Here is a 552186-nt window from a genome sequence, read left to right on the forward strand (position 1 = left end):
GCACTTTTCTTCGTGGCACTGTAACATAAGGACACTCTGTGGGGTGGGACACACACCGCTCTCCCCTCAGGATCAGCAACAGCGTTTGGTTTCCTCGGCTCTTTCAAGTGTGTCACGTTTCTCTCAGTCACCATCCAGGCTGCCTCAGGGGAATTCTCACCTGGCTGGGAAATAGGCCAACGGTGGGGCTGGCACAGACTGTGGGCTGTGATGATTAGCTTTATGTTCTCGGCATATCTCCCTGCAGCTGTTGCTCTCTGTTTGGAGCAGGTGAATGCTGTCAGCCTGGGTGTGCCCCAGTCCCAGCCCCTATCACCCAGTCCCTGCTTCTATCACTCTTCCCTGGATGCACGAGTGCACGTGGGGCAGCTGTCGGTGCTCCTAACAGCAAGGAAATGCATGCTTGGTACAGCTAAGCTCTTAATCTTATCTCCTTTCCAGTAAGCTATGCCTGATGTTTTGCACTTGGGCTCCAAGGGTCCTAAGATATGCTCTGTCCCTTCAACTCCCTCACTGCCTTCCAGAAACATTTGTCACCTCATGTGACCGGCTCCCCCTTTTTGCAGTGGCCTCACCTTCTGTCCTGCTGAAGTTCACTGTGCAAACCAGGTCTTACACATGGCACCAAGATCACTTCATCCCGACTGCAGTGTGCCTGCACATCCTTACAATGCAGAAATGAGTGTTCACTTCATAAAATGAGTGAATATTTACTTAGAATACCAGTGTGGTGTTGGTTAAGGTTACAGTAGGATATTATATATTTGATGCATGCCATTAAGTCACCATCCATCAGCCACAAAGGTGAGACTGCAGAGTCCCAGCATATTCCTTCATGAAAGAAAGTCAGAAGGGCCCTCCTCATCAACACTTCATGAAATGACTGATGGACAACAGCATATGGACAGAGATGTACACAAATACATATGCAGATGTGATGGAAAACTCCCCTGGGTTACTGCACTGCCCAAAGCTTTAAAATCTGCAACTGCAAGAGGCAAGGAAGGTAAACGTATTGCCTGAAAGCCATTAACAACTTCTGGTAATCTTCTTAATGTTATTTAACCTTATCTTAATTAGCAGTACATTTGGGGAGATTATGGAAAATCCTTGTACCAGCAAGCCAGGCTGGAGTGGTGTTCTCCTACTTCAGAAGCCAGTCTGAGATTCTTACTGCTCCAGAAACAAAGTGCTAAAGGGAGTTTAAGAAATACATACTTATGGACAGTGCAATGGAATGATCTATGAACAGGTTGCCCAAAGAATTGTGGATGCCCCATCCCTGGAGGAGTTCAAAACCAGGCTGGATGGGGTCCTGGGCAGCCTGGTCTGTTAGGAGGCAACCAGTCCACAGCAGAGGGTCAGAACTGGATGATATTTAAAGTCTCTTCCAATCTGAGCCATTCTATGATTCTATGTTGACCACAAAGTCTGAGGGAGCAAGGTGACAACCTGCTGCTCAGTGCAGAAGCACGGTGCTGGCACAAGGATGGATGTCACCATCAGCTGAACCTGGGTTGCTTGCTGTCCTCAAGTCTTGGCACTGGCAACCTAGTTCAGCATTCAGTTTTGCTCACTCCTGAGCAAAATTCCTCCTCAGCTAAGTCATGCAGAATCAAACTGTTCTGCTAATGCAAATCAGGTCTCAATAAACTCCCTGGAATTTCACTAGTGTGGCCCTTGCTTTTATAGCTCTGGCTCAGTTAAGCATTTGAATGAACACATAGTTCTTAAGTTCACTCAATTGATGCTGGCTCACCTCTCTTCAGGTTCTTTGCTTAATAGGAGTCAAAGAGTTAGACATAACGTTCCAGGCATGAAGGCAAAACTAGCCTTTAGCATTTGTATTTACACCAAGCAGATAATACTGACAAGTGAGAAAGAAGTGCAAGTTTATCAGAAGTCCTTTTGCAGACATGGCCAAAAAAATGTCCAACACTGCTGATGCCACAGATGTGGATTTCAGAGTGTGTTATAACCTTAAATTTTCTTTGGAAGACCCATTGTGCTCACAAAGAAAAAATACGATACAATATCCTCTTCTAATTTCTTTGCTCTGAAGGTTTCATTTTTAATGACTGCATAGATCTCTGACAAAATATGTCTATGTGAACATCACATTAAATGATGGGGAAATAAGGGCTGGCTGTCCAGCTACCAAGCACACAAATGAAAGCTGAAAGCTGGGATGGTTAATAAGCAGACACAACAGATCACAGGGCTCATTTTTTAGATGGATTATCTGACACAGTGTCAGCTGGACTAATGAATATCTGATGTTAAAAAACATTTTTAGGCCACAGTTCTCATCTCACATACAGCAGTATAATAAAGGAATAATTCTCTTGGAATAAATGCCATTACTGGGATGAGATCAGATTCATTCCTTTAGGTTTCAAGCCAGCTTTGATTGGTATCTGTACAAAGACTCCTGCTGAACTCAAATGAACAAAAAACAAATGCAAAAATCCAAGTGGCATAGATACAAATTATATACATTTATTTTTATTCATTTTAAATAACATTCTTCTGTATAAATTCTGACATATATTCAAATCATACACTTTTTTTTTTCCCTAGAAATGCATTTGTAAGCATAGCATATGCTTAGGAGACGCCTTATTTGGATGTGTAGTAAGACTGATGGGTTTCAGTTGGGAGCAAGTACAAGGCCCACATTTTTCTGATTTTAATCCATTCCTCTGACACACAAAGAACAGAATCCTGTGGGAGCTCATTTCAAAACTTCATTTTAACAAGAAATGTATTTTTAGGATACAATCTTAAATCCATTACTTAAAGGAGACTGTGCAAATTATCTGCCACATTTACATTGCATTTAACATTTATGATAAGACACTGTATAGCAGTGGTTAACTGGCCCAGGATACCTGAAGGATGCTGAATACATCCTCTTCTCTTTCGAAAAAAGACATCCAGTGTGCTAAGTTTGCTCAGCCTGGTCCAAGGGAATTATCATTCCAATGGATGACATCTCCTGACAGCTCCCCAGGGCTACTGCTCCACGCAGTTATTTCTAGCTGCAGTGGTTCCTAAGATTTAAGATCATCTACTCATATTAACCCAATCATACTTTTGCACTTTGCTTACCAAATACTCTCCTAAATTGTGAGCCAGCCAGGCTGCCCCATGCCTTTGACACATCATTGCTTTTTGCCCTTTATCTGCTCCATTATATCCTCTTGCCTTCAGTTATTTGTGGAACTGAACTCACCCCATTCAGACCAGCTGGATCCACAGAGCCTCACAACCCCGAGGATCGTGCCTGCACAGCTGGCTTCCCACCCCTACTCACCTCATCGTACCTTTGCTGTGTTCTCCAGCTACTTTACCATCCCACCACTGCCTTTCCACACAGTGGTCACAGCCAGACAGTGGTATGGTCCATTAGAATTGAAAGCTCTGGGTATCTGTATTGCTACATCAGCCCTACAAGTCATCTAGATGCCTTTGCCTTTTCCTGACAGACACTGAGTTGGGCCCCAGTGCAGCCCTGTAAGTCCATTCTGGCCAATCTACCCATGGCATTTGCAAACCTCAGCATCTGAGAAGCTTTGAGACAAGTTATGACATAGGGCAGGCTGGTGTTCCTAGTGGCCTTTCATACCCTGGCACAGGTGTTCTGGCTCTACACTCCATCCACAAGTGATGCCAACCCAAGCTGACTGGAGATGTAACTTGCTTCACCTTCCACAGTGCCTGAGGGGTGACTGCATGACTGACGGAGGCAGCAAGAAGAACCTAATCTCAGATCAAACCCAAACATGAAGCTGTTTATTCTTTCTTTTCTGGGGTTTCCCTTTATAAATATAATTCCTCCACACCAAAGTTCTGGCTGGCTGGAGATGGCTGCTCCACCCTGCTGAGTCAGCTTGCAATCTGACAAGCACTGTCCCACTGCCACATCCTTTCTGTGCTTTCTTCTGCTGTCCAAACCTGGGCAGCCAGGCCCCACCTCAGCCATTCTTCTCATCACAACTGCAGAGGCCATCTAGATCCCTTTGTCCAGATGTACAACCCCCACACACCATGGCTGCATCACCCTCCTTTGCATAAGGCATCCTGACCTCCTCATCTTTTCAATCTCAGGGCTAAAACAAAAAGCTCTTAAGAGTTCTGGAGGCCAGAAGCAACCCAGACACAAACACCTGCCTTTGCAGTGTATGGGATGGGAGGGCTCAGCACCTGAACTCATGCTCTGGTTCACCAGATGGTTGGTATTTTTACAGCCAGAGAAAAATTAAACCCTATTCCAGGTACAAGGTAGCCTACTGTCTTATCAAATCTGGGGAAGAGGTGTTTTGTGGCAAAGAGGATAACATCTACTAAAATGTTCTGGAAACATTAGAGTGAACAACCCATCCTTCACTTTGCCTGCTAGCATTAGTCCCAGAAGCTAACAGTTCCTAAATTACCTTTCCCCAACCTATGAAGTGACCAAGTGCAAGCGTATCACAAAATGAGCATTGTCAAATAATTACAATTTTTAGGAAATTCTCTATTTGTCACCACTCTGCTCTTTAAAAGCTGGAAGAATAACTCAAGGATTAGCAATATCCACATTTTCTCCTCTGTTCCTCCCCCATTTTATAACTAAATGTAGCATTGCTCGAACTTCAGCCCAATTTACAGAACTACAGAACCTCACTCAGGCCCATAGCAGGCAGCAGGATCTCTTCCACATTCCTCTATGCAATACCACATTCTCCTCTCACCATTTCTTGCCATCCTCTTGGCTATTCTTCCTCGCTGTGCCTCACCTTTAAATCAAGCAACAAGCTTTTGAAGCAGAAATGGCATCTTTGTGCTTGTGTTTAAAGCACCTATTCCCTACTCCCCCAAAAGTCTCCAAAGATAAGAAAAGCCTCCATGCAGCAAATAAATAATCACCACATTCTTCCTACCATTTCTCACACTGAGAAATATTTACTTTGCCCGGCTCTGAGGATGCATCAGCCAGCTCCTGCTGACCCTTAGCAGGTACTTCATTCCTCCTCAGCACCAACACGTACAGTGATGCAGCTTTGTTTTGCAGGTCGCCTGTGAGTTGGGTGTAATATCTGTGCATATCCAGCAGCACGCTATTGATTTACATGGGGCTGTCCAGCACTACCAGCAAGGTGCCCCATGGCACGACTTCCCCAAGCTGTGCTGCCCATTTGTTGTTCTCTCTGTCTGCCAGGCCCACTGAAAACTCAGGGGAACCCATAAAACCTTGTAGAATTCTAGACAGCTGATTCTCCTCCACCACCTTGTGCTACATGAATTTCCTGAAAGCACTCGTGCACGTTCAGCTTTTAAGGCCAGAAGTGCAATTCGGTTTCTGCGAGTATTGTGACTGAAAGCCATTTCCACCCAAATCCAGGCAAGTTTTGCCTTCATCCTTTAAGAGAAGCCAGCAGGCTGCACCCAGCCATAGACATCACTGTGTCCAACGGGAGGAACAGCACCGAGATCCCAAACGTGAGGAGCTTCAGGAAAGCTCAGTCATTGAGAGCCAGTGTATTTGCATCTTGTACAGAGACTTAAAAAGAAGTAACAAAAAGGTACATCTGCCAGCTGGACACCTCCAGGCTTTACTCGTGGCAACGCTGGCTATTCACTCTGTATTTAAAGGAATAGGGAAATTTGACAGATGCAAGTAGGGAGCACTCACATTTTCTCTAAAAAACAAAGTTATTCGATGACACACTAGAAGAAAAGCTTTAAGCAGTGGGTGTTTGCCAGAGTCCCAGCTCTGACAATATTGCCATCTAATTTACAGTATTTTAAACAACCTCTTTTTTTTTCTTTTTTTTCTTTTTAAACAATGCCACTAACCACTGTACAATTAAAATCTAGATGATAAAATATGACTGGGGAACAGAGGAGGTTGGGGAGGGGTCCACTTTGGGTTGGCTTTTTTGGTTGTTTGTCTTTTTTTTACAAATAATTACAAATACAGCTCCAAGAAGATATATTACATTTTATATACAGAACACACCATTGCTATCAGGGTAGGGTATTAAGCCTAGCTTTTATTTGTACACAGCAACCCTGAGATGTCTTGTCGTCTTCCCTTGCACAGAAACTATACAAGTTCATTAACCTCTTCTAGAAAAAAAAAAAAAAAAGTGGATTGCTATGTTTTAATAGCATCATCACCCTGTATAAATACTCAGAAAGGGAAAAGCTTACTCTCCTCCCTAACTCCAATATCTTTGTGATATTTTTTCCTGTTTCCCAGCTTTGTGGAAACTGTTAATGGTGACTTTTGTTCAAGTGTGCAACTCACTCCTCTACTTGCTTGGTAGTACAATAAAGAATCATTTCCCATTTTTTGTCCTCCTTTTCAAGCAAATTCACATCAGGAAGTAATACAAAGCCTTTACAAAGGTCTGTTTCCTGAAAATCCACTGTTAATCCGTAAGCTACTTTTCAAGCTAAAGATGCAGGCATAAGTGTTAGGTTGGCTGGAAACAGAGTAGCTTCTGATTAATGGGGCATTGCTTTCACTGCCCCATCACCTCTACATAAAAAGGATATTTTAAGATCAGCATAATCGAGTCTTGTACCGACAGTGAATTATGTGGGTCCTTACGGAGAACAACACACTGAATGCATTTCACCACGTTACCTGACGTTTGGGCACTACAGCTTCCTCCTGTTCACCTGCAAGCTACAGCATGCCCAGCTAAGAGTATCTGAAGAGCAAATTCCTCTGCACCGAGCCTTGGCACGGATCCTGATACCCCTTCAACAAGCTCTGTAACTTCTTGAAGCCAACTCTGGAACAGCTGGATTGCTTCCTCTTCTAAGCTTTAAAATTGTGCATGGGAGTCGTCAGCGTCAGCTGTCCGTTCGGTGCCACTTCATTGCCATCATCTTCCAGCAGCCCTGAAACATCAGCGTTGGGGATGCTGTCGTGGTAGCTGCTGAAGCTGATGTTGTCCTCTTTGAGTTCAATGGTCCAAAAAGGAGCATTAAGTTTTCTGTTCTGATACTCACGGTACATGTAGACAGCACCCACAAAGCCCATTAGTAGGACCACGACAATGATGATGACTGTCAAAATAATTATATTAAACTGAGTCCAAGAAACATCTGCAAAAGCAGAGGTACTATTGTCAGAGGAACTTAAAGGGAATATAGTCTGTATAGTTGTTGGTGACAACGTACTGTTTGTCACTGCAGTTGGAAGTGATGTTGCCTTGCTAGTGTTCGGAGCAGGACTTATAAACTCTGTTATTTCTGGGCCAAGAGTGGCTTCTACAAAACAAAAAAAAATAGAGATGCAGTCAATAAAGAAACATGATAAACTGCCATCAAACACACTCATGTAACAGTTATTATGTCAATCAAATCTACACTGCTAAAGCTGGATGTTTTGCAAAATAGCTCACAAAAAAGGTTAGCCAGGGATTTTTAAAGTAAATCTGTGTGCTAAGTGCTCCCTGACGGCAGAGATCCTGTGAAAATCCGGTGATGGACAGCTGAGTTTACTACCCAAAGACAGATCACAAGTGCACTAACCAAGATTCAATGCTAGATACGTGACCTCGTGATGAAAGTAAGCCACCTGGTCCAGCTCATGCTTAGCACATGGAGATGGGACTCCAGCAGGCACAGCAAGAATTTGTGCTTCGGCCCAACAAAGGCAGAGCCTCACTGGAGCAACGGGGCTGGCATAGCACTGTGCACCTTACACAGAACACTACAGGCAGGATTTATGTTTGTCTTACCTGTGCAAGATCAAGAGAAAACTGACCCATCAGTATTCTGCTGTCACAGTGCTCAGTACTGGGTTCCAATCCAGTTACATTGTAATATGTAAAAGGACAAAACGATCCCGGTTCTGCTTTCAAATGAAGTCATACACAAACCTCAGGAACCCCTGAGCTGACAGAAAGCAGAGGGTAGCTGAACTGCAACTAAAGAATGCTTTGGATGCTCTCCTGAAGCCTGTAAACACATGGGAAGCCAGCCCAAATCCTGTTTTAGTCTCTGCTGCAGGCACATGTCCACACGCCGAGGACAAAACCACGGGGACAAGCAGAGGGCCTTTCCAACACCACCCTCCTCAGCAGCCTCAGACACAGGCAGCCAAGGAGCTGCCCTCCCTGCAGGATTAGCTCCCTGCCCAGAGCTGAGGCAGCCTGAAGGGAACGCTGGAGATCTCCGAGGTGAGAAAACACAATGGTTAAGCCTCAGAAAGCACCATAAGAACCTGAGTATCTTTTAAAATGTGATTATAATGAAGTATTTCCTTCACAGGAGTAACCTTTGAATCTATTTTAGACTCTTAAGTAAAAGCAGTAAGAACCTTCCAGAAGCTGAAACCTCAATCAGTCAAAATGTACTCAACACCCATTGTTCCACAGGACTCTCTGCACCCTCTTTTCTCTTCCTTTTCCATTTCTGCTATCAGAAACACAACCTCATCTGAAACCCACGAACAACTGTGGCAATTACAGCTCAAGGTGCTGTGCTGTATTGATTCAGCTCTCCTGGAGAGTCTAATGATGACTGAGGAGAGGAGCCACTTCTGAAAGAGTTATTTTGCAGAGTTGCATCTCCAGTGGCAACAGGAGCTGCTCGTATTGAGCATGTCTCCAGCCATGGGCCCTCAGAGGGACTCCCAGGAGTTAAATTCGGGCTGATGAATTCCCAGGTCAGGAATGAGAAAGAAATTCCTCTCGAAGAGGCAGCATGAACCTGCTTTGAGTCCTCCCTGCAGCAGCTTCTCTTTTCACTGCAGGTGCTGCATTAGGTTGATAAGGATGCTGGGTGACAGAAAGCACTTCTCCATGGGTTAATGGGCAGAATCTAGTAATAATAGGAAGGAACATTACGGGAGCAAGAGATTCCTGGATACAGCTTTGGCAGAAGGGCATGAGGAATTCAGTCATTCTTTCCAAATTCCTTCATCAATACTTAATTCTTGGCAAATCCGGACAGTAGCTATAATTAGCAAAAACAGAACTGAGACAATGGCTGATTCACCAGCAAGGAAACAGGACTTTTCAGGGCCTTATATGTGAGTCAGCACCAGCTAAGTGCTGGCAAGGGTGTCCCGGGTGAAAACATATCCTGGAACTGATGACAACATCACAGGAAACAGTGCCATGCTCTGACAGCGGACTGCAGCTTCTGAGCCACAACAAGGGTGCTTGTTTCTGCTCGGCAAGGCCGTGCCAGCCCTCCAGATGTCCTAGGCCTGCTCCTTGAGAGCAGCAGCTGTTCAGTCAATGGGCAGCTTTGGCAGCTTCATCATGAGCGTCATATCCAGCTGCTCTGCTCACCCACAACTTCTGCAAAGCTGCCACTAACTCGTGGCATGAGTGCTCCAGGGAGCCGGGGCCGTGCCTGCAGCACCTAAGGCAGACAGGGATGCTCTGCAGGATGGCATCCCCAGTTTTGGCTTCTGCTCCCTGTTGCACCCCATCACTGCATCAGGATCAGCAGCCATCTGGGGATTCAAACCCTCTACTTTGGTCATCCCATGTGACTCTTGACTGCTCTCGCAAGCTGCTGCTAAAGCATCACACCTGGTAAGGTTTATGAATGGTCCATGTGGAAAAATGAGGTTGGTTTTAGCCTTGTCCAGGGAGTGCAAAGTGTGTTGTCCTATCAACTCTGATGGCTTAGGAGAGCCTCAGAGCCCAACAATTTCATCTGCAGATCTGGTGAGGATTTCACTCCAGAAGCCACTCCAAACTAGGTCACTCAAACACACTGGTGGTTTGTGAAAATGTCATTCTAAACTAGTTAATGCACAGTACCACAGCAAGTCAGTCTTTAAACAAGTGAAAGAAACTGTCAGAAAGAGAAAAAGCAGGTGTCAAGGAAACAGGAAAGCTAGATGAACATGTCTCTGTCCCTCTGAACAGAGACAATCTTCTCCCACATCAGGAACTGACTTAACAATGTCCTTAAAATAAAACGAATTGCAGTGAAAGCTGCAAGTATACAAGCAAAATCATGCATATTTTAATGGAGCAAGGTCACGTAGTTCTTTATATGATGGCAGAGCTGTGCAGAGTGAGATGATGGATGACCCAATGCAAAACTGTCATTTCCTGCCCTGCATCTGCAAAGTTAGAGCTAATGAGCATTCAACTTTCTTTGTATTGATCATCTCCCTGCACAGAGGGCTCAGTGATTGCACCTCCAGAGACCAGCACGGGAGTAAAAACCACATTAGCTCCTAATGGAAGATCTGGATTAAATCTCTGTTGGTGACAGGGATGAATTTGGGTCCACGTACACTTCCTGAACAATGGGTTCTCTTACCTAACACAAGAGTGCTGGAATTGTGTCTATGCATGGAGCTGGAGGTCCACCTTGAGGAACAATGATATCCTAATATCCACTGAACTGGTAGTGTAAGAACTACCTTCTGTGATTTTACTCTGAATTTCACTATGCACTAGCTTTTCTAAGTACCAGAGCCAGCTTGCACCTGAGGATGCTACATGCAGCACTTCAGATGACAATGAAGATAGATGAGAGACCCCAGAGCAAGCACCACTAAGTTCTGGCATTCACTTGCTGCATAAGCCTGGCTCTCACCTCTCAGGGCAGATTCAGCTTCCCCATTTGCAAAGCCAAAATAAGAATGTCTAGATTAGTTCTGAGTCATTATTTGCACAGTATCAGGGGTGACAGAAGTTATTATGAATGCTCTTTGCATGGAACTAAACAGTGCACTAAAATGGATTGGTCAAACGGGGGCCCTGGGCAGCCTGATGGTGGGCAATCCTGTTCATGGCAGGGGAATGAGTCTGATGGTCTTTAGAGGTCCCTTCCAACCCAAATCATTCTGTGAGTCTACAACCTGGAAATTCATTGGGCACTAGGAACTCAAATACATCAAGCAACAGAAGCCTGAAAATCTACATTTCAATACACTGCAAGTAGATTTCTTCTCAGCACACTGTCGACCTGTGTGGGAAACTCAAGATATCTGCAGAACACTGAGGGCAAGCAGTGCATCAGGTGCATCCATTGCTGCTGCTCGTTTCAGTATTGGCTGCATTGAGCTTCTGGTAGTGGAGGGCAAAACTTCCCAAGGAAGTCTTCCCCGTGCCCCACGATGAGCCTTTTGGAGGCATGGGGTTCATTGTTTTCCCTGGAAGACTTCAAAGCCTCTTCCTCCTCAGTCCAAACCCACCCCATGAGCAATTACCAGCCTCCAGGCAGCTCATGCACATCTGGTACACAGCGGGCTCCAGCCCCGAGCCCAGGAGCACATTTTACCTTTCCTGGTGCAGTTGATTCCCTCGGGGTCCCTGACGTAGCCGTCCTCACACTCGTGGCAGTGGAAGCCAGCAGTGTGGTACAGGCACCCGATGCACTCGCCACTCTCTGGTTTGCAGATGCTGGGGGACAGCGTGGGGTCCACGTTCCCATTGCACTGGCACCTGACACAGATGCTGTCGGAGTTGTAGTAGCCGTCGGCACACTGGTTGCAGTTGGGGCCAGTGTAACCAACTTTGCATTTGTCACATGTTGGGGCAGCTTCACCAGGCTCTGCAGAATACAGAAAGCAGAAGAGCTGTGTGCCATAGCCCCTCTTTGTGGGGTTTGTTCTGTGGGACTGTGAACAACTAAGACAAACATCAGTGGCCACTGACTGTTAATCAATCTCAAATTTTAAGCTATAAATATAATTATTTAACTGCAGCATTTTCTGTTTCTGGGGAGAATAAAAAGCTTTATGGGGTTCTGATGCCTCGTACCAGCATCACAGAGCACGCTCAGCAGGTTGCTAAGCAAACATGCCTGCTCCCAAATGTCTCCATCTCAAGCAGCCAGTTTCAGGAAACAGCTGGATGGAGGCTGCCAGCAATCTGCAGCAACCTGGTGGCACTGCTTCCAGCAAGATGCCCTGGTCCCAGCACAGGGAGACCCAGCGGCTACACGTCGGCCCCATGGCTGTTGCACACTGAGCAGCAGTTTAACTGAAACACATTGAGAAGAGCTCAGACCAAGAGGAATCAGACCAAAAGGAGAGCCTTACGGATCTGGCAGGTGCCGGTCGATGCCACAGTGGAGCAGGGGCAGCGGTGGCAGCTGTGGGTGCTCCTGTAGAAGCCACTCCTGCAGAGCTCACAGTGCTTCCCCTCCGTGTTGTCCTGGCAGTGCAGGCAGGTGCCTGGGGAAAGAGCACAGCAGCCAGTTGGCAGCAGAACTGGAGCAGAGCATTTGGAGCATGAACCCACGTGGTGTGCTTGCAATTAGCAGAGCTCACAGGTGATTCAGGATGTCCTCCAGCCAAAATACAATCCTGGGACTTGCCTTGGACTCTTATGACCTTTAGACAGTGTTCCACACACTCAGATAATGTGAAAAAGTAGGTAGCCCCAACAAAGGTGCCCGTAACTCAAAGTCAAGGCAGGTAAACACATGCTATCAATATTAAATATTTCCCAACAGAAGGGGTTTGGAGCAGTATCTGTGACAGCAAGCCAGTATGGCAATACTTAAACCCCCACTTTTGCAAGGGGATTTCCCTCCAGCTTATGCCTTTGTTCCTTTTTGTGTTCCCATACTACAGAGCTGATAAACAAGTGCCACTGCACTGCTGTGGGGGCCAACAGCTACATCCCACCTGTGTGGATCCAGCTTCCCCCATTCCTAGCACAGGAGGAACATTTGTCAGGGGCACAAGCCAGCAGCAATCTGTGACCTTCCTGCGGGGACAGAGGAGACCTGCCTGGGGAAGCCCCTGAATCAGAAAACTGACAAGCTGTGTCTCATGAAGGCTGTGTCCTAATGGCCCTCTAAATTGCATTTTGATATTATTGTGAACAGGGAAAGAAAAATCAACCACAACCATCCATCAACAGGAACATCCTGTAATTCAGCAGGCTCCTCTTGGAGGTGGTGGTGACCTGAGGGATGCTTATTTGATTAAATCCCCTGCACAAGAATCTAAAAATGCATCAGCCTCCTTGCAACAACCCAAGCTAGCACTGCACATCCACTGCATTTCTGAGCACTGACAGGAGGTTCCCCAAGCTACACCAGCAGCGCTGCTCCTATCGATGCTAACCACATCTAATATGCTGAACTGGTTTCATGCTGACTATTAACATAACCACAGCAGATCTTCTCATTAATTTTGAAGCAGTTTGGCTCCCATGCAAGCCCACCGCATGGCTCCTGCTTCTCTCCTTGCACAGCGATGACTTCGCAGCAGAGCAACCCAAGCCCAGCACCAAGGAGACAAAGCAAACCCTGGTTAGCTGCTGAATTGGAGAAGTGGCTGATTCACCCACAGCAGTGCTGACAGCACCCTAGTAAGCCAGGATGCTTGCTCGGCATCAGCTCCCACACACTGTTTGCTCTGCTCCCGGCTGCCTGCCAGATACGAGCTGGTGGCTTTTGTGGGAGAGGTGCGGAGTTAGAGGGGAAATCACCTCCTGCTTTCTGTTCCCACAGCTGCAGCCCTCAGTCAGCTGCTCTGCCAGGCTGCCCTGTGCAAAGCCACTGCTGGAAAGCCAGTATGCTCCATCAGCACCGAGGGTGCCTTGAACTGTGCTCTGCAGGCTTCAGTGGGGCATAAATCTGGGCTCACACCTGCGTGCTCTGTACAGCTATGGTCATTTCAAGCCCAGTGTCTTTCCTGCCTGTGGAAATTACCAGCATTTATCTGCCCTGTGAAATGGCTGCACTTCCAATGAGTCAGCAGGTTGCTCAGCCGTGCACAGCAATCGAGTATCAATGTTGGAAAGCCTTAATAATTAATAGCTCTTCCCACCCTGATGACACCCTGGGGACGGCTCAGGGCTGGCTGTACCCCAGCTGGATACAACTGAAGCCGCACAGCCCCAACACCGTGCATGAGGGTCACAGCGGAGGAAGCGAGGCCACGTGGGGACTTCTGGCTGCCCAATTTCCAGCCCAGTAATTCTAAATATTCCTCCTGGGCAGAGCTGAGCTGAGACAGGCTGTGAGGAGCCGGCAGGGGGAGCCCAAAGGACAGCATTAGTGCGGAAAAAAGCCTTGAAAATTTGACAAAGACTGCACACAGTTGATGTGAAGCTGGGGAGGTCACACAAAGTGCAGTCTCTAGTGCAGGCTGAGAGCACTGTGTTACTTGTTAGACGTCGGAGCTCATTTTTATCGACTGTTCTCTGTTCTGGTTTTGTTGGGTTCCCCCATCTCCGGCAGCAAATAAAGCAGATGGAGGAAAAGGGAGGGGAAAAAAAAAAAAGGATTTTTGTCAAATCAACAATAGCTCATTAACTGAAATGAGGGCTTTTCTTTGCAGAGCTGCAGAGGCCAGGGCTGTAAACTGGGGTTTGAATCGAGAGAGAGGGATCATCGTGGGAGAAGAAGGTAGAGCAGATTATCTCACTCCTTCACAAAACCCACACAGCCAGCTCCAAATCAGCATCAGAGCTGAAGTGTGCACAGCTTTCATATCCTGCAATATCAAGAGGACGTAAAATCATGCTTGAAGTTCAGAGTAGGAATGAATGAATTCAATTCTGAGGAGTGCAGACCTGGAACATGCCCACGGAAGCAGGAGGAGGGCAGGAGCAGGTGCCAAAACTGCCCCAGATCACCACATTGATAAGCCCTGCCTCTCTGTGTGAGCTATTTAAAAAAGGGCAGCATTTCTGAAATGACTGCTCCTTGATAAGCTCCTGGATAAATATTACAGAATCACATTGCAATCTGGAAGATCTGATGAGAATGTGAATGTTACAGGGTGAACGCTGTTGCTACGTGGGGACTGTGCTGTCTGCACAGAGCTGCTCCTCCAGGAGCCCTCCTTGCAGCCGGGAGGAGAAACAGCTCAGCCTCCCCCTGCCCTCCCATACACCACCCAAGCACAGGTGCCTCAACATTTGCACCCCATCAGCATCCATATGCACAAGAGACAGCAAAGGGACGATCAAGAAAAACAAACGAGGCAAATTCACAAGAAGCAGGCAATAGTAATTAGACGTGGCCAGTTTTTTTCCCAGCGCTAATTACATAATCTGTGGCAATACCAGTCACCTTACATCACTGCCAGCACAGTGTATGTTTCCAGGTAAACAGCATTGAAACAAAAGCTCCTTAAGAGCCCGCGTCGTGTGTTAGAGCAGAACAATGGAGCACTGATTTCCGATAGAGACTGCAGGATAAAGGCTCTGCACTGCAGCCTGGAGCAAATAACCCAGCCTTTATCGGCTTCATTGGGAACAGGACTCCCTCCAGCCCTGCCCTGCGTCTTAATTTCAGCCTCACGGTGATGATCCTGAGCACTCAAAGCACAAAGATGGAGATCAGTAGGGTGAGTGAAAACGGGAAAGGAGACAAAGAGGCAAAGCTTGCAGGCGCGGTGCTCAGCAGGGGAAGGCAGAGTTACCTGTTAGGCGGTCGCAGGTGTTGGAGTGGTTGTTGCACTGGCACGGCTCACAGGTGCTGTTGGCTCTGTAATACCCATCACTGCACCGGTCACACTTCAGGTCTGTCACGCCGACTTTGCACCGGCACTTCCCATCGCTGCATGGAGAGGAGCAAGCAGTGAAATCGTAAGATCACAAAAAGAGACCTTTAAAGGCCATCGGGTCCGACTCCTTCCAATGAACAGGGGTGCTCAGGTTGGTCCCCTGCAGGAGAAGGGATCAGTGCAGGCACCACAACTCACAGAGCACCCCTGGGCAGCACGGGATGCAGCTCCTTCTCACCACCCCTTCCTTCCCCAGCATTTAGCATTGCCTGCATCCCATTGTTCTCCCTCACTCCTCCTGTGGAAGCCGAGCACCGTGCTATTTGCTTCTGAAAGCCCCCAGAAAAATCCGTTGATTCCAACTAATCGAGGCACCAAACAGCTCGATGTGTTGCTTTTAATTAAAACACATTGTGATGTTCTGGGAAGACGTTGCTTCTGTTAGAAATGAACATGATTTTGTATTTCTGTTCTTCGCTCTCTTGCTAAAGGAAAAGGAAGCACTCCAAGGCACACCAAAATGCAGCAGTCAGCCCGGGAGGCTGCACAATTAAACACTTGCAGAATACTAAATTTCAGGCATATTTAATGGACAGATTACAAGCAGGCAGAAGCAACGCGATGTTTCCTGGCTCTTCAGACCATTATCCAGAATTGGAGCGGGCAGATGCGGAATTCAAAGGGATGATGCTGTGAAGCAGCTCCGACTGTTTGACTTTTAAAAAGCTTTTCACAAGACCTGACATTAATCCAAACGTTGTCACAGTGTTTACAACGAGAGCAAACAGAAAGCAGCTTGTTTTTATTTGCTTCTGGCCACCGCTGGGCAGATATTCCTGTAAGAGGGCAGGGGATGGGCAGAGCCAAGCAGGGAAAAACAACAGCATGGGGATTTCCCAGAGTGCAGAGTCCCATATTATTGCCCCTTGTCCCATCCATGATCATGCCTGTATTTACTGACATCCTCCTGCACCTTTCCTCAGACTCCCACGTTTTTAAAGGTTTATTTCCCCACCAACTCCACTCAATGGAGCATTTTGGGGCAACGTCCCTTGATTTTACTTGTGAGCTTAAGAATAACAGGAAAGAAAGGTATTTTTATTTTAAAAGGTTTTGGAAAGTTTAATTTTAATGGCTCTCAAGCAGACCTTTTCTCAACATGTTACATATGGCACAGAGCCAGGTTCTGCATGTGCAAGAATTAAATCACTCAGCAAATATAAAGCTTTCCCTGTGGTCATTGCTTCCACAGAATAAAGCCCCCTTACAACACTCCTTTTCACAGCCCCAGCCCAGTAAGGGCTGTCAGACACTTTTTAAAGCAAAGGTCAATGATATAAATGCGTCGAAACCACAAAAAAAGTCCTGTTAACAGACCGAGTGCACCCATAAAAATCCAGCAACTTGAAAGAAAAGGGCCACAGTTTAATACTTGCACAGTGAGAACGGAGCTGCATTTTGAGCCAACGCCAGGAATTTCATTTTTGGGGGATGTGGGGGAAAGGAGGGGGAAGGGAGGAAACATTTTGATGCAGCGACATCAATTGCTCAACTCTATTTCGGAGATTAACTCCACCAAAGCCAACCAGCTTGTCGCTCTTGACAAACAAGTGATGCAGAGATGGGATGGGACAGAACCAGGCCCTAAATCCCAGCATCTCAGTCAGCTTTAACCCTGCCTGGGAGTGCCCTGGGAGCAGGGCACAAAGTCCCACCTCTGTAGCATCTTGTGCTCGGCCTGACGCTGCAGAGCCTCACAGGTAACTCCCAGCCAGGACTTACAGCCAGGGATGCAAACACAGACACAAAGAGCTGTGTGCAAACCCCTCACTGCTCAGCACAGGAACTTGAGGCCTCCTTGCATGGAAAATAAGGAAAGCACAAAAATATCTGTGGTCCAAGAGAAATTGCAGCATGCAGCTGTGATGGGAGCTGTGCTCCTGTACAGAGACCCCTAAAGAGAAGGGACAGACAGACACAAGACGGATGGGCACACGAGCAGCACAGCCTTAGGGCTGTTGGGAGGCACGCTGTGCATGGTTTAATGGTGTAACAGAAAACCCTTAGCAAACTCCAATAGTTTATTTTCTTCTTTCTTTTCTTTCCCAAGGAGAAGGGAAAAATTCATGCTGAACATTTTCCCAGCTGCCAGCAAAACACGGATGCCCAGCTGCCATCAGGAGCCCCAGGGCCAACCAATGTGCCCCAGCCCCAACCTTTTGTGCTTTCATTTTAAAATTTTCTCTTCATATACAAGGCTGGTGAGACTCTGGAGCAGGGTAAGAAGGAGGGCACACCTACGGGCATCAGCACAGGGCACGACGTGTGGGTTTCCCATCTCCCTGCTTGCACACCTGGAACAGGAAAAGCCCCCTTGGGTTTCACCTCCCCTCTCCCCCTGGAAGCCCCAACGCTTTCGTGGAAGTGATGCTCAGCTCTGAGCCGCCTTTGTGGCAGGCAGAAGAAGTGGGGCTTTATGGCACAGAACATTGGGCCTTTGTGCACCGCATTCCTCGCGCTGTGCCGGGGGAGGGCGCCTGGTTAGAGGGCAGCCCTCGATGGAGAGGGACCCTGAAAGGCCGCTCTGTGAGTGTCAAAGGGCCACCTTGTCCAGCCCTGCCACCGCATCCCCCCGCCGGGGACACCCCGCATCCCACCCTGGGAAAGCTGGGGATCTCCACCCCAGCACTGCCTCAGTGCTCAGAGGGAGCTCAGTGGGGAGAGCACAATGCCATTGGATACCAACGCTGCCCTACAGAGTGCAGAACTCAAATGGGCTCAGAACAGGATCCAGCCATGGGGAATGGGCTGCCGCCCATGGTTCTGCACAGCGCAGCCCCTCCATGCCCCAAATCCTCAATGCAGGGAGAGGGAAGGCACAGGGCAGCCTGAAAACCACAATGCAGCCATAACGACCCCAACAGCCATGCTGGTATCTTTGCGAGGGCAGGCAATGCTCATCAGAGCAGCAAGCCTGCAACACACGAACAGCAAAGCCTGTTGGAAAATCAACCAAATAACAGGATTTCTGAGCAGCCCAAATTACTGTAGGGGAGATTATGACAACCTGCCGCTCACTGTTGTGTTCATTCACTCAGTCCTTTCCCTCTTCTTTCTGCACGCCAATACAGATGAGTGCAGGGACAACATCCACCTGCTTGCACAGGAGAACCAATCAGCTGTAAAGCACAGGAGCCGGTAATAGAAGAGATATATGGATAATTAAAGCACACACACACACACAAATCTGCTCTGCCAGGGTATTCTTCCACATTTATGACGTCCACATGTAACAATTTCCGCTATGAAAATGATCTCTTCTTGGCAGAAGGATGCTGACGAGGCATTGCCTGGAGATAATGAGCCACTGCTTGTGCTCGGCTGATCCACAAAGGGAGCACAGTGTTTCAGATATGAAATAGGGAAAAGATGGCTTTTTGGAGACATTGTTTTGGAAGCCATTGAGGAGTTGGGCTCCCAGTGTGGCTTACTGGGCTGCTGGGATACAATGGGATGGCAATGCAGACCCCACCCTAAAAAATGACACTTCTAAGTGAATGACACCGATGACAGAAAACGAGCATTTTCTGCATGCAGAATGAGAACTCCACCATCTTCCCCCCAACAACCCTCTGAGCTGGGATGGGTGGAGACCCTGGGAACAAGGCCAGGGAAGCTCCACAAGTGGCTTTCTACAGATCTGCCTTTTCTAACAAACCCCACATTTCCACCCCACATGGCCTCACACCTCAAGATGCCCAACCTGGTTCCAGCTCCTGCCCTGCCCCAGTGCCTCCCAGCAAAACTAATGCTCCATGTTCACATTTCCCCATGGCCTCACTGCATCCTTCCCCTCCCAAAGAGCTCTGCAAGCCCAGCTCCCCCAGAACCCCCAGGCCTTAGCCAAAGACCTTCACAAAGGGCACTCTGTGGAGCTGCTGCTCCTACCCTCATTGCAGTGCTTCTGTAAATCCATCCAGGTCAGGATCCCACCCAGCCCCTCCAACCAGAGCCCAGCACATAGAGGGCATGCAGGGGGAGGCTGCTCCCTTTCCAGCCTCACCACATCCCTGCTCCAGGGCACAGCCATGTACAAATGCTCTCAGGGATGCTCTGCTTTAATTCTTTTTAATGCAAACACAAAGCATCGGATCCCCTCGAGGGGGGGCAAAACATCTCTGAATTAACACTCTGGCATTTATATGCATGCATTATCTTTTTTTTCTTTTCTTCTCAGAATGGAAGCAAGTGACAGCAGATCTTTGGTACATGCCTTACACCAGCCTGAGGTGTGAAGCATGGCTGCACCAAGACCAGAGCTGCCAGGCTGGCAGTGAGCACAGCAGCATGCAGGCTGCAGCCCAGGGCATGAAGCAAACTGCAGCACATGGACCTCGTGCTTTCCATTGCCCTTCTGCTTGTGGGGAAACTGAGGCACGGGCAGTGGGAGTGAATTATCAAACATTGCAAAGCCTCACTTTAACATATTCCTGTTTTCTTTTGGGACACACAACCACGCTGCACTCTTGTCCCCAAAGTCCCACGTGCGCTTCCCTCCACCAGCAATTTCCCTGAACACAATGATAAGAGACAACTGCATAGAAAGGAGAAATGGGGAACAGAGCCCTGAGCTCTTCTGCAGGGCAGTGCTGTCTCACAGCATCTCTTCATGTCACATCCCAATGCGCAGAGTGTGACAACAGCCACACGGGGCCGCCTGCTCGTGTGCCACCAGGAAGAAAAGCCAGCAGGTGCTGTGTGCCATGCTGTGAATTCCCAGCAAGATGCAAACACCGCTGCACTGTGGGGCTCAGGGACGTGCAGGGCTGCCCGACATTGGCAGGGAAAGACACAAAGTCCTTCGGCACCTCCTCTTTGTGGGCTGCTTCCTGCAGCCTGGAACCCTGCGTTACTCACTGAGTCAGAGGACAGGTTTCCACAGGAAGGCTGTTTCACCATCCTCTGAGATAGCCTCTGCAGCAGGAGGAGGCTCTGACCGCTCCCATCCTGTGCTTTGGGCACGGTTCCCAGCAGGAGCATCACGCCCAGCAAGGCGCAGGATGGGCAGGCAGGCACAGCTCTGCTCTGCAGGTGCCCACCCAGTGGTGCCAGGGGATGTCAGCGCAGCCCTGCTGACAGCAGCACCCAGCCCTGCTGACTCACAGCCTCCAGAGGGGACTCCCAGACAGGGAACTAAAACTAAAAGCGACCTTTGATTAGCAGCTGCGGAGCCCAGGCACGGCGACAGCATGTCAGGTCAATGTTCACTCCCCAGATCAATGACTTGCCTGAGGAAAAGGATTTTTATTTTTTATTTTTATTTGCAGTCTAGTTAATAAACAGCATTTTGGCTGGCCAGATGATGGCACACGGGTAGAGCATGCCTGGAAATGATACCAATAACGATCATACGGCGCTGCTTTCAAAGTCACTCTGGCAAAAGTCTGAGCAAGCTGACAGCAATGCATCACACGTGTTCTGGAGGCTACATCCATGCTGCTGCTCTGCTCAGAACAGCAGGTGTTTTTTTCTTAAATCAGGGTGCAGGAATTAACCTGTGCAAGTTAACACTTGGCTGCTGCTTTAATTAGTTCTAATAGTAATAATAGCAATAAGTCATAAACAGCTGGCAGTATTTTTAATGTCAACAAAGCAGGAGCCAGCTTTTGGTGTGCCTGGTCCTGAGCAGGGTGGAAAACTCCACACCCCCCAACAGCCACCCTTTCAATATGAAGGTCACTCCAACCAAGTGCAAAACTGCATTTAGGTTTTGATTTTTTAATCGTGTACGCCACCAGAAAAGGGCCAATAATGCAGGGCTTGGGAGCTTGGAAAAGAAATAAGGCACAACATTCTTACAGGCAGCATGTCCCTGCAGGACACTGCGGTTCTGACTCAGCACCAGCCTTGGCAGCAGAGTGCAGGTGTTGAGCACAGAGGGCGCCCGGACCAAACCCCAAAAGGCAACAAGAGCAATGCCAGCACAGCAGAACGCCCGGCAGAAGAGCACATTCGTTATCAGCAATTCAGGAGCATCTGCAGCAGCTCTCAGGTTAAATGAGGCTGGGTTAAAGCCCAGGCAGGGAAAGAGCCACAGGGCGGATGAGGGCAGACCCTGGTGCCACACCTGCCCCTGCCACCACCGATAACCTCCAATTAGCACCAACCAACATGACCCACCTACAGGCATTGGGCTGGAACGAGATGATCTTTGAGATCCCCAAGACATTCCACAACTCTATGATTCACACCTGCTCTGCATCTCAAACGCCCCCCCCCTCCCTGCCCACCCATCATCCCCACCTGGGGTCGTTTGGTTACTCACTCATCGCAGCTGGGTCCGAGGGCACCAGTGGGGCTGCAGGCACAGGGCAGGCAGTGCTGCTGGCTGTGGTCGGGGTGGAAGCCATGGGCGCAGTGCTCGCAGTGCAGCCCCGCATAGCCTGGCAGACAGGTGCAGCGTCCCGGAGCGTCGTGGCACCCACTGCTTCCCACAGCACTGCAGTTGCATGGCTCTCCTGTAAGAGGGAAAGAGAGGCTGAAAGGGGTGTGTGGAGGGCACAGGGATTGGGTCATAGCCATATTATAGGTGCTTAAATATACATACACACATATATAATCATGTTTGTCGTTGTCTGGTTATGTGGTTGGTCAGGAGCTGAGCAACACGAGGTGATATCGGGGTAAAATAACAGTGCTGGTGGTCCTGGGCAAGCTGCTCCAGGTAGCCCAGGTGAAGCAGAGCACCTCCAGGGATCCCTCCCTGCCTCGGCCAGTCTCTGAAAACCATTAGCAGGTGATGAACCCATTAACTGTAAGATCCAGTCTCTAGTTTACTGGTGGGATTGTCCTTACAACAAAGACATTTTCAACACACCTACATGGTGCACCGGGTAGGACCACTGCTCATGGAGAGAGGATACAAAATCCTCCAAAAGCTGACCAGATTTGAGCTCTGTGCATTTGGGGCTAAGCACCCTCCTTTTTTCCATTGCAAATCCCAACTGCAGCAGCCCAAGCCCCCTGCAAATCTGCGCTCCATGCCAGGAGCACAGAAAAAGCTTTAGCCAAGGGGTGATGGAGCTGGGCAGTAGAGACCCGCTTGCTTTGCCCATGACATGATGGCCATTACCAGCTGTCCATGAGCTTTATGGACCCACACACGTGCTTTGGAGACCCACAAGTCCTCCTGGCACCCACATACGTGCTCCAGGGATGCTCATCCTTCACAAAGCTATGAGACCAAGCACCAAGCAGTCAGTGTTTTAAGAGAGGAACAAACCTGAATCAGCAGTGCCTTCCCAGTCCCCACACACTTTATTTCTTGTAATATTTCCAAGTACCTAACACAGCAAAGAGAACAACCTCCCCAGCAATTTGTTTCTGCCATGAGGTTTATCTCCGCTTCTTCGCTGCAAAGTATTTGGTGCCTTAATAATTTACAGTCTTTTACTGCCAAGTGTGAATTATAAACAAGGATTATTTTCAGAAAGAGCACATCAGGGCTTTACGCAAGCGCTGCTGTTTGTTATTCCCTGAGGAAAGCCACATTTGGGGCACCTTGCAGAGAAGAGAGGACAGGCCCTCAGCACACGAAAACATGACTTCAACCAGGCTCCAGACACCCCACGAAGACCCAAGGATGCTGCTCAATGTCAGCACTAGGATGTAAGGTTATTTAACACTTACACTGCGTGCTTGTGCCCCAATGAACCATGGGTGCTTGTGAAACACCTCACCATGCTTTGACTGCTTGTCTGCTTTCTCTCAACACACATGCATCTCAAAAAGATGAGTTATTTGGCTCTGCCACTCCACCAGGGAAGTCATCCCATGGAAGTCACTTGGTGCCTATGCACCTGTGAAGCTGATGCCAGCAAGTTAAGACAAACACCCCAAAACCCACAGGACTCCAGAACTCACTTCACACAAGAGCCCAACTCTCAGCTCAATTAACCCAGTGGAACCCCATCCATGTGGGTATTGAGCTTTTGCCAGAGCGAGGCATGAAAACATGCACTGAGCCAACGCAGCACCTGCACTGGAGTCTGTCAAAAACACATCAAAATACCTCTCAAACTCAATCCGTGCTGTAGCTGACAGGGCTGTGCTGAAGGAGGGATCAACCTGGTTTTGTGGTTATGATGTACAACAGGACAGGAGCCAAAAGGGAGGTAAGAGCTGGGGCTGGGCCACCCCCAGGCACTGCGATCCCAAACAGCCTGGCTGCACCAGTCGGCTGCAGGCTGAGCTCAGCAGTGGTGTCAGCTGCAGATGTAGATCATGCCATTTTCCTTCCATGGGCCGAGGCTCCCTCAGGCTTTGGGAGCTGTATGCTCTCCAACACACACAATCATCTGGATGCCTTTTTTTCTTTTTTTTTTTTTCCCCTCCTTTTCTTTCACAGGTCTTTGCTCATCAAAACTGCACAAAGTCAGGTCCAAACCCAGAGGCAGCTCAGCTCCAGCAGCCGAGCTCAACAGCAACACAAACAGCACTGGCTCCGCATTCCCCATAGAACAAGCAATGCTGCAAGAATCCAAACTAACACAGGCAAAAGGAGCTCTGTGTTGGCAGGCTGGAGGGAGCGCTAAACCCGAGAAATAATTGCCCCTGGCTGCAAGGCACAGCACCACAGGGGCAGCACAACTCCCCAGGGACAGTCACCCCATGTGGCCTTCCTCCCTCGAGCACCCAGGAGGACTTTTGGGAACAGAGAAGCATCACACATTGTATCCCAAGGACAAAAGTCCACTCTGCTGCACTCGGCTGACGGATTCCAATCATGCCCTCAATGCCCTTTGGTGGGAAGCAGAGGAGCAGCAGACAGCAGCGTCAAAACCCGGCGGCGAGCGCAGCGTCAGGGTTTGACATGATGATGTACCAGACTATGAAAACCCCAGGCTTAATTCAGACAACACTTTGGTGTCCTGACGGCTGCCGGGATGGAGAAAGCAAATGCGATCTGCAGGCAGAAAGGGAACGTGGTAACAAAGCCTCAGCCTTAGAGGTGTGGGAATCCATCACAGAAAGTGGGGATGGGAGAAAAAGATAAGGGAGCCCTGCCCTGGCTCCTGGCTGGACTCTGGGTACTCAGAGCCTTTATTCTGTTCTGTCAAGCAGACACATTGCTTTTGAAGATAACCTTCACAAACACCTTACCAAGAGTTTCTGCCTAATGAGACAGGTCAGAGGAAGCTGGGCTGGAGGTACCAGGTTTGGCTGCACATTGCCTTCAGCAGCAGGCACAGCAAAGCCCCCAGGGCCACAGCTCTGCTCTGAGCTCCTCACCGTGCTCTGCACCTCGCTGCCTCAGTTTCCCCACGCACAGCTCCATTTCCCATTTCTAAAGCATCACAGTTTCCTTCCCTTCCTTCCTTCTCAAAGCGCTCAGCTCTCAATGATAAGAACAGCCACCTTCGCTCATGAAGGTGCTGGCAGGCTCTAATTAACGAGCAGCCCGGTGACACCATGAGATCCCTGAATAGAGGCACTATAAAAGCGTGCACCCTTCCCACGTGCTGCTACTCCTCCAGCTGAAAAAAGGAAACATCGCTCCCTCCGTGAGCTGCGTTTCAACCTTCACCATTCACTGCCAGATCCACAGAGGCAGCTGGAGGAACGGAGCAGGTTCCCAACACGCTGCAGCAACAGGCACGCTGCTCACAGTGCAGAAGACCCAGATTTAAAGTGCAATTACAGCCAGCAGCAAGCCTGAATTGAGTAATTATTATGCAAAAGTCATAGGTTGCCAATAAAGCAGAGAAGAGTTACTCCTGGATTTTCAGCCTACTGGATGCACACAGTCGCTGCAGGATTACTGAAAGTTCTGCTCAGCAGCACCGACACAATGAGGAACCTGCTGGGATCCGTGCACGCACTGATGGACCCAACACATCCCCAGCCATGCCCTGAGGCACAGAACACAGCGCTGAGCCCCAGGGCTGCTTTTAGTGAGCATTTCTAATGCGTGCACAGCACAGCCCCCAGCAGCTGTCCTGAAGGGCTCGTTGCAGTGCAAAAAATGTTTTCTGAATCATATTTTTTTTGCATCCTATTGGACCTGCCGTGTTTTTGGTCCCCACACGTGCTTTAAGCATGACTCCTTTTTCCAACTGAGGCGCTTAATGAGTTAATAATTTAAAAGCCAATGAAATATTCACAAAACAGCAAAAGAAGAAATCGCTGTGAGACACATCAAGATGCCTGTATAAGACCTATATTTGCTGGGGACATCCTTAAACACCTTAAATCCTGAACAAAGTCCCCTACTCATTGGGAACCAACACAAAATTTCTTCATAATTCTGCAAGCCTCATGGATTCTATCCATTGCCCAGCCCAAGAACTTCCCCATGGAGACAGCCATTATCTGTCCCCAGGACTGCTTTGATCTCCCAGGTGTTACAGCAGCACTGACTGCACCTCTGCATGCTGCAGTGTGCTCACTGCACACAATAACAGCTCGCCCTGGGAAGGCTCAGTGATGCTCTTCATTCAGCACAGGCTTCTCCCTACATTTCATCCCCAAGTGCAAGCTCTGCCTGCCCTCCCTTTCTCCCTTATTGAGTCCAACCACAGTTCCACACAGCACCACCCAAACCCTATGGCTAAGAGTGACGTCCCAACACTCCTACAGCTGTGGCATCTGGGCTGTGCCCATCACCCTTTAAGACACAGCCTTTCCCAACCCCAGCTTGGCAGTCCCCTGACGCAGCTCCTCACCACGAATTCTTGCATGCTGCCAGCACAGAGCAGCACTGCTCATGTTAATGCTGTTAAGAGCTTTACGGGAATCACTTGTGTTGTTGTTCCATAAAAGGATTGCGTGGGTCAGTAGGGGAGAAAAGACAAGGATTTCTCAATGCTTATACGCCGCTCGTAATATTGTTAAAAGATTAAATGTGTTTGTTGAGGAAAATTAAATCAGATTAAATCCATCTCTTATCACTTGGAAAGAAACACAACGCCAAGGTGCCAGCTCTGGGTCGCCAACAGCACGGAGGCAGCTGGGGTAAAGCCAAGACAGTCACTGCTCAGCTGCTCCTGGGCTTCCAAGGGCTGCATGTGGCTCCTGGTCATCCCCGTCCCCTATCTGAGCACAACAAGAAGCAGCAGGCCTGAAACAAACTCGAAGATGTGGAGGATGAGTTGTTTTTATTCCTTTCCTGCACCTGCAGTCAAACATCCAGGCGTTTGGTTTCCCAGCAGTTGGTGAAAGCTCCTCCGTTGCAGCGCAGGCACGAAGCAATTTGTTGTTCTGCTGTCCTTTTTGATGCTCAACAAGCCAGCAACCTGCACAGCAAGCTTTGAACCAGCTCCTTCCTGAGCAACGTGTGTCAAAGCAGCCAGACACACAGGTGTGCGACTGAAGCATCAAACCCTGCAGACAGGCACAAGATCAGCTAACAGGCTGCACGACCCATCAGCCTTGCTGGGACAAAAAGCCCTGGGCGGCTGGGATCCCACCACCATGGGGAGCAATTTGCACCTAAAGCTGAGTTTCCACAGACAGAGAAATCTTCTGGGTCTCTTGCACAGTATTTGAAAGTTGTTTTCATATAAAGAATGTGGTCCTAAAATGCTTATGATACAAGAAGCTGAAGTAACATCAAACAGAACAAAAGAATGTTTAGCGATTGCAATCCCTGCCGTTAATAAAAACCAGACTTGATCCTTTTAATCAATTTTGAAATAGTTTCACTGCCGTTTTCCTTTACTTGGTTATATTTTCACATTAATATTTTCGCAAATGCCTGCAACCATATAAATATTCTGCCTTGCTGTTTATGTTATTTTATTTTTTTTACCACCCAGAGTGCAACACAGCCCAACTGGGAGGTTGGAGGCAAACAAGACGAGACGTAACTTTGGCACACACCTGCCAAAACAGCCTGGCAAGCTCAATGCCACCAGGCACGCTCCCTTTGGACTGCAGGAACCTCAGTCATTTTGTCAGCATCCCCTTCAGATGGGGGATGAAGGCACCTCACACAGGCCAGGGTTGCAGATTTATGAGCACGCTTCAATTTTGGTATCAATCTGCTCCGTCCTCGTGGAGAGAGGGATTAAGAAAAGCTGCATGAATAATACAAACTACAATCAGCTGCTGAAGTCTCTGTGTGCTCAGATCCCTGCAAAAAGTAATTAAATTCACAAACTTTGCTCAGCGCTGTGGGGAATTGAAGCTAATGAACGGGTGCATTAATTTATAGCGGAGTTTTAACGCTGCTAACCTTGGGCAGGAGCCATCCTTCCCAGCACCTGCACAGGATATGAGCTCTGCTGCATGCACCAGCAGCAAGAACCCTGGTTAGGAGCAGGTACGAGACTGCTGCCTCCTTTCCCAGTCTTTAAGGGCCAGGGCTCAGTTCCTTCCCTGGTTTTCAAAGCTAGATGTTTCTCAGATGTTATTCTACAGCAAGCATCATAACCATCCGAAGGCTGCCTACCTGCAGCTCTGCATCTTACTGCTGTGCATCTTTTGGGGGATGCTGCAGCAATGCAAGTCCATCCCTCTGCCAAAGGGAACAACAACAAGCTGCCACACCGGGACAATTGGAGCCAAAAGGGGCAAAACCAACTGATGAACCGTGAACCAAATGCTGAGGACTGGGGCAGAAGTGTCACCGAGGACACAGAGCGCAGCTCCCAGTCACACGGATGGCAATGTTCAGCCCAGCACCTGGCATGCTGCCCCGACATCGCGCCCAAATTCGCTGACTGCTGACACAGCATGAAATGCCTGGCGCTGCCCAAAGCCCTGCGGAAGCTTTGTTATCTCAGAGCTTCACCCTCGAGCCTTCTCCTGGAGTTAATTTGTTGTCAATGATTTGGACGCTGTCGATGCGTGGTGCAAAGCACTCGTGTTCTCAGCTGAGGCTCCCAAGGGCTCTCCCTAATTAAAAGCATCTCATCAAGCTCCCATCTATCAGCTGCCCACCGAGGACGGCAGATGCAGCCACCAGCCCCACGTAAAGCACTCAGGTCTCCTGTGCAGCCCAGATCTCCAGCAAAGGGCAGAGGTGACATCCTTGATCACCATGGCTAATCTGCCACCCATTGCCCTTGCAGTGCACAGCCCAGTGCATGGCTTGAAGTGTACTAAGGCAATATCCCATGGCAGGAGAGTTGTGTGCCATTGTGCCAAGAAATAAGGCAACACAAAGTATTTATCCTGACTTGAAATAACAAACAAGACCTTCCTTGCAATGGATTGCAAGAAGCCAATCGATACCTTAAATCCACGGTAAGTAAGGATGGCATCACCAGAGACCTGCGAGCTCCATGTCTCCATCACTGGGACAGGGGGAAAGGAAGGTGGCACTGTTGTTCTTAGAATCATAGAATTGTTTGAACCAGAAGGGGCTCTTAAAAGTCATCTGGTCCAACTCCCTGCAGTGCACAGGGACACCCACAGCTCCATCAGTGCTCACAGCCTCATCCCCTGACTTCGGGCATCTGCGGGGATGGGGCACCACCACCTCTCTGGGCAATCCGTGCCACTGCCTCACTGCCTTTATCACAGAGAACTTTTTCCTTATATCCAGTCTAAGACTCCAGTCCCTGGGGAAGCTCTGTGTGCCAACAGCTCCTCACTAGCGAGGTGCTAACGAAGAGGGCCTTGCCTTCCCTCTCTCCAGAAGCCCTTCTGCACTCATGCAGCACCACTGCAGTTCCCCGCTGCATGCTGCTGGGGCCCCAATGCAGGAAAGCTCCCACCATTCAACCGAGGGCATAAAAGCACCAACAAGTTAAACACACACGATATCAAAGGCGGCCTCCAAACACCCACAGGCACTTTGCCCTGCTTGTGAGGGACCCCCCTGCTCACCTACACGAGCTGCTTTCTGCCGGCACATTTCCCTTGACCCGACTAAAACCAAACCATGCTGCTGCAAGGCTGCAGCACTTGAGAGCCCTTTACCCTCCAGACGAGCTGCTATCAGCAGATGCTGCAGATTCTCCTCTTCCAAGTCACAAGCACTGACCCAGCCTGGGCAGGGCCTGCACGGCTTCCTCGCCCCACACCAAGCCCAACATTGGGGCCCAGGAGCTCCATGGCACCCGAGAGCTGCCCCGGCCCCTCACAGGGCCCTCTAGATGGGAAGGGACGGACCAGGCCCAGCCTGCTGTAAGAAAGCACCTTGCTCAGCACAGAAACCATCTCTACAGCTGTAATGCATCTCCTTGAGCACCATCAGCACTCCTCTCTCGTTTCAAACAGTCACTCTTATGCCAGGAGAAAATACAGAGCAACAGCACGGAGATGGCAGAAGCAACAGCACGGACGTGCAATCAATACAGAATTCAATATGAAAATGCACAGACTCGCTTTGGAGGGCTGCAGGCTATTCTGCGTTTAAGCCTGTGGAGAAAATCTGGAATGCAAACTTCCCTCAGCATCTCCAGCAGGTGGCCAGGGCAGCTCCTTTCAAGCTTCAGTTCCTCCTCTGGAGCAGCAAAGGGACAGATCCTCTAACAAAGGCTTCTTTTATCCCTAATGTTAATAAACACTTACTGAAAGTGTTAATGAAGAGGCGCTTTGCAGAGCCTGAGGGAAGACCCCCCCCCCCCAACACACCCCATCCCTCTCAGCTCATTGCAGTTTCAGCTCACAGATCAGGTGAAGCCACAACAGTACAGGATTCATTTGCCATATAATTTTCTTCTTCCCTCCCCCCCCCAACTCTAAGTAAACAAATGCAAAGTTCTACTAATTACAGCAAAATAGCAAAGAATCATAGAGCCACAGATTGACTTAGGGTGGAGGGGACCTTAAAGATCACCTAGTAGTTCCAACTGCCCTGCCATGATATTCTCCATTCCTTTCATTCAATTTAACACCTCCGCAGAGGACAGGAGAAGAAAACCTTCCAGCAGCCCAAAGCCTGGGAGTTCTGGTTCTCAAGAGCTTGGTTCCAAGTTTAATGAAGCTATTGTGTCTCATTGCTCAATGAGTGGAATTACCACAGCAGAAACTCTACCGGGAAAGAAGGATAGCACAAGGCATGAGTAATCACAACTGGTTTCAGGCAGGTTTTGCCATTTGGATCTGGTTTCAAGACTATGACGACACAACGCTATAGGCAAATTTGGATTTACCACGATTCCTGCCAGGTGAGAAGTTGCAAGCTGTGAAGTGCTGCAAGCATGGGGAGCTCTGAACAGCACAAGGAAAATGCCCTCCCAGGAGGGAAGAGAGGATGCTTCCTGCTGGCCAGGTTTTATGGCTTCATTCCCATAGTTTATAACATGGGCCTCATGCTGGCCCTGCAGTGTTTTGTGTGGGACTCAGTGCTATGCTTGCTTCTCACTCTCATCCCATTCTGGAGTTCCCTTTGCTTTCAGCCAGCACCAGCAGAACTGGATTGTGGACATGTAATGAGACAAAACCTGCTGGCAAACCCTAAGAGGAGAAGCCAAACTTTTGAAAAGGGAACTGAGCTGGGCAGGACATATCAGGGAAATAATGCACAGAGGGGGAGGTGGGGACCAACAGCTGAAGGCCAACATTACCTTCTGGGTACCAGCACCCCAAGGCCCCCAGAGGAAGGGGGGGATGTCTGGGAGCACCTGAGCTCTCCTCTATGACTTCCCTCCAGCTGCAGTGTTGGCACAAGGCCGGAGCACAAACCCAGCATGCTGAGGGCTGAGCCTGCTGCTCCCCCGAGCCCTGCAGCAGATGGATGACCTCAAGCAGGGCTGCAGATTGGCTTTTAATTTCTCTCTTTAGTCAGTGTGCTGTCAGCAACACTGACGGACACGAGGTTCATCCAGCCGTGGCTTCTGCTTGTGTTTACTTAGCTCACCTTCAAAATGAAAACGGTTCCATCAAACAAACAAGTTCAGCAACTGCAAACAAAGATCGTGTCAGAGCCTAAGCCAAGGCTCAAGCCTTCACAATAAAACACCATGGCATCCACAGAGCCATACGTGGAGGGGTGAAGTGCCCACCTAAGCACTGACAAGAAACCAGAGTACATCACGCATGAGCCTTGCCCAACAGAAGAGCCAAATCCTCTTCAAAAAGGCCTAAGCAAAACACCTGTGCAGTGCTGCAGAGCACCCAGCAGCACCATGAGATGCACTGTGTTCCTGCATTGCCTGAGGAATCATCCGCAGAGCAAGGCACTAGATCCTGATTTGGATTAACAAAGGTGAGCCTGAGCCCAACTCAAAGAGATGCTCAAACCACAGGGCTTCAACTGCAGCCAAGGCTCGGCTACGAGAGGTTTGTTGTTTTTCCCTCCCAGCTGTTCCCTGGTTTTTGAGGGTTTTATAATGTTCCTGGAATAAATTGAATAAAACAAAAATCAATAGAGACTCTAGTTTGGCATAGCCAGTGGTACACTCTCTAATACATGTGATGCTAGAAACTGTGTAGATGCTGGTGAGAGGGACCAGCTCCATGAGAAGGAACATGCTGCTCCCTTAAGTACCCAGTGCTGGACACAAGCTTGGGTTTGATGCTAAGAGGGATCACATAAGGGGATTGATGGTGAGGAGAAGAGAGAAAATCATCGATTCCACCATTTACAAGGTTCAGTTCAGCATCTACATCTGTTCTGGACCACTCTCAGTGGGTTTGCAGCTCACAGAGACTGACAACCACTGCTGCAGGTGCCCAGCATTGCACCTGGGTACTGGAGGTCTCTGTATGGTGGAACACTGCTCTCCATCCCACCCAAAGCCTGCCCGGTTTGGCTGTGCAACCAGCAGCCACACACACTCCTTAAAGGACAAGCCATCTCTCATTTATTTTCTACTTCCAGTGGGTTAGACTTGCACAAAGGCCACCCCTGAAGAGAAACAACCAAGACACACGAGGAATGGAAGGGAAGACCCAAGCACAGGACATCAGCGATAACTCACATCAGCAGGCACGCTGCTGACAGCTTACAGTAAGCTTCCAGGAAGAAAAAAAAAACACAAACCAACACAGAAAAAAAACGCTCCGAGTGAAATAGTTAAGCCCAGACAAATGTTTGTCATTCATTATCTGGAGTCAAGCTTGGATTTCTCAACAACACAGCTGAGCCAAAGCAAGTGCGTTAATAATAAAAGACATTTTCCAGGGAGCTCCACGTTGGGCGTGCAGCCTGCCCTTGAAGGGAGAAACGCTGGAGGCAGGTGGAGGCTGTTTGCTTTTCTCCAAGAACAGGTATTTAGCTCCCTGCGTCACAGCGCTTATCGCCAACCGGAGCCACCAGTGCTGCTCCCTGGGCATGCAGCCATGGGGACATCATGCAAGGCACTGAGGGACCCGAGTCCTGCCCCGAAACTGGGACAGAGCACTGACACACACACACATCTCGGTTATAGCTTCATTATAAATAAGAATAATTTAATAATACCTTAACGCAGCTGCTTGCAGGGAGATGAAGGCGGCCGTGGTCACCATCAAGGTCTCTAGGGCTCAAACACAAGGCAAATCCTTCCCCAAGCTCCAAAGGGGGCTGGGGATGATGCTCAGCCCAGGAGGGAAGGCAGAGCAGGACGGGGCTGCTGCAAGCTGCTGGGGCAGCCACAGACAAAAGGCATCTGATGCACTCACACCAAGGGAGCAAACACCCAGCCTGGGCATGATCCAGAGTGCTCCAGCTTCTCTTCCACAGCACCATAGAATATCCTGAGCTGGAAGTGCTGAACAACCTTGGCAAGCCCTGCACCTGCTCAAGGCAAAAACAAGCAGGGATCCCCCTACTCCATCACTTATGCATCCCATGAGCCAGTTTGTAGGAATCTTACCCCCAAACCCTGCCCACCTTCCCAGCACTCGCTGCAATGCATCCCTTCCCAAAATAAATGGCTCCCTGCAGCAGTCAGGTTGGTGCGTCTCTGATCTGGGGCAAGGGAGGAACACTAGAAAACTTAAAAAATAAAGATAAAAATCTCTAATATTTTCTTTGCTCCCAGTGACAAAAGGCATGAGTTACAGCTGACAGAAAAATGGCTTTTCTATCCCACAGGAACTCCTGGCCTTACTAAAAAGTATATATCTGCTTTGGAAGAGAGGGCAGGAGGAAAACAAATCACTGAAAGGTTTTCATGAAGCTGTGAAGAATTTGGGGGAACAAAATGTCAAACAAACAGCTTTCAGTGGAAAAATCCTCTGAACAAAAAAAAGGATCTTTTCCGGAAAGATAGATATTCTGCTGATCTTGACAAAAAGCTCTGAGGGGAAAAAAAAAGAAAACACACCCCTCCTTTTGAAGGCTTTCAACTCACACTGCTTTGCATCTTTGTGCTTTTCAAGAAAGAACCCTTGCAGCACCTTCCTTGCACACAGTGTGCCCAGAAAAGGGCTCTGGGGATGGCCCTGCCTTGCCATGGAAGTGAGCAGGTGTCAGCAAGGCTGGAAGATAAACAGAAAGCAGCCTTTCCCCTCTGCTTTACCCCCAGGGAAAGGAAGTGCCGATCCTTTGGCTCGCTGATGGACCTCTTGCAGCCATCCTGACTCCCAGCCCACAGGACGGATGCGGGCAGGGTGAGCTCAGCCATAGGACGCAGCACTGGATGTGGTGGCATTCCCAGGGTGATCCCATCCCCACGCAGACCACATCTCACCCTGCAGAGGAGGAAGCTGCAGGTCAGGCAGCAATTAAAGTCATTCTCTTAATACCGAGCAGCACCAACCAACCTGTGACGGGTGACACAAAACACGCATTGCACCCACTCCATTCTGGCTGGTTTCAACCCCATTTAGGTGCCACAGTACCAGGAAAGACGAAGCATCACCTCCAAGGCCACAGTCCTCCCTGAATATCTCCCAAACACGGCCACAGATCCACAGCAGTGCCACCAAGGAAGCACTGAAATGGTGCTAAAACAGAAGCGCTCCACGTGCTGAAGCAGAGCGGCGCTTGGGGAAAGCAGTGAGAGCTGGAGAACCACTGGGGGGCAAAAAAAAAAAAAGCAACAAAACAAACAGTCCATTTCAATATCCTTTTCATAAGCAGTTGAAATGAACCCAGGAACACATCAGAGAATTATCATTTAGCACAGATCAAACAGCAGAACTCGCGCATTAAAAATACATGCGGCATTAATCAGCTACGCAGAGTTATGTGCCATCATTTCCATAAATAATACGGGATCAAAGCAGCCCAAGCAGCACTATCAGTTAATATAGGCAGCCAGTCAGTCAAAATACAGTAAAGCTGCCTGAAAAGTGCAGCAGGGTAATTTGCCAGGAATAAAGCAGATCCATCTGAGAAGTGGCACGACCAGTTAAACAGGTGAGGGCTTCCCGAAGCCTTAATTACACAGTGATGCCACAGAGCCAAAGCAAGGCAATAAAGGGTTAATGCAGCCCCAAAACGAAACTAAAGGAGAAAAAAAAATAATAAATCAAACTTGGGGGATGTTGATGTGAATCTGCCTGGAGGTGAACACCCAAGCAGCAGAAGGAGCACCGACCCAACCAGGAGCACCCCAGTGATGCTCCTGGTGGTGATGGCCACAGCAGAGACGCAGGGTCAGGACATGGGGTTCCCCCAACCGAGGGGACAGACCCCACCACAGAGCAGGGTTTGAAGTGCAGGCATCCATCACTGCGTGCAGCATGGCCGTGTCATTAAGTCTTTTGCTGAAAGGCTGCAGAGCCATTTAGCCGGCTGGTTTTTAAAGCAGGCGTGCGGAGCAGCGCAAGCTATAAATAGCAGGGATGCTTGCCTTGTCATGTTTCTGCTGGCTTATTTATAAGGACGTGGGGCGAGTGAATTAAAAATGGTAAAAAGAGCAGCTCGGGCTTCTCCCTGGTTTCAAGGCTGGTCTGCAGTAAGAAGAAAACCTCAGGGGGGGTTTGCTTTTTTTCCTTATCCAGGCAAAGAGCGAACACCCGCCCTTCCCACTGAGGCTCTGAACCGGTTACATTTACAAGGCAAATTTTAATTCATACAGCAGGTGCTCAGCAAATCCTCCTTCAAGCAGCAGAAGACCACACTGAGACTTAGCAGGAATCCGTGCAGCTCTGACACCTGCTTGGAAACAGGACTCATGCAGGCGAGGCAAGAAGAGGCCCCAAATCCATCCTTTTTCCATGGGTGAGTGCTCCAAAGCCTGCTCCGATAGTGATGCTCTGCACGTGACCTGAGCATCCCTTGGGATCTGGAGCCCTTGTGCACAGACAGGGACAAGCAGCAGTGCTGACTCTGCTCTCACTATAGAACCTGGACCAGCATCACCAGCCACCAACCTGCAGGGAGATGGGGGCAGAGGCGTCCCTATGAGTCCCCACGCATCTCCAAGAGCAGGCAGGAGGCCTGATCAGCACTGATGGAAAATTTCCTATTGAATAAAGAAAAAACATTCCGCCCTAACAGAGGGATTTATTCTTCATCCAGAATGCCTTGTTCAAAACGCTTCCAGATTGACAGGTTTAACCAAACTGAGACCCTTCCATACAAGCCCTGCTGACTCTGTGAGTGTTTTCCTCCAGCAGCCTTCCTCCAGAGCCCACGCTGGGGATGGAGCAGACGGACATTGCCCACAGGGCAGCACCACGGTGCAGGGCCCTTGAGCTTCATGGGAACACAGCCAGAAGCAATGCAATAACCAGCACGCAGCCACGTTATTTCAGTCTGACCCAACTGAAAGTCAAATTAAATGGAAGGGGGGGAAGAAAAGAAAAAAAGCAAATAATTTCCTGCAAAGCACAAACCTTGGGTTGCAGGCAGTTTAACGAGTCTGCAGGTGGGGTTCTGCTGGGGTGGTACAAGGCCACAAGAGCTCCCAAGGCAGGGCAGATGGCGAGGCTGCAATCCTCCCCCCAGGCTGTACACCATGTTAACATCCTATCAACCACCCAGCACAGTTCCAGCCCCGGCCCCACCTGCCCTCTACACAAGGCAGCCCCACAGAGCCCAGCGCCTGCAGTCCCCAAAAAGAGCTCAGGTCCTCTCTGCAGCCTCATTGAGAAGCCTCAGCTGCAGACTGAGTGCTGCATCCCGGCTTCAGCATCCCGGCAGTTTGGGGTTTATTTTAAGCACTTGTCGGAGGTACAGCAGAAGGAGTTGTCCTGGCCAGATGGCTGCGGGAGAAATCCCTGCTCCGCTCCCAGAACAGGCACAGCTTCAGCCCCACTGCCAGCAGATGCCTCACACAGCCCATCTCTGCTCTCGGGAGCACCAGGAGCTGCAGCAGCACTCCCTGCCAGCCCGCTGGCATCGGCTGCAAATATTAGAAGCAGCATGATGACTTATCCTGGGTATTTATAGAGCAAAACACTCTGAAATCTCTCCCCTGACTTCAGCAGGCTGGCGTGCCTCCGTTCCTCAGGGACAGGTCCTTCTGTGCTCCTCTGCCCGCAGCTCCTTGGGATGGTCCCTGGATGCCCCCAGCACGAGCCTGCCATCATGGTAAGCAGCTCACTACAGCACAGCCCCACTCTTCCATCTCATGCTCAGTTTTTCCCACCTGGCAGCTCAGCAGTGCAGTGTTTGTCCCAAAGGAAAAAAAGGCAAACCCTCGCACTGCACAAGGAAGCTAATAAGTGAGACTTTGGGTACTCCATAGGTCTTCCCAAAGCATCCCGATTTTTATAAGCACTGCTAAGCCCAAAAATCTCAAAAATCTTGAGTCAGGACCATTGGCAGCATCTGATTCAAGAGTGACTCAGGCACAACAGCATGGAGGCAGGAGGAAGGCAAGTGAGCCACAGGCAACATCCCTGCATTGTAAGCTCAGGATAAAACCTCACAATGTATTCTTCAATTGAAGTTAGGCTCTGCCCTGGCTGCTCCCCTACTCAACCCGAGTAACGTAAGCATCCTCCTTACCACAAGTCTTCACGTCTGTAACTTGATTTTCATGTCCTTAATTAAAATTAAAATGTGCCATCCAGAAGCCGAGCTGTCCCAGTAACTGAGCCACATCCAAACCTCAAACCAGGGAGCTCCTGTCCCACTGGGATCCGGGAGCTGCAGCCTCCCACAGAACACAGCCCTAGTGCAGCAGCAATGGGCCTGCCTGTTGATGGCCTTGGAGCCTGAAGCAAAGCCCTTTCCCCTACAAAATCACCATGGGGACCACAGAGGACCCCAGAAGACTTCTTCTTGCACGTAGGGTGCAGGGACCCCACGTGTGCAGCTAGGCCTGAAGCAAAGAAGCATACTTTGTGCTGGTGGCCATGCCCACCCATTTGGCCAGGTCACCCTATGCCACCTCTAACACCAGATCTGCTGGTGCTCTGTGCCCAATCTAAGCCCATGGGCTGGAATCCCCCCATGCAATGCAGCTGCACCTTCCACATCTGTGCTGAGAGCATCCCAGCTGTGAGCCGCAGCCAGCAAACCTCACCAGCACCCCAACTCATTGCACCCCAATGGGGTCCGAGACACCTGCACACTTCCTTGCTCCAAGTGCTGCTTTCCCAGAGAGACCCTCACGCACAAAGCACCCTGCAGGAAGGAGCAGACAGAAGGGTTTTGTTCTCCATGCAAGAGCAGCCTAAATGGGGCTGTGCTGACTGCATGCACCCAGCCAAGAAATCCCTGCAGTGTGAAGCCACCCCAGCCCCGAGCACACGGGGAGCACAGGGTGCTGTGTGGATAAGGCAGGGCACGCTTCTAAGCCCATCTCCACAAACAGGAGGATTAACAATTTGCTTCCCTTAAAAAGAAAATCCGGGATTTTAACAGGATTGGAAAGAAAAATAAATACTGTGAAACTAGGAAAGGGAGAAGAAGAACAAACCAAGCAGAGGCTGAAGGGCTTCTGAAATCAAAATGAGAACAACACACTGAAGTCAGGATTTCAGTCTTGGTAGCGTTGAGAAGACTCACACACCAGTTCCTTATCAGGAATAATGCTATCAGCATTAAAGGAATTCCTTCTGATGCCTGTGAGAAGAGGCCCACTTGTTTCATATAATGAAGGATAGAAAGCATTAATTTCCTACTCAGGGCTGAAGAAACAGCACTGAAGGCACTGAAGCCAAGAAAACAGGCAACTGACCCCATGGATCCCATTGCCCTCACCAACCCTTCAGCTCCATGTGAGCTGGGAAACCCTCCAGCAGGTGCATCAGGCATGGCCAAGCCCAGGGAGCAGCCCCACATCACCAGGCCCCCGAAACAGCCCTGACACGTCACAGCCCCCACTAAGACCAACAGCTAAGGAACCACAACGAGCCCAACGAACTGACTCTTCAGAAAGGCATCGCAGGTCCACGTGCTCCCACTCCACACGCACTAAAGGGTGGAGAGCAAGAGGAGATCAGTGTCTGCCACCACCAACCCCTGGGCACAGCACGAGCATCTCAGTGCCACCTCAGTGCCCATCGCCACAGAGCCATGCTGGCAGAGGAGCCGGCCCATGGATAGGCAGAGCAGAGGGCAGGGAAGGCTGGCACGCTGCTGGGCTCCTGCCGGTCCCGTCTCAGACGTGGCAGCACCGCGGGATTTTGCTCTCAGGGACCCCAAACCCTCCTCCCGCTGTCAGCAGCTCCCCATCTCCACCCCTTCCATCTCCTGGAGAAAATAAAGACCCGAACCGCGATACAAAGAAGAGAAGCACCGAGGGCCGCACTTGGGAGCAGCCGCAGCCGTAACGCCAGGAGCGCCGGTCGGTGCCGTCGTTCAGCCGCGGGGCTCCGCAGCAGCGCAGAGCGGTCGCTCCGCCACGGGCGGCTCTCAGCAACCCCGGCAAGGAGCAAAAATTACCACCGTTACAGAAATAAAGCAAGCAAAGGAAGGAAGCAGCGCTCCGGCCCCGCTCCCCGCCCGCCGGGCACAAAGGAACCCCGGTACCTCGCGGCGCTCACCTGCGGGGCCCGCGGTCGCCGCCTCCTCCTCCTCCGCTTCCTCTCGGGGAGGCTCCGGGGGCGGCGGTGCGGGGCCGGGCCGGGCCGTGGGGCCGCGGGGCCGCGCGGTGGGTGCCGGGCTGCTGTCGGCGGGGCCGCCGCTGCCGCTGCCGGGCTCGGGGGGCGGCGCGGAGCCGGGGGGGGGCAGCCCGGCAGCGGCGGCCAGCAGGGCGGCGAGACAGAACAGGGCGAGCCCGGGCGCGGTCCGAGCCCGGCGCCTCATGGTGCGGGGCGGCGCTCCGCCATTCACTCCTCCATCCCTTCGCTCCCTCGTTCGGCGGCTCGCTCGCCGGGCGGCGGCGGCGGCTCCCGCCCGCCTCAGCCGGCCATGCCGCTCCGCTGCCCAGCGCCCGCAGGCGGCACCCGGCGCGCCCCGGCCCCGCTGACAGCGCCGCGCCCTCTCCGCCCCGCCCCGCTCGACCGCAGCCAATCACCGCGGCGCCCGCCGCACGTGACGCTAACTTTGGGACGCGCCCCGTGCCGTTCAGCCAATCCGAGGGCGGAGGGGGCGGGGAGAGGGGCGGGGCCAAGCGGCGAGGCCTCGGTGGTGCGGCATTGTGCGGAGCGCCCCGCCCCCAGCAGCGCCGCCCGCGTCGCGCTGCCGGCTGGGCTTCATTATGCTGCGTTACACCTCTGCTGTGTGCCTATGGCTTTGTATTTTCTTTTAAATATATTTTATGTGTTTATGCTTTACCTACTTAAAGATATCTCTTTTTTTTTTTTAAATAAATAAGTACAGAATTATATCTTTGGGCGGGTTTTTTTTTTTATTATTTTTGGCTTTTTTATATTTTATTTTCTTTCAGCATCATAGATCTTTTTTCTATATTTCACTCTTCCACATTTCATATTACAGCATTTTACATTATGGAGCGTTTTTAACGTTACTTATTTTTATCTATAGATATATATGTCTGTTATTGTTCATATTTTTACCTCTTTCATTCAGACGAATGAATCCTCCATCCCACCCCACCCAGCAGTGATGAAGGCTGTCCCCGTGGCCCCCTCCCACCGTTCCATGTTCCCACCCTGCACACAGCTCCCTGTGCTCCCCACCCAGACAGGGACAGCTGTGGGATAACAAAGCTGTGGATCCCTGCGCTCCCACCAGCTCTGTGCACCAGGAGTGACTTTGCCCCACCATGGAAGTGCGGTGATACAAATGTTAATTATTAACGTGGGGCACGTGGGTGCACTGTGAGCCCGGTGCTGTGAGGATCCATTGGAGCTGTGCAATAGGACTGTGGTCATCAGCACTACTGCACATGGCTGCTAATGGTGCTGTGAAAGCTTGCAGGGCTGGACAGGACCAGAGAGCAGCCACTGCTCTGCATCCCTCAGCGTCCTTTGCATCGGAATGGTGTTAGCTGGAAGGTACAGAGATCACCCAACTCCAGCCCTCCAACTGCAGGCATCTCCATGCATGGGGCACCTCACGTGGTGCAAACAGAATCATAGAATGACCTGGGTTGAAAAGGACAACAATCATCATCCAATTTCAACCCCCTGCTGTGTGCAGGTCGCCAACCAGCAGCCCAGGCTGCCCAGAGCCACATCCAGCCTGGCCTTGAATGCCTCCAGGGATGGGGCATCCACAGCCTCTCTGGGCAACCTGTGCCAGTGCCTCACCACCCTTTGTGCGTCACCCTTTGTGACAGACAGGTGTTGGCCTTGCATCTCTTTCTTACAGGAGGTGACAAACACCGCCCTGGGATCAGGCAGCCCCACCTTCACTGCTGATCCAGGCTGTGAGTCCTTCCCTAACACCACATTTCAGGTTTGTCTGCAAGGGCAACATGTCTGCAGCGGGTGAATTGCTGCTCAGTAATTCCCCGCTCTTCCCCCATATCCACTCCCTTTTCAGAAATGAATGGGTTTTTTTTCAGGCCTGATAATATAATTATTATCCCCCACCAGCTATGCCGTGCCATTTCCCTCGGGGCAAACCTGATGGCTTTGTGTGCCCGAGGTCTGAAAGCATCCTCTGAGCTCAGCATCGCAGCTCTGCAGCTCCCACCTCCCAGCACAGCGTTGCTCATCTGCGCTCCAAAACGCTTCTCCTATATAGGAGAAGCCCTTAGATGCTATCAAGGGGTGCAAGAAGGAATCGCCTCAGCGCTATTCGTGGCTCAGAGCCCCGGCGCTGCTCCCACCGCCCGCTGATCTCCACCAGCGCTGCGCTGCCCGAGGCGCTCCCCGAGGCCGGCCGGGCCGGGCCGGGCGGCAGAGCTCGCCGCTCCCCCTGGTGCTTTCAGTGAGGGTTGCAAGCGCTGCACGCTGCCCCGAGTTCGAAGCAGATCGAAATGGAGCTCATCGACACCCAGCGGTGCTCCGCGCGGCGTTCGGTGGGGCACAACCTCCTTTCTGCGTTCGGTCTGCAACCAGAAAGTGAGAACGGTGCGTCCTCGGGACCGAGCTCAGGTTTGGAGGATATCAGCATCCCCCTGGGGTTGTTCTTATTCCATCGCATCAGCAAGATTTCCTTCCCCACTGGAAAGTTTCCAGGAGCTGTTTAACAACCGGTGTTCTCTGACCTATTTGCAAGCCCCAAGCCTCTCCTCACCACCCACAGCTGGAAAGCTTTGATAATTCAATGAGATGTTAATTCTGATACCCACAAGGACGCAAGATACAAAACCTCTTTTTTTTAAATTCTCATTAATTGCAATGCAGGAGTAACGAGATTTCACCGCTGACTCCATTTCCAAAGCAGCATTGTGCTGCACTGCTCCCATTGGGCCTAAGTGCTGCCTGGGCAGGCAGCTCCCCGACATGCACACAGCCACTGCAGGGACCAGCAGGACCCATCCTGCCCTCCATCCTGCCAGCAGAGCCCCGTAGGGACAGCAGCACATTCCCTACACTGCTCTTTCTGGGTGAACTGTTTCATTATTCCACATGCAATCTGACCATCTTTTAAATCATCCAACAATCTGTTGGGGGGACGTCAGGTTCCCCAGAGCCTCTGAAAGGAGTGCATCACAGCACAGTGTTAATAAGCAGCTGCTCGGATGCTGATCCTAACCAGGAACCAGCTGAAAACATAAAGCAAAAGCAGCAGCTTTATCGTCACTGCTGCAGCCAGCACTGTGTGTATGTAACAGCATGGGTGTCGGGAAGAAACTCATTCCAAAAAATACCTCTGTTCTCATGACTGAGCTTAATGTTAGCAACAAGAGAACAACACAGCACACGTGTTCCCTGCGTGCTTCAGAAATCAAACACCATCGTTGTTCTGTCCCACAGCTGGCACCTCTCTTGCCACTTCCCAGCTAAGTGCATCCCCCCCAGCCAAACCCCAACCTGGGCATCAGCAGAGCCAGCACAGCTCTGTGTTCAGGTGAAATAAAAGCAGGAGTTGCTGGTGGCAGTGGGTGGGATGTGGTAGCAATCCTTGTGGGTCCCAGATGTGCACGCAACAGTGCCTTGACTTTGGGTACATCAAGGTCATGCACATGGAAAGCTAAGCTCCTTTTCACATCAAAAGTGGAAAAAGACTGAATAAATTTGAGTGCCACAAACATTTCTCGCTGCTCGCTGGGAGGTTGGGTTGGAACAGCTCTGTACTGCTGACTCAGATTGCTCAGAATCTGGAATTTCTGTTCCGAGGGCAACTGATGCCACTTTGTTTTGTGCTTCCACCTCCAAATCCACCCAAAATCTCCCACAGAATGAAAACTTTCAGAGCTCTGGATGGAGGTGACCGTGCTTGCCATGATGCAGCCCCATATAGTGGGAAGCACTGTGAGTTCCCATGCACACACCACATCTCACACCCCAATATTCCCCCTCACCTCCAGCTCTTCCCACCACACCCCAGGGATGTGCACTCCTGATGTGCAGAAGCACCTCCCCGTGCTGCTCTGTGTGCCCTGATTCACACTGCGGGGCACAGAGAAGAGCAGCCCTGGCACTGGTTGGGAAGCACAGAGCATCACTGACAGCAGGGTGGAAGAGTTTCCCTACTGCACATCCACAGAAGGGAGCAGCAAATCCTCCCCTTGTTTGATGGCGGATCGTGCAGGCAAGTCCTCGAATGAGAGATGCTGAGCTACCGGGGATTATGCATCTCCTTTGAAAAAGGGCTTTTCTTCGAGATCCCTGCAGCAAATCTCCTGCTCTTACCCACCCTGAAGCACTGGTAACACTCTCTATCTCTGCAGCTTTCTGCCACAGACACGCATTTTGCCTTTCAGTCCAAGGCTGGGGTTTGTCACCGAATGCTGAAAGCGCATTAGTGCCTGGGATGCAGGGCAGGCTTCGGTGGGGCCGCCCGAGTGAAACAAAGCTTTCTGTGTCTGACTGTTTTTCCACGTGTGCCTGTGGTAATGGAACCCTGTAGGCCTGTATGGAAGCCTGGGGCTCATTCTGACCAAGGGGAGCTGCAGCATCACACCGTCCCAATGGCACTGCAAGGCAGGGAGTCCCTGCAACCCTTAACCCAGCGATGCCCACATGGGGCATCTCATCCACCACTGTGCACCAGCTGGCTGCCTTCACCAATGCACAGCTTCTACCAAAGCCCCCAGGTTTTGTTTCAAGACCCCAAAGCTGGGAAAAAAAAAAGAAAAAAAAAGCACCACCACTTCCCTTTGGATTTGCTCCAAAACATTACACCTGGTTTTGTTCTCTTTTTGACAACGAAGGTGATTTATTTCCATTTTGACTCTGTCTGGCCCTCACTTCCAGCTGCCCATTTGTGTTTTCCCCCTGCTAGACTACAGGCCCTGCAGCACCCAGCCTGCTCCTCCATCAGGTATTTATATGCTGTCGTCAGGTCACCTCTCAACCTCTTGTTTTAATCACACAAACAGATGGAGCTCTGTAAGTTCTCCCCATCCACAGCTGCTTCTCCAGCCCTTCCATCATTTCCGCAGCTCTTTTCAACGCTCTCCACCACCCTCTGTTAAACACAGACACCTGAATTGGTTGCAAAATTCCCAAATCAGTCTCTCCAGGCCCATAAAAGACAAAGTCCTTTCCCAGCTCCTGTGCACCATTTCCCCTCTCACACACCCAACAATGAAATTCAGTCTTCTGGCTGAAGCTTCATCCATCACCAGGAAGATCCTGCAGAAATGCTGCTTCTGCTTCACTACAGCCCATTGGGGCTTCATAGAGAAAAGCCAGCCTAAATTACCCCCCTCAGTCCATTGCCTTGCCCTATAACCCCGGTGCTTCCTCTATAGGAAATGCTGCTTTTATGCGAGGAAGGTTCCCAGCTGGGATGTTTTCTGCTGGGAAATGGCTGAATTCTCTGCAGATGATGTGATGGGGTGCGGGGTTGGCAGCTGGTGGCTGCAGCACTGCAGTGTTGCTCCATCCACTGCAGGCACATTGCACATCACACACTCCTGAGCCCCACGTGCAGCACAGCATCCCCCAAACCGTGGGGTCTGGCTCAGCGTTGTTGCGAGGATAAAGGATTGACTGCACAAAGAAACCCTCTAAAAATGCAGAAGAGAGACAAAAATTGCTCCATTGTGGATAATAATCCCCAGGGATAACAGCATGGGGTGCTCAGTGCCCCTCAGAGCCTTCCACTGAAGACAACAGTAACTTGTGTTGACTCCCCCCATCCCCTCCAGGCTCTGCTGAAGAAGAAATCTGTAATATGAGGCTTGCTTTTTCCTCCCATTGCCTTGGCAACGTGTTTCCTCATTGTGTCCATCACCTCAATAAAACACGTATCAGTGTGGGGAAGGAAAGAGAACCCTGGAAGCCCCCTAAATCCCCAGCTGCAGGCTCAGCTCCAGGCTCAGCACCATGGTATTGTGCAAAGGGAGCCAAAAAGGCAGCAATTTTTCTTTGGTTCAGTGAAGTATCAGTACTGGCAAAGGTAGGAGGATTTATGGAGTGGAAATTGGGCTGACCACAACCAAACAAAGCCTTTGTTGACTTGGAGGTGAGGGAAGGTGTTGAATTCAAAGGCTGTACGTTGGCTGGCTGCATACCTGAGCTCTGCACTCAGCCAGAAGGCCATGCAGGTGTTTCACACTGCCTGACGTGCTCAGGAAGCTGTGAAGCAGAGGCCATCCTCCAAATCAGCAGCACCCCCCTTTCCTTGTCCTCAGGAAAAGAAAACAAACCATCGTGCAAACCAAGAAAACAAGAGCTGAATGGCAGCTCTGGGTCTGTGGGGCAGAGACCTCAAATCCCCTGCACACCACCCCGTGTATCAACCCGTGCACCAGCTGTGCATCACCCCTCATCACCTGTGCACCGTGGGTAACATGGGCAGTATGGGCAGCACTGCACAGAGCTTTGCTCAGTGACTCCAGCACCAACTTGGGAAGAATTCCCTCAGCCAGGAGAAGCTACGTGCAGTGGGCTCCCCGCAATGTGCAGCTCCTCTTTTGGCACGGCTGTGCCTATGTGAGGAATATCCATGGTGATGTGCCCACAGCATCTTGCCTGCAAAGAACAGAAGCACAGCTCTCATCTAAACGGGGGCTTGGAAAAGCAAAGGGATGGAGCTCTTGTTCTGATGGCGGATGGGAGAGTGTGGCAATGGAGCCACTTAAAGACTGCATCCATTCCAACATCACAGTGCCACATCCATCTCTACACCCAGACACCGTAGCAGGGTCAGAAGGAGACACACTGCTGCTGCTGCTGCTGAGTCACGCATCCTCTTCCCAAATTAGGGAAGGGGTTCCTGGAGCTGTTCCATTTTGAAACACTTCTTTGTATCTAATTGTAGGATTTCAAATAATTCAACACAAAAACAAAACAAAAACAAAATGCAAACACAAAATATTTTCCCAATCTCTTGCAGCGAAAGTTGAATCTTTCCAATTTCTCTCTCTCCGTGTCCCTGCCCCAAACATCCAGCACAGCTTTCTGCCCCACTTCCATTCCAGAGCCCTTTTCTTTCCTATGTTTCCAACAGCCATTTACATTTTTGTTTGTGTGAATAATCTCAAATACGAAAGCTTTGCTTTGCATTCCCCTTATTAGATAATATTAATTGCAGCAGGGAGTCAAGTAACTTGAAAAAAGGGGGAAAAAAATCCACTCTGCAAAAGTCGCAGGCCTTGCAAGTATTTAAAGGGCCATCTGCATCTCCTCCAGAACTGCAAAGACAAATGGGGGCAACAGTAGCACATATTTATTCAGTAGACATCATGGCAACATTTGTGCTCCTCTCTCAGCCAAGAACTCGTGCTAGGAATGTAAGGCTTGCTGCTCCCCTGGTCCTCCTGTCCTTTGGGAATGCAGCAGTGATGTCCCAGAAGGACCCAGAAGGAGTCGCTCAGAACTGGGGTCAGTTGCCAGCTCTGTGCTCTACCTCTTCCTCCACTTGCACCTCACCTCATCACTGTCCCTTCAGAACTGCTCCACATCTCCTCCCAGCAGGTCATCCAGGTTTCAGGACTGGGCATGCTGCCTGCAAGGTGCTGGATCCATGCAAACAAGTGGGCAGATGGACAAGAGATTATGATTCCCAACTCCTGCCCCAGGCATCACTGTAACCCCGGGCATCTCTCAGCTCAGCCAAGACCACCTCAGGGCAGGAACTGAGATCCATACAATCATTAAGGTTGGAAAAGAGCACGAAGGTCATCAAGTCCAACCATCAACCCACCCCCATCAACCACATCCCTCAGTGCCTGCAAGGGTTTAGGAAGCCATTAGGACAGAACACTGTGGTCCTTCTGCCCTTGGTTGAGGGTTCATTTATTGTAATACAAGCACACTCCATACGTATGAAGCTTTTGATTCATATAGGCGCAGCCCTATGGCCACAGCAAGGGAGGCCAGCACAGGCTGCCCCAGGAAACGGGGATGTGGGAATGGGTCCCATCCCAGGACAAGGGATGCAGCCAGAGGGAGATCACAGTGCTGGACACACTGATCTAAGTGTCACCCCCTGGGGAAAGGTCTCCTCATTTCACATCTGGACACAAGCACTTATTAGACATAATAAGGAAAGGTTGAAATCCATCTTAACATGCGGAGCGAGACAGACTGCTTAAGAACAATAATAAATATCAATGAGTTTACTCATAATTCATCCAGTTCAAGCAAACATCTTCTCCAGGCAGCCATTCCAGCCTGCTGTCTCTCCCTGACATTAAGCAGGGCTGCTCAGGCCTGCCCCTGATTTTGCCTTTGGAGAGCAGCCAGCAAAGCCTCCAGGTGGATGCTGCTGATTTACAGCCCATCTCCGTTTGCTGCTATATTTACCCAGGTTTTTCTTCTTTTTCTTTTTCTTTTTCTTTTTTTTTTTTTTTTTTTTTTTTTTTTTTTTTTTTTTTTTTTTTTTTTTGTGAAGTGCCTTTCAGGGTGCTCATCAGTTATGAAATACAGGAAGGAAATGTCAGCAATTGGAGGAAACCCTGAGTGAAATTCAGTCACAAATCTCGTATATTAATTCCTGTTCCGTCCCTCTGCTTCCTCAGCGCTCACATTGGGAAGTCATGCCCCTCACTGGCTGCTTTTCCACACAGATATTATACTGCTATAAATATCAGACATTTGAAGAACAATGCTATCTATTAGCATGTAAAAGACTGCCATTGTCTGCAAGTTGCTAGGTTCAAAGCCATCACTGTGCTTGGCAAATTGCTTTCTACATCTCCTGGCAAACCCCCATCTCCAAGCTACCTGTCACCAAAATGAGGCACCGAAATGAGAGAGACCTCCAAAACCCAGCCTACATCATCTGCTGCAGGGAGAATCATAGAATCATAGAATGGCCTGGGTTGAAAAGGACCACGATGATCATCTAGTTTCAACCCCCCTGCCATGTGCAGGGTCTCCAACCAGCAGACCAGGCTGCCCAGAGCCTCATCCAGCCTGGCCTTGAATGCTTCCAGGGATCCACTGAGAAGAATACTCCCAGCCCATGGGGAGGTGTACCCAAAGCTGAACGCCTGGCTGTGTGAATCCTTATGCTGAATGGTGCCAGAGCATTGGAACAGATGAGCCAGGAGGAATCTGTGGGTTTTGCTGCCAACTCCGGCTGCGTTCCTGTTGGCAACAAGTAACAGTAGGGAAAGGTGCACAGCCAGGTACAAGCCTACAGCTGGAAACCTAAATGCAGTGATTTGCCAGAGATCACACTGCTGATGGTAGGAGCTATTTCCTCACCAGAGTGTGCCGTTCTGGTGGCTCTGATGTTCCCTTTCAGAGGGGCACCACCAACCCCAAAACCCCTCCTCAAAGGTCTTTCATTTGCACTCCTCCCTCCTCAGCCCTTTGCTCAGTGCTGTGGGCAGTGAGACTGGCACTTGCAAGCATCTTGGCCTTAAAGCAGCAATAACCCCTGTGACAGAAAGGGGCTCTGGGACTGAGAAGCTGAGCCCACTTCGAGGTCAGGCCTCAGGGGAAGCAAATGCAGAGCAGGTGGTTGGAAACTGCACTAACAGCCCTGTTAACAAGCGCTGCCGATTAGACCAAACAAGAGCTCATCAGCATGCAGTCCAAAGACCACAGCCTGTGGAGTGAGGAGAATAGAGGAACAACAAGAAGGAGGGGAGATGAAAGGAAAGCGGAGATGGGAATGGGTTTTAATAATATTGTTTCCTAATTACAGCCCGGCAGAGGGAGCAGATGCACGCTGTGTGCTGTTCAGTACTCAGCCAGGGACGTGCTGCTGCACTGCTAGGCACTTGAGGGCATGCTCTGGGCTCATTTGTGTGTTCCAGGGTGCCCAGTGACTTCCCTGGGTGCCTGGTGGACCATTGGAGCTGTGGTAATATAGGGGATGTGGCAGTGGTGGCTTGGCGTGGTGACACACTAGAACAGGTTGTCCAGAGAGGCTGTGGATGCCCCATCCCTGCAGGCATTCAAGGCCAGGCTGGATGTGGCTCTGGGCAGCCGGGTCTGGTTGTTGGCGACCTGCACATAGCAGGGGGTTGGAACTGGATGATCATTGTGGTCCTTTTCAACCCAGGCCATTCTATGATTCTATGATGTGGGGCAACCGGCATTCAGACGCCAGCTGGGCTTGTGGTCCCCATGAGCTGTGCTTGCTGCTGCCCAGCGCTCTGCTGAGGCTGCAAAAAGTAATTTGAGGTCTTCTCCTGAATGAGGTCACTGAAGCAGTAGTAGCTTCCACGGAGCAACACATCTGGAGGCAGAAAGAGAGAAGGTTTTGGGGTGTCAGCTTTGTCTGAGCTGTGCTGGGCCTCTGGGGGAAGCAAGGAGTCGTCATACTTCTCCAGCACCATGGCACATCCTCTCTGACAGGAAGGACAGCAGGAATCTGCTGCTTTCACTTGGAATCCCCCAATGGCATTGAGTGGTAAGGTTGCCCCACAGCCAGCAGGGCGTGGATGGGTACAAACGGAGCCAGCCCTCACCTTCTCCGTTTCGCTGAGCATATACAGGAGTAAGGCTGCAACTCCCTAAGAACCTTTCCCCCACCTCAGCTCCGTGTCTGCGAGCCCCTCCGCTCGTTTGAGCTGTGTGCAGAAACCCACAGGATGAGGAGCACTAATGCATGTTTTGGCCCCAGTCCAAGATAAACGCCGGCTATAATAACCCTCATGGGAAAGCCAAACAGAGGACCCCATTGTTAGGGACAACCCGGCGCGTTACGCTTCATTTGGGCTAACAGCACTCCCTGCACGAGGCTCGGGGCACCGTCTGCTTGATGTGGGCAAGGTGGGCTGAGGCCAGAAACTGGAGAAAAAAGGGAAAGCTGGGGACAGGGGCTTCAGATGATGGCTCGCACATCAGTCCAGCCCATAGAGACACAGGAGAGCTTGGAAGAAGAGGGACTAAGCAGGTATGTTGCGTCCTGCTTTCTCCAGGGCAGGCAGCATCAATGGCAGCTCCTGTGCCATGCTCCCTCCATGCACATATGGATGGAGAGGTCCTCTCAGGATCCCCTCTGGTGAGCTCTTGTCTGGTTCCCTTCCAAAACAGCCACATAGAACACCAGTGTCGGGTGAAACCCTGCAGCTCTCTGCTTGAGCTCTGGTCTCTTATGGAAGCTCCTTCCCTGCTGCAAACTATTTTATTATTTTTAAGAGCCAGGGGAGCGCAGTGCTACAAAGAAATGGAGGTTTGCAAACAAAGCATCCTTTGCAGCCTCCAAGGGTTCAGGTTTGGAGCAGTGCTGACCTCCTTGGCACGCCCTGTGCAGCAGAAGGTGCAACAATGGGAAACACCTGGGAAAATGAAAAAAAAGCCAACCGGTGTTTGGGGTAGGCAGGAGGGAGAGCAGATGGTGCTGGGAGTGACACAGGTGTCCTGGATCACAAAGCTGTGATGAGGGCTGAATTGCCACCAGCTGGGTTAGCACTTGGTCTTGAGCACATGCAGGATGAGATGTGCTTTAGGAGGTGTTGTGGGGAGCTTGGCTCTTTTAGTTTCACTGCTGGGCTATCTGAGCAGGCTTGCTGGAGAGAAGGCATATGGCTGCTGTGGGCAATGCTACAGGAAGATAAGGTGAGATGGGGCAGTGAGTGCTGGTACTGGGGTGGATACAACCCTGCAAGCAGGAGCTGGAGGTCAGAGTGTTGTCCTGTCCTGGGGGGGCACCTATCTCCAGCTCCAAGTTCTGAGGTTGAGTGGCATTCAGTGGGAATCAGGGCTGCTTAGGGTAGCAAAGGCTCCTCTGTCTCCCTCGGTGCTCTGTATTTTGTTAACATGCAAAGCTTCCCAGTTTGTTTAATTTATAAAAATCCTTGATGCTGAACTAGCAGATAGGCACTAAGTTGATGCTGAATTGATAGGGAAGCTGCAAACTTGAGGTGTTTCTAAGCTCCCTTCTCCCTGCTAGCCCCTCAGCTGTGCTGCTGGCTGTGGGCAGCTCGTGATGTAGACTGAGGTTCTGAGCACCTGGTGGAGCTGTAGGTGTCCCTGTTCTCTACAGGGTGTCAGACCTGAGGGCCTTTAAGGGTTTGGATTGGATTAGTGGTTAAAGCCCTACCACCTTGCTGGGGATTTAAGAGCAGTGGAAGAGTTGGTGTATCTGCTTTGTGGGGTTGTGTTTGCTTTGTAGAATTTTGACCTGTTGCAGCAATTCAGCAGCAGTGAATGTAAACCTTGAATGTGAACGCAGAGGCCCCTACAAACCAGGGAGCCAAGGGAGATGTGGCCCTACAGCAGCAGCTCAGCCTCAAGGTGTCAGAGGCCCCTGGGAGCTCCTAAATCCTTGCCATGAATGCAGAGAACCACATACTGATGAGGATTTGCTGTTTCTTTTTCTCTTTAATTTTATTCCTGCTTCAGATTGGTGTCCTGATGGATAACAAATGGGGGAGTAAAGCAGTGCTGTGCGTTGCTTCCTGCCTGTCCAGATGAAGGAAAGTGCTGAGCCTGGGTGATGCTCCAGGCACACTGAAGCCTCTTAATGCGCTCAGTGGGGGCTGGAGACTAAAGCTCTGGTCTGAACATGCACGTGACTCATTGTGGTGCCTCATTTGGTTGATTGATGGATGAAACTCTGAAAAAGGCCACCTGTGTCCTGCTGGGAGCTCAGTGCTGTGGCTGCCAGAGAGTGCTGGGTGATGTCTTCCCCATTCAGGGACCCCAGCAGTGACAGCAGGAGCGGCTCAGGGAGATGGCTGCAAGGAAGCAGCGTGCAAACTGACCCTCTGTAGCAAATGCCGGTGTGTTCCTCTAACTTGCAGAGCACGTGCGGTGTCTGCCCGCAGATGAGGCACGCAGGGCTTTTCTGCATGTGCTTTTAGCAGTGCACTGCAGATGGCAGCAGAGCACCCTGACTGCTGTGCGATTCGGGCTCCGAAACGTGCTGCTTCTCACTTGGAGACTGGGAGCGATCTGCAGCACTGATGGTTTCTGAAGTGCTTGGTGTGCCTGTGGTGTGCTGGTCCTTAGGTCCGAGCAGTCCATCCCGCTGCATTTCCATTGATTTCCTCAGGAAATTCCTTCTGAAATTCCCAGGCTTTTAGCAGATTTCAAGGCCAGAGGCAGCTACTAAATCTTTTGGGTTTACCTCCTGTGCAACCCAGCCCGTGCAGCTCTGGGCTCTGCACTTCACTTGATTGAAGCAGGTTTCATTTACCTGGAGGAAGTATCTTAGCCACCCAACCATAGCCCTTGTAAGTTATTTGTTCACCGGGGTGTCTTGCATTAAATTGTGACATTGAGATGCACAGATTTTGTTGTACTTACTGGTGCATGAGGCTTTGTTGTTTGCTTTTTGCCTTGTGCTTCTTGCCTGGGTTGGTGGGAACTCACAGGTGATGTTTGCATGAAAATCATAAAATCATAGAATGGCCTGGATTGAAAAGGACCACAGTGCTCATCCAGTTTCAACCCCCTGCTGTGTGCAGGGTCACCAACCATCAGACCAGGCTGCCCAGAGACACATCCAGCCTGGCCTTGAATGCCTCCAGGGATGGGGCATCCACAGCCTCCTTGGGCAAAATCTTTTGGTTGTGCCCAATGATGCCAGCAGAGTTTGGGTGTGGGATGTGCTCAGCAGTGTGTAGGATGCCTTAAAGGATGCCCAACATGTCCTGTTTCACCCATCAGGGTCATTAGGTTTTTCAGAGTGATTACAGCTTTAAAGAGAGCTGAAGAACTGCAGAGATGTAAAGGTTTGCTCTGTGCAGTCCTTGCACTGGGACTGTCTCCATATGGTCTGCAGAGCTGGGGCAGTGGGGCTGTTCTTCCTCTAAGGGTGTTCCTCACAAGAAATACATGTATTTAAGTGGCAGAACGTCATGAGGTTGTTCCTAAGGAAGGACAATTGCAGCTGTGTCTGTTCTGGGATTGTCTGCTGTTAATGCAGTCTTTCCAGCAGCAGATGAAGATGTCTTTGGCCTGACTGCACGTGGTAGCTTTAGAGATGGTGTTGAAGTCATAGAATCGTGGAATGACTGGGGTTGGAAGGGATCTTAAAGATCATCTAGTTCCAACCCCCTGCAGCATGGAAGGGCTGCCAACCTCTAAATCAATGACCAGCTCAGGCTGTGCAGAGCCCCATCCAGGTTGGCCTGGGCACCTGCAGGGATGGGGCACCCACAGCTCGAGGCAAAAGTCAACGCCTCGCTGCCCTTTGGGTAAAGAATTTCCTCCTGACAGCCAAATGAAGCCTCAGCACAGCAGCAGCTATGAGCTGAGCAATCTGGTGTCTGTCACCCTCTGTAGGGCTGTGACCTAAGCCCAAAAGCTGCTCCAGGGCTCCCTGCAGCCCATGGCACCATCAGGCTCCCCCCTGGTATTCATATACCGCTGAGTGAAAAGAACAATACTCCCATTTTAAAAATAAACCTTAGTTTTAAACGGAGACCCAGTCCAATAAAAGATTAAGTGTCTTTGCAACTGGAAAGGATCAAAGTGAATACAAGTAATCTTTCTTTGTGGTGCGACTTTCATTTTTGCTCCAAAGGAGTCTAGTGTTTCTCAGGACTTGCTTGTGGAGGGACAAGAATAACTGCTTGGTTCAGTTCTTGGCAAAGCATAGACTGCTTTGATATTTATTTTTTTTTAAGCAAACTTTAAATAGCTTTTTGGCTTGAGATTTTATTGGAAATCCAATCCCCTTACACACAAATTTTTTTAATTGTTTCTATGAAAACCAGCATTGAGTGGAAGAATGTTTTTGTGTTGATCTTGGTGCAGCAGACTCCTCCTGCCAGCCTGGAGGAGTGCAGGAAGGTGGCTCAAAATGGGTTCGTGTCAGTAGGTCCAAATGCACCATGCAAAGAGCTGCTCCTCTTGGGGGGCTGCAGGATACACTGAGTGTTGTTGTATCTTGCTGCAGTACCTCACTTGAGCTGCACCACGAGAGGGCATCCTGAGGCTGCAAATCCTCTGCTCCAGCCCAGCAGATGCTGTAGGAGATCTGAGGAAGGATGACGGGTTGGAAAATGTAGCCACCACCTCTGTGCACAGAGCAGGGTTGGTGGCAGAGTGTGTTGGAGGTGTTTACAACCACGCTGATTCTCTATAGGAAGCATTTTGTTGGCATTGGCTCCATTCGTGCTGGTTATTTCTCTGCTCTATGGGTTGCTGTCAGCTCAGGGTTTGTGTTCTGTATGGGGGTCTGCCCTTTTAATTGATGTCTGCCAGCACCAAAAGAAGGAAAACTGCTGAAAATAAAGGAATGAAATGTTTTCAAGCAGAACTTGTTAGGATGATGTTGCTGCACATCTTGGAGCGATGACAAGTTAGAAGTTTTCATGCAGTCAAAATGGTGTGAGCTCCATCCCTGTGGAAAAGACGTGTTGGCACAGAGAGCAGTGCTCTGGGGCCGTGGCCTGGATGCACTGCAGCAATGAGAACTGCAAAGAGAGATTTGGTAAAAGTCCTCCTTGGGAACACTGGCCAAACTCTGGACCCAGATATGGGGGTGTGGTGGAGCTTCCCAGGCTTCTTGAGGCCGAAAGCTGAAAGTCATGCTTTGCATCCTCCTCCTCCTGTGCTTGAAGTTCAGGGATGCTGCGTGACTGCAGAGCCAGACAGGCTGGAGATTAAAACAAAGGACTACTTCTGAGCTCACCGCCAGCACTGTGAGTGGAAATGACTCCATGGAAGTAGACAGTGGTTTTAAACTCTCCTGACACAGAAAGCATTGCTCTGGTAATGGGTGAGGTAAGCAGAAAGGACCCTCAGAGTAATTTTAAATGGCTGGGCTGGGTGGGGGTGGAGGGAGAGAGAGGGAGAGGGGAGATGGAAAATACCACATCCCATGGGGAAAGAGCTTCCTGAGGATAGCTGCCTCCAGCACTGGGCATCATCAGGCCCAGCAGCCCCAGCTCAGAATAAGAACTTGTTTAAATAGCTGCAGGAGTGCAGTCAGAGCAGAGCGGAGGTACGTAACAGAAGGAATTGCACACTGTGATGAGTTAAAAGGACTGACGTGGGCCAGGGAAGGCCAGTCCTGAAATAGACCTCAAACAGGGCTTGTCGAAAATGCTTCCCTTGGAACAGTTTCCTGATGGAGAATTTGGCGTTTCTACTCAAAGAAATCTTTCAAGAAAAGCATCTGCTCCTGTGGAAAAACTCATCTTTTTGGGTTGGAAAAATGGAGCATGTGAAATCCGAAATCCTTCAGCCCAGCGAAGCATGGTGCCAGTTCTCAGACAGGCTCCACCTCTGTGCTGAGCTTTGCTTCTGGTTCCTGGGATTCCTCTGCACTGAGGAGAAATCCCAAATTGCTGAAGCCTCCCCTGTGCTGGTAACTCACACAGCAACAAAGCTCCCATAGGGTGTCTGTAAGGAGGGTTTCTGGAGCTCTATGCGTAGCAGCTCTTATCTGTGCCCACCCCTCCTGAAGGGAGGCTGCTGGGAGACCCATTTCCACCTGTATGGATGTTTCCTGAATCCTGGGAGCTGCCTATGACTGAGTTATCAGGAGAGAGACCTAATTTTTACAAGGCTTAATTATTTTACTGATTCTTATTTTAAATGGTTAATCTTTCAGGTGTTCTGAATGTTTCCTTGCTTCTGCTCCTGAGCATTGTCTATAATATCTTAATAGTGTTAGCTGCTGTGTTGGGAAAAAAATAGGGCATGAATGTTGGGATTTTCTGATGGTGTTTGTGCATTCAATGAGACCTGAGGTGAGAAAGCAGTTTCGCTTGTGGAACTTTGAGTGGAGGAGGGTTGGTTTGTTTCCCCACTACAGCTCCCTACCAAACCCCATCAAAAGGAGACTTTCAGAGGAGTTCTGAGTTCTTATTCCAGCTCTCTCTTGCTTTTGCCTGCTTTTCCCTCCCAGTTACTGATGTGGATGGATGGTGCTCACCTCACAGTGCTGGGGTGTCCAACATCCCTAAGGTTGTGCAGTACTTTGAGGTCCTTGGATGGATGAGTTTGCAGGACAGTTGAAGAGGTTTGTATTAGGGGGAATTTCTCCTAGAAAGAGCAGTGAGGAGTGGAAGAGGGAGAGGTGGAGGTGCTGCCCATGGAGGTGCTTCAGGAAAGGGCAGGTGTGGTACTGAGGGATGTGGTGTATGGGCAGCGTTGGTGGTAGGTGGATGGTCAGACTAGAGAGGTCTTTTCCAACCTTAATGACTCTATGAATTCTATGAAATATCCTTCGGATAGGAAGCTAGTTATCATGTGGAATAACCCAAGTTTGAAGCACTGCTGATACAGACTTGCTTACATCTGTTGTGTTGGTTTTTTTTTTCCAATGCAATGTTTTCAGAGGCTGAAAAGCCATGGAGTGCTCACAAAGCTGGGTATTTGCATTCCCGTTCAGGTGCCCAGACCTGAGAATAGTGTGGGGGAGAGAAGATCTTAAATTCTTTTTGTTCCTAAGATGACCAGTGCCAGGCTGGAGGAGGCTCTGTGCAGTCAGCAGAGGGAGCATCTCATGTGTGTATTCTGTAGCCAGGCTGTGGGAAGGACCCCTAACAGCCCTGAATGGGCAGGGAACGTCGCAGAAAGGAGTTCTGTGCGTGTCTTTGCTTCTTGGGGGCCCAGGCATTGTCATAAGGTGGTGGTGTGAGTGAACACTGAGCTGAAAACCTGCCTGGAGCCCACAGAAGTGCTTTCCCCATGTGAACTTTATGAAAGAACTTCTCAGTACATTTAAGAAAATATAAAAGTGTTAGGAGCAGAGGCTCAGCCAAAGCTTGGGGTCCTGGTCTGGAGACTGGAGGGAACAAAAAGAGCTCAGTAGAGAGCGTTTTATTAAAAGAAAAAAAAAAAAGAAACTTACACAGGCTGGGTTTGTGTTCCAATGCTAGCACAGGTTCTATTTACTGACCTTCCTCTGCTCATAGGGAATGAGGAGAGACATTTTAAAGGTAAAATGAGGAAAAAGCCCTTGTCTGGAGCAGAGCGATGGGGAGCCCCGTGTGCAGCATCCCCTGTGCCTGTTGCTGTGGATGAGGTCTCACATTGGCTCTATGCATCTCTTATTTTAAATTGTCACCCAACCCTGGTCTGTGTTATGACAAAGCCACTCGATCAGTTGCATTCAGGTGACAAATCTCACCATTGCTCTCAGGAGAAAGTGTGCTCCTGACAAAGCAGACCCTTCTCTTTCAAGTGGTCAAAGCAGCCCCCAAACACACTGGGGAATATTGATTCTTCATGCACTGCCAGAGATCTTGAAAAATGCAGCTGAGGCAGAATGTACCACATGGTGATATCTGTTACTTTATTTGCATCTGCTCCCTGCAGATGCTGTGCATCAATCTCTGCTGGGTGAGGGGGACCTGAGGTCAGGCTCTGCTGGAGCATGGGTTGCCCCAGCTTGGGTAAGCTCTGCTGGGTAATCTGCACTGCACAAAAGGCTGATGAGAACTGGGTTTGACTCAGTGTGTTTGTAGCTGTGTGTGCTGGAAGTCCTTGCTGTCAAATTAGCTATCATTTATAATTATCTCTCACTTTTTCTCTGCACCTCTTGGCAACAGCAGCTCTTTCCATAGTGTGAGAAGACTGCTCTCTGTACAGAGGTGCACGCAAATGGATGGAAGTGACCCACAAAGGGGCAGGTAATTCCTTCTGCCCATCTCCAACTTTTTCCTGGCTTCCCATTGGGAGCATCCCACTTGCTCCACATTGGAGTTGTGACCACGTGGCTTTGGGTGCAGTGGGGGATTACAAGGTTGTTGAGGTGGGAAGATCTGCTGTCCTTCTGTTAGGGTGGCTCAGTTTTGGGAGACATTGGGTTTCATGGTGCTGCATGGCCATGTGGCTGAGGGGCAGAAGAGGGTGAGCTGGTGACAGATGAACACCTTGCAGGGAGGAGCAGGTGGTGAATCCTTATGGCAAGCATATTTCAGCGAAGCAGTTGGGGTATGAGCCTGGCAAATAACCCAGTTCTGGATTCCTTCTTTGGTACACGACGTCTCTGTGCATCACTGCTAAAGGAAAAGCAACAAAACATGGAGAAAAGAATCATAGAATGGCCTGGATTGAGAAGGACCACAATGCTCATCTAGTTCCAACCCCCTGCTGTGTGCAGGTCGCCAACCAGCAGCCCAGGCTGCCCAAAGGCATCCAGCCTGGCCTTGAATGCCTGCAGGGATGGGGCATCCACAGCCTCCTTGGGCAACCTGTTCCAGTGCATCACCACTCTGTGTGAAAAACTTCCTCCTAATATCCAACCTAAACCTCCCCTGTTTCAGTTTGAAACCATTCCTCCTTGTCCTAGCATCATCCACCCTCACAAACAGCCATTCCCCCTCCTGTTCATACGCTTCCTTCAAGTACTGGAAGGCCACAATGAGGTCTCCTCAGATCCTTCTCTTATCCAAGCTAAACAAGCCCAGTTCCCTCAACCTTTCTTCATAGGTGAGATCAGAGCATGTTTCTAGCAATGATTCATAAATCACAGACAGGTCAGAAGAACCTCTTGCTGTTCTGATCCCAAATGTTCAATACATAGATCTGTTTGGCTGCCAGTGAGAAGCACGTGGGGGTAAATCATCTGACAGAGTGGCGTGGTCAGGTTGGTGGCACTGATCTGCACAGCCCCTGTGAGCTATGGCACCTGGGGCAGCACGAGGTTTTCTGTTTTGAGATGTACAACGTTTTGTGATATGAGTTCTGAGTCCTTTTAAAGGACTTTTCTGATTCTTCCACGTTGCCCTGAATGTGAAAGCATCTGAAGTTGCAGACACTTGAAAGTCAGACCAAGATTTCCTTGAAATAATCCCTGCAAGCATTTGAGATGTCACTGTTGTCTAGTCTGTATATCCTAGACATTACTGGTTCCATCTGATTGCATTTTATGTTTGCAAATAGAATAATCTAATGACCTAATTTCTGAAGGAAGCCTGTTACTTATTAACCGTGATGTAAATCCTACCAGCCTCAGAATAAAGAACATCAGGCTTTTGAATTTCTGCTATTTTTTTTTTTAAAGATCCAAATCTCAGGGGCAATTAATCATTTTTTCTGACATGTTGAATTCAGTCATGTGTTAGAGAAACAAAAATTCATATGGGCAGTTTATGATGCAACATTAACTTGTCAGCAAGAAGGACAATTCATGGCTGTCTATGACTAGCAAGTGGCAGGCATTTGGACAACTGTCCCATAGTTCTGCAAGCATCAGCAATTTTTTTTGGCAAAGTCTACGTAGGCAGAATATAATATATGCTTTTGCTCATATATTGGGGGGGAAGGAAAAAAAAAAAAACAACAAAAATTATAATCCCTTGCCAGGAGTTTCCACTTATTTTCCATAACGAGAGCTGGAGGGTCTGTAAAAGCTGGCCTTGTAAAAAGAAATCGCTTTTTTCCTTTGGAAAGATGAAATGGAAGAAATTTGGGATTGTTGGGATGCACAAATCTTCCTAAGCTGTAGGTTATCAGCTGTATTAGGGCTGTGCAGAGAGGGGCTGGGTGAGAAAAGTGATGGTCTGTCCCTGAGCCTGACGCTGCCGTGGGCTGAGATAAGGTGTGGGCAAATAGATTGCTAGGAGCAGAGCAGGGAGCTGCAGGAGACACGATGGCCTTGGGGCACCGACAGCCCAGCTGCTCTCAGGGCTTTTGAGATATTATAGGAAAGAGCTGAGAGGGCTTTGGGGGTGGGAAGGGGTATGCTTTGCTGCTGTTTGTGGTTGGGCAGTCTGATGGGTCCTTGAGAGTGCACAGGAGTGGCTTTGCTTGGATGCGGATGAGAAAACCAGAAGATAAGTGGAGAAGGAGGCATTACTTTGGAAAAGCAAACAGATTAAACAAAATCTCAATGGCACCGCTGCGGGCAGATACGTAGTGAGGTGAGGCTGTGTGCCAAGTCTGAGGACGGGCTGCAGGAACCAGGCTGTGAGCACATGGATCTCAACTGGGGATTTCAGCAGGGTGAGAGAATGCGAGGGGCCCGCTTCTCAGAGCAGGGAGCCCTGTTGTGCTTAGGTCTAATATGGGAGCAGGGCACAAGGCGGTAAGCTGTGGCTGTGGGCAGGCTGCTGGCTCGCAACACAGCTGGAGGTTTGATGGGGAGGCTTCCCGGGGGGCAGGAGGGAGAGAGATGGAGAATGGTGACTGTAGAAGGGCTGGGTGGAGAGCCGTGTATGTGCTGCAGGATGTAGGTGGGAGAATCATGATAATGAAGTAACCCAAAATGGCTTGATGTGTTCCACGGGGCAAGAAGATGCTAAAGATTAAATGCTGGTGGAGGTGGTTGTGAACTGCCCTTCTGTTCATCAGAGGTTTGGGCTGAGCCTCGTTGCAGGAGAGGGATTAGCAACGAGAGGAAAGTGTGGGAGTGCTGCTGGCCTGTGCCCAGGTGCGTGCAGACCAGGCTGAAAACATCCAACCGTGTCGGGCTGCCTGCATCCATCACTTGGCACTGAGGATAAAGTTCTGCAGGAGCCTATGGATGATGGGCACCAAAGCACAGCTGGAAAAGAAAGTATAAATGTAGAGGCAATGGGGAGATGCCATGGTACTAGTGTGGCTCTGCGGTGTTCCTCCAGCACTCCAGAGGAGCCGTGTGCCCTCTGCTGTAGCAAGCTGAGCACTGTGGGGCTGCTTCCACATGAATGGCTGCGGTTTGGATGGGATCTGTGGGTTGTGTGTATGTCATGTCCTGGCTGCACCTCCCTGACCACAGATCACACCCTTCTCCCAGCGAGGAGATGCTGTTCTTGTGCTTTAGCTGGGAGCAGAGAGATTGAGACTGCTTAGGTTTAAACTGAGCAGAAAAGGCTTCCAAAGCAGCAGCTTTTGACGGGAAGCATACATCATGTACCATTTGGAGATGGAGCATATGGCCACCAGTATCTTTGCATACCTCCCAGATCACAGTGATTTTTTTTGTCTTTTGTCTCAGTTGGTCGCTGTTGTTTGTTAAAGACTGACTTACGAAGGGTGTAAATGCAAAAGAAACATTGGGAATATAATCCCAGTTAACTGGGAGCTGCCCTGTGCCTTTGCCACTCCACTTAATGCTCTACAGGCATCAATGAGGGAGTGGGCTCGCACTGGAGGTATTTAGATCACTGCCTGGCATAAAACACCCTGAAGCATTCAGAGCAGTGCCAAAGAGGTTTTTGAGCACCATTTTGTTCCTGACTCCTTTCAAGGGCTCCTGAGGATGAGTTAGGCTGCACAGAACTGTAAGGCTAACCTGTAGTTGGCTTTGAAAAGTGGAGGGGAAAATAGGCACCGCAGCTTACCTCTGTTTTCTGGACTAGAGGAATGGCTTGTGCCTGCCCAGAGTTACCCTCCAGATATCAAGGCCTTGTCAGAAGCACATCCCAGAAAAACAAGCAGGTTTGTTTCGAGAATATGGGAAGAGGAGCATTGACTGATTTTGCAGATAAAGTTTTTGATGTTTTGTAACTTGGTATTCTAGTGAGTGAGCTACAAAAAACGTGTGGTTGCAATGTGACGTGGTATGCATGAAGTAGTTCATTTTTCCAGGTTATTGTTTTTGGAGCATATCACCACATTGGAGGTCCTTCAAACCATGTGGGAGGTTTGAAATCAGGTTCCAAGGTGGTTAAAAAGAAAAAAGTTTGAAGTTTTGTCCTGGTTTTAAGACCATTTTGTATCTTCATTATTGAACTGAACAATAGAGTAGGACATAGTCTTAGAAACGTTGCAAGTAACAGAAGAGTGGAAGGGTTTCAAGAATGCTAGGAGATGGTTTTCAGCTTGATCTTGAAATAATCCCTCCTAAATGAAAACCAAATCCTGAGTGATTCCCTAAAAACATGGATGAGTGCATGTGTGTATATATACGTATATTTGGGAGCAGTCCATTGAGGGATTGCAGGAGAGAATACTTTCTGGGCTCTGATTTGGCAGGAAATAATCCAACATTGTTATGAATCACAAACTGAGTGTGGGTGAAAGGTACTGTCCTGCTGTGAAAAGAAGGGACAGGTTAAGCAGCATGCTGAGACACCCAGCCACCAAAGCACTGTTTTCATGGAGTCCCCTTTGGCTTCAATGCTTGGGCAAGGCCTCCATAAACGACTGACCCAATTTTGTGCTGGAGGAAAAATAGGGTAAAGTGGGTCAGCCATCAGTCTGTGATAAGGAGGTAATCTAGAGCTGTTGGTTTCTCCAGGAGGTCCCCAGAAATGGCCAAGCAATGGGAGGAGAGGCGAGGGTACCACACTTCAAGCTGAGAAGAATTGCTCAAGACACCAAGATGAGCAGGTTTGGAGTTTTCCTGCTTTTGTGCTGTTGTTTGGCAGGAATGCTGGGAAGATGATGTGATCTGGCAGCCATGGCTCCTTCTGCTGCTGCTCACCAGTGCTGCGATAGTGGGGTCTTCAGCTACTCTTCTCTAGCAGATTGCTGGCAGTGCCTAGGATGTAACTGCCTGCACTTGTTGTTTGGGAACTTCTCCAGATCCCTTCAGGTTGTGATGAAGTGGTTCCGTCTTGCTCTTTTCCAAGAGCATAATTTGAGTTTTCAGCCATGCCTGAGCTTCCTTCAGAAGACCAGAGATCCAGGGGTCCTGTGTCTTTACCCAGCATGGCAACGTTAACCTTCCTGGGGGGCAGACTGGCTGTCACTCAGGAACTGGCTGCAATATGTAAATGTTTTGTCTTGCTGAGTAAAATGCTTTGTGTAAAAACTAGTGCTGTCTGCATCTGCTGAAATGTCCTTCTGTAATGTCAAATACTAAGCAAACTTCTCAAGGTGCCCATGAAGTCTTGCTTTGCAGACTTGAGACAAGACAGATAAATGTATGGAGTCGATAAGTTAACTTAGATGAACTTTCTCAGCCTTTCATAGCTCTCCAAACAGCTACATAGAGACAGAGAAGCTTGCTTATTCCTGTATGCCTCTCGTGTCCCTAGCGTTTAACTCCACTGCCTTGACTGCATGGACAGATATGCCCTGGCAGGCTTCCAGCCAAGATAGCCATGTGCACTCCTGCCTGTGTATTTAGCATGCCTGCACATCATCCTTCAGCTCCTCCACCACCTGCCACAAAGTGCATAAGCACACTCTGTCACCTCTGCACTGTGGAGCCTTATTTTTTACCATCAAAGTCACACTGAAGAGAGGAAGTTTGCACCAGAAAGCTTGTGTTTCTTGTTGCTCCTGGTTTATAGCCAGAAGGCCTCAACAAGCCATCTTGTTGCATGCCAGCCAGCCAACAGAAAGCCTCCTGTCAGCCTACTTGCAGAGTTTATCCAACAAATTCCATAAACTTGCCCATAAAATGCAGTTAAACGAGATGCCCAGAAGTATATGGACTTCTGATGTTTAGCACCAGCATGCACTGGTCAGTGCTGAGCACACAGCAGACCTTGGTTTGGTCTGACAGCCTCCTCCCATCCCCTGTCCTGCCCCAGCCAGCAGCTGCTCCCTATACACATACCCAGCTGGCTGGAGTCACTGGGGGCATCTAGTTTGTTCTCCTTTCCTGCTTGCAAGTTTTCTGACAGAGACATTCTAGGCTTGGTTAGGAGGACTTCCATCTAGGGGATTTGCCTTTACTCATTTAAAACCCATTTTTTTCATGATTGCCTTTCCATGATTTCTAGACTCAGAAGTTCAGAATCCATGTCAGAAGGAAATGCGCCCAAAGGTGACAATTGCATCAAGCTCCAACCATTCCTTTGCATGAGAGCCTTCTTGATGATTGTCATTTCCTCTATTTCTTAATTTCTTGTCTACGGTCAGTGGTGATGGAGCATTCCTTGGCTGAAGTGTATGAATCCTCCAAAATCCCTTGATCCCCCTGTCTGGCTTCAAACTTGTTTATGGAGCAGAGTCTGTGTGGGTATTAGTGACTGAATTAGCAATGGACAAGCAGAAATGTTTTTGGCTGTATTTGACACAGATCAAAGAAAGTCACGTCCTGATGGATGGCTCAGAGGATGCTCCAGCTCACGTTGCTCTGGAGGTGGAGTGGGGCTGAGCTGGGCAGCCTTGCAGATGAGAGGCAAATTTTGGCTGTGGTGTCTTGGCCAATTATCCATGCTGACTTAGCTGCAGTAAGCTGACTTCTGTCACCTAACAGGGTGATGCTGGAAGTTTCCTCCAGTTTTGTACTTTGTGTACGTGAAGCCAGTGGGGAAATGAGGTGTTAACTGATACACTGATGGTGATCAAAACTGTTTCCTTGTATTTAAACCAGAGGTGTCTGTCAGGGTCTGCAGCTTCCTACATGTCCAACACTGTGATGAGAGAGATTAGGGCTTCTGACTGCACCCCCTGATGCAGCAGAGAGGTCTGGCTGCTGACCTCCTGTAGGCATACAGATGCTGAGATTATTTCTGTTCTGATGAGACTTGACTAGAACTCTCTGTGGTCATGCTCTTGCCTCACTTATCCTGAATCTTGATGCCACATGTTTATATCTGAAGTTTGCATTGCTCAAGAGAAAAGCTGAGCTCTCCCGTGTAGGTTCTCACTTTACTAATGTATCATCAGCCCATAGCAGAGCATTCTCTGGTGTTAAAACAGCCCAAGATCAAGCCAGAACTCCTTGTGGATGGCAGCAGGCCTGAGCCAAGCCCTGGAAGAGCCCACAGCTGCCTTCCTGTTGAGCAAGCCTGAAATCAGAGATGGTCACCACCCCCCTGTAAACCCTTCTTTCCTCCTCATTTAGAAGAATGTTGTGATTACTTTATATAGTGGAAAGCTCCAGCACACCTTGCTTTTCCTGTGTATGTGATGCTTCCAACTAATTTCAACCTGGGCTATATTGGGTTCTCAGGTTATAAGCAGGAGAGCTGCACCACCAAAGGTCCCTGCTATTGAGGGCTTTGTTGGCTGTAACAGAGGATGCCTACGGTATCCTTTACCTCTCCCACCCCAACCTTCTGCACAGATCATCTTTTCTTCCCAGTTTGAAAGAGCTGCTGATGAGTGCTGTGGGGCTCACCTGGTTGTGGGCTCGGGCTCAGTGATATTTTGGGCAGGGGCATGTGAGGGCTGGGTGCTGTTTGCCTGGGAGGTGTATTGGGCCAGTGTAGCGTTGCGAGGACCTTGCCATGTTACACAGCAGCTTTGTGGCTGAGTAAAAATAAATGAGTGACTTATCCCACTGCCAAGGACCATCAGTGGGAGGTCAGGGTTTGATATTTCCACACCCAAGAAAGCAGCCCCAAGCTAGAATTACAGTACAAAATACCCATTCAGACCTCTCCAGCCTTCTGTTTTCATTGACTTCCATCCCCTGCTTGTACACACAAAGTCCCTTCCTTTCCAAAAGAAAACAGTATTGCTGATAAGGGACACTTATCTCAGCAAGTCATTACTGAACAAGTGAGCTTTTGTGTTTGCATGCGATTCCTGCCACAATATTAACAAACTCCTAGTATGGAAGCTTTATTTTCCACCCGAAGATGGCCCTTAGGGTGCTGTGCGAGGTGCATTATATGTCTCATAAATACTTCCCACAGATGTTTTTTCCTTTCCCCCCCAAAAAAAGAAAAAAAAAGAGGGAAAAAAAAATCACAAACTTCTTAATCTTTGAACATTTTATCTGTTGAGTGCTTTTAGACAATGATCTTTGGCTATGCTGCATGTGGGTATTTACCCTTCTCATGCTCTCTGCTGAGATGTTAGTGCCCGCAATACTTCAGTACTTTTAAAGCATTAGGTAGCACTGGAGTTTTCTCTTTCATCACAGTGGGTTCCCATTAGAAACTGCACATTTACCCCAAATGGTGGCAGTTTGAATCTGCTATGTTACTTCCCATCCTAAATGCTGGGGCAGAGCACGAGTCATGGGTAGCTGTTGTGGTGCTCTGGTATGGGAGTGCTACGTGTTGAAACCTGTGCTCCAAAGAGGCTTTCTGATCGAATTTCAGAGCATCTTCCAACATAATCCCTAGCATTAAGGATGTGATAGAAGAAAGAGGGTTTTCAGGGCTATTTCCAACCACTGTTGTCCTTCTGTAATTCTGTGGGGCTCTGTGGAGACAATGTTGTGGCCTTACTGTACTCAAAGGGAGCTCATAAACAGGAGGGAGAGCAGCTTTTCACATAGGCAGAGAGTCAGAGGACAAGGAGGAATGGTTTTAAACTAAAAAGGGGAGGCTCGGGTTGGATATTAGGAGGAAGTCTTTCACTCAGAGGGTAATGAGGCCCTGGCAGTGCTGCCCAGATCTGTGGGTGCCCCATCTCTGGAGGTGCCCATGGCCACAGATGGGGCTGGGGGCAGCCAGCCCATGGCAGGGATTGGAACTGGATGATCTTGAAGGCCCCTTCTAAACCATGCCATCCTGTGATTCCCAAGGAAGAAGGTTGGGCTGCTTTCCAGCTGCCAAGGAACAAACTTCATCCTTAGTGTTGTGATGTAGAAGCATTGCTAACAATCCAAAAGTCCTGAAACTGGAAGCGGGTTCCCAGCACAGCTGAGGGCAGGTGACAGCTGTGCACTGTGAGCCTGCAGCCCTCCCCAGGAGCTCTTCCCCAGCCTCGTGGTGCAAAGGCAAAGCAAGCTCAAGCCACGTGGTGAGTTGGTTGAAGCCCTGGGATAAGAGGGTGAGAGAAAGCTCTCCCTGCGTGGTGTCGAAACAGCTACTCTGCATCCCTTCACTGCAGCCAAAATCTGATGCAATTCTAATTCTGATTATGTACGCAAACTAAATTGGAGTGGGCTGTGACTATCCTTGACAAATAAACTACAAACAAGATCTGGTTGGAAAATGTCCTCCTTCCCAATGGGATTATTTTTTTTGGAGGCATATCTCAAATCCAGAAAATTCCAGTTCCTCTGTATTGCTTTGCATTGTGCTCTTGCTGCTCATCAGCAGGGCATCTCACTTGATCTGGGTGCTCCCCAATGTGTCCCTGCATCGTGGGAGCCCCTCACAGTGTGAGGGATGCGTTGTGACTGGGAATGCTGCCTGCTGAGGAGCAGAGAGACCTCAACGAACTGACATTTCTCCTGGGAAGCTGTAATCATGCTTTGGGCTTTGTTCAGAAATTTTTTGGTGTTTCTTTGGAAGAAGAGGTCACACGACTCATTATGTGAGATCTAACTCTCTACTGGAAAACTTGCATGGATTTTCTTCCCTATTTTGTTTTTCCTTTGCTTGCCACCTTTTAATTAAAACAGCCCAGTTTAAAACAGACTGCTCCCTTAAAGTGCTGTTGACATGTTGAAAATATCTTCCATCTTTAAGCCTTTTAAAATGAAGATTTTTCCACTTCCAGGCACCTGCCCAAATACACAAGCTTGCAGTGTGCTTTAGTAGTTCAATAACTGGGACTGTTCTGATCAAAGGAGAATTTCTGAAGCCATCCACGAGTTGTTCCTGGTCGAAGGAGATGAGAACTCCAGGTGTGGGGCAGCATATTCTTGGGTCTCATCCTTGGGTGGTGCTGGCTCTAACAAAATGGAAATGGAGGTCTGCAAATGTGCGCACCTGGCTGCCCAACCTGCAGCCCGTTTTACATGGTGTGTGTTAAAGCCTGGAAGATTTAACTACCTTCCTCTTGTACTAACTATTTTCCTTGTGATATATTTAAAACACTAATAATTTTAAGCATTTAAATAGCCTTCAGAGAGATTACTTGCATGGCATGGCATGAAGGCTGTAGCTTGCAGAGCTCTTCAGAAGAGCTTTTGGCCTTGTGCTGGAAAAGAGAAATTGAAAGCTTGGTAAATGACAGAGCTGGGACTGCATCCCAGATGGCAGCTCCCACTGTCCGGCTGTCTCTCCCTTATCCAGCCTGGTGTCTGCACATTGCCTTTTTCTGGCTGTAGCTGATTGCTGTTGTTCAAACTTTGATAACATGGTGACCTCCCCCCTGAAAGGAGCTGACTTTTAAAGATGGCAATGTTACGAGAGGTCAGATCTGTTTTCCTCTGGTACGTGCTCCTTCCTCTGCATCCCAGCTCAGTTCCATCCTATTTCTCATCACAGGGAGCTCACCCCATGGCTGTGGAGGGAGCAGGACTTGGTTTATGTGGGTTCCACTTGGGGCTCAGTGGTTGGCTCGTGTTGAGAGCTGGGCATCTGCTGCTGAGTGCAGGAAAATGCTGTATGTATGGGAGGGGAATACAACCTCTGGTACTTTTGAAACAGCTCTTTTACTAATTTTGACTATTGCTGGCAGGAAGAGCCTTAACACCCTTACAGGCACAGTACTGTGTAATGACTCTTCACTGTCATATAATCTAATTGCAAAAATGGACCAGATTCTGTCTATGGCCCAAATCCAAAGTACAGAACTCCTGAGCCCTGATCTCCCTGGCTTTATGAGCTTTCCTCTTGCATCTTTTTTTTTTTATTAAATCTCCAATGAATAGAAGTCTTCATCTTTTATAAACTCCAGCAGGACAACACACGTGTGGACTGACTCTACCACAAACTCCTCAGTAACACTCTCACTGTTTGGGGGAAGTAAATACGCAAATTTCAAAAGTCTTTCTGTGTGGAGAATCTGTTTGGATTTGAACAGGAAGTGGGGAGCAGGCATATAGGTAGCAATATTAATGAAGTTTTTTATAAAGGCTTCATTCAGGGCTTTCAAAGAAAATATGACTCTTATGGGACGCACGGTTTGTCTGCCAAGTCCAAGAATCTGGTTGGAATTTAAAATATATATATTTAAAGGGCTCTGAGAAGTAGATTAGAAGACAGAGCAGCCTGGGAAGGGCACATGGGAAATTAGTGCTAGAAGAGGAGATGGGTTTTTGGGGGCTGAGCTCTGCAGCAGGGTGCACAGCCACCAGACAAGAAATCTCTTTATTGGCCTCAGAGTGGTAGGAAGGGGGGATGGCTGGTGCAAATCCCATTGCCATCTCCAGCTGTTGTGTCATGCCAAAGCGATGGAGGACATCCAAAAATCCTCCTTCAGATGATGGACATGTGCTTTTGCAAGACCTCAAGTTCAGACTCCTTCTTCTCATGTGGGAGATGGCTGTGTTGGCTTGCTTGCTGTCTGAAAGATGCAGCTGAGTAGTATTGGCTTATAGACTTTGTTTCACTGAGGGTCTCAAGGCTGATTGTTGTGGGATTGGAAGCAAAGTGTGCACCAGTTAGGTGAGCTGCTCAGAACAGCACAGTGATGGAAGGATGTCCAAGCAGGAAGCAACCAGAGCCAGCAGCTTGGCATTTCTCAAGGCCTTTTGTGTCCCTGAAGCCCCCTGATGTACGTACATCATTACTCTGGGATGTGGAGGATCAGTCTGAGCAGTCCTCTGCTTATTTGAAGAAAAAGAGGCTCCCTGACAAGGACAAAGAGGTGACCTGAATTGGGAGGTTTTAGTGTTCTGTGGGGGCTGCAGCTCAAGAAGCCTTTGCTCTTCTTGGGGATGGTAGTTGGTTTCCTAATCCATGCTGGATGGTGACCAGAGCCTATAGCTCTCCCATTCCCTGTGTCTCCATGCAGACAGCAGTTCACCTGTGCTCAGGTGCTGTACAGACATACTGCTGGTGCCCATCCTGCACTGTGTGCTTGTGGCTTTCCCTGTGCCCCTCAAGAAGCTGGGGTTTGAGGTCTGTCTGCTGCTTGTGCCACATGAAAGGTGCTGCATTTGTTCAACTGTTTTGGGTCAGATTGTGTTAGCTTGGAGAAGAAGCCCGCAGAGCTCTGCCAGATGAAGTACAAGTGCGGTGTTTGTGATGGTGCTGCTCTCACGTGGCTGTGAGCCCCTTTGTGCCATGCCCCACGCTTTGCACTCATGGTGCAGGCAGAGTGATGTGGCTCCAGGCAAAGTCAGATGGCAGGAGCACAACTTTCATTGTTCAGAAAAATCAGCAATGCTAATTTGGAGTGAAGGCAGTCTCTGTGTGTGGGTCAAAGACCCTGAAAGTGTAGGAGGGTGGAGTACAGCTCTGCTGAGCCTTGTGCTCTCATCCCTAGCAAAAGCATTACCCAGGAAGAGGGTAATGACCCTTATACAGCCATAACTTTTTCCTTATGTGTGGTTTTTTTCCACCAGCTTCACTCTATGGGCTTCCTCAGCCAGTGATGCTGCCTTTTGGATTTAACACCTGCCAACAGGTTTTTCCAATTGTTCCTTATCGTGTCCCATAGCACAACCTTTTGCTGCTCAGATACTGTAGGGCTGTTTTCACCTCACCAGAGCTACGCCTGCTGTGTGGATCTGTATTGATGTGATCAAGCTTGTTAGCCTATCTGCTGGATGCGATGCTTTGTGTCCATCAATAGCTGCTTGCTACCCTAGGATGAGTCCCACAAACATTGGCTGCATTGAGCTCTCAGTGCTTCTTTCACATGCTATCTCTATTCTACATTTGCTGCTGCACTTTCACCTTTGCTGGGTCCCGTCCAGGCGTCACTCTTCAATGCAGTGCCTTTGTTGAGGTGTTACCGATAATCCTCTTTTCTTCTACAAGCCTCACAGTCTCACTGTTAGCAGAACAAATCTCTGTTTCCACTACAGAGGGATTTAGAAGAAAATTCTGGCTCTGTTTAAGATGATGACAAAACACTGGGGCTTCAGGGTGATTTCTGAGCCATATTTCCATAGGATCACAAGGCCATGTTTCAGTAGCAGCAGGAATAACTACCTGTAGAATGGGATCAGACTGACTCAAAGTTATTGTCTGGCTTTGACAAAAGGAAGCTCCTCACTTCTGGGTTTGGTAAGGAGGCATCAAACAGCCCAGTCCAAAGTACGTCCTGATTGGGATCTCCTGACTTTCTGTTCCATGTGCTTCAGATTAATGCAAGAGCAAATATCAGTGTTTACAGCACCAAAATAACTCGATGATGATGATTTGCTTCAGCACTGAATGAATGGAAAGGATTTCCAAGGAAATGTGGCTTGGATAATAAAATTAGTGAGCAGGCAGCTCGTGGGAGAGAACCCACAGGGAGAGGTGAGGATTTTTATTTCAAAGGATAAAGTGAACTTTGTAAGAAAGTCCACCCTGTTGGAGGAGGGTTGCTGTTTTTTTTTTGGTGACTCCAGTGGCTGAAACACCCAGAACTGGGTGGGTGTGTTGGCACGCTGGACAAACAGGAGCAGCAAACTTGTGACTCCCTCTGTATATAAACTGATGGTGATTCATCCAGGTTTTTACTTGCATGGCAAGGCCACCAAGCCAGCTGAAATACATCTGGGGTGAGGGCCATGGAATAAAAGGATCAGCTCAGGACAGCAGGGCAGTGTCCAGATGCCAACGCCCTGTGGTGGTACCACGGCTCGAGGCTTGTCCGTACAGCAGCCAGGCAGCAAGGAAAGAACGGGCAACTGCTGCTGCCTTGGCAGAGATGGGATAAAAACAAGCACTGAACTTGTCCACCCCTTTGGATTTTCGTCATTTTCTTTGGTCTACGTTCTGTTAAGTTTCCATGGGTTTAAAAACTGGAAGCGACCCGGGGCCCTTTTCTCCCCCGCATCCCCAAACCCAACTATTTCTGTTATTTGGCTGGGGAGAAAGGAAGAGATTTCAGTAGAAAATGGTTATTTTAAGACAATCTGGAAAAGGCAGTGGCTTTTAGCCAAATGAACAGCATAATGCCACTAAAATGTTGCTGTTCGTGTAATGCTTCTAGCAACTAACCCAATAATAAAGGGCAGAGAGTTGGTGGAGCTGCTGGGCATGGGTCTGAGTGACTGCGCTCCCTCTCAGCTGCTTCACCTCTTCCTCTTACAGCACAGGATGTCAGGGGCTGGAGCAGAGCTGCTGTTTCTCTTCTGGCTCTAATTCTAGCCAGAAAAAGGCAAGTGGACGCATATTTGTAGGGGTAACTTAAGGCTTCCGACCTGCTGAAAAAGAGCAGCTTTCCTCCTGAAAACGGAGCAGAGCTGCAACAGCGGCTGAAAAGTCATTCCTGATCTCTTGGAAGTGATGTTTCAAAAATTGAGATGTTTGTTTTGGTGAAGGGTGGTTTTGGTGCGATTTTTGTATGTAACTAAATGAGATTTCAGCTCCAATTCTTTTTTTTTTTCTTTTTAAATATATATAGAAATGAAGAAGGTGTTTATTGCTGAAGGAAATGCAGTGGGAAGAGCCCCATTTTTTTTGGCTTACTGTCTGGTTTCCACAACAGTGAGTGACTGTAAAAACACAAACAAATCTTTATTTCTGAGCTAATTGCTCAAAGCCAGGAGCTTGCAACAAGCTGAGAGTGACTTGATGCAAAATGCAGCTCTGTCACCCCGTTTTCACACTCCTCATTTCTCAATGCACTTCTGTTCCTCCTTTCACGTTAGTCCTTTCCCATTGCACTGTCCAGGCTATTGAAACCTGTAAGCTCATCCAAAAACGACTCAAAGGCACAAAGCTTTCTTTTGACTTAATGAACTCTAAGTACGTAAGGCCTAAACTAACACGGCCCTGCTCCCAGCCCATCTGTGGAAACAAGTTCAGACACCAACTCAAATGCTGGTTTGGAAGCACTTTTGACCGTTTTCATAATATTCTGAGATCCTCTGAATTTTGGTGTGGGTTTTGGTTTTTGTTTTTTTTGCTACAAAAAAAAAAAAAAAAAAAAAAAAAAGTCTTGAACAATAGAGGAAGATGATGGTTGGTTTGATTTGTTTTGGGAATGTACCTTTTGCTGGGGTTCTCACAGGACGTGCAGATCGCACTGCCGATCCCTCTGTGTGCTCAGAACTGGATGCCAACCACCTCCCCAGCACCCCGCTGCTTCATTTAACTGGTTGCACTGGGGGGGGAAAGGGGTTTTTCTTTTTCCTCCTTGTGAAAACATTGTGTGACACATTTGGCCTCGCTGTTCTGTTTTGTGTCTCAAGCCTTGTCCTGATGTTTCCAACAAATAGGACATCACGAATGCAGGCTTCTCCCAGGGAGGGAACGCTTCTGATGTTCCCTCAGCAGCCAAAACGTGCCTGGCTCCTGTGCTAGGACAGGGCTCTTCCCTGCCAGCCTCACCCAGCAGGGTGAAGAGGTGTAACTGGGTTTAAATGCATGCTAGATTGCGTGCATTAAGGAGATATCATCACCAGCTTAACAGCAGGGTGAGACTCTCATAACTTCAGGTACGTGGGAATGGTGAGGGCAAATGAAATGGTGAGCACAGGAGAAGATTTAGTGTGGCTGTCTGGAAGATTCCCATCTTAAATGTGTGGCACAGAAGAGGAGGGCAGTGTTTAATAAGGGATGTTGTTATGGGACAGACCGAGTCATTCAGGCACCATCAGAGGGAACAAAGAACCTCCTGAGATTCTGTTCCCTCAGTTCTTCCCAACACAAATCATCTACAACAACAGCACTGGAAGTACCAGATGGGACTTTGGGTTTGAAATTTGGGTGCGAGTTTTTGGTTTGAAAGAGCTGCTCTTTTTCCCCTTCTTTGTAAAGTCTGGCTAATACAGATGATCCCATTGGCTTCAGCAATTCAAGACGGGGAATGGCTTTGTTTCGGAATAACGCTCCTAAGTGATGCTCTAGGAAGCTTTTATTTGCTTCTGCTCTATTAGTTTAATGCATTAATTTGGCACATAGGAGGTGGAGCCCATAATATCCTGCTCCTGAGGAATGAGTGCTGGGTAACACTGCGAGCCACTGTTCCAAGCGTGGGCTTATTTACTTTAATTAGAAAGTGCACTTGTTGAGTCGTCAATTAATTAGGTAAAGCAGCACCTACTGAGAGCAGCTGAAAGAGCTACTGTATGAGGAAGGAGGAAGGGGGAGAAGTGAAGGATGAAAAGGGAAAGATAATACCAGCGCTGGAAAGCAAATGGTGGTGGAGGTGCCAGGAGGAGATCACAGGTACTGCTCTGTTAGAGCCTAAATTGTGGTCACTGTTCCTAAATTGCCTTCAGGTCCAGTTGCTGCTGCAGATTCTGTGGGATTACCTGGGGTCAGACTGCAAGCCGTTCTAAAGCAGATCATTCAGTAGGAGTTGGAGGTGGGTTTGTGCCGTCCTGTCCCACGCCCTGCCCGACTGCCATGGTCAACTGGCAGCTGGGAGCACCCTGGCTTACGGTCTTTTGTCCAGCAAAAGATACTGCAGAATAAAATGCACTCACTTGTTTGATGGAGCAAGGAGTTTGTTGCTTCTTAAAAGACATCTCAACGTCCTTTGCTGTTTTGTTTCCGTTTCTCTTCTTTTGCTTTTTTTTTTTTATCTTTATTTTTTGAGCCAGTATCTCCAAAATTTCAAAGCAAACAAGTTAGTCCATTTTGAAAGAAAATTTTCATGTTCTTATTCCAGAAACAAACTATTAATCCCAGATGTTCAAAAAGTTGTGAGTGCATTTCCCAAAAATAAGGGGACAGATGAAGCATCATGAGTAGTCCTTTCCTTCTGGATCCTCTGTGTGTAGGATTCATGTCCTGTATCTACGTGGAGGTTGGGGGTTTGTAAGCAGAGCTTGAATTCATTGTGCCAGTTTCCAAAAGCTGAGGTTTTAAGCAATGTGCCGAGCGTCATGAGACTTGTGATAAAATCAGGCAGGGTTGCCAATTTTAAACTTAAACCCATCTCCCCATCAAGAAGTTCACTTGAACTTCAGCCCAGAAGCAGTGGAAGAATGCAGTGAAGCTGGGCTGAGTTTTTTGGGCCTGACCCATTGCCTGGCAGCCCCGCGTTTGCCGTAAAAGTCTGTGGTTGTTTTAAATACCGTGGCTAATCAAAAACCCATTTACTGGCTGGTTGCAATGCTCTCCAAAAGGTTCCGTGTTGACAGATCGATGCTTTGGTGCTGCTGACAGATAATAGGTTTTCTGTGATCTTCTGAGCCTACGAGGTCTTTTCTGCCTTCCCCAGCATGTATACTCAGGGATATTTCGGAGGCTCCTGATGAAATGTTATGCTCCAGTGATGCCTACGTAGCAATTTCCAGGGAATGGTAATAACATACTGAACCAGTCTTCTCGGGGGTTGAGGGAACCTCTCCTCAACATTTCTGAGGTTCGCTGTCATTCCTTGGCTTTTCCATGCAGGAGCACAAGCGTGGTTCCTCCATGGATCGAGGCAGCGTTCGTGGTGGGCAGCAGGAACACTGTGAGCTCCTGTGAGCCTCTTCCCAAGCCTTTGGAATATTCCTAACAACGACATTTGTGTAATGGCACAGCATTAGGTAATGGCAACCCTCAGAGCCTGAGTCTGCTTAGCATTCACGTCACTCATGTTCCGCTCTGAGCAGAAGCGTGGTGTGAAGGAGAAGCTCTTGGAAAATGGACGATGAATGGTTGCTATGAAAACATGAGCATTTGGGGGGGAGGGGATGGGATGTGTTAAAAACACAAGCTTGACAGAAACTTTTGGAGACGTGCTCGCTGTCCCTGAGCACAGGAGAGACCCAGCGCTCTCCTCCCGCTGCTGTTCCTTGGTTCCTCTCTTGGTGTTGTGAGTGTTGAAACAAAGCCTGAATGCTCAGATCTGAGCAGTCCCTGCTGTCTGCTTGCCCCACGCTCAGCACAGCTGCTTCAGCTCTCTTTGCTTTTGTGTCATTGGTGCTTTGGGCTCTGAAATGCTGTAATCCCTTTCACTGAATCTGTTCCATGAGTGCATCCTGAAGACTTTTCTTTTCTTTGTTTTTAACTCCAAAGTGCAAGTTAGCTTTAAGTAATAACTGTGACTTTAAAAATAAATAAATAACGCGTGTATCGCTTCGTAAATCATTCTGGGAGGTTTTATAGGACAGAGATGACTTCTGAACCACAATGACTGAGGTTTCTGAGGAAGCATAGGGATTCAAATCCAAACCTTTCATTAATCTTAACGAGGAACAGAAGATTTGGGTGCACGTCTCCAGAAGAATGCTGTTAACTGTTAACCTGTGAACAAACCCTCCCCCTCTTTGATGCTGCAGTCTCCTGAGTTGATGCTCAGCAAGAATGGTGAAATGGTGACCTGTTGATGTGGACCTCAGAGTGGGTTTGGTGCCCCAAAAAACTGGGAGAGATGCAAGCAAGCCTGATTTCAGCCTTTGGGGCTTCAGGCATCAGCTTTGTCTCTGCAACAGCCCCTAAACCGAGGCCAAAGTAACAGGGAAATGATCCTCCTGCTAATGCTGGTCTGGAGCCTTGTGTGTAACTGATGGAAATCTTCATACAGACATTTCTTAGCTGCAGGTCCACCTGCACTGCAAAACAATGTGGAAGATGTGTATGTTTGGAACTGAGCAAAGTCGTCTTTGTAATGTACATAATGTACACGCTAAGAGTTGTTTGCATCGGGTCAACCACGGTTGTTGTTGAATTTTGCCCAATTCTAAGTAGTTTTCAGCTGGAGAAAGAATAATTGAAGCAAACCTGTATTTACACAGTGAAATGTTGCTGTCTCCATTTCAAAATTAATGTTTTTTTTTGTTGTTGTTTGTTTGTTTGTTTGTTTTTCTGAAATGAACTTTGAAAGTGATCAGAAAGTTCTGGCACTCTGAAACCATGGAATCTCAGAATGGTTTGGGCTGGAAGGGACCATTGGAGCTCACCTACTCCAAGCACTTGCACTGCCTATGAGAACAGTACATCTGTGCCATGGGCTGATGGCACTCATGAAGCTTTTCCTGTGGTATTTCCACATTTGTAAAGGAGTTGTGGTTTTTCAGCTTTGCATAGAACTTGATGCAACTAAGACAGCTTTTCTTCAACAAATGGAAGCAAACATCCTCCACGATGGTGCTGCTCATTAACGTGGTCTTGAAACTGGTTTCCCAAAACATCTTATTACTCCTTTGGTACCAAAGCAATGAAACCTGGTGAGGTTCTGTTGAGTCCTATAGCAGCTAAAGCTGTGTACGTGCACAATGACTTGGTGATGGGAGACACAGAACAGTGCTTTAAACTCTGTATCCACTAGAGTTAATCTTTGCAAGGTATTCCTATAATGATCCTAATATTTCCAGCAATCATCTGTAGCACAGCCTGTCTGGTTGGTCCTGAAGGAATTATAAAAGCAGTCTAACATTTCCTAACCCTGTTTCTCTCATTTGTATGTACTGAGGGATTCAAATAGCAGTGGAATTCTTATTTATTTTATGGGTGGTTTTATAATTTTGGTGTATTTTCCCAAGCTGCCACCATTAAAAAGAGTTGCCTTCATTGAAGTACCAAAAAGAGACAACTTGACTCATGCAATTGGTCACAGCTAAATTCAGCTTGGGCTACAAATCTCACATTTTGAATTTGCACGTTGTGCAGGGTTCTGAGAGACAAAATACCCATTTATGCTTTCCTGAGATGATGATGAAGCTACGAATTAGAGGGAGCAAAGGTTCTGTCTTGTTCAAAAGTTCTGTCTTATTCTCTCTGCTTATTTTCCGGTGGCAGTATCTGAAGATGTGCTGTTCTAAAGCCTTTTTGATCAAAAGCTAGAAAATCAAGCCCACTTAAGTCTCAGTTGAGGTTCAGAACTGAAGTAGCTGGAGTGTTCATACACAGCAGAAATATCAGAACAACCAAATAGCCCCAGGTGATGAGCTGCCAAGCAGTAGTAAAGGAAAACTTCATCTTTAATTGTGCCCAAATGCCATGCCTTGAAAGACGCTGCTGTGAAGATAGGCACTCTGCAAGGCCTTTATGTTGTCCTGCAAGATGCTGATGGTGGGCATGGCTTGCTTCCATCCTGACGTGTAAATTGTGCTGGATGCTGGACTTTCCTGCTGGAGAGAGAGCCAATGGGTGACCATAAAGTAGATGAAGAGTTTTAGACTCCAACGGTTGTGCTTAATTACTCACCAAGTCACCAGGGGGCACCCATGGCTAAAGCTTTAATTGTCCACAAGGAGCTGTGAGCCCTCGTGTCCATAGGATTCTCCTTTCACCCCCTCAGGACTGTGTCTGCTCCCTTTGGGGCTGACTGCCGCTGGAGGGGAGGCAGGAGGCTCTGGAGTCGGGTCTTGGCAAGATGAGAACAGGTTCCAGCCCCCTTCTGTAGGGAATAGGGGAGGAATCCCAAAGCGCCTCCCTTTGTCCAGGGGTTTAACTGAAGTCTGCTAAACTCCTGAAATAATAAGCTAGGGCCATTACAGCAGTCTCTTTAGGCATTTTGGTTCCATTCTTTTCCCTCCAGCCAATGCTAAAACCTTTTTAGTTCATGATAAATCCAGTACTGTTAAGCTAACGAGAGACAGTCATTTATAATTAAAGACAGGTTCATGTTTTTGCTGTTCAAGGATGGAATTAGAGTTCTGGAATAAGAATGAAGCTTTCTAGTGATCTTCTACGTAGGATGTTTATGTAGCGATGTGGAAGATTATGGGGTTTCAGCAGTCATGTAAGGACTTGAAAATACCAGTAAGTGAGCTTTGTATTGAGTTGTTATTGTCTTAATTTCTGTTTATTTTGAAATCGCTGATTAATTCTCAAAAGTGCAGAACATCTTTCTCCCCCTGTGCCCTTTAGTAGGAAATGTGGTGTTCTGCTTTTCTAAAATGGAAAGTTGAATGGAGATCTTGGCTGCTTTTCCCCACCTTCTCCCCTTTCTGCTCTTTGGACCATACTGATTCCACATCTGTATGAGCATCTCGTTCCAGCGACATGACACGTCCCTCTGCGTCCTTACAACCACAGCTTTACAGCCTCAAAAGATGAATTGCATTGGCAAGCAACACCGACAGCGCTGGTAGTTCTTTCCTTCCCGGCTCCAAGAATGGAAAGAGCCTTCCCCACTTTGATCAGGAAAAGCCTGAGCAAACAGACAAGCTTTAGGCATCCCCAGGGGTCGGGGACAGGAGGCGTGCAGCAGGGTTTGTGTGCTGGGAGCCTCCTCCTGCTGCCAGCCACACATCCACAGGCTGGGCTCACACTTGAGCACAATGAGGTAAATGAGCCTGAAGAAAATGTTATGTGGGGAAGAAATCCTGGCACTTCCCAACGAGAAATTTGCTTGCTGGAGAAGCCAGGTGCCCGGAGACTCCTGGAGCCCATAGCTGTAGCTTTGCATGCTTGCTGTTCTCACCTGGCACGCAGGAAGGAACCACTGGTTCTGCTGAGCTAATTGCCCTTTTTTAAAAGCAGATCCATCTAATTTCTGCTGAGTGAGCAGAAACTCTCATTAATTTGGAACAGGGAGGGAGGAATGCATAATGAGCAAGGAAGCACGGATGAACTCCATGCTCATCCTCACAGCAAATGAACCTGCAGCCAAGCCAAAAGCCCACCATGGGCTGGGGTAAGGTGCAGCCAATGCCTGCAGCTCTGTGGGATGCTTGTTCCCCTCAGCACCAGAGTGTCCACCTCCTGAGCCCACGCTGCCTTTGATTCTGTGACGGTGGAACCAATTCTGTGTTTGCATTTTGGTGCCTGAATTTTTGTTGCTGTGCATGGAGTTTCTATAAAGTGCTGAATAATGGAATAAGGGTGGATATGACTAGCTTTCTTTTTGTACAGGGTAGAGGAGGTATGTTTTTCTGTATGCATCCCTGAAGGACACTGATAATCTCATCGATGCGTACGATGTAATAGCAAGTCAAGAAAACCTATCCTGGTTCAGAGGATGTGCAAAAAAAAGATGAATGTAGTAGAAAAAAAGGTTAACACAAAGTTGCAAAAGTGAGGAAGAGGTGTATGTAAAGCAGTGCTAATTACTGCAAGTCCAGAAAGAAGGTGTAAGTTCTATTTGGAGCCTCCAAATCCATGATGAATGTCTCTCGCCATCCAGTATGATCTCTGTGCTACCATAAATCCATGTCAGTGCTTCCTCTGGGATGTGCAAGCCAGGAAGAAACTTACAGATGCTGCAACTGCCAAGCACTGTATTGAGGAAACACCTGGGTTGTGTCTGAATGCACCCCGCGTGCGAGGCAGGGAGGCTGGATGTTCTGAGGCAAAGCCCTGATCTGGCTTGAGATGGTGGGTAGATGGTGCAGAACACGCTTTGATTTCCCAGGGCAGAGAGCTGGGATGCAGCAGGGATCCTCCAAAGCCATCCGAGGCATTGAGCAGAGCAGCCATCGTCTTCACACCATTGGTCAAACCCGGGGGAGCACCCAGTTCCTTGCAGAACAGTTTCTAAGGAGGGGTGAGGGCAGCCCTCAGCAATAGGCTTGGAGATGGCAGACCCAGCTTGTCACTTCTTTTCCTTTTGGAAAACCAGAAGCCAGGCCGCTTTGTGGTATTGGGATGCTGAGTTTCCTGCTGATTGTTGGTGTCACTGGAAATGAGGAATCTCACAGTGTAGGAAAAGGGATAGAAGGCTGTGAAAATGATTTGCAATGTTTTCCAAGCAGTCTTACAGCTGGGTGGGAAGAAATAGATGAGGAATGGGAGAAGATGGGGAAAGTGTTAGGATATCAAGAATTTATTTTTGGACATAGGAAATGCTTTCCTATGCATAGGAAAATGGCTAGGTTCTTGTGGGTGTAAATGTGAAATGCTTTTGGCAAATGAAGCTGCTGAAACAATGGCTTTTGTTCTGGGGTCACCAAGAGGGTTCCAGAAGTGGAGGCACCTTGAACCAGTCACTTTCCAAACCTCTGCCTTTAACCTGCAGTTTCTTTCTGTGTTTACAAAGTGAGATGAAGAGCTTTGCTTCCATTCTGTAAACGAAAGCTGGTTTTTAAGAGCTTTACAAATAATGAGGGACCCAAAAATCTCTGTCAAAATGCAGATCTGGCTCCAACTTGACACTTTCTTTTCCCCCTCCTGGTTTTCATCCCAATGTGAAATGGTGTTTTAGGTGATGCTCTGCATCTGATTTTTCTTACTCATTTTCCTGAACATTGTAAAAGCTGATGGGTTTGAACAATGGCATGTTCTCTCCCTTTGGTTTATTTGAAGCCTATCTTGCTCATATTTCAGACAAGCTTAGCAGAAACTTTCCCCTTTGGAAAAGAATCATGACTGACCTCAGGGGTTTCAGCTGATATTTATTTGAATTTCCCTTGGCTTCTGTGAGCTGGTTCCCTGACACAAGCTGGGCGAAGGATGCTCAAAAGAGAAATCTTTAAAACTTTCCTGATTTTCAAAGAGTCTGTCCTGGAGTATCTGTCTGCATTGGCTTCTCCTTGCTCCCTGCCTTCCCTTGCTCCTTGTGGGTCTGCTCTGAAAAAGATCTGTGCAGATAGAAAAAATATATATATATTTTTTACAAGAGCAAATCTTTCTCTCACAGCTGAGCTGGAGGGATGAATGGTGAATTCTTGCAGAGCAGGTGCTGTAACAGCTTTGGTTGCTGAGCTGCAAGTCCTGAACTGGTTTGGCTCCCTTGGTCTTGTCTGTACTGGATGTTGAAAGACTCATCCAACTCCATCCTCTGCTCAGAACCCCAGGACAGCCTGTTGTGTTCAAGGAAGGTAAAAGCAGCCAGCAGGAATTATCCCCAAACTTCCAAACTTTGTAACTCGAGTCATTATTTCAGGATCTGTTTTGAACAAGGTGTTCAAAGCCAGCAAGAAGAGCAAGGGGTGGGAAAGTGTGCTGTAACTCCAGCTGGTTGCTGAATCCAAGGCTGATTTTTTTCAGTGTCATCCCATGGCATTGGGGCGTAGGATGCTGTCTGAGCAGTGCTAGCTGCTCCTGCTGCCTGTGCTGGTGTCCATAGGGCAGTGCTTGGTAGTGCCTCCTTGGAGATGGCGCAGTGTTATGTTCACGGTGTTATAATGAAGCTGATAGATCTGAGGCTCCTGTCTTTGCCTTCTGGCTTCGGTCTTCCAGTGGTTGTCTTAAATGTCTAGCTTATTTTTTTTTTCTTCTAGAGATATAAATTGCTACCCATGCACTGTTCATTCCTTTTTTGAATGAGAAAAGGATACTCACCATCCCACGGCCTTACAAAACCTCCATTATTGCACGCTTCTTGAGACAGCAGTAGAGAGCTGCTGATCCTCAACCCCAGCTCTGCAGCCTCCATTCCCCCAAAAACCAAGCTGTGAACATAGAATCATTAAGAATGGAAGAGACCTCTCAGATGCCCAATTCAACCCACTGACCCCGTTCTTCACTGCCACATCTCCATGGTTCTGGAACAGCTCTGGGACGGTGACTTTGCCCATATAGGTGATGTCAGTTCTTAGCACCCTTGGCACAAAAAATCATAGCAGCTTGGGGTTTTGTCCTCTTCCTTCCATTGCTCCTCTGCTCCAACCCCGTGCTGCCAGGGAGCCCTGCAGCCTCGCTCAGGCCGTGCTGGGAAATCATAGATGCTGGCTAATGCAGAGCCTGGCAAAACTGGTTGCTTGTGGTTGATACAGCCCATAGTCTGCTGCTTGCTTCCAGCAGCGTGCTCTCCCTGCAGAGCATGCTGTATTATTTACATTTCTGCTCAGAGTGTTCTTCTCTGGCACAAAGAACAAAAGCATGCTGGTATGGATGGGTGAGAATGCATAGCTTTATTAGAACTGGAACTCCTTCTGCTTGGACTTTTGTATTGGAAATAACATCCAGTGATTAATCTAGTCCTGGCTTTGTTCTTTTTATGACAAAAAGGATTGGCTTTTGGAGGACTTCCTGCTTTTTTGAGGGACTTTGCAATGTTGATCGATCTGTAGTAATAGCAGTGAAGTCGCTAGAGTCTCTATAGTGACCAGATGGAGACTAGGAAGTTCTTGCTAGGGGGAGCTGCTGAAGATGCTGGATGCCAAAACTGCAAACTGTGGGCTCCACAGTCAGCTTGGACCTGAACGTCCTCTTTGTTTGGCTGAACAAAAACCAGATAAACAGAACACTGAAGGCAATTAGCTTTGTTTGCTTGCCTTTGTCCCCTCTCTACCAAATCATTGTAAAATTAGGAATAATGCCAGTGAATTCTGTAGCTATTCAGCAGACTAAAGCTGGTGCATAGGAGATGAGAAACAAATAAGTATAGCACTTCTGTTTTCAATAACCAACCCGTTCAGATTTAGCTGTTATCCCATTCTCTTTCTCTCCTCCAGACTGAAAAAGGTTTCTATGATCCCTTTTGTAATGGAGAGAACCAAGCTCAGCAGCAGCCACGCACGCAGGGTTGGTGCCACGCATACCCTGGGCAGGTGCAAAGCATGGGTGTGAAGCTCCCACCACCAGCTGTTTACTTCCATGGGTTCTAAAGGTTGTGCTGCAATTTTTTTTTTTTAATGTTTTTACATGACTGCTCCCACTCTGGTCTAAATGAGGGCTTTGTGGTGCAGCCTGTTGTTGTGTGGAAGGGGCAGTGCTGCACAAATGCAGCTACGTGACCTCAGTGATGGGTTTTCAGGGCCTCTGTGCCACCTGGGCTGCTTTGCCCTCTCCCATCCCCCAGCATCTCACGGTTTGCTGGGAGAAAGATGGGGACTTCCCACGTTGGTGCACCATGGTTCATTTCTGGTAGCTCAGTGCTTTATCACCCCAGCTGTTTGTGACAATGGTCAGATCCTTGCAAGGCTTGCACCTCATCTCCCATCTTATTCATGCTCCTCTCCAAGGCCGTCTTGTTGGTCTGTGGGGCTCTGTTAGCTGCATGCCTGGCCAGTGCCACGTGGTGATGCTCCATCAACACTCAGCAGCCTCCTGCGGCTCCCTGGGAAAAAACAACTGATGCTTCACCTTCTCTAACCCTTTTAGCATCGCTTTAGGCATACGAGCTTTGATGTGACTGCAGCCGTTGGGGGCGTGAAGTCTGCCCAGAGGGCAGCGAGCTGCCCACCAGCACTGCTCCTTCAAGGTTTGCCAGCACAGCCAGTGAGCAAATGGGCCTGGGGCTGAGCAGTGCCCACATCTGCCCATTCCCACTGTCACACCTCCAACTGCAAAGCTGAGAGTTGCCTCCATTCCAGACGATTGTCACCAGCACCCAATGAGAATGGGATGCTCACAGCAAGGATGTGCGGAGCATTGATGGTGCAGAGCACAGCTACTGCTCTCAGCACATAGATGAGCTCTTCAAGACTTAACTGGGAGAAAGGCATACGAAACACCTAAGGAGCAACCCAGCTCACACCAAACCCAGCCTAAACATGCCAGGTCAGTGCTGCTGGTGCGCTGGCTCCCTGGTGCTGTGCAGGAGCAAGGCACGTCCTCATGCCTGTGCACTACTGAGCTGTCCTTGGCTGGGGCTGATGTTGGTTTGCTACCTTCACTTGGTGTGGTTATTTCTGGCCAAGAGAAGATTAAGCCTGCAGTGGGTGTTTGCTATGTCAATAACTATAATTAAGCGTTTGTGGTTCTCTTGCAAACTCTGGAAACTATAATTTTCAGCATAGTCCCCTCCTAGCATTGCTATGGGGAGAGGGTGGTCTTTGTAGGGCTAAAAAAAAATTAAGTCATAGCTAGAAAATGAAATGCTGATCAGTGCTGTTTATATTAATTCAGTGCTATTTCTCCTTTAAAGAAGAAGGAAAATAGAAAGCTTGCCATTTCTCTCTATCTTCCAAATACTTCAGGGAAAGTTTCGCACAGAAACTAGTTTGTTCCTGTTGTCTAATAATGGCATGTCAGGAAAAAAAATTAAAAATAGTTCAAGATGAAGAGAGAAACTTTATTTTCTCTGTGAGTTCCCTTTGCTGACCGTGTGTAGGACAGGGGTGCAGTTTGCAGTGTTGCTGAATGCAGAGTGTGTGTGGGGGGGGAAGCTCCATGTGGTCGTGGCTCAGCGGAGGAGCCCCATGTTCTTCTCTTTCAGAGTGGTACCTTTAAGTACCCCAGGGTTCTCTGTACATCCAGCTGGGGAATTAAGGAAAACCATGTGGGTGGTGATGAGTTAGGGCTCATGTGAATAATCGCCAAGTGCTTTTAGGATGCGATGATGAAAGGTGTGCTGGGTGCATCAAAGCGTTTTCTTGCACTACCTCCCTATTCATTGCACATTTGATGGGGAGGGCTGGCTCGGGGCCCTGTGCTTGTTGCTCTGAGGTGGGAACCATGCTGCCCACATCAGTGGGTGCCCAGGGCTGCACTCACCCCATAGCATTAGGGCCTTCACATGTGTGCCAGCCCTGCTGAGCACTGTGCTTTTCCCTTCCCAATGTCACTCACTGAGCCTTGGTGCTTATTCAGGGCTTTGGAGATGTAAAATGCTAAGTAGTCTCACGTATTCCATTTTGCTGATTAATGAAAAGTCTTGCAGTCCATTTTGGTGCAGCTCATGAGCTAAATGTGGGATTTAGTGGGAGAAGAGTTTTAATCAACAGTGTCGTTTGGAGAAGAGCATTTAAAAGCTGCCCTTTTAAATCTAAACAAGAAATCATAGAATTGTTTGGGTTGGAAAGGACCTTTAGGATCATGTAGTTCCAACCCCTGCTATAGGCAGGGACACCTCCCAGCAGACCAGGTTGCTCACAGCCCCATCCAGCCTGGCCTTGAGTGCTTCAAGGAAGGGGATTCACCCCTCACGTTAACAGTCGTTTAATGTGAGCTCATAATAAAGAAATGGCAGAGAAAAGCAATGCAGGAGGAGAAAGGCAGGTGTCTGGCTGCCCGTGGAGCGAGATGGCACTGATAAAGCACACAGTTGGTCTGTGTGTGAAGAAAATGTTGAAGCACAGTGAGTTTGCCAGTGGAAATGTTTGCTGATGACACGCGAATGAGATGTTCCATATGAAGAGGGATTTGACTGTTTTCTGAGGAACTGGAGAGTAAACAGTGTTTCTTTCTTGGTTTTTGGAGTGTAAACCTTGACCCCCATCTAACCCAGGTCAGTGACAAGACTTCTTCAGTGCCAGAGACTTTGGGGAAATGGGAAACAGGCTTAAAAATGCCTCAGCTGGGTCTGTACAACAGCCCCTCTATGTGATGCTGCTGTGTGAACGAGGACCTGCCCCTTTGGCTGTGCTTCTCAAGTATTTAAGAGTCAAATTCTCTGTGCCACTGTGCTGACATAGATTGCAGCTGAAATTTGTTGCTGCTGTATTGCAGTGGGAATGCTGTGCTGTGTCTGAAGCTGCTCATGCAACCCCCATCCATTTGCCTGTAGGAAGTGGCAGAAGTTGCCCTACTTGGATGGAGACAATTTACCAAGAACTCACTGTGTTTGTCTCCATGATGTGCTTTGAAATGTGCAGTCCAAGTGACTTTACTGACATCCACTCCTCCATGACATGTATTTTCTTATTAGGGCATGGAGAGGGAGTTAATGAGTGTTTTCAGTATTTGTGTGTGTGTTTCTGTTTGAAGGTAGACGCAAATCTGCTCCCAGTTCCCCCACATGACTTGCAGTCATGGCACTCTGACCACTTACATTTGACAAAGAATGAGTTGGGCAGTTTTTATGCTCTTAAGCAGCGTTGGCAAGGTTGATAACACTGCGCTACAACAGCTGCTCCAGTCTCTGTGCTTTAAAGACCTGCGGCATTTGGCCCAGGCGCTGCTGGAAGACCAACTACCTTCAGCAGACACACCAATGGGATTGGAGCACCTGATGCCTCTATTATCCCCCCTATAAGGGGACAAAGGAGTGATATGGAGCACACAAGTGCTGCACCCATCAGTGGAAGCGCACAAAGGCTCCTGAGTTTCAGGTCCTCAATAGCAGATCCCACCGTGAAGCTGCTATGATGCCTTTCATTCACTCCTATTCCATTCAAATCACAATGGGGAGAGGGAGAAAACTCTCAAGTTCTGACAACCAACAAGCGAACAAACAAAAATCCCCTTCCATGAAACCCATTTCAATCACTACATTTTATTTTCCTCTCCTCCAGGGAGGAGGGGATTTATTTCACCACATTATGGGTGAATAAATATTGACTCGATGGTTTTTTTTTTTTTCCTTTTGGAATTGGAGGAGCTGAGACACAACCAGGTTTCTTATTAGTTCTTACTCAAACATAAGTAAATACAGCCTTTCTGCAGCGGCTCCAGTTTGGAGAGCTTTACCATATGCTATCATTATTGAAGTGGGGAGAGAGCAAGAGCGTGCAGACGTGAAGAAGTGTGTTTGCTGGAAGGAAAGGAGCCTATTAGCTTTGAAGCAGATCTGTACACACTCAGTTAACGTCGTATGTCAGAATTTCTCTGTGAAAACAGGCTGTGTTTCTGCTTTGTGTGTTAACAATTCAAGAGGAGTATCGGGAAATCGAGTATTGTTCTGTTCTAAGTGGCACAGATTGCGTTTCAGTCGGTGCAGATAAAGTGCTAGGAATTGTCTGCTGTGCTCCAGAAGATGTATTTGAATTGCATGTTTAATCAGCAGGTTTTTTCCTGTGGCCCTTTTTCAGCCAGATGAAGCTAAACAATCCCTAATGAGCTGTGTGTCTGCACAGTGGCAGGTTGTGGTGGATGTAAAAGCTGGTTGGGAAATAGATTTACACTCCTTCCTGCAGGAGAGCCTGCTGCCAACTTCAGAGCAACGTAGTACCAGTTTACTGGCAGTGCTTTGCATCCAATGGCCTTAAATACCATTGCACATAAAATGATCTATACCATGAGCTCCGCTCTAGAGGCAAGAAAAGTAACAGCACAAAAGCAGTGGCATCTGTTGCTTCAGGTCAGCCTGCAGATCACCAGGATCATGCAAACCAAACATGAGTTCTGCTGGGATCTGGCTTAGCTGCCCTGCAATGGCCATGGCTCCATCCAGGCTGTCACCCCCAGGCCAAGCAGCTGCCAGGGAGCGAGGTGCCTGCTCAGCCACCCGCAGCACTCTGCATTGGAGGCAGCAGAACGCTGCAGTGAGTATGTGGCTGCGGAGACAGCTGAGTACAGTGAAGGAAGCAGTGCCACTGCAGCGTGTTTTAGCTTAGATCATAGAATTGTTTGAGTTGCATGGTCCCTTGAAAGCCATCTGGTCCGGGTCCCTGCAGTAGACAGGGACAGCCACATCTCCATCAGTGCTCAGAGCCCCATCCAGCTCAGACCTTGGATGTCTGCAGGGATGGGATGTTCACCAGTCTCTCTGAGCAATCTGTGCCAGTGCCTCACTGCCCTGATGGGTATAAGGAAGAAGTCTTCTACAAACTAAACCTCCCCGCTTCTAGCTTGAAACCATTTCCCCCCGTCCTATCAAGATGAAGTTAAGCAATTGCTTGTTCTGGTTGATTTGTGTCTTGAAGTTACTCTGTACACAAATCACACTGCAGTTGTTTTGGTGCTGGTGCTTCATAATGTAGTGGAGTGCAAGATTTCCTTAACGTAACGTGTGTGTGTGAGCGTCAGGAGGTGTCTCCTTGTCTCAGCTAAAATGGTTCCTTTCATAGAATCATTTAAGGTTGGAAAAGGCCTCTAAGATCATCCAGTCCATCCATCCACCTGCCACCACTACTGCCCATACACCACATCCCTCAGTACCACACCTACCCTTTCCTTGCACGCTTCCAGCATCAAACCAAACCCCAAAGAGGCATCATGTTCAACTTGTCAGTAACAAACAAAACCAAACCACGTTTATTATCGTTCTGTTTTAAATATCATTGCTCTTAAGCACCGTGTCGCACCAGAATGTTGGTTTCTTTGTTTAAGCCCCTTCTTTATGTAAGCCCCTCTTCCTTTCCCCTCCCTGTTGAAATTACTGAGAATCCAACCCAAGCTTTTGGTTGACATTCCCTGTCTCAGCAACGTGCTGTTGTAGCCACAGCCATCCTTCATGTGCAGGAAGCAATGCAGCTCAGCAGGTTCTTTGAAGCTCTGGGCTCATGTCCGTCCTTGCTGCACGAGAAGGTGCTCTCAGGGTGGTTCTGTTTCATGAAGAAAAAATGTTCTGTTCCTTTAGAGAATGATTGCATCACCCATCCTGCCCAGTTCAGCGCGTGCCCACCCCCACCGCCCCAGCAGGGTCCTCTGGTGCAGCGCTGGGCAGAACATCAGTGCTTGCTGATGCATTGCGGCGCTTAACGAGCAAACCTTCCAACTGTGGAAGAATTACTGCTCCACGTGCAGCAACCCAGCATTGGTTTGGATGGTGGGTTGGGTTTTAGGTTCTTTTTTTTTTTGCAGGGATAGAGAGAAAAAGGCCTCGGTTATCTGTGAAGAAAATGTAGTATTGGATCACCTCCCAATGGCAAAAACAGTAGAACAGCCTGGGCTGGTGCTCAGACCTGGGGATGCTGCTCACAGCTGCTGAGTGCTGCTCACTTTTGTATTTTCCAGCAGCACTGGCTACTGAATCATCCCTAAAACAGCACTCAAATTCAGCATAGGAACAGATGGACAACTGAGGGAAATAGAAAGGGACATTACCATAACCAGATTGCTTTTGCCCACCTTGATGTTGGCGGTCAAGGTTTAGGAGATGTAATACCTTCGTACCTAAAGCACGCAGTGCTCTGCTCTGCTGTGGCTTAATGGATGGCCGCCATTCATCTGTAGCAGCTTTCAGCCATCCTGTAAAGCTGCAGTTCTTTAGGGAAATGCAAGGCAGAATTGTGACCAGCAGCCAGCATTTCCTTAGGGAAGGTGCGCTTGGGCTTGCATCAGTGTGTAGTGTTCCCCTTGGATCCAATGTGTAATGATTAACAGTGGTTCCCAGCTCTCGGGCAGCCCAGTGGGATCTGGTAGAGCTGAACAGCGCTGTGAGAGCAGTCTTTGCCAGACGTGGCATCCCTGCAGCACTGGTCAAGAGACAAAAGCCTTTAGTGTTCCCCAAAAGAATTTAAAACATTTTACATCAAACGGCTGCAGAAGTTCAAACATGTCACTGCTGGCCTATGGCACGGGCTGGGACGAGGGGGGGAGGAAAGTGCAGGGCAGAGCATGGGTTGCACAAATGATTTCTGAGCTCTCCGTGTGTCTCTTGCATGATTGACGCTCTCCATGTGAGGAACAAGAAATGCAACGTGAGATGGTTTTGCATCACCAAATAGAAGTTAAACGGCCGTCCCTGAAATAGGAGCAGATCTTCTCCATGTCGGCACCTCCCCAGGGTGGGTTCCCTCTGCCCAGCACTCCCAAACAGCTCCGGGTTAAATCGTGAAAGGCCCTTTATCCCCTCTCCCTGTTTGTTTGATCCCTCCCACAAGCCCTTCCTGTGCCTGCATTCACACTGCCTGTGCCTTCTGCGGCCACGCCACAGCCTTACCTCTGAAGGAGGCATTGATCTAAATATACCCAGTGTCCAAAGCAAATGCTCTGTTCCCAGTGCCGTGTGGTTCCGGTGGCATCTCCTCCCCCCTGTAACTGTTCTTATTTTGGCTAATTAAATTAGAACTGCTACTTTTTTTTTTTAATTTTATTTATTTAATTTCATCGCTGTGCCAATTTGCTGCAGTTTATTTAGTATTTTAAAGCAGCTTCCATTTAAATATGGAAAGGAAGGAAAATAAATCTGCTAAATATATTTCTCTTCAGCTCATATGTTGCAGCTTTTGTCTTTTTGAAGAACGAGGTCTAATTTCTGGACCCAAATCCACTTGGCACTACTCTTGGCTTCAACAAACTGGGTTTCCTTTTGTTTTAAACTCATTCCCTTATCCCAGCTGCTGTGCTATGCTGATGTCTGTGTGCCAACAGGGCCCTTCTGCATCTGGATTGAAACTGCTCATCTGAGCAAAGTTGAGCACATCCATCAATATTGGCATTGCTTTTGGTCTCATCTTTGCAAAGAGCTGTAGCACCCTTCCTGCTTTCCTCCTTGTCCCTTGCTCTGGGAAGCTGGGCCTTGATCTCCTTGGGTTAGCCTGGCTCGTTTAGGGGTGAGAGAGATGATTGGTTTTGGAGAGACTCATTGGTTTTGGAAGAGGTGGGAAAGAGCAGTAGGCTGCAATGTGTAGTCAACAGCACGCATTTCTTTCTCGATTCTACACATTTCTTTGCAAAGTTATAGGTTTGGGTTTTTTGTTTTTTTGTTTTTTTAAATAAAACGCTTAGACTTGGCTAGAAAGTGTTTCTGAACAAAGAATGCATGACTGAAAAACATGCAAGAAACAGCTGGGATAAAAAAATAGCTGAGAAAATAGAAATTTGATGTGGTTTCTGACAAGCTTGTGAGAGCCTGTTGTCCCCAGAGTCACAGAGCTGCTCAGGGTGGGCTGGGGGAGCACTCAGGGTTTGCAGTGCAGAGCTCTGTGCAGGTTTGTGGATGTGTGTGATTTGGCTGCTTGCTTCTGGACAGGTTCCCTGGAGGAAAGCAGGCCGTGAGGATGCTGCTTATTTACCCCACTCCTAATATGGCTTATTTCAGCTCATTGGTGTTCTATTGTTGTTACTTAAAGCTTTGTCTATTATAGCAAGAAAGCGAAATGCAGATGTTTCAGAGCAAAGGTATGAATAAAATCTTGTGCCTATAGAAACTGGGAGATGCAAAACCACAGCCCCTGCGTGCAAGCATGGCTCAGCCAAAGGCACATATTGAAGAGGAAAAGTCCTCAGCACGCATGGTAATAGAAGACATCATGTATGCAGGAGGTCTGGTTTATGGGGGCAAAGCATAGCTTTTGGCTGCATTCTGGGGTGACTTTTTTGAGTGAAACCCTCTTTGCTGAGTCAGACCAGTGGGTCCTGGAGTCGTGTGCTGTGAGCATGAGAGCGTTCCTCTCCAGCTCCAGGTTCAGGGACGCGGGTCGGCGGCTCTGTTTATTTCGGGGGGGTACCCGAGGTCGGTGCCTACAATCAGACGGACAGGCTTTGGTTCTGCCGCTCCTCGAGCGCCTGTGGGGGACGTGGGGAGAGCCTCGGAGGCACTCAGCTGCGATGCTGAGCTCCGTGCCCGCTCCCCGCAGCTCCTTCCCCGCCGGGGAGCCCCGGTGCCCCCATCCTCCCGTGCGGTACGGCGGCGCTGAACCTGCCCCTCGGAGGCTGGATCTGTGCTCATTAGCTGATGTTTGCTGAAACCGGATACCTGGGGCACCCCAGCCAGCGAGCGGAGTCCCCTGGCTGCAGCTATTTAAAAGGACGAGGGCAGCCTTACCGTTTCCACCTCTTTCACATCCATGTCCCTCCCAGCGCCCGTTCCCAACCCAGCTCCTCTCCTGGATTCCCGCAGCATCAATGATCCTCGAGCGGAGCGACCCGCGGGGAACCTGCTCGTGTGCACACCGGGAAAGGATTACCTGCTGAATTCGGGGGGACCCAGGCTCTGTGGGGACCCCTGAGCCTGGCAGGCACCCGCTGGCTTCCAGCGCAGGAGAAACCCTGAGGCTGAAGGGGAAGGAAACAGGAAAGGGCCTGAGGTGTTTTGGTTTGGTTTTGCTCCTTTTGCTTTTTTTTTTTTTTTTTTTTTTAATTATTATTATTACTTTAATAATTTTTTTTAAGAAGTAGACGTTGTTGTGAGCTGCTGGGACAAATGAATGCCAATGAAGGTGGGGCTGCAAGGAGACGTTGCACAGCCTCTCTCCTCGCTGCAAAGTAAGTGCCCAAAGAAGAGCTGCTGTGTGAGAGGCAGGGCTGGGGGAGCCCGGGTGTGGGGGGAGGCAGGAGCCAGCGCTGCCCACGGAGCTGAGGGTTTGCTCTGTCCTGGTGTTCTGTTCATAGCAGCCAGGGCTTGGGGTGTCCCGGCTTGTTGGAAAAGGAGGGAGCAAAAGGATGTGAGTTTTACCCATGCTGGCCAGCACTGAGTCCCCTCTCGTGGCACAGCTGCCTGAGTGACTTGGGATCTGATTTGCTCTGATGGATTTTGTCTAAAAGATCTCATTCCCCACCTCCCTGCCTTCTGGGTTTCTGTCACGTGGTGGTGGGAGTACAGGGGTGCAGGGGTCCCCCTCCCTCCCTCCCCATGGCAGCAGTGCAATGCAAGGAAGGACGTGGGGGGTCCTGCACATCTGAGCCCCTCTGTGCGCTCCCATCCTCCCCCCCATCCCGAGCCCCACACCAGCAGAAGCCACATTGGGTACCTTGTAATGTGGGGCCCAGCTGTGCCAGTGCTGTAGGTCTGAGCTGCTTTGGACGCAGGGTTTGCAGCCCCACAGCGATCTCCATCAGCAGCCTTCCCCACACTGGGACCTTTCTCCACGGAGTCTTCCTCTCTCGCTCCTCACAGCCTGGAAAGGATCCTCGGTTCCTCCTCTGCAGCTCTTCTGGCCGAAGAGTTTCTTTTTATTATTTATTTACGTTGTATTACTTTCTGCAAATGCTTCGGTGTTACAGAGGAGGGCAGCAGAGAGAGGCAGCGGGGACATCCTTAAATAATTTTCATTTCTCAAAATCTGTCTTTTCCTCTTCTCTCTAAGTCCAGAGGAGAGATCCTTGGGGGGGTGGGAGGCACATCTGCACTGCAAATAAAAATAACTATCGCAACCACCAACCCAACCAACAACAACAACAAAAAAAAGTTACAGCTAAGAAAAAAATAACACTAATCAAGGATTTTGGAAACAAGAAGTAACAGAAATTGTGCTATTAATAAGGAGGAGGAAAAAAAAAAAAAAGAGAGAGAGGCAAGAAATCCAGCGACCATGGGCCAGCGTGGCTTCCTAGCATGTACTTTCTGTTCTCTCTCCTTTTTCCCAAGGTAATTGCAGTCTGCCGAGAGGGAGTTAAATGGGATTAAAAGATCTGTGTAAGCAAAAGGACCCAGAAGAGAAGGAGGAAGGAGTGAGCCGTCCGGGCCAGGGGGTGTCTTTGACACGGCTGAGCCCCTTAGAGAGGCAGAGAGCTGAGCTCCCGGGAAGGATGTACCCACAAACCGGCCTGTTCCCCTTTTTCTGATGGATTGCTGCAAAAATTGCCCGAAAGAGACAATGCACTAAACGTGATGGAGCCGGAATCAGAGCCGGTCTCCAGACTCAGAGCTACAGCAGCAGGCAGGGGGTGAGTACAAAGTGCTGCTTCTGCCGGCGCTGGGGAAGGGCATCCTGGGTGGGGACGGGGTCCCGGGGGTGCCGGGAGGGTTCCGGAGGGGAGAGCGTGCCTGCAGGGAGCCCCGCACGCTGGGGCGGCTGGGGTTGGGGTGGGGGAAGACATTCCTTCTGCCAGGGGATGATGTGAAAACTCCTGGGCTGGAAAGGAGAATGGGCTGGGAAGCAGGGAGGCCACGCTGGAGCCGGAGCAGGAGGGTGGGAATGGGGCTGGGGTGTGCAGCCGGGGGTGAGAGCGCGGCGGTGGGGAGTGGAGTGGGGGGGGGGCACAGTGCTGGGATGGCAGGGGGACCCCCAGTTCTTAACACCAGGGGAAGGGGCTCCCAGACCAGGGACTGATCCGCAGGGAGGGCAGGGGAATCACAGCCGCATCGAGATGCCGGAGAGGGCGATTCCACCTCCCTGCAGTGCCCCCAGCACCTCTGCCCCGGGTGGGCACGGGGAGGGTCCCAACCCCACGCAGGAGCAGGACGGAAGTGCTGCCACCCAGCCCTGCACCGCGGGATGGGGGGCACCGGTACCTGGAGAGCAGTATTGTGGTCCTCCAAAAAGTGGGAGAGCTATGGGGAGGGCTGAGGCACGTTCCGAGAGGCAGACGGGTGCGTGGTGGCATGTTCTTCATGTGCTTGCCTCACACGCGCGCGCACAAAGGTCTCTGTCTATCTGTATCCACGTATAGCTAAAAAATCACAGCCCGCAGCCTGCCTGTCCTCCTTTTCACGTAGACAGGAGCAGCTTTTGTCATTTTCATCGTTGAATTTGTTGCTGTTGTTGTTGTTGTTGTTCTCCTGAGGCCGAGCAAAGGGTTAATCCCTCTGGTTGCGTTGTCGGATGTAATGATGATTTACCGACACTCCCTTGGAAGGACTGGGATTCTTCTGCCTGGCAGTTTGAAAAAGTTGTGTACAGGATCGCCGCGCTTCTGCCAGAGCCGGATGGGTGCAAGATGGGGGAAAAGGACGGGTGGGGGGCTGGGGGTACCCCGAGGGTCACCCCTCTGCCTGCAGCCACCCCACATGCTGTGCCGGAGCCGGGACGAATGTGCAGCTCCCTTTGTAGGCTGGACGCACGCTCTGCCTGCAGTGTGTCTGTGTGTGTAGGGTTCCGCGTGTGATCCCAGCCGCTCCCACAGCCTGCACTCAGCTCTCCTGGAGCAGCGTGTATATGTGTTTATAGTGTATTTCAGTGCTGTAGAGTGGGTGTTTTTTGCCCAGACGTGGCTGTGGCACATCAGGAGATGCTGTAGCTGTACCATCTCCCGCTTGCACCTTTTAAACACTGTTACGACCAGAGTGCAGCGCCTGCCTGGGTCCGTGCAAGTGTGGCTGTCTGTCAAAAATGGAGAAGGCCAAAGGGGAGCAGGGGATGGGGAGTGCTGCAGAGGACCGAGAGCAGCACAGCCATGCAGTGGGGTGTTCAGAGGGCCACAATGCTGGGGGGATCCTTGGAGGTGCCTTCATGCTGCGCTGTGAGCGGGACGGAGGGGTTAGCTGTGGTCACGCTGCAGGTGTGGGCAGGGAGATCCCGCTCGGGTCCCAGCACTGTGCTGATGCTGGGTTAGGGGCTGGGTTAGGGGCTGGGCACCAGCAGGACTGTGCGTGCAAGAGGGCTGGGTCTGCACCACTGAGCAGTGCCATAGGAAACGTGCTCTGTGGGCTCGTGGTAACTCTGGATATGAGAGCCTTTTGTTCCCAGGGTCTGCTCTGGGTTACATACCTTGCCAGCATGCTGCTGATCCGTTCCTTCCTCGGCAGAGGTCGCTTGCTGCTCTTACATTATCTCCCGATGGGCTTTTCGGTGCTGGGATTCAACTTGCTTGGCGCAGCGGTGCTGTGCATCCTGCCATTCCCCTGCTGGCTCTTCCTGTCAAGGCCTTCAGTCTCAGCAACACTCCCGGAACCCTCTGGTGCCTTCACATGAAGCGCTGGGTCCCCACGTGTCTCTGGGGCTCCACATGTCCCAGCACTCCTCTGGCATCCCCATCGTAGGGCTGGTGGCTGGGAGCTGAGTGTGTGTTCAACGCCACTTGTGCTCTACCCCCAGCCCCTTCCAGTCCCAGCGCTGTGTGCTGCCCACGTTTCAAGAGGACAGGGTGGATCTGCAGGCAGGACAAGCAATTTGGGACAAATTACAGCAACACTGGGCACCGGGGGAAGGGGTTCAGCAGCAGGCAGGTCAATGGGACGTGCAGCAAAGAGAAGGTGGTTGCACAGCCTTGTGGAGACGTGTCCTGGAATGGTTAGGGTTAGGGTCACAGCATCATGACCAAGGCATTGGCTGAGGTCCTGCAGCTGGTCACTCCCCTGTTGCCACTCTGATACAGCTTCCAGCCTCATCCTATCTGTACTGCTTCAAACCTGCACTCATTGAGGTTGCATTGAAGACCAGGGGACTCCCAGGCCTTGCAGTAAGGGGTTGGATGAAATCTTTAAGCAGTGAGAGAACAGAGATTTTTTTTCTCTGCCGCTTTGTTGGGGGCTTGAGGGGAAGGTGGATGTGAAGTGCAAATGGAAACAATGGGGAATTACATGCTCTGCCATTTGTATGCCATATGCTCTGCCAAATCCCGTTCACAACATGAAGGAATGCAAAGGTGTTTGTTGGAAGGACTAAAAAAAGGAGTTGGATGACAGATCACACTTAGCACTTCTGCTCCAGTTACTAGCTGAGGACACAAAGGGAAGGACTGCAGTAAGTGTTGTCACATCATTCAGCAGCAAAGCCAATAACTCAGACAGGGCTGGTGAGCAAAGAGGAGACCAAGGAGCATGTTGTCAGTAAGATCCCCTATAGTAGGAAGTTGCTGGGAGGCATCTGGAAGGGTGTCTGAGTCATCACAGCCTCATCAGCCTGTCTGTCCTTCATCCACAAAGTGAGGAAGCATGCTGTCAGCAGCAGGAGCTCAGAGAAGCTCTGGGGCTGGGCTGTGCAATGAATACGCAAGCTCTGGTTCCTGAGAAGAAGCATGGGGACTGGGAGCTCGAATCCCACCAACCCTTCATCTGCGGGTATCAGCATAAACCCTTGCAAGAGAAGGAGTGGGATCAGTCACACCAATGCTCCATCACTCTTCTTGATCCTTCATCTTTGTGGCTAGGCGTGCAGTGAGTTTGTAGTTGCAGCTGAGGTTATATAGAATTGTACCCAGGAGCAGTGGATTGGATGAAATTGTTTTGTGAACTTGGTGCTGGATATTTTGGGGAGCTGGTTGTGTTGTACATATATATATATGTGAATGTATGTATGTATACTTAACGTTGAAAAAAAAAAAAACAACCCACAGAACCATGCAGGGTCAAAACAGGGACAGCCACGTAACGATAGGTTCCCATCCCTCTCTCTCAGAGGAACACTGTCCTTTCCAGAAGTCCTGGAAAGACAGCAGCAGTTTGTGCAAAGGGCAATAGTCACATCAAATGAGATTTCCACCTCCAACAGCTGGGAGTCGGGTTCATTCCATGGGGCAGTTTGGAGCCTCCGTACATAGGCTGTGATTTCTGTTTCCTGTTGGCTGCAGAACTGCCTGGAAGTCTTATTAAAAGTCACCTCCACTCACATGCATCAGATCTTAAGTGACACATAAATGATCTCTTTTTAAGAATAATATTTGATCTACAGTTGGAAACGCAGATTTGCCTTTCTTGAAAAGCAGTTTGCAGCACCCAGCTGGCCTTCTGATCTATTGAACAGAAATAAATACACCTGGATAGGAGAGAGTGGGAGGAATTGTTTTTCCAATCTCAACATTGCAGTTCCCAAAACATTTTGCACTGTAAAGGAGTGCAAAAAGGTAATAAATAAATAAATAAAAATGCTGCTTTGTTCCTTTGTAATATGTTTTGTTTCAGTTTTGACACACTGTTTAAGCAAAAAGGGGCATCTGGGATGATGCAGTCATCTCCTGACATCCTGAAGCCCTGGCGTGAGTGGTCCTACACCTTCTGATTGCTTTTTGTAGGAACTCCTCGTTGTGTTTGTTCTGCTGCTACCTGCATGCCCACCCCCTCACTGGGGAATGCTGAAGTCACTGCCATAGGCTGAGATGTGCCACTGTTGGCCTTTGTACTTCTCAGTCCTTCTCTTGCCTTGTACTCTCAACGCTGTGTTGTTCTCACGGACTCATCGTTGGCATCTGTCAAAAGTAATGCAGTCAGTAGCTTCAGTTTGCTGTAAAGGGAGCTTGTGTCTCTGCTGGAAAACCTTTAGGGTTCGTGTGATTTTAGGTCATTGGTGTTCAAGGGCATTTCTTCACCTGGTAGCTACAGTGGCGGGATCCTCATTTGGGTATTCAAAGGCTATAGAAGAAATGAATTACTTGAGTGGGTGACTCTTGCTGGAGTCTCTGTGGAAATCGCTGGTGGTGGCAAGAGGCAGAGATGAAGGCAAGGTGGGTTCAATAGCTCTATATAAGGAGAAAAGCCTTCACTATTACTACTCAAGCTGCTTATGCAATCCTGTCGCTGCGGAGTTGTAACGGAAAAAGAGCTTGCTTTATAAAATCCTGCAATAATTAACAGCCCCATCAGTCACAGGTCTGCCATTTGGAAGCTGCCTGTGCTTTTTCCATTAAGTTGGTAAATTTTGCCAAAGTGTTTTTCTTCAGTGCTTTGGCACTCGGCCCTGCTCTCAGCTCGTACAGCGCGCGGGGTCCAGGAGCGGGGCTGGGGCCAGCTGGATCCTGTGCCTTCGTCTCCTTTATGGCCCCGTCGCTGTCACCAGAATGGAATTATGTGCTGGATTTTCCCTGAGGCTCGTTCCCCTCACCGTGTTGGTCAACAGGAATTTTGGAAGCAGATTTGGGTTGTGAAGGTGCTCCTGCACCCCTCCGAAACCTGTGCGTTGTGTGCCCAAGTGTTTGCACAGAGCAGTACAAATCAGATCCTCACCAGAGCAAAGGTGTTCTTAATGCCCAGGGCTCCTCCTGATAACCTTGTGTTGGTCATCCCTTCCCCTCGCCTTCCCACCAAGCAGTTTAGCCCAGTTGGTGGCACCCAACAAAACCTTTGCTCCGCACACGTGTGGGAATGACGTCCACATCCCGATGCTCCATTGATCCTTAGGAGGCGAGCACAGAAGTGCAAGTCTTCCTATGATGTAGATTTTGGCCTCATTTCAGTCATAAAAAGGTTTCAGCTAGAGGTGGCCATGAGGAGTCATCATATTCCCTTTGCCTTCCTACTTCCCAGGCCTGCAGTACCAAGAGCTGCATCTTATGGGCTGCAGTGAGCAGAAAACAGCCCCATCTCCCCACTGGAGATCTCTGGAGTGCAGGGAAGCTTTCCTGGTTAGCATATAACTGTCTACAGGACTTGGTGAAAGGTTTTGCTGTTCCAAGCTGCCGTTCCTTCATGCATGAACTACAGCAGCCCCAGAGCTCCTGAAATGCGCAGCCTGGTGTCAGGGTAATGGAAACAGTACAAGAGTGATGTGATTTGTCTCATCTGTGGGGCTGCTCCAGTATTTTGTCCCTTCAAGCCTTAAAATATTAACTAAGTGGCTGGATTCCTGCATGGAGCTTTACGTTCAAGGCCAGGTTTCCCCGCTGATGCGTAAATCACTGCAGCTTCATTGGAGCTGTGAGAAAGGGTCTCCAGATCCTCCAGGTGAGGATCTGGCCTGGGGCAACGCATCGTCTCAGAGGATATTTTCCCGTGCTAAAGCCTGAGACTTGATGGCAGGAGAAGAGTGGTCTCTAATCCCCATTGATAAATGATTCCTCTCTGCCAGATCTCAGAGAGGAGCGAGCAGCACTTTGCCATTGCTCTGCATATCCCAGTGCTCGCGCTGGTTTGGCTGAGATGAAGAACAACCGGTGGACGTCCCGCACTCCTCTGGCTGAGGACTGTCTGTAGTTTACATTTTTGTCTCCGTTCCTCCAGCTGCCTAATGCCCTTGCTGATCAAGCTGCTAAATCTCAGCTCTCGAAGACGAGGGAATTCAATCTCCAAACTTTCCACTGACAGTTTTAAGTGAGCTTAACCAAGGAGTTTCCTATGTTCGTTGTTTGGCCACAAACCAGGGAAGCTGGCGGGGGATGGGGGGGGCTCAGATGTCTTTCTGCTAAAACTTTTCCTCTCTGCTGCTGTTTCAATGGCACTGTGATGCTTAAAGCTCAGCTAAGACAGAAAGCTTTGCCCAATCCCTTCTATTGAGCCCCCATTATCCCAGAATGTGGACACTGCCACCAGATGAGGATTGAGGAGAAGCCCATTCGCAGGGCTGAGTCTGGTATCAGTGTTGTAGATACTCATCATTTTTTCTTCTCTTCCAATTTTAGGGGATTCTGCTTTGTCTGGACTGTGTTATGTTTTAGCTGGTTCCTGGGATTCACACAGGGAAACTCTGAAGGTAAATCACACTTTTTTCCCCTCTTCCTTTTTTAATCAAATTGAAAGCCGAGGGCTATTATATAATTTTAGGGCCAAACATTTAATAATTCCAGAGCCCAGTGTGGAGAATTAAGTGCATTTATTGCTGATCATTGCAGTACTGATGATGTAGATGATGCAGTTAACAGCTGGCAAAGGAACCGGGTTTCTGCAGGTGATTACGTGCCCCACAGGACTCTCAGAAGTGCCTTTCTGCCTGGTGGAGCAACTGGGAATGAAGCACTTTGGTGTATCTAAAATATCATTGGCATCTACCTGCATTAGCTCGCACTTAACTACTTTTAGGAGGTGCCCCTTAAGACCAAGCCATTAAGGAATTAAGAGTCTCTGGCAAACGATTTTTTCCTTGACTTGGATGCAATCCAGTCGTGCCTGTGCAGATACATGGGATGCAGTGCATGTAGAAATGATGAGAGTTCTGAAAGTAGGAGGTTGGCCATTAGAAAGAACTTCTCAGAAAGAGCAGTGAGGCAGTGGCACAGGCTGCCCAGGGGCAGAGGTACCATCCATGGTGGTATGCAAGGAAAGGGTGGGTGCGGTATTGAGGGATGTGGTTTGTGGGCAGTAGAGGTGGTAGGTGGATGGATGGACTGGATGATCTTAGAGGTCCTTTCCAACCTTAATGATTCAATGAAAAGCAAATTTTAGGAGGAAACATCCCACAGGGGGTGGTTGACAGGAGAATTTCTGTGTCTGCCTCAGCCCCTGTGCTGCAGGGGGAGCCTTCTGTAGGGAGCGACCATATACCTTTACTCGTCTTCTCTAGGCATCCCTTCCTGGTACTGCTGGAGACAGGACAAGAGTTTGGGCTGCAATAACCCCCGCAATGACAAGTTAGCTTAGAGTCAACAAAAACAAACAAAAGAAATCCATACTTTACAGCTGATAGTGGTAACCGAGCATCTCTGCAACATCTGTTTGTCAGGGAGCCAGCTCCTAGAATAGCAGCACCTCTTCCACATGGATGTTTTACACGGGCGCATGCTGGAACCGAGCAGCTTCCTGCAACCAGGAGACAACAATAAGTGGACTAGCAGGTTCCAGGGCTCTCCTCTCAGTCTCCAGAGCATGAAGGAAAAATAGAAAGTTGGTCAGTGCTCAGCTGTAAGCCAGCCCACGGAGCACTTCTTACAGAAAAAATAAAATAAAATAACATCCCTGCCATCAGCAATTTTGAAAAATGTAATATTTTCCGAATTCTCCTTCAACGCAGAAGAGGTGAACATCTGGCTGAATTACTTAGTCAAGCAGTTTTCAGAGCAAGTTTTATGTCAGCTCATAAAGAGGCAGAACAAATACTGTCTCTTGGCGTCTCTCTTTCGAGTAGATTTTAATATGCTGTTTGGATCCATCTTTATCCATCCTTTTAGTCCCATGATAATTATGGGATGGTGTCATCTTTTTTAGTGTTGCCAACAATTCGAAGGAAACTATTCCACTTTGTCTTTGCTACATTACCTTTGTAGATGCCATCCCGTCTGAGATCATAGAATCATTAAGGTTGGAAAAGACCTCTAAGATCATCCAGCCCGTCCATCCACCACTATGGCCCACTAAACCATATCCCTCAGTACCACATCCACCTTTTCTTTGGAGGGTGCCCCCTCCACCACTCCCTGGCAGCCTGTGTCAATAAGGTGGTTCCCCTATGATAAATCATTAAACATTTCTGCTCATTTTCCCAATAATTGGAGTCAGGCTCTTCTTCTGGGAACCAAAGTCTTCCAAGGAAAGAAGGCTGTAAGGGAACATTGGCCATTTGAGACTGTGTTATCGCTCAGGATTTTTGAATATGAGATTTACAAAATCAATTAGGAGCTTGTTCATGGATCTACATGAGGATGTGATTAAGCCAGTGCTGTGGGATATTGAAAAGACCACAGTTATTACTGTAAGGTGTAGAGATCCGCCTGCACAGTGGAAAATCAGGGAGCACAGAGGGTGGTTTTTTCCCTAAGCATTACAAATCCAAAAGATCATGAGGTTAGTGAGTTCATCTGATGTGCACTGACTAAGGCACTGGGCAGAACTTTTGGAAATGTAGAGCTTATCCTACCCAGTTTTAGCTGTGGGCATCTGATCTCAGCTGCTGGAATCTGGGAAGCTCCAAGTTATTTCTCTTCTGCATTTTGGCTTCCTTCCTGATAAAGACTTTTACACAGGTGAAAAAGGAGCAGGATAGCAATGAAAGCCTTTATCCCCTCTTTTGGACGCAGTTATGTGCTTGTGCAGGAACCTCTGTGCATCTCACTTAGAAAAGATTTTCCCTGTTGCTCAAGTGTTGCTGGAGGAATGCAGCAGTTAGGTTCAAGGCACCTGGGAGCAGGCAGCTCTCAGTGAACAGATTTTTTAAATAATGTGTTTTGATGGAAAAAGTCTACAGAGGAAAAAAAAAAAAAAAAAGAAAAGAAAAGCAAAAGAGGAAAAAATGCTTTGCTCAACTTGGAGCCATTTAAAGAAGCAAAAATTACCTTGCGTTTTGCATCAGCCGATGACATCCCACCATCCCTGGGGATGTGCCCCACCTGCCCAGGGCGGCCGTGGTGTACAGGAGTCTGGAGCTGAGTGCCTGGACCTGGGGCTGGAAAATCCACACCCGTGTCCTGCATGAGGTCTGCTTGATTCAGATTCTTTTGCGTAAGCATCAAGAATTTGGCTCTACCTTTGTGGGTTTTTAGGGAGAGGAGAGGTTGGATCGTGCTTTTTTTTTTTTGCTTTTTTTTTTTTTCCTTTTTCAGCAGCACTGTTTGAGGCAGTTGCTAAAAAGGCAGTTGGGTCGGTGTTGCAAACAGTAGCAGCGTGCTCTGAGCAGGGAAACATCCTTACGTCTCCACAGAGCAGCTACCGAGCAAATAGCACTCAGAGCGTGAAGTGTTTCTGCCCAGTGGAGACGCACCGCAGTCTGCCTCTGGGACAGAACCTAAAAATACACGCAGAAATTGGAAGCTGGTGTCTAGCTCCCAGTTTGAGCAGTGAACTTATTTCCTTAGGGCTGAATCCTGGTGTCTTTGAAGTCTGTGGCAGGGGTCCCACTGGAGTTCGCGAGAGCCAGGCTTTGGCCTTTACCATTTCATGGGCTCTGGAAATGATCCAGTTTGAAGACATGGCTGCCATTCCTCCCCTCGGTGCACAGACTCTGCCTTTGCTGTGCTGATGGACAAACCCTGGAGAGCAATAGTGCAGACAAACAGCGGGGGATTGAGGATTTCTCCCTAGTGTGGGAGAAGGACCGTTCTTAAGCCTGAGCTGTGCGCTACGTTATCCCCTCTGCATGGAGCGGGGAAATTTCCATCCCCTTGCTCATCTGACACGTCTTCTCCAGGATAGTCTCTGCTAGAAAATGAGTTCAGCTGCCTTGTAAAAGGGAGGTGGGAATAAAGCCATTCTCAGACAAAATAAATATTGATTGACTATTTCTTATGTACAGAAATAGCCATTGTTTTTGCCAAAGTCAAAGAACAGAGGTTTTCTCGCTATTCTCCTCCTTTCCTGGCCAGAGACATTACAGGCCTCAGACTGGCTTCAGTCTACATCCCCTCTGGCCAAAACTGAGGATCTCTTTCTAGTGCTTGTTCTCCAAATATTGAGAATTGTGCTGAATGTTTAATAGTTGAGGGTGAAGGCGGCCAAGTTCCAAAGCCCCTCTAGAAAAGCAGCTGGCTTTTTTCTTTGGACAACCTTTCATTTGCCTTTTATTTTCCTATGGGAAAGCTGTGATCCCATGGTGTTAACTGATGTGCATCCATGAGTGGCACTGCTGCATTTCCGATCATTTTGTTCTTACCTTGGGAGATCAGGATTCAGATTAGGCAGCCCAGCAAGAAACTTGCCCAGGCTTTTTTCCCCACTTAAGGATGGAGTTAAATGGTCATCAAGTAACGGGCATTGCATTTGGGCAGGGAAGAGGGAAGGAAAAACAGTTGTTCTATTTTCTTTTCAACAGTAGTAACATCATGTTCGTCACTCTAGCCTTACATTTATGTGTCTTTACCATGCAGTTAACATCCCTTATTAGACTAAAAGTTGGAGTTGGAATAAGAGAACAGGCTTTTGAGCCCTTTTTTCAGGTCTGGGCACATTTAACTTTGCAGTTCTTCTCACATAGACCTGAGCATCTTCCCCAGTGAAGTAGTTCAGCTGAAGTTGCAGCCAGCTGGCTCCAGGCTGTGTTGCTGTTGCCTGCTAATCTGCTTTGGACTCCAGGCTGTGTGACTTCTGTTAGACTTCAGGGCCAGAAACCAGAGGACTCTGCTTGCACGTCCTCTACAGGCTTCTCCCAGAGCCAGTGAACAGAGATGGATGCTGTGGACAGCGAGCATCCTGTCTTCTCTTGAGCAATGCACCCAGCAAATCCCACCTGTTCAATGGCAGTCACAGCTAGTTTTTCAGCTTTCCACAATCCAAGCCTGATCCCTCCAACTTACTGAAATACTGTAAGGCTGTAAGATGATCCGCTGGGAAAAAAGCACTGCTGTTGAGAACCTGAAGAAGTTCAGTGAAATGTAGGTGCAGTTTTTTCATGCTGGGAGGCACCTTTGCTTCCCAAAACTCTCCAGAGTCTCTAAGATCAAAAGCTGCTTCTTACTGATCTGTAGAAAGACAGATAGAGGGCTTTTGCTGCCTTTGACAGCTCTGTTCCTTGCCTTCTGGGGGTATAACATTTTGCAATGCTTGCTCAGCCTGTTGTTCAAATTCCTTTCCAGCTGTGTGGTCAGTGCTCAGAACTGCATCTCAGAGAAGTGGAATATTGGTGCTTGGTGGGAAATTGCCTTGCCGTGAGCTCAGCTCCCTCCAGAACATCTGGAGCTGGTCTCTGGTGGGACAGGACAGCTAGGCAGATCCGCCATGGAGCTGATGCATTTTGGCAATTGCCGATGACTGAGTTGAGCGTGCACTTGCTTTTCACTCTGTGTGCAGGAGAAAGAACTGTCTGTGCTCAGCTTTGATTACGCGGATATGCCTTTGTCAGAAGATGGCAGAGGTTTCTTCTAACCCGTTGCACTTTTGCATGGACTGGTTTGATAGCCATCTTACACAGATCCAGCCCTTGGGTTCCTCACCAACTCACATTTTCTTGTCGCTTCCCTTTCAGATGTGGATGTTCTTCAGAGGCTGGGCCTGGGAGGGAGAAGGCCGTCGAGCGGACTGTCCTTATCACATGCCATTCCTCAAGGGGTCATTCCTCTCAAATCAGGGGTTATCTTTACTCAGCGAGCACGCGTCGAAGCACCCATCAGCACCATCTTCCCTGCAGGCTCCAGCACTGACCTGCTCCTAGTGCTGAGCCTGTGCTCCCACCGCATCAACAACGCTTTCCTCTTTGCAGTCAAGAGCAAAAAGAAAAAACTGCAGCTGGGGGTTCAGTTTGTGCCTGGGAAGATAATAGTGTACGTGGGCCACAAGCGCTCTGTATATTTTGATTACAATGTTCACGATGGCCAATGGCACAATATGGCCATCAATATCCGTGGCCAGACAGTCACTTTATTTACTTCTTGTGGGAAGCACAGAATACATGCGGATTTGCATTTTAAAAAGGATGAGGCATTGGATCCACATGGGTCTTTCCTCTTTGGGAAGATGAACCATCACTCCGTGCAGTTTGAAGGAGCCATCTGCCAGTTCGATATTTATCCTTCCGCCAAGGCAGCTCATCATTACTGTAAATACCTGAAAAAACATTGCAGGCAAGCAGACACTTACCGGCCAAACCTTCCCCCGCTCATCCCCATCTTGCCCAGGGATCCCAGTGCCTCCCCAGGTACTCCACAGCATATGGAGCCCTCGCTTCAGGGTCTGAAAAACTTGACCACTGCCACCCCATCCTTGGCGTTCGGCAGGGTCACCGCACCCCTCAAGACTCGGGGTTCAGGTGCTACAACTGCCTTGGTCTCACCGCAGCCGCCACTTCCAAGACAGACAACCAAAGCCACGAAGGTTGCAGTGGCCCCATCTCCCGCTCCATCGAGTCCTGGGACACAGCCGCCCGCCCGTTCGCTGTCTCGGGGGACGGTGACGACCCTCAGGGTGTCTCGGCCAACTTCCAGCACGCACACGGAGAAAACTCCCCTGCCTGGTGCCAAAAACGCCCTGCCAGCAAGCCCGAGCCCTGCCACGACCAGCAGGAAAGAGACCAAGCAAGAGACCAAAAAGATCAACCAAAAATCAACCAGCAAGTCCTCTGAAGCACCCAGTACTGTAAAGCCTACCAGGAGGAGGACTGACAACACAACCAGCAGCGTCCACTTTGTCACCCTGAAGCAAACCCCACAGACCCCAACCGCCGGACCCCTTCCAAAGAAGCACGTGTCGCCCCCCACCAGGAAAGGGGATCCTGGCAACGTCCCTCTGGTGTACACCAAGCCACCCCTGGGGGCTGCCCGTCCTGTCTCCAGAGCCCAGGCTCAGGCCTTCAACCTTACCACCCCAGCTGCGACCGATGGCTATCAGATCTTCGACCCCCTTGGGCCCACTCCGTTTCCATTTTTACTGGGATACCCAGGAGTGAAAGGAGACAGAGGACCTCAGGTAAGCTTGAGCACTTCGTGACTCTTTGTAGGTCCAGCTCAGCTGGGTTGGCATTTCCAGAAAAGCAAATACCGAGATTGATTCGGGGTTTAAAACAAACAAACAAACAAAAAACCTTTCTCTATTTGCATTGTGTAATGGCTTTTTGTTTGTTTGTTTTGTTTTTCATTTATTCCTTAAAACACCCAAAGAGTTTCCTCTATAAATTTAACTACAGCATTCCACGTGCTCTCAGGGTGTGTGTGTCTTGGCCATGGCGAGCATACACACATTTTGTAATACTAAAAGCAGTCAGGCCACACTAATTATCTGCTAACATGTTTTTTTTAATGTAAGAATGCAAACAGAATCTTTAATCTGGCCAACGTTCAGGAGGATTTGGTGTTCCAACCCAAGCCTTTTGCTGTAATATATATGTGAGAGAGGGGCTGTACATGTATAAGTTTCTCCCAGACGGAGATTTTGGTTGCCAAGTTCCAGCCTAGAGCAAATTTTTACAGCTGACTTCTTAAAATAGTGAAAGAAGGGTATACAATGGAAAATTTGAGACAAGCTCCAGGAACACAATCAACAGCACTTGTGACTGCAGATGTGCTGCGCGTTGTTGCAACCCCTAAAATGCAAGGGCTGTGTTTTGGTGAGCCCCCAATATTTTGCTCATCTTCACGTCCTGCCTCTCACTTTTCAAAGCAGTGTGTTGGTTCTCTCTGGTAGTTTTGGGGGAGTTACTGAGGGGTGTGCTTCGTTCCGAGGTTCCCAGCTGTGGGAGAGGTGAAGGATGCCTGGCTGCACAGGCACATCCCTGCTGTAGTCATTGTGTTTGGAGATGTTTTGTAAAATCCCTGAGTAGGCAGAATGAGCTTCTGCAGATTTATCTGTGGGCAGTGTTTCACGGAGTAAAATTTCAGGCATAAATCCAAGAACAGAAGTTCAGCAATTGTGAACTTCTCTTAAAACACTCCTTACCTGCAATGGCTACATCTGTGTGGCCCGTGCTGAGCCCAGAGAAGTCTTAGACTGAACTGTGCTGAGGGTGACCAGGCTCCAAGTCCCCACATCCCCCTGCAATTTAAAGAGCGAATTATTGAACTGGAGTGGAAAATCCCTCTCAGCTTGTGAATCATAGCAAAGAAACTGATTCAGGCTGTGAGGACTGAGGGAAGAGATGGCGACGTTTTTCCATCTGGTCCGAGAACTGCAGTCTTGAATTGAGGGAAAGGAGAACATCTTGAGGCTCTGCCTGGCCCCGTGCTCTCCAACTGCTGGAAACAAAGTCAGCACTTAGGGAGGAAAGGTTATGGCTGGAGCTGGCTGCTGTGACTCATCGGGGATCTCTGTACAATGGTTCCTTGAATGTCTCTGACGTGGGAACAGAAAAGGGAGAAAAGAACGGAATGGGGCTGACACACTGAGAAATGCAGCAGTCCGACAGCCAGACAAGTGTGTTCAGAGAGAGTGCTGATAAATGCTCTGTGCTTGAGTAATGGCCTGGCAGCATCCTGGTGCTCAGGCAGATGCTCTGGTGAGGTGAGGACAGTTCTCTGGGCTGGTCACGGTGCTGCATGAGATGGCTGGGATGTGATGCGTGGAGCACAAAGCAGGGAGGGCAGGAGGGTTTGTTCCTTTGCCTGGCTGTGTTGCCTGATACAAGGTCTCTTCAAGATCCAATATCCCATAATGGGCAGGGAAGGATGTATGGAAAATCAAGGGGGAGCACCACGGCTAAGATGTATGTGTAGAGACATTCTTGGACTCTCCATCTTACCAAGAGAGGAGAAAGGACCATCCTTCATCCTGATCATCCCAAAATTGGGATGTGACTGACAGCTGGAGACGAGGCAGTGATGACTCAGGCGCTGTGGTCTCTGTGCTTTTTCTGAGCGGTACCAAAATAATTGTGGTGTAACCTCAGCCATGCAGAGGGGCCTCTTCCCCACAGCTGAGGGAAGCGTCTGCATGGTTAGAGGAGTGCAATCGGGAGGCTGAAGGGATGCACGTACCTCAAACCGAAAGACAGCACCGCCTGCGGGTTCATCTGTCCTAGAAGACCACCACGGTGCTGCACAACAGGAAGCGCTGACACTGTCTCACATGCAGAGCATTAATGCTTCAGGAATGTTGGGTTTACTGCGAGGGAGGATAATATGCTCTTAAAAAAGAAAAATTGCTTGGGAACCATTAATAACCACAAGCATTTGGGATCTCTGCTATGAATTTCTTCTGGAGAGGAGGGGAAATAGCATAAAGAGCCCCCAAGTGCCATGCTAGGTCAGTACCTGGGCACTACTTGGGGCTGGCCAGCATCCTGCATGACCCCAGCACATGGCTGAGAGCAGCTAGGGCAGCCACAACAGGAAAATAATGTTTGATGTTGAGTTTGGGCGCCAGCATCTCAAGCCCTCTCAAGGATAGATGTTTGGAGTCTTTCAATGGATGGGGAAGTGTTGCTTGCTGGGGAGGGTGCAGGAACTGAGCTTTGCTGCAGGGCATAGAGTGCTGCAGTCCTTCACTTTCCCCATCAGCAGAGATGTGCTCTGTGCATGTCGTAGAATTGTAGCAAGGCCTTGCTGTTGCACAGCTGGGTTGCAGAGTGCCCAGGCGAGCGCACTTATCATCCAGCCCTGCACACAGCAGCACCATCATCCAGTTTCTGTCTGAGTCGCTGGGTCCGAATGCTGGTGGCAGCAGCCCAGACAGAGGCGTGGCAAGGCTTTGGCAGGCAGCATCATTGCAAAGGCAGATGTTTCTGAGCCCATCCCAAGTCTAGACTGCTCCAGCTGCCATCTTCCACACGAGCGGTTTGTTTTGGAGTGCGGCTCCTTTCACAGGGAAGTGATCCTTGCCAATGAAATCAGCGTTCAGGAGAGAGAGAGGTGAATGGGAACACCGATCAGATATGAAGGGCCTATTTCCAGTCCTCCTTGTAGCAGAAAAGGCTCCTCCAGCTGACAGTCTATGATAAATTAAGAACACACAGTGCGTTTGAATGTCTCCTAATGAATGAGTCATGTTTTCTCTTGAAAGGAAGAAACAACATGCTTTGTATAACACATGGGAAAAGTTTGAGCTTCACTCATGCCGTTGGATCAGAGTTTTTTGCTAATTTAACCAGAATTATCCTCAAAGGGAAAAAATCTTGTAGGCAAATGACTAAGCATCAGAGAGCTCTATTTGCATAAGATGAAGTTAATTTTGAAAAGTAGTTCAGAGTGTAATTGAGACAGATGTGCAGCACGGGATGCAGAGGTGTATCCCATAAATGCACATGTAGGTGTTCCATCAACCTCTAGGAACAGAAAGTGGGTGATGGAGTATGGGATCCCTTTATTTCTCCATGCCCATTTAGGCTTCCTTGCAGGGTTGCTCAAGACTGACTTTCTCATGCACAGACTGCTCCCGCCATGTCTGTGGAAAAGCTGTTTTCATCAAACTGCCATACTGATATTTGGCTGTGTATAATGCTGCCACACAATTTGGAATCCAGCTGTGGACAAAACTTCTCTGTAATAGTTGTTGTACAAACCCAGAATACACATCTGTCTCTCTTCCAGAAATCATGTTAGAGGAGTGGCTTTCTGCCAACATCTTGGTTTGTGCCAGAATTTCAAGGGTTTGGGTCTTCTCTCCTCCTCTGCACAGTGCTGGCAAGGGTAGAGAGATGCAGAGGGGCTGGTGTACCCTTTGGGATGAGTTCTTCTCATCTTCCATTCTCCTGAGCAGGGAGAATCTAATGCTGGTGCTGCCCCTCAAGTTGTTCAGTCCCTCCGTGCCACCGCTCTCCGGATGCGCAATACTAAATAATGGATTTGTGGCAGAGAGCTGGTGGAAGGAATGCACCTTGTCTTCCTCCAGAAGGAAAGCAGGGCAGGTTCTCTGTCTGCAGGAGTAAAAACCATCCCTGTTTATGGTACTAGCATAGGAAAAAGCTTTTGAGGCATTTTCTGAAGTCACTTTTAAGGTGGCTTTCACCATGTGCATTAGCAATTGAGAGGGAATAACATTCAGTCTTTCATCTCCTGTTTGCGTACAGCAGCATGCCCTCCTGTGACGTGCAGCCAGTTATGGGATGTTCAAGGGGCAGAGTGTGGGGGATACAAGTACAGTGGGGAGACCTTAAATCACAGGCATGTCCATGTATCAGTATGCACTAGAATGTGGCTGAATCATGTCCTGGGCAGCCATCAGCTATTTGCTGCTAGGCTGAGTCCCTGCCCCTGGGGGAGCAATTACAGAAATAGTTTGCAACCTGAGCGATATGAATTCGAAACCATTCAAAAGGAAGAGAATCATTTCCCACACCGCCAGCACCGATTCCTGAACCGATTACAATTCACTTGAAACCTTCCCCAAACAGGTTCAGCCTTGCTCAGGTTCTGAGATCTGAAGGCAGCTCTGCTCCCAGGGGTGTTGCTGCGGGCAGGGGAAGCTGTGGGGAGGGCCATGAATGTGGGAAAGGTGGAAGGATGAGCTGAGCTGATCTCAGCAGCAAGAGGAAGCGGTGAGATTTCGCTTGTCCTCAGGGTCCGATGTATTTCACTTTCAGACAACCTAGCTTAATTTTCCATGTGCAACTTGAAGCTCCAAAAGCTACAGAAAGCATCCTTTTTGCGCCGGCAAGTTTCCCAGCAGCAGCTTAGAATAAATCCTGTAATCATTTGGTGGGATCAGTCATCATCGCTAACGCTACCGTGGGAAACCCAGAAGGGTTAAACTTTCATGTGGCTGCCATGAGCTGATCACGGAGCTGTTCGGGCTGGTTCACAGCTCTGCTGTTTGGCTCGAGAAGAGAGAGGATCTGCTTTTGCCATGTTATTCCTTGATCTCTGAGTTTGCTTGGTGTGATAACAGAGTGTGTGTGTGTTCTCCACCATCAGTTTGCAGTGAGGAGCAGGACAGAAGCCAGAGACAAGAGGCAAAGTGCTGGAGGAGGCTGTCAGCTCTGCCGGTCCCCCAGGGCGTCCATGCAAGGAGAGGGCAGAAGTGATATCTTCCTCCAGCTGCCAGGAAGAGGAAACCTTCCTGCCCCTCGGAGCACTTCCCACTGCTCACAATGGGTTTCCCCAGGGATGCTCGAAGGGTTACAGCGGAAAGGTCCGCCCAGGCTCTGCATGGTTTAACTCTTCCCTGCATCCCTGTGAGCAGGGTGAGGGGGGAGATGCTCCGACGAGTGTAGGGACACTACAGGCATTAGAATCATGGAATCATTGGGGTTGAAAAAGATCTATAAGATCATCCAGTCCAGCCGTCCACCTACCACCAACGCTGCCCATAGACCACATCCCTCAGTACCACACCTGCCCTTTCCTGAAGGGGCAGCACCTCCACCTCTCCCTGGGCAGCCTGTGCCACTGCCCCTCTGCTCTTTCTGAGGAGAAATTCCTCGTAATACCCAACCTGCAGGCAGGCTCTAGAGGCGTGCTGCGCTGATGGATGTCTCTTTCTTCTCACGTCTCAGAGCTTTACGTTTGAAGTGGGACAGCATCCATCGTCTGTAAGTAGCTGGGCCCTGCTCCAGCCTTATTCTTCTCTGGCTGCCTCTGCGGATGTGCATTTTTCTCCGTGTGTATTTCAGCGCTGCTCTCTCCAGTTGTCTGACGTGGGCCTCTTGTCTGAAAGCCGGAGCTGGATGACACAGAGCCTTGTGCATGGGGCACGAGGCAGAAGAGGGATGAGTCACTGGGAAGGCACGGTGCACGTCCCATCCAACCCAGCTACAAAGAACCATGTGAGGAGCGGGAGCGTGGCCTCGTGTCATGTTTCACAGCAACTACACGTGTTCATCCAGTACCTCTGTCATCTCCACCATGCTGTGTTTATTTATTTGTGGACGGGCCCTTGCCCTATGCATGCTGACCACCATGTTGTGATGCCTTTTGGCTTCTTGGATGGAGCCCTGGGCCTGGTGTGCTGGCTGGCAAAAAGCTCACGGCAGGGGATGTGGTTGGAACTGGATGATCTTTAAGGTCCTTCCCAACCCAAGCTGTTCTGTGATTCTATAGTTCTGCAATACTTATCCCGCAGTCACTTCATCCCTCTTGTTTTCATGAAAGCAAAAAAAAGGTTGAAGGAGAGGCAGCAAATTAAACCAAAGTGGTAGGGATTCCTGAATTACATACTGTTTTTCTGTGTGCCTTTCCCTAACTCCATATCCCCACTCCAGTGCAGGTATTAACTCTCTCCTTTGTTTTTGTCGGCTCCAGTTTATTCTGAACAGTGCACATTTTTGGAGAACGTTTTTACTCATGTGGCCAAGTGCAATTGCAGCTGCTTAGCAGGAAGGTGGAGGAGGTCACCTCCTGTCTGGTACTTGAGAAACGTGGCTCTCAGGCAGTTGCATCTTTTCCTTTACATCTTCTTTTTGGGGTACGGGGGAATGGTTTCTGATGGAGAAGAGGTTAAGGACTTGAATTAATCTTTGGTAAGCTCCATTAAAACTCAGCTGTATCAGTTGCGTTGGGTGCATGTTTTGATAGTTATCTTCCTAACTAAAAAGGCACGAGGATTTTTTTAAAATAAAAGTTTGGATTCTAGAGAGCAATTACTTAAGACTTAAAAAAAAGAAAAGAAAGAACAACTGTCGGTTGGCACAGCTGTATAATTGTGTTATGCACGGGAGCCTGGGCTGGCACAATGGCAGAATAAAATGACGTGTGTATTGCTAAAATGAGGGTCAGCTGTATCAGCTGTGAGTGTTGCTGATACAAGGACTGGTAGCACCGTGTTGGCCAGCAGCAAGCAGCTTGCAGAGGGCTCAGATCAATTGATCCAGGCTGCAGAGAATGGAAATTCCTAGGACAGGGAGCAGTGTTGGGTAGGAGCAGTGAACAGTGCAGCAGCAGAAGTGCAGCACTGTGCATCTCAGTGTGGAGAATTACCAATTCTGTGCTGTGTAGACTCTTACACCTTAAAAGCAACCATTTCCTAGTTACCTGTACTGCTGACAGAAGTAGCTTCAGAAAGAAATGCTCTGATTCTTTTGATGTCCTATCAAATTAGTAGCATAGAGGGACCGGCCCTGGGCTTTGCTTAATCTCCCCCCAGGCTTTTTCCCACAGGGACAAGGTTTGGATGGATGTCTCTTATCAGAATGAGGTTCAGGCAAGTTTTCTCTGTCTGAAATCTTGGTGTACAGTAATGTATAGCGTGCCTTGCTCACTGTGGTGCCAACACGTGGCTGGTGGTGGGTGCTGGCACGTAGCAGGGAGCTCTGAAGCTGGAGGCAATTGTATTACTGCTGTGATAGAGCACTGGTCTGGGAAATGGAGTGTGAAGCACTGCTGTGCTCACAGGAACGTGGTCCATGGTGGAAAGATGTGAACACTCTGCTCTCTGCAAACAGATGCTTCTGCAGATGTTGTGCACAGCTTGCAGGCTTTTACAGCAATAGCAGAAGTTGAAGGGGAGTTCTGGGCACTTTGTTATAATTTGCCTGTGTTGCTTGGTTTATCCAAATGGGTCTCCTTGAAACACTCAGGAGAATCATCCTGAGTTTATTTTCTAGAGCAATCTGTAACGTTTACTTTTATTTTCCTAGGGTCCACCAGGTCTGCCGGGCTTACCAGGACCACCAGGCAAGAGGGGTTCTCGAGTAAGTGCTTTAAGAACTTCTATTTCTTTCCATCTGTACCTATTGCACCTGACCTTCTGCTCCAAGGGCTACTGTGTGGTCCTGTGGCTGGGCAGTGGTTGCTTTCAGACCTACCAGTGGGGTCTGCCCTTCCTCCTTTCTCTCCTTCCCTGTTACAGATTCCAGGAAGGCAACTTTTGGTGATCTGCAGCCTCTCCAAACCATGATTTTACAGCAGCAAAGGCTGGGGGAGAATGTTTTAAAATGGCTGTCAGAAGGATGAGTTCTGCCTGCCTCATTTTGTTTCCAGTAGGCAGCATGCCCTACTCCTACAGTTAAGCACTGGCACCATTTTCATGGTTGCAAGGTGCTGTCCCACAAGGTACAGTTATGGAGCCTGGGTCCTGAGCCCTGAGCTGATGTGGGTTGGGAATCAGCTGATATAGGAGTACAAGGCTGTACTTCTTGGGAATACTTGAATCTGTGATCCAGGCAGCATCCTGGCCTGGCAGCAGAGGGAGATTTGCTCAGACCTATTTGGCTAAAAGTCAATCCTGTGTAAAGTCTTTAAGGAACAGCCATGAGGCTGAGCGAGAAGGCTGTGTGCTCATGGCGACACTTGTTATGGTCCTGGGGGGTAAATGAACTTTCTTTCTGTCATAGTAACAACACCCACTGTAGCATGGGATGGATATCAGTAGACCTGAATACAGATTTGGGCCCCAAGGCATCAGAGAGCTTTAGGCTGCTGTGTTTTATGGACAAGATAATGTGTTCCACATCAGGGATGTTCTTTGGTGAAATACAACTGGCTATGCAGCTGCGATGCCTTCTGTGTGCCAGTACCTAAGCAGAAACCACATCAGCACATTGCCTGGACTTTGTCTTTATCAGCAGGTCCCCGTGAAGGCTGCAGGGCTGTTCTTACCCCAGCCCCAACCCCACGCGGCTGTTTGGTGTTACTTCTTGCAGTCCTGTGGTGTGCAAACCAGGCTCCACGTCTGGAGGCCCAGCTGTGTGAATGACCAACTTTTACCTCTACCTCCGAATTCCACTATCTGCCAAAACTGCAGTTTTCCTAGGAGAAAAAAAAAAACGTTGTGGAAAACCATGTCACAACTTGGCATTGCTCCCCATCCTATATTTAAGACAATCCCCTGAAAGACAATAAGCAACAGAGGATCTCTGAGTTCAGCCCCTGCCAGAGGTGCTGAGAATCAGCCCAGGGAAGAGTTCCCAGTTAGGAAGTGCTCACACAGCTGAGCCTGGCTTGGCTCAGGCTGCTGCATAGAGGCTGTGCTAATTTTGGGAGGGGGCAAGAGGGTCACCCTGTAAATGTCTGGCCTGGAGCACTGAAGACAGTACTGCTCTGTGCGTGAGTTGTTTTGACTTTGCAGCGTGTTTTTAGTATTTTTTTTTTTCTTGTGGTTCTTCAGGGTTTAAGGACTTAACTGCAAGGAAGAGGACCTGCCAGAAATAAAGATAGGCTTAGGGGAATTCTTGCATCTTTTGCTTTTGTTGTGCATGAGTCACATCAAAATAAATGTGCAGCATGGCTGAGGATATGTTCTACCTCTGCTTCACTTGATCCTCCAGTAAAGCAGATTTGTTCTTGTACCATCCCAAGGGTAATCCATGGGGTGCCCCATAAGGTGTCCCCCAAGCATGGACTGCTGAGGAGAGGTGAGCATTGCATGCAGCTTTGCAGTGCTGGATGCTGGAGAAAAAGAAGGGTTTCTTCTTGTCACCAGTGCAGTTTATGGCTTTGATTGTCCTTGTTATAGCTTGCATAATTCCTACGTTATTAATGCTTGAACAATAACTTGGTTTATTTGTTAGCTGCAGCATTTGACTCATGACCTTCTGTAGCTGTGAAGCCCATGAAGTGGCTGTCTTGCTGATGTAGCACAGTATTTCCACTCCTTTGAATTCTGTATTCCCTCTGTTTTATTTCCCTTTCTCCCCCCGTGTTGGTCAGAGTTAAATGAAAGCTCAGATCAGCTTTTGCTTTGAGGGTGAGATTGTGGTCAGAGATGGTTTGTAAGGAAAGCTGACTGCTCCCATGAGTCTGTCTCCTTGTTTCCAGCAGATAAATATCTCTAGCCTCGCCTTACAGCCAGAAAGTTGCTCTTCTATGTAAGCAATTGCCCCCGATTTGCAGTAACAAATGCCAGTCTGTAAAGGTTTGAAAAAGGGTGTGGGACACAGTGCTCAAATGCAATGCAGAGTAGAAGCCAGATGGATTCTAAGGTTTTCTAAAAAATTATTTCCTTGATTTTTAAGTTTACCCCTATTCTAGGAGAGTGAAGTGAATGCTACACCCAGTCGCTCTGCATCAGATACACATGGAGACAGAATATTCGCATGCCCTTCTCTGCAGCCATAAGGACACAGGGATTTACCAAATAAAAGTTGGGTATTTCTCACTGTCGTGTAAGGGATCCCGTGCTTCCTAATATCCAACCTGAACACACCCCCAGGTGTAAATTCCCATTTAACACAGGTGAGCAAACTCAGGTGCAGGGGGCACATTTTCCCCAAGGAGTGTGTTTTACCCCTGGCCACCCAACAGGCCGGAGGCAGAGTTTGGAGTGAAGCCACAAAGCCTGACACGCTGCCATTGCTCTTGTTTGACCTGTCAGATGGCTGCAGGAGAAATGTGCATTTCTCATGTGCTTCAGGATGCTCTTACCATGCTCCTGTGAACCTTGAAAGATTGCAAGGTCCCGGTGTGACACATCCCTGCGACATTTGGTCTGTGCTTGCAGAAAGTCTCCCTTGCCTTCAAAATGCACTGCTTCCCCCTGAAAGAAGCAAGGAGTCAGCCAGCTGTTCGGGTTCCCCGTACCCTCATTCCTCGAGGAAGACTTTCCCATTTCTGAAAAGGAGTGCTTAAAGAAACAGTCTGTTTGGTTTCACCTCAAATATTTCGCTCGTTTTTCAGCAAGCCAAAGGTCAGAGAGGGATCTGTAGGTCAGAGAAAAGGGAAAGCCCAAGGCGTAATGAGTCCTGAATGAGCAGCCGTTCCTCTGACTGAAGCTTTCTCACATTTAGCAGGAGTTCTGAGGATATCTCCCCCCTTGTGAATGCTGAGGCAGTGAAGGCAGCTGTGCATAGTTACACTTTTGTTAATTTGGGGGGCTGTGAAGCAGTGTGCATAAAAGCACTTCTGTCAGCCGGGTCCCATCTCCAGGCACGTCACCCAGAGCTGCACGGCGCGGTGCCGCTCCCAAGTGGCTGCCATTCATGTGGATTACATTCCAGGGAGATGACAAGGCTGTCACCTTTGGGAAGCCCTTATCACTTGGAGAACACATTCAGGGATTGTTCTGGCTGCTCTGTTGCTGAGCCTTGGGCTGCTGCTTTCTGGGATAACATTTTCCGTGGCATTTCTGGTGTGAGGTTTGGATCATTTCAGATGCAAGTTAGCTTGTCTCTAGACTGGGTTGGTTCAGCTATGAGAAGGGGGACAAAAAGAATGAGAAGAGAGGCACAATTGCACATAGTAAAATGTGCTATGGGATTTTTTGATTGACTGATCTCAAAGTTGTCCCATCCTGAGTACAGAAGAGAGAAACAAAACTGATGTATTAGAATTACAGAATCATTTGAGCTGGAAGGGACCCTTAAAGGTCGTCTGGTCCACCTCTCTGCAAACAGTAGGGACACCCACAGCTCCATCAGGTGCTCAGAGCTTCGTCCAGCCTGGCTACCTTCAAAGATGACTGTAAATGATGATAAACATTCTTAGGAGAATCATGATTTCTAGACATGAGTGAGACTAAATCCAAGATAGTGTGATAAAAATATAGTGATTAACTGTAAAACTATGAAGCAATTAATTCTTGAATTGCTTCTCGATGGAGAGGAAGCACAGACTGGAGATGGATAGTTCTGCTGGGTGCAATAGGAGAAGCGGAATGAAGGTCAAAGTGGGTTTAATAGAACAAGTGTGTGTATATAGGGTGCATGATGAGTCATTGGGGTTTGCAGATAGATAAGTGGATTCACGTGGGAGCCTCACTTACACGATGCTGTACTGCTAACAGCTCCCAAGGCGGTGCTGTCCCACACCTTCTGTCCCCCAGCCCAACTCAATGTACCACACTGCATCTTCCTCGTCTGCCAGGAATGTGGGTGGAAGCGTAGATTCACGACTAACCGTGTTGGAACACATCGAGATCAGTTATTTTTACCATTTTTAGGACTACTGCCAGGCTACGCCCTTTTCTCTCCGCAGTTACGAGAGCAGTTTAAAATGTCTAGCACAATCCCCAGACATGGTTACAGCAGCCACTGGTGTGCCAGACTGGACTTCCCACTGTCAACTTCATCAGCAGGATGTGGCTGCTTTTCACCAGCGTGAGACCACATCGGTCTCTGGGAGCAGGATGGGTTTCTGTTCTTCCTTTGCTCGGATTACACACCACGAGTCTCACTCAATTCAGTGGTAAATCCTCTGTCTTGTATGTCAAGAGCCCGTGTTTTCTCATAATCACATGTTTTAGCACTGGGTAATGGGACCAGATTCTTTCTCTGGCCTTCCCCCCTTTACCAGCCCACTTTTGGTTAAAGCCTTATGATTGCGTTGTGCTTTGGTTTAGGTCTGGAAGAGTCTGCACCAAATTTGGCTGGAGGCACAACGAGTCTCCTAACCAGGAGCTCTTGGTGGGCAGCCCAGCTCCCTACATTCCAGCTTTCCTCCTGGAAACTCTCCCTGTCAGCTAGGAGTCACCAAACCGTGCCGTTCCTTCCAGCCTAACTCTTTTAAGCCTGCCCCAGGCAATGGCAAAGCACAGATTTCAGCTAACTGCACTGACGTGGGCTATGAGCCAAGCTGCCCTGCTCCAAATTTGAATAACAGCTGAATTCCCTCCTCAAATCTAACAGCAGTCAGAATTTATGAACTCTGCTCAGTGCTACCCAGATTATTGCTTATGCATAAGTGCTTTTTAGGAAGCCATCTTTTATAGAGACTTTACTGCTCTGGTTTCTGCCACTTGTATTGATTTTCATTCTTATTTAGGACCTGGAAGAATCGAGTTCAAGTGCTTTTGCTACTGCAGGCTTGTACATGAAGCCTCCATCCCACCCAATGCGACCAACAGACAGTGCCATACTTTAGTGGGAAAATGAATTTATTGGAGACCACTTGGTTATAGCACCTGTATGGGTTTTCAAATTACCATTTGATACTCCTTCAGTTTTGTTGAAAATTCACAGCCAGGCTTAAAGGTACGGGGGAATTTCAGGCTGAAAAGTTGGGAGGGAATTAAGAAAGAGACAATGAAAGTATTTGGGTAAAAGATGTCATTTGGAAAGCTGAGCCTCAGCCTTGATGGAACAGCTTGTGGAGAGCAGAGCTGCACAGGTTGTGAAACAGCACTGAGCACTCGTCAGCTGTCTGTGCCACAAGATACAATAGCTAGACAAAAAAAGCCATTATTTCCTACTAGAGTGTAGTAAAAATAAAACTGAATAAACATCAGCTCGCTGGTACTCTTCCAAAAGAGGTCAAGAACTCTGCACTTGTTTGCCAGTTGCATGTTTAATGGCAGTGATCGTCTTTGGACATCAGACCCTGGAGACCTTGGCCACACATCCTCTGAAGTGCCCACTGGGAAGAGTTGAGCTTACTGAGAAAGTGCATGAGAGGCTTTTTGTCCCCCAGCCCATCCTCCTCCTAACTGGAGGGACATTACTGTGCTCCTGACGGTGGTGTGAAGCTCACACACAGTCTTGGCAGAACAGAAGCCCTTGGAATTAAGTCTTCAGGTTATTTCATCTCTCAGGAACGTGTTCAAGAGGACTTAGAATTATTACTACTTCTGCCTGAAAGGTTAACAGAACTTTCGTGCTATATACAATCCTGGGATAAACTATCCTTGGCCGTTTGTTCCAGATAACTCCTTAAATAGCCGTTGGAAAGTATGTAAAGTGCTTTCAAAATGTGATGTAAAAGGAGATGCTGGTGCATGTGTCTAAGGTAGATGCCCTAACGGTGTCACTGCCTTGTAAGAGCTATGCAGAAACACCCATCTAAATGGTATTTATTTTTAAATTGGGTCTCGCCTCCACTCCGCCTGTTTTACCGTCCTGCCATCCATTCTTTCTCCCTCTAAAGACAAAAATCTCTTTTCCTTGTAGGGGAAAAGAGTTCATCCTAAATAAATAATGCGCAATTTAAAATTTCCCTTTAGTAACTGCTTCCATCCTCCTTCACTTTTACCCAACAAAGCATCCCCCCCACTTGCTCTGCCCTTTGCTCACCTCCTGCCCTTTCTGGGGCTCCTTGCACAGCTTCCCCTCCCCTGACCCCAAAGTATTTCTGTGCCTGGATGGGGGGATATTTAGTATCACTGAACCATCTCATGGTCATTGTGGATGTTGCATTGACAGATAAGTGTTGCCTTCCGAAGGGTGGGCAGGAGCCGGTGCTGATGAATATTACTGACCCCTCTTGACTTCATTTTGTGTTTGTTGTGTTTTTTAGGGTCCTCCGGGTCCCCACGGAAACCCTGGTTCACCTGGACCCCCAGGCCTGAAAGTAAGTGTGCACTGATGGGCACGAAGAGCTTTACCTTTGTGTTTCTGATGCTTCCCAGTGGGGCTCTCAGCAGAACAAAGAGTAGCTGAAGGCATTTATCCCCTCCCCTCTGCTTGGACACAGTCAAAGCCTTCTCCTGTGCTTACAGGAGACCCCGCTGTGCACCTCGATTCTCAGCTCTCTCTAATTTCAAACGCTTCCTAATTAGGATCCTGCCTGAGCTATGCCTGTGGCAGGGAGCAGGCTGCTGTGCAGGGACGAGGGCAGTGGAACCACTCATCCCACCACATCCTCATTTCTTCACTCTATTTCTCACGGATTTCACAGCATCCATCAGCAGCAGGGGCTTAGCAGCACCCACTTCTCCTCTCGCTTCCTCCTCCCTCACCTCCCCTTCCCTCTGCAGAGCTTCTGGGCAGCTGGAACTCTTCCCCATCAGATCCCATGGCTGCCTCCTACATGTCCTCATCTCTCCCATGAGGTCTCCACTGGGGCCGAAAAGTCATTGAGATTTGAAGGGCAGTGCTTAGCAGAGGTTTGCACAAGCAAGCTGTAGGTGCAAGCAAGAATCCTTTCTTTTTATGATCTCATCAGTAGGCAGGGATATTAGGAGCACTATTGATGCTCTGGGAAAAAGATTGTGGAAACTTGGCCCGCTGCCGTTACGCGATTAAAAATTAGGCACTGGAGACCTGCTGGTGAACAGCAGCTGTTTTAAATTCTGCAGTGTAGCTGTATGGCCTGAAAAGTGAGGCTGTAAAAGTTCTATATCTTCAGTGCTCAGCATTTATTCTCCACTGGTGACTTCCAGATCACACTTGCTGAGTTTTACAAGTCAAATCAAAGTCCTTTTTACCTAACTTCTAGTCGTGCAAATTCAGCCTGATCCAATCTGTGCAGCCAAAATGCTTTTCTGTGCTATGGGTGTTGTTTTTTTTTTTAACGTTAGCCCAATTTCAGAAATCATCACATGGCCATAAAGCTGTATTCAGCTGGCTTCTTGTTAGAAATAAAACGTTTCTATACGTATTTTTCTCCCATCCTGGCTGGCTGCTTAACAGCCTGTGGTGGATGAATTGCTGTAGCAGTCTGCAGCAGAAATGTGGGGCCACTGGTCTGCACTATGCCACTTAATTTTGCCCTGACAATGTTTGCAGGATTACGCTGTTCTCTATGATACTGTGTCACAAGAAGCACTGGGCTTGCAATGGGAGCGGAGAGCTGCAGCTCTGGTGTAACAGAACCAGCTGTAACTCCACTTCTATCAATGAGAGCCTTCTAAGATGTTATTGCAAGACCTTTGCATATGAAGTACTTTTTGTAAGGTTCCCAGAGCTTTGATTTCCCTCCTTCCCTTTATTCATTGCTATACCAGTCCCAGAAGTTGGAGTTCACGGAAAATCAAGGCATTTCATGCCCTTGCATTTTAAATGCCCTCACCAGGGTCCACAAATCTGCACCTGGGACCTGCTATCCTCCTAGCATGCCCAGCCCATGGCCAAAGTCTGGCCTGTGCCTGTAGGAAGGGCAACCCCAAGCAGAACCACTGCTGGGTGCCTGCAAGTGGGCTCCGTCTGCCCTCAGCATCCCTTAACCACGTGGAAAAAACAAGCAGCTCAAAAAGGAAGCTGAACTTTCCCAGATAGATAGAGCTTGGAAACAATGACTAACAGCAAGTATTGTCACTGAGGAAGTAACCCAGGGGCATAATTTTTATCAGCTGAATTAACAGAGCACTCATGAGGTCAGACAGTGCATGAGTACAGTGGAGGTGATCCCACACTGAGGATGCCCAGCAGCATCAGGACTGGAACCCGTCAGCAGGCTGTGTTTTCCAGAGGCATCACAGCAACTGGGTTTGTACCTCTCATGCAGAAGCCTTTGGCCCCAGATGTTAGTGTGTTTTGCTTAGCTGCTCCAGAGGAATCTTCCTCGTTACTGCGGTAGGCAAAGTTGGATTTTCCTGTTAGCGGATGGTTTGGCTGTAGTGCCACTGATGCTTGAAATACTATTAGTGGGATTGCGAAGCGGAGGTGTTTAAATTTCACAGCTGTCGGCTTCTCCCAGATATGGATAAAAACAGAAGAAAGCATTTTCCTTTCCAAGGAAATGTGCTCCGTCGGTTGGGATGGGAAGGCTTGTAGGCAGGGGCTGATGGATGAGGTTAGGGTAAATGTCACCGTGTGGCTGCTGCACAGGAGGAGCTGGGCATTCCTCAGCCTCAGCCCTCAACATCAGCCATCTGTCTCGCTGGCCCCGATGCACTCTTGTTATTTAATCTTAGGAAAGTGTGATCCCACTGTGGCTGAGCTCCCCACCAGTGTGAGGATCAGAGCAGTGTAAAGCATAGAACACAAGGCACAGACAGCTAACATGATCTGGACCTCACCAGGGAGCGATGTGAGAGACATCTCACCGAGCCCTTGGGAAGGCTGGTGGAGGTGGTGGATGTCTACCTGCAGCATTAGAGTAATTCTGCTGAAGCGATTAGCTGTGATCTCAAGCACCCACAGACAGCTCAGGGTGGGAGACTTGCCTGAAAACAGCTGCATGCAAAGCAAGATTGTCTGCATGACTTCATGTAGTGCTTGGAAACCAGGCAGCCTTCATTCAGAAACTCTACAGATTCATCTGCCTTGAGTTGGCAGCGCTCCCTACAGTCCATAGCCAAGCCATCTCACTCCCCAAGCCTTACAGCTTGTGGTGGATGGTGGGAGAGGAGGAGGGGGGTGCAAGGTGTGTCAGATGCAGTAATGCTGCATGGAGAAGCTGCTCGGCTGGCCTTAGCTAGACCTTCATGTTGCTAATGAGAAACACCAATTAGCAGATAATAATATTATTCTGTAAAGTCCTAGTCCTTCAAGTCCTTCCAAGCACTTCCCTTGGCAACTAATACTTATCTCTTCCAAAAGAATCTGGCATACTGCAAATCTCATCCCCTTTTTCCTGCTTCTATCTCTTTTCCCACCTTTCCACCTTTTAAGACTTTAACCTGGGATTTTCCAAGGACTGTCCTGGAATTAGCTGTTGACAAGGTGCTGAAATCCTATCAGAAGATCAGCCTTTGGTTGTACTTTCTCTTGTCACGGCTTTTAAACAGGAAAATAATGCATACTGCCACTTAAGATAAAGTGTGCCTCTTCCTCTGCCAGCCTGAACGCCTCCCAATTGCTCTGGCTGCTGATGGTGTCTAATTAGTGTAACTTTCTCTCCAGTTTCATCTGTTCCCCACAGTTAAAGAAAACAACAGCAGCTAGGAAGTTGTTAAGGATGGTTTATCCACAATAATAGCTTGGTAATTATTTTTGTGATGGTAGTTGTAGGCAAGGAAGAAATCACAGCTGTCTGATCTAATAAGTATCAAAAGTCCTGACATCGCCTTCTTCCAGACATCCTTTTTTAGTCAATTTAATACTGTCAAATACTATTTAAAACTCAGCATTTTAGCAGCAGTATTAACTTGTCAAAACCAGCCCTGGCAAAACAGAGCTATTCCTGAGGGCTTTAATGCATTTGAGCTATGGGAAGAAGACACAGGTGAAACCAAATGGTGGGTCTAAGCTGGGGGCTTGATGAAAGCAAGACCACATCTATGAGTCGGGTCTGTGACGTCATTAATTTAAGTTTCTCATTTCAGGGTCAGAAAGGTGATCCTGGGCTGTCGCCTGGAAAAGCTCGCAGAGGACCAAAGGTGAGGTGGCACTGAGGTCACGTTGTGCTTCAAGCCCTGTGCCTACACGTGGGGGGGGTCCATGCTGCAGCCATGGGCAGCACAGCTGCTCGTGTAGGCTTGGGACTCTGGATTCAGCACTAAAGAGGGTTAGCTGAGTTAAGGGCCATGTGCTCTGCCAATTCTTTCCAATGAGTGACAAGCCCCATTTTTGCAGTTTCACAGCTGAGTGAATTTTACAGAGGCCACAAGGCCTCAGAGAGGTCTAGAATGAATAGAAAGGCAATCAGGGCTTCACAGTATCTACCTCAATTAGTTCTTTCCGTGGTGGCTGCACAATACTTCGTAATTCACATCCAGGACGAGAGGCCTGGTTTTCTTCCTCTCATCATAAGCCTTGCTATAAATGCACCGTTAATAGAAAGCATCAGCCATGAAGAGCTCAGACCCTCCGTTTGAAACCAGATGCCTCAGTGCCCTGTGGGGCTGTGAGCTCAGGGTGACACTCACAAACGTTGAGGTGGCTGAGGCTGAAACGACACGTTTAACTTAACAGCACGAGGTGCCTTTGGAAACGTCTGGGGCTGTATCACAATGGCATCACATGGAAACCATCCACCCTCACAATCTGGAACTGTTTTCTTGCAAGCATGCTCATTGCAAGAAGGGGAGAGATCCAGATTGCTTTTAGCTCATGTTAACAAGGCTTTGTTCCTGTTAGCAGTAATAGAAACAAGGAATTTCCAGCAGGAGTTTGGAGTGATGCCTAATTTTCAAGCTCGATACTCCAAGAGTGTTTTCACTAAGCAGGCACGGCACAATGCTGGAATCTTGGAAGGATTTTTTCACTCTAATCAAAGGAGGCCCAAATGGGCTTGAACTAATGGATCGGATGTTAGCATGCTCACACCACAGAGCTTCTCACTTCTGTGATGGTTTGGGTACATCAGCTGGAGGTGAGATTTGCAGTACGCCAGATTCTTTTGGAAGAGATAATTATTGGTTGCCAAAGGAAGTGCTTGGAAGGACTTTCCAGAAAGTCACTGACATATCTCTCCCCCCAGCAGCCCACAGAGGTGCAGCTCATGTTCTGTAGGTGAAGTAACTCCACCAGCAGAGTCATCTGAACTGAGCTCTGGGCTGAGCCAGTGTGGAGCACAGCCACGGGGTTTGGCAGGAGGTACCTGTTGTTCCAGTTGTATATGAAAGCTGCATCTTTCCTGCCTTGGCCATTTAAACACCCAACTAAAGGCAAATGAAGCATGCGACTGAATGAGATCTTTATTTTTTTAAGCATTCGTTCTGTTGGTGAAAACTGGACTCCAGCAGCAGCTGTCATTGATTAGCTGGGTCTATTATTTATATCAGCCAGTATAATAGAGGTGGTGTTCAAATATACACTTATCCAGGCAGAGTTGCAATTAGAAATGCCAATAGTTGGGTATTGCTGTAGGCAAAATAATTTCAGTAACAGTACATTAAGCACAGGGAAAATGTTGCTGAAAACTAATGCAAGTGTCTTGTTTTGTGCAGGGAGATGTGGGCTTACCTGGTCTGACTGGGTTCCCTGGGCCACCTGGTAGAAAGGTAAGCATTTGTCCTTTACTAGTGAACGAAATCAAAATGTCCTCTTGTAACTTTACCACACTGTTGTTTCAACGTTAGCATCACCAGCAATATGCCTACACCTAGAAAAGCACTCACAGGGTTGGAACATGACATCCATCCTTGCCTTTATGTTGCAGCAGAGCATGTGCACGTGTTCAAGTGTACAAACCCACATAGCAGCACTCAGCAATCCACACGCTGAGTGTGAGAGCATAGCTCTTCTATATCAAGGACGCTTGAGTTGACCTTCCAGTTCCAGGCTGTGTTGGTAGGTTGGGTTGGTTTTCTAGAAGCTATGCAGGTTGTTTGATAGTTGGGCTCACCAGATGTGACTGCCCTCCCCAGGGAGCCGATACTGACATAGCAAAGCTGAATGGTTAAAACCAGCATCTTGGTTCAAGTACTCCATCAGTAAATGGGTACTCCATTGGTAAATGAACCGTTGAAGTTGTGCTGCTGTTCCATAGCCCAATTAGCTGCATACAAACACCCACTCGTGTATGCATTAAGACTCTGGGGAGAGGAAGAAGATGTGTAGAAGGCTGAAAGAAACCTTCCCTCTCCATGCTCACTGTATGCTTTATACTGGGATGAAATTGCAAGAAGTAGAAGCTAGGGTTGTTTGTTTTCTTCTCTCTTGTGCTTTGAGTGCTGTGTGGAGCTAGGAGCAGTATGGGGATTAATTAGCGTTCTTTTGCAGTCACAAACTCTAACGAACGCAGTGCAAAGAGTATCATTTTCCTGATATAACAGCTCATAAAGCAAAACCTTGTGGTTGCAATCAGCAAAACAATGTCAGGAGAGCAAGGTCCCATGGTGGGAAAAAGTGGAGACGGAATAGGAGATTGAACCAACATTCCTGAGTCTAGCACATGGCCTTCACATTTGATTTTGGCTCCCCCAGGACAGGGCAGAGGCAGGGATATGCTTCTGTTTCTCTCTGTAACGAGCAAGTTGGATGCTGAATTTTTTCCTTTGGTGCAGCTTAAAAAAACACCTCCCAGTAGCTCTAGCCTGGCAGTGGTTTTGGTGTAACCTGGCTTTTATTAGCATCCTGCATTAAGAAAAAAATTACAGCTGTTGGAGAAATGTTTGGAAAAAATCTTTTTTTATCTGGATTCCCTGCTGGCATCCTCCCAGTGAAAATATGCTGGTGTTTGGCTGAAAATAGGCAACACAACTTGGCTACCAGCAAGCAGGAACGCCTTGGAAATGGACGGCCCTCCCGCTCACTGCATGGAAGGGCAGTTCTGAGGGCTTTGATCTGAAAACTCTCTGTAGAAACTTTCAAAGAGGCAGAAGAAAGAAAACACTTTTCTCACTACATAAAATACATTTCTCAGTAGGATGAGCTGGAGTCACAACCAAGCGGCAGATGGTTTTGGGCAATGGGACTTGCAGCGCGGAGCCGGCCTTCTGGATGCAAACCTTTTGCTCCTTGTAGGGCTGGAGAGTTTGATCTGCCACGCAGATGCATCTCAGCATCATGCTGCATTGTTGCCATCGGCCACAAGGGCTGCATAGAGCCCATGGCTGCAGCAAAGCACCAGACTGTGTGGGACAGCAGCAGGGAGAGAGAGGGTATGGCTAATGGGGTGGATGATGGGCTGGTGGTTGGGCTTGGTGGTCTTAGAGGTCTTTTCTGACCGTAAGGATCCTGTGATTCTTAGAAGCTTTGCTGAAGTCATCTGGGGACTAAAGGCAGAGCTGGGAGGTGCTCAGTGCTTGCAAACGCATCCTGTCATGCAGATCTCATTCCCTGCCCTCTTCACTCCTTATTTCCTATCGGAGTGCAGGATGGCCCTTTATAGCTGGGAGAGCATGGATTATAAATATCATCACAGATGAGCACATCTTTCACTGGAGTGCAATTTCCTTTCTGAATCACAGTCCTTTGTGTCAAACACCCTGTAATCATCAGGAAGTGTTTGGATAAAGGAGCAAACGCTGTTGTTTTCATACCCTCTGCCCTGTCATTTTAGTGCTATTTGAAGAGGATTAACAGGTAAATGCTTTCACATTCCTGCCAACTTCAGCTTATACAAGCTTTTCTGTTTTCTCCTCATTATAATTAACCCGAGACAAAAATAACTGCAGTATACTGTGAAAAAACCACACATTCAGAGCACTATAAATAGTAAGGAGTGTATTTAATATGATGCAACAGCAGTAGAGTACGTACCTAACTAGAGTGCAATTCACTTGCCATTGCAGAGAGAGCAGTGCAGTGCTTGGAGCTGACATGAGCTCAGGGGATGCTCAGAGTGAGGGAAACCAGAGCCAGGGAGCAGATCAGCAAGGTGGGATCTCAAGGGCCAGGTTCCCATCTCCAGCAGATCCCACCTTGCTGGTCCTGCTCCAGGAGCTGCTGACAAAAACATGCAAACAGCACTCAGAGAAAAGGCCATTTGGAGGTCCAGAGAAGGGACAGCCCGTGGCCCAATGGTCCTCAGGTTAACCAGTGCTTTCTTGGGGGGAGTGCAGCTCCATCAGAAGGAGAGGCCGTGATCCTCAGCGAGGTCGAGCAGGGGAGAATGGGTGAAAAGGGAATCGACATTTTTCCAGGCCAAAATGTCTGAAATAACAAGTGAGGAGGAATGCAAAGGGGAGTGGGTAGTAGCCAGGATGGCTGAGAACATTGCATACCTCTGCCAGCAAAGGCTTAAGCTGCAGGTCTAGAATAGCCCAGGGGAAGAATAAAAAAGCAGTTAAGCAGAGGTGTGGAGTTGGGAGCAGAAACAGCCCTGGGTTCGTCTGGTGAGGGAAACAGGAGGCCAAGAGCTGACCAAGCCAGACCTGGTCATAGCTTCCAGACATAGGGAGCTCCCAGTGTGTGCAGGATGCTCCAGGCTGGGATGGGGAGAGCAACAAAGAGCAATTGCACCCACTGTGAAAGCATTTGGGTTTGTTGGTTCTGGTGGCTTTTTTTTTTTCTGTAGTATTTGTGCAAGGATTGTTTTGTGTTGATTTTCTCTCTCCATTTGATTCAAGTTTAATGTTCTGCCTTGTTTTAGTCTCTCTAGTAGCCCAGCTAATCACCTCTGTAACTGAATGCAGTCATAGAATTTGGGTTGGAAGAGACCTTTAGAAGCCATCTGGTCCCACTCCCTGCAGTGAACAGGGACACCAGCAGCCCCACCAGGTGCTCAGACACCCATCCAGCTCTGGCCTTGGGTGTCTCTGGAGCTGGGGCATCCCCCACCTCTCTGACCCTATCCCAGTGCCTCACCACTCCTACTGTAATCTCTTCATCTGCTCTGACTCCACCTGATGGAGACGAGTTTTAAATAGCTGAAGCAACAGATTCAGGGAAAGAGCAAAAAACCTGATGTGCCTGCCATGTGCAGAATTTCCTTGGTGTTTGGAAAGAGACTGTAGGTAAATCCTGGGGAAAGAGGACTCCAAATACACGCTGATCAGTCTGCAGCTGAACAGGCTGCCTTTGTTCTGCATTAAAAAAAAATACAGAAAAACCGAAGCAGATTTATGAAAGACCTGTGAGAGTGACTTGAAGCCTGCAACACCTGCCTGGTAGCAAGTTGCATAAAGGAACCCCAATTTGGAAGAGAGCGAGTTAAGAGGCAGCTTGCTCACCATTTTAGGTAGCTCCATAAGGAAGGGCTCTGGATCTTGTCACGCCTTATAATAATTAGATTAGAAAAGCTGGAAGTGAGACAAGTTCGAGCTGGAAACCAAACTGAAGCTTCCTGTGATAGTAAATGGTTTTGCTGGTGTTTCCTGTGGCATTTCCAGTTCTAAAACAAAAGTGAGGGTTTTCTCCAAAATGCAAGAGACCCGTGATGTGTAGGGCTTGGAGCAAGGATGGCTGGGTGAAACGGTACAGAAATGATCAGTGCTTTCACCACGGCCTTCAGATCTACAGCTGAGATGCAGGCTTTTCTGAAAGCAAACATCTCTGCACCTGCCCAAACCCTCTGCCCTATAAGCCTGTGGTTTCCTAAGGATTAAGGAGAACAGTGTGGGTTACAAACCTGAGTGTAGCTGCAGCCCTCTGGCTGTGGATGGAGCAAGTTCTTGCTGAGCAGCCTCCAGCACAGCCTGAGAACATCAGCAAGATTTGGGCAGTGCATGGTAAAAGCTTGTGATGGTGTGCTCCCATTCCAAACCCAAAGAACTGCCTCTTCCCTGAACATCAGTCCTCCTTGCAAAGAGAACTTCAGACCAAAACCATTCTTTTTTTTTCTTATTCATCTTTTCTACCCTATTTCAACAGGGATACAAAGGCTACCCTGGACCACCAGGTCACCCTGGAGACCAGGTGAGTCTTCCCAGCTCCCAGCCCTGATCCTACAGACAGGGATGGGATGACTGTCACTGCTTTGGGTACCGTACAACATCAGTGGGAGCAGGGAGCTCCGTGCACACATGGGAGGCACAGCACATCAGTCTGCATGTCGGTGGGAGGAGGCTGCCTTGGGGTTTCTAAATTTAATTTCTAATTTTTATTGCTCAACCATGTTAGGTCTGTGTGGTGGAAAAAATACCAGCTTACCCTGCTCCCCCTTCCTTCTCTTACATTAATTTCAGCTGGAGTTTACTAGCTGCATCGGATTAAGTACTAACATGTAATTCCCTCCCAGAGCCCATTCCCCACTCCCCCTTCCCCCCTTTATTTGGTTAGGTCTGATGTTTGCAGTTCAGGGGAAAAAAAAAAAAAGGGCAATGAATAGCAGGCCCTGTTAGCAATGATGTTAAAGGATATTATACATGAATCCGTTTAGTTCTGAAGAATTTTGGCAGTGCTTCCCCAGCAGCAAAACGGTTCCATATGCCAGATATAGATGCAGCCTTACACCTTCTCTAAGCCTCCTTGTTTCGGACTATCTGCTGCTTTCACTGCAGATGGAGGGAGAAGGGCACAGACCGACACGTGCTGGACGTGTGGATGATGTTGCCTTGCTTTCTTGCTTGCTTTTTGCTCCGTCCGTTTATTCCACCTCTTGCCTTTCACATTTTTGTCTCTATAGATTTACTTCACAGCTTTATGACTAAATCACAGATCTAATCCATTCCACCCCAGTTCAAAGCAGCTAAAATGCTCCCCAGGTGTGTGGCCATCCCCTTACCCTGTTCTTTTTCTTTTCTTTCCAAAGGGTGAACGAGGACCAGCCGGCAGCCCTGGTGCCAAAGGTTATCCTGGCAGGCAGGTGCAGTAAATCTCATCGTGCTGTGCACAGAGTAGGGCTGTGGGTGTGCAGGCAGTGAACACATGCACTGCTGCATGCATGGCCCACTACAGTCAGTGCAGTGATACCATGACCCCTCACTCACGTGTTAGAAAGGATGTTGTGGTTAGGATGGATACAAATTGAATCTCTGTAGCAAAATCTGCCTGATACAGGAATGGGAGGAAAAAAGAACAGAAATTAAAACATAGCAGAGCAGAAAAGCATGCCTGAAAGCTGCTGACCCGTCACTTTTAGGCAAATCCTTGCATGTATGACATGAACAAGTTAGAAACCTGGGGCAGAAAGCTGCTGATTGAAAAGGTTTGATTGAAATCTCACATTTGCTGGTATGGGTATATATTCATCTGTATAAGGTTATACACAGACCATCAATATATGTGAGTCATTTGCAGCTGCCAAGAAAAAAAGATGAAAGAAAATCAAGTCTTTGTTTTCCATTGAAAAAAGGCTCTAAGAAAACTTCAGGATTGGAGGAATGTGTGAAGGGAAATAGATCGGGGTCAGAGCCTCTATTTTCTTCCTGATGTTAAGAGAGCTCATATGCGAGTTCTTACCCCGATGCACTGAGTGTGGGACTGAGAACCACTGCCCTCCACCCACAGTCAGCAGCGTGATCTGCCCTAAATCCCAAATCAGGCTGATGGTAGGCGGCACGCAGGGGTGGTGGGGCAGGGTGGGAGTTGTGTGCACCTGACTGCGTGCTGAAGGGCGCTCAGAGATTTGCACGCTAGGTGTGAACGTGCACGAGATGGCTCACGTAGCCCATCATGGACATACAAGGCTAATGAATGCTGCTTAGCAGTTCACAGCTGTGTGCTGCCCATCAGATAGGCCGGGTGAAATATTTGCGCTTGACATATGAGGGACAAAAGCACTTTCTTATGATGTGGTTTGGGTCAAGAAAGCGACTCTTTATTTTATTTAAAAAAAAAAAAAGAAAGAAAGAAAGAAAGAAAAAGGAGCTTTCTTTTCCAGCGTATCTGAATGCTGTGTGTATCCAGCATCAGGGCTGTTTACTTTAATGAGATTTTACTACTTGTTACTGCTGTCAGCTGTGCTGGCTCTGCTGTGCGATGAGAGTTTGGCTCTGCTCTGATTTGTGCATCATTGGCAGAGCTGCTCGCTTCGCCCCGATGGCTGAAACCTCTGACTGGCAACAGTGCATGAGCCAGAAAAGAGCACAACATGACTTTCAGATCCCAGGCTGAGCTTGCAGTGCTGCCAGCTAAGGAAAATACAGGCTTGGCTTTTTTTTAATCGTTACTATTCCTCCTTCCAAAAAAAAAGCCCCAGCAGCATTTGGAACTGGTGAAGTATCGATCTGGAAAGTTGCTGGAGGACAATAAACGTGCAAATTCATTATGCCTTTTTATAGGTTTCCTTTTCACTGCACTTTGAGGGGACAGAAAGGGGAATGGGGAATGTATTTTTAATTCTTTCCATAGCTGTGGATGCTGCAAAAGGGTTGGAGATATGCAGCACCTGCACTGCTACACAGCTCTGTTGGCTGTAGAAATCAGAAGGGCTTTCTCATTGCATCAGGGCTCCTTCAGCCCCAGGGAAGGCTCACTGTGTGCAGAACCACAGCTCCCCAGCTGCAGGAGAATTGATTTTGGTGTCATTCTGTCTCGTTTCCCCTTTGTTGATGAGCATTGGACTCAGAAGCAGAGCCACGCAGGGACAGTGCTGGGGACTTGGCAGTGCTTATTAAGCAAATGGAAGCCCGTCCACATTTATCTTTGTTTTCTCCCTTCTGTTCTAGGGCTTACCTGGCCCCATAGGGGAAGCTGGTCCAAAAGGCAGTCGGGTAAGCAGCCTTTGATTTGTGTTTGCTTGGTTTTACTAAGGGCTTCTTAAGAACTTTTACGCTTAACTTTTTAATCCTGAGACAAATTCTTTGAAGTCGTTGGATTTGGGGGATTTGGACTCCACACCTTGTTTACAGAGGCCCTCAAGGAACTTACTTGTTTATTGAGGCACTGTTACATTCTTGAAATGAAGCTCTGAACGTACCAAGACCAAAGATCACTGATAGTGCTGAGGATGTGAAGTCACTACCCTTTATGGTGCAGCAGAGGGAGGAACAGGATCCAAATTCCTACAGAAGCCCAGTGTGAAGTTCCCGCAAGCCCCAGCTCCCTGATGCCAATTTAATTTCAATAAGTGTGGCTCAGCGGTCTTCCATCATGCTGAATATGGAGTCTTCTGGGTACAGTCCCGAGTTTGGGACTGATTTATATCATCATGCAGAAGAGCAAGCCGGCGTCTTTAACTCATGTGCAAATATAAATATTAGTATTTCTGTTCTCCCCATTTTGCTCGTCAAAAAATTTCTGGGAGTTCTCCCTTGTTGCTAAAGATTTTGTTCTCTTTCTTTAACAATTATGACTTCCATGAATCAAATTCTGGTCTTTTCCCGCAATTATAAATTCACAACGAGCTTCTGACCCAATAAAATCCTCTCCTTCCCTGACACGTCATACTTCCTCTATAGGCAATAAATTCAACCAGCTGGATTTCATCACTAGAAAAACTGCAAAGCATAAACAACTGCTGACCCTCTAGCTAGCTGTATTGCTGAGCTGGGGAGGGAGGGAGGAAGGCCTGGGGGAGCACAGCATGCTCACCTCCCTTCTGTACTGTTCTCCCTGGTGCACCCACTACAGTGCAGTCCAGCAGGAGTCGGGTGGTTTGTCTTGGTGCTCAGGAGGCAAAGATATCAGCATCCTTTGATACGGTTGTATTTCCCAGCGGGATGTCATCCCCAAAGGAAGCACGACCCGAAGGGAGTGATGGGCCAGTGAAAGAATGTGGTGGGATTGGCCGTAAGAGATTTAGTGATGATGGAGAGAGAAAGATGAGAGAAAGTCACTGTTAGTATTTGGCTCTTGTAACAGCAAGGTGCCACAGAGGGGGCTCCCCGCTGAAACTCGCTTCCTCTCGATTCTGCATGTTTGGCACAAACGGTCCTTTGCAAAGGACCAGCACACAAGGTAACTTTGTGCTAACTGCTGAGCAAAGAGGATTAAACACAAGGCTTCAATTGTTGAGAGGGAAAGGAAATGTAGCATTTTATGCAGTGCGTCCTGTCTGAGCAGGATCCCAAAGCTGGACAGAAACATTGCATGCTTGAAAATGCAGCAATCGCTGGTGACTGTGAAAGGAATGGCTTACTCTTGCTATCACTCTTGCTAACTTTGAACCAAGCTCCGTTTCCCTCAGGTACACTCATAGCCAGCCCAGGTAAGGTCTCTTATTGCTGGCTCTTCCTCCCTGGAATCCTCATGATCCCTGGTGTGAGGGTATGTGCCCTTGGACTACATCGTGGAAGCCAGCACCATGCAGTCCATGGGCATATACACTTGCCTCAAGGTTTATTTCATCACGGCTGCCATTGACCAACGCTGGAGGATGCTCTGCTGTTCAGGGATGATAGATGCTGCTAATGGAGAAACGTATTTGACTACTTGTTTCCTCTTTTCTTTAGGGATATATTGGTCTTCCAGGATTATTTGGGCTCCCAGGGGCTGATGGAGAACGAGTGAGTATTTTGTGAAGAAAACCTTGGTGTGCTGCATGAATACAGTTCTTCAGAGCCTGCTGTAACTCTACCCTTTGTTTCTGAGAAAGGAGGCAAGCATGCCTAATGTTTGAACATGCATTCTTCAGCCTGTCTCTGCCCTTGTAAGAAGACTATTTTCCTTGTATGACCCTGGCTCCAGGAAACCAAGTCTTTAGGCAGGATCATCAGACTATGCTTATGCACTGGGGAGCAGTTTTTCTGTATTGTCCTTCACTCCACTCCAAGCTTGCCCTCCTCCTCCTTCTAAGTCCATGTTAGTTGAATTGGGAATGGTGAGAACATAAGTGAGAATTCCCTGTGCCCTCATGAGCAACATCCCATCCACTGTACCCCAGCATTTTGGGTGTCCAGCTGAAGCTGTGTGCCTCTTGGGAAGAGCAGTGCTGGGGTTTTCTGATGGTGGCTTTCATTCCAGTTGCATCAAGATGGGCAGTCAAGCCCATGGAAGGGCAAGTACCTGTGGCTGCTGTCCCCACGTGTCCTCCCTTCCTCCCACTCCTCCCCCCGTGTCTTTTCCAAACCTACATGGTCACAGCTTCACAGAACCTCCCTTGCTGTTTTGCTCTTCTCCCATACGCACTCCCACCTGCCTCATCTCTACCCACCCAAGGACTCCCTCTTCCCACAGCATGAGTTCCTAAGGAAGGGCACTGTAAGATGAAGACTGTTTCATTCTCACTTTTTCCTCCTCAAACGCAAGCTCCAAAAACCAGAGAGGCCCCAGGAGCATGTGGGAGTGAGTGTGCCTGCCTGGGAGGGGACTGCCCTGTGCTCGAGAGTCGCTGATTTAATGCTTGTATAACTAAATAAGAAACATAAACAGAAGTTCTCCAGCGAGTGCCTTGGCGGTGGCCTTCAGTCGGTTCCAGCCCAGTAGCTTAATGACTGCTCCAGCAGGCATTAAGCTTCAGCCTGTAGCCCTGGGTGTGGATGCTGCCTGCGTGCATCTCCAGGGAGGGCCGTAGTTAGTGGGTGAAGGTTAATTGTCTTCTGCTCTCGCTGCAAGTAGCTGACATTTTGATTCCCGAACAATGCCGCAGTCATTAGCCTGTTTTGCATTCCCCTTTCTCTTCTCGTTTGGTTTTACATTGTTGGTTGACTGTTTGCTTTCTCAACCAGACCTATTATTCTTTTTTTTCTCTGTGTTTTCCTTGCAGGGGATCCCTGGAGTTCCTGGGAAGAGGGGCAAGATGGGTAGGCCGGTAAAGTTTTTCCTCGTCTATTATGCAGACTTTGCTGAATGAAACTGAAAACAAAACATCTGGCTTCTGGCTGGGCCCCCTGATATCTTCTGCTGGGAACTAAGTGGGGAGATCAAACAAACCTTTCCATGTCTCTTTTTTCGAGCAGGAAGAAAGCCGAAGATACAAATGCTGCTCTCTTCCTTTCTTTCATGCTCTGCCCTTTTGTTCTTTGTTGCACTCTCTCCATGCTCCCCTGGATCCTACACTGCTCAGATTCTCTTCTCCAATACTTTCCCTCCAGACAGCCTCTTCCTTAAATGTGCTTTTTAATTCCCCGCTGTGACAGCAGCACCCGGGTCCTTGTTGCTCTGTTACATTTAATTTTTATGCTCTCACCCATCCCATCATATTTGCCTCTGTTGATTGTGGTTCTCTTCAGCCTTTGTGCTGTCCCGCTTTGTATAATGCCCGTGCATTTTGGTGTAGAGACTTTTCTGCCCTTGGTGGTGGAGCAGAATTAAAGCAATGACAGAAGAGATAAGGAGGTATTTGCTGTGTCCAGGCAAATCCGAGAGCTTGGCCAGGAGGGGGAGGTGACACAGGTAGGACTGAATATGAGGGAGCTGAAAGACGCATAGAAGGGGTTTTGTGCTGCCTGTAGTAGGTGGGAAAAGTACAGAAATGAGCAGAGGAAACAGGGAAAGGGCAGAAGGGAAAGTTGTTCCCATTTCAGCCTTCTTCCACGCTCTCCTGCATGCTTCCTTTGCCAAACTGCATCAAGCTGTTTCTCCAGGAGGCAGTGCAGAGAGCAGATGTGTGCGTGCTCTGGTGCCTCTCATTGCCTTTGCACCTTGTTCTTCGTGTTTGCCTAAGTGCCTCTCGGTCTCCTGACATCATTGCACTCAGAGGCTCCTTGTAAAATGTCCTCTCACCCACACACTGAAAAATCCATCACTTTCCCCTTGTCCTCCTTGCATGCAAGTGCGTGCTTTCTAGGATCCCACACCCACTGCTTGGTGTTCCTGCAGTGAAAGCTGTGCAGACAGCTCAGCTCGACAGTGCCACATTCATCTGGGCTGGCAGCTCTCCTCCTGCTGGGATGGGGGGAGATGGAGCAGATTTTGGAAAGGGGGACAGCAGTGGTGGAAATCTGTACCGAATCTTACAGCTTTAAATCCACAAATTGTACCAGAAGCCTCTGCGATGAATAAGTGCAGCGAGCCAGGCAATGTAAGGATGACTCATTGACCAGAGTAAAACAAACAAAGCAACTGTCGTTAGGTACAGGCTCTCTGCTCGCTGTGCAGCGCACGCTGTAGGCTCAAAGCCTTCCAGCTGTTGTTTGGCTGCTGCTCATGGTCTTCCAGGCAAGAAAAGCTTGTGTCTGGTGATCCCCTGGGATCTGTGGGGAATCTCTCACCCAATGAGGCATTTGGGCTGGGATCTTGAGAAGTGAGGGCCTGTGTTCTGCTCAGAGAGTTTTGGCTCCATCCCTGTTTCATGATATCAGGTTTAGCAGGAAACCTTGAATGGAGAGATGCTGTCAATTTGTACTTCCAAGCGTGAGCTAAGAGGTTCTGTGGCATCCAGAGGTACTCAGGAAATCACTGGAAGAATGGAAAGGAGGAAGCAGCTGACGTGGTTCCCTTTCCAGCACTTATCTCCTGCCCTTGCTGTCTCCCAGCCCGGCTGCAGTGTGAGTGAGCCGGTTGTGATTTCTCTGCTAGGTTTGCTGGCTCTGTTCTGCTTCAGTGCTGTCACTGCGATGGAGAGCTCTTGGAAGCCCTTATTAGCTACCATCCAAGGCTGGTTAAAGCTCTGGGAGTAGGGAAGGAGCTGTTATCAAATACGTTTCCCTACCAAGTTTTGCTTGGTATGAGGCAGCAGCGGATTAAGAGGAGCAGGGGGCTGGGGGAACTTGCATGTGACTCCGTGGGCCTCCTGGAATGATGTAAGAGCAAATGATTAAAATAGACGAACTGGACATGAGTCAGATTTTGAAAGCATTCCAGGGAACTTAAGTTGTGCAGAACTATGAGGGACATCGTGGATCTGTCATAGAGGCAGGCAGCTCCAGCTCCCACCCGGCTCTCCTTGCAGCACTAGAGGCAGATGTGCTTCCAGCAGCTGGGCACCGCTGACCCCTGGGCAAGAAATAGCTGCAGTGCAGATTGTATTAAGCCTCAAATAGAATATAATATATTCAGAAGGTCTCAAGTCCTGCTAGAGAGAGAGACTTACAGGAGAACTTTCAGGAAACGTTTTGGAAGAGGTTTGAGCTCCCTCTGGTTCACCTTTGTTATGGATGGAGCTTGTGTGTCGTCCTTTTCTCTCATATATAGACTATCAACACTCATCCCTGCTTTTAGCTTATAATGTGATTTTTTAGCAGTATTATTTTAAAAGAGAGAGGAAGGCAAGTTTTGTTCCATTAAATTCTTAGTAATACTTGGATTTGTTTGAAGCTTGCTTACAATTAAGCAAAGACATCCGTGGTCTCTTTCTCTCCTCCTAATGACTTGCTGCTGCTGCCGGTCCCACGCCTGGACCTCAGTCAACCACATGAAGCCTCCTTGTGTGCTCAGGTCCACCGTGCAGGTGCTGTGCAAAGAGGATCTATGAAGTGACATGTGGGTGTTGAGTGTCAGCGATCAGCGCACAGGTGATGCCAGAACTCCCTTCTCTCTGCCTGTTGGCCACAGCATGGAGGTTGTGAGAGCGAGCAGTGATCTGGCAGCCACTGACATGGCCTCAGGATTTGCTGTGAGCATCAGTATGGTGGCAAGCTGCCTAATCTGGCATCCGCTTCCCAAGAGCTGACCACAGCCGAGGTCCCCCTTGCCAGCTCTCAGCTTGTAATGCAGCAGAGCCTTCTTGCCAGGCTATTTTTCATGTCTGCTGTCTTCTTCCATCTTGACTTATGACGTTAATGTCTTAACTTCTGCCTCCAGTGAACACTCATCCTTAAAATACTCTTTTTTCTCCATCTGATGAGTTGTTAGAAGAGCATGCAGTACCCGTGCACTCCCTACTGAAATGAAAAGACTGTTGCATCATCTGAAATAGCAAAAAGCAGGGCAGACTTTGGGAAGGTGTCGCTTTACAGCCTCCTCCAGCCTTTTGATATATGGCTGCGATAACTCAGTGAATGCCAAGCTACACAGCCACAGCTGTTGTCCATGCAAACAATGGGGGAGATCTGTCTTGCCATGTGTCTAGAAAAACTGGCATAACCCAAATCAGTGAGAAAACAAATTTTGCTCCTCTGTGCAGAGACTGAGGCTTTAAGCCTCTCCTCTCTTCTTGTTCCAGTCTTTTCTCTGCTTTGGACGCAGCTAAGGTCCTTCCTTGCATTTGGAGAGAACCAAGCGAAAGCATACAAGCTGAGACTTGGGGAAACTGGTGACAGCATTTCCAAGTACCTCTTATTTAACAAATAATTGCCAGGCTGTACTTCACTTGAGTGGGCTCCCAAGGGTGCAGAAAGGCTGCCCGTATGGCTTTCCTTGTAAGAACGTGACTTAGGATTACACCCTAAGAGTTCTTACCTACAGCTCACGTGGGCTGCTAATGCTCCAGCCGTGTGTGTTTTGTCACTATGATCAGTATATATATCCTCAGAAAATATCTGCTCTTCCATAGCTAAGCTGCTCAGGCCTGATGCACCTGAGCCACCAGAGTGCTTGGTGAGCTCTGCAGACCACAAAGGATTCCTCAAACCACTGTCCAGGTCAGGTTCAGCTGTTTGTTTCCAAGAACATCCATCATCATTCAGAAAGCTTGTGAAGAATTACATCAGTATGTCCTAAGCACAAGAGCATCCTTCTTCCATTAGGGAAATGTTCATTTATAAATCAGTGCGAAGACCAAAAGTGTTTTTCATTAGAAATAAGATAAACTAATGCAACTATCACATTCGACTCTGAAAGCATTTTGATCTTGACTTTCTTAAATAGGAGGCTGCTAGACTTGGAAATCTTGGCCGTAAATAATTAGGAGTGTTGGCAGATTCAGTGCACTTGAGCATTAGGTAATTGATTCTGTGTAATCTGCACTCTATCAGAGCCCGACAGAAGCGGGAAGAGAGCGCGTACGTGTGTGAAGGAGTGAGCTGGGAGGTTGGGAGGGTGGAGGGCTGCAAGTTAACCTCAGTGCTGCTTGGCTGAAAGGGCTTCAGTGGACGCTGGCTCTCGTTCAGGTGGAACTGAAGGGCAGTTATTCTAAAACTGCCATGAAATCTTAATCCAAAGAGGATGTGACATGGAGATGTGAAGTAGCAAGGCCACCAGCCCCGTCCCCAGCTGTGGGTGGTGCCTCCCCTCTCTGCTGGGATGCAAGCTGCCGCAGTCCCAGCTCCAGACTGAGCAAAAGGCAAAGGCTGTGCAGCTGCGTGGATTAAGCTGGCGAGTGGGCTGGGCATGGGGGCTTTGCCAGAATCCCTGCAGGGCCACTCAAGGAACCATTGCTGGGTGTGAGCCAGCCCTCGTGCCCGCCGGTGCGGGGCTCACGTCTGCGTTCTCCACCAAGAACGCTCTCAGAGGTGGATGCTGCCAACATAAGCTCCGTTTGTTTATTTTATTCTCCCTCTTTTTTTTTTCTTTTTTTTTTTCCTTTTTCTTTTTTTTTTTTCCCAGTGAATGCCTTCTCTCACCCTCAGCCCTGCTTCCCCACCATTACCTTTGTTGTTGTTGTTTAAATTGTTTGACTTGCACGCTCCATCCCTGTGGAGGCTCCTGGGCTGAGACTTACCTGGATGGAGCCAATTGGCAGATGCAGCCTTCTGCAGACAAGACAGGAGAGCCGGTTGGTTTGAGCAGTTTCACCTTCAGCCAACAGGAAAATAAAATCCTATTTTTGGAGAAGGATTCTATTGGCGTGCAGAGCTGCCAGGATTCCTCGGAGCAGCAGCTGCCAGACTGCCTCCCTTACTCCATCAGGAAAAGTGTTCTAAACTGAATCAGATGTTGTACACATACAACACACCCACCCACGGGCGCACACCTGAGAAGGCCTTGGGAAGCAAAGGACTCAGAGCATCACCTGGCCCTGCTTCCCTGGGGACAGTGGCTTGCAGGGATGAGAGCTGGAGCCATGTGTTCAGACCTGGAGCAGCCCTCTGGCTGACGACAGCAAGCAAGGGCAGGCTGCTCTGTTTGTTTTAAGCAAAGGAAGAAGGAAAGGAGAGGTAAAAGGGGATGTTATCCCCTGCTGCAAAGGATTCCAGCGTCTGTCTGGTGGTGTAGGAGAGGATGTCCTCCTCAACAGGAGTTGAGGCACAGCTATGAGACCTCAAAAGTGTAGATTTAATTACTGGTTCAGCTTCAGACTTCTTGGTTTTATCTGGGATAAACCAGCTTGCATCTCTTTGTGTCAGCTCCCTCTCCAGCAATGTGAGGACAAACTGCAGCCACTGCATGGGGTTGGGACAGAGGGAAGCACAGGGTTGTTGGGTTTTGCTTCTGCTCGTATGGCTTTTCTCCAACCCCGCTTCAAGAACTACCTTGCTTCTTTCATTGAATTTCTCCTTCAGACAATGTGAAATCCACTCAGCTGGGCTTCTCTCTTATTTTTTTACCTTCTGTATTTCCCAGCTGAGAGATGGAGCCAAAAGTTTTGTCATACCTGACTGCAGCCACTGCGGAGGAGCTGGCTCCCTGCCGGCACAACTTGTTAGGCGTGCGTTTCCCTCCAGCTCTGCTGCCCTTTGCTGTCCCTTCCCAGTCCTTGACTTTTTCCATGCATCCCGGGGAGCACTCAGGATGCACAGCTCAGGATGCACAGCTGGATGTTTTCCACTAGGGTGTTATTCTTTGCTATCCCAATTTTTCGAGAAAACAATGGATTATGCTGTACCTAAAAAAAAAACAATAACAAAAAAAAACCAACCCTCTGCACTCAACTTTGGGAAGGTCGGGAGAGCATGGGCTCTGTAATCCCTCCCAAACCTCCTGCAGCAGACAGCCCACCGACCCGTGTGTTCCCAACCAGGTTGGGCTCGGGGCTGTTGGGGCAGAGCTCAGGGGAGGGGGCACAAAGCTGCTCTCCGACGGAAGAGGAGGACGGAACCAAAGGGGATAACAAAGTCCTCTTGTACTTCCTAGGCTGTTTGTTTCGGTTGAATAGCACAGCTTTTTTTCCCGAGGAACATCTCTGTCCTCAAGGCTGAGGCAGGAGGGTTGAAAAAACAGCTTTTGCAGACATGTGAGAGCCAATGAATTTAGGACACTGTGGTCACTGGAACGGTAATTGTGGTTTAAGCTGCTACTGCTTACCCCATGGAAAGAAAGTGCTTTCTTTTCATTAGGTGCTTAACAGATTGATTGCCTCCTGCTGCGACCAGAACTGTGCTATAATAGCTTTCACAACCCGGATTGAGCCTTTGGAGACTGTAGGGATGCTGAAACATCCTCCTTCATGCCACAGTCACCAGCCTTGGTCTCATTTAATGTGCTAAAATGCTAATCCTTGTGCTGCCAAGCTCAAAGCCTGGGTGAGGATGTGCGGGGTTTAAAGCTGCTTTTTCCATTGTCTCCTCTTCTGGGTTTATTTTATGTTGTGAGCCAAAAAATATCATGGGACCGAGCACCATCCCAGAGACCTACGGGCTCAGGATGAGAAAGGTTCTCAATTTCGTGCCAGTTTCACCACTTTCCATCTCGAGGATGGGAAGAAAACAGAGCTGCACGATGGGGACCACAGTGCACCATGAAGGGGTTTGGTTGTGGAACCTCTACTGGGCAGGGTTGGCCAAGTGGCCTCATCTGGGTGCACAGCTCTGCCTTGGAGACAGGAATCATCTGCTTGTTTAAATGTCTTTGTCTCTGAGCAGTGAGGTTAGAACAAGAAACTGAGACGTAAAAAAAGATTAGTGGGAAATGTGAATTTAAATAGTTTCTTATCTGGATTTTTTTATTTTTTTTTATTTTTTGTATTTTTTGACAGAAGAGTGCAATGCTAATATCACTGTGGAAGAGATTTAACCCAAATTTCTTAATCAAGCAAGGATTTCACTAGATAATACTATGCAGCCGTAGCCATATTAATTTAATTCCACTTACAACAAGTGAAACCTTCCCAACTGGACAAGGCCTTGGCTCCATACAGGACACCCCAGCACCCCCAGGGCCCGATGGCATCAGTGGGTCCCTTTGTGCCCAGCTGTGCCCTTTGCAGAAAGAAGGATGAGGGACTGCTGAAGGCTGGCACTGCAGTCTGCAGCAGTGTGAGTACAGTATCAGTCTGTGCCTGCTCATATTTTCCTTGGCCAGCTGTATGACTGTAAACAGCAAAACCTTACAAGGCACTCTTTTTTTTTTTTTTTTTGAGCAATGAGTTTTCCTTGCATATATCTCTTCTATTCTGATTGATTCAGCATGTAGCAGAGTTATTTTTCCTCTCTTTTTTATTAAAGAAGATTTTACCTTCTTCCAACCCTCCCCTTCTTGTTATATTTGACATCTTTGTCTCTAGGTGGCAGAAGGCTGTTGCAGTGGCTGCTTACCACAGCTTCTTGGCTTGTGCACAGGCTTAAGGGATGTAGTGCCCAGCTGGAAAGGTAGACAACTTTTCCATTCGCAGTGATGCTCGTAAAATAGAGTTATGGAATCCAAGCAAATAAGCAATAGCTTGCATCCATTCATGAGGGTGTACTGATTACCACAGGGAAGTGGTATAGAGGTGAAATCCTGGCTCAGAAGCCAGTAACAAAATTTTAGTTGTCTTAAACAGGTCTCCCATATTTCACCTGGGTTGTGAGCAGGTATCTTCCTACAGGGTTGTGTTGGCCAGGAGTTGTGAGCCACCAAAGGTGAACGGAGGTCTGGCTCTGACTATAGTCGTTAGTTTTCCATCCTGATGTCCACAGTCAGCATAGTGTAATAAGTTAGGATGGTGACTTTTGGTAAGAGGTGACTTTTTTCATGTAGTAAACATGGTCTTTGTGGCTCCAGAGTGTGGACCATCATGAGCTCGGAAGTGTTCGTTCCTTTGGCAAGCTGCAAGGTCGTGGGTGCACAGGAGAGAATTCTCCACGCATCTTTGATCAGCTCCATTAAGCATTATGGGATCCAACAGGCATTAAGCCATTTATCTGTCCTGTGAGAAGGAGACACTGTTAAAATGATTGCCACCAGTGGGAAATAATTCAGGCTGACAGTCCATTTTTGAGGAGGACAGTCATTGCAGCAAGGTTTATGAACTCTTCCAGAATATAAATGATTCAGGATCGACTTTAAAGGAGGCACTGTGTTTATCAGTAGAACATTTCTTAATCTTTAGATGCAGAGTTTGGTCTTGCAAACGTGTGATTAACACTTCATTTGTCAACTATACAGCATAACCTTCAGGACTGCATTTTCCTTGTTGGGACGTATTGAAGGATTTGGGTGAACCAGAACAGAAGCACTGATTTTCACCTTTCTCCCCTATGCACACACTGACTTTCCACATGGCACTGCCAAAGCCTTGCCTACTGTATGAAGCGTGCTGAGGGCTGACAGACACTGTTAGGAACAGGCAAGGCTGATGTGAACGCATCAGACCCAGCAGCTCAGCAATGGCTGCTTTCCACAGCATGGCCAAGCAAAAAGCCTTCCTGTTTCCTTGTTGACTTTTCCTCCCCAGGCTCCCACTGGTTAATGCACAGCTGATGGCTGAGCCTGGTAAATGATACTTTTCATTACCCTTCATCGGCCCCAGGAGAGGGGAGGGAAGCAGCTCCTGGCCTTGCAGCGCAGCTCGCTGAGTGTGCTGTGGGTGGGGTATGACCAGGGGGCTGTTGGCCTGGGCTTCCTTCTGATCTGCTGGCTACTGAAGTGCTGCACTGAATGCAAGGGGAGCAGTTCTTAAGCTGGTACCAGTAACACTAATATTTTCCTCCTCTTCTCAGGGTTTTCCTGGAGATTTTGGGGAACGAGGACCTCCAGGCATCGACGGGAACCCAGTAAGTTCACAGCTTTTCCTCTTTCCATTGTGGTAGACAGCATGCTTTGCCATGTGATGCTAGTTAGAGCTGAAAGAAGGTATTCAATGTGGTGGCAGCTGCTGGTATTTTGTTGTCCCTCCTGAAAAACAAAGGTACGCCCTGCTCGTGCTCCCAGTTCCTGTGTTCAGCTCAGCATCCTGTATCTGCCAGCTCATCCTGTGCTGTTCAGCTCTGCCTTGTTCCATCGCCCTCCCTGTGCCTCAGTCTCAATAGATGCTATGTGACTAGAAGAAAAATTAGATGAGAAAAGGTTGGGATGTTGCTCCTGATGAGCAAGCCATGGCTGGAAGGTGTTGCTCTTATTACAGAGCCACAGGAATCACTTTGTTGGTTCCAGCGAGCTCTGGATGGAGCTTTATGTGAACGTATCAGGACAGGGCCCACAGACAGAGGTATGCACTGTCGTAGTGCTTCAAGCTCAGTACCTTTCCTCATCAGTAGTGGACATCAGTGGTAGTGCAAGAAGTGCCAGATTGCCTGCTCCAGAGCCTGGGTGCACTGACTGAGGAGCAGACCTGGTGCTCTGGGCTCCTGCTGCCCTGCCTGGATCTCAGCTGGCCCAGCATGGTGCTGGGAGAAATCTCCAGGCCCCTGAGTCCTTGACCTCTCTCCAGTCTCTATCTAACCCCTGCTGACTTTCTAAGAATGAGATGTGTCTCCTGGGAACTGGGTCAGGATGGTCCCAAGGACCGTTTAAGCAGCTGGATGCTGATGAGATTTATTTTGCTTTGCTCTTTTAGCACTTAATACCAAATAGCTGAGTGCGTGCTGTGTTTTCCGCGGCTCACAAAACGTGCTCTTCTGGACTGTATAAGTTCCCACATGTATTAACTATCTGAATTTTCTGAATGGCTTTCTCAGTTCTTCTTCAATTAGCAGATGAGGAGTTCTGATTCATGTTGTAAATTCATACTGTCTTGGTTATTCACACATAATCACTCATGGTGTTCAATGTGTGAGGTAACCCACTCCTTATGTGTCTTTAAGTTCCCATTCATCATGAATGCAGACAAAAGTTATTTTCCCAAGCAACTCAAACCGGCAAGCCAAGCTCAGCCATGCTACAGCCTTTGTGGGAATTTAGCACAAGAGTTACAATTGCAGTGAACTGAAAGAACTAGATTCCCAAGGAATGCTTCTGCAGGACTTTTCCCATCCTTCAATCAGCATAAGCCATGGGTCAGAGCGGAATCAGTAGTCCCAAAGCAGAAAACTTTCTAGATTGTATTGCTATTTCCAACCAGCCCACCAGGAAGAGCAGGGAGGTCAGAAAGAGTCCCTTTTTTTTCCAAATAACTTGTTTTGTTTTCATTTAAATTTGCAAATAGTCTTAAGTCCATTCAGAATATGGGCTCAGAGTTAGCTGAATGCCAGTTCCCAGAGCACCGGGGAGAAGCAAATGTCCTTTCCGTTAATTCATCCAGAAGGATCGCTCTTCTTTCATCTTATCAACAGCCTTTAAATATTAATGTGCCTTGGAGATCGTAGAATGAAAACAGACTGTTTGGGCTGACTTAAAGGGAGGTTCACAGGGTCACAAGCGGAGTCACAGACGCAGAAAAATGCCAGAAAGTCTGTTTGTGGAACAGACAAACATGCCGAGTTTGCTAGGTGGGGTATGCAGCTGAATGGTGGGCAGGCTGCCGTGGGTCCCAAGCTGCTCCATTCTGCTGCTGCTGTTGCATGGGGATGGCAGAGCCGACAGCCTCTCACCTTCTTTCTATCACCACCAGACAGAGCAAAGACTCACAGCCACAGGACGTGGTTCCCCTCCTACCAGCTTGCTGAGAACTGTTGAGCCATCGCATTCCAGATCTCGGTTCCCGGAGCACTTTAGCCACTCCAATTAGTCTCTTACTCACAGGAATTAGAAGTGGACTGTTGATTCATCTTCTTGTCTCTTGTCCCTGTGCCAGACTTATGTGCTGCAAAGGAGGATGGAGCGTGATTCCTCTTGCAAGTCAGGACTCAGCATGTCCTGACTGACCACTGGGAAGGGAACACCTGTAAATCCCCCTTCCCCAGGCTAGGGAACAGCTCAGATAACATCTGGTCCTGCCTGGGTTCCCGGAGGAATCCACCCCCTCCTCTTCCAAGAGGAAATCCTTTTGCATTAGGCACGAGGCCGTGCATTTCCACTTTTACCCTTTCTCTTGAGGAATACCCATGTGAGATAAGTCAGAAATCGAGGCGGTCCCACCTGTGCCTTTTGGGACCAAGAGCTGAGCGTCCACATGCTCTTCATCCCAGCCATCTCCAGAGCCTGCAGAGCTTCCTGGGGAACTGAACAGCTCCTGTGCCATCCCTGGGGATGTTCCCTCTTCTGCCAGCACCAGCTTGTGACTGAATGCTCAAAGCCGACCTTATTACAGTAGCTCTGAGGACACAGAAATCCCACCCGTGAGGAACAATTGCTCCACAGATGTCCCAAGTATGCAGGAAAGGAACTGGCCATAAAAAAGCAATTTTTGGCTGGTTGAGATTATGAAACGCTTTTTGTGTGTGCTTGCCCAACAGTCCTTTACTCCACTTCCCATAAAATAAACACGTAACCCTTTGCACAAGAAAGCTGAGCACGGTCAGTCACGTTGTGTCCCCTTTTCTTTCATTCTCTGAATAGGCAAAGCTTCCCTTAAAAGGGGAGCCTTACTGCACTGAAGGGGACTCCACCAGATGTGCACTGTAAACTGAGCTGCTCTGTCAGAGTAGCCAGCGTGATCCAGAGCAGGGGAAGGGCTGTCTGAGCCAACAGGAAGTTTAGGATTTCCAATGCGCTTGTTTGGAGAGGCACTGCTGGAGATGGAGGTGTTCAAGGGCAGAGCCTTGCTCTAACAAACCGCTGTCAGGGTGTTGGAAATGTGGCAGGGGAGACGAGGGACTGGCTGAGGATCCCATAGGGATTGCTAAAGTACCTGGGAACTTACTTTGGTGTGGGTCTGACACAGTTTCTCTGCTGCACTCCCCCCAGAATGCCACCAGCACTTACTGGCACCCTGGGCACCTGCCTGCCCCTGGGAGGCTGGCACAGAAGGGTTTGTGGTGAAGCTGTGAAGTCAGAGCAGCCTGTGCCCAAAATGGGGAGCTCTGAGCCCAGCTGGGTGAGACAGCGTTAGAGGAGGCTGCTGGCTCCCCACCCTGCCCTACCTGTGTGCTCCCAGTGCAGAGCAGCTCACATTACCCCATGTGCAAAATGCGCTTCCAGGCCCCGTCAGCCAGCACAAAAGCCATCATACTCTCTCCCCAAACTGCCCAGTTTAATTTTCATCTGTGCTCTTCCTTTACAACAAGCTTTACGCTTCTTTAACCGCCCCCAACCTCTCACCTTTTCCACTCCAGAGCAGCAGCTTGCCTTTCCATCCCATCCTCACCTTGCTGACCCCTCTCTTCCTGAGCCTCCCCCTTGCCTGGGGCAGCTCCAGTCTCTCCCCTGCCTGCCCCGTGTGTGAAGTGCTGCTTTCATCCATCCAGGAGGGGACTGCAGCTGCAAATAGCTGTGGAGCAACAAGCAGCCCAGTGTCTGGAGAGGCCAAGCAGCCGCGCGATGGATGCTCTCCATCACTTTGGCTGGATGAAGGAGTTGCACGGGGTGGGAACAGAAGGAGGAGGGAGGGATGGTGTTTTCCCTGCCCTCAAGCCCTTGAAACACTGAGCTGCCTTTCAGCCTCTGTTTGTCTACAAAGAGTCCATAACCGTGTTGGTCTGTCTTTCCTTTTAGGGAGAATTGGGAGCCCCAGGTCCTCCTGGAGTCCTTGGACTCATTGTAAGTATAAAAACAAATGGAGATCTGGCTTCTCAGGGCTTTAACCCTTTCAGGGTGCATAACTGCACACAGATTTTCTCCTTCCTGTGCAGGGGATGGCTGTGTGTGGGGGAGGTGTGATGGCTGGAGGGTGGGAGGTGGAGAGGAGCAAATACTCTCTAAGCAAAAAGGAAACAGAGTCAATATTTACTGTTTGTGCACTTATTGCTAGATAACTCACCCTTTAATAGCATTTACCAGGGTATTTCTTCAAAGATGCAGTATTAATTCCACAACAGAATCTGTTGTCTTTTACAAAGCAAGGCCCTGTGAGCAGCAACCTAAGGGAGCACAGTTCTTGCTCACTGGGGAGACCACAAGCAGGAACTGTCTGCTCTCTGGGTACACAGGAATGTCATGCATGCTCCCACCATCCCAATACTAATCCAGGTAACCACATGCACAGCCAAATTCCATCCTTTATTCCATCTTTTCCCTGGAGGAAATAAATGTCTATAAGCAAGGGTGGCAGCTCATTGCTGGCAGCTGTGCTGGGGTTAGGGAAAGTCCAGCTGAACATGTTGGAGTTTAAATTTAGGGCCTATAAGTTGTTTTAAGATATTTCATTCCCTGCACAAGAACTGGTAGGTCCTGTTAGCTCTACAGCTTTCAGAATTGCTCCTTTTCTGTGATCATCCATGAAAAGCTCACTCGCCATGAAGGTTGAAAACAGCCCTCCTTATGCCTTTCCATAGTTGAGTTACAGGAGCCAGCTGAAAGCAAGGTCCCAGATGCATTCATATAGACATAGAGCACCCAACCCAGGAATTCTAGACTCAGCGCAGGAAAAGCAGAGAAAATCCTATCGTCATAGAATCATTAAGCTTGGGAAAGAGCTCTAAGATCACCAAATCCAACCATCAGCCCATCACCACCATACCCCCTGACCACGTCCCTCAAATATGGTGCTCCAGCAGTTTTGATCTAAGGGTGACCCCCTCCATCCTGCTGGGAGATGGGGCCCTTCCCCCCACATTCTTCTCCCCAGATCTCCTGTCCCAACCTTTCTGTAGGGCTTGCAGAGGCGTTGGGTGTTTGCTCCAGGCTGGCCCATGCTCAACGTCCTCTTTCCTCCCTGCAGGAGCACCCCAGGGAAGGGCTGTTCCCTCCACACGCTGCAGGTGTTTGGGTTCACTGTTTGAAAGAGGCTGGAGAGCAGAATTAAGCAAAACTAGAGCCTCTTGCTCCCCTAATTAGCTGTGCGGGCAAAGCTTTAAGTAAATGCCTTTCTACAAGAAGCCTTTATGCTTGGATGCATGAAAAGGGCATCTGTTGGGGCCCTGACGGCTGGCCAGAGCCAGCCCTGTTTATTGACACGTGGCCATGCATATCACTGCCTCCCTTCATGGGCTGAGGGCAATCAAAGCCCATTTAAATGTCGGCCACTGAAGGCTTTCCTTTATACGTGTGCATGCAGGTACACACAGGCACTGTGAACTCCAGGGTCCTCCAGGGCTGTAGTTTCTTCTGCAGGTCGCAATATATGATGCTGTGCTGTCTGTTTGCAGCAGAATGGCCATGCTGCTAGGGCAGCCTTGTCCAATACTCTAATTTTTCAAACAGTGGAAAAGAAAATAAATTCAGAAATCAGGAAGAATTGAGGGATACCGAGGGACTGGATGGGAGAGGTATTTGAACCCGTTGGCTTTGAACCTAATGTCTTTGGTCGTTTTCTTTCTCTCACTAGGGTGACATGGGGTCTGTTGGACCTATTGGTTATCCAGGACCAAAGGGCTTAAAGGTGAGAGAATAGCGGTGCCGTGGGAGCTCTTGTCCCTCCCTGGCAGCACTGAAGATCATTTTGTTCCTTCCTTGGGTGGCAGTGACCATCCTGAGGGAGAGGATGGGCAGCAGTAGTGCTTGTCTCCTCACCCAGGCACAAGACTGCTGGACCCACATCCTGCTGATGGTCTGCAGTAGCTGTAAGTTACTGGAGGATGCCAGGGGTGTTGTCCCCGTGTGCCTCCAGAGCAAACTATGTGAAGAAGGTTCATAGGAGTATGCTTAGGGAGCAGCCAGGCATGGGGCTGTGCTGGGCCAGTGCTGAGGGTCTGAGCAACCAGTACCACCGGGAACGTGGACCTGAGCAAGTCTTTGCTATGGTTCAATCTCATTCTGGGCTTTCTTTTTTTTCAGGGGCTGATGGGAAACCCTGGAGAACATGGACTGAAAGGTGATAAGGTGATCTGAATACTCCCTTATTGCACTGTGTTTTAATTTTGCATGTGAAATCCCCTTTCCAGCTTCCGTTTCTCATTCAGCACCATGGTAGTGCCTCCTCTCTGGCTCTCTTTGCTCCCACCCTTCCATCTTTCCCCTCTCATGAAAGTGCAGTTTTGATTTCTCTTCCGTCTATGATATCTGTCCCATCTTTTTCACATAGCCCTAGAGTAGATCAGTTATGCTGAGCCCTTTGGAGCTTCTCTGTCCCAGTGGGAGTGCTGGTAGCCATACGATCGCCTGGTGTTTTGCTGGGCTTTTATGTTTTTATATTGGTTACGTGATGGGATGGAGAGGAAGATGAAAGCCCAACAGCACTGACAGTGGGTTTGCATTAATGCATTTGGGGGAAACATGATATGACAAAGCAGCACAGCTCGCTGGTCCCCAGGATGTGTTCAGTATCTCTGCTCCTGCTCCGAGAGGTTCACCTCACCACTGCTTCCTGCCAAGAGGAAATTGCCTTATGCCAAACTGATATAAATCACTTTAGAAAAAGAGAAGAGGAGAGGGGCATTGATTGCAATGATTTAGTGCTGCTGGCACAAAAACACGCAGCTTGAGCTAAATCAGCATGAATCTGCGTGTGTAAATGTCTCATTGTCATGAGAACCATCCTCCTACAGATATTCAGCTGCAGGATTTATTTGGTCTAAAGGAGTGGGAGGTGCAGCCATGGCTCTGATTGCTTAGGAGGGCGATGCACAATGACCGTTAATTGTATTCTCCTCCTTCTGTGTGACGTTTTTTCTCTTATTAGATGTTTGCTTTTAGAGAATGATTTAGCAGCCCAGAACTGCACATGGAGGAAGTGGTGTCAAGCCAGTTATTTCCACTCTCCTTACGTTACAGAAGCTCTTTGCCAGGGCTCCTGTCTGCAGTTCCATTTCTCCTGTGCTGCCTTTTCACTTTTGTAGAGAGGAATGAGAGAGCAAGAGAAAGTCTTCTTCTCTAGGACAAGTTTAAGATGTTGGAGCTGTTTTCTTGGCTCATCACCAGTTCCCAAGCCCACAATCTCTTCATCTCTTCTGTCTGTTCCTTGGAAGAAATGGCTGAATGTAATCAGAACTGGACAGCATTTAAGTCAGCGTTTAGCAAAATCAACCTTCATGGCCAGTGCAGTCTCAATCACTTCACACAGACCACTGTGTTTATCCCCGCTATTTCTCCAGTTCTTCTTATGATGTTACACAAACAATTTGCATCTCTCACATCCTCGTGACAGCCCCAAGAGCAGAACTATCCACCACCCCCTACAGCCCCGTACTGTCTTGCAGGTTCCCCTCTGGGGTGATGGGAAGCTTTCCTCTCCGTCTTTTGCTCCCTCTCCCATTGCGTCTCCCTTGGACAGGACAGTCTCCCTTCTTGGCTTTCACTGAATCCCGTGATTCTTTAGTGAATTGTGCCTTTAAGCCATTTTATTTTCTCTCATTCTGATTTGGCCTTTATGAGCAAAAACACTCATCCCCTCTTAGAGCTTGTTTACATTGTGCTTTAATTGCTTACGCTGTGGTACCACTGAGAAATGCAAATGGCAGCTGCTCTTGCTGCAGTTGCTCAGTCTGTAGCAAGGGAAAATCTCTGCCTTCTGGGGCTCACAGTCTAAATGCAGTTCTGTCACTGATGGTTTTTGCCGCTGTTATTTTTAGGTTGCAAAATCTTGACTGGTTTCCCTAATTGCTTACTATTATTTTTCTGCCTGTTAGATTTTGACTTCATTATAACTCTCCATCATCATCTTCAGACAGAGCTATCTTTCGGCTCTGACCAGAAACATAAACAACCTGCCTGCATCGTGTATTTATTCCCTCTGTCTGTCAGACTGAAAGTCTGCCTCCTGCCATTCTTGATACATTTCCAGACAATGAGTGTTTGCAAATCTGCCTCTGCAGAGATCCTCATTCATAGCCTGGGTACATCCCAAATAACAGTTCCCTTCCCTGTTGGACGTTCAAGGTGCAAGTACCAAGTAGAATTTAGCTAACTAGTCAGAAGTCACAGCCAGCTATTGCACAGCAACTTTCTGTTCCATCGTGGTACCAGGAAGCTGGTAAATGCAGTTAGACTTCAAGCATAAAAAGAAGAGCTAGAAGGGTGACGGTCAGCCTCTTCTGCCAGGTAACAGCAATAATATGAGAGATGATGTTGTCATGTTGTGCAGGGAGGTTCAGGTTGGATATTAGCAAACAATTCTTCTCCAGAGAGTGGTGATGCATTGGTACAGCTGCCCAGGGAGTGGTGGGCACACCGTCCTGCAGGTGTTCTAGTGGAGATGTGGCACTGAGGGATGTGACAGTGGGCATGGTGGGATGGGTTGGGGTTGGATTTGGGGATCTTGGAGGTTTTTTCCAACCTGAATGATTGTGTGATTCTATGATCAGCAGAGGTGGAGATCAACAGATCTCACTCCATGCTGCCATCAGTCATTAACCATCTGTAATTAGCAACTTGAAGCAGATGAGGGCATCCCTGAGGGGCCTCAAGCCTTCCATACACCACCATTCCTGGACTCACCCACACCTGAGGGGCGGTCAGGGTTTTCAGAGTGTCCCACATCCTCCTTCCTAAGGGATGGTCGTTTTCCCATTATATTCCTGCAGAACTCGGCCTGTCCTGCACACCCATGCGGTGCTGCCTGCACTGCACCCAGCACCTCTGGGTATCTGGAGCACAGCCCAGGCCACCACTCATGGATGCTCTTTCTGTGGATGTGCTGATGAAGCTTTAATTAGATGTCGGCAGTCCCCTGCACGGCTCATCTGCCTTGGGCATGTGCCGAGCGCGTGGCCTTGTGCAGATTTGTCTTTTTGTAGCTGAGGAAAACTCCCTTCACTTAAAAGCATCCTGATCAGAAATCTTTAAAGCCCAAATGCAGCGTGGGGTGGCTGGGTGGGGTGTGCAGGGTCCTGGGGCTCCACAGATGCTCCCTGCAATGCTGCATCCTTCAGGAATGCTGCTGCTGTTGCCATTTGCCCTGGTAGGGTTCCTTCATTGTATTTTAGGGTTTATTTCCTATGTTGCCTCGGTCAGTGTTTTGCAGGGTGCCATTCTCTAACCCGAATGTATGCATCACATGCTCAGGTATGAACTAGAATAAGGGGCAGAGTCTCACTCCTGCATAAATCACGTCTATGTACTCAGGCAGGCAAGTGCAGAGCATGTCAGGGCTAGGCAGCCCCTTCTGCATCCTTCATGTAAGTTAATGGTGGGTTTTGCAGCTTAAGCTCTCCCACAAAAAGGGTCTTTCTTATGTTTCCATGCATATGTTTCCATGGAGGTAAGGAGAAGGGGCAGAGAGGGCTGCTCTTAGCGGGAGAGATGAAATTGTATAAGCCTGAAACAGAGTGGTCTTCAGAAACCACACGAGGTGATGAGTACAGAGGAAAGGTGGAAGGATCAGGGGAAATCCCAGCTGCTGGTTCACTGGAAGGTGTTTTATGAATCAGGACGAGTGCAGCTGGTGAAAGGCATGGCTCAGTAAGATGCCTCTTATAGGTTTGCATTGTTAGCTCCCCTCACAGTGCCAAGTAAATAGCAGAAATGCCCAAACAAGAGCCAGATAGGGTTTTTGCACAGAGACCTTTGCATCTTGCATGTTTGCAGTTGGTCTCTCTCCTCACAGCCCACTGTGTGCAGCATTGCATTAAAAGGGGCCTCGTATCTCTGGAGCTGCCATAGTTTTATAGGTGAAACACGAAGCACAGGCAGTGTCCCACGGGCAGATCCTCTTTGCAGTTCCAGATTGTGCCTCCTCCCATCCCCACCAACAGAGTCCTTTGGTGTCTCACACTGTCCGTGTAGAAGATTAAAGATTTGTATTTTCATCCTCAGTAGAGCTGATAAAGACTGTGATTTCAGAGCAAAGATTTAGCTTTCAAAAAAAAAACCCTGTTTTCCTGCTGTTTTCTGGCAGATTTGGCTGCCTGCTGATTTTGGTGTTTTAAGCCATGGAGTAGGTAAAATAAGTGGAAAATTCAGAGAAGATGAGAGAAATCATGCAATGGCTGTAAAATGAGCTGGATCGTGCAGTATTCTTTTGGCCATCTCTACTGCTTCTGATACTTGCAGTTCATCCGAACAGGAGCTGTGTAAATAGCTGATTTTTTCCATTTGCATGCTTTGCCAAAAGAAAAGGAAGAGATGGAAAGTAGCTTGGATGAAGCAGAATGTCGGTTGTTTGACTCAAATTAAAATACTTCAGGCTTAAAAACAAAACAAAAAAAAGGATTAAAATTCATTTAGCGTTTTTTAGAAGAGCGTTTCAATTTTGCTATATAAAAGACTTGTTTTGAAGATGGCTCAGTGAAATGTTCTCAGAACATTTACCAAAACATCTAATTTAGCATGAAGCCATGAAATGTTTCCGCCGTTGAATCTGCACACTGCTTTAGTATTTTCCTTCTGGAAAAGTTGCATCCAACAAATCTTTCCCAATTGAAGTAGAAACCATTCACAATTTCATTATCCCCAGCAAGTTACCACAGTAATTAGAATTATTTCAACTCTTTGATAACACGTGGGTGGTTTTTGCTGGGGTAGAAGCAGACTTCCTCTGTCATCTCTCTGTAGACTTTGGCTCTGTCGCACATCCATATGTCTTCCATGTGAAGTACATTTAACCATACAGCTCTGTGCTCTTGCATGGCTTGTTCCCCTACCAGGGAGTCAAGTTCAGTGCATGTGCTGTGCATGGGACAGAGTTCCTCCAGCAGTTATTTTGGTTGGGTAGTGTCAGTGTACCAAGTTTTTGTTGTCATTCCTCCCATGACTTCCCCTGTAGAATTTTCCTTTCTCTGCCCCATCCTTGACTTACCCTTCATTTAAGTAAACCACTCAATAAATGAGGTTGGAAGTGCTCTCCAGAGGTTATCTGATACACAGAGCAAGGCAAAGGGTTAACACAAGATAGCCTACTGTCTCCAGAAATCCTTCTCGAAGGAATAGGAATACATACTTCTGCCTAGGGAGTCAGAACGTGTTAGAATGTCCTCACGAGGGGAAAGAGAGCTCAGCTACAAAGTACTGTGCCTGGTGCTATGCTCGAAGCTAGGGAGCCCATCCCAAAGTACAGCAGCCTACAGTCCTGGAAATCTCAGCCTAGATACTGGCAGTGGGGTGGTTCTAAAGCATTACTGCAAGTTACTATTGTTTGCTTTTGGAAGAGGACTGATCTGTGGTGCCAACAGTAGGACTCCTGAGTATTGTTTCTCTTGCTTTAGAACCTTGTGAGAGAAAAGGTCAATTTCTCAAAAACGTAACTAACTCTTCCGCTCAGCTGAATCTAAACATTTCACCACCTTCATGGTTGCTGTTAGCCAGAGGAACGTGCCACTATTCTTGCAGCTTGCATGGAAACACAAGGCTTGCACGTTCATATTTTTCTTTCCCTGCAATTTCGTTTTCCAGTTCAGAAGCAGTGTTGGGAAATGCCTGCAGTGCTTAGGATTATTGTTAGAGTGAATATGATCTACAGTTTGTCACCAGTTTTGAATGGAACTAGGGATGAGACTTTTGCTATACAATGCACCGTCTATCATCGAGCTGGGCATTTTGGCCATTGCTGTTGTCTGTTTTAACTCTCTTTGGTGGTGTGTATCCAGGGTGATCAGGGAGGAGCAGGTCTTCCAGGAGATATTGGCTTCCAAGGAGACAAGGTAATTGTTTTCCCTTTCTTCATCAGTTTTTTTTTCCTTGCCTGAGTAGTTTGTGTGGCCATCAGCTTTTTTGGTTCCTCAAGCCAAAAGGTCCTCTTCTTCAGATAGCTCTCATTTGGAGTACTCTGCTACAACTCATGAATTTTGTTGTTATTCATAATTAAAAAAAGATATAATAAAAATAAGTGATAATAAAAATGATGGAACAGCACCAGAGGTGGGAAAATTGGTATTTTCTGGTGCTTCGTTGTGTTTTCTGAAAAATCCTCTGTCTTTCTGTTTCAGGGTAGCCATGGTTTGCCTGGGGTCCCTGGGGCACGAGGGAAACCAGGCCCTGTGGTAGGTAACCAAATGTCCTCTGCCCCCAGTGTCCCTTTCCAGAGGTCCAGCACCCAACTGGGCAAAGCTGTGTTCTTCTAAACAAAGATAAGTCAGCAGCCACGAGTTCATTTCTCTCTGTTTTTTTTTCTGATTTCTGCAGGGAAAAGTTGGTGACATAGGTCCGATGGGGTTTCCAGGACCACCTGGCCCTGAGGTATGTCCCACCACCTCTTCTTCCACCTTTCCTTTGCTATTTTCTTCAGCAAGCCCATGTACTCCCCTCTTTTGTTCAGATTGGGAAACTGGACAAACTGTCTGTTTTGTGCCCTCCTCTCAGTTCACCTGTCCTCCAGTCACTATTCCAAGGTTTTTTTGATATTGTTGCTTTCAAGTCCCATATGCAACAGCTTTTTCAGTTTCAGAAAAATCAGTCCCCAAAGTTTGCCTTTCCCCCAGCAAACAGCATACCACAATCTATCACCTCTCTTCATTTTTCACTTTTAACACCTTGGCAGATAGACGCTCAGTTCAAAGCAGAACATCCCGTCATTTTGTGGAAGGAAGACTCAAGTAAAGGGAGATTCCAGTACGCATGAGAAGAGCCAGTAGTGCACTGGAACAGAGCCCCAGGCTGTCTTCCAGTCCCCAGTCCGTCCTCATGGACTCTGCTCTATCTAATCACCATGATGTTCTCTTGACTCTTCAACTGCTTTCTGGGGCAGAACATTCATTTATTGATTTTTGCCCTCACTTTCCACCTACCCTCATCTTTCAAGTTGGATATTAGGAAACATTTCTTCTCCAAAGAGCAGTGATGCAGTGGCACAGCTGCCCGGGGAGAGCTGGGGTCGCCATCCCGGAGATGTTCCAGTGCAGATGTGACACAGGGATGTGTAGTGGGATGGGTTGGGGATCTGGGAGATCTTTCCAACCTTCATCATTCCGTGATTCTTTTCAGCCTGGGGCTCTCCTCTTCCAGGATCCTCTTCCAGGATATGAATGGAAGATGTGTGGCTCTGGAGAGGCAAGGACCAAAATAGGTTTATGACCCATCCTGCATCTCATGTTTTCCTTTTTTCTCCTTCCTCTATTTGTCATGGATATCCTGAAGGCTTTTTTCAGCAAAATCCCATTTCAAGCAGACAGCCCCTACTGCCCTAACCAAAAATAACTGTTGTGGTGATACCTTACACTCGGGATCAGCTTCTCCCAGCGCATCTCATTCTTTCTCTCACATCAGCAACCAAATCACATCCATGTAATGCTGGAGAGCCTCTTCCAGCGCGGCGGCTGCTCTGTTTTCCCTTCATCAGCGCTCTGGTATTTTGCTGGATCTGGAAGGGCTCTCGGTCAAGTGCTGCCACTTAGCAATCCTCGCTGGGATGCTATTGGAAATAACCACAGATTCCTTTGTGTCCTCAGCAAAGGGCAGGAGCCACCCAGCTAATGAGCGTGTCAGCACCTTTCCTAATTCCCCGCCTGCCGCCCTTTGTCGCCGAGGCGCGCAGTTCCTTTCTGGGAGCAGTGAGATTATGTGCTGACTCGTAAAGATTAATTAAAACCCAAATTGCTGTTTTTAGCCGCACGATGACAGGAAGGCCTCTAGCAATAAATCTTTCTGAGGATGGACCGAGAGGGAGCGGCAGGGAGGGCTGTGGTGCCGATAGCTGCTCCATTGTGTCCCGGCCTTCCCTGGGGATGGCCCACACACGGACCCGATGTCTGAGCGCTCAGCCTTTCCTGCAGGCTCTCACAAAGGCTGCTGGTTGCAGCCATGCTCAACGTGTCACCCACTGGTTTCTCGTTTTCAGGGCTTCCCAGGGGACATCGGCCCACCAGGAGAAAACGGCCCCGAAGGCCCAAAGGTGAGCAGAGCTCTGTGCGGGCTGGGAGGCAGCCAGGAAAACACAGGGCTGGGAAGGGAGGGCAGAGAGCCCTGCAGGTCCCCCTGGGTTGCTCTGGCCAGTTTGGGCTGTTTGACTTGAGATCCCTTCAAGAGTGGGGCATACTTTCTTTTTCATGTTTCTTTTTTTTTTTTTTTTTTTTAGATTTTATTTTTTTTTTTCCTGAAACAAAATTGACATTGGATGATGTCCTGTGGCCGTGGAAGAGAATTTCTTCTTCTAATGGCCTTTCTGGGCTTATGTTACTGTTTTTCTGAGTGTCTTTTCCTTTGGCCTTTCTCAGGGAAAGCCGGGAGCGCGGGGTTTACCTGGGCCAAGAGGGCTGCCTGGACAAGAGGTGAGCATCCTCAGACCAAAAGCATGTGGGATTCAGAGAATAACGTTGCATATTGAAGATTAATGCACTCTGCAGTGGTGCCTGCGATCCGAAATCCTCCGTTCCTTCTGAATCTGGAACTAAATGCTTATATTTGCCACTCAGAACCACACTGAGGAGCTTCCAATGGCTGCAGCCCTTTGCTTCCAGTCCCTGCTGACATCTTTTGACCTGAATCACTGCGTTGGCTTTTCTCCTTCAGTCTGTTCCCCCACACCCACACGCACTTCAAACGGATGTTAATGCCCCTTTCCTTGCACACCCCTTTGCAGGGCATGCCCTGACCTGGCTTTTGCTTTCTGCTCCTTTTAAGTATGTTTTCTTTCAACTGTGAGACCTGCAGGCTTCTCTCTCTTGATGGAGCAATAAGATTTGTAAAAAGAGCACATCAGCTGAAACTGCCGTTCTGCAAAGATTTGTTTGCCCTAGCACCTCTGAGCCTGCAGCTTTCACCTCTCATTGCTTGGGAAAAACTGAAACTTCCTTCCAATCATTAAAACAGGACAATTGCCACTGACTTAATTGTCCTGGAGCTGCACATACTATATAGCAGCTTCCACGGCTATAGTGTGGTGGCTTCAGCATGGTTTCTTCTCAGACCACTGTCTGGAGTCATGAAACGTTTTGTAAAACATACTCTGTGCACACATGGGCAGGAGCTCGGTGTAATAGCACTTACCATCCACGCTTTTTCTGGGAATTCTTTTGCTTGCCTTCTGAATGCAATTAATGCAAATTAGCTCATTTATTTGCACTGAAATAGGAAAAAGAAAAAATTCTAGGCAATTTACAAAGGGAATGAAAGCTTTGCATTCCAGGTTCAGACAGGCATGACCAAGCTGCCTTCAATTTACTCCAGTTAGCAAGCATAAAAGTAAGACTGAAGACATGGACATGGACTTCAACGTGAGCTGAGCTGAAGGGCTGTGGATGTGCAGCAGAGCACGGCAGTGCTGCTGTTAGCCCAGGCCGAGGCTGTGAGTTCTACCTGTAGCAGTGTGCTGCAGGGTGGGTGTACGTCTGAGCCTGCTGAGCTGGGTGCCCGACTTCCAGCCCCAACCTCAGCCCGCCAGCTTGTGCCACTTCATTACCACGGCTTGACCACCAAAATGAGAGCAACGAGAGCTGCGGCAGCCAAGGGCGCTTCTAATTTCTCTCTTGGCAGTTGGTTTTGAACACTTGAGATAATTTTTGTGAAGCTTAATTGAAGGCCTCCTAGAAGCTGTAGATCTGATTCTATCACAGTTGGTGTAGAGCCAAGGGAGAAAGCTGAGTCCAATTGCTGTGTGAGATTTTGAGATAGCTCCGTCCTGCAGCATGTGTAGTCCCATTTGAAGGCAAAAGGGAAACCTCCATACTGTTGCCAAGTGGTTCTGTGGGAAATTTTGCAACTCTATTTTTGTGGAAAATAAAAGAAGAAGAGTAGATAGCTCTGCAGCATCCATATCACTGCCAAATCAGATGAAGCAGAGTTCAGTGAGCATGTCCAGTGTATCCCATGGGCTAAATCCAGCCATGAAAAGCTCACACTACTGATGTTGACTTCGGTCAAATTTTGGATGGCCTTTGCCAGCAGGTCTTGACTTCAGATTTTATTTCTGAAATGAGGAAAGATGAGCTTCAGAGATGCTGAGCTGCCTGCTCTAGGCTTCAGAGGGACTCCGTTGTTAAAATGTGACAGCTGAGCACACAGCCTGTGTTCAACCATTGTTCATCCCGCAGATCTTTCATTCGTACTGCATGATGAGTCCAGACTTTGTCACTACTTTGCTCATTATTTTAATTTCTTTTCACCTCAGGGAGATGAAGGACCCTTAGGACCATCGGGAGTCCCTGGTTCAGAGGTAGGTTTCAGTGGTTTACTCAATTACTATAAACTCCATTCACCTTGCAATGAAATTGTAGTTAAAACAACGTAAAGCTTCAGACCTTCTGGTTCGGGAAGTTGTCTGCCCCTCTAGAAAATAATGTGTTGTCCATAGCTTGGTTCAGTTTCTTGATCCAGGATGACTGAAAGTCAAGGAATAGTATTTCACAAGGTGTGGAGTGTGACTCTGATTTTATAACTTGTTTAAGGTCTCAGACCGTGAAAAACCCTCTACTGTTCACTCTCTAGATAAAGTGCTTTAACTGGGATCCATTTCTCTAAGCAGCCCTGATTGGTTCCTTGATTTATAGTATTTTTCAATGAGAGTAAAAAGAAAAAGAAGGAAAAAGACAGGATATTGAGGCAGAGTCCTTTTTTGTCATCTACATCACGAAGAACACAGTGATGTATTGCAGAAACACAGTTAGGAGAAGAAACAAGAGTACTGTTGTATCTCTGAGCCTGCCAGCTCAGGGTTTTATAGTGGTTGTGTTCGTGGTTGTCATTGCGTGATAGTGAAATATCTTGTAAATTGGAAGCTGTGCTGAGAGCTTCTGGGTGGATCAGGAAATAAATATTTTGTATTTCTCCTGCCTTTCTAGTAGATGTTTCTGTTCCTTTCTTGGAGCAACACAACAAATACAGTTACAACAGTGCCTGGAAGAACATGAGTGTTGTCCTAGCTAGAGGGAAGGATCGATAAGAAGGGTCATTATGAAGGCCCTTGGCTTGGTGGGTTATAGTCCATGCCTAATGTTTCTGGTGTGATGTTTAAGCAATGGAGTTGACCCACAGGAGCATTGCTCGTAAGCTGCACGTTGTCCTATGGGTTTATAGGCACACTGCTGTAACCCAGGGAAGCTACAGGAGTGTTATTATTTCGCTTTTTGTATTTATTATTCTTATGTGTATTTCAGGGTCGACCTGGCCGGAAGGGATTTCCAGGAAGACCCGGTCCTGACGGTCCCAAGGTGAGCAACGTGTTTGTTCATGATCAGAGAAGCAGTGAGTGGAAGAAAGGACAGATAGAGGGATGCCTCTGTTCTCAACCATTCTCCAAGCCTAGGGTATTCAGTTCAGAGAGCACAAGGGAAACTCAGGTTTTTCTTTTTCACTGAATTTTGGGATCTCAGTTCTCACTTAAGATTTTCAGCAAAAACTACGATGGTGCATTTTTTAAGCCACGTGCTTTATTATAAACAACAGCGTTCCTCTTTTGATATTAACATGTTCTCCCCCATCACTTCATCTTATTTTCCATTGTTTCTCCACTTTTTTGTTCTAAGACAATGCACATCATTCCTATCTCTGCTGCCTAATTAGCAGCAGGAGGTACCCTAGAGCGGCCCGCTCTACAAACCCACACTCTAAAGGAAAGAGAAAACCCAACAAAAACAACCTCTTCAAACAGTAAATACCAAAAATGTGGTCTGGCAGCACATCTGGAGTATCTGCCTACTGAGAAAATACAGCTGCCATCACCCAGAGACAATAGTGCTTAGTGGTGAGTGGCCTCTGGATGGCCCATCCAGGGCACGGTGCTGGCTTTCAGCGCTGTCCCTCTATCCTTGGCAGATCTGAAATGCTCCCCTTTCTCCTGTTTTCCACTTCACCCCTCATTTTTCTCATTCTCTGAATTTCTCTGATCCTACACTATGATTTAGCTCATGTGAGTCGTTCTTGTGGTTTTCATGCTTCGTGTGACAGTAATGTGCCTATGGCTGAGATTTTGCAAGAGCAAGAGCAAGGTCATCACTGCCTGGGAATATTCGAGTTGCTTTTTATTATTTTTGTTTCTTCCATTAGCAGGAGAGCTTCCTGCATCCCTTATGTCACTCAGGAACTGCTCCTCCCTGCAGTGTCGCATATTCTTGCTTTCATCAGATTCTGCTCAGATCCTTGGGCTAATCGTGGTCCTTTCCTTCTCTCTTCCCTTAGCTGATGTGTTTGGGCTGTTGCTTTACTCAGTTGTTCTGATAGAAATGGTATGGGAGAAACACCCCAGCTTCAAGAGGATCCCCAACAAGAACTCATACCTTGTTAACCATGGGGATAAGTCACCCAGGACTAGGCTGTGCTACAGGAAGGCAGGCAGCTTGTATTTCAATGGCCGAGTTTGACTTTGTGTCAGTTATTTAGATAACTGAGTTATTGGGCCAGCTGCTTTTATGGGAATCTCACTCCAGAAGTGTGAATGTTTCCTCCGTGTTCATGTCAGCTGTGTTTCTTGCTTTGGATGATTCTTGAAAGCTAAGGGAGCTTCTTGCTCACAGATTCACACTGTACCGAAGGACTGACTGGGAGCACTGAGTAACCATGTCCCTCCTTTCTCTTTCTGACACAGGGTGAGCCAGGAAACCACGGCCGGCCAGGGAAAGTTGGTGAGCAGGTAAACTCCTTGTTTTCATGTCTATTTGATGATCTGCTGTGTTCAGCATCTCTTGGATGATGGGGGTGCAGGCAGAGGATGGTGGCCAGGGGTTTCTGGCTACCTGAAACTAGCTGTGGTCCTGGTACTCCAGATGTGCTGTGAGAAACAAGTCATGTGTAGTGAGGCTGAAGCTCTTGGTGAACAGCACTGACAGTTGCCATGTGTTGAATTGGATGTTTTCCCATAGGCGGTCTGATAAAGTTACAGTTCAGTATAGCACGCAGGAATGGCTGTGCTTCTGAAGATGAAGCCGTGGAAACTGACGAGATTACGGATTTCTGCCTATTCTTCTTACTTCCAAAAGGGAAATTCCCAGCTTTGCTTATATAGGCTTGAAGCACCTCTGCCCTGATGTGCTGTGCTGCTTTCAGGGGAGGTAGTGCTAGGTAAGAGAGGCACATTGTACTTCTGCATTGTACCACAAGAGAGAACGTTCTGCTGGATTACCAGAGGACATTCATCATCCCTGTAGGCTTCAGGGTAACCACAGGCATCAAGGAAAAAGAAACAACCATCCCCATGCCTCTATGATTGAAACCGACCAGCTTGTCCACCACCAACCCTGAAATTGCAGCCATGGAGTCTCCAATGTGTTCTCTGCATTCCTACATGACCGCACCACGCTGGAGGCAGCAGCTGGCCTTGGCAAGGACAGTGGTGCTGCTCAGCACAGCACTTTCCCTGCTTATGGCTGGTAACTTTGGCTGGGCTTAATTTGTCCAATTCCCCTGAATCAGCAGCTTGGGGGTTGCTTATCCATGGGTCTCCAACCAAGCATGTCCAACAAGCCATGATGGATCCTATACTTTTCTGTACCAAAGCTTCAGTATAAGTCAAGGATGATTGTTTCTGTCTGGAAATGAGCACTGTTTCTATATTCTGGTTAATAATTTACTCCACGAAGAGCAACAACTGGAAAAATGAAGATGCTCCTCACACCTGAAGTTGGGGCCCAAGTGCTGTTTGCAGCACCTTTTCTTGGGTAGTGCCTTCCTCTGCTCCATGCCTCAGTTTCCCCTCCTGTGGAAGACACAACACAGAGCTGCTGTCTGGTCCAGGGCCCAGTGAGGGAAGAAAACACCTGGCTCTGGCAGTGCTTACCACGATGCCTCCTGTTCTCAGGAGGCACCTATTGTATCACAGTTAAAAAAGGAAGGTTTAGAAGTGCTTTGAGAACTTAAACAAGACGTTGAAAGACAAGCCATGGTTGGGATTGTTATGCTTTAATGTCCCTCAGGACTGACCTTGGATGAAAACTGTAGGCAGTGTTCACTGAAAAGAAAACACAGCTGGCCTCTGCTGACACTGAGACCAGCACGGTGGTATGAAAGCTGCCTGTTTTATTCTTAGTCAATTAGTCTCTGTCTAGAAATATCACCCAGAAAGAATTTCCATTTCCATACCAGTTAAGTCATTAGAACAAAAATGTCATGCCAGATTAATGAGAAATAACTTCCCTTCCCATCACACCTTTGCTGGACAATGCTGGAGTGTTGCCTTCTCGTTCCTTCCTCCACCTGAACTCCAGCATTTGGTGGTAAGGCAGGGCTGGTTTTTGCAGAGCTCTGAGGGTTGAGCTAACAAGGTCATTTGGTGCTGAAACCTTCAGCTTATCCCTGTTTTCTCCTCGGGGATCTTGGTGCTCAGATGCTCCAGACTTGCTGCACAGACCTCCCTGCAGTCCCATCTGGCTGGAAACGCTCAGCAGGGCAGCATGCAGAAAGATCTGCCATGCATCCCAGTGGAGCTCCCTTCTCTTTGCGTGGACACCTCTTGAGGCAAACACAGGAATTTCTGTAAGGTTTCCAGTGGCAGTTGAGCTCTGTTTAAGAGCAGTATTTAAGCTACAGGGCAGTCTCTGGTACGTTGTTTTTCCATTGCAAGGACGCTGACTTGGAATCGCATTCATAAGATGCTTGTTGCCTTCAGATGCTGGAGGGACTCCAGCTGCTGAGTTCTTCTGCACCTCGAAAATGTGTGATTTAACCCTTCCTTGCCAGCGAATAGAGACAGAATAATATGGTGAAGAGTCACCAGCTGCCCTGAAGTTCGAAACACCAAGCAGGTCAATCTCACCTGAGACAGCACACTGGGGAAGGGTCTCACCAACCCATGGACTCACCAGCTCTGCACTAGAGAGTGAGAATATCAGCAGAGATCTGTGCCAGCTCAAAAAAGCTAAGGATGACCCACTTCCTTCATGGGAATGAGTTTTTATCATGGCAGAACATGGCTTTTGGAGTACTACCTCCTATAACAGAAACTCCCATGGCGATGTTATGGCCACGTCCCCATCACACCCCTCTGAGAAGGACGGTCAACAGCAGTCCCGTGGGGCATCTCTTCCTTGGAGGGAGCATATTGCCCTGATAGCCAAGGTTACTCTGAAATAATTTGTCAAAGGAAACCAGCACCACCACTTCTCTCTGCAACACGTTTTCCTCGCAGTGCTCTCACAAAGGAGGGAGGTGCATCAGTTCTGAAGGTGGGATCTGACACAGAGGTAGGGGTGGATGGGTCACAGAGCAGTGAATTGCACCTTTCTGAGCAGTGCCTTCCCAAAGCATCCACCTCTCCCTCCAATATCTTTCCAAGCTGCAGCCCTCTCTGGAATCCCCGTTGAGGGATCCAGAGGTGCTCAAGGGCACACGTTCCCTTCACCCACATCCCAGAGTGGAGCAGACGCAGCCCCGCGTCATGGCTGAGCTCCAGCATGCAGGGGGTTAAACCACATGGCTCCTCTGTGCGGGTCAGAGCGTCCTCCCTTAAATGCAATATTTACTGTTTTACTTTCCCTTTCTTTCATCTGAATGGGAGGATTGTACATTTACTCCCTCCCGCCCTTTGTCCCTGCTTTGTTTTGTTTTGAGTTCTGGCGAACCAGTAAAACAGAAAGGCCACGAGCAGATCCTGCTGGGAGCAACTGGCGGTGCCGTCCCCGGGAGACCCCGCTCACGCTGCGCTGCCGTTCCGTCCTTTCTCTCAAATGGGCGATGATTTATGCAGGGCTTCAGTGCCGACTTGCTCTCTGTTGATGAGAGCAAGGGGCGAGGGGGGCTTAATTATGACAGCGTTGGAGAATAAACGGGGAAAACCAGACGGGAGTTAGGAATTGCAGCCCACCACTTTCCCCCTTTCCATCCCCCAAAGCCCCAAGCAATGTTTTAACAATCTCCATCCCTTTTCTGCCGTGCCCTTGGCTGGGGAGTGCAGCCAGAATCACAGCGATATGCTGAACCTTCCGTCTCATATAAATGTTTTACATTTTTGCCTGTGTGCTGCGCAGCCACTGCTGCTGGGACTTCATGTGCACCGTTACACGGCACTGCCTGGAGCTGTGTGTGGTGCAGGGCTTTTTTCCAGTCCCAGGAACCTGGGAAAATACATTACGCTGCAGCCATTTTAGTGTAACGTCCACTGTTCATCTATGCTTTGGTTTAATGTTGGCCAGCAATGACTCCTCTGGCTTTTATATCTAAACATTCTGCTGCATGCGCTCCCTCTGTGTCTCTACCACTTTGGCTGGTGAAGAACGTGATTACCCTATCTCCCCCAGTTGTTTCAGGTACTTCAGTAACTTACCTTGGCATGTCCATTTGGTGTTCTGGCTGCCTGCAGACTTGATGTAGCCCAGAGCAGACAGCGTTGGCTGCAAACACCGCAGAGCTCCTGTACTGGAAGCCCATCTGCACTGCAGGGTCCCTGCTCAGTACTGTTCTGAATGGTGACAACACTTGCTGCAAAAGCAGAGAGTCCCCATTCTTCTGAAGGTCACTGAAGAAACCCTGAGATACCTTCCCAGGGAGAGGGATTCTGCAGGTTTTTGAGAAACTGGAAATGAATGAATGGACTCTTTCTTAGTTCTTTTTCTCTGTCATCTCCTTCTTGTTCAGCATACATTTCCTTGTTTCATCTCACTGCTATGCCATTCTGCCTCAGCATTTGCTTTCTTCATGGCCTTGGGCTACTGGAAAACTTCAGTGATCTGCAGCAGTTATCAGCTAAGTATGTGCACTTGTGCCTAATTGGATGGGTAATTGATTCATCAGCCTTCAGCAATGCCACCCAGTGGCAACCTTGCTTATGCAGATGCTGAGCATTTGCCTGCTGTCCCAGTGGTTCCTGCATTGGGTCTCCATTGTCCTCCTGTCAGTGCAGCCTGTGCTGATGTTGGAAGGGTTGGTGACATTGGGATAGCAAAGCTATCCTGATAGTGGATGTCTTCTCAAAGTTAACTGACATTTCCATCACGGCACAGTGGCATGGCAGGTGCCTAGGACATCTCCCCTGGATGAATTTCTAGTGCAAGCACCTCATTCCAGGCTCTGAGCTCTCCCGAGTTTTTCCAAACACTCCTCACCTGGATGTTGCTCCCATGAGCAATGACAAGGGCTCTGCAGCTCCGGAGCCATGTGTGGCTGCTCAGTGCTTCTGCTGAGCCCATCAGTGCCTCAATGAGGAGCTCCCATCTTCAGTGATGCTCAAAGGATGGCATTTAATTGTACCATGGGAAGAACATTAATGCATGAAGTCTCTTGGCATTTGGAGTTCTCATCCAGGCAATACCAATGGAGAATCCATCCCGTCCATGCCTTGCTCAGCAGCCACCTCCCAGCAGCACTCAGGCTCCCTCCCAGAACCAAACAAGCTGGAGCATGGCTGAACTGGCACCACCCTGCCAGCCGTGGGCAGGTTGTGAGGTGTTCCAACAGATGGATCCCCTCCATCACAGACTCACTGGATTAACTACCTAAATATATCTGTCTCCCAACAAGCCTTGCTGAGACTGGGGACAAAATCATGAGGGCTGCATAGTGAGAGCTGACGGTGGCACAGAGGACAATGCTTTAAATCTCCAGAGCCAGAAACCTGCTAAGTTAGTAGGAAGGATGCTGTACGTCAGTGCTCCAGAACCTTATCTTGAAATGGCATGTTTCCATCTCCCTGTTTAACAGCAGGTCTGTGTTTTCTTCATTATCCCAAATGCTGTTAAATGCTGACAAATGATGTTAAAAGATAGTTTGTGAGTACTGGGACAGACCTGCTGCCCTGCTGACCCCTCAGACCTTTATTTCCTGCCGACATCCCAATAATGTGACACTATCCAAGGCAAAATGAGTTTGCACAAAGGTCCAATTAACCCAGAGGAAATCTAGCCAGTGCAGCAGTGAAAATAATGGTGACTCCCAGTGTGTGCAACCCGGGAGCTCCCACTATCAATGCTCTTGGGGAAGCTGTGCTGACGTTTAGGGAAATGCTTGCAAAACAAAGCCACGCTACAAGCTCAGCCTCTCTAGGAAATGTTCTTAACTCATCCCCTGTAGTGTGCACTGTGGCTCTCACAGATCTCAGTGCTGCTGTCCCAGCTGGCCCAAAGCAAAACCAGCTGTGGAGTTCAATGCTGCTATGACTGGGAGCACCCTGTCTGCTCTGGTAGCCAGTAGGAATTGCTGAGCAGCACACAGGGGATGCTGGACTGCCTTAACCAGCAAGGCAGACCAAAGAAATTGTTTACTTTCCAGCAAGTGGAACTGAGAATTAATTGTGCTTTTCTCATGCCTCAGGGTCTAATGGGATTCATTGGTCCAGTAGGGGAGCCTGGAATAGTGGGAGAAAAGGTAAGATTGCTGGCAATGAATCAGCTGCTCTAACTTTGCAGGATGAGGGAGACTGGGATGGGGGAGTATTGAAGAGGTTTAATTTTCTGTGCAACACCCAGCTGGGAATGCAGCATGTCCAGGATGTCTGAGCTAGTCTTGGGCCAGGCAAATTAGCGTGCATTTACCCTCCAAGGAGAGGTTGTTAAATATTCTCTGAGAACACCGATTCTTTTAAGTTTTATTCATTCATAATCTGCCAGAAATCTCGTGTCTGACAGTTAGTTCTGCCTTTTCTTCTGGGAATGAAGGAGCTGAATGAAAGGAACCATCAGCCCTGGTTCCTGGTCAGGGGGTGAGTCCAAGGAGACCAGATTGCAGATGTGTGCAGAGATGTGCTTGCTGCCTTGTCATTAGGGGCACACAGAACCGGGGCTGAGCCTGTGCTCAACAGGGAGGCTCACCAAATTCTCAGAGTGAGAGTGCAGACCCATGCCCAAGCAGAGGCTGCTCCAGACCCCCTCCCCTTTTCGTTTAACCAGCCCCACGCTGCCTGCCTGTCTGGTGGTTGCATTGGGCATGCTGCTAATGGCTGGTGCCCTCTGCTGTGCAGTACTGATACCTGCTTCTTTTAGGAGGAAAAACGACTTTATTTTCTATAAAAAAGAAGTAAATGCCCATTAATTCATTTTTTCCATTAGAGTGCAATATGATGCATTCCACACTTCAGCTCTCTCTCTTCTGTCCTTCCAAGTACCGTCCTCTGGGTTATGATGTCACACCTCTGTGACATGATGTTGTGTTTGCTGTAGGTGCATTTCATTGCTGCCTGCAGCAGCCCCGGGAGCCCTGTGTCCTCTCTGCTGTGTCAGGGCAGTAGCAGAAGCAGGCTGAGTCCAAACTCTCAAAGCGTGCAAGGAGTAAAAGGGAGGATGTGAAAAAAAAGTGGTGTGAGCTGTGTTTTACAGAAGGAAAACAGGAATAAAGCTGTGGAGCATCCGAGTCGCTGTCTCTCAGTGACTGAGAGCTATATCTGCTGCCCTGAATTAAGTGAGGAATGAGAAGGCTGCCATGCAGGAGATGTGGGAAGTAAATTCCCATCTGGCCCTACTGACTCCTAAGCCAATGACCACGTGAGCTATCCTTCTGCTACAGATTGACTCTGTACATGGCCATGTTACGTTATGTCAAGGCAAACCCTTTGAAAATCTGCCCTAGGAGATCCTCAGCACAGCTGCGATTTCTATCAGACTTCTCCTTCTCTACCAACACAAACTTAGGGATGACAAAAATAGCTATCATCAAATCAAAACCTCAACCAGGCCTCCAGTTGGCATAGTGTCCTGCAGCTTACTATGTTGCTGCGAGCTAAATGAAGTGGGAAATGTGCTTTCGTTAGACAGAGCTGAGTCAGCAATCCCTACCCTGAGAGCTGCAAAACTTAAGGCTGAAGCCAGTAGGATCCAAAGATTATCAAAGAGAACAATACAGTTAATACATACTTAATAAAATCCATACATTCACAGGAAAGAAAAAAAAAAAAAAGTATGTTGGTTTACAAGGGCCAACTGGTGACAACACACACTCTGGAGCTTGTTTTTAATAAGATGCTTAGAGCCCAGAAAATATTTCCCCTTACAGTATAACTGCTGGAAGGTAGGTCAGAATTTGGGCGTAAACTGCTTGGCAGCGTTTGCTGACTCCTCCTTCCTCATCCCCCTGAGCACACAGGCATTACACACCTAATTCCCTGTGCATTGCCAGGGCTGTGGGGGCAGTGGTGGTGGGAATTGCTGCTGTCCCCAAAAAAGAAGCAGTTGAGATCCCATGGCCAGAGCCACACACCAGTGGTCATGGTGATGCTCTCAGTCTTGTGCCTCATCCCCTGTCCTTGGCCAAGGGTGTGCTTGGAGAAGTGACACGTTCTGCAGGTGGGGAATGTTATTTATTTTAATGCCAAATGTTGGCTAGTTTTAAAAGAGCTGATCCCTTCATCTGGCTCCCCAAAAACACAGGTCTGCAGATGGCTGCTGTTTGTGCTGTGGTCTCAGTGTGTGCCCTGCAGGACAAGGGGTTCCCCAGAAATGCCTGCGATCTCCTGAAAGCAAAGCCACCCATTCCAGGCAGTCTCTTTGTGTTTTATGGCTGTGATTCTCAGCCCTCAAGTCCATAGCTCTCCAATCCACGTCCCTGAAATCATCAGAACGTGGTGGTGGTGGTTGTGGTGCCATGGTTGGGATCCAGCCTCACCCCTGTGGGGACTCAAAGGTGGGCTTGGTTGCTTAATTCTTATCCCTCGGTGTTTGAAGATACATCTCCTCAGATACAGAAGGTCAGCTCATGCTTGTTGTTGTCCATTAGCTGCTCTGATGAAATGGAAACCTGAAAGACGATGACTTGTGTTCTGTGCCAGAAGCCTTCCTGGCAGAAATCTGTGTCGGTCAACTCTGTGACAATCTGGTAGCACAGACTGCAATGTGGGGATCTTTCAGTTATTTCATTGCTGTAGATCATTATGTGTAGATCATAATTCCTCACTTTCCCTTCCAAACCTTTGTCTCTCCCAGGGTGACCGTGGCTCAGTGGGACCTCCAGGCCCTCCTGGAGTCAAGGGGTCGATGGTAAGGAGTAAGTCTGCATTCTCTTGCTCTTGCTGCTGCCTCTCTCTCTGTCCTAGGGAATTGGGTCTTTGGGTTTGCATGAGAATAGCTAAATCCTTCCTGTCTCTGTTGGATGGGGATGCCATGTGATTGTTTATTGAGGAACCACCACTCCCCAGCCTTAGTCTCTCTTGCAGAGAAACATTGGGTTTCTATGTGTGTTCTGCATCTCCACAGCTGAGGACCTGTGTCAAATAGAGACAACTAGGAGGCTCAAGCTGTGGCACCTGAAGGATTACCTGCAGGCCTCAAGTTGTGCCAGGGGACATTGAGATTGCATATTAGGGAAATTTCTTCTCAGAAAGTCTGGCACAGACTGCTGGGGAGTGGTGGGTACACCATCCCTGGAGGTGTTCCAGAACCATGGAGATGTGGCTCTGAGGGATGTCAGTGGGCATGGTGGGGTGGGTTGATGGTTAGGCTTGATCCTAGAGATCTTTTCCAACCTTAAGGATTCTGTAGTTCCATGATGACCTTTTCCCAAGCATCCTGGCTTTTGAACAGATCGGTTCAGGAGCAGGGATTCCCAAACCTCTGTTGTTCACATCCTGCTGTTGTCAGAGGCAACAAACAAACCTCTGTTGTCAGAGGCAGCTGGAGATGTGGAGCTGCTTGGGCAGCTTTACACCATGCTGCTTTACTGTGCTGTTTGCTTCTCTTTGGGGATGCTTGTTTAGGAAGGATGATGAATTCCTCTCTCACTCTGATATGCACCCCCTGTGTACCCTAGTGTAGGACCCAAAGATTGTTGCAATATTCAGCCCACTGTGTTCTGGTTTGTTCAGAAAACCTAGCTGCTTCAGTTGCTAGCAAAGCTGGGGCTGGGCTGACAGCCTGGCCTGGGCCATCTGCTCATAAGCACTTTTACCTCAGCAAATAACAGCCCTGCCTGACCTGCAAGCAGCAGCAGTGCCTCATTTTCTGTCTTTTCACTTGGAGGTGAAAAGGGCTGGGCACGTTCCAGAGACTCACACCAGATGTTCTTCCTTCCCTTGCAGGGGCACCCTGGGATACCAGGAGCAGTGGGTTTTCCCGGAATTCCTGGACCAGCAGTAAGTAAAACTTATAATCCCTGTAACAGTGCACACCAGCAGTCAGCATCCCGTGTCTTGGGTGTTCGTGTGTTGAATCAAACAACTGCCTCAGCTGATTCGAGTTTGAAGGACAGTTTATGAACCAATTTTGCTCAGCATGTGAATTGCCACGTTGTGGTGAATCAGGAGGAAGATTACAGGAGTGGAGTGGGGAGTGCCAAAGGTTTGGCCTTCAGCTTCATGGCAGTTTTGCCTGGTGTGGGAGCGTGGGGATGCTCAGCGCCCACCAGAGGCAGCGGTCCTTCCATTTCCTTCAGTGCCCTGTTCTCCTGCAGGCAAATGTCCAACAGGTTCATCCAAGCAAAATGTTTCCTACAAGGTTGCATTTTAAAAAGTCATAATTCAATAAGACAGACTTCCCAGCAAAGCCAGCAAATCAAATAATCCGCTAATATTAAATCCCTGCTCTTATTAGCTCCAGCTGTTTCTTCCTGTTTCTCCACCAAACAACCTTCATTATTCACTTCTGCAGCCAGACCTGTGGCGTGTTGTTGTTATTTGTCCTCGGCTGTTATGCTCCTCAAGAGGAAGCTAGCCAGTGAGCCTGATTAATTCAGCAGAGGGTGAATGGGAAGCAAAGGTGTAGTCAATAGTAGGAGACTCTGCCCTTGATTTCAGCTCGCTGAGGTTTTGAATTCCTTTTCCTCCTTCCTGCTTACCATCATGGTATACTTTTTGTGTTAGTTTGTGGTTTCGAAGATGAGGTATATACACAAAGGTAACTAAAGGTTACTCATCTTCTGTAATACTTTCTTCACGTTCCCAGCATGGTATCTAATTTCTGCCCTTCAAATTTTGCCACTTCAATTAATCTTTTAATGAGCTATTTGGGATAGCCCAAGACTTTCAGTAGGATATTCCAAGTACCAGCAAAGAATTTCATTTTAGTATGTGTTTATCATAAAAATCTCTATAAAGCAGGCATCTGACACATGTACTGCTTGCCTGTGCCACTCACTACTGACCTCATCAGCCAAAGTTTTACTGTGATTACAAGTAGAGTTGCCATAAACCAACCTTTCCATTTTCACTGCAGACAGCTCAGTGTTTGTGTTCTGGACATGTATGCCATGCAGAATAACTCAGCTCCAAAAGCAAGATCTTTATGAGTAGCAGTGGTACAAGCAGTAGGGAGATTCACAAGTCCAGCTTGCAGCATTGGCAGTTGGCAGAAACTATTAATATATAAATAGCAAACTTGATGTGGAATTTTTGAGAGAGTGTGTCAGTCTGAGGTTTTCTTTTCTGACAGCAGAAAGGTACCAAATTCATATATTGGTTTCTAAAGTTGTAATATAGACATAAGTCCTATTAATTGAACACATCCCTCATATCTAAATCTGATACACAGTTTGACCAAAGAAAGCTCTTACATTTTCTTCTGTATTTCACATATGCACTCAATGAATCAAGAGAGAACAAAGAAGACCCAAAGCTTTTCTGTAAAGGTGAGAGGGACACCAATAGTCTGAATGAAAACAGCATCTGTCTGCCAGCACAGATATATTTGTGCAGCATTCACAGGGCAACAATTGCCCAAAAATAAAATCAGAGTTTGGTTGAAAAAAGCAAACTTGGATACCTAAGATGAGGTGTCTGATTTTGTATTTGGATAAGTGAAGAAAACGTCCTGGTTATTATTATGTTTTGTGCTGACATGGCGCAACAGCTGCTTTTAATAGTTGTGGAGGGAATTCTGGATGCTCAACTGGATGCTCAAACGGTACCACTTACACAGACAGCTCAAGCATACAGACCTCAGCCAGAAAGCCTTGCTTAAATGTTGATAACCGAGGGACAATCAGTGCGTTCGGAAAAAGACTGTTTGCAGCCAAGTAGACGTGGCTGTGGGTTGGCAGGAGCTCAGGAGCCCACCTGCTGGTAGGGGCTCTATGGCTGATGAGGGAACACGGGGTATCATCTGCCCACCTCCCACATCCTCACTGTGCTCCCTCTCCCTGCAGGGTCCAGCAGGAGCCCGTGGTGCACCAGGGATCAGAGGGGTGAAGGGCCGCCGGGTAAGTGCTCCCTGCAGGCTGTAATGCCTCTTCTCTTCTGGCCTTTGGAAGAGGGATCAAGAAAGGCAAGAAAGACGTTGAAACCCTGGAGAGTGTCCAGAGAAGGGCAACCGAGCTGTGGGAGGTCTGAGCACAGCACTGTGGGGAGCAGCTGAGAGAGCTGGGATGGCTCAGTGCGGAGCAGAGGAGGCTCAGAGGAGACCTCATCACTCCCTGCAATCCCTGAAAGGAGTTGTGATGAGGTGGGTCAGCCTCTGCTCCTGGGGAAAAGCAATAGGACGAGAGGTGTTGGCCCCACGTAGTGCTGGGGGTTCAGGTTGGGTATTGGGGAACATTCCTTCTCACAAGGAGCGATGCTGCACTGACGCAGCTGCCAAGGGAGTGCTGGGGTCACCATCCATGGAAGTGTTCCAGACCTGTGGAGATGTGGCACTGAGGGACGTGTCGGTGGCCATGGGGGTGGGCTGGGACTGAACATCATCTTTCCAACTTTAACAATTCTATGATTCTGTGAATCTGGCTGACGGGTTTTGGGGTGCAAATCTTCACAGAGGTTGGGGCAGCACCTCTGCAGGCCCATTTCTGAGATGCTGTGAAACAAGTGATACGCAAGTGATGGGGGTGAGCAGAAGGTTATCTGAGTGTGCTGCTGTGAAAGGAGTTCAGCCTTGTCCCAACCTCCCACAGTGTCAGACAGGGTTTGTGGCTGCTTCTGGTAAGGATGTGAAGATTTGGTCATCTGAGGGTGGATCACAGCTGGGGAAAGGAATGCTTGTAAAGGACTGGGAAAGGCACCTATGCTACCCATGTTCTGCAGGGCTGTCAGAAAGGTGTGTTTGGCACTGTCATTTACAAACACAGCCTGTGTTTTCCTGTATGTTTTTCCAACCCATAACACAAGGCCCTGACTTTATCCGTGTGTATCTAACAGCACCAGCGTGAAGCACGTGTGAACCTTTGCCCTGCCTGGGGAGAGCTGGCCCCCAGCCTGGCATTGGGGCACGGCGCTGCCGAGCACTGCTGACAGCGCTACGAGTGCACGTTGCACTGGGTGAATATTTCACAAACACTCAGTGTCAACTCGTTGTGGTTCTTCCTGCTCCATTTGGGTGACAGCCGACAGCAGAATGACCTCCAGACCTGCCAAAGCTGCTTGTTTTCCCGGCTGTGTCCTCCAGCCCTCGTCCCACTGAGCTCCTCAGTCTTTCTTCTTCCTCAACGGGACATTCATTGCAGGAGCATCTCTGCTGTGGGTTGTTTCCCCTTATCCAGCTGCTTTACAAAGTATTAATAACAAGCACACGTGTATTCTGCTGAAGGCCCCAGTAACAACATATTTTGCATTTCTCCCTCCAAGGACCTTATGGTATCTGTTTCCATGTTTCATTTTCAAAGACGTAGGCTGAAGTAAACTAAACATTTTGCCCACCCCCAGACTCTGCTTCTACTGCAACTCCTGCCTGGGGAATTCGGGACATCCCAAGGCTGCATATGTTTCTGTGCACCAGAGCTAATACTCCATTTGAATAGCTGGGACTGGCAAAAGGAAATGGAATAACCAGCTAGAAAGCACTATAACCACAGTTATGTACCCTGGAACATCTCTATGCTTTAGAAGCATAGCTAGAAGGGCACCAATGACATCCAAGCCAAGCAGATGTGTATGGGGATTCATCTTTGAGTTCAGGGCTGGGCAGAACATCTTCATCTCTGCTCCCATCAGAGGAAGCTCCCTGTGTCCTTGCTCTCAGAGCACCTCTGGGATCCTGGTTTCTGTGTGCTACACAGTGATTAATTGAGCTGTCCAGGCTGTCCGTGAGCAGACAGATGAGAAAGTGGAGGCGTTCCGCTGCGGGAGGCATTGAGTGGACGGCGGAAAATATCTCAAGGTAAAAGTGCAGCAGGGAGCTGAACGGGAAATGCCTTCTGAATGAATCCCAGGCTGCCGGCTGTGAAGGCTCTGGGAGAGGTGGGAGCACACTGGGTATGTCTGCCAGAGGCTCTGATGTGCGCTGGGATGGGATTGCCCTGCTGCCAGCACTGAGCCTGTCCTCATGGCAGCAGCTGCACCGCCGTAGTGTTGGGCTTCTGACTTGTGCAAGACTCACTCCTGTCATGCAATCGTAGAACAACCCAAGCTGGAAGGGACCCATAACATTCATCAAATCCAATCCTCTTCAGCTTCTTACATCTCCTGGCCTGAAGTCCTCAAGCCACCAGGAAGGTATGCCTGACCGGGCCGTTTTGGTACGAGCTCCACTTATACCAGCAGGAGGGATGAAGGGGATATTTATTATCACGCTCATAAAAGCAAGAGCCAAACTGGATCCAGTTCCCAAAACAAAGGTCGGCTGGCACAGGTTTGGATTTAAGGGTTTGGATATAGCTGGATGCAGAGGTGGGGTGCCAAGCCCTCAGGAGCAGTCCTGCAGCACACCACTCCCGCCAGCGATGTCCATCCCCAGAGTGATGTACAACATGTCAGAGATGTTCAGCTTGGCAGCCATGGGCTGTGTTTCCTCTCCAGAACCACAGTAATACAATCCCTATGGAATTTGCAAGACGGGCACCCTTTCTAAGAACACCAGCAGAGAAAGGCAATTTGGATCCTACAGATTTCAGTGAATATGATGCAGGAAAGTTGCTGTTGTAAGGACCGGCAGATCTCCTGCCTGGAGGATTTCTGGTTTGTATCTCTGTCTCTCACGTTTTCTTTCTCTTCGTACTCTCAGAAGATATTCCAGGCACACAGTATTCTGTGTTTGCTTGCTTTGTCTTGCTCTTGGTTTTCTCAGGATGGGGAAATGGTCCCCAATTGTAATTTCAGACGTTACCCTCTGTCTGTCCCCGCTTACAGAAGGGATGTAATTCAATTCAGAGTGGAAACATGAAGGCGGCCTCTGCCAGATGTTTGTGGATTCCATGAGCTCTGTTTGTGGAGACTTCATTAAAGCAATTTCACTTTTGAAGAAAACGTAAATAGCAAATATGGTTTTGATTGTCAAGAACAATGGAGCCTTTTTGGGGTCTGTATTTATGTTGTGATAGCTTTTGAGTTGTCAGGATAGAAGTACAACTTTTGAAAAGAATATCCTTAAAGAACTGTGACTTTCTTTTCAGTCATGACAAGGCATTGTTCCTCCCCATCTCTTTGCTTTGTACATCCAACCAAAACTGAGCAGTCTTCCACAGACACGACATTCCCTCTTTGATTCCCAAAGGATGAGGAATTGGGACCTGAAAGTCCAGCCTTCCTTCCTTTCATCCCTCTTCAGTGTAGCTCTTGGACACGTGCCTAACCTTCTGTGAAGTGGCCGTGCTCCATTCTTTTAGCCAAAATAGCCATATTTGTGGAGTTTTCTCCTCTTGCTGGATGGGATGCTGGCTTTCCAAGTCCCAAGCAAGATTTCTCTTTTCTAGCTTGCCACCACGTCCTGCAGTCACTGTTGCCCAGGTGCAGAGAGGAGATAGGACTTGTGCACCTGGTGGAGGACTGCTGTCTCCCTGCCAGCCATCCCCACATCACAAACTGCAGGAATTCATAAGCACAAGGAATTTGTGGTGTTATATAAGCACCGTGGAAGTGGTTGTTTATTCCAGGCCCAGCTGAAAAATTGCCTATGGAGAAATAGCAGAGGTGTTTTTGGTTTGCTCCCAGGGATCTTGGTAGCTGGCTGAAAAAGCATTGAGCATGTTTGAGGGAGAGTTAGTTAGTTATGGATCTGTGGCTGGTGATGTCTCCAATCTTCAGTCAGGGCATCTGCTTGCTTTTCATTTGGCTGGACCATGGTAGTGAAATGTCAGTAGGTGGATAAAAGGTGTCATCTGGTCTGGTGGCACTGGCCCCAGACCAGATTTTGGATGTGCTCTTTGGGATGGACATCGCAATGCCACTGAGCATTGACCCCAGCAGGTTAACAGGTTCTCAGATCTCCCTCAGCTGTGAACCTGCATCTCTCTGCACAGCCCAAAGGAGCAGACAGGTCTCCATCCAACCCCGTTTTTTTTTCCTCTTTGCTTTGTAAAGCTGCTCAGAGTTCACAATGTGTGTGCAGCCGTGGCCCAGCAGAACCTCCCCCGAACTGTGCACTGCCATACAACTGTTCACATGGACCAAAGCAAAGCTTCCTTCACTGTTCCTTGGGCTCCTGGAAATCACAGAATCAGTAAAGCTGGAAGAGACCACTGAGGTCATCAAGTCCGACCATCAACCCATCACCACTTTGCCCACTAACCTATCCCTCACATGCTGACACCAGCAAGAAAACCATTCTCACTGCATTTCCTACCCCATTCTCAAGATGAGTCCGTGCCCTGCGTGCCCTCGTGTGCCCGGGGAAGGCAGCGTGCCGTGCGCTGCAGCATTGGCACAGGATGGGCTGGAGAGCTGCCAGGACCTCGCTCACCCCTCTCTAACCAGCGCTGTCAGGAAAAGAGAGATTTGAAGATTTCACTAATTGGCTGAATGCAGCCTTCCCTGTCAGGGCGAATTAGGGGAAGCCTTCATCCTGGGTCGGAGCACAGGAGGCTTGGGGAAGATGAAGCTTGCCACATGCATTTGCAAACACGGGGTCACTTTCTCCTCTTTTGGGTCAGGCGCTGATGAGATGTGTTGTGATGGGATTAGCCAGGTGACTGCTGCGAAGGGAGATTGCCCTGGCAGGTCCTGCCATGCTGCTGACAGGGCTCTGCTGGAGGGAGCGTGGATACGGCAAACAGCCCTGGCTGCAGCGCTGTGCTGGGGCACTGTCCCTCCGTCCGTCCCGCAGCCCAGGCAGAGCTGTGTTTTACTGACATGCAGTGCAGGCTTTTGGTTAGTTTGTCTCTGGTGTGCTTGGCGGCACGGGGTTTTGCCAAGCACGGTGGAAGTTTTTGCATTATTTTATATTGACAGCGTTTGTCTGCTGTAGCAATTTGGCCAAGCTTCCTGCGCATCTTCGGCTGTTACACTGCCGTTCTTTGTGAGTCTCTCCCTGTGCCTGTCATTTTGGAGTTGCTTTTCTAACATGTTGGCTCCCTGATGCTCTTATTACTTTTGGCACTGGGCTCGCATCCCGATTAAGCACATTGGCTCCTGTTTTCTCTATTTCCGCGTTGGCCCGCTCTCAGAATTCCTCTTACCATTACATTCTAGCACCGCTCTGTGTTATTATTTATTATTTATATTGCAGTAGCGCCTGAGAGTTCCAGCTGAGATCACAGCCTGATTGTGAACATGACGTGCATTAATACAGTCTCTCAGTATTCCCTTTTTATTCCGTTTTATTTTGCGTGACCACGGCTCTGTTTGTTCTCCATCAGTGTGACATGTGGGTTTCTGGGGTTCGAGTGGTGCAGAGGGCTGTGCATTCAGCTCTGCTGCAGCTCGAAGCTCAGTCATGGGTCCTCTTTGCAAGACCAGGGCTCTCACAGCTGAGACCCTCTGGAAGAACACCTTCCCCTCCTGCAGCACGCCTGAGCTCACTGGGATCCCTTGGCACCTGGGCTCCTGTAGGTTCCACCAGCACCTTGGGTGTCCTGTCTCCCTTGCCTCTTGGACCCACCCAGGTACAGATGCTGGCCACAAGACCAGAGATGACAAAGCAGGCATGGCCAGCTGCACTTCTGGCATGCACATGCACAAGCACTGCCTGATTCCTGACAGCAGCCCCTTCCTTAAAGAGCAGGAAGCTGTAACTTCAGCTGGGAACTCATGTACCTTTCCTTGTGTTTTGTCATAGAATCATGGAATCACTAAGCTTGGAAAAAAGACCACTAAGATCACCAAGTCCAACCCCAACCCAGCCCTATCATGCCCACTGACCTTGTCCCTCAGTGCCTCATCTCCATGGTTCTTGAAAACCTCTAAGGGTGGTGACCCCACCATTTTGTAGCTTTATTGTCCCAGTTGTAACCACGAAGCAGTGTGATATGCCAAAGAGCAGTTGGAAAAGCAGCGTTTATAGGAAGGAAGAGATCTGATATCAATAAGGCTAGAACTGTGAGCCTGTGCACTGCAAAGCTGTCATTGTGTAAGCATTGCCTGAAAGTCAGGCTGTTCCTCACACGCCTTTCTCCTCTGGCTTTGGTTTGCAGCTGGTAATTAAGTTTAAAAGGGAATAAAAATGTTCTGGTGCTGTGTGTTGGCAAATGGTTGGAAATGAAACAGAACAAAGCACAGAAGGGATCTTTTGAGTCCTGGACTGCCCTGCTCAGCTTCCATACGCATGATTGGCTTCCCCAGAGCACAGCTAGGGTGCTACTGTACTTCCCAGTGAGTCAAACCTTCATTTTCTCTTCTCTTTTGCCTTTTTCCAGGGTGCCAGAGGGCCTGATGGACCAGTAGGCGAGCCAGGGTCACGAGGTGCCAAGGTGAGCACCAGCCTGGCTGAGACTGCTCTAGGCTGTGTTGTGGACAGACCAAGGTCACAATGGCACCGTGAGCACCAGCCAGCAGGAACGAGTCCTTTACGCAGCAAAAGCAAACCTTCCTCCAAAGCAGTGTTTGCTCAAAGAGACTTGGGTCATGTCGCTCATTGCCCAAACTGCCTGCTGGTTGGGGTGCTCCTCAGGGCAGGGTGCTGGGCAATCAGACTTTCAAGAGCTGCAGGGATCTGGAGGGGATATCTGGTGCAGAAAAATGCAAGAGCAGGTAGGCTGGTGCAGAAGAGCATCACCGATACCATTTGTGCTCCTGCCAACCCGTGTTTGTCTTTTTGCTTTGCAGGGCCGTCCAGGGGAGCCAGGCAAGCTGGGGCCAGACGGGCTGCAGGTACGTCCTGCAGCCAGCACCTGCCCAATGTGGCAAGGTGTCAAACCCCTCCGGGGATGCACACAGTGCCCAGGGACCTGCAGCTTCTTCTGGCCAAAGCACCACAGGTGTCTGAGCACAGATCCAGCTGCTAACATCTGTCACTGTGTGTTCACAGGGGAAGATGGGTGAGACTGGGGAGACAGGATCCCGTGGCTTTCCAGTAAGTGTCCATGAGAGTGCTTCCTTTTAGAAATTCATTTTCACTCCAGATCCTAAGTTCTGGGTCCTGGTCCTGGAGGAAAGACTAGGACATCTCATACTTACAGGACCACCTCTCCACTCTTTGTTGGAGCTTTTGAGATACATGTTACTGCCGGGAGGTTGCCGTGGGGTTGGAGCTGACCTTGGTGTGTTTCTTTTTCCTAGGGTATCCAAGGGCCTTCTGGACCTCCAGGAGCAAAAGGGGCACCAGGCGACCCGGCAAGTGCCTTATGACTCTCTCTACATCTGTCACACACAGACACCTCATTGCTTTCTCTGTCCCTACTCCTTCCCACTCCCAATTTCTCTGTCTCTGCCAGTTGCAATGAGGTCAGAGATGTGAAAGACTTGACTAGAGCCCTACAAGGCACGAGAAAAGATGAGGTCAGATCCCTGAAAAGCATAAAAGAGGCATGGATCAGCATGGAGAGTGTTGGAGCAGGCTGGATTTTGAGAGGAAATAGAGGCAAGAAAGGCAAGGTTGGGTCTGAGACAGAGTCAGATGTAATGAGAGTTGGGATGGGTGGAGACCAGGAGGGAGGCTGCAGTGCCAGAAGTGAGTCCCCAGCCTTGGGGAGGGCACTGGGAGATGTCAGATGAAGACACAGACCTGGGGAAGGGCATGGCCCCATTAAAGCAGGCTGAGAGTTATCTCCTGCCATCTGTGTCTATGGGACGGACCAGGACAGAGACAGGAAAGCACACCAGACACCTCCAGGTTACCAACTGCAGTTGTTAGAGGTGAGAGAGAGATGGTGAAGGGCCTTCTGAACTTTACGGTGACTCAGTACACCCACTGTGGTCTTTCCATCTTGCTGCCCATAGCTCTGCTGTGATGTGGGAGGGAACCGGTGATTTACCTTACAGGAAATGGTGCCCTTCAGAAATAAAAACAGTTGTATGAGAAGGACCTTGTGTCTCCATTTTCCAGGGTCCACAAGGACCACAGGGACCACCTGGACCTTTGGGAGAAATGGGCCATAAGGTAGGTCTGGTCTTGGCTCTTATTTCTTTTTCCTTCACCTAGAGAGAGGCACCTTCTGACAGAAGTGACAGAGGTGCAAACTTCCACACCCAGGGACATGAGCAGGAAAGACTTCACTCAAGGCTGAATTTCAACTTCCAAAGCAAACAGTGAGAGACAGAAATTCAAACATCGTTCTCATCTCAGGCCATAGACACACAGCTGGTATCTGGGCGTCCCCATCTTCACAACAAGAGCAACATTTCAAAGCTCTCACAAACACATCCCAGGCATGGCTTTACCACCACACCATACCACAATACAGAGCCAGGAACAAACTGTAGCTTTCAAACTCAGAAGTGGTATTTTCTGTCCTGCTCACTGGCGAGGCACAGTTGTGGAGGGCCAAGGCAGTCCCTTCTCAAGTCACTGCAGGCAGTGAAAGGAGCTCTGAGAAACACCTTTGCTGCTGACAGTGCTTTTAGGGTTCTTGTTGCCATGAAGCAATGGCACAAACACACCATAACCAAAGCAGCAGCAGCAGCTGCTGAACAGTGTCCTGATGGATTGCAGGAGATGCCCCATGCCTTCCCCCTAGCTCATCTACAGACTGTGCTCTATTTGATTCTCCATGAAATATCAGCATTTTTGTCTGAGTGTACCAGTTCCCCTTGGTAGCTCCTTTCCATACATCCCTGTATGGAAACTGTAAAGCAGCCATGATGTTTCACTTGGTTGTGAAAACAGCAGCAAAGGTACCTTTTAATACAGCCTACTGCAAAGTGTATGAGTCATGAAAGTTTCCATTCTCATGGCTGCTAGACTGGATGGAGCAGGCTCTGAGCATGGTAAACCACACTGGGGAGCTGGAAAGCTGCTACCAAGCCACTATGGATACTGCCAACCAAGAAAGTACAGAGCTTTATTCAAATCTGTGTCTCTTCCAGGAGCCTTTCTCTGCACTGGCACCTCTGGAGAAACCAAAGCAGGATTTTTGCTTTCATTGGAGCTCGAATTTTCTCATTGCGTGACTTGACCATTCGTTAATAAACCCAACACTCACCCTGCTCCCTCCTCTGCCTGAATCCATTGCAGCAAGCCAGGAACTGGCTCCCTTCCCTGGGCAGCCGAGTGCTCTCTTTGACTATGTGCTCTTTTTTCCTTTATTCCATACTGCAAAGAGTAAGGAGAGTGCTGCCTGGAAAGCAAATATCCTAAGTAAATAACTCCCTGGAATCCTTTAAAGACAGGCTTTGGTCTTGTCTTACGGATTGTCATTCTTCCCAGGGTAGTAGAATATGTAGAAAGATTCAAGCTCTCAATTGGCATTGGTGCCAAAGATGTTGAGTGGCCCCACTGTTGCAAAGCTGTGACATCAAGGAAGAACACCTTCCGTCTATCTGCATGCCTTCCCACAGGTTTTGGCTGTCAGTGGGGTGCCAGCCCCTCTGCCAGGATCAGCAGCCTTAGCAAGCAGAGGGCTGGAAGGAGTTACAGGGGAGAATGGGGGCGTGGGAGATGAACAGAGCCCTCGCAGGAGCCAGGCTGTGCCTCTTTGATGCTGCATACCCTGAGCCAGCTCCGGGCGGTGATTGCATTGCAACCAGGGCTGTGCTGTCCCGGGAGGTCTCTGCTAAAGGAATTAATGTCTTTGATCTTGTTTTCTGCTTGGTTACAAAGGTTTTTTTCTTTTTTTTTTTCACAGGGACCGCCTGGCCCAATGGGACAACCTGGCCTCCCAGGTGAACCTGGCATGAAGGTAAGAAAAACCCTTTGTGCGATTTCCCTATCAGAGCTTGAGAAGGAGCTTGGCAATGAATTTCAGCTCTGTCATAAGCCCCAAGTCTGAGTGGAGAAGGAAATGCTTGAGACCAGAGATGTAGGCAGCTTCCAACACGGAACAAGAAGAGCTGAGGTCTCAAGTGTAAAAATACCCTCAGACAAAGTCCCACCAGTTCCCAAACCTCAGCTCTGTGGGGATTGAGCTCCTCCAGTGGTTCTGAGGGAGGGTGCTCTGCTTCAGGGCCATGAATGCACCTTCTTGTCTACACGGAAAGGCTTTCAGAAAACATCTCTTTATTTGACAAAGGTCCCTGTGCAGATCAGCTCACGGGGAGGTTAATTTTATTTTGTCCCCCCCTAGTGCTTGGTTTGAAAGTTTGCTCCTATATAGAGAGCTTGTGAGTAGACTCTGTGAGGATTAAATACGATTTCTTCTATGCTGTTCCTCAGTCCCTACCCCCTGCGCCATCCTATGCCTCTTTTTCCTTGTCAAATCCTCCAAGGCTTCACCAGCGCTAGCATGTCTATGGCATCCTGACCTGTGCTCCCGGGTATCCCTCCACACCGTCAGGTCACAATGGTTTGCATAAAGCACCTCTACCCCTGCCAGAGCCCTGCAGCCTCTATCACCCCTCGGTGCCCCAACAGGCATTCAGTGCCCTATGCTCACCATCAGTAAGCAGCTCGTCTCCTTGTCTGTGATGCCTTCTTTCTAGGGTGATCCTGGCCAGCTGGGAGTTCCTGGAGAGCAAGGCCTCATTGGTCAAAGAGTGAGTACCCACCTTCTGGTGGCATTTCTCCATCTCATCAGCTCCTCAGAGGCTCTTGTCCCTCCTCACCCACAGCCTGTGGGCATAGGCCCCTCTCCCAGGCATCCCATAACCCTCCCAGCCCTACTTGAGTCTCTGCCTTCCCCATGGAGCCCATTGGCTTGAGCTGAGCTCGCGATGCTCCACCAAGTAAGGAGACACTGGCTGCTCTGTGGGAGGGAGCGGGGATGAATGCAGAGCCTGAAGCTGGCTGTGGCTCTCGTCCCTTCTCAGGCTAAGATCAAGAATCATCTGATGAAAGCATGGGGGAAAAGTGTGTTTGGGCACAGCTTTATGTGACTTGCTTCTGTCTTGCAGGGAGAAATGGGGCTGGAAGGGGACAGTGGGCCAGCCGGTCCAGACGGAGCCAAGGTAAATTTTGGGATGTATAGGTTCTGCAGCAGGAAGGGTATTCTGGTGCAGTGTTCCCTTACCCCCTTGCCTCTTTGATGGCTTAATTTATTTAGAAATCAGAAGTCAGGATATTTTTTTTTTGCAGACACATATAATGGACTCCTCGTGTTTCACTCCTCTACCCACATTTTTGGCATATGATCAAATCTCCAAAAAGGTCAACTTCTTTAATATATAGTTTCCAACAATTCGTCTGTTTTATTTGAGTTTTTACAGATTAACTTTCCAACTAACTAGGAATTCCTGGGCCTGGCAGGGGAAATCAGAAAAATTGTCCATCACTGCCCCCTGTACTGCTGACCAGAGCATTGTTTGCAAGGAAAGAAATTGGATCCCATTCCTCCTGGCTAAGTCCCAGGTGCTCAGAGCTTGCGTTGCTCTCTTTATCTAACTGCTCTGAGTTGCTACCTTGCCTTTGGAACAGCATTCCATTTCTGTCCTTGCACAGCCAGCCTTTCCAAACAGGCCAACTGTTTTGTTCCATGGAAAGAAAAAGCAGCCGGTCCCACAACAATGCACTTTACTGCTTTGTTCTGATTAAGCTGTTTGCCATATGTTTTCATTTCTGCTTATCTCTGAACACTGGACCAAAAGATTCGCCTTTAAAGACAATCAAATCCTCTGACTTCTCTTGCCACCCTAAGAGCTCTTGAACCACACCAGGTTTCACAGAACCACAAGGACTGGAAGGGATATCTGGAGATGATCAGTCCAACCTGAACGTGTCTCTGGGCAGCAGAAGAGCCACTGCTTGCTGCAGAGATGTTGGTGTGACCATTAGAGATGTGGCTCTGCTCTAGCACAGTGGGTAACAAAGCCACCACGACCAGTTGGCTGTCAGTGCTGGCATCAAGGCTGAATTGGCCCTTTTGATCATCTCCATGAGATGTGCCATCAGCTATGAAAGCTGAGAAGCAGAGGTTTGCCATAATCCACTGCTCCAACCACGAGACCCTCTCAGGGCAAGGTGACAGTGTCATGACTTTGATCCCAGCCTTTGCAAGAGCAGGTGCCCCTCCAGACAAGCCCATCACACCTATTCAGTTTTTAGCATCTGGAATGCAGGGCTCCTGGCTGAGGCAGGGGACTCTTTCAGATCTTGTTCACTGCCTCATTCATGTAGGAGGTTCAGGCCTCACTGCAGGAGAAGCAAAGTTCACATTTCCCTATGTAATGGGGGAGTTCCTCTTCCTCCAGCCAAGAGATTTTTTTAAAAAACATGGTTTTGCTCATTTTGTTAAATGTCAAGTGTATTATGACTCATCCTCATTCATCCTTTTGCTTGCAGTCTCTTTTCCTCTCAGACTCCTGAAATATTAATTATGGAGTGTGTTTTTTTTCCTCTCAAGAGCCATGTATGGTGACCCATGTGTTGTGTGGGTATGCAAACTCCCACCTCTTCTCTTCCACAGGGAGACAAAGGAGAGCAAGGCCTGGATGGAGAGAAAGGAGAAAAAGGCACTGAAGGGATGAAGGGAAAAGAAGGGCCTCCTGGATATCCCGGCATCACAGGTGTCCGAGTGAGTCTGAGAAAGCATCCTGCTCACCTCTGCCAGTCGGTCCCATGGGGTTCCTGGAGCAACTAGAGCTCTCCTCCTGGCTGCACAGGCAGCCTGTGTGTATTGCAGGTAGCTGGGTGGGTGCATGAGCCCAGCACAGCTCCTGCACCTCTCCATAGGGCCATCTGAGTGATCCCAAACTGGGGGTGATCCCCCAGCGGGGTCAGCAACGAGTGCTTTGTGCTCTTGTCTCTAGCCGTTGTGTGTAGGGTGAGCTTCACCTTCGTGGCTGGAGCATGGCCTAGATGTGCAGTGTGGGCTCTCTGTTGTGTCCCCCTGCTCAGATGTGGGGCAGAAGGCAGCCAGCTCCTACAAAGGGCTGAGAGCCTTCTGCAGCCATGGCACAAATGAAAGCATGCAGTGTTGTGTCTGGGAAGCTGGAATGCACTGAAACCCTAGCAAAAGCAAAATATGCTTTTTCTTAAGTCATCATTTTATTTATTATTGCTAGGATAGCCATTACCACTGATATTAATACTCTGTGACAAGACATGCCATCTTGCAGCAAAACATGTGGGGGCAGATTGAGTGGGAGATGCAGGCAGTGAACCAGGACACTGCTTGGGACAGGATGTTGTCCAAGATATGACTCGATGCAAGTGTTGGCACACAGTAAACTGTTTTTGCAAAAAAAGAACATGCAAATAGGAGGAGGGTGGTCATCAAAATGTGGATCACTCATTCGTTCCTGAATTGCCCTCACTCGTTTCTGTTTGGAGGAGTAGGGCAGGATCCAGCCTGGGGCTCTTTTAGTGGTATCAGGTGTGGAGTGACACTGCCCAGTGCCAGCAGGCTGCTCTGCAGCAAAGCCAGATCCTTCTACCCAAAGTGGGGAGCCTATCAGGGATTTGTTTCTCGTAATTCCTGCAGTGCTTTTGAGCATGGGGTGGGTGCTCAATGCTAGAGCACATCGTTTGTGCCTTTGGTGATGTTGGGGCTGGCTAAAAGGAAGGCAAGAAGAGAAGTGTGAGGCAGCAAAGGGGCTGAATTTGTGTTGTTTTGGGGCTGAGATGGGGAATTGGAGCACTGACTTGACTAGAAGGTGGAAACTCCATAGATAAGCAGAACAAGGCTGTAATCCTGCCCCAAATGCATCCACAGCCCGCAGGGAGCCCTTAGCAGGGTGGGTACAGCTTCTGGCAGCTCCACGTGTTTATATTGTGCACAGTTAAGAACCAATAAAAGTGCTAAAATCATGCAAAAGTCATATTAAGTTATAGCATATAAAATATAGATCCTCGCAGACTGTTTGCCAGCATGTCCCTGGGAACATGATGCCGTTCTGTTTTATTTAAAAAAAAAGTCCACGGAGCCAAGATTCCCGCTCATAATCACTCCTTTTTTTCTTTTTTTTTTACTGCAAAGTGCTATATTTCCATCTACTATTTTAATATGTTCCTTTGTATATCCGTATGTCTGAACTCGAGCAGACTTTCAGAGACCACAGGGCTCCAGATAGCGCTGCCTGCTGCCAAGCGTCGGGCCATTACCTAATGCACAGGCTGCTGTTCCATGCTTGCTGAGGTAATCTAGAGATGGAAGTCCTCTGACAGAAGTACAAATAGTTTTTCTCCTTTTTTTTTTCCTTTCTTGGAGTTTTTCATCCTCGCTTCCCATGGAGGAAGCCATAGAATCAGGGAATTGTTAAGATTGGAAAAGACCACTGAGATCATTGAGTCCAACTGTTGATCCATCACCACCAAAGTGTGAAAGTGTTAGTGGGATCTTCCTTAAATTTCTGCCAAGTTCATGGATCAGAGATGCAAACCACTAGTGATACCTACAACCCACTCCTTTCCAAGTGAGGAATGGAAGCTGTAATGAAAAATCAAACCAATCTCTTCAAGGCACACCACAACCACCATCCAGGCATGGATGGACGTTCTCAAGGCTGATAGAGAAAGAGAAGTCTAACCAGGGGAAAAACTTGAACGTGTTCACACAAGGGCAAATGCGAAGGTTGCACAGTGACCAGTTCCTGACCAGAATTTGCAAGGAGCTGCTCCAGTATTGCTGAGATACCCTGCTCATCTACTGAGGTGATAGTGGAGATGTTAATGCTTCCGTGCTGTTAGTGGCAGGGCCGCCAGGATCCAGCTGGGTCACTGTGCCAACCAACTGACCTGCATGTGGGGCTGTGCAGCTCACCTTCTGCTGCTGGAAGAGGTTCATATTGGCTCAAGAAAGATGATGCTCATGCACAGCCATAGACAAACTTCTCCAGCACCTTGGCTTGGCTCTCGCTCTGCAAACCACTACAGCTAAACCACTTCCTGAAGAATTTTCCTTAACACCAAGGGCATGTTTAGTCTTCATCTTGATCTTGCTTATGTCTAAAGGAAAAAGGCTCTCCAGCATTGTATGCTCTGGACACATGTAGGAAATGAGGATCTGGCCGTACATTTTCAGCCTGCTTTGCACATACTGGCCCGGGGGAAAGACCTGGTACTGGCAGTTCCTCACGTGGCCCCAGAGCAGGTAGGACTTGGCTGGGCTTGTAGGAACTCACACACCACTTGGCGACGGAGCAGCAAGAGAAATGGGAAGAGGCAGAGAGCTTGCTTTGAGCCATGCAGTTCTACTGGATCGTGCAGAAAGAGGCTTTCACCCAGCAATTGGTCCTACAGGTCTGGCTTTGAGAGCAAGGTTGTGTTTTCCAGGAAGCCATGCCAAAGCTGGTACATTATTGACCAACTTCACCCAAGCCTCTCTGGGTGCTCAGGAAACGTTTTTCAAAGATCATTAGCTTGAACTTGGCTCAGCCATCCCCCGTGTTAGCAAACCGGTTTTTAAATCCCAAACAAAAGCAGCAGGGAGGCCCCAACTGAGTCTCCAGGGATAGTTTGTGCACAATTCAAAGCCAGTGGATTTCAGCAAACAAACGGAGATGGCCTGTGAGTCTCCCAGCTGTGGCTGGCAGGGCTCGAGGCAGCTGGAGCTGTGACACACAAGTATCCTCTATCTTTTGGTCACACTGTCCAAGTTCACACTGCTCCATTCAACTGCTTCTGCCAGTTGTCCCTCTGGTAGGGAGGGAGGAGTCAAAGCATCTGAAGCACCAACATACAGCTAAGTGCAGGATCCAGCTGAGATTTCAGAATTTCCATCAGAGATGTGCATCCCTTCTGAGCTCCTGTCCCACCTGATATCTCTTTGCAGTGGTTTCCCACTTCCTCTAATGCCTACTCTTTGTTGTCACTTCATCTTGATTCTTCCAGACTTGGCCACTGGACCTCTGATTGACCAAGTGAGAACAACAAGGAGGTGGTAATCTCTTCCCCTTGCAGAACAGCAGGTTGGGCATCCCCCATTGGAGACTGGAGATGTAGGTCCAGGTCAACAGTGAGGGGAGCAGGTGTTGTCCCCTGCAGCGTCAGCAAGGCAGGATGGGGATGCATGAAAGATGGAGCAGCTCTTCGAGCTCCAGCAAGGTGTTCATCAGCAGTGCAAGCGCCCGTGTAGTTCACCAAAATGAAAAGCTAATTCATCATAGCTGGTAATCGTATAAGGGGAACAGTGCCATGCAGTCCAAAATACCCAACCAACGTTGGGCGTGTTGAGCGTTGTTGAAGAATAATGTGCATTTCCAAAGGATCTGACTGCCTGTCAATCGCATGCTTTACAATAAAGCATGGAAGGAAGCAGAGGTTGCAGCCAGCAGTGCAGGCTGACCCGCTGCTGGCTGCACGAAGGGCCCAGGCCAGTTGGCAGGAGGCAGGCAGTGGGTTTCCAGCTGCTCCGTGGCTGCGCTCTGTGGTTTTCATAATGTGCTGGTTGTCATACAAAGCCGACATCTGATAGCAAGGTTTTTACAGTTCCAGGAAAGCAATTGGAGAGCCTGTAGGTAATGAAATGCAACATGCTCTGAAACAAGAAAATCCCTCATTGTTCAGCAAAATTAGGAGCTGAGCTCTTTTCTTTTTCCACTTCCTTTTTAACCTGAAATTCTATCTGCAGTGTCATTCAAGCCACATCAGGACGCAGAGAGCTTTGAGCCAGATGCTCCAGTGGTAAAAATGGCCATAAACAATTACATCAGAACAGATCTGGCTGTGTGTGCTGTATGGTGCAGATGTGTATCAACAAACCGGAGGAGCTCCGAGGGCTGGTAAATCCCTTTGCTCGGGTGTGACATGGTCAAAGTGCTTTTGTTTGCTCTTCCAGAATGTTAGTGACAGAACTGGACCAGGGTGGAGATCTGAGAAGGCTTTTTGAGGGAACTCAGAGTGCTTTGGAAGGGGCAAAGCCACTCTCCAGCTGAGAAGCACTGGGAACATGCGTGGCTCCTGGCTGCAGCCCCGTGGGCTCAGCTGTGTCACTCCCCACGCACAGCCATGGGTGGTGTCCTGAGGATAGTATCTCTCCCGTTGGCTTACACATGCTCCTCTTCTTGTTTCTCCATCATCTACAAGCTAAAATCCTGAAGTGGAAGGAAGATGTGCTGCTCAGGATGGACCTTCTGCTCTGAATTCATGCTTTTTCTCCAGAAACGCCGCACTGTGGACACAGCTGAGATGAACTGGTTTCTGAGTGAGCTGGGCAGAAGCTAATTCTCATCCAACACACTGCTCTAGTATAAAGCTGTCCAAACAGCACTTACAGCCGAATTTGTCCCAGAGTGGTTTTTTGCTCTTTGTTCTTTTCTGTTTCCTGCCACTGAAAACATGATTCAAAGATTTTCTGCAGCAATGCTCCTTGCTCTGCTCTCATGGAGTCCAGCCATTCACTGTGAACACATGAGCTCAGCCACAGATGGCAGCACCACTGCAGTGACATGGCACTCAGCTTTCTGAAAATACTGGGTCCTGGAATCACTTCTGGCTTCAGCTTCAGTTGTCCACACAGGAAACTGTGGGGTTTTTCTGATAATGTGCTGAGCTGTTGTTTCCTGGTAAAGTCAAGGTTTGTGCACTGGTCCATGGAGCCTCTACTGGAAGAAGCCCCTTAAACTCGTGAACATGGGGTTGTCCTTGGCTGAGCTGCATCAAAAATCAAAGGAGAATGGGGCAGCTCTGGAGAGAGGTAAACATGCTTAAGCCCTTTGCTCTGAATCGGGCTGGAGCGAGGGTTGGTGAAGAGCTCCCCCCAGGTTCTCCTTCTCCTTCTGGGAACAGTGCTGCAATCCCAGGGCAACACTGCCCTCATCTGCAGTCCTTCTTTAGCTCTAGTAACAGCTGCTTCTCCAATGGCCCCAGGTTTGTCTTCTGTGGAAATCTAAACATCCCTTTTGATGGGGAGGTACGTGGATTTTGCTGTTTGGAAGATTTATAGTTAGGTGCTATGGCTGAGCCCACCCGATGCTCTGAGCCCCTCAGAGTGTGCCACAGCCATCCCTGCATCCCATCGGTCCTGGATGCGTGCTGGTCGGCGCTGCATGGCCTCTGCCGCTTGGGAAGGAGGCTGCTCCCAGCTGGTCCTCATTTAGAGTTAATAGGAGTTGAAATGAGCCAGAATTTGAAATAAATCCCATTGACTTGGCACGGTTTCTTTCCTGACTCAGACGAAGGAGACGCGCTTTTTGTGCAGTTACTCCAAGATTCCCCTCCTTATTGCAAGAGAGAGGATTTCATTCCCCTCCTCTTCCACAACCCCAGGGCGTTTGTGTCCTTCAGAAGGAAGATGTTAACCCCTGTTGTGTGAGGAAGGAAAAATGACCTGAGTAGTGCTTGTTGTCATAAATAGGAGTTATGCTGACCAAGTGCTCTCTCTGTTGCTTTCTTCTCAGTTGTCAGCTTCCAAAATGGCCAATTCTTTGGGGCATTTTGGTAACATCTTTTATGAGAGCTTCCAAGCTCAGTGGTTGAGGGCTTGCACTTCTCCTGCACCCCCCCATCCATCCATCAAGGCACCATCTTTGTCTCATTGGTTGCCTTAGGGATGTGGAAATAGAGGAAGAAAGGGGAAAAAAGGCTCTTCCAGAGACAACAAATGAGTAGGAATTCAGAGCTATTGGCCCAAACCAGAGCAACTCAGAGCACAGCTCTGTGCACAATTTTCTTTGCTACCTTATGCTATGACTGCTTAGAAAAGAATGAGTCAAATAAATATTCCCATCCAGAAAATCAAAAATTGAATATTTCGGAGCAATGTCTGCATACAGATTAGGACTCGCTCTGAAACAGGGAAGTTGGTGTACAAGGTTTTTGTTTGCTTTCCGTATTCTAAGTGGAGGAACTCAGCTGAAAAGAAGATCATGGCAATGCTAAGAATAGTTTCTCCATCCAACGTCTTCTTGTAGGGTTTCCCCATCTCACTTTCTCTTTGAAGTCAACCAGCCAGCTGTACCTGCACTCACCACTCGGGTTTCCGCAAGCAAGCCAATGGCCCATTGCTCCCAGTGCTCCCAGCAAAGCCCTCTGAACCTTACAATACAATCAGGTCTTTCTTCTCAGGAATAGTTGAGTCTTTCTTCTTTCCCCGTACCCATTCAGGAGCTGCTTCTTGTGTTTCCTCCGCTTTCAAACTACGGCTAGGCATAGAGATTAGGAAATGTGTTTCTTATAAATCCAAAACATTTATGTCTTCAAATGCCCGGCCCCAATAATCCCACTAATTTCCTGAGTGCTTGTGAACTGTCCTATACGGGGCAGGCTTCTCTCGATCAAAGTTTATTAAGTAGAGGTTCTCATATGGAGACATTGCTGAGCAGTAGGAAATGATACGGGGCTTTTTCATTTCCCTTTAAATGAGCTGGCTGGCTGGGCCTTGAACAATATGGGCATGGTCGTCCTATGTTTCATGCTTACTACCTTCACTGCTTTAGCTTTTCTGCCCCTCCTGCTTCCAGTGCCTCCAACTATCACCATATTTCCCATCACCATTGGCACTGTCTTTTCTTTACTCACTGGCTGTGTTCTGGTTCTTCTGTTTCTTCCTGCCTCATATTTGGTAGGAAGGAGTGACCTCAGACCTCCACTTACTGACACGCAAAACATCTGGAAGCATTCTGCATAACAGCATCAAGTAATGCTGAACCCATCCGAGATGGGATTTGGGAAGGTGTCTTTCCAGGCACCATGCTCTCTTCCAGTTGTGATCTGCAAGAAAAAAAAGGAAAGTTGCCCTCTGAAGAGCCAAGAGTCGTAGTGCTCCTTGGGTCCAACCAGGCTGGTGAGTGCTGTCCTTGAGATTCACTTCCTGACATCCCTGCGTATGTGCAGAGCATCGCAAAGCGTAGGGGAAGTTGGGTCTGCAGCAGAGCCCTGCTTGGCTCTGCTTGGGGCATATCTCTCTGCAGTTCATTCAACTTCCTTTTTTTGTTTTTCCCTGTGCTGTTGTTGTAACATAGATTTCAACTGTTGATGCCTTGAGAATTTAAAGCTGGGCTGCGCATCTGTTCGCTCGCATTAACACTGTGCTGTGCGAGAGAGCCGATATTGCTGCCAAGGCCATCAGCAGCCCAGAGCCTTTTTTTTGTCCTCAAAAACTCATCAATTTGCATTGAAAAATAAATCATTCGGCTTCTGCCACAGGCGATCGTCTAATGCTGTACTGCAAGATCTTAAAGAATTGGGTCCTTATTGAAGCTGGCAATGGAATTTTGCTTCCCTGGGATATTTTAGCATACCTTAAGGCATGTGAATTTGTTACAACTGCTGCTTTCTGCTGTTCCTCGTCACTAATACCATTATCTTCAGATGGAACTAACATGCTTCTCTAATGAGGAGCGCAGTACACAAAATCACCATTTAGAAGTAATCTTGCTCACGGAAGAAGCCTGGAAGGAAGATTTGCTTTTTCATACAACAAAATGTCTACAAACCTCAAAAATAAAAGCATCAAGTGTTTAGTGCCTTGGCACGCTAACCCAGCTGATCTGAATCTAGCAAAAAAAACCTGGAATGAATCACTCTGATGTATAAACTCCTCTCCATCTTCCGACCCTCATTGCTCAGGACAGTGGGAAGCCTGGAAACTTCACGTTGCAGTGAAATAGGCACCAAAAGGTGCCAGATCCCTGAGGGGCTATGGAGACCCTGCACGAATCACAGAATGCATTCAGAACAAATTCCGTCCTACGGAATTTGATTTATCAGTGTTGGGTTTTTTTCCCTTCTTCTGGCCCCAGTTTTTCCATTCCTGGATAAATGAGTCAGAAGAATGGGAAAAAGGGAAATCTGACCTTTTTTGAAGGCGACCAAATGGTTTTTGGGCTGGCCATGGCCTGTGTGTCCCTGCCATGTGTCAGTGCAGTGATTTCTTGGAACTGCGCAAACCAAGACATATCTGGGATTGCAGCAAACATCCACAGCATCAGGAACGACACAAGGAAAGATACCACATCTCTGGGAACCCCTGGCAAATGTTGAGCTGTCTCTACATTCATCTGGGCTAAATTCCTGTGCAGCTGGAGAAAGCACATCCAGGAATATCAGCCATATGGTAGGCTTCCCACTCACCAGCAGAGCTCCTCTGGCCCCAAAGTCCTAGAAAGCAGTGCTGGTCGAGCATGGAAATATCCCTAGCTGATGGAGCTTGCTCCATTTGAGGAGGTGGCTGAGAGTGCAGGATCCAAGCCACGTCTCTGCTGCCAGTTTTGCCAGTGTGGTTGAACCCATTTATTCTTACCAGCAAAGCTTTCAACAAGAGCTGGCTCGGTGGGAGAGCCTCACGGGATGATTTCTGGTTGACCACAAGTGACAGCTGGGCTCACAGCTATCGCTGACCAGAGGCAGAGGTGCTGCCAAGATTTCATTCCCAGCCATGAAGAAGGAGCACATCCCAGCTGGAGGAGTCAGGAGAACATTCTGGAGATGGTGAACATCCCTGCTCAGTGAGGTCACTGCAGCACCAGGCAGTTTATCAGAGCCCATACCTGTGCTGAAACCTCACCAACATGGAAAGGTGGTCTGGAACAACTAGGGACAGCAAGACCCTGTCTGAACACAGCACAGTCTCCTGTGGATGAGTTTAATGCTGTGGACAGGACTTGGGCTGTTGAAGATGGGATTCGTTTTGCTTTTCCCTTCTCCCATGTGACTCAAGTCCTATATCTGCACTTCAAGATTCAAGCCTGAAGTTGAATGCAGATTTTAGGAGCAATTTGGAAATGTCTCTTAGGAGGAAGAGTGAAGGTCCAAACCTGCCTTCCCGGAAAGCAAAGACATTCTGGGTGCAGGGCAGAAGCGAATTTCAGTCATGGCTTCTATGGGAGATGCATCAGGAGTGGGAACCAGGCTGTACAAACAACCCCTTCAATTCAGCTGTGGGATCCCTGTGACCTCCTGCAGGAACAAAGGGCCCATCTGCCCTGCACGTTTATAAGGGGTTCATCCAATCCATGCACTGCTGCCTGCATTTGTTCAAAGTGTAACACAGCCTGATCCTGGGGAGGCAAGTACAAGTAACGTGGAAGTCTTTGATTCAAGGGCCTTTGCAGCACAGCGCTTCAAGAGCACATCTCAGTGTGCAGGATTATTCTGCTGGAGAAGATTGGCAACTCAACTATCACCAGGGCCAGGAACAGATTTAGCTTAAAATGGGCTTTCTCCAGTTCACAAGAAATATCCATTGCCTGTAATTCCAAAAAATCTTACTGCCCATTCCATGAAGAAAAAATATGATGCAACTAATTAGAAATCTCAGTTGCATCATTATTCTTCACGGCTTGTTTTGTGAGTGATACTGCTACTCAGTCTCCAAATCTTCAGGCCAATAAGCATCTCAGTATTGGTGCAGAGAAGGTCAGCTGTGCAATGACATATATATACCCAAAATATATAATATCCAATAGCTATCTGATATATCCAGTGATGTATTCATGGCACAGTTGGGTGTCTGGTTCCTCGTCCCATGTTGGGTTGGCTGCACAATGAGCTAGGGGTGGCCCAGTTGGATGCTGCCATTGGTGAGGATGCTTTGTGCTCATCAGCGTACAGCACGTGGGTGACCCTCACTTCTGGATGACCCTCACTTCATCGCCTGTGGGAAACTAACTGCAAAAGTGTCCTCTTGGAAAAGGGCGGCACGAAAATAGCAAACAAAGCCTCAAGCAAAATGGAAGAGAAGAACAGGACCTGTGGAGTCCTCACAGGGACCCATCCTTTGTGAAGCTCTGGAGGTGCTGGCAAGGTGTGCACTTGAGGTGTTTGACTTACCGAAAGTGGAGCTATTCCCTCTGGGGAGGTGAAGGAGTGATACGATTCTTCAGGGCTATTAGAAGCCTGAATTGCTCCTTTGTGTTAAGAGCAGGCACTTAGGAAGCCCATGTTTCAGATCGGAGCAGAACCCCTCAGGCATGGTCGCATTTATAAGTTGCATTTGTTCACCTGAGAGACCAGTAGCTCTCTGCAACATCAGCAGAGGTGGGCACTACACCTTCTTACCCGACCCTGCGGAGGGAGAGATGCTGCACTGGTGTGTAGATGCTGTTGAAATGTTCGTCACGATTGCCAAAAATTATGAGTTATTTTCTTCAGTGGTGCTTTTGCTTGATTCAGCCAGATCCAAAATGTGTTGTCTGCATTGCAGCCAGCGGGGCCAAACATTGAAAAAATAAATTCCCTGGGCTCCCTCAGGAGAGTGTGCTGAACTTTGTGCTTGCTGCAGCTCATGTCATCTGCAAGGATGGCTGGCAGGGTCTGCTGCAAGGAGGCACCCATGTAGGTGCACAAAGCAGGCCGGCATCTCTCTCAGCACTGTGGCTCCTACCTGAAGTTTCCCATCCCAACCTATTTCTAGCTGAGATCAGGATGTTGTGATTTCTGTGTGCTGTTTATTGCAATAATAATAGCATAAAAGGAGAGCTTTTGCATTGTAATCAAAAAGTTGTGTATGACAGCTAGATAGACAATGAAACAACTGTCTGTTTTTGCAGACAGAAGATAAAGAATTGCTGCTGAAGCAGTATTTGCATTGCCATTATTCTAGAGCCATATCAGAGTACTGACATCCAATTCAGTGCATTAGTTGGTGGTGAGCAGTGCTCATGGGCCAGAGGAAGAGTTGTGTAGGGGTCAGAGGAAACGTGGCTCCCATGTTTTGAACACTACTGAAATTCCCCTTTTGCATCCTCAAGGACAGACGTGATGGCTTTCCATCACCTGCAGGTCCTTGATATGAGCAGATGAAAAACATCTCCTTTCAGCAATGTTCTGTAGTCACTGGGCACAGAGATCTTTCCTCCTCTAAGCCATGAGGTTTCCTGTTCATCCATGTGGTGGAGCAACTCAAAGATGAACTTGGCCATGCTGTAGTACCTGGGAACTGTGTCCTTGCCTGCATTGCTGCCTACCCACCCTGTTGGCTCCCCTGGGAGTAGAACAGGATGGGTGAGGATGCTGTTAGGGTTGCGTGCACCAGCAAAGTGAACGGCGTGCTGGTTGGGATTGGATTTATTTGCTTTCTCATTCCAATAGCTTTTTTTTTTTTTTTTTTTTTTGTACTCCCTAGGGACCAGAAGGGAAACCAGGAAAACAGGGGGAAAAGGGCAAGCCTGGCCAGAAGGTAAGAACATCTGCCACTGATAACAGTTCCTCCTCTGGATCTCATTTTCTTTGCTCATCATTGATCATAGAATCATATAATGGTGTGAGTTGGAAGCGACTTTAAGGATCATTTAGTTCCAAGCCCCCTGCAATGAACAGAACACCAACCTCCACCAGGTCAGGTTGCCATGGCCCATCCAGCCCGGCCATGAGCACCTCGAAGGATGGGGCATCCATAACTCCTCTGGATGCGCCAGCATCTCACCACCCTCAAACTGGTGCCTTGTAGTTGTCTGTAGAAGCTGTGTTGTCCTGTGTTAACCTCTGTGCTTTTATTCTGCAGGGCAGCAAGGGCTACCAGGGGCAGCTTGGCGAGACAGGACCTCCAGGGAAGGAGGGGCCGAAGGGGAACCAAGGCCCTAAAGGATCCCGAGGTACCCTGGGACCTATGGTGAGAAGAGCTCTGCAAATGGTTGAACACAAGACCAGAAGTGTGGTTAGCTGTGCTGGGCATGGGCCTAGAGAGCAGAGAGCCCAACAGGGCCTTCAGATCAGAGGGAGTGAAATGATGGCAGATGTTAAATAGACCAAAAGAGCATAACACTTGCACTGAGCAGCAGAGGAGAGGCTCCATGATGGTGGCAGTGATGCCCCGTGACCCCAGCTCACACTGCATTGTGGTGGTTCTGTACAATTCCCCAGACAGGATGAAATATTGGGGATTTTTGCTTGTAAATGGAGTGGTCTGACAGCTATTTTTGCTAGGATCTTTCCCTTTGAGACTGCACAGTCAGTGCACTTTTAAGTCAAACTGTGTTGATAGAAGGAACTCTGCCTTGGATTTCTGCCCTGTTTCTACACCCACTCTTGATCTACTTATCTAAAATAATTGCAACAAGAGGAAATATAGCATGGGAAAGAGTTTGAGTTGGGGCCTGAAGGTGAGGTTTTCAGCAACAGTAGTATGACAGGGAGGGAAGAAAGTTAATTTATGTGAGACAAATGAATTCATTATGCAGCAGTAAGTAACAAGAACCTCCTCATGTATTGCAGGCTGGTAAGGAAACTTTTTGCACTTTGTTTGGTTGAACTCAGTGTAAATCAGAAGTTACTTATGAACTAGGAATGGTGGTGATGTTTCAGAACAGTAGCAAATGAATGATGGAATAAGGGTTCTGCTGATAGTGTTGTCCTGCATCAGAAATTATGTCCACCCCGTATGTCTTCTCTACTCATTGGCAACATCTCCATGGATTATTTCACAGCAAGTCGAGCAGTGTCTGAGCAGCAGTGCGTTGGACTGAGCACGTCTCTGCAGCCTGTCTTGAGGAAAGGGTTTTCTTCCACACTAAATGGGTTTATCTGGAAAGTTTGCAATCCATTTTAATCTGATGATCTGGCTTAAACCTTTTTGTGCAGACTGATAGAGATGCAACAAAGAGCTTTTGCAACGCCCTCATCGCAACGCAGAAAACTCCCTTCCTGCCCTCAGAACCCACACCGAAGGGTTTCCTCCCTGCAGTTCAGGATTAGGTCACGCATGGGATTGGTTTTACTGGTGGACTCCCTAGCACAATGCTAATCTGAATATAAAGATGTCCAAAAGGGCAGATGAAGAATTCATACCCAGTGCATCCCACGCCTGTGGGTTACGCCTGCAGGCTGCTCTCATGGTTCTTCCTTTGCTTGCTTCTGCAGGGTGCTCCAGGAAGGATGGGTGCTCAGGGGGAGCCTGGCTTGAAAGGTTACCAGGTGAGAGCTTCATTTTCATCCTCCATCTCCTAACAGTTCTTAGCTGTAACAAATATACCACTCCAGCATGTGGCTATGTCAGAAATCCAAGCAGGACTTTGGCTCAGACTGCTCCTTCCTGTCTCCTCACGCACTGTCTGCTCTCTGCAGGGACACGCAGGACCACCAGGGCCAATTGGACCACCGGGGCCGAAGGGTGAGAAGGTAAGGCAGCAAAGCAGCTCTGCAGCGCATGCAAACCAGCACTGCTCAGCTCTGCAGCATCACCATTACAGCATCAGCACCAAAGCTTGGCCCCTGGAGGCTTGCACAGCCCGGGCAAGGGTAGAAATGGTTCTATCCTGCAGCAAAAAAACATGCGCCAGTGTTGGACTAGAAAGAGGGTCTCGCCCCAGCCATCTTCAGCACTAGATTTCCCACATCTCCAAGTTCGTGTGTGCTTGAGTTGCTGCCATCGGCGCTACAGCCAGCCGGGGAGGTTCTCAAAGCAGAGCTGGTCCCCATCGCCTTTGCCCCGCGTTCCTCCTCGCTGCTGTGACTCAGCCCAGCTGCAGCGAGGGGCTCGCCGGGGGGCGCTGGGCTGACTCAGAGCTCTCTCTGCACACCGGCTTTCCCCTTGCGTTTTTCCCCTTTTGCTGTGTCAGCGCGGCCGTAACCAGTTCAGGCTGGAGCAGTGACTCACGCTGTAATGGTTTCCTGTCGGCAGGGCTGGATGCTCCCAGGCCAACCGACCCAGCTGGCCGCGCGGTGCTGCTGGAGCCCCTCACGTGCCGCGGTAGCAGCAGCGATGCTCCTTCCCCCATTAGGGGCAGGGAGGTGGTGGAGGTTGGGAACGGTCAGTGCCGGGGTCCCAGGGAAACGGAAAGATGTGTGAATTCATTTTGCTCATTTTCCACCTCCCCAGCACTGCAGCTGAGAGTTTTTGCGGGTGGTTGCAGATGGACGTGCGCAAACAGCAGCTTTGCTGCTTGCAAAAGGAGACAGTGAGGCTCAGAGATCCCGAGGGCGCGTCTCGGCTGGGGCTCCGCGTGCATCGTGTCTGTGTCAGGACACCCTGCCTTCAGGGTGTCGCACTGCTCTGCCTTCAGACTCCTCGTGCTGGTGGCCAGGGGGCGATGTGGCAGGGCGAGCTGTTGTGCTCCACTATCACACATCCCCTGCCTCGGCAATGTTGCTTAAGGCACAAGCACATGCTGCTTTTTCTCTCGTTTCCTGCTGCTTCATCCGCGTCTCTATCACTGCCTTGCTGGATTTCTACCCCCAGCTCCTCTCATGCTGCCCTCCCCAGTAGCACTGCTGCCTCCTGCAGCAGTGTGCCCATGTACACTAATGGGAGCCGAGCACAGTGATGCAAGGGCTCACAGCCAAGCAGTTGTCCAGCTGACAGCCTGGCCAGAGGCTTCTCACAGCCCCACTGCTGACACTTGAGCATCCTGCAAAAGTTGAGAGCTGTGACTACCAAAAGCACAGTCACCATTGGCTTTAGAGCAGGAAGAGATGTGCAGAAATGTGTCTGTTGCTTAAATTTTGACTACTGCTTTTCTTTTCTTGATCTCTGCACATTTTTAAATGTGCCATCTTCTTGAAAGCCATCGTCCCAAACATGAGACTTGTGTTATTATCATCATTGTGGATCTTTTATTGTCAGAGCTCAGCAGCAGCATGTAACAGCTTATCCAAGAATGAGTAAACAAACTCTAATTGTCAGTTTCCAATCTGAAGCCTGGCAAAGACTCCAGAGCATCCTGCTGAGAGCAGTCAGAGCTGTTTGTGGCCATTGATAGCCAAATCTCCCCCTGGCCCTGCAGGATGGTAGGGCTGCAGGCTGCCAGCTGCAGCCAAACCAGAAGAGCCCGGTGCCACCTGCTCAGCCTCCAGCAACACCTGCTGCACCACCCAACTGCTCCACAAAACTTGCACCCAGAAGTTTTCTTAGCCATCCTTCTTTCTTATCTCCTAAGGCTGATCCCAGCCCAAGGACAGATTTCTTCCCTTCGGACATCTCTGACCTCACACAAGCATCTGAACGTTAAAATGGAAGCCTGAATCTGAGAACAGGAGCAGAAATGGAAATAGGACTGTGGCCGCTCTGTGAGCTTCAAACTGTGCTTTAAGTGTAGCTTTTGTGAAGAAGGAGAATACGTAATGGTGGGGAAGGTCTTCTCTTTTCCAGAGCAGCAAATGGGGTGGAGAATGGCACTGTTGCAAATGCAGCTGCATTGTGCCATCCCGACCAGCTACCAGGCCACATTTAGTACATTTACAGCTCCTCAAAGAGGCCTTGCTCTGAGCAGACGCCTGCACTTGGCAGCTGCTTAAAGCAGTCCAGATGGGATCCTTTTAAAAATTACAAACTGGCGTATCTCACTTTGGGACGAGAGCCAACAATAACAAGCCTTCCCTTCTTCTCCATGCATTTTCCATTTGTATCCCAACATGTTTACTTTGCTGCCCTTTACTCTAACTTTTTTTCACTGCAACTTTCCAAAGAATTAGTGCAGACCTTTCATCTCCCTCTCGAGCAGCTGAGGCATCAGGAAGTCGTGGAGGAGCTCTGTCTCGCAGCCCTAGAGCTGACCACTGCCCCAGGATTTTCTCTGAAGACAAAGCACAGAGTGGCAATTAGACTCAAGGAGACACAGAACTGCCACTCGGATTTTGGAGAGAGAGTCTGTGAGTTTTGGCACTGTGCAGAATTGTGAGCCTTCCTTGAGTTCATCACAGCCACCTCGGCTCTGCATGGCAAGGTGTTCACATCCTGCTGGTGCCGAGACTGCTGTACCATGACATGTCTGCTGGGATTGGTTTGGTTTCTTTTCTGAGACCTGAGAAATGGTGTCCTTGTTTCCCCTCTCTCCTGCACTCCTTTGGTAGTGGCTTGAAAGTGAACCAGTTGCCAGGACTTCTGCTGCCAACTTCACCCAGCAAGTTCTTTAGCACTGGAAACCGTTGGCAGAAATCTTTAATCATTGCTTTGCTTTTCCTCTATTCTGCCCCCAAATCTCTCCATCCATATTGCTCAGCAGTATATTTTCAAGCCATTCTGGCACAGTTTCTTCCCACATATTTCATTTACCAACATACCTCCAAGAAGACTGGGGTTCACCACCCATCTTGTGATCTGTTATGGCCGTGCATAACCACCACCTGGCAGTTACTGGCAGTGCTCATCCAACAAATTTGGAAGCAGCAAAGGAAGAATATGCCACTGTCATCAAGCACGTAACAAAGAGAGATGTACTGAGCTCTTTCCTGCCTGTTGGGGTTAACTGCAAGAGATTGCCAAATCTCGAGTCTCATTCTATCAAGCTGCAAAGTTCAGGCCTGGTGCTCAGCCCCATGAGAAGTCAGGGTGGCTCGGCATCTCTCAGGAGTGGTACTGCTCTGGTTCCAAAGAGTGTGCCCAGTTCCTAAAGAAAATGAGCCTTGGCATCACCATGAAAGATCTTTCTCCTTGCTGGTTATTTACTGCTCCAGTTGTGTTACTGCCAAACTTCACGTATAAGCAAAGCACCCAAGCACCTCCCAGAGAAATTCCCACTGAGAAACTTCACAGGTATCCTTACCATCAGCAGCTCCAACACCAGCAGAAGAGGAGAGCAGTGGAGAGAAACTCAAAGGCAGTCATAAATACACCAGAAAGGGTGATCCAGCTGCTGAGGATTGCAGGAGCCTGAAGGAAACATGGCTCTGCATAGCCATGCCGACTTGGGCTTTGAAGATGCCAGGAGCCCCGTGCAGAGCAAACACGGCAGCTCCACGGTGCCAGAATCCCCCAGCCCTCCTCTCTCCAGGAGCTGCACATCAAAGGAGCTGCGAGACACTTTCGTCCCGAAGAGCCAGAGTGCCAGAGACACAGCGATAGGGAGCAGCCAAAAACCAGAGGAGCTGGAATATAGCTATCTTCTATGGGAAGCAAAGAAACAGCCATGTCTGAGCTAAACTCCAGAGCAAACAGAACACCGTGACCCCAAGTGACTTACACAACTGAATTTTAAAATGCAGCCTCTGTGTGGAGACCCTTGAGGGATCTCTCTGTGGATATTTTAGGGAGAGCTCAGTTATCTGCCAGCCCAAACCATGAGCTCTGGGCTCCTGCTGGGAGCCGTGCCATCAATGAGCAGAGATGCTCATGCAATTAGTGTGTAAGGGACCGACCCTCTCACCTGGGCGAAGGTGAGAGAAGATCAGAGAAGCCCACGGTGGGGTCACAGAAGGCAGGAGCCCAACCAGACCACTGCTGTTCCCATGGCAGCCATGGCTGCACTCAGTGAGAGCGGAGAAGTGCTTATTAAAGAGTTTGGTTTGACTGCTGGTGATAAAATTCAGAGGCAGAAGTGTTTCCCATGTTTTCCTAATTACGTGCTTCTTGCTTCACTTTAGGAGTTGTTGAGAATAACTCTGTGTACCTTGTTCCTTGGGGAGAATGGTTAGACTGGGCAGAAACCACCAGCAAAGAAATTAGGGAAGAAATATGAACAGTCAGCATGCTAGAGGACGTGAAACAAAATAATAGTGATAATTTTGACATTGTGTGGATGAAAAGTTGGTGAAATCGACACAGACTTTGAGTGAGGAGGCCCATGAGATGAGAAAACTGGATCGGGTCTAGACAGAAGCATCTGCCATATCAGCTGCAGCCTGTTAATGACGGCGTTTTCACTCGCAGGGAGAACAAGGTGATGACGGGAAGGTGGAAGGCCCGCAGGGACCACCCGGAGACAGAGTAAGATATTAAATCCCTTCCCTAATCAACACTGGCCTGGATTTTGCCAGGGGATGAGCTGACTTGCTTCTTTACTTATGCAACATACAAAAGGCATCGAGATTCTGCGGATAACAGGACTTTTAACATCTAACTTACGCCTTTGTTGTGTTGCTGCAGGGTCCTGTTGGTGACAGAGGAGATCGAGGGGAGCCCGGAGACCCTGGTTATCCTGTGAGTCGTATTCCCAGTATGTGATTCAGAAATGATTGTCTTGGGAAGGTTTGTGGTTATCAAGGAGATACCCTGGAGAAGGTGTGTGTGAGACAGGTCATGTAATGCCAGACAAAACTCAAGACTTGATGTGCCAATGGCTGCAGATTGTTTCACAGGAAGATCTCTGTTAATTTAGATATTTTGAAGCTTCCAAAACCTTAACAGGATTTCTCTCAAAAGCAGAGCTGTGAGGATTCCCTTTATGTGGGACGTAACTGGGGTTGATCTGAAAAGGCTCTATGGGTTTTCTCACCTCCATCCAAAATCCAGTTGCTGTAATTGATCAGAGCAACCCATTCCAGAACCCAGCAGAGTAGCACTGTTGCTGCTGTATTTTGTAGGACAGCAGCCTACAACTGTTAGCTTAAACTGATGCTGTGTGTATTAGAGGATACTCCTTCCTGCTTACACAGTGACAAGCAGTTCCTCTGAGCTACTTCTTTCCAGTGTGCATCCACAGCAGCACGTACATTACCCATGAGCTTCAACATTTGTGCATTAGCAGAATGCAGATATATTTACCTTCCCCTGCCCTGCTCTGCATGCTGTGTTTGTTCATCATTGCCACAAAGATATCTAAGGACAAACAAATGTTCCCTCTCTTGTTTTATTTAAGGGCCAAGAAGGGCTTGATGGAGAAAGAGGAAAACCTGGACAGCAAGGCTTACCTGTAAGAAATGCTGCTTTATTGTAAGCTACACAGTGTCACATGCATGTGAAAAACAGATGCAGGAGGGTAGGAAGGGCTGTAGTAGGGGATGTGTGCTGAGCTGTGACATGCAGTGTGTGCATTTCCATAACCCACGCCTCTGAAATGGACAATTTGAGCCATGTGTTGAGACCAAAAAATAGGTGATAGAACAGGAGGCGCCCCCAATAGCCTACCCCTGGAACAGTATTTCTGAACAGGCCAGGAGGGATTTGAAAGCTTAGGAGATGAGCAGTGCAAGATGGCCGTGATGCTGGAAGGGTCCACTTGGAAATGGTGCATTTGAGGAGAGCTGCTCCAGTGTGGGGCCATTTCATTCAGCCTGCATGGCATTTCCTCTCAGCACACAAAAATCCAGAAGGCCAGAAGAAGGGATGAAAGCATGGGGGATGGGGGATGGAGGGATGTGCGATGGTGAATTGCTTCACTTCTCCATCAGGGTTGCTCCCTGATGTCTGACATCCAGGCCAAACCAAGGAAAGGGCTGCAGCATGCAGAAGAGAGGTAGCACCAGTATGGGGATGTGCTCACCGTATGGAGCACTCGTTCTGCACGTAGCTTTTGCAGGGCCTTTCCCAAACCAGGCTCCTTCCTCCTCACTTCTCAGCATGGTTTTCCAGGCACGGTCTGGAATTTAGCAAACCGGTTCCCCAAACATGAGCACCACCCAAGTGAGGGGGTAGCGCTGCTTCTTCTCCAGTTGATACCCTGTTAAATGCTCTCTGGAGACAATTCCTTGCTCTCTTTCCCCCAGGAGGCCTGTCTGAGCACAGGCTGTTCCCGTGAATTGTTTCCATACGGTCAGTGTTGTTAGGGCACAAAAAAATGCTGTTCTTTCTACTTCGTGCAAGATATTGCCAGATGAGAATTTCAAGCAGATTTTTCATGCTTGTGTTTTGTAGGGGAATCCTGGACCACCAGGCCAGCCAGGAGCAAAGGGATCCAAAGGTGATGTGGTAGGTTTCAGCAGGGTGGATTTGTAGCATCCTAAGTTTGAAGAAGATGTCTGATGAAGAGAACTCGAATGTTTTGTGTGTGATTTGGCCAAAGGTCTATACCTTGAAAGACTGTGGGAAGCCCTAGTGGGAGGGCTGCAAACATGTGTTTAAGTGTCCAACCCCAATGGCTGGTTGGCTTCATGGAGCTGGAGTGAACCAAGACAATAGCAGCTCCAAATGGAAGGTGAATCTGGGGCACATCTTTGGCCATGGCCATCACTGTGTCTCTTTCCCATAACCCTGCATGTGCTGCTACAGCCACAGATAGCTGGTCTGCCCCTAAGGAGATCTGAGCCAGGCAAGTTCCTTCGCTTGAACCATAAACTTTTCTGGCTTGAAACTTTCCATATGGTTCTTCTCTTTCCTGGAAGAGACCTTCTAACTTCTTGCCTTTACTGAGCAAGAAAACACAGCACACACAGCTCCTTTGAGGTTCAGTGTGGTACCTACTCTGACTTCCACATCTGGTTGTAATGACAGCATGCTAATTATTCTCACAGATAGGGCCTTTATTTGCTAAAATGTAAGTATTCAGTACTCAATATTCAGGAAATTCCTGTTCCCTGATGGCAGATGTCAGGATTTTTAATCCGACCCTACTGGGATAATGGCAGAAGATGGTCTGCAGTAGGTGTTCCTGGCAAGGAGTGTACCAGCTGATGAGATGAATGAACTCTACCTAGTGCTGGATGACCTGGAACTACCTTTGGGAGTAATGGATAGCAGAGGAAGCACCCCCAGGAGTATTAATTTCATGTAGCTGTCCTGCCTGGTCCTCTGCAGATGGAGAAACAGTGCACAGGAAAAGCAGTGCTTCAGTTTGAAAGTGCTTTAATGCATGACCTGACTAAGAGAGTCCTAGTGAAGGTGATGAGGCTGAGTTTTCCATTCATTCCACAGAAATTAATCCATTCTACAGCTAATAACCCTCAGGAGTATTTCTTTTATGTCTTTCTTCACAAAGCAGCATTGCAAATTTCAGACACAAGATACCCCTTTCATTTCCATCAACTCTCCAAAATAAGAGGGAGCTACTTAGGAAAGAAATGCTCTCACTGAGTGCCTGCAGAAGACTTGCCAGTGCCGTGGGTCTGTGCTGTGCTTCAATGAACTGACAGAGGATGCAGGTTTCGAGCATCTTGTTCTAATGTTTGCCAGTGCATTGAGTCCTCCCTCGAGTTCATCCTGCTTTATTTGTCCTCATCTGCTCTGTATTAGGAAAAATGTAGGTCCTTGCCTTCTAGCTATTCATTCCTGCCCTAGAACTCTCGAGACATACGAAGAATCACTTGTAATAAAACCAAATAGCAGTTCATTCTCCAGTGCTGGAGCAACTGACTTTATGAATCTCCTTTTTATAAAACTCTTTCCAACCATTATCCAAAATCACACCCTGAAGTCAGGCGCCCAAGTGGACTTGTGCTGGAACTGCTGCAATTTTAGATGTATTTCTTTCTTTGCAGGGTCAAAAAGGAAAGCAAGGAGCACGAGGCAGTGCAGGGAGCAGAGGCTCACCGGTAGGTTAAAAAAAAAATCCATCTTTTGCCCCAAAAATGCTGTCTAGGAGCCCCGTCACTGACATATTTGTGATTTTAGGGCATCCTTGGGCTACCTGGTCCTCGAGGAGTGGTGGGAAGGCAGGGCCAAGAGGGTGCTCCTGGAGTGGATGGAGTGCCTGGGAAGGATGGCGTGCCTGGGGTGCTGGTGAGTTTGCAGCTGTAACCTCATAGCATTAATAGCAAGTGCAACTTAAGAGCTGGAAAACCAAAAGGTAACGTAGGAGAAATGGATGTAGTCCAGCTACAAATATCCCAGTTTCCAGATACCCAGAGAGGATCATATGTTGCTCATTGTGTCTCACTTTACCTTTGCCTGGTGAAGTCCGTAAACAAACCAATGCATCCAGTCTGACAAACAGCTTCTTGCATGCACGTATCTGCAAGTCCTCCCACGCCCGGATGCATGCTTGCTGGCTGAGGGCAGATTCATACCACTCCTCCATGCCCGTAGAAGATGTGCAGAGCTGGAGAGAGCGCTTTGTTTCATAACCTCTCCTGTGTTTTTTTTTCTAGGGAGAGCAGGGAGATGATGGGGAAGAAGGAGTAACAGGGATGGCCGGCAAAAGAGGGAACCCCGGCGTGCCAGGACTGCCTGGGGCACAGGGACCACCAGGGTTCAAGGTGAGTTTCAACTCAAGATACTGCTGTGAGCAATGCAGTCTGTGAGCCTGGTGCATCTAGAGCTTGAATTCACCAAGGTCCAACAAAGCCTGAGTTCCTGCTGCCATCTTTCACTTAGCTGGAGGCTCAGCAGTTGATTCTCTTTCTATCCATCCATCCATCCATCCATCCATCCATCCATCCATCCATCCATCCATCCATCCATCCACCCATCCATCCATCCATCCATCCATCCATCCATCCACCCATCCACCCATCCACCCATCCATCCATATCAGCTGAATATCTCAGCTTTCTGTCTTTGTCAAAGTTCTCCCAGCTCAGGAACGTACAAATATCTGTCCCCACATTGTGAACGCTGTAACTCCTTTCATTAGTAACCTGGATAAAGAAATGTGACCTTAGAGAAGCTGCAAGGGATCTGCTGCAGCCTGCCTGTAGGAGACCCACAATGAGCACTGAAGCGTGGATGCCCTTCAGCTGCTGCCTTGCAAAGCCTGGATGGTGCAGGAAAATTGTGCAGCTTGTTTCTGTCATGTATTTATCATGCTGGGATTGCTGGAACCAGTATGACTCGGGCACTGCCTTAGGTGGAAGCAGGGAAAAGCTGCTTTAACGACAGTGGGGTTTCTTACTGGTCCCTGCAGTGGTCCAGGTGGGCCGCAGGGTCTAACCATTCCAACAGCAATTCAGCCATTTGTAAAAAGAGGCTGCAATTAGGAAAACTCCAGCGGGGTTTGGAGAGGCTATCAGGACTGATTTAAACTATGCCTCCTATAGCACATCACTCTTAAAACTGTCCCTTGCTGCCCTCCAGCTGCCTTCTGTAGAATAACAAGCTGCTTCCAGAAGTGACCAGAGAGGTCCTTGTGGAATTATGCCGCACTCACCCTCTTGGGAGATCGGTTGCCCCTTGTCCTCCTGCTCAACCATCCCGGGCACCCACTACCTTTGCTGCCATGCCACCATCCTGCACCCATCTGCCCCTGCAGACCTGAGGCATCTCATAATGGAGCCACATTCCTCATCCCGATGCGCCACTTTTTCCCAGCTTTCCATCTATGGCTATTTCAGCTGAACGTTGTTATATTTAGCTCCCGTCCTTTGGAATTACTTGAATTCTGTTATTTTTAGGGTGAAAGAGGATTGCCTGGACAGACCGGCCAAACAGGGAAGCGAGGATCAGTGGGAGGAATGGGCCTCCCAGGGAGCCCTGGCGATCCAGGAGCCAAAGGCCAGCCTGTGAGTAGCACCTGGCAGGGACCCCTAAGCAGCCTGCATTCCCCAAAGCACTGTGACTGCTCCCAGCACCCTCATGCCTGTTGTTATGATATGGCCACCACGTGTGCTGGTGGTCCTACAGTGGGAAACGGCCCATCCATTGCAAACCATGCCAAAGGTGCAAAAGGGGCTGCAGCTCCATAGGGACACCCAGGAGTTGTAGGCATCACCACGAAGGTTTGAGGGTGGAGGAGCTGTGGGTTCAGAGCATGCTGGGGGAGGAGCATACCCACTTCCAGGGCAGGCTCCAAACTCTTTGTGGTTTTTCACTGTGCTGGTGGGATTGCCCAGCGTTTGGCAGCAGAATTCCAGCCACGGAGAGGTAACCACCAACACCATTGTTTTGCCTCGTGTTCCTGCACATGGCAAGTTCCCTTGCCCAGTTTTACTGTTGCCTGCTTTGCTGCATCAGTATTGACCAGGTCCCCTCAAAAAAAGGTGACTCTCTGGCATTTAGATTGCTCTAAAAACCTTTCTGACTTCTCACTTACTTCTGCTCTGAATTCCTCCAGAAAGAAGGCTTGTTGGTTCTTGTAACACAGGAAAGACTGTAGTCCTTCTCTTAGTAGCCTGTTTCCTTTCCAGGATGCATAAATGGGCAGTTAAACCACGTTGTGTGCTTGGAAAGTTTCTAACACTCCACCAAGTCCAACTAAGCCCTTTCTTGCCAAGCAGCTTCTCATTGTCATGGCAGGAAAAAGCTTCCTAACAGTAAGGGCTGTAGATTAACTCTGGAATAGCCCTGTAATAGAGGCAGTGGAAACCCCATCACTTGAGTCATTTACAACTGGGCTGAACAAGACGCTGTAAAACATCCCATAATGTGCAATCCAGCATGGGTCACATAGTCCAGCTGAGAGGCCAAAGGAGCCTTTTCCATCTCTGGTGTTCCTGTGACTGTAAATGAATCATCTGGCCAATGTTTCCGTCCCATTTTTTTCAGTGTTGCATCACTTTGCATTTTGATAGCTGAGAAACCCAGAAATCTCACAGGACGTGCATCTTAAACGTGGTAAAATGAGGGTGTTTATGCAAGGACGTGCTACCAGTGTTTTTCCTTTATTCTCAGGCTGCAGGCTGCATGCTAATCCAAGCTTGATGGTCTTGCAAATATTTTGTTTTTCTTAAGGACCAACAACAACAACAAAATCCTGCAATGTTGTGTAGGAAAAGAATTGGGATTTGTATGGTTTTCATGGTTTTAAATGGGAGGTGATGTTGTAGGAACACACACTCCTTTGGACAGCACCAATAAGCATCATTTGAAATTGTCCTTCATAGGGCAGTCCAGTTGGTATTGGAAATAAAATAAGTGCTCATTTTAATGGGATTGGAGCATGGACTTTAGGGTCAATCTCAGAAGACTGATGAAGAGCTTCATCCTGCTTCTGCTGACTGTGCTCCAAGCCCTCCAAGCTAGCCAAGCATGTGCTAGAAATATTGTAGGTGTGCCTCTCATCTTGGGGGCAGAAAGGTTTGGTCTGTGAGATGTTCTGGAGCTGCTTCCACCCTGTGTTTGTGTAATGCCTTCCTCAGAGCTCTCTCATACTTCTTTCTCATCAGTCCTGCTGAGGAATACTGATGGATTTCTCGCTCTCTGAAGCTGCTGAAATCTTGGCGTGTCTTCGGTGACCGGTTCAGCACGAACTCACTGCTGTTCTTTGTTCTTGTGTTTGTCTTGGCTGTTATTTCCAGGGAGACTTTGGGGAGGCAGGATTCCCAGGGATTGCGGGCATCTTTGGGCCAAAGGTAAGAGGGGACCTGGTGACCAGTTGGCTTCCCAGTCTCTTTGCTGGGAGGAGACACTGCAATGCCTATTGAAAATTATTTGGCAGTAGCTCTGCAGAAACTACTGAAACCCAATTGTGATTCCAACTTTATGAAGTTTATGTATCTTCAGATAATCCTCAGGTATGCATTTACATATTGCTCTGATAAAACCTATTTCCATTGAAGTGGGTACGCTGTAGATGGAAAATTGATGTCCTACAGACCCCCCCCCACCTGAACATATTTCAATCATAGAATCATAGGATCAGTAACCTTGGAAAAGACCACAAAAATAACCAACCATCAACCCATCACCACCATGCCCACTAAGCCACATCGCTCACTGGCACGAGTTCATTTCTCCAACATTAATCATCAGTTGAGAGACTTGACTGGAAATTTGGGCTCATTTGACCAAAATACAATTTTGATGGGGAAAGGGAACCGGGCTGTTTTCTGGAGAAAGTAAAGAGCTTGCAAAACAGGAGTGGGAAAAGAATGTTTTGAATGGGACCTTGCAATTCCCATATATTAGAGCTGTAAGCCAGAGCATCAACGTGGGGTACATCTATTAATGGGCTCTGACACCTCATTTTTGCTTGCAGGGACCACCAGGAGACCCCGGTTTCAAAGGCATTCAGGGACCACGTGGCCCACCTGGCCTCATGGTGAGTGGTTTTTCCATATGTTTGGTTTGGGGAGATTTTCTTGCTTCCTCCATCATGTGTATCTGTAAGGCTGCAGATTCCCATAATGAGCACAATAGTCTGGTTTGAGGGGTGCCTTGCAATTACTCTGTGGCCATAGTGCTGCCAGAGCACATCTGCACCTTCTGTGTGATCATGGGCCTCTTCTGCCTCTATAAGGACTGCTGCACTCCAGCTACACCAAAATCCTTCTGTTTCTGGAATTTCTGAGGCCTCACATGGGCTGTGACAACCACACTGCGAGGGCTTGTGTCTGTGGACCTGTGTTTTATTTCAGCCACAGAAAGCACCGTGATCGTGCTGCTGAGAAGCAGCAAAGAGTTGCAGTGTCCATCCATCCCCAAGTGGTGGTTGATGCACGGCTTGTCTTTTCCAGGGAAAAGAAGGAATTATTGGTCCGCTTGGCATTCTGGGTCCCACAGGAAGCCTGGTGAGCGTCTGCCTTTTCTTCTGCCTGTAGATTTTAGATGGCAGTGTTTGAGATCCAGCATGCCTGAGGCCAGCATCAGTAAATCCCAAGTCCTTCTGTTCCCAAGAACAAAATGGTCTGTAAGACGAGCAGCTTAAGGGTTAGTTAAGTTCCAGCTGCATGTGTAGTTGGGATTATTAGCTTAGAAGTGAGGAACATCTGTATTGAAGTGCAAGTTTTGAGATAGATAGATGGCATCAGACTGGAAGACAAGACTGTGATTTCAGTTTTTTTAAGCAAGTCACTGGATTTGCCAAAGAACTCAGCATTGGAGCCCCCAGGGGAAGAATAAAAAAAATAATCTGATGAATGTGCTAAACTGGACACAGTTGGATTCAGGGAAGTGCTGAAAATCTCTGCCTGCCTCCAAATGCCACAGACTGCAGTTCAGGTCAGGACTTCATAACAATGTGAGCATGAAGTCACGTAGAGCTCAGCACAAAGAGGCAGAGTTGGCAGAGAGGAAACCCAGGGAGATGAGCCCAGTCCCGCTGGGTCCTTGCAAGGTGCTTCTGAGCAGCACAGCATCCAGAAGCACAGCTTGCAGTCACTAACAGCCATCTTGTGTACTTTCACAGGGGCCGAAGGGGGACAAAGGCAGCCGTGGGGACGTGGTAAGTGAGCTCCTTGCCTGGGAGGGAGCTCTGTTCTTGGGCACTGGGTTCCTCTGTGGGCAGGGTGCTCACATCTACACTGGGTACATATTGCTCATCCTCCTTGGTACCACAAGAACCGAGATGCCATCTTGGCACCAGATTGCACGACCAGGGGTCATTCCTGCACGTGGTCATACTTTCTAGATTTCTTTCTAGAATTGAACATCTTCTGACTGCTTCTTCCCTTGTTTGTTTGTTTGTTTGTTTCCCTACAGGGGTTTCAGGGCCCAAGGGTGAGTCTTTAAAACACTTTTTCTAATATCTCTTATTTAAATAAAACGGTTACTTCTAGCAAATATAAAGCTGGAGGGAAGGTGACTGTTAACACAGAGAACATGATGCTTAAAGAATGAAGGGCTGGGAACAAGAGACACAGCAGGACTGAACCAGGTGCAGAGAGGTGCACCCAGAGGTGGGAGACGGAGGAAACAGGGCAGTCTTCTGAAGTGTTTGGGGGAGAGGATGTTATGGGACACCAAAAATGGGGGGGATTTCAGCAGGGAACAGACTCAGTTCTGGTGACAAGGAGTGGAAATACAAACTGAAAGCATTTCACTGACTGATGCCACTCTGTCTTTAGGGTCCTCCAGGCCCACGAGGACAGCCTGGCCCTCCGGTACGTACACATGGAAAGAGTTCAAAGACATTATTGAAACAAGCTACAATTACTGCAGTGATACCCTCCAGAGGGCCTGCTCACTCACTGAAAATTACAGCTTAGCCCCGTTCCCCGTATGCAAAAATGCATGTGTGTGAATGGACCAGTGTTTCTCGTGCTTTGGTCCAAACCATCTCCAAATATCTTATAGAGACAGCATTGTTGCCTGTCTCACTCTTCTGCATCGAGGAACCCCAGGGGAGAGAGGGTTTCAGAAGGACATCAATGAATATCTTTGCAGCAGTGGCTGCCCAGCATTCCAGCTGATGCCCCTTTTTTGCTTTGATTTCTAGGGACCGCCAGGAATTTCAGCTTCGTTTGTAAGTTGCTGTTTTCTGTTCATTTGTTAATGATGGCAGTAAGTCGTGCAGAGGCGGGCGCTGCAGGGACCTTGAAAACATACGTTCAGGTCCAGCAAGAGATGCATTAGCAGAGCAAGGCTTGAATCACAACCCTAGAGCAAGCAGCATTTGCTTGCATCAGGCTATGCTCAGCTTCTCACAGTCTGTTTTGCCCCATGCTAGCAACAAGATGGCTTTGGGGCCTCCTTCCAGACACTGATGGACTCCAACACGGCGCTCAAGACAGAGGTACGGGGCTTCTGTCAAACTGCCTGGCCTCTGCTGAGGCTGTAGGCTGGGGATGGTCACTGTCTGCTTGAAGTTTCTGTCTGCTTGAAGTTTCTATATGCAAAGCTTCAATTTGTCTGCTGTTTTTGTGGAGTACCAGGTTAAAGGGTGTGATTCTGCTGCGTTCCTTGTTTCTGAAGCTCCAAACTTCATGACTTTGCCAGCATTTCACCAGTTCCCCATGCAGACCCTCAATGGTTACAGTACCAGGTGCCTCCTTTTCATTCCAGGGTTACCAACATCCAGACCTTCTCATGCTGGACCACGGAGGGGAGATCTTTAAGACTCTACACTACCTCAGCAACCTCATTCAGAGCATCAAGAGACCCCTGGGCACCAAGGAAAACCCCGCACGCATCTGCCGAGACCTCATGAACTGTGAACAGAAGATGAAGGATGGTAGGAAGCCTTGAGTACAAGAAGGCTGTATCCCTCCCTAGGACCATTTTACATGGCCCCAAATGGCCTCCCCGGGCTGAGGGCAGTCATGCAGAAACCAAAGCTTGTCGTTGCTTATGCGCAGAGAAGGCTGAGTGTTCTCATTAATCCCCACATCCTCCCTCTCCTCAGGTACCTACTGGATCGACCCAAATCTCGGCTGCTCCTCAGACACCATACAAGTCATCTGCAACTTCACCAATGGTGGACAGACGTGTCTCAGCCCCATCACGGTCTCCAAGGTACACACAGCTCCTCCTGTGCAGCATTTCCCATACACACATCATGAAATGTTTACCCACGGCTGAGTTCTGCCAGAGCTCAGGACGGTGACCACTGTAACAGCACTTTTCCTGGTGGCAGTGAGCACAGCTCTGCTGCTGGCCTTCAGCACTGCTCTCATGAGGTTAAAAAACACACCTAAGATGGTGTTGTTGACTCTTTGCAAGATAGAGCAGTACGTTTCCAGTAGTGTTTAATTAACCCATAACCTTAACAGAGGCCGGTAATTTAGCAAACATGCTGCTCCCAAAGGCTTTGTTGGATTAATTTATGTTCAGGTCACTCTTGTCGTTTATTTTCTACTGCCTGAAAAATTGAGGTCAGCTTAAATACACAAGTGTCCACCAAAGTGAACGCCACAGGATTTTTCTCAGGGAAAGTACCTGTAACAAAAAATACCCCTAGCAATATCTGGGTCCATCTGCAGTGCCCAGAGCACGTTCAGAACCGCATCATTTTCCTCCTGCTTAAGGGCCTGCGTGTTTATTGCAAGAAATAAAGGGCCTGCTGCCTCCTCATGACTACAGTCCAGCTCGACTTTGTGTTGGGTCTTCTTGCCCATACTGACACCAGAACCCGTTCTGGGCTTGGGCATCCATGCGTGGCCACTCACAGAGTGCAGGGAACTCCTCTGCCCTTGCACTGAAGGGCCGTTCTCTCTCCCAGCCTTGCTAACACCCCTGTCACCTTCACAGCTGGATTTTGACATCGGCAGAGTCCAGATGAACTTCCTGCGCCTGCTGAGCTCTGAGGTGGTGCAGCACATCACCATCCACTGCCTGAACACCTCTGTCTGGAGGGAGGGCTCTGCTGAGAAACCTTCGCAGAAAGCCGTGCGCTTCAAGGCGTGGAACGGGCAAATGTTTGAGGCAGAGGGGAAGCTCAAGCCGGAGGTGGCAGCTGATGATTGCAAGGTACGTTGTGCCCAAAGAGAGGAGAGAAATGCCAGGCTGAACCCACCCAGCACACACAGCAAGGCTGAGATTGTGCCAGTGCTTTTTATTCCATGGCCACCTCCAAAAAAGGGGGAGAAGGGTCTAGGTTTCCTCTTCCGTGATGCTATTTCAAGGTGTTGCCTTCAACTCAGCTAGGAGAAAGTGTTCCCCAGAATGCTTTTCTGAACTAGGCTTACTCAGGGCTTTTCAGTTGTATGGCACAGTGAAACTCATCATCTACAGCAAGAGGGAATGGCCCCAAGGTGAGCCAGGGGAGGTTTGCATTGGATATTAGGAAGAATTTCTTCTCAGTGGCACAGACTGCCCAGTGAGTGGTGGGATCAGCATCCCTGGAGAACTGTGTAGATGTGACAGTGAGGGACGTGTCAGGGCCCTGCCTGTGGTGGGGGGGTTGGAGGTTCATGATCCTTGAGCTCCCTTCCAACCCAGGCCAGTCTGTCATTTTGTGATTCTGTGCCAGTGGGCATAGCGAGTAGGGATGAGTCGGTGGTTGGACTTCTTAGAGGTCTTTTACGACCTCAGTAACGGTCTGATTGTAAGATCTGTCCCACAGCTAAGCAGCTCTGTCTGTCTTTCCCTCCCCCCTGTGCAGATCAAGGATGGACGCTGGCATCGGACTCTCTTTTCCTTTCGGACGCAGGACACCCAGCAGCTGCCGATCGTCAACATCTACAACCTTCCCCCATCCGAGCCAGGAAAGCAATATCACCTCGAGGTCGGCCCCGTGTGCTTCCTTTGAGCAATGCCATCAACCCGGGCTCCAAGGCTTTGACCCCACTTCTGGCCTATGTCTTTACACAGGGTCTCTGCAGCAAGGACAGCTGGGCTGTATCTTTTGGGTCAACTCTTGCTCTAGCCTTTGGCTCAAGGCCTCAAACAACCCGTGATCTACTGAACTCAGCAGGTTGTTGAAAGGAGGAATACGAAGGACGTAGGGAAGCGGGTGTCAGCTGGGACGTGACCGGTGCAAAGGGATCAGGGGACGAGGTGTCGCGCGGTTCCACACACAAAGCTTTTTCCATGACCAAAGAAAACGTTGAGAGAAACCTCAAGCAACTCGCAGCATGTGGTTTCCCCACCCTCCCCCCCTATTTTTGCCTTACCTGGTTCCCGAGTTACCAAATGTTCTTCCCATTGACAAGTAATTCAGAGATGATAGGGCTTCCCTCGCAGAGCTGGGCGCCTCCTGGATGGCCGGGCTCTCCCAGGAGGAGCTGCAATGCGACTCTGGCTGCTCTGCGCACCGGAACCATTTTGATGTGCAATATTAGAAGAAACAAAATATATATATATATATATATATAAAATATTATTTAAAGCAAAAAGAAAAAAAAGGAAAAAAAAAAAAAAAAAAAAAGGAAAAAACTAAAGTTGCTCCTTCCATGGGTGAGTTGAACCAACGTCCCTTCTCATGTGCATGGTGTTGGGGTGGGGGAGAGTCCCAAAGCTGAAAGGGGGGAATGGAAGGAGGAGAGGGGAAGAGATTGGTGCTACAATAGAGAGAGAGGATGGGCTCGTCTGATTTGTTTCTACCTCTCACTGTGAAATCTCTGGTGCTCTTAAAAAAGTGTGTTATTTTATATATATGATTTTATTTAAGGTTGTGAAGGTGCTACAGTGGCTTGCCACAGACCCAAAAAAAAAAGCCCATAGGACCACCTCTCTAGGAAGAGAGGAGGTTACGATCTACAGCTAAATCACAGGAACACCTTTGAAGGGATCTTTCCATTGCCATGGGTGCCAGTGCTGCGCAACAACTCGGAGCGTCCGAGCTGCACCTTTCAGGCGACGATTCTGAAAGCCAATCTGCCTTTCGTTTGTTTGTTTGTTCGTTTTTAAACCAGCACTTCACTGCTCTGCTTGGGCAGCAGGGCTGCAGCTCACCTGCAGTGCTGTAGGGTGAAGCCTCGCTGCGTGGGCTCAGCTGCCCCCGAGCTCCTTTGCTGTATTGACGTTGACCCACAGCCACGCATGCAGCTCTGAGCCCGTGTGTAAAACCCAGCCCTGCTCCCCTTCTGTCCGGGCCCCTCTGCCACATCTGAAAGCATGATGCCTTGTTTCAGAGCACGGCTGGGCTCGCAGGGGTTGTGTTTTGTTAAGTTGTGTAGAAATTTAGTCTCTGTATGTAAATTTGGAGGATTTTTTTTTTTTTTAAAGAGGATAATTATGGTAATCTTTAATTCTATATAAGGAATGATATTGATGTACTCGGAGCTGTACTGTATCGGAAATGCTTCAGCGCCCGTTTGGGGTTTTCACGTCTCCTAAGGACTTTTATGGATTTTATTTTTTTGAGGAAAAAAAAAGAAAAAAGAAAAAAGAAAAAAGAAAATGGATGCGTGTCTCTCTTTGTGCGCCCCCTTCCTACGGCCAGCAGCCATCGGCTGAGGCTCACAGGATCCATCTCACATACCTCACCCCGCTGTTCTGTGTTTGCTCCAGCCCGCAGTTACCCTTTGTTCTCATTAATGCTTTTTTGTTTTGTTTTTTTTCTCTTTTTTTTTTTTTTTTTAATTATTTTTTAATTTGGACTTTAAATAAATATTTAAAACTGAGGCAACAATATGGGACTTTTATGGGTTTTTTTTTTGTTGGGTTGTTTTGGTTTGGTTTGTTTGGTTTTTTTTTGCTGCGGGTGCGAGGAGCAGCGATGCCCTATTGCTGGGGCTGTGGGTGCTGCTGTGAGCGGCCAAGGGAGCCCCAAAATCCTCCATCCCAATCAAGCGATGGTGAGCCCCTACCGTGGCCATCAGCACGTTCCTCATCCTCATCCCCATCCTGACACAGTGTGGGAGAAAAGGAAGGGGAAGGGAACAAGGGAAAGGGGGCAAGGAGAAGGGGAAAGGGGAAAGGAAGGCAAGGAGAAAGGGAGAGACTAACCTTTTCAGTGCTGAGCCATGCATCACACCACAATGGCTCAAAGCTGACCGAAACCCAAGTTCTCCTCTCTCAGGAGGATTCACAGAACAGGATCACAGAACACTGCAAGTTGGAGGCGCCCATAGGGACCGCCGAGTCCAACCCAGGGCTCCACACAGCACCATGCAACCCTATGGCTGAGAGCGGGGTCCCAACACTCCCTGAGCTCCAGCATTGGGGCTGTGCTCACCTCCCTCTAGGATGCAGCCTTTCCCAGCCCCTCCTCACCCTCCCCTGGCAGCCCCATGCCATCCCCTCAGGCCCCATCCCTGTTTGGAGCTGCGTGCTGCCACCAGGACCCCCTCTTCCTCCCCTTCTCTGGGCAGAACAAACCACAGCCCTCAGCCCCCACACACGCTGTGCCACCACCAGTGCCAGGACGGTGTTTGTCTGCCCCAGGCGCTGCAGGACACGGACCAACGCCTTCAGTGGCACTCACTGCCCTGCAGCACCTTGCACAAACCAACGCCCGCCCAATCAGTTGTGCTTTCTGAGAACAAAAGTCCCCGGTGGTGAAATACAGCTTTTTTCACCTTTTCTGCCGGAAGAAAGCAATCTTTTTGCCAGTTTAGTTCCCATCAACTGCTATTGCTTCATGCCTGAGCAAACAGCCCCGTGGTTAAATAAGCACGCAGGCTGTGGCAGGGCTGTATATAAGTGCCAGCGCGCAGCAGCATCCCACCCACACTGCAGCCTCACCACAGCCCCCCTGTGAGCAATGCTGGCCTTCCTCATCCCTGTCCTCTCCCTCACTATGGGGTTGGTGCGTGCCCACGCCACTGACTCCCCCACCTGCGCCCCGCTCGTCCCTGCCGAAATGGACAATGCAACAGTGCACAGGGTAAGAAGTGCTGCGTTCCGTCCCTGGGAGCCCTCAAACCCAAACTGGGGTCTGGAATGCATCTGCAATCCCTGACCTTCTGCTCTGCTCTGCCGGCAGCTGCTGGGGCACTGGGTGTACATCATGGGTGCCTCCCAGTACCCCCCGCACGTGGCTGAGATGAAGGAGCTGAAGTACGCGACCTACACCATCTTCCCTGGCAGGCATGAGGACGAGTTCAACGTGACGGAAATCATGAGGCTGTAAGGATGGGGTGGGATGGGATGGGATGGGGTGGGATGGGGTGGGATGGGGTGGGATGGGGTGGGATGGGATGGGATGGGATGGGGTGGGATGGGATGGGATGGGATGGGGTGGGATGGGGTGGGATGGGGTGGGATGGGGTGGGATGGGGTGGGATGGGATGGGATGGGATGGGATGGGATGGGGTGGGATGGGGTGGGATGGGGTGGGATGGGGTGGGATGGGGTGGAATGGGGTGGGATGGGGTGGGATGGGGTGGGATGGGGTGGGATGGGGTGGGATGGGATGGGATGGGATGGGATGGGGTGGGATGGGATGGGATGGGGTGGGATGGGATGCTCCCAGGCAGTGGGTCAGAGCCACCCCTGAGCTGTGGGCAGGGAACAGACAGGTGGCAGTGGTCTGGCCAGCCCACCGAGGAGGCTGCAGTGTGTGTGGGACAGCACACCCTCTAGGTGTACGTGGAGTGATTTGAGTCCTGTTTCACTTTCTGCTTCCCCAGGAACGAAACCTGCGTGGTGAGGAACACCAGCAAGATCCACGTCTTCCGGCACAACTCCACGTTGGTGCACGGTAAAGCTGCTGCCCCTCCTGACACCCATCCCCCAACCACCACCACGCTGCCTTACGGGAACACGGCCCCTCTGTCTTCCAGAGGAGGGGCAGGAGGCGTCCATGGCAGAGCTGATGCACAGCGACAAGGACCTGTTCATCCTGAAGCACTTCAAGGACAACCACGTGGGCCTGAGCCTCTCAGGTGAGCACACTGAGCCGGGGAGCACCCCAACACACACAGACCCTTTCATTTTCCCCTTTTTCCTGCTTTTACACCACTTTTCCTACAGCACGGACTCCCAAGGTGACCAAAGAGCAGCTGGAGGAATTTGAAGCCCAACTGCGCTGCCACGGCTTCAAGCTGGAGGAGGCAATCATCACCTCCCCCAAGGTACGGCCCTGCAGGCACGGGGCTCCTCGTGGGGGCAATCAGTGCAGGAATGAGCTCTGTGCCCCCTCCCCAGGATGCCTGTCCTGCAGCTGGCGAGGAGGTGGGCGAAGGCAGCACAGCCACCGCAGAGCCACAGCAGGGGTGAGCCCACATCCCTCCTGTGCCCCGCTCTGCCAGGGATGCCCCGACGAGGATTTATGTCTTCCAACGTCTTCACGATGCCCTTCGCAGAAGAGATTTGCTGCTTTTCTGTTCTCACGTGGACCTGGAATAAAGCTGTGTGTGACACCTGCCTGCCGTGCGCTCGCCTTCATTGTGCCCACGTGTGGGATGGGTGTGGGTGGGCAGCACCAACGTTGGCTTTGGGCCCCATCCCTGCCCCAAATCAGACAAAATCCTGAGGATGGATGGCTCACACTCACCAAAATGGGCCGTGGCTCAGGAAGGCAGTGATCCAACCCCTGAGTTTGCTTCCATGAGCAGCACCAAGGCGCTGCTGCGTCCAATCTAGTGGGTGTGTGGGATGATGTGGGGGGCCATGAGCAGCACAGGAGCTACTGAGCCCCACGGCCATGACCGAGAGCAGGATAAATGGGGTTACCCTTCAGGTTTAGATCAGACACAAAGGAAAACCTGTGAGGAGAAGCAGCGGTGGAGCTGACAGTTCCAGCTGGGACTCAGGCACAGGATGAGTCCCCAGCACACACGCCCTGCTTGGGGCAGCCCCCACAGCCCTGCCAGCACCATTTTGGCTCAGACCCAGAGCTGGCAGCTCCCTACGCCCCATATCCCAATAAGCAGCACAGTTCTTCATTTGCAGAGCAACAACATTGGCTGAAATTGGGAAATTTAGGTCGGATTTCATCTTTCCTTGCAGGAAGTGCTTTGCCCCACTCCCCTCCTCCAGCCACTGATAGCACCATGCTGGGTTGGCTCCCACCAGGGCCATTTCCCCGAAATGTGCCATTGCATCACACAGCCCTGCTGTGCAAACAAACAGCTGAGGGAGCAGCGTCCATCTGTCCATCCGCACGGCGGCTTCTCTCATTCTTCTCCCCCCAGCAGCCATGGCACCAACCAGCGTCTCCACCACCCTCATCCTCATCCTCACAGCTCTGCTGTCTGCAGCTGCCGCTCCCCACAAACCCACAGCACCCCCGAGCCTGGCCAACACAACGATGCCGTGGGTAAGGAGGGTCTGGGTGCAGGGGGTGTGGGAACTGCTGAATCGCAGCCTGAACCTCTGATTGACCGCCTGAGGCGAGCACCGAGTCAGCCCTGGGAGCACAGGTGAAGGCAATTCTGTGCTGCTGGGAGGGGTGAAGCCTGGCTGCACCTCTCCTAGAGCCCATTTAAGAGCTGACTGCCAGAGGGGAAGGATCTCTTTTGGAGATTGCTCCTCTTGGAGTCTTTTTAGCAAGCCCAGGGTAAAGGTAAGCTTTCCATTCGTTCTTCTTTAGGATGATAACCTGTTTAGCCTAACTTTCTAGTGCATTTCTTAATTATAACATCCTTATGTTCATTGATTATGCATTGGGGGTTGGAAGGGAACCCCCCCACCCTGCACCTCTCCCACAGCTGCTGGGGCTGTGGCAGTACGTGGCCGGGGCTGCCCAGCTCCCCCAGCACCTCCTGGAGCTGCTGCTCATCGATCACGGCCACCTTCACGTGGAGCCCAGCAGTGGGCAGGAGCTGCTCATCACCCAGCACGTGGCAGTGTGAGGCACCCACTCTCCATCCCCAGTCCTTTCCTCCCACCCCGTTCCCTCTGCGTGTGCTCCAGCATCCCGCTCTCTGCAGGGGTGGCCGATGCCTCTCCAACAACTCCACCTCCATCCTCCTCGGTGCCAACGGCACGGCGCTGCTCAAGGATGGTGAGTGCTGTGGGGCCGTGGCTGGGTGTGCTGGTTGGGAGGGCGTGAATCAAACGTCTATTCCAGGATGGAAGGGGCCATGTTGCTTCTCGAATCATTTCACAACCCCTCGGGGAGGGCTGTGACACATTTCAGAGCACTAACGCTGCTCTCACTCCCAACCCTCTGTTGTCTCAAAGCCAAGACGCAGCGCATCCTGGGGATGGTGACAAAGCTCAGCTCTGAGGACACTCTGCTCATCCAGCACCACGTGCACAGGGAGAGGATGTATTCAGCTCTGTATCTCTATGGTATGCAAACCCCATCCTCGAGTGACCTAAAGCTGTGCACGCAAAGAGCTGCCAGGTAAACCCACAGCAGCTCCAACAGCAACCTGTCATTTTTCCTGAGTCCTCTGCACAAGGATTGCAGGAATATATCAACATCCCACTAAAATCTAAATCTTTGAGCAGAGAGCGAATTAAAGACAAAACCTGTTTGCAAAGAATAGGAAGCACGCACAGTTTGCTATCAATATTGTTGTGAAATCCATCTTTTCAAGCCAACTGGGATTTTTTGCTATTTGCTTCCCAGTGCAGAGAAGCACCAGCAGGGGCAGAGCTGGTTGCTCCCACCATGGCCCCATAGAGAGGCACACCAGGTTGTGATTTATCCCTTCAAGAGAGTCTTCCAGTAGAGCTCTCCAACAGAGATCTCCAGTAGATCCCTCAAGTAAGCTCCCCAAATAAGACCCCCATAAAGATCACCAATGTAGCTCCCCAGTTGAGTCCCCCCATAGACTCCTTCCATAGAGATCCCAACAGAGACCCCTGCTACTCTTTTAAACTGCAGAGACATTACTTCAGAAAGTTCAAAGCCCCATTTGGCAAACATAGACCTGCCTGAGGCATGCATCCCTCCCAGCAGCGCCAGTGAGCTTTGTGCAGCTGGTTACAGTTAGCATGGAGGGTTAAAAAAGGCAAAAAAAATGATGCTCAGGGTTGGGTGTGATGGGTGGCCCACGCTCAGCATCTGTGGGAGCACGGGGATGAAATGCAGGCAGGGATGATGTGTGACAAACCCTCTGCCCTTGCAGCCCGCAATCGGACAGTGAGCAGCACGCAGCAGGACGAGCTGGGACAGCATGCAGAGAACCTGGGGCTGAGCAGAGGGGCTGTGGTGTACGCGCCGTGGAGGAAGGTGCGTCCTCAGCACTGCCTTGCTTCAATGGTTTGGGTGCTCTGCGACTCCTCGCGGCCACAACCCCAGCCCTGAGCCCCCCAGACATCAGAAGGCCCCCAATGGGAATCCTGTTGCCTGCCCAGCTCCACACCTGCTCTCTGTAAAACAGAGCTGCTCCCTTCCATTTTCCACCCAATAACAAAACACCCATGCCAGCATTACCCCAGCACAGCCACACGCCAGCCTCCTCCCTACCTTTCCTGCAGGACTCAGCTGCACCCAGTGCACCCCGGTTCTCCCAGTAGAAGCCCTGCCTGGAGCTGGGGGTGCAGGGAGACTTGTGGGTGGACGATGCCAAATGGCAGCAGTGGGACAGCAGGAGGGTGTGGGGCTCCACGGGCTGCAGCTGGAGCTGTGCACAGCTCTCACCCATCTGATGTGGGGGCATGGAGGGGTCAGCGCAGTGCAGAGCGTTGGGTGAGATGAAAGATGCACAGAGAGACCCAGGTGGGGGGAATCAGCACAGGTGTGGGATATGAGGGCAGAGGAACACAGAGGGTTGGATGACCTCTGCCACGCTCCATTCATCCCTTTGTCGGTGACTGTTTTGAAGGAGCTGTGCCAGCCGGGAGAAAAGGAAAGGGTGGAAGAAAGGAAGGATGGAGGAGCGCAAGGCACGGCCCTGCCGAGCACCCCGACGGGCAGCCTGCGGCAATAAACGCTTTGCTCAGAGCTGTAGCGCCACCTGAGCAGGGCCTGCAAAAACGAACAGAGCACCTGCTTTGTTTTACGTGCCGTTGCCCCAGCGTTTGGAACAAGGCGTCCCGCAGCGAGCAGGACTGCGGGGCCAGCAGTGGGTGATGGCGGGCGCTGCTGGGCACGGGCTGAGCAGATCCATGCAGGGTGGTGGCTGACCAGGAGAGGGCAATCGGCGCCCGCTCGTGAGGCTGTGCCCGGCTGCGGATCTCACCCATCCCACGGGATTTCGCTTCTCCAAAAAGGGCTCGGTGCGATACGGCAAAGCGCCGGGGTGCAGCCTTGGCAGCCCCATCCCCCCCGGGCAGCACGGTTGCTCCGTGGTTTTGGAAGCAGGAGGTTAAACGAGGCCAGGGCTGAGCTGGAACGTAATTGAGGCTCAGCTCTCATCCGGCAATTAAGCACTGAAAATATCTCCTTAAAAAGGACGCGGAACAGCAGAGCCCTGCCCTGCCCCCCTTCTGCGGCACTGGGGTGTCTCTGCCCTGCAAGGCAGCGCTGCTCTGTTGAGCCTTCACTAAAGGAAACCGGGCTGGAAGTGTTCTAAGAAGCGAGAAGAGCAGATCCACTCCTGGTCCCAGGGCAGGGCGCTGCCAAGGCTCTGCTGCCACAAGCCCACCAGCTGTACCCTCACCCTGCTGCAGTCCGGCAGCCAAAGCGCAGGGCAGGGCAGTGGGTGCTGCCAGGTGCCCTGAGGAAACCCTGAGCGACATCACGGAGTGCTGTCCTCAGATTGCAAGGAGCAGCACTTGGTGAGTAGATTTATGGACGAGTGAGAGCCTTGAATTGCAATTGGAGACGCAGGAACCGACCCAGCCCAGCTGCACACTGCTGGGCACAGAGGCCACTCGCGCTGCCAGCCGTGGGCTCCTGGCACTTTCAGCTCACAGGTGGTTGCTGTTCAAGACAGAAATGGAACAAAACCTCTTCTGACAATCTCTAAAGCCTGGTTCCTCCATGGGCACAGGCGCACTGCGCAGTTCCCACATCTCCCTCTGAGTGCAGACACTGAACTGATGAGCAAAACCCAGCAGCGCACAGCTAAGCTGACAGCACCCACGTCTGACCCTTCACCACCCTTAACTGGTTTTGTTTAAATCTCATTTCCACTCTTCTTCCCGTCAGGAAGAGTTCTGCTCTCCCAGGTCCCTGTAGGGGAAACTGCTCCCACCATCAGCATCCGTGGTGACAACCATCCTAAGGAGGAAAAGTCTGATCCCAGGCAGCACCAACCCTTCATAGAGAGACGTGGACACGAGGGGTCTCTTTGACAGACCTTTATTAGCAGACTGTTCCCTACATGAAGAATCTGAGTTAGATTTGCATTATAACAATTTGTGGTTACAGCTACAAAGACAGTTGTCATTTTGCATTGATTTTTGCATTCTGATATTCATTGTCTCATTAGGCCACACTGGTAGGAAGAAGCCACTGCAAAAATTTACCATAGATCTTAGAACAAAAAAAAAAAAAAAAGGAAAGAAAGAAAGAGGGAGGCGTGAAAAAACTCTTAACCCCTGATGTGGGTTGGTGGGATTCCCATACAGCTGATGCTGACAGCACTGTCAGGGCAGAGCCTCATCTGGAAGACTCCCCATGAACCAAACTCAGCAGCAGGATCTGCTGACCCAAAACACAACTGCAGCACCTCGGGTCCGAGGGCAAATTCCCTCCCACCTCAATGGAAAGTTTTCTTCAGTCGCCGAGTTTTCTCCCTCCTCCCCCTTCACGGATTCCCAGGATCGCTCTCCTTCAGCCCCTGTGACCCCCAACCTTCACACACCTGCTTTCCCATCTTCCCCCCAAACCCTTTCAGCCACGCGTGGAGGCGATGCCAAGCAAGGCGACCCCTGCGGCGCCCTCTGCCCTCATCCCTGCTTCCTCACCAGCTCCCTTCTCTCCCATGGCTTCCTGCTACAGCATTTCTCTGGGCTGAGGTCCTCCAGCAACAACCCCACGCTGGGGAAAGGCAGCTCAGAGCCCCGGATAAGGGACGCTACGACTTCAGTGCCCTCCCTGCCACTCAGCTGTGTGATGTATGAAAACAGACAGAGAACTTTTTAATACAAGCACAGTAACAATATTTAAACAAGTCTATAAAAATAGTCTGGCATAAATCTGTTCAAATAAATACAAAATAAATATGCTTTAAGCAGTAAAACAGTGGAATGCAACGGTGGTCCATCTTGCCCAAAACGAAGAGTTGGATGAGGATCTCCCAGGCCTCAGCAGCCAGATCCTATCCACTAAAGTAGCCCATAACACAGAGAAATTGTAAAGCCGTCTCTTTCCCTCAGCCCTGCGAAAAGCACCCTTTGAAAGGAAAGCAAGCGTGTTTTCAGGACTGAACTGACATCTCCCAGTGACAACCAGCCCTTCCCTCACAGCCCCCCCTCGTGGCAGACAGACTCCTGGCCTGGGGACTCCATCCTGCTAATGCAAACCTGAACAGCAAACTACAAAGAGGTCTAAAGAGATTGGTAGCAGCAGGGCACGGGGCTTGGAAAGGTCCATCAGGCACCCTGGGCAGCGGGCAGAATGGAATTCAGAGGTCTGTGCAATGCTGCACAGGGGCTCTCGTGCCGTGCTGGGAGCACAGCTGCACAGGAGCTGTGGAATAGTTGTTTAGCCATTGAAGCCATGCATCGAGGTGCCAGTCCACCCAGGGCTCTCCAGCCTTCCCCTTTCCAAGCTCCTGCTGAGTATAAGACAAGCCAGTCTGGCATGCAAAGGATACAGGCATGCAGGCTCTAGGCTGCTGCTTCTGTTAGTAAGTGCATCTTGTTAGTGGATTTATGAGACACACTTAAATCTATAAAAAATAAATAATCCTAACCCTTCATCAGGCTGGCCTAAGTAACATTCAGCCTGACTGGATAAACCACTGCCCACCAGCCCTCAAAATCAGAACAGTTCAAAAAAATCACTTTTCATGTCAAGTCTTGGAAGCAGAACATGAATATCTCCTACCCAAAGGAATATATGTAAACATAATGACAAGCCTGGTGTGGCAGCAGCTCCTCCACAAGGTTTGTACAAATCTGAACAACAGGTAGGAAGTTAACAACTGAATGGAAAAAGAAGCTCTTCCAGCAAGTCAGAAGGTGCTCATCTGCAGGCAAACAGCTCTGTACACGAATATGCTGAAAGCAGACTGTTCCCCAAATCTTTGCTACTTTGCCATACTGCTGGGAACTGACCTCAAACAAATGCCTTAAGACTGGGACAGGAGTTCAGCTCCCAGCCTCCCCAGAGGCCCAACAGAAAGGCCCACACGATGGTTTCTGCAGAGCTCCGAGCAGCACGATGGCAAAGGACACCAGATCCTCCCCTCCCCTTCCCGACTCACAAACTATCCGAGATTTCACAGCTTTGCTTAGTCAGCTTAGTGTCGACACATTCACAGAATGAGAGATGACTGCACGTCTTGGGATCGAGCCCCAAGGTTTCAGAGTTCCAAGTCCTGGGCATCTCCTGGTCACCGTGACTGCACGCCCAGCGTCATCTTCAAGTTCTCATAAACCACGTAGCTGATGCTGACGGCTGGGATCACCTTCATGAAGTTAGGGGCCAGCCCACGGTAAAGGCCAAACGCCCCCTCGGTCTTCAGAATGTGTCTGAACAGTCCCCTCATGGTCACCTCGGGAGCGCCCTCCACAGAAGCTGCAAGGTAAGAGCCGCCATCAGTAAGGAGACCTGTGCCACACAAACACGAGGCCAACGCTTGTCTCACGGGGCAGTTCTGCATCACGCGCCTCCCACGGATGCTCCCCGACCAAAGGTGCTCTGAGGAGAGCAGCTGACTCGTCAGCGAGCCACGGCTGCGCTGCACGTCACAGCCCTCTTCCCAAACTGCTCTGCAGATGCCACCAGCCCAAACCTCTCGGCTGAGGAAAGCAGGACTGCTCTGTCCCAGAAGCATCTGAGAGCAGAGGACAGCACAAAGTCCGCTGTCCAGCGTGGCACGCAGCCCTCTGCTCGGCTGCTGTCGCAATGTTTGCACCGGAGGACCTTTACCCTGCTCAGAGACCGTGGCAGGAGCTCACACAACACACAGTTCCCCCAAGTTCTCACCTTGGGCCTGCATGCGTGTCCTCACAAGAGCCAGGGGGTAACTGGCAAGCTGCCCGCAGGTACTGGATATGGTGCCACAAGCCAAGAGGACAAAGACTCCAGGGTCAGCGCTGTTGACGGCATAGCGTTGCAACCAGGCATTTTTCAGTGTCTGGAGGGAACAAGGTGGATGTTAGCAGTGAAGATGCAATCAGAAGAACAACAAGTTACATAAAAGATCTAGTACAAAGGCCCAGGGAGGTACGTGCAATATCAGCCAGGCTTCTCAGGTCTTTTTAAGTTACTGCCCCTTTAGGGGCCTGGGAGAATGAAAACCTTTAATTTGCTGCTGCAATTCCCTCAAAAAAGAAACATGGCATCAAGCATGGTGCCAAGTATGAAAGGAAAACCATCTTACTGCATTATCTTTTAGGCCATTTTGACTAAAACGCTTCATCTGTGCCCCCTTAAGGCTGATCAGAAAAGCTTTGATAAGTTATTTAAACTCCTGTAGTAACAGCCTGGTCTGACTGATAAAGCTATACAAGCAGCACAGCCCCACAGAAGCATTAACAGCTCCATACCTCATACACTGCCAGGTCAATACCAGCATATGGAATGATTCCTAGCATGTTGGGAATGTAGCCTTTGTAGAAGGCAGCCATTCCTTCCTTGGAAAGGATGTTTTTGGCACAATCCAACATGCCTGAATACTGTCCTGTCTTCCTCAAAGCCATCCGTGTTTTCAGAACCTACAAGACAAGAACGAACGCCATTAAGATCTAAGGAGAATCAACAGGAGAAAAGATGCAACTCTTGAGAGCCAGGACGGTCAGGGCTGCAGGGGTGTCATGTGAGCAGCATGACTCGGTATCAGCTTGCCTGACGAGTTCTCAGAACTACGGGCAGGACATCAGCTCTCCTCCTGGCACCCTCCCATGACCCTGCAGGGGCTGCACTGCCAGTGCTCTCACCTCCATCGGGTAGATGCTGCTCTGTGCGATGGCCCCAGCCAGAGAGCCAGCTAACAGCCGCTCGTGAATCCTCAGCATCTCCTGGTCAGTACCAATGAACCGCTTGATCTGTGGAAGCCAAGGCAGACAGACATTGAGCTTCACTGCCTTTCCCTCAGCCACGCTTTTCAGCTCGTCCTTCCGCAGCCCCCGCTGCGGTCAGATTCCTCCCAAGCTCTTTCCCTTACCTGCTCGTAAGCCATGAACTTGATGGCAGATTCTGGTGCGATCTTCAGCACGTTGATGCCGTTCCCTCGCCACAGTGACCTGGTGCCACCCTCTCGGATCATTTGAGTAAAGCCACCAATGATGCACATGTTGTTACTGCGGGAGGCATGGACCTGGGAGAGAGAGAGAGGGTGAACCTGGATGAGTTCCAGTCCTGATTACGACAGCGTTACGTTCTTCTGTAATCCAGGGACAAAAGGGCACTTTTTTTATTTACCCGGAGATTTGCCAAGGCTTTAATCCCCTCTCAATGACTTCTACAATAGAAAAGCAAGCTTCTCTTCCTCTTTGTGAAGTCCAATGTTAACTAACGGATCTGATCAATACACCCCTCTGAAATGGGGGGAAAGGTTAAGCAGCCATCTCCAATACCTAGCACAGGGCCAGCTGCACAGAGCAGATTTCCCAGATGACTGGAGAGCAGGTACAGTGAGGAGGCAAACTGAAACTAGGTTTTTGTAACTCCTTTGTAACACACAATACTTGCATGGAACATCAGCTCTGTCAGCTCATCACCACAACCACTGAACACCCACAACTTGAACCTGTTTCACAAAAATCCAATTCATCCAGTGCTCTGAACCACGAAACTCTCCAACTATTGACAGTTTTCACATGCCTACCTCCCAAAAATGTCTCTCTATCTTTTCTAGTCAATGAAGGATAATTTGTTGACACGAATTTGACCACTCAAATCACCCAAAAAGACTCCCAAAATACCAACATAGGAGCTACATGACTGACCCTAGCCAAAGTGCTATATCAAGTTAATGAACGTGATCACCTCCTCCATCCCACTGTGGCAAGAACATTAAGGGGATCAGTCTGCAGGCTATTCAAACAAACTGGAACTGTTCCATCATACCTGCATGAGCACCTTCAAGCGATCCAGGGGAGCTGTACAGGTTCTGGACACGGCACCTGCACCCCCACCTGCAACCAGATGTCTCCACCACATCCCTGTCTGCCTCTCTTCCACTGTGAACTCATCAGGGACAGTCAAATTCTCTCCCACATCAAAGATCTGCAAAAGAACAGATGATGTTGAGGATTTGTTTCATCGGCTAGCAAAACTGCTACAGTTTTACCTCTCTTTATCAGCACTAAGTATTGGAATAAGCATCTCCAGTACTTCATGACAGCAGCTTATCTGAAACCACTGACAGCTGTGTCTGGCTCCTGGGACTGCCTGTGCTACACCACCTCAGCAAGGTTTAGCAGATTCGTTTGGAAGCTGGGAACTGCTAAACATTTGTCTTCATTAAAACACTGCGGATCACAGTAATGAACAGAATGATCAACTGTACCTATAAAGTTTAAAAAAGATGTAGGCAGCTGTACAAGGACACAGCTGGGCCTCATTGGAACCTCATTACATGCTATTTGCACACACTGAAATATCACCAGGAAGGACGGCTGCCTGTCAAGTCCATTTCCAGCCTTAACAGGTTCTAAGCTGGCAGGATCTGGCCGCTGGTACAAGCTCTCAGATGCACAAGCCAAGTGAACATACATCTCCTTGCAGAATGTACAGTTGTTATCACCTGTGCCAGAGGCTTCAGAAGCAATGCCAGTGATGGGTGGCATGATAAAGGGACAGGACAGGAAGCAATTGGGCTTCAAGGGCTACAAAGCAGCAATCGAAGCATGAAGAAAACGATAGAGACTGCTGATAGCAGCTCCCTGGGGTTATGGCTTTCACTGAGAACCCGGGGAAAAGACCACGAGCTGCTGTGCAGAAACCTACTGTGGAGTGCTTCCAGTACAGGATGATCTCAGGAATGTTCTCCACGGGGTGCAGCAGGTGATAATCTCGCCACTCGTTCCAGTCGATTGTCATCGTCCCATTCTTGTCCATGCTAAAAAAATTATCATTAGTGAGCACAGACTCCCACTGGCTGACAAATTTCTCCTCCCCTTCCCTTTGATTATTCAGACCTACACCAAAAAAAAAAATAAAAGCTTTGCAAAGCAACTACTGAAAGACTTCCAAAGACACAGACAAAGCCAAGAAATCTTCTCCATACTGAAAACTGCAGAGAGATAGACATGGCTTCCCTCTTTTTCTCCCTTATTTCCCCTTTCACTGCACCACAGGAGTTGCTGTGCCCCCTGCTATCAAAGTCAGGCCAACTAATTTCCCAACTGAAGGGAAAAAAATACTTACTAGGTGACAGGACCCCAGAAGTGTCCCGTCCTTATTCTGACACACAGGCAAACAGACAGAGGGAGGGTTGCAGAGGAAAGAAAGAGGAAAAAAACAGCACAAATAAGTGGTTGTTAACATGTTAATGCCACATGCAAAACGCACTCAGCATTTCCAAAGGGCAACTGCACATTCCCTCTTCAAAGCAGCAAGCTCAGGGCAGCAGGACAGTCAGACAGGAACAAACGCCATCAGCTCAGGTGCAAGCCCTTCCCCACAAAAGACCAACAAAGCAAGACATTCTTACAGCAACTCTCCACAATAAATTACAGCATTAAAAGTGTTATTTAATTGGAAAAAAATCAAAACGAAGAGTAACAGGCAAAAGGAAGCAGCTGAAGTCTCCAGAAAGTGGATACAGGGCAGAAAAGAGGAGAAACGTTCCCTGTCCACACGATTCCTTCGCTCAACTCGAAGATCTCCTCAGAAAGACACAACAACCAGCTGAAGCCTCACCTCTTCAGGATTTTTTCAGCCTGCTGTTCAGAAATCTTGACTCCCAGGTCCCGAAGAGACTGGACGATCTCCTGGGCATCGATACGGCCTGCAGACAGAAGGCACTGAGCTCAAGTACTTGTATGACAAGTTGAAGCAAGCAATTGTCTGTCTGCGAGCAAGAGAAAGGTGCTTACCATCATTCTTCTTATCCAAGCTCTTGAAGACCAGCCTTAGCTTCTTTTCATGATCCTGGAGATAGTGAACGAACTCCTCAAAGTCCAGCTGGCCATCCAGGTCCTTGTCTCCAGCCTTCACAATTTTCTGTTGAGGAGACAATCAAAAAACATCAGTTCCTTTGTTCATTCTGACGATCTGCCCCTTCCTCCACCGTAATTAAATATCGTTTCCCAAATTGCTTTGGCTTTCCTCCTCCTCTCACAAAGCAACGGACAATTATGAGATTTCCCCCAGGAAATTTGAGGAAAGCAGGAGAGTAGAAAGGGCACCTGATTCCAGGCAACTGCCTTCCAAAGTCAGCCAAATGCCTCACGCTGTTACTGGGGGTACTCTGCAACTATCGATTATCGAATCGCAGTCCTCTATCTTGATCAACACCTTACACAACATAATTTGACAGCCTCCTTAGGGTCTAAGCGTGAGGCAACAACATTTGCATAGAAAATTAACTGCCAAAGTCGATGCAATAAAAAATAAGCCTGAACAGGAGAAGAATGCCATGCCTGATATGATCCCTAAAGAAGTATGCTACCCCTGGCAAGAACCAACTCCAACCAGAAAAAGGCTGTCCAGCCCCAGTGGGCACAGCAAAGATAAAAACCCCTATGAACTGGTTTAGGCACCCTGGAGCTATGTGCTTTAATTACACAGGTTTCCACGAGATGCATATAGAACAAGAGAAGGTTCTCAGTAGGACACAGCCAACATCCAGATTAGCTTGTGACAAGGTAACGACAAATTAACTCATTGCAGCATGGGGCAACGGCAGATGAACTGAGCTATCTCAGGGCACGTGGCTACTTGTTGACAGCAGAGGTGATCTCCAGGCTGCAAGAATGCAGCTCAGGGAGTTCCCATTTCCCTTCTTGCTTGGTCACTTGCCCTTGACAGCCTAGAAGTCTTTTTCAACACGGGTCAGGGAGTGACACTACAAGAGGTGTGACTCAGAGCACTTCATCACCTACGTTTTGGTTGTAATTCTTGTAACATTTAGGTGTGCAGCAGTTCGGCTGTCACAGAGGTTTCAAACCAAGGCCAACCCTCTAATCACAGTATTTTGTTCAAGGTTGCTCAGGTTTATCTATTACCTCTGAAGCCTATGGTGGCATCTCCCCAGCCCAAGGACACTGGTTTCCTTCATTAGCCTTAAGCTTGTATTTCAATGCTGTTTTCAATGGTTTCAAGATTACATGCTTCGCCATTCAAAATCTGTCTTCCTCTCACCCCATCACGTCCTGTCCTCTCAGCCCTAATGCTATGAGGATTAGTTCTAACCATCTTATCAGCCTTAAATAAGAAAGCGCCGTCCCAGCTGCGCTGACCTTTGAGGTGTGCCCAGTATTCTTAATCTGCAATTTATCATATGACTGTTGTAAAGTTCAGACAGGGCCCCACATCTACCTTGTGGGCCAAAGATAGAGCAGCACCTCTCACATGTCAGCGGGTTGGCATCCGACAGCTGAATCAGGGCTTCCCTCTCGCTGGCAAACCCCAGCAGCTGACAGTCACAAATAATTCAGAGGCGTTTGCTGCAGGAGAGATGTGACTGTGCAACTGTGCTCTACCTCTCTGCTTCCCCAGCAGCAGCAATGTGCAATGAGCCATCAGAGACTGCATGCTGCCACTGCCGCCCTGGGCAGGAAATACACTGCCCCTGTAGAGCAGCGACCCGCAAGGGTTCTTGTACATGTGTAAAGGACAAGAATGCAAAGAGAGGCGAACAGACCTCAGCCCACAGCTCCTGGATTTAACAGCAAGGATGACATCTCAGCATAGCGATCTGCTGGCTGGCAGTGGTGCTCACTGCAAGAGTTTCTATGCGCCTGCACTATGCATGCCCTCAGCACACGCGGGACCCCCCACATCTAAAAGCCCCACACATCTCTATTTGTGCACCTGCACAAAGGCATAAGAAGGCCAGCCAGCTCAGCAGCTCAGCCTCAGCTCCTGTGCTCCTGGGAAATGGTGTGCAGGGACGGGGCAGAGCACAGGGCAGAGCGCAGGGCAGAGCGCAGGGCAGAGCGCAGGGCAGAGCAGGCCCACTCAGCTGCTGTAAGAGAGAATGGAGAGGCTCTTGCACAAGCTCCCAGCAGCACACCCTGCACAGCCCGCGCCAGCAACACGTGGCTGCTGCAGAAACCACTCATCTCGTCACAGGGCGTGCGGGGGAGGAAAAGGAAGAGGATATGAAGCCTTCAGCATGAGCAGAGGGTTTGGAAAACCCCTTTTTCCCTATTTAAACCGCATCAGGTCGATCGGTTTAAGCGGTGGGCTCCTCTCAGATTGGAATCAAAAGAACCAAAATGAGGCGTGCTTTCACAACAGCCCCCCACCAAGCGGCACACAGCCCCAAATCCAACACAGCCCCAAATCCAACGCAGCCCCAAGGAGCTCACGGCACCCCAAACAGCCCAGGGGCTCAGCCCCGCTCCCCCTACAGCCATACCTGCTTCCACTGGCGGTATGTGGAGAACTCCTGGGAGGGGATGAAGAGGCTGAGGCGGAAGATAGACTTGAGCTCGGCCGGCAGCCCCTTCGACTCAAAGTACTCAAACTCTGCCTGCGACTGCCCCAGCACTGGCACATAGAGACAGAGGCAGAGCATCTTCCTGTGGCCCACGCTCGGCTGCGCTGCTCGGACAGGCCAGGAAGGACGCAGTGCCGACAGACTCCCGGCGTTAATTTCAGTGCGTGGTGGGAAGGAAATGCCGGCGTGTCTCATGACACATGCCTATGAGCTCCCCGGCTCCAGTGGGATTGGCTGCTCAAGCCCTGCCCTTCTACTTAAAAGGCAAGCGGTAGCAGCCACGGCCCTCCCCAATGGAAACGGCTGCCAACAGCCTCTCATGAGGCCTCCAGCACTGGCACTGGGCTCCCAGTACACTCCCAGTGCCCCTGGAGCTGGCCCTGCCCGCTGCCCGTCTCACCCCAGGTCTGCCTGCTGCTCTGCAGGGCCTTGGGCACTGCCTCCGCCTCCGTGAGACACGAGAGGCTTCACCACCTTCCTCTTCCTGAATTGCCAGGAATGTCCTTAAGGAAAAGCTCTGGAATCCCACATTTGTAGAGGTCACTGAGCCGTTCCAGAACTCAGTGGTGTTGCTGAGAGGATTGCCATCAAACAGGCCGTGCCCAAAGCTCCAGCACAGCCCCAGCTGCTCTCAGCGCAGTCCCTGCAGCAGCTGCAGCCCCCCACCTGTCCTCCCTCCTCTCCCAATGACAATTAAGCACTGTGGTTGGTTATGGCCTAACAGAGAACAGAGGCCCGGGCAGAACCACCTTTTCCAGTTCCTGCCCCTGTGGATGTAACCACCCTGCAAGCAGCTGTCTGGGCTTCAGGGATAACAAGTCCAGCAAAGGAGGGAGTGTGGCACATGCATCACTTCGTGTAATTACAGGCTTTGGAGCACATAGTGGAACTCAATGTATGGGACAGCACCCAGCTCTGGGGCGAAAGTACCAAAGGATGCAGAGCTGCAACTGCCAACATAAACCATACAACAAAGCTCGAGCTTTGATATTTGCCAGAGGAGCTGTCGCGCGGGGAAGCCCCAAGAGCACACAGCCATCAGCCAGCTTCCAAACACCACAACGCCATCTGCACTCCAGGTAACACAGCATGTCTGTCAAACTGGTTCCAGCCAGCCCTGCTAACTGCTTTCCCGGCCGCTGCAACATTATCCCGTGTTTGCTCTGCTCAAACAGTGCCGACCAGCACAAAGTCCAGCAGGCGCTCCTCCTCGGACCTCGGTGCACTGGGGTTGGGGTGTCCGTGCAGGGTATTTTGTCCTTTAGGAGCAAAGAAAGCCGAGGTCTGTAACAAGCTGCTCGTGGAGCCGCACAGCAGTGACTTGAAGTGGGAATGTTCGAGCAGAGGGGTTATTTTAAGGCTTACTAAAACGGGGTGCCAGCAGCAGGGTGTCGTTGGGAGCCGTGACCGTGAAGGCTTCCCATGCCCTTCTGGCACCTCACCTGCCACCACGTTACCTAACCAGGCTTAACCTGCTCCTGCTGACGTCCCCGCACGGCAACGGGATCTTCTCAGGCTTCAGATCCTCTTAGGGATCAGCTGCAACAGCTCACTGCACGCCAACCCACAGCGTCCACCCACTGCTGCAATGCTACGGATGGGAACGGACAAAATCAATGCCTTCAGCGCCCAGAGCAGCCCCCCACCCCACGTGCGGGTGCCAAAGGAACAAATATAACTGAGATTTGCCCACCGAGCCTCGAGATCCTCCGTGCTCCTACCCACGAGTTGCCAAGCATCACTATTTGAGCTGCTGGCAGCTCGGTTGCTATGCCAACATGATGCAGATTTTCCTAATAAACTCCATCTCCAGTTGGCAGCGAGAACAAAAGGTAGAATCTGCACATTTTAGGGAAGAAAGCCTACTGCCTACGTCACAGGAAAGGAGAGAGGTAATGATGTTAAGAAAGCTGATTTACACAGGGTATTAATTACAGGAGAGGGAGCTGAGAAGGAGAGATGGATTACGAGTGAAGTTTATACCAGCAATTCAGGTTATAATGATGAAGGGAATTTTAAAAAGCATTTGCAGGTTTTTAGGTTTCGTCAAAAATAATAATCGTAGTAATCCTGGTAAACCTGGAAGTGCTCAAAGCCAGGCAGGCCCAGGGCCCAGCACAGCCACGGAGCCTCAGGCACAGGAGCTGCGGGTGGCGGTGGATGGGATGCAGCCTCACCAATGCCTCCAGCTGCAGGAGAGCCAAATGCACACCTTCTATGGGATGTTCACTCTTCTTGCTGTCAAGGACCCTGCAAACTCATTGTCCATTTTATTCATAGGATTTGGCTCTCGTTTAAGTGTTGCATGAGTTATGACACCCCGCTGTTCCAACGCTGACATTCCTAGTCATTTCTACTCTTTTAGGCATCTGCTTCATCACTGCTGAACTACATCGGCTCCAGAAGGTACCTCCCGAAGATGGGAGGACGCAGCCATACAAGGATGCTGTTTAATTTTGAATTTACTCTGCTAAAAAAAAAAAGGACTCTAAAAATACCAAGTGCCAGCACGCGTCACAGTCACATAGCTCACATCCTCCTCTGGAGACAGAGCAGCCTGCTGGGTAGGTGCACCTATGCTGGAAGTTTCTGCTGGTCCTGCTGACTTGGTGTTTGTCATTTCTGGAGGCTAGCTTATAATTAATTGTCCAGGACAGAAGGTTCTCACAAATCACAAAGACACCCTTTGTGTAGGAAGGAGGGGAATTAATCATTGAAGAGACCCCAGCAGAGCACGGAGCGGCGGTCAGCCAAGCCCGTGCGAGGAGAAGGGAACGGCCAGGAAGGGCTGACCCACAACGTCAGAACGTGCTGTAAAGGTGAGCAGGAGGGGTGAGCTGTGCAGTGACAACACACAGATCCAAAGTTACAAGTCCACCTGGTGACATCAGGGGCAGGCCGTCCCTGTCCTGTGCACACACACCTCGAGCCAACACGGGACATTTTCAATCAGCATTTTCTTCTCTATTCATGGGAACGACCGCGTGTCCGAACCGTTACCTGCAGGGGGAGCACAGCTGAGTCACCCCGAGCAGAAGGGCTGGGATGAAGCCTCCCCAGCCAGGTCGATCACACATACGTTGCTTGCAGTATCAGGCAGTGCTCGGGATGATTCAGCAGACACCTACAGCAGCTCAGGCAGCACAACGTGGCACCCGGCTAACTTATCCCAAGGTCACGGCGTTCCATGGCAGAACAGAAACCACGAGTCCCCAATTTCTTTACACATCATGTAGCATTAGGTTGCTCGCACAGTGAGTTATCATCTATCCCTTATGCTGTTCTGGGCTTTTTGCAGTGCTTCTCCTTGATGGGCAATCAGAGCACAGATATATCATCAAGCTCACAAGGTACTGGCTGTCAGCTGAGCCACGGCGACAGGATGCAGCATTAGCTGGTCTGCAGTGCAAGGTAAACCAGATCTCCATAATCCTCAGCAGAAGAGCTTTACTCAGTGTTTCACTTCACAATCAGGGCAGGCTAAAATTACACAGCCACAACCTCCCAGCAGATGGGCAGTTACTTCCTAAGCTGCAATAACTCCATTTTATCACATCCTTATCCCTCAGCTATTTCTGCATTAGCCAATTTTAGGGTTCCTATGCAACAAAGCTTCTCAGGGTCATACAGGCAAGAGATCAGTATCAACTCCCTCCCCGTGTCAGAGAGCTCCATTTGCAGGTGTGAACAGATGGGCTCTGCCGGACTGAAGGAGCACTGTTCCCTCACAAGGGAACAGAGATCTGCAGCCCTGCTCCTTCATCACAGCCTCCTTCAGTCCTGAGCCTCTGTCCTTCTTCAACCTCTGCACACAAAAGTCCTCTCCTTCTGTAAGTGCACATTCCAGGTTCTGGAGGAGATGTGCGGTGCCAGCTGCCATCAGTAGGGCTGAAGGCAGAAGTCCCTGCAGATGTTTCAGCCCGATTCAGGCAGGGAGTGGCTTCTGCTGTGCAGGAACAGAGATGCCACCCTGCTGCTTCCCTCTGAAGCATCAGCAAAGGGCATTAAGCCCTCCTGCAACCTGACCATGTCCATTCCCTATTTAAGAGAGCAATCCCACAGCAGCAGCACTGATTCCCTGCTCGAGCAGACGCATCCTGCAGTCACCCCACTGTGTGCTGCAGCCCTCCTAGCTGCTCAGGGGACATCACTCAGCCCCTCCCCAATAATCTCGGCTCACACCCTTGGTCACAACCCGCATGAAGTCAGAGCTGACTGCATCATCCTCAGGAGACACAGACAGCATTCCCTCCTCCTCGAGGATAACCTGGAGCTGCCGTCAGCCAGCACCGTGCTACGCGGCCAGCAGAGAACTGAGCTGCTTTTGTTCACCTCCCCCCAGACAAAGCCTTACTGGTTATCCTCTGCCAACTGCACGCACCCACCACCTCCCCACCCCGGGGAAGTTCCCATCCTCACACAGATTTAGGTCTCTTCCTTATGCCACTCATTCCCATGGGACAGCCATTGCCATCTGCAGGCTGTGCCATTCCAGCCATACACCAAGTACTGGTTTGCTCCTAATAACACTAGTTCCTTATGGAGCCATGAGGAGTGACCAGGGATTGACCAGGAGATTTTAGGATCTGTTGGACTCTACTGGTCTCTGGTGTAGCTCAAGGACTCCTCACCAACCTTCACTATCACTGCCAGCTCTCTGAGTTACACTGCTTGCAAGTCACCTTCTAGACCCATAGACTCCCCATTTTTTCCCCGTAGAACACCATGTCTGCAAGGTCACATCACCTCTTTGCAGTCATTACCTCGGTCCCTCTGCTTCCAGCATGCAAACACATCAGACCCCACTCACTATCGCTGACCCCCTCCCAAAACACACACACAGCAGCTACACTTCCCTGCACACCCGCGCTCCCGCACACCATGCGCTCCGGCCTCAGGATGTCCCATTACCTTTGGAAAATGCTCTGCGGGTCCAACCACCAGGAGGATAGTTGGTCTCCTCTCAGTGGGGTCAGTCCCTCTGTCCTGTGGCTTCCCCAGCACCTTTGGCCCTTTCTCCCCGGGGCCTGGCAGCAGGGTGGCGTTTCTGGCCTCATCGTCTTTTCCATCAGCAGGACCTTGGCATGTGGCCCCGGGAAGGAAGCTAGATAGAAAACGCCAAAGGCTCTGCAGCATCGCTGCTCCGGCGAGCAAAGCCGGCGTGCCGGGAGCCGCCCGGGCTGCGCTACCGGGATGGGAACGGCACGGCAGGCGGCGGGAGCTCCAACCCGGCGACTCCACGGGCTGGGATTGTGTGCAGCCCCGCTCCCGCAGACGCTTCCTGCCTTTTGAAATTGTTGCTACTGCAGTCGTGCCCGGCCTGACAAGCAGCTCATCGCACAAGAGCCTCACAATTCCGACGGCAACGAGACAAAGCGCCAGCTCTGCCGAACTCCAAGGAGCAAAGCTTTGGAGGACGCTAAGATAGAAAAAGAGGAAAGCTCAAACCGGGCGCTGCCAGAGAGCCGGCGGGTCCCGACAGCGCACGGGGCCGAGCGCCGGGCTGTGCCCCACTGCAGCAGCGCGCAGCCAATCGCCGCTCCCAGCGCCGCGGGGCTCCGGGGCGAGCAGCGCGCAGCCGGGAGCGCGCCGGCACCGCGGGGAGCGCGCCGGAGGGTGGAGGGCTGCGGCCCGGGGTGGCTCGGGGCCGCTGCGATCGCTCACATCGCCGCTCCGATCCCAGGGCTCCGCGGCTGGGCTTTGTTCGGGCAGCAGATGGTTCTCTGCGGGGATGAGCGCTTTTCCTGGCCGCGGCTGAATTAACCTCGAGCTGCACCCTCTCTCTCCGCTCTATTATAGTCTCATCCTCCACTACAATAGCTCTTTGGTGTTGCATTGTGCTTCTGCCATTTGGCTTTCAGAGCGACGCGCTTGCAAAGCGTTTACGGCCATTCATGTGCGCAAGGGCCGATAGGCTGTGGTTCACTATCGCCGATCGGCCCAACGATGCACACATCCATCAGTACACAGCGCCGTGCAGCTCCTCTCCTAGGAGAACGGGGGTGTTCGGCCTGAAGAAGAGAAAGCTCTTGGGAGACCTCGCTGCAGCCTTCCAGTGCTTGGATGGAGTGGATAAAGAGGAGAGAAATCAACTTCTTACATGGGCAGGCAGTAATGGGACAAGGAGGGATGGTTTTAAACTGAAAGAGTGGAAATGTAGATATTACAAGGAAATTGTTCACCCAGAGGCCAGGGAGGTCATGGCACTGTTGCCCAGAGCTGTGGGTGCCCCATCCCTGCAGGTGCCCAGGCCAGGCTGGATGGAACCCTGTGCAACCTGAGCTGGTCCCTGATTTAGAGGTTGGCAGCCCTTCCATGCTGCAGGGGGTCAGAACTGAATGATCTTCAAGGTCCCTTCCAACCCAAGCCATTCTGTGATTCAAGTTTCCTCTGCAGCCCGAGGGCTTTACCCATCCCCACAGCTGCAGGAGGAGGCATTACACAGCCCGCTTGCACAGCACTGCTGCCCTCCTGCTGGGTCCCAGCAGCACAAAGCAAAGCTCCATGCTGAGGCTCCTGCCCACAGTGAGCTCCAGGGCCTCTGCCAGACCACTGCTTCCACTTCTTAACCTTTGACAGCAGCAGCCCACAGAGAACCTGTGTCTTACAGCTATTAGATATGGAAGTACGTGCCCAAACTGGAAGAACTCCAAGCTGCGGGCAGCCTGTTTTTTAGGACAACACTCAGCGTCACACTTAGAGGAACTTGTGAGTGCCGAATTCCTTTCACCAACCTGAGTAATGGAAAAAGAGACAAGCACACAGAAGACTTCACATAAAAGAAAGAATTCTTCTGCAAATACGCTTCAGCGTTACTTAATGGGAAAAAAATGCAGTTTAAATATGAAAGCCTACAGCCCCGCTCTGGACTGTGCCATCCCCCACACTGCCATTCTGATCCTTTAAGGTGATGTTTTAAAGTTTCCCACTGAACCACAAGGAGGAACAAAGCAGATGTCCTGCACTGATACAGCTCATCAGAATCAGCCTTCAGTAGCCTAAGGCTACAGACTGCCAAGAAGCTGCGAGCTGTTCTGACACTGATGCTCCAGGAGCTCAGCCCATAGACCCACAGCAAGTACAGATGTGAAGACATGAAGGCAAAGCAGATGAGTGGGACTCAGGATCACAGTGCTGAGCTGCTACACAGAGACCTGTGAGAGCAGCTAACACCGTGGGATACAACCACTGAGTTTCTCCGTGATGTGTGTGCTTATGTTTGGGGTGTACACGTGGCACAGACCCCATCTTCCTTTGCTCATGCAGAATTTGCATGGTAAAATAGTAATTTGTGCAAGAAAATACATGCCCAGGGTGCAATTACAGCAGAAACACAGCAACACTTCTTCAGCCTTTGTCCTTGCTGAAGGAAACCTCAGAGGAATTCTTCCACCGCGCTAATCCACACGGCTCCTGGAGAGCACAGCCTTTTCTAATCATATTTAGAAAGGGGAAGGAAAAAAAAAAGCATTTATTTTACCAAGTGAGGAATTTTATTAGGTCAGAACAATAAAGCGACTAATGGAGAGATGATGATAGCCGGAGGCAAAGCAGCTGCTCCCTGCAGGGAGCTGGGACGCAAGTGTTGTCCCACTGACAGCACCAGGCAGCCAGCCACTCACACATAAAAGGTGCAACAGACTCAGCAGGTCGGCTCCAGCCTGAACCAGAGCAGGGGAACAGATGAGGAACAGACACTCATTTGATGTAGAAATCACGAGCCTAGGTCACACCAAAGCACACTGCCCAACCCAAGCCCCTCGGTTCTTCAGCTGTTTCCATGAACCAAAGAGATCTTTAAGAGGGGGAAGCAGCAGGAGTGACCTGCAGGCAGCAGGTGCCCATGGCAGAGCCCTGTGCCCAGCATCACCGAGGTGGGCCGTCCTTGGGTAACCAGAGGAGAAGAGGGCAATGAAGCCATGCAATCCATCCAGATGGAGACAAAGGAGAAAGGAAAGAGCAAAAGAATGACGTGTGCTTAGCTGAAGCAGTATTTTCCTTGTACTACAAGCTGGCAAAGGGAAGTCTCTTTGAGTAGCAAAACCAAGGTATTTTGTGAGCTCTTTGACCCCATCCTGCAGACGCAGCTCAGCTCTAGGGCAGGCACCGTGCCCCTCATGCTGGTGGCACCAGGCAGAACCCAGCCTCAGGATACTTGCTTTCAGATGGCTCTTGGAAGAATCCTGAGCAAACACACGGCGTTTTCCAGCAAGAATCCGAGCAGACAACTAGCTCACACATAAAAAATGCAGGAGGGAGGGTGAAGAGGAGGGGGCAGAGGGATGGGAGCAGCAATCCCCAACCCCGGGTGCAGGAGAGCTGCTACAGCGGTCGCCTCCTGGGATCCTGGTGTGACCCCAGCAGGCAGGAGGAGCTGCCAGGACACCCGAGCAGGGGCTGCGGCGCGTGTGGCACCCGAGGTTGGCCTCATACACCCAGCTCTCATCTTTCCAAACGTCACTCCTGAAAGACAAGACTTCACGTAAGGATATTCTACTTTTTCTAAGAGAGCTGAAATAAAATCCAGAAACGCTGCGCAGGGTTTTTACAGCGCGCTGCCAAACATCTTGGCTGCTGCCGCTTAAATAATTAAGCTGTCTGGTGACATTCAGCCACGTTAATTTATTGAGGTGACACAACAGAGCGCTGCAGCAAAATCTGGCCACCTCTCTGCAGGAACCCCAGCACAGCCACCAGCTGCCCCAGCCCATGGACTGGGCAATGGGGCCAGTGCCAAGCAGACACCAATCACTGGGTTCCATCACATGGAAAGAGAAAGGGCATCTGTAATACCCCGAAATCAGAAAGGGGCAAGAATGCCACGTACCAAAGTGACAGGAAAGTGGCTGTTGGGAAATGATCCCTCCAGCCTGGGCTCTGTGCACAATGTGGCCTCGCATACCAAACAGCTTCGCCTTTCCAGCACCTCACGATCCAACAATTTCAGCAATTTCTCTTAAAGCAGAGCTCTCCTGCCTGGAGCCTCAGCTCACCACATGGAATGCAGGAAAAGGAAGGCACCTCCACTGCCGTCCCATAGCAGTGATGCATCTGCTTTCTTCACTCGAGACAAAGTCTGGGGCGTCATTAAAGCGTGCTCATGTCCCACATTCGGAGGGACAAATATAGCCATAGGACATGAACAAGAACAAAGACTCATTTACCATTTTTCTTTCAGACCTACTTGTGGCAACACTCCCTCCCCCACCCCCCCTGCCAGCACCACACCACAATATGGGCACAGAACTGCAGCGCTCCCCACGTTGCAGGGCTTGTGAGCAGGACACCAAGTCCTTACAGCAGTTCTGGTGTTATTCCATTAACACGTGTCAACCACTCGAGTATTCGGCTCACATTCGGCCAGAACTGTCACTGGCCTTTGTTTCTTTACCAGCCAACTCCCACCAACCACTCTGCAGCTCAGGGTTTTTCCACCTGCTCTTATCTCTCAGTAACTACTCCATTTTCTTCCCAGTCCCTGAGCTGACCCATAGTCAATGCCCGGATCCAGAGGAGACATTTCACTTTATACTTCCCAAGGAATTCAGCAGAACACAGCCCTGTGCTTCTGCAAGGCTGCGTCTCATCACACCAGTGCTAACCATCAGTGTGCTCAAACCCAAGCTGTGTCTGCATCTCAGCAGCCCGGCTGCAATCCTGCAGCCCTTATCGGCCATAACTGGGCTAAAGGTCCCAGCTAAAGAAACCCACGAGCTGCCAGGTAGGCAAAGCGCCATGCTGGAAGGACACTGCTGGGTCACACCTCTCAGGGGCTGCACGTCTGTCCTGCAGGTACACAACCAGAGAGCAACAGCTGAGGTTTACACGCACAAAAATGAGCAGTGGTGCAGCAAGAGCGAGTTCCCCTTGCATGCATCTACACCCCAAGCTCGCTTCCAGCCTTTCTCAGTGGACTGCACTGCGATGCCTGGTGAGCAGACACCAGTCACACAGGCACCAGCCTGCCTTACACCACTCCCAAGGCCCCGCAGCACCTGCCAGGAACTCATTTGCTGGATTACAAAACATGCATCCATGCCTTCGTGCATCCAAGCCACTGAATGCACACCAACTCCTGTGCCTGCCACAGATTCGAAGGGTTTATCTACAGTGAAATCGTTGACCCACAGTTTTGCTCTTGCAGCACATTTCCCAAACACGTGGAAACAAGGCTCTCAAACCACACATTTCATAACTTGCAAGGAGCAACAGGTCCCAGCTCCCTGCGGAGCAGCGAACGAACGTCATCTTCCTTGCTCCCTGTTCCAGAAGGACGTTACCCACAGACATCTGAAGTTATTTAACGTGTTGTAACGCTAGCTGGAATGGCCTGCAGACTGCTCAGGACATCCGACTCAGTCCTCCGGGATCAGCCAGTAAAAGGTGGGTGGTTGGGGAGCTGTTGGCAAATGCTTTCAGCAGCAGGAAGGCGATCAGCTGGAATTTCAGACTGTAACACTGCTCCATTTGTTTGATTATGACCTCATATTGCTCAACCCTTAACAATTAATTACAAGGGCCTGGCTACAAGCCTCCAACTGCCCCAACAGGGTTCAGCACATCTTTATGGTTTGTGTCTTGTTTAAATGTGTATGGCTTCAGAGAGATAGTTTGGTCTAGATTACAGAACAGAGTTTTGCTCATTTTTAATCACAAGCAGGGTGTTGTGACTCACTAAGAACTCAGGTCACCTATTTCCAGATGATTGACAGTAGGAATGAGGTGAAAGCACTGCACAGGAATGGCCCTCTCAGTCCCATGCAGTTGCTCAGAGTTATGGCATGTTATGCACTGTAAAGAGCAGTCAAAAGATCAGAGAGTAAAACAGTTACAGAAATAAAGAGTCTACTTGATTAAAAATCAAGTGAAGAAATAAGATTGAATCTTTCTATCATATCAATTACAATCTTGAAGAGTACTTCTGTCACAGAATCACTTGCAACAGAGCTAACTGAGCAGGGACCAGGAGGGCACAGTGCTCCCCAGCAGCTGGAACAGCCCAAGGGCTATCCCAAAAAATAGCACTGCTCAGAGGAGCCCAGAGCCAAGCAAGCTTTGCAGCAGCACAGTTATGCTCCTTCAGTACAGGTGAAAGCAAAACTTGAGTGGATAGAGCTTTGAGATTGCAGAGGAGATAATAAGCAAAGAACATTGTGCTGAAAGCCAACGTGAAGATTTCAGCAGTGAGATGGAGGAGCTGACAGCCAGGCAGGAAGGGGCAGCCATCTGCATGGCTCCAAGAGACAACAGCATCTCAAGGCCAAGGAGGAGAGCCCAGTTACAGCAAAGGCACACAGACCGTTACGGCTGCAAAGAAACAAGGGTTATGTTTGCTCTGTTTCTTAACTCAGAGTTAACTCAGAGTCCCCCAGAAGGGGCTCAGCTCTGTGAAGGGGCTGCACTCCGCTGTCTCTATGCAGCAGGGATGAGTTGCACCAGGGCAGAGCTGCCCAGCCCACAGCAGCAGGGAAGCTCCAGACAGCACTCCAGGTCAGGGTCAGCAGGAAAACAATCACATGAGCACATGCAGAAACACTGTGAGTACACAGCCTTCAGCTACATCACATATATATCTCCAGATAAAAAGTAGAGAACAGTTCCGGTTCAACGACCCTTATTTCCATTAAACACATACTTCAGTTCCATAAATCTACACAGATATCTTCAGGAGAACTTAGGAAGTAGTAAAATGAGCTCAACTGCTCCAGAGGCAGATGTAATTGAGCAGCAGAACGTCCCTTTATGCAGTAGGACAAGGAAGCCTGTAAAATGTTGTTCACATGGTTATCACTTTACTGCTCAAGCAAAGTGAGGTATGCGAATTGCTCTGTGCAACCAGCTCAAACAAGCGGTGCTCTGGAAGGCTCACTGCCCTGGCATCCTGTATTTGTAAAACAGCTTCAAGATAACAGCAGGAATTTTAAAAAAAAACCTCGCTGATGACATCAGCAAATTCCACCTCAAAAGGCAGGGATGTGTGGTGCCTGCTCTGGCCATGCTGAAGGCCGCCCCTGGGGAGGCAGGGATGTTCTGAGTGCTGCAGAGGGCTTTATCTCAGTAAGAACTCCGAGGTTCTGGAGGAGCCAAAACATTGCTCATTTTCCCTTCAAGCTGCAGCCCAAAACAATCACTGTTGCCACAAGAACTTTTGGCCAGCTGACACCAAGAGATCAGTAAAGCTTGTGGACAACATGGCATTACAAGGCAGGAGGGTTGCACCCACATCCAGCACACTGCACTGTGACACAGAAAGATACAAGGTACCTGAGCCACAGTCATTTACTACTCACAACCCATGTGATTTATGCTTAACTTGGCCTTCAAACACTGTGTTTTCACCCTGATCCTTAAACACTTTTCTTGAGTGTGACTTCACGTTGCTGAGTGTCATTATTGGCTAAGGACAGAGAAGGAAAAAAGAATGCTTTTATTAATAGAACTCTCTGGGAAACAGGAAGTTTATTCAATCTTCCCTAAAAGATGACACAAGGCAGAGGTTTTCCAGCCAGCTCTCCAAGGGCTGCTCTCACGAATCAGACTGGAGTTCTGAACTCTGCATCCTTAGTTCTTAACAAATGCTAATTGTCACATTGCTGAAGGGAACCCTGCAATACCAGCAGTGCCCCATCAGCTCTCTTTATCCAGCCAGCTGCTTCCTGCACAGCTGAACAGCGAGCAGAGGAAGCAAAGGGCTGAGGAACAATCCGGATGGCTGAGGGCTCACAGAAGCAGCACTGCCGTCCACAGTGCTTCCCCTGCACAGAGCAGCTCCAGACCCTGCAGAACGCTTCTTCTCTGCTGCTCCTGCAGCACAGCAAGCAGAGCAGCTTTGCTGGAAAGCAAGAAAGCATTCTGTTTTGCAGAGCATCCTCCCAGCCTGGAAAACTTCAGGCTGTATTAGATAACAGGCTCAGAAAGAAGAGGGAATGCCAAGTGAGATGGGTGGGCATCAGCACAGGATGTTCTAGCAAGTGAGTGCCTGCTGCCAGAACTAAGGGATCGGGCACCCATGGGTGGCAGCAAGTCAGCATCTCACGGGCACGCAGAGGTGATTGATGGGGCACAGTCAGGTCCTGTTACCAAAGAGCACACTGTAGAAAATCACCATGGCACTGATGTTATTTTTAGAAGCAGCACAACTAAATCACTCATACGATGCTCACGCTGCCAAAGTGTTCCGGAGGAAGATGCCAACCAAGAAGCACTATTAGAAAACAAGGCTTCGGAGAGCCAAAGTTGGAAAGGCAGCGGCGACTTCGGGATGGGTGGATGCATACAGAGGGGCTGAAAGGAGGTACGCTGTCCCGGTTCTGGGAGCAGTGACAGCTGTCACTTGGGTCAGCTCTCAGGGACTCAGCAGTGCCCTCCGCCCTCCTGCAGGAAGGATGTGCTGTGCAGTGCCAAACCCCGGCCGCAGCCACGCGTACCGACAGCGCTCGGCTTTCGTCCGGCCCCGCGCCCGAGGCACCGCGCAGCAACGAGCCGCACACGAGGGCAGGCGCGGCACGCTGCTCGTGCCGAACCCGAAGCTCGGAGCCCTCTACGCACAGCGCCGCACGGCACCAACGCTCTCGGCCCTCCCCAGGTGAGGCAGGACGCCGTCGCAAGCCCCGGCCGGCCGAGGCCCGGGAGCAGCGTTACCCCCCCCGCCGCTTCAGCCCCGGCGCCGCCGCTCACCAGCAGGTCCAGCTCGGTGCGGTGCAGCCCGAGGCGGCCCAGCCCCACGGCCAGGTCGTGGATGCAGAGCGCGCCATCGCGGTTCACGTCCAACTTCTGGAACAGGGCGCGGAGCCGCCGATCCTGCTCGGAAGCCTCGCACACCGCTCTTCCGCAGGACCCGCCGCCGCTCCCTTCGGCGCCAGGACCGGGCGTGGCGGCGGCCCGCGGGGAGCCGCAGGGGCACAGCACGCCGCTCACCACCGGGGAGGCCAACGAGCGCCGCGCCCCCGGCATGATCCGGCCGGCCGCCCGCTCCTCACGCCCGCCGCCGGCAAATGGCGACGCTTCCGCCACCGGCGCCGCGAGGAACCGACGCGGACCGCTTCCGCCTTCGCGCCACACGGCGCCGCCGCCACGTGACGCCCCCCGCCGACCAATGGGAGAGGCCCCCGCCGGCCAACGCGCCACCGCCCACAGCCCGGCCTCCACGCGCACCCGGCGAGTGGGCGGGTGACGTCAGACAGACGCCTTCCCCTCCACCAATCGGAACGCAGCGCCGCCGCGGCCGGAAAAAGGCGGTACAAGATCCTAGGGCAGGACGCCATTGGCTAAACGTTGAGGCGTAACCGAGGGTAAAGGCACAACCGCTCCAATCAGATTGGGAGCCAGGGCCTCATTTGGATCTTGATGGACGTGGCATGCATCCAGTAGCTTCCAGAGGAGGGCGAGTTCAGCGTTGATGGACGGGAAAAGTACCCAATGAAATTAAAGCAGGGAAATAGGCGGGCGGGCCCAGCCTCTCGCCGGACTCACGCAGGCCCAGTGGCCCGAGGCAAACGGTGAGGCGGGGCCGGCTATAGTCCCTCGCGATGGACAGCGCGACTGGCCAATGACAGCGCAGCCCTCCCCGCGGAGGGCCAGACTTTCACCTGACAGGCAGACGGGCGGCCCAATCAGACGAGGAAGGAAAGGGGGCTGATTCTGGAAGCCATTACGCCAGTGTCGCAGGGTGGAGGCCGTTGAGCGGGGCTTGCTGGGTGGCTGCGGTACGCAATTTGCGTACCGTTGGCGGTGCCAAGGGGGGGAGCGGGGAGGGAGCGACACCTCCGGGCCCCGAGGGGCCTCGGGCCCCCCCCGCTCCTCCCCGGCCCGGGGCGAGCGGGCCCGGGGGGCCCCGAGGGAGTCCGGGCAGGGCCGAGGGGCGGCAGCGGGGCCCCCCGGGCCCTCAGGAGCCCTTTGAGTCCCACCTCCCCCGCTTCCTCTCAGGGCCATGGCGTCGCCCCCGGCTCCCCCGGCCAAGAAGCGGAAGATGAACTTCTCGGAGCGGGAGGTGGAGATCATCGTGGAGGAGCTGGAGCGCGGCAAGCACCTCCTCATCAACCACTTCAACGCGGGCGTACCGCTGGCCGCCAAGGCCGCCGCCTGGCACGACATCCTGCGGCGCGTCAACGCCGTCGCCACCTGCCACCGCGAGCTGCCCGAAGTGAAGAAGAAATGGTCCGACCTCAAGACCGAGGTGCGGCGCAAAGTGGCCCAAGTGCGAGCCGCCATGGAAGGGGGGAGCGAGAGCCAGAACGGTGGCGGTGCCGGGACGGAGGGCGAGGACCCAAGCGGTGCCACGGCTGCTCCCGTCATCCTCACCCCCATGCAACAGCGCATCTGCAACCTGCTGGGAGAGGCCACCATCATCAGCCTGCCCAGCGGGGACTGCGGGGCGGCCGATGGGACTGAGATCCCCATCACCGCCTCCACCACCACCGTCACGCTGACCCAGAGTGAGTGCTGCGCCCAGTGAAGATGCTCTGTTCCGGATTGATGGCCCAGTGGGAGGCCTGGCATCCTCCTGTGATCCCTCTGCAGGGGGCTCCTGTCAAAACAAAGCGCCCTTCTGTCGTGAAAACACATTTGTGCTGTAGGGGAGCATCTAGGAGATGTGTGTGAAAGTCAGCTTTGACAGCTGGGGTCAGCCTTAAAACAAGGAAAGCAAGGAGCCTTTGGTCCCTTTTTCTGGGGAACTAAAGTAAAAGGGAGGAATATGTCCAGAGCTGATTTCCTTATCTGCCTCAAATGGGCCATCCTATTGATAAGTGCCATTCGAGGCCTTCTTTTTGCCCTTGTGTCAGTTGGTTAGTGGTGCTCTAAACTAGAGGTTGGAAAGAGATTTTGTCTAGACAGATATGGCGCACCCTGCTCCTTTGGACCTTGCTCTGTACATCCGAGAAGGAAACTTGGATGAGGGTGGAGTAACTTAAGTTATTTTGTGCGTTCGCTGTTTATTGTATGTTATCTCACAGAACAGGCAGTATTCCTGTTACATTCCTTGAATAGTCCTGTAGATAAAAACAACCAGTGTTGCAGCTACTCCTTACCCCTTTTCTGTCCTTTGTTCTCAGTTCCTGCAGAGACAACTTACCACAGTCTGGAGGATGGGGTCGTGGAGTACTGCACAACAGAAGCCCCCGCCACAGTTACTGCCGAAGCACCCTTGGAGATGATGGCACATCAACACGAAGTATCTGCAAAACCCCAGGAGCTGAAAAGCCGCATTGCTCTGAACTCAGCGAAGCTCCTGCAGGAGCAGCGAGTGACCAACTTGCACGTGAAGGAGATCGCCCAGCACCTGGAGCAGCAGAATGACTTGCTTCAGATGATCCGTCGCTCTCAGGAGGTGCAGGCATGCGCGCAGGAGCGCCAGGCTCAAGCCATGGAAGGAACACAGGCCGCACTGAGTGCCCTCATCCAGGTCCTCCGCCCCATGATTAAGGACTTCCGTCGATTTTTGCAGAGCAATACACCCAGTCCTTCGGTGGCCGCTGACCCCGGCCAGACTGGGCAGCAAGATGGCATTATCCAGTGAAAGAAACAGCAGTGGGACTTCTTTACTGGTAAAAAATCTGCCCCTGCTGCCATTGGACACGGAGGAAGGGGTGCTGGCTCTTGTCGATGTGAAATGGCTCGCCTTGGAGCCTTGCTGAGCCCCAACGGCTTTCTTCTCTGCTAATCTTATGCTAATCTGCCTTTTCAGACCCATCGTACAGAGCAGAAGCAGGAGATTTAATAAACAAGGAACCTAACCTCGGTTGCTTTAGTTCCTCAAAAAAATAGATTTGTTTAAAAAAAAAAAAAAAAGGGAGAGAAAAAAAGACAATTATTTTTTTATCTGTTTGAAAAGCTCTTCTGGGTATGACACTTCTTTCTTCCTCTGCCTTGATCTATAGCCTTTAACTGACTTCAAACACGGACAGTCTTGCTATTAAGTCACAGCAATGAAGCTGCCAAGGTACAGTTATCATAAGCTGCAGTGTCTGGTAGTGAGTGCATTTCTGTCTCTTGATGAAAGTGTTTACTGGAAACGTGGTATCAGAGGTGGTACAACCTTTCTCTGCACTGAGAGCTTGTGGATACTGCTCTTGGAGCATGAAGTTCACCCGCACAGACTAGCACTAAGCCTACTATATGCAGTTCAAATCCCACCCATATCCCCCAAGGATATAAATGGGATTAAAATAGTGTATTCACCTCATGTTCTGTCTGTGTGCCGTCATGAAATTCAACTTTTAACTTAGCAGATGTGATAAAAATGCCATGCCTTGGTTACCAGATACTGTCCTGGGATACGTACTGGGAGCAATTACCTGTCCCAGTGTATTTAATACACAAAGACACATAAAAAATTAATTCAGGTGGGTTTACAGGCATAACACCTGTGTCTCATAACGCACAGTTTGCCAGCTTTGTCATAGCTCAGTCTCTCCAAGTGGACCTGGTCTGGAGAGCTTCAGCCACCCAGCAGTTCCCAGCAGACGACGTTTAGGAGGTTGGCAGCCATTGATTGGAGTGAGTGAGTTCTGGACCGTCAGCTGGTTCTGGTGGTGGTCTTTGTTCTGTACTTTTTAGGAGCCAGAAGCAAATACAGCAGTTCTCTGTTAGTCTGCTAGCTGGCTTTGACTAGGATTCTGAGAAATGGCTGTGAGGTTCACCTCGCTTATGTTCTCACATTTAAACAGGGCTAAGTAGCATTTGCAGCCCCTGATCTCACTGAGGTGTTGGTGCTGTTGGGCTCGGTCCTCTCTGAGACAGCTCCGTTTCACAGGATGGTGAGTGTGATTCTTGCAGGCTTGGAGCAGCTTCATAAGCTTTCAGATGACAAGCTCCACTTGTAGGTGCATGGAAGCTAACTTCAGAGAAAAAAAGTATAAGTCTTTTCCCCATACCTTTCACATTTAATAGGCTTGTTGCTTGCCAGATACTGCTTTTGAAGCCAAACTTTCTCAGAGTTGATATTCTCTCACTGTTAAGTCTCCTTTTGGGCTGAGAAGTGTGAGCAAAGACTGAATTTGCACAATCACATGAAACCCTTACATGTGTTACGGCAGGATGCTGCTGGAGGACCCCCAGTTAGAGCGGTGGGTGAACATCCTGCTGCCTACCTCTGCCCTTCAGTAATCTCCTCTCTTCTGTGAGGCTGATGGGTGAGAAAACAGCTTTAGAACTCTGGCCCTGGAAGCTCTGACCCTTTGACACAGACGTCTTGGTGCTGAGTCAGGGCAGCAGCAGCTGCTCCTTCCCACCTTGTTGGGCATCCAGCCACGTGAGTAACGCTCTCCTGATTCTTTCTCTCAGACTTTATGGAGTCAAATCAACTGCTCAATTGAAAAGTATTTTTAAAGCAGAAAACTCTGTCATAAACGTTGTTTTACCTCGTTTGTGTAATGATCTCTCCTTTACAAATAAGATTTTTAATTAAAAAAAAATATGTTTTTTGGTAAACAGTCTCTTCCAGTTTATCAGCATGTTCCAGCCGAAAAGTGAGTTTGTGAAAACAAGTTGGCAACACAGAGGACTCGGTCAGAAAAGGTCAAAGAAAGCTGCAAGCAGCCACCTGTGTTGGTTTTTACCTTGTTCATGAAATTTGTGGCCCTGCAGTTACACAATTGCCTTTTTTCCCTTTTTATTTTTTCCCCAGTAACATCTTTGCAGCCTTCCCTCGGCCCACTCGTTCGTTCATTGCATCTGACAGATCACCACAGCATGCTAACCTCCCAGCTGCTCCCAATAGCCCAGAATGATGGATGAAACACCAGCCTTGGGATTTAAATTGCTGTGTTCATTTTTGCAGTGACTAAGCACTTAAGCTGTCACTGCTCCTTAGGAGCAAACGCGTTGCCCTCAGAACCACCCATTTTTTCGTGTGTTTTCAGGATAAATATAGATCTTAGTCAAGCCAGTAGCATTCAGGAGCGAGTTCCACGTGTGCGTTTTTGTCTCATTAAAAAGATGTAGCAACTTTTTAAATGCGGGGTGGGTGGTGTGGTTAGGGGCTCGGTTGTTGCTCATGATGAGGTCATCAAACTTGGGGAGGAAGAGAGAAAATACGTCACTTACAGTCAAAACCAGGAAGATCAGGTAAACAGGGCACTGACATGCCTGGAACTTGTGCCCAAAGCTGAACAAAAAGCAAGGAACGGCATCTCACAGATGTTTGTTTGTACCTGGGGATTTATAATCACCATCCAGAGCTGGAAGGAGCAGCGCAGGGATGTCCTGCCACAGGGCTCCTCAGAGGGGAGAGTGAGTGTGCTTTGTACTTCTTGCTGCTGGAGAAAGAGGAGTTTGGTGGAGCGCTTCTGGTGGGTCAGAAGATACCTCGAGGCTGTGGCTTTGTGCTCGTGGCACCGCTAGGTGCTTCAGGAGCCAAAGTCTGGTTGTGAAGCTCAGGCAGTGAGCAGTGCGAGCAGCTCAGGCACAGCTGTCCAGGAGATGGCACTGCACAACGGGGCAAAGCGCTGGGATCCTGAGCTGCGGTCTGCAGCAGAGCACAGTGCATTGCAGAGACCTGGTGGGATGCTTCCAGAAGTCCTACAGGTCTTTTGTGCCCCGCCTTCTCCTCAGTGCTGGGTCATTTCAGGACTGGGAGCCTGGAGAAGAAGAAATTCAGCAGGAGAGCAGAGGGACGCGGGGCAGAGATGCCTGTGCTCACATGCTGCTGCCAGAGCACGCGGTGCTGCTGGGCTCCCAGCTCTCACTGCACTGAATTCACTGCAGAGACACAGGCAGGCACAAGATGCACATTAATTCCTTCATTATAAGCACTGGGGAAGGTTTTAGGATTTTTTACAAGGCCACACGTAAATATGTCAGTATCCCACAGGTATCCCATGCTGAAATAGGTGCATCACAGTTCTGGAAGCTGGTCCCCACGGAGGCAGAATGATATCATCTGCATATTCGCCTCAATTACCCTGCCTCCTCCAACATGTTTTCAGTTTGTCGTGCCTGGCAAAGTATCCTCATGTTGGTTTATTGCTTTTTTTTTTTGACATCTGAGAGGCTGTTGCTAACAGATACTGTCAACAGAAGTCTGGTCTGTTATGAAAATCGAAGCCTTTAATATTCTTTGTCTTTCTTGCAAGCACCTGACAAGGAGCTTCATGCAGACATCAGCACAGCTTCCAGGCTGCGCTCTGGGAGTCAGCCCACAGCCCAGCCACCTGCAAACTGGGCTCAGGAGCCCCCGGGTTGTGGAGATCCAGGCACGGGATGAGGCTTCATAAACACAAGCCTCAAGGCAACATGAGCTCCAGTCTGAGGATTTTGGAAGGGCAAAGCTGTTCCCATGCCACTGTCAGGCCTCCCAGAAACAAATGGAGAGCCCTGCTGCACATTCCCATGAAATATGGAGCAGATATGGAAAGCAGTAAACACAGAAGAGCCAGGCAGCTGGGCTTTCAGGTCTGGCCACATGCCTTGGGAAAGGAATCCACCGACTCCAGATTCCTATGCTCCCTTTGTCTCTGGATAACAGGATCCCCAGTCCTGGCAGGTCAGAAACACACCAGACAGGTGTGTCCTTTGCAGGTGAACAGCCTGCAAAACAACACAAGCCTGGCACAGAAAGTGAAACAGTTCCTGGGTTTATGGTGATAAGTTCACTTAAATATGGAGCTAGTGAAAAACACAGATGAAAATGGAGCTGGCAGCCTGTTATTAAACTGGGAAGAGGCAAGCTTTGAATAACCCCATACTGCAGGAAAATCCTACAGGATGGGGAGCTGGGGTTTCCAGCAGCACATGGGGCTCGTACCAGCACCCAGCCCTGCCAGGGTCAGCACTCCCAACCTGCAGTGGGCAAGGCACTGGCCCACAGCTCCCAGCTGCAGAGCATTGCAGGCACTCGGCCATCGCAGCGTGCAGAACAGAGCAGAGCGCTGTGTGATAGGCTTTTTGTTGTTTTTGGGGGTAGGATGGGACGACAGGCCCAGGAGCTCATTACAGTTATTATGAGAAGTTACAGATCTAATAGAGGAAAGCCAATTATGTATTTACACTGTTGCAGCAATGGTGTATAATTTGGTTTTCAAACTTTAATCATTTGGCTGCCAGGACAAATGAATTAGTCTGATGATGTTTTCCAGAGGAAGATGCTAATGATGTAGATTACAGGTTCTGATGATTTGCTCGTGTATCTGGAATTCCTCTGGGATAAGAAAGAGAATCTGATGGCTCACCACACATTTCTCAGGATCCGTCTCACTTCACTGCTCTCAGTTCTGTCCCTTCTGAATTCAATTTGCTTCATTTTCTCCCTGCCTGTTTATCTCAGTGCTCTAAGCTGGGAGGGAGAAAGCATGGAAAGCCATCTCTGCTCCTGCTTGCACCTTGGTCCCAAGGCAATCAGAGCATGCAGATCAGCCCCTCTTCAGTGACAGCAGAGCTGAGGCCCAGCACAAAGCGCAGCCCAAACTGATAAATTATCTGAGGCTGATAAGATAATGCCCTGAGACAGCAAAAGTTGAGGAAGTGGTGGCAGCACTGGGGAGAGGAACCAGGAAAGGCTTAGGTCAGGCAGGGCACAGGGTAAGGACGTGGCTGAGGTTCACAGAACAGAGGTGAAGGCACTGTGGGGCAAGACTCATGACACAGCAAGCACCAGCATAGGAAGAACTGAGCATTTCAGTCTGGGGTAAGCAGATTTAACATCTGTTATCAAGGGGCATTCTGAATAAATGTTTTGGACCTGGATCAGGAGAGAATATAAAACCAGAGGTTGGGTTGGTGGATGGACAGAGATACAGCATGCCCTGTTCCCTCTGATAGCTCTTGCGTGGGGCTCGGGATGCCCTGGGGACCCCAACATCCCTCCCAGCAGCGAACAACAGAGACATTCAGAGAAGTTCTGCCCCTTTAAAAAAATGTGGATTTGTCCATAAACAATTATGCAGTATAAGCACAGCAAAATCAACAGGGTGAATTTTGAACTAATAAAGATTTAATTTCTAAGTCATGAGACTGCCTTTGTTAGGAAAATATACGTACCCCTGAGAATTGAACTACGGTTGCTCTATTACACATAGCTCAGCAGCTCACTGGGCATTTTTCCAATTCAGTTTATTTTTAACATCACATACATTATTCAATTAATTATAAAAACACTGAGGTTTTCAAGAGAGATTTCTGATAAAACTGCAGAGTAAATATGCGTGAGAACAGCAAGGATTACAATCTCTGTAAACTTTAGCATCTGAGGCTGTTGCTATAAACAAGAGCAGTCCTCCGAGGAGGTTATTTATCAGAGTGAATCATATCAGATAACACAAGGCCTCCTCCCACACAGCAAACAGACAGATCATTTGTCCTTTACCTAGTGATGGAAGTGAAAGATCGACATGTCTGTCACTGCTATGCTTAGAGAATGAGATGTGAGGGACCGGCCTGGATTCTTCAGATGCTTCCAGCATTCAGGCATCCCATCTTGGCGAATATTAGCTATTTAAAAGCTGAGCTCTTTCCCAATAAATTGAAACACAGAAAGCAAAAAAACCAGCCCATTTCCACCAATGTCTTGAGGCCTTGAAAACATTGGATATCAACTGAGGGGATGGATGATATCAACTGAGGGGATGGATTCAGGCCCTGCCTTTAAAAGCAGCCTTACACAAAACAAGTGTAGGAACACTGACATCTCCTGCAATGGTTTCACTATGCCAACACCAGAAATGCTTTCCCAGGCGTAGGTTTGTGTCTGTTTAACCCGGTGAGCAGGAACTCTTAACAGTGTTTGCTCTAATCCAGCCTTTATCTTCCATCCACATGTTGCTGTGTACTTTTCCTAGCCGATTTTCCTTTTAAAGACTCATGCTGTGGTAGAATTATTTGATAGCACTGGTATTGTCTGTATAGATGGGAAAGATTAAAGGGAAGGAATCTGGGCATCAAAGCCTGGCAAAGTGAGGGCTTCCAGGCTCTCATCCAAGCTTTGCCAGACATGCAAAGCAGTGCTGGGAAAAGTCCCTACCGTGAGAGCCTCAGCTTCTCCGCAACACACTCCTTACTTTACAAATAGGCAAATCACGTCAATGATTGCAGACTCCTTCAGGACAAGGAGAGACATTTTGTTCCGCTTGCCCTTAAACAATGGAATCCTACCTAACCAGGGCTCCCAGCCCCAGCACGGGACAGGGCAACAGCACGTAATAACAGGAGGGAACCATGCTGGCAGATGCATTCAGCTGGTTGCCACATCTCACACATGGAAAGTGAGACTCCAGCCGCCAGCCAGGCCTTTCCCTTGGAGAGCTGCTTGGGCAGAGAGGCTGGCTGAAGGAGGACAGGCTCCTGGCTGGCAAGCTGCAGTGCTGAGGAGGCCACAGAGCTGACATCTGTCAGAGCTGCCATCACCAAACCTGGAGCCCATAGGGAGGCACAGACACCTCACCTTGTGCCCAGCTCCACGGCAGAGGCCTGTCATCCCCTCAGCGAGCCCCACGCACCCCAGAGCCGCCTCAGAGCTGTTTAGCCTGAGGAACAGTCATGAGGCGTACCGACGGGAACGGCAATACTCCACGCTTTCCGAAGCGGCCAAACGGCCACAGCGCAACGCCCTCCCGCTGAGGCGACCCTGAGGCCACCACAGAGCCTCCGCGTCCCGCCCACTCCCTCAGCCAGGGGGCGGGTCTTACTTGAACCGATAGCCGCCTCCTCCAATCCCCGCCCTCTCTTCCCCGCCCCGATTCAGATAAACCAATCAAAGCCCTGTTCTTCCCGTCCCGCCTCTTAACTGTTGCCAATCAGGTAGCGCGGCTCTCGTCCTCCCCTCCCCCCGTCCCCGGGGAGGAAGGCGGTGGAAGGGGGTTACGTAGCGTCGGCTCGGTATTCTCGAAGAGCGGTAGTAGTTTTGCTCTGCCGTAAGGCTGCCTGCGGCGTTGGCGTAACGGCCGCAGTTGGCGTAGCGCTAGCAGAGGCGGCCGTGGCGGGGAGCAGCGGCGGCCGTGCGAGGAGAGGGCAGGAGGTGCGAGCCGGGCCCGGCGGGCAGGGAGCGGGCCGAGAGGCTGGGGAGAGAGCCGGGAGGCCGGCCGAGATCCTCCCGCGGGTCATCCCGTGGGGCAGGGGGCCGTGAGCGGGGCTGAGAGCTGGCCCGGGGGTGCCGGAGGCGGGTTGCGAGCTCGGGGCAGCCGAGTGTGCGGGTCCGGAGGCGGGCTGAGGCCTGGGGAGCTGAGCGAGGGCTGGGAGCGGGCCGAGAGCCGGGGCGCACGGCGGGACCTGCGGCACGGCTGAGCTCTGTGTCCTCACAAGGCGGCGGAGCGAGGCTTCAGCCGCGCATCCCTGCGGGCAGCGGGAGCGCCGGTGTGCAGCTCTCGGTATCGGTGAGGATCGTTGGCCGCTCGGCGTTTATGGCCTCGTTGCTTTTTTTGATGCTGATAAGCCTCGATGGTGCATCAAGGTGGAGCGAAACCGCTGTCTGACCCCCAAACGGAGCTGTTGGGGCACTTGTTGGTGCGGACCTGATGCTGGGGGAGAGAGCACTGCTCAGCGAGCCTGGCGGATGGGCATCGGATGACCTGGTTTGGTTGCTGTGCTGTGTAATCTGGAGCAGACTGCTTTTTCTTTTTTCTTTTTTTTTTTTTTTTTTTCCTTTTCCTCCTCTGCCGGTTTCTCTGTTTATGAGATACAGGTGCTAACACTTAGGGCTGGTTGGAAAACCAGAAAAGAAACAGACTTTGCATTTCCTGAGACAGAGTTACGTGTGCTGGTTGGAGCTATGCGGGCTGTGAACTGCTTCAGATGATGACGGGTGAAAATAGAACAGATTTTTATTAGCTGCTTTGCAAAGCAGGAGTTACGAGGGGCATGACAGCAGTGAAGCTTGCCGTAGGCAAACTGGGGAAAGAGGATATTGGGACCAGGCTAATTGGGGCCATACCTCGTAAGATTGGTATGAGTGTGTGCTGAATATTACCCATCCAAACAGGTTTTTAGAGGAGGAGCCCAGGACTGCCTGGAACTAATTTACTTATTTCCCTCCCAAAGGCTGACCTGAAGACCTGTACCAAGGAGTAGCACAGGAAGAGGGGAGAGAACCTGGAAGCATTCTGTATGTGCTGCGCACAGACTTAAGGCTTCTTCAGAAACTCGTGATGACTTCCCATAAGAGATGCCTGCTGGAAGGGTTCTGCTGAAGTCAGGGCACTGCAGCCTCTAACTGGAACAGCTCCTGCTGGTCTGGAGCTGAGACTTACTTATCTCCCTTCCTTTTCCCTTGGAGATGTTGCAGAGATTTAATCTGACCTCTTTCTCCTCACCTGAAGCCTGCCGTGGCGATGATCCTGCAGCCAGATCTGACCACCAAAGAGAAGAAGATTGTGCGTTTGAGGCTGGGCCGTCGTTGTAACTGAACTGGAATTCACTCCCCGCTTACGCTCCAGGAACAAGCGCTGTTCCTCTGCTTGTCTGTGTGTGTTTTGAGCTGCTCCTCCCTCATCTTGTTTGGAGTTCCTGGGCTTTCCACGCTGAATTTGCCCATGGCTTTCCTGATGAAGAAGAAGAAATTCAAATTTCAGACAAGTTTTACTCTAGAAGAGCTGACTGCTGTCCCTTTTGTGAATGGGGTTCTGTTCTGCAAAATCAGGCTGTTGGATGGAGGAGACTTCGCTAGCTTATCTACCAGGTAAGGAGCTGCTTGCAGATTTGCTTCCTGGATGTTCTTTTTTTCCTGATCATTCTTCACTCGATTGCTCTGGCATATGGCTACCACTTGCCTGTCCTTTGATATGTTTTCACTAGTTCTGCCTTTGGGCCCCATGTGCCATATCATTTTCCAGAGGCAGGGGAGAGCTACGCCTGGAGATCGTTGGCTGATAGAGCTGCACTGTGATCTTCAGAGACACAGGGAAGGAAGGAGCAGGAGGTCGCACACTTGGAGATGCCCACATAATTTTGGTTTTGCCCTCCTTGCCCAAGTTCTCACGTGCTGTTCTGGATGTTGTGCTGTACTGCTTTTGTGCAGCACTTGAAAATTAACTCTGTAGAAAGCTGTGTCTATAAAAGCAACTCAGCCCTCCCCAGCTTTGCTCTCTGTTTGTTTCGAAGTTACTGTTCATGATAAGAGTGGAAGTAGCTTGCTTTGCATTGCAAATTGCTGTGCAAGGGAAAACTGCTGCCTGCAGTCAAAGTTGTTGGTGCTAAAGATACAGTTTATCTCCTTGAACAAATAGCCTTGGATCTTCCAATTTATAGCTGCAGTATTTTCTTTGTAACGATTTATCATATTGGGATCCTTCTGCTACGTATTTTATGAGGTTTTTCTGTCGTCGTGTATCGGTGTTTCTGAGGCTCCTTCAGGCAGACCTGTCCCCACTCCTGCTACTAATTGCTAATAAAAACTCGCTTTGTTTCCAGCTATGCACATAGATTATCACCAGCAGTATGCAAATGCAAATTCCATAGCAGCCTGGACTTGCTTTCTTTCTGCCCCGATATGTGAAGGAAGCCTTCCATGGCATTCAAACTTGTTTTTTAACTTTCCTGTGTAACTACTCGATTTTAAAGGTACAGTGTGTGCTTCTGCTTGCTGGTGACTGTTTTATACCAGAGCTAAAGCCTGGTTTGGTCTGATTTTCCTCTCTGTGGTGCAGTGCATTGTGCTTTCCCGTACTGGGAGAGATTTTGTTGGGCAAGTGTGAAACGTTTCTGTCTTGGAAACAGAAATGATAGGGCAATGTTCAAAGCTTGTTTCTTTTTCCAGAGGCATGTTGCAACCTCATCTGAGGTGTATAGGAGCTGTGGGCATGGAACACATGCAAAAATGGACTGTGAATTAATTTCTCTTTTGAAGAATATCTATCAAAAGAGCTTTTCCTTACAGCGTACTCTCTTGAGGCTACATCCTTGTGTTTGGTGGAAGCAGCTTATCTGAGGAATTCAAACACTATATGAACTTAGAAAGAAATTAACCCCTCTGCTTCCTGGAGCCATAATAAGCTGAATTAAATGGAGGGTGGCTCAGGAAAAGCCCGCAGCAGGAATGTCCATCTCCATCTCCTTGTTGTCCTTGAAAGCAGCTCCTAGGAGCGCGCTGCTGGTGGCTGCTGACACTGCCAGCCGCCCAGGCCGTGTCTGGTTGCTTTCAGAGCTGGCTGGGGTTCAGCAGTTCTCAGTGCGCAGTGTGTTGCAGATTGCAGATGTGTTCCAGCAACAAACTCATCTGTAATTCAAACCAAACACATCCAGCGCACTCGATGGCTTATAAACGAGCAAAGGGGAAGTCGGCTGGTAGGCTTGCTGCCTTTCCCCCTGACCTGGCTGTAGTCTAACAGAAAGCACATGGAAACCTGTTCCTGCTGGGAAAGTTATGGGTCTCAATGGTATTGAGTCATTTGACCTTTTTCAAATATTTTCCCCTGTTGCAGTTACAGAAACTTCATGAATTTCCAGAAGCGGCGAGGAAAAGAGGTACTGCATGGAAAGGCTTCCAGATCCTGCCATGCCTCTGCTCTGTGCTCCTTTAGTCATTTTCCATGATCTCTTTGAAATTCCGTGGACCTGGAGAAATACAGGGAAGCTGGTGCTATATCTATGTTGTATGAAAAGCTTGTGCGCTTAGTAGGGGATTGCGATCGTTTTTCTTAAATCAGCCACGCCAAAAAATGATTGATTTGGGGTTGAAAGGTCTTTTGGGTCATCTTAGGATGAACAGCTTACGCAGGAAGTTTCAGTGTTTGCTCCGCAATCGGTTTGGACCTTTTCTTTGGTCTGTGGCAATGAGAAAGTATGCAGCTGTGCTCAAAGTAGCTCTTGCTGTCCGTGTGTTTTCAGAGACTTGATCTAGCCAAGGTGCCCCATGTAACCCTGCAAGTGGAGCAGGGAGAAGTAGGTACAGGGCGTGCTGAATCAGATTTATTTTTTTTTCCCTCAATTAAGTGGTTTACAATGTGAGAAGATAAAAGTTCTCCAGAGACTGTGGTGAGGGTGGGGATGTGGTATTCCCAGTTTGCTGCTGAGCGGCGCTGCATTGCTCTCACCTGTGGGCAGAAGCGGGTGGCTGTGTTGGCCTGACCCTGCCCCAAGCCCACTGGGCCTGGCTTGTAGGTATGTATTACAGAGTCACACCTTTCAGCATGAGTCTGGAGGGGCTTTGGGGGCAGTGGGGCAGATGAGAGCAGAAGCCCCTACGCCTCCTGCCATGGGTTAGGGGCCAAGCAACCCCGCTGAGAGGGGAACCTGCCTGGAGTGCACCACGAATTAAGATGGTTAGGAATTCAGGGCACTCTGGAAGAGGACCAAGTCCTGTCACCACGTTGACTTGAGGATCTGTGTCTTGTTTTGTTGTTTGTTTGGTTTTTTTCCTTGCATACAGGTGTCCCTTTTCCATGCATGCAGTGTTAACACCTCACTTTAGGCTGTGAATATTTTAGTGGCTAAACCTGCAGCTATAAATTTCCTTTCCCCTCCTCTGTTTGTAAAATCTCCTCCTTATGCTTTAGCAGGGCTTCTGAGGATAAGAGCAGTTTCAGTAACAGGGCTCTGCTTAACAAACATCTGTCATCCCTGGGTTTATCCCTCTCCTTTAGAAGCTGGTCTTCTGAAAGCACATCTGAGCCAGGTGTGGGCCAGACAGGTCCTGTATTTCCCCACTGAGCAGTACCGTGTATGCCTTGAATATTATTAATCCAGATACTAAAATAGCACAACCACCAGTGAATTCGCTTGCCTCCCAAGTAGCTTTAAAAATAGCAGGCGTGGAGCAGCAGGGATGTATTCATGGCAACCGTTTTTGTGGAGCAGATGGGCTGCTGTGTTTTGCACCGGTGTGAAGCTTTCAGAGGTTGTGTGCGTCTTTATTCCCGGATAAATGACATAACAGCCTCATCTGGGCTCTGTGCATCTGTGCAGGTGCCGGCTCTGCTGGGCAAGAGAGCGTTTCCATGCAGCTGGAAGCAGGGACATCCAAACAGGGCAGAAAGCTGCAGCTCGTGCAGTTACGTCATTGGGTATTACTGGGGAAGACTTGATTAAATCCCCCCTCATGTTCTGCCCCCCCGCCTACAATGTCAGTTAATGCTGAGTGGCAGCCAGATGCTCTTTACCTCTGTGCTGATGACTCCTGTCTGCATGTTGGCAGAGAGCAGAGCTGGTGTGTGATGTAAGGGAAGTGGAAAGCCAGGTGTTATCCACGCACTCATAACACCTCATCCTACATTGTTCTGTTAGTTTGCCAGCAGTTTAGCTCTGGTATTTCTGGATTTGAAGGAAGGAATTGTTCTCTGAAAACCCCTGGCTTACTCTAACGGGAAGACTGTTTTGCAAGAGCTTAACGACATCACAGGCATTTCCCACCTTCCACCTTGTCTTCTGAAGGCAAGAAGTGCTACCTACCAAGCCAACCCGTGGTTCCATTCCCCTCCAGCTGTATTTCCATAGAGGACATGCTTTCTCAAGCATGTGTAGTGCTTCAGCCTGGTTTTCTGATCTTGGCACTCCTGCAGCAACCGGAGAATAGAGCTTTTCTGCAGCCCAACAGCTGTTTGTATGCAGGCTGGAGTGGAGCAGTGGTGATGTGGGAAGAGTTGACCTTGCTGGGGTGGTCTGGCCTTTGTGCCATAGCCTGAACCAAGAATGTTCTTGCTCTTGCAATTTGTAATTAACAGTGAAATCCACTTCCTGCACTGTGTGCGTGTGGAAAGCTGCATGCAGAATGCCAAAGGAAATACTGATACTGGGGGAGGCTCCTCACACCCATGGTTCCACGTGGATTAAGGTCTGTGGTGCTGTCTCTGCTGTCCTTGTGTGGACGCAGATCTAAAGCTGCTTGCTTCCCTTCTGTGATTCAAAGCCTGGTTGTGTCATACTCATAGGGGCAACTTTGTTTCTGTAGGACGTAAATAGAAGGGGAGAGGCGCTGCCCTGCTGGTAGGTGATTGCAACGCTTTTGTTAGGGGAGATTCAAGTTTCACCACCCCATAAATGCAACGGTCTCTGTGATGCAAGTCAAAAATCAACTAATTCACTGCCTGTGCCTAAATTGCCATTATATCTGTCTCCTCCTGACCAGAAAAGCATTTTTTGGCTCATCAGAGACCAAAGGATGGATTCAGACTAGCTAAGATTTAAATCTTCCATACTGTGTCCTTTAAAGCAAAGGGTAGGTAGTGAAATTGTCTCTTCTAGAGCTAGCCTCTGCAAGAGGGGAAGACAGCTATCTGCCGTGAGAAGAGAGGGCTGCTGTGTGCACCTTGCCTCCACTGGGGTTGCTGTGGTGTAGTGAAGAACTCGGTGGTGGCTCTGAATGGCTCTCCCACTTCCATATTTAGTACAACGTGTGCTTGGCTTTGTCCTCTGCTGCAGCGTGTGGTGTGAAAACAGTTTAACAGCGTTCTTGTTGCACGTGTCTATAAATGCCAGTCTTCCCTGTGTATAAATATATTCCAAATATATGGACTGAAAGAGTAACTTTGCAGCTTCTTTGTATTGCACATGCTAACCTGCTGTGTTGGCTGCAGCCTCAGGAATGGACTGGGAGTGTTAATGGAAGAGGCATCTGAAAGCAGCCTCTAGAAACACTCTGCAGTTAAACACAGCCTGATTCAAGGCTGTAATAAGGCACAGTACCTGGAACAAAACAGGAGAAACTACACAGCAAAGGCGAGAAAAAGGGTTTTCCTTACAGCAATATGGCAAAGTGTTGGTGAGAGCTGTGAGAACAGCAGCAGCTGTTGAGGTTTAACCTCAGCTTAGTTGAGGTATTAGAAAAAGTGCAGAAGTGATAAAGCAGCGTAAGGCTGGTCTCCAGGACGACCTCTCGTAGGCTGCTGCACCTGCAGGACCAGGCAGCAGGGCCCTGCAGTGCAGGGAGCTTTGCACCAGCCTTGCCCCTTCCCATTGCAGGTCACCAGCTGGAGCCTGGTGTGAGAACAGAGTTCTGTTCAAACTTCCCTGCCCTGGAGGCTGTATCCTGCTGGGTCAGAGCGGTCCCTGCAGGTGTTCTAGCTGGCACCTGTTTTTACGTAGGAGCTGCTTTACTGACCAGCAGCTGAAACCTAAAACTCCAAGTGATACTTTGTGTGCACAGCGTCAGTAAGTGCTCGCATACAGCCTGCCTTTGAACTTCCCCCATAGAGCTGACTCTGAGCTGGCAGTGCTTTGACACTCTTAGCAGCAGCCTTATCTGTGTGACTTAAACAGTGCTTGGCTCAAAAAATTGCTCACTGGGAAGTGTGTTCTGCTTTGAGACTGAGGCCCTGTGGCCTGCCTGGTTTACAGAACAGCACTGCTATCAGCCCTGGCTGAGGGCACAGAGGGAGGAGAGGGTGCCCCAACTGCCTTTTAAAGACCTGTATTTGTTTCTGAACTATGGGGGAAACCTCAATGGCTTCCAGGCTGTTTATTCTTTGTGCTCTGTAGCTGCCACCAGTGTTGACTTGAGCTTTGAAGCTGTATTTCTGAGGAATTCATGCATGCCTCCAGGAGCCTGTGGTCTCGCTGCACAGTTGTTAGTACTTTAATAGGCCATAAGTTGCCAATAGCAAGTTGCTATTCTGGTACCAGTTTTGAGATGAATGAGATAGGTATGGAGCTATTCTTAGTGTCATTGCAGGAAGGTACACCTGCTGGTGGGAGAGATTTCCAGCTTCTCCCTCAGATCACAAACGTCTTTCGCTTGCCACACGATGGAACAGCACAGTGAGCTGCAGCATCACACAAGCTTGACTCTGTAAGTTCTTGCTCTGTGCAGAGACAGACGGATGTGGCTCTGTGCGTGGCCTCCTTTCTCAAACAGGATGTATTCTGCATCCTTTGTGAGCTGCCAGCTCTGCCCGCTCAGAGCTGGGGGTGCAGTTGCCTCCAGGATGGGTCACGCATTGGTTTCTAGCTGTTCCTCCTCACGTAATGAAGCACCAGCCTTTGGGAGTGTCCCAGATCAATATTTTGATCTCCTTTCTCCTTTGTACCAACCTGTGACCTCCTATCAGCAGTGAAGGTGATCTGTGTTACCCCACCCTGTGCCGGCTGCTCCACCTGCAGGATGGGAGGCTTTTTATTTCTGCAGGTTGTTCACATTATGCCTTTGTGTGCTTGTTGGGAGGCATGGCGCACGTCACTACCTCTCCTGCCTCTGTGTCATGATCTCTGGTACCACACACTGGTATCTCAGTTTAGTGCCTGGCTTTGAAAGGCAATTCCTACTGGCCAAACAGTTGGGCCTGTGTTTGCTGGCTAAACAGCCCTGTTGTTTGGTGTGTTTCCAATCTGAAGAGCAAGAGAGGGCATTGTTCCGTGGGATTTGAATTTGCTGCTCTTCATGAATGTCATTTTCATGTGCTTTGTAGGATTCTCCTGCATTATTCAAATGATAAAATTGAGATGAGGAGAAGATACAAAGGAAATGGGATGGGGCTGTGGGGGCAAGGAGGAATGTGAAGAGGATGTGCATGGAGGCCAAAGCATGGGGGGAGGCAAATGTTGAAGAGACAGGATATTCCAGATAAGGCAGAACATATACAGCCTGGATAACGGATGCTTTCCATGCAGAAAGAAAGTAGCTGAGATGGCAAAAGAGCAGGATTGTGCCTTTCCTTCAGCTGCATTTATTGTGTGTTGCTGATGAGGGGAGGCCTTGTTGTAGGTCGCATGCTGTTGTGGGAGATGGGGCTGTAGCTAAAAATACTTCCATGTAAGTATTCTAAATAAGAAATGAATGCTGTTTGTTGAGCCTGAAAGTGCTGGAGCTCACGTGGGAGGAAGGAAGACAGCATGAGGATTTGCTGTGCTGGAAGGACTGGAAAGCTGTGGTGTTAATTAGCAATGCATCTTCAGAGACCGACAGAAACCAGCACCCTGAGTGTGGTTGGTAACCAACCCTGACATGTGCTCTCTAAACTAAAAATCATAATAAAAAAAGGAAATAAAACCACAAAGCTGAAATGAGGCTTTTTGAGATTACTGCTTCCTAGAGCTGCGTGTTTGCCAAAGCGAGGCACGTCCCTTCTCTGCCATGCACTGTGCAGAATGGAGGAGATGAAATCTGAGCGTTTGGTTGGCACCTTCCAAAAACTGTCAAGCACTGTGCTCCAGACTGGCTTTGCAATGGCAAAGCAGAACAAGGAGCCCGAGGGGAAAGTCTGTAGATGGGATGTGGCCTCAGGGTTTCAGTTGGGGACAGTTACCTCCATTTTGCTTTCAGAGTAAAACTTTGTTTGAAATGACTGCAAGGTGTTTCACTAATGGCTGTTGGGTTAATGATCAACAGAGGCTGCTGCCTGTGCCTGCTGTTGCTTGCAGGATGCATCAGCACAAAGCCCACCATCATCAGCACTGCATCTGGAGCTCTGGTCCTTACAAAGCGCAGACTGGGGTGAGAGTGCTGCAAAATGGGGAGGCCAGAATGGCTACTGCCCAGGGGTTCTAACTGTGCTGTTCTGTCCAATCGCTCACGTCTCCAGACTCTAAGGGATGATATTGCTCATCAAAGTGAGGGGATTGATGGCCAGGAGAGGGGAAAGGAAAGGCTCGCCTGGAAAAGCTTGGAATCCTCCCCCCCCTTAAAATCTGACTCTGTCAGGCTTTATCTGCACTTAACACATCCAGCCTCACCTTTGCTGTCTCTTAACAGGGTTTGCAGTGGATCCTGGCAAGGATTCCAGCTTGGCTGTTTTTCTTTCTCTGTGCTTTTTCTGTTTCTCTTGCTAGTTCCCATTCTTCATGTTACCATGTAGGTATGTTGCTGACTGCGAGGGGCTAATCTAGGATATTTATAATCGAGCAATCTGTTCAGGTCTCTTATTGCTCCATTGCTCTGGAACGAAGCAGTAGTTGTAGACTTGCTGTTCCAGGGCAGCCCAGCTCATGTCCTGCTTCCAGAGTAAGCAATAAGGGCTGTTTCAGAGACAGGCTGCCTGCCCGTGTTACAGGTGATTATGCAGTAGCCTGTCTGGAGGAAAGCTCTCTTCCTGACTTCTGTCAGGGGCCTGTTATGTTTTATTTCATACTTCAGTAACACCAGGCAATTGCATCTGCATAAATGTTGAATTCCTTTCAAATACAGCCTTGCTCATCTTTTGTCTTCAAGTAGCCCTCAGTGCTTATTGCCACGAGGAAATGTGCTGTGGAGGAGTGTATTTCCTATTTTTTTTGTTTGCTGCCTTCCTGCTTTGCTGAATACCTTATAGCCTCTGTATTAGGGGTGGCTGATCATGATCTGCTTGGGCACTGTTCTCTTTAAGGTTGGTTTCTGATGTAGGTTTACAGCAATGGCTTTTCCTGCATTCCATCCAAGCGTGGCTGTTCTTTCAAAACAAATCTGCATGTTGTCTTCCCTCCAGAAGTGATTCATGCTCATCTCCAATGGTTGTTCTCACTAGTGGGAAATCAAGGATGTGCATCTGAATGCAGCCGATGGTGTGAGCCGCAGGGGAGGTAAATGTGCTGTGATCCTCCCAGCCCCACTCCTGGCAGCCAGGCAGCAGGAGCCCATTCTAATGCTTCCCAGTGGCATAGCCAGCACAAACTGCTGTCACAAAGCAAAGCGTTTTCCTGCCTTCTGCTCCTACCCAAGATGTAATTCACGTAATTACCTCTCTTTGGTTGGGATGCAGTCAGTGGGGTGCTACTTACGTCACCAGGTATTGGGCTTTCTGACATTAGAATCACATTATCTGGAGCTGTGGATCTAGAGAAACAAAAGCTGCCAGCTGCATGTGTGTCCCTGCTTCTCTCCTCTCATGCTGGATGTTGCTCCTCTGACTTCATTACTTAGTGTAAAACTGACAGAAAATCTAACCAAAAGGCAGGTAGTCATTTTCTGCCAGCTTTGCATATTGAAGCAGCACGATGGTGGTCTGGCTTTCCAGGGTCAAGGTGAGAGGGAGAGGTAGGAAGGAGGAAGGCAGTATCAAGAATCCCAGCCTGTTGCTACTTAGATGATGAGCCAGGGCTGCAGCAGGCTCTGCTCAGCAGCCATCTGTAATTTGCAGCCTTCTACTGAGTGGCCTTTCTGCAGATTAACAGCAATATTGATATTGATAGGTGTGTGAGTTCAGAGAGAATGCGTTTGTACCTCGTCCTTAAAACCAGTGACCTGGTTTGTAATGCTGAATAATGCCTTTATAAACAAGCCATCATAAAACATTTCTATTCATGGTGGGATGAAAAAGCTGGTCTTAATATATAAAGGGACTTCTGTTGGTTTCCACTCAACGTGCAGCACATAGGAGTGACTCAGAAAAACATGTCTGGGCACAGGAGGGTGTTCCCTCTTGGGTAACTGATCCTACTTTTAGCACTGGGGTTGACTTCAGGCAGCTTCTTTAGTGAAGAGCTCTTCAGCATACCTGAGCCTAGCTGCAGTGATGTTACATCACACGGTGTTAATGAAATTATCCCAGAAATGAACTTGGCCTCCTGTGCAGGTTAATTTACACTATAAAGACTTCCCTAGTACAACTATGTTGGCAAACACTCTTGGTTGAAAGGTGCTGATATTAGCCAAAAATGTCACTTCACTATTCTAGCTTTGTTATGTGCTACAAATCTGCCTTGGAGGCAAAGAGATTCATCTCAGCACATGTCACTGCATCAGGAACTTTGTTCCTAGTCTTGTGTTCATTCTGTTCAGCATCCTCATTTTCCAGACTTACTGCCCCAGCAGAGTCCTGAAATACTGGGTTGAGCCATGTCTTGATTTTTCATCCTAGTGTGCTTATGAGTTTTTTGCTGTTCTTTTGAAAGGTAGCTTTTTTCCTTAAAAGAGCATCATGTTTGCAAGTGGAGCATGGAGTTGTAGCCATCTCTTGTACCGTGCACAGTAAAGGCACTTCCAGTTTTCCTTGCTGAGTTTTATGTTGCTGTCTGTCTTTGCTGGGAGTTTAAATTTAGGCAGCAAAAGGCAAGTCTGGAATGTCTCAGAATGACAGCTAACACTTAGGGGATGGAGAAAGTTTATAAATACATCAGCAGTAGATAATCAGTGAATCTTCATTTCATATCTACAGTCTGCCACAAGCAAAAAGACTTTCCAAGCCGCAGTGTTACTGAAACTCTCTCTGAGATGTGATGAATTAATCGACCTTTGCTTTATAAGCATCTGTACAGAATGGATCCAGGGTTTTCTCTGAAGCTTTGGTTCCTTTATCTGTCAGAACTGCAAGGGAAATTACAGTTGTAATTTGTCCAAAGGGCAAATGGGTGCTGGGAGGGTCGGGAGGCTTTCTTTTTTCTTCTGATCTTCGTTTGGTGTTCTTACTGCATGGTGCACTTGGTGATCCTGAGCCCGCTCCCTCGGTGCCAACGTCCCCCCAGTGCCACGGAGCTTCCAGCTTGGGTTGCTCAGCCCCTGTAGCCCTCTGACTTGGCTGGGATCGCAGGTGGGAGCTCAGAAGCAGTTCTCAGCTGGGCTGTTCCCTTCTCACTTCACACAGAGCGCGCTGCAGTTGTGCAGTGGCTGTAGTTGGGAAAACTCAGATCTGAAAGATGTTTTAGCCCAGAGTCGGGCAGAGTCTTCAGAGCGTGCTGGATGTGAGCTGCAAAGCAGCCCAGACTGCTGCAGCACTGAGCGGTGGTGGCTCATCACAGAGCTGTCAGTGAGTGTCACAGCTCGTGGCTGAGCTGGGCAGGCCAAGGGAAACCAGCATCGCTGACCCGTTCTGGCCTTTTCTGCCATTGAAATACTTGTGAACTTGCCTGCAAGAAGAAAGCTTGGCAGTCTGGCACGTGATGCTTCCTTGGCTAATCCAGCTCCAATGCAGCCTGTCAGAACAATAGAAGTAGGAGTTGGGGTGGTGACTCAGTGCATGATCAGAGCTCAAAAAAAGCAAAAGCATCTTTTGGTGTTCGATACACACATTATTACAGACTTGTATTTCAGTAACTGAGTCATCCATCCAGTTATTCCTTTCTTTACACTTAAAGCTTGGTCCTTTGCTTGTGATGTGTTTGCTCCTGGCACGCGCCCCTGGCCTCTGCCCAGAGAGAACTTGTGCTGTGGAGATGTGGCAAGAAGTCCTTGGATGTCCTGCTCCGGGTTGGTCTGTCAGCAGCACAGTCTGCAACAGAAGAGATGTGTTGCATGATATTTACCCTTACAGGCCCTTCTTGTCCTTGTTTTCTTGATGTCCAGCTTCTCTGCTTCAAGATGACAAAATATATGAAGACCTCAAAGCAGACTGGCTGTGCTGTGCGTGTCCATCCTTTGCTGCTCTATAGCTGAGCCTGTTAGAATATTTCTTCTTGCCTTCTCCATGCTCCACCCTTAGTTGCCCTTCCAAAAGTCATCAGACTTGTTCTATAGCTTAAGTCTTACAGGTTCATTGTCCTGTGATTTTCTTCTCATTTGGCACAATTTTTATTTTGTTATGCAACTTGTGCAGTTGTGCTATTTTTTCATCACTTCTATTTTTCTACTAGTATCTCTTTTACATCCCCTGTGTTCAGAGGAGAGGTCTGGGTGCATGGAATCTGAGCGTTACTGACTGCCTTCCAAAGAAGCTGTTAACGTACAACCAGGAATGCTGATGCTGGAGGGTTTTCCCCTGTGATTGACTGCTCCCCTGATCTCCAGGAGGTATTCCTGTTCCCTGCCTCACACTGATGGATCTTTATTGAGATTGATCACTGCTTTCGAGGGAGCTGTAATGCAGTTCAGAAGCTGTGTGTCTTCGGAAATGGGCTTCTTCTGGGAATAAGGTTAAAGCCATAAGAAGTCAATCACTTGCCTACTAGATACCAGCTTATTTTTATGGAGAACTTGGCATCCTGTTATTATTTCACATTAACCTTGTCATGCTTCCCTCAGCTCGGTTTTGCTCTGGCTCTTCCCTTGCCTACCTCCCATGGGTGTGAAGCTGTCCTGCCCTGCAGTGGGGCAGCTTTGGAGTCTCTTGCCTTCATTTCTCAGCTGTGGCTGAAGTCACTTCCATTAAATGTTTTCTCCTGTACAGTTACTGTTTTTTTGTTTTCTCCTGCATTTTTCTCTGGGACATGTGAATAATTTATTCTAATGGTGTTGGTGCTCAAGTTTGACATTTAGAGAGCCCAGATCTCCCCTCTGGTATAATGAAGGGCTACATCAATCACTGGGACTGTGGGTAGGGTCCTTCCCTACCACGGTGCACTGAAATGTCTTTGCTGGGGATTCAGAAGTTAATTTTACGAGCACTTGGTGGATGTGATGACCTCAGTACTGAGCCCTTTTTTGAAACGCTTGCAGTGAAACATCCAAATAAGACTTGTTTCCAATGACAAAGACTTGCTTAGTTCTCTTACTAACACGGTCTGCATCATCTCTCTCTGAGCCATTTTTCCATCATAACTGCTAATGTCGACCGTGCAACAAGCACCACTTGTCAGCTGGAGAATACAGGGTTGTTTGCAGCAGGGGAGGCATCCAGCTATTTGGGTTGGCTGTTGTTTTGGTCAGTGATGTAAGCCCAGTCGCAACAGAGTCACTTTATTGTTGAGAGCTGCTTGCTGTCCTTTCTGTTCATTTTGGTCAAAAAATCCTGAAATCCCTCCATGTAAATAAATTTCCATAAAGCACTTCTTCCCCTCCAGGTCACACTGTTGGATTTTGTTGTATTCTGTCTCCAGCTGCTTTGTTGTTGTTTTTACAAGCCTGTACCGTGTTCCCCAAGGAATGTGGTCTCTCACCAATCCTGCACCAGATATTCAAACTGAAATTCCTCACACTCAGCAGCCTGCTTTGCTTCCCACCTGCATTTGGCCTGGCAGCAGGTAGAAGGGCAGCAGCCCTTGGTCCTTGTGAATGTGGCAGGTTCCCACACGAGTGCTCAGCGTTCTGTCTGCTAGTGCTGCTGGCTGCTGGTTCTTTCCTTTTCCTTGCAAGGCATCTGGGTGGCAAAGCCTTGGAGATACAAGTTTTTTAATAACATCTGTGCTGCAGTGAAGTGCTCTGTCCTAAGCCTGTTATTTGGGTGGTATTTGGATTGTAAGTCTAAGCCAGCTAATGGCTAGATAAAGGCTCACTTTCTATTGCATGCATTTTCGCCTACTTTTATACTGTCTGTGCTTTATGGACACTGATTAGGCCTTCTGTTTGCAGCAGGACTTGCCATGTTTCTAAGATGGTGTAAATGCTGGTGTGCAGGGAGTGCAGCACTGTGAATGCTGGTGCAGAAAGGGTTTGTCAGGTGTTTGTGCTAGGCCGTACAGTAGGTGTCTCTTTCCTTACAGCTTTGCACTAGATGACCTGGTTAAAATAGAAGCTGTCTTCTCCAGAGTGTAACACAGGACTGTTCCAGGCTTTCTGAGCTAAGGGGCTGTCAGCAATCCTGCTCTAATTCTTCCTTCAAAAGTGCTGGGGAATAGATTAGGCAGCCTTAATGATGTGTCCCTGCAGCTGAGAGAGGAGCCAAGGCGTGGAAAGAAATGCTGGAGGAGATGTATGGCATCGCCCTTCAGGTGCAGTCTGTTGAAAGAAGTTATTTTTTTTACTTTCCTCAGTAACTGTGGGCATGTCTTTGTGCCCACGCTGCCCTCTTCCCCAGGAGACCCACTGCTGGGCCATCAGAGCCCCTTCAGAATTTTCTTTTCAATCGGCTGCCCTTTAAAGGAGTCTACGCTGAGGCTTGGTGGCCTCTTCACGATGGCACTGTCTTTGTGTGCCTTATCAGATGGAGATGTGAGATCAGTGATGCTATGCTGCTGTAGGAGGTGGTGAACCAGCCGGGGGAGCAGAGCACTGTCTGCTGGGAGCAGGGCAGGGGATTTGTTCTGCCTGAGGGATCTGATGCAGGACTGGGGGTGTGTGGGCTGGGCAGCAGCAAGAGAGCTTGCCATAGCCTTTGTGCAAATGAGAGGAGGGGAGCTGAATAAGAAGCTCTTTGTGTATGCTTATCTGTGTGCTGTCTCGTTTAGCTTGAGGTTTTCCCACATCTGCTCCCATGTACGAAACATCAAACTGACACGCGTTCTCTACTGAAATGTTTGGTGTTTCAGAAGCTATTTTGTGTTCTTTGCCTTCCCAGTAAGCCTGTAGCCCTTCCGTAGCGTTTTGTACTTCTGGCTGTCTTACATACAGCTACTGCTGTAAAGTAAGGGTGATACATCTGCATTTCTAAACAATTCAGCAAGGCAAAATTAATTCCTCAGGCTGTGTTTGAGACGCTGTACCCAGCTGGGCACAGCTCTGCTTCGAGGCTGTAAATAGAAGTTCTAATTCCTGTTGTGGTGTCTGGTGGGGCAGGACTCATGTTAGTCTGAAGTAGCATGGCTCTCATACGTGGCCTTTTCTAGGAGCATTGCCTTGTGTGCTTGTTGTAGCTGACTCTCAGCATTGTGGCTTTCTGCAGCAGTGCTGCTCTCTCTACGGCACTGAAATCACAGTTGGTAAACATCTCATCCATAAAATCTGTTCCTAGCGCTTTCTTCCGCCTGTCTCAGAGCTGCAGTGAGGCTGTGAGAGATCTGGGCCCCAAGAGGCGTTGTGGCTTTCACCAAGCACTGTTAGTTCTACACCGGGATGTAACAGTAGGCAGTGCAGTGGGTTACAGCTGTGCATCACGGCCGTGAGTTCGGCTCAGATGTGCTGTGCTGGATCATTCTTGGTCTGTACTTGCCTGGTAAGGGCTGTCCCACTGCTTGGCACCGGGCTGACGTGGGCCAGGAGCTCAAATGCCCCACAGCATTGCCTTTGGGACGCTGCTTGTCCCAAAAGCTGCTGTAGGCTCATGTTGGTTTGTTCTCTGCTGGTATATTTAGGTCTGGGAGAGTAATTATATAGCTTTGAATAAGCCTTGAGGTAGAAGAGGGCGAAGCTGAGCCTGGAGGGGATGTGGCCTCATGAGGGCTTTGCAGTAAAATAGAACAGTTTTTGTTGGTTGTTTTTTTTAATTATTTAAATAAAACTTCAGAAGTCCTGCTGAATTGACACCTAGTACCCAGCATTGGTTTGGTCTATTTCTGATGCTTCAAATACAGAGCAAAATTTTAAATTGAGCCCTTTTGGTTTTCAGCTGTTCGTTTCAGGGTTTGCTTTTAGGTGCTGTGTGATTATGCTGGAAGGAAACACCTCTGTGGGTGCTTTGGGCGTTGTGTTGATTTCTGTCTGACGGATGCTAATTGTACATCAGAGAATATTCTAAAGCTAAACGCTTCTCATCTGAGTCCACTTTCTTCCTATTTTAGCGCTCCCTAATTACCATCCTTACGATAGCTTGATGGGAGGTGGCTGGGCAGAGCCCACCGCTTCACTGCACGCTGTCTTTTGGAAACGTGGAACTAATTTCTTACAGTGTGACTTGAAACAATGCTGCTCCCTTGTCTGATCGTACAACCCCAGCCCCCACCCAGAAAAGCCACTCTTGAAAGAAAAAATGTTGGAAGTTGTTGCTGAGCGTTTGCAGGCTGGGGGCTGTCTGCAGTGCTGCGTGCCTCAGCCCGTGCTGCCAATGGCTTGAGCTGAGTGCTATCTACAGCAGGTTTGGGAGGCCAGCAAATCTCCTTCACAAGCAGCAAACTGTTTCTTATGCTAACAGCAAGTTAGTTATGAAGGAGCTCTTTTATCAGTAATCAGTGCTTTTTGCCACATTTGGAAATAACTAGCGTCAGTTGGATTTAGCAGCATCCAGCAGACGCTTCATCATCGCTGCACTGTGTATCACCTCACCTCACACAGGAGGGGATCGCAAGTAAGACTTGTGCACGCAGCCAAGGCTCCAGCCCGTGCTGGCAAGTGGGGCCTGCAGCAGCACTGCTGAACCCATCGGGTGCGAAGCTGCCTTCTGAGCTTTGGTTTGAAGCTCTGGTGTCGTTAGCAAAGAGAGCTCTGGCCTTGCTGTCAAGGAACCAGTGGCTCCTTTGCAAAGGACAGGAGAGCAGTGCTGCTGGAATGATTAGTGTCTCTTGCATGCTGTGCACATCCCTCGCGTTTCTGAGGCACCTGTGTTTACAAGCATTTCTCTGTTCAGTTGAATTCTTTTTTCTTTTCGTCCGTACCTGAATTTTCCTTCCTTTGGGTCATGTGATATACCTCCTGCTGTGTCAGTTTCAAGGCACCTCAGTTATGAAACTTAACTCAACTAATATGGCTGGCTAAATGAATAGGCAAAGCCATTTTTATCCCTCTGGGAATCTACTCCTGCCTGGAGGAGTTGGAATGACTTGAGTGGAGCAGTGAGAACCAGATCTCATCTTGAATAAATCCCAAATCCGAAGGTATTTTCAGCACTTAGATGTCTAACATTTCAATGGCTTCCATTTCTAGATGGCAGTTTTAAGTTTGCTGCCTTGAAGGAGCTGCTGTCTTCTGTTTTCCCACCTTTTAATGAAGGATGATCAGTCCTCTGCCTTACAGGGGATTACAGATTTTAGTTTGTCACCTACCCCTTCTCTGGGCTCTGCTCTTGGCTCCAGCCAGCATGTTGAAGTCTATCAGGATAGCTGGGGACTGGGGGGGCCTGCAAGTTCAGGCCCCAGCCCATGGCTTTGTGTCAGGGTTGTGCAAGGGTTCTGTTGGGCTGACTTCTGCTCCTTCCTTCTCAGGAGGAGTCGAGTCAATATCAGGATTGATTTCTTCCCTTTTCCCCCAATATCTCGAGCCTACGCTGTGCCTGGGTCAGACCGCAGGAAGCTTTTCTCTCACTGCCAAAGCAAACAGTTTATCTTGTGCCCTTGCCCCTTTTGTCCTGTGCTGAGAGAAGAGATAAGAGTTCTATGCAGACTTGCTAACTCACAGCGTTCAGCAGTGCCTGCTTCCCCATAATTGGCTCAAGACCAAGGCCTGAGCTGTAAGGAGATCACTTGGTGCTGAGGATCACTCGCTGCCCAGGGCCTTGCAGAAGGCTCCCTGCACCTCCTTTTGTGCTCCTTGGAACCCACATTCTTTAGGAGGTGAATTTCAGCCTTCTTTGAGAGCTTTGCAGAAACCCAGTCTGTACCTGAAGCATTTCATGTGCTCAGAGAGCCTCTTCTTCTTCCTCCTCATATTCCTCTCGTGGCTCTGGTGCATGCCTGAGTCACAGCCTCCCAACTCACCCAGTGTCTGGGGCAGGATGGGGAGAGCTGGGTGAGGAGGATTGCTCTGTCTGGCTGGCACTGTTCTTGTTGCAGTGACATCCACAACCTTTGTGTGAAGCATACTGCATGTGCTTGGCGTGGTCCTGTCTGCATGCACCTGAGAGTGTTTCCACCTGTGTTATTGTCCTCCATCAGGCCAGCTGTTCTCATGGACTTAGTCCTGGCTTATGAGGCAGGATGGGAGGGAAAAGCTGTGCAGGAAAGAGTGCAATTTTACTGCACAGAAAGCTGTTCAAAGGTGATGTATAGGAAGACAAGCTTACAGACCTTCAGCCCAGTTCAGTTATAAAGGTTGGGTCTGTCTGGGTTGGACAGTGAATGAACTAAACCAGCAAAGCAGGAAACAGAGAAGAGCTTGGGAGAGAGCTTAAGGCAAATGTTGGTGAGATATGATTAGCCTGCCCTGTAACCTAGATGGATTTGATCTGCATTGGCTGGTGCAATTGGTTGGTGCTAAGGTTACACTCTTTGTTGCAGTTTCAGGTGGCATGGATTGAGTTACCTGGTAGAAGATCTTTGCAGACAATGTTGCCAGTCAATAACAAAGATTCTTAATAAGTGGGATTGATTTGGCTCTGTACTTTCATTTGAAAACTGTGTTTTGTTTTTCTTTGTATTCTCACAGAGAAGAAGTCCAGGAAAATTGTGTCCGCTGGAAAAAGAAATTTACCTTTGTGTGTAAAATGAGTGCCAACCCAGCCACAGGGCTCCTGGACCCCTGCATCTGCCGAGTATCCGTCCGTAAGGTAGGCACCAGCTTCTGCTTCCAGCAGATACCACCTCTAGTTTGGTGTTGCTTCCCAGCTGCTTTTTTTTTTGGCAGCAAGGAGGATGGTGATGGTTTACTGTGGTGGGAGGAAGGATTGTTTGGGTTAGGACAAACTGCATGGAGCCTCTTTCCCAGCCAGGGTACTTAACAGAGAGCAGGGTGTTGGTACCCTTGAGAGACAGAAGTTTGTGAAATCCTTACAGCAAATTCCAGGGTTGAGTAATGACTTTCCCCCTGTTTCCCCAGCACATGTAATAGCTGCTTTTCCTGTTTGTTTTGTCTCCCATTATAGGAGCTGAAGGGCGGAAAAACCTACTCCAAGGTAAGAGCAAAGAAAGGGCAAATGTGACAGAGTGGTGACTGCGCTGTGTGCTCCTAGTGCTGTACAGCCAGTGTAAACCCGTGGCTGAACAGTCAGAAAGTAGCGTGGATGCTGCATGAAGCAGTCTGGAGAAACAGTCATTGGTTCTTAGTTTAGGCATGAGTTAAGTGATTTTCCAAAAAAACTTACTGGCGGGGACAGGATCCAGATTGTACTGGATGTGGATTTGGGAGGGGGGTTGGGAAGATGTTGTGCGTGTCCTCAAACTTTGGGGAAGTTCTGAGTCAGATGTGAACTCTTTGGCTTCTGGCAGTGTCTTGCTAATGAAGAAATACAGACTGAGTTCTGTTCTCCCAAGCACAGTAACCAGTTATGGCTGGGGTGGGTACTTCATTGCATTGTGAGCACAGGCAAACACCTACAGCAGAAATCACTTCCTTCCCAGGGTGCAGGAGACACTGAGGCAAGAAGTGAACATTATTTTTATGTTCTGTTACACCCCTATCCTCCTCATTTTCTTGCTCAGGCTGTAGGAGAGACAACGGGCTGGATGCCACCCCCTTCTCTTTGTGCTGGAACAAGAGACAATGTTGGCTTAAAAGCAGAGTTCACACAGAGCCCGAATCCATGTTTGAGAATGAGTCACTGGTGCTAGTTTCTAATAAACAGATGTTTGGGTTGCACACAGCTGTGTAGGAATTTGTTCTAATCCTTCCTGGGGCCATGGATGTACCAGGCTTTGAGTGGAAGGCTGCACTCACACCTTATCACTGCAGTGTCACAGAGAACAATGTCGCTATCCGTACTGTTCCTTTTTTGTGGCTAATGAAGACAGTGACTCTGGGGCATCAGTTTCTCTTCCACTACGTTCACATTGAGGGAGCAGTTATTCCTCTGTTCTGAGGAACTGCCTGTCCAGGGGGTGCAGATGAGTTGGAGAGAAGTGCCCACGTTTACCTGCTCCCACTTCAGCAGGGCTAATGGCACTGAAGCTGTTTGTGCTCAAGACAGAGTTTCCATAGCCTGGTGCACCTTTTGGTTTGACGTTGTTGTCACTTCAGTGTCAGGGGTTATAGAGTGGAAACTAACAGGAAGGACTGATAAAGCGGAAACTCTTTCCCAAGCTGGAAGAAAAACCATCAGCTGGCTGGAAAACTGAGGAAGCTATTAGGAAAGGTTACTTCTGAAAACATCCTCTTGCTAAGGGATCCTTCCTCTATATACTGGGAGTCTGCTTCCTGAGGAGAGCATCTGACCTCGGCGCACACTGTGCGTCTCCCACACTGCTCTGGTGTTGGTCTCTGAGAGGCTCCTGGCACTCTGTTAATGCCTTTCGGTGGAGGAATGGGGATCATGGCCACTCCTGTGCCATGTTGTACAATGCAGCCACACCAGAAGAACCTCTTCTGTCCTCCAGTTGTGATGCGCTGCAGCTCAGTGTGTGGCTTTCTCCTCACCAGTTCATCTCTGAAAGATTAGAAAGTCACTGGTTTGGGGTTTTTTTTTTATTGCTGAATATTCAGCAAGAAACATAGCCCTTGATAAGAAGATAAGGACAAAAAGATGTACAGCAGGGAGTAGAGAAACATTTGAGTTAAGGGAATCCTTAAGAAGGGAGTGCAGTTAGTTTTTCCTTTTTTCTTTCTTTCTTTTGGAGCAGAAAGGTTCCTGTTCTATCTCACCCCCTTTTTTTTTTCTTTGCCATCAGCACTTGTTCCCTTTTCAGAGTGAGATGAAGGAAGCAAAGCAGGTATCTTAATCTTGTTGCTGTCATCCCTTGAATCATACTTCTTGTGCAGGCATGTTTAGGCTGCAGCTTAAACTTTTGATTTGGAACAATGGGAGCCAGAGGTCACACAGCAGTGGCTGTGGTTTGTGCTGTAACTCCCATCAGCTTCCACAGGTGGGACCGCCACATTTCTTTAGCATGGAGTTACAGTCTGAGGCTCACAGTTGAGTTGTATCATCCAGGTTGTCACCACCAGGACAGGAGGAATGTACTTAATGCATAGAATAATAGCTAGATCTGAGCTTCTACTCTTCCACCTTCTCTCCTTGTTCTTGTGGCAGCTGATCTGTATGCTGAAGTGATGCAGACTTTCTGTGCTGAGACTGTTTGGCCAAATGTGGGTTACAACATCACTTCAGGTTAGATTAGATGAGGCACGACTGACTTCTGTGGAGTCTGAAGGATGCTGTAACTTGCTTTTGGGAAAGCACTGTATTCCTACAGTAGGAGTTAGAGCAGATAAGCGAAGCTATTCTTCTTCCTTGTATTTGTACTCTAGAGACATCAAATGCCCTCTTTGAATTTACCTGTAATCTTTAACTTCCTGTCACCTTTCGTGTTTGTTTTCTGCTTTCTATAGAATGCTTACAGAGCTCACAGCTAACTCTCTCTTCTCTTCTTACTGTCAAGTGTGCTACTTGCTAGTTAAATCTTAGAGATGTTGAGGAAGCTGTGGTGCAGGAGTTTCCCAGCCACATCTGTAGCAATGAAGCTCATGTGGCTCTTGACTTCCAGCTTGCTGTGCTGCAAGGCTCTGCTTTGTATTTCAGGACAGCGTCAACTTTCCTCTGTAACAATATCCTTTCATCTCCTGGTTCACATGCTCCGCTGCATTCTGGCATGGCCCAATGCAAAGAGTACCTTATTATGTTTGCGTATGTGTGATTCTGTTTTTTCCACATCGTTGACCTAGTGCCATCCACGTCCTTGGTTATGCAATGGCTACAGGCTGATTAACACTGTCCTGGCCAGCATCACTGCTCTGTTTCCTTCCTTGCACAGAGCTGATGTCCCTCTGAGTCACCCAGCTGGGGATGGGGAATGTATCCCTTCCCGTTCTCAGGTGTAAATGCTCTCCACAACCACATCTCTGTGTGCACTGGCTTGTGTTTCTGCCCTGACTCCCAGAGGTGCTATCTTCCTTTAGTCTGTGCATCTCCTCTATTGAGTGATTTGATTTTCTCACTTTTTTTGTTCTCTCCTCTTTCCCTTTTCTTGATGGCAGCTGGGCTTTGCTGATCTAAATCTGGCAGAATTTGCAGGCTCTGGATCCACTGTTCGTTGCTGCTTGCTGGAAGGATACGATACTAAGAACACACGACAGGACAACTCCATCCTAAAGGTACAGCAGCTGGCATTGCCACAGTGGAAATCTTACTGTTGAATTCCAAAAGACCACAACTAGAGCATATTGCTGGGCCTGAAAGAAGGTCCTGCTATGTGTGAAGATGTTTTGCTTTTATGCTGCTAGTCTGATTCAGGAAGCTTGTCACTGTCAGAGTCACCCTTTGATACACTGGCATCCATTTGGCCAAGTGATGAGCCTCAGTAGCATTCTGTGTCATCAAAGAAAGCATAAACAGGGAGAAAGATAAAGTGCATGGTCAGGGTTGCCAACCTGCCTCCTGCTGAGCCACTGCAACCTGCAGATATTGATGCCAGCCCTTTGGGGAGGGAGGGAATACCTTGCTAAATTCCTGAAGCTGATCTCCTTTTGAGAGGAGGTAGGTCTCAGTAAGCTTTACTCCTAGCCCTTGGCCTCCTCCTGAAGCAAAGAGCTCTGGGCACTATGGCTGATGATGTGCTTTGTTCCCTCTCTCCAGGTCACGATCGGGATGTCCCTGCTCTCAGGGGACCCCTGCTTCAAAACGTGAGTTTCTGACAACTTACCTTGTTTTGAGAGACCAGAACACCATGTGCTTTTCCTGTTTTCTGCTGGAAACTAAAATTGCTGGGGAGAGGAAAAAGGTGTCCTTGAGATTAGAAAATACAGGGGAGAACTTGAAACTGGTGGTCTAGACTGTTGAATCAGCTCGAATAGCACAACCGAGCTGTATTCTTGATTCATTTGTTCTCTGCTCTGCCTTCCAAGCTATAAAAAGGAAGAATCTACTGTAGGGTAGGGGAATCCTGGATTTCAAAACCAGTGGTAACATCTGTGAGTGTTGGGAGATGCGAGGGGTGACTGCAAAAGCTTTGTGTGTGTGTGTGTGTGTGTTTGTGTGTGTGTTTGTCAGTCAGTTTTCCCTGCTGCTCTGTGAGATGACATGAGGGTGAAGTGTTTTTTCAAATTTTCCTTTTAAACTCAAACTGAATTTCTGGATCCCTTGCACTGGGGATTGCCTTGGTTAGGGCTTTTTTTCTCCTTTTTTCCCTGGGAAAGAAATGGGTTTGTTTGCACATAGCATCTTCTGTTTCTTAATGTTGGTTAAGTGGTGTTGTGCACGAAAGATGGAGTTTCTCACAGCTCTGGGGATGGTTTTGGTGACCTCTGAGAAAGGAAAGGTCAGTGAAGAAAACAATCTTGGGAACAAGCATATTTTAATGCATACCACGCAAGATAAAGATGTTGAGTTGAAACAGCAACAAAAATACTGCAAAGCTGGAACATCTCAGTTTCTCTGCTCTTCTACAGGGACCTACGTTCATAATTTGTACTTATTAGGAGAGAAACTGTCACCATGCTTCTTCAAGTCCATTGTGATAAGAAAAGAAATACAATGAAGCTGTGATGCAGTTGTTTGCTCAACAATTGTTGGAGCATCAGTTAGCAGATGCAGCAGTACCATGTGCCTTTATACTGCAGTATAAGGTTGCAAGGCTCTGCAATCTGGGCCAGCCTGCAGCAGTGAGCTGTAAGGCATGTGGCTGTACACAGGACTGCTGTATGTTTGGTTGCTTTGTGTTGGCTCCACAGTGTGAGAGAAGAAGGCTTTTCCTTGAGGCCATCTCTTGTAGCAGTAACATTCTAGGCTATAGGTCTGATTTTAGCAGCTAGCTTGAAGTGCATAGATTAGCTTGCATGGTTGTAAAGTGCCACGTACCTCTTGATGTAATTTTTATTTTGTTAACACCTTTCCACAGTGTAGCAGAGACACTTTGAACCCATAAATGCAGTACCATCTGATTCTGGGGAAAAAAAAGGCTTCTGGAGGAAAATTTGAGTATGTGAACCCACTTTTAATAATGACAGATGTTTTAAGTCCAGGTTACCAGGATTAGTTTCAATGATAAATTGAAATAATGTCTGACAATAACGTTTGACAAAAATACCTGCTGCTTTTGTGGAAGCAAGCCCCCACTGCTTTGCCTGAAAATTATGCAGAATGGAATATAAATATCAATTTAATAGAAGTAGGGTCAGTCTGAAGGTCAAACCTCCTTACTTTCTTAAAGGATTTTTGCAGTCATCCAATTTCTTTATATGGTGATGATGTGCAAATGTCTAAAAATGGAAGCTTTGCATGTAGAATAGTCCTTGATGGGGAGAGCTTTTGAGAAATGACACTCATTAGAGGATTAGGCAAGAATTAAACTGTGCTGGGAAATCACTCCTGAATGTGCTCACTGAGCACTTGCTTTCTGCAGCAGAGCAGAGCTTCTCCTGGGTGTCCTACAGAGGGGAGCACGGGCTGCTGCCTGACCTGGCAGCTGCTGCAGGAACAGCTTGCTTGATGAAGGCAGTAAGGGCTTTGTTAACCTGTGAAACAGAGTCCCTGAAGTACCTGGCTGCATGTAAATCACTGATAATGCAATTAGGAAGGAGGCTTAGTGGTGGTTATTGTTTGTTTTCTGTTTGTCTATTATTTGTTTGTTAGTTTGCTTTCCCCTGGGGACGGCATGCTGTGGGTTTCCTGCAACCTTTACAGCTCTCTGGCTGCCATAAGAAATGCCTTCAGTATTTTCTCCCAAAACACTGGAAGGATCCTCTCATGTAGCACCTACCCTCAGCGGCCTCAGAGATCCAAGCGAGACAAATAGAAGTTTTTCTTTCTCACTCCTTGCTTAAAAAGCGTGCTATAATCCATTGGTTGCAGTTCAGCCTTCAGGCTGTAAGGAAGTTAGGGCTCCAACAGGAATATTAACCTTGCCATGCTGCACATGCCATGGCTTCTACTCAAAAACACTTCTGGAGGAAGGGAGGGGGCTCCAGGCGCTTGCAGTTCTACCCTGGAGCCAGCATTTACAAAGGGATGTTGGGAGCACACAAAATAACCAGAAAAATAATTTTGACAGCTGTAAAAATACTTTAGTCTCACTGAAAATCATCAGATTAAAAAATGGAAAGGTTATTTAAACACTGTAAAAGTGCTCTCATAGGGGATGGGGGATAAAAGGCTTCTCTCTGACCTGAGCCAGAAAGATGTAACAGGAGGGTGCTGGAATTTAGAGCTGGACAAAAGCAAACTGGTTCCTGTTTGTGAAGCTGACTGGCTGCTGGAACATGTGCTGGGGGAAAAGGGCAGCTCTGGATAGTTTCCTGGAGGACAGTGAGGTTGTCCTGCATAAATGATGGAGTGCTCCGTTTTTGCCTTAATTTACATCAAAAACTTGCTTTTCCTTGTAATCAGCAGTTTGTAAAATGCTGCATCTGCAGTCCAGGTGCACTATGAGATGGGGAAGACCTAAATATTGCATATAGCAAGGGAGTGGGGGAGAAGGGAGGAAGCAGCAAATGTTATACTGGTCAGAGAGGCTGCCAGCTTCCCTCCTTCCTTGTGAGGATGGGGGCAGGCTGAGGGGATCCTCTTGGTCAGTGAGTCTGCCCAGCGATGGGATGATCCCCAGGCCCTGCCTCACAGCTTGTAACACTTCTCTTCTGATTACAGGCCGCCTTCCACTGCCAAATCCATCACCATACCAGGGCAGGACTCTACCCTGCAGCTTACCTGCAAGGGTGAGGGAACCACAAGCAGCAACAGCAGTTCAGCCACAATTGGTTCTCTGCGTCAGACCAAGCCAAGAGCAACCATTCTCAGCTCAGGTAGGAATGCCCATCCTGCAGCCATGCAATGTTTAGTTGTACTTGGATGCTTGCTCTTCTTTTTCCCAGCAATTGCAAGCAGGGAAGTTCTTTAATATTTCATGACTTTTCAAACCCATTTTCATTGCTCTCAACTCATTTAAGAAATTCAGGGAAAACCAAACTCTCAGTAAGTGGGTCTGAGGAGAAGCAGCATGAATCTTTGCCACATCCATACCTCTGTTAGTGGAGATAAAGCAATCTGTTCTTTTTCCTGAGGAATTAATAATTAATGTATCGCGTTCATCTCTGCCTTCCATTGTGTTCAATGACACTTATCATTGTTCTCCACTCAGCTACTCTTCTAGAAAAGCTTTGAAGGTTTTAGAGGTTGGTTTGAGATCTAATGGCCTTGATCCAGCTGCTGATGCAGAGTTCTTTGGCTTCTGTATGAGCCCATTTTCAAGGACACTGCGTTTTCCTGTTGCTTTTTTTCTTCCCAGTGCACTCTAAATGTGCAGGCATGTGCTGCACAGAAGTAGAGCTCTGGTCACATCACCTCAGTGACAGCACAGCAAGCAGGTGCTGTTCTTAAAAAGCTTGCCAGCATGTTACACTTGCACACTTTCAGATAAACTTGTTGCAAGGGAGGCAAGCTGGGGCAAGGGCAAAGAAATAGAGGTTTTCTGTACCGAGCTCAGATATGATTTAAATGGTGTGGGCTCACCAGTAATAGCAGAACAAAAGCCATAACAGGAGAAGCACCCAAACGGAAATTGTAATACTTTACTGATGGTGGCCATTTGATACTTTCATGCTGTTAGCTATCTGTAGTTAAAGTCATTAACCTCTGGACACTGTCCTTCTAGGTCCTTCAAGGCCAAGGTTAATTCAGGCACTGGGTACTAGAATTAATGATGAACTTAACAGAGGAAACTATTGTTGTCATCCCTAGTTGCAAAGTGCATGTAAGCTCTTTGCTAGCCTGTACAACAAGCTTCTACCAACAGACTTTCACTTCCCTTAATCTAGTGGCCCAGGATCAGCATCTAGTCTAAGGCTGCGGGCCGTGTACCCATGTGGTTGTGGTGTAACTGGAGTGCCTTGTTTCTCAGCAGGTGTCCCTGAAGAACCAGATCAGAACCTGTCCAGCCCAGAGGAAGTCTTCCACTCAGGGCACTCACGGAACTCCAGCTATGCCAGCCAGCAGTCCAAGATCTCTGGTAACTATTGATCCACATGGCTGTGCAGTCACCGGCCCCGTCCTTTTCTTTGCTGCAGCAAGCTCTTGTGAGAGTGACTTGCAGCCTTATCTCCTACCCAGCTCTGTAATATCAGAGCTTCAGGCTCTGCAAATAAGTTCATAGATGTATGTGTAAACCTCAGTATACAAGAGCAGAAGCTGCGCTGTGTGTTAACTCTGCGTTCAGGAAGGAGGAGAGGAGAGTGGTTAGGCCCTGGAACGGGCTGCCCAGGGAGGTTGTGGATGCCCCGTCCTTGGCCGTGTTCAAGGCCAGGTTGGACGGGGTCCTGGGCAACCTGGTCTAAATGTGGATGTTTGGTGGCCCTGCTAGGCAGGGGGGTTGGAACTGCATGATCCTTGAGGTCCCTTCCAACCCGGGTGATTCTGTGATTCTGTGAGGGGAGGTGTGCTTGAAACCCCGCTGTGTTTCAGGTTACAGCACGGAGCACTCCCGTTCTTCCAGCATGTCTGACTTGACCCATCGCCGGAACACCTCCACCAGCAGCAGTGCGTCTGGGGGGCTGAGTATGACAGTGGAGTGCCCTGAGGGAGAGCGGGAACACAAACTAGAGAAGCCACCTCGCCCCCCCAGACCGGCTCTTCTGCTGGACAGACCCTCCCGGTAGGTGACCGCCGTGCAAAGCCCCGTCTGTGGGAAGTTGAGATGGAATCTGCTCTCTGGTCTTCAGGCAGCGTTAGGTTGGAATTAGCTCCTGGGAGAAGGATTGTTCCTAAAAGGAGTGTTTAAATGTCTGCCGTTAAAGGCTGATTTTTTTTTCCCTTGATTTTCTTTCCCCAGGAGGAAAAAGGATTCAGTGGAGAGTCACCCAACGCGAGTGGATGACACCAGGATCGATGCAGATGATATAGTGGAGAAGATAATGCAGAGTCAGGACTTCACAGATGTCAGCAATACTGAAGGTGAGAGCATGAATCTCAAGAGGGGAAGTCTTGGCTGTTTCCTTAGCAAAGCTGCCAACCTTGTACACAGCCAGATTTGGTCTGCCACAGACTCTCCCCTTTGACAGAAATTTCTTTCAGTGGTTGCTAGGTGTTTCTATGGTAGTAAACTGTGGATTTGAGAGCTGTGCATCAATTTGGGAACAGTGCTTGCCACTGTTCTTCTATGGACCACAGCAAAGGTAAAACAGTAACTTAAACATAAGGGTGAGAGGGGGGGAAAATTGCTCTTTTTTCTTAGCTTGATTTGTATATGAGGCTCCCTTTTAAAGCAGGAGGAACTCTTAGGGATCCTATTGCTATGGGAACAACATACAGTGTGCATGTGGATTCACAGAAATGCACTTGTTCCTATGCTGAACATTCTGTAATGCAGCTGGGAGAGGAGAACCTGGCAACCATCAGTAGTTCTGTACTTTGATGTCCTACTTCCCTTTCTATCTGCAGACAGCAACCTGCGGTTGTTTGTGAGCAGAGATGGAACAACCACACTGAGTGGTATTCAGCTGGGAAACAGGTAGGTTTCCTGAAAGGACTGCAGACAGTCAGACAGAGATTAGTTAGCTCTGGGTGCGCAGAAAACTGTCACCTTTGCAACAGAAGAGATTTCTAAACATCATGTGCTACATGGTGGCTTTATTCCCACATTCGTTCCCCTGGGATCTCTCTGGTGACAGTTTACAGCTGCACTGGAGTGTGAATGCAGTTCTCAGTGGAAAACTGGAGAGAGAATTTGATCCTAGTTTTTAGATCCAAGAACGGAAATCAGTGAGGAGTGAAAGGACACAATGGTAAAGGTTGGTTCCTGTTGGGTCTTGCACTCGCAGGCAGTTTTGCCTCCTGCTGGACTGCAGCAGAACTGCAGCTCCCTTTTCCTACCCCTCCATCCGTGCTGTGGGCTTGTGCTCTCAATACAGACTTCTGGAGAATAAAACTCTGTCTTGGCACAATAGCCCTTACTACAATGTATTGACTAGTTGTGTTTTTTGGTTTTCTTTTAAGTTTTGTAGCATTTTTTGTAGCACAAAAAACAATAGTGGCAAACACAAAGATGTGTCAAGTTGGTGGCAAAATTGGGAGCAGAGTCAGGAATGCTTGTTCTTTGCACTGTATGCTCCACCCAAGCCCTTTCCTTCTGTCCTCTGAAAGGATTTGTTTCACCCAACTCTTTCAAGCTCTAGGGTTAGTTTGCATGTCGCTGTCTGCTTTGTGTTACGTGGGTTGACCTCCCACCAGATTGACTAGTTATTGTCAGTGTTTTGTGTGAGGTTAGAGGACAGTGTTCATGAGAGGAAAGCTCTGAATACAAACTTGTTTGCATTAAGTAATGGGAAAATAACTTGGCTTTCTCATCTTCTCCTCTGCGTCCTCAGGGTCTCATCCGGAGTTTACGAGCCAGTGGTGATTGAAACCCACTAAATGTGAAGAACAGGGTAGAGCTGCTGGAAACAGGCCCCCTACCCAATCCGCTGCCACATGGATGCCAACCTTTACCTCTCTTCATGCAGCATTCCAGAAGGGATTTCTCCGTGCCCCTACCCATATGTTTGCACTGCAGAACTACTCTGAGACCACTCCAGATCATGCACTTTCCCTGTGTTGGCAGAACCCTCCTTCACTTCCCAATTGTTCCAGTGCCTGCCCTCCCCGATTGCAAACAGACCCAAAGTGTCTGCTGGACTTATCCTTAGTCCTAGAGCATGTTGCTCTTCTGCATCCCTCACTACACCCATCCATTTGCAACGGGGGATTTCTCAGCTTGTCTCCCCAAAACATTGGGTTATGCCACTGTGAACTCTTCAAACCACTTGGGGGGGAACCATTCTAACCAAACCAAGAGCTGCTTGTTGATGACACGGTGAAATGGTTACTTGCAGGATGCTTTTTTCCTTTGACTGCAAGGGAGCATCACCTTCCAAGGCAACAGTTTTGTTGAACAAGGTATGCAGTGGTGTACACTTCACCTTCCTACACTTAAAACCCCCCAAATTTTTCTTCTCATAGGAAGTATCTCCCAAAAGTGCATTTCAGAAAATTACCACAATCCAGATGGGAGTTGATAAATGGTTAAATGCTAGTGCTTGTTATACCACTAACTGTATTGCACCCTTCCACTGCTGGGCATGGAAGGGCAGTGTTCATCAATTAGCATTAGCAGGAGCACTTTAGAGGTTCCAGATTTTACCTGGAGGAGGCTTGTCTCTGCTGTTCAAGGCAAATAATCCATGTTTGCTGGACTGATTCAGCAAATCATCACTGTTGGATCTTGGAATACAATGCCTCCTTTTTGGCTTAGGAAGGGAATTGCCCTTCTTGGACTGTGAAAAGATTCTCATTATCTGATGACCATCCCCTGGGCCGGAGCGGGATGCCGTTGTCTGTGGTGGCCTCGTTGGTTTGGTGGTTAACAATTGCCTCTCTTGGCTTGGGCCAGGAAGGTAATTGGTGCTGGTTGTCCTTTCTTGGTCTGTCAGTAGGAGTCTATGCCTGAGCTGGTTCTTTCTGGGGCTGGAGAGAAGCTCTGCCTGTAGGGCAAGATAAACCCGCCACCTTCGCCTTCGAAGGTAGATGGGATATTTTCTGCTGTTCTCTCTGCAGCAGCTGTTCTTACCCACTCGGTGAAGAGTCAGTTTTTCTGACAAGGTTTCAAGCTTTTCTGGTTGATCTTTCAATTGCTCTTGTTCGGGTTCTTCTGCAGTTGTTTGACTCTTCAGCTGCCTCTTCTCCTCAATGTGAGCAGCAGAGACGCCAGTCCCTTTCAGCTCTCACTTATAGATTCTCCTGGCAGCTGAATTGCAGATGAGGATCTATGCAGCCACGGGCTGTCAGCAGGCTGTGCTTTCAGCCTTTCCTGTACGGAGACTCGCGGCCTGTAAGCTATTTCTGTGTAGTATCCTTTCCTCTTTTGTCAGTGTTCTGTAGCAGCACTCAGCAGCCGTGCACTTTGAGAAATGGCACAGCACGATGCTGGCGTGGCCAGAACATGCCCTTCTCTGACACACGTGTGCGTGCACGCTCTCACAGGCACACACTTGTTTCATTCAGCGAGGAAAGACTTGTAACTGATCACACTGTTGTTCAAATTCTTATCGTAAAGCCTTTTTAAAAGGACAAAAAAAAAAAAAAAAGGATTAATAGTGATCTCTGTGGCTAGAATGCATGCAGATGAGCTACTGGAAAAGGGAATTTGGCAGAATGGGAGATGAGGAATGAAAGGGCCTTGATATTTTTCGCCCTGCTAGCTAAGGCTGGCTGTATGGGGAGGGTGCTAGGCTGTGAGGCAGAGCTGTACAGCTGCTTACTGTGTTCTAATAGTTTCTCTCCTTAAGTCAGGAGGCTTCTTTCTGTATTTGGAATGACCATGCATAAGATATAGGTCTTCTTCACCCCTTTCCCTTCAAAGGGAATTAAATTTGGATTACGGTTACAAGGGGTACGGAAAACACTTAGGTTTGGTTTGATGTAGGGAAGTGATATTGGATCGTTTGATTCTGTCTGAAACAAAAGCTCTTTCACACTTTCTGGTGTTTTAACTGTGATCTCAGACTGTAGGTTTGGCACTCGCTTGCAGGCTGGTGAGCTTCCTGCTTGCTCTGGGGGAGAGGTGCCCTGTTCCAGGGCTTCTGCATGTGTGCAGGAAGGGGAGAGCTGACTGCTTTTCTTCTTTCCTGGGGCTCTGCCAGAAAGCTGGGCCTCGCCTGATTCTCTGGTCAGGTCAGTGCAAGGGCAGAAGTACACAAACAGCACTGTGTGTTCTTGCCTAGCCTGCAGGTAACGGTGGGAGCTGGCTGTCCAGCTGCTCCCAACACGGCACCTGCTGGAAATGAGGTCTGGGGCAGTGCCAGACTTGCAACAGCAGCAACCAGAACTTGAAAAAGGCAAAAATAAGTCAGGAAAGAGGCCAAACGCGTCTCAGTTCTCCTGCTTTGCTTCTATTCACGTGGAAAACAATGACAGTTACTGTCAGAGCAATTGGGAACCAAGCGTTTTCTTCTGGGCTTCGATTGGCAGGAGTCTGCTGCCCTGAGACACCAGCAGCTAGGCATGCTGTGAAACCCACTGTGGGACAGAGGAGGGATCTCTTTCCAGCAAAGCAAAAAGAGCTGAGCCGTACAGAAAGCTTCCCAGGCTGGCAGAGTTGTAACCTGCTCCATCGTGTAATTGTGGCCAACCTGGAAGCGTCTCTGGCTTCTCTTCCAGCAGCTTGGCACATCACTGCTTGCATTTTGGATAACTGTGTCTCATGGGGTATGTCTTTCTTGTTCTACATTGTTATTGACTGCACAGGTCCTGGTCTGTATGTAGCTTTTTAGCTTTCCCACCCCTCATTTTGAACAAGAAGGCAGCCCTTGTCATTGAGCCTAATACAGCACAGATGGGGCTGGAGTGCCCAGGATGGAGCCATGCAAAGGAGGAAGGAGCAGCCTGCTTCTGTCTCCAGCCCCCACCTGAGGCTGTTGCTCTGCCCTTGGCCAGCAGCAGACACACCAGGTGCTGGTCTCTTGGGAAGCTGCATCTTGCACGCACTTTCTCCTTGTTGGCATTGCTGCCGTCTGTTCCTTGTTGGATTTTGAACATTTAAGAAGTGAATCAGTTTCCAGACCCAAACCTCTGGTTAGTTTCCTTTAGGGTTTTTTTTTTTTTTTTGTCTTGAAGTTCATAATTTTTTTTATAAACCCAGCAGGCTGGTGTATTTTCTTTTCTTTTTTTTTTTCTGATTGCATTGTTGTTTCATTGATATTTTATTCCTGGGGGGCCAAGAGAGGACTTTCTTCCCCACATTGTTTTCCATCTCAGGGGATTCAGAGGTGACTTAGACAAATAAAAGGGCCTTATTGGCAACAAACACCCTGCGTCCCTGGCCCTGGTGAGCAGAGCTGGCTCTGTGCTCCAGGCTGAGGGCCAGGCAGGACGTGTGGGCTCTGCTCTTGGCTCCTGGTGGAAGCCTCATGCAAAGGCTTGGAAAATTCAGAGTCGTGATTTTTGTTTGCTTTTTTTTTTTTTTACTAACTTTTAAAAACCGGTTTGAACTGAGTACATGTCCAAAGGGATAGGCTTGGTTGTGAATTGGAGAAGGAAATGAGTATCATTTGGAAATGGTGGTGGAAAAAAAAAAAAAGGGGGGGGAGAAGGATGTTGCTCCTCTGATTTTTGGGGTTTCTTTTGTTTGTTTGGGGAATGGTTGGCACTTTAAATGGGGGAGGGGGAGGATTCGTGCTGTCTGTGAAGTGATGGGCAGCAAGTTTGTGATCTGTTCCCCCCCCCACCCCCCTTATTGCCACATCTCTTTGCCCCCTGCAGAAAGTTAAAGTCCTTTTTTAATGTTTGCTTCCGTTTTTAGAGGGTTCTGAACTGGGCTGAGACCCGAAGAAATGTCTTTCATTTGAATCTTGATAGGAGGGGTTGACTTTTTTTTTTTTTTTAATTTATTTTGTTGTTGCTATTTTCTTTTTAAAACTGGTGGCTGTGCAGCTGGACTCTGCACACGCTGTTGTGAACCTCTGGGAAAACCTCACTCCAGGTACGCTAAAGCACCTCGGTGAAAGAAGCCCCTCCTGGAGAGGGGCCGTCCTGCCCTCCCCTCGCTCTCCTGCTCGCTGCCTTACCCGGGGGCTGCAAATTCCCCCCAGCCCTGCCTGCACCCCTCCTGGGCTTTAGCTGACTAAATGCCCTGGTGACTTAGCCCTGTGGACAAGGCTGGTCCCCGGGGGCAGGTTACAGCAAACACTGCCTGGTCGCAAGTGTTTGTACTGAAAAACCAATTCCTGGCTGTCGGGGGGTGCATGCAGATCCCCCCCCTTTCCCTCCCAATCGTTGCATCATCCGTCAGCCCACCGCACCACCGCGCTGAAAACCTGGGCGATGAACGGGGGGGGGTGAAGCCTTGAGCTCGAGGTGTGGCTGAGCCTTTTCACTTGCCTCAACAGTAAGGATTAATGGTAGAGCCCGTATTTTTGTGGGGGGAGGGGGGGAAGGGGAGATCCTGTTTTATTTTCATGAGAGTCAGTTGAGCTTGGCGATGTTCGGATGAGCCACTTGATTTATATCAGATTCTATAGAGAGATGGCTGATATTTTTGGAAAGGGAACGGCTCTATGCAAACTTCCAAAATTTCTTGAAGAGATAGTTTAACATTTTTTTACTTTGAAATCTAAAGATAAATCTCTAACTTTTTTCTTAAAGCAGAAGTGCGTTTAGAAAGAGAAGCTACTTCCACTGCTCTATTTTGATGATGATTCTTGGGAAGTTGGGGCTGGGAAGGACTATTTTTCACCATTTCTATCTCGCTCCTCTAGTTTTTTCGTTTCATTTTCTAACGGAATGCTGTGCCGTCTTTGATTCAACAGATCGTGTTTGTATTTTCTGTATCTGGTTCCTAACGTAGAGAAATAACAAATATATGAGGAAATCAATATAATGTCAAATGTTGTTATGGTTTGGGGGAAAATAAAGTTTGTTTTTTTGGTACTTCACACTGAGCCCTCTGGTTTTGCTGCGGTCTTTTTGTTGTTCTGAATGTATTTGTTGTTGGCGGAGAGCTGCAGGGCTCCCAGGATTTGGCCATTTTCTCTACGCTGGAGCACTGCAGTTCCCATCGTGCTCCAGGCGAGCCGTGCTTTCCCACAATGCTTCGCGCTCCTCAGCCCGCCCCCTCTGATGAGCGCTCTTCCGGTCCCGGAGATCACGTGGGCATAGTTCTGCGCTCTGATTGGTCAGCCGCTCCCGGAAGAACACGCCGGGCGGAAGGGCTGGAGGTGGCCGTCGCCATGGTGAGTGGGGCCGGGGCCTGGACTCCGCTCCCTTCCTTTCTCCTGTCCCGGGGCAGGACAGCCGGCGCCGCTCCCGCTGCTCCCACAGAGCCCTGAATCTCTCTCCTTTTGCAGGCCACGGCGACGGACCGAGCGGTGGGGTTCGGCCTGGTAGCCTTCAGCCTCATTCTCTTCGTGTACTACACGCTGTGGATCATCGTGCTGGTACGGGGCTGCGGGGCTCGCGCTGGTTCTTAGGGCCTCCAGATCTTGTTGAGGTGCTGAAGGAGCGCGCTGTGCTGGCGTCCTGCTGGGAAGTGCTGGGGCGCAGCCTCCTGGCGTTGGTGGCACAGCGCTCAACCTCCACCTGCGCTGGCCCGACCCGGGCTCAGTGAGCTTGGCTTCACTCCCAGTGCTCCTGCATTGCGTGGGGATGGTGGGGGCTGTCAGGGCGAGCCAAACCTGGCCCCTGTGTGCTTGTAGGGCCTTGTGCACATCTTCAGAGTTATGGTGCTGGTGGAGGTGACAGATGGAGTCATAGAGAGAAATGCTTCTCAGTTAGACTGGAGCCCAGCAGGGAGGAGAAGGGCTCAGTAACACCGAGCTCTGGAGAATGTGAGTCTGGCAGTGTGACTGCTCCTCAGGATGCGGCAGCTGGGGTCATTAGTCATTAGTGGTGTTCTTTATAGAAATGGCTCCTTGTCAGTTTTCCATACACCAGCTCAGCCTTGGACTCACAACTGAACTTCTGGCAGTTTCCTTTCTGAGGATCTTGGGTTCCCCTCCTAGATGTGCTCACAGCTGTGGGATAGGTGTTCACGCAGTGCAGGAATCATTGCAGTGCACTTTAGCATCCGAAGTTTTCTGCTGTTCTCAGCAAAGGAGCCATGACAAGATCAATATGAGAGAGAGGGCAGCATCAACCTTTCCCTTGAAGAAGGCAGAAGGTTGGGGGTTGGTGTGCCCAGCACCACACAGCCAAGCCCACCATGGCTGAACTCCTGCTCTCTCCTCACCACCCATCTGAGCACTGGAGTCCACCTTCCGGCCATTCTCTGCAGCTGCGGTGCTGCTGTGTGAGGCTTCACCACGTGCAGGTTCAGACACTCTTTTATTAGCAATCCCCTCGAGCCCCATGTTTCCGATCTGCTTTTGAAACCCCAGGGCCACACGTGTTGGTGACTTGCTCTCATGTTGTGGCCACCTGCTGATGCCCCACTCTGTTTCTGCAGCCCTTCATTGGCAGTGACCACAGCATCCACCAGTACTTCTTGCCCAGGGAGTATGCAGTTATCATCCCCGTGGTGGCTGGGCTGCTGCTGCTGCTATTTATAGGTGAGTGTTATTTTGGTTGCTCTAATTAGAGGGTTCTAAATTGGGAAGAGAGAAGAGACACTTGTGAAGTGCTGCTCGTGGTTCCTGCAGTGGCTTAATTTGGCTCAGGCATTTGTGTGCACACACGTGTAACTTCAGCTGTTTGTTCCTCTGGGCATTAAAATTGTTTCTTGTGCTCTGCTGAGGTTCCGTTATTCACTGTGTGTTTTAAAGGTGCTTTTCATTTGATATTTTTTGATTGAGTCTGTTCTCTCTCTCTCGTGGTAGGTGTTTTTATAATGGTTGTGATGTGGAAGAGCAGAAAACCTGCCAGGAAATCTGACTGAAGGCCCAGCTGAGAGATGGAGACAAGGCCCCCACCCTGCAGCACCCAGGCTTGGAGGAGCCAGCCTGCAGCACCAAGCAGCCCCCTCCTCCAGAGTGCTCTCGAAGCAGCAGCAGCACCAAGCTGGCTGCTCTGTCTCCCACATTCCTTCCTCCAAAGACGCAGACTTGCATAGTTTACAACTTACTGACTAAAGGGAAGCAAAACTGACTTACAGGACTTACCAGGAGAGGGACCAGAGCTCCAGCTAGGACAAATCTGCACCCTGGCTGAGGCTACATGCAGCAGCTCTGCTGGCTGGAATCTGTCAGGGTTTAGCAGCTGTAATTGCAGAGTATGAGCTCGGTTTTGGCCCCCATCAGGTGCTTGGTCTCTGGGTAATCTTTCCCCTCTGCTCTTGCTGCATACAGTAGTTTATTCCTTCTGGGATTATTTTTTTTTAAACTGGAAGAGCTGATGATGGTGCTGTGAGCTCTCATATTGCTGAAGAGGGCCCTGTGAGCTGTGCTTGTAGAGCACGTGCTGCACCCACATCCCCTCCTACAGTCACCCAACTGAGCACACAGCACGCCCTGCGTGGCAGAGGAAGCATTTGGCTCTACTGCCACTGACTGCAGCTCTCATCACAGCTGCCAGCTGCAGCCTGGGCTCCTGCCTGCACTGCCTGCACTGACCCGGGCTGCCAGCAGCTCCCAGTGGCTGTAGTGAGCTACATTTATCCTCAATAAAGGTCTCTAAGGTCTTTGTTCTCCCGCATCAAGTGCAGAGGTGCTGCTCCAGCCCTCTCTCCTGCTGTGCTGCTTGCACTCACAGTGACTGCAGAAGGCACCAGGCCAGGGGCTGCTGAGGTGGGGACAAACCAAGCCTGCAGGGACCTGGGGACAGTGCACTCTTGCTGCCCGTTGCCGCGGTCCCCACTGATCTCAATTTCTAGGGGCCAGTCCATCACCCTGGCCCAATTCCTGGAGCTGTGCAGAGCTTTATTGCTGGGGAAGGGCAGGAGGCAGTGCGCACTGCTGGCACTGGGCCCTGCCTGCGTATCCGGCTCCTGGTGTGGGACAAGCAGGAGCTGCGTTGCTGCAAAGGGCAGCGTCCCTAAAAATATCCCTGTTGGTGTGATGGGAGGTGGCTGTGCTCCAGCTGTAGGTCGTGGCACTGCGTGTCCCTGCGCAGGCTCTGTGCCTCTGTTCCTTCTCGCCACCTCTCAGCACGCAGGGTTGAGTCCCCAGCCCAGGCACGTGCTGGGTGCAGCCATGGAAAGCAGCCTCTTGTGTGGCTCCCTGCATCCTGCTTGCTGTGCTGCTGTCACTGCCTCTTCCATGGCTGCCAAATCCCTTTGGGAGTAGGAACCAGTCTCGAGTTTGTTTTTCTTATTTCCTTATTGCTGGCTGGGGAAAACCCCAGGGGCACCTCAAGGCAGTGGGAGGGGGGTAGCACTGTGTGACGTGTCCTTCAGCTTGTCTGTAGCTGACGTAAGGCCACCGGGCAGCACCGCAGGTCAGGAGGCCCCAATCCTGGTCCCAAAACGATTCCCGGGCTTTCAACAGTGCACTGAGCTCAGCGACACCCGCGTCGGTGGGGCATGGAGGTGAGGTCGGGATGTGGAGCTGGATCTGGGGGATCCCAGGGCAGGGGGGAGGCGCAGTGCGAAGAGAGAGCGGGAGAGAAGTGGGGGCGATGGGCTCTAGTGTGGGAGATGGGCTCGCTATTGGGTCTGTCGGTACGGAGCAGGTGCTGGGTGTGTGCTGAGATTCACAGGGCGGGCTGGAGCCGGGTGTGTCCGCCCCAGGAAGCACGGCACGGGTGTGAGCGGGGCACAGGGCAGTGCTGGGCTTGGTACTGCGATGGGAGTTGAGATCAGTGCCGGGCTGTCGGTACCGGGAAGCGCGGCTCGGGTCTCGGGGCGGTGGGCGCACGGGCTCCGCAGCGCCGCGCCGGTGCCGCTCTCGGGGCTCTGCGCGGGGCGGTCCCGGCAGCGCAGCTCGGCTCCGCCTCCCCCGGCGCGGTTCTTCCAGCGGAGCGCAGCGCGGTGCCCCCGGCGCGGCCCGGCCGCGATGCGGGACCCGACGGCGGCCCTGGGGGCCGGGCAGCGGTACCTGCACCGCAGCTCCCGAGGGGGCTCCCGGCGTCGTGAGTGGGGCCGGGAGGGGCGGGGTCCCGGCACCGAGCACGGGATTGGGGGCGGGACGGGGACGGGAACCGGGCGTGGGGGAGACCTGAACGCGGGCATGGAGGGGATCCGGGACGTGGGAGGGTTGGGTCTGAAGCGTGGGAGGATCCAGGGGGACGCTGAGCATAGGGTGCGCATCCTGCGTGTGGGAGGGGGGCTTTGGGTACCGGGGGGTCCCCAGCCATGATGGCCTCGATCCCCCCCCGCTGACCCCGCTCTGTGTGCAGGGTGCACGCCCCAAGCCTCCCTGTGACCCCAGTTCCCCACGGCCGCCCCAGCCCCGAGGGATAAAGATGCTGGTGAGTACCGCGGGGATGGATGGGATGAGCCTGCAGCGCTGCGGGGCTGCGCGCCCGGATACCTGCGGTGCGGCGGCTCCGGGTGGGCATCCCTTGATCCCCGCTGCGGGGACAGTGGAACCCGAGGGGTCGCTACCGCACGCGTGGGCTCCGGCCGCGTGCAGGAAGTGAGTCACGGCAGCCCGGTGCTCCCTCCTCGCAGAGCTCTGCTGCCGGGCTGCGCTGCCTCCAGCATCCAACGAGGGCACGCGGCCGAGCCCGGCGCAACCCCGGTTCTCCGCTTCCAGGTCCGCTTCTTCTTCGTCCTGGTGTGCGCGGCCGCGCTCTCCGTGTTCTACGTGCTGCTGTGCCGTGAGGCCGTGGGGCAGAGGGGCGGCTCCGCGTACACCGCGCCCGCAGCGCTCAGCTTGCAGGGCTACAGCCGCGTCCCCGACGGCAAGGTCGGTCCGTGGGGCGGCCTCGTCCCCCGCGCCTCGTTTTTCCCCATCCTCGGTGCTGACGGTGCGTGTCCCCGCAGCCGCTGCGCAGAGCTCCGTGCCGCCGCTGCGCCGTCGTCTCCAGCTCGGGGCAGATGCTGGGATCGCGCCTGGGCCGGGCGATCGACGGGCAGGAGTGCGTGCTGCGCATGAATCACGCCCCCACCGCCGGCTTCGAGGAGGACGTGGGCACGCGGAGCACCGTCCGCGTCGTGTCGCACACCAGCGTCCCGCTGCTGCTCAGGAACCAGCCCTACTTCTTCCAGCAGTCCCGAGACACCATCTACGTCATTTGGGGTCCCAGCAGGAAGATGAGCCGCGAGAAGGGCGGCCCGACGTACCGAGCGCTGCTGAAGGTGCTGGAGATGTACCCCTACCTGCAGCTCTACACGCTGACTGAGGAGAAGATGGAGTATTGCGACGACGTCTTCCAGAACGAGACAGGGAAGAACAGGTACCGCGGCCCCGCTGGGTGCCCTCGTCGTGTTGCTCCCGTCCGTCTGCGTGTCCCCATCCCACCGCTGTGCCCCGCAGGGTGAAATCCGGCTCCTTCCTGAGCACGGGGTGGTTCACCATGATCCTGGCCATGGAACTGTGCGAGCACATCTGCGTCTTCGGCATGGTCAGCGACAGCTACTGCAGGTGCGGGGCTGGGGGTGGCAGTGGGGGCTGCGGGGGATGCACCGTGCTCAGCTCCCCTGGTGCCGACAGGGAGAAGAACCACTCGAGTGTGCCTTACCACTACTTCGAGAAGGGGCGGCTGGACGAGTGCAGGATGTACCTGGTGCACGAGAAGGCCCCCCGCGCCGGGCACCGCTTCATCACCGAAAAAGCCATCTTCTCCCGCTGGGCCAAGAGGAAGGACATCATCTTCACCCACCCGTCGTGGGCAGGGGGGTAGGAGCAGCTGCAATGCGATTGGAAGCCCCTCAGCATGCCTGGGATTAGGGGTCTGCAGCTGCTGGGGGGGCACCGGTGGGGACCCTGTTGCGTTGGAGTGCATGGAATGGGGCTGCATCCACCGAGACCCCCCCAGCTGCAGGCCCTGAGCTGGTTTGGACCCGTGCGGGATGGATGTTTAATGTGGGATGGACCCTGATGCTCTGGCACATGTTGCCACATATGGGGCACGTGGAGTGGGGCCGGGACACCCTGTCCCACAGCCCCCACATGTCCCCTGCCCGCAGCCCTGAGCTGCCTTGCCACAAGTGCCCTTGGATTCAGACCAAAGCAGACTTGCCCATTAAAAGCATTTTTAAGTCCACGCTGAGCTCGCGGCGGTGCTGGGACACGGAGGTGCGCGGTGTCGGGGCGGCAGCTGGGTTTGTCCATCTGTAAATAAGGTGGGGATCCGATGGGCGGGGTCAGAGCACGGAGCGGGCGCTGAGATCCGGCGGATGGGGTTTTGCGGGGAACTGCGGGAGCTGCGCCGAGGGATGGGAGCAGCGAGGCTGTGGGGCAGCAAATCTACGGGGCAGAGGGAGACTCGGTTTCCACGGTCGAGAGCCCCCTGGGCCCCCCCCCCCGTGCCTCTCAGCGCCGCGAGATGAGCTCAGCCCACGGCGCCGCGCCGTATCCCGGCAGTGTCACGCGCGCACGCACCCACGCGCCCCGCGCAGCCCAATCCGGGGCCGTCCCGTCGGGGCGGGCGACGTTAGGACCCCCGCGCAACCCCCGCCCCCAGCACAGCGCGGCCCCGCGGGCCTCGGGAGCGCGCGGCGGCGGCGGCGGCGCAGTGCGGAGCGGAGCGGGGCTCGGGCCGAAGGTGCGGGTGGGGATGCGCGGCGGCGGCGGGGGCGGAACTCACTGTGCGGGGAACGAGCCGGCACCGCCCCGCCGGGATGCGGCTGCGCCCTGCCTGACACGGCCGTACAGAGCGGGGGGGTCCGTGGGGGGCTGCGTGCTGGGTACGGGGGGTGGTATCTCTGGGGACGGAGGGGCTGCATCCCGGGTACCGGGGGGCTGCGTCCCGAGGAGCGGTGGGTTTCAATCGCGAGTGCCGGGGGTTGCGTCCCCGGTTGCACGGCAGATGCGTTCCAGGGCTGGGGGAGGATCTGCGCTGTGGGGGCACGGGGGGGTGTGCGCGCTCGGCAAGGGTAGATCGGCATGTGGGGGCCGTACCGCGGAGCCGCAGCCGGGTCTGTCGTACCGGGGGTGCAGACAGCGCTCGGCGATTCCCCAGCAGAGCGCGATGTGACCCCGGGGGACGCCATGGCCCTGCTGCCAGCCGGAGGGGCCCGGCAGCACCGCACAGCCCGGGGGGAGCGCGGCGAGGAGGAGGCGGAGGAGACCCCCCGGCAGCGCTCAGCACCCGCTGCGGATGAATGCCCCCACCCAGGTAAGGGACCTGCGCCGCAGGAGCGGGGTGACCAGCGGGGGTCCCGGAGCTGCCACCTCCTCCCCCTTCGCCCCGTGTCCCTGCTGCACGCTTCTCCTGGCCCCTCAGCCCCGTGCGGGGACGGAGCTCCCAGTGCTGTTCCCTCTCTCCTGGGACTCCTGGCACCAAAAATCCCGGCCGTGCCCCAGGCACGCTGGCTCCTTCCCTGCCCCAAAGCCTTTCGGGGCCCCCTGGAGGGTTATGTGCCGGCTGCTGTGTAATTTTCCGTCTTGCCTCCTCCCAAGACAATCAAATTTCATTTTGTTTTTAATTTCTGATTGGTACAACTATGACCCAGTAGGAGTGGCAATGACTCACTGAGAAGGACTTAAAATGTTCGTGGAGGTGAGAAGTGAGGATAAAGAGTCTTCTCACTGGGCAAGTAACCATGGGAGAACCCCAAACACCCCAGGGCCAGTTTAATAGGATTGAGCTGGGAGATCCCAATCTCCTTAGGGCGCTGGAATCAGCCCAGGGCTAAACCCGGTGTGGGGATCGGCGCATGGTGCGGTTTTGGGGACGGGATCCCACTGCTTTTGGGGTAACTGCGTGCCTTGCAGGTGCTCGCAGGACGTCAGCAGTCACTCGGCACTGAGGGCAGCACGGAGACATGAGCGGCAGCACGGTGAGTGGCACCCGAGTCCCCTTAAAGCCATTCGGGAGGGCCGAGCTGGGGGCAGCCATGCCACGATCCTCTGGCAGCAGCTCAGAGGAGCGCTCACGCAGTAAAGCATTTTCCTCCTCCTCCCTCCTTAAAGCCCTACAGCCATGCAAACAGTGCCACTACTGGGAGAGCTGGAGCTGTGTGTGGCTGGGCGGGGAAGGACAGGAATATCCCCATCTCCATCCCCATTCCCATCCCCTCCCCATCCCTATCCCAGCTCCCTGTGACCAGCAAGGGGAGATGGAGTTGGGCCGGATCATCCCTGTGATTTCCATCCCCATCCCTTTGGGGAGGAGCCCTGATGCTGTCCCCCACCTGCAGAGCCAGCGCGCCGCCGTCTTCGTGCTTCTCTTCGCCCTGCTCATGCTGCTGATCATCTACAGCTCCAGCAGTGGGACCGAGGTGTTCTCCTACAGTGCGCTGCGGGGCAGAGCCCGGCGGCCCCCCAGCCTGCGGCACTGGGGGGTGAGCAGCGGGTACCTGCCCGTGTCTGGGAACAAGGTGGGCACAGGACGTGGCTGTGGAGATGGGATGTCCCCGTGGGTGGGACACCGAAAGCCCCTTGGTTTGGGGTTCCTGTGTTTTGGGGTTTCCTTGGTTTGGACTCATTGTGTCCATCGCCTCAGAGCCTGACTGCCCACTGCCACCAATGCGCCATCGTCACCAGCTCCAGCCACCTCCTGGGCACCCACCTGGGCGCCGAGATCGACCAAACCGAGTGCACCATCCGCATGAACGACGCTCCCACCACCGGCTATGAGGCCGATGTGGGCAACAAGACCACCTTCCGTGTGGTGGCCCATTCCAGCGTCTACCGCGTCCTCAAGCGGCCCCAAGAGTTCGTCAATAAAACCCCGGAGACCATCCTCATCTTCTGGGGGCCGCCGGCCAAGATGCAGAAGGGGCTGTTGAAGATCATCCAACGCGTCGGCGCATCCTTCCCCAACATGACGGCCTACATCGTCTCCCCGCACCGCATGAAGCAGTTCGACGAGCTCTTTCGGGGGGAGACGGGGAAGGACAGGTACCGAGAACTCCTCCTGCCCTCCTTGTGGTCTGTGGGTCCCCACTGGTGGGTTGAGCACCGTGAGGGTCACCCCATCGCTGTGCCCTAGAGAGAAGTCGCGCTCGTGGTTGAGCACGGGTTGGTTCACCATGGGGATCGCGGTGGAGCTGTGCGACACCGTCCACGTCTACGGCATGGTGCCCCCCAACTACTGCAGGTAAGGGCCTCCCCATCCCCCAAATCCCAACCGCAGGGCACAGCGCGGGGCTCAGCCCATGGTCTGCCTGCAGTCAGCGTCCGCAGCCCCGCCGCATGGCCTACCACTACTACGAGCCCAAGGGCCCCGACGAGTGCACGACGTACATCCACAACGAGCGCAGCCGCCGCGGCAATCACCACCGCTTCATCACCGAGAAGCGCGTCTTTGCCAGCTGGGCCGCCCCCTACAACATCACCTTCTCTCACCCCACCTGGCCTTAGGGCAGCTGCACTGAGCGGGGAGCCCTGGGGATGGGGTCCCTTCGATTCGGGGTCCTTTTGATTCAGGGTCAGCTTGGGACGGGATCTCCTTGGCTTGGGGTCCCATTGGGATGAGGTCCCGTTGGTTTGGGGTCCCACTGGGATGGGGTCTCCTGGGGGTAGGATCTCTGTGGGATGAGGTCCCCTTGGCTTGGAGTCCCCTTAGTTTTTAGTTCAGGGATTCCTTGGCTTGGGGTCTCCTGTGCCATGGTCCAGTCCCCTTGGTTTGGGATCCCTTTGCTTCAAACTCCCCTTGGTTTGGGGTCCAGGCTGCACTGTGCACTGCAGGGCTGATACAGCCATCAGGGCCACATGCCACTGCTGTGCCCATGGCGTCTGCATAGCTGTGACATCGTGGGTTTTGGGGTGTCCTGCGGGACATGGGAACTCTGCATGGTCCCAGCTCAGAACCACCCAGGCTGCATTGCAGCCCACCACCCTGAGAGCACACGGGGGTGCAGGTGCATGGTCCCCTTTGGCTGGCATGGGGGTCGCATTGCTTCTGGGGCAAAATTCCAGCCCCCCCAACCCCCCACTTTCCCTCAGCACAAATCCTAACATTTTCAGTGTCACCATCCCCAGAACAGAGACCTCAAGAGCCACCCGAGTGAGGACCAAGGGGCTGACACTGCCAACGTGGTGCCGGGGAGGGGGAGGTGGGGAGGGGGAGCCAATACCACACAGCACTGCCGGAACCTTTTGTAACCTGGCCGTGGGATTTGGGGGACTTTTTTTCCCTCCTGGTCCCGGTGTTTGGATTTCCACCGTGGAGCCACGCGATGCTCGTCACTCATCAGCCCCTCACAAACTATTCAGAAGTGTTTGGACGCTGAGCCCCGGCGGGGTGGCAGCCCCGTGCCTCAGTTTCCCCCTTGGCCGAGGCAGCGGGGGGGGGTGAAGGGGGCGGGGGTCCCGGTGGGGTCGCACCTTGAGGGGTGGCTCAGCGCCGCGTTTTGTATCGATTTGTACAGGAATAAACCTCGCTGCAGTCTGTTGCCTTGGATCTTGCCTGCGGGATGCATTTTTGGGGTCCGAGGGTGGGGAGGGGGGGGGGGGGGGAAGGTGGGAAAAGGACCCCCCCCCCAGACCGCAGCGGTGCTGGGGTCGGCGGTTTTGGGGTGCAGGACCCCCCCAGCTCCACCCCTCATCCGCGGGCTCCTCCCGTTGCGGAGGCGCGGTACCGGGGGGCTGCGGGGGGGCAGCATTTCCCCCCCCCCCCCCGAGTGCCCCCCCTTCCCGCTGCCCGCTCCCGGCATGCCCCGCGCCGCCAGTATTATATATATCTAGCGGTACGGCAGAAGCTGCCGGCCAGCAGCAGCCCCCCCCCCTCGTTCCGCACCGCCCCCCCGCAGGTCAGTGCCGCTCTCCCCTCCCCCCCCCCCCGGCCCCGTCGCTGCTTTGCACCGCGGTTCCCGTTCCCCGCCGCGCGGTGACCTTGGGGAGGGCGTTCCGGCATCCGCCGTTCGGGCCCCCCCCCCCGCGCTGCCCCCCGCCCGGCCCCTCTGTTCGGGGGCGGGGAAGCGTTCGGTCCGCCCCCCCCACCCCCCCAACCGTGCGCACAGCGGTGGGGCTGGGGGTGCAGGGGGGGGATGTGAGCATCGCTGCGGGTGAGCGGGAACCGGGGGGGGGCAGAAGGGAGAAGAGCGGTGGGGAGCACCGGGGGGAGCATTGCAGGGGTGCTGTGTTATTGCGGGGGGTGCTGGGCTACTGCAGGGTGCCGGAGCCCCCACCTGGGAGATTGGTGCGGGCAAAGCGTGTGGTCGGAGCTCCTGGTGGGACGCGGTTCTGGGGAGCCCATCGCAGCCTGGGTTTTGCCGGGGAGTCCTGCGCCGCCCGCTCCCTGGGCGCAGCCCCACGCAGGGTCAGGCCGTGGGCCGAGGGCTGCTGCCAGGTGTGCTCAATGCCCCCCTACCGGGGAGCCCCCAGGTTGCGCCCTTCCTATGGAGCGATGCCGGGCTCAGCCTCGCAGCGCAGGCGGGACGTGACCCGGTGCGGATTTCAACCCATCCATTCTTAGCCTCTGCCCTTTCCCGGCTGTAACACGACCTGACGGATGGCCGCGGCTCCTTCGGCCCCGGTCTGGCCGGTTTGGGGACAGCGAGGTGACGCGGTGTGGCTGAGCAGGTGGGGTGCTGCGGGGCTGGGTGCGGGCAGGCGGCATGGCCAAACCCACAGCAAGGAACTGGAGGGGCGGCAGGGGGCGGCCACCCCAACTTGGGCACCGAGAACGGGCTGAGCCCTTCAAAAGCCTCCCCTCCAGCACGCGGGGAGCTGGAGGAACGCAGGAGGAACGCGGGACGCCGCCTCCATCTCTCAGTGTCCTGGTCCCATGTGTGACCCCAAGCCGGTTTCCGGCTGCCAGGCAGCACCCCAGGCATGGGGATGTGGGCAGGGCAGGGCAGGGTGCTGGTATTGTCACCTTGCGTCACCCGGCAGCGCCGGCACAGGGCGGGTGGCTGCCGGCAGCGAGGTAGGCGATGGCTGCAGGAAGTGAGGTCCCAGCTCCTGGAGCCATGGAATTCGGGCAGCATTGTGCCTTTCTTGTGTATTTTAGAAATTTTATATATTTGAGGGCCAAGCTGAGGAACAGTAATGCTAGCAGGCGGGAAACCCCGTCCCCCAGCGTGGCCCTGGAGCTCAGTTTGAGATCTGCTCCATCCCATCGTGGAAGCAAAGGGAGAGCTGTTGTCCTGGCAACATCCTCTCCAGGCCTCAGTGCTGGGTACCCTTGTGTCCCCGCCGTGCTGCTCACTCTGCTCTGCTTCCCTTGCAGCCTGAAGTGCTCCTCCACCCAGACAGCAGCAGCATGTCTACAGGTGAGTGCTTGACGTCTGTGCCTCTTGCATCCATTCCCTCCATCCCCTTTGCATCCACCCCCCTTGCATCTGATCCCTCGATCTCCCTTGGCATCCATCCTCTCCAACCTCTGTTGCCTCCATCCCTTATACCTCATTGTATATACTCAATTTTTCCTCCTTGTGTCCATCTCCTGCATCCTTTTTGCATTTGTCCTCTCTGCCCCTCTTGTATCTAAACCCTTGGCTCCCCTTGTGTCCATCCCCTTTGTCCGTCTGTTCCCACTGTTCCTCTTGCATCTAATCCCTTAGTTCCCTTTGCACCCATCCATCTGTCCCCCCCATCCTCCTGTGTTGTACAGTTGTGTCCATCACTTCTCCCCTGCCATGCCCATCTCTTTTCTCCCCCTTGCATCTGATCTCTCAGCCCTTTGTCCCTGTCTCCCGTGTCCTCTTTGTATCTGTCACCTCTGTCCCTCTTGCATCTGATCCTTATGTCCCCTTTTGTGTCTGTCTCATGTTCTCTTTCCATCTATCTCCTCTGTTTCCCTTGTATCCAAGTCCTCAATCTCTCATCCATCCCCAGTGTCCCCCCCTTGTGTCCATCTTCTGTGTTCTCCAGTAGTGCCCGTCCCCTCTGTCTCCCCCTCGTGTCCATTCCGTGTCCTCTTTCCATCCCATCTCTGCGTCCCCCTTACATCCACTCCCTGTCCAACCATTGCCTCTGTCCTATTTCTCCCCCTTGCTTCCCTCCATCTCCCACGTACCCCATGTCTCCTGCCCCCCCCCCCCCCCCCCCCCCCCCAAACCAGCCTCTTGGCTCCCTCCCAGCCCTGGGCTCACCGGCTGCTGGAGGAGCTGAAATTTCAGAAGACTGAGATCCAGAGATGGGCAGTGCAGCCCCGAGGTGGCTCACATTATTTTTAGCTCCCTCCCTCTGCACTGTCAGATCCCAACTCATGGCAGGGATGGATCCTGGGGTGGGGGGGGAAGGGGAATCCTGCAGGGAAAACCCCCTGTTGTGTGACCTGGAATGCTGCAAGTGGATGGGCTGTGTCATTTCTGGGGACAGTCAGACCCCAGGGACTGTTCCATGCGTGCCCTGCTGCACCAAGCAGGATAGGAGCTGGCCATGGGGATGGATGTGGCTGTCCCTGCTGGTTCCCTCAGTGGGGCCGGGGACAGTGACTGTCTCCAGGATGCAGTGGAGTTCCAAGCCTACAGCTCAGCCCCACAGCTGCCAAGGCACCATGGGGTCTCAGTGCTTGAGCATGTCCAGTTTTGATGTCCTGGACTGTCCGGGTGACAGGGATGGGTGCTCCCTACTCTGCCCTCCCTGGGTTGAGGTTGGTCCCCACCACCCCTCATTCATTCCTGCACTGGGGACAGTTTGCTCCCTACTGTAAAATCCAGCTTTTAGATTTATTGTTTTTTTGTTTGTTTTTTTTTCTTTTCTTTCTCTCCACCAGAAAAACTGAAGCACCACAAGATCATCTTTGTGGTGGGTAAGTGGGCTTGGGACAGAGGTGGCCGGTGTGGGGTGTCTGGGACCAGCAGGGTCTAGCAAAGCTTGGGGTGCCAGCATCCAAAGTGATGTGATGGCAAACTGCTGGGAGTGATGTCATGGGTGCTTGATGGTATGGTGATGTCCAGGATGCCATCAGGAGAGTGATGTCTTGGATATTGGTCACAGTGCCTCTGGTGCCATCAGGGCAATGATGCCCATGTGCCAATGGTTCATCAGCCACACCAGCAGCCCATGCCACCCCGACAGCTCTTTCCATCCATGTTGTCTCCTCTCACCAGGCTTTGATGGGTCTGGGCTGCCTCTCCTCCTACCCCCACTAGATGGGGCATGGGACATGACGGTGGCCCTGGTGTGACTTGCAGGTGGCCCCGGCTCGGGGAAGGGGACGCAATGCGAGAAGATTGTGCACAAGTATGGGTACACTCACCTCTCCACTGGGGATCTGCTCCGGGCAGAGGTCGGCTCGGGCTCGGAGCGGGGCAAGAAGCTGCAAGCCATCATGGAGAAGGGCGAGCTGGTGCCTCTGGTGAGTTTGTGGCCATGAACACAGGGTGACGTGGGGACACTGCGGTGATGCAGCGGCAGGAATGGGACACGCGGTCCCACATCGCCCTGACAGCCGTACGCCCCCCCCCCAGGACACGGTGCTGGACATGCTGCGGGACGCCATGCTGGCTAAGGCAGACACCTCCAAGGGTTTCCTCATTGACGGCTACCCCCGCGAGGTGAAGCAGGGAGAGGAGTTTGAAAAGAAGGTGAGGGCAGTTCAGTGTGCGCCACGTCGTGTTGTGCCGCCTTCCATCTGCGGCCCGCACGGCGAGGGGACATCTGGGCTGCACCCAGGCCTGGCAGAGGGTGACTGGGGTGATGGCCGTGCTGTCCCCTCCTGCCGGGTGTCCTGCCTCCAGCCCCACCCGGAGGAGACGTGGGGACACCCAGACCCACACGGTGACAGCTGTGTCCCCGCAGATCGGCCCCCCCACGCTGCTGCTCTACGTGGATGCGGGGAAGGAGACGATGGTGAAGCGGCTGCTGAAGCGGGGAGAGACCAGCGGGCGGGTGGACGACAACGAGGAGACCATCAAGAAGCGCCTGGAGACCTACTACAAGGCTACCGAGCCCGTCATCGCCTTCTACAAGGGCCGGGGCATCGTCCGCCAGGTGAGCGGGATACAGGGAGGGGGGGAAGCAGCACGTGGGGGTGGCCGAGCCCCAACCCAACCCCCAGCATCGCTGAGGGACCCGGCACCCCATCACTGTCCCCGCAGCTGAATGCCGAGGGCACCGTGGATGAGGTTTTCCAGCAGGTCTGCTCCTACCTCGACAAGCTGTGACGGCCCCGCGCCCCCCACCCTGCGCTCCCCCCGCACGCGCGGGGCAGAGACAGCGGAAGTGGCCTTATCCTGTTTTCGTGGACGGAGCCGCGCGAAGGAAATTTCAAGGACATTGTGTTTGGCTCTTTCCCGTCTCTCCCCAGTAAAGTTCACTTTAATGAGCCCGGACTTTATCTTTTTCTTCTGTTGCAGGAAATGAGTTTTTCTTTCCAGAGATTTTTGTTTCTACCCCCCCCCCCCCCCCCAGCCAGCCCCTCTCTGAAGCTGATTAAGGGCAGGAAGTGGGTGTTTATCCCGGCTGCGATGCTGTGGGCCGGGGGATGCTTGGAGGAAGGGAGGGAGCATCCCGACTGCTTGCCCCTGGGGCTGTGTCCTGGCCCCTTCTCGCTCCCCCCAACCCCAACTCCCTCCTCTGTTTCTGCATCCCAGGGGCAGCATCCTCCCCATCCCTCCTCCTCCTCCCATCGGTGATTTCTGCCACTTCCACCATTTCTTTGCTGCTTTTGTCCATTGGGGTGTTTTGGGATGCCCTCACCCTTCTTCTTCATCTCATAGGATGGGGATTTCCATCATCTCCTCACTGCTTTTACCCATTGGGGTGCATGGCCGTGCTGCTGGCTGTCCTCCTTCCAAGCACATACTGTCATCAGTGTCACCGCTGTGCCTCTGGGCTGGATGTCACCTGGGGCAGAGGGATGCTGTGTGGACGTGCATCTTAGCACAGCCACCAAAGTGGTGTCCTCATGGGTGGGGGCTAGCACCTGGGTCCTCATGGGGGGCTGAATATCTCAGGAATGTGCTGCAGAACTGAATATGAGGGATGCTGGCATTGGGAACATGGAACTGAGGGTTCCCCAGTCCCAGAGCTGCCTGCAGCGTGCTCAGACGCATTGCAGCCCCCTGGTGTTCCTAGACAGGGTGAGGGCAGCAGGCAGCAGAGCCATGACCTCCCTGCGCTTTGGGGCTGCTGTAAATCAGGCACGGGGTGGGCAGCAGTTCGGGGGCAAGCCAGGTCACCGGGATGGTGTGGAGGAAGGAAATGTGCTGGGGAGAGGGGGGTGGGGGGGGAGGAAGAAAAATTCCCCTAGAAAAATTCCTGAAGGGAAAAAAGAAAAAAACAATTCCAAGCGCGCCAGGCTCAGACGTCAGCCGGGTGCCCAGGGGTGAAGCAACCATGAGCAACGGCGGGGCCGTGGCGCTGCGGGGAGGCGGCGGGCAGGAAGGATGCGGCCATCCGGCCGGGGCTGGGGCGCTGCCAGCACCGCGAGGCGCGTGTCGCTGGGGGCGGGGGGCCAGGAGGGGCGGGGGGCCGCGGGTTGAAGCCGGGTGGGGGATGGAGTGAGCCAGTATCCCTCGTGCCCTCGTCCCTCTCGGGGTGTGAGGTGAGCCTGAATCAGTTTCCCCGTATGGTGAGCAGGGCTGGAGCGTCCTGATTGCTCCTCTGGAGACAGGGGTGCAGGGGATGCTCAGGCTCGGCGCTGCTGACTGCACCCGTCCCCGCGGTCCCCAGGAGATGGCAGTGCTCTGTCGCTGGAGATGGCTGCTGCTCGCCCCGGGGACGTGCTGGGGGGACAGCGGTCACCTCGAGGACGTGCTGCTGCCGGGGACGGGCCCGCTGCCTTGCCTGCAGGTCCCTGCTCCGCTTCCTCCCCGCGGCCTTGGAATGGGATGGAACCACCCCAGTGTGCATTCAGCGGGGACCGGACAAGGCTGCAGGAATGTCCCTGTGAGCATCCTGCTGGTCTCTGGCTCCCACCTCGGTACTGCTGTGACCCAGGACTATCCCCAAACCCCAAACCTGTCTGCAAGCAAGGATGCTGTGGCAGTTCCTAGCTGTGGGCACACACAGGGCTGGTGGCATTGCTGTGGGCCCCACACATCTGCCAGCAGCCCCAGATCTGGTTCCCAGAGCTGTGAGGCACTCACTGTTGGGGAACAACATAACCATGCATGGGCTGAGTGTCAGCACCGTGGGGCAGCCCGTGTCTCCCTTGCATTGGTGCAGTACCGTGGGGCAGCCCCCTCCCCACTCCTAAGACGTGTGGGGTTGTATCAGGGGGCAGAATCAGGCTTTCTGGCACCTGAACATCCTCAAAGCAGGAGCTGTGATCCCCAACGCTCTTGCTCTGTGCCACCACCTCAAAAAGGGTTCCAGGGCGTACCCACTGATTCCATCCCTCGGGACACAGCGCTGGCAGCAATACCCACTCCCCAACGGGGAAACCGAGGCGCGGGCCCCCCCTCACTTCACCCCAGCCCCCCTGTCCCCCCCTCCCCTCGTCGACCGGCACGGCTCCAGCGCTGCAGAGCGGCATTTCCTCCCGGCACGGAGCCGCGCCGCCCGCCGACCCTCCTCCTCCTCCTCCTCCTCCTCCTCCTCCTGCCGAAGGGAGTCGGTTTCCTGCCGCCGCCGCCCGCTCACTGCGCTCAGGGTTCGGGGCAGAGGCCGGGATGTGCCGTCGGAGCTCTCCGCTGTTGCCGCTGCTGCTGGCGCTGCTCGGCCGTCCCGGTGAGTGGGGCCGGGGGGTCCCGGTGGCTTGCGGGGCACTGGAGGGGACGAGAGTGAGGAGGTGCCCGGAGAGCGGCGGGATCAGGCAGGAGCTGTGCCCCGCGGTGAGGCACACGTACCGGGAACAAGGATGGGACCCTGCTGGCGTGGGACAGACCCCTCTGACATGGGACCCTGCTGACATGGGACCCCTTTGACACGGGACCCCTCCAGCGGCCCCAAAGCCCGGCTGTGGCACCAGCTATGTGTCAGAGCGGTGCGACTGCTGCTCCCTTCTTGAGACCACAGCACACAGCGGGTCCTGCGGTGGTCCCAGTGTCACCAGAACACCCAGGCGGCAGGGATGGGAGCCCCAGAAGCACCCTGCCATTGGTGGCTACGGAGGTGGGCGCTGTTCTGCTGCCTTCACTTCAGCCCCAGCAGTGCTGACGCTGCCCTCACCCCGTGACCGCTGCGGGTTCACAGGGAGGGTCTATGGGGCACCCACAGCAGCCAGCGGGCAGAGGGCTGGGGACATGGGGACGTGCCATGCTGGGATGGGACAGGGACAGAGTGGTGCCGGGATGCCCTACAGTCCCTGTCCTGGGGTTTGTGCTATGCAGGCCGCGCTTTATGGGGCTGTGCTTGTGTGGACGCCATCCCATATAGTTGTGTCATACTTGTCCTATAGCTGTGTCGTATGATCTCCATTTAGTGCAGCTGCCATAAGGTCCATGTCCTATGGAGCTGTGCCATACTGTCTGGGTCCTCCATAGCTGTGCCATACTGTCTTTGTACTATGGCTGTGCCATGTGGCCCCCATCCTACAGGGATGTGCAATAAGGTCTGTGTCCTATGCAGCAATGAGGTATGGTCCCCCTCCTGTAACCGTGCCATATGGTTTGTGTCCTATGAAGCAGTGTCATGTATTCCCCATCCCATATAGCTGTGCTGCTGGGCCTCCATCCTTAGCAGCTGTGCAGTCTCTGTCCTGAGCAGCTGTGCCAAACAGCTGCTGTGCTGTGTCCGTTGTACTTGTGCCATTTACTCTGCATCCTGTGTGGCTGTGCTGTACAGTCCCTGCACTAAGATGGTTCTGCTACATGAGCTGTATTCTATGTAGCTTTCGTCCCCATACTACACAGCTGTGCCTTCTAGTCCCTGTCCTACATGGCTGTACTGTATGCTATATGGGCCTCATCCTATGGAGCTGTGCCATACTGTCCCACATAGTGATGTAGTGTAGTTCCTGTCCTTCCCATCTGTTTTATGGCCCTTTGTTTATTTATCTGTGCCGTGCAGTCCTTGTCCTGAGTGTTCAGTATGGTTCCTGCCCTATACAACCAACCAGTGAGGCCCCTGTTATATGTAACTGTGCCTCTACTGTCCTTGTCCTGTGTAGCTCTGCCATATAGGCCACGTCCTACAATGTGGCAGTGCTACACCATGCCCACCACCTGCAGCTGTGCTGCATGGCTCCCATCCTATGTGGGTGCACCATAGCATCCCTGTGCCATGTACCCGTGCCTTATGTAGCTGTGCTGTACACCCTGAGTTGCCACCTCCCCATGGCACAGCAGTCAGTGATGGCCCAGGGATGACAACCCCAGGCTGCTGCGCTCCCTCCATTCCCACTCCTGGCGTGGCTGAGCCCTGCCAGCTCATTGCACGAGTGTCAGCAAACCGTGCTGCCTGGGAGCATCCAGCCCTGCTGGAGCCCCCAAAGCCTGGCACCCTGGCACCACAGGGCTTTGTTCTGTGCCTGGAGCCTTTGATCCTCTCCTATTAAAAAACAGGAATCCCTCACACGCCGGGGCGACACAGCAGAGAGGCCGAGGGCGGGCAGTGGGAGGCTGGAAAAACATCAAGTGGGTTTTCTTTCTTTCTTTCTTCTAATTTTTTTTTTTTTTTTTTTTTTACATTTCCTGGAGTACAAAAATAAATGCCCCCTTATCTGATTGACCCCGCGGGCGCAGGCCGGGCCCAGCTGAGCGCCCTTATCTGATCCTGACATCATGCTGCAGAGCACTGCCTGCCCCTCGGGACAGTGCCCGCTTGGCACCGCTGCCCCAGCGCCCCTCTGCAGCATCCCCGCTCTGTGTGGGGCTGCACGGCTGCATCCTGGCACTGTGTCACCGGAGGGATGACGAGCCACCCAACGTGCCCTGTGATGCCGGGGATCGGGGCCGTGCCCGGTGCCGCCGGGGCAGCAGCGCAGGGAAGAGTGCCGCGGGCTGCGGCGCCCAGATAAGAGGCTGTTTATCTTCCTCCCGATGCTGCGACTGCTGCGCCATGGGGAGGAAGCGCTGGACAATAGTTGGGACCTCGGCAGCGTCACCGCGGGGCCTGCGCCCTGACCCCGCCGCCTCGGCCTCACCACCCCAACGTGGCTCTGGGATGGCACGCGTGGCCCTCGCCCCGTCCCCGACGCAGGGTGTCCCCAACACAGGGCATCGCCTCCTCCTGCATTGGTGGCCCATCGGGGGCCCCCCGGAGAAGGGATGGTGCTCCTGGTTACATCAGAACCAAACGCAGCACCCACCGCCCCAGAGGGCATCCACAGCAGGGCCATCCATGTGTGCCCCAACACTGGGACGGCTCGGGGACGGCGCTGCCCAGGGCACGGGAAATGCCCCAGGCCGTCACCTCGGCGTTTGCAGGTCTGGAGCTGCAGGCAGCATTCGTTCTGCAGTCAGGATTTCCCTTGGCAGCCGCAGCGCTGGGACGGTCAGTGTCAGCGCCGCCTGCCTCGCACCTCGGCAGGGACAACCCGGTGCCATTTCCACACCTGGCCCTTCCGATTTCCTGCCGCAGCGGGGGCCGGGAAGGGCCAATCACTGGGGGAAGCCGCACAGGGACAGTGTTTTTTTCCAGACCGGATCTGAGGATCATTAGTGGGACCAAACTCGCCAGCTCCAGGCGGGTGTCGCAGCACAGCCCCTCTTGCACGTCCCCTGTCCCCACACCGCCAGGCAGTGACCGATGTCCCTTTGTTTTCTGCCCAGACCCCGCTCCAGCCGAGCACTGCGACTTGCAGCCGGTGACAGCAGAGCCTCCCATCACGCTGTCCTACACCACCAGCACGGTGCTGCGGGGCTGCGTCAGCAGCAGCTCTACGCACACTGGACATGAAGTGCACGTCCTCAGTATCCAGTGGTCCAAGGTGAGCCTGCTCCTTTTCCAGCTCCCCCTGGGGAAACGCAGTCCTGGCACTGTGGGACCAGCAAGCAGTGAATGCAGCTGAGACTGCTGTCAAAATCGTTTCCTCTGAGTAACGAGCACCGAGAGAAACCAGATTAACCTTTTCCACAGTGCAATTTCCCTGCATGACCCAACTTCCCCTCTCAGACCCTTCTCCCCTCTCAGCAGCTGTGGTTTTGCTCTGTCCCTAAAGGGATGGTTTAAACTCTTTATAAAGGTGACAGTCTGAGCTACAGGGACTGTCCCTGCACTGGGTTTTCTGGGTACCTGCATGTCCACAGGGATGGATGGATGCAGGGAAGGATGGAGGAAGTCGCTTGGGTCAAGGCAGCGTGCCCAGCATGGTGCTTTGTGGGTGCTTGAGATCGGGCACAGCAGGGCAGTGAGCCTGGGACTGCTCCCCTGCCTTGTGCACTGCCCAGCCCTGAGGTGGGGGGCTTTGGCTGGGCAGGAGGAGGCAGCATTAGGGGAAAATTGGCTGCGGGAACCAGGCTGGGCTCCCTTTGAGCTGCTGAGGCACCAGCAAACGCAGCACTGAGTTCTGGTCCTCACCCTCTCCCAGCTCTCCCAGTTCTGCTTTTTGGGGCACAGGCAAGGGAGCAGGAAGCCTGGCCCTGGTGCAGGCGCCTGCAAGTGAGCGTCAGAGCCGGGGGTGCCCCGGCTTTGTCACCAGAGGCGGCGGGGGACACACAGTGATGTCACGGCTGTGGCACTCGGCTCGCCGGCACCGAGCCCTGGGGAGCCGGGCAGGGACCTGGCTCCACTCCTAGAAGAATTACTGGAAACTGCTTTCTATAAGCAGATCCCACAAAGCAATTAAAAAAAAAAAAAAAAAACCAACACGACACAACAACACCAAAAAGAAAAAACCTAAAAAAAGGCCGCGGAGGGCGAGACGCAGCCTCCAGCTCCTCCATCTCCCTGCACTCGGCGGGGGCGAAACAATGGAGCGCCGCAAAACACGCGGCAGGAAAACCAGCGCGGCTCCTCCTGCCGCCACGGGGCCACCCGGGGTCCCCGGCCACCCGCACAGCTCTATGGGGTCACAGCCGGCCGCCTGCACGCAGTGCTGCTGCTGTTTGCTTTGTACTGGGAGTGCAGTGGTGCCACAGTGTCAGGATGGGGCTGGGAGAGACAGGAGGGCACATCCTGGTACCCAGCATGAGGATGCTCTGCTGCATGGGGTGAGGATGCACCAATTGCAATGTGGGGATGCTCCAGGCCGTGGTGCAGGGATGTCCTGGGCTGCTCTGTGGGGATGCTCCGGTCTCCACTGGGTGACACCTTGCTGCCTGGTGCACAGCACCCGCTCCCTGGTGCTCTGACCCCTATGAAGGGCCACAACATGAGGATGCTCCTCCCCAGTGTGGGCCATTAGGGGTTAGCCAGAGTGGTCTGTCACACTCTGGTGTGTGCATACACCCAAGTGGCACCCCTGCATCCCTCCAGCTGCCCCAAGGCCAAATCTCCCATCCTTGCTGCCTCCCACACAGCTCATGTTTGGGGCCAGCTCGATGTACCTCTCTGCTCTCCCACTGGGGACATGGCATGGGGGTCAGTCCCAGCCATAGGCAGTGCTGATTCTCTTCTTGTTCCCTGCAGACCCCTGTGCCCATGCTGAATGTGTCCATCATACCACAAGCTGATGTCTGCACCCGGCAAGCAGTGCTCATCCTCCAGTGCCCGCAGTGCTCAGCCAGCATCACCTCCCCGTGCCAGGACCTCCTCATCCGCACTGTGAGCAGACCCAAGGGAGGGGTTGGAGGGCCTGGGGTTGCCCCTGGGGTGCTTGAGTCCCCCCTCTAGGGGACGATGCTCACAGCTGGGGGACAGCTGGCTGCTGGCAGCAGATCTGAGCATGGGGCAGGCCAGGCAGCGAATGACGCATGGTGCTTGAAAAAGCTCCTGTTTCCTCCGGCTGCCGGGAGGAAGGTCAGCGATGGGGTTTGGCTCCAGCGAGCTGAGCCGGGGCCGGGAGCTTTGTTAGCAAAATAAACCTCCTGCTTTGTTTGCGGCTAATAATAAAGTGGGCCGAGCTCCTCGCGTGCTGCCGGCCACCTAAAATCCCTGCAGTGTGACCCCGAGCGCAATGCAGTCAGTGCTCTGGAGATGCCAATCCACCTGGGCTCAGAGCAGCACCGCACACACCAGGAGTGGGGGTCCTGTGTTTCCCGGGTGGCAGAGAGGGATGCATCTGTGTGCCCTGCTCTGCCTCAGCTCCTTGTGCTGCTCACCTGCAGGACGCCTCTCTGAGCCCCAAGGTGCAAGGTACGGAGCTGCCAGAGGCTGCCAAGGGACATCTGCTGGAGTGGGTGCAGAACACCTATAGGGGCATCACATCCTACAGCGAGCTGAAGGACCCACAGAGGATCCACCTCCACCTGGGCGAAAGTGCGGCGAGACACAGGGAGAGGGGTGGGGGGCTGCTAGTGGGGGTAGGGGGCTGGTGGGGGGCTGGGTGGCACTGGGGGGATGAGATAAGCACAGCACTCCTCCTGCTCCACTATGCTGGAAACATGCGGGGCGATGCTGGGAGACCCTGAGCGTGGTTGTCGCATAAAACCACGACAGTGGTGCTGTTTTGGTGGCCACCAGCACTGCCTGCCTTCCCTGCAGATAGCAGCAGCCCTCTGAACTGCGTTCCCCAGACGGACTTTGATGCCACGCCGCACCTCGAGGCTGAGGTCCTTTTCCGTGAGGTGAAGGGCTGTACCAGCAGCAGTGCCCACAGTGCCAGGGCTGCCCACATTGTCCAGCTTCTGCACAAGCCCAGGTACTGGGGAGGAGGCCAGGATCTCTTGTGGGCATCCCAAGAGGGGCCTAATGCTGGACTGAGAGTGTCTTGTGGCTTTGCAGCTTGCCCATCACGGAGGTGAACCTGACCCTGAGCTGCCCCGAACAGCAGCCCAACAACCAGATCCTCCTCCTGCAGGGCCCAGCCAACCTCGCCTGGCTCCTGATGCTGAACAACTGCAGCCTCAATTTCCTGGTACGGCCCTCGCGGCACTTTCCCACTGCTGCCCCAATCCCTGTCTCCTCTCACTCCCTTCTGCACCATCCCTGCAGACCTCCGGCACCTACAAGATCCTGCACATCCCTATGGGGCCGCAGAAAGGGGAGCTGCTGCCCGACACAGAGCAGGGCCTCATCACCAAAGCCTATGAGAAGAACTACAGCATCATCGCCTCCTACTCCGTCATCCCCATCAGCCCCCACATCACACTGAAGATCCACGAGCGTGGTCAGTCCACAGCGCATGAATGGGGTCAAGGAGCTTAAGGGGGGGGTCCTCACTCAGACCCCCATGCCTTCTCCCTGCAGAGGTGCCGAGGAAGCTGCCCACGGTGCCCATCTCATCAACCCTGAGCCCTGACCTCATATCCAGCACGCTGCTCCTCACGCTCAGGCCCTGGAAGTGCACAGATGACACCATGGAAATCGTCATCGCCAGGTCCCACCTGGAGGTGAGGGCACCTGCTCCAGGTGCTGAGAGGTGAGAGGAGGGCTGGCCGGGCACGCCAGAGGGAGTTGGGCACGATTGTTGCCTTTATTGTAGCCCATCAAGGACGTGGTGAACATCACCCTGCGGGACATCAGCTGCCAGGCAGAGAAGAACGCCACGCACTTCATGCTGCACACCCTGCTCAGTGGCTGCGGCACCTTGGTGGAGAGCCACGGCCATGCCAAAAATGAGGTGAGCACAGCTGGCTGTGGTGCTGATGGGGAGACCCCAGAGCCACCCCAACCCTGTGGGGAGACCCCAGCAGTGGAGATGCTCGTGGGGACACCTCTATGGCCGGGCTGACTGAACCTTCCTCCTCTCCTCACAGCTCATCCTCAGCCTGTCCAAGGGCTCCGTGCTCCGGAGCGTGCGGGTAAGTGTTGGTGGCTGTGTCACCAACTGGGGGTGACAGAGTAGTGGCTGACGCCATCCCTACTTGCAGGTGGCCTTTCAGTGTCCGATCCCACGGGAGCTCTTCCTGCGCCTCTTCCCCACTGCCGACTTCAAGGTACCACAGACAGAGCTGGAGGTCAACAAGGAGGTGTTTGTGCAGGTACCAGTGCATAGGGTCCAGGCACCAGGGTGGGGACCGCACCGTAGGGTGACGGCATCCCTAATGGTCACCCTGTCCCCATGCAGGCATCCATGCACTTGGAGGACTACCTGGCCGACCTGCAGCTCAAGGAATGCTATCTGATGGCCCCTGGTATGGAGCCAATGCTGCTGGTGCAGGGCAACAAGGCCAAAAGTTCCAGCGTGGCCATGCTGGACGAACCCCCCAGCAACTGGACCAGGAAGGTCTGGCGCTTCCGCTTCACATACGCCATCCCTGAGGGCAGGCACGTCCCCTTCTCTGCCACCCTCACGTGCAAGGCTGGGCTGCAGGTCAGCATCACCCCCATCTGGCACCACGGTCCCCCTCCTAGGCATATCAGTGGGCTTACCACCAAGCTGGGAACAGCATCCTTGGTCCCCAAAGTCCTTGGGCACAGGGCAGTGAACCACATCCCCATGGGATGGTGGCGCTTGGGCTGGAATATCCCCACGCTCATCCCAACCCTCTGCCTGGCAGAACAACACCATCTTCGAGAAGGTTTTGGAGGTGAAGGTGAAAGACGTCTGGCGGCCACCTAACAGTGAGCTGGGGACACGGGGCAGGGTGGGGGGACACTGCTGGGTCTGGGGAAGGTAGCCCAACACTGATGGCCTCATCCCACTGCAGATCAAGGGCTGGGGCTGTCCGCTGTGCTGGGCATCACCTTTGGAGCCTTCCTCATCGGCGCACTCCTCACTGCTGGGCTCTGGTATATCTACTCACATACTCGTGAGTATCTCTCGGGGGGAATTGGGGGGGCCCACACACACGTCCTATTGCTGGGAAAGCCATCCTCCTCCCCATTCCCAACCCTCCCGCATGTCCCTGGGAGGGGGGCTGTCATGTTGCTATCACCCAGACATCCCTTTTGGCCGAGGCATCTCATGAGTGCGAGCCAGCTGCAGTCCCCAAGGTCCCCACAAAGCCCATCGCCATCCCTCATCTTACCGGGGGCGGGGAGGGGGTGCAGAGCTGTGCTGGCTGGGGAGCACGAGCCCTGCGCCAGGGACGGGTCCCTTATCAGGGCTGGAAAGGTCACGTCCAGGATGAGCCACCCCCTGCCGGCCCTGCCGGCGCCGAGTTTTGTTTTTTGGCCCTACATCATTTTTCTTTTCCACCCCCCCCCCCCACTTCCTACTCCCTCCCTGGACCGGCGGCGTAATGCAGGTCCCATCTCCAAACTGCAGCCGGTGTCCACCACGGCGCCAGCCTCGGAGAGCAGCAGCACCAACCACAGCATCGGCAGCACCCAGAGCACCCCCTGCTCCACCAGCAGCATGGCCTGACCCCCTCGGCCCCCCCCTCGGCCATCACCCCACCGCCACCACCGGCTCAGCCTCCATAAAAGCCTTTTTCTACCCCAAACCTCAGGCTGAGCCCGGAGGGGGCCATGGCCCCACGCTGCCCCCGGGGCCACCCTTACTCATTCAGTGAATGCTTTGGCCCCCCCCAAGGCAGCCCAGGGCGGGGAAGGGGGGGCACCATGCAACACCCTCCAGGGGGTTCCCAGCACATGGGAGTGTTGGGGGCAAAATGTGGGTGCCTCCAGGATGTGTCCTGGCACTTAGGCAGCATTTGTACCCCGGCACCCACAGACCCTGCATTATCCTTTCCCTGATAATGCGGTGCAAATGCACGCTGAGCAGCAGCTGGGGGGCAGCAGGTGCAGCCCCGATGGGGTGACCCCCCCCTGGCATTGTCCCATGGAGGCAGTGGGCAGCACTGGGAGCAGCAAATGGTTTATTGGGATGGGGGCTGGGGGCCAGGCAGCACCACGCTTCTGCCCCCTCGGCCCGGGGCAGTGCACAGACATCAACCCGGGCCCCTCAGCCCAGCTCCAGGTCAAAGTTACAAACTTAATAATAATAAAAACCTAGACTACATTAAATTAGTGGCACAGAGCCTTGAAGCATCACTCATACCTAGGGCACAGAGCACCCACAGATCCCCAAAACCTGCTCTGGGGGGGGGGGAGGGGGGGTCAGGGAACTCACAGTTCCCCTGCCAGAGCCCGGGGGCACCTTGAGTTCATCTCATCACAAGTGTCCCCTCCTCCTGATGGGGACAGCCTCTCCCTGGGCTGGCACAAACAAAAGGCACTGGGGTGAGAAGGAGCAGGGACAGCCCAGCTCGGGGGGGGTCCTATTTGCCTCCAAGCATTCAAGTCCAAGGAGGTGCAGAGCCCCCATCCCCACTACTGGGACAGCATGGGGTCCAACAGCTTGAGGACCCCCCCAACCAGGTGCAAGCTGCCAGTGACAAGGACGCGGATGGTGGCCGCCTCCTGCAGCAGAACGGCCCCGCTGGTGGCCACAGGGTGCAGGTGAGCCCCCACCTTGGAGGCAGGGATGGGCAGGTGGGGATCCCGGCCCTGCGCGATCCACTGCAGCGCGTGGGAGATGCAGGGGAAGACGAGGGAGGTGGAATTGAGCGGCCGCTCGGCCGGGGGCACCAGGAGCAGGGCTTCACGCAGGGGGTCCGGTTGCAGCAGCCCCCCCACCTCCAGGGGGGCTGGCAGCCAGGGGCCCCCCTTCTCCTCCATCAGCCGCGTCCACGTCTTCTGGTTCTCCACACAGCGTGTGAGGGCGTTCTCCAGTGTCACGTTGAAGTTTTGTTGGTCTGCAGGGGGGGACGGGGGCGGGTTCAGGGGTGGGGTTGGGGTGGAGGGACCACCACCAGAGCCCGGTACTCACCTGCGCTAGTAGCCACCGACACCTCTGTGAAGTTGGGGCAGAAAACAGCGTAGTCAAAGTGGCAGGGCTGTGGGGAGAAGGGAGATCAGCGGGGTGGGGGACACAGAAATTCCCAGGACAGCCCCCCCACTATCACAATGCTACCAGGATGCCACCAGGACCTGTCCCAGCCCAGCAGGACTTGGTGGGAGTGTTAGGACTGCAGCTGCGGCTGTGAACCCCTTGGAAAGGAGGGGGGCATTGAGCTGGGAGACAACAGGACAGAAGGACAGACAGATGGATGGACAGATGGACAGCAGCTCCACCATATGGCTCCCAGCACCCGCAGCAAAGTGGGGCCCAAGGACAGCACCTCCCCCACAAGCACCCCAAAACCTCACCAGCAGTAGCTTCAGTAGTGCAGCTGTGTCCCGGTCCCCCGTAGCATTGAAGAGCAGCACCCGTACCTCAGAGCCACTATAGGGACAAGGGGTGGATGGGTGCTGCCTACGCCCCGTTATCCTTGACCCCCTCCCCACGTCCCCTCCTTACTCCTGGGGTTTGTCCTCATTGAGGGCTGCCTGGCGAAACCAGCGTACGCAGGCTTGGATGCTGCTGGTGGTGTGAGCCCCATCGATGTACCACGTCACAGGGCCATGCGGCAGCACCTGGGTACGGCCCAGCCACTCTGTGTCCCGCAGTCCTGGAGGGAAAGGCACAAAGCATGGCTGCATCCTGCCACCCCCAGCACCAGGACGTCACCGCAGGGGGATCACAGTCAAGCACAGCCCCACACTGCCCTACTGCACCTTGGATCATGGCATCACTGGGGCAAAACGTGGGTGCCAGTGGCACCGAGCGCTGTGCCGACAGCTCCGCTCCGGGCAGCACGTCCTGCAGCACATCGGTACCTGCTGGGGGTGGCACATTGTGAGCCATGATAGCAACCCCCAGGCCGTGCCCTCCCAGCCCCATGTGGAGCCTTACCCTCGTAACCGCGCCGCTGCAGCCACGTCCGTGAGAGCTGCAGAGCCAGAGCAGCATTGGAGCGCTGGTGGCTCCCCGCCAGCCCCAGCTCCAGCACCCGCGTCCCCGCCTCAAAGGCATCCAGTTCGGGGCAGAGGTACAGCGGGCACTGTGAGGACAGGAGGCTGAGCCCAGACCCATGGAAGCCCCCCATCCCAAGGCTCAGCCCCACGCTGTCCCCTGAGCTCACCCCACACTCCCGCGCCCGGTCCCGGAGCACTTCCAGCGGTTGCTCGGGCTGCGGCACTGTGAACGCTGGCACGCCAGGCTGCGGAAGATGGGTGGTTAGGATCCAGACACAGGGCTGGAATGGGATGTGAGGCCTTCTTCCTACCTTAAAAATGCCACCTTTCTGCCAAGCGATTTTCTCCACAGTGTCCCCCAGGATGCTGGTGTGGTCGATGCCCAACGAGGAGACGCCGCACACCACTGGTGTCCTGGGGACACAGCGTGAGCACGGCGGTGACACAGGGATGGCACAGAGGGTGCAGAGCCCAACCCGCTCCTACCTGACGATGTTGGTGCAGTCAAAGGCACCACCGATGCCCACCTCCACCACCGCCAGGTCAACCTGTGTGCACAGAACAGTTCCAGCTGGAAAAGAGCTCTCAGATCCCCAGGTCTGACTCCAACCCATCCCTACAGACCCCATCACTCGGCACCACACCTCCACGGGGACACTGACCCTGCCACCGCCAGGCAGCCCTTCCCAGCATCACACCAACCCACCTTCTCCTGCAGGAAGACATGGAAGGCCATGATGGTGAGGAAGCGGAAATACGCCGGCATGTTGGCCTGCGCCTCGTCCTGTGGGATGGGGGCATCAGGGGGGGCTGCGGGGGCTCCCCACACCGCAATGAGCCCCGGGACACCCCACACCCCACCTTAGTGTCCCACAGCCGGCGGTACACCAGCCAGAAGTACTTGCTGAACAGCTCCTTGCTCAGCGGCTGCCCATTGATACGGATCCGCTCGCGCACCTGCACCAAGTGGGGGGAGCTGGGGGGGCAGGATGTTGGGGCACGTTCAGCCCCAGCTCACCCCCACAGCCCCCCCCCAGCGCCCACTGCCCACCTGTAGAAGCCAGTCCGCAGCCCATAGCCACGCAGGATGCGCTCGGTGAAGGCACAGGCTGAGCCCTGGGGACGCAGCGACATCAGCACAGCAATGGGGGGAGGGGAAAGCAGAACGGCAGCGTGTCCCCTCCACGACCCCCAGCACGCACTCCCACTCACCTTGCCCTTCGTCCCCGTGACGTGGATGATGTTCAGGCGATCCAGGTCCTCGACCTGCAGGGTGAGCGCCGCGTGTCACGTGGGGAGCCGCACACGTGCGGGGACACAGATGCCACAGCGGGACCCGTGGGCTCACCTGCAGCCCGCTCCTCTCCAAAAAGCCCCGCATGGCCTCCAGCTGGGCCCGGGGGTCTCCGCGTTCCCGCTTCACCTGCTCCAGGTAACTGGCGTTTGTCTGCAGCGTGTTCAACGTGCGGATGGCATCCTGGAAGGAAGCGGCGGCTGCGGCGCCCATCACGGCGGTCTCGGCCCCGCGCCCGCTGCGGCGTGAGCGCGGAGGGCACCGACCTCCTGTCGCCGAGGCGGCCCCCAGGGGAGCCCACGTGCCGCACCCGCACTGCACAGCCCCGCACCGCGGTTCTCCCCCCGGCCCGCGCTCACCGTTACCGGAGCGCAGCCGGACGCCCCGCCGCCGCTCCCCTCCCGCAGAACTCCGGCTCGGAGCGGCCCCCGACCCCGCACCCCGCTCCCTTCCGGCCCGACTCCGCACCCCGTCCCTCCCGCAGCCTCCCCCGGCTCCAACTACCTGATAGTCCGCCGCAGGGACGCGGGCAGGGCGCGTGCTGAGCCGCCTCCCGCCGCTCCCCGCCGCTCCCCGCAGCGCCCCGCGCAGCGCGCGCAGCCCCCGCGCCACCATCGCTCCGCGCCGCCCCGCACCGCCCGCACTCCGCGCGTGCCGCCGTCCCAGAGGCCGCAGCCCCGCCCCGCCGCCATCTTTGGAAAGGGCAAAGCGCCGCCACGTCGGAGCGGGAGACGTGACGGAGAGGGGCGGCGGGGCGGCTCAAAAAGGAGCGGCGCCACGCGGGGCGCTGAGGGCGTCCCTCCGATCCCCTCCCCCATCCCCGCACGGAGTCGCCCCGCGGCCCCATCCCGCCGCACCGCAGCAAAAGCGGAGCGGAGCCACGCGTCCCCCTCCGCCGCATCCCTCCCCGCAGCCGGCTGCAGCGGCACGTCCACACGCAGGGGAAAGGAAGCAGCGCTTTGGAACGGCACCGTGTTTATTCACAACTGACAGAGCAATCTGGCTTATTGCTTGCGACCAACTTCATTTGTCCAAAAAAAAAAAAAAAAAGAAGAAGAAAAAAAGACACATCAAGTCCCCTCCGCACCCAGGCGCTATTCCAGAGCCCTCCACCATGTCAGATTTACCTTATAGGTGTCCTTTATCATCCTTATCCACTGCTCTCACACCAGTCCAATGCCCGCTGCCGTGCGTGCGGAGCTGCTCTGCTACCTCCTGGTTAACGGACAACTTATCAAATGGCAAAGGTTATAACCCCCTGCATTTTGTACACGTCGCTCATTGGAAAGTCTGGGGATTCGTGTGGCTTGGGAAAAGGCAGCCAGCTCCAGCTGGAGGTCAGTCATGGAAGACAAGGTGGGAAGGAGCTCTTGCTCTGCACCAGTGCTCCAGCAGTGCCCGGTGTGCACCTGGTCCCCGGGGAAGGCAGCAGTCCTGCTCCAGACTGCACACAAATGGCTCCAGGACAGAGGAATGCACACAGGAGTGTTTGTAAGCAGAGCGGCCCTTGCAGCTCCAGCACAAGCATGCTGTGAAGCACTGCAAGGACAGGGGGCTGCTTCCAAGCAAAGGCCAGAGCACAGCCTGAGTACAGCAACTCCAGCTCCATCATCAGCACTATGGGGAGCAAGCAGGCAGCTGTCTGGGTGTGCCCCACAAAGAACTTAATTGCACTCCAGAGCCAAGAAAGCACACTGAGTGCTAATTCCTACTGTAAATCCTGGATGTATGGAGCAACCAGTTCCATCAGCATGGCCGGCCCAGTAAGTCCCCTTCAAGGCTGGAGCAAGAGTTGGTCATTAAGCCTGGAGCCACTCTGCTTTCCCCACATTACTCAGAAGCAGCTGCAGCATCCTACACCAACACCTGGGTGCTCAGAGGATACGCAGTACAGGAGCTAACACCAAATGAGAGCTGCAGACAGCTCCCAGCAGGGCTCCCCGCAGCAAACCCCAGCGCTGACGGAGCCAGCTTCTCCATCATCAGATCCATAGCAATCGATTCACAAGATTAACATAATCAATATGGACTGCTCCATGGGGACACGGGCTGTGCCAAAGCCACAGGGAAACAGCTGCGGGCTCGTAGGCATCACTTCCCCACTCACACTCACACACACACAGCTGCCCCCCGCAGCTCCTTGGTGGCAGAGCTGCTGCACAAGGCGAGGGGAGGGCTCAGGTAAAGCCACCAGGCACTTGGCCTTGAAGGAAGTCCCTGATCAGAGAGAGAGAGACCCTGCTGAGATGCCCCTGCTCAACACATCCCGCAGAGCAGCCCAGCCAGGACCCCGCTCAAAACACCCTGTCAAACTCAGTCTGGTTGGTAGCCGCAGGATTCCTGCCCTGGTTTGCTGGCTGCTGGGGCATGTGCCCACCCCTCCTGCGCGGCGGGGCCAGGTACTCGAACATGGACTGGTTGTGGGTGGACAGCATGTTTTTGAGGTCCGAGGGCATGGGGTCTGACCAGAAGAAGTCGTGGTTCAGCGCATCATCGCTGTCGATGCGTTGGGCCGGGTCCAGCACCAGCAGCTTGTCGATGAGGTCGAGTGCATAGGGGTCCTTGACGTAGGCCTTCAGGCGATCCTTCACCTTGCGCTTCTGGCCCTTGGGGAGCTCCAGCTTCTGGTACAGCTCATACTTATCCACATTCGGCCAGACCTGAAAGGTCAGGACGGAGAGGTTGGGAGAAGATAGCATCAGCAGTGGCTTGAGCGCTCCCTGACACCCTCAGGCAAACCAGCGCGAGGCTTGCGGAGCGAACAACACCATTTTATAACTCCCAGTCAGCAAACCTCGTTCCCACAGCACAAAGAAGGCAATAAGGAGTGCACTAAGGCCTAAAGACATGCAGACAAGTCAGGACAGAATCCTCCTGCTGTGGGAACAGCACATGGCGTGGCACTCCTGAAGATACTCCAGGATTTCTGATTTTCACACACACAAAAAAATCTATTGGAGAACACTAGCTGGCTTGGGCCAACTCCAATATCCACAAGGGCCAAGGGCAAAACTCTTTGCTAAATAACAAGCTGGATGTATGCAGCACCTTTTATTCTAGGAAACTACAGCCTGCTGCAATCACCTGCTCTTATATCAACCTCAGTCTGGGAGAGATAAGAGCAGCAAGTGCTTGGGCACAAAAGGAAGCACCTCTGGTGTAAGTAACAGAGGCATCATCCTCCACATTGTGTGCAAAACCACCTGCCCATCTCACCCGAGTAATTACAGCCCTGGCCAAGATCTCTCCCAGCTCAATCCCCCACCAGAGGGCAGGGCAGACTTCCCTGGAATAAGAAACTGAGAAAGAGCTGAGAGCTCACACAAGAGCTGAGTTGAAACCACAAAGCACAAGCCAGAACTAAAGAGGCTTTCCAAGGTGAAGAAGGCAAAGCACTCGAAACAAACAAAAACCAGAAGGACAGAGGATGTTTGGCGTTTGTGTCTCAGATGAACACAGAACAGATTCCTACATGTCATGCTCTGTTCTTTCACACTCTGAGCAACCAGCATTCTCTCAGTGCTCAAAAACAAGTATACTGCTCAGTCATCCCAGAAAAGGCCAAATTCACCCTCTTATGTGTAAGGAGGTGCTGTGAGTCATGGGAGAGCTGGAGTTTACACACAGCAGCACGGATGCTCAGTGTTCAGCCGGACGCCCAGCTCCCAGCAGCCTCCCCAGCCTCACTGCCAGCAGCAGCCACACTCCAGTGCTGGGAACACACAACAGCCCACACACAGGAGAGCGAAGAGGACTAGAAGTGCCTTGTGCCAGCCCCTGCCCTCACTGCTGCACTGCAGGTCCCACAGCCTGCCCACACTCTCACCCTCACCTCTGGCGTGATGGATCCGCAGAGCTGGCTAATGAGGGTGAGCTGGTGCTGCTCCGTGTTCCCCTGCATGATGGGGCTGCGGGTCCACATCTCTGCCATGATGCAGCCTCCACCCCAGAGGTCAATGGGGGGCCCGTAGTCCCGCTCCCCTAAACAGAGGTGCTCTGTAAGTCACCTGGGATGAGGTGAGGGGAGGAGAAGCCAGCAGCACCCATCACCTCCTACCTAGCAGCAGCTCTGGTGGCCGATACCACAGGGTCACAACACGGTTGGTGTAGCGATTCGGCTGGCTGTTCTTAGCCAGGCTGAAAGCTCGAGCCAGCCCAAAGTCTGCCAGCTTCAGGACTCCGTCCCGCGTGATCAGAACGTTGGCAGCTTTCATGTCTCGATGCAAGATCTGTGCAAGGACAGACATCAAGAAGTTAAGCCACCGAGTTATCGCCTCCTTGGGCACCCGGGTGCCAGCAGGGCGCTCGGAATCGGGAGATGAAGGACAAAGTAGAACTTCCCTCCAATCTGCAGTGCGACACCTCAGACCACAGCACAGATCTGGCCCGTTACCTTGTTCCTGTGGATGTAATAAAGTCCATTCAATAGCATCTGCATCACTTTCTTGATCTCTGAGAGCGTGAACTTGACGTGGGTGTTGCTGAGAAGGCCAGCCAGGTCGTGCTCACAGAAGTCAAACACCAGGTAGATACTTCCTTTGCAGCGGTTGTATGGAGAGGCTACAGGAGAGGCAAGGAGGGACAGTCAGCAAGGGCTTTTCAGTCCCATCAGAGCTCCTCCTGACCTCCAGCCATCCTCACTCAGTAGGTGAAACCTCACGGCAGAGAAACATCAAAACAGGGACCCAGGACACTTCAAGATGCTTCAACAAGAGGTATTAAAACAGCAAAACAAGCAACTGAAGAACAGGGGATGAGGATCAGAGTGGTAGTAAGTATCATGAGAAAGGCAAGGAAAGAGCAACAAGGCTTCATTTGTGTGTTGTGCTGCGTGCACAACGGCTGTAGGGTTTCATGCCTACAAACTGCAGCCCATGGGCACACAAAAAGCTGCTAGCCAAGCACAGTCACTGCGTCAGCATTAGAGGAGGCACAAGCAAGGACAGACTCATGAGAATAGCACAGATCTTTCTAAAATAACATTAGAAAGTGAAGTTTACTGCAACCTCAAACGGCATCTATGAAAACAGACTGATGCAGATTTAAAACCCCAATTTGGTCTAGCATTCAATGGGGAGGTTGGTGGCCCTGCATGTGGCACGGGGGTTGGAGATTCATGACCCTCAAGGTCCCTTCCAACCCTGGCCATTCCGTGATTCAATTGCAATTTATGGTCAATAACAGGAAACCTCAAGTGAAGCAATCAATTCCAATCTTGTTCCTAGAGCACACGTGCAAAACACCAAAATGAAAGGCTGATTTTCATCAGCTGTGCACAGCAAAACCTGCTGATCAGCAACAACAGCCAGAGGGCTAAGCTCAGCCTGCACAGTGAATGCAGAGCTCCCCCCTGCATGCCTGGAGGATGCTTTCTAGATTGCACACACGGTCCCTGGCCTGACAGTGGTGCAGTCCTTACAACACCTCTTCAACATAAAGAGAGAAAAGCTTGAACTCTGAGAACAGTAAATGAAACATTTCTGTTTTTCACTTGAAACTGAGGTCAAAGTAGATTTGGATGAAAACTGGAATTTAAAGAAAACCCAAACGATTTGACACATCTACAAAAATATTTATCGTAGGCATGCCAGAAACATGCAGTCATCACAACTGGTTTAATTACATCAGGAATTAAAAATTAACTCGGTGGTGGTGTTTTTCCTCATACCTACTGATTCCAAGAACTGGCAGTAACCTACATTCTATGGAGCAACACCAGGTTCCCAGACCTAGGCCTGAAGTTGCTACCAGTTCAGCATAGAAAACATCATCAGCAGAAAGGTGCTGCTGTCAATTTTATTTAACCAAAAAGACTGACTACAGCATGGCAGGCTTTAAAATCATCTGTCACTTTCAAAACTGCTTTTTTGGACACCTGTCACTTTCAAAAGAAATCCACACAAGAGAAGGATATATAAAATGAGGAGATGCTATAAAATGATTTCCCTGGAAACAGAGGCAGGCCAGGTGCATTAGGCACACCAGTCACACCGCAGACGTGCTGCCTTCCCCTGGGACTGCCTGCAGCAACGAGGTGGAACAGCAGCTCAGCACAGAGCAACTGAATCGCTCACTGTGAAGCTGCAGCACTTCTAATCCAGCCCTCAAAGCCAGGGGGGTTCTGTCATGCACAGAACAAGAGGCTGAGCATGTCTCCAGCTGGAGCTGTCACCAGCACAAAGCTCCACGAGCTCTGTAAGCACATGCAGAAGCACGGCTCCTGCTCCCAATGGCATCAGCACCATAAAGCTGCAAAACCACCACCAGGCAGAAAATCCTCTGCTTCAAATTCTCTCCTGCTGCAGGTTTATTTAGAGCCGTTCAGACAGCACACAGCGTTCACTGTGATAGCACAGGCACGCTCCAGCAGCACTGACAACAGCTTTGTCCAGCCAAGCTGCAACACAGTAGCGTTCATTCCGAATGAGCTTCTGCAGATGAGCGTGTGATCACCTCAGATTAAAGACTTGAGCCCGTGCTCAGTTGGAAGATCCACCCCCACTGCAACACAGCAGCCTGCTCAGCCATGAACGAAGACTGAAAACAGACACCCCCTCAGCAAGCAGCCAGCAGAAAGGAGACCCCGCCAGCTACCTTTGGTCCTACAGATTTCTATGAGGTTCACCACATTCTCATGCTTGAGCAGCTGGAGGATTTTAATCTCTCGCAGAGCTGTGATGGGGAACTGGAAAGGAGAAGCAGAAGACATGGGTTAGGAGTGCAGCTCACATCTGCCTAGAGAACAGGAGAGGTTGGACTGCTGCAGCACAGCAGGAATAGCACTGCAACAACTTATTTAACAGCAACTGAAACTTCAAAATATTACAGGGACACCGGCATAACTCATTGGTCATCAGACCACCTTTAGGAGAGGGATTCAGCCACAAGGTGGAGGTGTTTGGTGACGCAGACACCCGCCCTCCCTTCCCGTCTGAGGGCACAGCACGGCCCCAACTGACCACAGCACAACCGCCCCACTCCCACACGCTGTGTACTCAAGACCTGGCACGTCACACCGGTAAATACAGTTAAAGAACACACGCTGACGTTACACAGACCACCCTCCAATCCGCCATTCCAAAGCCCGCCACTCCTCCCCAAGCCCTCCAACCCGCCTTTCCCAAGCACAGCACGGCCGCACGCCCACACTTACCCCCTCCTTCTCATTTTCCATCAACACCTTCTTCAGCGCCACCTTTTTGCCCGTCTGTCGGTGCTTGGCTTTGAACACTTCCCTGTAAGAACGGCAAGAGACCCGTGAGCAGGGAAAGGACCGCACGGACGGCCCCGCAGGGAGGCGGACGAGGCCGCAGCCCCCCGCCCGGCCGCCCCAGGCACAAAGGCCCCGGGTCAGACCGCGGCCTGGGCCCCAGGACGAGGAGGAGCCGCAGGGAACAGGCCCGAGAGGAGCCAGGCGCCGCCGGGCGCGGCCCCAAGTCCCGGAGCGCTCACCCGAAGGTTCCCTGCCCGATTTTGGCGAGCTTCTCGTACTTGGAAACCTCATCGCAGAACGGGCACTCCACCATGTCGTACTGCTTGGCCATGCCGGCCGCCGCCCTCACTTCCGCCCTCCCGCTACGCTACTTCCGGCGCGCCGCCGCGCTGCCTGCCGGGATTTGTAGGCCGCCGTCGGTCGCCATGTTGTCACCCCGGATAAACCTTTCGCTCTTAGGGCCGCCGCCCGAGTCCCCTCGCCGTGACTCATCTCAGAGCACGGCCTCCGGAGCAGAGCGTCACCGCCGCTGTGCTCAGCAGTGGGCAGCAGGGGACCCCCAGCCTCTGCCCCAGTGCAACACAATCTGCAACAAATGCAGACAGGCACATCCCCCTGCCTGCTCTGTTCGCGTGCAGAATCCGGGGCTCATTTGGGGCTGCTGGCTTCCAAAAGCAGGGAGCACATAGGAAGTGCCACGGCTGTGCAGGGACACGGAGGTGGCTCCTGGGACAAGGCCCAGTGACTGACACCAGGTCTGGGCCACAGCATCTCCCATAGAAATGTTCACACAGGCAACACAGCTCCCCCAGCACACGGTGCAGTGGGGTCCTGGGGCTCCGCCATGGGGCAGAGCCCCATATGTGCATGTGGGACCTCCATCCATGGAGCTGCCATGCTGCTCTATGGTCGGCACACAGCAATCCTGGAGCAGCCCTAAAGCATAGTCCCATTGATGGCTCCTGATCAGCCAGGAGGGAACTGCAGGGACAACAGGGGACAGGAGCACAGGGGACAACGGCTGCCACGCGAGCAGATGGCAGCAGCGAGGAGGAAGCGCTGAGTGATTGAGAGAGCAAAGTGAGAGGCGGAGGGGGGACAGGAAGGGAGGAGCAGGCAGGGACAGGCTTCAAGTTTATAAACTTGTCCCTCCCGATCCCTGCAGCCTCCACCAAGCACGGCCATGGCTGAGGGCCAGAAACGAGGGGGCTTCAAGAAATTCAGTAAGTCATATCGGGATGGAGAGGGTGGGTGCTGGGTGCTCACCTGGGCTGCCTGGGTGGGAAGGGGATGTGTGAGTGTGAGCATGGTTACCTCTCGTAAGCAAGAAGTCTTCAGTTTGTTAGGAAACTTGCTGAAGGCTCTGGGGGCTTCCATTCCCACAGCTGCAGCAAGGTCTGGTGCTGATGGCTCTGATGCTGGGGTTGAACTGGGAGCAGTCTGCTTGCACCGGGTGCCAGCATGTGAGAGGGGTGAACCACTGCTGTCATCCCCCAAATCACAGCTCTCAGAGAGCATTTATTCCACTGCATGGCTGGGGCTGCAAGCTGGAGCTGGGGTTGTCCAGGAACCTTCTGTGTGTCCTTCCTGCAGCACAGGGATGGGGTGGATGGTGGGGGGTAAATCCACACTGATGGAGCCGCACTCGGGACAAAGCAATGGGAGCTGAGCACAGAGGAAGTGCTGGTGCCCACCAGGAGGGAGCTGCGATTTTCTCACAGACCTTGGGTTTTCCCCAAAGCCCTCGGAGGCGTCTCCAGCGTGCTGCACGCCGCCAGCCCTGCACTGAGCAGGACCCTGCCTTCACTGCTGCTCCCCGCATTCCTCTGCCTCCATGTGCTGATGCCGGCGCCGGCAGGAGGCCGACCCCTGTGCTCCCCCGGGAGCTGTGTGAGGAACTGAGCAAAACCCATCTCCCACGGCCCCGGCCAAGCTGGGATTTTCCATTGTGGTGGAATGCGGGGAAAATGGGGAAGGCCCCCAGCTTTCCCACCCAGCAGCAGTCCCAGATGCAGAGGATGCTCGGACACTGAGGGGATGTTTAACCTAAAGCAGTTTTGTCATTAACAGAGTCCAGGTCATGAGGTTTTGGCTGTGCAGGAGTGCTTCTGGATTTCAGCAGCCCCTTTGCCCCGTTTGGCAGCAGGGGCACCCTGCAGACTGTGTAGGATGTGGGACCCCAGCACCTAGGCTCCTAGCATGGTACTACTGCAGCACACAGCTTCCTGCCCCTGCAAACCTGGAGGGGAAGAGGCTTTGCACAGAGCCCTGCTGTGTAAGCGTTGCAAAACCCCCGAGGCACCCAGAGCACCAGGCCTCCAGCTGTGCAGCGCTGCTGTGCAGAGCAGTGGCTGCAGCCCAGTTTGCCCCATGTGCTGTCACTGGGGATGCACCACAGCAGCACACAGCACCGAGGTGTGAAATGCAGAGCTTCCCGTCAGGGTTATAAATACTCCTGCAGTGAACGCTGCGAGCTCAGCACTTGCAGGTGGCTACAGGGAGCTGCAAGGAGGCTGTGAGGGGCTGAGCCGAGGAAGTGGGGAGGCAGGAGGCTGCCCACAGCCGGCACTGCTGCACGAACACCACGGGGCCCAGCTGATGGCCAGTTCCTGCTCTGTGCCTGACAGCATGAACACGAGGTACAACCACTGAACCCCAGCACCATGGGGAAATGCAGCGTGTCCCAATTCTCACCCTGGAGGGGGCCCTGCCTGGATCATCTCCAGGAGAGCATGGGGCAAGAGCAGGATGAAGAGATTCGGAGACATTTCTGGCTTTCTCCATTCCCTGCTCACTGAGGCCGAGCGTTTTCTCCTCCATCACTACAGCAACAGTAGGGAAACACAACCACTGTCTTACTCATGGCAGCACAGGATGTTTGTCCTGGATCTGGCACTCTGAGCAGCACTGCCCCAGCCCATGGGGACATCACACTGGGTGGGACCAGCAATGCATGGTGCAGCTGGGCTGGCACCAGGCTGTACAGTGGTGTGGTGCCTGTGCCCAGCTCTGATCCCCTTCCTCTCTCCTTTCTCCTTGTCAGAGTTTTTCAAGTTCAAAGGCTTTGAAAGCCTGAGCAACATTCCCCGTTCCTTCACTCTACGGCGCGTGTCAGTGGTCCCCAGCTCTCCTGAGAGCCTGGGCATGGGTCTGCCTCCTCCCCAGGGCTTCCTGGAAGAGTCCTTCAGCAGCACCCAGGATGATCTCAACACCATGCCCAAGAGCCCTGGTGCCTATGCACGCTCATCAGACATGTACAGCCACATGGGCACCATGCCCAGGCTCAGCTTGGGCAAGGCAGGGAAGAGCCTGGGCAAAGCCAGGGGTACCCAGAGCTGCCGAGAGAAAGGGAAATCCAGGGACAAGATACCCAGCACAGCTGCACTGCCTATCCCCAAGACTCTGAAAATGCCTGGCACACTAAAGCTTGGAAAAGATCCGTCCTCAGTCTCTGGAAAAGCAGAGCAGGAGAAGGAGGAAGCTCTGCCCTCAGGCTCCCCAGGGGCAGAAAAAGCCAGCACAGACCAAGAAACCCCGGGCAACAGCCCCTGCCCTGGGATGGAGGCACCGAGCCCCAGCCTGGCCCCCAGCCCCAATGCAGCAACCGAAGCAGAGACCAAGGATGGGAACTTCCAGGAAAAGGGGCAAGAACACCCCAGCCACAGCTCCCTGGACAGGTATGGCTTTATTGGCTTTGCTCTGTCCAGTTCATACTGCTTGGGTAGGACAAGGGGCTGGGACACAGCAGGATCCCCACGGGATGCACCTGGCCACCAGGACAGCATGACCCTAGCACACTGTGGCCCCTCTCTATGAGAGCAGGGTTTCCTGTGGGATTTCTGCTCCCTCCCATTTCCGGATGGGGTGGAAACACCGCTTGGCCCCGCTCGGCACGGGTGTCCCTTTGTCCTGCCAGCAGCTCTGTCCCAGCACTAGGGCTCACTGCAGAGATCTGCAACCTGCACTGACCCGTCCCAGTCGTCCTTCACTTCCCACTTCCATTCTTTCCTCTCCTCTGTCAAGGCACAGAGGCAATCCTGAAACCCAGTCACCCTGGCTCCATTCCCCCTGCCTGCCAGTGAAACCCCTCCCTAGGTTTTGGGGACCTCAGCCCTCACAGACCCTCAAGAGGGTTGGCTTGTTTAGAGGCTTTGGACTTCAAAACCAACAATACGAATTTTAGCCCCATCCATCAGCTGGGCACAGGGATCAAAGTCATCCCAGCCCAAACATGCATGGAACTGAGGGGCACCGGTGAGAAATGCCGGATTGCCCCCAGTAACAAAGTCCCATCGCACCAGCCCTGTTCTTATCCCCATAATCCCCATTTTGGCCCCAAATTCCCTCTAACTCCGCACCAATGAGGCACACACTGACATCTGGGGGGTTTTGCACGGCGCCGGGATCGGGGCAAGGAAAAGGAATTCGTGCCGGCGGTGGGAACCGGCCTCACATTCCTGCCGGCCGCGAAGGGAGGGCCGGAGGAGGGCTGGGACGGGAAGGAGGAGGGTCCGCCACCGCCCGCGCCCCACGTCCCGGCTCAGAGCCAGGCACGGGAGCGCCCGCAGAGCTTCTCTCCCCATCCCGGAGCTGAGACGCTGGCTGAGCCGATGACAGCGGTGGGCAGGAGGTTTCCCACCCTGGGACAGGGCAGGTAAGGGTCTGACACCCCGGCACGGCGCAGAGGATGGGGAGGGAGAGGAAGGGATGGGAAAAGACTTTGCTTGGGGTGCACAAAGCCTCGATGCAAATGCTGGAGGAGCCACCGAGGGCCCGGCATTTGCTGATGGAAAGAGCGAGAGCATCGCCTGCAGCTGCCAAAACCACAGTTGGCTGTGACCCAGTGCTGGGACAGAGCAGCTTGGGGCTGTGGGTGTCCCTGGGGTTCAGAGTCTGGGGGCTTGGGACTCTGGAGCACCCATGGAGGGTACTTCCTTCCCACAAATGAATTAGCTCCTTGGCTGGCATGAGTGGGAACCAAGCGGCATGGGAACATCTGTCAGCCACCTAGGTGCCTTAGCTCTGGGGACTGCCAGCGTGTGGACTTGGCTCTCCAAAAACTGAGCACCAAATGCCTTTTATATTATCCAGGGCTGCTCTCTTGATGAGCTCGGGCATGTAATTTGCTGGGGAAACTGAGGCACGAGAGTGACTGGAGCAGGGCTTGGCACTGGGGGTCTTTGTGCTCTGCTCCAGGCTCAGGGAGCGGTCGTGCGCTGTGGCCATCCCCATGGCCAGGCTGTGTCGTAGAGTGGGTTGGCGGAAGCAGGGCTGGGACAGTGCTGTTCCCCAGCCCTTCCTCCTGTGCAGGCACTTCCTTGGGGACAGGGACAGTCCCTCCCTGCCAGGACATTGTAGGGGGGGCCAGGGATGGCTGCCCAGAACATGCAGTACAGACATGGGTACTGCATGTACAGAGGGACCATGGAGGGGACAAACGTGGCCCTTGGGCACATTGTCCATTCCTGGAGCATCTCCAAGTCTCCTGGTCAAGTTTCAGGCTCCTAAGGCAAGGTGGGCCGAGGTTGCCCACGCATACGAGTGCTTTTGCAGGGGTACTCCTGCAGAATCAGGCCCCTTTGGAATTGCACTTGGCTGAGACAGAGCAGTGACCAGCCCTGGGGATGCTCAGAGCCGGGCGGTGGCTGGGCAGGAGCAGCAGTGACGCCAGCAGGGACGCAGCAGGGACACAGTGACCAACAGGAGGTGACCCACAGGCAGGTCACCGGGCAGATGTGACTCAGCTTCCCTCCAGGCACAGGAAATCCCACTTCCCGCAGGGCACGGGTAGGGCACTGCTGTTACTGGCAAACCCTGCACAGCACCGCCAGCCCGGAGCTCAAAGGAGGCAGCTCTGCCCTGTGGATGCAGAGGGGAAACTGAGGCACAGTAGCTCCCTTGGGGCTCAGTCCTGCTGTTCAAAGACAAGCAGAGCCTAGGCTCTAATAGGGGGCTGGAACCTCACCATGATGTTCTCCAGCCCAGAGCCGGCACATTTGCAGGTCATCACGATGCTGTTCCGGATCCCAAAGCAGCAGAAACCCCAAGCAGGAGCTTCGAGTCTTAGCAGCTCGGCCACCTCACCGCGCTCTGAAGGCAGCCCTGGAATTTCTCTCAGGCTCTCGCTACCCCAAAAAATGCCGTTTCCTCCAGGAATGCGCAGACCAGGGGGGGCTGCAGCCCCCGCTCTCCCCAGCCGCAGCTGCTGTCGTTCCCCAGCAGCAGCCCCCCCTCCTCACGGCGTCTCCCAGCTGCTCTCATGCTCCTGATTTCCTGCCTGGAGGCCCCCGTCCTCCCGCCGGTTTTTCTCACGGCTCTCACAGCACCAGGCTCTCTCTGCGGCCGTGTGAAAGGCAAACAGGCTGCAGAGGCAGCGCCGGGGTGGGCAGGCAGCCCGCAGCTGCCCGAAGCAGCTGTGCCCCCCTCCAAATGCTCTTCTCACTTTTTCACCCCCAGTTTCCAGTTCCTCTCTCATGCCGCTGCAGCAGGGTGGGCACAGGGAAGAGAAGAATGCAGGGTGGGGGCACCCACAGCTCTCGTGGGGCTCGTGTTGTCCCAGTGCAGAGCCACCAGTGGGTCAACACATGGTGGCTGCCACCTCAGGCATCCCCAGGGCCTCCCTTCCCAGCTCCGTTATAACCTCTCCACCCTCAGACTTCCTCCTGTTTCCATTGGGCTCATCCACAGACACACACAGGTGCACAAAAGGCAGCCACAGCACTGCTAAATCCTCAGGAAAGAGAAAAGCCCTCAGTTTCCTCCATGAAATAATGGCACAGGAGTGGCCAGAGCAGCTGTGTGTCAGGCACTGGGTTCATTGTCATTGGGTTTGTTATCAGTAGGGTTAAGAGTGAACGTGCCAGCAAGGAGAGTGGGAGTTTCAGTCTGAGCCACAGCATCACCCATCCTTCAGTGACCGTTTGATCTCTGTGGAGTTGCACGAAGCTGTAGAGCAGCAGTCAGCAATGCCTGCCCAGGTGATGCATCCCAGCAGCACTCAGTTGTTCTGCCCCTGCACAGCCCCCAGCACCGTGACCTCTGCCCGGCCCTGCTCATCCGGCCCCAAGCTGATTTGGGGAGCGACCCCATAAAAAGGCCCATTCTTTCCTGATCGCATTATGAAGGCTAAGCTGTGTCCCGAGTGGGCACGAGGCAGGCAGCGAGGGCATGGGGCCTTGTGTGCCACCACCTCCTCAGCACAACTTGCTGCCCTTTGCTCATGTGTTTTTCTTTTCCCCCCTCTAGCCACCATGATGGCCTGGAGTCCGGCAGCGAATACGTGAAGGTAAGACCATCACCTTCTCTGGGCTCTCTTTGTCCTCAGAAGACAATTCCTGCCAGAAATCGTGCAAACCATGCATGGTGCCCCCAGCACTGCGCCCTGCATTTTGTGCTCCCCATCACTCGCCACTGCCGCTGCCTCCTCCCTCCACCCCCATGTAGGAAAGGAAGGGTTTGAGCCACTTTCGTGGGGCTGTCACATGAAAGTCGGTGTAAATCTCTCCAAATCTCTTGCTTATCCTCCAGCAAACTATTAACATTCCTGAGGACTCTTCATGTCTGGCCAGAAATTCATTAGCGAGGCGCCTGGCTCCAGAGGAGAGCCGGCCCTTCTGCAGGAGGCTGCTGGCACCGTGGGGTGGGGAAAACTGGGCAGGAGCAGGGTGATGACCACCAGGACGCCGTGTTTTGGGGATGGAGGGCTGGAAAGCTGCCTGTTTCAGCATGCTGCCACATGATGGCCTTCTGGGGGCCTGTTTGAGAAGGGCTGGGGCATCTTACTCCATAGGGAAAGGTCCCTCTGCCAGTGTGTGCACCCAGAGGTGGACACGTTGCATGGCTGGTGAGTTAATGGACTGGTGTGGAGCAGTGGGCACTGCCTATAGGATCGAATCATCTTTTGTTGTCTAAGAGCACGTGCCAGAAGTCATCCATTTGGCTTTATTTCTCACCCACCCCGGCGGTGTCCAATGCAGCCCACGGGCAGCGTGTGTGATTTATACACCACTTCCCTTTGGCTATGGAAGCAGCCCAAAGGCTGCAGCGACAGCAGCTATTTTAGTCCAATAAGTAATAATGTGGAGTGCGTGAGACCGAGTCATCCGAGGCGCTCGGGCTGATTGCAGCCCTGCCTGGTTGGAGTGCTCAGCACCCAGCAGCGCTCAGCCTCGTGCAGGTGAAGGCAGGGAGCTGCAGAACCGCATCGCGCTGTCAGGCTGACGCACGTCCCAGCCAGCCATCGGCTGCAGCCTCCTCTGCTCCTGCGAAGGGGCAGCACGGGCACGGCTCCAGCTTGCTCCATCGGATCCGCCGCGGGAGGGAAGCAGCCGAGCCCTTTGCGGAGGAGCAGCCGTTGCCGGCGTGTGATTCACCGTCGGATCCTCGCAGTGCGGCGTCTCCCATCTGTTCCATCCCCCGGCGCCCGCACTGCTGCTGGGGCTGCGGGCACTCGCGGGCCCCCTGTAATAGAAGGGGCAGAGCTCGGGCCCAGCGAGAGCGTTGAAGCTCTTTGTTCTGTGCTCTGGAGACCCGTATCTCGTCAGCCCTGCCTGCCTCCTCCTTGCCTGGGGATGCGTGGGGCTCGGCTGGATTAATTAGCATCGAGGCCACGCGGGTGGCAGCAAGGACGCCTCCGCTGCTGTCCCCAGGCCCCCAGCGGAAGGAACGTGGAGCCCGACCCCGGGTTCAGCTCACGGAGCAGCGGTGGGGGCTGCGGGGCTCAGAGCCGTCCGCGCCGCCTCGTGCAGCCCGTGAAACCACGGCCTTAATTAAACCAAAGCAGAGCCTTAATTAAACACAACTCGGAGACAGCCGACATGGGAAGCAGACGGCCAGTGTCAGCACTGGGATGAGGAGCGTGAGGAGGGATGGGGTGAGGGACCGAGCGTCCCTTCGCTGCGTGTCACTGGGAAGGGCAGGGGCACAGACGAGGGGCGACGGTCCCCTGGAGGGGCTGCCGCTCCTCCCAGCCGGGACGGATCTCCTCGGGCACTCCGGCTCCTTCAGGACGCAGCTGAGCGGGCCGCCCGAGTCTCCCGGGGACACGCTGCCCCCGACGGGCCGGTTCCCCCGGGGGCGACGAGGTCGGACCCGTGGGTGCCGCCGCGCCGCTCCCCCACGGACGCCGCTTCTCGGCCGCTGAGCGCCGCTGTGGCGGCCGCGGGTCCCGGCGGGGCGGTACGGGGCGGAGCCGCATCCTCGGTGCCTCCCATCTCCGCCGACAAGGGATGAGGTAATCGGGAAAGCGGCTGAAATTGAAGCCCGGCGGCGGCGGCGGCAGCGGCGGTGCAGCCCGGGCCGGGCCGGGTTAGCCCGGGCCGGGCACGCCGCTCCGCTCCTCGCCATGACGGAGCGCTGCAGCCTATGGAGCGCGCTGTCGGCCGCCGCCTGCTGCTTCTACCGCGGCTCCTTCATGCAGGTGCAGGTGAGCGGAGCGGCGCGGATGCCGGCAGCCCGGGGTGCCCGCACGCGGGGCGGGGTGGGGGTCGCGTGGGGCGAAGAGCCCCGGGGGCAGCGCTGACCTTGGGGCCGCTCTCTGTAGGGCGCTGCGTGGCTCGCGGGCGCTTCAAGCCCTCGTGTCCTCGGTGCTTCCCCGCTCAGGTGCTTCGGCTCCGCTATGCGATGGGATACTGAAGCCGAAGCCGGAGCGTCGGACCGGCACTTCTGACGGAGCGGCGGGCGCAGAGCATCGCTCGCCCTCAGCAAGGCCGGTCAGGGGGAGTGCTCGGCTTTAAAGGTGCTTCGGGAGCACCAGCAGGCTCGGCCCCGACGGGCACACAGCTCTGTGGCCTGGGTCTGTCTGTACTGCGGTGTTACAGAGAGCCGGCATCCATCTGTCACCTGTCCTGTGGCACTTCCACCTCTAGACATCCTATTTTTGGATTCTTGGCGTTTTGCACAAGCTGAGAAAGGGACAGAGCGCCAGGAAGCTGTTCCCTCATTTACCCAGTGAGCAAAGGTGCTTAGCAATGTAAGAGCCATGCAGACTCTGACACGAGCTGCTGGCGTGCTGCAAGTTAAAAAGGGTGAGAAGCGCCCAGAGCTGGCAGCCAGCAGAGCTGGCAGTCTGATTCAGTACTGCTCCAGGAGGTGGGTGCTGAGCTGTAGAGATTATGCTGGGTAACTCAGAACCCAGAGGAAGCATTTCAAGTCTTGTCATGATTGCTGCTGGTCTCGGTGCAGAGCCAGGGATTGTGATCGCTGAGTGGGGGCAAATGGAGAGAAGCAGAGGAGCTTCCTCTGGTTGTCAGAGGGCCACCGTGCAACAGCAGGGGATGAGCCCTACCACAGCATCGTGGCGAGCTGCTGCCAGAACAAGGGAGGGACAGGTGGGTGCCTGGCCTTCATGCAGGGATGCAGGAGGGGATGGAGGGCACTCCATCCCGGCCACAGAAACAGTTAAAAGTGAAGCCCTAAGTGCTCACCTGGCTCTGCCAGGTCCTTCACCATCTATTTGTGTCCAAGTGTGCCCAGCAAACACACACTGAAGTCCCCATGAATGACTGGAGCGCTTCCAGCTGACAGCCGCATCCCTGCTCGCCGCCAATGGCAGTGCACCCAGCCTGGGAAGCACTGACATCATTTCTGGCCAATAGCAGCTCTGAAAAGGGATGCAGCAGCAGCAGCCGCCGCCGTCTCAGAGTGAGATAAGTAATATAGAGATGGATGGAGATGTGTGTACACACACACCCCATACCGCACTGGAGATGTGCTCCTCTGCACCACCCCGTAGCATGAGCTGGGCATCCGTCCCACCCTGCAGCATCCTGATGTTCCCAGCTGCACCCCACCCCTGCCAACCAGACATCATTGCTCCAGAGCTGCCACAAAGGAGACCCTTTGGGTGGCCAGGATCACTCCTAAGAAAGGCTTCGAGCACCAGGACGGCTTCTGAGTCCTCGTGCTTTCAGTGGGGAGCAGTGGAGATGTGGCATAGCCAAGAGCTGCCTCCAGTGACCCATGAGATGGGCACGTGCCTTCTCAGAGTCTATTTAAACACCCAGAGTCATTGCAAGACAGTTCAGAGGGAAAAAACTATTTCTCTTCCATAGGGACATCAAAATCAGTAAGATGAACTACATGCAGGTGAGGAGCAACCCCACGACAACCTGATTTTTCCCTCGCTCAGGGTTGACCATTCTCAGGCACACAGGGAGGTCAGGCAGCACTGGGCAGACTGGTGAACACAGCAGACCTGCACCAGGCAAGCAGAGCAGCGCTCAGCTTTGTTAGCATGCTGGCTGCCTCGACAAGGATGTTTGTTTTAAAATCCTTTGCTGTGAAGTAGCCCATCGTCCAATGCAGAGCTAAGCAGAGAAAAAGGCTCTTTGGTGACTCTGAGGCTTTGCCCATACACCTGCTCCAAGTGGCTTCTTAATCCATTCCCTCCTAGTTCTGCTTCCCAGGCCCCACGTCTGCTCCAACAGCAGGAGTTGGGGGTTGGAAGAGCAACAGTAAGGGCTGGGATTTCCCCAGTGAAGGTCCCATTTCAGGGCAGGCAGCAGGAGAGTGAGAGCAGCTGCACGCTGTGCCCTGAGGATAGCCAGGAGATGTTATCGCGGGGTGGGTGGGTGCTCTACACCTTGCTCTCCACGCTGACTTCATCTTCAGCTGCTTCAGGTCTGGGAGGGGGGAGCTGGGAAGCAGGCTGCAAATTACTCCTGTTTCATAAGAGCACCTTTGCAAGGAGAGAAAGCCAAGTGCCAGATTTTGGAGCTCTCCTCACGCCAGGCAGAGCCACTGTTTTACACAGACCACAGCTGTCAGCATCCTCCACCCCCCAGCTCTTGCCCTTTGGCTGCCAATTCTAGTCCATAGCTGCGACCAGAGGTGCTTCCTCTGCCAAGAAAGCAGCAGGTAGAGGGAAGGAGGAGAGCAGGGATGGAGTGCCCAGGGAATCCCCTCCTGGTGAGCCTTGCTGTACCCGCAGCTCATGAAACAGCCTGCCTGCTGCTGAATGTGATGGAAGAGCTTTCCTTTCACCAGCCAAACCACCTTGGCTGCTGGTTAGGATTCCTCAGGCAGAGTTTGGCACCATCTCTGGCAGCTCCTGAGCTGGTTTGGCTGGTTTGGGGATCCGCTCTCACCCCTGTCCCATCCCACTCAGCAGGAGGAAGCGCTGGGGCTCTGAGCAGGCAACCAGCATCACGCACTTGAGCTGAGCGCTGGTGGAAGTTGAGGATTTTCTCCACAGCCAACTCTCTAGCATGCAAGACCTCACATCGGGCTGTACATCTTTTGATGTGCTCTTGGCACAGCAGAGAGCACCGAGCGGTGCCCTTTTCAGCTCAGTGCTCGCACATCCGCTTACACGCTGCTGACAGTGCCGGGCCGGCCGCCTCGCCATGCCAGCTGGCAGCCACACACAGCCTCCTCTGAGACATGGCACCAAGCAGAGCAGCACGAAGCCGACGTAAAGCATGAGGACAGCCCCCAGAGTGCCACCGTACCAAAGAAGAGGGCTCCCCGTGCATCAGGGTCCTGGTTGGAGTGGCTGCAGTCACCGAATGATGGCTTTTTGTAAAAGTTGGATGGGACCTCATTTCCCAGCCAAGCAGCTGAAGGGACAGTGCCCATCACGTGGCTTAGGGTCCCTTTGCTCACAGCTGTCCTTGCTGCTCTGACTGCAGGGCACAAAGCCCTGTATGCCTCTCCCCAGCTCAGCACCTGGCGCGGCTGCCAGCCGGCTGCTGCCCAAATCCCAGCTTGGAGACGCCAGGCGCAGCTCAGCTGGGTTTGCGTTTGTTATCCTGTGCATTTGATGGGGAGGATTTGGGAGAAAACCCAGATGTACAGCATGGAGCAGGGTGGGTGCTAATCCCTTCTTTGGGGGCATCAGCTCCAAAGCTCTCCCAGCAACAATGTGGCTCAGCAGGGACCCTCAGATCCCATGCAGGCAGCAGCCTGGTGCTTGGGGCCGGCAGCACTGCGGGGCGCTGCTGCAGCACGGGGCACCCATGGCTGCTCACACCAAGCAAAGTGTTGTCATGGAAACGGCATCTGCTTCAGCCTCAGCCCCCCAGGATGCAGCCAGACTCAGCAGCATCCGCCAGTGACCATTTATTTTTCATAGAGTTCAGCTGTGCCACATGGCTTTGTCTCCTCGAGGGCCCCGGGGCAGCAGAGGTGCTCAGGAGTATGCGACCCACATGTCTCATGTTCACATCTCCGCTGCTCCAGCAAGCAGAACCCTCCTCTGGGGAGGAACTGAAGCCAGAGGAGCACTCCCGAGTTTGTTCACTTTCACTTCCACTACCCTAATATTTATTTTTAAAAAAAAACTCATTAGCAGTTTGGAAGGGAGGAACAGAAGCAGGTCCAGGCTGGTGAGGGCAAGCCCTGGAGAGCTTGGGCCATCGCGCTGTTCTTCCCCTGCCTCCTCCTCCCACCTCCCCAGCCTGGAGCCTTGTCCCTGGGATGGGATTGCTGCCCAGCTTGGCTGATACACACAGCTCCAGGATGGGGAGGTGGTGGGCAGGGGGACAGTGAGTCTCAGGAGCAGAGGGCACAGGCTGGGAGATCAGCTCTGTGCTACGAGAAGCAGAAACTGGCTGAGGAAACAGGATGAGGTGCTGTGCAAAGAGCCTGCTCTGAGACTGAAGCCCCTGGTGGTCCAGGGAACAATGCAAAGCCAGCTATGTGTGCCAGAGCAGTGCCACTGGGCACCAGCTTCAAGCTCACAGGCACCAGCGGTGCTACTCTAACAAGCACCACGGATCCAAGGAGCTGGAGCCAGGCCACTGAGCCACCTGAGCTCACACAAGCAACACTGACATGGGTGGAAGCATGCATCAAAGGGCTCAGGGGCTGCCAGCACAACAGGACACCCCAGTAGCCCCAGCCAAACTGCTGTGCTGGTGGCATACACATCCCCCTCTCACACATGTCATGCCCTCAGGGAATGCCCCCACTGTGGTGGCAGGGAGCGTGGCTGAGGGAAGGGTGACGCCATCCTTATCTCCCCAGGGAAGGGAGGAGGGGAAATTGCATCCTCCAGGCTCAGGTGCACCAGTGCTGGTAAGAGCTCATTTCGATGCAGAAGGTTTCCTTTACATTTGTCATTACTATTCACGCTGCTGTCAGGCTAAACACAGCCGAGTTAACCCTTTGGAGGAGGATGTCTCTGGGAGGAGGAACAACGCGAGTTTCCTCCTGGAGAAGTGCTTCCCACAGTGGTTCAGCCCAGGATGTGCAGGACAGGGAGCTGGGCAGGCATTTGTGCCCAGGTCTCTTCCTGGTAGGTGACATCAGGAACATTCCTCCCTGGGGGATCCGTGCAGTCCCAGCACACAGGCGCTGCCCTTGGGATTCACCAGCACCCAAGGGCCAGTCCTTTCCTTCCCAGACCCTGCAGCCAACGTATCCGGTGGATGTGGAAGGCACCGGTAGTGGGAAGGATAGGGGACAGCATCCCTCAGACCCTGCAAGGAAGTGGCTGCGCTGCTTGTGGCAGAACCCCAGCTGATGCTTTCTCTCTTCGCTCTACAGTTCTCCAAGGAGAAATACATCCTTGACTCGTCACCGGAGAAACTTCACAAGGAGCTGGAAGAGGAGCTGAAGCTGAGCAGCACCGACCTGCGCAGCCACGCGTGGTACCACGGCCGCATCCCGCGGGAGGTGAGGATGGGGAGGGGGGGGGGGGCTGCGTGGGTTTGCAACGGGGAAACTCCTGAAACTCACAGCCAGGATGAGGGGAACGGTCTGAATAACAGCCCTGGTGGAGCATCCACCTCTGTCCGCCAGTGCAGCCAACAGGGCCGTGCCTGAGCCGCTGCCCCATCCCTGCCAGGTCTCAGAGAGTCTCGTGCAGAGGAACGGCGACTTCCTCATCCGCGACTCGCTCACCAGTTTGGGTGACTACGTGCTGACGTGCCGCTGGCGCAACGAGCCCCTGCACTTCAAGATCAACAAGGTGACGGTGAAGTCCAGCGACAGCCGGAGCCGCGTGCAGTACCTCTTTGAGCAGGAGAGCTTTGACAACGTGCCCGCCCTCGTCCGCTTCTACGTGGGCAATCGCAAGGCCATCTCCGAACAGAGCGGTGCCATCGTCTACTGCCCCATCAACCGCACCTTCCCCCTGCGCTACCTGGAGGCCAGCTATGGGCTCGCCAATGGCAAGCACGGGGGGTCCCACAGCCCGGCCTCCCAGAAGGGAGGGCACATCAAGAGGAGGAGCATCACCATGACAGACGGGCTGACGGCCGACAAGATCACCAGGGCCGAAGGGTGCTCCACCAGGTGGGTGCAGGGGGTCGGTCCTCGAGGATGAGGCAGGAGCAGGGCTTGGGGGTGGAAGCGGCCACAGTGCAGATATGGAAACCAGCGGGGGCACAGGGAGAGGAGCCAGTACCCAGCTGGAAGTGGGGCTTTCTCCCAGGCTGGCTGCCAGCCATGCTGAACCACTGCAGTGCGCAGTGAGCGCACAGCTTGCCATCACACAGGCCAGAAGGCAGAGGGTGTTTTATATCACCCAGTCCAGGATTGCCTGCGTGTCAGAGCTTGTCAGAGCTCTCCCAGGCTGATGCAGGAGTGTTAGCCAGCACCATGAGGGCATTTGGTGGCTTGCTTCTGACCCAACTTCATTTTAGAGCCTTTTCCACTGGGGTATTTGCAAGGAATTACTAAGAGGAGATGACAGAGCTGTGTGGATGGGGTCTGCACCGCCACACTGAGCCTGTAATGAGGCTGCCCAGGTCACACACACCTTGCAACAGCCAGGTTTCACATGGGGTGAAGGAGATTTCCTTCATATGGCTTCCTCTTGGCAGCCTCAGGATGCCCGGGCCCCAGGGAAGGCAGAGCACACTTACACCCCTGCACAGAGGCCAGGGGACCTGCATCACCACGTGTCCCCAGCGGGCACAGCCTGTCCACCTGTCTGCAAGCCAGGTTGCCTTTTCGCCACCCCAACCTTCTCAGCCCCAGGGCAGGGTGGGAACACACCAGCAGAAAACAGGCAACCGAACTGTTACTGCAGGGAGAACAGAAACACCTGGGCTTTCAGGAGAACATACACACATCCAGAAGAGCCCAAACCCATCAGCCTTTCCTCATCGCTCACGTTTTCCCCAGATTTCTCATCATCACAGCTGTTCTCCCATCCTGCTCCCACCACAGACACGCAGAGCTCCGGGCTGCAAACACATCACAGCAGCCTATGCCAGGGAGGGCAGATTGCCTGCCCTGCTTTCTTGCAGTGCTCACATTGCTCAGCCCACCACAGCAACTTTTGCAACACCACTGACTCACGGTGTTTGTGTCAGGCTATAACCACTGCCCCAATGGCACAAGACCTCCTAGCTTGCTACAGAAGCATACATGCAGCTCAACACCACACCATCTCCCAGCTCTCACTGTGAGCCGGCTGGGCATTCATCCAGCTTCAGGCACGTTGCATTGCTCCCCAGCTTTGGGAGAGAACAACAAAGCTCATCTAGCTGCCATGCAGCTCTTAGATTTAAAAACACACCCAGCATGAGATATTGCCTTGCACCCACGCACCACAATGCTAGAAAACTTTCCCACTCCTATGCTGGACCTCACAGCATCCTGGATTCATCCCATCCCATGTTATCCCAGTACCTTGCCATCAAGGTGCCCTTTTCTCTTCCCAGGACCAGGCTCCTTGCAGGTAGGGCTGGCTCTGCATTTTGTAGGCACTGGCCCCTTCTGCTCCAGCTGCGGGGTGAGATGCCCTGCTCATGGCTCCAGCTGAGCTCATTATGGGCTCAACTCGTTGCTGTGGTAATAGAAGATATTGATGCCTGTAGGGAGGAGAGTCACAACCCCTCCACCTTTGCTCTGGCACTAAATTCAGAGTCTGATGCTTCCTTCTTCCCCTTCCCCAGCGTGTCCCTGCCACACCACAGGGACATCATCCGCAACTGTGCTGTCAGCGTGGACCAGATCCAGGACCTGCACTCCCCAATGTCACCCATCTCAGAGAACCCCACCTCACCTGCATACAGCACAGGTAGGCATCACCCCACTGGGCACAGCGGGATGCGGCTCAGGCTGAGCTCAGCGCAGACATGAGCCTGGGAAGGGGGCAGAGCTGGCTGCAAAGACAAGCCCCTGGGCATGGAGCATTGCCCTCCATACTCAGCGCATCCTTGGTGTGTGCATACCTCCAGGCTCTGCTGACAAGTTCTCTCCTACTCCTTGCAGTGACACGGCTAAAGCCTCATACCTGCCAAGCAGCTGGGATCACCCCGGCCTCCCCGGTCATCAGAAGGTCCAGTGAGCCCCAGCTGTGCCCGAGTAGCAGCAACAAACCTCTGCCGGACCCTGCGCACAGCACCCACTCCACGCCATGCCACGGCTACGCCCGCGCCTCCCCCTCTCCCTCTGTGAACAGCTACAGTGACCCCGACACGGGGCACTACTGCCAGCTGCACCCCACCTCACCCGTCAGCAGAGAGCGGCCGGCTCACGACACCAAGCAGCTGCCGGCAAAGAGCTACGTGGAAAGGCTAAAGGTGGAGGAAGGGCAGAGAGGGACTGTGGAGAACGGCTCTGGGGAAGCGGAGGCAGGGCAGAGGCTGAAAGGAGAGCGGGACTTTGCGGGCTTTGTGCCCCCCACGGTGGAGACGTGCTCCTCCTTCAACCCGGCAGCATTCCAGTCCCTGCTCATCCCCCTGGAGAACAAGCCCCTGGAGATGGCTGTGCTCAAGAAGGTGAAAGAGCTGCTGGCGGATGTGGATGCGAAGACACTGGCCAAACACATCACCAAAGTGGACTGTCTGGTACGGCGGGGCCAGGCGGGAGGGACGGGCACTGCTGCCCTCCATTTGCTCCAGGTTACATGGGAAACAGCGCCCCTGAGCCCTGGAATGCCTGAGCATCCCTGTTCTCTGTCAGCCCGCATCAGCTGGCAGAGGCTGGGCTGGGGCAAAGGACTGCCCGAGGCCGCTCGGCTCTAATCACCTCTCACCTTTCTTGCCAGGTTGCTCGGATATTGGGTGTAACTGCAGAGATGCAGCGGCTCATGGGGGTGAGCTCCGGCATGGAGCTGCTCACCCTGCCCCATGGCCACCAGCTTCGGCTCGACCTGCTGGAACGGTATGGCACAACCCAGCTCCCCTGGGGTGCCCCAGTTCGGCACAGGGGGACATCACACCTCCTGGGGTCCTGCTGAACCCCCATGCTGGGGCAGTGGCAGGAGAACCCCCAGCTCTTTGCCCCCATGCTGAGCCCTGCTCTGCCTCTCGCCCTGAAACAGGTTCCACACCATGTCCATCATGATCGCCGTGGACATTCTGGGCTGCACGGGCAGCACAGAGGAGCGGGCAGCCCTGCTCCACAAAACCATCCAGCTGGCTGCCGAGCTGAAGAGCACCATGGGCAACATGTTCAGTTTTGCGGCTGTGATGAACGCCCTGGAAATGGCACAGGTACGGGGATGCTACCTTCGTCCCCGTGGCCTGAGCTCAGCCCATTTCCTCAACGCCCCCTGCCCCATGGCCCACCATTGGGGTGGGAGGAGGGGGACCACGGCCCAGCAGAGTTGTGGGGCCACATCTGCTGAGGAGTAAGCAGAGAAGAGAAAGAGCCATCCCCTCTGTGGAGCAGACAGCCAGTGCTGCCAGGATGTGATTGTTTGTCAGTGGTTGGGCTTTTTGTTTTGTGCTGGGTTCTGTTCCTGAGAGGAAATGAATCTACCCTCCAGTACAATACAAATCAGTCTCAAGGCCGTGGCAGCAGCGTCTCCGGGCCACACTGCTCCCTTTGGAAGATGAAAGATTAAAATTCAATTTTAAATCGAGCCCAGCTGGGAAGCCTTACTTCCTGCCTTCAGAGGCAGTGGAACGGCTGCTCCCTCCCTGCATCTCATCTTCAAGGCCTCTGCGGCACGGGGAGGCTGCTGTCCTGGGGCATGGCAGGAGAAAAAGCACTGAGCCCGGCCATGCAGTCTCTGGCCATGAGTGCCTGCAGCAGAAGCTGTGGTCGTGGTGCCAAGGCTCAGAAGCAGCACTTCCCTCTGCTTGCAGATCGCACGGCTGGAGCAGACCTGGATGGTGTTGCGGCAGCGGCACACAGAGGGTGCCATCCTCTATGAGAAGAAGCTGAAGCCATTCCTGAAGAGCCTGAATGAAGGGAAAGGTGAGAAGGGCAGCTCCTGGTTCAGCCAAGCATATCCTTGCTGGGGGGGGGGGCACGTTGGAGAGCTGTGTCCCTCTCCCAGCAGGGCCAGACACTTCCCGCCTGCTTCTATGCAGCCCCAGCAGCGCCTGCTTGGCCTCAGCTGCCCCTTCTTTCCCAGGGAAGCATTTCATAACTAAATAAAACCAGCAGCTGGGCACAAACATGGCTCAGCCGAGCCAAATCCTTGTGCTCGCATGGCAATGCGTGCCAAGCCAAGGGGACAGCGGCCAGTTGTGGGCAGGGAGGATGAAAAGCTGCATCTCCCTCACACGCAGCACCCTGGGATCTGCTCGCCCACTGCTCACCCACTGCTGCAGCCCTGGGACACACAGACTGCCAGAGCAGGAACAGCAATGCTTCTCTCCTGGGCACAAGCAGAAAGGCTGGTGCTGGATGAAATGATGGCCTCAAGCAGAGCCTTCTTCAGAACCACAGCCATGTCTGTGCTGCAGCTGAGCCAGAACTCTGTCCCAGGAGTGTGGTGGCAGCCCAGCTCCATAGGGCTGTGTTGTCATGGGAGTGCTGTGTGGGTCCGGGGCAGACAGGGTGCAAGATGAGGAGGATGGGGGGGCACTGAGCCATGTACCCACCAGCGTCAGGGTCATGAGTGGTGCTCACGGAGCCTCTCTCTGCAGAAGGGCCACCGCTGACCAACACCACCTTTCCCCACGTCATGCCCCTGGTGACTCTTCTGGAGCGGGACGACGCGCTGATGGACAGCCCTGAGCCCTGGGAGGCCACGGACAATGGCGTGGAGGTGGTCATGGCCCACCTGGAAGCTGCACGGATGGTGGCCCATCACGGCGGTCTGTACCACACCAACGCCGAGGTGAAGCTGCAGGGTAAGCAAGATGGGGATGGGGTTGGCCCTTTTCCCTTCACCCGTGGCAGTGCTGGATGGAACATCCCGCAGGTGCAGGGTCCTCATCCCGTCTCCATGGGACTGACTTTCCTTCCCTGCAGGTTTCCAGGGCAGACCGGAACTGTTGGAGATCTTCAGCACCGAATTCCAGCTGCGGCTGCTCTGGGGCAGCCGTGGGGCTGAGAGCAGCCAGGCTGAACGCTACGAGAAGTTCGACAAGGTCCTTACTGCCCTGTCCCACAAGCTGGAGCCGGCAGTGCGCTTCAGCGAGCTGTAACCCCCCCCAGCAATGGAAAGCCTCTCCATGAGGGACACAGTGGCAATGTGGGGACAAGGAGGAGGAACAGCAGCCACTTCCCATCTGCCACTCACCTCCCTGGCACTGCCACTCCAGGGGATGGGGACAGCGTCCATCACCCAGCCCTGCTGCAGTCCATGGCTGCATGGTGCCCCTCTCCTCCTCCTTCAGGTTCCTTCCCTTCCCATCTCCCTCTCGCCCATGGCTGCTGGGTCCCACTTGTAAATATGTTTTCACGGTCATTTCTGGATGTACAGATTCGCGGACAGTTCCTGGTGTAAATACTTAGGCTCATGCATTTTGTCCTGTAAATACGTGTACATAGCTCACGGCCTTGGTTCTTACATACAATAAACTTTTACGCTCTCTCTGGAGGCACTCCTCCACACCGGCACGCCGTGGTTGCTCATTGCTGGAGGGAGATTGAGGGGCGCCCTCACTTTGCTGTAGGCAGGGCTGGGGTTACGGGCGCAGGCACAGCGGTGACATGGGGCCGTGTGTGGGCGGGGCCATGCCGACCAGACCACGCCCCTTAGCTCAAGACCACGCCCACTTCCACGTTGCCACGCCCACCTCCCCGCGCCGCGCGGGGCACGCCGGGAGCTGTAGTGCGGGCGGTGCCGGAGCCGCGGCCGCCATGTGTCGCTCCGCGGCGGTGCTGGCGCTGAGCTTGGCGCTGCTCTCGGCCGCCGCCGCCGCCTGGGACCTGTGGGCACTGAGGGCACTGCGCTGCAGCTTCACGGAGGACTGCGAGTGCGGCTTCGAACCCGACCTGCGCGGTTAGGTTCCCATTCTAGGTCGGGGGTGGCACGGCGGCGTTGGGGCGACCGCAGGACGGGAGCCGTCGGACCTTCGCTTCGTAAAGGATTTGCTTTTGCCGCAGGTCTGGAGTGCGAGCTGGCCGTGACCCTGGTGGGGCAGCCCCTGGTGAGGCAGCAGCTGATGAAGGGACTGAGGCGGTTCCTGGAGAAGCGCAGCCCGGAGAAGCCCCTCGTCATGTCCTTCCACGGCTCCACCGGGACGGGAAAAACCTTCGTGAGCTCCATGCTGGTCCGGCACCTCTTCCCCGAGGGGCTGCAGAGCCGCCACGTCCACCAGTTCTCCCCCATCGTGCACTTCCCCCACGCGGAGCACGTGGAGCGGTACAAGGTGAGCGCTGCCCCGCGCTGCGGGTTGCGGCCGTCCCGGCGCTCGGCGCACGCTCAGGCTGCTCCTGAAGACGGCAGGGCTGCGGCTCTGTGCTTCGCTCTCTGCCAGAGATTGGAGCAAAGGCTCCACGCAGTGGCTGCAGGCACCTCTGCGATATGCGCTTCTGTTTTCCCAGCAGCCGTTCTCGCTGTCATTTTCTCCCTCTTTAAATATTTACACGGCCCTTTGAATACGCAGCCAGAGTGTTTCACTTAGTGCCTTTCATCTGAAATTGTCTCTGTGCTTTCCAAATCAATAGCTGGGAAAACCTCTGTATGGCTGTGCTAATTTCCTCCTCACCCAACAAGGAGCTCCCAAACACAGCTTAACCTGTGGCTCCTGCAGCTGACAGAGGAAAGAAATCCAAAGGTGGAGGTTTTCCAAATGAAACCTCAGCAGTGGGGAAACCAGCACACGTGGATATTTTCCTTCTGGGTGTTTGGAGGAGTCGTGTGTTCTTTTGCATCCTTACAAGAAATGTGCTCGGTAGGGTAAAGCCTCGTGCTGGGTAAAACGATGCAATTAGGACTTACACTCGTATCCAGGGGACCTAAGTGTTCGTGTGTGGGTTGGCACTGATGTAACTTCAGCTGTAGTAAGGAAGAGGAGAGCTGTTCTCATTTGGTGCAGGCACACAATTCTGCACCAGAAAAGGAGGTGACAACAAGCACGTCTCCCTCCCTGTAACTGGGAACTGTAATGCAATGAAAGAGAAGAATGTAGAGAGCTGTAGGAGGCTGAAAACCCAGCTTTAGTTTGCTGCCTCCTTCTCACTGCTTTAAATCTGCAATAGAAGACCTGTAATGAGCTAATAAACGGCACAGATAAGTCACCGTGCCAGGCCCAGGACAAAGCAGCCTGCCTCAGGGCTGGCTGTTCCTGCTCTGAGTAGGTGATGCTGCACAGCTACTTCTGTGCTTCACCTCAGCCCTTGCACTGCAGTAGCTCAGGCCTCCCTCGCTGCTTTATGGTCTGGTGGGTATTTTTCCTAGGAGAACCTGAAGCACTGGATCCAAGGGAACTTGACGAAGTGCGGACGGTCGGTCTTTCTCTTTGAGGAGATGGACAAGATGCACCCGGGCCTGATTGATGTGATCATGCCATTCCTGGGACCCTCGTGGGTCGTGTATGGGACCAACTACCGCAAAGCCATCTTCATCTTCATAAGGTGAGGTGCCCCTGTGTGGCAGTGGGGCATCACGGGGCATTCCAGTGCACTGCTTTTCACATGGGCGCAGCACGATGCCTACTTCAGAACACCCTTTCATTTTGCTTTTCCTTTTGCAAGCGTTGAGCTTCTGCAGAAACCAGCAGATGTTATCTCCTCGTGAACAGTCAGAATTGGAGTGTCTGAAAAAGCTCTCCCCTTCCTGTTATTTGCTTGCCTTTGCAGGAGTCCTTTTAGGCCAGGCAGCAGAGCAAGCCTGGACTGAGCTCACGCAGGCTGGAGGATGACAGATGCCACCTCTGTCCTGCAATACCACTGTCCTGGGTAGTAAGTTGTCTTATTCTTGTTACTCCTGCAGCAACGCAGGAGGAGAGCAGATCAATGAAATGACACTGGATCTGTGGCGTGCCCACCGGGACCGGGAGGAGATCAGCCTGCAGGACATGGAGGCAGCCATCTCCAAAGCCGTGTTTGAGAACCCTCAGAGTGAGTGAACCTGCAGCGTTTCAGCAGGGAGCAGAGCCCAGCAGAGGGAGCCAGGCCCACTCCACACAGCCACAGATGCTCTCTGGGATCTCCTAAGCAGGCAGAAGGGGACAGAAATTTGAAGGGAAAGGAGTGGTGAGCTCCTCGAGGTTTTCTGGCAGAGGGAAGGAATAGCCTGCTTCCCAAGCCAGCAAATCTGTTAGCATGCTTAGCAAAATTCTTTGGAGAAAATGTGTATTCAGATAAAGTATGGCAAGCAGCACAGCACACTCACTGAAAAGGCACTGGGAATCAATCCCTGCTGCCTGCTTTGTCCTTGTCACAGAGCAGAGCTTAAAATCTGAGCAGCTCAGTTAAACCTAACCATTCCTGGGGAAAGACAAATCTATCTGGGGAAGGAGAGGTTGACAGCTGTTGGTTTAAGTCCTTGTACAAAACGAGCAGATCTGTCTTCAGCCGAGTACTCTGACTTCAAACAAAGCAGTTCCTTGAATTCCAAGGACCACAGACTCCAGAAGTAAAATCTCCTGTCTCCTCCTTTGCTTTTGTAGGTGGATTCTGGAAATCTGGGATTATTAATGAACATCTCATTGATTTTGTCGTGCCCTTCCTCCCCCTGAAGCACCACCACGTAAAGCAATGCGTCATCAACGAACTTCTGCAGCAAGGGTTAGAAGTACGCCAGGGTGTTGTCCAGGAGGTGGCCGACAGCATCCCCTACTTCCCAGAAGAAGAGAAATTATTCTCATCAACAGGATGCAAAACTGTAGCCTCTCGGATCAGTTTTTTCTTCTAGCCTTGCTCAGATCCATATGGGGTTGTAAAGCTGCAGACTGGTGGGACGAGCACCAGGAGCCGTGTGCTGCCATGCAGTAGCACAAATGTCCTCCTGCTGAATTTGTCTTTCCAGCCCCAAGGGCACTACTGCAGAATGCAACTGTGGGAGCAAGTGCAAGTGATTTGATTTACAGCACTTTATCATTCATTCTGTGGCCAGGTGAAGGTGGTTATGCCCAGCCTGGTGCACCACTCGAGTCGTACCTGTGATGAAGAAGGGAAGATGTCAGGAGAGACTGCAGTGTCAGGGAGGCTTCTTACCCTGTCAGCAACACCAATCTGCAGCTCTCTCCTCTTCTGGCAGCTTCTGCTATCCAATGCATGAAGATTCTGAGCCCAAAAAGGAATTATTTTTTTTAAATACATTATTTTAGCATTTTTAAAAGCCATCTTTTAAGCATGGCAGTACCTCAGTTCCTTGGTACAACGTGACAGTGCTGGTGCTGACTGCTGCGTTGCTGGCTGGTGAACACCCTCAACATTACCCTTTTCATTGAAAGGAAATTTTAGAGCCAACTTCTTCCCAGTTTCCTTTCACTGTGAATAGGTGCTGGTAGGGAGCACCAACAAAAATAGGGACACAACCAGGGAATATGGCAACGCTCAGCCTGCCAAAAACTCAGCTTCCCTACTTGTCCTTCTGCTCATCTTTCCCCCAAGGTCCAAAGGATTTCTCTGCAGCAAACCGTGGAAATGAAAAAAAACAGGACTTACTTACAAAAAAAAAAAAAAAAAGTTCATTCCTACCTCCAGAGGAGACCGTGGTGACACTGATGGTTTTTAACAATACTTTATTCAATGGTAATTTCTACAGCAGGCTGAGCAATTGGTGCTATGAGCTCTTGAGCTTCTTTGACGTCCTTCTGCTGGTCAGACGTTGCAGGTACTGGAAGAACCAGCTCTGCTCAGCTCCACAGGAGTGCCACTTATGTGGGGACCTGAGGACAAGATAGAGAAGTTTGTACTCCATGCTGTCAAGCATGGCGGGCGTATGGCACTGCTGGCCTTTGTCCACTTTAATCTCTGCAGTCGGTTACTGGAGCACAGGTCAGATAATCATTCCTACTCTGAGAATGAGCTGCCTGAGGGGGTTGTGTGAATGGGGACATGGCTGAGGGTCCCTGATGTTCCTCTCGTGCCCTGGGCTGAAATGAGCTGCTAGCACTCAGGACCATTCCAGCCTTCCTCCAGCTTCGTGGGCAGCCATTGGAGGAACAGCCTAAATGCAGCCCAGGAGCTGGTCCATGTACAGACCATCCTGCCTGCAGAAATGGTAGCATTTCTAATTTTAAAATAAATCTTTTATGAAATAAATGGTTGAGGAACAGTCATTTGCTTGGATTCCTAACAGCAGCAATCATGGACAGAGTTAGACTCGCATTTTCATGGGCACAGCTGCCTGGTGCAGTAGCACTTTGGGGATTTAGAGGCATAAAGATGATGCTCTATAATTAGGTAACAGGAAACAAGACTGTGGCCTTTCCCAGGGGTGGAGGTGAAACAGCAGTCACTGGCCCTGACACCCTGCAGAGGAGCCAGTGTAGGTACAAGAAAGCCACAAGGTCTGTCCTGCCACAGCTGCAGGCAGCCCATTTTTCCCCTGTGCAGAGCACATCTCTGCATACAAGGCCTTGTTCCCAGGACTGTGCCAGTGCAGAAGGTGAAACCCACACAACCTCTCCTGCCATCAGCAGCCTGGGGACAGGCACCAGTGCCCAGGCAATGCTGCAGGTCTACAGCAAACACCCATCAGACCCTTCAGCTAAGAGGGCTGAGAAGGAACGAGGTTCTGCTTGGAATGTTTCCCCACATGTAGACATTCCAGCAACCTACTGATGCCTTTTAGGTGCAGACAGTGGCAAAAAGCCTTTGGCAACAAGAGTAATTCAGCAGTTAAGTAGCCAAAATGTGTTTCTGTGCTCCAGAGCAAAGCCCTCATCAGAGTTTGAACAAACCCAGTTTAGAGCATGCAACAGCAGCAGGCTAACACCCAAGACAAATTACCCCACCACCACCGGCACACACCTACTGCTTCTGTCCATCAGGCATCATCAGATGGAAGTCTTGGAGGACTCTGAAGTGTTTTATCCGAGGTCTGTTGGCCAAGGCTCCTCAGGATAGCCTGGACAGTCCTCCTTGGGAAGAGGCGGCGTGCAAGGGAAAGGATCTGCAGTGGCAACAAGGCAAGACCTGAACATCCTCCTGACATATCAGCACTCACAGAAAAACTTGCCTGCAAAGAGCTCTGCACCACAGGTTTCCCCTGCTGCAGCCAAACACCTGACGGCCCCACCAGGACCTGCTCTGACAGGGAACCTGTTTGGTTTTATTTTGTAAAGAAATCCCAGATCTGTTGAACCGTGCTGCTATGACAGTGCAATGCTTGGAGGCAGCAGTGAGGGGATACTCTCCCCTTGCCCGCAGTCAGCTGCAGAAGGGCTTCTGCCCTGGATTAGATTTAAAGAAACAAGAAAGTGAGAATAAGCAGAAGACAATCTGACCAATGACTCTAACGCCAAACTCTTGTAAAAGCCAACATATAACCATTGCTGCTTGGCTTGGACCTGTAGCCTAGCAGGTCCCCCAGCTCATGTTCCTTGATCCCTGCAGGTGGCCCTGATGCAGAACAGAAACCACCCAACCATCAGGCACAGTGCCTGCAGCTGAGCCAGGAATGCTGCCCGTTGCCTGAGGAGGGCACAGAGCAGCAGTAGCAGGGCTGTACCTTGCTATCCTTGGCGCTGAGGCACAGGCTGAGTGCAACATCCTCCTTTGAGCTCTCCACCTTCCCTAGGCACCGCTTGGCCACGGCACGGCACAGGTAGTGCAGTGCTTCTTGGGGGTCGTGTTCAATGGCCATAGAAAAGCAAGCTTCTGCCTGCAGGAACCGCCTGCGAGGGGACAGCAGTGTGTGTCTGGCTCACCACAGGCCCTCAAGCAGCCTAAACCGCCCTGCTCTCACCTGGCTGCCACGTCCTGCCAGCCTTTCTCATGCAACACAGCCGCAACGCGGCCCTGCACAGCACGGTTCCCTGGACTCAGCTCCAGCGCCTGCTGGTAATCCGCCATGGCGTAGGTCAGCTCCCCCAGGCGAAAGAAGCAGTCTGCAGAGAAGAAGAAGGGCTCAGCAGGGCTGAGAGAGGCTGGCTGCTGCCCCAGGGCTTTATCTAGAACCAGTGGGAAACACACACCTCGTGTGCAGCCCTCCTCAGGTTTCAGCATCATAGCCAAAGTCTGCGCTGCAACAAGCAACACATGCAGCCTGATCTGGGGGAGAGCAGCAGTTGCCAGCTGTGCCCCAGAAGATACTATGTGGGGAAGGAGTAATAGCACCAGTGGCAAATCCCCACTCCTCATCCCCTTCCCGCTGCTGAAACAGTGCACTGGGATCAGGATCAAGGGAGAACCCAGCTGCCCCACCTCCTGCTTTTGCCACAGGTCTCTAACACAGGGCTGCAGAGCAAGGCCTCTCTCTGCAGACATTCACTGCCTCAGTGCCAGCCACTGCTGTGTGACACCCCAGCATTATCCACAAGCCACTGACGTTACCCTGCTGTGACAACCAGCCCTGCCACTTGCCTCCTCTGTTGGTGTAGAGTCCCTGCTCTGTCCTTTCATTTTGCAATGCTTCACCAAGGAGCTTTACAGCCTCATCAAGTTGGCCCAGAGCATAGCAGTGCACAGCACAATCATTGTAGGTGAGCACCAGCTGCCGCTGAGCCTCCCGGGCCTCTGGGCTCCCCACTGTGCTCAGCTCCCTCGCCCTGACCAAGTCCTTGCTGGCTGCACTGAAGTTCTTGAGCTGTCGGAGGAGAGTCCCCCTGTGACACAGGGACAGAGAAAGGAAACTCAGACAGCAGTACAGCTAATTACCTGCAGCAAAACGATCGCTACCTGAGGGTGAAGAATTCAGCAGCCAACGGGTCACTCTCAATAGCAAAGCTGATCTCATCCAGGGCCCCACGCAGGTCTCCACACAGGGCCTTCAACACTGCCTGGGCTTTGGCCTCCTGGCCTTGTCTCAGCAGCCTCTGCCACAAAGCCTGGGCAGCTCTGTGCTGCGGTTCCAGCTTCAGGGCCCGTTGGATGTCCTGGTGGCACAGGGCCAGCTGCCCAGAGGGCCGGCTACCTTCAGGACCTGGTACTTCCTACTGTGGCCCCATGTCCAGGAAGGGTAGCCAGGGTCCCTCAAAGGGACCAACATGGTCATACCTGCCCAAACCGCTTGTAGAAGAAGGCACGGAGCACATACATATCAGGGTTCCTCACATCCTCCTCCAGTTCTCTGTTAAGCATCCGGAGGAACTCTGGGAACTCGCCAAGGGCAGCAAGGCACACGATGCTGCAAGAGAGGGACAAGGCTATGGGGAGCCTGCAGTAAGGCAGGGCCAGCCTGCTGAACAACCTGCAGCCCTGGCTTCACCTCCTCTGGTAGAACACCCTGCAGTGAGGCTGCAGCTCAGCTGCCTGTATGAAGGCCTTCAGGGCCTCACTGTAGAGCTCCTGGTCCAGCAGACTCTGGCCCTGCAGGGATAGCCAGTCAACATGGTCACAAGTTGGGGCTGCAGATGGGGAGAAGTGAGTGGTTGCTCACCTGCAGGTCAAGGACAAGAGCCAGACGAGCCAGGCAGTGCTGTTCTTGTGCAGGTGCCAATGCAAGCACCTTCATTAAGTTCAACTTGGCTGACTGGAAGTCACAAAGCTGGAGGAAAGCCTCTGCCCGCTGCTCATACAGCTCTGCCTGCACCATGGACACCCTCAGCCCGTGCTGCCAGGGCCCAGCTATACTCCAAGAGCCCAGAATCATGCTGGCACCATGCTAACACCATAGCAAAGAGCACCCTGAAGCGAGGTGCCAGTGCTACAGGCTTAGCAATGCTACCTCCTGCTCCCAGCTCTCCAGGGTCCCATTACCCGCTGTGGATCCAGGTTGATGGCTTTTGTATAGCAGATGATGGCTTCTTCCCACTGGCCACAAGAGGAGAAGCCCCGTCCTTTCTGCCAGCTGCAGAGAAGAAGAGCCATAAGCTGGGCTCACACTGCCCAACAGGGAGACTGTCACAGAGCCCGGACACACATGTGGCTGGAGGGCAGCAAGGAAAGGTGGTGGACGTGAGGACTGCCCTAAAGGCCGCTAAGGACATTCTGAGCAGGGAAGGCAGCAGTGTGAACACAGAGCAGCACCCAGGCACTTACTGCTCCTGCATCCTGCCCTGCACAATGGCGGGAAGGGATCCCACGCCCCTGGGGCGCTCCACGCTGCGCAGGCACTGGCTGGGCCCGAACAGCCTCCGCAGGGCCCGGTCCCAGCCGCCCTCCAGCTGCTCCTCGGGCACGGCTGTAGCAAACAGCTCCGGGGCCTCCATCTCCGCTCCCACCTGCGGGCTCAGCCCAGCGACCCCGGCTGCATCCCCAACCCCTGCCCTTCCTGAAGGGCCCCACTACAGCCACAGGGCACCCGAGCGACCGCCAGAACGGCGAGGAGGGAAGAAGCACGGATCGTGCGCCGGCCCCGCAACGCCTCACGGCCCCGCCCCGCCGCCTGCAACCAAGATGGCGGCGTTGCCCGGAAGCAAGATGGCGGAGACGCCCTCAACCAAGATGGCGGCGGGGCCCCCGAGGGCCTTGCTGGCTGAGGTCCTTGCAGATACAGACCGGGCGTCGTCCCGTGTCGGGGTCACTTAGAGGCTAACGGGGGGATTTGTCCTTCTCCTCAGCGGGACGCTGCGGGGTCTGGCCTGTGTTTGCACCCTGCAGCGTGCTTGACCCCCCACAGGACAGTGCCGCCCCACCTCAGGGCTCGCAGTCCCCGGCTCCCACTGAGCCTTGTCCCACACGAAGCCCCGCTCCAGTTCTCCCCCTTTTTTCCTCCTCTCCCTCCTCCTCCCTGACGCTGTCTGGCAGCGCAGCGAACATGGAAACAATCGGCGTGGCTGCCAGGCCTGGCAGGAGCGCACAGCCCTGGCGCAGCCCAGCACAGCCTCTTCCAGACCCGTGTTCTTTGGAGCCGGGCCCCGCACAGCCGGGGCAGCCATGGGGCAGCTCCAGCGCCGTCCCCTCACCCTTCAGCTGCCTGCGGGGGCCCAGCGCCTTCTGCCCCTTCACCACTGCCGTCCTCAGTCCCTCCCTGAGGTCCCTGCTGTTGGCTGCAGCCTCGCTCAGAACACCCCAAGCATTCCCCTGCACAAACATCCCTTTCCCCTCAGCATCTGTTGGTGCCCCGCATCGTGGCTGTGCAGTAAAGGTGTCCCAGCACCCCGTGGCACAGAAAGGCAGAGCTGCCTGGAATTTCCTAGCTCACCAGCAGACCAGTCTGCTCCCACGGAACTGGAACAACTAGTGGAGAGGTTTCAGGCTGTCATAGTTTCTGAGTTAGGCTGTTTTCTGCCAAAACATTGGAGTTTTTGAAAGCTCCTGGCCAGCTTTGTTACAGCTCTCCTGCCAGAGCTGCTAGGGAATGCCTTCTATGCTCCAGCACCACTTCAGCATCCCAAAAGCTTGGTGTTCTGCTGCATGTGTCCTGTTTGAGCTACAACCTGCAAGCACAGCAGCTCCATGCCCACATCCCAGCAGGCACTGGAACGCACCCTGGGACCTGCCACCTCCTTCCTCTGCTCCAGCTGGCACCCAAACTTCACCCTCTGCTTACAGCTCCCATCCCAATCTCCTCACCCTGCAAGGTCTGCATCCAGGATACCTCAGCCACGGGAGCAATAGAGGGGAGAGCAGCAGCTCTGGGGACTTGGCAAGAAGCTCACCTCTCCCCCAGCCTACCCAGACTAGGGTCAGTTGCAGCATTTTCAAGGGACTTGCTTCTCTTCACCAGTTTTCAACCAAGAATTGCCCTGCAGAGTGTTCACTTGCTCTGGGGACTTGAAGTTTTAGCGCAAAACAAACACTCTTGTAAAGCAAACATCCTCCTCCAAATCTGGCCACAAACGTGACACATGCCAGAGACCAGCAGGACTCAGCTGCAAATCCCGGTGCTCAAATTAGCAAAAGGTTTTCAGTCCAAAGGCCAAAACCTCTGCTGAGAGCATCAGAACAAATGAGGGAAGGCACTGTCATCGGTGTTACCTGGGGGCAGCTCTGCCCAGCACAGCTTGCAGCCAGGAACGTCAGCTCCAACACAGTTGGTTTTAATCCTCCTGGGCTTCGGCCCAGATATGGAACAGGCAGAGGTGGCAGGAGGCCACATGTGCACTTCCAGGGCCTTCCCCCCTCCTCCTGAATCAGCAAATCCACATGCGACGTCCAAAAAACAGTTTGCACTACTCAGGAGAGTACAGAGCCAGAGCACCACAGTCTGGCAGCCCCTCCGTCTGTCTAGGCACCATTTTGCCAACAGCCCCAGAGACAAATCCCACTCTGGAGCATGCCGTGGGGAGAACCTAATCCACGATGGTCCCCCCTGGGTCACGATGCCTGGTCCCTATGGAGAAAAGCAGTGAGCATCCCTGCTAGTGGTCCAGGCAGGAGTAAGCCCTCTGCTCACCGATGCCTTCCCATGGGTGGGTGAGGAGAGTCTGGCTGCTCCCAGGGGGTGTCCACGTCCAGCACCAGCACCCTCAGAGCTCATCGTGGGATGCAGAGCGAAGATACCCCCCACCATCCCGCAGGTCCCTCAGGCTCTTCTGTGAGCCCACCCAGCCTGTCTGTTTGGAGTCATCATCCCAGATGGTGGAGGTCTCCGTGTCGCTCAGCCAGTTGCTGTCCCCGGCGTAGTGAGTGGGATAAACCAGGAGTGGGTGAGCCGAAAACACCTGCAGGTCCCGTGGGGCAAAGTGTCGCTTGTAGTCCTCGCTGGGGAAAGCAGGAGGAGAAGGACATGTAAGGAGCGATGGAGAACACAGCAATGGAGTGCGTGCACGGGGGATGGCACTGTTTTGAGAGTGACACTGGCACCAGAGATGCTGTGTGCTCAGAGAGCCCCCTCCCCTTCCAACCCTTCATTTTACCGTCCTGCTCTCCCCTTTGCCCACATCCTCTCCTCCAGCGCTTGCCCACCTCCAGCTGCCTCCCCTCCAGGACCCCCCACCCGGTGAGGTGCCCCCAGTGAGGCTGAGCCCTCCACAAGGCCAGCCCCACACCCCAGCTCCATCCCTGCAGCCCCGTGCTGGCAGAGGGCCATTTTCCAGCAGCCGGCGGCCAGGCGGGGCTGGGGGGGAATGAGCTCATGCTGCAGATGTTTTCTTCCAGCCAGGGCGGAGGGGAGAGACGGGGTGGGATGGTGGCAATGGAGAAGAACCACATGTTCCCACAGCAGCGCAGCCCTGCTCCTTACTTGGGGTGTTTGTCGTACATGATGGGCAGGAACTCATCCACAGGCAGCATTTTGGAGAGGGGCTCAGCAGCCAGCAGCTTCTGCGCACCACGGAGGGAGATGGCGTACGCCAGGGTCCAGTAGGAATACCCAGCTACCACCAGGTTCCGGACACCCTCCACAGGAACTTCATCCTCTGCGTTCACCTGCTTCCTCCCCAGGTAGCTGCAGGGCGAGTGGTCAGAGCCGGCCCAGCGCTCGCCCCGCACCCCTCGTCCCCAGCACCTACACGAGGTCCCAGTCGTGCCGTGCCCCCTCCAGTTCCTCCATCAGCCGCTGCAGCCGGGCTGGGAAGGACACCTCAAAGCGCACATCGTCCTCAAAGACCAGCACCCGCTGCAGCCCCTGGGACACGATCTGTGGGGAGGACACAGAGCTGCTGCCATATTGGGTTATACTGTGCCATACTGGGGCCACTCACCCTGAAGAAGAGACCCCCTCCCCAAGTTCTCCTGACAGATGTTGTACAGAGGGTCCCTACCCGTGCTGGTGCCCCTCAGCCCCATACCTCCTTCCAGATGTTGTAATGGCTCAGGAAGCATCCAACCTCCCCTTTGGTGAGCGTGCGGCCAGAGAAGGGGTCATAGTACCCCGGCAGCAGGTCCACTCCCAGCACCTTGATGTCACTACTGTTGAGGGTGCTGCAAGGTGAAAGGGTGGATCAGCACGGTGTCCCCAGCACCCAGCTCCCTCCCAGGGTGACACTACTCTGTCACCTCCCATCCACTGCATCCACCACCCGTGCAGCGATCTCCAGCTCCTGCAGGGACTCCAGCATCCGCCGGCGCCGGTCCGGCCGCCTCACCAGATTGATGAGGAAGATCTGGGGAGGAAGAGAAGAGTCTCACCGGGGCAGTGGAGGGAGGGCACATCACTGCAGTGTGAGACAGGGGACACGGGGTCGGCTGAACACCAGGGTAGGAGGTGTGAAAGGGAGGCATGGGGGGCAGGTACCTCATCAAAGCCCAATTTAGTGAGCGGTTTGGGTGGGACGGAGATGTGCCTGGAGCGCTGCATGGGGGGACCATCCACTGCAGAGAGATGGAAAATCCCTTCCATGGAGCCTGCAGCCCTCTGTCACTGCCAGGAACAGCACGGGGACCCCCTGGAGCTCACCCATGGCCTCCAGCGTGAGATGCACAAAGTTGACACGCTCATCCTCCAGAGTCTGGTGAGCCTTCACAGGGACGTTGATGTAGCCAAAGCGCTGCTGGTTGCACACGTGGACCTCAGCACCTGCAGGGCGAGGGGGTGAGCATCACAGAGGCTGACCCAAGCCCCCCCCAGACCACTGATCCTCACCGGCCTCCTGGCAGGAGTAGGCAAAGACAATGATGTCGTCGAAAGCCCAGGTGTAGTTGGGATGGGGTGGGTAGAAGGCCAGCTGTGCTGTCTCCTCCTTCCGCAGGTCGATCAGGAAGGTGGCGTACACCATGGGCACGGCGAAGCAGCCCCGGCGCTGCCGGTTCTTGGTGGGGAAATAGTCAGCCGTGCGGCGATAGAAGCCCTGTAACACAGCGGTGTGACAGTGCCAGTGCCAGGACACAGTGCTGGGCAGCCCCCCGGGGCTTCTGGGCCGTACCTGGGGCGTTATCCCGCACCAGAAGTTGGAGTAGAAGGTCTGCGAGTCCAACATCGGGGCCACCACCGACTTGTTCTGCGCCATGAGGAAGGTGAGGGTCTGGTTGTTGGTCAGGATGCTGTCTGTGTCCACAAACTGCGGGGACAGAGCTGGTGCTGGAGGTGTGGGGACACCCACACCCCATGTATCCCATCTATCACGACACCCGCCTGCTGCCTTCTCCCTACCAGGATGTAATCTGCCCGCAGCCCCCGGGCGTAGCTCAGAGCCTCCTGCTTCAGCCTCATCAGGTTTTCATAGCGTTTGTCGCTCCAGTGCTTGGGGCCGAGCTCATCAGGGTAAGCACTGTGCAGTGGGGGGAAGGCAGAGGGTTAACAGTGCGGGCTGGGAACGCACAAACTCAGTGCACACACTGCATGCCGTCCGCCTGAGTCAGCGCCGAGCTGAGCTGGCAGCAGCACGCATGCAAAAAGCCCTGCAAAAACCCCGTGTGCACGCAGGGGAGAGGTGCAAGGAGGGGGGAGCAACACGGGGTTGTCCCCCCTTGGCCGCACCTGGGCCCCTCTTCTGCCTTCCATGTCACCGAGTGGTAATTGCTGCCCACTGCCTGCAGCCATTCCTGCAGCATCGCCGTCGTGTTGTCTGAGTTGTGGTCTGTCGCACACCTGGGGGGGGTGAAGGGGGGGATGTCAGTCCCGCGGTGCTTGGGGTCCTTGGGGACCCCCCGGGCACAGACCCCTCCCTGCCCTGCCACACCGAGAGGCTGAGCTGCAGAGGGGAGCAGGGCTCGCTCGGAAAGGCAACGTGTAATTTGGAGGAACCACGGCTGCGTTCGCCGGGGAGGGAAAGGCAAAGGGGTCATTTCTTCCCCACCGCCGTCCTGCGGCTCTCGCTTGCTCTCAGCCCCCGTCGGCCCCAACGTCAGCTTCCCAACCCCATTCCCCCACTCCTGCCCCTCTGAGTCCCGCTGCGTCCCCGGCCACCAGCTGCTCTTCAGAGGGTCTCTGGGGGGCAGCAGGACCAAAGCGGCCCCTCGGCTCCCCCCAGCCCAGCCTCCCCCCAGCGGGACCCCTCCCCGCCAGCCCCCGCCTCATCCCCCGTAAAAGTTTCCACTCCAGCATGTGGCGGCTGCAAAGGAGAGGAGAAGAGGAGGAACGGGGACTCCTCTCCCACCCTCCGCACGGTATAAAAGGGGTTTGGAGAGGTTGTGCTTGGGCAATGGGGGGGAGAGGACAGTCTCTATGGGGAAAGGGAGGCAGCGCCCATCCCTGAGGATGTGGAAGACCCCCACGAGCTCAGGGTGCTCCCTCACGCACACCAGCCCTACAAATCCAGGAGGGAAACAGTGAGGGGTCTCCGTTCCCCCGCTGCAGCGCTGTGCCCCCACCCCGATGCTCCCACAGCCGCTCAGAGCCCCCCACGCAGCCACAACCCCTCTGTGGCCACGGGGTGCCACCACCACGGGTTCCCCGCACCCCAACGGGATCCCCATGCAGTCCCCACTCCTCCAGGTCCTCATTCCCCCCCACCCCGTATCCTTATTCCCCGATCCTTGAGAGGATCCTGAAGGAATGGGGACACCCCTCTAAGGTCCCTGTTCCCCTCGGATCCCGCTCCCCGTATCCCCCACCCCCCCGAGCTCCCACATGTCCCCACTCCCCCATTTTCCCCGGAGCCCCCCACTCCCCACGTACCGCTCCCCCAGGACCCCCACTCCTTCCGCTCCCCCTCCCCACCCGCCGCCCCCATATCCCCCTAGGACCTGGGGGTGCTCCCTGCTCCCCCACCCTCACCACAGCGCGATGTTCGCCGCGGGGAAGTCCAGGCTCTCCAGGGCCCCCAGGCAATGAGGCAGCGAGTGCTGCGCATTGCGGGCCAGGAGGGCCAGCACCACCCGGGGGGGTTCGGGGCCGCCCCCGGTGCCGGTCCCGGTGCCCAGCAGCAGCAGCAGCAAGAGCGCAGCGCAGCGCAGCGGCCCCATGGCGGAGGGCAGCGGCGGCGGGCGGGGACGGGGCGGGACCCGAGCACGGGATGGGCCCCCGCCCCCTGCCCAGCCCCTATAGGGACCCCCCCCCCGCTCCCGACACCGGGAGATGGAAGTGCGGACGAGGGCCGGGGGGACGCTCCCAGGTTCGCGCGGAGGAAAGGAGTTCTTGATATTATTTTTATATTCCAAACAAGCCGGCATCACAGAGCACCCCAAAACCCCACTGGGATGACAGCCAGCTTTAGGGCAACGCCCCCTCGCCCTGAGGACCCTACCGGGGCTTCATGCATCCCCGTGTGCCCCCCCGGGCTGAGGTCGGGGGCTCCGCATAGCAAGGATGGTGGAGGCGGCTGGGGGCCGGGGGTCTCAGCTCGTTCATTCCCGAGGTGCCCGGCCCCAACGAGGTGCTTCCCCCCCCCCCGGCTGAGTGGTTGCGGCGTTTGCAACGTGTCCGAGCTGCTCGCCACCCCTCGGGACTTCGGGCCAAAAATGTTGGTTAACCCCAAAGCCATAAATGCAGCACAGTCTGGGAGGGGCCACGTCCCACCGAGAAAGCGCCCATCAGCCCCAACCCACAGCCCCAACCCACAGCCCCAACCCATAGCCGTGCCGGGCAGCCCTCGCCCTACAGACCCCGCTGCTCTGCCTGGGGGTCGCGGGGTGCCACCAAACCTCGCACCCACCCCGCGCTGCAGCCGCCCGTCTGCTGCCGACGCGTCCCGCAGCTCCATCCCGCACTGCTGCTGGCAGGTCTGAAATGCGCCTGAGGACGAAGGGATCCAACCGCACCTGGGAGAAGGAAAGGAGAGAGAAAATGAGTGCGGGGGGCACTGGGAGCATCAGAGCGCCTTGCAGCTCTGCTTACAGCCCGCGGTCAGAGCAGTGTTTTTGGGGACGCTGTCTGTGGCGGAGCCCCCCGGCGCCTCACAGCGATGCAGAGGGGCTGCGGGACCCCAAAGCCCCGCACGGCCCCGCACGGCGCGGTGCTCGCGGTGCCGATCAGCCCCGATCCTCCGGGATCCGCAGAGCGCTGCGCTCAGCGCGGCCGCTGCTGCCACCTCCCGGCCCTGCGGGGTGCGACGGGGCGGCCGGGGCGGGGGCGCGGCGTGGGGCTGCGGGGCCGATCCCTGCCTCGGGTCTGCAGCCCGCGGCCCCCCAGCCCTTCACTCCTGCACCCCCACACGTGTATCCCTGCATCCCTACGTCTCTGCCACCCTGCATCGCTTCTTCATCCCCGCATCCCTCCGCTTTCTACATGGCTACGTCCCTCCATTCCTCCATCCCTTCATCGCTCCGCCCCTACATCTCTGTGTTCCCACATCTATCCCCATCTATCCCCACACCCTTACATCTCTCTACCCCTACATCCCTAATCCATCCATCCTTATATATCCCTGCCTCCTTCCAATCCTGCTCTCCTACAACCCCTCATCCCATTTCTCCTACCTCCTTCCACTCCCACATCCCCGCATCCCTCTTCCCCTATATATCCCTGTACCCTTCTAACCCTACAGCTCCACAGCCCCTGTACTCCTCCACCCCTCCACTCCCACACACCACCATTCTCACACCCCCAGCTCCCTGCATCCCTTCCCAGTGGTCACAGGCCATGAATAGGAATGATACAGCAGGATTTTGGTGCCAGAGCAGGATTTGGAGAGTTCTGGTTCTCAGAAAGGCAGAGAGCAGAGCTCCCAGCAGCTGGGCAGCAATTTCTCCCCTGCAAAACCCCCTGCAGGTTCACCCTGGCATCCCCTGGGCAGGGGGAGCCAATGCTGCACCTCAGCCTGGGGAAACTGAGGCATGGAGCAATGCAAAGAGCAGCACACAGGGGCACGGTGGGCTGGAACAGGCACAGGAGAACAAACACTGTGCCTCTGACAGCCACTGCTGTTTGTGCACGTTACAACCCACCACCCTCAGAGCTCACTGAGTGTCTGACATCACCGAGCAAGCCGCTTTGGCCGTGCAATCAGGAAAATAACCAGGAAGGAGCAGGGGGAGCTGCCTGGCCTCTGCCTTGGGGTGATCACCCCCCTCATCTCACTCTGCCCTGACACCTCCACTGCTGTCATGGGGCTGCTGCAGCCCACAGTGCCTCCGAGCCAACATCAAGCCTGGCAGCACTGCATCATATCCCCTCACATTGCATCCCCTCACACAGCATCCCATCAAATCCCATTGCATTGCATCACATCACACCTTATTCCATCCCATTCCAACCCATCCCATCCATCTCATCCCAACCCATCACATCGCACTGTATCCCCTTGCACATGAATCCCATCCTCTCACATCTTACTGCACTGCATCCACCCCACTGCATCCTATTGCACTGTCTGCCATTGCACTGCATCCTATTGCATCCCATCACATCCAATCACATTTCATCCCATCATATCCCATTGCATTCTATTGGGACCCATCCCACCCCATCCCATCCCATCCCATCCCATCCCTTCCCATCCCTTCCCATCCCTTCCCATCCCATCCCTTCCCATCCCTTCCCATCCCATCCCATCCCATCCCTTCCCATCCCATCCTACCATGTCCCATCTCACTGCACCCCATCCCCTCACATCCCATTGCATTGCATCCCATTGCATCCTATTGGGTTCCATCCCATGCCATTCCATCCCATCCCAAATGCACTTTCCCACCCAGCCTCCAGGACAAATCACGTATAAAATCCAATGTTATTCCCTGAGGGCTGTAAGATCTCTCCCACCAGCATCTGCCTGCCCTCCCAGCTGTGCTGAGCTGATCTGGAGCAGCTGAGTGCTGAAATCAGAGCGGGGTTGTGGGCAGCCCAGCACCCCTCCACCTTCCCCACCCTCCTTCCCCCCCCCCGGCCCAGGAGCTCAGCCCCAGCCCTGCACCCCCTGCTCAGCCCCAGCCTGGCACTGACCCCCCCATCCTGCGCAGTGAATTTTCCATCCATATGTTTTCTTTTTATTTCCCAGTTACTTTTGGCTCCAGGGCTGAGGTTTTGGCCATCCTCACCTCCTGTCTCCACCCCTTCCGTCACATTCGTTACGTTTCTCAGTGAAGCCTTTGCAAAGCTCCAGGTTCCTCCAATGTCACGTTCCTCCAAAAGGTTCAGATGTGGGTGCACAAAACACGAATCAAAACGTGAAGCTACACCTATAGAAATGGAACCACTGAGACGCCGCGTGGCCAGAGGTCGGCACAAACCTCCCAGCCTCCAACAATCCCTGATTTGTAAACTTATTTCATAGCAAAAGCTCTCCATGCCACTCCGGGTGTCCCCAGGTGTCCCCAGCACAGCCCCAAATGGAGAAACTGAGGCACCTCTCCCTGCTGCCCCCCCACCCTGCAGCCCCATTCCCCATTCCACCACCTCCAGCTGTTGTGTAGATCAGGGCTGGGCTCTCCTCCCTCCAGTTTCTGCTTCCAGCTCTGCTAAACCCATCCGCTCTGCTCCTCAACAGCCGGGTAAAAATAACAGCAACGAACCCGGAGCCTCCAAACCTCACTGCCCAGCTGGGAAAATCCAGGGGGATTTGGGGCCACCCAAGAGGAGCAGGGGAGGATGGGGGGAGCAGCGGGGGCTGTATCTCCGTGCTGGGTGTGGGGGGAGCTGCACTGATGCAAATGGGACAGAAAATGACTACTGAGCCCTGGGATGTCAGCCTTCACCCGGGCCAGGCAGAGCCGGCGGTGCTGCAGATACTGGGGAGGGCACAGCCTTCTTCAGGGCCCGTCAGCCACAGCTGGAGCAGGGATGCTCAGTGCCACGGCACAGCTGTGCTCCGGCCAAGCGCTGTCCCTGCAGGTGGTACACGGGATGCTCAGCCCCACGCAGGGCTCTTTTGGGCTGGACCCCACCTGCAGTCCCCACATGGGACCCAGCAGGGCACAGGGACACTGCCAAGCGAGGGGAAATAGAGGCTGGGAACCAGAGGGATGCACCTCCTGATCCCGAGACCCAACGTTGGGACACAACACCGGCACAGCCCCTGGTCTCCAGCCGAAAATCACAGGGATACCTGGCCCCAAATCAGGGCTTGCACCACCAGCGCAGCCCCTGCTCCTCATCCCAAACCAGAGGGATGCCACCAACACGCCTCCGGGTCCCCAGCCCCGGGCTGTCCCGCTCCCATTATGGCAATGCCAGCCCCGCAGGGCTCCCCACACTCCGTCCCCACTGCACCCTTTGGACGCACGGTGACATCAGGGTGCCCCAACCGGCACCGACGGGACGGATCCCCCCCGCGAGGCGCTGACCCGTGCGCTGCCGTCCCCTCCGTCCCCTCCTTCCTCTCCCACCCACCGGCACTTCGGCTCGGCCCCGTCCCAGCCCGGGCAGCTGTGACCGAAAACAAAGCTGTCCCCGCACAATGCCCTTCTGTCCGCTCCCAGATGCTGACCGCTGGGGTGGACAGCGGCCGGGCTGGAGGCATTGAAGGGCCGTGCCAGGCCCCCGCTGGCAGGGGACAATGTTGGCAGTGATGGAGGGTAGGTATTTCAAAAGGTTTTGTTTTCGGCTGACCCGCCGAGCCAGCGTGACCCCGCAGCCCCCCACCCACCCGTGCTCCTCCGTCCCCATAGAACCCGGCCGCATTCCTGACCTCGGGGGGGAAAAGTTTAAAAACTCCTAGCGAGGAGACAATGCCGGTGTCATGGCATTGATTTAGGAGGGACTCTTTCCATCACAAAGGCGAGACAAAGGCGCTCGGCGCTGGGAAAGGGGCTCCGGCTCCCGGCTCAGGAGCGGGGCCGACGCTTTGTGCGTGGGGATCCGTCCTCCCGCGTCCCACCGGCTGCCACCGGGGATCCCTGCGGCCACCGCGGGGTCCCCACCGCCCCGTGGGGCGGCTCCGACCTCCCTCAGCCCCGACCCACGGCGACCCCCCTGCCGCGACCGGCCCGAGCAGCGCTTCCACAGCGCCCAACTCACGGTGTCGGCAGCGCGGAGCTCAGCGCACGTCCCGGACAGCGGCAGCGCTCTGAGGCCGCGCTGAGAGCGCTTTGCTTTTTCTTTTTTTCTTTCTTTCTTTTTTTTTTTTTAAACAGGAGAAATGTTTTTCTCCGGTGCTGGACGGCGCTGCCGGAGCTGGAACCGCGGCCATTGGTTTCCTCGCGCTCTCCTCGCCCTATTTATTTTTTTTCCTGGCAGCTGCGGGCGGATGGGAGCTGGCGAGGTGCTGCTCCTGGGGCTGGGAGGCATTCGCTGCCCGGAACGGGGCAGCAGGAGGGGGGCTGGGGGCAAAGCGGATCCAAACCCCAACGCCACCCCGCTTTGGTTTTCCTTTTTTTTTCCCCATTATTTTCCTCCAGGATGAGATTTAATTTGCGGGGACTCTCCGGCAAAGTGCAGCAAAATCCCTCCTCGAGACACACAGGGAGGAAGCATTGGGCTGAGCTGCTCTGTTTTTCCCATTTGGGGCCAAAAATGCATTCCGTTCCCCGACCTGCAGGGACGCAGGGATGCACTCACAGCCCCACGGCAAACCCAGCCCCGCTCCCCTGTTAATTTTGTTTAGCAACTTGTCAGGTTGGTACATAAAGGAGGTGGAAAGATCAATCCCGGCTTTTCATCAGTGTGGGAAAAAGTATTTCACTAATCCATATTTATTGGTGTACGGAGCTGGGGGGGCCGGCAGGGGTACCCCAATGGTCAGGAGCAAAGGACAGGAGGGACAGTTTAAGGCTGCCCTTTGCGGAGGGGTCACATGTCACCAAAATCTTTCGGTTGTCTTTGGATTGGTTACATTCTGTTCTCTTTTTTTCAATTGGGGTTGCCAAGCAACTGGCTCAGACCGGCCAAGATATTTTCTTTATTACAAGTGGAGCAGAAAGCGGCGAGGAGGGGAGAGATGAAAAAAAAAAAAAAAAAAGAAAGAAAAAAAAAAGAAGGGAGAGGGGAGAAGAAGTTGAGACAATTAACATTTATAGGATCACATAACTTCATTAACTCGGCCGAGATTTGGGAAAGAGACTTAGAAAAAGAAAAAAAGATGGGGGGGGGGGGGGGGGAAGAGATGGGGACGAACAGGAGCTGCACGCTGCAGCCCTGCGCTGAAATGATGCCCCAGGCAGTGTGGGGGCTCGGCACTTCGCTGCTCCCAGCAGTGGCTGCCACCAGCACGAGGCCCCCGGTGATGCTGATGCTCTTTTTTCATTTTTTTACCACCTGATTTCTTTTGATTCTCGTGCTCTCTGCCCGCTGCTGTGTCCCTGTGTCCTCACGTCCTCGTGTCACCGGGCTGTGGGGTCGCAGTGTCCCCACGTCCTTGGGATGCTGCTGTGCCACCCCAAGGAGCGCAGCCCCCGGCGCAGTGCTCAGGCCTCAGCTGGCCCCTGGCAGGTCTGGCGCTGGGCTGAGGGCTGGAATAGGGATGGGATGGGATGGTAGAGGGCAACAGGGGTGGCGAAGGGGATGGTGATGGCGATGACAATGGGGATGGAGATGATGGGGATGGGGACAAAGACGGAAGTGGGGACGGGGACAGGGATGCGGACGCGCAGCATCACCGCACGCTGCTCCGAGCATCTTCAGCGCCGCGGGATTCCCTCTTCCACCCTGAGCCATTTCCTCCCCCCATGTGGCCGAGCAGTGTGCGAGGAGCTGGGGGGCGGGGGGGGGGGGCGAGGAGAGGCACGGACCCCCTCCCCATGGACCCCCATGGCCCCGCAGCCCCCCGCGGCTCTGCCCGGGGCCCCCCGAGGCCCAGTGGGCAGCGATGGGTGAAGGCAAGGAGCGGCCCCGAGCTCCCCACCGGGGCTGCACGGACCCCGCGGGACCGGGGACCCCCGTGCCGGGTGGAGCAGGCGCTGCCCCCGCTCTGCCCGCAGCTGCCGGCCCGGCGAGTCGGTAATATTCATCAGGGGACTACAATGAGCATTATTTATCCCCGGCACTCGCTGCTATGGGATGGGGGGGAGTGAATAAGAGGGGGGGGACAGCGCGGGGTGCAGGTGACCCCAACACCGCGGGACTCGGGCACCGACACCCCGATCCCGGAGCAGAGGGGCCGGGGGGGAATCAAAGCCGCCATCAGGGGGGCGGGGGGGGGGGACACGGCCGCATCCCGCGGGGGCGACGGGGGGAGCGCGGCCCCCAAAAGGGGAAACCCCGAGGCGGGAGGGGACACCCCGAGCCGGCGAACCCCGGGACCCCACAGCGGGGACGGCAGCCGGGGCCGCGCCGGGCCGTGCCGAGCCGGGCCGGGGGCTGCCGGGTGGGAGCTGTGTCTTTAAGAGATGGCTGGCTCCAGGTTGCAGCTGCTGTTTCTGTGCTATAGAGACAGTGGAGATTCATTACTCCTAAAACACAATGGGCATTTATCACCCCGTGGTGTTATTCAAATCCAGTACCAATTGAAGGTCATCCCCATTCTTTTCTCGCCGGCTCTGCAACACATTTATTGTTGTGCCGTTCAACTAAAAGCCCTGCCCGGCCCCGGCGCAGCCCGCAGAGCCCCGGCGTGCGCATCCCTCGCGGGCGGATTTGGGACCCTCCCGGCTGGATACAACGTGGAGGACGCGGGTCAGCGCCGGCTCGGCCCGGCCCGGCTCGGGGAGGTGCCGGCCGGCAGCAGGTGCAGCGGAGCCCCGAGCCCCGCCGAGCCGCCCGCTCCGCCCCCGCGGGCCGCACTTTCCGCGCCCCGTGGAAACTCGGAGCCCCGCGGGCCGCCTCCGCCGCCGGGTCGGGAGCGCCGGGGATGCGGGAGTCCGTCCGTCCGTCCGACCGCCCCGCCCGCAGCCCGGCTTTGCCCGGGGGAAGCGGGGGGCATCGCGGGGGAAGCGCCGGCAGCGGGCCGGGATTTTCCCTCGTTGGAAGAGGGGGGGATTTGTTCCCAACTTCGTGGGAGCCGCTCGGTGAGAAGGGGCCGGGGGCAGAGGGGAGGGGGGGCAGAAGCTTGGATTTTTGCTCTTTTCTCTTTATTTCTTCTTTTCTTCATACATTTTTTTTTTTTTAAATTCTTAATTTTTCATTTTGCTCCCTTCCCGTTCGGGCAATTCGTCAATTTCGGCGGTGTTCGAAGTGCCCGAATTCTGCGGGCGATGCGGTTGCGAGCGGCCGATTCTCTCTCCGAAGCTGCGGCGGTCGGCAGTGCGGGGCCGGGGGGGGGAGTGGCGGGATGTCGCTCCGTGCCCGCATCCCGCAGCCGTCGGGAGCCCCGCACAGCCTCAGGGGCACCGCGCCCCATCGGCAGCAGCCGACCCCGCGCCCCGCTGCAGAGCGGCCGCTCCGGGCGGCTTGTACCGCTGCTTTTCGTTTGCTGCTTTTTTAGTATTATTGTAATTCCATTTTTATTTTTATTTTGGCTCGGTGTCGGTTTAATATTTTTAAGGTCTGATTTTTTTTCCTATTTTTAAAAAATTTTTCACTTTTAAAATATATTTTTATTTTTATTGTTATTTTTTTTTTTAGGAGGGGTAGAAACGAGTTGTCGGATTGAAACCCCTCGCGGTGCCGTTCGATGGTAACGGGGATGCGGAGCTCCAAAGTTGGCGGAGCCGCAGAGCGGTGCCGGGTCGGGGCCGCCGTGTGCTTCTTTTCCAGGGTCGCACCGAATTTTCCCCGGCGGATCCCCGCGAGCCCGGGACGGGAATCTCTGCTCCTGATTGTCCAAACGCAATTCTTGTGCGCTGGAGCCGTACGAACCAAGAATTGTGTCTGGACATCTGTAGCAGAGATTTCAACTTCACCGGCGGGGCCGAGGAACGGCCGCGAGGCGGAGGAGCGCCCACCCGAGCGCCGGAAGGTAACCGACCCCGAGCGGTGCGGGAGAACGATTGGAAGGAAACCCAATAAACAGCGGTGGCGATGCTCACCTCTCCGCTCTGCCGGCTGCTTCCGTCCTACCGCGCCTCAAAGCGCCGCCGCACCGGGGCCGCTCGCGGGGACCGCGGCCGCCGCCGACCGAAGCGCGGCGGAACCGGGAGCGCTCCGGCGGCTCCGCGGGGCGGCTGTGGCCGCGCTGCCCGACCCCGCGGCGCCCGCGCTCTTCAGCCTTTCGCCGTTTCTATTCTAAACGCGGTTCTGTTTCATTTCATTTCTTCCTGCGGACGCGCTGCGTACCCGTGAAGCCGCTTCCCCCCCCCCCCCCCCTCCTCCTCCTCCCCCTCGGAGCCTTCGGCCCGGCCCGGCCTCGCGGAGCTCCTGGAGGCTGCGGGGCGCACGGGGACGGGGAGGGCCGAGCGCCGGGCGCGGAGACGGGAAACGGAGCGGGGATGCGGCCGCCCCGCTCGCCTCGCAGCCCCCGTGAAAGCGCGACCCGGAGCTTTTAACAGCGAGGCATTATGAGCCAAGCGCACTGCCGGGGCTGCCAAGGAAACCCGGGAGGAGGAGGGAAGCATTACAGGATCCGAGCAGAATTTCGCTTAGAGCCTCTGTAGGACAAAGCCGGAGGCTAAGGATGTTTTAGAAGGGTTTTATTTCAGAAACTTTGCCACAGGGTTTCGCCGTATCCCTCTTTTCCCCTCCCTTCGCCCGGCTTCCCTCACCCCCACATCCCCAGCAGTGATTGGCAGCTTTTACTACGGCAGAGGCTGAGCCACTTTGCTGTACCTGCGCTGCCCAGGAAGGAGCTCGGCCTGTCAGCCGGGGGCATCAGAACAGAAAAGCTCAGCCTAAAGCAGAAATGCAGCACCGAGGCAGAGCGGGCGGCAGCGCTGAGGACAAACCTCCTTCCTCAGTCGGGTTTGAGGCCGTTTGAGCAGGTTTGCTGTTTGTCAGCCGGCTCCCCCCATCACCTGGAATCCCCCTTGCATTCCCCCCATCCAACAGCACCTCGGGCAGCGAGCTCAGCGCAGAGAAGAGCCTGTGGTCTGTCTGTGCCATTTACAAATAGCACAAGCTGGACTCGAGCTGCTGTGCCTGGGTTTGGAACAGGCTGACTATCGGTTCGCTCTCAGTAATGTGCTCTGAAGTTGAGGTTTCTCAGCTCTGCAGCCCACGGGCGCCGGGAGCTACGCAGTGATAGAGGGGTGAACGTGACGGAGGAGTCAGCAGAGAGGTCAGACAGGGAATTATTCTTTGGCAGCCCCCCGGCGCAGAGCAATGAGCAGCGATGGGGTCGGGCTGCCCAAGCAGGCGCTGCAGCCCCGCATTGCTCACTGCCCTCCTCGGCAGCTCGGGGAGGTGGAGGCAACAGCGGTGCAGGTCAGTTCTGAGGGGCACAGGGAGCAGCTCACGGCCTCGCTGAGCCCTCAGCTGCAGCTGGGAACCACTGTGTGTGCATTCCCAGAGCCACGTGGAAACGTGGGTGAGTGGGGCTGAGAGAGCAGGAAGGGGCGAGGAGGAAACAGCAGCACTGTGCAGCTCGTGGTGCCGACAGCATCCTCAGCGATCCCCCCCCTGCCCTCTCACCGTGCCATCCTGGCTGCCATGCCCCGCTGCACTCACAGCAGAGAAGCCTCCCCTCCCACCAACAGAAACAGTTACCAGCCGCTCGTTTCTCTTCCCTGCTCTCAACACTTTCCCTGTGCTCAGGCCTCCTGCTCTGCCCAGCCTGGCAGCAGGAGTGGTCCTGCAGAGCACAAACAGCCCTGCCACGGTGCCACCCAGCAGCTGTGAAGCCGCCCCCTTGGGAGCAGTGCAGCTCCCCGCTGCTCCACGCCAGCACGGAATGAAACCAAGGCCGATCAATTCTGTCCATCACGTTGACAGAAAGATAATTTGTTGCCCTTATCTCTCTGCGCTGTCTTAGAGCAGGCGTGGGTTTGTTTACCCTCCAACCAAATGGTTGTAAATTGACGTTTGTGGACTGGTGCAGCTCAGGTATGCAGGAGGCATACAGAGTCAAACAGAACTAAAAATGCCTATTTGCCTACTTCCCACAGATAAACAGCAAGACAGGTGGAGAGCCAGTACAGAGCGCTCTGCAGCTCTCATCTCCACCACCTCACAGAAGAGCTAGTAAAGTCACCTCCCATTTCCTAGCACTTCACATATCGTCCTTCCCCAGGCGTCTCTGTAGCTGCTGCAATAGCCTACATGACACTGAGTGTTTTGCAGAAAGCATCCCAGCTCCTGGCACTGAACAGAGGCACTTTGCCTTGCCTCAAGGCAGGCACACCTCTCCCAGGACGCCCACATAGATGCACCATCCCATGCGACGCCCAGCACACCTCTCCCTTCTGTTACACAAACACACTGGTGCACCTGCAGCGGGTGCCTCTGCTTGTTAAGGTACCTGGAAGTGTGGTCAGGAGAGGTGAAATGACCAAAAGATGGATGCTGTAGCAGTATGCAGCAGGCTGTGTGCTGACGGGGCTTTATTTGGATGTCTGTTAACAAGTGAACGTGGTGGGATGGCGCAGGGATCAGGCACAGACAGCTCCAGAGAGGTTTGGGTGGGTTGAGATGTTTGTTTGCCCAAGGGTTCAGATTCACGTCCTCTTCTTTTTCCAGGAGTTCACCCACCATGTAACGTCGAGATGAAAAGCACATTATCCTGGTCCTGGAGTTTATAATCCAGCTCACCCTGCAGGCCAAGAAAAAAATGAGAAATGGTTTAAATGTCACTTCCAAATACTAGCTGCAAAGAGAAAACAGCTCATAAAAAGATGGTGAGTGTTAAGGGAGAGCTGAGAGGGACAGAGCAATGCTTCTATCTTAAAGAAAGCAAAGGCGAGAGCGATCAGAGAAGGAGCTGACATTCATTATCCCAGGAACACACCAATCTCTGGACCACAGTTTTGACAGAACAGGTGGTTGCCTGAGGCAGGAAAATAGTTAGGGACTGTTTGTTGTCTGAGACAGTGGGCTGAAACTGAGGAGTGTTTTAACCACCTCCTTTTTGGGGAGGGATCTCCCCAGGGCTGCCTTCACGTGCTGGGAAATGCCTCACAGTCTGAAGACTGCTGGGGGCTGCAGACCTCTACCCAAGGCAGCCTGGTGCCCTCCAGGCTGTTACCCCACATGGGGCCAGAGATCAGGGAGCATCTCTGTTCAGACCCGCGCTGAGTGATGAGACTCAGCAGCTTAGATTGAAGCTTCCCAGCAGTGGTACAACACAGGGAGTAAGATCCCTGTCTGCCCCCATTCCCTCTCAACTACTAGATGCTCTGCTTGGGGCAAGAATTAGAAACAGCCTCTGAGAGCAACCACAGAACAGACAGAGCAATATTTTCGACAAAGAAAGTCAAACGGAGGGAGTACAGACCATCAGTTCCCAGTCTGCGTCGTTGATGAGCACCAAAATTCCTGGCCTCCTGCAGAACACAGAAATAATTAGGATACAGGGCTGCTAAAAGCTTCACAAATAGTTAAGAACGAGGGATGTTAAAGCACAGGTCACACACTGCCTATAAAGCCAAAGAGAAAAAGGAATCCTAGCACGGAGGTAGAAACAGGTACAGTCTGTGCCCTTTCTAGATCAAAGAAAGGGGAGACAGGAGTAATCCCAGAGCTCATTTGAATCAAAATGCACCATTCCTGAGGATGCTCCAGGATGACTCCACCATGAGGTAGAAAAGCCAGGTAATTAAACCCACGCAAACAGCAGAGCTGGATGCAAAAGCAGGGAAAGCTCTTCTGGTGCCGCTACCAGGGCACTAAAGGCCCGAGATCCACTCACAGCCCCTGATTACAGGCAAAGGGATTCCCCCTCTTTGATCTTCACTGTCCTGCAGTTGTCTCTCCTGTTACCAGGGGACCTGGCACACGCTTCAGCTCACAAAGATCCATGACGAATGCTAAGCACCCCCAGCGCCACCCGGCCGTCAGGGAGGCTCCTGCACGGCTCACACTGCTCCATTTCTCTGGACTTTTTTTTTACTTCCCCTCCACGAGGCTGGCCCCATTTTGACAATAAAAATACATTTCCCAGCAGAAATATTTGTTGGCACTTCTCCGAGCGGCTGCTTTGGTCCCAGCGATGTCAGCAGGGAGCAGGCAGAGCTGCTCACATGCCTGGAATTGAGGATACACGAGCCGCGCTGCCGCAGGTGACAACAGAGGGATTACAGGTGGTCCTGCTTTGCGTTCAAGGCTTAAGGATTCGGGGCGAGGGCTGCAAAAAGAAAGACATGCTCTGCACGGAGCAGTGGGAGGTAGAGTTTGGAGCTGCTTCCAAACAAGGGGATTCCCTCCCAGGATCACCTCAGCACAGCCCGTGTTTTCGTGGGCGTCAACTTCATGAAACCAACAGGAAAAACGCATTCCAAACCCTGGGCATCAGCAGGGAGAGAGACACGAGGAGGAGTCACACAGCTGTACTCACACAGATTCCCCTTGCATAAATAATTCCGGCCGTTCTTTCAGCAGATTCTGTCTGATCCACTTTAGCAGGTTTCTGATATCCCCTGGAAGGGAAAAGGACAGCGATTGACAGCCGGCTGCTCCCAGGCAGCGCCACCACAAAGCGAACGTTCATCCACAACAGAGACGGTGGGGGACACATGGGGCTGAGGGGCAGAGCTGCACACCTCCAACCACAGGAGGAGGTAGCAGAGCTGCCCCTTAGCAGCACGCAGCCCTGCACCCAGGCACTGCAGGTACCAACAGCAGCAGCACGTGAGCACATCCAGCCCTGCCTTACACACACACTGACCACGACTGCCATGGTTTGGGCACCTGTGCTGCTGCCCAGCACTGCACTGCTGTCACTCCGTGCTCCCCTCGCCCTCCCCACCAGCTCCCTCCCTCTGTGCTCCGTGCTTACGGCTTCCTTATTAAAGCTCAGCCTTTATCTTTCCATTTCAGTAGGTGACAGGGAGGATTTGTCTTCATGTAAAAGGAGGAGGAGACACCGCTGGCGGGTTTTTATAGTATCAATTTTACTTTGTGAGGCAAAAACAATTTCTTTAGCGATAGCATCAGTTAATTTCCTCTTGGAGAGGTGAGAAGTGATGGTGGGGGGGCACAATCCGTTACAGGGTTTACAGAAGCTGACAAATTGCGACGTGGAGTTCTCCTGTATTCTCCTCTGTATTCCACCATTCCATAAACCACTTTGTCATTCTGAATCCACAACCAGTCATTCTCCTGGGGTTCCTTTAACCAGCCCTTGGAAAGCCCCCAAAGAGCTCTGTTTGTTTTAGAGGTGTGAGGAAGCCCCCCGGAGGCACAGTGCCCCAATGGGGGCTGCAGCTGCTGTGGGCAGCATGGTTCCCACACCTCCCTGCCATGCTTCACCCACCTTCAGCAAAAACAAACACTCGTAGCAGCTCGACTCAATCTGTGACATGCAATGGGATCTGATGGCATTGTGGACACTTTGCAGAGCTGGGGTTCTTCCGAATAACGTCACCCCTGCAGCAGATGGAGATCTTTATTCCCAGGGAAAAGGGCAGCGGGATCCTCCACAACCTGCTCCATCCCCACATCTTGTGTCCCTGCTCTGCACACCGGCCACAGCGTGGGGCTGAGGGGAGCAATGGGGATCACTGTTCTGCACAACTGCAGCAGAAGGAGTTGTGTGGGACTGGATTGCCCCATAATGATATGCAAGCAGGAGCACAAAATAGACCATTTTCTGCTGCTTTGATATCTACAGACACTGGAGACAGGAGCACACTCAAAGGTACACCGTGCCGGCCAGAATGAGAGCTAACTGTGTCTCTTGTGCTCTGAAAAATGCTGCTGCAACACCGAGCCCTCAGGATCCCACACCCAACCCCTCCTGCTTTCCATCACTGAGCTACGAAGGCTGGAGCGGAAGGAAGATGGAGAGGAGCCTTCGGGAGGAGGGCTGGGGGGGCACAAAGGGAACACCGGTCCTCCACAGCACCGCCTGCGAGCTGATTCATATTTATGCACTTGCAGCAGGTCACACAACAATGAGCTGTGCCATGCACCATTCTCCTTGCATGGAATAAGCAGCCCTTTCCTCTGGGACCTTTCGGGAGAGATCATTTAAACAGAAGCACGCTGCACCAGCTGGATAAAAGGCAGCCACCTCGGAGCAGCCTGGGCGGAGGGGCTGATTTATGGGAGGCTGCACTGGAAGGCTCCCTCACCCCTTCTCCTTCCATAATAAACGTTATTTTCAGCCCCACCTGAGCCTATGTTCATTTACTCCTCCCCAGCAGTCATGTACACAGATACTGGAGGGAAAAACAGACGCCCTGGCCACGCGTGGAGCTTCCCTGCTCCAGGCAGCAATGGAAATGAAGGCCCCTTCTCTACAGCCAACCTTAAGACATAATACTTTCAGCTGCTTTCTCAGCACTGATTTCAGCCCCCCCCCTTCATGTCTTTATATTCCGTGCACTGATATTACTCGAACAAATCAATTATAAAGGATGAAAAATGACCACAGCCACACCAGAACCATCTCCCACAAGTCAGATATTGAAAAGGAACAAAATTGCTTCCATTGCAAGTGGGCCAGGGAGGAGCCATCTCGCAGCTCAACGCCTTGAATAGAAGTCTTGATCAGCAGCTCAGGATCCTACATGGTATCACGATGGAAATAATAAGAGGTAAATTACAGCACAACTGCTTATCTCTTTTATGTGACGTATGCAGCGTTCCTAAGACATTTTCTTTCCATACTGTCCCGCCCTGGCTTCCAGCTCATTGGGCTGAGGATCTGCTGTGCAAACAGCACGTCCTGCACAAAGGATGTAGAAGGAGTCAAAAAAAAAAAAGACATTACCCTGACCTGGGCAAGCACTGCATCAGTCTGCATTTATACTCCTGCTGGGGCTCCAAGTGCCCCCTCAACAGCTACTCACAGGAGTGCAGCTGCACTGCGCGTGGCTGCAGATGCGACCATGGATGTGGGGCTGAGAGAGGCTCAGGTGAGCATTCTGCTCCTGCCCCACCAGCTCATCACAGCAACGATGGATCCGTTTTTATATCCCTGCATGGTGTCAGTGAAATCCTCCTGGCAGCCTGCTCCGATAATTCACAGCAAATACCTGCACCAAAACCCCACTCCAGTTACCATGAACTGTCCTTGCCATTGGCAGCATCAGCAGAGCGGGAGGCTGACATATTCCCAAACTGCAAAGGAGGGACTGAAGCACATGGTAGGAAATCCCTCTCTCATTTGTATACAGAGACAGCTCTGCTGCCTGCGCTCGCACTACATCAAACCTCTCCAAATTCTCGGGAAAAATAATCTAAAGTTAATTAAAAAAAAAAAAGAAAAACTGACAAACGTTTGAGAAAACTGCTTAGTTCAAGTGCACAGATGGGAGCTCAAACCCACAACACATACATAAAACAAATCACCCAGCGAAACACACAGCTCAGGAAAACCAAGAGTGTGCGTGCAGTGACACAAAGTCATTGGCTCCTCAGGCAGGCAGACAGGATGCAGGGACTGCAGTGAGCCTGCAGGCACAGACCCATCAGCGGCTCGCCACCAGCCCAGCTGCATTGCAAACACTGCTGGTCGTGGTGGAGAGAAGCTCACAGCCTGCCCCGTCCTCCCGCATGTCCTCTGAGGCCCTCTGCGTTACCCCAGCTGTTCGCTGACAATGAATCTGCTGAGCTTCCTCTGCAAGAGGAACGCGCCTGGGGCTCCATTTTAGTGCTGCCTGAAACAAGAGCACAGCTTCATTTGCACCCTCAAAAGCAGGGCTGAAATCCACGGATCTTCCTGGGGTCTCTCAAACCTCCTTGGCCTGGCGGGTTGGTCAGTGAGATCTCAGCAGAGAGGGCAGCCACCGCGTGCAGAGAAAACAGGTGCCTGGAGTAAGGAACACTGAGCTGTGTTACGCTATGGGAACCTCGCGCTGAACCCGTGGATACACAGAAACACAGAAGGATTCTGCACAGCTGGTACCAGTGGACACGATCACATTCACACACTCAGACACTTCCATGTCCCCTGCTTCATAACCCACATCCAAAGCGGCACGCAGCACCTGAAGGGCACCCGCAGGGTGTCACCGCCCCTGTGTCTGGCCCTGCTAAGAGCTGGGAGCTTATTTCTGAGAGAGAGAGAGGAACCTCTAACGGGTGAACCATGGAAAATTCCCTTCTGGTCTGTAATAAAGAAGATATATGCGGCACTGGTCACTAAGGGGTCAGTGCTGCAGGAGCACGGCGCTTTCCTGGGCCGCCTCACGGACACCTCCCCACGGGGTCCCGTTTCTTTGACCCAGAATAAGATCATTCATCATACTGACCATGGCTGAGCTCCCATTTGCTGAGGTCACCAACTCGGGACCAGCACCGCTCCACCCACATTCTCCGCCACTGGCCTGTAACCATGACAAAGCCCCTTCCCTGCCGCTCCCCTGCCATTATTCCCCCTGCCCGCATGGAAATGGATGGAAAGAGCTGCATCCCCCTTTCCCTGCCCAAGCAGCTCGATTCCCTGACAGCCCAGCTCCCCACTCCCTCCAGGTAAATGCCTTCCTTCCGTGCACTTCTGAATCTCACAGCGCTCTGACAGAGCTGCTACAAAACCCCACCTGAGGGGCCCTCCAGGCTCCCATCTGAAATGCAAATCTCCACCCAAGCAGACGATGGTGTGCCATAAACTGCAGAAGAAGACCTGAAACGGCTTAGAGAAATGGAGCCACAGCAAAAGGGCTGCTCACTGTGCAGAGCAAGGAGAGCAAAATCCATTTTCTCTGACAAGTGCACACCCTGCCACGTAGTGATTTAAGTGCTATGGAAAAAATTAGGGGGTAACTACAGCCAGACACAAGAGAATCCCAATCCTTCCCCTCATCCGTTCTCGTCTGCTTCCAAAACCATCAAGCTCTTGCTTCTCTATTTTTTAATTGTGCTGCAATGTCCTTTTTCACTTCTCAGCCAGCAGAGACCCCCCAGCAGAGCTCTTCTCCACCCCGACGGTCCGTACAACAGGCAGGGATCACAGGGCTCTTCCACTGCCTGCTGCTAGACAGCGACTCAGATCCCACCATCCTCTCAGCACTGTGTTTCCATCACAACTCCCACAAGCTGCAGAAGAGCTGCTTGGGATCTTTTGCTCCCAGCAGGCTGCTGGGAGGAGAACACAAGTTCATGGGATCCCCAGCCCAGCGTTCTCCCCATCCATCAGCTCCCAGCACCAGAAAGCAGCTCCGAGCTGATCCTCAGGGTAAACCTAATCCCTCCACATTTCCAAAGTCAGAGTATCTAATCCTGTAACACCCCACGCTATTGTCAGTTCAGTCTCCCAAATAAACGCCAGCACACCAAACTGTCTCTTTTCATTAGGATCACAGATCACCAGTGCTGGTCCAGAGTCTTGCCTCTCGTGCAGAATTGTCAAAGGAAGGAACCAGGAAAACCTGAGACTGCTGCACGGGCAGCAAAGAGGAAGATTAGGAATCACAGGCATTAGAAACAGCAGATTAACAGCTCCTGTGATTTCATCCCTCTAGCAGTGCAGAATTATTGGCCACAAAAGACCACCTCGAGCTTTGCCCACTCTGATTTTGCATCGCTTGAGCAATGCAGCCCTGCTACCAAACCCCACGGAGAGCATGCCACAGTTCCAACAGTTCCTGCAGTCAGAAATCTTCCTTCTACACACCAAACACCCACTGCTTCACTCCTATCAATCCATGCTGGATAATACTGCATCACCCTGACAATAATCTGCCCATCCCTGTGATAAAGGAGATACCCCACCTCATCGCTTTTCCACTCATTTATTCTGCTTAACCTTGAATGTTGCTGGCTAATTTTTTTTTAAAGCTGCTCAGGAAGACAATTCAGAGGATGCACTGCCAACTGCAGGCGTGACACTCAGCCGGAACCCATCAAACTGAAATCTCTCCTCCCTCACATTTTCCTGGCTTGTGGGTTTTGTGCACGTGCAAAGAAGGAAAACCCTCTCAGTACCACCCGAGGCTACGGGAGCTCATGTGAGACCCCAGGAGGAGGTCCTGCAGGAGCTGCAGAGGGATTCCCCACAGCCTGGCAGAGGGAATCCCCAGGGCTGGGCTCTCCTGGCATTGCCAGCTGGAGAGGAAAGCTCCTGGAAGCAGGCTCCTTATCCCCTTCCAGCCTTGCTGGTGGTTACTGGACACTCTGTTGGATGAGTCAGTGTCACAGCTCAGTGACCGCCGTGATTTTATTCCTCCACATACAGAAATCAAGCAGAGTACCAGCTTCTGCCTCTCACTTTCGGGCTCAGAACCGCTCGGCCATTATCAGACTTTCATACAGGGCAAGCACCATTAAACCGATTCCTGCCCACCCAGCCCAGCCACCCCCACAGATACTCCAAGCCCCACAGTCTTACTTGAAAGGGGAAAAGAAAGGGCCAGTGAGATGATCAGGGTGGAAGAGAGGGGGGGTAAGATTTACAAGTGAATGGAGGTAAGAATGGAGCAGTTTGTGGGATAAAGGGGCTGCAGAGGGAGCTTTACAGATGTGCAGAGGGACGGCGGCTCATTGTTTAATTAAGCAGAAAGTGGCTCTTTTGAAAAGCAATTTTGCACAGGAGCTCTGAGCTCAGCAAACAACTCCTGCGAGTGAGGGCAGGAGGAGAAAGGAACAGCTGGCCCAGAGCCGTGTGAACCGCATGCTAAGCGGTTTAAAGGGCCCGGATCCTCCTCCCAGCCCTGCTCCGCTGCCACCCTCTGAACAGTGCTGTCAGCACCGCAAATCCCACCGAGAGAAAAGAGAGAGCGGAGGGGGGGGCCTGGCACAGAAAGGTTATCCTACTAGGTGCCTGCACTGCAATACAGCGGCTGGGAAGGAGGGTGGAAAAGCCAGGCTTTGTTATCGCAGGGATTTGGTCACACAGAAGAGCTGGATTCTTGGTGCCTGGGAAGCTCCTTCCACAATGAGCCCTGGGATGAGCCGATCGGCAGCGCGGCCTCCAGGGAGAGAGCCGGGCTGCTCCTGCGAGGCTGCCAGCATCTCCTTCCCCACCTCAACACAGCAACCTGAAGCCCCAGCAAGGAGCAGCGGGCAGCGATGCTTCATCTCACCGGGCTGCTGGCACTGTGGCTGCTGGAAAGAGCGGCCAGGCCCCGAGCCGAGGCAGTGCAGGCTGAGATCCCAGCCAGTAGCTCACCTTCTCCCTGTCCCAGCAGATAATTACCTGCCTAAGAGATGGCTGCTGGGACCTGCAAGTAGTACAGCGTGGTTAGGAAGTTGCTGGCTGCAAGAGATCTACGGGTTTCCATCAACCTGCGTGACCAAAACCACTTGTACAGTGAGTTTGGAACAAGTCTTAAAACATTGGGAATGAAAACCAGGGCAATAAATGCATTCCAGGGTTTTACTAACTTTACACACTGCCCTGTAACAGTGCTGGGCATCACAACTGACACCAACCCCCCTTCTGATTTCACAGCCTTTTGGCATAGCACCCACAGCTCTGAGCACACGCCGTATGTTTAAGCCTGTAACACAGGTCTGATCTCTCGGGATCCCCGGGCTCTTTCTGAGCAGATGAATGCTTCCAGCAGCCCTCCATGCTGTGCAGAACAAGGCCCCTGGAACACAAAGCTCTTGAGGAGCAGATCGTGCTATGGGGATTTTAACATAAGCAGCGCTTGGCAGATTATTTTAATTTTCCCTTAAAAAAAAAATAATAGATTAGCAACAAGGTTGTTTCCCCTGAGGTTTTGGTAAAGGGAAACCACACACAATTACCAAAGCACGCTGACTAAAAATGTATCCTTCCAGACTTGTATGTGCCAAAACACGGTGAACTCTAGATTTGCTCAGAAAAGCCAAGTGATCACTGCTGACCCAGGCACCATCCAAAACCACGAGTCCTGGCACCGAAACCACGGGAGAATTCAGAACTGGGAGGCTGGGAACCTGCAGCACAACAGAGACATTACGAACAGCCCCAAACCCCAGCAAGGGCCCAGCAGAAAGACCTGTCAGCGCCCTTCATCATCCGACGCCGCGGATCTAACCCTGAAATCACTACAAGGGTTAAGTGATGCCAGCAGCTTCCTCCCCTCCCCACAGCATCCACGCAGTTCGCATGGGCACAGACAAACCCAGCACTGTGAGTCCCAGCGAGGTGGAGGAAGGAGCTCCGACGTGGCTGGCGGAGCAGTCGTACAATGATCCGTTTGATTACTGAAGCACTTGGTTAAATTACTGTGGCCTGTTTCGGGAGGGAGCTGCCAAATACATTTTCAGATTTTAATTTAGGGTTTCTCTCTTTTATGCTCCATTGTCTCTAATAGCCTCTTAGACGCTTGAAAATAAAGTTGATCTCCCTGCCAATTTAATACTCTCTCCATGTGACAAATACCTTTACTCCCCCAGCTGCTTTCTCCCCCACACACTGTTTTTATGCAGAATAAGCCAATGGGGCACTAATGTCTTTAGGTCCTTGAACAGCATTATCAATGAGATCATCAAAACAGCCAGCGACTTGGGACAAGATTCTTGTTTAACTTCAGGTCCTCTCTGCAGCAGCTCCAAAAGATTGCACAGCCCTGCATTAAGCGTGGCTGGTGGAACTCTGTCCTGCCATACAGCTGAAATGCACCTTTTTCAGTTCCTGCTTGGCAACTTCAACATGCAGGCCAAGGCAGCTCCGCTTTGGAAATAAAGAACTGCTGTTTTACCGACGTTGTAAGGATACAAAAAGCCCCTTGCATAATAAAAATAGGTCCTGCCACATGGCCAGACCCCTGGTGGCTTGCTCTTGTCCCACCTGCAGCTTTCTTCCTCCTGCCTTTCCTAATCCCTCCAGGAGTCCATCCTCAGGCATCAGAAAAGGACAGAGAAACAAATCTTGAAAAGTTAACTGGCTCTGAAACCCACCTGTCTTCTCCTTAGTGCTTGTCGCCAGGAGGAAGGAAATGGCCACACAACCATTTGTTGAAGTAATTATTATTATCATTAGTAGAATGCTGCCCGTGTCAACTACAGAGCATTTCCCCCCCCCCCACATAAATACTGGCAGAAATTTCTTCATACAGTTTTCCACCTCCCCTCATCTCTGGGATATATATAAAAACGCCTAAACAAATTAAAACACGTCCCAGAGAGAGCTGCTCTGCATAAAAGGAGGGCAAAGACAAAAATAACTCAGAAGGAAAGGAAGAGTGGGATAGAGAGGGCAAAATGGCCAAAAATAAGGCTGGCAGCTAATGAAATCAGCTAAAATGGGGCTTTGAGTGCAGGTCTTGGAGCAGTACTTGTACTACAACTCTTTCCCCAGAGTACTGAGAGGTGAACACAAAAGGAAAGGTAAGCAACAGGACACAGCATAGTGCTGAGCTGTTTCTCTAACCATTATAATTGTGGCTGCACAAGGGCAGCAGGGAACACACCACATGCATCTTTATTTACACAGAGACAGCTGAATTAAACTTTCTTTCTGTGAATGAGGAAAACAGATGGTGTTGGGAACAGTGCACAATTGCAAGGATTTACCAAATTTCTTATTCAATTCTGCTAATTTCTCACTTTAACAACATAATTCCCATCCAGAGTATTATGACAGGTGTCTCCAGTGACCCCTTACTGTCAGGCTTTAAACCCACATCTGCACAGCCCATCCTCATGCTCAGTGTCAATACTGCAACAGCATAGGCTTCACAATTCAGTGTCTGCTCCTGAGCTGCTGCAGTGCACAGCTAGACTCAGAACTGAAGCCACCCTGTCATCTAATACACATGAAAACAGCAAGCCACAGACACTATCACACGGGCCCACTGTCTATTCTGCCTCTCTTGTTACAGGGACAGCAGCATCCGAAAAACAAGGCAGAGTGAAAAGCCAGATGCAATAACATCTTAGATTAATCTGGAATGAATCCCTGAAGATCGTGAGTTTGAACCCTGAGACCGAGCCAGATCTTTGGGAAAGTTTAATCCCAAAGGATAAATCCAGCTCTTAGTGAAGACTCGTAGAAGCCTTCCCAGCAACTTCAAGTGGGAGTGGATTAGGCCACACACAGCTGTACTGCTGACAGCCATCGAGCTGGAAGAATTGCTCCTTGGTACCAATTTCCCCCTTCCCCTGGCAGGAATAAACACCCCATGTAATAACCCCTTCCTCCTGAGTGTCTGATCACCGTTTGAATGCTGCTGACACAGTCGATGTCAGTGGGTATCCTAAAATTACAGAACAGTAAAGAAAATGATGCTCTAGCCCCCAGGTTTATGAACCAACCAAGGGAGTCTTCTGGCAGCTCTTTACCACCTTCTGTTCAAGAAACTTACGTGATTTAACAGTGCTGGAACTTAATGCTGAACTCTCTTGTGATACAAGAAATTATCACTACTACTTCAGTAGCAACAGGGGAAAGTTATGCAACATGACTAAACTCACAGCACCAATCAGCATCAGATCCCATTCCTGGATTCACAGTTCCTATCACCAACCACAAGACAGCACACTATTTCAGTGCCCCATTACATTTGAATTACACGTGCTTATGTCCAAGTACTTCCACAGATCTGTAATTACTTACAGGAATAGCAAGAAAATTTCAGGCCTGGATGTTCACAGCACATAGATCATGGTATTATCCATCCACGAGATATTAATAGTTAACATTCCCTCATGCTTTGTATCTACTCAGTTCACAAGCCCACCCTCAAGTGGCATAAAGCATTGCTATCTAGCTGGAAAAATTCAAAACAAACCTGCAGCAAAATTACGTTGTGACTGCAGTAAGCAGAGCCACAGGGAGAAATGAGGCAATACAGCACTTCTCAGTTCTGATACGCCAAATAACAAACCTGAAATGATGACTGTTTATCACTGGGACACTCGGGTCTTTAGCTGAACAGCATCTTAACTTTTTATTGCAGGGAAGGCAACATCAGCATGCCCAGCATCACGTTCAGGCATTAGCTCTGCCATTTGCATCTGCATCACTGGTACAGACTGACTGCACACACTTGAACGTCAAAAAAGAAGGTAAAATTCATAGGTGTTACACTGCTGTACACATGCATGTAGCTACAGATAACACACACACACACACATATGCACTTCAGGAACCTCAAAAGGGGCAAAGCAGTTACAGCAGTTTCACACATCGAGAAAGAAGAATGCAGGCATGAATGCAGGCACTCAGAGGCTGGTGTGTATCCAGGAGGGGGGAGGCAAAAGGCCTGAGAAAGAACCCGCATCACAATTGCCTAGAGGACACAGGCAGTGTTCAGATCACCTCTGCCTGGTATTTACTTTGAGGACTACACGGCATCTGCTAAGCTGTCCAAGCAACAGCATGGCTGAAAGTGCTTTCAAAATGCATCGGTACGTGTGAACCAACAGAACTGCTGTAAAACCAGCTTTGTCTCGCACATGATTTTCATTTGTTGTCATTCTTTCAAGTTTTCCAGCAGATTCAGATACTCACAAGGCTCTGGCTGAGAAGGCAAAGTCACCTGATGCTTTTTTACACCATCGAACAAGAGTTCTGCACCCCCTCTGAAATAAAAAGAACGAATGACTGAGTTTCTGTTCTACTGTCAGAAGGAAGACAGCGCAAGCAGGGGATGTTATGTAAATGCCACAGTAAGAAAACAGATCACAGAAACTAATTTCGTATAGGATTCTCTTTGCCTTTTTTCCACTCACAAACCACAAGTCCCATGGGGAAGTCACCATCTCCTATCATCACACACAAGTGCTGCAGTCACAGGCCAGGACCTCGTGGTGCATCAGCACAGCAGAACAGGACGGCTGCCATCCCACAGAGCTCACAGCACGCTGTGTGGTGCCTAACAGTGCCTTTCCCATCAGCTGTCAGCGCTGCTCCAATACAAACAGTGCTACAGATGCCACACGACGCCACTCTTCTCTACCACCTTTCAGCCTGAAGCCTCACAGGGTTTCACAGAATGTGAAAAATAGTCATATTCTCATGGAATAAATATCTCCCTGGTTTATAAGCAGAGAGAGGAAGTGACTCATACGAGGTTACACAGCAAGTCAGAGGCAGGGCCAGGAATCCTCCACTTCTAGCAACCCTTCCTGACACAGTCACAGCACAGATCCCTCTCATGAGAGCTTTAGCTGGGAGAAACAGGCAGTGATGGTTACATGTGTATGTAAAAAGTCCATCTTCCTCCACTGAACAACCTAACCCCCTTTTCTGACACACACAACTTACCAGCAGGATTAGCCCTACAGAGCAAAGCGAAGGTCTCTACAACCACAGCTTTTTAAGAGACAAAGTGTGAATTAAACACTGAAGATAAAGAGATCGGCAGGGACAGGAGCTGCCTTCACACCTGAAAAAATGGGATTTAAATTCAGTGCAGACACCTATCTCCTACTCTGGGAAAAAAAAAAAAAACCACAAAGATTTTGGAACTGCAACACAATGAGCTTCAGCAGGTCCCTCATCCATTTTGTGGGGAAAGAAAAAGGAACAACTCTGAATGTCCTGAGCTTTACAGATATAAATAGGTTTTGATGCTGGGAGGCAGAAGGCCAAACTCAGTCTTAGAAAATTATAAACCACTGTGTGAGCAAAAACATGAGGAAACCGGGGTGCCACTGTGCAAAACGTGACACAGAAACTGACAGTGTCAGCTCTTGATTCCAGACCGAACAGCATGGCCAGGCAGGAACTGTTTGGAAATCTACATCTCAAAACTCAACTGATACAGGAAAATGGCCAAGCCATCCTGAAAGAATGTTACAAAACATTAATCTCACTTTGCCTTTTTTTTTTCATATGAGATTACATTCTGCAAACCCTTCCTGGTGCCTCACATCTTTTGAAAGCTGCCTCAATAAAGGGAAGTATTTAGAACAAATAACCCTCACCTGAATATCAACAAAGATACATCCCCACGTTACAAAGTTCCTTTAAATTCAATATCTAGAAATGCCATGCTAGGTTTTCTTGGCTCTGCCATAGAAGAGCACAACAGAACCCTTGTTGTGCCCTCAGCAGCATCACTTATATGCAGCAACTCTCCTAAAGAGCACTCTGTTGGTGTTCTTCCACCAGCTCACAAAAAATAGTTATCTGAAATTTGAAGCAGCAATTATTAACATGAGCTGAGACTCATGCAGGAGAACAAGTCACAGTAATTATATGAAAAACATTTTTTTATGTAATGAAAACAAGGTCACGCTTTGTTACAGCGGAAAAATGTAGATTGCAAGATAAGGTCCTTCTGTAATGCGCTCGCTGTAGAGAACTCAGCTGCAATTTGTACATAGAGAGCTCATTTATGCATTTCCAAGGGAAGCAAAAACGCATCTCACTCTTCTGGGAAAATTAGGAGAGTTACTGCAGCTGGAAGCAGGAAAGACTGAGGAAAGGATTCTTAAGGAGAGAGGCATTTAAAGGGTTATGACAGGTCTGTGTTTGTGAGAGGGTGGGAAAAACCCCATTAATAGCAGCCTTGTAGCTTTTGCTAAAAGAAGGCTTTAACAAATAGCAAAGTATTCTCACAAACACTCACAGAGTGCCCCACGAGCACTCCAATCTCCAGGCACACAGCGTTGGCAGCGCACACACAGAGAGCAAAGTGCTGTGCTGAGCCCCACCGTGCTGCCCTGAGCCGAGGGCTGGGACGGAGCACACAGACAGCACGAACACACGCACACACACACACACACACGTACACAGAGAGAACAGCTGGAAAGCAAGCGGAAAGCCTTTATTAACAGTTTCAATAATTAAAAATTATATCATCTATGGGAATGAGGAAAGAGCGAGTAGTGATGCGCAAGCACAGCTCGGCCCTGCGTCTCACACCGCCCGCCGCGGCCTGCTTCCCTGCCGGCCCAGGCAGCCCCAAGGCCCCGCGGCACCGGGCTGCCACGAGCCTGCAGCTCGCTCGCGGCTCCCACAAGGCCTCAGGCTCAGCCGCCGCGCCAAGACCGCTCCGCCTCACGGCCGCTGCCCACTCTTAGTGGAGGAGCCCGGCTTGGCCCCGGCCCTGCCCTCCGCCCGGCCCTGGCCCCAGTTCCCGCCGCCGCCCTCGCTCACCCGAACTCCACCTGCAGCGACACGGGCGTCGCCATCTTGGCGGCGGCGGGCGGGAAGGGAAGGGAAGGCGCGCCCAGGCCGCGCCGGAAGTGCCCGAGAGAGCTTCCGGCCGCGCCGCGTTACTCTGGCAACGGCTGGGCCGGGCGGCGGCCTGCGCCCATCGGACTGGTTTGCTGGCAGCTCCAGCACAGGCTTTTTAGAAAACACCCAGAACGAAACCTGAAACACCCGTTCTGCATTAAATTCACGTCTTGCCATTCACCAAGTTGTTCTTCACGTGCTGAGAATGCTTTAGCAATGATCTGCATCAGCAGCTTCCCAGTAGCGAAGCCAGCCTGGCCTTCACCTTGTGCCTTGTAGGTGATTTATGTTCCTGTGGGGATGCAGAAGTGGCCGGGCTGGGTAAGCCTGACAGCCACTCCTGCCATCAGCGTGCAAGATGCTGCTGCACATCAGCAAGCGCTCGGCTGCTCGGTGTCCCCTCAGCCTCTAGGATCGCCGCAGCATCGGTCACTGTCCGCACCGCATTAACAGCACGGTGCACATCTGTCGCCCGTTTGTTTCTTCCTCCCATCCCCAGAGGGAGAAAGAAGCACGTGCACAGGCAGACACAGCCATGGTGGTGACAGCTGGGCTGTGCTGCGGCACAGGCTCCTTCCTCTGCGGAGCACACGAAGCACAGGGCGGAACTGGAGGAAAACTGCAGCCCCTTCACCCTCCCTCCTCTAATGCTCCTCTTAGTGGAGGGTTCGGCTTTAAAATATACATGTGCACGCGCACACATTCAGAAAGAAATGTCATATAGATGCATATACATAATGCATTATATGTAACGGGCATAAATTTCCGCAGACAGATTGCTCTACGTTTATGCTAACAGGGGTCAAGGCACGCCTAACCCTGAGAGCAGAAGGTGGTGGTGTTTGTAGCGGCCTTTTGTTCTGGGAGATGAGCACTCTGCCGGCTGGGCCCCAGGAAAGATTCTGCAATTCCCAGCACAACGGGTGCTGCTGCCATTGCTGGGGGTTATGCTATGGCAGAGGCACGAAGCTACTGCATGTGGTCTTCTTCCAGAAGTTCCAGTTAGATTTTAGATAGTAAATCCCAAGGCCTCTGAGTATCTCAGAGATATGGCTCAGGATGTTGAACCAATTGTATGGGGAACAAGCAGAGGAAAGAGACGGCTTAGACAGAAATCTTATTTGTATGCCCTTCAGAAGTGACTGAAGCACTCTGTTTACAAAAGATCTGGTAATCTGAGCTCCAGATCAGTGTTTGTAGTTATGATTTTCTACGAGCTATTCTTCCTGCTTCCAGGAATAATTTGTGAGGCCAAATAATAGCAAAACTGGCTGCTAAAAACCTTGATTCCTGAGCTATAGAAATGCAACAAGATATTACAGATTTAGTGTTAGTGCTTCCTCATAAAGGCAAAAGAAATTAAAAAAAAAAAAAAGAAAGAGAGAGAAAGAGAGTGAACAGTAATCATAAATACCAATTTGGCTCATTCAAGCATTCGAAGCTGGTTACTGTTAACAGTTACCCTGGAAATACAGTCAGTGAGCACATGAGCTATGGGGGACATTTTTATGGACGATGTGTGCTTGGGAAGAGGAGCAATTCCCATCTCTGTGCTGTTGCTGAAATCAGAGCATCACAAATTTGCCAGCATATGCTTGGGGAGGTGAGTAGAAAGCATGTAATCTCCTTGAGAAAGTGTAGTGCTGATGTTGTTATTTCTGAAGTGCTGTAAGCATTGATGGCATTTGATAATCAAGTACATAAAGAAGGAACAGATAAAGTCAAGGTCTCTGCCTTGCGTTTGGTTTACTGTAACACACCGTCCTCTGGTTCGAGCCCGTGGATGTGTCACTGTGCTAACTTCAGTGAAACCTCTGTTTTCTACTCAGTATTTCACATCCTGTCCTTGCTTCCAGGCGCAGTGCAGCTCCGATGTTCCCTGGTCACCGCCACATTTCCCCAGCGGAGTGGAGCTGAGAGGCCTGGCCCTCCCACAAATTTAACTACACCGAACAAAAGAACAGGTTGGAAATTCAGCCTTACAGTAAAGATGGTTTAATTTCTTTTGTCTCAGCCCTCGGTTTTTGGTTTTCTCCCTCGAGTGCAGAAGGGGCATCCATCCCTCCATCGAGGCAGGAAACGGGTTGGGTTGCCAACCCACTTTACGGGGAAACATACTTTATGAATACAACAGGGCCCAGTGCTACGAGGAAACATTTTATCAGCGAGCCCCAAAGTGACGATTCAATTATTTTTCAATAAAACATCAGGGGAATGCGCCAACAGCTGCTCGCATCCTTCCACACAGCAAGTCAAACTTCAAGGGGAACAACGGATGGCGAAACGGGAGCCATCTCCGAGGCGGTAACAATGGGTTTCCCCGCTCGGGGCTTTGTTTGATTTCCAGTCTCAGTTTTGAACTCCCTCCGTGCGGGGGTAGGACGGGGCGAGGGGGAAGCAGGCAGAGGGGAAGGAGGGTCAGGGGGAGTTAAAGCCTTTTGCAGCCTTTCTCTGCCATTCATGTGATAATTGGGTGTCAAGCAGAGATCAGTAAGATGGAGCCCGGCCTCTGTGCCCGGGTTAAACTGCAGCAGAAAGAAAGCGGGAGCTGAACCGATGGAGGCCTGAATGTCATTAGGGCGGAGGAAGCGGCGCTCCCCCAGGAGCCCTTCTGCCGGGTGCGGGCCGCGGGGCCGCTTCCCTTTCAGGGCGCCCCCGAGAGCGGGCGGACAAAGCGGGAGGGCGGCCGAACAATGGCGCACCCCCGTCTCCACCTTCAATAGGGAGCTCTAAACAGGCGTTTAACCTTCAGAATAGCTGAAAGCGATACTCCAAGCTGAGAACACGGCTCGCCCGCCGCCGTTAGCCTCTTCCTGCGGCCGGGGGCGAGGAGGGAGGCTCCGTCACCGTTGCTTCTGGGGCGCATCCCAGCACCGCAGGGAGCCGCGCAGGGGCGGGACGCATCCTGCTCCGCGAGACAAGGATCGGGGCAACGGTGCCAATCCGCGAGGGGAAGAGCCCGTCCTCACAGTCCCCTCATCTGCTGTGCCCGGTGCCACCGGGTCGGTGCTGACAGACCCGAACCGCCCTGAGCTCTCCCACCGCTTGGCCATGCAGCAGTTGTGCCTACGGGAGATGTTTTCCACTGACTGAGGAAAGGAGAGTCAAGCCCCGGTTCTTTCGGAAGCCCCTGTGAAACGGGACATTGTCAACAACTGAGAAGCATCCGTGCCCTCCCCGCTCCTCACACCCTGCTGTGCGCCACGGGCAGTTCGTCCTGCAGCAGCTCGCAGGCTGAGGCCTTCAGCACAGCACGAGGACACGGCTGCTCCTCGCCCCCAGACAGCGCAGTGCTCTCTGCAGGCCGCCATTCCCCTGGGCTGCCCTGACACCACGCCGCTGGGAGCCGAGGAGGCAAAGCCGCTGCCGGCCTCAGGCCTGCTTACACTGGAACTACTCAGGGGAATCACATATTTACATTTCTAAAGGGTGCACCAGGACAGGTCCAGAATGTTTCTTAATGGCAAAGCTGTGGGGCCGGCGCTGGGAGGAGCAGGCGGCATTGTGTGCGAGGGCTTCAGCACGTGAAGAGTGATGGAGGAGGCTGGGAGCCGTGCGGCTTTAAAGCCGCTCACAGGCTCTCAGCAGCAGAAAATAATTTCAGGCAGAATGGTCCTGAGCATCTTGCAGAGCCTCTGCCTGCATTGGGATTGAAATAAGCTCCGGTTTTGCTCACCAAGCACAGCCTGAGCTGAACTGAGAGCTGAAAGAGTTGCTGATCAGAGAGGAAGTTACAGCCTTGTTTTTCTTAATATTGCCCCTAGCCAGAGCGAGAGATATGTCAAAATTGGTCATCTCTATGGTGAAAAGCACATTTGGTTTGTAAATCTCTTTGGCTTTGCTTAAATTAATTGGCTAATAGCCCAGGAAAGGATTTTAATGTTTTCCTAACCTCATGGAAACAGCTTTTTAACTTTTTTTTTAATTAAAAAAAAAGAATAATACCTCATACTTTCTGTATAGTGCTTTTACCTACATGCAGCTGTTGAGGCGGACTTTAGCTTATTGATCAAAGGAGAGAGATAAGTCTCAGGCTGTCTCTAACCATACAGGATTCAATTAGTTTCTTCCTTAAAAAAAGCAAAAAGGAATTTAGAACGATCCATCAATCAGACTCAGATTAGGTACCGGCTGCTCCTTTCCAAGCACCTCTTTGCTGGAAGCATTTTTTCCCAGCACTGTCCCAGGACTCAGCAGTTTATGTGTGGTGGCAGCTTCAGCGGCACTCACATCTAGGTTTCATTTTTCCTCCCTGCTCCAGCCAGGCTCTGGTCTTTCTGGCAATACAGACTGATTTTTACTTGCAAACTACTGCCATAATTCTATAAGCTTCCGATGTTATTTGCACCTGCATTGAACATGCAGTTTCTCTGAATGCAGTTTGCTTGTTTGAATCATAACTTGCTCTCAGACACAGGGAATTGCAGGGCTGCACCTTCCCCGTGCCTCTTCTGGGAGCAGCTTGGCATGCACAGCAGCATGGCTGTTTCTTCTGGGGAGAAAAGTGCTTCCCCTACCACTTCAAACCATGTATTTCCAGACAACAGCCCCCAAGACTGCCTTCAGGGAGGTCAGAGTCTCACTTGATCTCTGCAGCACAGTGCCCATCGCATCAGGCTGCTATTCAGCAGTGGTCCAGAAACTCAGGGTAGACCTGGAGCAGCTGCAGTTTCCTCCAGGCAGAGCCTGGGGCACCGTGGATACCCACTGGATCCACGTCCAGCACAATCATTAATCTCCAAAGCTTCCTCTCCGTGCCAGGCAGGATCGGATCCGACCCCACTTTGGTTAACTCATGCCCTCCCCCTCCCAGAGGCTGCAAGCCCCAGGCTGAGGCTGAGGAGCCCCCTGACACGAGGTGTTTGCTGCTCCCAGCCTGCCCTCCACTGGCAGACTGAGAGAGGAACAGCGTCCAAAAGCGAGACCTGAGCACCTGCTGAGCAGATGGGCATTGTCCCATTCCTGTCCCATACAGCAGCCACCAGCAGACCCTTCAATATGATCCTTCCCCAGAGCAGGTTGGAGAAGGTCTAAGGATAGTTCTGGCAGCAAGGGAAGGGAAATGAGTACAAAAAAAAACTCCAAACTGACTGCAAGCTGAGAAATGAGTTGGGAGATTAAGCATGGCAAAAGTTGAGGAGAGGAGCAAGCAGGGAGAGGGGAGGAGGAAGAATGACATTTTGGGGTAAACAAGAACAGATCCAGGACAAACTGGGATGGCAGTACTGAAAAGATGGCTGGGAGAAAAGGGGAGGAAGTAGAGAGGGGTGGGGAGGGTCTCACCAACAGGTGGTGTTCATACAGGCATCAACACAGCCACAAACAACACTGCTCCCTGCCCCCAGCCGAGATGAAGTACACACAGAGGTTGTGCTCGGGGAGTAGCAGCTCCCAGTTCCCAAACCATCACAGTTCCCTCCTCCCAGTCATTGCAGGACCACACAAGCAAGAAGTAGGAAACTCCAGCATAGCCCGTACTCATATTTAATTGTGAGGACAGGACAGACTGGGGCAGGCAGGTATGGTGGTGTGGAAGCACAGCTCGAAAAGCAAACACACCCTGCCCTCACAAGAGACAGAAGTCATTTTAAGGATTAACCCTGCTGAAAGCATAAAAACAAACCATTAAAAAAAAAAAAAAAAAAAAAAAAAAAAGAATTAATCCCAAACCAGAGTTTCTCTGGAACAGATGTTTCTGCTTGGTCTCCAAAGACTGGAATCAGACACTGCTGCTAAGGCTGCTTCACATCAGACACAATGCAGAGAATTCACGTAGCACAAGTCGAGTGTTTAACATGGACATTTCAGTTCAGAGGCCCAGCTCCTGCAGCAGAGTTGGGTTAGGCTCTTGCAGGAAGGGGCACAGAGCACACGAAATCAGGCTGTCACAAAGACAACTCTCTGAAGGATTTTCTCCCTTCCAGGCAAGTTGCCTCCCATATTCAGGACACACATATCACAGCAGGAAAGTTCCTAGAGTTGCTCTGTGATCCCAAGGTGCTGAGTACGTTTAAGCAAAGGCAAACCAAACCCTTCATTGCCACTTTCCCACCTATTTTATACAGGAAAGAAGGTGCACAAAACAAGGCTGCATCCATGAAAGGTGGAAATAAGAGACCCAGAAAACTGTCCATAAGATAGCAGGGTTCACTCATGTCCTTCACCACGGAGCAAGGCCACAAGGACATACATGGCTGCACCCATGCTGGAAGAGGAATCAGTCCCAGACGATCATCCTATCTCCCTGTGAGAGAAAAGGGCTCTCCAAGAGAGGGCAGGTCTAGGATATCCCTCCACCTACTGCACAAACCCGGGACACATTCAAAAGTACAGACAATAAATTAAGATTGAAAAAAAAAAAAAAAAAGATCAGCGTGTATAATATATGCATATATACGTGTATAATGTGCGTGTGATTGTGAAAAATAGAAATGTCAACCTCAGGAGAGAGCAAGGCATAGTAGAAACACATCCCTATCCCTCTCCTGAGCCCAGCTCTACCCTGCTTCCCTGATTCACAGCACAAACATGACACCAGTGGGCCACGCAGGGGTAAGGGCTGCACCTGGCACCCAGCTTCCCTCTGCTGGTGCCATGAAGGAGCTGGCTGCACGGTGGAGGAGTGAGGAGAAGAGCCCAGCAATGGTCCCTTCATGGGCTTCATAACGAAGGATTGCTGCGGGCTGGAAAAGAGAGGGAAAGACAGGAAAAGCAAAATGGAATGGCAGGGGCACCCCACCCCTCCCCAACTGGCCAGGGCCCCTGCCCATCCTGTGGCATGGGACCATCACCATTGTACCAAGTAGAAAATAAAGCCATGATGAGTTTATGCTTTGGTATGTAATCATCTCCCTCCCCTGAGTCCCCGCTGCATTTCCCCAACCCATGATCTGTAAAACTTGTCAAACAAAATCTCTAGTGTGCCTTTATACTCCTTGAACCTTTCCTTCCCCAGTGTCTGCCCTGTCCCTCTTCCCCCAGCAAGATCTGGGGAGCTGCCTTGCTTGATCCCCACTGTTACAGCTTCTGCTGTCCCGACTGGATCCTGTCAAACGCCTCCTGGTCCAAGGGCAGGTAGCGGCCTTGCCTGCAGTCCAAGAAGTACAACTTGTCCTTCACCAGTGAGGGGTCAAAGCCCTGCTTACGCAGCTCCACCTTCTGGAATTTGTAGGTGCCTGGCATATGGGGAAAGAAAAGGGAGCAAAGGGTTGCTGATTGCATGCACTCCCACCTCTGCTCTGCTGTGCTGCACCACATCTTGCTGCCAAACCATGAGGCTCACGGCAGAGACATCTTAGCATCAGCTGCCATCCTGAGCCTTGCACTCCCAGGTCTGCAAACTACCAGAGGAGCTGGTAGGACCAGGGGCTCATAGGGCAGACATGCTCCATCCCAACACCGACTCCACTGCAGATCAGCCCCTCTGCCCACGCAACTGCTGTGCACCACGGAGCACAGTGCCTTTCCCCATGCTCCCCCCAGCTGCATGCCCTGTATGACAGCACAGAAAGCGGCTCACTTGTCTTGGAGACCTCTTGCAGGAACCGCAGGAAGACAGGCTGTGCATACAGAGGCAGAGCCTTTTTCAGCTGGCTGGCAAAGCTCTCCAGGTCACAGGAGTTCTCTGGGTCAGCAATGGCTGCCATTCCTGCCTTCCCTTCAGTGCCTGAGAGACAGAAAAGAAGGGAGAATTCTTGGGCATGCTGTCCTTGCATCACTTCCGTTTGCCCCACATCACCGAGGCCTCTGGCACATTCCCTGCTTTGTACAAAGCACCAAGTGTCCAGCTGTGACACTGCCTGTGTCACCAGCCTGCAGCCACGGCTACCAGCGACACCCTGCGGTCACCGTCACGTCCTCCCAGAGGAGGCACTTGCAGCCTATCCCAAAAGGACTCAAGGTCCTTCCAAACCAGGCAGAACCAGTCAAACATCTGCCTGAGGGAGGAAACCCTTTGGCTCCTGCCACTCACACCCCCAGTAGCCTCTTCCCAGCTCACAAGGAGCCTCTGTCCGGCCTCTTGTGAAAGGACATGACCTGGACAAGCAAGACACACCTCCAGGTACAGCAGCCTGCGTGCCTCCACTGTTCTCCCCTCCCCTCTCAGTTACCTGGGATCTCCACCCCGTATACAACCACGTCTGTCAGGTTGAGGATGCGGCTCAGTGTCCCCTCCACCTCAGTAGTGGAGACGTTCTCTCCCTTCCAGCGGAACGTGTCTCCGGTGCGGTCCCGAAAGTACATGTAGCCGTATTTGTCCATCACCAGGACATCCCCTACAGGAAAGGGGCAGATTTGCAGAAAAATGAGGTGTGAGAGGAGCTAAGTGCTTCCCCAGAGCATCTCAGGACAGCATCACCAGCCTGGGACGTCCCTGAGCCCAGCCAAGTAGCCCTCTCCTCTCAGCAGACACAAGGGCACTACTCGCCTACCTGTGAGATAGGCAGCATCCCCTTTTGCAAACACATCCCTGGCGATTTTCTTGCTGGTAGCTGACTGATTCAGGTAGCCATCAAAGTGCTGCAGAGGGTTGTTCTTGACAATGCGGCCCACCAGCTGCCCCGGCTCCCCTGCAGGGAGAGCAGAAGGGGTGAATGGAGGAAGCAACCACTCACGCCCAAGGAAAAAGGGTGTTTAACAGGGTTGGTGTGGTTTAACAAACCAAGGACTTAAACCTAACTAAGTTACCATGAAGTACATGACAAAAGATCCACACAGGGCTGAGGAGATGCACCCCAGTGGTTGCCCTTACCTGGTTTGCAGCGGATGCAGACACCATCCGGCCCCCGGATCAGCTCCATGGTGTCTTCATCCACTTTCACCAAGCCAATGGGGTACACCCCTGGCAAGATCCTGCTGTTGAAGCCACAGGACCCGACCTAGGATAGAAGGCACTCAGAGCCATAAGTAGCAGGAACATCATTCCTGCCCCAAGCTGGCACCACAAAAGCACAGTCAAAACCCTGCAGGCGGATCTTAATGCATGCCAAGCTTCTTGGAACAAGGAACCTGCAGCCAACAGCCCTGCTGGGTTTCAACCCCCACCAGGCCAGCAGGCACCCCCTGGGGCATGGGGAGGGTGGCAAAGCCTTACGTTATTGTCGAAGTTGCCCAGGCCGCAGTTGCACTCAGTGGCCCCGTAGAACTCAGCCACCTGGGCGATGCCAAAGCGGGTCATGAACTCTCTCCAGATGGAAGCTCGCAGCCCATTGCCCAGCGCCATGCGCACCCGGTGCTGCCGCTCCACCTCCTGGAAGGGCTGGTTCAGCAGATAGCGGCAGATCTCCCCAATGTACTGCACAATCTAGCAGGGACAAAGAGAAAGGACACGTTAGGACCCTCCATCACAGCCTGGGATACTTAAGGTGTTCTTTGGGGCGGGCAGGAATGGAACAACACGCACACAGTCCCCTACAGAGGATGTGCTATTATCCAGGGGTCCCGCCAACTTGTCCCTTGCCCACCCATCTCTGGCAAACACTCTCCTCCAATTTATAAAACCTATCCAAGACCTGGCTAATGCTGGAGCATGGGAAACATGGAACGACAGCTGGAGGTGGGAAGGATACAGCTCCACCACTTTGGAAGGTATTTCAGGACAGACAGGCAGAACGAGTCCAAGCCTTTCCTTCTTGCAGCAGCTGGGCTCACCCCAACTCAGCACAGATCCCCAGGCATGTGGCCTCACCGTGCAGTTGTACTTCACACAGTCCTCCCAGAAGTGTGAGGCTGAGAACTTCTTGCGGATGACGACTGTCATGCCCTGCAGCAAGCATTGCCCGATGCCCACGATGTTCCCTGCAGAGAGGCAGCCAGGAAAGCCCTCAGAACCCACACACCATACCCAGCCAGAGCAAGGCAGGAGCCACACCCTGGCTCTCAGCAGGTGTGTGTTCATCTGGCCAAAGCCTCCAGGACCCCAGGGCATCGGGACAGTGGCACGTGAGGCAGCGCCTTGCACCAGACATCCCACCACGCCTCAGTCAGCAAGGTGGGCACTGCTTCCCCTTCCTCACCCCTTTTCTCATGAGTCAGCAACACAATGCAGCTATTCCAAAGCCAGGCCAAGGGCTGGGATTGTCCTCCCCACACAACAGTCCCCACTCCAGAAGTCAGCCAGATCAATTCCTGGCTCCCAGATAAAGAGGTCACACGCTGCCAGCAGCAGCCAGCTCCTCTTTGACACAAAGATCACTGCTGCACCAACCCCCAGCCTGAGCTCAGGGCTTGGGAAGCAAAGTCCAGGCAAGCAAGGTCCCAAAGGCACACATTACCTGCAGCGTGGTAAAGTGGAAGGCAGTCATACAGCACATCATCGGGTCTCATGCGAAAACCGTAAAAAACCAAGCTGGCCATGCGGAAATACCTGCGGTGGGGAAACCAAGGGGTGCATCAGAAGCAAGGCCAGAGGCTTGGTGCCAGGATCGGGCAGAGCTCTGCCCCCTTCCTCCTCACAGCTCCTGCCCACTGCCCTACCTGCAGTTCACCACAATAGCAGCCTTGGGCATTCCTGTAGTGCCAGAGGTGTAGATATAGAAGAGTTTATCTGGGGAGGAATGAGGAGACAAAGTCACAGTGTGACCTAGATCACTGCACCTGATCTACGTGGAGCTGGCTGAAGCATAAGGTGGGGGCAAGTCAAAGTGTACTCTGCTCATGTCACAATAAATTTTGTTATGTGATAAAGAACATGCTGGGTTCACCCCAGGTCTGTTTGAACACACGGAGGGCACATGGCACTGCACCACATGCAGCCAGGCTTCAGCCCCCCTTCAAACATTCCAGGCTCTGCTGCTGAAGTCTGCCCTCAGCATCCTGAGCAGACATTCTCACCAGTGTTGTGACCAGATGATCCATAGGAGTACCACCGTGAGTTGGGTTCCCAAAAGCTGCCCACGTACCCAGAAAGCCCTTCTCAGGGGGATCTGGCTGGTGTCGAAGAGCTGTCTGCAGGAGGGGATCCAGGTGCTTTGCACCGGAAAGTGCAGACTCAAGGCTTCCTTCTCCTGACCAGTAGAGATGGACAGACTTCTCCATGGAGGACTGTACCTCCTTCATAGCTGAGAAAGTAAAGAGGAGAGGTAGAGAAAGAGCACCAGGTGAGTACAGCACAGCGATTCCCTGTCCTTGCAGGCAGCCTTGGGAAGATAATGCCCCAGGTAGCTGTACCCTCACTGTGCTCAGCAGAACCCCAGAGGCCTGACAACCCTCCCAGGCAGATGTTGCTCCTATGTCAAACAGCTGGGACCACAGCCCAGGCCTCTTCATAGACTTGAAGATCCTGTTCTCCACTTCTTCCCAACCAAAACTTTGTGGTGCTGAGAGGTCTTTCGACACCATCAGCCGCAGGGGTGTAGGCTGAAACACGAAGGCAGGTGCTGCAAGATTGTGGCAAACAGTGTGGGGAGCCCCAAGGGAGTCTCATCCCTTCCATCAGGGCGGGTCTGGCACAGCACAGTGCTCCATGTAGTGCGTGGACATGAGAGGAACCTCTAGCACAAGGAAGAATCCTTGCATCCATGTGGGCCTCGCAGAGAACACTGAACCCATCCACCTCTGCTGCCTACTAACAGAACGAAAATCAGATCCAATTCCTGAATAATTCAGCTGTTCACACTTTTTGAGACCCTGCTCTATTCCCTGCAGGAAAGGATCACTGAATCCACAGAGCCTGAAAACCTCCTGAAGCATCCGCCTGCGTCTCACCTTCCATCATTTCCACTCCAAAAACCACAGCCTTGGAGTTGGAGATGGTGATGCAGTGCAGCAAGGCCTCCATGCGTAGGTTGGAGTTCACCAGGGCCGTCTCCACCCCGATCTTGGCCAGGCCGAGCCACAGCCCCACGTACTGATTGCGGGACTCCATGAACAGAGCCACCACGTCACCAGAGCGGAAGCCTTGGCCATGGAAGAAATTGGCCACTTGGTTGGAGTACTCATCCAGCTGCCGGAAGGTCCAGCTCTCGCCCGTGCCTTGGAAGATCAGTGCTGTTTTCTCTGGACACTTGCTTGCAGTTTTCTGGAAGATCTTGGCGATTGTGTTCTTCTCCTTCACGTGCCTCCACACCTGCCACTTCACCTGCAGCAGAATCAGCCCCGTGCTGCCAAAATAAAGGGAACAAGAGGGAAGCTGCTCAGTGAGCCCTGCAAAACCACCTCCTCCAGCAAAGACAGCACAGTGACCTTGCCAGAAGCTGCAATAGTCCAGCACTGCTCCAGGTGTTACTCTAGATGAGCAGCAGCTCTGGGTGCTTCCCTGAAAAGCATGGATATAGGCAGAGGCCCTCTGCAAAGGCACTTATGGGAATGAGGGCAGGGAGAGATGTTTTGGAAGGCTGCAGACTGGGATGTCCTCGCTTCAAAGGAGCGCCCTGGAGCCTCAGGTGCTCTCCAAAAGGTGCCACTCTGTCCCACATGCAGATCTCTGCCAAAAGCTGGCACAGCCTGGTACCAGCTCAGAGCTGCCCCTGCCCTGTCAGCTGGTGCAATGCCAGCAGTTTTAGGGACAGGATAAAGTACAAGGACAAGGACAATGAGTAGACTTCAGAGCTCAGATGAAATCTATATTTCCTGGGAAAACTTTGCCCCAGAGTTTAGAGCCTTCAGGGCACAGCAGAAGATGATCTCCTTCAAGCTGGGCCAGATGCCAACAGAGAGCAGGGGTTATGCTAACACACCCCAGTGCGCAGTTGGGCCACCCCAAACAGGATACCTACGTGACATCCCTTCGTATTGTCTTGATGACTATGAGGAAGAAGTCCCATCCCCCTGATCCCAGGTAGAAGATGAAGAGAGCAGGGATGGCCTGGGCCCAGGACAGCTCCAGGCTGACCCTGAAGAACAGCAGCAGTGCTGCGAAGGCAGCCAAACGCAGCATCTTGGCCTGTGGAGAGAGAGAAAGCACAAATATTGACCTACACACACTGAACAATAAGAGACCCACGGGCAGGGGATGCATTAGCTGCTCCCAGTTCCCTGGATGAGGCCCAGAGCCACCACTTCTCCTGGCAGCGAGGACGTAACCCATCAGGCTGATGTTAGCAGACCCTGCCCGTGGCACACACATGGCACTGCTCAGAATCCACCAAAAGCCTGGCTGTTCCTCTCTGCAGACCCCTGGCCTGCACACCAGCCAGGGACACGGACACATCCCAGTAGTGTCAGATGTAGGATGAGGTCACCTCACAGGTGTGACAGTGCAGCTGTGCAGGAGACCCCATACAGATGTTAGGAGGCACCAGAGCAATGCCAGGCAGGGTGAGCTCAGCTCTCACGCCCAACCCAGGACAGTCCAGATCCAAATTCCTCCCTGCCCCGAGGATCCCTACAGCCCAGCTCTCCCATGCCCACAGCACCAACATGTGCCCAGGACAGCTGCTGGACTGCGGAGCTCAGTCTGACACTGCTCAAACAGGATGAGGACACTCCATCTTCTGATCTCCGCCTGTGTTTGTAAACCCATGTCAGAGGGCAGCTTCCTGGCCTGGAGGCACAGCGACGGCTGTCCCAGCTGCTGGGTGCACCCAGGCCCCATCCCCAAGCCCTGTGGATAGACTGATATTTCTGTCTCAAACGCTCCCAGTCACAGCTCCAGGACTCACAGGTGACCATGATTTAGCAAAGGCTATTCCCAGGCAGCAGCGTGACCTAAGCGCAGTGACAGCTCCTAGATAACACCAGTCCTTCCCGGCACGGCCTCAGAGGAATGAAATTCTGGCACAATTCCCCTTCCCCTTTTGAAGATGATTCCCTGCTCTGAGACTGGCAGCCACAGCCCCAGGCTGCCCCATGTGAGATAGCATCCAAGCATGTCATGCGGCACCTGAGCTGTGACCCCGGAGCAGGCAGGGATGGCCCCAAGCCCGCAGCACGGGGATGTCCTACAGCCCCGACCCAGACATCTCACTCCTGCCCCCGGCTCCAAGCCTCCTCCCGAGCAGCTCAGTGTCCCCCAGCGGCTTTCAGCAGGGCAGGACCCTCCTTATTTTACCCCCGCGAACCTCTTTATGCGGCTTAACGGGGAAACCACCAAACCTCCGCGCTCCAGCCAAGCGCCGGGCCCTCCCTTACACCTCCAGCATCGGACACGAGCGGTGAAGGGGCCGGGGGGGGCACGTCGCGTGGGCAGCGAGGCGTTCCACCGCCCACACGAGGCGGGCAGGCCCGGGCAGGCGCCCGCCATCCGCTCCCATCTCCGCCGCACACAGCGGCCCGTCGGCAGCGCGGACGGCCGCCGCCCAACCGAGCGCTGCCCCGCGCCCACCTCCACGCCCACAGCGCGCGGCTCCGAGGCGCCCAGCCGGGCTGCTCCGCTGGGGGGAGGGGGGGGCAGACGGGATGGACGGCGGCGGGGGGGCCGCACGGCGGGCACAGGGCTGCGGAGGGCGGGGGGGCACCGCGCATCCGCCGCAGAGCCCGGAGCTCCAGGCCGGCGCCGCAGCCCCCGGCGCCGCGCTTCCATTCCTGCGGAGCCTCCGCGACTCTCCCCGGCTCGGGGCGGCACCGGGACCCTCCCGCCCGCTCCCGCCCGCTCCCGCCTCCCGCTGCCGCAGTCCCCGCCGCGCCTCGCCCTGCCCGAAACCGGCTCCGAACCTCCCGTCGGAGCCGCACCGCCTCCACGGGGCGCCTCGGGCAGCGGCTGAACCCCCGCCGATCCCCGCACCGGGAGCCCCTCCGAGTCAGCAGGGGAGGCCGCGAGAAGGGAGAAGGGGACGGGCCCCGCTCTTACGGGGATCCAGCGCGTTCCAGTGCGGCCCGGCCACCTGCACCGCCGCCGGGAGCGGGGCCGGGAGCAATGAGCGGGGAGCAGGGCCCGCCCGCCGCTGCGGCACGGGGCGGGGCGGGGCGGAGCGCTCCGTGCGGCCCGCCGGGAGCTGTAGTCCCACCCGGCACCGCCTCTCCTCTCCGAGGCTCCAGCGGCGCTGCGGGGCGAGCGTTGCCCCGGCCGCTTCTCCGCTCCCAGCTCCGCTCCCGGTGGTGGCGACGGCAGCGGCAGAAGCAGCGGCCCCGAGCGCAGCGCGGGGCGGGACGCTGCGCGGCGGGAAGAGGCGGCGAAGGCGGCGGGGCTGTCCGACGGCTCTGTGGCGCAATGGATAGCGCATTGGACTTCTAGCGCGGCGGTGACGGGAGTCATTCAAAGGTTGTGGGTTCGAGTCCCACCAGAGTCGCATTTTGCCCTACGGCGCGGAGCGGCCGCCGCCTCCCGCCCGCTGCACGGAGCCCTGCCGGCACCGCGGGGCGGCGGACGTGCCGTGAATGGCGGGGCCTCGGCGTTTTGAAGGCGGGGAGCGCGGCGCGGCGCAGAGCAGCCCGATCCCGGAGCTGCGGGACGGAGGCGGCTGTGCGCCGGCTGTGCTGACGGCGGGGCCAGGTGTGCGCGCAGGGAGATGCTGCGCCGGGCGGTGGGGAGGGGGATCGCAGCATCGGCCCGATGGGTTCCTCCGTTTTGGAATGAAATTACCGCCTCCTCGTCCCCATGCGCACCGCAGCGGGCAGCAGGGCGGCAGGCAGCCGCGCGCTCGGCACTTCTGGCACAGCGCGGCACCCATCGTCACCACTCAAAAACAAAAAAAAAAAAGACAAATCCGCAGTGATGTGGCAGAACCGGGAGGCGAAGCTGCCCGACCTCCCGCATTCGGACTCGGACACGTCACCTCCCGTGGGCCGGAACCGTGCCAGGACGCGGTGGCACAGCCTGGCGCTGACGCGGCCCGAGGTGACGTCTCGTGGAATCCCGGACCCGAAAAGTGCCGAGGTCTCACGTCACATCTCCCCACCAGACGGGTGGGAGGAGGGAGAAGGAACCATAGCTCCACCACAGGCTTTATTGAGCAAGAAGGAATTTCAACAGCAAACCTCCCCGCACGCAGCCCCGCCTGCCTCGTGGCTCTGCCCCTGCTCTGCAAACAGCCGCTGGCACGCTGAACCCTCAACCCACACTGCGAGCAGCGCCGGGATGCAGGGCAGCCTCCAGTCCTGCTCTCCTAGGACTCTGCCCTGCTCCCCATCACACCACCTCACTGTCAGAGGAAGACAATTCCTATCAAAAACCTCTCACAGTGACATTTTTGACCAGGAGGGCCTCAGGGCAGCCTGGGATCTTCTGACAGCAGCTCCAGCAGGGTTAACATCCAGACAGCAGATCCAGGCTGAGCACCCGGCCCTGCGCACAGCAGCAGGGCACCCCGACCCCTGCACGCCATGAATTCGCTGTGTCTGCATTCACTCCCAACCCAGCAAAACCCAGCTGCAAAAGCATGACCAGGACTTGGCCACCTTTCCACCCGCTGACAAACAGCAGAAGAGGTCACATTTTGTCAGGGCACAGGGAGGTCTCTCCCAACAGGGGGCTGCCAGATCTTGACAGGAGAGAACAGCACCAGGTCGGCACCAGCAGAGCCACACTGCACTCGTGTGGCAGCAGGAGACGGAGCAGTGCAGGGAACAGCTGCCAACGGGGGATCCCCCATTCCCCCCCTCCCCAGCATGAGCTCTCACACACGGACGGCTGGAGGGGGGAAGATGCCAATTTCCTCCCGCAGGGACTCCACACTCTGCTCCCAGCGCTGCTCATAATAGACATTGAGGACACAGCTGGCGTTGCGCCCGCTCCGGACCGCCCATGGAACCAGCTCGGTGGCCAGGACCTGCAGCTTTCTGCAACAAACGGCACAGAAGACAATGGTTTTCATTTCCACGTTTGGTTTTCTATTTCCTCTTCCAAGTCCCTGTTCCGGGCAGATGCACACCCTACGTCCCTGCACCTTTCAGCTCTCCTGCTTATCTCACAGGGGAAACTGAGGCATGGGACGGGACTCTGTGTGGGAAGGTTACAGCCAGCAGCAAACCCAGGATCAGAACTCAGGTTAACATGGACCCTCATCAGACAGCATCACTGCTTACCGTGCGCTGAGACGAACGGGGCCAAACGCTGCTCCCAGCACACACATGGGCAGCCCCGTCTGGACGGCTTCAAACCATTTCACCACGACTTCACCTGGGAGGAAGCAGAGCGCTGTGAGCAGGCACAGGGCACGATCCCACACTGGGAAGGGAGCCCGGCTGCCACCCCCAGGAGCAGCACTGCTTGTCACTGCCCCACAAGCTTGGGCATCGCCCAGGCAGGCTGGGCTCCTGGAGATCTTTAGCGATGCAATTGCTAAATGAGGATTTTCCCGTGTATCTTTCCCTATCTCCCAGCATGAGAAAGCCCATTTTCATCCATTGTCACATCTCAGCCAGAAGCTTCCAAGGGACCAGAAATGCTGGTTCCTGCTGGCTCATCAGTAAGGCTCAGCTTGTGACTGAGTCAGACACAAAATGAGGGGAAAGGACATGGGGATGCATGGATAAGGAACCAGGAAACCCCTAAGCTTGGGCTCTGATCTTGCAAAATACCACATCATGGTAAACCCAGCAGGCACTGAACACCCACAGATGATGGATGACAGCAGTGCAGGACAGGGATTGCGGCCAACCTCCCTGTGCACCTCTGTGGGCTGGGGATCAGGGATTCCGATGGGTCAAAAGCCATCACTGGGGATGATGGGCAGCATGGAACGTGGCAGCTCACCCAGCATGTTGGTGGGCATGCCCAGCAGGGTGTGCATCAGGTCGTGCACTTCCCGGTACCGCTGGATCACGTACGCCAGCTCTTCATCATCCACAAACTTGGCTGGCATGCGGGTATCTGGAGAAACCTTCTGCAATGGCAAAGAGGTGCAGGTCAGTCAGAACTCAAAGCCTCTCTTTTCAATCTTTAACACACAGCAATGCAGAGCTCCCCATCAGTGCATCTCTCAGCCCCTAATGCTGTGAATATCATTTACACAGATAAAACACACAGCACTGAGGATGCATCACCCACACCCAGCATCACATCCCGACCTCCCAACTCCCACCAATTCCCTTCATCTCCAGGTGCTCTATGGGCTTCTCCACAGCCACAGCCTGCCTCCAAATCTCATCTGTGCTCCTGGCACAGAGACAAGCACAGTGAGATCCCACACTCACATTGTCCTCCAAGAAGCGGACGTATTCACGGCCCAGCGTGCCAGCAGGCAGCCCCCGCAGCCGGGCCATGTCCAGCGTGGAGAGGCGGATGCGAGGCCGCTCCCTGAAACAGAAAGCACTGAGCATCGTGTGGCACCCACACAATGGGGGCCCTGGGCAGATGAAGACTTGGAAACCCCTCCCTGCGCAGCCCCCCAGGTGCTCCCACAAGGATGCGTTCTTTAAGGAGTCCACCTGAAGCCCTGGCAATGAGAACTGCAACCTCTGCCCACTCCAGCAGCTCTGGAGGAGAAGTGCAGTGCTTGCACTGAGCCTGGCTAGCAGTCAGGCCCAGAGAGTGGATCTCAGTGCCCCTGTGAAACAGACAGACTTCAAAGGAACAGCCTGAGAGAGGGTAAGGTGTTTGTTCTAAATGCAGGTTTTGCTTCTTTCCTGCTCAGGCTTTCATTGGCAGCCATGTGGTGGCCAAGCACAGAAAGGTCTCCTGCCCAGGCTGGTGGCAAACAGGCACCATGTAGCACTGGAATGGAACAAAAGCCCTTTCATTTCTGCACAGGACAAATTTTCCTTCTGATAAAAGCCTGAGTGGATCCAGGAGCTGCCCAGATGCCAGGGAGATAAGTGGGATGAGCACCACCTCTACCCTGACTGCAGCAAATGCTTCCTTGTATCCCTCATCAGCTGAAGGGACTGGAAAAAAAAGAGGAAGGACAGTGAGATCGTGGTTAATCAGAGCCTTATTGAGTCCTTCCTGGTCCTCAGACTTGTGCCCAATGAGTCCCCACAGACACAGAAGCAAAAGCCATCAAGTCTTATCTCACAGCTTAGGAAGATGCCGAGGGTGGTGGAATGAAAATGTGGAGGTGCCTATGGAGAAGACAAAGCAGTGGGGGTGGAGTCCCCAGTGGAGGAAATGCTGCAGAGGACAAAACAGAGAAAACACACTGCATCCACACAAAGAGAGACAGAACCTGCCAGGGCAGCAGAGCAGAACAGACAGCGATGTTGAAACAGGGCCCAGGGGCTCCGTGCTGCTGTTCCTTGATCTGCTGCAGGGCTTTGCTGAGCACTAAGTATGCAGCAAAATCCACAGCCAGGAGGCTCAGAGCTGACAGATGCCCGAGCTCCTCAAATGGCAGCAGTGTGGGGCTCTCCTTTACAGGGCCCAGGGAAGGCGCTCGGACCCATGGGGCAGAGGGATGGGGTCTGACAGAGGTGGAGGGCCAGGGCCGGGTGTGGGGGACGCACTGGAGGATGCGGTAACCTTCAGGGTCATTCCTCATCTTGTCTCGCAGCTTGGGCAGGGCAAGGCAGCCCGTGGTCTCACCGAGGACTGCCACCATGTCTGAAAGAGAGACCGCACAGTGACACACCAACAGCACAGTCCTGCACACGTTTTGCATTTGCACCACCTGGACACATTTGGTTGACAGGGGAGGGAAGGGGGCACCGAGCGCTGCAGGCAGGCACAGATCTGCTTGGCAGGGGCTCACGGAATCATTCAGGTTGGAAAAGCCCTCTCAAGTCCAACCCCAGCCCACCCCCATGGCCACCGACACGTCCCTCAGTGCCACATCTCCACAGGTCTGGAACACTTCCATGGATGGTGACCCCAGCACTCCCTTGGCAGCTGCGTCAGTGCAGCATCGCTCCTTGTGAGAAGGAATGTTCCCCAATACCCAACCTGAACCCCCCAGCACTACGTGGGGCCAACACCTCTCGTCCTATTGCTGTTTCCCCGGAGCAGAGGCCGACCCACCTCATCACAACTCCTTTCAGGGATTGCAGGGAGCGATGAGGTCTCCTCTGAGCCTCCTCTGCTCCGCACTCAGCCGTCCCGGCTCCCCGAGCCCCGCTCCGCGCCCCATCCCCACGCACCGTGTCTGTAGGGGTCCCACAGAGCCGCGCACGCCGAGCCGGCCGCCAGCAGCGCTTTCTGCAGCGGGCTGGTCGGGATGTGCCCGGGGTACAGCGGGACGCGCCCCGCCGGCTGTTCTTCCCCCTCCTCATCCTCCTGCTCCTCGGCGCGGGGCACGGCGCGGCCCAGCCCGGCTCTGCCTGCGGGGAGCGGCGGTAGCAGAGCTCAGAGTCACGGCACCCTCGGGACGAGCCGCACCGCAGGCGCGGGGTTCCCTTACCCGGAGCACCGCGCACCGCCCGCAGCAGCGCGGCCCGCACCGCCGCCCCCCGCAGCATGGCGCAGCCCCGGAAGCGGAGGGGCGGGGCGGGGCGGGGCGGGATGGCGGCGGTTCCCGCGGGGCTGTTCGCGGTGTACAAACCGCCGGGAGTAGCGTGGAACCGCGTGCGGGATGCGGTGGAGACGCGGCTGCTGCGCGGTGAGCGGAGCTCCGGGACCCCCCCGTAAATACACGCACGCGGCTCCGTCTCTGATTGTCCTCCCGTTTCTTGCAGAGCTCAACGCTGCCCCAGCGCGGCCCCCGCGAAGCCGCATCCGCTTCCTGCCCGCTGCGAGCTCGGGGCCTCCGGCGTTGGAGGCCGTGCGGGTGCCGGTGTTGGCCGAGCACCGCCTGGGTGAGCGCCGGGAGCGGCGGGGGGGAGGGGAAGGGTCGGTATGGGGAGGGCCGGCAGGGTGCCGCGCTGACCGCCGTCTCTTTCCGCAGTTCGAGGGCCCCGCTTCACGCAGCTGAAGATCGGCGCCGGGCACCGGTTGGACGTGAAGGCGTCGGGGGTGTTCGGTGCGAGCGGGGCGCGGCGCGGTCGGGTGTTGGGGGACATCAAGGCGGCTCTGCCGTGCCGTCCGCACGCTGCTCCCACCGCCGCGGTGCTGCGGGATGGGCGGCGGGGCCGGCGGCTCCGGCTGGGGAGCGGCACGCGTGGAACGGGCGGCCCGGCTCTAAGCGTTTGCCTCCTGTGTTGCAGTGCTCGGTGTTGGGCACGGGAACAAGCTCCTCGGCCACCTGTACGACTGCCACCTGAGCAAGGTAGGCGCTGCGCAGTGCCACGGGCACCCAGGGATGGGCTCTGAGTCTCAGTGCTGCCCCGGAGGTGTTCCAGACCCGTGGGACGCGGCACTGAGGGAGGTGTTGGTGGGATGGGCTGATGGCTGGATGTGATGCTGCTCAGTGGCTCTGAAGCTTTGATGGATGACACTCTCTGCTTTTCTTGGAGGTTTACACAGTCAGGGGGCAGTTTGGTAAAGCTACCGTGGACTTCTCAGACACTGGGAAGCTGATAGAGAAGACAACGTTCGGTAAGAAACTGAGTCGATGTGTTTAAGGAAAAAAAAGCACCTGAACAGAACACAAAACAAAGAGCACTCCTGCTGAATAGCAAGGCACTTGGCCAGGTAGAATGCACAGCATTAGAAGGTAATGCTCCAAACGCTTCCTTGGCTGCTCTTTGTGCACGTAGCCCACATGCAGTCAAGGTGCTTTTGTCCACCTGTGCTGAGTGCAGCACACACAAACCAGGCTGAGCCTTCATCCCAGCAGCTGCTGCTGGCATGGGTGGGAGCCAGGTGTGCTTGTATCACATCTAGAGGTAGCGGTGAGAAGCCTTTGTGGAATTAAATCCTTCAGCCACTTGTAGGAGAAACTGGAGCCAACATCTTGAAATCAATTAAGACAAAATGACCCTTTCTTTGTAGTGCAGCACAGTGCTGCTCATTTACATGGCACGATGAGCAGAGCTTACTCCACACTGAGGCTCCTGTGAACCATTTGGATGCGACCTGCTAACACCAATGGCACCACTCAGGCTGCTTTCCTTCCAGCTTCCAGATGGATAATTGAGACTTTGTTTCTACCTTGATATTTGCAGATCATATCACGAGGGAGAAGCTGGAACGGATTCTCGCCGTCATCCAAGGAACAAATCACAAGGCCTTGCTGATGTACGTATGTAAAAAGCATGGCTGTGTTTGCCGTGACAGCTTGTAAAGGTTTGAGCACTAGATCAGAGCAGACAGAAGTCACAGAGTGCTCTGCGTGCTGGTGAGGGACCACTGTTAAGTGTCCTTTTTTGTACTCTGACATCTCCAGCTCCATAGGAACTGCTGGCTGCAGTAAGACCTGCACTGATGTCTTACAGACGTGGCCAGGCACCTCCCTCCCAAACCTCTACAAACAGCGCAGCATTAAGATGTGTGCAGGAACTTCATGCACGGGCAGTTCTGAGAATAACAAGTGCAGCTCTGCTTTAGTTGGGACTGCACCTATTTTGAATGGCATTGAAGAGAAGCACTCAGTGTCTGCTCTGCTCCTTTTCTCCTTTTCCAGGCATTCTAACATCGATATGAAAACACAGGAGGCCTATGAGCTGGCTGTGAAGGGGCTGATTCGCCCCATGGGAAAAAGCCCCCCAATAATCACTGCAATCCGGTGTCTCCAGTTTGCACTCCCTGAATTCCAGCTAGGTAGGACTGGTGCAGAATGGACTGGGGAAGGTCTGGTGTGAATGTGTAAATAAGTTGGTGAAATTCACTTTCCTGTTAGTGACCTCATGCACCATGAATTGGCGGGAGCGTGGTACCAACCAGTAATCCCTGCAGTGTCATGAGCTGTAGCTTCCAAGCTCAGCACAGCATCCCTTTGCAGGATGATCTCTGTAGTGCAAAGCCTTTTTTTTTCCCCTTTTTCTGAGAGCAATTGTCTGAAACCTTTACAGAACTGAAGATGCTGCAGCAAATCAAACCAGCTGCACACCTCCCTCATTTTGCTTTCCCTGCTACTTGCAGATCTTAGACTGAGGCAAAAAACTTTGTAATGTGAATGCCTATGGGGCAAAATTCTTCCTTGTGTGATATTTAAATGCAGTGCAGCTCAGGGGGCATGGGAGCGTGTTTAAACATGGTTTGCTTTTCTGCAGTCTGTCTTCTATTGCTCACAAATAATTCATCACAAAGGTGGTAAGGTAAATCTTATCCACTTTAAAATATCTAAATCTCTCTGTCATTCTGCTGCATATACAGATTTGTTCTCTAAAGCTTTAGTTTCTGGGGGGGCCAGGACAGCCTGCAGTATTCCAGAAATGCACAATCCACCTGTGTTTTATCATAGCAATCTATTCTGCTGAACTGTTTCCTTCAGCGTAAGCGTGATGGATGTCTGCACTACAGACAAGGTGTGAATTTGTCCCATTGCTTTGCCCGTTCTGAAGGAATCTCTCTGACCTTCCAGAAATTCACTGCTTGCACGAGACCCAGCAATACCTCCGCAAAGTAGTCCATGAGATCGGGCTGGAGCTGAAATCATCTGCTGTGTGCACACAAGTGCGAAGAACGCGGGACGGTGTCTTCACACTGGATGATGCCCTCCTGAGAACGCAGTGGAACCTGCAGAGCATACAGAATGCAATTCTGAACTGCCAGCTTAGAGTGAAAACCGAGTTAGAGAAAACAATGAGCCATTGGGATGGAAGTGTTCTTCAGGAGATGGATGCTGAGGCTGCCCACGCCGCTGACAGCTGAGTACGTGCTCCAGAGGGAACATCCACATCCCCTCTGCAGCACAGCAACAGAGCTACGTGCTGACAGGATGATGGACAGCAGAAGGAAAGAGGTTAATTGCAGTTCACTTCCACCATTTCTTCGAGATGACTTTCATCAGAGAGGCATTTTTCCGTTGACAGGCTGTATAATTTTAAAGCATTGTAAACAGTTCATTAACAGGAGTTAGCTGTGCCAAAATCCCTGTTGGCTTTGGGATCATTAGGTTGCTATGGGATACAGAAACCTCTTCCCAAATTGTTCAGCAGCAGGAAACACAGGCACCTTCTTACAGAGCTGTGTTCTCTTGATTGCATGATCTGCTTGCTCCTTGCAACCAGTAGCACAACTCCACTGCTGCACAGGTTTTTATTTTCCCCACGTTCCCCTAGCAAAAGTAGTGCCTTTGCTTTAGCCCCACTTTCAGAGCCAGAAATGAGACTAAAAGAGAGCTGCAAGGGAGGAAAGGCAGCTTACCTAAAGTCCAGCAGGGAAATGGCTGTCAGAGTGTGTGCAGTGCAGAAAGAGGGACTGACACAAAGATGCTAACAATATAAGGAATAAAACTGAAATTGACACGAAGGGAAAGAGGCTGTTTTTGAGTTCAGCACTACAGACAAGCACAGTGACCCTTTAATTAAGAAAGAAAAGGCTTTGTTTGCTTTTGCTGATGAACCAGGGGTGCTCAGGGGCTGTGGTGTCCTGCGCTTTGGCAGCTGCCTGCAGGCAGAGGTACTGCCTCTCCGTGGGGGTTTCAGTTCTGTAATTCCACTTGTTACCTGTGATATCATTATATGTGGATTAGACGTAACAGAAATAAGCTTTCTAAATTTAAATTAAGAATGGTGCTGTTACAACATGCAATGTTTTCCTGCTATCTGCCCAGCCAGAGACTTGCTTACTTCTAGATATTTATGTACTCTAGAAAAGCAACAGAAATTATTGGTTCTATTCTTCTGGATTTGGGCAAAGACAAGCATAGTTTATCTTCCAGATTGCCCTTAAAGTACAAGGAGCAACTCTGGGAGGAGCAGGGATGAAGTACCTCAGTAGCAGAGCTCAGTCCCTGAAGTTTTTAACGCAGAGCCTGGAAACCTTCCATTTTGTCCTGGGTCTCCCTGCTGTGCAGACAGCAGCACGCAGCACTGCTCTGTGCCCACTGCAGAGCCTCACCAGGGGCAGTTGGCTGTTGGCTGGCTGGTTTGTGTGCATCCATCCTTTGTGGACAGCAGTCTGAGATGAGGACATCATCCCCAACAGCTCCCTTGTGCTAACTGAAGCAAAACCCAGCACTGGTTAAACAGTGTCAGTGTGACTGCGTTGATCCCAGTGCTTCTACAAGGAGGGGATGGGGGGAAGGAAACACAGACCTCTCAGTCCTTCAATGACCTTCCATAACTTGGGAGTTACAACACCTCGCACAAAGTGCTGGCATTGATGTGTGCACTTCCCAATGAAAAAAACATTTCCCAACGCCTTTTTGCTGTGCTCTCAGCAGCAGCTTTTCTGACCACTTGTCTGATATCCAGGCACTGTGAAGATTAATTTCTTTCAAATTTAGAAATACGAAGAACAGACTGCAAATATAGGCCTGACTGAAAGCAAGGGGGGAAAATTGCTTGGCAGGAAGGTCTGGGAAGTAGAAATGCACAGGACATTGAGCTTGAGTGAAGCAGGAACAACATTTGTGGTCAGAGCACTTCATCAGTTGGCACAAAGCAAACCAAACTTGGGTTGTGCAGTGACCCTCAGTCCTAAGAGCTGACGCTGAAACACTCCTGCTCTCAACACAACCCTGTGCTTAGGACACTGCTCACTTTCACTGCAGTGACTCTGCATTTACAATTGAGTAAACGTAATTCTGCAGCTCTCATTCCCAGCAGCAGTGCTGCCACACTGTCCCCAGTAACTCCTCAGAAAACACTGAACAGCACATCTTAATGTTGTCTCAGAATAGAGTATAGTTGAAGAATTTGTTCCCAAGTTCATTTCATGAGTCACACGCTCTCAAAGTGAATTACTGAGGGATGCAATAGCTGCTTTAATTCAGGTCAGACAGTTCAACACAATGTTCTGTTTACTACAGAAATGAAACAAAACCTCTGGATATTACAGCAGTTGAGTACAAAATTGCTGAACACTCAAACTCCTCCAGATCCAATCATAACAAAACCAAACCACCATCACAACTTCAGCCTTTGGTCCTCTTTTCTCCCCACGGTCTTCCTGACACAGCAGCTGTCACTTCACACATGCTGCTCCCACACTTCCTCCATCCATCCAGAGGCTGCTCCACCTGCAGGTTAACATACCCAGATCGAGCCTGGATGCTGCAGAGAAGCAAAGGCTCATTGGGAAGAACTTCAGCATCAACCTTGGATTACAACCATTCCTATTAAAAAATAACCATTAGAAATAGTGTTTCTCAGGTAGCAGAGTAAACTGAAAGTATCCCAACATCCCTTTCCCACAAACAGGAATGAGTTGGTATCATCCTTAACTTGCACATTCCAAAGCTGCTGAGAAATGTGGCTGCTAACAAAATCTCTTGAAATTCAGCATATGTGCTGCTTCTTTTGGCTCTACATGGGTACAACACCAAAACACAACGGCCCTGCAACAGTCACGTCTGCAGGTCACAGCAGCCTGCGGGTCCCATGCTAGTCACTAAGCTCCAGGTCATACTCAGGGTACAGCTGCTTCGTAGTAACTCCTCGGATAACAGCTGGAAAAGAAAGAAATTCCATTGCTTTCATTAAGAAGACAGCAAATAAGTCAGAAAAGATTTGTGTTTTCCTCCTAGTAAACTCTAAGTATCCCACAGAAGCACCCACAGCTAAGGAACCAAGAATTTCCAGCTGTGCCCCCTTCCCCACCACTTTGTTTTGTTAAGGAAGCCTAATACTGAAACAAGCTCTGCCTTCGTGACATCAGTGTCTCTTTATATACCAAGATTTACTTCACCAAGATCTTCAATAGCCTTCCACTCCTTACCCAGTTTGCCTAGCAGCATCTGTCCAGCATCTTTAATTTCATTATACTCATGGAGCAGGGAGATGTGCTTCTCCAGTTCCTCCACGCTGTACCCTCTGTAACAAAGCCACAAAACAAAACCACTGCCAAACAAAGGATAGCTGAGGTATGCAGACCCCGCCTGGTAAAACCCCTCTGTTTAGAACAACGATTTTTAGGTTGGATATTAGGAAAAATGCCTTCTCAGAGCCCTGAGGCATTGCACAGCCCAGGGAGTGCTGGAGCCCCTATCAGTGCAGATGTTCTGGGGCCGTGGCACGCAGGGATGTCAGTGGCACAGCGGGGTCGGGATGGAAGAGCTTTTTTTCCAGCCTTCACGTCCCTAGGATTAACGCCCCTCTGCATTCAAATCAAGTGCGCATTGCCCCACACAGAGCAGGGGAAACGCTCATCCAGGCCCGGGCTGGGCAGCGGTGCAATCCACGGCCTGAGATCCCACCTGTATCAGCAGCTCCGCTGGCACAACGTGTGCTGACATCAGCTAAAAAATACCCCCATTCATTCCCAATTTACACATCGTTACCGCAGCACGTGAGGTCAGAGCCTTCCCAACCAAGCCCTAGGAAAAACAACCGGGAAGGAGCTCCGTGCTGCAGCTCACGGGCCCCGTAACCCAAAGCACGGCCGCAGTACGGCGCAGCCAGCCGGGCCGTAACGGAGCCCCGCGGGCCGTACTCGGACAGCAGCTGCGCGATCTCCCGGTCCAGAGCGCGGTCCTTTTCCTTCAGAGCTTCGATGTCATCGCACGGCGCTTCTCCGTCCGCTCTTTGCGGCGGTGCGGCCGGGAGCTGCGGGAACAAAACGCGTCCGGCGGCCGCTAACGGCACCACGAGCCGCCGGGTGAACGGGGAGGGAGAGCGGCTTACCGGAGGTCTGAAACCAGCACCGCCGCTCCGCCGGGAGCCGCCGAGAGACCTGAAAGAGCGCGGGGAGCCCCGCGGCAGCGCAAGACGGCGTCAGCGGGGCGCTGCGGGACGGCGCGAACCGAACCGAACGGAACCTCTCCTACCTCCGCTGCGCCGGCGGCGCCACGCGCCCCGAGGGGGAACGGCGCCGCTCCGCCAGGACCGCCGCGTCCCGCACGCACCGCCTGCACGGCGCGGGGCACGCCGGGAACCGGATGTCGGCACCGCGGGGCACGCTGGGAGTTGTAGTCCCGGGCCCTGCCGTGCCCTCTCGGCGCCGGGGAACGCATTGCCGTGCCGGGGGCGCGCCGAGGTGGGGAGCGGCGCGGCGCGTGTGGCGGCGGGCCGAGCCGGGCCGAGCGCTGCCTCCGGCGCCCGGGCGGGGCCATGCTGCGCCGGGAGCGCGGGGCGGAGTGGGGCAGCGCGAGCCGCGCGCTCGGGGGCGGAGCGACCCGGCGCCGCGTCCGCGGGCCCGCAACCACGTAGCCGTCCGCCGTGGGCGGGCCCCGAGCCGGGAAGCGGGGCGGATCCGGCCGCCATTCGCGCCCCGCAGCGGGGGAGGCGGGCCGGGCGGAGAGCGGAGCGGGGCGGGGCGGAGGAACGCGGCCTCCCCCGGGCCCCGAGGTGGGGCGGGCGCTCGGGGCGGAGCCTGGCTGCCCAGCGCACCGCGCCGATCGGCGGCTGACGTGGCCCGGGCGCGGGGCGGACATGGCGGACGGCAGCAGGCAGAGCAAGCTGGCGGCGGCTAAGAAGAAGGTGAGGGTGGAGGGCCGTGCGGGAGCGGCGCTGGAGGCCCGGAGCGGTGCGGAGGGGCTCGGCTCAGCCCGGCCCGGCCCGGCCCGGTCCCGCAGCGCTCCGCGGCGCCCGGCGGTGGGGGCGGCCCGTGGGGGCCGGGCCTGCGCTGCTGCGCCTCCTGCGTTCCGTGTCTGCCGCTCCCTTTCCCTTTTGGGTTTCTTTTCCATATCTCTGTTTTCCCTTCTTTTTTCTTCTCATTTCTTTTTCCCCTTTCTGTTCCCTTTTTTCCTTCTCGCGGGGCAGCTCGGCCCGCTCCGTCCCGGCGCGATGCCCTCCTGTGTCAAAGTCAAACGAATGGGAAAGTGCCCTGGAGCAGCTCGGGCTTCCATTTTGAAATCCTCCCGAGGATCCTTTTCGTTCCGGTGCTTTTCACCTTGACGTGGAAGCGCAGCCCTGCCTCCATGGCCGCCCTCGGGGCCGCAGGAACCTCCGGAGCATCGGAACCCCGGGCTGCTCAGAGCCTGGCCAAAACTGCCTTTAAATCGGCATCCGTCGCAGATTGCTGCTCCCCGCGGCCCGCAGTGGTGGCAGCGCCGGTCTCAGTGCGTTATCTGGAAGGTTGTTCTCCTTCTTCAGTCCTTTCAATGTTCTTGTTACGCCTTATTACCAGATGCGGCTTTACCAGTTTGCATTGCGTGTTATTATCCTTTATTCCTTATTGCTGTTAGTTACACACTTACAAGTATTTCTTCTTGCAGTATGGTGTTGTTTCCAGGGCACTTCCTCAGTTGGATGCTGAAGTTGGACACTGGCAGCCCTGCCTCTTGTCGCAGACCCAGCACTCCCATTCTCACTTTCAGAGCCCCTGAACTATTTTTGATACATATACATTTTCTTTTCCTAGAGAAGGAGCTCTTTAAGGACAGTTTCTCTTGTCCTTACAGCTCAGCTGACTTCTTACCCAGTGTTCTGCTGTCATTTTGTTGTTGATGTTATATTCACAGAATATTCTGTTTGGACTTCAGGTTATTCTTTTTCTTTCCCCCACAGCTGAAGGAATATCAGCAGAAGAACAGCCCTGGAGCGACTGCGGGAGCCAAGAAAAAACGAAAAACTAAAGAAGGAAGTAGACCTGAGACTCCCACAAACGATGACCGACAGTCTCCAGAGAACGTGAGCGTCCCCCTCTTTCTCCCTCTGCCTCGTGCTTTGGTTTCCAAACAGCACAACTGGGACTGGAAAAGTTATGCAGTGTAACGTGAGCGGCTGAGTTGCCTTTGTTAGCAGTTTGTGAGTCAGGGTGTGTGCTGGAGCAGCGCTGGAGCGTTCAGAGCTGTAAGGCAACCCTGGATGCACCCAGAGCTGCCGTTCAGAGATGGGAGCTCCTCGGGAGCAGCACGATGCCGGTTTCTTTGGCTGCCTTTGATGGACGTTTTTCTCTCTGTCCTTTTCTGAGCCGTTTCTCTTTTCCACTTCTCTTTCACCTCCTTTAGATTCAGAACATTCTGAAGGTGCTGGTGTCAGACCTTAACCGCTCCAATGGGGTAGCCATACCCTCATTGGACAAAAGGAAGGTGAGGCAGTGCTCCGTGTCCCTCCCAGTGACTCGCTGTCCCCTCTGCATGCTCAGCTTCTGTTTACACTGACCTTGATTTCGGATGGAGCCTTGTTCTGGCATGCCTGCTGTGTTTTGTGGCTGTTTTTATTAACACGGGGCTGTTTGTTAACATGCGTTTCCATCACTTGTAAGTGCTTGTTTCCTCCTGTTTTCTGTCTAAAAATGCAAAAAGTTAACCGTGTCCAGTGCACATCCTTCAGACAGCTGAGCTGGAAGGAAAAACAGAACAGAGTTTGGGGTGAAGCAGCAAACCAAGTTAACTGCTGAGAGATGCTGTGCTAGGGAGGAGTAGTGCCTTATTCATTTGTATTTCTCCTGGTCTGTGTTGTTGTTTTATTTACTTCAGTGCTGTGCTTCTGAAGGGCAAGTTTCTGCTTGAAGTGCCTGAGCCCTGAGCAAACGGTGTAGTTATTCCAGCCACCCATTTATGACAGGTGATGAAACTTGCACAGGCGATGTACAGTCTGGCAGGTACCACAGTTTTAAATATGTCTAGGCAGGAAGTCAAGTATTTCGAGTACAGCATTTACTGGCTTGAGTGTCTTCCCTCACTCCTGGAGAAGGAAGGGCAGGAAGAAGTCCACTGAGCAATGGAATGTGTGCAGGTGTAACTGGATCCTGTAGGCTGTGTGCCATCGCAGAGCTGAAGTGACAGGAGGACCTCCTGGGAGCTCCTTGTTTTTGTGTGTATATTTATTATATTTACATACCACATTTATTTTATTACTTACTTACTTTAAAACTGTTTATTGTGGAGGCAGAAGGAAGGCATTCTTCTGGTCGTGTTGCTGCATCTTGAAGTGTTAAGCGAAAAGAATGTTCCAAACAGAACAAATTAAGGACGTGTTTTTGAGAGTTCTGGGCAGAAGAACACGTGATGTTCTACGTTTATGGCAGCCTGAACAAACAGAGGTGAAGCAACCTGTACCTGAAATTAGCAAGGGAATTCCTGGCTTTCCTTTAAACACCTAAAACATGTGGCTCCTTGACAGCACACGTGTCTGTCCTCCAGAAAAATGACGCAGGCAGTTCCATTTGTTCCCCTCTGCAGTTTTCCAGCTCATTACTCTCATTAAATCTGTCTTCACTACTGCTGTAACCCCGTGGCTGCTTGATTCATGAATGAAGCGCTGAGCAGGTAAATAGGGAATGCCCAGAGTTCTTGTTTCATGCAGACTGCCAAGAACGAAGCGACTGAAATAAAAAGGAGCTCTTTCAGATGGGTTTGCAGAGAACTGCAGTGCATTGGTGGGGCTGGCTGCCGAAGGACTATTGTTTGCAGTGTCATTAAATGATGGTTTATCAGAGCTGAAGTAAAACTACTTCCATAAACCAACACAACGCTGCTCTGGTTTTATGGCTGGCTGCGTGGCTGGACAGGATGGATGGAATTGTCCATTTTGCTGTGGCTCGGTGGAGGTGCTGTCAGCTGTTTTTATCCTCCCACGAATGCTGGATGAGAGCCTTCATCACTGTCCAGGAATAGTTTTTAGGCCCTTTTCTATTTGGATTCTTGTAGCTGTGGGATTCCTGCTTTACGAGGGCTGTGGGCACCTGTTCCCAGCCGGGCTCATTTTGGCCTGTTCCCAAATGTCCTGTTTCTAAACGTCTGGTTCACAGCTTGCTGTTTGAGTTTGACTAACCTGGTTGTCAAGCAGTCATTTGCCTGTTCTCCCCCACCTTAATCTGCACCCAGTGATCAGTGTTTTCCCCAGAGACACGTGAAGGGCAGTGCTGTACACAGCAGTGCTGCCATCTGGCTTTGCCCACTGCTCACTTTTTGACAAATCCTTTGCAGGAAATCCAGCATGTGAGCTTGGAGTAGGGAGATACTGTCAGCCCTCATTAGAGAAGTGATGGGGCAGTTCTTCAGACTGGATCTAGCAGGACGGAGGGCTGGGATGACTTTTGGTTGTGGGTTGATGCCGTTTGCTCTGGGGAGGACATAGATTCACTTCCATGTGTTTCTACATGACTTTGTTCACATCTGTTTCTCACAGGCCTGTAGCAGGGTGATGTGTCCATGTGTGTTTCCTTCGTTCTGCACGTAGGCTGTAATTCCTGTGGTGTGTTTTGTGACAGGCATACTTTGACAGTGATGTTGCCACTCGTAATGCTGACCAGCTTGCTGCCGATGTCCCTGTGCTATCTAACAGCAACAGCCTGCCTACCTGTGCTTCTGTCCTGCCTGCTCCTGGAGGCATGCAGCTGACACAGGTTTGTGAGTCACCATCAATATCTCCACGCTGGTTAGCCATCCTTTTCTGAGAAAGACAATCCCCATATCTAGCTCACGTTGTCTCCTGTTAAATATACTAGGTTCTCCACTCTCCTGATCATCATCATCTGTCTGAGTGGAGGGTACTAGCATGGACACATCCCTGCTGCTTCCAAAGCTGCAGTTCTCCTCCCTTTCTCTTCTATTTAATTAGCAGAAAACACTCTTAATAATACAGAAGATCTCCAGCTAGCTGGAGCAATCTGCATTTCCTTTCACTGCATAAAGATTCCGTTGAAGTTTTTCCAGCAAAGCACAGCTGATTATTCTGATAAATGGTAACAGCAAATACAACACCAGTAACACTTAAGCCTCTTAATCCCAAGAAGGCTAGGCACTCAGTGCTCAGAAATTATGGGCAAGCTGGAAAATGAACAGGTCTTCTGAAGTTGATCTTTCTTTGGGCAGCAGTAATTACAGGTGCTGTGGAACCTGAGCCCAGATGCAGTCGGGCCTTAGGGACACATTCACAAACATGATTCTCAGCTTTTCTTACAGGCTTGTAAACTTTTGTTTTAATCCACAGATTCATGAAGCTGAGGATCGTAAAAACACTTTGGATGAGAACAGGTGAGTGTTTGTGTTTGCAGCAGGATCCCAAAGTGTCCAACAGATAAAGATTTCACTACTCCCACTGCTGTACTGATCAGAACAGTTCTCTGGGAGGAATGTTCACCATGAGGCCTTTCTTTGTCCCCAGGTCTCTGTCATCAACAGAAAGTCTCCGCCAGCTGTCTGAACAACTCAATGGCCTGGTTTCTCAGGTACAGCCTCATTTTGGTGCATCTGTCCCAGTAATTTTTTGGTGTCTGGTGCAAATCTTTAAGCAGCCAGCTTAAGAAAACACTCTTCAGTGTCAGAGATGTCTGCAGTCGTCCTACTGAACAATGAGATATTGAAGCATTGAGATGCTAAACTTCCAATTTTAGGAATGTTAAAATTTCAGCAGTAGGAAGAGGAGCAGAGTGGGTGAATGAACAGCGTGTATTCATGGAAAGATTAGTCTTGATTTAGTGGCAAAGAGCCTGAAGTCAATCTGCCTAATTCATATCAGCTTGCCACAGGGCCAGTCTGCATCTATCCTTAGCTAGGAAAGTGTTTTTGCTGTGGCTGTCTGTGGGTGCTTGGAAGGGAAGTGTGCTATAAGAAATATTATGATAGTCAGTTCTTACTTGATAGTGATTTATTGCCTGGGGGAATAAAACTGACTTGGACTATTTTTCTTCTAGTCTACATCGTATGTGAATGGGGAAAGTGGTGTTTCTTCCACTAATATTAAGGAAATGGAAGTAAGTTGTCTTGAGCTTGTGATTTTCGTATTTCCTAGTCTAAGCCAATTGTTGGGACAGTGCTGATGAGACCTGACTGCACACACAGTTCACAGACCTTGTTGTTCAGTGTTGCCTTCTGCTGTACTCAGGCAGTTGTGGTCAGCAGGAGTATCCAAGATACCTGAGGGACTTCTGGGGGGCTCGGGATCATTTGGTCTCAGTGCAGCTCTTAGTATTGATTCACTTTTATGGCAAAAAATGCCTTAGCAGAAAGTACAATAAGTTAACGTCCTATCTGCTCTTGTTGGATCTGTAGATGTATTTGGGAAATCTGATTTTATCAAACTGTGATAATGATTTGTTTTTCTCTCCTTTTTAATTATTGCTTTTTTCCTCCCCTCCTCCTTTTCTGCCCCTTCCTTCTTCTCCTGCCTGCATGTGCCCATCAGACACGTTACCAGGAGCTGGCAGTAGCCCTAGATTCCAGCAATCTAACTAACAAACAGCTCATTACAAAGATAGAGGAATTGGTAAGAAACGATCCAACCAACCAGTTTGATGTTGTCTCTGCTGCTCCTCCATGCTCTCTGGGTGTCTGCAAGGTTATGGGTTCTCTTAAGCACCACAAGGAAGGCTGCTTTCACAGCACTTTGAGTGGAACAAAATGGGCTGTATGGGAGACCTGTTAGGAAGATCAAAGTCTTGGGCCACTTATGGATGCATTAGCTCATCTGAGAACAAGAAGCACAGTTCTGCTGTTTCTTCTTAAATTTATTCTGTTGCTCTCATCGTGTTTTCTGTGGAAGATAAGCATCCTGATAAATATATTGCTGGGCCTGGCCTGAATCCCTGAAATACAGAATTCTAGTGCTGGCAGCAGTGTGAAAACCTATTTCTGCAGGTGGTGATGCTGTTCTAAATATATTAGCAGAGTGGGAGCAATAGGTCTAAAGAGAGCCTGGGGCTGGTTTCTGATCATATCCTCAGCTTCTCTTGGCACTATGAATGAACTGCTTTGTCCTTTGCCTTGCATGGATTCCTGCTGCTGCTTTTCAGCCTTCAGTTTTAACACTGCAAGAAATGTAGCTAAGTGGACTTGTTTTGGTCTGAAAAGAGCCTTTCTTGGTTTGAAATCCTTTTCCCCATTTTGTTCCTCTCACACCACTCTTTTTTCCAAAGTCCACCATTTCCCAGTGCACCCCACAACCCCTCCTGTGTTATTTTTGGTTTTGAGTTCTTTTGGTTCCATTCTGTTTCTGGTTGTCTTTCAGCTGGGATGCAGGGGTGGCTGGTAGTGAGGGCAGTGCTTTGTTTGCCTGCTTTCTGACAGGCACATGAAACACTCTCTGGAATTACACAGGCCCTTTGCTGCATTTGCAGTCTTGTTTTCTTTGTTCTGGTTGTGTTCTGTGTTGGTGTTCTTAGACTCAAAACCTCAAATTCATCAGCTTCCCAGCTGCAGTCGTGTATCAAAGTGAGCTTGAAACTGAACTAGTAAGAATGGGCTAATGTCTGTCCTTTGGAAAGGGGAAACACACCATGCACGTAGCTTAGATGTGAGCAACTGCCACAAGGACAACAGCAGCAAGTAGCAAATGCTCCACTGCACCCACATCTTCACAGTGTTTGCGTGGCAGCCTGGTGGACAGCTGACAGTTCTGTTCTCTTTCTGCCCACGTCTAAAGATGCACTGTGTGCAGTCACTGCTTTCAAACACTTCACCCACAAGACTGAAATTGACCAGGACAGGATGGTGCCCTTTTTCTGCATTTGGTTTCAGCTCTTTCATACCAGCTTTTTGCAGGAGCCTGCCAGCATAAGGGAACTTCTGCATGATTTAAAGGCCAGTTGCCACATGGGATAAAAGTTGAAGGTCTCAGCTGAAGCACAACACCATGCTGTGGTTTTGGGTTTTTTCAATGCATTTTTGGTCATTATCCTGATGCATCAGGGTTATGATTAATGTCACAGATGTGAGGTGAAAGCGTAACTGAGGTTGGTGGATGCTCAGATGCATACAGTGCTTTTGTAGTGGTGTTTGTGAATAATGTACTGAGCAATGAAAAACGTGCATGGCATCTTCATGAAGGAAGCCCCAAATCTATTATTTTAATAGATAAGATGATCTTCTTAGTCTTCTACATAAAAAGATAATGGGAACTGTTTGCATTAATTGGGCACGTATCCTACTTCAGTTAAGTGAAAACGTGCTTCAGCAGTATGAGAATGTTTCCTATATGATGAGTATTTCCTTCTAATACTGATGCATCCATTTTCTTCTGTAGAAGCAGCAGAACCAAGAAGCAGTGAATCAGCTGGAGAAGGTAAAGTATCCTATTTTTGGGCAGAGATAGAAATAGATACGTTCTTCTGAAGAGGAGAAAGCATAGCGGACTGTGGCACCAGCCTATGTGATCTTGTCTTACAGAGCTGTGGGATCACTTAGGTTGGGAAAAACTGTTAAAATCATCAAGTCAGTCCTCCTGTCTGCTCAGCACCACCAAGCACCACTAAACAATGCCTTTAAGCACCACATCACACATCTCCTGAATCGCTCCGGGGTGGTGACTCCATCACCTGGAGATCATCCTGGAGTCCGTTCTGTTTGTAGCATAGGGTTGAGTGTTGTGACTTCACAGGGTAGGCCTGGCAGATAGCTTGCTTGTTTTGATGAGAGCTAAGATTTAAATGCTCAAGTATTGGAAGGCTGCAGTGGAAGCAACAGATTAGAGTTTATGGCCTTGTCAGAAGTTTGCATTCCAAACACGGCCAGCATAAGGAACCTACTGTTGCCATTCTAGGATGGATAACCAATAAAGTAGTTTAAGAAATGGAAGACTGAAGCGTGGCTTTTAAAAATGATGATACCGGTTGGATGCTGGAAGTACCACCAATGAATCACTGCTTTTTTTGACGTAGAACAAGGGGGGGGGGTTACAATTTTGTGCTGAACAGGCATCATTTGTTTATACAGGAAAAGAAGGAGTTTGAACAGAAATTTTCTAAAGAGCAAGCAGCACTGAGAGAACAGCTCCAGGTAAGGCAGAGCTTTCACTACAGTAATATGACCTGGCTGCTGTTCTTTTCTGGATTACTGAGCACTCTGTTTTATCTTGGAAGCCAACATCCTTTCAGGAGAACTAGGAGAGCCAGCTCGCTAGATTGTACTTACGTGCAAGAGCTCTTTGTCTCACTGAATTGTCCCTTTGTGGCAGCAGGGATGTTGTGGTTGCGAGCAAAGATTCCCTGCACTGAGCTCCTTTTTCTTTCTCCAAGGTTCACATCCAGACGATTGGAATCCTAGTTTCTGAGAAATCTGAGCTGCAGACAGCCCTAGGACATACTCAGCAAGCTGCGCGGCAGAAATCAGGTAATTGACTCGGAGCACTGCAGCTTGAGCTGGTGGTTAAACCGTGGATTTCAAGTCAGAGGCAATGATGGCTGCTGGCTGCCAGCTCACAGCACTCCTTGGTTCCTTAATGAGAAATACTTGGCACCGTCACCGCTTCTGTCATCATAGCTGCCCCCAGATTGGAGCATGGTAATCCCATGGCAGTTGAGGTTCTTTTGTGCATCACTGAAGCCCTGTCAGCCCTGCTTGGGCCTGGTGACTACCCCAGACTGTTCTTTTCTCACTGTTCTTCAGATTCTTTTAAAACTCTGTTCCCTTTCATCACCCTTCCTCCCACACAGCTGTCACATTAATGTAGGTTTTACTCAGGCCTTTCATTCTCAACTGAATTTGAACAATTTGCCCTCATAGGGAAAAAAAAAGAAAAGCAAACATAGTGCCTATAGCTCTGCAAAGGACATTTCATCATCTCCCTCTAAAACTGAGAAAGGTAGTTGCTGACAGAGAGCTTTTCTGACTTGAAATCCGTGGTTTAACCAGCCCAAGGTTGCTGGTGAATCACCCATACTGCCAGGAGTGGAAGCAGGTCTACCAATTTAGAGCTCTGTGCTGTTTTAAGAGCTTGTTGATAAAGCAGAAAGTGCTGTTTAGCCTGTTCCAACAATCCCTTTGTGGTTCAGTCTCAACTGACTCTGCTCTGCCTCGCTTAGGAGAAGCTGAAGACCTTGCTGCTCGTTTACAGTCATCTCGCCAGAGGGTATCAGAGCTGGAACGCACCTTGTCCTCCATCTCTATGCAGCAAAAACAGTCAGAGAAGGTAAGAACCGCCTCTCATTATGCTTAATTAGCAGCTCTGCTTTTGGCTCGTTGCTTGTCACTACACTATTATGAAGTCTGTAGTCCCTGTTTAGAGAAGAGGCTGAAATTAACCTTGTTAATTGTTAATTAACCTTGTAAAGCCCTGTATTCTCATCAAGGCAAAGCTTTCATTCAGATTTCTGTGACCACTAATCATGTGGCCCAGTGGCTGTCTTCACATCTGGCACCTTTTTTACGTCAGTCTTGCCAGCTCTACACAGCAGCATCTCTGAGGCCTCCTCCCAGGAGGGCCTCCATCCAACAGGCACTTTACCATTGATACCCATCCAGAGGTTTTGCAGAAATAACCTCACCATCAGTGAGTAGCATTGTGTTCAGAGAGACTGAGCAGATGAATTGCTGGCAAATCCATCCTTTGTGCAGTCTCACGGTGTAATGAGCTGCAGCACTAACCAGCCAACTGTAGTGATAGGTGAGGTTCTAAGCAGACCTGTGCTGGGGATTTTGCTCAAGTTATGAGCTCTTCTGCACTAACTAATCTGTTAAAGGTAAAATAAGATAATCTTTGAACACTTTATTTGTATGGCTGAAATCTCTAACTGAATCAGACGTTTGTTTTTTCTCCAGCACAATAAAGAGCTGGTGAAGGAACGAGACAACCTGAAACTAGAACTGTACAAACAGAGGTAGGCCTGTTTTGTATATTATTCCAGAGTTATGCTGTTCTTCTCAATAGAGCCACAAAGCTTAGGAAGGGGCTTTGACCACGGTTGGTGAGCTGGGAGGCCAGATATTCAATGTAAAAACAATAATTTTAAAAGCCAAAAGATTAGGAGGGTAATACAGCAATGGAACACAGTGCCCAGGGGGCTGTGGAGTGTCTGTGCTTGGAGCGTTCACAACAGCTGCACAGAGCTGTGGGTAACAGGATCTGGTGGTAGCACAGTCCCACTTTGAGAGGGAGGTCAGACAAGATGTCCTGCAGAGGTTTCTTCCAGTCAACATTCCTGTGACTCTCTGCTGTAAACTTAATGACGTGGGCATCTGCAAAGACAGAATCACAGAGCTGTAGGGGTTGGAAGGGACCTCCAGGGATCATCGAGTCCAACCCCCCTGCCCAAGCAGGTTCCCTGCTTTTATACAGTGCTGCCACTTGGATTTGTTTGTTTGTTTCAGCAAAGGTAGTGAGGAAATAAAGCAGCAGAACTCAGAGCTGTCAGAGAAACTCCGCTCCCTGGTTTCTGAGAACTCAGCCATGAAGTTGGATGTGGAAGATTTACATAAGAAACTGGAAATGGCTGAACTGATGATTCAGCAGGTAATCACACTGCTGGGGTATGGGAGCAGATGACACTGATCATTTTAAGACTTGTTTCCTGGACACTGGGGGCAGAAGTAAATTACTGATCTGAAAGGCAGGCACAACATCCCATCCTTCAGGAAAAGGTTTTCTGTGAGCTCCCTGAGGAGCAGGAAGGCTGTGCTCTTAAGGACTTGGAGGAGACTGAAAGACATTGTGATGTCAGTCTGCAAAGAATGTGACGTGGTATGAGAAGGTGACTGAACATACAAGTGTGCAAATACAGTGACTTTTCTCTTTGCTGTTCACTGTTCTGGTTACCCAGTTGTGTCACTGAGAAACAAGTTGAGTAGAGGTGCTTGCACCTGTCCTACCCAGAGGTGAAATGGACAGTGGCAGCTTGAAGGGAGCCTGCTGTTGGAGGCAGGCTCAAGGTGAGCCCACAATGGAAGAAACTGCTCACAATTTTGTTTTCAGTTGGTGGCTCAGGTTACCCATAAAATAAAGCCAACTGCTACACTTCTAGGAAAAATATTTTGTCTTTGCTGTGCCTGCCTTGCTGTTTAGTCCACCAATGTGTTCCAGACCCTGGCTTTAAGTTCCTGGCATGTCTGACAACCTTTAAGTTCACAAATATTCATACCATCTGATCTGTCTCTGTACTACAGACTCTTGAAATGCAAAGTTTCTGAATGAAATGATTTGACTAAAGCCCATTTTCTTAATTAAAATTAGTAAACATAAAATGGAAGCAAGGGGCTGCCTAGTTCAGCTTGTTTTACAGGGCTAAAATCTAAGCTTTTTGATTTTAGATGCCACTTCTCTTTCAATCAACAATGAGTTGAAACATTTTAAAGAACGATGGATGGCTATACCATGGATCAAATGGCAGGCTAAAATCAGGGGACAGGCTAGACAGAAATGGAATATTAACATTTTGCCTTAACCTTTTGATTTTTGTGGGCAGTTCTCAAATCAGTCAGGGAATGTGGATGCAAACCAGCAGTTGCAGATGGCATTGGATGAGAGGGCGAGCCTGGAAACCCAGATTGCTCAGGTAGGTTATTAATACATTAAGCACATCGATGATCCAAATCTGGAAAGAAATTTGTGTGCCAGAATACAGCCTGTGCTTTCCTTTAAGTAGTCAGCCATCCTTTAATTGATCAGTTGGTACAATTTTCCTTGTTTTGTTTTTACCAGCTTTCAGAGTCGCTTCAGCAGCTCCAGGCAGAAAGAGATCAGTATGTAGAGAAACTGAAGGAAGAGGGGAGCATTTGGCAGCAGCGAGTCCAGCAGCTCTCTGAGCAGGTAACCTCACAGGCAGAGCCACAGCTGCCTCCAATGAACACAGGTGTAACATTGCACCATGAGCACTGCTTTAACTTGAGCTTGTGTGGCCCTGCAGGTCCACACAATGGCAGAGGAGAAGGAGAAGCATATGGCCCAAATTCAAGAGCTGGAAAGCAGTGTTACAGAGCTGCTGAGCAAATCAGGTAGGACTTCTGAAGTGGGGCTTCATACTGCAGAGCAGCAGCAGGTCAACTCTGTCCCCGCTGTGCAAGTATCTGTGCATGTACAGGTAGGTCTGATGCTCTCAAATCATGAAGAGAGCTGAAAGACTGGTAGTTCTGTGAAACCTTTAATTCTAGCAGACAGCAAGCGAGCTACTTCCAGTGACTGACCAGCAAATGGTTTGTGTCTTTAGTTACCTGTCTGGCTGTACTGTTAGGCCCATGAGGCTGGGCAGGCAGGATTCCTGCTGGGGCTGAGAGAGGGAGTCAGCAGCACGCAGCAGGACACTGTGTGGTTTCGGGGTCCTTTGCTCCTCTCAGTGCCCCATTCCTCTGGATACTGCAGCTGGTGGTGCTTTCTGGGTCACAGAGTCCTGCGGGTTGGGATATGTTCTGCACAGCTCCGTGTGCTTCCCAGGTGATTCAGCCCTCTGACTGATCTGCTTTTGATTCCATTTCTTCAGCAATGAAACCCATGGATGTTGAGCCATCTTTACCAGCAGGACCTACAGCAGCTGAGCTGAGTCTGCAGGAAGAAATCCAGCGAATGCAGCACGAGAAGGAGGAACTGCACGGGCAATACCAGGCCCAGGTCCGTGACAACGAGCAGCTGAGCCACCTCAACAGGGAGCAGGAGGAGCGGCTGCTGGAGCTCGAGAAGACGGTGCAGCGCTACAATGAGGAGTCTGTGGACAGACAGCAGATCCTGGAGAGCATGCAGAGTGACAAGGCCACCATCAGCAGGGCGCTGAGCCAAAACCGGGAGCTGAAGGAGCAGCTGGCTGAGCTGCAGAATGGGTTTGTCAAATTGGTATGTCTCTTCTCATGAATCTTTTCTCGCTATTTCTCACGTTGGCGCAATCGTTTTGTAGCACAGATGTAAAAAAAGCTACTGTCAGAAGCATTGTCTGCCTTTTGTCCCTTAGGGTTATGAATGCTCAGCTTTCTGTGGTATGTATTGCCATACCAGGAAGTGCCCTCTAATTCCTTACTCTCTCAGGTGCTCTGGCAAACAAACCAGTATCTCTGCCCAGAGCTGTTTCCTTTTTCTTCTCTGCTGGCAGTCAGGCTGTTTCTTTCCACTGAGTATTCTTCCAGCTTTGCTCATGAAGAAGAAATTCTCAACAGTCTTCTGTCCTCTTGCTGTCATTGTTTCTGTCCTGAAGCTGAATTCTTACTCTTGCTTCTTTTAACAGTTTCCCCTTTGGGGTTATGGCATATAACACACGATCTGGTCACTGTTTTTTCTTCAGATCTTTCTGAACTTGTCTTCTTGGTTTTGAATGTCTATTGCTTTATTTGGGATGTTCATGTCACCCATCTGCTTTGGATCTGACAGGCTGTGTGATGTGCCAGGCCCCTTCTTGGCACTGTCCCAGCACTGATTTTCCCCCCCCCCCTTGCTCTTCTCCCATCTTCTCAGCCTTTTTTAAAGTTAATTACTGCCCTTATTTACAGCTCAGAGCAACACAAAGGATGGCATCCCACTGCATCAGGAATTTAATTTATGAGATATACTTTTGAGGTGTACTTTTGGGGCAATTTCCTTCTACAACGTTTTTGATTCTTGCAGACAAATGAAAACATGGAGGTTACAAGTGCCCTGCAGTCAGAGCAACACGTAAAGAAGGAGCTGGCTAAGAAGCTTGGGCAGCTGCAGGAGAACCTGGGGGAGCTCAAAGAGACGGTAAGCAACAGCAGTAGGATGGCAGGGCAGGTGTGCAGCAGTTCATGCAAAGGAGAGTTGGCAACTGATCAGACTTTGATGGAAAGATGGAAATTGGTGTTGGTAACGATCACGCTGGGAGCCCTCCCGTGTCATCTGCTGTCTGATGCGGGGGACCAGCATGTGGGCACAGATGGTGGCTGCCTGCCTCGTTGGTGGCTCTGGGGCAGCATTGATGGTTTGGATCATGCCACACGAGCCATCGTCTTTTCTGGCAGAAATGATTTGATCTGATGGTTTTATCACGTTTTTGTTAGCTGGAACTGAAAACGCAGGAGGCTCGGGCTCTGCAGGAGCAGCGCGACCAGTACTACGGCCACTTGCAGCAGTACACTGTGGCATACCAGCAACTGGCTGCTGAGAAGGAGGAGCTGCAAAAGCAGTACTTGCTTCAGACCCAGCTGATGGACAGGCTGCAGCACGAGGAAGTTCAGGGGAAGGTGACAGTGGAAATGCACCTGAAGGAACTGCAGCAGACCAAGGTAATAATGAAGAGGGGCAAGTGGAAAGACTAGAGGCAAAATGCTTAATTACATGACAGAGAGGTGAATTAGACACTGATGATAATTGTCTGGAGCAGAAGCACTGGTGGTTTTTGTTTGTATGTTTGTTTTTGTGGTGCTACTGATAGTTTGGCTTATGCAGGTCTTGGTGAGGGACCTTCTTACCGATGTTCTGCTTCTTTCTTGCAGGAAAGTCTGGAAGCTGTAGCAAAGGAAAACAAAGAGCTGCAGGCCCAGATCAGTCAGTTAGCAGCAGAGCTGGATGGCAAGATGCTGCACAGACTAGAAGGTGTGTAACTTCAGCTGCTCTCCAGGGATGGGAGGTGCAGCTGGGCTCTCTGGGGTGTGATTTCTTTGTTCACCTCCCTTCGTTTACAGGGGATGGAATCGAAAGTGAAGTGATGTCTGAAGAAATGAAAAACCCTTCGTTTGTGATCCCAGAGAAGTTTGAAAGCCATGAAGAAATGGTGGGTCTCAATGGGTAGAAAAGCCTTTGTTCTCAGTTGTGAACTGTTGTCTAGAGGAGGCAGATTAAATTGCAGAGGTTCCACAGTGTGTATTAAGGTGTTTATCAGCTGTGATTCCTGCAGCTGAGGCACAGGGAAGTGTTGCAGTCCCTTTTACAGCAGCAAAAGAACCAACAAGATTTCTACAGTATAGTTGAAAAACAAGTTGGAAGTCCAGCAATGGTTTTAATTACAAAGGCAGCTCAGCTGGCAGAATGGCTCTAACTATTGTGATGATTGATGTTCTCCTCACTTTGGAAGGCAATTTGGAGATGGTGTTGAACATGACTAATTCTTTCTGTAAGTGTGGTTGTAACCAGACAATACTGTGATCAAACAGTTATTGTGGGAATTCAGGTTTAACCTGCAGAGAAGAAATGATTACAAATCATTTCTTGAGAACGAGAAGACATGCAGCAGTTGCTGCCTGGGTTAGTCCTATGGGTTTCCTATCCATAAATAAAATGGGGTGAACTTCTGTTATTCTCTTTACCCTGAGAGGCACATTTGGTCACGCTTCACACAGGATAATCACTAACATGAGTCCTCTGAAATTCACCTTAGGTGACTTTCTTGACATCTGCCATGTCCCAAGTGGAGAAGGATCGAGAAGAGATGAGGCAGCAGCTGGCTGCTCAGAGACAGCAGTGCAGAAACCTCCTGCAGCAAATAGCAGCTCTTCGGCAGGAGCAGCAGCATAACATCGTGAGTGAAGGTAAATTTTGTGCAGTTTGGGTGTGGAGATGTGCCCCAACCTGGCCCTGGCCTCTGTGAAACAGACCTGTGGGCTTTGTGAATGAATCGTGCTTAAGCAGGTACTGTAAACTGCCAACGTCCTTTCCAGATTCCACTATGGACAGTGTTCCAGTGGAGGTTCATGAGGCTTTAAAAACTGCCATGGAGAAACTACAGGTAAGCAAAGGATCTCCTTTCTGCTCCTCTGCCTCACCTGGCTAGATGTGCACCCAGTGCCAGACTCCTGAAGCACACATACATTGCAGGGGAATAAGCAGCAGATGTTCCATGGTAAGCTACTTCCCAAAAAGAGGCTTTCCTCACAACTTGTCTCATCATAGGAGAGCTTCCCCTACCCTGCCCAAACACTGTAAGGGTCTAACACTCATCCATGGTCTGTTCTTAGATAAACAGCTGAAAAACAGACTAACTTCACCCTGCTGGGATGAAGCAGCGCTTTCCAAGAACTGCAGACTGTGACCACATTTGTGCTGGTCCAGCAATGAGAAGGCACTTTGTTCCCTCAGTCCTTCTGCTTCCCAAAATGCAGAGATGCTTTGCTGTGCCTCCTGCAGCTTTGTTCCTTTTTACTATCAAATCAGAGCAGTTGTGAAGGCAGCACGACTTGTTCCCTAGGCTCAGACCGATGTGAGAGCAGGGTTCTGTCTTTAACACAGCTATTCCCATACGTGAGCAGCTGAGGTGACTCATAGCAATTTTTGTGTTCAGTCCCGTTTCACAGATCTGATACAGGAGAAAGCTGATCTGAAGGAACGGCTGGAAGAGTTGGAACATCGCTGCATACAGCTGTCTGGGGAAACAGACACCATTGGTATGTTTGCACAGCACAAGCTAGAGCTCTTGGAGCTGAGTCTGCCACGTACCAAGCAGTTCAAGTCTTGCCACCTAGATAGGCTAGGCTTCCAGTCCAGGGCTGGCTGTGCTGGATCCTCATGCAGCACAAGCTTATGCTCACAGTCAGGCTTTTACATCAATCCCATTTATTCCTTATGCTTCTGTTGTGTTCCAGGGGAGTATATAGCACTATACCAGAGTCAAAGGGCTATCCTCAAACAGCGGCACCAGGAGAAAGAAGAGTACATCAGCAGGCTGGCTCAGGACAAAGAAGAGATGAAGGCAAGGAATCTCTTTTGTAGTCCTACAAACACAGTGTACTCTTGTAGGCAGGCCTGAGGGACTCCTGCACAGTGTAAACCTTATGTTGTTCTTCAGCTAGCTTTAATGTTGAAGTTGTAACAGTGGCAAAACAGCAAGCTGTAGCGCACTGTTTGTGGCCACGGGGATATGCATGCTTCTGAAGTTTCCTTTGCTGGTGCAGATGAAATTACTGGAACTGCAGGATTTAGTGATGCGTCTGGTCAAGGAAAGAAATGAGTGGTACAGCAAGTATGTAGAAGCTGCTCAAAACCCAGAGCTGTTAGCAAGCCAGAATGAAAATGCACTTCCAGTGGAGAGGCGCATCGAACTGAACGCTACTGATGGAGAAGGTAAGCTGGAGACAGGACAAGTTATATCAGGTGGAATAACCCAAGTCTCTGTGCATGGATGGGAGGAGTTACCTGCCTGCTGTGTCTTGTGTGCCTTACAGGGTTACGAGAAGTGAATTTAGCAGATGAAGCGGAGCAAGACGCTGCTGCTCTTCATCAACCCGGTTTCTACCCTATTGACACTAAAGCTGCTCAGCCAAGCCAAGAGGACCCTACAGCAAAGCAAATAATGCAGCTTCTCAGAGAAATCCAGAACCCTCAGGAGAGGTCGGGCTCCTTGCTGGAAAACCCCTGCATTCCGTTCTTCTACCGTGCTGATGAGAATGATGAGGTCAAAATCATGGTGGTTTAAGTAGCACCGATTCTTATTTACAGAGATTTTTCTGTGAGCCTGTAAGGACTAAACTGACTTGTATGTGCCCATACTGCTGCTCAGCACCCTTGGTCAGAACGGTGATCTGCTCTAAAAACAGCAGGAAAGAGGGACTGCATCACATGGAACTCAGCATCATTCCTTCTCTTCCCTCTGTTGCTTGGTGTGCTTGGAGCACAGGCTGAGTGGTGTTGGCTCTCCAGCTGGGCCTGGTGCACGTTGGGGGGAAGGGACTCTGTGACTTCTGGCAAATTCCTTGAGCCCTTGTCCTGTATCCCTGACCAGCACACAGCTTCACAGCAGTGACTGAGCAGCAGCCCTCGTCCATCAGTCACGACTGTAACCTGCCTACTTCCTTCTGAGGCTCCCAAAGCAACTAACTTAACTCTGGTAACAAACTCTTGGGATGGTTGGTTTTGTTTCACACCATGCATCTTAAAACTTCCCACTTCCTTCCTCCTGCAAACCAGCCTTGAACAGCCACAGGGTGCAGGCTTCTGGCTAGCTAGGCAGCACACACAGCTTCCTGCATTCAGCGCTAGGGGCCGGGGCTGAGGGCTGCCTTTGGAGTCTTTCTGGTTACTTGACAAAGCTTTACGTGAGTAGCGGGAGCTGGGGGTGGAAATGTAACTGCACTTTGAAGGATGATGTGTTTCACTTGTGTGTGTCTGAAGGTTTTATTTATTTAAAAAAAAAAAAAAAAAAATGGGAGAAATAAGTAAAAGGAAACCACTTAATAAACATGCTTTGTTTTGAATTCCTGGACTCCAGGTTATCTATTGCTTAAATGTCTTCTCCCATTTGGGTAAGAAATGTATTAAATGGGTGGAATCCAGCATCCTTTCTCCCCGCTTACGTTGCTGGCACACAAAGCCTTGAAGCTGAGCTCCTGGAGTAGCAGCAGTGCAGCTCCCTTAGGTGTACAGACTTCAGGCTCAGGCACAACCTGCCTCTATGAAATATGGTTACAGCCTCAGCACCAGAGCTCTGGGGAGAACTGCAGCGGCCCTGACTGCAGCAGCCATGCAATCCCACAGCACAGCCCTGGGCTCGTGGTGGGGGAAGCTGAGCTGCCAAGCAGAGAGGTGCAACCACACGAATGCAGCATCAATTCTTGTATTTGTCAACCACAACAAAGGAAAAAAAGAAGCCAAACCTAAAAAAAACAACTATTCTTTCTCAGTGTCCAGGTGGCTGAGCTTTAGCAATATGGGGTAGGAGGATTTTCTCTTTTAATGCCAAAAGTAGATCAAGGCTTTTTTAAATGGTTCATTTTGTCCTTTTCCCCCCCCCCACCCCCCAAGAAAAGAAAAGTGTGTATGGAACAATTTGTGCTTTCCTGTGAACCCACCAGAGGAATGTGGAAATTGGTTTCTTTTTGAACTCTTCATCTGAATGTCTCCAGTGCTGTCTGTGAATGGCACAACGTGAGCTGTGTACATACTGTATCTGTGTAAAATGCTGTATATTGCTGGAGGGAAGGCTGGCCTGCAGGCTGGAGCTGCTCATAATCTGTATCATAACTAAAAAGGCAGGGGCGTGACTTAAACAGATTATTATAAATGGAATAAATATTTATTGGGTGTTCTACTCTGAAAGAGACCATTGAAGCAGCTCTGCAGGCTGGTGCAGAGGTGACTTAGTGCTGTTACAAATATGCTTCCTGAATAAACTCATTCAGATGGGTACTGGCGAGATGTGTTCTGTTCAGATCTCCTTGAAATCTGGCAAAAAACAAATTCTTCCCTATTCAAAACAAACAACACATGGGCACAGCTCTACAAACTGCTGCCTTAGTTCTGCTGCCCTTTCCCCTTCGCTTTCATGAATGTTTCCTTGTAGCCAGAGCTCTGCCAGGCCTGAGATTTCTCTCCAGGCTTTCAGCTTCACCCATGAGCTCTGATTCCTTTTTATCCTTTTCACTCGAGATGTGTTTCCCTGACCCTACTTTTACTCAGAGTGAGCTCCATGCAGACACACAAGTGACAACTATTGCTCAGCTGACACTGCAGCTTTAAATTACAGCACCCAAACTGCCTCTGCCTCCAAATGCTGGTGGCCAGAAGCACTGCATGGACAGGGAGCAGCTGGAGGCAGGAAGTGTTTATGGGCTGCAGGTGGTTGGGGAGGCCCTCCTGCCTGGCCCAGGAGGTTCCCACTGTACACAACCAGCAGATAACACCTTTCTGTTGCACAGTGTAACTCTGTTTACCTGAACTGCAGTTTCAGCTGAAATGCAGCCTTCTTTAAGAACAAGCCTGTGTGTTATAGCAGGGATGGGGAAGGAAGCAATAGGACAGAGAAGGGCAAGGACAGAAACAGCTGCAGCACAGAGGAACGGAGTGCTGGAGATGTGGGCTGCTCCCCCACCTCCCCCCAGCAGCCACCACACTTATTAGCTCTAGGGAGACACAGAGCTTACCCAAATCTCACCAGGGAGCTCCCCCCCGCACCATGGCAGCAGCAGGCAGGGCTGAGGTGGGCAGCAGCACCGGCAATGGGCTGCATTCACAGCCAGGCCCAAAGCACAGCTCCTGCCAGGGAAACCACAGCTCTTTGCCCACCTGCTGCGTCCCACAGCCAGGGCTATGCAAAAACAGCTGTAAGAACCAAGTGTGTGGTGTGCAGGACTCCCACCTTCTGTGTCGGCACCGACGCACCTCACTGCACCTCCCTTTACAGCAGAGAAGGGCTTTCATCTCTGCACCCGCCGAGCTGCCACCACCGCCTGGCTGCTGCTGCGCATCTGTGCCTCCATTCTGGTCATGCATGCAGAGCTTTCTAAGCTCTAAGGGACGAAAAGACTCAGTTATAATCAAACAGGTTGGAAATCACCCAGAGAAAGAGCAAGAGAAAGAGAGATGGTTTTATTCTAGTTGGAGAGTCCTTCATTATACAGAAACAATAGTTTATTTCATCCAAGTAACGAGAGTGACAGTAGATCACAGACTGCAGCACAGCTACCACCAGCACCGAGACACAGCTCTGGGGTAACACAGGAACCCAACTGCACACAGCAGAGAACTGAACAGTCGGCTCAAAAATTCAACACTGGGATTTGGCTCACTTCTCAGGATGTGTATATATATATGTATAGCGATATTCTTTCCCTACTGAAGCGTTTCCTAATATCCACATGGAAGCACAAAACGGCTTTAAACACCTGGACATATATAGATTTTCCATCTTTATATATATATATTTATAGATATTTATAACAGTAAAGATATGTTTCTCATTACTACAATTTCAACTCCTCGAAGCAGCTGGGAATCAAAAACAGCTTTACTACAGTCACAGCTGATAGGTGTGTGTCACAAATACAAACAGAACAAACCAGGGGTGAGAGCTGAGTCCGAACACTCCCGGACAGAACAGCTAAGAGCAGGCAAAGAGTCTCGCAGGGAGCAGCACTACATGTCAAATGGTGGCTTGGGGCTCTCCGGGCGGGAGGGGCTGGCCTTACCCGGCCGGCTGGAAACAAAACAGGAAAAGGGGAAAGGAAGGGAGAGGGGGAGAAGCAGTAAAACAATGGTTAAAATACAGAAAGGAATCGGCGTCGGAACAATAGAGGAGCCACAACAGAAACCGAAGACGCTACAAAAAGATAACCTGAATGCAAATCAGCTGCAACACGGGTGGCTCACTGCTGGTGGAGACACGACAGCCCAGATGCACAGGGTGGGATATTTTTAATGCTGAAGTCTTTTTTTTGGTCATATTTTTAATACACATAACATGAAGAGCAGAAATCAAGCCGTAGGGGGATGAGTTGTGATAAGCAACAGTTACAAGTTCCCCAAACACGTACCATACACATGCAAGAAAAGGCTACGGAAGAAGTCACCACAGTACCCAAAAAAACACAAAGATGTGCTTATTCAAAGCAGAAATAGCTTCAATAGAACATCACGCAGCAAACTCCCTGAAAACACTGGGGTGTCCGTTTGCAGGGGGAGCAGCAGCAGCCATTGCCTCCCCCCGCTGGGTTGGGGCTGAGCCCAATGTGATGGAGCACAGCCTGACAGGAGCACGGCTGCACCGCAGCACCCCCAGCTGTGATGGGAGCTGAGCACCAGGTCTGAGTGCTCCCCATCAAGCTCCCCCTCCTCGCCTCCCTGCCTCGCTTTGATATAAGGTAGATTGCACTGTTCCCAACATGAGTTTTTGCACCTTGGAAGTCGAACTAATACACACAGGACATTTAATCTGTTCCTAAGAGCGTCACATTTTGACAGCGTTTTTGCTTCTAAGTCACGCTTGTATCTTCTTAACTACAAGGAATTCACTACAGCTCAGTCCTAGGTGGTGCTACAGCTAGGTGATGCAGGCAGGACACTGATCCAGGCCAGACAGGCAGATGAGAACAGGACAGACAGCCAACGTGCGGACTGAGGGATGTCCCTGTGGCTGATCTCTCCCAGGAGCCCGTGTTTCTGGGATCCGTGCCACCGAATGAAGGCTACACTACGCTCACAAAGCAATACAGGACGCACGGGTGGAGACGAAGAGCTCAATCGCTAGGCTAGTGCTGTACCACACACTGGGAAGGGATGGAGGGAAGCAGGTGTGGGATGGATGAGGAGTGACTGTGGCTGTGGAAGGGAGGTGGGATGGGAAGCCGCCAGCACGGCGCTCGTCGCCAGCTGTCTGCAGCCTCGAGTTATAAATCTAAGAGGGACGGTTCAGCCGGTCGGATTATGGTAGGTCGAGTAGGTGAGGCAGGGCCCCTTCTGCTGTGAAAAAGCAGAGAACAAAAAACAAGAGAACACACACTGTGGTTAGCACAGCAATCGCAGTCACAATCACGCATGCTTCTCCACCTCGCCTGAGCCAGCAAGAGAAAGAAAACCGAGGCACAAAGCACCAGAAGAGCACAGCTCTATCAGGAGGTGTTGTCAGTTTGCTCGGGGCCCAACCCTGGGCTTTCTGCACAGCATGGATCACCACCAGGCAATCTGCTGGATGTACAGCTTTGCTGTATTTGTTCATCAAATGCAGGCTCAGTGCCAGCGGGGGGTGCTGCCTCTGGAATGAGAGTTGAGAAGCATGGCCAACAGAGAGCTTCTGTACCAAGCACATGACATCACACAGCATGGATGGGCCCGAGATGCACTGCTGCAAGGCTGGCTGGGAGGAGCACCATCCCCTGGGGCTAGGAGAGCCTGAGTCCCTCCTGGCATACAGGGCACTGAGCTGCTCTCAAATGCAACTGCTGCTGACTGCATGAAGGCTCTAGCCACTGCTATTGTTTCAGCTAATCGCTGATACTTTAGTTAGGTCTAAGGGCAGCAATTTAATCACAGAGAGGACAAGTTCATGTTCAGTGATCTCCATCGTGTAAGGGATTGGGGGGGACAGCAGGGAGCAGCACAAAGTACAAGGCAACCCCTCTGCTGTCACCCTCTGCTTCGGTGCTCGCTGCAGTGTCAGCGTGGCAATGATGTAACGATGATAATTAAATTGCTCAATACCAACCCAGAGTGGTTTTACAATCCAAGCTGCCTGGAATGCAGAGTGCAAACCAAACAGGATGGCGGTAAATAAAGAGGAAGCATCTGCACTGATCAAACAGAACCAGGTGTCACTAAATTAATGCCTGAACACTTCCACACTGACAAGCTTTAATTTACATTACAGGGAATCAATTGAGTGCTGGAAATGATGATGCTCAGAGGGAGGGTGGGAGAAAGGCAGAGGAGATCTGCAGTGCTATGCTGATGTAATGGGGAAGAGCTTTGCACTGACAGCAAACCTGTAATCACTCTGGTACCAGAAGAGCCACTGTCCTATGAACTGGGGCACACTGCCTCACCTCAGAGAATGAATCAGAGCAATGCTATGGCCCTGCTTATTAAACCTCAGCAGTTTATTGCTCTATATGGATTCAGCCCAGATCTCTAAACAACTAAAACCTCTTGTTCCTTGCCTAGGGCAATGATACCTCAGAAAAAAAAACAGAAAACAAACCTTCAGAGAATAAAACATTTGGAAATATTTTCCTGATGGAGAACGTCAGTGGGAACAGCAAGACCACATCTTCAGCGTGGCACGTGAGTTACTTTTCATGTAGAGCAAATCTGGAAACTATGGGAATCTCAGGTGGGTGCTGAAATATTCATCTCTTAAAAGCAAAACTTGCAGTGAGTTACAGCTGGGAAATCTGTGACCATGGCCTTCATGGCACACAGGATTCGTACACCACCTCCAGAGGTGCTCACAGTTGGTATGGCCACATCTACACCACCTGGAATGGCAGACTGTTGAATTTGACACCTTACAGAACTGGGCTCAGGTTTTGGCAAGATGCTGCTGTGCTGCCCTGCATCTCACAAGGCACTTTTTGAAATGCTTGCAGGGCATTTTTCACACAAGGAGTTTGGTCTGGTTGTCCTGACCTCTGTGGGTTCACTCAAAAAAGGATCCTTGAAGCTGGCAAGGGAAGCCACCAGATCCTACCATAATAAACAGGGCTGAAAGGAGCATCAGCACTATTCAGGCAGACACACCACCTTCTATGATTCTATCTGCCCTGTAAGGTTAGAGAGGTTGAGAACTATTTCCTAGGATAAAAAAGTTCTCTCTCTGTAACCATCTACCCCTGCAATGCTCTTTCAGACTGTCTCTTCATTGCTAGTCAAGCCCTCTTACAACTGAAAAGCCAATCTCTTCTATTAGAATGAGGAGCAAAGCTTTGCTGGCTGGGAAGCTCATAGCAGCCTCCAGTTTGCAGGAAGGCAGAGCCTGGCAGCAGCCCCAGCTCCACTCGTCACATCCCTCATCATCTCCAGGAACCAGCAAGTTCACTGGGAGTTCTGCTGATGATAACCTAACAGAGATGGTGAAACATGGCATTGGTTCACTCGGGCTGCCAAGGACTGTAATCAGAAGGTTTGGGGTGCTTTTCTACTTTTATTTCCTTGGTGCTCTTTGTTTCAGATTAAAAATGGAACGTCCCATGACAGCGAGTCCCGGAGAGGGGCGCAGACACCAGAAAGCCTCTCTGCATTTACCACAATGCACATTTCTCAAGCTGCCAGGATGCCTGCAGCAGGCAGAGCATTGGAAGAAGCTGCTGACTGCTCCAGCACCTCTGCAGTACGTCAGCAGTGGGGGAGGACTGACAGATGACGCCCTTAAAGAACACATCAGCCACTGAACAATCACTGCACTGGAGTGATGCAAGGCAGCACCTCTCTGCTTCAGCTGGTTACATGCAGCACTGACGCCATTTACTGTAGAAGGAAGCTAGCTGGGAGCTCTCCTCACCTCACACAGGGACTGCAACTTGTGCCATTCCTATTAAGACAGGTCTTTGGCACTTGCTCCCCCAGCCAGCATCAAGGAAAACTGCAGGAGCTGCTGCTGCTCCACTCCTCTCAGAGTCAGACCTTTCACTTCTAAACAGAGGAAGGGGGAAGGAGCCCCAAACAGTCACATCTGCCCTATTCTGCCCCTCTCCCTCTTTGCTAGGTAGGCTAGTGCTTTGTAAGCAGAAAAAATTGAGAGAATTTGCTAGATCTCCCTCTTCAAACTCCACCATTGCACCACTGAGGGGACAGGGAAGAACTGGCCCCTGAATGTAGGGCAGCACAATGGACGTGAGCTTGGCCCAAGAGCCTCCCACATTACTGAGGAAGTACAATGCTGCAAAATGCAGGGAGAGATAGGAGAGGGAAGCAAGCAGGAATCCAAGCAGAGTTTCAAGGAGAATACAGATCACAAAAATCCTCTCTCTTGCAAGGGCACAGGAGGGAAGGCAGACTGAACAGAGGCAGAAGAGTAAAAAGAGGTAGAGGGTCAAGTGGAGAACGAGCAAAGGGAGTCTGCTTCTAATTGTGATCACAGGACAGAAGGATAACAGGGAACATTCAGTGTCAGAGTTATCCTACACCCAAATATATACACAGCAAACACCTCCTGTCTTTCACAAGCATACAGAGGAAGGGAGCATTTCTCCAGTGAGACATTAAAATGTAAGCAGAGGAGTCTGAACTGACAGCTCCCCAGGTCTGTACCTCTATCCTAACAGAGCTGACAAACAGGATCAAAACAGAATTCATTCAGTTCATCTCCCACTCAGTGTGGATAGAAGCCAAATGAAAGACACACCGTTTAGACCATGTTGCCAGAGCTCACTCCCCCATCCCATCTCCACTACCCGAGGGCAGAGAAAGGATCCTCCAGTAACCACAAGTCAGGTACTGGGGCTTTCCTAGCTCCTGCAGCTCCAGCTCCATCTCTGATCAGCCAGCTTTTCTGTTCTAGACTCCTCCCTTTATGAGATCCTGGCAGACGTGATTCACTGGACAAGGGACTCTGACTAACACAAGGACAAGGCAGCAGAGGTAAGCTGCAGAGCAAAGTGATGGAGGATGGGGACACAGCGACTCATGCATCGCAGAGAGAGTGCAAAACGTACCGTGGCTGCCAGTCCTCAGGGGTCACTGATAGTGATTCTGAAAGACAACATGAAATCAACATGGCAGTTCAGACAGTTCAAGGCAGAGGCCAAACAGACTGTCAGGAAGGTGGAACAGACAGACATGCGCTTGCACAGAGCCACATTCGCATGCCCCCCCTCCCAGAACACCACACAAGTGTGCACTGCTGGGGAGGGCTGCACTCGGCCATGCAGGACTTCACATCCACTCACAGCCTCATCTTCACACGCACCCAAAATCCTGCTGTGCACAGTTTATCTACCCACACACCACCAGCTGCTGCTCGTCCTCCCACCCAGCTGGATACAAAGGTCTGCTGGCACATCCAGACTGAGACCCTGAGCACACTCACACCTGCTCAAGTCAGGTCTCAGCACCAGCTGCCTGGGCACAGGTGGGGTGACCTGGCACCCACTGAGGCTTCGTATCTTCTGACCATCTCCTGACCATATATTAAGTGTCAGAGTTGACCAGAGAGCTCAGAAGAGCGGGAGGTATCATGGTGCACTGAGCACTGCCCAGAAGACAAAGACATTTAAAAGGTCACTAATCATGAGATCATTACTTTGACCTCCTGAATAACTCAAGTCTAAAAACACACAAGTTATGCTTACAGTGATGCTGGTTGCTTGCATCATTTTTCCTCAGGCTTACCAAAAAGCAGAGAACCAACCACTGCTTTCCACACGTTTTTCCAGTAGTTAAATTATTCTCATTTAAACTTTCTTATTGAATTCCTTGAATTTGCCTAAACTTTCACCTACAGTTTTTGTCAAACTGTTTTAAACTGGAGAGACTAAGTACCTGGAGGAGTGCCTTTACAGCTTCCTATTCCAGACAAACTAAACTACTTCCTCCTAAACAGCCCCAGTGGGCATCCAGCCCAAATGCAGCCCTTCACTGCACAGAGACAGGGCCTGGCATCATCTGCAGCTCCCAAGGTGTTTGGTATCACAGACTTCTGCATAAATTCTGAATAAATGCTACGTACAGAGGCATGGTAGAAAATCAGCCTTAATTGTACTTAATTACATGCAGGAGAACCTTCCTGTGAAAGAAAACAGACCACGTGGTGTTTGTATGTGAAAGCATGTGTCTGTGCAAACAGACGGAGAGAAAAGTACAGCAACATTTGTCTTTAAGTTCATCCTCCACAACATCAGATATGCCCACCAACAGCGGCACAAGCACACAGCTGAACTTCACGTGGGTATCACATGCACATAGCACACAGCCAGCCACCACCACGCACCTCCATCTCCCAGAGCCCACTCATGCCACCTACACGAGCTCTTTTCACACACACACAAAGTAGTGGAGCCCAGTTAGCAAGGAAAAAGATGGGTATTAAAAAAGCAACAGTGGAGATGGCATTCGTTCACCCATGGCAGAAGGACCCGAGTCCAAGTGCTAGCAGGGAACATTCTTATTCTATATACAGGAGAAGAAGAGAAAGAGTCCCTTGTCATTGGAAATTCTCCATTCATCAGTGAACTCAAATGACAAGCTGGTATCAGGATCCGGAGGAGTCTATGAACGACTGGAAGAATCAGAGAGGGGGGATCAGAGAATGAGCATGAGAACTTCTTCACTTCACAACTTCAGGAACCAACTTTCTCAACTCCAGATCAGGGCAGTCTGTAGCATGCATTCCAGCCCTCCTACACCAAGGGGTTGCTAAGCATGAAACACTTTCTTCTGCTGCTCCTGTGCAGTTCCCCATGTTCCCCTAAACCCTTCTATTTCACACAAGGCAGAAAAACCATTAAGGTAAGCTATGACAGATTTCATTAAAAAAAAAAAAAAACCAAAAAAAAAAAACCAAACAAACAAAAACAGCCAAAAAAGAGAAGGCCAATTCATTCCAGCCATTTGGGGGATCCTATCATGACCAGGTATATAGAATATTTTTCATGAGTGAAGAAATGAAACCGTGAAAGTAGAAAGATGGAGACAGAACAAAAGGTAAGTATACTAAAATCAAATCCACAAAACAGAAGTATATGGAGAAGCAGGTTCACAAAGAAGCAAGAGCCAAAAATACACAGCAGAAGCAAGCTGACATCCACAGGTGCCACCTGCAGGACTGCAGTCCCTGGAGCAGTACTGAGGCACGAGCGGGCAGGTTATGGAGGACATGTGCTGAAAACTGGGGCAGAGGCACCAAGAAAGTAAAACTATTTGCACACACCCAAGTCAGGAACAGATTTATCTCTTTGGATTCATCTGCTTCTGGGCTGCATGCAGCCTGAGAATACCCCTGTCCAAACAGGCAGTGCCAGGTAAGAGCTGGGGCACCACCACCCAAGGGAAATGTTCCACAGGTGTGTCGCCTGGCTGGGGGTTATGGTTGTATTCATTCTTTATGCTGCAATTGCTTTCTCTTCCTCACAGGGAGATCAAGTACCAACCACACACATTCTTGGTTCCAAATTGTTTCCCTGGTCCTCTTCAGGACCAAGTGCGTAGCCTCCCAGGGGATAAACTCTTATTACTACATGGAAGGGTGTATGAAGTGACTGAACAGGACAGGAGTTACAGTTCCTAACAGGAAAGCAAAGCTGTGTCACCTGAGCCCTTCAGGCTGGAAAACATTATTCAAGTTGATTGCAGAAACAACAAAAATGACTACAAAAAAAATGCTTCCCTGCCAGTGCTATCACAATATTCACCTAATAAAAAAGCATCTAAATATCCTAGATGAAGATCCTCTCTAACTTCACCTTAAAAAAAAAAACTCTGCCAGGAGAAGGGCAGCTGCAGACTTCAGGGAATTCTATACAGAGGGGAACTGCCTTGAAAGGTATGCTGTGATTTTCACTCTAGCCCTGTGATTTTCTGGTGACCACCTATTACTTGCAAGCAGAAGAATTGATTGTTTTATTAAAGCTCTCAGGTACCAGGTCCTCTATCCCCAATCTGTGCATGGAGTCTGGTTCGGAGAGGAGGCTGCCCTTTTGTTCTCAAGAGCTGCCTTAGCACTGCATCATCTGTATGATACTCGAGTGGCCGTAGGCTCCTGCCTACGGATCAAATTCAGACAGCCCAAGACTGAACCCAAACCAAGCATTCCAACTGACTTGTATGGTCCAGGCAGAACAGGCACTGCCGCAACTGCTACCCAAATTCTGGACCTACCCCACCTGCCTGGATCCACACGTCAGGACTTACCTGGGCACACCAGGAGGAGCACGATTAGGTCGAGAAGGAACCTGAGGCGGGGGCCCAAAGGGATCAGGAGAGGCACCCGGCCTGGAGGGCACGGGGGGGGCACCACCCAGCGCTGACCCACCAGCAGGAGGTGGCCCAGGAGCCGGGCCTCGAGAGCCAGGCCTGGCGGGGGGCACAGCGGGAGCCCTCCTTTGTGGCGTGGGGCTGGACGTGGGAGACCTGAGAAACAAACAGAGACATTCAACTGCAACAACAGGCCTGGGATTCCTCCCCGCCACTATCACAGTTCGCTGCCTCCAGCGTTCCTTCTTTAGTTCCATATCACTTCGAGCACAGCTCTTGGCTTTTGAGAGCTGCGTCAGGTTTAATGTTACCTTCAAAGCTACTTCAGGCCCCATCTAACCCAAGAAACGCTTCTAAGAGTCTGCTTCCACATCTTCTGTAAAGATGCAGCAGCCCTACAGCTTCCAAGGCACAGAAGCCTCCCCGCACAAACACCCACAGCTCTGCATCCACAGGCAGAAGAGGGGAAGAGAAGCCCCTGTGTCTCAGTGGGAGGCCCCAGCTAGCCCTGAGAGGCATCGGGCAGGTCTGCGGGGCTCTCCCCCTGAGCCTCTGGTACCTGCGTCCAGACGGTACGCTCTGCACCTGCAGCCAAGAGTCGTCCACCGGTGGGGGCATTGGGGTGCTGATAGTGCTGGTGTTGATGTCCCCGATGATGTTGAGGGCCTCTTTCAGGGCATGGTACATGCGCAGCATTTCGTCACGCCGCTGGGCCTGCTCTGCTGATTCCTCCATCAGAGTGTTCTGGTCGCCACAGGAGTACAGGTTTGCCAGCAGCTCTGAATGAATGAAGTCCTTTGTCTGCCCAGGAACAGAATAGAGGGAATCGGTTGCCAGCATCTCTAGGATATTCCATTGCACTCCCACCCCAAAGCTCCTTTCAAGCTGCCTTCAGGTTTCTGCCCTCTCCCCGTTTTTCCCCATCCCTACGGCTCTCCATCTCTACCAATCGGGGTGATAAGTACATTGTTTATCATGAGGTGCATGATTGTCTTCGGCATGAGGTCTCTGATGGTTTTGTTGACAATTGCCATGTAGGAATCCACCAGATTCCTGATCGTTTCCACTTGTCTCTCCAGCTGAGGATCCATGGAGTGCATGAAACTGTCCGATCCATTCTCCTCCGCTTCACTGGCCTGCAGAGAAAGGCAGAAACAGAACAGTTCTTCAAACATCGTACCAAATTAGTTCTTCCATAGCAGCTCAATTAAAAAAAAAAAAAGGGGGAGAACATGCAGGAAGAGCATGCAAGGAAACTTAAACCTGTTTTTTTGAGTTGTGACTGCCAATGCACAGCTCAGTTTGCAAATCTTTCTCTAGAGCTGAAAAACTTTAACAGCAAAGATGCTCTTTTAGTAGGAATTAGCCCCATGAAAGATGGAAGGCAACAACTCCAACCAATGTCCACAGGCCATGATTCCAGTGAATACCCAAAGCTGTACTTTTGACTTCTAGCATTTACAGCCTCATGGGAGGTTCTTCGTTTGAGCTCTACTTTGCACACCCAGATACATTTCAGACCTGAGAATCACTCACCATAAATTAAGGCTCTCCTACACACTGCATCCTTATCATTATACAACTGAGGAAACTGATACAGGGAGGTGAGATGATCGTAAACACACAGAATAACCTAGAAAACCTTCCAGAACATAAACTGAATATCCTGCTCACAGCTGCTGCCATCTTTTCTTCTGCACAAAGCAGAAGATTCTTGTCTCCTCTGCCTGAAATGCACTGTTTGGATTTCTTTAAGGGAAAATCAGAAGCACGCTTGTCTGACAGCAAGCAATTGCCAGGGCTCTACCACTGGAGATCAATTTCTAAGCAATGGACCATGAAAGCCTTTGCTGCCTTTCTCAATGCTTATTACAAGGAAAACCTGATTTTAAGGAAACACTTTTCTTTAAACCATCCCAGTGACAAATTTGCAGTACTGCAGAAAATTTCTTATCTACTTTTGCTTTGGGGAACAAAACATACCAGAAAGAGCAAATTCTTTTGTCCATCTGAGCTTTTCCAAGGAAGATCTTACATAATGAAGTAATGGAAGGCCTTAGTGAGAATTGTAAGCTATAGGAAGTGGAAGTTGAGCAGGACAACTCAGAAAAAAAAAAAATGAGTGTCAAAAGAACAAAAACAGATTTCCAACAAGATCCAGAAATCATATTTAAAAAAATAAAAATAAAAATAAAAAGGAAAAAAAAAACAACAGGAAAACTCGGATCAAGAACAGAAACAAACAGCAGCATCAACAGAAGGTACAAAGAGGGGAGAACCAAATGCCTCCTGGAAAACAGTGACAAAAGGAAAAAAAGAACTACATACAGTGGGGCCCCAGAAGGCAACACAGGGAGGATCAGACTTACTTTGTCCTTGTCCTGGCAGGTCAGTTTGAGCACACGTGAAAAAAATTAAAACAAAAAAAGGACAAAAATGAAAAAAGATTTTTAGCTGGTCTTAGAGTTTGGAGAAGATGTTAAAACAGCACTGAGCAGACAGAAAACCAATCCCACCAACAACGTGCTAATACCTAAGTTACTCTGGAAGAGGAACGATGTAATTGCTTAGCTAAATTGGAAACCAGAATGGGATGCTCTGCAAAGGAAATTGTGTTACTAGTGATAAAGGGCAATTAACACTTACCTCCTAGAGTTGTTTGTGACCTCCTACATTGGGTTTTGAAACAGTCAAACTAGGGACCAGTGTTTCTTTGTCACGGCACTCCATTTGCACACCAATAGGTGGCACATGGCCTTTATGAATGTGTCTAATAGCCCCAGCCTGGTTCAGAGCCAATTTTGAAGTCGTGTCACTGCTAAGGCCCTAATCTTCATATTCATACCACATCAGATTGTCAGGAAACACATTTTGGCAGAAATGCAGTCTATCTTCAAGGGTGACAGGAAAGATGAATGCAAGCAGTCTATTAGGAGCAGCAGATACAAACAGATAAGCAATTATCGCTTTTTTAATGGAAAAACTATTTATAGCAGCTTCCTCTCACACAGAAACAGGAAAACTTGGAACAGGAACTTATAGCACAGTTCTCTAAAACACTTCTAAAGCAGAGCAGAATGCTGACAACAGCGCTGCAGGATGAGCTTAAGGGAAGAGGAACAGGGAAAACTGCCTCACTGGGAGGGGAAAGGAACGAGATGACAACTACAGAACAGCTGGGAGCTCCTTACAGTGCTGTACAGTGAACAACACTGAGAAGCAACGGTGCCTGGGCTCAACAGACACATACCACTTAGTAGTCAGGCAAAGACCCTTATACTGGGGATTTACTGCCCATAGAACATCAGAGCTGAGAGGGTTTGTCAAGGCAGCCTTGGCTTGCTTTACCTCCCTTTGAGGATGCCAGGCTTCCTTAAAGGAAGCACCAGAAGAGCAAAAAACCTTAGATTTTCTCCTGGCACGGCTGTAACTTACCCCAACACGTTCTGGGTAGACGCCTGCACGAAGGAAGGAAGCCTTCCAGCTATCCACCTCCTCCTGGGTCTCACAGGCCAGCTCCAGCTGTCGGTAGTCCTTGTAAACATTCCTGAGCAGACAAACATTTCACTCGTACCCATTGCAAAACAGGCAGCTGCACATATTTGACAAATGTATCAAATGACCAGGGGATCTTCTCATCGTTTTAAGGCAGATACGCATAGTTCCCTGCTGACACCCTCGTGATGCCTTCGCAGAGAGAGAAGGAAAATCTTTTATGAGCAAGTCTGAGTCCTCATCTTCGAGCCTCCAGCTCTATCCTAAAAGCTATAAAACCTAACAGAATGTCAACAGGGACTGAAAGATTACCTTCTCAATCCTGCTTACTGTTGGACTTCTTCAGTCAACCTGAGTCCCTCTTTCTGCTATCAATGTCCCTATTCATGCACTAAGAACCATCATGTTTGATAATAAATTTGTACTTCAACTTCTCTTTAAGAGTTCCCCATCCCTCCCAACAACTACCCTTAGTTATCTGAGGTGGATGCACACCTCTAAAAGCACTCATCTCTAATCCTCTTTGCTAAGATTGTATAAACCTTGGCCCTAGCTTCAACAGTTTGGTGTATTGAGATGTGAACATACCTCTGTTCAGTATTGAAGAGAGCAAAGATGTGCTTGCTGGACATGAACCCCTTCTCAACATCTCGTAGTTTCAGGTTGTCCACTGGTAACATGTACTTCTTCTCCTTCTCCTGAAAAGCAGATCAGAAACAAGTCACTCACTGCTCCAGTAAAGGCTCTGCTCAGATGGGAAGGAGGAGGCTGTCGGCAAAGCAGCCCTCGTGGCACCAGGGGCACTGGGAGGTCCTGCCAACCCAGGTGGCACAGCACTCGGGTCTTCCTGCTCCACAGACTTTAATTCACCTCTTTAAGCTGGTTTTCATTTCATTTTGTCACTGTCCTACACTCTAAAAGGGTTAACAGTAATCAATAATGTTATATTTAAGGACAATGTGCATCAAAAGATCAAGAGCAGGTCTGGTTACAATACAGGATACTGTACAACTACTCGGACGCTTCCTAGGTTGAAAAGAAGTCAAATAATTGCACTCAATGAAAATCCCATGCACTAAATAACTGGAAGCTCAAGCAGCATGGGCCCTTTGCTGCTTGGTGACTGTCAGAAGTCACAGCCTAAAGTTCCAGTGATCGCCCTCAGGCAGCTTGGAGGAGCCCCATTAACACCACTGTGACCTTCCAAGCACAGCTGAGGTATCTGCACCAAACCGACTGCTTTGGTCCCAGGTATCGTCCTCGTAAGAAACTCCATCTTAGCTCCTGAACTAAGCATCAAAGCTAAGTCAGAAATCATTCTTCCTGCTTAGTTTCACATCTGGTACTACAGCAAATTAGCAGGTGTGGATTTGGGGTGAATCCCCATTTTGAACCTTTTCCAGCTGGATATTATACACCAAAATAACAAGAGAGGGAGCCATCACACTGGTCTCCAAGAGGCAGAACACAGCTATCCCAAGACCAGAGAGAAAGAACATGCTTGTGTATGCAAGAATCCAAGTACGATTGCTTTCTTGTGAGCATCTCTGTCTGCAGATCTTCATTAATTAGGAAAAAAAAAACCTTTATGCAAAGTGAGAGCAAAAAGCAAGATGGTCAGTGAGCAGAGATCCCAAATATCCATAGAGAGGAGAGGGGCAGGGCAGAGCAGCAGATAAGGATGACAGAGTTGTTGAGCTCAGTCACCCACGGGAGAGCAAGACCAGCCCAACGTCCTCCAAAGTTACAGTTAAATCAGCTCAAGTTTAAGGACACCAGGCGTTACACAGCTTAGCAAAGTCTCAGAGATCAAATTGCTAACTGCTAGATTTATGCAACAGCAACATCCTTAGAAGCGGCATCCAGAAAACAGAAGAGAGAACTTGGGAAGCTGCCATATTCTGTGTTCTCTCCCCAAAAAGATAGTGATCTTTAAAGCAAGAAAGCTCTCCCAAGCAAGTTCCCCTGGAATTTTGAATGTTGCCAGGCTAGATCCTAGATAGGCAAGCATTTCTGTGATGTGTCAGCCAGGCGCTGCTCTCAGCCACGCAGCCACTCTGGGCTCTGTGAGCCACAAACAGCTTCCAGCTTTCTGCTGCTTTCAGTTACGGCTGCACTGGGTCAGGCTGAACTAGTGACCCAGAAGCGAGGTACACCAACTGCTAACTGTCCAGGCAAGGCAGCCCATCCCTCTGTCTCACAGTGCCTCGGAGGCAGTAAAATCCTGATGTGAAAGTTGCCTGAGAAAAATCATTCCGTGGTGTCAGAACCACAATGTTCCATGGAACATAGCAGCAATAAGGTCATTCTTCAGGGATGAAAGTCAAACAGTAAGGGAATCCCATGTCCCAGATATGGAAATGCACGCTCTCTGCCAGAGTTTCTACTTTCACCCCTTCTGCGCTCTTGTATAAATGCTGCCAAAGTGATCAAGACAGCACTATCTCTGCATGCTGCTCTTTCCATACACCAGAGGAAAGACCCATGTCACTGCCTGCCAGCAGAAAATCATCGCCCTTGGGCTCCAAGATAAAAAAAAAACACAACAATCAAACTTGAGGTCAGTGCTGCAAGGCAGCAACCCCCAACCCACATATGCTGCGTGCAGTAACGAGCCCCTGCTGCTCTCCATCTCCCCACACCTCCTGTAAGTTCCCCCCTTAAGCCCTTCCAGCTTCTCAGTTTTCAGCCCAGCCTGTTTTATATCAACACTCTGACTTCATTTCCTGAATGCAGAGACAGGAAAGTGTGGAACGAGCTGCCAAGGGCTGAGCCTCTCAAAACTTTGGCTGAGCCCTCTGCCCATATGTTAGTAATCCAGCAGTATGTGCTACGGCTGAATAGCATCCTGGCCAAGAGGGGAAAAAGGGCTTCTCTTAAACTTTCAAGAATTAGAGATAGGGAGAGAAAAAGTCAGAGCGTATTGAAGTGGGAAAGATAGTTTGAGAATCACAGTGTTAGAAGCCCCCAGTCTGATCCCAGGAGGCTCGTAAGGTCTTCCCTCATCTGCAGGAAAAAAGGATCAAACTCCCTCTCATCAGCATAATGTTGGTTCTGTAAGAAGTGCACGTGGTCTGCAAATGAACCTGTAGAGCCATGAGGCCAAAGAGAGGGCAGAAGCACTCAGACTGACCATACGAGAAGGACCCTGGATGCCATGTTGGCTACGGAACGTTGCAGACTTGGGGTTAAACTTCCCCTAATCTGTCTGCTGTGCCTAATCAAGTTATTTGCAGGGAGATAACAGCAAACTACTTGCAGAAGCAGAGAACACGGCAAAGGATTACCCCTCAGCCCCAGCATGGTGCAGATACAGGCAGACACAGATGCAGCTCTGCACTTCACATCTACCAACACAGACAGAAGTGCACATTGCCAGGAGGCAGTTCAGGGGACATCAGCCATTCCCAGTTGTGGGCACAAGCTGCAGCAGCAGACTGGGAGAGAAACACTGCAGTTGCAACCTGACGATCTCACACAACTCCACTTCAGTTTTAGCCAGAGATGGTTTATACAATTATCTGAATGTCTGCTGCTGTCCCAGCGGTTATAACCTCCAAGAAATCCAGAGAACTCAGTGGGCAGCAAGCCAGCCTGACTCAGAGCACTTCCTCCATTCAGCTGCACTGTCCCAACAGCGAGTTACGTTCTCCTGCTCTTAAATACATGTGAAGTAATGCTGGCAGATGCTTGTGTGGGCTCCCCTAAGGTTAGAAATTGGCACTCGCAGTTTAAGAAAATAATTGGCAGAATTATTAGGTCTCAGTTTGTGTTCAGAGAACATAAAGTAATTAAAGGTTTCCCTGTAGCTGTTATGACAAGCACCTCCTCTTGCAGTGAGATGCGGGTCTGTGGGGATGGGGGAAGGAGCACTGCTGTGTTTTGATTTGTGGCCGTGTGTAATGAGGGGCAATTCATCTTTCTTAAACTTCTTAATCTCCCTTCTCATAAAAGGCAAAGCTTCGTATTGGGCAAACAAAAGATGGAGTAAGCAAAGCTGCCCCAGAGATGGCTGGGATTGCAGTGAAGTCATTTATAATGCTTTGGGATCTCCTCAGTAATTCTCAAATGGAAAAACACCTCAGAATTGAGAGTAAACCTTCTTCATGGACACGTACACAATATGTAGCTGTTAGGAAGAAGCCTCTGGAAACCAGACTGGATTCTCTGAAAGCAAGTTGAGCGTTTCAAACTGAACTTGCTCTCCAGGTGAGAAGCACTCGCAAGCACTCATCTCATGTCTCATTTTCACAAGGAAAAGGCAGCTAGAAGAGCTGAATTCTCGAGCTGCAGCTCTTCCAGGAAGCCCCAGTCACCCTTTACACACATCTCCATCAGTTTTGGAGAACACAGCCCACCTGCATCACCCTTTGATCCTCAGAGCATAATTTTTACTGACATAAGTTACTGGACACTGATCACCACTCCAAGCTGCAAAGCAGCTGTAATGGCTTGTTTACAAAGGAAAGCTACATTGGTTTAACTTAAACAACACATCCTAAGATTTTAAGCTGATTTAGTTCAAAAGCTCTGCAGACGCTGGGCCTGGACTCATGTGATTAATCACCATCATTACTGCTGGCTTAGTAAGCACAGCAATGGTAATCAGCTGCACACCCATTTCTCACCTGCTCACAAGAACAGTCAGATAGCAGCTGAACTCACACGCAGCTTAGTGCAGGGCTGCCTGCACCGCTAGGAAGCCATCACTGCTTGTGCTAGCAGGTTAAGGACCAAAGGGGCCGTACCACCCCAAAGCCCCATCGTGACCTCAGTGAGTCACAGCGGTGCCATCGGCCTTCGCAAAGCGTGAGCGTGCACTTCTCCCAGTGCCTGAGCACCAGGCAGAGCTGGAACATCCCTGGTGTCGAGCTGGTTGAGGAACAGCACTGCACATGCGCAAAGCATCGCACACCTCCAGGAAAAGGAAAGGCTTGGCTACATGCTTAGGGCCAAAGTGGGAGCTGTGGGTATTCGTATTTTTAGCCACAAATCATAAGCGTCCACCAGCGCGCACAGAAGAGAAGGCGACACTGGAAGGGAGACACGCGGCAAAAACAAAGACCTCTTTATGCCTGCGGCACCGGGGAGAGAGGGAGCAAACCGCATGGGTTAGGGAACATCTGGAATCACTACATGGGAGCCAAGCGCCGCAGAAAGCAACGGCATTCCTCAAGTTTCCATGCGAGGTAGGGAACCTTCCTTTCCCCCGCGCAACCCTACCCTCCAGCCGGCTCACTTCCTGCCAACCTCCGGCCTTCCCAGCAGCCAGCAAGCTCCTCCCTCGAGTCTAGTTAGCTCTCCACTGCCACGTCAATTGAGGCAGAAGGACAGAAGGGAAGCAAGAAGGGAGGGAGCAAAAACCAGAAGAGGGAGGGAGGGAGGCTCTGCAATGCCAGAGATGGTGGGGGGAAAAAAAGACGGGATGTGGATTGCTCCTGCAGTAGCCGGAGGCGAGCAGCGCAGGCAACTGGCCAAGGTGGGTCAAAGGACCCTTTTGAGGACTTGGAAGCAAAGGCCGATCTGGGTTGAGCTCTACTCCGCGCTCCAGGCAAAGGGCCGATCTACAGGACAAGCTGGGCAGGAGGAACTGAGGGTGCTTGGGGCCTGGGAATCCTCCCCACCCAACTCCACCAGCTGTTGTGCCAGATCTATCACAGAGAAGAGGGGTTGAATGAAGCAACAAGTTCTGCACACCTGGGCGACAGCCAAAACTTCACATTTCCCCTTAGAATTGCAGTAATTGATTTATTTTTTCTCTTCTTTACAGGAAGGTGCAGAGCGCTCCAGGTGGAAACAAGGTACCAGCCTTTGGACACCAGCGCAGGAAGAAGGAGCTTGGAGGCTTGCTCCAAACTGGAAGCACACAGGGAACGAGATCTCTTCCCAGCTGCTAAAAGGAGGATGTTTCTTCCATCTGGACTTGGACATTCCTTCACCCCATCTCTGCCCCCAAAACCCCATCCCAAAGGCAGGGAGGGGAAGGACTAATGAGCTGCTGATAGCCGGAGAGCAGATCACAGAGGCTCCACTCCGTCTGCCCAGTGTTCAGACTACCTGTTCAGGACTACGAGATTGTACAGTAGTCTGCACATTGGTTAGGCTGTGCTGGGATACACCACACACTGCCAGTGCTGCACGGGGACGGCAACACCTGCACGGCAGAGGGACATGCATGGAGAGGGTGGGCTGCGGGGCAGCTGCATGCAGAGTTCACCCATCCCTCAGCCTGGGAGGATAACAGCACCCTTTGAAGCCGTGCTCCATCACTTTTACCTGCCTGCTCACATTCTTCTTACTCTCTCTCCTCCTCTCCTTCATTCCCTTCTCAGCCACCCATGCTTTCTTTCAGCTTTGTGTACTTGTCCCAGGGATGGCTGTGCTGATGGCTTGTTTCACGTGCTAAGCTTTGCCATAAAGTGCAGAGAGAAACAGAAGGGCCTGGTGGAGCTACAACTGCACTGCACTTTGCTACCTGAGAAGGCAGGATCGAGCAGAGAAAGGTGAATGGAGAGAGGGGAATTCACATCTTAAAGAATGCTGATGTTTAAAACAAACAAACAAACAAACAAAAACCTGAAGGATTGAAAGTTGGAGGTTTGAGTGTTCTGGAAGTTGTGTTTGCTTTGATGTTTGTCTGGAAAATAAAAGAGAAATGGTGAGTGAAAGTATAAATGAGGACTGTGTAAGAGAAAAGAGTTTATCCAGGGGAAAACTCTTCTTTTGAAGAAAATAAGTGAACCAAAGAGCTCCACAGATGATATAAAGATGTTTCACAGAGCAGCTGAGAATGCTGTGAAAGCAGCAGAGGAAAAACCTCCAAGCAGACTTGCTTGTTAAACAAAATGGGTGCAAACACCATGCAGCTGGACCAGAGGCACCACCTCACCACCAGTTTGAGGGAATCAGAGCAAAGAAAAGATTCCTACCAGCTAACCTGGGCATCAAGGACACAGACTGGTGGGGCAAAGGTGGGGCAGGCGGGGGCTGCATGCATGTGCTGCAGGGGAACAACTTCACTATTGATTAATTATGTATTTGTTAACTAGAATTGGGTACAAAACACCAAAAAACACAGGATAAGCAGCCAATGGCGGTCAGCAAGGTCACGTTATTCCCAGAACAGGAGAGTACCTCTGTACTCCAACCAAAAGAAAGGCATTGAGAGCCCAAGCGCAAGCAATGTGAGAGGAATCAACATGAGGTATAAAGAATCTGAAGCATCCTCACATATCCAACCTGAAACCACCAGGAACTCTGCACCCGTACCTCCTGTACGCAGACAGGAATCAGAAGGCAGCTGCAGTGCCTGCAACACATGCTTGCACACAGCAAGTAAAGCCACGCTCTTCTCGTGTAGTCACCTATTATGCAAATCCCACATGTCCAGTAGGTGATTTACCTGAGGACAGAAGGCCCACCTGTATCACACGTTCACACAAATTGCCATAGGAGCAGCAGATCTCTCCATCTGCACACGCACTCCTGTGGATGCTGACAGAGCAGAGAGTGCAGGGGTCCCTCCAGCAGGCAGCAAGCTTTACTGACAGCAACACAGGGCTCACTGCATCCTGCCTGCCAGCCCCCCAGCACCGCATGCTCTGGTCGTCCCTCTTTTGCATCCAGAGGGAAAGATGTGCAGAGAAGTGGGCACTGAGGATTCCACAGGGGATTCAGGCAGCACTATTTGAATCAAGTCCTTGTAGCATGTCTGCTACAACGCTTCCTTAGCAGCTAGACAGCATGCTGTGGTACTGCTCTGCTCCAGCACTGGGGACTCTGTGGCTTCCCTGAGCAAGGAAATGTTCTATATTGCCAGCAGCCACAGCAGGCTCCTCCCTGCCTCTCCCTCCCACACTGGCCTGCAGCCCCCAGCCCCTGGGAGGTGGAGGTACCACAGGGGGTCACCGGCTCTGGGGGAGGCCAGCTGCCCGTGGGGCAGCTCTGCATAGGGCCCAGCATCTGCCTCCCTGAGAGGAGACAGGAAGAAAAACAGCTCTGGAGCACACACACACACACACACACACACCACACCAATGCTTTGGCAGTATGGCAGAGTGGGGAGCCAACTTTCCACCCCCGTCTGGCCCCTCTTTCCTTCCCCTCCCATTCCCCAGCACACTCCTTCAAGGCCCCTCCAGAGCATCAGCAGTCATCTCCCCACTAACACGCAATGCTGGGCCCTTTAAGACATTTTAAGTTTCAATTCCTTTCTTCAGAGGCAGAGGAAAAACAAACCAGCTTTGCGGAAAGACTGGTATTTCACTAATGGGGTCCAGATGTCTCCATTCCTCAGACACTGGTCCTGGCTTGCAAAACAGGGCAGGGAGAGGCCACGTCCCCACTCCCCCCAGCTCCCTGGGCCTTTCCCCTGACCCCCCACCACACCATGTCACCCCTCGCCTTCCCAGTCCACCTCCCACAACTCTGCCACCAGCAGGACAGAGCCAGCTCCCTCCTCATTTCCTCCAGCCAGCAGCCAGAGCACAAGGCAACAGGGAGCACAGGGCTGGGCAAAGCCTCCCCCCTCCTCCCAGAGCTGAAGATCACTGTGTGCAGCCTCTAAAAGCATGTGACAATATTTTAGGAACCGCACAGGACGTGAGTCCTCAATCAGTGGGGAAGGAGAAATCCGGGATGGGCACACAGAGGGCCCTGCACTGCAGCCAGCCCTGCAGGACTGAGGTTTGGGGTGGGAATTCCCATGTTCGGGGCTCTCCGAGCAGCCCCCAAAACGCACCAACTTGTAGTTGTGCTCAGCTATGGAGCCAGGTGGAAGTTGCTTCACATCTCTCCCTCAGCCGGAGATCAAGGAGCTGAATCTGGGGACGAATCAAAAGCATGCTTCCCTTTCCCCTCTGCTCCCACTCACGGAGCACAAAGGCTCCTTTCTCAGGAGCTGCTCAGACCTCGTCAGCACTGGCTCTCCTGTGTTTATAAGGGACCCAGGCTGGCAGGGAATTGCTTTAATTAGGCAGCCCTACATCTCACCACGGGGGAGGGAAACGCTGCAGACCTCCAGTTGCTACTGACCCCCAAAGCTGCACACCCCCAAGAGGGAGAAAGGTCCAACCCCCATCCCATGCAACTGGAATCCATTAACAGTTTATGCTACAGTCCTCCCTCCCACTCCCCAGGGGAAGAACAAGGAGTTCTGGTCATCTCCACAATGCAGATGTAGCAGCTGGCTTTCATTAAACTACTTGATGTTTATAACCACTCGATCAGCATATGTAACCTGGAGGAAAGTGAAGCCTCCCCTAGCAACTCTGAACACAAAAGTCAGGGGTCTGAAAGCAGAGATGCATTGATTTAGCAAAGACATTTAAATGCCTGATTCTTCAAGTATGAAATCGCTGCCTGCTCATGCACAGCAGTGCTATTGCAGCCTCCATGCAGAAGGTGATATTTAAAGGCTGATTCATCGCTATATTTGTCATCATTTTCACCTGCTGAGAATGAAACAAACCCACTGATATAAACTAGATAAGAACACAAGCCCAACTACAGCTCCCAGGCACATCAACACATGCCTCAAAACACCCAAGTGACAAAAAAGAAAAAAATACCCACAGCAAAGGACAGAGCAGTTTTTGGGATCAGGAGCCCTGATCACCTCAGTGCATACCTGCAGCAAACAGGCACTTCTCATCCCCCAGCACACGGAGTGGGACTAACTTTGTGATCACATCCTTACCAAACAGTCCAGCTAGTTTTCCTCTATCCAGTATAATAATCAGAGAAGACAACAATTATCTTTGATTTGCACAAGAAGAAACGCTTGACAATTATATATTCACCGTGGACAATTCTGTCTGCTGACAGAATTATTTGCTACTGAAGTAGAAAGACACCAATACCACAGAGCCAGAATTCTTAATATTCAAGACTTTCAAGAAAATCAATAGCATAGGACCATCTCAGTGACATTCCACACATCACCATATATTGATCAGCAGCGTTCTGACCAAAAGAACTTCAGGAAAACGCATTAATTAGCAACCTCAGTGCAGGAACGTAAGGCACAGTCTTGTTTCACAAGTTCAGCAATGGAATCCTGGAGGGGCCAAGTGCACTTTACTCAAAGTCAGAAGGAGCCAAATCTGAGCTGCCCTCAGCTCCACAGCCCCCGTTGCTATACTCAGCAGAGACACAGCTTTTTCAAGTTGCAGAGCTGATCTAGCTACTCACCTCATCGTCCTTATACCAGGAGAGGTTCTCTGCTGTCAGGACAAACCAGTACTCCTTGGAGCCACCCTTCATGATCCCAATGTTGTTGATGGTGAGCCAGCCCTTCCGGATGACCTGTGAGGTTGGAAGCAGTAAGCATTAACTAGGGTCCTAAAAGCTTTAGGTGACAGAGGAAAGAGCAGAGGGTACCCCTACACACAGAATCATATGGAAAGACAAGGAACACCGTGCTCTCTGCTGCTGCCAGAAGAGCCCCCCACTCAACTGGCCAGTGAAAACCTTTGCCTCAAAGGGGCTAGGAATAAAAAGGATGCAGGAAGGAACCTGGTTGTGCCTCATACACTGTCAAGAGGAAGGAGACACAGGAAGAATTGCATAGAGTGCCTTGCGAGCAGGCACAACCTACAGAAGCATCAGGTCACAGCAACACACCCAGAAAAAAAAGCATGCCCAGAGAAAAACCAAGTGAGCAGCACACCTTTTGGCACACTGCAGGTGGGGAACACCTCACCCAGCTCAGGGGTGGGAGGGAAACAGTTCAAGAGAAAGAGATGGACAAGCAACTCTGATATAACTGAGTTTTGTGACAAGGAGACATTAAGTATGTGAGAACAAAATGGTGCATCTGGAATTAGTACCCTGGACTTCAGCATACCCGTGTATTTGAGTAATTAACAGAGCAATACAAGTTCCTATAGGTTAGTCTATAGAGAAGCCAGGCTGTTACTCTCTATGGAACTCCAATTCACCATCTGCCGTTTTAGAGCCTTACACACCAATAATCAAATGCAAGTATGCATCAGCTTAAAGGCATTAACTTCTGTGTCTTGCTGGACCCTTCACACCCAGATACATCTGCGTGCAACGTGTGCACCTCAGTGAATGGGTTGCTTGTTGAAAGTGACCCAGCAAAGAAAAAAAAGCATGCAACTGCACTGAGTATCAGCAAGCTGCACTGTGTGAGCAGCCTACTGCAGAGCTGCACAATCCTTCAGCCTGCACCTCTTAGAGTTAGATGTGTGAGTACCAGATCTTCACCTCACTGCCACTGTTAGAACTGGAGACAGTCCTATTCTCTCAACGGACAGGAGGGGGCAGTGAAACAGAACCCAGATCCCTGGATCGCTGCTTTTCATCTCCACCCACTTGCAGATGTACCAGCAGCTCCAAGATTTTCCTTAGCACGCAGCACCTTTATATCTTGTTTCTGCTTCACGTGGGCCTACTGCCAGCTGCACTCCTCTCCCCTTCAGCAGCAGAGGAACTAATTTTCCTATACACTGTTCTCACCTTCCCAGATGCAACATTGATGTTCATTAGCACACCCTACTGAGCGGCCTTCTACTCACCAGGATCTCATCCTGCAAAGGGGAACCATAGCAACAGCAGCAGAGCAGAGAGCAGGAGAGGAGCAAAGAGAGGAGAAATCATTACTAGGAAAGCTGGAGCAGGAGAAGTGAGGCTCAAAAATAAAAATAAATCGGAACCTGATGCCAAAACTCATATCCCAGGCAAAAAGAAAAGCAATCCCCATCCCAAAACAAAGCCTGGCAAAAGGAAAAGCCCAAGGATTTCACAGGTTGGTGCAGAGCTCGCCCTCTGTGCTCTGGTTCAGTCAGCTCTCCAGCAAGGTGCACTGCAGAGCATCAGGCTCAGTACAGCAGCACTGAGATCCCACAAAGCAGATGCTGGCCAGTCCAGCCTGACAGCCTGTATGCCAGCAGCACTGAAACAGTGCATGTATGTGTGCAGGAAAAGGTGATCAAACATGTTCCAAGATAATGGATATTAGGAGTGAAGGTTTTTTAAAAGATGACAAAATGAAAGCTCTTGCTTCACTCTCTTTGATGGTATCCCTACAGCACCTCGTAGTCTAGACAGCCTTGTCATTTCCCCAGCAAATCTAGGTGTCATTAGCTCCTTTTTAGTTGCACGTGCAATCCCTGCAACTCCTGAAAGAGTAAGTGTTCTCCACCCCTCCCTTGTGCTTTCTCCCAGTGAGCAGGTTCTCACACAGCCAGTGCAGCAATAATGGCTATACATCACCCTCTGTCTCCCAGTGCAGAGGCCTGAAGTATTTCCACTGAAGGTTTCCATAAGAGAGACCATGAACCCTCTTGAAATACCTTTGCAGAAAGTAATGGCCACTGGTGGGAAAGATAACTAGGATTCACAAGTCTGTCTTGTAGCACACCTAGCAGTAATTGGACTGGAAGAGGGAGTTCACATTATTATTAACTGGCTCAATGTGAATGCATCTGCAAGACCCCAAGCGTTCTGCACTCCCTGACTCAGCAGAAGAGCTGGCACAGCTAGTGGAGGGGCTGAAAACCCTGGGAGGTATACAACATTGATAGGGATTTCTATCAGAGAATCAAGACCAGACAGCAGGCAGTGAGCTTACTTGGTACTGTACCCCTTCAGACTGTATGAGACTAGATCTTGATCATCAAGCTCCCATTTACCTCTAAGATGTTTTCCCTCTGTTGTTACTACACACTTGGCTCTTTGCAACTGTTCTGAGCCTAAAAATTCTCCTCCAGGTGTAAACAGAGCTTGGCAAGTATAAAATAAAAACAAAAAGCCACAACTTAGAGCACTGCTGCATCCAGCCCAGCAATTGTCCACCTGGTAATTCCCAGGTAACAAACATGTCCTTCTTGCAGCAGTGAAGGAGATGGAAACTTGGCCTACCTGGTTGCCAGCTGCCTTCTTCTTGCTCATCTGGCTGCTCCTCTGCTGAGCACTGCAAACAACAGTGGAGACATTCAAAACTCCTCATGCTCTTCTTGATCACCTGCAGTCTGCTCCCACCACACAGCTGTTACAGTGAGTTCATGCCCCTCACCGCAGGCTTCCAAGCCCTAATAACCCAATCCATCTCCACCTGCACACTCAGCCTTGGTCTACTCGTCTTCTCAATCCCATCTGAATCATGTTCGGGCCACTGACCCTCCACAGCTTGACACCTTAATGCCCTAACTCCCCCTTCTACTTCATAAGCATCCCTAATCCTCCTCCCCAGAGACTCAGAATATGGAGTCATTGAAAAGGGAAGCGATACTGAGAGTCAAGCCATTCTTCAGGACCACAGCATCTGCACCAGGACCTCTGCAAACCATTTACTGGAACAGCCACAGGACAGAGCCACAGGAAACACACTAAGAGAAGAGACAACAGGGGAACAGTGCTTACTTGGCAAACCCAATGAAATCCTCATGGTTTGTGTTCATGTAAGCCAGCTCGATGTCTATTAGAAGCATAACCTGCCAAACAGAGGCACAGACAGCAGGACATTAGTGACTGATACTGCTAGTAAAGCAGGAGCAGACAGAGCCTTGTGCACAGTTCATCTCATCAGCCCTCTGCTGCCAGCTGCCCCTTGGCTCAGAGCCTTTAACCCACACTGTCGCCCACCCCACGTCCTCTTCCCTCTTCCACACTCCTGGTCACCCACCTGATCTTTGGTCCTGCCTTCCCTCTCACGGATGTGAGTTGTCACGATCCTCTCCATCTCCTCACGCAGATGAGGGTACTGGCTGAGCTGCAGGAGAGAGAAAACACGTGCACAAGGGAAAGGGAGGTATAAAGGCAGCGGGGGGAACAGCCCCCTGCACGTAGACATGCATACATACACCTGCAATCAGTTTATTTTATTTTTTTAAAGGGGAGTTCTGAAAAGCTGGACTTGCAGACAGATTTCCCAAGTTTCTGAAGGTCTGGATTTGCTGAAGGCAAATTCAATTCCCTCTTGCTTTGGGCCTCAAAGAATTGTCCTCCTCACTCCTACAGCAACTTCTCAGTGAGACCTGCACCAAAGCCACCATTTCTGACTCTCGTCAGATGTGAACACACATCGGTTAGGTTTGTTGATACTTTTCTCATTAAACATTGTTCTGGATGTTCAACAGCTCATACACAGGTGAATGGCCTGTTGACACAAATAGCTAAATCCTATGGGATGTCTCCTTGGGGAGAGAACTGGATTTCAATGCCCATTTGCTGGGTATTAAGTGAAAGCACTTCTCCATTAGCATCTGCAGGTAGAGACAGAAGGTCTGGCAGACTGCAGGGGGAGGCTGTGCTCTGCTCTGGGCATCCAGGTGCTGCTCTCTGCCTTTGTTGGGCCAGACTCCATAGCTCAGGTTTATACTCACATCATGACCATCACATTGTTTTTTTCTACATTATTGAGAAGGGAATTAATTCCCAAGTACACTTTACTGTGTTTAGAGAGAAGTATCCAGAGATCATACATGAGAAATCCTTCACAATGAGCACCCTTAGAGCACCCTTAGAGCACCCAGGCTTTCACACAGTACCTACATTTCTAACAACCAACCATGAAGTCTCAAAACCTTTCAGCACCGCTTGCAGTCAAGTGAGTTGCAGTAGCTTGGAACTGAATTTGAGAATTAGCTTTGAGACTGCCTGTTTTCAAATGTGGAGCTTGTTTTCGACACCAATGACTTTGCAGAGGCAGAAAAAAGTTCAGCAAAGAAAAAAAAGTGAGAGTCAGTGTTCCCCACCACCACTTTGCCTTGGAAGTGCAAACTGAGTGTTCTCCATGGTCTTTATGGTTCAGGCAGCTGGTTGCTTCATAGATACACACAAGCAAAGCTTCCTGTTTCCTTGGGGGAAAAGAGGGTTGGCAAAGGATAAATAGGAAAGTTATGTCAAACAGAAAAAACAGGAAGTTGGAAAATCTCTAAGCAAGTCGCAGCTTTTTTTTGCTTCAAATGAAAAAAAGTCAAACAAAAGACACATCGACCCTCTCTCTGCCACCCCCACCCTCCACCATTCCAAAGGCAGACAAAGAAAACACATTATGGTTTATTCAGAACCCAGGTCATCCAGCAACATTAATGTGCAAAAGTAAATTGACAGCATTAGTCCCCGTGCAGCAGCAGATTTTAACCCCAAGCATGCATAGGAAAAGCAAGGGCAGGCAAAGAAAAGTGACACAGACAAGCCACAAGATATCACAGCCACCAGGGAACATGCAGTAGGGCATAGAGGGACGAGGAGTTATCAGCAATATGAACAGCACCCAGAAATGCCATGACTCTGAAAGACAGGAGAGCAGGGACCCTTCAAGGGGTGAAGTCTGTCAGCCTGGGATCACATCACAGTTCAAGCAGGTTTTCAATTCTGTTTCAGCTGGATTTTCCTGTTTGATCAAATACAAGCTCACAGCCCTCTTTGAAAACCATTTTGTCCCAGTATTTCTTAGCTTCTTTCTCTGCACATTCCATGTCCATGCCAGCACACAAAGATCAACCTTCAGCTGAAGGGATGCTGACTGCAAGGCCTTCCCTGCATTCGGGAGATGCTGCAGTGCAGTCTGGCACAGAAGTTCCTGCTTTTGGAATGACACTGGCTAGGATGCTATCCTCCCAAAACTAAGGCTCCGTGTGCTTGTACTGTACCAGCTTTCTGTTGATTTGGGAGTTGCTCTCCATTTAGCCAACTGGAAGAAGCTCAGGATCAGACTGGGCAGAGAATGCCTGTTAATGGCAACCTGTGCTTCAGCCCTCAGCTCTAATCACCTACTGACGATCAGCTGCAAATCTCTCTTCAGACAGGAAAGCTGTGCTTCCATTGCACACGAAGAACAGATGGGCTTGCCTACATTCTTTGTTAACACTCTCGTATTATTCCATCTATGCAGCTTTATTAACCATACACAAAGATTTCTTCACCATCTGGGGTGAAATGAAATAATAGCGACAGCACACAAACAACACCACACAATAGTTCAGGACAGCAACAAATCAAGGCTACAGGACTGCTCAGCTAATTCAAAAGGTGTTAGCCCAAGCTGCCTTCCTTCCATGAAGCCTTGCAGGGCTTGGTTCAAAGGTTTGGTTTCAACATCTGAAAGGCAGCATCAATCCATACCACAGTGGGCTGAGTGTTACCTTACAATTAGCATCAGTCCTGAAGTAGCCTTTTCCAGATGCCTCCCCTAATAGGGCATGCTCTCATCCAGGTGAAGCAGCTAGGGCTATAACATGCAAGATAAACACTGTGAATCAGTTAATACCCCTGTGCAGTGACTAGCCTTTGTCTGAAGCCATCAGAACCCACCTGACACTGGTTGCTAACCAGAAGGGTCTATGGCAGTTTCAGAGACCTGGCTTTCTACCCTCTTTCAGAGCAACAAGCAGGCAAGATAAGCCTTCTTACCAGACGTAGACATTTCTATTTAAATATTAAAGCCTTCCTTTTGTGGTTTTTTTTTTTCTTCCCAATATTACTATCACTAGATAGAGTAATTCAAGCAGTTATTTCTCACAGAGTCACTCATCTCCAGCATTTGCCTCTCCAGCCTCTCAGGCTAAATTTTATTACAGCCATTAGCTTCCTACAGCACCCTATCATCACTTTTTTTGTTGTTTTTGCAGGACATATTTTGGTTGCAACACTTTTGAATGGATCACCCATGGGTCCTCCACCACATCATGGGTTAAAACCTACAGAGCTCTGGCTGTCAAGCCGCTGACAGTATGACCCAATAACGCAGCTGAGATTCAATAGGTGGTGTTCTCATGCTTCTTCTCCCTACATCATCTACAGAGGACATCTTCTGTCAGACAATAGTGCCAAAGAAGTCAAAGCCATCAAATAGAACTCGTAAGAACAGGCTGAAATGGAGCCACTCTGCCCGGCCACAGCTGCTTGGCAACAGCAGCATCTTCACGAAATACAGCAGGCAGAGCTCGGGGCACAGGGATGTCTCCTTAGGGGAGGTGAGCTCCATGTTCCTAAGCACAACCAGGCCTCATCAGCTTAGCTCCCACACCAACTGAGCTCATATCACTTATCTTCCCTTCCTTCCCAATTTGAGGCTGTATGGATGGCGATTCTGCAAGAACAGAAATGTAATTTTCAAGGCTTCAAATAACGAGAGAAACAGCCCTTGCAACTCAGTTTCCCAGAATATGCTACTGCTGTGCCAGACAGATTTCTGGCCCCTTGCTCATAAATTTAACACAAATTAATTGCCACATCTGTCCTGATTTTCAGGAGGCACGTGGTGCCCCCTCCTGGACAAAGCTGGCCTGGGAGGCAAACCCACTGCTGCCCCAGCCCTATGCGATGTGCACCTGACACCCGTGGCACTTTCCCTTCCAAGTGCCCCCCGAGGCCTCACCTCGTACGCTTTGCAGTGCAAAAGGGAAAGCGTCCACTACCTCAACTGAGCACAGTCCATGGAGCGAGGTACCAGCAGGAGAGTGATGTAACAGGAGTCATGCATGGAAGAGCTTTTCTCCCTCAACTCTTTTGGGTCAGTATTCTGTTTACTCTGTGCATCTCCTGGAGAATAGCTTGTGCTTCAAGCTTGAATTGATTGTTGTTTTGTGCCCAGCACAGCACTCTGTAGGCAAGGTGAGGCCTGCTGATACTCATGCCATGAGGGGACGTAATTTTACTCCCTCTGGCTTCTTTCCCCATCTCCTACATAGAATTTTTAGGGAGGAGGTCCCAGCAAAAACAAGGAAGGAGTTCCAAAAATGCAGGGACTGGCACAGTAAAGGGCTTGTTCCACGCTGAGCTGAACACCACTGAGACACAGAGAGGAGAAGGGCACAGTACAGAGGAACCACTGGGTCCCAGCCCACGTCTCAGCCCAAGAGCCCATCACTAATGCCCACTGCTCCTGATCCACTGCTTCGAACCTGCACTGACGCCTGCAGCTGGCTGCTCTCCTTCAGAGCATCTTTGCATCCCTTCTCTCTCCCTCGGTTTGCCATCGGTCCTGTGGTGTGCGCAGAGAATCAGCACAAATGTGTGTGGGAAGGGGGTGGGCGTTGACCTTTCTTGGTGTTTTTAGTTTCTTTACCTTTTCGCTACACTTTCTGATGGTGGATGTGAGCTCACTCACTACCATATCCACACACTTCAGACTTGGCTCCTTCAACTTCTGCACCTGCTTTTTCACTATGGCTTCAAAAGCGAGGTCAGGCGTGAAGAGACCCGTTCTGCATGGCAGGGGCAGGGTGGGAGGAAGCAACAAGGAAGAAGAGAGCGAAGCAGAGAAAGAGCAGAGGAGGAAGGAAAGAAGGAAGGAGAAGGGAAAAGAGAGAAAACAAGGCAAAATGAGAAGTGAGATTTTGGTTCACTCCATTAGCTTACTGAACCAGGTGAGCATTGCTATGGGGCCTGTTCACTGCCAAGTATCAGGAGAGTCTACAGGCAAATGGATGTGGCAGAGGGAAGGAGGTGGAAGCAAGTGGGCTGGTGAAATGGTGAGCTGTGAAGAGCAAGATGAACGGATGGCAACCCCCAGGGATCAAAGGACCTCCTCCTGAAGAAAAGCTTGTTCAGATTTTAAGATACAGCTGCTTGCCACGATGAGCCACTGACTCTTTCCTACAGGCTCACCATGCTTCGTTTCCCCTTGTCTCAGGCATTTCCCTCTACTTCACACAGTGGTTATCCTTTCCATGTAATTCCAGGCCTGCACAGGAGCTAGGCTAAGACTCAAAGGTTTGTCATCTGCATCTTGTGCTGGCAGGAGGACTGAATGGAATGGATATGTCTCAGATTCAGATAAAACACTCCATTTACAGAGCATCATTTGCCCTACTAGCCTTCCTGGCAACAGATAACTCCTCAGTAAGACCAGATGTAGCCAATGCTTAGGAAATACAAACAAGCTACAGGGCCTGCACAGTTGTACAAAGCATGTCCTGCACCAGCCAACCTATGGCACCAGACCCAGTACAGGCCTGCTGAGGTTTATATGGGGGTATTCCATGGCACTGACACTGTATGAAGCGCTCTGTATCCTCAGGGGCTCCACTATGGCAGAGCAGAAAGACCACAAACTGCAGCTACAAAACAACACGTTATCTTCATTTGAGACTATTACTGCATCCAAAGATGTTTCTCCAACACATCCTTAACACGTTATAGCTTCTACCAGGTGCTCTCTGGGACACAATCTCAGTTACTTTTTTAGCACAGCATAATATAGTTATGAGTGCTTTCAGGGGGATGATGTGCCTTTGATATAGGAATGGAATCCTGCTCTTCCAAAGGTGCAGCTCTTAGTCAAACATGGGGTGCATACAGCTGACAATTCAGAGCTAATTATAAACACCACTCTATTTAAAATCAGTTACGTACCTCTTTGTATCCCTATAGACAACATCTGCAAAACCCCAAGCAACATCACTCTGATAACAGTCTTCAACATGCTATAGGAACAACAGTAATCTGCCTTTTAAGCAGCTAAGAGGTTTAGAGTACACCACAGGACTCAGCTTCGCCCAGCAGCCTCTCGAGCTGTCAGAGCAGCCCATTCAGAGCAAACCCGAGGTACTCCTGGAGCTCTGTTCACACCCTCAGACCTAGCAGCCATTCCTACATGTCCAGCAGCCTGCTAACCCAGCACTGTGTGCACCGCTCTGAAGGCCAGGCTCACAGGTCCTCACACAAACAAAAATCCACACAACCAAAAAAAATATATATATATAATAAATCACTGCCTTCATATACCTAAGTACCACCTGAATGATGATATTGTTTCCTGAAACAGAAAACCGTAACCATGACTACTAGCACACACAGCAACCAGCACTGCAGTCAGCCAAATTCTTAGCAGTGGGATCGATGCTAAAGCAGAACACTGATCCTCATTCCTCCTTCACATTCCCATGGTCTCTTCATCCCCCCCATCTCCCAGCCTGCTGTACCCACCACCTGATGACCGGAGGAACCTGCTGCTGTCAGAACAGACAGTCCCTTCACTGTCAGAATCATCAGTAAAGAAGGAACAAAAATGATGAAGAAAAGTGGGAAATGTATGGAAGGGGGCAAACACAGACAATGAGTGGGAGATTTTGAACAGTAACTGATGGATGAAGAACAATCCAAGACAAATTTCAGAGGGCACAAAAAGGAGAGCCCTTCTGATCCAGTTAGCAGGCAACTCTGGATACTTGGCAGCCTGAGGGCCTGTGCTTACCTGTCACCAGGCTCTAATGGCAATTTTCTGGGTGCTCCCCACAGTCACACACCCCAAGAAAGAATAGCAGGACAGAAAAAGAAAGCTCCTCCAGCACACTAGAAACCTGAGCAAACTCCCTGCGCCTGCTTTGCTCTTCCAGGCTGTCCCAGGGGCAAAGAGAGTGTCTGCATGCCTGAGCCCTTCTACAGCGGCTCCAGGCCCTAAGGGCTAGGCATCTCTGCAAGTGATGGCAGCTATCACCACTTGGGCACCTCTCCCCACCCTTGCAGGGACAAGGTAGCTCCAGACACTCCTGCAATGCCCATTTACCTGCACTTGAACAGCCCGTGGCGATTCCAGTCTCCAGTGCCCACGCTCCCATCCAAACTCGAGTGTCTTTTCACCAGCACCCAGCCCTGGCTGAAGCAGCAAGCCATGGCTGAGAGGAATGGCACATATCTTCCTATCTTGCTGCTTTTCAACCCCAGCCTCAGAAACAAAAGCTTCCGCATCCAGAGGGCAGAATTAAGGCAAGCTCCTTCCCCAAGCTCCAATAAATACCAACACGAATCCCAAATGATGAAGCCTGGAGCTCTCTTGAAGAGCCCAAAGGTGGATTGACTTTCCTAACTTGATCCTTCTCAGCCATGTGCTGCTCTTCCAGAACAGGATATGGACCAAGCCAACCAAAAACCAAGCCAAACACCACAGGAACGCTTCCCCACAACCACTGTAGCCTCTGAAGTTCAGCCCCACACACTTGGCCAGGAGCACTCTGCCCTGATACTAAAGGCTTGTTTGGGATTAACCCTCCTAATTCTAAGAGAGCAGAGGGAACAAAATTTAAATCCCAGTTTCCAGCTTGGAAAATTAACTCAATCTAAATTTAAGTCAAATGCAGCCCCATAAGAAATATCCATAGCTTAGGAAGGAATCAGGAGTCACATGCTTGGGACTGGAGGCACCGAGGGGACATCTCCAGTATCCCTCTGCTCTGAAGCATTCCAGGAACAAGCTCACTGCCCACGTTTCACAGTGCTTCCCTTTCTGTTTGGCTTGTTGGCTGGATCGTCCCAGGCTGGTACCGCTCAGGTCTAGTCATGCTGAGGAGGTGGTCAGAAACACCGAGTGCCGCTGCAGGCAAATCCCTGCCCCGGTCACAATGCTGTGCCGCAGCCAGAGAGAGGGGTGGAAGGTGCCAGCTCCATGCTGCCTCCAGTTACCTTCTTGGTGCACTGTCTAACGGTATTGATTAACTCCGAAATAACCATGTCCACGCATTTCAGGCAAGGCTCTTTAATCTTCTTCACCTGCTTTTTCACAATGGTCTCAAAGGCCATGTCGGGTGTGAAGAGACCGGTTCTAAACACCCAGGGTAGGGGACAAGACAAGGCAGGAGGGGGGGGAGAAGGGGCAAGGAGAACGTCAGGTTACACACGCATCTCAGACCAGGCACCACCACCACTGAAACCCCGCACACAGGGCTGGGAGCACCGTACCCCTCAGACCAGTCCTGGAGTCCAGAGAAAACAGGGATGCTTGGCACCTCCACAGAGGAGCACGGAAGGGCAAAATGGATCCCAGTTGGACAGCAGGCACCAGACCCCGGTCACCTTCCCAGGAACAGCAGGACTCAGGGTCTCAGGACTGCACTTTCTGGCAGTTAACCTTCACTGAGGGGGAATGCAACTGTGTTTGCTGACTGCGCCCTGGGACTCAATCCCTGGGGCTGCTGGGTCGGGCACTCTAATGCTCCCCCCTCAGATCTCCAGAGGAGGTGGTGCTCAAGGCCAGCAACTGTTTTGGATGTTGGTAAAAATGGAAGCATAATGTGAAAACCAATATTTAAAACTCAGTGAAGTAGCAGTATGGGCTTGCATCCCTCAGTCCTTTCTTATGTAGAAACAAAGAGGGAGAAAACTAGTCACCAAAGCCGTGTTACCTTTGAGGCTTCTGCAATTTTCACATGAAAACAGAAAGCAAGCTACTTCGTCCCTATTCCCAGATTCAAACAACCAGGGTGTCCAAGGAAGTTCTCTCCCTTGTGGCTGACCTACCGTACCTCTGAAGTCTTCAATTCCACTGGGAAGGTCTAGAGGTATTTACAAGACTATGCAGCCAGTGGTCTGCCTAGTGCATGATACGTGCCTGATACCATGGATGTTCTTGATGGCATAGCTGATCTCCCGTCGCAGCTCCTTCTCATCAAACTCCATCTGCACCAAGAGAGTTTTTAATCAGAAACAGGCTGATGTTTGCACAACTCCAGCACACGGAACTTTAAAGAGGTCCCACACCAGTATCATGTGACAGGTGAATGTTAGCCTAGATGTTGGATGCAGAGTCCAGCCATAAAGCTAGCATTGCCAAAGCAGACATCCTGGACAAAAATGAACAGATAAGAATAGCTAAGGGCCTGCATTTACAGGTGCCAACCACCCAGCAGCTCCCAAGGAACTACTTAGAGATAAAGCAATAGGATTGAAGCACTAGATTGCTTTCCAAAACAAACTGTTTTGTCTCCTGAGGCTTAATGTGAGGTCTTGGCAGCTGCTTTCCAGCAAACACCTCCAAGAGATTTAAAATTCACATACAGAATTGCATCATCTAATACAAGGCAGGCTCTTGTATTACACTAATGAGGAATTTAAATGAAAATGGAAACAGCAAAGTGCAGAAGATGGGGGAATATTTTGGCTCTTAATGTTTCCAAACAGACAATAAAAGTTCTTTTCTATCACTTCTGATCAGGTTGGTATATTTGGCCACTCAGGAAACCTCATTCATAGAATGGGTTGAAAAGGACCTCAAAGATCATTTAGTTTCAACCTCCCTGCCATGGGCAGGGCTGCCAGCCACTAGACCAGGCTGCCCAGAGTATTATGAGAAGGTTCCAACAACAGAAACAACCAGAAGTAAAAATAAGGTGACAACATCAACTACTGAAAGTCAAAAGAGAGGGAAAATAGATGGTGAAACATGTAAAAAGTAGCAAGAAAACAGGAAGGAAAAGGGGAAAATTAGCAAGAAAGGAGAGAAAGAGGATCTCGGCATACAGAGAAACAGTACCTTCACCAGCTCAAAGGGAAAACGTTCATGGAAGATGCGGTTAATCCTGGCTCCTCCTGACAGCTCATAGGTATCAATTTGGTCTCCAGAGCCTTCAATGCGTTTCTCAAAGTCCACAGCAAACTGCTGGACCATCCTAAACAAAGACAGAAAGCAGGAAGTAGAAGACACAGCTAGGCAGTCTTTCCCAGGGAGGGACGCGCAGTGAAGGCCACTCACTGAAGCAGAGCTTTGGTCTTGCGAGCCGGGTCGTCAGGACGAAAGTTCTTGTACTCCTCCACCTCCTTCTCAATGGAGAGAAGCTGGCTCTGCAGCTTGTTCCGCAGCCCTGGCAGGGTGTCACGGATGTGGTTGGTCAATTGCTGTAAGGGAAGAAGGTTTACGATGAAACTGGGAGAAGTTTTCTACGTCGCTATCCCAGAATAAAGGGCACAGTGGGCAGCAGTTCTCAACTGGTGATGGTACCTGGTTCAATACTTTCTGCAGGTAGGGGGTTCCCATACGATCAGCCATGTGTCTGTAGGCTGGGTGGGAGAGAAAGAACTTTCTCTCTGCAGCCAGAGCTGCCTGAATGTCCTTCTTGCCATCAATGTCCTTCTGACTTCTGTTGACTACACCAATGTAACCTGCAGGAATGGGATTAAAGATCAGGCGGTTGCAAGGATGAAAATGCAAGTGGGGCTCAGGCTGAGAAGGAAGCTATCCAGGAAGCAACACTGCAAATGGGACATTTCAAGGGAAATATGTTAGGGACCAAGCAGAAGAGTTTAAAACTGGAATTGCCTCTGTGTGACTCAGGGTCTGGAACTCTGGTATGCAGAACAGAAATGTCACTATGCAATTGAGCATTAGCTTATTGATTACTGTTCCCCCAGTCACAAAGAACACCCTATTTCCATTCAAACTTTTCCTTTCGCATCCTTAGGACAGGTATTTCATTATGGCTATGCACAGCAACCAGCACAGGCCAGTGTGATTTCACATGACGCACTACAGTAATCTCATCAAATAAGAGAACTGGGGGGGAGGAAGTATCCCATTTTTGCAGCTTGCCTGCAATGAAGAAAGTAAAGGTGAGAGCATGGGGTTATGCTTCTGCTAGCACTACCTATGAAGATACAAAAGCCTAAAAGTTACTTTTTTTTAAGTATCACTTGTGCCTATTCCTCAGCTTCTCAATTCCAGCTTGGAACAAAGATGGCTTAAGAACACATCATGACAGATGTTCCAGGAACACTGAAGAAAAGGAATGAGACAAAGATACCTTATACAAGAAAAATGAAGGAAGATCATGCACAAAGCGTGAGGAAACGTACCTCTGCGAAGAGGAAGTAATTTATTCTCTAATACATCTCTAGCATCAGTTCCCTCGTCCATAAGATCCAGCTTAGTGATGACTCCAATGGTGCGTTGCCCTTAATAAAAAATAGTAGAATATGAACATACCTGATCAAGTAAATAACTGTGTAATACCTTCCTTTGTTCAGAAGGCTTACAGATTGCCCAGCTTGGCTACTCAAGGGCTCTTGAGCTCAAATGTCACAGTTCCCATAAGAGCCAAGAGGTCACAACAGCAGAACAGGTAACAGAGGTCAGTTCTCAGCCATACCCTGTTCAAACACTCATGTGTTTTACCACAGAGATGGATTTTAGGGAAGATTTTCCTACTTTTCTCCAGACAGAACACAGATGACCAAAGTGAAGGGAGGGAAGCCCTCAACCTCTTCAGAAACAGGGCTCAAAATAAAGAAATGGGGAATAATACAATTTCTATTAGAGTAGCTACTAATGCTCAAAGCCACCTCTCAGAAGGGCATACGTTGTGAAAATACCACCTAAGACAATGGACAGGAGACTAAAAATGCTGAGTAATCACAGCCTGGAGAATCAGGCTGCTGGTTAGTAATGCCACACTAAAACAAGAGATTTACCTTGAGGATCCACCTCCTTCGCAACCTTCAGGGCATCAGAATTGGCCAAATCAGAGTTGGCTGGGGATACTGCCAGGATGAGGCAATTCTCTTTGGTGACAAACTGCATGAGCATATCTCGGATCTGGAACTCGATGTCAGGGGGCTGATCCCCCACCGGGACTTTGGTCATGCCTGGGAGATCCACCAACGTCAGGTTCAGGACTACACACAGGAAGCAGGAGACAGCACAAGTGAGTGTTAAGGTTGGAATGTTCTGGTCTATAAGGAACGTTCATAGCTTCAGTGTATGCTTTTGTTATGCCTAAAGTTTTTCAGTTCCTTTTTGTTAAAGTTGAGCAAGAACTATTTGCTAACCGTTATTAGTTGTATTGTCAGTGATTCATTTCCCCAAAGAACAGAGAGACTGCAGGTCTTTATAGGAAGGTCCACACTGATGCAATAAAGTCTTTTAAGACAGAAGTTTCTGCACAGGCATCAGTTGTCTCTAATAGTCCTGCTTCTAACCAGATACTTCAACTGGCAGGCAAACCCTTCTAGAAACATGGCAGAGACTGGCAGTGTGATGCACCATAGCCCAGGCATGTGGGGATTTAAGTCAAAAACATACATTCACATTCCATTTCATCTTCGTTCTGTATTTACATTATGACAGAACAGCAATCTGCCTCATCTATCCTCTGACTTCAGAGACTGCATTAAGACTCACCATGAGGAGAATAGACTCTGAGGTTGATGGGCACTGGGGAAATCCCTTTGTTGGAGCCAGTAACACGATCCGTTTCAGCCTCAATCTCCAAACGGATCTCCTCAAAGTCTGTGAATTTCTTTCCTTTGCAGTGCAGGAATTCTCCATATTCTGTTGGCACAGAAGCAGAGAGTCAGAAACAGTCACACGAGTGGGAAAAAAAAAACACCTCACAGCCAGAAGTTTAATAAAATGCCCTGGATTGAAAAGAAACACAAGAACAGCTGAAGGGATGCAGTGTGGTAATGAAGGGTCTTTCTCCCTAGATCCTATGTGGTTGACAAAGAAATTACTGCAGCCACGGTTGTAACAACATCTGAGAGAATCTATAAGCCCAAAACCTTCCCAGTCCAGCTCTGGTCTCAGAGTTTGCATCCTCATTCTTGTTCATTCAAAAAATAACCTAAGACTTTATTGATATGAAGCAAGCTTAACACAAACCTGCAACTTCCACAGATGGACTGGGAAGTACCTTTGTATTCACAAGAACTTGGAGCAGCTCTGTATTAAAGTAGTAGGAGTAAATAACAGTTGCATGACATGATGAGAACTGACTCAAGGGAGTCTCTAACTAGCAAAAAAACCCTTCTGGCATGGTTTTGAATTGCTTGGTGGGTTTTTACATTCGTTTTGGTAAGGCTTTTTTAGTCTTTGAATACATTAGCCAATTCAAGAACCCTCCATTTCAAGTGAAAAATCCTCACAAGTCAAGTTGTTTCCTTACTGTAGACTGGGGGACTGTAGTAAACAGGTTGGGTCCACCTGACAGGGGAGGAAGAACACCCTGAAACAGTCACTTGCCAACTCCTCAATGAGATCTCGTGCTTGAAGGCAACAGTAATGAAGGCGCTCCGCAAGCAGCAGCCAAAGTAGTGAACAGCCCTCAACTCCAGTACAGAACTCTGCAGGAATTCCTGTTCAGATCCCAGCGTTCTCATACTTGATTTGAAGTGCACTAGAATCATCCCACCCACTTATTTCAGGGGCTATAAGCAAGTTCCTCTAGTTTTTGGGTCAAAAGAGTCACAGCTGCACAGACAAAGGAAAATCATGACGAGTGTCTTCATGAAACGCTGCTTAATTCAAACAAAACAACCGAGAAGTGCTCTCTTCCTGAACACTTCATGCATCAGATGTCGAGCAGCGCCCCGATGAAATAAGACCTGTCAGGATTAGGATGGGAAGCCAGCAGCAACCACAGACACACGCTGCATACCTGTGCTGGCGTTCACCAGCTGCAGGACCAGAGGCCGCCTGGTCACGATGCCAGAGCCACGTGGCAGAAAGTCCCTGAAACGAAAGAGGAAATTTCAGATGAATGGGCGATCGTTTCCTTCCCTGTCCACGGCTCTTCTGTTTCTATGAGCACTCGTGGGTCCCAGCAAGGCACACATAGAGTCTAAGGCACAAAAGACCAAGTGCCCTTCCCCAAGGAAGACGGGCCATTCTGAAGAAGCCCACGCTCACAGCACGCTCCCACTCTTCCAGTTCAGGCTCTTTCAGATGAAGTTCCAGGCTAACAGGAAAGACCAATTAATACCATTATATGTATGCTGGAAAATAATCTCTATGGCACCAGGCTGAGAAATTGAAGCAGAGACTGAAAACTACTGTGCCTTCTTTTGACAAAATACAATTACCTCAGCTACAACAAACTCACCCACACTTTGGGGTGTCACAGGACACTGCTGTTACAGCATGCAAACAGTGCATCACCTATTTGAAACAGAACAGATAGCAGTCAAAGGTTTGCTTCCACTCAGGGCTTCTCCCAACTAAGGAAATGCAAGTATTGCCAAGGAGAAGCAGCCTCCTAAATTGACAAGAACCCAAAAGTTACTGTTCTCCATGTCATTTCAAAGGAAGGAAGCCTTCTGTTACCCCTTCCCTAATGCTGACTTCACACCTGCAGGCGACAAGCTCTCCTTTGCTTTTTCTTTTTTCAAACCCCCCTGGCTTTCAGCAAAGCCAAGCACGCTCAGCACATCTGATGACCTTGCCAGTCTGTGGCCTGGTTTCCAAGTACTCAGCTGATTCGTGTGTCTCTTCACAAGTCACCATGAACGCGATTGATTTGCTTCCCTAGCTACTGGAGAAGCACAGCTTCAGAACGTGCTGTCGGGCATGGATGTCACCGCTCTGCCTGCATTGCTTGCACCCTGGCACAGCCCTCCCTCTACTGATGGTGTGACAGTGCCTAACTTTGCCAATTCAGTAGTAACTGTAGGAAAAGAAATCCACGCTCCTCAGTGTTCTGCACCATGGCCTTACCCTGCACAGCCTTAATACTGACAATGGAAATGAAGATGAGGAAGGAGCTTTTGTGTTGTAATACATCAGGCAGTGAGCAGACTTGATTTCAGCCTCTGGTTTCAGCACTGATTGCTCACGTAAACCTGCAAGGAAGTAGGAAAGCACGTGCATTTCCCTCGTCCTCAGCTCTAAACTGAGTACTATAAAAGGATGCAGTCATTTCAAGTGAAAGGAGAGCAAGGAGCATCCTACAACCTCTGATGTTTCAAGCATTTCTCCTGCAAGTCACTAAGCTTACTGCAAAGTGACCTCTGATAAAACTCTACCACAAACTGTAACCCGTTCTCATTATTTCAGACTTCCAGAAACATAAGGAGTTAACTGGGATCTTTCATTTATTTTTCAAATAAATACAGCTCTGTTTTTTTCCATTCTAGCGGGATTAATCCTGGAATCTTTGAGGCATTGCATCATTCAGGCAGTTTTCTGCTGTCTCAGCTCCATTCCTATGGATGTCTGTGGTCAATATGTGACAAAGTCCTACTCTTGCATCAGTTCTTTTAGAACAAATCCAAGCTGCGCTGATTTATTGTTACTTTACTGTAGGTAAGAAAAAAGCATAGTTATACTGCAAATTTGATTTCTTCTGCACTAAGGCACTACTCTAGCTACTGAGCTCCAGCTTGCAGCATTACATTCCACCTCACTGTAGGAAAAGCACTACTTGCATTTGTAAGAATGAGTCCTTTAGGAATTAAGACCCCCCTGATGATGTGCTCCACGTTTTCCCAAAGCTTTCTGCTTTGGTCCCAAACCTGATTTCTCTGTGGTTTTTGTCACAGCTCCAAGCAAAGGTGAATGAGAAAACCTCTGCAACATCCAGATCCTGGCATCAGAGGAAACTGAAACCACACACTGCACCAACCGAGTGCCTTCCAGGCTACTGCAAGGTAAAAAAAACAACAACATCCTCACAAAAGACACAACACTAAAAAATAAAGAGGATTTGAAAAAGTCAGAGTCATTTTTCAGTCAGCTTTCCTCTGAACAGCAGAAGAGATACCAGGAGTACCTCTAACAGAACAGTGACCATGAAGCCAACGTTTCTGCTTGTTATCAACCCCATCCTTTGACATACTAACCGACTACATTTTAACTACGTATTTCCCTTTGTAGAGTCATTCATCCCACAGCTGTACACTGTTTAAGTTCAACCTTTACATAACGATGTTACCAATGGAATTTTCCCTCAGTTTCTCACCATGCAGAATTCCATACTATCCAGTTTTGGGAGCCTGGGCTTGCCGACCTGCAGCATTATAACACTGCAGTTATGTTAAAGTCAGTCAGTAGAAATATACACACAGTTCTTTCAGGAATAAAGCCACATTGCTCCTCCTCCAGGAAGTCTCTCTTCCCAGTGAAACTCAAGCTTAATTACCCAAACCCGTAACAATCAGCTAAATGAGTTTTCTTAGGGCTTACATTCTGAACGTGCACAGTTTGATCCCTTATATAAGAAAACTAAGGTGTTCTTACCCACAAGCTACTGAGACATACATACAGTTCAGCTTCCAGGTTTTCCCCACACTCAACCTATAGGAGCTCCAGCCAAAAAGCTTTACAGGCATTCACAGCCATCATCCCATCACATCCATATTCTTTCTCATTTTATTCCCCATCCTTTCTCTTTGCAGTCTCTGGAACAAACCCTTCCATCCTCCTGCTCAGGCTAAGCCTTGCAGATCAGACTCTTAAAAAGCACAGATCCATAAACTCTATTGCCTGATTGGGTGCCAGGAGAGCACGCTGTACAGCAGCCTTGCTTGCCCCCTTGCAGCAGGCACAATAAACTGCTGCTTGTAAACAAACTATAACAAAGCATATGGGGCACAGACAGCACACACAGCCCAGGGTTTTGAGTCCTTTCAGCAGCCAGGAGAATGGATTTCTCCTGAAAGAGCAGCACCAAGTGATGAAGTGAAGCCAGACTCAGGAGAGGGATACATGAGAGGACATGCCAGCTGACTTGGGCACATGAGAGCAGAAGGGTTAGATAAAGCAGCTTGTTCCATTCCAGCAAGGAGACATACAGCAGGAAAGCTGGGAGTGGGGAGGGGAAAGATGGAACGCTTCTTTGGAGATAACATGCTGCAGAACTGGAATGATGAGGGCAGCAGGGACTTCCCTACCAGAATAAGGCAGCCTCCATCACAGCACCAAGAGCAGCCCTGCTTCATATACCACTATACAAGATGCCATGCCTGAAACTCATTAGGCTACCAGTACCAATTGTTTGCCATTTACTTTGCATCTTAAGAAGGAAAAGCTTACTTTATTTTCCTGTTTTCTTCCTAACATGCAGGGATGATGTGATAGCATTTTCTTTTCCTGTGCCTTTAAGGCAATAACATCATCCTGTTCCACTTCCCAGTGCTAAGTTCCACCCAGGATGAATAATAAAGTAGCAACTAAAACCGAGGCAGAAATGCTGCATTTAGGAAATAAACGCTTGATCTGCTTATCTTCCATTTAGGTACAGACTTGAAAATCCTCCTTAAGACACTGAGGTATCACTTGTAAGCATTTTAGCTGGGCTCAACGAGCTCCATTCCCCAAACTGACACTTACTGGAAGACTTCAGTGCATACACTTCATGCTCCCGGTAGCTAAATTCTGGTCTGACTGGCAATACATCTCCCCTCTAAACCAGGGCACAGAAAGAAATGAAGATGCAAATCTGACAGGTCTCGGGCTGAAAGTGTTCAATAAGGGAACAGACCTGAGAAGATGCTCACTGTTCTATTATGCACTGCTCATCTCTGAAGTACAAATTGCATATGCTCTCAACTGGCTCCAGAGGTACCTCGGGGCAAACCCAATCACATCATCCCTTGCAGTCTTATTTCTATTTTAGTACACAGAGCTGCATTAAAGTACAGATTTGGGCTGAAAACTGTATTAGTAATACAGTAGTCAGAAAAACCACCTGAGGGACAGAAAGCAATCGAGCAGCTACTCCACAGCAACACTTGGACAAACCCCGAACACACAGATTCTCAAACATTAAGGCAGTCTGAATGTCATGTAATAAATATTTATTATGGAGGCAACAAGGTCTGAGGCTTCCATACTAGTTTTTTAAATTAAAGCCAGGCAATCTATATGATAATCCTCCATGCATGAGGTATCTCGGCATCCTACAGAACAAAAAGGTGCTATTAATGACAGAACAAGCAGATATTCATCAAGTTCCAAGGTTCATTAGGTGACTCACATGGCACGGAGCATCAGAATTTACAGGTAACGAGGATCAAAGATATTGATAAGACACAGGAGGGGACCAAATTGCTTGTGGCATTAAATATAGATTAGAATCAAAAAGAACTGATAAATCATAAATAACAGATGGTAGCAACAGAAGGCCCTGGCAGTCCATAAAGGAAGCAAGTCCATATTACTGTCCTTTCCTCCACGTGGAAGACAGACTCAATGGTTCTACCACCACTTGCTTTATCCTCCTGCGGGGATGCTGGGAAGATGTCTGTAGAGAGCTCAAATACAAAACTAATTCTGATCCAGATCCACCAATACAGCATTCATGTAGTTTGTTGTCAGTCCTTTGAGATTCTTGGATTAGAATGCACTAGAGAAGGTAAAGCCCCAATTAAAAAAAAAACAAAGCAGCAGCTTATGAAGACATAACAGGAGTCCAAATAACAAGAGAATGAACACCATCTGATCATTTAATTTCCATTTGATTTCTTAGTAAACATCTGCAGACAAGGTTATTAAAGGATGTGATTAATCTCCAGTTCAGATTATTTCTTTCAGACAATTAAGACTCACACAGTACCCACAGTTTCACATGGCTCTTCCTGGCTTTTAAATCCAGTATTTGTTATTTCCTGTGTTACGGTGGCACTGAGGGATAACAATTCAATCATAACTTCATTGCACAAAGCAGTGCATCAATTCACAGCATGAAATACAGCTTCTATCCCTATGGATTTCACTGTCTGGCCACACAGATCACAGACACTCCTGCTCAGGCCTAGCACCAGCTTCATGTCCTCCATCAGGTCTTAGAGTTGATCACTTACACACCCAGATCAAGATTCCTTCATTAACACCCCAGCACAACACATGACGAGCATCCCGGGGTCATCAGGACCTCTGACTGATGGCTTTTCTGGTAATGGCACTGGATGGCAACACACACATCCTGATGCAGGCTGCATTTCACCAACTGCTTGCAAATCTCCCCAAGCAGCACTTCATCTTGAAGCACAACTCTACTTTCAAGCATTCTTACTCCACCATGTCTTAAAGGAAACCTTACAACTCCTATGCAACACACTGCCCACTGAATACCTGTAGGGCTAAAGACATCCACTATTAACCTCACTGACTGCTAGAATGCCTCAGAAATGGCAGCAGCTTTCCACTTACAGAAACACTTAAGCCTGGGGCTCCTTTGTGATGGACTTTGCTTAGGCTGACCAGAAGGCAGAAGCTTAAGACAGGACCTGCCCTTGGGAGCACCTTCCTGGCCTGATCCTTTGAGTGCCTTGGAAACACGTGCCCAAGCAACACCGTAACTTGTCATAAACCCACATGTGGGGCAACAGCATGGACAACTGTTCCATCCTCTGCCACCCGGTCCATTAGGGGAAGGCTGCCTTACAGATTCAGTCTTTCCTGCCATCACTGTGCCCTTTACGAGCTCTTACCTTTCCCAGACAGAAGTGCTATTCAAACAAAAATGCTGGATTGTCCAACACAACCAGCAAGAGTTCAAAAGCAGGTGCATCACAAACAGAACTACCCATCAACCTGCTGTCTTAACAACGCTTTCCTGTACATTTAGCTTTCACTCTTCCTTTACACTACATTGTGCAAACCTAGAGAGGAGTCCTACAGAAACTGTAATCATGCATTAGATCCCATTCCTAAGCAGCCACATCCTTTTTGGTAAGGTTAGCACTTTTAGTCTCAGAGATTTAAGCCAGGGGATGTGTTATTTATCTGCCAATCTCTGCAGCAGACTGAGAGTCTAGTCTTGACCTTTAGTGAAAGAAAGCAAATCTACAGGCAGTTGATGTAATGCAAGTATTTCTTAAGAGCATAATTGACATTTGTCACACAATGGGTATATATAGAAATAAACATCTATTGTAACCCCCACACATTCTATCATACTGGCAACGTTATTGTACACAATAATTCATTATTCAAGAAAACAATTGTGAAAAATAAAGGTCATGCAATAGTTCATGTGTCATCACAATATATACGTTAACAGAAGAGAAGGCTTCCCACTGCCTTGTACCTTGAGATCCTATTTACAGCAGTGCAAAGGGAGGTTAACACTATTGTGCTGACTTACAGTACTTGCAGTTGCTTTAAGAAATCCTAGCTTTTCAGCAGCATCCCCACCACTGAGCCACTTCTCCCCACACAGCAATCCAGGCCAGCAGGCAGGAAGGGCTGAGCAGCCCTCTCCACATTTTGCTGTATACCAGGTGAGCTCCAAGGGACTGCATGGTTGGCTGGGTGAAACCTGACATACAGCAAGCCCAGAAAGTCAAATCCCTGCCCTCACAAACAAGCACAGTGGTGAGTTTTGTCTCCCTCACGGCAGGGACTAAGTGCCAGAAGGACAGCAGACAGGCTTCCATCTCATCATGGGACACAGCACAGCCGCCCAGCTATTGATTTAGATATGCAGAGACAACAATCCTGCTCTGTGCCACGTCATCATCTGGAGAAAAAGTGTGCAAAAAAAGACCCACAAACCCAAAACACATCTTTCCTACAGAACAAAGCCACGGGTACTGAAATAGACTGTGCCACTTGGGAGCCTCTGGGAGAACACACGTGCCTTGAGCAGAAGTATCAATTAGAAATGGGTTTCACCACACAGAAGACTTTTCTTGAGCCAAACGTGGGCTGAGGGAGCTCAGACAACACAACAGGAGATAGGCTCTGAACAAACGCTCCCCCGTGCCACTGATATTTCAGCGCTGGTGGCTGGGTTCAGCCCTGAATGTGCTCAAGCGAAAAAGGAAATCGCACAGTAATTACAAGAACATTTGCTTTGAAGAGGCTCTCTCCCTTGCCACCCCCTGCCCCCCTCCATCCCTTCCAGAGGACACCAAATTCACCCTCTCTGGTTTATCTGACTGCGCAGACCAGTTCCCAAGACTCACTGCAATTACTGCCTTTTTCATTCATTGCTTTCCACATCTCCTTCCCCTGCGTTTCACTCAGCCCCTCTCCTGCCTGACTCCCCGCAGGTCTCTGAAAGCAGTGGGATAAGAATGTTTTTCTATTGTTTGTTTTCATTTGAATCCTTTGGGCTGATTTCTGTTTCGCTTCGCTGGCTTTGGAGAACATCAAAATTTGGAGAACAGCTGAATGCATTATGTTGAGTCATGGCTGCACCACAGCCTCTGTGCACAAGCTGTGCTCTCATTGAGCTACAGAGCTGCAAGGCAGCACTCTCACATGGCAACACAGACCCACAGACTCAGTATTCCTACAGCCCAGGTACTCCACTTTCCTTTGATACCCTGTGTGCACAGCACAGCCAACAGGCAGCCCAGGGATTGCTGCTGTGTGCCTGAAGTGATTCCAGGGAGGCCCACATACCACAGCTTTATGCTAAGGGTCAACAGCAGGATCCAGCCCTGCTTTTTAGATGAACTGTGTGTTTTAAGATGACCTGAAGGAAAGGCAGAGATGTTGCAACACTCTTCTGATAGCATCCATCTTCTTGCATCCGTGCAAAAAAAACAAGGGTTAACAAATTTGATCAGCTCTCCGGTTCTGCTACAAAGCACAAACCAAGGATTTGTGGCACTACAGCCATAGCTCAGTTTATGTAATGTATAATAAGGTCCTCATGCATCATGAGGTGACAGAAGCTGAGCAGACAGTTTTTCTGTTGCAGAAGGTCATGCTGCTCCTGCACCCTATCTGTAAGAGGGGAGGAAGCACACAAAGAAGGGAACACTTTGGGAGGAGGCTCACATGCACACAGACATCACCATTTTGCTGGTTTTCCACTGAGTGCTTCCTTCCTACCTAGAAATCTAAGCTTTCCCTTTCAAGAGTCATCACTGAGGCCTAGATGGGCAAATACTTTCAGAAGATGGGATTTCAAGCAGCACTTGAAGCCTCTGTCAGAAAGATCAACTTCTTGTCCTTGCAGACACCATAAATAGCTTCCAGCTTTTGCTAGAAATGCACACCTAGACAGAGTGGTTAAGCAGGAGCACAGTTCATCACCTTTGCCATCTTAATTGGAAGAAAATCTGTGCAGGATATGCAGTCACAGCTGTGTATGCTGGAATGCAGGCTTCTTTTCCAGCTATTAGTGACCAAGGTCAATTCTTTACTACCAAGTGCCATGGAGGGCTGTGACCCAGGGAGTCCTGGCATGCAATTGCAGAGCCTTGTGTTATTCCTGCAGAGGAAGCCTGCAGTGGGAACAGATTGGATCCACGTGCTTCTGCCTGCTTGTGATCCCAGACTAGATAGATAATCCCTTCATGGGCTGCTGCTCTACAATTGCAGTGCAGCAGCCAATCCAATCTGAGAGCCAAAACCAGGCCCAGGGGGATAATTCCCCTCCTACTTCCCAGCAACACGTTGAAATCTACTTGTTTCCATAGAAACAAATCAGTTTTTATGTCCACACGGCTCCTGACGCCCTCACTGCCATGCATCAGCCCCGAGATGCTGAGGCTGACAGATTTCATACAAGTATCTACAGCCACAGGTCAAGAGCTTGCAGGAGAAACAAGGGCTATTCCTACAGCATACAAAACCATCTCGCCCGAGACATCATTCGCTTCAGTTCCTCTCCGCTGGGAGAGAATTAATGAGTAATATCCTTTCCCTCCTCCATTTTGAGGGCTGACTTATCTGCCAGAACCCTCCCTGCCACGCTCCCGCAGATGGGTTAGCTCAGAGCATGAGAGGGAACAAAACACAGGTGGGAAAGGCAGGCAGGACACTCCAACACCTCAGGTGTGCTTGTGAACCAATTTCCTCTTCGTATTTTTGCAGGTAGCAGCTGTAAAGGGATTTTCTTGTTCAGAGGCTCTGCATTTTACTGAGGAGGATTATTTAGAGAGTGGTACAGCCTATGGTGCAGCGACTGGTCTCAAAAAGTCACTGCCCATTATAGCAAATGCCGCAGTGACTGTCAGCTGCAGCAGACTGAAGGGAAGAGTCCTAAGAGGCTGCAGAATCGCAGTGCTGCTGCTGTGCTGCTTCCCCTGGGATCTTTTGGGTAATAGAAAATGAAGTCCTGGATCTTGCATGCCTTAGGATATTCAAGGTGAAGAACAACAAGCACTGATTCTACGTGACAATATCAGGAACTCAAGGGAAAAAGCAGCCCAGCACATCCGGAGTGGATGTGGCAGCAAGAATTATGCATTCGTGGAAATCACAGCTCTGATTTCAAGGATGAGAATCCCAGCAGGAAGAAAACAAAGCTCATTTCACTGTAGGGTTCTGCATCTTCAGTTCATTTAAGAGGAAGAAGCCAACCCAGCCAGCCCTGCAACAGCATCCAGGGGAACAACACCTACTGCACTGCCTGAGTGCAGGACTCCATGGACAAAGGAAATCCAGCACAGACATGCTGAGCTCTCCATCCCAGCAGCTGCAGAACACGCTTTGTATGCCTTGATGATTTTTCTCCATCATCATATGGAAGCGAGTTCATCTTTTACTCCCACTGAAGCACACAAATACTAGAACAAAGTCACAGACAATATATTCTGCTATACATACAGCTTCACCTGCAGGGCATTATCCCCATAACAGCCCTGCAAGTTTCACACAGCAGCCTTCAAGAGGACAGTTCTAGTCTTACAAAAAAAAAGAAAATCAATCCTGCTCAGTCCCAGTTGTAGAAAAGAAATCCAGTTTTTACAGCCACAAAAGGTAAACCCATGACCCAGCATTTTTGCTTGTCTCCTCAAGCTGCGCTGATCTGTCATCATTCTGCAGTAGCATTGCTCTGCTTCGGCACAAACAAATCTACTGACAAATCCTGGCTTTGCCATCACAGACAGTGGCAGCCCTTCAAAACATGGCCTGCACAGCACCTGCAACTTGAACAGAGAGGAAACAAAGGACAAGCTATACAATGAAACTCTGGGACAGGAATGATGAACTGACGGGAAAGCACAGACACTGCAACCCACTAGGATTAACACATGCTAAAAACTGATGAGCAACACATCAACCTTTCTATTTCTCCACCACCAGTGTCTTAATCTGTCCTAGCTCTCCAGAGTCCTGCAGCAAAGGCTCTCCTGTGCTGGGGATCACCAGCAGTTCATGCAGAAATAACCAATATTGATGCCATACCCCACATGGAGACTCCTGATATAAAGAAGCTTATCCTCTTTTTGCCTTTCTGTCCTTCACAGAAGGAAACTGGTGCAGTGACAGAGCCAAAAACACCACAGGTTCATACTAAGTGTCATCTTAGATTTCTTGTCAAAACTCTTTCACCTCTGGCGTCCTGGTATTTGCTGCAAGGAGAACAAATATAGCTCAAGGCATGTTCCGTCACTGCAGCATGACACTTCTCCACTCCCAGACAGTCTCCTCAGAGCCTGAATGCCACAAAAGGCAGAAAGAACTGAAAAGGTTCATTGGAAGAGGCAGAAACACTTTGAGCCCACTATTAAGAACCCACAGAAGCTCTATGAGGAAGGGGGTGGCATTTCAAGCCCTGCTGTACCATCACTGTCCACATATAGGTGGTGGATGTGTACCATTGGATGCATGTACCCTGAGAATTTACCTTGCTGAGGTAAGAGTGCTGGGAGCAGGGAGGCAGGCTGGTTCCCTGCTGGTGGGTCAGGCAGGGAGGGCGGTTCTGCATGGTAACTGCATCATTTGGCCCTAGCACATCCTGACCAAGGTGCACAGCCACCCTGCAGAGGGAATTTAAGATGCCAATGCATCTCTGCTGTGTGGAGAAGTATGCAGGAACAGTGCCAAGCTCCTTGCTATGCACTGCACCTCTGCAGTTTCAGATATAATTAGGATCACCCTGGCTGGAAACATGGTGCAGAGATGCTACTTCTTAAGCCCTTGAAGAAAAATAAGTAGACTGATTGTTACCACCGCCAGTGCAGAAGCATTAATTTCTACTTTAAAAACCACTGAAGACATCTCCATTTCCAAGCTACACCAAAAACAAAAGTGGGATCAAATAGAGTAACTCCTAGGAACCCATACACCAAACCAAAGCAGCAGAGCCCAGAGAGTGGAAATGCACAGCCTGCCTCCTGATTGCTGTGCTGATGCAGAAGATGCACCCTGAGCTTCAGCACTGGAGCTGCAGCATCAGCTTTGCAGTGTGACATCCCCAGAGGATGTTCTGCAGCTTTTTTGTATGCTGGTCCCCTCCCTGCCTCGAGCTGTACCACTGCTGCAGCAGACCTCACAAGGCCATCACCATGCTCAGGCAATTCCCAGCTATTCATAGAGGAGCTTCTATTAAAAGTAAAAGCACAATCAGCTTAAGAAATATCCAGAGATTACTCTAGAGATCACAGCAGCCAGAAAGAGAGAAAAATCTAACATGCTCCATTCCCACTCAGAGCAGTGTATGTCCAGAGTAAACCACAGGCAAGTCAGTGGAGCCAAATATCACCATTAAAAGTAGGAGTTAGAGCTTTGCTTTCTGCTAGCTTACTTCTGAGCTAACAGGCCATCGGGTACACTCCTTCACTGATGGAGATCCATTGCTGTGCTGGTGAGCAGGCAGCAAATGGACAGTTATTATAAGCCTCTGCTCTTGGAGCTCTGTAATTACTCAGATGACAAAGAGCTCCAGAGCTGCAGTGGGCTGCTGATTTTTGTCAGAGCCCTGAGCCAGATCTTACCAAATATACTCTGCCTTTACACATGTGAGAGTGACAGGAATGCAAAGAGGAGCAAAACAAAGACTTGTTCAAAGGTTCTGCCTTTAGGTATCTCTTCTTTGTGCTAAGAAATTCAGTACAGCCTCCCCCAGCCCTGCATCTCCAGTCTCAAAAAAAGTTGTTTTTCTTAATGATCTCCAGGGTAAGTTGACTCTGCTGTAAAAACACTTGCAGATGTTGAGCATCAGCTGCACAGCATCTCTGTAAAATTCTGCCTAGCAATGCTTTCAGAGCCTAAACGTGACTGAAAAACGATTCTGAAACATAGCTGCAGTTTACACACTTTTTTATGTAGGATTACATCAACATTGCCTGGTTCTTCAGCTAAAATCCACAGCAGCATCAGTTTAATATCTGCTCAGTCCTTTCCCAGGCATCCCAGGTACTGTGCTGGCCACTCTCATACCAAGGCAGTTTCACAAACAAAACGACAGTCCCAGCACAGCCAGGCAGGAATCTCCACAACCCTCCTGCTTGCTCTGGCAGTATTAACTCTTCACCCTTCAGCACAGCTGCAACAACACAACCTGAAGCCATAAGAAACAGGAAACGGAGTGTTAAAGGGGACTGCTGAGGCCATAAATTATTAAAATAGTATTTTCACCCCCTGAGACTTGAATTCAATTCCTGTTTCAGTCGAGTGAGGAACTGGTTTTACTCCAAGCTTCACTCTGCATAATTTTTTATGGCTGCAGTACAAGTATTTTAACAGAGCTTATAGCTCTGTTACAGGGACATAAGCCCTGATTCTCAGAAAGGGAAGGCCCCCATCTGACAATGCAGGCCTTGCAGAAGCTTTGGAATTCTTTAGCTCTATCTCCTGAAGTACTTCAGGAAACAACGTCCTTTTCTTTAAAGGATACCCACAAGCATCCCTGAAATGGATGTTTTCAATACAAAATTTGCACTGCTCTTCAGTCAGCTTAATCGCTGTGCCCAGGGCTCTAAGAAAAGCCACACGAGTCATAAGACTTGCAGAAAAGTGGCAGAAGTTGGCAAGTTTGCTTCCAGTCAGCAAAACAGCTTGAGAAGCTTGCACAATGCCCGCATCCAACGTGTGTTATGCTGAACTGCAGGAAGCTGCTGAGCAGGGTCCAAAACACCATCTCACCTCTGTTTGGTCCCAGCTGGATCTGCCAGAGCACCGTGAACATCCGACACTCAGATCAGAGATTTCAGGCTCAGGGATCATTCATCTTGTGCTGAGCCATGGAGGCAAGGAAAGCAGCTACCTGTAGCAGCCAGCACCAGCCCAGGAGCCAGGACAAGCCTGAAGGTCACACAGGAAGCAGCTGTCAGCAACCTAACTGCCCTGATCTGTGACACTGTCCCATCTATACAGGAGCATCATTTATCCTTCTAAAGCATGTATTATGCTTATTATTCGGTAACTTGGAGTTTGTTCAGTGAGACCTCATCGCTCCCTGCAGTCCCAGAAAGGAGGTTGTGGTGAGATGGGGGTCAATCTCTGCCCCTCATCCCATTGCTATAGGATAATATAAAGAGAAATAGAATTTTGGAGCCTTTCAGAATGAGTCTGACCCGCTTCAGACCTGACCAGACCATCCAAGTGTTGAAGGTCACCAGGCCCAAAGCTCTGGGCTCATCCCCTTGGGCCACAATGGGCTCTGCAGAGCTTCAGAGAGGCTTTGATGCAGGGCAGCTGACAGGACGGCTGGCAGAGGCAGTGAGATCCACACTGCAATGTGCGTGGAAATGTAGCTCAACAAGTCCACAGCTCTCCAACCAAAGCACCTTGAAGTCTACACTCAGCAGTGCTGCCAGCCGGTCTGGTGCAGCGTATCAGTGCTTTTAAGCAATCCCAACTCCTCACACCCAGCAAGAACCCACCAGCTTCTGCAGAGCAGCCCTCAGCCTCCAAAGATGCTCAGTACCAAACAGCACATGGGGCTGCACCAACTGCAAAGGCCCCGCACACCACTGCTGTGGGAAGGCACGGCTCATCATGCACTGCTGCATCATTGTCACAGAGCTTCCATTTACTGCTAAGAAAAACTGCTTGCTTCTTGTTGTTAACCTTCTCTGGTGTCGTTTTTAGCGCCCATTAATGATAAGTGCACATGATGTGACCAAGACCAACAGCCTCTAAGGAAGGTACCCACCATCAGCACCCAGACCCCAGCACTGCAGCACAACTCCGACCCCAGGCCAGCCGGGCCCATCTGTCATCAGATCTGAAATCAGAAATAATTCAGCTCAAGAGTAATGAGAAATTGTCCCACCAGCGGGCTGTTTCCTTGCTATGCATGATTTTCTTCTTCTTGGCAGATTTCATTTTAGCCTTCCTCCCAGCCAGCAGTACTCTGACTCATATGGTTACGGATCTGTGAGTCCAAGGAGGAAAGCATTACACCCAAAATTGTTTTTCTTTTTTCTCAGTGACATATTAATAGGGTTTGCTGTGCATATTGCCAGTAGGCTTCTTGTCACAGATGCCACCTCAAAAACAACTTTACATTAAGCAATACAGGCTGAGCTCCACATGCTTCGAGGCGACTGCCCATCATCCCTTGTCACTGTTTTGTTTTTGCCACTCAAGTCCACGGTCTGAAACAAAAACTGGAGGATTGGTTCACATGGGTGGAGTCCTCATGGGTTTGCTCCTAATAAATCTGCTGCCCAGTGCATCATAACAAGTTTCACCCCTCAAGCCAGAACACAGCAAGAGCTACATTTCCTTGATTAAATTCTGCTTTGTCATCTACTTCTTCGGTTTCCCTACAAAAAGAGTTCATCTTAAAGATGTTAAGAAGTCTTCACTCCAGCATTTTTTCTCACTCTCGGATAGGCAGGCTGCAATTTGAAGCACAAAGCAGCAATGTTGAGCAATTCACACGGCCAGGAAGGGGACCAGCTTCCTGCCTTAGAATAACATTTTCAGAAGGTGCCTCAGATACAGCACTGCAGACAGACTCCCACACCTTCTATTTAAGTACAGTGGAGTCCTGTCTTCTCAGAGGCACTGGGGAAAGTGGGTTCAAGGCCTTCACTTGGCATCCCCAGCAAGGTATTGATCTGTGGCTACGAGGAACAATCAGCAGCCTTTAAAAACAAAATTTGCCTTCAGCACGCTTTTGTTTGTTTACAACTGAAAAGCTGTAATAACGTGAGCACACGGAGCTTTGAAAAACAATTTCTGCACAATCCTAAAAGCATTTATTCAACAATTTATGCACAGGGGAGTGCTTTTAGGAGCTTCCCCCCACTGGTTTTGCAGACCCTTATCAGCTCTGTGCCCCAGCATACTGTTTATAGAGCAAGCACAAAAGACACCATTTACCCACCTCAAATCAGCACAAGGACGGATGCTCAAAAAGCTCCAAAACTCCCAACAGGAGGGTAACTGTGATAACAAGGGAAAGCCCACTCCAGCACAGAAGCTGTTCTCCCAACCTGCCTGCTCCTAGGTGACAAATTCCTGCCACTTTCACACACCAGTAGGCCCCAGCAAGCCCCACCTGGCATGACATGAGCATCACCTTCCAAATTAGGTACGGCTGGTTTCCTCTTTGCTGTGTGAACAGTCTGAAACGTGCTATAAGCTTCTCTTTTCCTAGAAAATCTAAGGCAGCGTATGAGTGCTTTTAAGCAATCCCAACTCCTCACACCCAACAAGAAGCTGCCAGCTTCTGCAGAGCAGCCCTCAGCCTCCAAAGACGCTCAGGACCAAACAGCACATGAGGCTGTTATCAGAAGTACGAGGTCACCTCTGAAGAGGTAAGATGAACAGTGACCCAGCTGCTGCAGGACGCAGAAAAGATATCAGACCTGTATTCACTTGAACCAACCTCTGCACAACTAACAGAAGCAGTCAGAGGACAAACACAGGCACTGTTGCACCTACAAGCTATAACATTCAGGCATTCTTTTTTCTTCTGACAGGAACCCATGTTATGTTCTGTTTTAACTTAATTACTCCTCCTAATGATTCTCCTCCTCCAAGTGTTCGCTAGGAGCTATATAGATTTCTCTGAAGCTAGAATAATTTATCTTGTGGTCTGTTGTAACACATTATCCACTCTCTCACAGCACTCCACGCTTTTTTCTTCCTTCTAATTAATGCTGGATGAAAAGAGGTACTTTCTTCACTAAGGACTGAAGGGTGCTGCCATTTGAAGGTCCATTATTCGACCATGGTATTTCCCTGAACAGCAGAGTCCTACTCCTGGCTCTTGCACCATGCTCTGCAGCTCTGAATAAGTCATTTTCCAAGAAATACCTACGGTTTTAACTTGCAAATAGGCAACAGCATTTGTCCAGCTCACAGATCATACAATAATTGCATGTGTCTTGCAATTAGTCTCTCTGCCAGCACTCTGGCCAAGCTGCCTTTTTCCTGGTCTTTTATCCATGCTGGTGAATACTACAGAGCACCTTTCCAGTGCTGAAGTCTGTGCTACAGGAGAAACAGGGCTAGCTCAACACAACTGAGTTTTAGGTCCTGACCTGCCTCAAATTTCCTTCCAGGCAACTTACAACCAACAGTTAATTCAGCAGAGCCTGGTGGCAAAGTATTTGGTTAGGGATATATAAGACTGCAAGAGAGAACGATGGTTCTGAGGCGAATGCTCAGGTCTGGGACCAAATAAATGCCAATTCAGTTCCCACAGCGTTGGCACTGCTTGGCTCTCTCCATCAGAAACATGATGTTTCACCTCCGTTCAAGTCCTTCCACCCACTGTTCCCAGCTCACAGTACTGCCTTCTCCACAGCCCCCTTAGGCCATCTGTTCTGCACAAGTCAGAGGTGCCTTGTTCTCCCCACAAGGAGCAATGCGGCAGGAAGGCACCAACACCACAAGCATGGACTCAGTGACCCTCTGAGGTCCCTTCCAATGAGAATTATCCTCTGAGCCCATAACCACAGCAGCAGCAAATGCCTAGAGATGACCAGATTAACCTTCCTACCAGTTTTGAAGCCCAGGATAAACCAGTCTGCAAACAGACGTGTCACCTGGCTGGTTTTTGCACAGCTTCTCTTGCCTCTTCAGTGATTTTAACACCATCAGCTGCTACAGCAGCCACCATGCTGAGTCCCCGGCAGCAAAAGCACACATAGCTGCCTTGTCGACATCTGGTATTATAAATACAGGCTCTGCACTGTTGGATAATCCGTTAACAGCAGAATAAGTGACACTGAAGGAGTAATTAGCAGCAACTAAGAAGCCTTTGCGTGCAGGAAGAAAAAAAGATATTTGTTTGGGAAGATACACAAGTAAACACCAATTGCAGTCAGCATCACTCCTCTGTGCTTTGAGGCTTTTAATATCTGTGGGATTCAGAGGCAGCCCTGGGCTGAAGTTCTGCACAGCCATAGCCTGGGGCTGGCAGTGGGACCAGCAGGCTGTCCTACTGCACAAACACAACCTGATAATTTGGAATGAGTTTCACAGGTATTCACGGATGGGAAAGCCAGCCCTGCAGGAACCTGCAGTCTCTCTGCTGAAACATCTCTACCAAACACATCATGCAGCCTCACTGCATGCAGATCTCCATGCTCTCTGAGAAACTCATCAGCACCAGCACCCTTATTCCATGTGCAGTGAGCAGCTGCTGCGCCACCATCCCAGAGGCAGGCTGGAGATGTGACATATGCCACAGCCACACTAACAGTCACATCTGTACAGCAGGCCATGCTTTCTCCTCACACCCCTACCACAATCACAATGAGGAGCCATGTTTATTCCACTCTTTCATAGCTTCTTATTGTGGTTTTCAACCCCTACACAAAACAACAACATGATGCATTACATCAGGGTCCCACTGCTATTTCAGCAGGTTTGGGTTTTGCAGCATACACACATATATTGCAAGATGTCTAATGTTGCCAGTCTCCAATCCAGCCAGCACTCAATGGTATCAAATGGAAAAGGGACTCCTCCTTTTGACACGTTTTCCATTTCCAGCCCAATTATTTCCTTTATATACTTCTCTACAGACAGCTTCACACAGCGCCTGCTCTGGGGATCCATCACATTTTCTAAAAGCCACCACAGCTCGCTGCTGGAGGGACAGATGGGACACTGAGGTCACAGGTTCTCCCAGGAATCAGCCACAAAATGGAAAATAATTTCATTCATTTGAGCTCCAGCAGGCAGACACTCCCCAGTTCCCATTGGTCCCAATGGAGATGACCGAGACCCCATTATATTTTCTCAATCTAAAGAAAGGGGCAGCCCAACCACTATCCCTCAGCAAACCCTCCTCCGGTCCAGCAGCCATCCATTACACATTACAGCACTGCAGCACTGCCTGCACAGATCCTCTAAAAAGGATTTACGAGGTCAGGCTGCCAGTACTTAGAAAGCATGAAAACAGCAGAGCCAACAGGTGAACCCACTCTGCTTATCACATTCGGGGGACCCCTCCTCCCCTTCAGTAAGCTGTGGGGCTGCAAGGCTTCTCCTTTGTGGGTAGGAATCTTTATTTTCTTGCAGGTCAGAGCACAAAAAGGTGGATGCTGGCTGGTGACCCGAGGCTCAGTGAAATGCGTTCATGCAATGCCCTTTCCCTGCATGTCTCCCAGCATCTCTGGGAATACTGCGTAGACTGGTGGAAGCCTGCCAGAAAGGATCCCAAATGCTGGATGTGTTTCTGTATTTTAAAGAAATCTTGCTCCAGCTGTGCTTCCTCTGAGCCAGATACAATCCTTTGCCTTCTGCCCAGGGGATGCAGCACTGCTCGAGGCAATGGAAGAGAATTTGGGGTGCTTGCAGGTAAACAACCAACTCATACACACTGTGCAGACCCTTCCAGAGCCTCACAAACCATTCTATATTGTATGTTTAAGCAGAAAGAGTGGGGGTGGGAGTACAGCCTCCTATAGACAGTGTCATAAATACAGTTTTCTGATAAAGAAAAGCCCACGCAAGCATCTGAGCAGGTACCACAGTAGCTGCTGCTTTCAGACAAGGCAACAGCAAGCTGCCTACAGCATCACAAAATATCTTGATAGCTGAACCTGCGTAGGGCTGAATGCAATTAATTAAGGAGGTCAGCACAGCTGAGAACAACCCCTCCCCAGGTGTTGTGTGTCTGTGCTGGAGCGGATCACCGCGCTGCCATTGACTCAAGTTGCAGATGATGAATGCGAAGGTCACATGAAGGGAAGGCAGCGGTGCATCGCCTGCCACAAAATGGTAGCAGCGGGGATGCGGGCGCAGGGGAGGGAGAGCCCCATCCTTCCCGCAGCTCCAGACGCGGCACCCATCGCCACGAAGGGGTTGGAATACGGAGCACACGGACCCTCAGCCTCACGCGCACCCGAAGAGACACCCGACCGGGGAAGGGGGGGACGTTCGGAGCCGCTCTGCCCCGTTACGTAACGGGGGCTCCCACCAGCCCCGAGCTGCGGCAATGCTGGGGGCTCCGCCGCGGTTCCCTCCCCCTCCTCGCACCGCAGCGCCCCGCACTGCGCGCACCCCGCGGCTCTGCCTCTGCACCGCGCCGTGCGTGCGCTGCACCACCCGCGCGCCCAACGGCAACGCCGCGTGCAGCCGGCAGCTCCGCGCCCGTGCACCGCTCAACGCACGTCCCGCATCGCTCGCGCACCCGGCGGCTCCTCCCGCGCCCCGCGCCGCCCGCACCGCACACCCCGCGGCTCTGCCGCACGCGCCGCGCTCTCCGCGCCCCACACCGCCCGCGTCCCCCGCGGCTCCGCTCGCGCCCCGCACCGCCCGGGACGCCCCGCAGCCCTCCCCGCCCCGTACCTCCCGACGAAATTCTCCAGCACCGAGCTCTTGCCGGCGCTCTGCCCCCCGACCACGGCGATCTGCGGCAGGTCGAGGTTAGCGTTCTGCCCGATGGCGGCGAAGGCGTCCTGCAGCCGGTTGACCAGCGGGATCAGATCCTCCATCCCGCGGTTCCCCATGGCGGCGGCGCGGCTCCTCGCTCCCGCTGACCTCCCGCTGCGGCTCTAACAGCGGCGGGTACCGACCCCTTCCCGCCCGGCTGCTGAGCACCGGCCCGCACCGCTCAGCCCCGTTCGACGCCGCCCGCTGCCGCCCGGGCTCAGCTCTCCTCCGCGCGAGCCGCCGCCGCAGGGGGGCGCCTTGAGGCTGCGGGCGCCGCGCTGCACGCTGGGAGTTGTAGTCCGCGCCGGGGCGCCGCCTGAGGGGAGCCGTGCGGGGCGGCTCCGGGTCGGGGCCGCGTGCTGCTGCGACCTGCGACCTGCGGGGCTGCTGCGGACCCGTCGGGCTTCCGTCCCTCCCGCAGCACGGTTTGTGGATGTCCCGTCAGGATGTGGGTAAGGTGTCCGTGTGGTTCAGTGCTACGGCTGTAGGTTTTACACCCGTGGCAAGGTGTCACGGTGGGACCTGCGGCGCTGCTGGGTGCGCGGACACCACAAGTGGCTCGGGTGGGACCTACAGTTTGTGCTGCTTCATCCTCGCTGAAAGAAGGATGAAAAACACATCTATTTCTGCTTACTGCTGCAAAAAAGGAGCTGCTGCTGCTGTTGCTATGCTTGTTGTACAGAAATGCAAATAAGGGGTGTCATTTTATCACAGACAAATGACTTTTAATGGACAAAGCTGCGTTTAGCCTTTCCAAAGGGATACTTCTTTATAACAACAAAATAACACGAGGCCACATTTGATTTGAAAGTGCAGCAGTGAAAGCAGGTGCTGAGAAATGGGCGGCTGCAGTGAGTCAGGAGAGCAGGGGATGCTGCGTGTCCCAGAGCTCAGCCCTGCTCCTGCTCACAGCCCTGGGGGGGGGGTGATGAGGGAAGGGGCACCAAAACCACAACAGATTCCGAGCTGTGTGTTTTGTGTTAATGTTTTATTATTATTATTTATTTTAATGCTTCTAGGCAAAGTTTCACAGATGTCTGTTAAGTGGAATCTGTGCAGAAATACTGACCTGAGCGTTCAGAGAAACCAACAGATGTGTGGATGGATCTGTTTGCTTCACTGTGGTGGGAAAGATGCTGAAGAAAAATGCTTGGGAGCATCACCAGCATGCAAGTCAGACAGCTGAAGGAGGGAGAGAGAGCAGATCTGCTCCATCTGCATAGGTAACATTATAGTAGGGCACACGTGGGTTGTTTTGGGGGCTGTTGATGCTATTTTTTCTTCTAGCATATATCAAGAAACAAGCTGTAGAAACTCAATAGATGCTGTAGACAAATGTCTTTGAGCATCTTCTAAACCATTCTGAAGACTGCTTTTCCAGCAAAAGTTGATAGCTGCCCTTTCTTAGATGTCACCACAAAGACCAAAGAGCATCAGACATTTGGAGAGCAATGTCACCTTCCTCTATGAGTCAGAGCTGGTGTTTAGGGTACTTCACACCACAAGGATCTTTGAAGCATTACATGAAGAACCACGAGAAGAAAAAATTGCTTTATTCCTAGAAGTTGGCATAACCTGAAGTTTAAGCACACGGCTCTAAGTTTACTGCAGAAAAACCTTGGAAAGATGTGGTCCTATCATCGAGGGGTCATTTGTCTAGCTTACTGGGGTCTCCAAGGACAAAAGTACACTGGAATGATGGGAGGGAGCTGACGGTGTTCTTCAAGTAAACAAGAAAGGTGGGAGGGAGGAAACGTGGTAAAAATTTGCAGTGATATTCCTGAATTTTGCACAGGTCTCAGCAGATCAGCGTTAGTGGAACTCTAACAGAGGTTAAAAAAGAAAAAGTTACTGCTTCCTCAGCTTTGCAGTTGCACACTGAGAGAAATGACAATACAGTATGTGCCTGCAGTGTTACTCCTATGAGAACTCATTAATATCATGGAGTCTGTTTAAGCATTTCAGCAGCAGTTGCAGTCATACAGCTCAACCAGACCCAAACAGCACTGAAGAAAGTGAGGCTTGATTTTCAACAAGCTCTGGATAACCTACACCTCCCATTGATGGCAATGAGAACTGCAGGCACTTAGAATCCCAGTCCTAAACCTTCCATTTTCTCTCCTGCAAGAACCTTAGCAGTAAGGATGTGAGGAGCACACAGACCTTTTGATTCTGTTATACCTCCTGCCTGTGACTTACACAGCAGCACGTGCAAGCTTTAGGAGAAAAACAGCTATGTGATCATCAGTTAGGGGGAATACTGAAGAGCAGCAGTGTTTATGAAATAAGACAGAATGTTTGCCCTTGGAAAAATAACGTTTAGTCTTCTGAGAAAGAGGCGAAAACATGGAATGCAATTACCTTGTGCTTCTCCTAGTCGTCTGCAAACTGTTTCTTAGAAGTGCGTATGTTGCAGTTTCCATTCTTTCCAGGTAGAGTTATGAATGTTTGGGAAATGTTTATAAATAAAGGAAAGAATGTAAGTTCTGCAAAGGACTGGGGATGGGATTATTGCCCTGTGCATCACTGTAGAGTGTATTATATAGCCAATTTGTTTCTATTGCTATAGGCATTTTTATATCTTCATATACATTTTTAAAGAATTTTATAGGTACTTAAATTCTACTGTAGTAGTGATGATACTGTGGTGGCATTGTTGATCTCTTGTATCTGTCTCTCAAATAAAAGGTTTCTCTAGTGTTCTTATTGGTTAGAAAAGCTATCTGAAAGAAAAACAGCTCAGAGGGCCGTGATCAGTGTTTGTCCTTACAGGACATAATAGTGATTATTTTTCTTCTGTTCTGAAACAGGAAATTTGCTGAACTGGTTTGCAAATCCCTCAAAAAGAGTACAGGACTATGGGTAAGGTTTGTCTTTAAAGCAGCTCCACAGAAGCCAGAATGTATATAAGGAAAGAAGCTGAATGTTACAGTCTGTTAGGATATGAATGTGAGTTTAAATGAGCAGCAAAGCCGAGCTCTCTGTGCTTTCCACATCTGGTGAGGTGACAGAAATGGTTCTTCTGAAAGAAGCAGATTGGCCATGTGGTGAACCAGGGCTGAAAGCAGTATCTGTGCTTCTATGCTATGGGCCTGCCCTGCCAGTGGAGAAATATTGGGAATGGGTTTCTGAAGCAATAGAACAGTGAGTGGTGAGGAATGTCTCACTGGTAATTTTGCTTTGAATTACTGTGTGCTACTTCTTTCACATGTGTGAATGTGGTCCTTCTACAGATAAAATGGAGATGGAAAACAGAATAACTCTGCTAACTACTATCAGCCTTTGAGGGCAGGCCTGGTGCAACTCAACACCGTTATTCATTATTTCAGTGGATAGTCTCCAAAAGCAGGAGAGAAAAGGAGGGGGAAAAAAAAGTGCTTTCTAGCTCCAAGTGCTTTTTTCTTCAAGGAGTTTGATAGGTTTGAGACACGGAGTGAGAACGAGCTTAAATCCTAGTGAAATGGGTGAGTAATAACACTGCAGACTTCAGAGGAAATGGTAGGCAACGGATTTTTTTGTACCTCTCATAGGCACTGAGAAATGGAGATTACTGCTTTTGAAAATCCAAGTATATGCAGCTTCACCAAGGACTGCACAGCAACTCTTCATCAGAGTTAAAATTAAAACGTGCAACTGCACAATCCAGGCATGTTCTGTAAGCTAGAAATGTCTGATTATCTGCAGGCCTGATCTGGTCCCTGGAACAAATTCACATAGCCCAGCAAAAACTTGTCTGAATATATAATGTAATGCAGCTCCTAGATAAAAAACATTCATATGGTCTGTCCCCTTATCTACCAAGAAATGTCACAACCCCACTTAATCGTGTGGAAGCGTAACACAGTTGTTGGGTCATCTGTTTGTTGAAGAGCACCTTCTGGATCATTTTCCTGTGTTGACCTTTTCATTCTTATAACTGTTTGATTTCCTGCCATTGTCAATGAGAGAACCTTTGTATAAGCACCCCCGGCCCTGGGATACTGCAGTCTGTATGGCTTAAGACACTGAGTAACAACTTGTTGCACCAAGTCTTTGAGGTTCCATGTATTCACACATATGTACACTGTGTGCTGAACACTGAGAGGCAAGCTGCCTACTTGTTGAGAAGGAGATATTCCTCATGGGGAAGGAAGACAAAAACAATTTGATTTTCATGAGACAAGCTAAAGTTCCGTGTACCAGTGCTCAGTAAGGAACAACAGTGCCCCTTGGCTGACAGTCAGAGCATGCTGCTTTGTTGCTTGTGATAAAGGATCCTAGCCCAATTTCTGCACCGTTAACTTGCATCTGTATCTTCAAACTGAGCAGAGTCAGGTGAATGTAGAACCTCCTTTGGATTCAGTTAAGCCATAAGTAGGTATGATGTTTATGTCTGGTACATTACTGCATCCTGAAGATCACCTTTGGAACGTGGGTTGATAAAGCAGGAGGTGTTTTTACTTTCTGTAGCCCTAACCCTGACTTACACTGTATGGGAACTGCTGAGTCACGGCCTGAACCTCTGATTGATCACCTGTGGTGAGCCCAGCATAAGGGTAAGCCTTCCATTTATTCTCTCTTGTTATCATAGTCCACTTCGCCTAACTCTCTTGTTTATTTTGTGAGTGTAACATCTTGATATCCATTGATTATACATATACTGTGTGTGCATGGGAATAAATCCACATTCAGGTTTGTGTCTCAGTTCAGTAGAGTCTGTGCACTGAATGGTAGGCTTATGGTTTAAAAGCTTATGGAAGGCTATTTACTGAATAACGAGTACAGGACCAAGCAGGAGAAAGCCCAGGCTTTAAGGGAAGCCTCTACCCTACATCAGAACGTGTAACAGTAAAACACCAGACTCTTAAGTTACTTACATACTCACTAACATGACTTTTCATAGACTTCTGCATATTACATATCAAGAACACTTAAAAAAACACAAACTTAGATTTTAGAAATAAAACAGAAGATAACAAACAAAGCATATACTAAATAAATCAATTAGCACCAACTCACCCAGAGCTGTGGTCATTTCTACAACCCAATGTCTGTCTGTTATCTAGCTGGTTAATACAGGGAGTAGTCATGGATCTCTAGTATTAAAGCTAACCATCTTGCCACTGCAAAAAGTCAAACTGGTAAATGCTGTGGGGTAAATAACAGCGGGGTTACAAGAGGAAAAAGCATCAGTCATGCAAATTTATTTGAAAGATTCAACACATTTTCTGTTCCATGTATGTATTCCATGTGATGGTACTTGAGCTTTAATGCTTAACAAGAGAGCGTTTCCTCTGTGTGCAGGCAGCTGTGGCAGAATAAGTGAGTGGGCATTACCATGGCAGCCACTGACTGATATGGATGGTCATCTCCAGATGGATTATTGTAGGATCGGGACAGTATGAAGAGGCCCAAAGGAAAAATCAACACGTGGTTGCGTTGCAAACTGTCAGTGCTAACAGTATATCACCAGGAGTTGTGTTCAGCTTACAGTATTTTCACCTAACAATCAATCCTGGGGCCTTTAGTGAGTCAAGCAGTCTTTATTGGTGTGGATAATAAGGCTATTTATAAAGTAAACTATTTCAGGATGGATTCTCTGGAATGGCAAAGAGCAGAAATGCGTCTTTACCCTTAGTAGGCATAATATAAGGAATGACAGTGCAGTATTTTTTCACACAGAGGCCACATGCGTTGGAAATGCTTAAAATTAAATCCCTGCTCACAGAAAACAAGTGCTGGAGGGATGGTTTTGTGGGAACTCTTGTGAAAATAAATAAATAAAACACAGGTGGATGGACCTGCTAGAAAAGTCATCTCAGCCTATGTGCAGTGCAGAGCAGCCCTGCAAAATCATAGAGTCATAGAGTGGCCTGGGTTGGAAAGGACCACAGTGATCATCAGTTCCAACCCCCTGCTATGTGCAGGGTCGCCAACCAGCAGACCAGGCTGCACAGAGCCACATCCAGCCTTGAATGCCTCCAGGGATGGGGCATCCACAGCCTCCTTGGGCAGAAAAAGGTGGCTGCTTGTCTCGTGGCGGCCTCGTCAAGATGTGACCACAGCAAATGGCCAGGGGCTGTTGTTTGGGGTTTTTTTTCCTCGTTTTCAGAGACCAAGGATTTTCTTGGTCCATTTAAAAAGACAAAAACCAGAAAACTAACGCGGTTGGACACCATCTGCTCCCTCCCTTCAGCCGGTTATCAATTCCCCCTGCCCCAGCCCCGGACAGATGGTGCCCATCCCCTCCCGGGCCTCCCGAGGGACGGGACACCCCGCTCCTGTGTGCAAGGGACGAGAAACGGGGGCGGTGCGGGAGGAGGCTGCGGGGGTGATGCGCGCCGTGCAGGGCCGCTCTCCCGGAGCAGAGGGCGCGGGCGGGTGCGGCTGGGTCCTCCAGCCCTCCAGAAGGAGCTGCTCGTGCCCGGGGAGCGGGGCCGGGCGGGCGTCCGCCGGGGGAAGATGGAGGCGGGCGGCCGGGAGCGGTGAGAGCCGCGGGGCGCGATGTGAGTGCCGGCGGGCAGGAGAAGGAAGGGGAGGGTGGGAGCGGGTTTTAGGAGGTGGGGTTTGGAAACCTCCTCCGCGGGCTGCCGCTTGCGATGACCCCGGGGGGAAGGAGGAGGAGGCGGAAAGGGGGGATCGGCTCGGTGAATGAATGGGCGGCGGCGGCTCCCCCGCTCCATGGCCGCTGGGCTGAGCCGCGCCGCCGCCTCCCTCTCACCGCCGCGTTTCGTGTCAGGCTCGCCCCGTTCGGAGCTCCCCAGCCATGTTCAACCAGCAGCAGTTCCAGCAGCAGCTGCTGCAGCTCCAGCACCTCCTCCAGCAGCAGCACCACCACCACCCCCCGGCGCAGCAGGGAGGCCGGTAAGCGCCGCTACGCGAGGCCGGGGATCGCGGGCCTGTCCCGAGGGAGCCGCTGTTTTCCGCCTCCGGGCGAAGCCCGGCTCCGTGCCTGCCCTCCCCTGGCGGGGAAGGCGACGAAGGGGAGCGGGGGACGGCGGGCGGGGGCGGGGGGGGTCGGACGGAGGTCCGGAGCTTTGGGGGCGATGAGGGGCGGCGGGCCGCTGTGGGGAGGCCGCGCCGCGGGGTGCTGGCAGTGCGAGCCGGCCCTGAGGCGCTGGAACGGCACGGGGCAGAGCGAAGGGATGAAGGGATGCTGCAGGCAGCCTCCCGTCGGCTCCGCTCCTTCCTTCCCCGCCCGCGGTGGGATGGCGGGGTCCCTGGATAATGGAAAATGCCCTTTTTTCTCAGAAATACACCCGTGGTTGAGCCGTGTTAAACAGGGCCTTCGCTGTTGTATTTTTTTATTTTAACGTTTATGTTACATGGACTGAACTTCTGTTTTCTTTATTTCGTATTCCCTGCTATCCCTCCCTCCTCCCCCATCTCCTGGCCAGGATGGGGTCATTGCACGCCGTACAACTGATCTGTGCTGTGGTACCACAGCTGGGGCTGGGGCTGAGTGACTGGGAGATGGCCTTTATCTCCTTTAAAAAATAAAAAAACAAATGGTGTCTGCCAGAAACGAAGAGGCAAATAAGCAGGGTTTCCTACAAAATCTACAAGGGAGAAAACAGCTGTTTCGGATGGAGCGGTCGTCCCCGATGAGCTGAGATTTATTGAACTCATAAAAATGCTCTGAAATGATGGGTTTAATTGCAGTCACTGGGCCCTGTGAAGCCTTCTGCTGTGGAAATTCACAGCAATAGGGTGTGATTTCAAGAGAAATGCAAATTTTCTGATTTAGCAAGTTTCAGAAACAGCTTTACAAAGCGTATGATTTTGAGGAAAATGAGGGAATCGTTCTGTTCTGGAAGTATTCATCTCTCTCAATCTTTTTTTTTTTTTTTTAATATCTAAAACCCTTAACGTGCCAAAAAGAGGCTGACTGAGAAGTAGCATGGAGAGCTCAGGTACCTCTCGAAGTATGATTTTTCCAGCATAAATTTCTTAGCTCTGAGTCTGGAACAATCCAACACAGCAAACATGAGGATTCGCTGCTGTAAAATCTGTTAAGAGGTTGTTATTTATTTATTTTTTTTTGTCAACACGGTTATTTTGATCCATGTTTGTACCTCTTTCCAGCCCATACGGATTTAGCTGTGTCAGCAGTCATTTTTAGAGGAGGCCCTGACCTTGCTATTGCCTGCAGAAATGATTGCCTGGAGAAACGCCTGCCGCTTCCCTCAGACTTTTGTCTCCTGCCTGCTCCACCCTCCCTGGGACCTGAGAGTCCTTTTCAGCACAATTCTTCCTCCTCGCGTTTTAAATGCGAAGGCTGTGCTTCATTTTATCGCCCTGTTCTTGCAGTTAGGGGGCACCATTTACAATTATGACCTGTTTGGTTCGATGTGGGAGGTGAAGGTTTTGGGAAACGTTCTTTAAGCTGCTGAAAACTCCCTGTTTATCCAAACTTTTGTCGTTGTTAAATGTAGCTGCTGATCTAGATCACTGGTCTCGACTGGAGACCTGCTGCATAATGCTGTAGAGCTGCAGTCACCTCCTGGGCTGTTTTTTTTGACAGCTCTGTGTGGGCTTGGTGCTAAGGAGTTCTCTCTGACCTCAAATTTCTTGATAGACAATCTGTCAGCTCTGGAAATTCCAGGAGAGTGGAAGAAAGAAGATACAGCGTTGGTGTACGGTGTCTTTTCATGCATGTATATGAGCACCTCAACTCTTCTACTCTGCTGAAAATTGGGGCTATGGTTTTGATTGGATTCTTATGAGTAATACCTTCTTTTCCAGCGGTTTGCCGCCGCCGCCGCCACCACAACAGCAACAGATGCTGAGCTTACGGGCAGCAAATCAACCATCCCTTCTCAATGCCAATCCTATGCTTCAGCGGGCCTTACTCATGCAGCAGATGCAAGGTACTGTCGTTATGGGAGACGCTTACTGCAGTTATTTAATCACTCTTCATGGGTTGAAACCAAAATATGGCTGTTTCTTCCTTAACCGTTGCAGTCCTCGCATTTGGCATTTGGGTTTGTCGTCTTTTTCCCCTTCAAATTTTGTTCGTGTTACACATTATGAAAGTTCTTCACATGATGAAAATCCCACGTGCCTTAATGCTCACAATTGAGGATAGCACTAGAAGCTACCAGAACGATACAAAATACGTGCATTGGAAAAGGATTTTCTCATAGAATTGGTGGAAAGTGTATTTTTCATCAATATATTTAGAAAAATAGTTGGTTTTTTTTCCTAAATCTGCTTGTCTCGTTTGGGGGACTTAATTTATTTCATTGACTGTTACGTACGTGCTAAACTTGTTTGCAGAAGTAGGTGCTTGTCCAGGCTTAGTGGAGTGCAGACAAATAAAGTACATTGTGGTGAAAAGTGATTTAGGTTTCAATTGTTGTGTGAAGTTTTGCTTCCCTGACATGACTGCCATTAGTATGAAGTGTGCTGTCACTGCTTTTCCATCATTACGTTTCCACGAGTTGATTTTTTGGTGCATTTTCAAAACAAATTTATGAAGCTGCCTGAATAATAGCATTGGTAACATAAGGATGTGAAAACATAGCTTTTTCCCTAATATCTTCAACTGACAGCTGCTTTCAACACAGAGGATCAGTACCTGGGATAGTTTTAAAGTGCCTGCTTTAGAGGAATGCCTTGGATTTTTGTCTTATGTGTGAATTGTGCCCATATGTGTAGACAATAGATTTATTCTGCATATTGTTACCTCGCCTTTTGTTCTCTTGCCCATTTAGTAGAGGGCTCTCTAGTGACTCCAGTGGCTCTCTGTAGATCTTTGTCAGGTTGTGGGGAAACTCACAGTAATACAAAACAAGTCATACTCTGAATATAGATCCAGATTGAAGTGCGTGTTTGTGGCAGAGGAAAGGAAGTCTGACGAGCCAGTCATTCTCCTTTCAAACACGTTGGTGTTTGCATAGCCTGGCCTTTTCTCTAAACTAAAATCTCTTATTGAGAAGTTGTATTTAATTAGCATGCCAAAGACCTCAGGCAAATGAGATATGAAAACAGGAGAAGGTTTATTAATGAGCACACGGCAGCTCTTTGATTTCGTGTTGTTCCTCTCTCTTTTCAGCTCTACATGCTGAGTTGAGTTCTGCCTTCTCTTTCAGTGACTGCACCAGCTAGCTGTGGGTGACGTGTAGTACAGATGTGTTCAGTGTGGCCCTTCTTAGCGATCTGATTTATTTATTTTTGTCATTTCAGCTTAGGGTTACATGTAAGAATATCTGATGCTTTAGTAGTTCTGAACCTGGGAGACACGGGGATGAATAATTCATTGTACATGGCTTCAGCAGTAGGAACAGGGAAAAATAAATACTTCAGTTGAAATACATTTATGATTTTTTAAAAGAAGTAAAGCAAGAGCAGGAGATGATTTCTTGCCTTATAGGTTATTTTCTTTTTAAAGACTGCTACGTGTTTTTGCAGTAAGAGATCATTTGTGCTAAGTAGTAAGAGATGAGGTTAGTTCTGAAGACAAACATGAGGGAATGCTTCCTGTTGTGTTCCAGCTTTTCAGCAGTGTCGCTTGACTTCAAATTTTGTGTGTCCATCTGCAAACTTCTCTGGCTTGTTTTAACAGCTGTTAAACAATCGGAGTATGCAGTAATTCAAGTGAGAAGTAAAAAATTGCAGTGTAAGTGCAGGTTCCCAGAATGGTGGTCAGAATCTGAGGGAGCGGCTGAGACATCTTCCATTCCCTCACCTCTGAAACGGGGTCAGTATGGACCAGCTTCATTAGGAACTCTTGAGACTTAGTAGGCTGTGGATGCTGAGAAGAGATGTTCAGAAAGCAGAGCATTATAATTGGAAATGGCAGCTTCTCAAGTGTCTGAGTTCAGGTTGACACGTAGAGCTTGTACGATAACTGGATGGCAGAGAAGACTGAAATCTCCTCTTTGAAAAGTCTGGTGTTGCTTTTGATGAAATGCTGTTGCTGGCCCATGTTAAACAGCAGCCAAGCCATGGTGTGAGCTGCCAGCTGCATAAACATGGGATGAATTTTTGTTTTTTACTGAGAAATTCTGTAAAACGATACCTTGCTTTGTTGCAAATGCAAATGCTAGTGTGCTCAGATCAGATAATTGCTCTAATGATCTTAGCCTGCAGGGACAATTATAATTACATGGCTCAATATATAGCAGTAGCTGCTATCACATCAACTCATTCAATGGGGGCTAAAAAGGCTAAAGCACAGAGCAGTCGTACAGCACCGGGGGAAGGAGGCTGCCTTGTGTGGATGCGCCCTTCCCTTCCCCTGCTGTGAGTGGGGTTTTCTCTCTCCTTTTTCTCTCCTTTGCACGCTGATGCGCTGTGTTTGCATTGTAGGAAACCTGCGTGGATTTAACATGACAGCCCCAGCACTGCAGCAGTTTTTCCCTCAGGCTACGAGGCATTCCCTCCTAGGGCCTCCCCCTGTCGGGGTCTCATTAAAGCCCACTCGCCTGGGTTTCCCCAACCTTCCCTTCCAGCGGCAGAACCGGATGTTTCGCAAGGTGAGCTCAGAGCTTCGCGCCGTTCTGCAGTTCAGTGCTGCTTTGGCACTTAGAGCAGTTGGCTGGATTGTAGGTGAAGAGCAAAGAGAAAGGAGAGAGCCTTACAATGAAAAATCAGTTTGCACCGTGCTGTTGGCAAAGAAATGGAGAAACAAGTCCATCCCTAAGGTTCCTGTTGTCTGCATTTACATTTAGGATGCAAAGATTTCTCGTCTGCATCAGGACAGATGTTTTGTCATAGCAGGACTGTTTAAACCTAAAAGAAAAGGAACCTTTGGAATTAATATCTTCAAAGTAATGACCATAAGAAAATGCTTTGCTCTTCAGAGGCCAATTTTACCCATTTAGCCTTCCAGAGCTCCTTGTTGATCTCAAAAAACTTGCTACTGTCATGGATATGTAACTCTGCCTTTTGGGGCTGCTTTTTTCCCTTTTTAAAGGTAAGGGTCATATCTGTTCATGTGGATTTCATAAAATTTAATTCTTAATGTTCTGGAGAATGTTTCAGAAACCAAACATTCCCCCCCTTCCACTATTAAGACCCGTTTGTGTCCTGAAAATGGTTCTCAGATGAATTGATCAGTGTTCCCTCCTCTCAGATTAGCATTTGCATTTCTCCTCCTGCTTTGTCAGAAAGATGTGCTGGATAAGGCAGGCTTCCACACTTGGACTGTGCCTTCTCCTGAGACTCTCTGCCTGTTGCAGGACTTCCAGAGGCTCCCTGACAGGAAGCGGGAGCTGGATGCAGGTTCTTCATCTCACATGCATGGTGATGAGAAAATGGAATTTAGAGGGGAACTGCGAGCAGGGTCAGAGCAGAACAACTCCCTGTCCACAGGTAAGAGTGAGCCTATAGTGAAACAAATGCTTCTAGACTATGAACTCCTCTAGGCTATTCCTGCAGCAAAGGCTGCAGAAGCTTTAGTCTTACCCTTCTCTCTAACTGTAAATACCAAAATTAACTGTCACAGCCCTCTGCTTGTGGTGCTTTTAAAATACCCAGGTAAAAAGTATATTTTTGGTGTTTATGAGCTTGCCCCATATCCCTTGCATGGAAGGCTCTCTGAAGGCACCCTGCCAATGAGCTTCTTGTAAGATGATGGAAATAAAACACAACTGGTTTGAAATTCAGGCTTCCACATGGCCTTGACCGTGCTGAACTGAACGTCTCACAGTCAAACACCTGAAACAGAACAGTTGCAATGAAAAGGCTGAGGAAGAGCTGACTTAAGCGAGTGCTCCAGTTGTCAGAGCAGACACTGGCACTGAATCCCATAGAATATCCCCACTTCTGTATTGTGATTGAAAAGTGCACACCCTAAGAACGCAGGCACATGGTGAGGCTGTGGCCAGTGTGTTTGTGGTGGAGAAAATTACCTGCTGGTTATTGTCTGATGGCTGTGTCACCTGGTTAATGTTGCATGGTCTGTGCTCTTGTCACCTTGGTGTAGGACAAAGACTCATTTAGTAGACACAAGCATAGATTTCTTACTGAAGCCCACCTCTTACAATCACATCTGCAATAAAATTCAAATCTCTTAGGTCATGATTAATTTATTTTACTGTTCAACCTTATCACTACAGTCCTCAAGTTCGGAATAAGCAAGTGTGTATTTTTATTTGCTGTAAAATAGTTTTATAGGCATTGGCCATTTACTGGGACCTGCTTAGGGTGGCATGGTCTGCTTTGCTAAGGAGATCTTCTGTGTTCCTGCAGAACCAAGAACTCCAGCAGAATCTCTGTTGAACACTGAGCCTGCAGCAAAAAGACTGAAGAGGTATTTATTGAATGTGGTATTGAAACAGTTCCTGGCTTTAGCATTATTGTCTAATTGCATTTTCCTGCAATGTACTGGCCTGATGTCTGGCATTTAGGAGGTATTTCAAAGGATCGTGAACAACTCAGGAAATGTGGGGATGCTTACTGAGATGTGTTTGTAGGGGTCTCTGTTAAAGGTGGCACGAAGATAGGAATGAAAAATAAAAGATACCTGTTATGCAAGCGTGCAACAAAGTAATGCTCCTGTGTTCTCCTGCCAGGATTCTCCTAAGAAGCTGAGAAAGCTTTACTGTTCTGAGCTATTTGTCTTAGTTTTCTTGCCTAAGTGCTGTAAAGGGAAATGAGCAGCCAGGTATCAGCAGAGAGGAAAGGCCTTGGGATGTGTTAGGTTACAGCAGGAGTAAGAGAACACAGGGGTTTTTTTGAGAAATGGAAAGGGAAGGGAATCCATGCTCCATAGTATTCAAGCCTACATTCAGGAGTGTCGAGTTCTGCATCCCTTCTGCAGAGATCCTCTTGCCAGTACCCCTGTGTGTTGGTGAAAAATAAACAAAAGCAATCCTATTATCTGCAAGGCAAGCTGGCCATTGCAGGCCTGTCTTGGCAGTCCCTGCATTCGAGAGGGTGCAAGAAGTAGACAAGGCTGCATTGCCATCTAGTGGGAAGGCACCTAGCAGAGCTCCTCGTGCCATCTGCACAGTGCTGTACCTCTTCCAGAACTCTCAATACTGCAGGGGGAGAACAGGAAGGAGTGAATAAAGATTTGTGGAGGCACTGATTTGAGAATTCTCCAACATATGTTAATGACTGTGAGTCAGGGCTCCTGGGTCCTCTGATCTTCCCTGTTAACAATTCACTGCGTGCTTCTGGACAAGTTTCTTCACCTCTCTGGTTTCCCATCTGTAGATTAGAGATTAATAGTTAGCTTCAGGGAGAATATTCCATGATCATTTTGATGTTTCGATATTACTTTCATGGTGTAAAACATTAAAGGGTGATAAATATTATGTGAGCAGAGACCGTTGTGAGTTATGGACTGTGAACCAGCAAGAAAGTGAATAAATTCAGTTTGGGCTAAGTCAGAGGCTTTTGAGCATGTTTTGTTAATCTGTTTGCTAAAGTTAATTTAATTTTAATTACATTAATATTTAGTAGATATTAATCAACGTCCTGTTACACGCAATAAAAGTATCAGATCTGAGGAATGGCAGATCTCACTGCTGCAAACCTGCTTCTGGGAACATCCTTTCCAAAGCAGCAGCTGAGGAGGGCCAGATTTGATTCGTGTCTTATGGCTGGGATTGAGCTGGGATATGTGACTCCTTAGCTTTTTTGAAGGGTTTGTTTACTTTTTATGAGCAGATGATGGGTCTCTGAGAAAAATAGCTTACTGTTGTACTGTTGCCTTTCACAGATGAGGATAGGTCTCCCCCACTTCGTGCCACACTTTTATTTCTTGTTTCATCATTTCATTTTCCATTGGCCAGGAATACCAGCCTCCTCCTTCGCTTCAGGTTTTTCCCACTTCTGCTTTTTCTCATATGTGCCATCTGTATGCCTGGAACAGCATCTTCATTCCAGTGTGGAAAGCACTCATCTTCAAATCCTCCTTGAACACCCATTTCTTCTAGTGCGGCCTGACAAGTATCCATATAACACCATTTCCTTCTTGGCTCCTGCTTGCAATGGCTTCTGCACCCCTAGATTGCTCCCTAGACTTTCAGTTTAAGCTGCAAACCCTTGCCCTGGAGTGCTGGCACCATCTGCGTGTGGTGAGCATTGAGCCTGCTGGCAGTACTTGACAAATAATGTTAATGCCAGCCACTCTTGTTTTCTTCATGCTTGCACTGCCCAAGCTCTGCTGCGTATTTATAGCTGTGTAACCCAGTTACATGATCACTTACCACATAATTTATCAGATTGATACTTGTGTATTTTGATCGCAGGATTCAGTACCTGCACAGTCTGGATTGTTTGTGTGCACAATGTGCTGCTCCCTGTGGGCAGAAGGATGCTGGCAGGTTGGGCATTGGGCTGGCCTGAAAGAGAAGGCATTCATTCAAACCGTGGTGAAAGTGTTACCTTTTGGGAAAAACAGAGGGTAGAGAAAGGTGTTGTAAAGTATGCTCTGTGCCCTCTGCAAGCCAGCTTTTGTTTTTCCTCGGTGATCTCCTCGGGGTCTTTTTTCTCCTTAGCAGATCAGTAGCACCAAAGCAGACAAAGCAAAATTGTTTGACGTGTGTCTCGTAGAGCTCCACTCCCCCCAAAAGCAGAGCTGTAGGGACTCTGGAATTAAACACTATTGAAACAAATAGAGCAGGCAGTTATGATGAAATCCCTGTGAAATATAATTGAGAAACTGGTCAGTTCTAACAGGTCTCTGTCCCCTCATGCACATAGCAACCTGGAGTGATGTCCAGATACTGCAGCTTCCCTGCAGGTCGCCAATCAGGAAAGGAATGAGCTCTCAGAGCTCTTGCTAAGAATATTTCCTGTATGAGCTTATTTCCCTGCAGGCCTCATGCAGAACAGGGCAGTGATTCAGAGAATCAGTTCTAACTTTCCTGTCCAGATTATTTGGCTGCTGCTTCTGAATCTGTTCTAGAATGCCATTCTCCATTGTTTTCATGTCATTTCTGCTGAATCCCTGCCTGCAATACACATCCAGTAGCTTTCTGATTTGGGGGATTTAGTGGAGAATTTGATAGCCTAGATTGCCTATGCCTGTCTTCTGAATCTCTTGGTCTGTAACATTGCAAATAAGGCTGTTTTCTTGATATCTTTTAAGTGTGACTGAAGAGTCTGCATTAGAGAATGCAGCAGGCAGCAAGGAAGAGTTGAGCACCCATGTGCAAGCTGATGGTGAGTTCCTGGGCACCATGATTTGTATTTTTATATTCCTTGCCTGAGCTGCATTTAACATTCAGCATCTCTAGATCCTGTGAGTCTTCAGAAATGTCCTCCCCCACATAAAGGGTGGGGAAAGGAGGAGAAGATGTAGGAACCAAATCCAAACATAGTCCCCTGAAAGCTGTTGCTGTTGCCTAGCAAATGCAAATGATGAGAAGAGTTTCCCCTTTAACAGAGCTTACTTGGAAACAGGTTTGTAAGCTGGGCTTATGGCCAACAGCATTGTGAGGAAAGCTCCCTGACTTCATTCACCTGCTGCTTTGTTTTTTGTTTTTTTCTCATTGCTATTCTGATTTAAGGCAGCTGAAGTGACTCTCTGTCCCCAGGTACAAATAATGTAAAGCAGTACGCAGCTGAAAGTCTCTCTAAAGAGAGGAAATTCTCTGAGGAACCGAAGGCTCCTGAGGTGAGTAGATGCTGTTCCATGCAGGCTGGGGTGGTACAGAACATAAAACCTCCCACTCCATCCCAGAGATGCCCGTTGCCACTGGGAACCAGATGGCACCCACGTCTGGAGCTCCGTCTCCTGCTGTAAGCTGTTGTCCCTAGCAATAAGGCATAATATGTCTGCAGTTATTGTGCAGTCTGCTCTGACTTGCTGCTTCTGTGCCTCTGCTAGCCTGAACCTCACTGCTGCTGCCTGCTTGTGGATGCTGGGTCTGCTAAGAGCTCAGTACTCAGATGGAAAGATGAACTGAAAGAACCATTAACAAATATCTGTATTAAAGGGACACAGCTAAAAATACACCTTTTGTTGCTGAAGAGTAGATGTAAAAAATATGGGGTGATGGTAGTAGATGTGCAGCTGCTATGGAACTTGCCATTGCAGCAGACATGAGCAGATAGTGGGAGTCTGTGCTTCTGAAAGGCATCTTGGAAAAAGTGAGACATGGGTGAAGCTAGCAACCTGAGAGCCTTCTACATGAAATATCTTGCCCACGTGCTGCATGCCAAACCAGATCTTTCGTTATTTAAATCTGCAAAAACAGATAAAGATTAACCCATTACATGAATCGGACTCAAGTCTTCCTTTGCTGGAGACATTTGTGGCTTGGTGATGTGATTAAATGTGTCATCCCGCCCTTGTAGGAGCTTCTTCCTCTGTCAGATGTGATTCTGAGCTTCCTTTTATTCTGCAGGGAAGCATGAGCTGATAGTGGCCCTTACCAAGGCACCAAACAATGTTTATCTTCAGTAAGTGGATCATACACTGTACTGAGGCTGACCATTTGTACTGCTAGGCCTGGTACTACGACACGGGGATTTCCGATCTAGCAGTGCTGGGAGAAGAAGTGTATTGTGAGAGTCTTATCAATTTCCTGTGAATTCCAGCTTAAATGCACTTTCTTAAGGAGTAGAGAGCTCAGGGCACGTCTAAAATGCAAGTATTTATTTTCAGTCTCTTCTACTTAGAGTTTTGACTTAATCTCGATTCCTTCCCGGCAGGTGTTGAGCTCTGGAGGTTCACTGAAAGTGACTATCCAGCAGAGCAGCGAGAGCAGAGCTATCAGTACAACAGCTCTGAAACCAGGGCAGTGGACCTGCGAGATGGGCACAGCTGATTCCAACCCTGAATCAGCCCTTAAATTCTACTGTTACATCTGCAAGACCAACTGCTGCAATCAGCAGGTACAAATCCACGGGTCTGACTGGGATGGATGGTCAAGAGAAGTGAATTGGAGGCCTGCTGCCACGGGGAGGTGCATCACAAGACTTGTTAGCCAGAGAAGCATTAAAAAAATAATGACAAGCATGCAGATAAAGCAAACCTCTTCTGAGGAGCTGGCAGGCAACCTGAGAACAAGTGTGGGTGGATCCCCAGGCAGCCGTGGTCTTAAGCTTTTATACCATTTCATTGTTATACAGCATTTAAGAGAATGGAAAGCGTAGCTCATGCCTATTATTCTGTATTTTGAATATCTTTAAATGGATCTTTCTCTTAACCTTTTCTTAGAATTTCCAAGCCCACATGGCTGGAATTCAGCACCAGCAGCGACTTGGGGAGATTCAGCACATGAGCAATGTTTGTTTTGTTTCTCTACTGCCTATGGTGAAGGAGCAGAAGTTGCTGGCGGAGAAAGATGGGTGAGTGTTGGTCTGAGATAGCAAACATGATCTCAGCAGGGATCTACATGAGTTCCAAAACTCTTCAGTGCACCAAGGTGCCCCTGTGCTCCAGGATAACGTACAAAATCCCTCTTGTTTCTGAGCCTTAGGCTGCTTCTGGCATCTTCCTTCCTGATAAAGGATAGTGTTGTGAACTTTGACCTGGTGTGCAGTTCTTAATCCGGTAGATCAAACTGGAGAGTTGTTTTAACTGGTGCCTTTCTGCATGAGCTATGTTCCCTATGTAAGGGGCTGGAAAATGGAAAAGATAAATCCAAGCAAGTAAAGTTAGTGATATTGAGGAAAATAATGCTGAAACAAATTGCACGTGGCAGTGTTCCATGGGGAATGTAAAAAGTTATGGCTTACAGATGCTTCTGCTGTCACTTCAGAGAGACCCAGCAGCGGTGGTGTAACACGTGTCAGATACACTTCACAGGGGATCTGATCAAACATCGCAGGACCCAGGAACACAAGGTAATAACCACAGCACAGATTTCTCCTTTGCACTGACCTCTGGTGGGGATTGAGTTTGTCCAGCATCTCCTACTTCCCCAAGCAGCAAGAGAAAGGTGATTGGAGAGATGCACGAGGCTGGTAACGCTCTCACTGAGGCACTGCCATGCTGCCTACTGCCTTTGGTCACTGGTATAAGGCTGGACTTCCAGCTGTCATGTTATGGCCTGAAGCAACTCTGGTTTAATTCTCAACTTTCTAAATAAGCATGGTCTACTGTATTTACCTAACCAACGGAATGGAGGAATTGGTGGGCAGCCTTTAAGTTTTTGAGTTAAAGTTTAGGCAGGCCACTGTATTTATTGTGTGTGTATTTGGGTCCTGGGGAAAAATTGCTAGAAAACCTTTTATAAAACACATTTGTTTTGTCATGCACATTTTCCATTGTTTTCACAGATAAGAGCCAGTGATCCCTTTCTCCTGAAAATAAGACTTTTTTTGTGGTTTGCCTGTTTTAGACACAGTTTAAACTGTTTCACCCAAGTTTAAGCTGTACTTGTTCAGAGTGGTGCCTTTTGTGGCTGACTGGGCTTCTCCTCTCTCTTCAGCTGGCCAAACGCTCACTTCGTCCTTTCTGCACTGTCTGCAGCCGCCATTTCAAGACCCCTCGCAAGTTTGTGGAGCATATGAAGTCTCCTGAGCATAAACAGAAAGCCAAAGAGGTAATGCTGCCAGAGTACAGGGCCACCCAGTGCTGGAAGCAGCTACATTGCAGATCTCATTAGCTTTCAGCTTCCCTGACTACTGCAGGGATTAAGGGAAGGCATACAGTTCTTCAAACCCTGTTTTAAGAGAAATGGTGTGAAAAAGGGTCAGGATGTGGATGTATGTGCAAGCAAGATAGATTTGTGCCTCTCTTGCAGTCCCATCTACTGCAAGATGCGGTCTGTTCAGAGCCTGGGGTCTTCTGTGTTTAGATGGAGAGTGCAGAGTTGATCTTTCTTTTCTGTACCCGTCAGGTGAGACTGGGAGAGAAGGAATTGGGCAGCCCAGAAGATTCAGAGGAGTTGATCACAGTGGATGCTGTTGGCTGTTTTGAAGATGATGAAGAGGAGGAAGAGGAGGAGGAAGAAGAGGAGGGAACTGGTGAGGGAGAAGACCTTGATGTAGTGCTGGTAGAGAATGAGGATTCTGCTGCCAAGCAGGTATGCCATGCAAATGAGGACTGATCTGTCTGAGAATCTGCTGTGGGCTTGTGTGAGTTTGGTTGTTCTTGTCTGCTTGAGCTCAGGGTTTAGAGTCTAGTGCCACCCTGCAGCAGGAGGGTGAGGGCCCTGGAGTTCTTCTTTTGCACTGTCCTGTGCTCTAGAGAATCAAACACTGTGTGGATGCAGAAGGGTATTTCTACTGTGCTACAGCTCCTACTGGTATCTTACATTACCTTGTTGTGAGGAGCATAAGCAGTGTTTTTTTTCAAGGGGAACAAATTTCTTATCAAAGACATTGACATAATCTCTTTAATAGCCCAGCAGCAGCTTGGTCTCATGGCAAATGGGTAGAGATTTATCTCGATAAATACCATTTTCCCAGTACAGAGCTGTTACCAAGAGGAGGTACACAGCTAAACTACTTCAGGCTTAGAATGTAAGGTATGCTTTTAACCCTTGCCATGAAGTGGCTTCTGACATTGGGTATCTGGCACTAGCCAGATGTTATGCAACTCCATCTCTGGTACACGAATCCTCTGTTTTACTTCAAAGTTTACCAGAAAAAGGGAAGGGAATTGACATAGATATGCTAGGCACTAATGCTCTTTTGGTTTCCAGAGTGGGCTGAAGGAAGTGTCTTTGGAGGATTACAAAGGAAGTGAGAAGTATTGCCCAGATACAGCCTATGGTAAGCAAACACAGAAGCACTAAGGCCCACAGAACTTCTCTGGCTGCGTGCCATGAGAGAGGATTGTCTCTGTCTGCTGCTGTTACAAATTCTTTGGCTCTATTGCTTCAGCATCTGCATCAGACCGTTGCAGGTCACTGCTGTGTGGAGAAGGGGCCAGGTTGTTCTCTAAGCCAATGATAAGGGATGTGGTGGATGTTTGTCAGCTGCCTTTGTCTTTGAGGAAGAAATGGCGAGAGCCAGATATCTTACCAAGGCAGGAAACAGAGCAAATGGGATAGGAGTACTGAAGAAACTAGGCAGAAAACGAGGGATGCTTTGGAAAAATGGAGCCTAAAAGCTTATTGATGAGAACACTTTCCAGCAGAAATGCAGCTTACGTGGAAATACTGAACAGTACTGATGGCATCAAGCTCTCTGCCAGAGCCCAAACTGTGCATGTTTCCTCTGCTTCAAAACCCCCACGTTCTACTTAGTGGTTATTCAGACTCGTTGCTGGACTGGTGGGCAGTGTTGCCTCCAGATGTCCCTCTTGTCTCCACCTTGTGAGTGATTCTGACTTCAGACCTCTGACGGCCACTTGTACTGTGCAGAGGGCAGCTCTGCAGAGGCTGTTTTGTGCCCAAGGAGAGAGCTGCTTACACCAATCTTCCATATCGCTGTAACCTTCCACTATCGTGTGGCAGATGGAATAATGATTCATGCTGTGAATGTTCTCTGCGTGTTCCTCTTGCGCGCCTGCTGTCTTCTGCTTGGTTTGATCCCATTACATTAGATCACATGTTCTCTGTAGTTTTCCATTGTATTCCTTTCTTTTTTTCCCCCTTAATGCTATATGTAGTTTCTTTGCTCTGGCAGCCAGATTTCTCTCTGAATATCAAGCGCACAGCCATCCCATGGTAAGACAAGATATTCAGCAAGTCATCTTGCAAACCCCTCATTAACAGAAGCAAAGCTTTCCAATTTCCTTTCTTCTTTCCTCCTTCCCTTGTTTAACTTCCCTTTTAACATACTTTCATTATTTTGAGTTCCATTCAATGTGATCTGTGATTTCCCTTCCCCTCCCGTTTCACAGGCCTGGATTTTCTGGTCCCCGTCGCAGGTTACCTCTGCAGGCTGTGTCACAAATTCTACCATAGCGACTCTGCTGCCCGGCTCGCACACTGCAAGTCCCTGATGCATTTTGAGAACTTTCAGGTTAGACCCTTTGGCGATTGCATGGCCTGGCATTTGTTACTACCCCTGTGCGTGTCTCTTCAGTGAATCCGCCACATTAGTTGTCTCGTCTTCAGTTCATTTCCATCACCCTTGGTGTCCGTTGTGTCACAGCTTTCTCCTGATGTGCTCCGTGCTTGTCTCCCATCACCCCTTTAGATCCAAAACCAGTCCAGTCCTGCTTCCCAGCTACTGCTACTGTCATCTTGTTGCCCATTTCTGGTTGGAAGTCTTCCTCAGAGTGTCTGATCTGTTTGCTGAGCCTGTAGAGTCTGCTGTTTAGCCTAAGCTTCTTTTCTTTGTTAGACAGATTACAGGTGGGTCAAAATGGGAAAGAGCAAAACAGAAAGAAGCTATTCTTTTTAAAGAGAGCTGGTGCTTATGCATCTTTCCATGCAGTACAACAGTGAGCGCAGGAACAGCTCCTTTAGCCAGCATTTCAGGTGTGATTCATCCATGAAGGAGCCTGGTAAAATCAGATATTGGAAATGTAACAACAGTGCTCTGAGATACGGAAGCTACGAGCTGAAAGAGTCCGTTTGGTCCCCAGGGTCCGCCTGCAAATGAAGTCAGTCGTTCTGTCTGCAGTGCTTTCCTAGAAACTCCTTAGCATAAATCTCTGCCAGCTGTTGCTGTTCTTTTGCTGTACTGGTTTCACCTGAAGAAGCAGCATTGCCCCTTGTTGCTTCATATTCAGAAACTTTCCCTGCTAGGCTGTCTTGGAATTTGCCTCCATCGTTCTGTCCTTGTTGGCTTGCTGGGGGTGAGGGCCTGGCTTGGCACCTTGAGCTGGGTGTGCAGGGTTTGCACTGTCTCTGCCCTCTCCTTTGCTTACCGCTGCCCATGTAGGAGAGCAGTACTCCTTCACCCTGGAAAGAGGGGAGGCTCCCATGCTGACTTTGTTACCTGCCAGCACACAAAACGTGTTTCCTGACCACAGATCCAGCCATTGTTGCATTTTAGAGTTTTCCTGCTCGTCTTTCAGACAGGTTAATTGTTCCCTATCAACCACCGTGTCCTTCAGCAAGGGTTGGGGTTGCTGCAGAAGCCAGCACTTAGGAGCTGTGGATTTGGAATGGCAAATAGCAGGAGAAGCAGCTGTTCTTTGAGGGTTGCTCATCCTCTCCTGCAGCTCGTCATTTCTGGAACGGAGGAATTGGCCTTGCAGCTTTCCTTGCTTATTTTAGATCAGCATGGAGTGACACTGCTGCAGCAGTGTGTATACCTTCTTTCTGGCCCATTTAAAAGCTGAAATCAGATACTCTTCAAATGGACACTGGAGTGACTTAGAGGAATTATTTGTGGCAGAAATCCAACCTTAAATATCTGCAGGCTAACAGCTATTCTGCTTGGCTGTGTCACAATCAGAATGAAATCATTTCCAATTTCAGAGTATTCTCATCAGAATAGACTCACAGAGGATTTCAAAGCAGAGAACTGTCTGCTGGTGAGGCAGTTCACAGCTTCACTGTGAAAACAAACTGGCATGCTTGTGCCTGGTTAAATTTGGGTGCACTGTTATTGCTTGGTTCACTGACTTTGCTCCAGTGCATTACAATATTACACATATCCCAGTATTTGAGGATATTTGGGGAAAGAACAAGCCTGTGATGATGTACTGAAGTCAGATGTAAAGCTGTCTGTCTGGTGTGCTCTAATTCCATGCTGCAGACTGCAGTAGCACTGCTTAGACAGTGGTGAAAGGCAGAGTGCCCAAAATAATTCTGTACAATTGTGAAGTCTAATGCTAGTGCCAGTCCAAGGCAGCTTTTGGCAGAAGGATGAAAGGGACGTGGTGGTAAAGGGAACTGCTGTGGAACTGCTTGTGTCATTCTCTTACTTCATACTGCGTCTGGGTCTTCAAAGAGCAGATTCCTGCTGCATGTTAGCTATGTAGCATCACTGTTTTTCTGAAATCCAGTCTTGAAAAAATGCCTGGTAGCCATTTTAATTTCCTTACAGACCTCTGCTGGTTTATCATGGTAGCTGGTGTAAACGAGTCATTTTACTGAACGTGTGCTCACCTTTATTCTGGAGATAACCTCAGCACCTTTTAAGATGAGGATACTTGAGATCTCTTAGTATTCCTGCCAGCAGCTTTGCACAGATTGTGTCAGCAGAATGAAAAATCTTAAGCTTTCAACTCAAGTCTTGCTGTGGCTGTTGAACATTAAACCACTCCTCTCCAGGTAAAGGCAGGGCACAGCCTCATGTATCCAGAGTGCGCGTCCACTGTTAGGTCCTGGCGGCAGCTGGAGTTAAGAGCTGTCCTTGTACTGTTGTATCTACGCAGTCCTCAGTCTGAGATCAACAGTTACCAGACGGGATTTTTGTCTCGGGAGCCACGCACTCAGCACAAAGTAATTACATATTTAATATCGCTGCTTTTTCTCACAGGAGCTGCCCTTTCCCTGCTTGAAAGCCTCTGCAGCCAGGCCAGGAGACCGGCTCAGGCAGGTTGTGCTCTTGCAGAGTCTAGCTGTCACTCACCATTATTTTTGTACAGGTTTTCTGGACCAGCTGCTGCTGCAGTGCCGGCATCTGGCTGGACTTGTCGCTCACAGTGGTTTGTTTGTGTTTGCAGAGATACAAGGTAGCAAGGCATCGTGCCACAGCTGCCTGTCCGGAGGCTCCTTTGCATTCCCAGGGCTCCAGCTCCCAATTGCTCGATGATCAGGAACAGCCTCCTGCTACAACAGAAGATAGCAGCAAGAAGATGAATGCCAATCATGGGCTAGACAAGGAGGGTACAGAGCTGTCAGCACTGCAAGAACAAGCTCTGAGGTCTCCAGAGGGTAAGGGCAAGCTGGCCACCTCTGTAGCAGAGAGCAAAAGCCTAGCCAGCATGACTGATGTGTGTGAAATCATGGTTGTAGAAGAAAGCCTACAGGAGAGCAGATCCACTGCCACTTGCCCGCTCCCCGAAGAGAGCAGCGCCGCAGGGGAGTTGCTGGGACATGCTGTGTGTGAGGAGGAGGAAGCCAATGCAGCCAGGCAAGGGGAAGGCACAGAGCACTGCCAGGATCCAGGGAGCGGAGGGGGGTTGGGACAGAAAGAGGCATCAAACGTAAGCCAGGAGGCAGCAGCAGAGCCCTCCTCCCTTGCCAAAAGTGAGACTGCCAGTCTTACCTCTGCTGGGTGCAGACGCTCTTCTAGGCGCAAACCCAGATAGAGTGGCCTTAAAGGGAGAGAGAGCCCTTTCCACACCATATTTGCTGGAAATGTTTATTTTCGGAGTCTTTTAATAGAGCAAAAACCTTCAACTTTACTGCTGTTTTTATTTTAAGAATAAAATAAGCCTGGCTTTAGCGTGTCTAATATGGGATGGTGTTGATTATTACTTGTATAGTTTGGATACTGCAATCATGTGGAAAGACTGCTTTGATTGTTGAACTTGAAAGAAGAATGTAATGTGATTATTTTTCTTTTTCATAGGGGATATGGTTCATGAAGTAGATGGATGCAGACATTTTTTCCCATTTTCTTCCACTACGAATACCACGTAGTTCCCCTCTGCTTCCTTCTAAGGCAGAGAAGTTTGTTTCTTGGGAGACTGTGCCCAATTCTGCTCTTCCGAATGGTTTTCTTTCAAAGATGCACACTCTGGGACCACTACTGTGTCCTAAGCTAGGCAACAACGTGCATCTTGCTCATCTGTTAATACCATAAAGCTTAATACAGTCTGTTCTCATAGTGGAGACTCTCAGGAACAAATTTTGTTTCAACTGATTTTAATAAAACAGATTTCTTATAACTTCTTCAACTTTCAAAAAAACTCCTTTAACTCTACAGAAGTAGAACAGTTCAGATTTGCTTCACAGTGCTGGCACCAGGCCATCCTGAGTTCACAGAGTTTCAAACCAGAATGCTCGTGATTACTCCTGTTAAAATACAGAGGGAGGGCTCTGCTCTCATCCCGTGGCAGGCAGAGCACCATACGGTCACCAATTCACTGGGGCAAACCAGGCTGCTCTGCCTCTCTAAGCCTGAGTCCTTAATGGCAGCTCAAGGAGTTAGGTGGCTTCTGATTCTAAGTTAAAATCATTACCTTGTAGCTCATCTTATCTGCCTGGAATGGAACAGAGAAGTCCAGTGATTTGGGACTACCTGTAATACTTACAGTGAATGTGAATAATGGGGAAGCTGTGGTTTCAAGTCAGCAGATGATCTGTGGACCCCCTCCTCCAAGTCTGTGACCAGAGCTGCCAGAGAAAGCCTGGAGTCAGGACAAGCCCTGCCTAGTGTGCTCAGTGAGGGAAGGGGCAGGAGCTGTAGCACTGCTCAGCTGGAGTCAGCAGTACAAAACACCATGATCATTTTTCTACTTTGTGAAGAGAGCTTCCTTGCAAACAACCTGCACAGCCTGAGGCTTTCTGCAACCACTTCAGCCACGTCACGTGGCCATGCTTGCATTAATGCTGGAAGCAAAGAGAGCCACGTCTCCTACACCCACTTGAGTGCACCTATCACACAGCTAAGGAAATCAGAACATGGAGGTGAATGGCTGGGCACTGCCACAGGAAGGATTATGTAACGGGGAGGAGGTAACTCTTCAATTTTTGATAAACAGTGACCAGTAAATGTCCCCTTAGCAACCAAGCTTGTGGCCAGTGCGCTAGACAGGAGGCTGTGGCCCCTGCACGTCAGCTCCCATGCTGTGCTGCTCGCTCTGCTGCTGGAACTCCAGGCGGGTCTGGCGGTTTGACTCCAGCAGTTCCTTCAGGCAGGCATGGAGGTGATCGTTCTTCTCTTCCAGATGATCCAAGCAGGAGCTGATCTGGTCCAGCATGGAGTTTATTGCTGCATATTCTAAAAGCAAGAGAAATAAGAGGTTGTTCAATGCAAGTCAGTGAAGGCTCTTGGAGAACATGCCCACAGCATTTTGGCTGTCTCTTACCTGCCACCATGTGGGTAAAGTAAAATGCAACAGAATGCTGCAGGTATTGAATTCACTTGTCAAGTGAGACCAATGGGAAGCTGGAGAACTGGTAACAAGATCTAAGGCAAGTTACCAGGGGGCAACACACTCATTTTGGGCAGCCTGAAAGCCTTTGGTCACCTATGTAAATAGCTGACCTTGGGCTGATCACCAGTATGCAGTGGTGCAAGTATCAACAGTGCCAAATCCCAAGGGCAAGTCAGCGGTTAGAGCTGCCTTAGGGATCAGCTTTCCTGATGAGGATGCAGGCATTCTAGCAGTGTGTCCAAGCATTTACACTCTGTGAATTACGTGTCTAAGGCTCCCAGGCTGCGATGTGACTCAGGAATGCCTTCCTGGGTTCAGATTACCAATGCAGCACAGTTACTGTGCCCACACCCTTTCCAAGGGAGGTGTGAAGCACCGAGTCCAACTACAGTGTTTTTGTGCACCGTTAAGACTTTGGGTAATGTGAGTTAAAACCAAACTAATTCAAAACAATCCTGATAGCTTTCCTAGTTGATGGTTTTCCTAGTTGATGTTGTATTTAAAGAATCTGTTTCAAGTGTTAGCTGCAGTACAATGGCATTTCACAGTGATGTGGATCAGCACTGTTAATCCCCGTGATGTATTGGAGGGCCCAGGCAGAGCAGTGCTGTGCTCCTTCCTGAAGTAGCACGGGCTGGCAGAGTGCAGGGAGGCAGGGGCTGAACCCAGTGAGGATGGTGGGCAGGGGATTGGGAGACAGCACCGCATGCTGGCTCTCCCCTTTGAGAGGGCATCGAGCCAGGCACGGCACAGCGCTGAGGGATGAGGAGGAGGTGCTCATTTCACTCCTATGGGTGATGTGGGGGCTGCACCAAAATCACTCAGCCCATCTTTGTCCCACTCGGTTGCTACCCTGGTAATATGTATGTAATGTATGGAAGTTTAACCAAGAGATACTGGCTGCGAGCAAAGCAATCACGCCGCTTACTCCTCTGACAAGAAAGGTGGCAAGAAATAATGTTTCCTATTTGAGGTCAGGGAAAGCGATCCACGGCCTCAGCTCAGCTCACCCAAGCAATGCCCACAGCTCCAGCAGGCAGCCCCAGCTGCAGAACAGATAACAGCTTCATGGAGACCCACAGCACAGATCCCCGCGGGGTGACGCTGAGCAGCGACCGCAGCCTCGAGGCCGGGTTTGGCCCCCGCTGAGCCCAACGCCCGTTTTCCCCCAGGCCTCCTACGACAGCCCCGCCCCGCAAGGGGAACCGCAGCGGACCCGTCGGCACGGGGGTTCCGGTGAGCACGGAGGGCCGCGCTGCCCGCACGCACCTTCCTCCCCGAAGCCGTCCCCGTCCTCGTCGCCGCCGTCCCGCCCGGCGGGGCCCAGCGTCACGTGCGGATCACCGTTAGGCCCCGACATCGCCGCCGCCGCCCTGCCGAGCGCCGGGCTGCCGGGGGGCGGGGCGTCCGGGGGCGCCGCCGGCCAATGGGGTGACGCGGGGCAGCGCGCGCGTCACGTGAAGCCTGGAGGCTGCGCGTAAAGTCTGTGGTTACCGGGCATGGGGCGCGGGCAGTGCCGGCCGTTTGGTGTGAGGGCTCTGAGGCTGCAGCTGCGCCTTTGCTGTCGAGCTCCGGGCCGCAGCTGAGCACCGTGGCGCCGGTTCTGCGCAGTCTGAGGCGGTTCGTGCCGCCTTGGGGTCACCTTCACGTTTCTGCTGCAAAGGATGAAGGCAGCGCGCCGCCTCTCCTCGTTCTTGGTTCGCTAACGGCCGTCCGTTACCCGCCGTGCGGGAACCCGAGCGCCCTAGAACCGTTCCGTCCCCGGGAGGGACGTGACTGAGACAGGAATAACGCGCCGTGAGCGCGCTGCGTTAGGTGGCTTAAAGCTCTGTGGTTTAGCCGATATTTGGGGCGAAGAAAGAGGTTATGTCCCATTTCACACCGCACGAGGCCGCCTTCCTTTCTTTCAGACTGAAGCACCGCCGCCAGCGAGCCGAGCCGCATCGCTGCGGCACCGACCGCTCAGCGCGGCCGCCATTTTGGGGCGTGGAGCCGCCGCGGCCGCCCCGCCCCGCCGCTCTGCGCCTCCCGCCCCCGTGCCAGCAAGATGGCGGCTGCCGGCAGGGCTTGGCGGTTCGCAGCGCTGCTGCCGTCCTTGCGGCTGCGGGTCCCGTGCCGTTCGTTGTACGGCGCGGCGCGGGGCGCTGCTGCTGCTGCCGGCGGCGGCCGCCTGCTGCTGGGCACTGCCTTCGCGCTGGGCGGCGGTGCCGGTCTGTGCCTGGCGGCGCGGCAGCGCCTGAGGGAGCACTCGGCCGCGGAGGTAACGCGGCGCCAGGCCCGGCGGGGGAAGGGGTGGCTGGGGAGACGCGGGGCGGGTCTTCCGTCTCCGTGGAGCGCGCGGCTGCCGGTGGCCCGTTTTCGATCGAGAAACGGCTTAAAATGACTTGAAAGAAACCGCAGCCGCGTTTCTCTGGAGGAACTGTAGGAAACGGCTGTCGGAAAGCCGGGGCTCGCTGTGTTTCCGGTGCCCGCTGAGGGCCGCGCAGCCAAACGCACCGCAAATGAGAAGCGAGCCGCGAGGATGCGTTGTTTTATAACGTGTGGCACCGCTGGCGCGGGCTGCCGGAGCCGCGCGGGAAGCGGCGCTTCGTGTCTGCGCTGCCCCGTGCCTCCCTCGGTTCATCCCGGGGCTCTGAATGCAGGCCGGTGTGTCTGAAAGCTTCGTGCAGCTGTCGGCTCTGAGCCTCTGCCGTCGGTCGAGGTGCAGCGCGGCTTCCCCTCACTGCACGGCGACCAACAGCAAAGTCTCTTCCTGCACCCCCGCCCCACGGTTCCATGGAGGGTATGGAGCACCAGATTGTGTGCAGAAGAGTCTGCTGTGTGCATCTCACTTCTGTTTTTTGGCTGTGAATAGGAATAGGAGTTTCCAGCAGGTTGAGTAGATGTTGAGGGAAAAAAAAAACAACAGTTATTCATCGTGTGAGGTGAATGTTAGTGATACTGTTTAAAGGAAGCCTTTTTGAACTGATATACACTGATTATCAGGTGTTGCAAATCAGTGACTATGAGTTTATAACAAAAATAAGGGTGAAATAAAGATAACGTTTACACTTTTTAGTAGAAAGCAAGAGCTTTTGGTCTTTTTTCTTCCCCAGCTGCCTGCAGGGAACCTGCAGCTTACCCTCTACCAATATAAAACCTGTCCTTTCTGCAGTAAAGTCCGAGCTTTTCTGGATTATCATGGGCTGCCTTATGAAATTGTGGAAGTAAACCCAATAATGAGGAAAGAGATCAAATTCTCCTCCTACAGAAAGGTGCCTATCCTGTTAGCTGATGCTGGAAGCCCTCTGGTAAGTTACTATGGGAAACTTCGATAGGGAAATCTGTATCTCTGGCTTTTCACACGTTGTGTAATCTTAAAATCATGTTGTATTCTTTTAAGGCTAAGGTTTGTTCCTTGTGTTGTATCCTCTGCCACGGCCTTGTGAGAGGTGTTTTCAGTCTCTCTTTGTAGACGTGTTGTTTTATGTAGTGACCCTGTAGTCCAGTGATTACCTGGCTTCTCTCAGCCCTTAAGCAGGACACACATTTCATGTCAGAGACAAAAAGGTCTGCTTACGTTTTGTGGAAAGAGATCACTCCTGATTCAACTCTGTGGCTTTTTAGTATCAGTATTGCTTTTTCTGCTTTGTTGCTGCAAAATGCTTCAATCCAAAACCAAAATGGTATTGCCTGTGGACCCATGCCTCGAGTCCTCTGTTATCAGAATGGAAGACAGATATGAAATGTGTGTGGGAGCTGCTGAGTCACAGCCTGAACCTCTGACTGAGCACCTGGGGAAAGGACCCGGTCAGTCCTGAGAGCTCAGCTGAAAGCAGTTCAGCTGTGTGACCAGAAGGGGTGGAGCCTGGCTGCGCCTCTCTTAGACCTCATTTAAGGGCTGACTGCCACTGGGGAGGGATTTCTTTCTGGAGGTCTCTGTGGTGAGGCTTTTCCCCTGTGAACCCAGACTCTTCTGATATGGGTGAGCCATCTTCTTTCCTTCCTTTATAACACTCTTCTATTGTGCTGGTCCTTCTGTCGTCACACCTTTGTTATAACACCTTTCCCATCATATTGATGTAATTGCTGTAAATGATACTCTGAGGTGCTTGCAGAAGAGATCTGCATGTAGGGCTGCCTGGGGAAATTCATGAGGGGAAAAAGGGACTGCAGCACTAATTTGGAAGTGTCGGCATGCAGGGAGAGATACTAAGAAATGTCTTTTCAGCATCACCAATTTCTGAAAGTTTGTTTTAATTCTGTTTTTCAGCAGTTGAATGACTCTTCGGTGATCATCAGTGCAATAAAGACCTATCTCATTTCCAAGTAAGAAAACAAAACAAGGAAGAAGAGTTGAATATGAGTGGCCCTGTGAATCTCACCTGTGAGATTTTCTTTGCATAAAAACTGCTTAAGCAGGTGCTAGGGTTAGTCCTGGAACTAAGCTTACATTTAGTCATAACGTCCAGAGTGAAACCAACATCCAGAGTGAACTACAGTGTAGCTGTAGCCTGTCCTTTGGATCCACTTGAGGAAAGTAGGAAGTTTTATGCCTGCAAAAACATCCTGTCTGACACAGGGAAATAAGATACACTAATAATAGTTATTTGAGAGCAGCTGTTCCAAAGTCTTTTCAAAACTTATTTCATATAGAGTTTGGATCCACATGCACTTAGACTGACATGATTTAAGTATGTGCCTGTCAGTATGTTTTTTTGCTCTTGCCCAGTTTTGTAGCTGTCTGATCAGGTGCTAACTGTATTATTGTCCACAGGAGGAATAGCCTAGAAGAAATTGTGTCCTTTTATCCTCCCATGAAAACTGTGACTGAGCAAGGCAAGGAGGTACTTGAGTATGGGAATAAATACTGGCTCATGCTGGATGAGAAAGAGACAAAGAGAATCTATCCTGTCAAAGAAGTGAGAGTGTAAGTGCTCTGAAGTTTGTGGGTCCTTCAAGTAGTGCAAAGCTGGCTCCAGAGATCCTCATGGTAGTGTGTCTATTAAATCCTGTGGGTGCTGACAACACCTGCCACACTCCCTCGCTGTCTAAAACCTGGGTAGTTAGTGTGGCTTTGTGTGTTCAGCCTTGAGAAAAGAAGACTGAGAGGGGACCTGATCCAGGTCTATAAATATCTAAGGTGTGGGGGGCAGAATGGCAAGGCCAGACTGTTTTCAGTGGTGAGTGGAGACAGGACAAGGGGAAACGGCTGGAAACTGCAGCATAGGAAGTTCTGCACAAACGTGCGCAAGAACTTCTTTACAGTGAGGTGACGGAGCACTGGAACAGGCTGCCAGGGAGGTGGTGGAGTCTCCTCCTCTGGAGATGTTCAAGACCTGCCTGGATGCCGACCTGTGCGACCTGCTGTAGGGAACCTGCTTTGGCAGGGGAGTTGGACTCGATGATCTCTGAAGGTCCCTTCCAACCCCTACAATTCTGTGATTCTGTGTTGTACGTCATTTGAAATAATGCTGTTGAGTGACCGAGTTCCCTCTATTGTGGTCATGCCTTCAGTTGCCTCCAGTTTCTTTCTTGGCCTTTAAGTCGCAGAGGAATGCCATGGAATACTAGTTTCCCAAGGGGATACTTGCTGCTTTAGTTCTCAGGGGAAGGAAAAGCTAGTGCTCTATCTTCAGTCTTAATTACAGATGGAGATTGGAGGAGCCTTGCTGAAGATAATGCTCCTGGGTGCATTTCAGAGAGGTCACGAAAGCACGTGTTTAGGTAGGGCTTTTGACACAGTTGTCCTTGGTAAAAGCTCTGGCTAATGTCACTGTGATTCTCTCTGCCTCCTCTAGCCCTGATTTCCATACCTCATTCACTGACAAGTCTCTTTCAATACCTGCAGGGAAGAAATGCAGTGGAGAAAATGGGCAGATGATTGGCTTGTTCACCTCATCTCCCCCAATGTTTACCGCACCCCCAAAGAAGCCTTGGCGTCCTTTGATTACATTGTCCGCGAGGGGAAGTTTGGCACTGTGGAAGGTTTCTTTGCCAAGTACTTGGGGGCCGTTGCCATGTTCTTCATTAGCAAGAGACTGAAGAAAAGGTGGGTACCACTGAGCCCCAGGTGCACAGTCATAACTCCTTGATGGCCACAGCTATGAACTTCAGAGCCTAAAGAGCAGAACCTGCTTTGAAACCAAACCACTTAATGCAGTGGGAGTAACAGCTGTGTTGCCCTGACTGTGGAGGTACTGAACTCCTTGTCTGCTCTTTACACACTAGCTGTCCCCTTCATCTTAGAATACCTTCCTGATTCCCCAGCAAAGACCAGCCCAAAAGATTAGAGGTGATGAAAGGTTGAAGAACCAAACCTGTGTTTTCAGTCTAGTTCTTTTCTTCGTTTAGGCATCACCTTCGCGATGATGTCCGCGAAGACTTGTATGAGGCAGTTGATAAGTGGGTGAAAGCCATTGGCAAGAACAGGCTGTTCATGGGTGGAAACCAGCCAAACCTTGCTGACTTGGTAAGTGGTTAATAAGTGGTTAATTCCTGTTTCTATGGTTACATATACTGCAAATTACCCAGTTGTTCATCCATGTGAAATGGTGAACATGAACATAGGCAGAGAAGGGGATTTATATCAGCTACTGGCACATAGGACACTTTTGTTAAAATAGGACAGTATTTGCTGATTTCCTTCAGCAAAAGAACCTGCAGTACTCATCTGCAGGTGGGTGTTACAGATTGTGTGGAAGAGTAAGGGAAGCAGTTTGCAAATCAGAACAACTGCTCTGAACAGTGAGTGCTGGTGAACAGAGCCTTGCACCTGCACAGGCCTTATTGCACTTGGTGCTGAGGAGGTGTTCTTTGCAGGCAGCAGTGTGGAGCAGAGTGTGATTCCTTCCTTGGGATGCAAGGGAATTTTTTTCCACCAGGGCTTCTTACTGAGATGGCTTAAATTCTACTCCATAACTGCACATAGATTCTATCCTTTTTGTAACTATTTCCTTAAAGAAACTGCGTGTGTGTTCATGCTGCCTTTCTGCCTGTTCAGTCTTCCTTACTGTTCAGACTTGTGGAGCGTGCTGTAGGCAGGTAAAGAGCCTTGCTTTCTGTTTCCTGGGCTGCAGAGGCACTCTCGTTGATACCCTAAGCCATTCTCCACCACTGACTTTCTCAGTGTTGTTCTAATCTTCATCCTCTGGCACAGGCAGTGTACGGAGTGCTGCGGGTCATGGAGGGGCTGGAAGCCTTTGACGACATGATGTTCCATACCAAGATTCAGCCTTGGTACCAGCGCATGGAAGAAGCCATTCAAAGAGCTGCAGCCTGATGTCAACTACAGCCTCCTTCCTGAAGTACTTGCATGGGGGGAAAAAAAAACTTAAGGAGGAATAGTTTTTATTTTTTAAAGAGTTGATGGACTGATCACACATTGTGAACTGACATGCAGGCACAGAAACTGTCCTGTTCAGGGTCCTGAGTTTCTGCAAGCAGAGGGATCCTGCAGTGCGTAAGTGTAAATGAGGTATTTAGAAGGATGGGGAGAGGTGGAAGGAAGGTGTTTAGGGCACTGCTGGAAGGAAGAAGCTCGGACTGAACTGAAGAAGCACTGAGCAGGGTGCTTTCAGGTGAGAGCCGTGCTCAGAGCACATTACTGTAAGAGCAAGCTGCTTTCTTGGCTAGGGAGTGTTACAGCTGGATCCAGTCTGATAGTTCTGAGCAGCTTTTGCTTCAAGCTGTCTTCCTCCATTCATCCACACGTCTTTTCCTGACTGAGACACTGGATGCTAGATTTTTAAATAAGAATTTTTCTGCAATAGAATCTCGTAAACCCAGCGCTTGGGGAGCTGGGGGAGAGTCCCCAGTTCTGGCAAAGGAGCCCTTCCTCTGGGACGTGCTGTGCTGACGGGCTGTGAGCTTTGCCACGTGAACGGTTCTTTTGATGATCCTGTATGGTGTGCGAGGATAAAAGCTGCTCTGACGGGGATGTGTGTGAGCTCTTACTGCAGGGCCAGACATCTCACCCTGCTAACGCCAAGCGCTTACGTTGCACAAAGCCATTCAGGAACACCCCTGACAATCAGTTTGTTTTGAGGGAGAGGAGAAAAGAGAAGGGTTAAGAGGGATGGGTGCGGGTGGGGATAGCTGAGGGTTTCTGTTGTGTGCTGCTGTAGCAGCTGAGGTGGGAGTGATGGCAGCAGGTTGGGGTGTGGGGTTGCTCAGCCCTCACAGGTTTCAGGTCGGGGTCGGTGGCGTTTCCCTGAGGGAAGGGGAAGGTTGGAAGGAAGCAGCTCGTTACTGCAGGCAGCAGAGCCAGTCTGTGAGCACCGTGCGCTTTGAGGGGCGCTGTGGGTGCGAGAGCCGCTATTGGGGCAGTCCTGGTTTGTTTCTTCCTTCAGTGTACAGACTTTAGAGGGGAACGAGTTGCGATTTCAGTTCTGCATTGACACACATGAAAGAACGCTCGCGGTCAGCAGCAGCAGCGTCGGTGCTGCTCTTCTCGTCATCGCTTCTGCGTTTGCTCGGGCCGTTCCGCGCCGAGAACGGCGGTGCGGCGCCCGCCCTCGCGCTCGGAACGAGGCTCCGCGCGCCTCGCGTTGCCATGGCGACGGGGCCCGTTGTGGGCGGGGCGGCGCGGGGCGGGGGCGGTGCGGGCTGCCGAGGAAGGTTTGAACCGCCCAATGGGAGAAGCGCGGGCGGCGGCGGCGCGGCGGCCCCGGAAGTGCTGCTGCATCTCCTGCCCGTGGTGCGGCGCCCATGGCAGCGGGGCGCACCGCCGCATCGCCGCCGGCGAAGACCGCCTGAGGCGGACCCGGCTGTGGAACGCGCTCGGCACCTCGCGGTGAGCGGGAGGGGGAGGAGGGGCCGTCGGGCGGCTCTCGGAGCGCGACGGGGAGCGGCCGAGGGGAGCGCGGCCCTTTGCCCTGCGCGCGGAGCCGAGGAGGTCCCGGGTTCGCCGGTGCCTCGTGGTGACGTTTGTGTAACGCAGCGGTTCTGCTGCGCGTCCGCGGTGACGGCGTGCTGCTTCTAGAGGAGCGCTGAGCGCTTTGCGCTTGCAGTTCCGAAGCGGCACAGCGATCCGTTGACATCGACCGCCGGTAGCTGTAGCTCGGGCTGCCTCCGCTGCCGTTCCTCGCCTGCGGTCTGTGTGCTGCAGATACACGCAGGAGAGCAGCGCTGCTCCTTCCCAGCTGTCCGAGCAGCCCTCGCCCTAAGCCGGGTGATGCTGCCCGTGCTGCAGCATTTCCTCGCCCAGTGCCTGTCAGTCAGTGCTGTGTTATGATGTTACCAACACCAGTGCCTGTCGCTGCTGTGTTATGATGCTACTCACCAAAACCTGACGTTTTCCATAACTGATGTGGTCGTATTGCTTTCATTCAGAGCAGGGTATTACACGATCCTTAGCAAACTGTCACATTAAAAATGAGCTATGAAGGGTCACCTGAATTCTGTTCTAGAGCAGTATGGTACAGAATGACACTTTAACACCTGCACCGTATCCCCTTATGCAGCAGACTTTGAGGCTGTGTTTCCATAATGTTAGCAGTGAGGCCCTTGGTGTGCAGCTCCACAGCTCTGTACACACTGGGCGCAGCAGCCCAATCCCATCAGCACTACCAGACAAGCAGCTCACTCTGCTCCCAGTTCAGGTCTGTGGATGGGGCTGGTTGGCCACCACTACTGTATGTGTTTGCAGGGCTGTGCAGCACCAAGCACTTGTATTGCAGGCTTTTTTCAGCTTTTCTGCAGATGGTTAAGAGTTGCCATCACAGCTGTCTGGATAAGGTCCTCGTGTGTCATTCTAGAAAGCAGTTTTCTAATGTTTAAGCCAACTCTCAGTACATAAGGGATGACAATCTCAGTTGTTTCCTCATCCTGCACTTGTCAGGGGAAGCAATGGCACGCTGACCCTTGTTTGAATTCATACATCTGATACGTTTGTGTCTGCGTGTTTGAGAGGAAGAGAACGTCCTGGGATTGGCACCATTCCCCGCGAGTTGGACGTGATGGTCCTTAGGGGTCCCCTCCAACTTGGGATGCTCTATGATTGTGTTGTTTCTGCATCAGGTTTCCCTCATCCATCGAAAATGAAATGACATCAGTAACTGCACAGAGCACAGTGTCAAGAGGAGCTAAAAGCCTTAAAATAACTGTAAGTAATTATACCTGGGCTGACAGAACTCTGCTGTTGGATTTTTCTAAGCTTTACAGCTACGCTGTACTGAAGAATCATTACCTCAAGGACAGATTCGTACCTACACTGTTTTCTTTAACCTAGTGTCTCTGGGCTTTTCTGTGCTAGGCAATTAGTGTGTGAATTTTTACATGTATGTATTGCAGAGAGAATCTGAAGAAGGATCTGAAGGCTTTGAAGCACTGGTTTAGTTTCAAGAATTTGAAGTTAAGCATATGTGAAAGAACGTAGAGGTTCAGAATGATCTGTTTGTTGGCTTTTCTAAGCTAAGCTGTTAAATTAATGCTCTTTTCCTCTTCCTCTATGAAAGTTCTATTCAGAATCTGATGCTGTTGGTTACTGAAAATCCTTGATTTGCTCAATTTTCTGGGGCACCAGACTCTTGCAGGCACCTTCAATCGATACAACTGCTTTTGTTCTTTAATGGCTGCAAAAATATTGGCAGCAAAGGAATGATTTGTGTTAATAGCTTTACGGCATAGTAGCATGCACTTCAAAATGGCAGATGCTACTGAAAGACAGCACGTGCTTTGACCAAAACTGGCCACTGTTGCTCTCTGGCACGGAGGGAAATGTTGTTATTTCCAGTTTCCTTATTCACAGGTTTCCTTTCATTGTATTTCCCCTTCCCGTCCGTGGGAGAAGAGCCATGAAGAACCGTTCCTCATCTCCCCCTTTGCACGTCCATTTGGATGAAAACACCCCTGTCCATGTCCATATTAAAAAGGGTCAGAAAACCACACCTGCAAAATGCCAGGTAGGAGCGTGCAGCTGGGTGTTGTGAGGGCTGCAGGCAGGAGACAGTCCTGGAAACACCACAGAGCCTTTGAGGTCTGTTTTGCCATAGTGTCAGAACTGAGACCTGTTGCCTCTTTAGCTATATGCATAGCAGTGGTGTTTTCTGTGTTTAAGGAGATTTATTTATGCTATGTATGAACATATGGCTTGTTGTCATGTTTAATTAAGCGATTGGGGCTGGACTCCATCATCTCTAGAGGTTTCTTCCAGCCTCTACAACTCTGTGATTATGAGAATTGTTGCTTTCAAGTGATGCAGCTTGGGGTTTTTTTCCTTTTATGTCTTGGCTTTGCGTTCTCACACTGTTATTTCTTTAGCTTCGTCCCTGTTTCTGTAGGAAGGGTTCGGGGTAAGGAAGTAACCAAATGTTTCACTGTCTTGATTGTATTGCAATTAACGTGTTTAAAAGAAAGAGGCACTGGATTCAAACCATCTTCTGGCATTAAGCACCTTGACAATCTGCAATCTGCAGAGAAGGATCTCTTTATACCCTTGTCAACAGGAGACAGAAGGCAATACTGAAGCTGAGTTGTGGCTGTTTTGTATCCTTCTGAAATTGAAGGTGTCAAGTTTTTCTCTACAAGCAATGGAAGTTGCTGGCTCGCTCTTATGTCTGCAGACACGCTGTTACAAATTCTCCACTAATTTTCTCTTTGCTAATGGCAGATCAGGGTCTGACATTGAAGTCGCCTCCTGCTATTAATTAATCCCCTGTAGGGTACTTTAGAATGGCTTGTCTTGCTCGTCAGGTATTAAAGTTGTGCAAACACTCTTTGACTTTTCATCATTTAGAGCACCTCAACTTTAAGGCGAATAAATGTGGATGTACTTTTGACTTTAAAACAAGGAAAATGCTTCAGGGGCTTTTCATAACCAATCACACTGTATGATTTCTTTTCCTCTGGTAGTGTTGACAGTTGATACAGCTGCTGTACTGTGAGATTAATCTGGAATAGGGAAGGAATCTACCAGGTTGTTCCTGCTGCACCCAAATGGGTTTCATTGCAGTATTCTTTGCATATCTCCCTACAGAGGAGACTTCCTTCCCCATACCCTGTCCCCAAATCTTCCTGCTGGCTGAGTAAGGCTCTCATCATGTCACAGTTGTGGATATTTCAGTCATACAACAGCAGCAGTGATAAGCAGCAAGAATACATTCAGCTGTACGTGCAATAACCTTTCCTTCTGGCTAGTGTTAGCCTCCTCTGCTGGCTCATCTGATCTGATGTGCCACCTATAACACTGTGAATGATCTTCCATTTCTTTTTGCAGTGATGAAAATTGTAAATAGTTCTTAAAAGGTCTTATTGTTCGTATCAAAAGTGATTGTTCTTATTTTCTCTGTTTCTTCTTTAGCAAAAGCACAAACAGAAAATGAAAGGGAATGGTGTGAAGGTGCGCCGAGCAGTCCAGGTGAAAACAAAGGCCCCCTGGATGCCCCCAGGAAAAACATCAGTCCTTGATTCCACCTACAAGTGGGAGGTAGGCTGCTTCTGCTCCCTCAAGCAAGCTTTAGCTGAGGTTGAGGAGAGCAGTTGTATCAGGCTGGAGGGAGCTGGGCTGATATGAGAGAAGGGCCCTGTCACTTGCAGTCCATTTCGAGTGTTTCTTGTACATCTTGTTCATTTTTAAATATAGAAAAATAGGAAATGATTAACGTCAATGTCCAGCTCACGTGTTTCCATCTCTAGAATGCAGACACATTTACTCGTGAGTTCCTGCTGTGTTAGCAGTGATGTGGTCTGACCTGGAATATTGTGTGCAGTTCTGGGCTCTGTGATTTAAGAAGAATTTTGAGAAATTTGAGTGCTTCCAGCAGAGAGCAACAAAGCTGGCTGAGAGGCACGAGAGGCAGCTGAGGGCTGCATGTGTGAAGTCATCTTCGTCCTTCTTCACAGCTGCAGCAACTGCGTAGTGTTCTTTCTGTTTTCTTCCTGATTCGTTGTCAGCTTAAGCTCTTCAATTCCTGGCTCTTCCAGGATGAGAATTTGAGTTTCTCTTTTTTCTCTATTTTATTCTTTCTGCATTTTTGAACTTTCACAGATGGAAATGAAAGAGCTGATCACGTTTTGCTCTTCCTCCCTCGTCTTGCTGCAGTGATGCATCGCAGTCTCTAGTTTTGGCAGTTAGCTTTAGGACACAATTTAAACCTTTCTGTGAAAAAAAGATTCCCTTTATTGGTTTTTTATTAGGGTCCAACTCACCGCCTGGAAATTACACCTCCAGATTCCGAAAAGATGATGTCAGTGTTGCGCCTGAGCGATCTCTCTACGGATGAGGAAGATGCAGTTTACTGCAAAATGAATGAATACGAAAGGAAGATAGACAGCCTGAGGAATGTGGTGGGAACGCTGAGGAATGAGGTGAGGGGACCAAGTAAAGACCTGCTGATTCTGGCTTTGTAGCTGATGGCTTGGCATGAGGAGATTAGAGCCCTGGTGAAGTGAAGATTGCTCAGCTGCTGCTTATTTTGATGAAAGAAATCAGTCTGAGCTGTTCAGAAAATCAGAACTAATTTACTGAAAGATTCACTCCGCCCTACTATGAAAATTCGTTAAGCCACGTCAGTTCCATAAGGTATCACTGTGCTTTGGTTTCCAAATAATCTTTTTTCTACTCAAGCCCAAAACGTGAGTAGTCGTCAGTCCAGAAGGTGAAAAGCACAGCTTGTTGATCTTCTATCCGTGAAGAATCCACTTATTCCTCAAAATAGTTTCTTCTGATTCTCCCTTAGAAGACACAGACCAGTGATGTTGTGCTTTCCAGCTGAAGAGCCTCTCATGCACTTGACACCATTTAAAAAATGGAGAGGAGAGGTTTCCAGATTTCTTTAGATGCTTGGAGAGAGGGAAGGGCAACCATTTATTTCCTCTGTGGGTAGCAGTGATTGTATTCTTACTTAGTCTATGCAAAAAAGTTCAAATTGGTAAATGAGAATAGAATTTTTAGAATATCAAATAGAATAGAGTGTATTTTTATACTAAGCCTTTTCTGTTCCATTTGTGCTACAAAAAATTAAAGAAGTTACTCGTGTAACTATAAAAAAAAATAATAGAAAATAAAAAAATTCTGTTTTGATACTTAAATGAATTGAATCGAAATATTTGGTGGCACCGTTTAACGAAATCCGTGGTGTGAGATCACTTCCATTTTGTTAGCTGCAGTTCTGTGCAAGCAGGGGAATCTTTTCTGCTGATAAGCAAACAAACCTGGGGCACCCATTTGACCTCCCTCCATTCTCTCTTCTCGAGTGCTTTCAGCTGTTCGTTGTGCTCCCAGCTGCCCAATGCGGGATGCATGAGGAGCAATGGCCGACTTGTGGTTTATCTTAAATTGCATTTAAATACCTCTTTTAGGCTAAGTTGCAGAAACAGGAGCAAAAGCAGCAAATGACAAAACGTCTGCTGGAGGAGCAGAAGGAAGAACTGAATGAGGTCACACAGGAGCTGGTAGAAACAGAGCATGAGAACACGCTGCTCAGGCGCAATATTGAACGCATGAGGGAGGAGAAAGATCTGACTATGTAAGAAAGCTCCAGTTCTCCATTGTAATGAGTGGCATTGCTGCTGGTGTTATTTGAGGATGTAGTTTGTACCCTAGGTTGTGGTGCTGCTGAAGAACTGATGGTTTGGGGTTTTTTATCACCTGTTACAAAGGGGAATTCAGATGGCAATAGCTGCAGAGGATTCTAGCATGGTCATAGGGACGGGAAAAATCCTGCTCTGTTGGGAGGCTGAAAGAGGTGGGCTTCAGTAGCCTGCTGTGGGGTTGTCGTGGCTTTGCAGTTAATATTTTGGATGTCAAGATATTATCTGGATTGTGACTGTATTGATACAACAACAAATAAATGTGAAGCTAAAAATTAGAGGAGAATTTCTGACCTTTGTGAAAAGTCACACTGAGGCCCCCCATGACAGGGCCTGAACTGTGGTTTTTTTTTTCTTTGTGATTCCTGAAGATCTCTGATGTTTTCCTGCATGCCTGAAGAATTAGGGCAGTTTGCCTCCATTGGGGCATTAGTGTTTGGAGAGTCTTCTTTTTCTTGAAAAGATCACCAGGTTGTTAATACTGTGGGCTCCTTCTACCAAAAATGTGAATACTGCTGAGGTTCCACCCTCTAACTGAAAACTTGGAGCTGAATGCATTAGTGTGTGTTCTTGTTTCATGTTGAGCCACTTGAAGTCTTATCTCCATAATGCTCGAGGTCCCAGGGAACGCCCAGCGTTGTATTTGGCCTTGGTAGTGTGTAAGCTTTGCTACAAGCTACATTTGTCCCCCCTAAATTATTGTTTCATAGTTGTGATCCTTGCAAGCTCTGGGAGCCTACTTACTGTCTTCTGTCAGAACGACTTCTATGGTGAGAGAGGGTGAACTTGGGTAGCTTTTATCCTTTGCTCAGTGTATTTTTTTCCTGTTTTCCCCAAATAACTGTGTATTCATACTGCCTGGTACAGCTGCCAAAACTTCATGTTCCTCTGATGGCTGAATTCTCATTGCAGGCTACAGAAGAAGTACTTGCAGCATGAGAAGGAACGCCTGATGTCCAAGCTGAGTGAGGCAGAGAGGGATGGAGCAGCAGCAGCCAGAGAGATTCATGCCCTGAAAAATACAATTGAGAGACTCAATCTTGTAGGTGTTGGCTTTTCTGTTCTGGCCTTTGCTGCCTTGTACTGTTCTATGGCTGTCTTAAAAAAATACGTGTAGATATTGTTACAGATTTTGATCCAGAGAAATGTAAGAAGTTTTGGGATTTAACTTGCTGAAGATATTTGTTAAATCTCTTTGGAAACTGGGTATTTATTTGCAGCATCCAGTCACCTTCTGTGCGTGTGCTGCTGACTGTGGCAGTACCACGCTTTTATCAGCTTCGTGTTTTAATTCCAGGGTTTGCATGTGAATAATGCCCTTCTTTTTTTTTTCTTCCAGGAGAAACACATGAGCAGCTCAGACATCAACATGCTGACGAGGCAGAAAGAGCTGCTGCTGCAGAAACTGAGCACCTTTGCAGAAACCAATCGTACACTTCGGGAACTTCTCAGAGAACAGCACGAAAGGGAGGTGAGCAGTGCTGAGTGCTGCAACTTGGATGAGTCCTGAAGGCAATATTGTATAATGGACTGAAAATGGGACTTGAGTTTGAGAACTCTGTAACTCTTTATCCCAGTGTTGCCTTTGAGCATTGTGTCAAAAAGGATGGTTTTGTTTCTTTCTACCTACTTCACTGAAATAAGATTGACTTTGCTGCGGGGATGTCACAGCATCTGAGCCTTTGGCTACGTGAAAAAGTAAAGGCACTGCATTGTCAACTTTCTCATCTGGAAATTGCTATTCTTCCTGTAGTTTTCATTCCCTTTGAACGCAAGCAGGCCAATGTTAACTATTCTGTCAGCCACCAGTGAGACTGGAGAAGAGGATTGAGTTTTTTTTATGTGACTCTGAGTAATGAGAGAGTTCTAGAAGTTCATATTTTGCCCTTGTGCTTCTTGTTATCATCTTTGTATGGGAGAACTGGGAAAGCTTTTTGAGATAGGTTTTGATACGTGAAGTACTGAGCAAATTCCATGCTTGGTATCTTCTGGTAATTGCTGCTGCAACAAGGGGGAGACCGGTTGATTTCTACAGTTCCATCTTCAGAATCTGTAAAATGCAGGCTTTTCAGTTAACAGCTTTTCTCCCATCTTTGTTTTGTAGAAGGATGCTCAGAAGATATTGCAGAAGCAAGGTGTGCTGTTGAAAATGTTGGCTGACTCAGATACAGAGAAGTTGGTAAGCAAGCCAAAACATCTTGAAGCATCAAAACATCAGGAAGAGAGAAAACTGCAAGCCCTTTGTCTGTATTCAGCCTCCTGGTTTTACTCTAATGCCTTTTAGAAAAGTATTCTTGTGTTTGTGGCTGTCGGAGCCCCTTTGATTAACAACCTGCATGGCAAAGTGAATCAGTTTTCGAGCCTATCAGATATGGAGCTTAGACTGGGGACAGCACAGCTGAGACCTGCATACAAGGACACTGTTATGATATGCAGTATTCTGTTGTGAGAAACAGTTTGGGATACGTAAGTGTGTCCTTACCATGTTCAGTTCAAGCACAAATGCTTGACTTTTTCTTCGTGCTGGATGTACAAAGCAAGAATTCTACTACATACTTTGAAAAGGTGTCTCTGGGGATGGCAAAGAAAAAAATACCTGCTGCAAAAATAGCCTGACAGCTGGGATATTGTTCTTCAGTTTGGATATCATCTTATTGTTTCTGTAGGTTTATCGTGCTATCCTTAACAGTAGCAAAACATAAAGAGGGTAAGCCTTCTGTTCCTGCTTTTGTAACTGTGTGAATGATCTGGCACCATTTTTTTCCCCGTTTCCTCATCTGTAAACTGAGAAAAGTGCTCCTGTATTGCCAGAAATGATAAAATTTGAGATGCAGGCAGTGTCCTTAATCTGTGGGCTGTGTAGTCCTATCAAGTCCTGGTTTCTGATCAGGTGTTCTGAGCCCCTTTAAAGCAATTGTGTTTCCTTATTGCTTTCTGTTTGAGGAGGCAGCAGGAGGCTACAGGTGGTGTTGCTGTGGATACCAGACAGAGCTGTGGATCCAATGGTGTCTGGAGGGAGGCAATTACACCTGTTTCCCTCCACCTGCTAACCTGAGTGTGTTTGTTACTTAAAATCTGACTGGTGTTTGTTTTCCAGCAACTTCAGATGAGGCTTCAGGAGAAAGAAAAAGAGATCAACAATCTTGCTCTTCAGATACAGGAAGAAAAGGTAGCTTCCTTATTCTGTTATCCCCTTCTTGCTCCACCTTCACAAATAGTACAGAATGTGGGTTTGTACTTGCAGCCAATTACTTGATAAGGAATCAAATGACTGGTTTGTTTATAAATATATTGTTCATACATATATATCTATAAAAATAGACAGCTACCTATTCCCACACAGCTGTGGGCTCAGTATTCCACTGAGAAAGCATCCATCACTAAGATGCAGAGGCAGTATTCTCTCCTTGTTTGGGCCTACTCCTGAATTACCTTTTTGCTTTAGGTCTGGTGGGTTCCTGATCTCAAATTCCAGTTTTCCCCTCTGGTTAAGAAGGAAAAGGCAAATGTAGTGGATGAGATAGAGGATGTTTTTCGCTTGAGCAAATCTTCCAGGGCAGTCATTTACCTCTGGTGTAAAATAAATGGTTGTTTATTTGTTGTCCATTTTGCTGGAAAAGAGGAGCTGTGAAGGAACATCTGAGGAAGGTGGAGATGGCTGGAGACAGCAAAAGATTTCTTCACCAAATGGCTACGTGACAGGAAGCATTCCTTCTCACTTGCTTACTGAAGAGAAATGTGTGACTTGTTTGCATTTCATTTAGGAACAGGCAAAGACAGCAGGTGAGCTCTCAAAATCGTTGGAATCTGTGAGAGGCCATTTACAAGCACAGCTTCGACACAAGGAAGCTGAGAACAACCGGCTGAGCACGCAGATCCAGGTAGGTTTTGTGTGTGTGCAGCTGGTTGATAGGAGTATTTCCCTTTGCTTAGCTCTGCAGCTGCATAAAGCATCAGCATTATGTGTGGGTATCTCAGTTAATAGAAAGAATGTTCTGGGGTAGATCAGAAGGGATGGGGACTCGTATTTCTCTCGGTCAGGGTGAAAATCAGCATTCTGGAGAGCAGTTTGTGAAAGAGGAAATATACAAATAGGGATAAGGACAGAGAAGTTTGGTTCTGAAGTACCAAGAGGCCATAAGAGTTACGGCCCTTTAAATTGGAGTGAGATTTGCCTCATTGCATTGGAGCTGAGGATGTATGAGAGGCAACTTTTAATTCTGATACATGAAATCTTTTGTATCAAGGTGCAATGCTGGGAATAATTTCTGTGTTTTAAGCCCTTCTAGAAACCAGATTGGTAACAAAAACTCTCTTGAAGGACTTAATTTTAGCATCTTCAAGCTAATTTTTCTCCTGTGTTGTTATTTTGTACCTTGCAGTGAAACAATTTGTGTAGGTAGAGTAGGCTGTAGCTTTTTGTTTACAAGCAGACAACGCTCTAGAATGCACTGGAATTAAATACAGCTTTGCAGTGTTTCAGCTTCCTTATATCCACATGGGCATAAATGCTTCTTTTACTCTTCGAGTTGGTGCTGATGTGTCTGTTCGTGTCAGGGCAGGATGAAGTAGCAAGTATCCACAGGCTGAAGGGTTGAGGTTGTACACCAATCTTTTTCCATTGTTTCTAGGAAATCAGTTGCTTTTTTAGGTATGTAGGCGTAAGGACTTTATTCCCTGTGCTGTGTTTCCTCCCCCAACTGCAGAATCTGGAGTGCAGTGAAGCTCAGCATAAGGCAGAGGTGGAATGTATCAAGGAACAGCTGAAAGAACTAAGGCAGAAGGCAGGCCGTGATAAAGAAGCCCTGAAGAAAGCCCTCCGTGCACAGAAGGAGCGGGCAGAGCGGAGTGAGGAGTGTGCAGGGCAGCTGGCTGTCCAGCTGGCAGAGAAGGTACCAGTGATACCCAAAGGGAGACCTCATTTCAGGTCGTACCTCTACATCTTTGGTTTCTGGAAGCAGCCCTGGGGAGAGACTCTGCTTTCGACTGATGAGGATTATTTTTGTCTCGGTGCCTTGGCCCATTTGCGCTAAGCTTAGAACAAATCCAGTTTTCTCTTGTCACAAAAATATCAGGTCTGATTTTTTTTCACCTTGTTCTTCAGCACTGTCTGAGGATTGACAAAAGCCAGGAAAATAAAAGCTGGTGATTTTGGCTGAGAATTCTGAATGAAGTCGTTTGTTAATCCACAAAGTCATTAGAGCAGAAAAGTACGAAGGCTTCAAAATGCACTGGGATTTCCTATTGAAAACTTACTGAAGGATATCAAGCAAACATAGAAAAGTTAGATGGTCAGAAGGGAACGTGGGAACTACCTTGATCTTTTCCTTCTTTTTAGAATATTGGAGACCAGAGCCAGTTCCAAAATTTTACCCATGCTTTGCACTCCTGGTTGTTCATTTGCTGTCTTCAAAGAGGATTCTCTTTCTGTGCTGTTCTGTTTATTTTCTAACAGCAGTGTTGTTGAAGACCTCAGTGTGAAGAATCAGGAAGAACAAAAATAAATGCTTTGACATTTTGAAGTCTTAATGAAGTCTCTGCACATATGATGCTTATTCATAGCAGCATCTGCATGCTGTAGAGATATCCCACGTCTAGTCCAGTAACATTTTTGTCATCTGTGTTTCCTTTTGATAGGACAATTACGTTGCAGAGGCACTTTCTACTCTGGAGTCTTGGAGGAGTCGCTACAACAAAGTAGTGAAGGATAAGAGCGACCTTGAATTGGAGATGGTTACAGTGAACAGGTGAAGATAAGATCAGTATGGAGAAACTAACATGGGTGTGAATGAGTTCGTAGTTCAAGGATGATTTAATTGAATATAGTAATTAAATAATTTGAGTTGTCAGCAAGCATCCAAGCAAAACCAGCCTTGTCAATGGGTAGCAGAGTTTGGAGGGATCAGGAGACAAAGATGTGGTTTCTATTGTTGACTTGCCACAGCAAAGGTGGGCTGTAAGGGTTTACTCTTAAATCTCTCTGATCCTTTGCCTTTTTAAATGCTTTTAAATAATTAGGGATTTCTTTCTTTTGAGATGGTAGAGATCCTTGAGTGAAGGGGATTAGTTCATGGCAGTTTCCCATGATAGTAAATAAACGTGTATCACTGCACTACAGTTGTTGCTGCAGGAAGAAAAAGTAGGTAGGGATATGAGACAAGAGAGAATGATTTCTTTATCATGTGTATCTTGGAGGCAATGCATTTGAGTTCCAGGGGGACAATTCAGGTTGGTTTTCGGTGAGCGAAGATTGAGGTAGCTGAACAGAATGTAGATACGTATATGTGAATGAAGCAGGAGGGTGACAGGGTAGTGAAAGGCCATGTCTCTGAAGCTAATAGTGAAGAATTGGGAGTCTTCAGCTTTCTTCTCATTCGAGGGTTAATTTTCTTTCTGCATGGCAGCCGTATTGCAGAGTTGCTAGAACAGCAGGCAGACATGGAGGACAGGATGCGAGAGGACAGAGATGCCTTGATGGATAAATTGCACCAACAAACTACAGAGACCACTTCTTTCAGAATGGAAAATGAAAGACTAAAGGTCGGTGACTCAAAGCTGAGATGCTGTGTGAAGAAGCAGAAATTACAATGAGTTTCTTGGCCTCTGACAACTGAGGTGCATTGCCCTGTTGCTGCTGCTTAGTTTCAAACTTGTTTCACCGTATCCTGAATACGATGGGGAAGCTTGCTAGGGAAGTCTCGCTAATTTACACTGACAGTTTTGTTTATTTGTTTGTTTGTTTTCCAATCTAGACAGCATTAAGCAGCTTGTGTAACAGTTACATTCACACACTCAGGAAGATGCTTTTTTTGTTTCCAGGCCAGTGTGGTCCCTATGGAGGAGAAGCTGAATCAAGCGCACATGGAAGTTCAGCAGCTCAAGAGCTCTGTCAGGAATTATGAAGACCTGATTGAAACCTACAAGTCGCAGGTGGGCACCTTTTGGATTCCTTCCTCACACAGGTGTGCTTTCTCTCGTTGTGTTTATTCTGTTAATCCTTCCATTGTTCCTGTGGTTTTGGCATTCAGACTGCCGTGTGCTTTAGTGCTAAAGGGTGGGAGAATTCCCTTCCTCAGTATCTGCTGCTAACTTTATCATTAGGGAGAGCTATGGCAGAGATCTTGATTAATGGAGAGGGGAAAAAAGAAAAAGGCAAACCCAACACAGGCCTGAATTATTTTTCTTTTCCTTACTCCTTTTCAAAAAGTAA

The 552186-nt window shown here is 50.7% G+C and overlaps 30 protein-coding genes, 2 long non-coding RNA genes and 1 other non-coding gene across 88 annotated transcripts in view; 19 read left to right on the forward strand and 14 right to left on the reverse strand.

Annotated features, from left to right (window-relative positions):
* Nucleotides 1-2479: 2479 nt before the first annotated feature.
* MEGF9 (multiple EGF like domains 9) lies at nt 2480-39479 on the reverse strand. Its single transcript, XM_052668945.1, has 6 exons — nt 39218-39479; nt 21777-21969; nt 15368-15504; nt 12023-12157; nt 11260-11532; nt 2480-7269 (listed from the first exon to the last, which is right to left on the reverse strand). Exons 1-6 carry the CDS (start codon nt 39477-39479, stop codon nt 6815-6817), a joined length of 1455 nt encoding a protein of 484 aa, XP_052524905.1. The 3' UTR covers nt 2480-6814.
* A 48276-nt stretch (nt 39480-87755) lies between these two features.
* Nucleotides 87756-92861, reverse strand: LOC128073762 (uncharacterized). Its single transcript, XM_052668946.1, has 3 exons — nt 92804-92861; nt 92577-92712; nt 87756-91881 (listed from the first exon to the last, which is right to left on the reverse strand). The coding sequence occupies exons 1-3, from the start codon at nt 92859-92861 to the stop codon at nt 91110-91112; spliced, it is 966 nt and encodes a 321-aa protein (XP_052524906.1). The 3' UTR covers nt 87756-91109.
* On the forward strand, nt 91874-219724 carry COL27A1 (collagen type XXVII alpha 1 chain). 2 transcript variants are annotated; one of them, XM_052668184.1, is made up of 63 exons: nt 91874-92091; nt 93194-93492; nt 99817-99887; nt 105021-106456; nt 113991-114044; nt 120517-120570; nt 124208-124261; nt 125774-125827; nt 130083-130127; nt 130963-131016; nt 132821-132865; nt 134546-134599; nt 135799-135843; nt 144713-144766; nt 148524-148568; nt 150295-150348; nt 150744-150788; nt 156428-156481; nt 156767-156820; nt 156963-157016; nt 158614-158667; nt 158990-159043; nt 160882-160926; nt 161867-161920; nt 163294-163338; nt 168945-168998; nt 171545-171598; nt 172636-172689; nt 174696-174749; nt 181047-181100; nt 181456-181500; nt 181658-181702; nt 181909-181962; nt 182675-182728; nt 184413-184466; nt 185206-185259; nt 185617-185670; nt 187125-187232; nt 198663-198716; nt 199041-199148; nt 200396-200449; nt 200600-200653; nt 205119-205175; nt 205335-205388; nt 206047-206100; nt 207042-207095; nt 208601-208654; nt 208734-208841; nt 209210-209317; nt 210452-210559; nt 212294-212347; nt 212974-213036; nt 213452-213505; nt 214123-214158; nt 214416-214433; nt 214781-214816; nt 215152-215178; nt 215383-215448; nt 215718-215886; nt 216058-216167; nt 216903-217121; nt 217756-217878; nt 217965-219724. In XM_052668184.1, the coding sequence occupies exons 2-63, from the start codon at nt 93437-93439 to the stop codon at nt 218073-218075; spliced, it is 5325 nt and encodes a 1774-aa protein (XP_052524144.1). In that variant the 5' UTR covers nt 91874-92091; nt 93194-93436; the 3' UTR covers nt 218076-219724. The 2 variants fall into 2 exon arrangements, with proteins under 2 accessions (XP_052524144.1, XP_052524145.1); XM_052668185.1 differs by lacking the exons at nt 212974-213036; nt 213452-213505; nt 214123-214158; ... (7 more) ...; nt 217756-217878; nt 217965-219724 and adding an exon at nt 212434-212967.
* A 1024-nt stretch (nt 219725-220748) lies between these two features.
* Nucleotides 220749-222405, forward strand: LOC128073249 (alpha-1-acid glycoprotein 1-like). Its single transcript, XM_052667909.1, has 6 exons — nt 220749-220923; nt 221023-221165; nt 221669-221739; nt 221822-221923; nt 222012-222112; nt 222186-222405. Exons 1-6 carry the CDS (start codon nt 220801-220803, stop codon nt 222255-222257), a joined length of 612 nt encoding a protein of 203 aa, XP_052523869.1. The 5' UTR covers nt 220749-220800; the 3' UTR covers nt 222258-222405.
* Nucleotides 222406-223083: 678 nt separating this feature from the next.
* Nucleotides 223084-225916, forward strand: LOC128073248 (alpha-1-acid glycoprotein 2-like). Its single transcript, XM_052667907.1, has 6 exons — nt 223084-223299; nt 223691-223830; nt 223913-223986; nt 224166-224276; nt 225062-225165; nt 225761-225916. The coding sequence occupies exons 1-6, from the start codon at nt 223180-223182 to the stop codon at nt 225863-225865; spliced, it is 654 nt and encodes a 217-aa protein (XP_052523867.1). The 5' UTR covers nt 223084-223179; the 3' UTR covers nt 225866-225916.
* Nucleotides 225917-227165: 1249 nt separating this feature from the next.
* On the reverse strand, nt 227166-250869 carry SLC25A25 (solute carrier family 25 member 25). The gene is given in 11 exon segments (XM_052667905.1): nt 227166-229566; nt 229978-230128; nt 230541-230708; nt 230931-231038; nt 231158-231310; nt 232063-232221; nt 232945-233056; nt 233860-233947; nt 234036-234162; nt 250283-250776; nt 250779-250869. Coding segments are annotated over 11 exon segments (1836 nt in total). The 3' UTR covers nt 227166-229381.
* Nucleotides 250870-251176: 307 nt separating this feature from the next.
* Nucleotides 251177-253787, forward strand: NAIF1 (nuclear apoptosis inducing factor 1). The gene is made up of 3 exons (XM_052667906.1): nt 251177-251310; nt 251531-252039; nt 252658-253787. Exons 2-3 carry the CDS (start codon nt 251535-251537, stop codon nt 253119-253121), a joined length of 969 nt encoding a protein of 322 aa, XP_052523866.1. The 5' UTR covers nt 251177-251310; nt 251531-251534; the 3' UTR covers nt 253122-253787.
* Nucleotides 253788-260374: 6587 nt separating this feature from the next.
* Nucleotides 260375-296084, forward strand: EEIG1 (estrogen-induced osteoclastogenesis regulator 1). Of its 3 annotated transcripts, none has more exons than XM_052667728.1 (12): nt 260375-260552; nt 261572-262208; nt 280191-280311; nt 280627-280656; nt 283671-283787; nt 284269-284315; nt 287275-287429; nt 288524-288631; nt 289084-289273; nt 289451-289572; nt 290059-290128; nt 290985-296084. In XM_052667728.1, exons 2-12 carry the CDS (start codon nt 262063-262065, stop codon nt 291028-291030), a joined length of 1152 nt encoding a protein of 383 aa, XP_052523688.1. In that variant the 5' UTR covers nt 260375-260552; nt 261572-262062; the 3' UTR covers nt 291031-296084. The 3 variants fall into 3 exon arrangements, with proteins under 3 accessions (XP_052523688.1, XP_052523690.1, XP_052523689.1); XM_052667730.1 differs by having other exon boundaries at nt 260377-260552; nt 288527-288631; XM_052667729.1 differs by lacking the exon at nt 260375-260552 and adding an exon at nt 260774-260907.
* A 138-nt stretch (nt 296085-296222) lies between these two features.
* Nucleotides 296223-298762, forward strand: DPM2 (dolichyl-phosphate mannosyltransferase subunit 2, regulatory). The gene is made up of 4 exons (XM_052667739.1): nt 296223-296381; nt 296496-296585; nt 297593-297695; nt 297963-298762. Exons 1-4 carry the CDS (start codon nt 296238-296240, stop codon nt 298019-298021), a joined length of 396 nt encoding a protein of 131 aa, XP_052523699.1. The 5' UTR covers nt 296223-296237; the 3' UTR covers nt 298022-298762.
* A 698-nt stretch (nt 298763-299460) lies between these two features.
* On the forward strand, nt 299461-302229 carry ST6GALNAC4 (ST6 N-acetylgalactosaminide alpha-2,6-sialyltransferase 4). 2 transcript variants are annotated; one of them, XM_052667737.1, is made up of 6 exons: nt 299461-299608; nt 300418-300489; nt 300777-300929; nt 301007-301419; nt 301500-301607; nt 301677-302229. In XM_052667737.1, exons 1-6 carry the CDS (start codon nt 299603-299605, stop codon nt 301864-301866), a joined length of 942 nt encoding a protein of 313 aa, XP_052523697.1. In that variant the 5' UTR covers nt 299461-299602; the 3' UTR covers nt 301867-302229. The 2 variants fall into 2 exon arrangements, with proteins under 2 accessions (XP_052523697.1, XP_052523698.1); XM_052667738.1 differs by lacking the exon at nt 299461-299608 and adding an exon at nt 300249-300320.
* Nucleotides 302230-302628: 399 nt separating this feature from the next.
* Nucleotides 302629-306534, forward strand: ST6GALNAC6 (ST6 N-acetylgalactosaminide alpha-2,6-sialyltransferase 6). Of its 5 annotated transcripts, none has more exons than XM_052667731.1 (7): nt 302629-302730; nt 303151-303303; nt 303903-303967; nt 304224-304507; nt 304633-305030; nt 305122-305229; nt 305307-306534. In XM_052667731.1, the coding sequence occupies exons 2-7, from the start codon at nt 303290-303292 to the stop codon at nt 305551-305553; spliced, it is 1116 nt and encodes a 371-aa protein (XP_052523691.1). In that variant the 5' UTR covers nt 302629-302730; nt 303151-303289; the 3' UTR covers nt 305554-306534. The 5 variants fall into 5 exon arrangements, with proteins under 5 accessions (XP_052523691.1, XP_052523692.1, XP_052523693.1 ...); XM_052667732.1 differs by having other exon boundaries at nt 302664-302730; nt 303148-303303; XM_052667733.1 differs by lacking the exon at nt 302629-302730 and having other exon boundaries at nt 303090-303303; nt 305303-306534.
* Nucleotides 306535-306815: 281 nt separating this feature from the next.
* Nucleotides 306816-311349, forward strand: AK1 (adenylate kinase 1). Of its 4 annotated transcripts, none has more exons than XM_052667359.1 (7): nt 306816-306883; nt 308305-308347; nt 309796-309831; nt 310217-310380; nt 310493-310609; nt 310824-311015; nt 311123-311349. In XM_052667359.1, the coding sequence occupies exons 2-7, from the start codon at nt 308338-308340 to the stop codon at nt 311186-311188; spliced, it is 585 nt and encodes a 194-aa protein (XP_052523319.1). In that variant the 5' UTR covers nt 306816-306883; nt 308305-308337; the 3' UTR covers nt 311189-311349. The 4 variants fall into 4 exon arrangements, with proteins under 4 accessions (XP_052523319.1, XP_052523320.1, XP_052523321.1 ...); XM_052667360.1 differs by lacking the exon at nt 306816-306883 and adding an exon at nt 307064-307138; XM_052667361.1 differs by lacking the exon at nt 306816-306883 and adding an exon at nt 307569-307655.
* A 2207-nt stretch (nt 311350-313556) lies between these two features.
* Nucleotides 313557-322862, forward strand: ENG (endoglin). 2 transcript variants are annotated; one of them, XM_052667345.1, is made up of 15 exons: nt 313557-313697; nt 316682-316839; nt 318480-318614; nt 319118-319268; nt 319494-319650; nt 319734-319866; nt 319944-320118; nt 320199-320341; nt 320434-320571; nt 320708-320752; nt 320822-320932; nt 321019-321264; nt 321452-321515; nt 321602-321703; nt 322142-322862. In XM_052667345.1, the coding sequence occupies exons 1-15, from the start codon at nt 313640-313642 to the stop codon at nt 322258-322260; spliced, it is 1935 nt and encodes a 644-aa protein (XP_052523305.1). In that variant the 5' UTR covers nt 313557-313639; the 3' UTR covers nt 322261-322862. The 2 variants fall into 2 exon arrangements, with proteins under 2 accessions (XP_052523305.1, XP_052523304.1); XM_052667344.1 differs by having other exon boundaries at nt 322162-322862.
* FPGS (folylpolyglutamate synthase) lies at nt 322698-327214 on the reverse strand. 3 transcript variants are annotated; one of them, XM_052667351.1, is made up of 15 exons: nt 327117-327214; nt 326044-326172; nt 325908-325961; nt 325747-325811; nt 325557-325671; nt 325402-325479; nt 325182-325243; nt 325007-325109; nt 324863-324940; nt 324634-324781; nt 324456-324560; nt 324199-324349; nt 324048-324123; nt 323668-323734; nt 322698-323593 (listed from the first exon to the last, which is right to left on the reverse strand). In XM_052667351.1, exons 1-15 carry the CDS (start codon nt 327135-327137, stop codon nt 323169-323171), a joined length of 1677 nt encoding a protein of 558 aa, XP_052523311.1. In that variant the 5' UTR covers nt 327138-327214; the 3' UTR covers nt 322698-323168. The 3 variants fall into 3 exon arrangements, with proteins under 3 accessions (XP_052523311.1, XP_052523310.1, XP_052523309.1); XM_052667350.1 differs by lacking the exon at nt 327117-327214 and adding an exon at nt 326494-326619 and having other exon boundaries at nt 324456-324557; XM_052667349.1 differs by lacking the exon at nt 327117-327214 and adding an exon at nt 326494-326619.
* Nucleotides 326948-333583, reverse strand: CDK9 (cyclin dependent kinase 9). Its single transcript, XM_052667355.1, has 7 exons — nt 333442-333583; nt 333143-333224; nt 332584-332674; nt 330383-330549; nt 330047-330218; nt 329822-329970; nt 326948-328649 (listed from the first exon to the last, which is right to left on the reverse strand). Exons 1-7 carry the CDS (start codon nt 333531-333533, stop codon nt 328284-328286), a joined length of 1119 nt encoding a protein of 372 aa, XP_052523315.1. The 5' UTR covers nt 333534-333583; the 3' UTR covers nt 326948-328283.
* Nucleotides 333584-334297: 714 nt separating this feature from the next.
* Nucleotides 334298-353891, forward strand: SH2D3C (SH2 domain containing 3C). 3 transcript variants are annotated; one of them, XM_052667341.1, is made up of 12 exons: nt 334298-334425; nt 336246-336879; nt 340448-340487; nt 347690-347818; nt 347991-348439; nt 350050-350174; nt 350369-350946; nt 351147-351262; nt 351423-351594; nt 352192-352303; nt 352981-353187; nt 353309-353891. In XM_052667341.1, the coding sequence occupies exons 1-12, from the start codon at nt 334386-334388 to the stop codon at nt 353482-353484; spliced, it is 2778 nt and encodes a 925-aa protein (XP_052523301.1). In that variant the 5' UTR covers nt 334298-334385; the 3' UTR covers nt 353485-353891. The 3 variants fall into 3 exon arrangements, with proteins under 3 accessions (XP_052523301.1, XP_052523303.1, XP_052523302.1); XM_052667343.1 differs by lacking the exons at nt 334298-334425; nt 336246-336879 and adding an exon at nt 337586-337856; XM_052667342.1 differs by lacking the exons at nt 334298-334425; nt 336246-336879; nt 340448-340487 and adding an exon at nt 342463-342626.
* Nucleotides 353892-353977: 86 nt separating this feature from the next.
* Nucleotides 353978-358498, forward strand: TOR2A (torsin family 2 member A). Of its 2 annotated transcripts, none has more exons than XM_052667356.1 (5): nt 353978-354284; nt 354389-354654; nt 355686-355861; nt 356220-356347; nt 356899-358498. In XM_052667356.1, the coding sequence occupies exons 1-5, from the start codon at nt 353993-353995 to the stop codon at nt 357141-357143; spliced, it is 1107 nt and encodes a 368-aa protein (XP_052523316.1). In that variant the 5' UTR covers nt 353978-353992; the 3' UTR covers nt 357144-358498. The 2 variants fall into 2 exon arrangements, with proteins under 2 accessions (XP_052523316.1, XP_052523317.1); XM_052667357.1 differs by having other exon boundaries at nt 354179-354302.
* TTC16 (tetratricopeptide repeat domain 16) lies at nt 357959-364205 on the reverse strand. Of its 4 annotated transcripts, XM_052667352.1 has the most exons (11): nt 362381-362870; nt 362099-362189; nt 361779-361925; nt 361608-361708; nt 361397-361526; nt 361079-361293; nt 360764-361005; nt 360147-360288; nt 359910-360075; nt 359210-359351; nt 357959-358122 (listed from the first exon to the last, which is right to left on the reverse strand). In XM_052667352.1, exons 1-10 carry the CDS (start codon nt 362548-362550, stop codon nt 359226-359228), a joined length of 1530 nt encoding a protein of 509 aa, XP_052523312.1. In that variant the 5' UTR covers nt 362551-362870; the 3' UTR covers nt 357959-358122; nt 359210-359225. The 4 variants fall into 4 exon arrangements, 3 of the variants coding, with proteins under 3 accessions (XP_052523312.1, XP_052523314.1, XP_052523313.1); XR_008202598.1 differs by lacking the exon at nt 359910-360075 and having other exon boundaries at nt 362381-362873; XM_052667354.1 differs by lacking the exon at nt 362381-362870 and adding an exon at nt 363943-364205 and having other exon boundaries at nt 361779-362189.
* Nucleotides 364206-364302: 97 nt separating this feature from the next.
* CERCAM (cerebral endothelial cell adhesion molecule) lies at nt 364303-372200 on the reverse strand. 3 transcript variants are annotated; one of them, XM_052667348.1, is made up of 13 exons: nt 372080-372200; nt 369760-369865; nt 367644-367754; nt 367317-367434; nt 367090-367224; nt 366810-367014; nt 366624-366743; nt 366462-366538; nt 366224-366330; nt 366016-366148; nt 365737-365864; nt 365469-365672; nt 364303-364987 (listed from the first exon to the last, which is right to left on the reverse strand). In XM_052667348.1, the coding sequence occupies exons 3-13, from the start codon at nt 367715-367717 to the stop codon at nt 364753-364755; spliced, it is 1536 nt and encodes a 511-aa protein (XP_052523308.1). In that variant the 5' UTR covers nt 367718-367754; nt 369760-369865; nt 372080-372200; the 3' UTR covers nt 364303-364752. The 3 variants fall into 3 exon arrangements, with proteins under 3 accessions (XP_052523308.1, XP_052523306.1, XP_052523307.1); XM_052667346.1 differs by lacking the exons at nt 369760-369865; nt 372080-372200 and adding an exon at nt 368883-369084; XM_052667347.1 differs by lacking the exons at nt 369760-369865; nt 372080-372200 and having other exon boundaries at nt 367644-368007.
* An 8109-nt stretch (nt 372201-380309) lies between these two features.
* Nucleotides 380310-395980, reverse strand: URM1 (ubiquitin related modifier 1). The gene is made up of 5 exons (XM_052668618.1): nt 395863-395980; nt 393268-393338; nt 382276-382357; nt 381217-381265; nt 380310-380535 (listed from the first exon to the last, which is right to left on the reverse strand). Exons 1-5 carry the CDS (start codon nt 395895-395897, stop codon nt 380467-380469), a joined length of 306 nt encoding a protein of 101 aa, XP_052524578.1. The 5' UTR covers nt 395898-395980; the 3' UTR covers nt 380310-380466.
* A 5431-nt stretch (nt 395981-401411) lies between these two features.
* SLC27A4 (solute carrier family 27 member 4) lies at nt 401412-410810 on the reverse strand. Its single transcript, XM_052668715.1, has 13 exons — nt 410672-410810; nt 408660-408826; nt 407650-408044; nt 406845-407003; nt 406420-406489; nt 406218-406309; nt 405632-405741; nt 405038-405247; nt 404696-404822; nt 404376-404513; nt 404055-404219; nt 403463-403609; nt 401412-403118 (listed from the first exon to the last, which is right to left on the reverse strand). The coding sequence occupies exons 2-13, from the start codon at nt 408818-408820 to the stop codon at nt 402961-402963; spliced, it is 1932 nt and encodes a 643-aa protein (XP_052524675.1). The 5' UTR covers nt 408821-408826; nt 410672-410810; the 3' UTR covers nt 401412-402960.
* Nucleotides 410811-411017: 207 nt separating this feature from the next.
* Nucleotides 411018-411110, forward strand: TRNAR-UCU (transfer RNA arginine (anticodon UCU)). The gene is made up of 2 exons: nt 411018-411054; nt 411075-411110. It is a non-coding gene; the product is annotated as a tRNA-Arg (tRNA).
* Nucleotides 411111-411748: 638 nt separating this feature from the next.
* Nucleotides 411749-416157, reverse strand: COQ4 (coenzyme Q4). Its single transcript, XM_052668876.1, has 7 exons — nt 416094-416157; nt 415834-416013; nt 415204-415300; nt 413956-414058; nt 413516-413645; nt 412846-412939; nt 411749-412599 (listed from the first exon to the last, which is right to left on the reverse strand). Exons 1-7 carry the CDS (start codon nt 416149-416151, stop codon nt 412437-412439), a joined length of 825 nt encoding a protein of 274 aa, XP_052524836.1. The 5' UTR covers nt 416152-416157; the 3' UTR covers nt 411749-412436.
* Nucleotides 416158-416191: 34 nt separating this feature from the next.
* TRUB2 (TruB pseudouridine synthase family member 2) lies at nt 416192-419983 on the forward strand. Its single transcript, XM_052669376.1, has 8 exons — nt 416192-416291; nt 416368-416487; nt 416577-416651; nt 416836-416897; nt 417085-417166; nt 417736-417808; nt 418194-418330; nt 419094-419983. The coding sequence occupies exons 1-8, from the start codon at nt 416195-416197 to the stop codon at nt 419381-419383; spliced, it is 936 nt and encodes a 311-aa protein (XP_052525336.1). The 5' UTR covers nt 416192-416194; the 3' UTR covers nt 419384-419983.
* Nucleotides 419984-421414: 1431 nt separating this feature from the next.
* Nucleotides 421415-423498, reverse strand: SWI5 (SWI5 homologous recombination repair protein; the record flags this gene model as incomplete). Its single annotated transcript, XM_052668947.1, has 4 exons — nt 421415-422126; nt 422396-422490; nt 423301-423349; nt 423444-423498. Coding segments are annotated over 4 exons (264 nt in total), but the record flags the coding sequence as incomplete, so codon positions are not given.
* Nucleotides 423499-423539: 41 nt separating this feature from the next.
* Nucleotides 423540-442334, forward strand: GOLGA2 (golgin A2). Its single transcript, XM_052669377.1, is given in 30 exon segments — nt 423540-423666; nt 423669-423857; nt 423860-424095; nt 425125-425247; nt 425568-425648; nt 427775-427909; nt 428497-428540; nt 428671-428734; nt 429200-429259; nt 429691-429771; nt 431527-431565; nt 432216-432278; nt 432518-432611; nt 433304-433410; nt 434040-434098; nt 434589-434730; nt 435680-435769; nt 435916-436023; nt 436121-436208; nt 436691-437037; nt 437800-437913; nt 438210-438434; nt 438645-438744; nt 438834-438922; nt 439526-439676; nt 439806-439873; nt 440426-440528; nt 440727-440833; nt 441036-441204; nt 441306-442334. Coding segments are annotated over 30 exon segments (3639 nt in total). The 5' UTR covers nt 423540-423554; the 3' UTR covers nt 441557-442334.
* LOC128073977 (uncharacterized) lies at nt 435859-436813 on the reverse strand. The gene is made up of 2 exons (XR_008202957.1): nt 436700-436813; nt 435859-436214 (listed from the first exon to the last, which is right to left on the reverse strand). It is a non-coding gene; the product is annotated as an uncharacterized LOC128073977 (long non-coding RNA).
* Nucleotides 442335-444425: 2091 nt separating the features above from the next.
* DNM1 (dynamin 1) lies at nt 444426-503920 on the reverse strand. 22 transcript variants are annotated; one of them, XR_008202951.1, is made up of 23 exons: nt 503594-503918; nt 483864-483937; nt 482609-482758; nt 481900-482103; nt 481285-481383; nt 480434-480594; nt 480188-480330; nt 479969-480104; nt 479048-479115; nt 478123-478261; nt 470399-470485; nt 470137-470207; nt 469636-469687; nt 468291-468302; nt 466942-467055; nt 457339-457448; nt 456691-456802; nt 455625-455636; nt 454221-454391; nt 453841-454056; nt 453193-453411; nt 450000-451561; nt 444426-446310 (listed from the first exon to the last, which is right to left on the reverse strand). XR_008202951.1 is itself a non-coding variant. In XM_052669388.1 (23 exons), exons 1-22 carry the CDS (start codon nt 503752-503754, stop codon nt 450015-450017), a joined length of 2559 nt encoding a protein of 852 aa, XP_052525348.1. In that variant the 5' UTR covers nt 503755-503919; the 3' UTR covers nt 444426-446310; nt 450000-450014. The 22 variants fall into 22 exon arrangements, 12 of the variants coding, with proteins under 12 accessions (XP_052525348.1, XP_052525350.1, XP_052525347.1 ...); XR_008202946.1 differs by having other exon boundaries at nt 453815-454056; XR_008202947.1 differs by having other exon boundaries at nt 444426-446313; nt 453815-454056.
* Nucleotides 461985-463425, forward strand: LOC128073976 (uncharacterized). The gene is made up of 2 exons (XR_008202956.1): nt 461985-462229; nt 462521-463425. It is a non-coding gene; the product is annotated as an uncharacterized LOC128073976 (long non-coding RNA).
* A 4186-nt stretch (nt 503921-508106) lies between the features above and the next one.
* CIZ1 (CDKN1A interacting zinc finger protein 1) lies at nt 508107-529262 on the forward strand. 5 transcript variants are annotated; one of them, XM_052669396.1, is made up of 17 exons: nt 510028-510162; nt 510396-510520; nt 512402-512526; nt 514970-515136; nt 515842-515974; nt 516854-516914; nt 519705-519778; nt 520153-520232; nt 521273-521455; nt 521781-521911; nt 522325-522409; nt 522997-523110; nt 523408-523593; nt 524215-524284; nt 525360-525481; nt 528084-528493; nt 528935-529262. In XM_052669396.1, the coding sequence occupies exons 2-17, from the start codon at nt 510423-510425 to the stop codon at nt 528948-528950; spliced, it is 2055 nt and encodes a 684-aa protein (XP_052525356.1). In that variant the 5' UTR covers nt 510028-510162; nt 510396-510422; the 3' UTR covers nt 528951-529262. The 5 variants fall into 5 exon arrangements, with proteins under 5 accessions (XP_052525353.1, XP_052525354.1, XP_052525356.1 ...); XM_052669395.1 differs by lacking the exon at nt 528935-529262 and having other exon boundaries at nt 528084-528294; nt 528376-528817; XM_052669393.1 differs by lacking the exons at nt 510028-510162; nt 528935-529262 and adding an exon at nt 508107-508212 and having other exon boundaries at nt 528084-528817.
* On the reverse strand, nt 528711-531863 carry BBLN (bublin coiled coil protein). The gene is made up of 2 exons (XM_052669399.1): nt 531735-531863; nt 528711-530308 (listed from the first exon to the last, which is right to left on the reverse strand). The coding sequence occupies exons 1-2, from the start codon at nt 531823-531825 to the stop codon at nt 530115-530117; spliced, it is 285 nt and encodes a 94-aa protein (XP_052525359.1). The 5' UTR covers nt 531826-531863; the 3' UTR covers nt 528711-530114.
* Nucleotides 531864-532493: 630 nt separating this feature from the next.
* Nucleotides 532494-538381, forward strand: PTGES2 (prostaglandin E synthase 2). The gene is made up of 7 exons (XM_052669398.1): nt 532494-532725; nt 533561-533755; nt 534718-534773; nt 535222-535374; nt 536296-536496; nt 536799-536916; nt 537604-538381. The coding sequence occupies exons 1-7, from the start codon at nt 532513-532515 to the stop codon at nt 537724-537726; spliced, it is 1059 nt and encodes a 352-aa protein (XP_052525358.1). The 5' UTR covers nt 532494-532512; the 3' UTR covers nt 537727-538381.
* A 696-nt stretch (nt 538382-539077) lies between these two features.
* ODF2 (outer dense fiber of sperm tails 2) overlaps nt 539078-552186 on the forward strand; it is an 18029-nt gene continuing 4920 nt past the window's right edge. For 3 of the 9 annotated variants that reach the window (XR_008202683.1, XM_052668102.1, XM_052668110.1), the window contains exons 1-13: nt 540838-541348; nt 542746-542871; nt 543582-543752; nt 544746-544912; nt 545889-546018; nt 546316-546447; nt 547081-547155; nt 548074-548145; nt 548741-548857; nt 549683-549868; nt 550614-550723; nt 551381-551516; nt 551796-551906. Coding sequence is in view for 8 of the 9 variants with exons in the window: in XM_052668102.1 (XP_052524062.1) it covers nt 541097-541348; nt 542746-542871; nt 543582-543752; nt 544746-544912; nt 545889-546018; nt 546316-546447; nt 547081-547155; nt 548074-548145; nt 548741-548857; nt 549683-549868; nt 550614-550723; nt 551381-551516; nt 551796-551906 (1785 nt within the window). In the remaining variant the exon portion in view is untranslated. The other 6 variants (XM_052668106.1, XM_052668108.1, XM_052668103.1 and 3 more) reach the window with 6 other exon arrangements.

The sequence above is a fragment of the Tympanuchus pallidicinctus genome, unplaced genomic scaffold (genome assembly GCF_026119805.1).
Source record: "Tympanuchus pallidicinctus isolate F22 unplaced genomic scaffold, pur_lepc_1.0 scaffold8, whole genome shotgun sequence".
NCBI classification, from domain to species: Eukaryota; Metazoa; Chordata; class Aves; order Galliformes; family Phasianidae; genus Tympanuchus; species Tympanuchus pallidicinctus.

What these genes read in the sequence shown, in the direction of transcription:
- MEGF9 (XM_052668945.1), bottom strand. Translation starts at nt 39,479, where the DNA reads ATGAGGCGCCGGGCTCGGACCGCGCCCGGGCTCGCCCTGTTCTGTCTC. An exon ending in GACCGGCACCTGCCAGATCC is followed by an intron (nt 11,533 to 12,022) that starts GTAAGGCTCTCC and finishes TGTATTCTGCAG; the next exon opens with AGCCTGGTGAAGCTGCCCCA. An exon ending in AATCAACTGCACCAGGAAAG is followed by an intron (nt 7,270 to 11,259) that starts GTAAAATGTGCT and finishes TTTGTTTTGTAG; the next exon opens with AAGCCACTCTTGGCCCAGAA.
- LOC128073762 (XM_052668946.1), bottom strand. Translation starts at nt 92,861, where the DNA reads ATGTCCCCGCTGCCTCTCTCTGCTGCCCTCCTCTGTAACACCGAAGCA. An exon ending in CACCGAAGCATTTGCAGAAA is followed by an intron (nt 92,713 to 92,803) that starts GTAATACAACGT and finishes GGCTGTGAGGAG; the next exon opens with CGAGAGAGGAAGACTCCGTG. An exon ending in GCTGGGCCCCACATTACAAG is followed by an intron (nt 91,882 to 92,576) that starts GTACCCAATGTG and finishes CTTCCCCTTCAG; the next exon opens with CCTCAGGGTTTCTCCTGCGC.
- COL27A1 (XM_052668184.1), top strand. Translation starts at nt 93,437, where the DNA reads ATGGAGCCGGAATCAGAGCCGGTCTCCAGACTCAGAGCTACAGCAGCA. An exon ending in TGGGAGAAATGGGCCATAAG is followed by an intron (nt 182,729 to 184,412) that starts GTAGGTCTGGTC and finishes TTTTTTTCACAG; the next exon opens with GGACCGCCTGGCCCAATGGG. An exon ending in TGAACAGAAGATGAAGGATG is followed by an intron (nt 215,887 to 216,057) that starts GTAGGAAGCCTT and finishes CCCTCTCCTCAG; the next exon opens with GTACCTACTGGATCGACCCA.
- LOC128073249 (XM_052667909.1), top strand. Translation starts at nt 220,801, where the DNA reads ATGCTGGCCTTCCTCATCCCTGTCCTCTCCCTCACTATGGGGTTGGTG. An exon ending in ACAATGCAACAGTGCACAGG is followed by an intron (nt 220,924 to 221,022) that starts GTAAGAAGTGCT and finishes CTCTGCCGGCAG; the next exon opens with CTGCTGGGGCACTGGGTGTA. An exon ending in CAATCATCACCTCCCCCAAG is followed by an intron (nt 222,113 to 222,185) that starts GTACGGCCCTGC and finishes CCCCCTCCCCAG; the next exon opens with GATGCCTGTCCTGCAGCTGG.
- LOC128073248 (XM_052667907.1), top strand. Translation starts at nt 223,180, where the DNA reads ATGGCACCAACCAGCGTCTCCACCACCCTCATCCTCATCCTCACAGCT. An exon ending in CCAACACAACGATGCCGTGG is followed by an intron (nt 223,300 to 223,690) that starts GTAAGGAGGGTC and finishes CCTCTCCCACAG; the next exon opens with CTGCTGGGGCTGTGGCAGTA. An exon ending in TGTACGCGCCGTGGAGGAAG is followed by an intron (nt 225,166 to 225,760) that starts GTGCGTCCTCAG and finishes ACTGTTTTGAAG; the next exon opens with GAGCTGTGCCAGCCGGGAGA.
- NAIF1 (XM_052667906.1), top strand. Translation starts at nt 251,535, where the DNA reads ATGGCGTCGCCCCCGGCTCCCCCGGCCAAGAAGCGGAAGATGAACTTC. An exon ending in CACCGTCACGCTGACCCAGA is followed by an intron (nt 252,040 to 252,657) that starts GTGAGTGCTGCG and finishes CTTTGTTCTCAG; the next exon opens with TTCCTGCAGAGACAACTTAC.
- EEIG1 (XM_052667728.1), top strand. Translation starts at nt 262,063, where the DNA reads ATGGCTTTCCTGATGAAGAAGAAGAAATTCAAATTTCAGACAAGTTTT. An exon ending in GCCGAGTATCCGTCCGTAAG is followed by an intron (nt 280,312 to 280,626) that starts GTAGGCACCAGC and finishes CTCCCATTATAG; the next exon opens with GAGCTGAAGGGCGGAAAAAC. An exon ending in CTGCTGGACAGACCCTCCCG is followed by an intron (nt 289,274 to 289,450) that starts GTAGGTGACCGC and finishes TTCTTTCCCCAG; the next exon opens with GAGGAAAAAGGATTCAGTGG.
- DPM2 (XM_052667739.1), top strand. Translation starts at nt 296,238, where the DNA reads ATGCTTCGCGCTCCTCAGCCCGCCCCCTCTGATGAGCGCTCTTCCGGT. An exon ending in CGCTGTGGATCATCGTGCTG is followed by an intron (nt 296,586 to 297,592) that starts GTACGGGGCTGC and finishes CTGTTTCTGCAG; the next exon opens with CCCTTCATTGGCAGTGACCA. An exon ending in GCTGCTGCTGCTATTTATAG is followed by an intron (nt 297,696 to 297,962) that starts GTGAGTGTTATT and finishes CTCTCGTGGTAG; the next exon opens with GTGTTTTTATAATGGTTGTG.
- ST6GALNAC4 (XM_052667738.1), top strand. Translation starts at nt 300,249, where the DNA reads ATGGAGGGGATCCGGGACGTGGGAGGGTTGGGTCTGAAGCGTGGGAGG. An exon ending in CCCGAGGGATAAAGATGCTG is followed by an intron (nt 300,490 to 300,776) that starts GTGAGTACCGCG and finishes CTCCGCTTCCAG; the next exon opens with GTCCGCTTCTTCTTCGTCCT. An exon ending in AACGAGACAGGGAAGAACAG is followed by an intron (nt 301,420 to 301,499) that starts GTACCGCGGCCC and finishes TGTGCCCCGCAG; the next exon opens with GGTGAAATCCGGCTCCTTCC.
- ST6GALNAC6 (XM_052667731.1), top strand. An exon ending in TGCCCGTGTCTGGGAACAAG is followed by an intron (nt 304,508 to 304,632) that starts GTGGGCACAGGA and finishes CCATCGCCTCAG; the next exon opens with AGCCTGACTGCCCACTGCCA. An exon ending in GGGGAGACGGGGAAGGACAG is followed by an intron (nt 305,031 to 305,121) that starts GTACCGAGAACT and finishes GCTGTGCCCTAG; the next exon opens with AGAGAAGTCGCGCTCGTGGT.
- AK1 (XM_052667358.1), top strand. Translation starts at nt 307,861, where the DNA reads ATGTGTGACCCCAAGCCGGTTTCCGGCTGCCAGGCAGCACCCCAGGCA. An exon ending in AGGGCGAGCTGGTGCCTCTG is followed by an intron (nt 310,381 to 310,492) that starts GTGAGTTTGTGG and finishes CCCCCCCCCCAG; the next exon opens with GACACGGTGCTGGACATGCT. An exon ending in GCCGGGGCATCGTCCGCCAG is followed by an intron (nt 311,016 to 311,122) that starts GTGAGCGGGATA and finishes CTGTCCCCGCAG; the next exon opens with CTGAATGCCGAGGGCACCGT.
- ENG (XM_052667344.1), top strand. Translation starts at nt 313,640, where the DNA reads ATGTGCCGTCGGAGCTCTCCGCTGTTGCCGCTGCTGCTGGCGCTGCTC. An exon ending in CAGCTTCTGCACAAGCCCAG is followed by an intron (nt 319,651 to 319,733) that starts GTACTGGGGAGG and finishes GTGGCTTTGCAG; the next exon opens with CTTGCCCATCACGGAGGTGA. An exon ending in TCGCCAGGTCCCACCTGGAG is followed by an intron (nt 320,342 to 320,433) that starts GTGAGGGCACCT and finishes CCTTTATTGTAG; the next exon opens with CCCATCAAGGACGTGGTGAA.
- FPGS (XM_052667349.1), bottom strand. Translation starts at nt 326,604, where the DNA reads ATGGTGGCGCGGGGGCTGCGCGCGCTGCGCGGGGCGCTGCGGGGAGCG. An exon ending in GCCGGCTGTGGGACACTAAG is followed by an intron (nt 325,480 to 325,556) that starts GTGGGGTGTGGG and finishes CCCATCCCACAG; the next exon opens with GACGAGGCGCAGGCCAACAT. An exon ending in ATGTCTTCCTGCAGGAGAAG is followed by an intron (nt 325,244 to 325,401) that starts GTGGGTTGGTGT and finishes CTGTGCACACAG; the next exon opens with GTTGACCTGGCGGTGGTGGA.
- CDK9 (XM_052667355.1), bottom strand. Translation starts at nt 333,533, where the DNA reads ATGGCCAAGCAGTACGACATGGTGGAGTGCCCGTTCTGCGATGAGGTT. An exon ending in AGAAATCTGTAGGACCAAAG is followed by an intron (nt 330,550 to 332,583) that starts GTAGCTGGCGGG and finishes CCTCTCCTGTAG; the next exon opens with CCTCTCCATACAACCGCTGC. An exon ending in GCCACCAGAGCTGCTGCTAG is followed by an intron (nt 329,971 to 330,046) that starts GTAGGAGGTGAT and finishes ACCTCTGTTTAG; the next exon opens with GGGAGCGGGACTACGGGCCC.
- SH2D3C (XM_052667341.1), top strand. Translation starts at nt 334,386, where the DNA reads ATGGCTGAGGGCCAGAAACGAGGGGGCTTCAAGAAATTCA. An exon ending in AGCCACAGCTCCCTGGACAG is followed by an intron (nt 336,880 to 340,447) that starts GTATGGCTTTAT and finishes TCCCCCCTCTAG; the next exon opens with CCACCATGATGGCCTGGAGT. An exon ending in ACGCCCTGGAAATGGCACAG is followed by an intron (nt 351,595 to 352,191) that starts GTACGGGGATGC and finishes CTCTGCTTGCAG; the next exon opens with ATCGCACGGCTGGAGCAGAC.
- TOR2A (XM_052667356.1), top strand. Translation starts at nt 353,993, where the DNA reads ATGGGGCCGTGTGTGGGCGGGGCCATGCCGACCAGACCACGCCCCTTA. An exon ending in CTTCGAACCCGACCTGCGCG is followed by an intron (nt 354,285 to 354,388) that starts GTTAGGTTCCCA and finishes CTTTTGCCGCAG; the next exon opens with GTCTGGAGTGCGAGCTGGCC. An exon ending in CGTGTTTGAGAACCCTCAGA is followed by an intron (nt 356,348 to 356,898) that starts GTGAGTGAACCT and finishes TTGCTTTTGTAG; the next exon opens with GTGGATTCTGGAAATCTGGG.
- TTC16 (XM_052667352.1), bottom strand. Translation starts at nt 362,550, where the DNA reads ATGGAGGCCCCGGAGCTGTTTGCTACAGCCGTGCCCGAGGAGCAGCTG. An exon ending in AGGGTGTTCTACCAGAGGAG is followed by an intron (nt 361,527 to 361,607) that starts GTGAAGCCAGGG and finishes CCTCTCTTGCAG; the next exon opens with CATCGTGTGCCTTGCTGCCC. An exon ending in TCAGCGCCAAGGATAGCAAG is followed by an intron (nt 359,352 to 359,909) that starts GTACAGCCCTGC and finishes TTGCCACTGCAG; the next exon opens with ATCCTTTCCCTTGCACGCCG.
- CERCAM (XM_052667347.1), bottom strand. Translation starts at nt 367,951, where the DNA reads ATGACCCCTTTGCCTTTCCCTCCCCGGCGAACGCAGCCGTGGTTCCTC. An exon ending in CTAAATTGGGCTTTGATGAG is followed by an intron (nt 366,331 to 366,461) that starts GTACCTGCCCCC and finishes CTTCCTCCCCAG; the next exon opens with ATCTTCCTCATCAATCTGGT. An exon ending in GTGGATGCAGTGGATGGGAG is followed by an intron (nt 366,149 to 366,223) that starts GTGACAGAGTAG and finishes TTCACCTTGCAG; the next exon opens with CACCCTCAACAGTAGTGACA.
- URM1 (XM_052668618.1), bottom strand. Translation starts at nt 395,897, where the DNA reads ATGGCGACGCCCGTGTCGCTGCAGGTGGAGTTCGG. An exon ending in GCCTTCTCAGCCAGAGCCTT is followed by an intron (nt 382,358 to 393,267) that starts GTGAGTATCTGA and finishes TTTCCCTTCCAG; the next exon opens with GGGATATCAGAAACCTGCTA. An exon ending in ACGCAGACTGGGAACTGATG is followed by an intron (nt 380,536 to 381,216) that starts GTCTGTACTCCC and finishes CTTGGCCTGCAG; the next exon opens with GGTGAGCTGGATTATAAACT.
- SLC27A4 (XM_052668715.1), bottom strand. Translation starts at nt 408,820, where the DNA reads ATGCTGCGTTTGGCTGCCTTCGCAGCACTGCTGCTGTTCTTCAGGGTC. An exon ending in GGATGCTGCCTATCTCACAG is followed by an intron (nt 404,220 to 404,375) that starts GTAGGCGAGTAG and finishes CCTTTCCTGTAG; the next exon opens with GGGATGTCCTGGTGATGGAC. An exon ending in ATACGGGGTGGAGATCCCAG is followed by an intron (nt 403,610 to 404,054) that starts GTAACTGAGAGG and finishes TCTGTCTCTCAG; the next exon opens with GCACTGAAGGGAAGGCAGGA.
- COQ4 (XM_052668876.1), bottom strand. Translation starts at nt 416,151, where the DNA reads ATGCTGCGGGGGGCGGCGGTGCGGGCCGCGCTGCTGCGGGCGGTGCGC. An exon ending in GGCGGTGCGCGGTGCTCCGG is followed by an intron (nt 416,014 to 416,093) that starts GTAAGGGAACCC and finishes CGCTCCCCGCAG; the next exon opens with GCAGAGCCGGGCTGGGCCGC. An exon ending in GTGGGACCCCTACAGACACG is followed by an intron (nt 415,301 to 415,833) that starts GTGCGTGGGGAT and finishes TCTCTCTTTCAG; the next exon opens with ACATGGTGGCAGTCCTCGGT.
- TRUB2 (XM_052669376.1), top strand. Translation starts at nt 416,195, where the DNA reads ATGGCGGCGGTTCCCGCGGGGCTGTTCGCGGTGTACAAACCGCCGGGA. An exon ending in GAAGGCGTCGGGGGTGTTCG is followed by an intron (nt 416,652 to 416,835) that starts GTGCGAGCGGGG and finishes CCTGTGTTGCAG; the next exon opens with TGCTCGGTGTTGGGCACGGG. An exon ending in ACGACTGCCACCTGAGCAAG is followed by an intron (nt 416,898 to 417,084) that starts GTAGGCGCTGCG and finishes CTTTTCTTGGAG; the next exon opens with GTTTACACAGTCAGGGGGCA.
- DNM1 (XM_052669379.1), bottom strand. Translation starts at nt 503,754, where the DNA reads ATGGGGAACCGCGGGATGGAGGATCTGATCCCGCTGGTCAACCGGCTG. An exon ending in AAGACCAAAGCTCTGCTTCA is followed by an intron (nt 480,105 to 480,187) that starts GTGAGTGGCCTT and finishes GTCTTTGTTTAG; the next exon opens with GATGGTCCAGCAGTTTGCTG. An exon ending in AGCGTACCGTCTGGACGCAG is followed by an intron (nt 453,412 to 453,814) that starts GTACCAGAGGCT and finishes TTTGTTTCTCAG; the next exon opens with GTCTCCCACGTCCAGCCCCA.
- CIZ1 (XM_052669393.1), top strand. Translation starts at nt 510,423, where the DNA reads ATGTTCAACCAGCAGCAGTTCCAGCAGCAGCTGCTGCAGCTCCAGCAC. An exon ending in GAACAACTCCCTGTCCACAG is followed by an intron (nt 515,975 to 516,853) that starts GTAAGAGTGAGC and finishes GTGTTCCTGCAG; the next exon opens with AACCAAGAACTCCAGCAGAA. An exon ending in TTGCTGGCGGAGAAAGATGG is followed by an intron (nt 521,912 to 522,324) that starts GTGAGTGTTGGT and finishes CTGTCACTTCAG; the next exon opens with AGAGACCCAGCAGCGGTGGT.
- BBLN (XM_052669399.1), bottom strand. Translation starts at nt 531,825, where the DNA reads ATGTCGGGGCCTAACGGTGATCCGCACGTGACGCTGGGCCCCGCCGGG. An exon ending in GGACGGCTTCGGGGAGGAAG is followed by an intron (nt 530,309 to 531,734) that starts GTGCGTGCGGGC and finishes TCTTGCTTTTAG; the next exon opens with AATATGCAGCAATAAACTCC.
- PTGES2 (XM_052669398.1), top strand. Translation starts at nt 532,513, where the DNA reads ATGGCGGCTGCCGGCAGGGCTTGGCGGTTCGCAGCGCTGCTGCCGTCC. An exon ending in GGGAGCACTCGGCCGCGGAG is followed by an intron (nt 532,726 to 533,560) that starts GTAACGCGGCGC and finishes TTTCTTCCCCAG; the next exon opens with CTGCCTGCAGGGAACCTGCA. An exon ending in AAGACCTATCTCATTTCCAA is followed by an intron (nt 534,774 to 535,221) that starts GTAAGAAAACAA and finishes TATTGTCCACAG; the next exon opens with GAGGAATAGCCTAGAAGAAA.